This window comes from Tachyglossus aculeatus, chromosome 2, assembly GCF_015852505.1.
Source record: "Tachyglossus aculeatus isolate mTacAcu1 chromosome 2, mTacAcu1.pri, whole genome shotgun sequence".
Taxonomy (NCBI): Eukaryota; Metazoa; Chordata; class Mammalia; order Monotremata; family Tachyglossidae; genus Tachyglossus; species Tachyglossus aculeatus.
Genome location: NC_052067.1, coordinates 33368878 through 33914134, shown reverse-complemented (window position 1 = coordinate 33914134; position 545257 = coordinate 33368878). Strand labels below are relative to the sequence as shown.

Sequence of the window (545257 nt, the reverse complement as noted above, 5' to 3'; positions counted from 1 at the left end):
GCGCTCAATAAATACGATTGATTGATTGATTGATTGAAACCTTCCATCGTGATTTCTTTTAGCCTTCTTTTGTCCAGGCTAGAATCCTCACCTTTTACTCTATTCTCATACAGGAGCTTCTCCATTCCTCTGAACATCTTGGTTTCCCATCTCTGCATGACTTTTACATAAACAACCAGGGAGAAAGCCTAATTTACCTTTAGGATTTTGTCCACACATCTTTCACTCAAAAGGAAATCATTTCATTTGCAATGCAAGTAGCTGCCGGGTACTTGGCAGATAGTAAGTGCTTAACACTTGGTTAAGCAAGTGTTAAGCAACCATATTAACACTTGGTTAATATGTACACTATGGTTGTACGTATTTATTACTCTATTTATTTATTTATTTTACTTGTACATTTCTATCCTATTTATTTTATTTTGTTGGTATGTTTGGTTCTGTTCTCTGTCTCCCCCTTTTAGACTGTGAGCCCACTGTTGGGTAGGGACTGTCTCTATGTGTTGCCAATTTGTACTTCCCAAGCGCTTAGTACAGTACTCTGCACATAGTAAGCGCTCAATAAATATGATTGATTGATTAACAAATGCCCACCATTATTATTATCATTATTATTACTTCTCTCACCTTCTCCGGCTCCTTTAATGTCTCTTCCTTGGTGTGATGACTAGAACGGCATACAGTGTTTCAGGTGACCAAACTGTGGGTTTGATTTGTCTCGTCATCTTGGCCCCTGCGATGGAAAATCAGAGATATGAAATTCAGACAGGCTTTCTAACAAGGGCAGAACACTCCAGTTTCACTCTTTGGGCAAGGGTGTAGTTTTGAAAACATCCCCCCCTCCATTCTTCAACAGGGTTGGAAGGGAAGGGAGTAGCTAGTGTCAGGGCCTGGGCCAAACCCCTTCTTACCCCTTAGAGAAGCAGCGTGGCTCAGTGGAAAGAGTCTGGGCTTTGGAGTCAAGAGGTCGTGGGTTCAAATCCTGGCTCCGCCACTTGTCAGCTGTGTGACTTTGGGCAAGTCACTTAACTTCTCTGGGCTTCAGTTCCCTCATCTGTAAAATGGGGATGAAGACTGTGAGCCCCACGTGGGACAACCTGATTACCTTGTATCTACCCCAGTGCTTAGAGCAGTGCTTTGCACATAGTAAGCGCTTAACAAATACCAACATTATTATTATTATTATTACCCTCATCACTGAGGCAGGGAGAGGAGAAGCCCATGGATGACTCCTGGGCTAGAAGAATTCCCTGACAGTGGAAAGTGGGGGTCATCTAGGGCGTCTTGGCTGAGGTGCTACTGACTCTGAACCCTGCGTTAAAACCTTCTGGCCTCGCCAGCTACTTCAGGACGATCTGTGAGGTTCCCTGTAGTAGTAGTTAGTAGAAGTGGTAGCTGGGGAGGAGGGCGAAGCATGGAGCAGGGTCACGAGGCAGTATTTTGTGTACAATGTTGGTCCAGGGAAGTTATGCCAGGGAAGGGAGCCTTTCCCAAGGGATGGGGACTGAGACAGGGCCATGGGCCTCTTCCCTAGGCAGCCTTCGGGCAGGGAAGTGGGGTAAGGTGAGGGGAATTACCCCATGGCTCCCACTCCAATGATCCATCTTACCTCTGTGAAATTCAGCAAGTTCCTCTAGCCTGGTTCCCAGGTGTTTTTCAATTTGCCTAGCAGGGAAGTCAAGAGTGAGAGAAGAAAAAGTAGAGGCAGAACAGGGAGGGAAAAAAAGCAGGCAGAGTCGACAGGGGAAGAACATCACGACGAAAAGCCACAAAGGAGAGTAGGAAAGGGTGGGAAACGGGAATGGCCAACCGGAGTAATGCGATTTCAGCTCCAGCGGAGACCATCCTACAAACTTTCAATCTTGGAAAATATATTCTGCAGTTTTTATCTCCCAAAAGCCTTTCCAACAGAGCCCAGACGAAGTGGGCTTCCAAGGCACCTTCTGGCACACACGGGAGCCCACCTTGATTCTGGGCCCCAACAAACCTGGCCTTGCAAGCAACACAGTTCTGACCTCAGCAATCAGCCAGGGAAGAGAAAGCCACAGGAAGTGAATGAAGATCCTTTATTTGTCACCAAGGTGAATTAATTCCAGGATTAGTATGGGCATACAGAATTAAAGCAGGGCCTTCTCAACTGTTGATGAGAGGTGGATATGTGGGCACGGTCCTGTTTGTGATCATGGGATAGCCACTGGAATTCAAGGAAGTTCTGAGAGATACATCTGTCAACTGTAGCAATGCTGTTATCAGGACCTGAAGTTCACTGACAGTCCATACCGTCATAACGGCGAATGGACTGGAAGCACATGCCTTCTTATTCTGACACTTTCTATACAGTGGTGGAGGCGTCACTTACTTTGATCAGGAACTCCTATTCCATTATGGTGAACGTGCACCTAGCCCGTCGGCATTCTTCCGTATGGAATTTGCAGTTTGGGACCACTAACAAACACAGAAATACTCAAGGCTATCGGAGATGGACGGGTCTTTCGACTCTTCTTTCCCAAGTATAAAAATCCAGAACCACAGAGGCCAACTGAGAATCAAGTTGACCAGTATACACAGAAATTCAGAGAGCTGTCAAACAAGGAAACAAAGCCAAACACAATCCTGGTACCAGAAAAGTGGGGACGGATAGCAGTGACAGAGATGAGGCAGAGGACAGCCAGGTGAGAGCGTCTGACTGCACACAGTGAAATCCCAATTGCAATTTCCAAAGGGCTGACAAAAGAAAGACAACACCACAGAGGAGGAAAATGGAAGTAGGTGTACTGAGTTAGAAATCTGAAGCAGGAGAACATGACAACAGGTGTCACTGGCGCCGGACAAAGTCTTCATCAGGTGGTGGCAAGCTCAGGAGGCCCAGCACCCAACGAAAAATCCCAACAGGAACACTTGGGAGTAACGAGGATGGGCAGGGAGGGGCCGAAGAGTCTCTAAATCTGCCTGTTGCGCTCTGCTCTCCTAATTAGTGCTCATTAGTTCCTTTTGCTCCGAGTCAGAAGCCGCTCAGGGCCGGGAAGCCTGAAAGCAGCCGGCACCAGGCCAGTGGGATTTTCATGCTCTCTCCTGGGGTCCGTCCAGCCTGGGGTGAAGGGGAAGCGATAGGAAATAGGCAGAGTTCTAGATTTTTCCAAGAGAATGCTGTACATCCCAAAGGCTACCATTTTGCCTTCTTGCCAGGGCAACCTGAAGAGGGAGTGAGAAATTTACAACCGTCATTCCTTCCCAGGGACAGAGTCATTTCTTCCCAGGCTGGTAAGGTGGGTTAGTTCTTCACCTTTCTCTCACAGTTCAGACTCTGTTAGGGGAGCCACGGCGGAAAGGGTTTCTGCAGAGCCCACGGCCGAATCGGGAAAGATCTTCGACTGCGGGCCCCACGGAGGGCTCTGCAGCGTTTCCAAGCCGCTAGCTTCACGGTTTACGCAGAGGAGGGGAAGTTTCTTTCCCTGCCCCGCTTCCATCTGCCCTTCCCAAACTCATACTCCTTCAATGAGTGCAATTAGGCCCTGCATCAGTTACTGAAACAACAATTCACGCGGGGAGAACATTGGGAAGTTCACTGTATAATTGAGGGAGAGTGCGATAGCCTTCAGAAACACCCCTTTCCCAGTATATACTTGGTGTCATCTGGAGAGAGCCTAGAGACAAAAGAAAAACAAATAAAAAATTCTGCCGAGTCTATGATTAGGTCTAACAGTGCGAAGTCGAGGTATTGTCTTGTTCCTTTTTCGTTTTCCAGCGGTTTGGCTTTTCAGTAGTGATGCAGGGGAGTCCCCTTAGGCAAGCGAGTGAAATGTTGCTCAACAGCTTGTGTTCAGACAGAATGCAGTGGTCCTGTTTTCTTCCAGGCAGACTTAATTCAAAACACATCTCGAACAGCCAGCAGCAGCAAGATGCCTTTTTTTTTTTCATTTTCACACCGAGGGTTGGTATTCTTGTACCCGTCCTAGTTGGTTTTGGGACAGTGTAACGGCTGCTGTCCATTTTACGTGGGATGCCGCCCCCCCTTCCCGCCTCTTCATGTGAAATACCGACAAGGTGTAGAATCGATGTTGCAGTACAAAGTGCATCGCAATTCTCCATAAGACCTGAGAAAAGAGAGCGCGTGGATCAGGAAGGGATCGACATCAAGTCCCAATTATCTGCCAGCGAGTGCCCCATTTTGGGTTACCCACAGCAAGACTTTAAATGCTCATTCCCGGCATTCCCTGCATCCTCTCCTGGTATCATCCCCACACCCCAACAGCTGTTCTTTTCCTAGGTTTCACTGAGCCAGGGCCTCATCCTTTCCTGCCCTGACTGGAGCCTCTTCCCTGTTTTGTTTCATACTGGAGTCGCTGCTTCTCATCACTACTACTACTACTATCACCATCTGTAGTAAGCGCTCAATAAATACGATAGATGATGATGATCATCATCATCATCAATCGTATTTATTGAGCGCTTACTATGTGCAGAGCACTGTACTAAGCGCTTGGGAAGTCCAAATTGGCAACATCTAGAGACAGTCCCTACCCAACAGTGGGCTCACAGTCTAAAAGGGGGAGACAGAGAACAAAACCAAACATACTAACAAAATAAAATAAACAGAATAGATATGTACAAGTAAAATAAGTAAATAAATAAATAAACTACTACTACTCATCACCAGCTCCGCCAATTGTCAGCTCTGTGACTTCGGGCAAGTCTCTTCTCTGTGCCTCAGTTACCTCATCTGTAAAATGGGGATTAAGACTGTAAGCCCCCCCATGGGACAACCTGATCACCTTGTAACCTCCCCAGCGCTTAGAACAGTGCTTTGCACATAGTAAGCGCTTAATAAATGCCATTGTCGTTATTGTTATCATTATTACTAGCACCCAAAATTCAAAGTTGACCGTAAGAGATATTCCAAGCTGAGTTAATTTGCCCCTTCTTTCCATACTGCCCTCCTGGGTTCTCTGCTGCAATGAATTCCAGTCCAGTCCCTGAAAGCGGCCCCCCCCGTTTCTCAAAATCTCTTTCAGATTCCTTATTCTTGTCAATTAGCACACCATTTCTTCCATGAACTCTGGAGGACTCAAACGCTAATTTCATTTCCAGATACACTGTTGCCCGTTCCATAGTAATGATACCTGACAGGACGGGAGGTGAAGCTGTAGGAAGAGAAATGCTGATTACGGAAGAAAGACACTTGCCCTGGACGGATGAGGCCAGTTGCCGATCAGCAGATAATGCGAGGGGCAGCTTTGCCAAATTAAAGAGAGAGCCTGGTTTTGTACATGAAATATTTTCCCATCAGATCTGACAGCCTGACTTGCATTCACAAAATGGAACTTCTTTCCTCCCCAACATCAGCTGCTCCTTCAAATATCAGTAGTGGCTAGTCTTGGTGGCGGCCCCGGCTTTGTCTACGAGCTGTGGAGAGGATTCATCAGGGAGGCAAGAATAACTCAGTGCCACAGGACCCCCGGGAAAGTCCTCTAAACCATCTCCCTACCGATCTCCCAAATCCAAAGTTGTTCATGGGTTTCAGTCACTAACAAACTGCACCTCTCCCCCTAACCTCCACAAATATCACTTGCAGCTGCCCCACCATCCATGACGATGTGGACACAGTTTTATTAATAATAATAATAATAATGGCATTTGTTAAGCACTTACTATGTGCAAAGCACTGCTCTAAGTGCATGGGGGGATACAAGGTGATCAAGTTGTCCCACGTGGGGCTCACAGTCTTAATCCCCATTTTACAGATGAGGGAACTGAAGCTCAGAGAAGTTAAGTGACTTGCCCAAGGTCACACAGCAGACATGTGGCAGAGCTGGGATTCGAACCCACGACCTCTGCCTCCAAAGCCCGGGCTCTTTCCACCGAGCCACGCTGTTATTCTGTATTTATTCCCCTTTGAGAAACACAGAGACTTGTCCATGGTCAAAGTGCGGCAGTGGCCGAAACAGGAAGGGAATCTAGATTTCCTGCCTTGGAGCTTAAGCCAAGGCCCTACTGAGAGCTCACCTCCTCCAGGAGGCCTTCCCAGACTGAGCCCCTTCCTTCCTCTCCCCCTCGTCCCCCTCTCCATCCCCCCCATCTTACCTCCTTCCCTTCCCCACAGCACCTGTATATATGTATATATGTTGGTACATATTTATTACTCTATTTATTTTACTTGTACATATCTATTCTATTTATTTTATTTTGTTAGTATGTTTGGTTTTGTTCTCTGTCTCCCCCTTTTAGACTGTGAGCCCACTGTTGGGTAGGGACTGTCTCTAGATGTTGCCAATTTGTACTTCCCAAGCGCTTAGTACAGTGCTCTGCACATAGTAAGCGCTCAATAAATACGATTGATGATGATGATGATGATGATGTTTTTTCTGCCAGTTTGTGTTGGAGGAATACGGAAAAAGGAGAGCTAAAGTGAGGAATTACTATGGTAAAAGGACTGGCTTTTTGTTTCATTTAAGGCAAAATGTTTTATTGAACTCTTTTGGAATATACGCAGCTATAGCCAGGGTTCAGAGTCTGCTCCCTTCTTTGAGGGTGCGGGGGGCCCTGGCTGGAACCAGGAGAGCAATCAGTCAATCAAGCTACCGGTGATATTTACTGAGCACTTACTTTGTACAGAGCACTGTACTAAGCACTTGGGAGAGTACAGTACAACTGAGTTAGCAGACACATCCCCTGCCCATAACTTACATAACATACTAAGCGCTTAGTACAGTGCTCTGCACATAGTAAGCGCTCAATAAATACGATTGATGAACGAGCTGAGAGTCTGGAGCATCTCCAGAGTCTTTCCATCTCCTTTGGTAGGAAGGAGAAGCAGCATGGCCTAGTGGGCCTGGGAGGGAGTTGTATATATGTTTGTACATATTTATTACTCTATTTATTTATTTATTTATTTATTTTACTTGTGCGTAGCTATTCTATTTATTTTATTTTGTTAGTATGTTTGGTTTTGTTCTCTGTCTCCCCCTTTTAGACTGTGAGCCCACTGTTGGGTAGGGACTGTCTCTATATGTTGCCAATTTGTACTTCCCAAGCGCTCAGTACAGTGCTCTGCACATAGTAAGCGCTCAATAAATACGATTGATGATGATGATGATGACCTGAAATCTAATCCCAGCTCTGCCACTTGTTTGCTGTGTGAGGCTTATTCATTCATTCAATCATATTTATTGAGTCCTTACTGTGTCCAGAGCACGGAACTAAGCCCTTGGAAAGTACAATTCGGCAACCAATACAGACAATCCCTTTCTAGCAAGAGGCTCACAGTCTAGAAGCAGGAGAGACAGACAACAAAGCAAAGAAAAACAAGTAGAGAGGTGGAAGTCACTTCATTTCTTGGTGCCTCAGTTTCCTGATCTGCAAAATGGGGATTAAATCCTACTTCTTCCCACCTAGATTGTGAACCCATGCAGGCCAGCGACTGTGTCCAACCTGATAACTTTGTATGTTGCCGCTCGTCCTTCCCAAGCGCTTAGTACAGTGCTCTGCACACAGTGAGCGCTCAATAAATACGACTGAATGAATGAATGAATCTACCCCAGCTCTTAGAACAGCGCCGGCCACATGGTAAACACATTTAACAAATACTATTATTATTATTGCGATTATTGCGGGGCAACTGGGCTCATGGCTGGTTCCGGCATCACAGTCTCTAAAAATGATGGCATTTATTAAGTGCTTACTATCAATCAATCGTATTTATTGAGCGTTTACTGTGTGCAGAGCACTGTACTAAGCGCTTGGGAAGTACAAGTTGGCAACAACTATGCCAACTATGTACTATGTTCAAAGCACTGTTCTAAGCGCTGAAGCCAGAAAGGCAGATCGCTGGAGAGTTTCTCTTCTTAGGGCCTAGAAAGGAGCTCGTTTGGCCCTCCCTCTTCTTCTGCCCTCCTGAACGGAGGGGAAAATGTCAGGGATCTTCCACATCTCTGGCAGCAGGCTGCTATAGAGGGGTAACAGTTTCAGTTTCATGAAAGCTGAACTGCCAGTTTAGAGAAAATTGTCTGCACGAGGGTAACTCCTCTCCACTCTGCCTGCTGCCGTGTTGGCTGGGGTTGAGCTCAGGCACAGAAGAGGGGAGCGATACTTTTCACTCCCTCCTCAGCAAAATGTATACGGATGGGGCTAAATTTTAATAGTATCTAGGTCTCAGACACCCTGGCCTGTGGGCAAGAAGGGAGCACTATTGATGCGGATGACAGAAAGACAGAGACAGATAATAATTTGTTGAGTGGTCAAGGTCAGATTCTTGAATTTGCGGGTTATCCCGGCTCCCTGCTGTCTTCTTCCTCTGCCTCTTGGCCCTCGTCTTTGGTCTTTTTCGTTTCTCGCTAGCACCTCTACCAGAAGGAAAGTAGGGGCGGTGGTGGAGGGGTAGGGGAAGCGAAGCACTCATTAGTTCATTTTGCTAACTCTGAGCTGCTCTGTTAAAGGGTCTGGAGGGAGAGAAGGCTGAAATTACCATCTAAAGGTTTTGGATCATCAGGGGATTTTGTTTATCCTTGCTCTTTCTATCCTTTCTCTTCCATCAATCACCGGGGATAAGTGAATTAGCTACCTGTTTGTACCTTCACATATGCGAGCACATAATATTAAAAAAAATGTACTCAATTGTTCAGTACTGAATTTAGCCCCGTGTTTACCCTTCACCGACACTTTTAAAGGCCACTGTGTGAAGAGACCCAAGACCCAGGTATTAAAAAGGAGCTTTCTTGGCACGTTTCTCTGAATTCCAAAGACAAGACATCAAGTATGTCCCTACCCGGGGAGGTATGTTTCACAAGTCAGGTAACCAAAGTCCATTCCGTCGCACTCTTCCACTCCTTCGTGTCGGAAGCCGTCCCCACAGTAAGCCCGGTGACATCCTAGGGAGAGATCGTGAAAAGAGAAATATTACAGGAGATTCTGGCAAAGGGAATGGAGGGAGAAAACCTGGCTGGACAAACGGTGTTGTCAGACTCAGTTTTTCTCTTTGCCAGCTCACAATTCTTCCTTCCACTGCACAGAAATTAGCCAAGGGAGATGGAGAAGGGCAGGACAGTCATTTAGGCTATGATGGCTTTGGAAAAACTGGTCCTGCCTGGGGTTCTCCAGGCTGGGAGTGTCAGATGACGCAGTGAAAATGGTCCCAAGTAGGCTAGAAGAACCCTGCACACAAATCATCGTCGGTACCTTTGACAGATGAAATCACCGATGTGTCTCTGTGGGCGCTACCTCTGAAACGGAGTTCAAGGTGGAGAATGACTTTCTAAAATTCTCCCCATGCTCACTAAGTACGGCGGCCTCCCCGCCTATGTTAAACAGCTAAGTTAGGTTTGTGGCAGGGCTTTCCCTTTGGTAGAAGGTGCTGCTCTGCTCTGGGTTCACTGTTGCCGACACCCTTCTTTCAAACAGGCCCTCGAGCTTTGCAGCATACAACTGGGGTTAAGTCATACCTACTAATCACGCCGATAACAGCGATGTGAAGGCAGGGTAGGAGGGACCGGGGAGAGGGAGCGGGAGAAGCTTGGTTCAAGTGGTGGTTGCAGGAGAGGACCAGTTCCATGGGATTTGGAGGCCAGGGAGAAAGCCAACTCTCTCCCTGACCTTCTGCCACCCCTGGCCCAGTGATCATGTCATCTTCTCTCCAATCCCTGCCTCTAATTATCATCATCATCATCACTCGTACTTATTGAGCGCTTACTGTGTGCAGATCACTGTACTAAGCGCTTGGGAAGTACAAATTGGCAACATATAGAGACAGTCCCTACCCAACAGTGGACTCACAGTCTAAAAGAGGGAGACAAAACCAAACATACTAACAAAATAAAATAATCCCTCTCCCTACCGCCTTGTTCTCTGACTCCCCTGCATCTCCAAGTTTTCCCTTTCCACCCCACTGCCTCCATTTCATAATTCCAAGCACTCTTCGACGGGCACTTGGGTCACCCAGCCTCCAGGACATCTAAAGCCTTTTCAAGCCAGGTTAGACACCTCGGGGCAAAACATCTTACTTACTTATACAGTCATCGGCCACAATGCTGTTGCCGTCATCACACTCTTCCCCAGCCTGGATGATCCCATCGCCACAAGTGCTGCCAACGTCTACAGGGTAATCCACAGGATAGAAAGGGGTAAGCTATCCAAACAAACACACAACAATTACCAGGATGGGACGATACACATCCCCGTGAACAATAATGAGCTGCACATTGCTTGGACATAAAGACCCTGTGGAGGAGGAGTCTCGGTACAAGTAAGATGGCTCAGGTGGCCTTGTAATTACCTTGGACAAGTCACTTCGCTTCTCTGTGCCTCAGCTACCTCATCTGTAAAATGGGGATTAAGGCTGTGAGCTTTATGTGGGACAGGGACCGTGTTCAACCTGATTACCTTGTATTTACCTCAGCAATTAGAACAGCACATAGTAAGCACTTAACACATATCATCATCATCATCAATCGTATTTATTGAGCGCTTACTGTGTGCAGAGCACTGTACTAAGCGCTTGGGAAGTACAAGTTGGCAACATATAGAGACAGTCCCCACTCAACAGTGGGCTCACAGTCACATATCACAATTATTATTATTATTGTAAATGTGCGATGTGATTTGAAGGGCAACAGCATGTGGGTTCTACTGAGGGACAAGAAAAGAGGCTCTTTTGGTTGCAAGCCTTTAATCAATCAATCAATCATATTATTGAGTGCTTACTGTGTAAAGAGCACTGGACTAAGCACTTGGGAGAGTGCAATATAACAGTTGAGAGGCATGTTCCCTGCCCACCTAATCTTCCTTCTATTCAGAGTCTTTATTTCTAGGGTAAACACAGGTCATCTGGATCCCTAAGTGTTCGTCCAAAGACTAACGAGGCAGGTTGGTGGGGAGGACATGGGCAAGCATGATTCTGGGTGGGTAGCAGGGGGGAAATTATGTTGGTTTCAAGCCAGAGGATCAACTGATGCCCTCCCTTGGACCTCGGAAAGGTAGCCCACAGTTTGGGCATCAGGAGATGTTGTGGCTGTTCGGGACATGGGGACTGGCAGCTCTCCTTACAGCACAGGCACCCTGGACTCATGAGGAATCTCAGCTCTAAAGTCTTTTTTTTTTTGTGGTAGGGGAAGAGGGAGGCACGGGACATGCAGAAAACCTCTAAACCTGAGTGAAGTTTGGGCTATTTTCTCTGCCATCTTCTCACCCAACCACCCTGCCCACTTTCCCCTCACTCCTACCAATCTCTTCCACTGAGCCAGCCACGTTAGTGCCAAAAGGGCCCCCCTCTCTCCACGCAGGAGGACGGCTTCTGAGACTGGGGCCTTGGATTACCTGGATTGGGAGCCAGCCAACACTATCCTTGAAGTACAGAGACCTCTGGTCTTTTCGGAAGGCTAACGCGTTCTGGGTGTTCAGCCGCTCCAGCTCCTCCTGATTATTCACCACAAAAATCTGTCCAGAGTAAAGGAGATACGTAAGGGAAGGGCTTATGTCAAGCTAAGATGGCTCCGGGCCACCTTCGAGGGAGAGTCGTCACTTTACGTAGTTCTGCGCCAAAAGTCGCGTGAGAATGAAGGGGACCGGCCAAGAGAGGCCTGACTAAAGGAGAAACCAAGCAGGGGGAATCGAAATTAGTGTGGACCACAAGGGACAGAGCTCTCTTACTGAAATAGAGAAGAAGCATTACTATTGGCAATTTCTCTAGGCCACCTTTATTTATTCACTTTCCTATCTCTCCATTAGCTTTCTCCTATTTCTAAATGAACATGTTCCATATCTCCCTCATTAGATGTATGCTTCCCGAGGGCAGGGATTGTCTTTTTTCCTCCTATGGTATTCTCCCAAATGTTCAGTACCATATTCTGTACAGAGTAAGCATTTAATGAATACTATTACTGATTGACTGACTGAGGCGGAAACTGCAGCCTGGTGGGCCCCAGTGGCTACTATGAGACGCCATGGCTTGGAAAGGTGACTTTGAAATTCAGCAGATACACCAGAGTAAAAGATTAAACTCAAGCTCCTAGAAGCAGCGTGGGCTAGTGGAAAGAGCACAGGCCTGGGGGGCGTCAAAGGACCTGAGTTCTAATCCTGCCTCTGCCACTAGTTTGCTGGTCTTTTAGACTGTGAGCCCACTGTTGGGTAGGGACTGTCTCTATATGTTGCCAACTTGTACTTTCCAAGTGCTTAGTACAGTGCTCTGCACACAGTAAGCGCTCAATAAATACGATTGATGATGATGATGATGATGGGTGACCTCGGGCAAGTCACTTAACTCCTCTGGGCCTCAGACATATCATCTGTAAAATCGGAATTAAGACTGTGAGCCCTGGATTACTTTGAATCTACCCCAGTGATTAGTACAGTGCCTGCACCTAGTAAGTGCTTAACAAACACCATTTTTTTAAAAAAGTGCTTTGCGCTTGTCCCCGTCTAGACTGTGAAACCATTGTGGGCAGGGAATGTGTCTTCCAACTCTGTTGCACTGCACTCTCCCAAGCGCTTAGTACAGTGATTTACACACAGTAAGCACTCAATAAATATGATTGCTTAGTACAATGCCCGGCACATAGTAAGTGCTTAACAAATATAAGCTAGTAAGTGCTTAACAAATACCATTAGAAAAAAATAAGAGAGAGAGAGACTACTAAACAGTACTGTCCAGAGGAAGTAGTGGCTAAGGAGTCCACAGTCAGACAAGTAGGCCTTAAAAAGCTGTCCATCACCTTGCCCCCTCCTTCCTCACCTCCCTTCTCTCCTTCCGCATCCCAGCCCACACACTCCGCTCCTCTGGTGCTAAACTTCTCACTGTGCCTCGATCTCGCCTGTCTTTCCGCCCACCCCCAGGTCATATCCTACCTCTTCTGGCCTGGAATGCCCTCCCTCCTCAAATCTGCCAGACAATCACTCTCTCCGCCTTCAAAGCCCTACTGAAGGCGCACCTCCTCCAAGAGGCCTTCCCAGACTAAGCCCCACTCTTCCTCAGCTCCCACTCCCTTCCATGTCACCCCGACTTCCTCCCTTGGCTCTTCCCCCCCTTCCCACAGCACCTATGTATATATGTATATATCTATAATTCTATTTATTTATACTGATGCCTGTTTACTTACTTAATTAATGATGGCATTTGTTAAGCACTTACTACGTGCAAAGCACCGTTCTAAGCGCTGGGGGAATACAAGGTGATCAGGTTGTCCCACACAGGGCTCACAGTCTTAATCCCCATTTTACAGATGAGGTAGCTGAGGCTCCGAGAAGTTAAGTGACTTGCCCAAGGTCACACAGCAGACATGTGGTGGAGTCGGGATTCGAACCCATGACCTCTGACTCCAAAGCCCGGGCTCTTTCCACTGAGCCACGCTGCTTCTCTTTACTTGTACTAATGTCTCCCCCCCACCCCACCGGCTGTAGACTGTGAGTCCATTGTAGGCAGGAATTGTCTCTCTCTATTGCCGTATTGTACTTTCCACGCGCTTAGTACAGTGTTCTGCACACAGTAAGTGCTCAGTAAATATGACTGAATGAATGAATGATTCTGAGGCTGCCTCTTTCAGCTTAGAGATTGGAGGAAATTACCATAAGGGGGCCAGGCAGAGCTGCCGAAAAGGTGTTCTACTGAAACAAGTGATGGTCATAGATCAATTCTATGACCATTAATAAATTCAACTGATTCAATCCAATAAATCAATTCTCTCCCTTTTAGACTGTGAGCCCATTGTTGGGTAGGGACTCTCTATATGTTGCCAACTTGTACTTCCCAAGCGCTTAGTACAGTGCTCTGCACACAGTAAGCACTCAATAAATACGATTGATGATGATGATCAATTCTATGACCATCAATAAATTCAACTGATTCAATTCAATAAATCAATTCTCCCCCTTTTAGACTGTGAGCCCACTGTTGGGTAGGGACTGTCTCTATATGTTGCCAACTTGTACTTCCCAAGCGCTTAGTACAGTGCTCTGCACACAGTAAGCGCTCAATAAATACTATCGATTGATTGATTGATCAATTCCTGTAGTAATCTCAAAAGGGTTACGGCTGCTTCCACAGGAATCTGATCTACAACTCCCGAATGGCTGAGGCTCTGACTGATTCACTGAGCCTCCAGCCTAAAACACTGTTCCACACACAGCCATGCCGAGTAATGTACCACCAATCCACATCTCATTTGCCATATTAAGGGCGCAGGGACAGTGATTCCCACTCCCGACAGCAACATGCTCCTATTCCCCACCTCAGCTGTGCCTCCAAAGCAGAAATTCAGAAATATCTCCATATGGCAATGAATGATAAACCACCGCACCCTCCAAGGCCAGCTTGGTGGTGAAGGTTTAGAAGAATATGAGAAAACAAAATCCTAACTGAGGTAATTATGGATACCTACTTTTAGGGGTTTTTTTTAATTTAAAAATGATTAAAAATATCAAATCCTATCTAAAAAGCATTCCATTAAATGTTGCAAAAGGGCTAATTTTTAATCTGCTCTGCTATACTATTCCTTTGGCCTCTCAACTGCCTCTGACACTAGATCACTTCCTTCTACTGGAAACACTATTTAACCTTGGTTTTTCTGACAGTTCTCTCCAGGGTCTCCCCCTTCCTCTCTGGATGATCCTTCTCCGTCTCTTAGCCGGCTCCTCCTCTGCCTCCCACTAACAGTGGGGCGACCGGAAGACTTCTCAATCTTCTCAGTCCCTCGGGCAGCTCATCCGTTCTCACAATTTCAACTATCACCTCTATTCAGATGACTCTCCCTCCCTGCAATATTGCATTTCCTCTTATCTTCATATAGATGTCCCACTGACACCTCAAGCTCAACATGTCCCAAACTGAACTCCCCAATTCCCCTCCAAATCCTCTGCCCCACCAAACTTTCCTATCACACCTGACAACACCACTACCATCCTTCCCACCTCTAAAAGTTAGTACCTTGGCATTATCATCATCATCAATCGTATTTATTGAGCGCTTACTATGTGCAGAGCACTGGACTAAGCGCTTGGGAAGTACAAATTGGCAACATATAGAGACAGTCCCTACCCAACAGTGGGCTCACAGGCTAAAAGGGGGAGACAGAGAACAAAACCAAACATACTAACAAAATAAAATAAATAGAATAGATATGTACAAGTTAAATAAATAGAGTAATAAATATGTACAATCATATATACAGGTGCTGTGGGGAAGGGGAGGAGGCAAGATGGGGGGGATGGAGAGGGGGACGAGGGGGAGAGGAAGGAAGGGGCTCAGTCTGGGAAGGCCTCCTGGAGGAGGTGAGCTCTCAGTAGGGCCTTGTCCCATTATCTGGGACTCATCCCTCTCTTTCAATTCCCATATTCAGTCTGTCACTAAATCTGCTCAATTCTTCTCTCCAATATTTCCAGATTCCAGTTAATTAATCCACAGAAAGCGCTCAATAAATACAATTGACTGACTGACCCCTTTTCCAATTAATCAATCCATCAGTGGTAATTATTGAGAGCTGACTATATGTAGAGCCCTGTACTAAGCGCTTGGGAGAGTATGACGCAACAGAATTAGCAGACATTCATTCATTCATTCATTGTATATATTGAGTGCTTACTGCGGATTAATTAACTGGAATCTGGAAATATTGGAGAGAAGAATTGAGCAGATTTAGTACTAAGTGCTTGGGAAGTACAAGTCGGCAACGTATAGAGACGGTCCCTACCTAACAAAGGGCTCACAGTCTAGAAGGGGGAGACATACAACAAAACAAAATATGTGGACAGGTGTTAAGTCGTTCCCTGCCCATAAGGAGCTTACAGTTTAGAGCTTCCATTCACACTGCTTCTACCCTGGTCAATGCCTGTCACATCCTGACATGCTTCCAGCGCTCAGAACAGTGCTCCAGCGCTTAGTACAGTGCTTGGCACATAGTAAGCGCTTACCAAATACTATCATTATTACTGCATCAGCCTTTTCGCTGATTTCCCTGCCGGTACTCTCTCCCTTCTCCAGTGGATATTTCACTCTGATGTACGGATCATTTTTCTAAAACATCACCCTGCACACATTTCCCCACCCTGCCAAAAGCTCTAATGATTGATGCACAAAGCAATAGGCAGACAGAAACTCCTGACCATCGGCTTTTAGGCACTCAATCAGCTTACCTTCTTTATCCTCGCTCTTTCACTACAATCCATCTTGCACACTTAATTCCTCTCAAGCCGACCTACTCACAGTGCCTCACTCATATCTCTCCTGTCCCCGATCTCTTCCTCACATGCTCCCTCATCGCATCTTCTTCCCTTCAAGGCCCTACTGAGAGCTCACCTCCTCCAGGAGGCCTTCCCAGACTGAGCCCCTTCCTTCCTCTCCCCCTCATCCCCCTCTCTATCCCCCCATCTTACCTCCTTCCCTGCCCCACAGCACCTGTATATATGTATATATGTTTGTACATATTTATTACTCTATTTATTTATTTATTTTACCCGTACATATCTATTCTATTTATTTTATTTTGTTAGTATGTTTGGTTTTGTTCTCTGTCTCCCCCTTTTAGACTGTGAGCCCACTGTTGGGTAGGGACTGTCTCTATACATTGCCAACTTGTACTTCCCAAGCGCTTAGTACAGTGCTCTGCACACAGTAAGCGCTCAAATACGATTGATTGATTGATCCGGCAGACACACACGTTCCACCTTCAAAGCCGTATTAAAATCTCCCCCAAGAAGCCTTCCCTGATTGGGCCCTATTTTTCCCTACTCACTCTCCCTTCTGCATCATATATGCACTTAGATCTGTAATAATAATAATAATAATGATGATGGCATTTATTAAGCGCCTACTATGTGCAAAGCACTGTTCTAAGCTCTGGGGAGGATACAAGGTAAGCAGGTTGTCCCACAGGGGGCTCACAGTCTTAATTCCCATTTTACAGATGAGGGAACTGAGGCGCAGAGAAGCGAAGTGACTTGCCCAAAGTCACACAGCCGACAAGTGGCAGAATCGGGATTTGAACCCATGACCTCTGACTCCAAAGCCCGGGCTCTTTCCACTGAGCCACGCTGCTTCCCTGTATTCATTGAGCACTTAATAGACACCCACCTCAGTCCCACAGCCCATATGTACAGATCTGTAGCTTATTTATTTATATTAATGTCTCTCTCTCCCTCTAGACTGTAAGCTCTTTGTGGGCTGGGAACGTGTCTACCAACTCTGTTGTACCACAGTCTCCCAAGCGCGTTGCAAAGCGCTCTGCATATAGTAAGTGCTCAATAAATATCATTGATTGATTGATGCCTTCCCTGAATAATAATCTCCCATTTCCCCACTTTATAGCCTGCCCCTAAATATAATAATAATGTTGGCATTTGTTAAGCGCTTACTATGTGCAAAGCACTGTTCTAAGCGCTGGGGGGATACAAAGTGATCAGGTTGTCCCACGTGGGGTTCACAGTCTTAATCCCCATTTTTACAGATGAGGTAACTGAGGCTCAGAGAAGTTAAGTGACTTGCCCAAGGTCACACAGCAGACATGTGGCGGAGCCGGGATGCCCCTTCGGCACTTTTGCCTGACCTTGGACACTTCCCAACTATCCCCTAGCACTCTATTGCTTCTTCCTACCTGTAATTTGTTTTAGTATCTGTCTTCCCTGCTAGACTGTAAGCTCCTTGAAGGCAGGGATCATGTCTCCTAATATTAGAGAATTCTCCCAGGCACTTGGTACCGTGCGCAGGGCACGCAGCACCCGGTCGTTTGATCATTTCAAAGACTCTTTCACAAAAAAGCAAAACAAGCAGCGGAAGGATCACCATTTAGAGGTGGCTAGAGGACAATCACCTTCTCATGTAGGTATTTGATGAAAAGCAGACTTACCACAGGTACTCTGGGGTAGTTCTGTCCGTACACAGGTCCCTCGTATGGTGGATTATTCATATTCACGGGGGTTCTGCATAGACACCTTCCCGGAGGCCCTGGAAGTCCTCTCTCCCCTTTTGGTCCAACTGAAAACTGACCTAAAAAAACAGAAGAGCGTGTTGCCAAGGTATGCTGTGGAAGAAAAACCAAACAGATTAAGGAGAGAATTGCTGTCCACAGGGAAAGGGCATCATTACAAAATAATAATAATGACTGTGGTATTGGTTAAGCACTTACTGTGTGCCAGGCACTGCACTAAGCAGAATTGGCTTGCAGGAAAATGATTTAAAGTGCTGCCTTGAGAAAAATGAGAGAGAATAAGGCTCTATTTGAAAGTTTCCTGATTGTCCTCCCTTCTGCCTTTCCCATCCCTGTAGACAACACCACTCTTCTTGCTTCCTTCCTTCATTTATTCATTCAATTGTATTTATAGAGCGCTTACTGTAAGCAGAGTACTATACTAAGCACTTGGGAGAGTACAATACAACAAAAAACAGACACTTTCCCTGATCACAAGGAACTCACCAGTCTAGTGGGGAAGACAGACATTAACATAGATAAAATACAGATATGTACATAAGTGCTGTGGGGCTGGGAAGGGTGAAGAACAAAGGGTCATAACCTTGGCATTATCCTCAATTCATCTTAGAACAGTGCTCAGTGCTTAGAACAGTGCTCTGCACATAGTAAGCGCTTAATAAATGCCATTAAAAAAAAAATCCACACATTCAATCTGTCACCAAATCCTGGCGGCTCTACCTTGGCAAAATTGCTAAAATCCACCCTTTCCTCTCCATCCCAACTACTACTTTGCTGATCCAAGCACTTATCCTATCCCACTTTGACTACTGCATCAGCCTCCTCGCCGACCTCCCTGCCTCTTATAATAATAATAATGATGGCATTTATTAAGTGCTCACTATGTGCAAAGCACTGTTCTAAGCGCTGGGGAGGTTACAAGGAGATCAGGTTGTCCCACGGGGGGCTCACAGTCTTCATACCCATTTTACAGATGAGGGAACTGAGGCCCAGAGAAGTGAGAGCTCACCTCCTCCAGGAGGCCTTCCCAGACTGAGCCCCCTCCTTCCTCTTCCCCTCCTTCCCCCTTCATCCCCCCGCCTTACCTCCTTCTCCTCCCCACAGCACCTGTATATATGTATATATGTTAGCACGTATTTATTACTCTATTTATTTATTTATTTTATTTGTACATATTTATTTTATTTATTTTATTTTGTTAATATGTTTGGGTTTGTTCTCTGTCTCCCCCTTCTAGACTGTGAGCCCACTGTTGGGTAGGGACCGTCTCTATATGTTGCCAACCTGTACTTCCCAAGCGCTTAGTACAGTGCTCTGCACACAGTAAGCGCTCAATAAATACGATTGAAGGAATTGAATGAATGAATGAAGTGACTTGCCCAAAGTCACACAGCTGACAATTGGCAGGGCCTGGATTTGAACCCCTGACCTCTGACTCCAAAGCCCGGGCTCTTTCCACTGAGCCACGCTGCTTCTCGCTCTTGGCCTCTCCCCATTCCAGTCCTTACTTCACTCTCTTGCCCAGATCGCTTTTCTATAAAAAACCTTTTAGTTCCTCATCTTCCCCTTTACTCAAGAACCCCCAGTGGTGGCCCATCTACCTCCACATCGAACAGAAACTCCTTACCATCAGTTTTAAGGCACTCAACCACCTTGTCCCCTTCCACTTCACCTCACTGATTTCCAATCACTATTCATTCCACACCCTTTACTCCTTGAATACTAACTTACTCACTGTATTTCAGTCTCGTCTCTCTCACCCTGACCCCTTAACCACATCTCCCTCTGGCCTGAACTCCCTCCCCCTTCTTATTGGGCAGACCACCACTCTCCCCACCTTCAAAGCCTCATTAAAATCACATCTCCTCCAAAAGGCCTTCTCCACTACCAGTGGGGCGACCGGAAGACTCCTCAATCTTCTCAGTCCCTCGGGCAGCTCATCCGTTCTCACAATTTCAACTATCACCTCTATTCAGATGACTCTCCCTCCCTGCAATATTGCATTTCCTCTTATCTTCATATAGATGTCCCACTGACACCTCAAGCTCAACATGTCCCAAACTGAACTCCCCAATTCCCCTCCAAAACCTCTCCCTCTCCAGTCTGTGTTGCCTGTGCATTCGGATCTGTACTATTTAAGCACTTGATATTCACCCCACCTCAGCCTCACAACACTTATGTACACTTACCCAGAATTTAGTTTAATATCTGCCTACACCTTTAATGCCCTCCCTCTGCCCATCCGCCAACCTAGCTCTCTTCCTCCCTTCAAGGCCCTGCTGAGAGCTCACCTCCTCCAGGAGGCCTTCCCAGACTGAGCCCCTTCCTTCCTCTCCCCCTCGTCCCCCTCTCCATCCCCCCATCTTACCTCCTTCCCTTCCCCACAGCACCTGTATATATGTATATATGTTTGTACATATTTATTACTCTATTTATTTATTTATTTTATTTGTACATATCTATTCTATTTATTTTATTTTGTTAGTATGTTTGGTTTTGTTCTCTGTCTCCCCCTTTTAGACTGTGAGCCCACTGTTGGGTAGGGACTGTCTCTATATGTTGCCAATTTGTACTTCCCAAGCACTTAGTACAGTGCTCTGCACATAGTAAGCGCTCAATAAATACAATTGATGATGATGATGATGACTGCATGCTCCTTGTGGGCAGGGAACATGTCTACCGACTGTTCTATTATAATCTCCCAAGCACTTAGAACAGTACTCTGCATCCAGCAAGCATTCAAATCCCATTTGATTGATCGGGTTATGTGGAACATAATTGAGCCACCTTGAGATCTGGATTTTTTTCCCATCAGTTGGCGGAAATGGCATTTTGGCAGACGGTCAAGCTCATTTATTCTATTTAAGTGAGAAATACGGGAGGATTTTCTTGGCAGGAATGGTGATTGGTCCCTGAAATGGGCTACTGGGGAAAGCTGTGGGATCTCTAGCCATCATCAATGGCATTTGTTGAGCAGTTACTATGTGCAGAGAGGTGCTTGGGAGGGTACAACACAACAGTTGGCACACAGGTTACCTGCCCAAAATGGGTGCTCCCCAAATGGCATAAAACCCTATTGCCTTAGATTGGGTAGAAGGGAGACAGAAGAATGAAATACAGTGATGATCTGAGGACCATTCCACAACTGGATGGGATTCTAGGATTCTGGTTGGGTAAATGCATTGCTTTCCAGTAATAATTTTTTCTTCTACCCATAGGGTCTGGTTCTTCGGCTTTAAGTGGGGCTTCTTTTAAATGGCTCATTCGGTTTACATGAATATAGAACTTATGCTGACTTCAACAAAATCTGAAGGCTCCCGAGGTGGCCTGAGATCACCCTCAGGGATAAACGCTCTCCCCTCCCATAGGAATGGCGATGGAGCAAAGGTGAGTTGTCTCTAGGTGTTGCCAACTTGTACTTCCCAAGTGCTTAGTCCAATGCTCTGCACACAGTAAGCGCTCAATAAATATGATTGCATGAATGAATGAATGAATCTGAATCAATTATCTGTTTAATTCAGGCACAGAAATCTGTTCATGTGAAGACAGCAGGTCTGGGGAATCAGAAAGATCCAAATGGGAAGGAGTATGACCTAATGGAAAGAGCACAAGCCTGGAAGTTGGAGGACCTGGGTTCTAATCCTAACTCTGCCACTTGTCTACTGTGAGACCTTGGGCAAGTCACTTAACTTCTCTGTGCCTCAGTTCCCTCATCGGCAAAATGGGGATTCAAAACCTCATACTCGGACTATAAGCCCCACGTGGGCCTGATTACCTTGTATCTACTCCTGCAATTAGTACAATGCTCGGCATGCGATAAGCACTTAAATATCACAATTGTTATCGTTCTTTTTATTCTTATTAAATAGCTATCTACATTGATCAGACTTGAATTTCTAAGTCCTCTAGATCACACTAGGTCAAAGTAGGTGACCAATTTGAGAGGACAAGGGCAAAAGAAGCACAGCATGTTTTATTTAAACTTTGTTTTCCCCTCTCAAGGGGGTCAGACCTCAACTGTACTGTCAGCATCATATCCCAAGCAGCTGGAGGACTTCTTTCTTCCCTTGCTTCTGGAAAGAAATGCCTCTATTTATTTCCTCTTTTCCCCTGTCCTGAGCGGGTTGGTGATTCCCTGACAAATTCTCCCCAGGGGGTGGTGATCTGTCTTTGCCAGCCAGCTATGGAGCAGGTGGAAGGGAGGAGGGGAAAGGCAAGGCCTTCAGTGGTTTGTTTCTAAATTTAAACTTTTCATTCTTACGGAATTTCCCTCCATAACCGCCGCTCCACAGGAAAGTACCTTAGAAGAAAACTGGCCTCGAGTGAAAAATTCCTGAGCATCAAGGATAAATTTAGGAAATGAATAAATTCCTTAAAACTACGGTCTTCCCCTACACCTCAATGACATCCACAGGGAAGACAGAGTGTAGTCTGCCTGCTTCTCAGGTGATAAATCATTCCCACTGCAACAAAAACCCTGCTCTGGGCACAAAAAACAGAAAGAGAAGAAATCTTGGCAAGGTCTGGCAAATTGCCTAAAATTCTTCCCGTCAACTTTTACTTCCTGTTTTCCTCCTCTTTCATGCAGCTGTCAGAGTGGCATCAGTTCTCCCTGACATTTTCACGTTGAGCCGTGTTGAAGGATGAAAACCCAGTCCCCTTTTATCCCCCCTCCCACAGACTCCCTACTTAATCCATTTGCCCAGCTTGCACTGTAGTTTTTTTTTTAAGGTCGGGTTCTCGTTTTCCATTGAAATGCCAGTTTTCAATTACCCAGAGTAATCGGGAAACAGCATGGATAACTGCAGTGCCCAGAGAATCTAGGAACCCCATTTTAGTCCCTAGCCTCACTCTTCTCTGCTTCTAGACCATTTTATAAGAGCACCTAACAAGAAGCTAACTGTTCGGAGTTTCACCTCATCGTCATCATCATCATCAATCGTATTTATTGAGCGCTTACTGTGTGCAGAGCACTGTACTAAGCGCTTGGGAAGTACAAATTGGCAACATATAGAGACAGTCCCTACCCAACAGTGGGCTCACAGTCTAAAAGAGGGAGATAGAGAACAAAACCAAACATAGTAACAAAATAAAATAAATAGAATAGATATGTACAAGTAAAATAAATAGAGTAATAAATATGTACAAACATATATACATATATACAGGTGCTGTGGGGAAGGGAAGGAGGTAAGATGGGGGGGATAGGGAGGGGGAAGAGGGGGAGACCTCTTCTCCAGCCCGCCCACATATCTTTATATGGTGCTCCTGAGCTGTAAAATAGTCCAAAACTATGAAGCAGGGGGGAGAAAGAGGAAATAGCAGAGGGCTTTGATAAACGAGTAACTAGATAATCAGCCCCGGAATAACTGAAAATTGATCATTCTAGCAACACCAAGTCTTTTGAACTCAGTTACAGCTGTACCATGCTCTAAATCTGGCCATAAGCTAGAGCGATAGAAATTTTAGGAGGCCAAACCCTCTCACAAGAATTAAACAAGACGCTAATCACGCTCACAGACCTGATTCACTGGGAAAAGGAGCCCTTGGGCTCTCTGGTACACTTTTTTCTCGTAAATGGAAGCAGGTAGAGGGGTTGGGAAGCATGCTTTCAGTTAGGAAAGCTGGTACCTATTTATTCCACCGAACGGGTCCTACGAATGAACGCTAGTCAGCTCGAGAGAAGCAGTTGAGGCAGCCTCCTGGGCTCTTACCAGAAACCGAGGGTCCCGGAGGACCGGGTTGTCCAGAAGGTCCGGGTCGTCCAGGTGGACCCATGATTCCCGAATCTCCTTTCTGACCCTGGCACAGAAAAACACAACAATAATGTGTGGCTGGCCCTGAGGCTGTCTCACAGAATGTGGACAGGGAATATGTCTATTGTTGTATTGCACTCCCAAGCGCTTAGTACAGTGCTCTGCACACAGTAAGCACTCAATAAATACGACCGAACGAATGACTGAAATGAATGAACGGAATGCTCTATACACATCAGACCGGCACATTTCATGCATTGAGCAGCAGAAATTGGGTTTTTCCCAGTGAAGAGAGAGAGAGGCAAAAGCAAAGAGAAAAAAAATGTGTACATCTTCTTTTTCTGAGGTCAGGTTTACATTTGAAAAAATATCTAGATTACTTGGGGTATGAATCCATTATCAAGATATTGCAGAGGAAAGTGCTTTTATTGGCCTGAATTATCCAGAAAATTATCTAATATAGGCTTGGTCTCAGTCAAAAGCCTCCTCTTTATACTATTATTATTATTAATAATACTAATACTAATGAAGACTGTGAGCCCCCCGTGGGACAACCTGATCACCTTGTAACCCCCCAGTGCTTAGAACAGTGCTTTGCACATAGTAAGTGCTTAATAAATGCCATCATCATTATTATTACTAATAATAATTTTGGTATTTGTTACGCACTTACTATGTGCAAGCACTATTCTAAGCGTTGGGGAGGATACAAAATGATCAGGTTGTCCCTTGTGGGGCTCACAACCTTAATCCCCATTTTACAGATGAGGTAACTGAGGCCCAGAGAAGTTAAGTGACTTGCCCAAATTCACACAGCTGACAAGTGGCGGAGATGGGATTTGAACCCATGACTTCTGACTCCCAAGCCTCTGCTCTTTCCACTGAGCCACGCCACACATGCTCTCTTCCTCACCTCTACCGGATTCATACAATGAAGTTCCCAAGGCAGTTTAATTCTTCAGACTGAGGAAAGGACATGGAAGGTGCTAGGATGACATCAAGTCGGAGGAAAGGATGCCATCTATTTTATGGCCTTTGTAAGAATAATAAATATATATAATTATATGAAAATAATTTTGTTCTCTAGAGGATGTCGATCGAGACAGTGAATTAAGCACGATTAAAGGATACTGAGGAGACTGCTGCAATTCAACACATTTGACTTCCTCTGTTTAACTCGAGACTTTAGCTTTGCTGATGCACGTAGTTGTCAGCAGGGTTGGATAGGCCCAACAGAACATGGAGGAAAATCTTGGTGTGTCAGTGTCGACATAGCTCACATCTGTCACATCATCAGTCGTATTTATTGAGCGCTTACTGTGTGCAGAGCACTGTACTAAGCGCTTGGGAAGTACAAGTTGGCAACATATAGAGACGGTCCCTACCCAACAGTGGGCTCACAGTCTAAAAGGGGGAGACAGAGAACAAAACCAAACATACTAACAAAATAAAATAGAATAGATATGTACAGGTAAAATAGAGTAACAAATATGTACAAACATATATACATATATACAGATGTAGTGGGGAAGGGAAGGAGGTAAGATTGGGGGGATGCAGAGGGGGACGAGGGGGAGAGGAAGGAAGGGGCTCAGTCTGGGAAGGCCTCCTGGAGGAGGTGAGCTCTCAGTAGGGCCTTGAAGGGAGGAAGAGAGCTAGCTTCTGAAGGGCTTCTTCCTATTAGGCTCAGAGCAAGGAAGAACCATTCAAAGTCATTTGGGGCACTGGCAATTAATTGTAGAGGCACTTTTGTTTCGCTTTCCTAAGCTTATGCCTGAGTTTGTAGAAATGATTTTAGTGCAGGTCTGGCCCAGGTTTTCAATCAATCAGTGGTACTTTTTGAGTGCTCACTGTGTGTGCAGAACAGTATAATAAGCCCTTGGGATAGTATAATATGATCTGTCTCCCCCTTCTAGACTGTGAGCCCACTGTTGGGTAGGGACCGTCTCTATGTGTTGCCGACTTGTACTTCCCAAGTGCTTAGTACAGTGCTCTGCACACAGTAAGTGCTCAATACGATTGATTGACTGATTGATTGATAGACATATACCCTGCCCACAAAGAGGGGAGATATTAAAATAAAATATGGATAGGAGAAATGGCAGATTATAAGGAAACGTTCCTAAGTGCTGTGGGGCTGAGTGTGGAGTGAATATCATTAATAGTCTCCCTTACAACTTTATAACAGATGAACAGAAGGTGTAATAAGAAAAAGCCCAAGGAACTTTCAGGAGATGCATCTTTCAATGACATAACAACAAAAATGATGGCAAGGTGAAAGAAGGATATTGTAATTTGGCACACATTTTATTGTTTGCTTTCCACAAAGGGTAATCACTGTTAGTCACTGTGTTCTTAAGATGCCTCCACCTTAAATGGTGTTTTCCTTCTGCTCCAGAAGGCGGGAGCTATTGACTGTAGGTTTCCTTTTCCATGACATAACAGCCCCAGCAATGAGAAATGCTTAACTGTCCTCATTTGTTTGTTGTGCCCCAGACCAGGACTGTGATTTCTGTTCCAACATCCTCAGCCTGCTTTCTATTCCCACATTTCTTCTTTGGCAGGCTTGTCCTCAAGGCAAAATTTAACCTTCTTGGCATCCCTAGAACCACCTCTCCAAGGGTCTTTTGCCAGTCACGACTGTGAAGTAAGACAGTCCACCTTGTCATCAACGACAGAGGCTATTTGGGGCCTTTTCCCTTGCTTCCAAGACTTTATAGAAACGGGCTATTTCAGCTCAACCAGGAAGTGGTGAGGCCGCCCCTTGAGAACTTCCAAAGCTGTCTGTCTTGGACTGGCGACTGCCCTTGAGACTCGGCACTGACTGAAGCAGTTGATGAGATAATCAAGATGAGAGTGCCAGGGGAGTGGAAGTCACACCTTCTTAATTTAGCTGCTCTGCAAGCCTTTTTTTAAATCGGGGATGTCTACTGGATCAGAGGACGGGAAGTTGCAGAAAACTAGCCTCCCTTCTTAAGCAAACAGCAACCCCAGCTACAATTTAATGTGAATACTTTTTTTTTTTCCAAAGTGGAAACCAGTGGCATCTGTTTTTGCAAGGCTCATATACCCTGAGTTGTTTTCCAGGAAATGAATTTCCATCGGTGAAAGTATCTGAAAGGGGAGAGAAAGCTATCTTCATAGAGTGATGCGAATGTAATGATCTGCTTGGAGTCAGGATGTCCCTTCAGCTCCTGCATTCTACGATTCACACATTATTATGGATCTGTTTAAATTGCGTTTAAAATCAGTGCAATGTATAGATTCAACCTAAGCTGGCTTAAGGTCTTCTTTAAGAAAACTCCCTCCTCTCTGCACTTTTCATCTCCAAAGAATTCCAGACCAAAACCAAAATCCATGCATAGGTTATGTCCTTTGAAGAATTTTCTCCGTTGGGAGGGGTTGGATGTTCCCCAGACAAGAACCTATAATTAGGTTTGTTGCTTTTTCTTATTAACCCTGGCTTCTGTCTCCCATACTCCGTACCCACTGCAGCTTTAAAAGAACAAATTTGGAAATGGAGTTCCAGCTGTTCCATATGTACAAAGTATCAGGAAATGACCTTCTCCACTCAGGCATATTTCCTCATGCAAAATAAATTAATGATGTCCCAGAAAAGGGACAATATAACAAACTCTAATGGAAATGGGGGGGGGATAAAACCTCAGATCTCTGTTCTGTAATCACAACCCTTCTTTTCTCTGACCACTCTCCTAATAAGCACCCAAACCATGCTGACGCATACAAAGGTACCATCTCCAAGTCAATCTTGTAGATTATAAAATTCCTAATAGAGGTGATGGGAGAGGAGGGAGGATACCAACTTGTACTTCCCAAGCGCTTAGTACAGTGCTCTGCACACAGTAAGCGCTCAATAAATACGATTGATGATGATACTACCCTCTACAATGCATGTTGGTTTTTTAGGGGGGTTCCTTCAGTTCTGCAGTGCATTATAGTTCTGCAATGAATATAAGCACTGGCCCACGCGCTTGGAGTCTTTAAGGAATCAGACAGGCCTTGAAGAAATTAGCTCAGCGAGACAAAAAATGGAATATAATCAAAGTCACTGTGTGGCTCAGTCAATCAGTGGTATTTTTGAGCACTTACTAAGAGCAGAGCAATATACTAAGCAACTGGGAAAGAACAATACAACAGAGATGACAGGCATGATCTTTGCCTACAAGGAGCTTATACTTTAACACCTAACAATGGCAGACTCAGGAATGGAACCAATTATACAGGGAACTATTATCCCAATACCGCTGAGGAGAGGACACTTGAGGGAGAGAAAGAACACAGAACCCTTACCTGTTTGCCTCGTTTTCCCGGTCTCCCTGTAGGCCCTCTGTGACCTGAAACTCCAGGCTCACCCTTTGGACCCATTTCTCCCTGGAAAGAAAGTGAAGGGAGAAAGAAATCAGAACTAGAACAGAAAGGTAGCATCTATCCAGTTTAATAGCACAGTAGCAGTCCTAGGGAAAAGAGGCTAGGCTGAGGAAAGTAGCCAGTGTCAAGGAGGGAGAGTCAGCGGAATTAGTAAATGTGGGCAGAGTCAGTGAAGGACAGACCTGTCTAAACAAGAGAGTTCTTGAAAGTCTGAGTGGATAAGTCTATTAAGTGGAGGAAAAATTGGGGCTGTATTTTAGTAAAGCAACACGCTAATTAGAGAAGCAGTGTGGCTCAGTGGAAAGAGCCCGGGCTTTAGAGTCAGAGGTCATGGGTTCAAATCCCAGCTCCACCAATTGTCAGCTTTTGGGCAAGTCACTTCACGTCTCTGGGCCTCAGTTCCCTCATCTGTAAAATGGGGATGAAGGCTGGGAGCCCCCCGTAGGACAACCTGATCACCTTGTATCCTTCCCAGCGCTTAGAACAGTGTTTGGCACATAGTAAGCGCTTAATAAATGCTATTATCATTCTAGGAAACAGAACCTGGACTTGAACCGGTGGCTCAGCCTTGACAGACAGTTCTATTTTCTCTAAGAGTTCACACACATTGGATGAGATTTTTTTTTAATGGCATTTATTAAGCGCTTACTATGTGCAAAGCACTGTTCTAAGCGCTGGGGAGGTTATAAGGTGATCAGGTTGTCCCACGGGGGGCTCCCAGTCAATCTCCATTTTCCAGATGAGGTAACTGAGGCATAGAGAAGTGAAGTGACTTCCCCAAAGTCATACAGCTGACAATTGGCGGAGCCGGGATTTGAACCAATTACCACTGACGCCAAAGCCCGGGCTCTTTCCACTGAGACACGCTGGTTCTCTAGCCACGCTGCTTCTCTGAGATTGTTGAGTAAAGCCTTTAATTGTCCTGTCATGTATTATTTGGCAAAAAAGAATCAGGAGTTCCCTATTCATTTTAAAACTAAAATGACCAGCTCCATTCAGACAGAAAAATCCCAATTAGGAAACTTCCTAGCTGCCCTTTCCTGTTGCTGATAAACGACAACAAAATACCAGCCAGAACTAGAGGATTCACAAAGGGGTGGTAATTTATTTCAACCTGTCCTCATTAAGAGGTAGACTTTGTGTGGGGTGAAGGAGTCGAGGAGGGGGCAGGGCATAAGGCTTAGTACTTTCCAAGAGCTTAGTACAGTGCTCTGCACACAGTAAGCGCTCAATAAATACGATTGAATGAATGAGTGACTGAATGAATGAGGGGCTTCAGAGGGAATGGCGATTCTGTGAAGAATGGATTTTGAGGTGGGAGTATGCTCTGCAAAGCTTTGATAAAGCAGCATGGCCTAGTAGAAAAAGCAAGGCCTGCGAGTCAGAAGACCTGGGTTCTAATCCCAGGTCCCTACTTACCTGCTGTGTGACCATGGGCAAGTCACTACTTCATCATCATCATCATCATCATCATCATCAATCATATTTATTGAGCGCTAACTGTGTGCAGAGCACTGTATTAAGCGCTTGGGAAGGACAAGTTGGTAACATATAGAGACAGTCCCTACCCAGCAGTGGGCTCACAGTCTAAAAGGGGGAGACAGAGAACAAAACCAAACATACTAACAAAATAAAATAAATAGAATAGATATGTACAAGAAAAATAAATAAACAGAGTAATAAATATTTACAAACATATATACTTCTCTGGGCCTCAGTCCTCATCTGTAAAATGGGGATTCCTAGACTGTGAGCCCCATGTGGCACCTGGGTAGCCTGTGCTTGATATAATGCCTGGCACACAGTATGTGCTTAACAAGTACCACAATTATTTGCCGGGGTAAGGGTGACCTGAAGAGGGGCATTCTGGAAGGGAGAAATGGTCTGAGGAGAGAAGACGCCTGGTAGAGAGAGGCTCCGGTTACATTTTTCTCAGGTTGAGCAGCTGCTTGTATATCGGGAGGAAGAACCATTTAGCAGTTCCACTAAAAAGCAAGGTGAAAGTGGGAGTACGTGCTCCTCTCCCATTAATCATTTCGCTGCCAGGACAGCGAGCCGGCCACTCGGCCATTAAGGCAAAGGACAGTGACCCCCCGCCATGGCCCAACTGGAGATCAGCCTACCATGTTGGAGTTTCTTAAAGACTTCATTACTTCATTTCCCTCTACATCATCAATCGTATTTATTGAGCGCTTACTGTGTGCAGAGCACTGTACTAAGCACTTGGGAAGTACAAGTTGGCAACATATAGAGACAGTCCCTACCCAACAGTGGGCTCACAGTCTAAAAGGGGGAGACAAAACCAAACATACTACAAAATAAAATAGAATAGATATGTACAAGTAAAATAAATAGAGTAATAAATATGTACAAACATATATACATATATACAGGTGCTGTGGGGAAGGGAAGGAGGTAAGATGGGGGGGATGGAGAGGGGGACGAGGGGGAGAGGAAGGAAGGGGCTCAGTCTGGGAAGGCCTCCTGGAGGAGGTGAGCTCTCAGTAGGGCCTTGAAGGCCCTACACCCAGAGTTAGGATAGGAAGGGGTGGAATAATAATAATAATGGTATTTGTTAAGTGCTTACTATATGCGAAGCACTGTTCTAAGCGCTGGGGGACACAAGGTGATGAGGTTGTCCCACATGGGGCTCACAGTCTTAATCCCCATTTTACAGATGAGGTAACTGAGGCACAGAGAAGTTAAGTGGCTTGCCCAAGGTCACACCGCTGACAAGTGGTGGAGCCGGGATTCAAACCCATGGCCTCTGACTCCCAAGCCCGGGCTCTTTCCACTGAGCCATGCTGCTTCTCATCAGCAGCGTGGAAGAAAGAACTGGGTCAATTCAACCCTATAAAAAAAGGTTTTGGTTACAGAAACCACTTTCTGAATATCTTGTCATTGTGGTTTTACCCTTGGGTATTTTAAAACCCAAAGTGAAGCTACTCCAAACAATTAAAGGAGGAAACCCATTATAAGAGGTGTGGATGGTCACACAACGTGTCCAAAACTCATCTGGAAATAATCTGTTTTTGCTGTAAAGAGCAATAAATAATGAAGATTATGTCTGCAAGATTATGACCGTCACTGCCAGAAACAATTAATGCTTTTTTTGATCTAATTTATCTTTCAAGACTCAATTATGGAGATGCAATGCAATCCTGCTTTAAAGGAGTCTGTCACAGGAGAAACAAAATAATTTGCTTTCCCAATAATAATAAAAGATATCTAAAGTTGAATTCTCATTTTATGGAAATATTACGGCACTTCCTGAGCTTTTGGTTCCACAGGGTTGCATAGATTGAAGGACAGAATCACATTTAAGATAGCCTCAAAAATCCCTTGAATGAGCCAGAACAAGTGTTATGACAACTTTTATGTCAGTGCTGACATAGTGGAATATGACCCAAACCATATAGAGCCTTTTAATGTGTTTTTACAGACAGAAGTTCACCAATTAAAGCTGACAAACTAAAATAGAAAGTGTGCTCTCCAGCAACGGAAAATTAGAGGGGTTTCGATTACAATTTCCTAGGCATGAGGTAAAGATTATTTTGCCTAAAGTTAAATGGAGAACTTCTATTCTCAGGTAAGGCTTCCGTGGCTTCGTGGTTGGGAGACTCTGTGTTGTCTCTAACCAACAATAAAATGTTTCAAAATACAAGGAGCACCCACTGAACACCGGTGACATCGTATTGCAGAAATCTGGGTTGATTGTTGCTGAAAATAAATCAGTTTGAGCGAAGCAGTTGCCATAGAGGAAATCACTTGAGCTATGGACCTTTGGACATGATCCTTCGAGGAGTACATCAACTCATCAACTCCCCTGAAACTTTGAGCACCGAAAGGGTATAAACAGTTAAAAACATCTTTCTTTCACACACACACACACACACACACACACACACACACACACACTCTCTCTCTCTCTCTCTCTCTCTCTCTCTCTCTCTCTCTGGTTCCTTCACTCAATCAATTGTATTTATTGAGCGCTTACTGTGTGCAGAGCACTGTACTAAGCGCTTGGGAAGTACAAGTTGGCAACATATAGAGACAGTCCCTACCCAACAGGGGGCTCACAATCTAAAAGGGGGAGACAGAATACAAAACCAAACAAACTAACAAAATAAAATAAATAGAATAGATATGTACAGGTAAAATAAATAGAGTAATAAATATGTACAAACATATATACATATATACAGGTGCTGTGGGGAAGGGACGGAGGTAAGATGGGGGGGATGGAGAGGGGGACGAGGGGGCGAGGAAGGAAGGGGCTCAGTCTGGGAAGGCCTCCTGGAGGAGGTGAGCTCTCAGCAGGGCCTTGAAGGGAGGAAGAGAGCTAGCTTGGCGGATGGGCAGAGGGAGGGCATTCCAGGCCCTCCAGGGGAATGGAGTACATTCATTCATTCATTCGTATTTATTGAGCGCTTACTGTGTGCAGAGCACTGTACTAAGCTCTTGGGAAGTACAAGCTGGCAACACAGCGAGACGGTCCCTACCCAACAGCGGGCTCACAGTCTAGAAGGGGGAGACAGACAACAAAACATGTGGACAGGGGTCAAGTCGTCAGAACAAAGATGCTTGGAAGGTGAGCATTCAGACGCTTACCTTCTGTCCCAGCATTCCCGGGAGTCCTGGGAAGCCCTGCCAACAAAAGCAAACAGGAATTATAAGCCCCCCAGGAACGATCCAGTGGAGCTGGTGGTCTGCTTCGCTCGGCCAGTTTTATAAGGCTGAGGCGGCTTCCGTCATCTCCTCTCGTCTCTGTGGTGGGCCCCGCTATTTCCACGACCCGTGGACCTGACGGAAGCCTTACCTTTTCTCCTTTTGGGCCTGAGGCGCCTCTTTCACCTCTGGAGCCCTATGAAGAAACCACAGAAGAGAAGTGCTGCATCAATCCTCTGGGAAGTGGTTTCTGAGCTGTGTGAATGTGTGGGTCCAAGGAGGGAATTCCATGCCCACAGAGTGAAGACGGGGAGAGAGTTCCAAAATTTGGGAAGAGAAGATCCTTTGTCTCCTTATACAGGAGGCTAGTGGCTGCTACATAGAGCCTGAGGGCTTTAGAACATGGATATGATCATTTTGAATGTTAAGAGCCACAGATACAAAGGAAATAATCCTTATAATACACTTTAATCATGCCTGACTATCCATCATGCCTTTTATAAGAACCCTCCCAAAGGCCCAGATGGTCAGAAGCTTTATTCTGCCACCAGCCATGAGAATCAGTGTGGTTTGGTGGCTAGTGGCTAGATTATGGGCCCGAGAGTCAGAAGGACCTGGGTTCTAATCCCAGCTCTGCCACTTGTCTGCTGTGTGACCTTGAGCAAGTCACTGAACTTCTCTGGGCTTTGGAGTCTGAGGTCATGGGTTCAAATCCCAGCTCTGCCACTTGTCTGCTGTGTGACCTTGAGCAAGTCACTGAACTTCTCTGGGTTTTGGAGTCAGAGGTCATGGGTTCAAATCCCAGCTCTGCCACTTGTCTGCTGTGTGACCTTGAGCAAGTCACTGAACTTCTTTGGGCTTTGGAGTCAGAGGTCATGGGTTCAAATCCCGGCTCTGCCACTTGTCAGCTGTGTGACTTTGGGCAAGTCACTTCACTTCTCTGGGCCTCAGTTACCTTGTCTGTAAAATGGGGATGAAGACTGTGAGCCCCATGTGCGACAGGGACTGTGTACAACCTGATTAACTTATACTTACCCCAGGACTTAATACAGTGCCTGGCACATAGTAAGAGCTAACAAATACTATTAAAAAACCCCTAAAACAAAGTTCTTTTTATTCTAAGGCTACCTTTAGACTAAGAATACACAGCATAGCCCTTCTGCTTAATGTAACTCAACGACTACTACTTATGACCCTTCCTAATAATGATAAACTGTAGTTGTTAATGCACTTATTATGAGCCAAGAGCTGTACTAAATCCTGGGGTAAAATTCAAGATAATCCGATCAATCTCTGTTCCACGTGGGACTCGCAGTCTCCCACCTACATTTATTTACTTCCCCCTCATTAGTCTGAGTCACTTTAGTCAGAGCTACTTAAGGTCAGTAGTGTAGAATGGGTATGAGACCACTTCCCTTAGTAGCTTAATTCTGTAGCTATTAATAATGAAACTGTTTCATTATTAAGGTTTTAGGGTCTGGACCAACTAGAGTTTAATGAACCATACTGCTGGAGCACACACCTTTTCTCCTCTGGTTCCAGGATAACCCTGAAATAAAAGGAAAAACACTTTTACAAGATATTCTGCCTAGTCTTTATGATCAAAACAGTCAGTCACTCACACCCTACAGATTCAAAGAGGGGAAAACCTCTGTTTCAATACCTTCCCAAGGATTTCAGTGCCGAAAATATGGCGGTAATAATAATAATAATGTTGGTATTTGTTAAGCACTGTGCTAAGCACTGGGGAGGTTACAAGGTGATCAGGTTGTCCCACGGGGGGCTCACAGTCTTAATCCCCATTTTACAGATGAGGTAACTGGGGCACAGAGAAGTTAAGTGACTTGTCCAGAGTCATACAGCTGACAAGTAGCAGAGCCGGGATTTGAACCCATGACCTCTGACTCCAAAGCCCGGGCTCTTTCCACTGAGCCGTGCTGCTTCTCTAATACATGAAAATTCAAAGCTCAATCAACTGATACTATTTATCGAGCACTGACTGTGTGCAGAGCATTGTCCTAAGCACTTGGGAGAATACAAAGATGAGATTATACTAGTGGTGAACTAAAACAGCCCTAAGTAGCATGCTAATTTTCTTCCCTCTTCAAATCCCAGGAAAGGGGCTTTCTCTCATCACTTTATTTCCATAGGACCTGGGCTATCAGAAACGAGGAGAGTAATCTTTTTTGCCCCACTGTAACCTTGTGCATTTTTACTTGAAATCAGGTTTGTCTGGCTCACGTAAATTTGAGGCTAAAAGGTTGACCCTTCAGAAGGGAGCTCGGGGAGATACATCCAATAGCCATTTTCAAAACACCTTTCAAAAAACAAATGCAGAAATATGTGGAGGCTTGTTTTAGTAGAACCTTGCAGTCAGTACACCTTAGCAACAATTTGTTCTCTCTGATTTATCGCTTGAAGGGAGGAAAGCAAAGTTTAAAGCAAAGTTAAATCTATGGATTATGTCAGAAGCAGTTGCTTTCCTCTGTCAATATTACTATTTTCTTTGCCCTCCTTTAAAACTTCATTTCATGTTCCTTATCAATTTTGTTTTGGTGAACAGCTTTAGGTAACGACTAGTTGATAACATCACCCCTGTGATGTTCCACACAGGTTGATATTAGGGATACAAGAGTAGAATTTCCCAATTCGTCTCTGATTACAGTAGAGTCCAGTATCCCAGCCACTTTAGAGAACGGCAGCCGAAGGAGAATACTAATTTGAAGACACGTTTTGGGATGAGAGTAAAATAATATTGTAATAGACACGGTATTTAATAAGTACGTATTTATTCTATTTATTTTATTTTGTTAATATGTTTTGTTTTGTTGTCTGTCTCCCCCTTCTAGACTGTGAGCCCGCTGTTGGGTAGGGACTGTCTCTAGATGTTGCCAACCTGTACTTCCCAAGTGCTTAGTACAGTGCTCTGCACACAGTAAGCGCTCAATAAATACGATTGAATGAATGAATGAAGTACCTACTATGTGCTAAACACTCAGATACATGATATTGCCATCAAACATAATCCCTGTCGCCTGCAGGGCTCACAATCTAAGAGGTAGGGTGAGCAGGTGTCCTATCTCTTGTCGTTGGCAAGGAGCATGTCTACCAGCTGTTACACTGTACTCTCTCAAGTGCTTAGTACTGTGCTCTGCACACAGTAAATGCTCAATAAGCACCACTGATTGATCTCCATTTTACAGATGAGGAAGCTGAGATACAGAGAGGTTAAGTGCCTTTCATTTGTGTGCGTCATTGCCCTCCTCCTTCCCTTAACTTGGTGAAATTGGACTGCTTCATTACCCTGTTAGATAAAATATGAGACAAGTGAGATCAAACAAAACCTTCTCACCACTGGCTTTAAAGCACTCCATCACCTTGTCCCCTCCTAGGTCACCTCGCTACTCTCTCTCTACTTTGCTCCACTAATGCTTACTTTCTCACTGTGCCTCGATCTCGCCTATCTCGCCGCTGACCCCTGGCCCATGTCCTGCCTCTGGTCTGGAACGCTCTCCCTCCTCAAATCCAACTCTCCCCCATTTCAAAGCCTTACTGAAGGCACATCTCCTCCATGAGGCCTTCCCAGACTAGGCCTCTCCTTTCCTCTTCTCCCACTCCCATCTGTGTCACCATGACTTGCTCCCTTGCCTCATTCATTCATTCAGTCATGTTTATTGAGCGCTTACTGTATGCAGATCACTATACTAAGCACTTGGAAAGTACAGTAGGGCAATAAAGAGAGAAAATCCCTGCCCACAGTGGGCTTCCCCGCTCCCAACACCACAGCACTTATGTGCCTATGTGTAATTTATTTATTTGTATTGATGTCTGTCTCCCCCGTTCTAGACTGTAAGCTTGTTTCGAGTAGGGCATGTGTCTGTTTACTGTTGTATTGTACTCTCCCCAGCACTTAGTACAGTGCTCTGCACACAATAAGCGCTCAATAAATACGATTGAAAGAATCAGGGCATCATTTGTCTTCGCTCACTTCCTACTTCCACCTCCCACACAGTCTATCGCCTTCACTCTGCACAAAACCCAGTTGACAAGACAAAGGTTAATAAGTTCGGCATGGCTGCTGTTCAATTTTTACATGCAGCAGGAGAAAATAATCTTGGTCCCCAAGGTTGGGCAGGCAGTGTGACCACTAGGGCCCAGATGAAGATAGCAAACAATCTGAGGTTCACGTGGGAGAGATTGCACCTATTCTTTCAAAGATCATATACAAGAGGTATCTCTTACCCAGTAGACAAAACGGAGCCAAGAAGGACCACAACTTAGTTCCAGATCTGATACGTTCAGCACCACCTAACGCATCTCGGTGTCACGTGTTTTTACTTGCATAACCAATGTTTTATTATCCATAGTAATGGAGGTCAAGGAAATATGAATAAAGTCCACAGCTAATATTCTGAACCATCGCCTTCAATCATGTGCTTTTAAAATCTGGTTTGAGTTCTTCTCTTTTACCCTCTGATGGAGGTGCCAAGGAGCAGTGACCAAAAAGTGGGCCTAAGGAGAAGAAGCAAAGGTCTGGATACTTTAGTAACTGGGTAATAGAGAGTTCCACGAAGCACCATCAAGAGAGAGCCTGGACCTTGCCCAGGCTGCACACAGCTACATAAGTAGCTATTCCAACCAGGACTGCCATCTCCCTAACAACTGCAGAGCCGGGATGTGAAGTTGGTCCCATGAATTCAGCGTTCAAAATTAGCCTCTTTGCCATGACCCTGAACGTTTCATGGATCATTTGCCAGGGCATGGAATGTAAAGTCAACAGAGCAGTCCCAATCTCGTCACGGGAATCTCTGTTTTAGCTGAAATGGGAAAGCCAGACTAGAAGAGGTATACTCCCTCTCACCTTCCATATTTTGTAAGGGTTTGAGAGACAATAGAAATCCCCAGAGTCCTTGACTCACCCCAGGTTTTGCAGCCCAAAGCAGTAATATATGTGGAAATCAGACAACCACAGGGTTACAAAAATTCAAGATCGGCAACTATGATCTGTGCTAACAAACCTTGGAGCCCATCGGTCCCCTGGTTCCTGGTAGTCCCATCAAGCCCAGGTCCCCTTTTTCACCCTGAGACAGAAGGGCAGTGAGAGAGACAATTACAACTCCTGAAAGCTTCAAACCATCAATTCATATCAACCCCATGTAAAGCCTTTCTTTTTCAATGTCCAAGCTCAGCCTCCCCTTTGCATGTTTTTTTGTAGCTTTGATGGAGGTGACAGTACAACAGGAAAACTTCAGTTCTTGCTCAAAAATGCACATTTTGGAAGAATCCAGATGTAAACTGAATCAAGCTTCAGTCCCCTATGTGCAATGATATTTGGGCTTTAAATTGGACTTACGTATGTATCCACAATTTATTGTTACGTGTGTCTGCCCCTCTAGACTGCAAACACCTGGTGGGTAGGGAATGTGTTGCCCAACTTGTTGTACTGTACTCTCTCAAACACTTATACAGTGCTCTGCACATAGTAAGCGCTCAATAAATACCACTGATTAACTGTTAGAAATCCTTAAGGATTCTCTCAAGGAACCATTTCTTTGTGCTCTTCCTGCTTAATGACAAACGCATTTTTTTCCCCTCAACCTTGAAAGTTATTATGACTGGTAGATGTTCAAATCAGCCAGGCATCAGCTATCTACCTACTTCCTCCATCATACATCCATTCTCCGGAGATGGGGGACAGCCAAGGCCAATTTAAAACTCCGGACAGGAGACCCTGGAGCAAGTCTCCCTCCTTTTTTCTTAGTGTATTTTTTAAGCGCTGTCCTGTGCAAAGCGCTGAGGGAGATACAAGATAATTGGGTCGGGCTGTGTCCCCCAGAGGGCTCACAGTTTTAATCCCCATTTTCCCGATGAGGTAACTGGGGCTCAGAGAAGTTAAGTGACTTGCCCAGAGTCACACAGCAGAGAAGTGGCAGAGCCAGGATTAGAACCCAGGGTGAAGGTTCACTATAGCTGCACACACCTCCTTCCCTCTCCAGGCTGTTTTTCACCTGAGACCAGTGCTGCAGTAGAAGCAAGAACTGGGGGCAGGGAGGTGTGTTTTCAACCAGCCACTGTGTTAGGCCCAGACGCCCATAGTGGGACCTGCTGACAGATAAATGAACTCTAACGGCCATGTGGGAAAAGTCCAGGAAATATTTTATGAAGAAAGGTCCCAGAACCATTGACTTCTGGGCCTGAGTCTGGCTGTGAAACAGCAGAGGTAATAACTTCAATAATGGTGGTTCTGGAGGGCTGGGCTAGGGGACACTGGCACCTCCTACACCACACATTTTTTCCTAGCCCAGATGTTTTTTAACAATAATAATAATAATAATTTTGGTATTTGTTAAGCGCTTACTATGTGCCAAGCACTGTTCTAAGCGATGGGGGAGATACAAGGTAATCAGGTTGTCCCACGGGGGGCTCACAGTCTTAATCCCCATTTTACAGATGACGTACTTGAGGCCCAGAGAAGTTAAGTGACTTGCCCAAAGTCACACAGCTGACAAGTGGCGAAGGCGGGATTAGAACCCATGACCTCTGACTCCCAAGCCCGTGTTCTTTCCACTGAGCCACGCTGCTTTTTCTCTCGAACGCCTCTTTTTCATTTCACTCTTTACTGCATCCTTATTACGTGTCTGTTACCTCCCACGCTGACATCATTATTATCATCAACATTTATTGAGCCTCTAGACCCTAAGCTCACTGTGGGCAGGGAATGTGTCTGCTTAATGTTCTATTATACTCTCCCAAGCACTTAGTACAATGCTCTTCACACAGAAAGCACTCAATAAATACGGTTGAATGCATCTGCTAGTTTGGAAACATATCACATATCATGTATATATGTTTGTACATATTTATTACTCTACTTATTTATTTTATTTGTACATATCTATTCTATTTATTTTATTTTGTTAGTATGCTTGGTTTTGTTCTCTGTCTCCCCCTTTCAGACTGTGAGCCCACTGTTGGGTAGGGACTGTCTCTATATGTTGCCAATTTGTACTTCCCAAGCGCTTAGTACAGTGCTCTGCACCTAGTAAGCGCTCAATAAATATGATTGATGATGATTATGATGATATCACAGAAGCGAAAGATATGATCCCTGCTTTCAAGGAGCTTTCAATCTAATGGTAAGAGAGAATGTTGCTCCACTGTAGGCCTGCACTACAGCAGTCTGGCAAACAACAGCGAAGCCACAATGCCGTACTTTAAAAATGTTGCCCAACTCTCTATTTTCCTAAGCCCTTATGAAACATCATACTTGACATCCTAAAACGATACAAGGAGCAGTTTAACTCTTACCTTGGGTCCAGTTGCGCCAACTGGTCCAGGCAGGCCAGGATCTCCCGGAGGACCAGGCCTACCCTTTACAGACAAAGAGCAAGTGTTATGACAACAGATATGTGAAGTGGGGGAATAATAATAATAATATTAACGGCATTTGTTAAGAGCTTACTATGTGCAAAGCACTGTTTTAAGCACTAGGGGATACAAGGTGATCAAGTTGTCTCACGTGGGGCTCACAGTCTTAATCCCCATTTTCCAGATGAGGTAACTGAGGCGCAGAGAAGTGAAGTGACTTGCCCAAGGTCACACAGCAGACATGTGGCGGAGCCAGAATTCGGACCCATGACCTCTGACTCCAAAGCCCGTGCTCTTTCCACTGAGCCACGCTGCTTCTCTAAGACAGCACTGCCTCCATGCAGAACCTTAAAGTGGATCCCCAAACTCGGACGGCTCACGGGGGCTTTGACTGGATGAAAGAAAGTTTACCCAAAGTGTACTTGCTTGATGCCATGTCTGATTTTTCAGTCTTAGCCCTGGAAAAAGTCAGTCTACCTATCGGTGAGCCACTTCTCAGGCTTAGGATCCAAAGCAACTAGATATACAACAGCCTAGGCCCAATTTTCAAGTTAGTATTTAAAGACTAGTATGTATAGGGTGCCACTTCCTAATCTTTCTCTTGATTCCTTATCATAATTTCTGCCACTTTATTCTACCCACTATGCTAGGGCCAGGAAAGAGGAAGAGGGGGGGAAAGAGGGTCAAAATCCCTAGAGGGGCCACAGTTTAGTACGATCAATAGAACTGAGTGCCTACTGGGTGTGGAGCACTGTACTAAATGCTTGGGAGAATCAATCAATCAATTGTATTTATTGAGCACTTACTGTGTGCAGAGCACTGTACTAAGCACTTGGGAAGTACCAGTTGGCAACAATATAATAGCATTAACAGACCTCTGCTCTTAAAGAGCTTACAATCTAGTTGTATACACTAAAATGAATTACTGGAAGGAGAAAGAAATGGAGTATAAAGATACATACATAAATACATACATAAGTAGATGTTACAGGTGGGTGATGGAGAAAGGATTCTGTGCTGGGCCTAATACTTAGACATTCACTCCAGAGACAGAGTCAGTTCATTCATTTATTCATTCAATCGTATTTATTGAGCGCTTACTGTGTGCAGAGCACTGTACTAAGCGCTTGGGAAGTACAAGTTGGCAACAATATAATAGCATTAACAGACCTCTGATCTTAAGGAGCTTACAATCTAGTTGTATACACTAAAATGAATTACTGGAAGGAGAAAGAAATGGAGTACAAAGATACATACATAAATACATACATAAATAAATGTTACAGGTGGGTGATGGAGAAAGGATTCTGTGCTGGGCCTAATACTTAGACATTCACTCCAGAGACAGAGTCAGTTCACGCATTCATTCATCCAATCGTATTTATTGAGCGCTTACTGTGTGCAGAGCACTGGACTAAGCGCTTGGGAAGGACAAGTTGGCAACATATAGAGACGGTCCCTACCCAACGACGGGCTCACAGTCTAGAAGGGGGAGACAGACAATAAAACAAAACACATTAGCAAAATAAAATAAATAGAATAGTAAATATGTACAAGTAAAATGGAGTAATAAATCTGTACAAACATTTATACAGGTGCTGTGGGGAGGGGAAGGAGCTACCCTACGGTGGGGGGGGATGGGGAGGGGGAGAGGAAGGAGGGGGCTCAGTCAGTTATATATGTTGTCGAGGACCAGGAAAGAATTTCTCCTGATTTATAGTCCTACGATAGGCATCTGAAATTGTACAACAGAGCAGTACTTTCAGACACAAGTAACTTTCCCTTAGAGGACCCACCCCCCACACCCAACTACCTCATGCCCACTTTCTGGTTTAGGGCTTCAGCTGCATTTTCCAGTCCCTAAGTACATCACAAAGCCTGTGAGTAGGGAGGTGGGTCTGTCCTGATTTTTCTGCTCCCTTCCTCTCATCAGGAGGTTCTACCAAGCCTGAAGCTCATGAACCATAAAGCTGCTCCAGATTCTAAGTCTGCAGGAGGTGCAAAGAGGAATGAGATTGCATGCAAGATTCCTTATCTGCTCCTGGGGCACAAGGGGCAATGGCCACGTGTGATAGATGGCTTCCTGGTTGGGACACTCTGTGTTGTCTCTAACCAACAATAAAATGTTTCAAAATACAAGGAGCAGCCACTGAACACCGGTGACATCATGTTGCAGAAATCTGGGTTGACTGTTGCTGAAAATAAATCAGTTTGAGCGAAGCAGTTGCCATAGAGGAAATCACTTGAACTATGGACCTTTGGACATGATCCTTCGAGGAGCACATCAGCCCTCCCGTCACCAAGCCTGTGCCCCTAGGCAGTCTGCTTTTCAGTGTCAGATCCCATCTATCATGGTCGTAAACTCTCTATTGTCTGATGGTTGTTTGCTGATTTGCTTCTGATTTTAATGAGCTTCCAGGGTGAGTCTGGAAGTCTTGATTATGTCTGTTGGTTAGGTTTTTCACCATTACCTTAAGTGAACTCAGCTCCTTGCTGGCAGACTAAACATTCCGTGTCAGGGTGCTTCTGACCAAACTCCAAGTGAACTGACAGTCACTTTATGCTACTAATTTTTTTTAATGCACCTGGGTTTTCTCTGGGCTGCATGAGGGTTAGATATAAAGGGATTGAGGCATCTGAAAATCCAGTCTTAGATCAGGAGAGGGCCAAATAAGACCCCAAGCTGAATCTGAGGCATTTCCCCTGGCCCGTGTACCACTTGGGAGGGAGAAAGCAGCAAGCAATTCCCGGGTGGCACTGGCTCACAGTGGAGGGGCAGGGAGGGCTTGGCACTGCCACTGATCAATCAATCATATTTATTGAGCGCTTACTGTGTGCAGAGCACTGTACGAAGCACTTGATGGCATGGATGCTACTATGGCGTCAGAAACATCATATCAGCAGTGCCAGAAATAATAACCCAACCTCTGGCTGTATATAAGTCACCGGTATTAAATGGACAAAGAATAATGGCCATACCTTTCTTCCTGGTCTGCCCAGCTCCCCCTGGCAAAGGAAAGGACAGGTCAGAGAAGAGAAAATTCAGTGGGAGAAGCACTTCAAGAAGGAGTATGCTTGGCAATGGAGCTGCAAAAGGCTGGATTTAACGGTCCTGCTAAGCCTGGGCTAGCTCAGGGAGTTTTTGACAACTTTCTTGAGTCCAGCAGGGTCAAAGTATAAAATGAGTAGCCGTGAGGGGCTGTGGAAGATAAACTTATCCATCCTCTGCCCTGAAACCAACGTAACTGTTAAATTTACTATTTAAAAGGAAACTCTGAGAGAATAAAACAGAAACTCTTACCTTTTCCCCTTTTGGTCCGATAGTACCAGGAATCCCCTGTGGACCCTGCATGAGTTGAGACAGAATTATATAATTAATTCAGGCACTCAGTGAAGGAGGGGCAACATATGGGCAGGCAGTCATGATACACACAAAACACAGGCACCAAGAAATATCACCCAAGCATCATAAAGAGAAATCAGTGACTTTCCTCCTTTTCTGAACCTTCTCAAAGAATGAGGCTGCCAATCTGGGGAGCCAGTTGAATTGTCTCTCTAGTAAGGATCGCTTTTAATGAGGTCCAACTGTCCAGGTTTCATATCATTCGGCACTGAGCCTTGAACAGAAAGAAGTATGCTTACTAAGTTCACCCGGTAGACTGAATCACTTTCCAGGTTTGGTACCTTAAAACTGCTCAGAGTTAAGTTAAAAGGGCAGGAATTGGAACTTGTAGTGAGAGGATGAGAGGAAAAATAAAGGATGGTTATGGGAATGAGCACCGGGAACAGTTAAACTGCCCCCTTTGTCAAGAAACTGGGAATAGCCCCTTGGAAAGAAGGGCAGGCAACAGCCTAATTGTATATTTCAGAGGGAAGTTTAAAGAATTGACCTGAAGTATTGAAAAGGAACTATCTGTCCCCCTCTCCATCCCCCATCTCACCTCCTTCCCTTCCCCACAGCACGTGTATATATGTATATATGTTTGTACATATTTATTACTCTATTTATTTATTTTACTTGTACATATCTATTCTATTTATTTTATTTTGTTAGTATGTTTGGCTTTGTTCTCTGTCTCCCCCTTTTAGACTGAGACCACTGTTGGGTAAGGACTGTCTCTATATGTTGCCAACTTGTACTTCCCAAGCGCTTAGCACAGTGCTCTGCACACAGTAAGTGCTCAATAAGTCCGATTGATTGATTGGATGGAGATGGAATCAGGGAAGGGAAAAGACAGAGAAATGGACTCTTAGAAGGCTTGAAAAGAGATGCAAACTCTCAAAAGAACACTGAATAATCTAAAGCAGGTAAATCCATTCAGGGATAGGGAATGCACAGCTCGAAGAACAAGGCTGTGGAACAGGGAAAGAGAAGATGGAATGAGGGAAGAAGGGAAGAGGAGATTGGATAATAAGAGGGAAGAAGAGTTGTAAAATGGGAAAACTTGCAGTTCATTTACTCATTCATTCAATCGTATTTATTAAGCACTTGCTGTGTGCAGAGTACTGTATTAAGTGCTTGGGAGGGTATAACAATAAACAGACAAATTCCCTGTCCACAACGAGCTTACAGTCTAGAGGATGTTTGCCCTGTGTGGATGTATTTATTTGTCTTTTCATGAAACTGCATCTAGTGTTTGGGACCAATCATGACATTTCCCTTTTCTGATAAAGGTCAATTTTTGTGGAAAATAATTGCCGAGCAAGATTCATTTTTAGAACGATGTAGCTAGAGAGTAAGCACGTGTCACTTCACATATGAGGCAATTCCAATCCACTAACAATTGTCAATCAAACATTTTTTAGGCCCTTAACTAAATGTTCAGTGCATGATTATCCCAGCCACTGATTAACTTGGAAGGAACCTGGGAATACTTTTTCTGTCTTAGCCAAGAGTTCTAAATTCTCAGGTCAATAGTCAATCCACATTAAACTCCCAGTCTCTAGAACCTACAAGCCCTGTAATCACTAAATATTATTTAAAATCCCATTAACTATTTTCTGAGTAATAGTAGATGTGTTCAATTTAAGCTTCTACAGGAGCTTTGGGAAATCGGAAACCACTAAAGGGAAATTAAGAAGCTTTCCAAACATCAGAAGACACAAAAGCTACCCAAAGTCAATCTAATCCAGTAGTTATATGTCTATTTGTCCTGAGCAAAAACTATTTGATGTACAATTAAACTGTCCGTAATACTGAACCAAACCCTAACCTGTTCAACTAAAGTGAAGGGAAAAAGGATATGGAGAAGACTCAGCTGAAACACTGTGCAATGCAACAATTTGACTTATTTTAAGGTCATGCAGATCACAAATGCCACAAGGTGACTAGTCTTATCTTCGAGTTTTTCTTCTCCCTAAAATACCCTTCCATTCTGCATGGCTCTATCAAAAAAAAAATACGGACATTAGGTCTTCTCTCCTTAACTTTGAAATTATGAGCCCTTTAAAATATGCAGACCAGCGGCTCAAAACCATTTCAAGCAATATGTTGCTCTGTATCCATATGTTTGTAAGATGTTCTATCAACCAATTGTTTCGAAATGTTGAATGACTAATATCATTTTCTCTCTGGGTACTGCGGACCACTGATAAATTCCTTTTGGAGTAAATAAGGAATTAAGTTTGAGCTTCCCCCAAAGTCTTATCCATCTCACTATGGTGAGGCAGTGAAACAGCCACAAGTAGGGAAATACTTGCTGGGTTTACACCATCAGTGATGAAGGTTTGTGGTTTATGAACCTTCTATGGTGTTTCAAATGGGTGGCTACAGCAGACACTGGGCTGGCTATCCAGGCCACCTTCTGCTCTGTGGAGCTACAGGCCAGGACTGTCTCTATTCTAAAATCAATTTGGAATGGCCTAATGAGTTTTGTTTGCAAAGTACACACAAAAATTTCCGATGCGCTCGAACCCTGCCTGCCTATTCACCTGTTGAATCCGCTGATGAACACAACTTGCAGGAATAGAGAGACTGAGTGTCACTGCATAAACCACTATCACTATATTCAATTCCTTTGCTCTGGTCCTCGGTCTCAGAGTCTTTATGACTGGAAAAGGGCTCATCCCTGGTCATTTAGGATGGGTGATTAGATAATCATCATCATCATCATAATCATCCTCACCATCAAGAAATTAAGTGAAGAGCAAGTCACTGCTTGTATTTTTTGGAGGGGTGAGAAGTGAGAGTCATTGTAGTCCCAAACAGACAGAATTGCATTTTTCACATTTACTATGGTTACAGATATGTTATGATGCCTGGCTGAACACACCGATCACCTGTATAACAAACATGGTTTCTTCTAGAATAAATTGTATGGTCACCCAACCTCATTCCTCCCCAACTTATGGCAGGTTGCTGAGGCCCTGGCATATATAGCCAAAGGCCAGGGACATGCTAGGAGGTGCTCTTTAGGCCTTTCCAGTCTGATATTTTGAACTGATGCTTGGTTCCATTAGGTTTTCTAAATTAGGGTTTTGATTCCTGTTTCGCCTCAGAGAGCAAAGCACACGGCCTTGACCCAAAGGGGTGGCTGGGACTTGTTTAAAAGTCCTTTCTCTTGGGCAGTTATGTTCTGGGCCTGCATCCTGGAGGATACTTCCCTCAAACAGTCTCTCACAAGTAAGTTAAAGATGTTTGAGCAGGGAACCTCTAACAGCAGATTTGGGGACATATCACCTGTAGGTCTTAGGATCTCTCTCCTCCTAAATCCAGTTTCTATCTCTGTGACATGAGATAGATTTTCTGACCTCCCTGGCTTCTTCTCGGAAACACTAAGGGTCTCTCCTGCCAGGAACCTTACAAAAACAAAAAGTTAGGAGTAAAGCATCACAAAGAAAATCAAAGAATACAAGCCTGGGCAACAGCTGTAGTTGGGAAGCAAGCAAATGCAAAGATAAAGTCTTTAGGAACATTAGTGAAATTGGCAAAGAGCAATTCTGTTTACAGAGAGGTTGTGAACAGAGAAAAGCAAGAGAAAATAAGTTAAGGATTCTAACCTGGGGGCCAGGAGGTCCAGGTGGGCCACGTGATCCTTGGATACATGAAGATTGTATAGTCTGGAGCTCCATATGTAAGTTTTTCATGTCTAAGGCAAGGAGCTTCAAAAAAAGTCCCCCCCCAAAAAAAGTTCATAAGAATGCAGGTCAGACACTAGGGAGAGAAGAAGCATTACCATTACCCTGACCTCCTCAAAGGGCTTGCCCTCTCAGCCACGGTGAACACTCCAGCTTGCAGCGTATGAGTTCATATTCTTCTAAAATACTTTAAAATGAACATTTGGGGGAAGTCACGAAGCTCTCACTGGACACACTTTACTCTCTGGCCCAAGGGGGTAACCATCAATGGGGAAATAAAAAATTTTCTGAAATATTTTTGCACTTCTGATACACAGAATGTATTCACATTACATAGCATTCACATTCAGTAATAAACCCCTCTGTGTACTGCTGCAGGCTCAGTTGAAGAGGCCATGTGTGATCTGTATAACTGAAGCCAGCCAGGAGACCGTGTGGTCACTCAAGTCCATTTTGGCCAGTTTCTCCCACAGGGAGCTGACTCCTCCAGAGGAGTCTCAGGAAATACAGAGGGGAAGGATAAAGGAATAACAGATACAGAGTTCTGAAAATCCATTTGGTGGAGGCTGCAGTAAACTGTCAGCTGTATAAATGGGATGAAACCGACTCCTCCACTCATGGGTTCTCCCTCCCAGCCTTCCAAACCTGCTGCGGTGCCAAAACCAGGACAAACTGGGAGGGAAAAGCACAATATAGGGAGAGCCAGATTACCCTTTTCCTCTAACAAGTAGAGACAACGCAACACTAGGTTCACACAAAACAGTGGAATGCACTGGAGTGTACTTTGTAAAAGAGGGGTTGATTACTATCTGCTTTATTTTCCACTTTTCCACCTGTCTGGTCAGTCTGTAAAACACACCAACCCTTTCCCCTTCTATTCCATTACCCCAAGCAATTCCAACTTCATTACTGAAAAGACTAATTTCATCAAAGAGAAGGGGTAAAGCGGAGAGTTTGGACTACCAATCCGCTCAATCAATCATATTTATTGAGAGCTTCTGTGTGCAGAGCACTGTACTAAGCAATTGGGAGAATACAATATAACAGAGTTGGTAGATAAGTTTCCTGCCCCCAAGGAGCTGTTCATATTTTAGGGCAAAGAAAAAGAACAGGAGGAAAACTATTTAAGGGTGAAGTTCAATAAATGGAAAGTGGTAAGTAGGCCTCAGTATTTTAAATGAGCTTGACATCATCCTTTATAAGGTAAATTGAATATGTGCCTGCAGTCGAAAAAAAACATTTGATAGAAGGCATTTCCTAAAATTACTGGAGAAGGGATGTCGACTAGGACTTCTAATCCTAATGTTCATGGTGAGTCCATACTCTGAAAAGTTAGCATCATTGGAACGTTCCTAGCAGAAAAGGACCCAGAGGAAAGGATAAAAGGCTAGAGTATGAAAATATAATTTACTCAGTCCCGAAATACTCACAGAGTCCCTGCCCCCTCTGAAAAATGGTGGTGGAAACAGCGGCGGTGGAGGAGGGATCATCAGACAGCATCCTTTATGACCACCACGTTTCTTCTGTTCCAAGCCAGGAAGGGCTATTCAAAGAAAACAGTCATATATTGGTGGCGGGCCTATCTGGGTGGAATGAAGGGGATGGAACAAGACGACACAGGGCTCCAATTTCACATCTCTTATAAAAAAAGGAAAGTAGTGTGGCCTACTGGAAAGAGCATGGGACTGGGAATCAGAGGACGTTGGGCTCTAATCCCTGCTCTGCCAGTTGCCTGCTGTGTGACTCTGAGCAAGTCACTTCATCATCAATCGTATTTATTGAGTGCTTACTGTGTGCAGAGCACTATACTAAGCGCTTGGGAAGTACAAATTGGCAACACATAGAGACAGTCCCTACCCAACAGTGGGCTCACAGTCTAAAAGTCACTTAACTTCTCTGTGCCTCAATCAATCAATCGTATTTATTGAGCGCTTACTGTGTGCAGAGCACTGTACTAAGCACTTGGGAAGTACAAGTTGGCAACATATAGAGACGGTCCCCACCCAACAGCGGGCTCACAGTCTAGAAGGGGGAGACAGACAACAAAACATTCTTTATAAGGTAATACAGTTTCCTGTATTACCTGCCTCAGTTTCCTCAACTGCATAATGAGGATTCAAAGCCTGTTCTCCCTCCTACTTAGACTGTGAGCCCCATCTGGGAAGGGAACTGTGTCCAACCTAATTAACTTGTATCTACCCCAGCACTTAGAACAGTGCTTGACACATAATAAGTACTTACATACCATTTTAAAAAAGACAATTCTGCCGCTACAACAGAGTGTGTAAAAAATTTGCCTGTGTCTTAGATTGTGGCCTTTCATTTGTTGTACAGAGCAATGAGCACCCAAGTAAGGCCTTAATAAATGTTCATTATGCATAAATGTTGCCAACCTGTACTTCCCAAGCACTCAGTACAGTGCTCTGCACACAGTAAGCGCTCAATAAATATGATTGAATGAATGAATGAATAACAAAAGGATGAAAAATCCAGAGGTATTTTATGCATCTTGTTCTAAACGGGTAAACGGCGTGTGAAATGCTCCAGCAGTTCCCTTGCTTTCTTGTCCATGTGAGTTGGAGACGTGATGGTTTCTTTTATGTGGAAAGGAGGAAGTTTAGGAAGCAAAGAAACACCAATCCCTTTAAATTACTGAGTCTGGTCTCCCCTCACAACTCTCCAGTTTTGGTGCAAAGCCATGGGAATGGGGGATGGGAGGAAGAGAGAAAAGAGGAGAGGAGGAAAGGCAGGTTTAGCAAAGAGCAGAGTAGCAACGAGAGTCCTTGCGAGTTCCACTTCTGAAACCCCTTTCCTGAGCTGCCATTTAAAGATCTGGGAGGATGATACACGGGTGCGGCTAATTTGCATTTGTTACAATTTATCCATTTTCCAGTCCATATTTAGCTGCAAGCTTTTCCCTTCTTCCCACCCATAGTGAGTCCCCAGCAGAAGAAATGATCCCGAATAATCAAAAATGGCTCCCCGCACGTCAGGGGGATTATTACATCAAAAATAAATAAAAAATTGATCTAGAGGATAAAACAGAAGTGGCCAAATGGTACTCGCAATCAGCACGTGGCTCCTCTTATTCACTTGCAGTACTTCACTTGCTTAACCATTCCAGCTAAGGGCATTTCTTTCCAACCACGGCTTTTGGTCATGTTATGTTTTTAGTTTGTGTGTCATTTTAGTTCATGACGCCTGGCCACCTATGCCAGAAAATATGAATATTTGAGTGTCTGTGCTATGCCATTACTCTGCTGGTCACTTTTTTTCTGATCCCTATTCCTTGCTCTCCCCGCCCCTCTTCCACCATCCTCCCAACCCCCATGGCCATGCCAATGTCTCTCTGCTTCATTTTCAGCAGGCTAATGTCATCTATTTCTGCAGGAGCTAAAACCACAGAGGTTTGTTTTTAGCACTGTCTAGTTTATTTACAGCTCACCCCGGCTCAGAATATTTCCACCAGGTGGACACAGTTGAAAACAACCACCATCCGTCAAACTGAGCTGGGTCTTCATTTCTCCGTTTCAGATTTAACCTTGGCGGATATAGCTTGAGCCCGTGTTTCTGTCTGTAAGGTCCATTTCACTTCAGTAATATCATTCCGCTTCTTGGGATTCCAACAGATAACCCAAAACTGACTGTGTTGTCTAAATTACACCAATTTAGGCAAATTAGACCTGCTCCAGTACTCTCTGCCATGAATACTCCGCAAATGAAGGGCTTTTCAAGTTCCCCTGACATCAGCAAAGACATAATCACACCGAGCAGCATCAACTTGTTATTCTTAATAATGGTAAGTCTATAAGTTGTACTGGAAGAAGTTGAGCCCAATATTAAGGAAATAACTCACTCCACCGCTCAGGGGACAATGTGGGGAGAAGGATGGGACTTGGGAACAGAAGACTAGGTACCTTACCCTCACTGCTAAGCAAACCACTGAACAGTAATGCAGTCTAGGCACCTAATGAAAATTAAAAGCCAGAAATAATTGAGAAAAGTAAAATGTAGGTATGATGAGTGGTACTAAAAGAGTGTCTGAATCAATCAATGACATTTATTGAGCTCTTACTGCGTGCAGAACACTGTACTAAGCACTTGGGAGAATATAATAGAACAAAGTTGCTAGACCCATTCCCTGCCCACAAAGAGTTCACAATCTAGAGGGTGAAGAGAGAAATTGGGAATACATCTAAACTCACAATTTTGACTGTGAAGGGCTGATTATCCTGTTTGTGGATTATCCCACCATCTCAACTGCTTTGTTTCACCTTGTGAGTAACAATGATTTCATTATTTTTCGGCTCCTCATCAGAGGTTGGCCGGGGAAGAGAAAGAACTTCAGATCTGGCAGTGGGGCTTCAAGTAAAGGTTTGATAATGTGGGTGAGGAGCTACCACTTGACTAAAATTAGGTTTTTGTATTGTCTGTGGATTTATTTTCATCCAAACTACTCTTTGCTTCCAAAATACAGTTATGTGAGAATAGTCTCTAACGTCCCATTAATCTCAAGCCCCCTCCATTAATGTTACTTAGGGAAAAACCAGAACTCCATGTTAGAGAGAGAATAAATCTCCCAGATGAGTGAGTCAGATTTGTGTGGTTCAGAAAGATTTCTGACCTCATGTTGCTGGGGTTCAGGGCCGCAGACCGTGCTAAGGGGCTGCTACCCTTTGGGCTCAAATTGCAAGAAGATCGGGTGGCAAGTGCTAACTTTGCACCCCTTCAACCTAAGGATCACCACTGTAATTGAGCAGGTTTTAAAAACATGACAGTGAGGCTCGAAATCTTGTAGGTGGAGCTTTCGGAGTCCAAATACTATATACAACTTCACAATTAAGCCAGTTGCAACAAAAGCCTATAGCACGGCAGTTTCCGGCCCGGCAAGGGCAGGAAAAGCCTTCCATATGGGAGGAATATTTTTAGACCAGTAGGCCCCAACAATGGCCAAATAAATACACAATTTCACTGCCACACAATTTCTAATAAAGTAATTAAGAGCCACAAGAACACGATCAATTTCCGGGGAATCTTGTTTTTGTCGCTTCTTTACCCACGTACACACACACAACTCACCCATACAAGTTGAATAGTACAGCAATCCAGAAATGGTGAGGAGATGAGAAGGAGCGAAGGACCTAGCTGTCATAGTGGGACCGGCGCGCTAAGAACAGACCCTGCAAGACGAGCTGAGGGGGGAGTGATTCGTTGTCTTGTTGAGTGCGGAAAGTTCAGGGGGTGTTATGCTCTCGGGGGTGGGCACAAGCCAATCCAGTCTTAAATATCACTCCCGCAACAGGTAGCGCTGGGCCACAGGATTGTCCGGGGCTCCTCCAAGCAGGAACTGGCAAGCAGCCTGTCTTTACTGAAAGCAAAACACTGTAAGCGTTACGGTAGGGGAAGCAGCCTAAGGGGAGGGAACTCTAACTTTCTGCATTGATAAGGCAGTCATCATCATCATCATCATCAATCGTATTTATTGAGCGCTTACTATGTGCAGAGCACTGTACTAAGCGCTTGGGAAGTACAAATTGGCAACATACAGAGACAGTCCCTACCCAACAGTGGGCTCACAGTCTAAAAGGGGGAGACAGAGAACAAAACCAAACATACTAACAAAATAAAATAAATAGAATAGATATGTACAAATAAAATAAATAAATAAATAATAGAGTCATTTCTTCATAGTAGTAGTAGTAGTAGTATTAATATCTGAGCGTACATTGGCTACAAGACACTGTCCAAAACAAAGAAGTGACCCATTCCCTGCCATCAAACAGCTTATGCTCTAATAGGGGAAGGCAGACGGAAAACTATTCACAGGGTAATCCACCCTATCACCTCAAATGTAGATTTTATTCTAAACTAAATTATTAACCAGGGGTTGGATTTGAGGCATCCTGGAAAACGGATGAAAACATTTTCAGATCTGCAGAAATATTCACTGGCTCGCAAAATTTTCTACAATTTAGGAGGACGACAAGTAGGCGAGCTAGAAAAGAGGAAAGTCAAGTTCTTTTACCAAGGAATGGCCCTAACACACAGGCCCACGTGCATATTTTGAAGATACTTTTTTCAGTCGACAATTCAATCTTCGTGCCAAAGCTACACCAGGGAAACGTAGGGTTAAGCACCAATTCAATTTTAGTGGGAACCGCATTTGGAAGACAGTTTTGAAGGCATGTACTGCTAGCCCATCCAGTTTTTTGATGGCATTTATTAAGCGCTTACTATGTGTAAAGCGCTGTTCTAAGTGCTAGGGAGGTTACAAGGTGATCAGGTTGTCCCACGGGGTGGCTCACAGTCTTAATCCCCATTTTACAGATGAGGTAACTGAGGCCCAGAGAAGTGAAGCGACTTGGTCAAAGTCACATAGCTGACAATTGGTGGAGCCGGGATTTGAACCCCTGCCCTCTGACTCCAAAGCCCGGGCTCTTTCCACTGAGCCACGCTGCTTCTCATCAGTTGACAGCCTGCATCAAGGTTTCCCACCTCACAGTCTTTTGCCCTAGTCCTGCTGCCCTCCCACAGATTCTAGACTGTGAGCCCGTTGTTGGGTAGGGACCGTCTCTATATGTTGCCGATTTGTACTTCCCAAGCGCTTAGTACAGTGCTCCGCACACAGTAAGCACTCAATAAATACGATTAAATGAATGAATTTAGGAAACTGTCCAGAGTCCAGGCTGGCTGGAAGCTCAGGGAGAGGGGGAGCACCAGAAACTCCAGCCAGTAGCTGCTCCTTCAGGCAGTCACAGGGGCTAATCAATCAATCAATCGTATTTATTGAGCGCTTACTATGTGCAGAGCACTGTACTAAGCGCTTGGGAAGTACAAATTGGCAACAATTAATGATGAGATTCTCATGGGGGGGGGGGGGAAAAAACCCTCTTTCTGCCAGGACTCACACTACTACTTTTCATTCCTGCCGAATTTAGACAAAAAAATTCCAGTTCCAAACCCTCCTATACTGAGCGAGCTAATAAGGCCGGTATCACTTGCATCATTAAAATCATCAATGGTTGCCATTGATGATGATGATGATAATGGCATTTATTAAGCGCTTACTATGTGCAAAGCACTGTTCTAAGCGCTGGGGAGGTTACAGGGTGATCATGTTGTCCCACGTGGGGCTCACAGTCTTTAATCCCCATTTTAGAGATGAGGGAACTGAGGCACCGAGAAGTTTGCCCAAAGTCACACAGCTGACAATTGGCAGAGCCGGGATTCGAACCCATGACCTCTGACTCCAAAGCCCGGGCTCTTTCCACTGAGCTACGCTGCTTCTCGAATGGTTGCCATTATGTTGGTCCCACACAAACTTAGCCAGGGTGTCAGCCAAGTCTTAAACAGATGGTGACTTTATTCTCATCAAGAAGGGGTGGTGAAGTGGTAGCCAAATTTTATTTACTTAGCTGAGGTCAAATGGATTTTCAATTAATGTAACTGAAGCTCTTTTCATTTAGTTGAAAACCCTCAGGTCAAATGCTGCCACAAGGCAGTCAAGAGCTATTCCCAGGAGCGTCTGGGGCCCAATTTGCCTCTGTCGACTTAATAATGCCTTGCACAAGAAGCTAAAAGCATTAGTATTTATGACATCCTCTTTGATGATACCCAGTATGTACTGAGAACAATTAAGCAAAATTAAATCAACTATCCAATAAATGCAGGGGAGAGAGGCTGTCAAACCGTAAATGGAGACATTAAAAATATTCCCACATGAAAATTAATACAGCAAAGATGCAATTCGAGCCGTATTGATAAGCACACAATTCTGGCCAAGCGGGACACTCTGTGTCCCAATGGGAACATGACTGACAGGGATGGAAGAGTGCAAGAGATGCTACACACACCAATCTCACTACGGTCATTCATTCATTCAATCATATTTATTGAGCACTTACTGTGTGCAGAGCACTGTACTAAGCGCTTAGGAAGTACAAGTTGGCAACATATAGAGACGGTCCCTACCCAACAACGGGCTCAGAGTCTAGAAGGGGGAGACAGACGACAGAACGAAACATGTGGACAGGTGTCAAGTCGTCAGAACAAATAGAAATAAAGCTAGATGCACATCATTAACAAAATAAATGGAATAGTAAATATGTACAAGTAAAATAGGGTAAAAAACTGTACAAACATATATACAAATGCTGTCGGGAGGGGAAGGAGGTAGGGCTGGGGGGGTGGGGAGGAGGAGAGGAAAAAGGGGGCTCAGTCTGGGAAGGCCTCTAAAATATGGAACGCTTCACGAATTTGCGTGCCATCCTTGCGCTGTCAATTCCTTCACGCAGGTCCTGAGGCTCAGGCTTACTGACTGTTCATATCATGACATATAATAATAATAATAATAATGATGATGGCACTTATTAAGCGCTTACTATGTGCAAAGCACTGTTCTAAGCGCTGGGGAGGTTACAAGGTGATCAGGTTGTCACACGTGGGGCTCACAGTCTCAATCCCCATTTTACAGATGAGGCAACTGAGGCCCAGAGAAGTGAAGTGACTTGCCCAAAGTCACACAGCTGACAGTTGGTGGAGTCGGGGTTTGAACCCATGACCTCTGACTCTAAAGCCCGGGCTCTTCTCCACTGAGCCACGCTGCTTCTCTGACATACGAGCAAGGTCAATCTTTGTTCCAAGTCAGAGAACGTTATATGAAGATTATATTCCATAACTGCATTTGCTTTTGGCATGAAGTAAACCAGATAGAAAATCTGAGGCTGGGAGGGAGCCGCAGAGGAAAACAGAAGGCATCACTCTGATACTGTTCACTCTGTGGCTGCCACAAAGAAAGCATCTTTCAAAAAAAATAAAGATTCTGTGCTTGGCTTTGCTAATCTAATAAGAATCTGTCACAGCAGCCCATACACTGACAAAACTTCCTTGAGAAAAAAAAAATCATCACTATTCTCAAATAGTGCTTGAAAATAATAATAATAATAATAATAATAATGGCATTTGTTAAGCGCTTACTATGTGCAAAGCACTGTTCTAAGCGTTGGGGGGGACACAATGTGATCAAGTTGTCCCACGTAGGGCTCACAGTCTTAATCCCCATTTTTACAGATGAGGGAACTGAGGCGCAGAGAAGTGATGTGACTTGCCCAAGGTCACACAGCAGACTTGTGGTGGAGCTGGGATTCGAACCCATGACGTCTGACTCCAAAGCCCGTGCTCTTTCCACTGAGCCACGCTGCTTCTCTAAAGCACCCACATGCATATGCTTTTGCTCTTGGTGCTGTTTTCGCAGGAGAAAAGAAATTGGCTTTGCCCTCAAAAAGTTTATAATCCCTAACCACCACCATCATCAGAAAAAGTCAGAAGCAGCGTGGCTCAGCGGAAAGAGCCCGGGCTTTGGAGTCAAGGGTCATGGGTTCAAATCCCGCCTCCGCCAACTGTCAGCTCATCATCAATCGTATTTATTGAGCGCTTACTGTGTGCAGAGCACTGTACTAAGCGCTTGGGAAGTACAAGTTGGCAACATATAGAGACAGTCCCTACCCAACAGTGGGCTCTGTGTGACTTTGGGCAAGTCATTTCACTGGGCCTCAATTACCTCATCTGTAAAATGGGGTTAAGACTGTGAGCCCCCCGTGGGACAACTGATCACCTTGTAACCTCCCAAGTGCTTACAACAGTGCTTGCACATAGTAAGCGCTTAATAAATGCCATCATTAGTTAGTATGTTAGTATGTTTGGTTTTGTCTCCCCATTTTAGACTGTGAGCCCACTGTTGGGTAGGGACTGTCTATATGTGTTGCCAATTTGTACTTCCCAAGTGCTTAGTCCAGTGCTCTGCACACAGTAAGCACTCAATAAATACGATTGATGACGATGATCATTATTATTATCCCTTAATTTAAGAGGCTTTATCTTCTACCCCATTGTCATTCCCCACAGTTACAGTCAGAAATGTGGCCCAAGAGATATTACAACTTCAGAAATCAGGCTCAGGAATGAAGAATTATGTGCACTCTGTCCCGAGGCTCGGGTATTATCAGGAAGGGACAAAATGTATCCCTCCGACATCACCTGGGCTACCAAATGATTTCTTCTGGCCCATGAGGCAGGTCCAACCTGGCTTCAAACTGCTTACTATCCACGCACAGCAGTTCCCGCCTGCCAGCTGCAGATGAGACTCGCAACCTCCGGGCCCATCGTCATCAATCGTATTTATCGAGCGCTTACTATGTGCAGAGCACTGCACTAAGCGCTTGGGAAGTACAAATTGGCAACATATAGAGACAGTCCCTACCCAACAGTGGGCCCAGTGAGACACCGAGAACAGCACCGTGGCAGGGTTCCCGTGCGAAACGGGCCCGGCTCAGAGCCCCGTAGGAGCCAGCGTGCGCAGAACTGGCCACATTTCCATTGCTCAAGTCTCCTTCCCTCATCATCATCATTATCAATCGTATTTATTGAGCGCTTACTATGTGCAGAGCGCTGTACTAAGCGCTTGGGAAGTACAAATTGGCAACACATAGAGACAGTCCCTGCCCAACAGTGGGCTCACGGTCTAAAAGGGGGAGACAGAGAACGAGCTCACCAGCCCCTTCGCAGTCAGCCAGCCCCCAAACAGCTACAAAAACGGGTAAGTGGTCCATGACCCCAAATAAATGTCCATCCCAGTGTACATATGGCTCTTGCTCTGAGGGACATTTGCTAAGAAAGGAGAATCACCACCTCAAGCCCTTTCAATCTGGGAAGGCTTCCTGGAAGAAGACAGAGATTGCCTTATAGCAATCTCTATTATTGGAGAAGCGTAGTGGCTCAGTGGAAAAAGGATGGGCTTTGGAGTCAGAGGTTGTGGGTTCAAATCCCAGCTCTGCCACTTGTCAGCTGTGTGACTTTGGGCAAGTCACTTCTCTCTCTCACTCCACTTCAATCCATACTTCATGCTGCTGCCCGGATTATCTTTGTCCAGAAACGCTCTGGACATATCACTCCCCTCCTCAAAAACTTCCAATGGCTCTCGCCTGTCCCGCCATCGACCCCCGGCCCACGTCATCCCCCGGGCCTGGAATGCCCTCCCTCTGCCCATCCGCCAAGCTAGCTCTCTTCCTCCCTTCAAGGCCCTGCTGAGAGCTCACCTCCTCCAGGAGGCCTTCCCAGACTGAGCCCCTTCTTTCCTCTCCCCCTCGTCCCCCTCTCCATCCCCCCGTCTTACCTCCTTCCCTTCCCCACAGCACCTGTATATATGTAGATATGGTTGTACATATTTATTACTCTGTTTATTTATTTATTTATTTATTTTACTTGTACATTTCTATCCTACTTATTTTATTTTGTTGGTATGTTTGGTTCTGTTCTCTGTCTCCCCCTTTTAGACTGTGAGCCCACTGTTGGGTAGGGACTGTCTCTATGTGATGCCAATTTGTACTTCCCAAGCGCTTAGTACAGTGCTCTGCACATAGCAAGCGCTCAATAAATACGATTGATTGATTGATTGCGCCTCAGTTACCTCATCTGTAAAATGGGGATGAGGACTGTGAGCCCCATGAGGGACAACCTGATCACTTTGTAACCTCCCCAGCGCTTAGAACAGTGCTTTGCACATAGTAAGCGCTTAACAAATGCCATCATTATTATTGCAGCAAGCCTCGCCTGCCTACCATGTAATAAGCACACAGTCTCACTGGCCTCCCATTCACCACGAGTGTGTCCTTAGAAATGTGATTCATTCAAGTTTCCAGGGACTCTCCAACAGCCAGGCAACAGGTGTCATGTTTACAGGATTTCGTTTCAATCGCAGCACCGGGATTCATCAGCTAAGCCAGAAAACCGCTCCTGGGATATCATTATCCTGGGACACATTCCAGGAGCTGTCTGTCCTTGCTAAAGGCCAAAGTCCAAAATAAAAACTCAATTTCCCAGCTCTCGCTTCTTCTGTCAGTTTCAAGAAGGCTGCTTTACTAGCTCAGGTTGGCTTGGTTTTATCCCAACAGAAGCAGAAGGATTTTACGTGTTTTGAGGAGCAGCGTGGCCTGATGGAAAGAGCGCACGACTCAAGGGGTGGGGTGTCAGAGATCCGGGTTCGAATCCCAGCTCCACCGCTTGCCTGCTGTGTGACCCTGGACAAGTCACTTAACTTCTCTGTGCTTCAGTTCCCTCCTATGTAAGATGAGGACTAAATACCTGTTCTCCCTCCTGTTTAGACTGTGGGAGCAGGGACTGTGTCTGCCTTAATTAACTCAATCAATCAATCAATCGTATTTATTGAGCGCTTACTATGTGCAGAGCACTGTACTAAGCGCTTGGGAAGTACAAATTGGCAACACATAGAGACAGTCCCTACCCAACTGCATTCATGTTGATGAGCCACTCCTCCTGGTTATGCTGTGGGATTATTGGCCTTGCTGTGCTCATTTATCAAAAGACGAGAACCTGAGGCTCAGAGAGGTTAAGTAATGCACTCAAATCAATCAATCAATCGTATTTATTGAGCGCTTACTGTGTGCAGAGCACTGTACTAAGCGCTTGGGAAGTACAAGTTGGCAACACATAGAGACAGTCCCTACCCAACAGTGGGCTCACAGTCTAAAAGGAACAGTCTAAAAGGACATCAAGCAAGTTAGTTTTTTATTTTATTTCAGGACACTTGTGAAGCACTTACTATGTGCTAGGCACTGTAGTAAGGACTGGGGAACGTACAAGCAGCATGGCATAGTGGATAGAGCACGCGACTGGGAGTCAGAAAGTCATGGGTTCTAATCCTGCCTCTGCCACTTGTCAGCTGTGTGACCTTGGGCAAGTCACTTCACTTCTCTGTGCCTCAGTTCCCTCCTCTGTAAAATGGGGATGAAGACCGGGAGCCCCGCGTGGGACAACCTGATTACCTTGTATCTACCCCAGCGCTTAGAACAGTGCGTGGCACATAGTAAGCGCTTAACAAATACCAACATTATTATTATTATTATTATTCTCTGAGCCTCAGTTAACTCATCTGTAAAACGGGGATTGAGACTGTGAACCCCATGTGTTGTCCAACCCGACTGTGTGTCCAAAACGATTTTGCTTGTATCCAACCCAGCGCTTAGTACAGTGCCTGGTGCTTAATAATAATAATAATAATCATGGCATTTGTTAAGCGCTTACTACGTGCAAAGCACTGTTCTAAGCGCTGGGGGGATACAATGTGATCAAGTTGCCCCACGTAGGGCTCCCAGTCTTAATCCCCATTTTTAGAGATGGGGTAACTGAGGCTCAGAGAAGTTAAGTGACTTGCCTAAGGTCACACAGCAGACTTGTGGTGGAGCCAGAATTCGAACCCATGACCTCCGACTCCAAAGCCCGGGCTTTTTCCACTGAGCCATGCTGTTTAACAAATACCATAATTATTAGTACAAGATAATTAGGTTGGACAAAGTCCCTGTCCCACATAGCTCATTGTGGGCAGGGAATTGTCTACCAACTCTGCTATACCGTATCAATCAATCAATCGTATTTATTGAGTGTTTACCGTGTGCAGAGCACTGACCTTAGGGCTTGGGAGACTACAATATAACAGAGTCGACAGACATTCCCTGCCCACAACAAGCTTAAAGTCTAGACGGGAAAACAGAAATTAATATATAAATATGGATATGTACAAAAGTGCTGTGGGGCTGAGGGAGGGGTGAATAAAGCGCGCAAATACAAATGCAAGGGCAACACAAAAGGGAGAAGAAATGAGGACCTGGTTGGGGAAAGGCCTCTTGGAGGAGATGATGATGATAATGATGATGATGGCATTTATTAAGCGCTTACTATGTGCAAAGCACTGTTCTAAGCGCTGGGGAGTTTACAAGGTGATCAGGTTGCCCCCCCGGGGCTCACAGGCTTAATCCCCATTTGACAGATGAGGGAACTGAGGCCCAGAGAAGTGAAGCGACTTGCCCAAAGTCACCCAGCTGACAAGTGGCGGAGCCGGAATTTGAACCCATGACCTCTGACTCCAAAGCCCAGGCCCTTTCCGCTGAGCCACGGTGATGGCTTTGAAAGTGGGAAGAGTGATCTTATGTCACCCAAACACTTAGTACAGTGCTCTGCACAAAGTAAGTGCTCAATAAACATCGTTGATTGTGCCCATTTTTTCCTGCAATCGCTTCTAACCCTTCAGGACAGGGAAGGACTATAAATGGTAGGGGTAGCATGAACAGCATTAAATGGGGATTAAATCCTACACCCCCCTACTTAGATTGTGGGCCCCATATGGGTCAGGAACTGTGTCCAACCTGATTATCTTGTATCTAATACCCTAGCACGTAGTACAGTGCTTAGCTCACAGTAAGCACTTAGAGCATAGGCTTGCGACTCAGAAGGGCCTGGGTTCTATCCTGGCTCTGCCACTTGCTGCTGTGTGACTTTAGGCAAGTCACTTCACTCTTCTGTGCCTCAGTTACCTCATCTGTAAAACGGGGATTAAGACAGACAGCCCTGTGTGGGACAAGGACTGCGTCCAACCTGATTACCTCCTATGTACCGCAGAGCTTAGAACAGTGCTTGGCTCATAGTAAGTGCTGAACAAATACCATAAAAATAACAATAACAACAACAGCAACAGGGTTAAGGACTGTGTTCTCTGTCCCCAAGGGTGTGTACCTGTGGCAAATCCTCCCCTTGCCAGATGCTCAGCAGAGTTCTGAGAAGTGAAGTAGTCTCTTTTACCCACTGAAACCCAAAGTGCATTTGAGAGTTGTGTCTAAACTCACCAATAGAAATGCCGCTCTCACCTTTTACAGCCCCATTCCCCTGGAAAAAATCTTGGACTAAAGAGGAGGAATCCAGAAAACCGACAATTTTAAACCCTGGAAAATTCACATTTGTGGGGCTCAAAACAAATATGACTATACTGTACGGGTGGGGAAAAACAAAGAGGGCTTTTTTGCAAGGGGAGGAGTGGTTTTCTAACTCCCTCCCTCTTTCAGCATTTACCTTGAACGTGTACATCTGATATTCACCAAGGCTACAGGTGACTCACAAGGGCTGTTCCGCAGATTAGCATGAGAAGACGCTTACTTGTTTACGGTGTAATTAGAAACCAAAAGGATATTTCACCTGATTCTCTTCTCTGCTCCCACCCTTTCTCTTGTGGCCCAGGCGGTGCAGCTGTCTTCTTGACTTCTCTTCACATCAGACTCACTGGCTTCCCCCAGTTCTCACCGACAGGCTCTGACAAGCCTGGGCTCCTTGTCACTGATACTTCATCACAGGTGCTTTTCCAACTTGGCTGTTAATCTAGACTAATAATAAACAAGCCAAGCACCCTGAAAGGGTGATCTCTTTGCTTTCAAAAAATTCTGGCTTCTTTCCCTTGCCTTGCAAGGTTAAACCTTTGTCTTTTTTTTTTTTTGAATGGGATAAAGTCTGATGCTTGGGGCATGCTTATATTGATCTCTTTTCTTCAAGGGCATTCGGCTTACATTGCCAACTGTTCTTGCATTCATGTTGATTAATCATTTCTCCTGGCCATCTTGTGCGATGAATGGCCTTGCCATGCTCATTTATCAAAAGACAAGAACCTGAGGCTCAGAGAGGTTAAGTAATGCACTTGAAAACATCAAGCACGTCAGTGACAGAGCTAGCAAAACTCGGCCTTTGAAATGGAGTCATTCTATGTTTTTGACTTGTATATGTATTTGTATATGTATATGTTTGTACATATTTATTACTCTATTCATTTATTTATTTTATTTGTACATATCTATTCTATTTATTTTATTTTGTTAGTATGTTTGGTTTTGTTCTCTGTCTCCCCCTTTTAGACTGTGAGCCCACTGTTGGGTAGGGACTGTCTCTATATGTTGCCAATTTGTACTTCCCAAGTGCTTAGTACAGTGCTCTGCACATAGTAAGCGCTCAATAAATACGATTGATGATGATGATGACAAACAAATCCTGCCTACAAAGCAAGACTTGAATAAGAGGACTGTTTTTTCCACATGTTACTTCTGGTAACTGGCCCAGCTGCTTGGGGTAAAGACACAGATTACTATTCATTCATTCATTCAATTGTATTTATTGAGCGCTAACTGTGTGCACAGCACTGTACTAAGCGCTTGGGAAGTACAAGTCGACAACATATAGAGATGGTCCCTACCCAACAACGGGCTCTCAGTCTACAAGGGGGGAGACAGCCAACAAAACAAAACAAGTAGACAGGCATCGATAGCATCCAAATAAATAAAATTATAGATGTATACACATCTTTCCACTAGGACAAGCTGTTTCTCGATTGATTGATTCACTGAAAAGTCCCCAACCAAGATGGTTTGCATTGCAGGTGGCTCATCTCACTTGCTAATGAGCCTCAAGGAGAGAGTGGAACAGCAGTTGCCAAATGTAAGCAATGCAAAAATATTTAAAAAGATGCCATTCCTACCCCATTCAACTGTCTCAACTGCAGGCAATTGACCAGAGGGAGCATTAGGAGAGTTCAGGTGGACCAAAGAACTCATCACTCCTTGACCCTGAATATCGCCTTAATCCTCTGAATAAAGAGGCAGTGGTCAGAGAATAAATAACCAATTCATTTTCAGATGAATTAACAGAGATAAAGGTATATTGCCTTGATGTCATCTTTGACTCCTCTTGGTCTGTTAACCCACATCCAGTAAATGGTATTTATTGAGGGCTTACTTTGTGCAGAGCACTATACTAAGCACTTGGGAAAGAACAATACAGTTTAGCTGGTATACCCGTTCCTAGTCCGTCCGCTCTGTACATCCTGCTGGTTCTTCTTCAGAGTTTTCTGGGTCCTCCCCTTCTTTCTCTCCACTTCTTTAACTACTACTCTGGTCTAATCCCTATCTGTAACGTCCTCCTAATTGGTCTCCCTGCTTCCCGCCTCTACTCTCTTCAGTTTCTTAATAGTGACTGCATGCATCACATCTCAAACACTCTCCTCCTTGCAAACTTTCATTGACCCTACAGCCTCACATTAAGCAAAGGCTCCTGAACATTGGCCTCAAAGGTCTCCTGTGAGCCCACTGTTGGGTAGGGACTGTCTCTATATGTTGCCATCTTGTCCTTCCCAAGCGCTTAGTCCAGTGCTCTGCACACAGTAAGTGCTCAATAAATACAATTGACTGATTGATTGCATTAATTGCACCCCCTTGTCTAAGATTCCCGCTCCTCCCAAACAAATCTCCTAACCCTCTCTTGCTCTTGATATTCCCACCTTCAACTCCTTCCCTCCACCTAGAATGCCCTCCTCCCCGGGGGTGCCCACCTTTTCATTTTGAGCTTGGGGGCAGACTTGGTGAGGGAGCTTGGAGAGAGTAGGGGCAGAAGAAGCAGAGGGGAAAAGAGGAGGAAAAGGAAGAGAGAAGGGAGAGAGCAGAAGGAAGAGAAGGAACAAAGGAGTGAGAAAGAGAGGGAAGAAGTCAAAGGAGGAGCCCCACCTTCTCCATGGCCTCACCTCCGCTTCTCACCAGACCCTGGGGGGGAAGAAGCACCCAGCTTTCTTTGTCCCCACTCATTGCCTCTTCTCTACAGAACCACATCAGTCCCACTGATGTCGTTCCAGATTTGCAACCTTCACGTAGACTCAACATACGGGGCAGGAACCCCAGTGGGTTCAGTGCCCGCTTTTGCTGCAAAGGTCGGAGCCCCCGGCACCTGCAAGTTCTTCAGCCCCAACTAGCAGAGGTTAGGATCCACCATCTTGCCTCCCCATAGCATAGGAGCACCTTGGCTCCTCCCTCAGCTTCACCAAACCACATCCTTTCAATCAATCAATGATATTCATTAAGCGCTTACTACGTGCAGAGCGCTCTACAAAGTGCTTGGGAGAGTACAACAGAATTAGCAGACGTGCTTCCTTTTAGACTGGCCTCCTTTTAGACTGTGAGCCCACTGTTGGGTAGGGACTGTCTCTATATGTTGCCAATTTGTACTTCCCAAGCGCTTAGTACAGTGCTCTGCACATAGTAAGCGCTCAATTAATACGATTGATTGATTGATTGATTGATTCCTGCCCCTAACAAGCTTACAGACCACCCCCATGTCTTTCTTTTTCATGAGGAATCCCCAGGCTAATCCTCCCATCTTCCTGTTCCTACCTGCTCATCCACCACTTTACAGAACTTATCTTTTTTATTCTTTTGTTTCCTATTTTTAATTTATTTATATGTTCTTTTAACTTTTTTTTATTAGTCCCCTTTACATTGGATGTCTCAAAGACAGGGACCAGGTCTTCTATTTCACCTGTGTCTCCTCAACCATGTAATCTCCGCTCAGTGCCCTCAGTAATACTGTTGATTACGATGAGCTTTCAGGTATCAAATTTGACTTCAATTTGGGTGGAGGACAATGAAAAATCAGCTTAGTGGGGTTTTGATAGTTTTTGGGCCTGCATGATCGCTTCCCTTTCTAGACTGTGAGCCCGCTATTGGGTAGGGACCGTCTCTATATGTTACCAACTTGTACTTCCCAAGCGCTTAGTACAGTGCTCTGCACACAGTAAGCGCTCAATAAATACAGTTGAATAAATGAATGAATGAATGAACCCTCCTGCAGGGGCATTCTTTCTTTATATCATCATCATCATCAATCGTATTTATTGAGCGCTTACTATGTGCAGAGCACTGTACTAAGCGCTTGGGAAGTACAAGTTGCTTCCCATAATTCCAACCTCATCTTAAATTAAATTTCTCTAAGTTTACCCTAAAGAAATTTCAGAAGGAAAGAAAAGAAAAGCAGTCCTTATGCCTTTAGTGTTTACCATTCTTAGATGTCTTTGTTAGGAAAACTGGAATGGGACTGGTGGATTCTGGCAGTAATTCCTCACACCCTGGTTTTAACCACCAATAAAAGATTAGTTACCTCCTTGGGACTACAGAATGTGGGTATAAATCTCATTAAAGCACTTGCTGGGAAGAACCAAAGTGTTCCACCAAAAAATGGGGATTGCAGTGAGGAGTGGGGGTACTTCGATACATGTACAAAATACATGCAAGAAAATCCTAACGTTAGTTGCTTTTATGGAAAATTTAATGAAGAACTGATTAATTCATTTCATCTAGTCCAGCATTTCAAGCAGACAACTCGGTCCTGTTTTCTCTAAATTCAAAGTGGCTGCAGGGTGATTAAGCTTGAAGGGAAGTCATTTTATCTTATCTAAAAGAAGGCATCAGTCTTAAGATTTTAGATTTTAAAATTCTCATTTGTTCAAATGATAAAGGGGAGACAGGAGATAAGGAGATAATGCCATTACTAGGCCCACAGGAAAAAATGAAACCGCCCCTCTGTCAGTTTCTGAATTTGCTTTTAACCTAATTATGTGGAGAGCTAAAGTCTCTAAGTGCCGTTCGATTGTTGTCTGACGGGAAGGCATGTACAGGGAATGAAAATAGAAAGGCCAATATTCAGAGTGGTTCAGGAGAACTGTTCATTGTACAGTTCCCAGTAAATTGAGAAGCAGCGTGGCTCAGTGGAGAACAGCCTGGGCTTTGGAGTCAGAGGTCATGGGTTCAAATCCTGGCTCTGCCAAATGTCAGCTGTGTGACTTTGGGCAAGTCACTTAACTTCTCTGGGCCTCAGTTCCCTCACCTGTAAAATGGGGATGAAGACTGTGAGCCCCCTGTGGGACAACCTGATCACCTTGTAACCTCCCCAGCGCTTAGAACAGTGCTTTGCACATAGTAAGCGCTTAATAAATGCCATTATTATTATTATTATTATTATTATCAAATTAACAAAAAATGCTTGTCTACATTTCCCCAGGGAGTTACATTTTCATCTCACATATGGGGGTTTCTTAACAACAATAATGATAATAATAATCATAACTGTGATATTTGTTATGTGCTTACTATGTGCCAGACATTGTACTAAGCACTGGGGTGGATACACGCAAATCGGGTTGGACACAGTCCCTGTCCCACGTGGAGCTCACGGTTTCGATCCCCATTTTACAGATGAGGTAACAGAGGCGCAGAGAAGTGAAGTGACTTACCCTAGGCCACACAGCAGACATGTGGTAGAGTTGGGATTAGAACCCATGACCTTCGGATTCCCAGGCCCGTGCTCTAACCACTACACCATGCTGCTTCTCCATGCCATCTTCTGAGATTTCAGTGATAAAGCACTTTGTTTAGTGGACTTCAATGCTATGGGGACAACTTTCCTCCCAGAACCACGCATGCTCCTTCCTCAGTAAATAAATAATATCACCCAGTTTGGTTTCTTGATCTCCTGAAGGAGACTGACACATAGGGTTTTGCAAAGCAGCTAACTCCCTATACCCCTGGGGAATCAGTCTGCATTCCTAGAGAGTGGCCCAGGGCACCAGTTTTTTAGCCAATAATAATAATTGCGGTATTTGTTAAACACTTACTATGTGCCAAACATTGTGCTAAGCACTAGGGTAGATAGGAAATAATCCAACCCCTGGGCTTATGGTCTAAAGGTTTGGAGGGAAGAGGAAGGGTGTGGATGTAATGGCCCCAGCTATAGCCTAAACTATGTTCTTTTTGCAAAAGATGAAGAGACTAGAAGCTGGTTGGTTTGGTACGCTTCTGTCAATTGCATTCTATGTCTTTAACACAAGAAAAACGGAGGCCTGGTGGTCTCTCTGGACCATAAGTCTACTCCAGTCCAGAAAGGTGTCCAGTCCATGGATCTTCACAGTTGAAGCCAAGGTTATATAATTCTTGCACTGGATTCTATGCCACTTCTAAGGTTTCAATGTCTTAAACTGCCCTGGTTTCAACTACCCCTGATGTTTTATTTATTTGGGAAACACTTCTTCACAGGCTCTAAATAGTAATTCACCTCACAGGGTATCACCTAGAGCCTTTTCCTTCGAAACTGGTTCACAGCAGGCCAAGGTCTCAGATCTAATTCAGACACGCAGAGAAGATCTCTGATGGAATCCCTTCAGATGGAAGTTTTGGTCTGGCAGGTGGAAGGAGAATGCAAGACCAGATAAGTTATCAATTTATAGACTTTCTGAATAATGAGAACGATTTGGTTTCCTTCCTCTCCAGGACCAGTTCTTCATAAACCCAGCCAAACGTTGGAAGTTTATTTGAAAATATAGTTTGGTAAACTTCCTCTACGCACCCAGGAAAGTTTTGGACTTTCCATATAACCACGGGCAGAAACCTTTTTAACGTGAGGCCCCTTTCTTTCTGTCACAGTTAGGTTATTTCCAGTAAGTTGTTTCAAAATTTCTTTTCTTCTTAACCTACAGAATACGCCCCTTAAATTTAGCCACTGGGCTCTCCCTCTTTCTCTCACTTCTCTTCCATATCTCTCTTTCCCTCCCTCCCTCCTTCTGCACATAGTAAGCGCTTAATAAATACGATTGATGGTAGAGCAGACAGCAGCAGCAGATTGTTTAGGCACTAAACATGGTAATCTCCCTACCATTTGGTCCTGCCACTGAGTGCTTAGTTTCCTTTGTCGGTTCCCATTTTACAATAATAGCTGAAACCCCTACTACGCTGCTTCAGTGCATCCCTGTGACCCCACTGACACCTTTACCTCTCCCTCTCAGTTTTTTCCTTTGTTCTCCTTGTTCTCTGATACTCTGGGAAACTCTTGCAGTTGCAGAGTTAGCTTTTCCATTCGTGGTTGGATACCCTCCCCTGGTTGTGCCTTTCATTGTCCATCACGCAAATTCGTGGCAAAACAGAGCAAAATCCTAATCTTGGACATCAAAGACCTGGGCTCCGTCACACTGTCCTCCTATAGATAGCTCTCTTGGTTAAGCTTTAGGTCTATTGTGTCTTAGAGGAGAAGCCTGCTTGGGTAGGGACTGTCTCTACATGTTGCCAATTTGTACTTCCCAAGCGCTTAGTACAGTGCTCTGCACATAGTAAGCGCTCAATAAATACGATTGATGATGATAGTCACCTTTCAGGAAACACTCTCCACTGAAGATGGGCTAGAAGGGGATCACTAGGACAGGCAAAATTCTCTCACAGAAGGTTTGGCTACCGGCCATATATATAATGGAGAACACTTTGCGTGGAAGGGTCCAAATCTTTGCAACATCTCTCAGAGATGGATTGGGAAGGATTCCAAATTTCCAGATGAGGAACAAAAGGCCTAGAGGGTGAACAGGGCGGGCCCAACATGCCAGGTGTGGGGGCTGCATCATCCTGGGGAGACTGGGTGCCAAAAAAAAAGGTTTTCCTCTTCAGACCCATAAAGAGGCAAGTCTGCCTCTCCAAAGAGCACAGATTTACAGTCAAGTGGTGGGTGACCTGGCCAAAAAGCAGAGGGATTTTCAAAAGGTTATCTATGGCCACATGACCTCCCCGCACCTCCTGACTCCATCTCACTTCCTCCCCTTCCGCCCCCCGACTCTTTCTGCCATATCACGTACCCTGACACTCGGCAACATTATGCCCCAAGGCATTTCCTCTAGAAATGAACTTTGAGGAGCAGGAAAGCTGACATGGCACTTGGCCAATTTCCAGGAACAGTGTTGGCCTGTATTATGTCGACGGAGCTCTGGGATAGGGCATCTTGGGCATTTTGGTAAACCTGCATGAGAGTTTTGTTCCACAACCGCCACTTGATTTATAGTGCAATATCTTCAACATAATCAAGGAGATCTGGGTCTCAGCTGTTCACCCCACCCTCCTAGTTACCAGCTTTCAAACCTATCTCATTTCTTTTACTTGTGTTGTTTTGCCTTGGAAAGACACGTTTGGGCTAGAATCAAGGTGTCCGCGCACCCACCATTCGTCCAAAGTTTCCAAATACAGCTAGAAATAGGCCAGATGCATTTTTACAGCAATTGGAAAGATGTCAGTACTGAAGAATGGCTCTCTTACTGAATGTGACTCCTTTTTCATTTTAAAAACAGGATATTAACCCGGCCAGTTCCTAGATAGAGGCACCCCTCTAAAGAGGAAATCAAATTAATAAGTTGGAAGAGTTTGATGTTCTCCCCCTCTAGACTGTAAGCTTGTTGTGGGCAGGGAACGTTTCTACCAACTCTGTTGTACTCCCAAGTGGGAAGTACAGTGCTCTGTACATAGTAAGCACTCAGTAAATACCACTGATTGACTGGTTGCATGTCCCAGACCCTTTACCGGTCTGCAAATAACAATAATAATGATGGCATTTATTAAGCGCTTACTATGTGCAAAGCACTGTTCTACGCTCTGGGGAGGTCACAAGGTGATCAGGTTGTCCCACTTGGGGCTCACAGTCTCAATCCCCATTTTACAGAGAAGCAGTGTGGCTCAGTGGAAAGAGCCCGGGCTTTGGAGTCAGAAGTCATGGGTTCAAATCCCGGCTCTGCCAATTGTCAGCTGTGTGACTTTGGACAAGTCACTTCACTTCTCTGGGCCTCAGTGTCCTCATCTGTAAAATGGGGATGAAGACTGTGAGCCCCCCGTGGGACAACCTGATCACCTTGTAACCTCCCCAGCGCTTAGAACAGTGCTTTGCACATAGTAAGCGCTTAATAAATGTCATTATTATTATTATTATTTACAGATGAGGTAACTGAGGCCCAAAGAAGTGACTTGCCCAAAGTCACACAGCTGATAATTGGCAGAGCCGGGATTTGAACCCATGACCTCTGACTCCAAAGCCCGGGCTCTTTCCAGTGAGCCACGCTGCCTCTCTAGAAACACTCTCAAGATCAGGGCTCTAGTATCCCAAATTGCTTTAGTATGGTTTCAGGATTTTATCTTAGCTCCGCTTTGCACAAAGCAAAATGTTACGTAGCTTTTAAAAGGAATCTTTGCCCCGAATCATAAAACAGTACCACTATATCGCTCCATGTTTACGCTGCACTTTCACCCCCAAGGGGCTGGAGCTAATGCCCTAAACCAAAGAACAGCCCAGGCACTGCCCCTCTCTTATGAATGGTGGACAGCTGCAATATTAGTGGTTTTAGGGGTCGGACTGAGGTGGTTGTGGCCTCCCGGCACGTGTGCCTTTGATCCGTCATCATCATCATCATCCACAATGGCATCGCTGACACTTATTGTGTGGAGAGCACTGCCCAGGGTGCGTGGGACCATACCACAGATAGAACATACAACATATGGTCCCTACTAACAAAGAATAGACAATAGCCAACACCTCCACATGGCCTTAGCTACAGCTGGGTGTTTCTTTTTGAGGCCTGGGTTCAGTCAACTTCCCAAGAATAGGTAGTAAAGCCTAGCGTAGCCGGTAGCGGGTTCTCTCCCTTTCACTCTAAACATGAGAGAACGGCAAGATCCCCTGGAGTGCTGGGATCCAGATTGGCCATTTGATGAAACGGTGCTTCCAAGTGGAAAGATCCGGAGAAAACTTCAGGGACCACGGCATCTCTCTGGTTCACCCACTGTTCACTATCCTGTTAGCTGGCAAAACACTGCTGCCTCTTTGTCATTCATTCAATTGTATTTATTGAGCGCTTACTGCGTGCAGAGCACCGTACTAAGCGCTTGGGAAGGACAAATTGGTAACATATAGAGACGGTCCCTACCCAACAACGGGCTCACAGTCTAGACAATCATAAGATTTCATTCTAAAAGAAAGAAAATCAAGTCAAAGCCCTGGGAGATATAAATCACTCCAAGAAACAACAGCACACTATGCAAATATCATTTGCTCACTTCTAGGGCTGTCCTGATATTTCCCCATTTCTTTGAATAGTGAATTGAGATTGGCCCCATTTCTTTGAATAGTGAATTGAGATTGGTTATGGAAACAGAGACAAGATCTTTTTTCTCCATGAACTGACCTACTGAACACTTCAACTCAAAGGTGAAATTCTGTTATGAAAAATGAACAGTCCTTTAACACTGCCACATTGACCTTCTGCCACACTGACCTACCAGAAATATTTTCATTGCAAATATTTCATTACTGTTTAAAAATGCAGCTTAAGCTTCAGTCCTGGATGAATGGATCTTAATCGAAGGATTCTAGAAAAAGGGAGTCAGGAGACTCAGGAGACAGTAACATCTGCCCAACTCTGTGACTAAGGGAAGGGGACATGTCTGCTAATTCTGTGGCATCATACTCTCCCAAGCATTTTGTACAGTGCTCTGCACACAGTAAATAATAAATACCACTGATTGATTATTCCTCTTTTCAATTTCCCTACCTATAAATCTTTCCCTTCCTTCCTTACTAGCACATTGTGAAGACAATCCCCTCTCCATCCCCCCCCCATCTTACCTCCTTCCCTTCCCCACAGCACCTGTATATATGTATATATGTTTGTACATATTTATTACTCTATTTATGTTACTTGTACATATCTATTCTATTTTATTTTGTCAGTATGTTTGGTTTTGTTCTCTGTCTCCCCCTTTTAGACTGTGAGCCCACTGTTGGGTAGGGACTGTCTCTATATGTTGCCAATTTGTACTTCCCAAGCGCTTAGTACAGTGCTCTGCACATAGTAAGCGCTCAATAAATACAATTGATGATGATGATGAGTAATATATACTATATGAGCAAATTTTTTGTAAGGAAAAAAATAATTGTCATAACACAATGGGTTTTAGTTCACCTGCCTTCATCATTTTTTTCCTGTTCAACTATTCCATAAACTGTCACATTTTATCTATTTGGGAACTCTGGCCTGCCCCATTCGATTGTAGGCTCCTCAAAGGCAGGGACCATGTTTTTGATTTAGTCAATCAATCAATCGTATTTATTGAGCGCTTACTGTGTGTAGAGCACTCTACTAAGCGCTTGGGAAGTACAAGTCGGCAACACATAGAGACAGTCCCTACCCAACAGCGGGCTCACAGTCTAGAGTCAACAGCAGCGGCATTTATTTAGGCGCTACCACAACTTTTATTGTTATTAGTATTACCGTGTGCAGAGCCCTGCAGTGTTCCTCTTCATTCGATTCCCTACCGAGCACAGTGACATTCACACAGAAGGGGCTCGATGAATAGCGGGACCGTTGCCGCTAGGTCTGAAAGGAACCTGTGGGAATTTTATTCAAACCCCTGGCTCCAGGAAAGTCTCTCCTATTTCCTTCTTTCTCTTTCTTTCTTTCTTTTTTCCTTTCTCTCTCTCTCCCCTCCGCCCCCCATCTCTCTCTCCATCTCTCTAGATGGTTATCTACCCTGTGCTTTAAAATGCTTTGGGAATGGGCTCCATAATGACCTCTTCCAGCACATGGTGGGCCTGCGAGAGTTGGTGTGACTCCACAAAATGGGCATTTCATCTGATAGAACAGTTTCCTCTCTTGCAGGATTGGGGAGGACCACTGCTGTTTGATTTCCCAAACATTCTAGTTCACTGTCCCCGGGGCGGGAGGTGGGGGGCTACATTTATAAGGGCAGGATGCTGGCCATGGGATGCTGCTGAGGACAGGGTGATGGCCTTTGGAGAACCCAGATGAGTAGCCTTAAATCAACGCAAGGCATTATTTCATTAGCCTGAAGAAATACTGCTAGTTAAATGGGAGGAGAAGGCTGCGTAGCCTAATAGAAGGATATAAAACCATAAGTGATCCGCATCAAAAGCAAAGACATGATTCAAAATCTTAATTCCATGCAGTTCTCTGGCTAGATTCCAGTCCAAAATGGTAAACGGTGCAGACATCACATGCATGCAAAAAGCAAAATGCATAGCTTCTGACATCACTGAAGTAAAATCATTCTTGAGGCAGACAGTGGAAAATTCCACAAAGTTATGACTCAATCATGCCTCCGGTTCTCTTACCTTAATTCGGCAATTTTCCTAATCTACGCCCATTAAATCTTCGGCTCCTTTTTAAAAACCACATTTCATACATCACAGTAATCCCGGCCTAAAGCAGACTGATTCAAATCTGGGTCTTGGGTAAATCCATCACAGAGAGAAAACTGGGTTTCTGATACGAGGAGAATGGAAAATGGCACCTTTGGGGAAAGGCTGATTACTGGGGCAGACTGCCAACTAAGTTTGCCAGGGCTCGAGGCATTTTGTTGAGTGGATACAGATCTCCTAATACATAGCCATTTGAAGGCAATTCATCCAGCAGGAACCTCTCATCCTGCTTTGCATTTAGGGTGGCCAGGGTGGCACTAAAAACAAAAAAAAAGGACTACAAAATGCACACGATGTGTAAACTCCAATACACCGTTTTAAAAGTGATGAACCCATATGGATGCCATTTTGTGAAGCTTTTTTTAAAATGGCATTTATTAAGCGCTTACTATGTGCATAGCACTGTTCTAAGCGCTTCCCTCAATCCCACCCAAATTTGAATCTAGAGTATTTCTCCAGGACAGGCTGCCCTTTTTCCTGCTAAAAGCTCTAAATCCATTCTTCTCCCAGATCCCTCTGAGCACGGCGGCTATTTTTCTAGGCTACAGAACTTGTCGGGAAGAATTGAAGGGAAGGGAGGCTAGGGGCTGAAAAAATAAACATCGGACATAAAGGTGTACAGTGCCAAACCTGTGGACCAGACAGGCTGTCCAGCTGAAAACTGGATTATCTGGAATGAAACAAATGGCCAACCTACTGGCATTCCCATGAATTCCCTTAGGGAGCTCTGTAAAGTAGGTCAGGGAAGATGCGGGACATAATGAACCTAGTGCTCTTAGGAAAGTTGGCTCACTTCATTTTAGGCCTTTGTATCCTGGCAATTTTACAGTAATAATAGTAGCATTTACCGAGGGCTCACTAGGTGCAATGTACTGTAATAAGTGTTTGGGAAGCATAAACAAATAAGTAATACATATCCTGCCACCAGGCAGCTTACATTCTATTGAGGGAGGCAGATTCATTCATTCAATCGTATTTATTGAGCGCTTCCTGTGTGCAGAGCACTGTACTAAGCGCTTGGGAAGTACAAGTTGGCAACATATAGAGACAGTCCCTACCCAACAGTGGGCTCACGGCAGATAATATATTATAGAGATAGGTAGCTGAGCATGGGTATAAGTAAAAAAGTGGTCAAGGTTGTTGATGTGTTCCTATGTTGGGAATTAATGAGCTTTTTGGAAGAGGTGGAATTTCAGCAGGGTTCTGAATATGGGGAGAGCTGTGCTTTGTTTAATTTGGGAAGAGATGGAGTTCCAAGCTGGGGCAACAGCATGAAGAAGGGGACTGAGGTGGTAGGATCCAGAGTGAGCTTCAGCTAGAAGGCTAGCTTGGGAGGAACAAAGGGAGCAGTGGATAAAAGAGTTGCTAGGTAAAACGGAGATCGATGGTAGTCAGCCTTGAAGCCAACCATGCACAATCATCGGGGCACAGGGGAATGAGAGGACTATGGAGGTTTTGAGAAGTGGAGAATTGGGCACTGAGCAATATTTCCAGAAAATGATCTATGGAGCATAGACGGGAGTGGGGAAAAAGCGGGAGACAGAGGAAGGGAGACCGCCAATATGGTGGCTCGATACAGCTGTGGTATGATGCACACTCGGACCAGGACAGTAGCAGTTTGGGTAGAGAGGAGCAGGTAGATCTGGATTGTTGTGGAAGGAAAACAGACAGGGTTTAATGAGAAGTTGAATGCGAGAGGTCAGGAGGAGAAGCGTGGCCCAGTGGACAGAGCACGGGCCTGGGCGTCAGAAGGACCGGGGTTCTAAACCCAGCTCCGCCACTTGCCTGCTGTGTAAGCTTGAGTAATTCACTTAATTTATCTGTGCCTCAGTTACGTCACCTGTAAAATAGGGATTAATAGCATGAGCCCCATATGGGACACGGACTGAATCCAACTCCCCCTCCTCCCCCTCCCCGCCTTACCTCCTTCCCCTCCCCACAGCACCTGTATATATGCATATACATTTGTACATATTTATTACTCTATTTATTTTACTTGTACATATTTGAGCCCACTCTTTTAGACTGTGAGCCCACTGTTGGGTAGGGACTGTCTCTATATGTTGCCAACTTGTACTTCCCAAGCGCTTAGTACAGTGCTGTGCACACAGTAAGCGCTCAATAAATACGATTGATGATGATGATGATGATTTATTCCACTTACTTTATTTGGTTTATATGTTTTGGTTTGTTGTCTGTCTCCCCCTTCTAGGCTGTGAGCCCACTGTTGGGTAGGGACCGTCTCTATATGTTGCCAACTTGTACTTCCCAAGCACTTAGTACAGTGCTCTGCACCCAGTAAGCGCTCAATAAATACGATTGAATGAATGAATGAATGACTCCAACCTGATTAGCCTTTATCTACCCCAGCGCTTAGTACGGTGACTGACACATAGTAGGCACTTAACAAATACCATAAAAAAAGAGTTGTAAAGACAGCAAGGAATCAGAGATGACACCAGATTTATGAGCTTCTGGAATTGAGAAGATGGTGGTGTTATCAATCGAGAAAGGAAAGTCAGTTGGAGAAGGAAGTTTAATGGAGAAAAATAAGTATAATTATGGAACCATGTCCACGGATGGATTTGTCTACACTTACGCCTTGCTCATCAGGAGGAAGTTAATGGCAAGAAGGTTAGAAGTAGAATCTGTGCAAAAATCCTTAATACACCCCTTTGATACCAATGGGCAAGTACAGCAATTGCAAAAATCAACCACAGTGACTGGAACCTCAGGTGCAACGGAAGCTAAGGGACCCTTTCGGTTTATGGAAAACTGGGTGGAAAGCAGAGGGCATGTGATAAAACGGCTCATAATCGGGCAAGACCCTCTCCCTGCTCACCATCCTTCTTTCTAGGCCCCCTTAACGAGGATTAGAACCTGATAACCTGTGAGATCCCCTGTGACTTGATTTCCTGGGAAGTTATCTTTAAATCATCTTTGGTCTTTTCTGTTCCCCCTCAGCCTCCTTGCTCTCCAACCCCTCAGAACCAGCAAATCCAGCACAACTACAATTAGCAAAGCTCCAAAGGCTCTCTGAGGGCAGGGATCTTCCATTTCAGTCAGGAAAGGAGGAAATGAGATCATAGGTATGAAAGCTCTTTGGAGCAAAAGTGCCAGAGAAACAATGTCATCTTCTTGGAAATCCCACTCCAAATCTTGACGTTATGAATGTATATGTGGTGGGGAAGAGAAAATGGCATTCAAAATTTAATTCGCTAACTCGTGCAAGAAAGAGGGGAATGAAAATAGCGATGCTGTATTTCTCCTCAAATACTTTTTGTGACTTGATGCACCCATCCAGGATTCCTAAGGGCGTAACGAAGAACTGAAGCGGACATGAACTGGCCTGTCCCAACCTCACAAAGCAGGTGGGAACACCTCCCAGCATATGAGAGTGTTCCTGGGAGAAGGACTTGGCAGCTATCATTTGGTTCAGCCCTACCCTCAAAGTGGCACATCGCACCCTGGGATGTGTGACCTTAGACAAGTCACTTCACTTCTCTGTGCCTCAGTTACCTCATCTGTAAAATGGGGATTGAGACTGTGAGCCCCACTTGGGACAGAGACTGTGTCCAACCCGATTTGCTTGTATCCACCCCAGAGCTTAGTACAGTGCCTGGCACATAGTAAGCACTTCGCAAATACCATCATCATCATCAAGGGTCCCTGGGCACAGTTTGAGAGGTGGAGGAGGAAGGGAAGATTCTCCTCCCTACCCCTAAACTTCCAGCCCCAATCCTTGGCCCATGGAGAGCACCTTCAGTGATTTAAGCACTGTCATTTGTCCCTGTTCTTCCTCAGGGCCACACTTCGAAGGGCCCGAGTGCTTTCGTATCCTTTAGCTTTTTCATTCTTATCACATCCGCATTTTACAAATGGACAAGGCCCAGGGCGGTTAAGTGACTTCCAAAATTTGCTGACTCCAACCTAAATGTTTCCTCCATGGGTCCAAGCTGCCCACAGATCCTCCTTATACAGGTTCCAAAGGAACCTGATTTGGCATTTAATAATATTAATAATAGTTGTTATTATCACTATGGTAGTTGTTAAGCGCTTACTATGTGCCTAGCACTTGGGCAAATACAAGGTAATCAGGTTGTTGCACTTGGGGCTCACAGTCTCAATCCTCATTTTACAGATGAGGTAACTGAGGCACAGAGAAGTTACGTGACTAGCCCAGGGTCACAGAGCAGACAAGTGGCGGAGCCTGGATTAGAACCCACAACCTCTGACCCCCAAGCCTGTATTCTTGCCACTGGGCCACACTGCTTCTCTTGTAAGAGAATTGTTAAGGTTAACACTGATACACCTCTGACCCCCAAGACAAATTTCCCAGTTTAGAGAGACTATTTATTTTTTTGAAGAAGAAAACACTCATTTTCCTTACCTTTCTACTTCCTTCGCTCTCACTTTCTCTTCCTCTAGAGTTTTTATCTGCTACCCACCCACATGGCCCCAAAGCCTCCTCCTAATTGATGATGGCATTTATTAAGCGCTTACTATGTGCAAAGCACTGTTCTAAGCGCTGGGGGGGATACAAGGTGATCAGGTTGTCCCACGGGGGGCTCACAATCTTAATCCCCATTTTACAGATGAGGTAACTGAGGCACAGAGAAGTTAAGTGACTTGCCCAAAGTCACACAGCCGATAAGTGGCGGAGCCGGGATTCGAACCCATGACCTCTGACTCCCAATCAATCAATCAATCAATCGTATTTATTGAGCGCTTACTATGTGCAGAGCACTGTACTAAGCGCTTGGGAAGTACAAATTGGCAACATATAGAGACAGTCCCTACCCAACAGTGGGCTCACAGTCTAAAAGCCCGTGCTCTTTCCACTGAGCCACACTGCTTCTCCTAATTCTCCTAATTCTTTCTCCTCAACTGTGAATCATTCTCTTTGCTGCTTTCTAAGGTTGGCAGCCCCAGCATGTTGATTATAAGTTTCTTATGAATGAACGAGTCACTAGTTCAGAGCCAACGGAGTTACCCGAGTGAGTGCTGTAGCCTGCCAGCTCTGCATTTCATATCCAGATTGGGGACTGGGAGGGGAGAGAGGAAGGGCGAGAATACACGTCCCAAGTGAAAAGCAGTCGGACGGTATCAGACTCTCCTGACACACCGTCTTGGCTAAGTAGAGGGTCTGGAAAGAAACATCAAAGCAGGAACAGCTCACGAGTCATTTTGTTTGTCTCCCGCTGGCACAGTGAGTGCCCTAACTTTTGGGGACACGGAAGATCGTCCAGGAATTTAAGAATGAGCCACGAGAGTAGAAAGTATCACACCGCCCGAAGCCAAATGGGGAAGGGAAAATCCCCGCCGGGAGGATTCTCAGCTGTGGAGAGCACTCCTTCCTAAAAGACAGAGGGATACCCACCTCCCAGCCCCATACACACAGAACAGAGATCCCACCCTGCCCAATTTGCCCAATTCTGATTCTGCCGGAAAGTTAACCAGTTGCCAACCTCTCCGCCAGCATTTTATCTCCTTCCTAAAGACCAAGACTAAATCACATCCTAATTTAAAGGGGGAAAAGCTGACCTGCTTTAAAGGTAAATAATGTTACTTGCATAAGCTGAGCAATTTTGATTTTTCTTCCTCTTCCCTTCCTAAAGACCAAGACTAAATCACATCCTAATTTAAAGGGGGAAAAGCTGACCTGCTTTAAAGGTAAATAATGTTACTTGCATAAGCTGAGCAATTTTGATTTTTCTTCCTCTTCCCTTTCTATCGTAGAGAGAAAGCACACTTAATGAAACATAAAACCCAATACAGCAGGGAGTTTCCATGCTGTGGATTCATGGACTACTTTGAAAATCATTTGCATATTTGTTTAGTTCCATCCCTGGGGCCGGATGATGTTTACAAGCATTTGGAGTCCAGCAGCACTGGACGAGATCAGGGTTGCATTTAGAGAAAAGGATTTACATTTGGATTATTTTCTTTCTGTCTCTTTCCAATCTTCTCAAACTGTAACCAAAATAAACAGACACATTCTGGGAGCACGCAACTAGGGACTGCAAAAGGGAGAAAAAAAGAGTTTGGGACACAAAATGAATTTCTAAAAGCCAGTTGTTTTGGTGCCAGTTTCTCAAGGGCAGGTCTGAACAAGGAGAGAACAAGTTTCCAAGAAATCGTTGATTGGCAAGCTGGCCAATAACTTCTCCTTTCTAGCTTCCCCCACACAATTGGGAGAATATGGAAAAGCCCGATCACGGCCTAAAGAAAGATCCAACACAAGGAACATGGAGAAACAGATTAAGGTCACGTTCATCATTTACCTGGAGAAACTGGGAAGACGTTGTCGATGGAATTAGTCTGATAGAAAACAAAGCAGAAAAAGAGCTGAAGATAAATTCCCAGTGTGATTAAATTCAAGGCAACCATGCTGGCCGCACTCGGTGAAACTGCCACTTATCGATGCTGGTCTGGATTTGAGGACTTTTCTCTCTCTCCTTTCTCCTCCTGTCCGTGTGGGTGTGCATGTATATATGTGTGTGTGTCTCCTGCTCCCTCAGTGTCTCTCTCTCTCCTTCCCTCCCTCCCTCAATTCTCCACCACCCTCCAATTCTCTCCCTCCCTGTGCCTTTAGGAAGAAAGAATGTCAACCATTTCCCATTACATCTTCTCCTTCCACTAGACAGGATTATATTTAACTCAGGCAGTGGATCATATGCCTACATAATAAGTATTACACATTAAAATCAAGCTGTTGGAATTCTGTTTTGCTCACACAGTAAATTACCGGGAAACAGACAGGTGGTGAAAAAACAGAACTGGAAATCATTCTGTCACTACGAGCAAGCAGCAGGGGGGATCCTTAATTGATTATTCAGGATTAGTTAACTGCTCTGCATTGTCACACATTAGCACAGCATATGAGAAATTGCTTATTCTCCTTAATACTACGGATGTGGGGAAGGGGAGACAATGTTAATTCAGGAGGATGCATAACGGCTTTTACAAATCTGAGAAACCACAATGGTTGAGTCTTGGAATTTAATTTTTTTCCCCCCAAAAAGCTAAAATTGTAAAAATAAAATTTCTTTCTCATGAATATAGTGAGACTTTTCTCAAAATTCTAACTGTATTTTCGTATCCAAGGTCAAATGCATGTAAATGGTGGTCATTCTCACGTGCCATTTACCATTTTTCAAATTGTTAATAACCAAGCATAGGATCATCTGATTTGCATTACATTTAGTTTACAAAAATTTCCCTAGTGAAAATTCCTGCCTCTTTGGATGACTGTATTGGAACAAACTTTTCTTTAAGGAGGGGAACGTTAAAAATATTCTGTACCTAAAGGTTCTTGCATTAATATCCCTATTATAATTTATAGTCCTTCACAATTATTCAGAGCCTCTCGTCTGAAGAAATAATGCGTTCAGGCTGCATATTAAAGCGTTCTTGGTATTTTTCCCTAACCTTAATTCTTTGGCTCTCCAGTACACAAACTGATTTAACAGGGAACTTATATGTAGACTCTGGGGACTGGTACAGGTCTGATCCCAGATCTGCTGCATCACTGTTGGGTCCGCTGTTTAAACTCCTGCTCCTTTGACTCCTTTATCTATAAAAATATGCATTAATCTGCTGCTGGGAAGTAAGGTTAGTGAACCGCCCTGACCTGGTATAGAATAATCAGGCTTAGAAGAGAACTCCTGTAGACAACCTGGCATCCTGCATCCTATTAGTTCTGCACTTATTTCATTCCTGAAAGACAGTTGTCTGCTCCTGTCCTAAAGATGATGATGATGATCCTCATCATCATCCAGAGTATTTACTGAGAACCTATTATGCTCAGAGCACTTCATCAAGCACTAGAGAATATAGAACAGAAATACAAGACTATGTACCTCACCATCAGTATCACACTGTATATTACTTATATTAATTTCTGTCTCCCTCTCATCATCATCAATCGTATTTATTGAGTGCTTACTGTGTGCAGAGCACTGTACTAAGCGCTTGGGAAGTACAAATTGGCAACATATAGAGACAGTCCCTACCCATCAGTGGGCTCACAGTCTAAAAGTCTCTCCAGATGGTAAGCTTGTTGTGGAATGGAGCATGTCCACTAATTCTATTGTAATGAACTCTCCCAAGCATTGCTCTGCATACAGTAAGTGTTCAATAAATACGATTGATTGATTGGTTTATTGAATGCCTACCACATGCAGGGCAGTGAACTAAGCATTTGGGAGAGAACAAAATAGCTAAAAGCCATGAACCCTGTCCTCAAGGAGCAATCTAGCGGGGGAGACAGACACGTAAATTATAGATGGGGAAGTAATAGCACATATAAGATATGTGCATAAGTGCTACAAGGGCTCTGATAACATAAATGCTATTTATAAATAGCATTTATATAAATTATATAAATTTATGAATAGCATTAAATAAATGCTATTTATAAATGTTACTGGATTCCTAGACCTGGACCATGGCTTTAGAACTAGAAACTGAATCTAGTTCACTTACTCTGCAATGTAGCGGCATTCAGAGAAGCTTTCAGAAAAGGGCACAGATCTTAAAAAGTACAATAATTTTCTATCCTTACACGTGACCCCAGAATAACACCCAGCTGCGTAATATGTTAGGACCATTTTCATATTAAAGACACATCTCGAATTGCTTGGGAACTGAGCTTTATGTGGACCTCACCAAAAAGAAGCAGTGAAACCAAATACAGGGTAGATTTACAGACTACAGTATAGTGACCCTCCTGTAACACTGAGATGGGTGTTCTTAAGGAGAAATCACGTTCTACCACTCACAGCCAGACATAAACCATCTTTTAGACTGTGAGCCCACTGTTGGGTAGGGACTGTCTCTATATGTTGCCAACTTGTACTTCCCAAGCGCTTAGTACAGTGCTCTGCACACAGTAAGCGCACAATAAATACGATTGATGATGATAAACACCCACTTCATTTTGGGCAAGTGGGTAGTCCTTTGGAGTCGGAAAAGAACCGGCGATGGAGCCAAGATGGTAGCCTCACCTCTTACCTGTCGTGGTGGGAGGAGGAAGATGAGAATGCCATTGGCACATTTCTGGTCCCCCCTGAAGTTCCAAGTGCTGAGTGGCGGGGCTGGGGTCCTTGTTGGGAGAACAGGGGCTGAAACTGTGGCATTAGTTAAGACAGCAGTAAGGATTGCATTGCCTCTGCTGGATCAGGATTTAATAATAATAATGATGGCATTTATTAAGCGCTTACTATGTGCAAAGCACTGTTCTAAGCACGGGGGAGGTTTGAACCTATGACCTTTGACTCCAAAGCCCGGGCTCTGCAGCCACGGCAATGAAATGGGGTTGTTTCTCCTGCAGCAGCAGCCGTGGCCAGTAGATGCGTCCAGAAGACCCTGGCCCCAGGGCGATGTCACCTCTGTCGTTCAGTAGGGTGCGGATCGGGCAGATGTGATCAGGAAGAAACTCCTCACCCTTGGGCTAAATGGGTGTCCATCACCTTGCCCCCTCCTACCTCACCTCCCTTCTCTCCTTCTCCAGCCCAGCCCGCACCCTCCGCTCCTCTGCCGCTAATCTCCTCACCGTTAGGCCTCGTTCTCGCCTGTCCCGCCATCGACCCCCGGCCCACGTCGTCCCCCGGGCCTGGAATGCCCTCCCTCTGCCCATCCGCCAAGCTAGCTCTCTTCCTCCCTTCAAGGCCCTGCTGAGAGCTCACCTCCTCCAGGAGGCCTTCCCACAATGAGCCCCTTCCTTCCTCTCCCCCTCGTCCCCCTCTCCATCCCCCCATCTTACCTCCTTCCCTTCCCCACAGCACCTGTATATATGTATGTACATATTTATTACTCTATTTATTTATTTATTTTACTTGTACATATCTATTCTATTTATTTTATTTTGTTAGTACGGTTGGTTTTGTTCTCTGTCTCCCCCTTTTAGACTGTGAGCCCACTGTTGGGTAGGGACTGTCTCTATATGTTGCCAACTTGTACTTCCCAAGTGCTTAGTACAGTGCTCTGCACACAGAAAGCGCTCAATAAATGCGATTGATTGATTGATTGATTGATTGATGTGAGAGAAGTGGAAGGACAGCTGAAGGGTGGAAATGAGGAGAACCAACCACACCCAACCCTGTGCTAGGTGAGGGCCAGTTGCAGAGGAGGCAATGTCCCAGTCCTCATTTTGGACCTCTTGCATCCTCTTCCTTGCCCTCTTCCTCTCTCCTTCCCTTCTTTCTCTCCCCGCTTCATTCCCTCTCTCTTTACCTCCTTTCATCAGACTTCCTCCTCTGGCTCCTCAGAGATCTGCCCCCAGTGCCCCAACCCTGTGTTCAAAACAAAAATTGGCTTGGGAACTGAGTTTTATGTGGACCACACCAAAAAGAAGCAATGAAACCAAATACAGGGCAGATTTACAGACTATAGTACAGTTGACCCTCCTGTAACACTGAGATGGGTGTTCTTAAGGAGAAATCACGTTCTACCACTCACAGCCAGACATAAGGAGTACCTTTTCGAGGCCTGACTTTCTGCTGTCACACGCACAAACTGTTTTTTCTGACATTCTTCCATCCAGAACTTTGGGAAAACATTCTCTGATTCTTTAATAGCATCCTATCCAAATCACCTAATGAAACCATATGGGATAGTAGAACTGACTGTACCTTAAATGACAAGGGTCATCTAATTTCAAGAGAAGAGAAGCAGCGTGGCTCAGTGGAAAGAGCACGGGCTTTGGAGTCAGAGGTCATGGGTTCAAATCCCGGCTCCTCCAATTGTCAGCTGTGTGACTTTGGGCAAGTCACTTCACTTCTCTGTGCCTCAGTTACCTCATCTGTGAAATGGGGATTAAGACTGTGAGCCCCCCGTGGGACAACCTGATCACCTTGTAACCTCCCCAGCACTTAAAACAGTGCATTGCACATAGTAAGCGCTTAATAAATGCCATTATTATTATTATTAATTTCAAAAGCAGAGTGAAATGTACAACTACGTAAAATACGGTTTTGACTTTTTCTCTCAAAAACTACATTTACGTGAACAAAATGACAATAAAAATACTGAAAAATCAGTACCGCTCCAGCTTCACATATTTCACTACAGCTGGGTCTCATTTTGGCTGTCTCACTTTATAGTGGCACAGAATTAAACAAGCGAAAATAAAATTCCAAATAGCAGAACCGCCCATTCTTGGTAATAAGCATGTTCCAGAGACTCATAAATAGCCTGGGAGGTATCCTTTTACAATACTGCAGACCCAGGTCAGCCACAATATGCTGGTCTGAATGAAATTCACACTAAACTGTGATTTTTAAATCCATCTTTCACAGGGATCCTGTGTTTTCAGAGCCTATTTCATTTTCCTTTGCAACTGCGATAGAGAGTAGTTTTCTTTCATCCTTTTTTCAGGCCCTCCCTGCAATAGCTGCTGAGAAATGGTTGAGATATAAATCATTGACAATTTTATTTGCCTTCCGTGGAGATAACGATTGGTGGAAAAGCCTGGATAGGCCAACTAGACAAATAAAAACCAAGCTCCCAGTAGCCACAGTTGTTAAAAAAGGGATTCCCTCCTGTCCAAAAAGCGCCTCTCCACTTTCTATGCCACAGAGGGAACACCAAGAATAACAGGTAGAGGATTACGATCAGTCCAGGCATTTAATTGGAATTTACGGACCTATCCTTTTTACTCAAGCACTGATGACAATTCAATTAAACAGAGGGCTTCTTTCCAATTCTTTCCACTTATGAGTGGTGTCTCTTCCATCCGTAGGCCAAAGGAAACTGATCACAAGAGGAAAAAATGTGGGAAACTGCACTAGCCATCTCAGTTTTTCAGAGAACAAACATTTAATTAAAGGACAAAACCAACTGACCTCTTTAGTTTAAAGGGCAGAAAGACCCAGAGGCAGCAACAAGTGGAAAAGAAGATTGAGACCATGTTATTTGCTTTCCATTAATACCTAAAAGGTAAGCAGTGTAAGAAGGTAAGCAAAGAATCCTGTACAGAGCAATTTAGGGGAAAGATCACTTCCTTGTTAGTTTTTGGAATAGACCTGAGCTACCAGCTAAAAAATCATTTTATGTAATAATAAATATTAAAAATGATGGCATTTATTAAGCGCTTACTATGTGCAAAGCACTGTTCTAAGCGCTGGGGAGGTTACAAAGTGATCAGGCTGTCCCACGGGGGGCTCACAGTCTTAATTCCCATTTTACAGGTGAGGTAACTGAGGCCCAGAGAAGTGAAGTGACTTGCCCAAAGTCACATAGCTGACAATTGGTGGAGCCAGGATTTGAACCTCTGATTCCAAAGTTCGTGCTCTTTCCACTGAGCCACGCAGAAAGACCCAGAGAGAGCAACAAGTGGAAAAGAAGATTAACAGACCGTGTTATTTGTTTTCCATTAATACCTATAAGGTAAGCAGAGTAAGAGGGTAAGCAAAGAATCTGTATAGAGCAATTTAGGGGAAAGATCATTGTAATTCTAATTTCCTTGCTAGTTTTTGGAACAGACATGAGCTACCAGCTAAAAAAAATCAATCATTTTATGTAATGAGAAGCTGATATCGGTTAGGGTTTGTGCCGTGGAGCAGGTCCAGTGTCAGACAGGATGTAGGAATGAAAACTGGGCAATCCCATAGGAGAGATGGTATTTGCTTTGGAAAACAGCATCACCTCCTGCAGGAGAAGATCCTTCCTTGGGACCTGAGTCCGTGAGGCAGAGTTGGGTCAACACAATGTCGAGCCCAGTCAGTTTCAGACCAGCTCACATACCTTAGGTGGAGGGTGGGTGAGCAACGGGAGGGAGAAAAGTAGTAAAGGACTAAATAAGTATTTAAATGTTTCAATTTCATCTCCCCAAAGTTCAAAATGAAGAAACTTTGTCAATCTATAGTTAGCTTTCGCTAAACTGGTGGCATCTAAAGCTAGAAACACGCTGGGTGGCCCACAGCAAGCTGCACCTCACCGTTAATTAACAGACACTGACCATTTAAGGGGACCTCTTCCCTCCTCTAAATACTGCCCTGCCACTTGACTATATTCTTTTCAAATTTGGGTTTGGCCAGGCAAGATCTGGGATTGGGTGGGCCTCTAAAATCCTGCTTAATAATAATAACGATAATTGTGGTATTTGGTAAGCGCTTACCCTGTGCCAGGCACTGTACTGAGTGCTGGGGTGTATTTTAGTAAATCAGGTTGGACACGGTCCCTGTCCCATGTGGGGCTCACAGTCTCAATCCCTACTTTACAGACGAAGCCACTGAGGCACAGAGAAGAGAAGTGACTGGACCAAGGCCACACGGCAGATGAGTGGCGAAGCCGAGATTAGAACCCATGACCTTCTGACTCCGAGGCCTGGGCTCTATCCACTATGCCATGCTGCTTCTAGCTTGTGCAGGCTAGAGCTCTGGCAGTGGGGGATGAGCCTGAGGGTGGGGGTTGAGGAGAACATTTCACTGAAAGGGCTCGAAAGGCTTTAATTAGTTGGGAAGGGAAAGAGGAGAGGTAGGATTTGAGGCCTGAAAATCCGAAGGGAAACTTTTCGGCCTAATGCTAATCATGCTTACAATGCTGACAGCAATGTTGACAGCACATCTTTCATTTGAAATGTGCCCAGCTGTGCGAGACTCCTGAGCCTGACAGAAGAGGAAAAGGAGGCAGAAGGGTGTGAGGAGGTACGACAAAGTCAGTAGAAAGGGAACAAGAACAATCTTACGCTCTTTCCTATTTTTCAGTCCTCGTATTCAGTCTGTCACTAAATCCTGTTGATTCTTCCTTCACATCATTTCCACGACCCACCCTTTCTCCTCTCCGTCCGACCAACCGCTGTATTGATCCAGGTGCTTACAATATCCAGACTCGACTATTGCATCAGCCTCCTGGCTTATCTCTTGTCCGCCAGCCTCTCCCCTCTCCAGTCCACAACGTCACTCTCCTGCCCGGGTCATTTTTCTAAAATGTTGTTCCGTATACATCACTCTAACGCTTGAAAATCCATAATGCCTGCCCATTCCTCTCTGCAACAAGCAGAAACACCTGACCATTAGTTTTAAAACAATCAGCTTTCTCCTACTTATACACTCTCTTCTCCCACTACAGCTGGCTCGCTCACTTCATCCCTGTCCAGCTAAGCTACACTCAATGTATCTCTTTCTTGTCTCTCATCTCTCCTACCCCTGACCACTTGCTCAGATGCACCTTCCTGACAAAATCCCCCTTCATTCAAACAGACCACAGTTCTCCCCATCTTTTAAGTCCTTCTGCTATATCTCCTGCAGGAGGATTTCAGCAATTTAATCTCTAATTTCCCCATTTTACATCTTCCAACTGTCACTTCAACCCTTCAATGCCACCTAAGTACTTAAGTTCTCCCGGTCTCCACAGTACTTATATTTTATATACTCTGCGGCCTTGGACAAGTCATTTACTTCTACGTGCCTCAGTTTCCTCATGTGTAAAATGGGGATTCAAAACCTGTTCTTTCTCCCCCTTAGACTAAGCCCCGTTTCTGACCTGATTATCTTGTATCTACCCCAGCACTTAGTACAGTGCTTGGCACATAGTAAGTGCATAACAAATACCCAAGTTATTATCATTACTTCATAAAAGTATATCATACATTCTACCACTTCCTCCTATCTAACATTTAAATCCCCAGCCCCACATTAGACTTTAAGGTCTTCGAAGGCAGGGATGGCACTCTCCCAAGTGCTGAGTAATAATAATAATAATGGCATTTATTAAGTGCTTACTATGTGCAAAGCACTGTTCTAAGCGCTGGGGAGGCTACAAGGTGATCAGGTTGTCCCACGTGGAGCTCACAGTCTCAATCCCCATTTTACAGATGAGGTAACTGAGGCCCGGAGAAGTGAAGTGACTTGCCCAAAGTCACAAAGCTGACAACTGGCGGAGCCGGGATCATCATCATCATCATCATCATCATCAATCGTATTTATTGAGTGCTTACTGTGTGCAGAGCACTGTACTAAGCACTTGGGAAGTACAAGGTGGCAACATATAGAGACAGTCCCTACCCAACAGTGGGCTCACAGTCTAAAAGGGGGAGACAGAGAACAAAACCAAACATACTAACAAAATAAAATAAATAGAATAGATATGTACAAGTAAAATAAATAAATAAATAGAGTAATAAATATGTACAAGCATATATACATATATACAGGTGCTGTGGGGAAGGGAAGGAGGTAAGATGGGGATTTGAACCCATGACCTCTGACTCCAAAGCCCGGGCTCTTTCCACTAAGCTACGCAGCTTCTCTAGTGCTCTGCATACAGAAGACCCTCAATAAATTCAATTGGTTACCAGTTCTAGTTGCCACTCCAGCTGTTTGGCCCAAGATCATTCCCAGAATCAGACAGGATTGCAGGAGCCCTAGTGCCTTCCTCCCCCCAAAATTAATCAATCGACGGAATCAACAATGAATTAATTAAAAATTAATCAATCCAATCGACAGAGCGCTTTGTTAAGTGCTTGGGAGGGAATATGGAATCAGTAGGTACAAGGAGCAAAGCCACATCGCCATCTATTGGCACCGGGAAGATGATTTTCATTCATTCATTCAATCGTATTTATTGAGCGCTTACTGTGTGCAGAGCACTGTACTAAGCGCTTGGGAAGGACAAGTTGGCAACATATAGAGACGGTCCCTACCCAACAGCGGGCTCACAGTCTAGAAGGGGGAGACAGAGAACAAAACAAAACATAGTAACAAAATAAAATAAATAGAATAAATATGTACAAGTAAAATAGAGTAATAAATACGTACAAACATATATACATATATACAGGTGCTGTGGGGAAGGGAAGGAGGTAAGGTGGGGGCGAGGGGGAGAGGAAGGAGGGGGCTCAGTCTGGGAAGGCCTCTTGGAGGAGGTGAGCTCTCAGTAGGGCCTTGAAGGGAGGAAGAGAGCTAGTTTGGTGGATGTGGGGAGGCAGGGCATTCCAGGCCTGGGGGAGGGCGTGGGCCGGGGGTCGACGGCGGGACAGGTGAGAACGAGGCACGGTGAGGAGATTAGCGGCACAGGAGCAGAGGGTGCAGGTTGGGCTGGAGAAGGAGAGAAGGGAGGTGAGGTAGGAGGGGGCGAGGGGATGGACAGCCTTGAAGCCGAGGGTGAGGAAATGATGACACACCGATCTCTGGGAGAAGACAAGGAATTCCTCCCATCCCAATCCCAAGGCCCTTGAGAAAGGCCCAGGGCTTTCTGCACTGAGTGACCATGCTAGGGTTCTTGTGCTCAATACGCTCCAACTCAAAGGAGAAGGGCCCAGGACCATCTTCACAAGTTATAAAGTGCAAATTATCAGGGTGCTCCAACTCATCAGAAGAGGCTAACTGCCACAAACCTTTTATCTTTCTACATTGGTTCCATTGCCAACTCTTCCATTCCCATCATAGTTGACAACACCCCGGCTGTCCCCACCTCTCAAGCCCATAGCTTTGGCATTATGCCCAACTCCTCTTTCAATCTCCTGTCATCAAGTCTTGTAGGTTCTTCCTTCACAACATCCAGAATCTGTCCCTTCCTCTTTAACTAGAACGACGCCACACGTCAGATCCCAACTCGACTACGGCAGCCTCCTCGCTGCCATCCCTTATGCCTGGAGCTCTTTTCCCCTCCCACCTGGCAGACCACTGCTTTCGCCCACCTTTAAAGCCCTTCTGAAATCACATCGCCTGGAGGAGGCCTTCCCTGGTTAATATCTCACCACCCTATTCCCCCCTCCAACATATTTCAATAAGTCCTTGCCATCTAAACACAAGGATATTCAGCCCCCACCTAGCTACCTATCTCTACTCTCTATTGCTTCCTCCTATCTGTAATTTATTTTAGTGTGTCACTCAGAAAGATTGTGAGCTTCTTGAGGACAGGGATCATATCTACTATGTTGTATTCTGCAAAATATTTAGTACACTGCAGAGTAAGGGCTCAATAAATATCGATTGATTTTTGTTGCTCTTCTCTGGACTCTCGCGTTTCTTCCTTTCTTTTTGAAGAACAATGGCTAAAACTGGATTTAATATTCAAATAAGGATTTGGCCCATACAGAGTATAAAAGCAGAGTTGCTTCCTGGACTTCTATTTCTATAGCTCTGCAGATATTGACTTTTTTGTAATGGCCCTACGCTGCTGAATCAGCCAAATTCTAGTCAACTGACACCCCCCAGGTCTTCTTCTGATGTATTCGTACCGAGCCAGTCTTTCCCAACCTGTATTAGTGTTGAATTTTTGCCCCTATATATACACAACCTTGAATTTCGCTCTTGTTTCAATAGGTCCAGTTTTCTAATTTGTCTAGATCACTTTGAATTTCAATAAATACCCCACTAGAGTGTAAGCTCTTTGAGGCAGGGATGATTTCTAATTTCAGTGTACTCTCCCATGCACTTAGTACAGTCTTCTACACCTCAGCAGGTGCTTAATAAACATTATTAATTTACCTCAGCGAGAAAAATGAGAACCGGGAAGATTAACAGTGTACTTGTAGCTTTGCTTCTCCAAAAGGTATGTGTCCTGAGTAGTTCTTCCGAGATACCTGCCTCCCAATGGATGCCTGGGGGATGCTGAGCCTTTAAACTTCCAAAACCGCTAGAGTCATGCGACCTGCTCGGGGGAACTCAGGGGTTCTCCATGTAGGTCCACTTTCTGTCTTCCAGAATCCTCTGACTGTTGAGCAGCTGGGGGTCCCCTAAAAATCTTCTATTGACTTGACAACCGACTTCAAGGCAAGTCATCCTAAACTTGAGAAGCAGCATGGTGTAGTGGAAAGAGCCCAGGCATGGGGGGCAGAGGGTTTGGGTTCTAAACCTGGCTCTACTAATTTCTTGCTGTTACACCTTGGGAACTCACTTAACATCCCTGTGCCTCAGTTTCAACTGTAAAATGGGGATTAAATCCTACTCCCTCCTACTTAGACTGTGAGTCCCATGTCGGACGGGGACTGTGTCCAACCCGATTAACTTACATCTACCCCTGTGGTTAGAACAGTACTTGGCACATGGAAAGCACTTAAATACATAATAATTATTTATATAAATGTCCGCCTCCCCCTATAGACTGCAAGGTCTCTGTGGGCAGGGAGTGTGTCTATCAACTTCGTTGTATTATGCTCTCCCAAGACTTTGTACGGTGCTCTGCACATGAGTGCTCAATAAATACCACTAATTGAATAATTATAAATTCTAGTAGGATGGCTCACCCTGTCTTTGAGCCATACTGTTCTGTGCAGGAAGGCCTAAGAGCTTTCTTGCCTCTCTTCACGGAGCTCTGTTAGGTCTGCAGTTGCAGTTTTTTCAGCTACAAAGGAGGGAAGTGGGGTACACAATGTTAGGCTTACCTACATTTTAGAGCAGGGTGGGCAATTATTTTGGCCAGTGGGCCTCTTACTATGTTTTGTGAACACCTACAGACTGGTGAAGAATGAGGTAAGGGGAGGGAAGACAAAGGACTTAAAGTACTCCACCCAGCAAAAGCTTCTACCTGGCTCTAAGACAGCAGCAAGTACAATCAGTAACTCCTGCATGGCACTTTTTTTGAAGTCAGAGAACATCGAAAAGTTGCTGACCTGCAAGCACGGCTGACTCGCAGCCCGGTAGAAGCCCCTGAGGGAAGAAGCATCTGACTTGGAGCCAAGCTGGATCCTGTCTGCGGACTATTTTGCCAACTGCTTTAGTAAGACAAGGTGGGCTGACAGATGAGCAGGAAGTAGCAGAAAAGGGCATGAGAGGCACACTTCTGCACAGTTCAGCCTCTTAAGTAGGTTATTTGTCGCCTCATAAAATATGCAGTGATTGGTTTAACAGGAAGCTTCATAAAATGGGAAGATAAAGTGATCGGCAAAGGGGAACAAAAGAGCAGAGAAGATCAGAGCATAACAGAAGTTTCCAGACTCTCATTTTCCCCCTTATGTAACATTACAACTTTCAAACTAGAAGTCCAGTGACAACTGTGAACACTCAGGGATAGGTATAAACTCAAACAGCAGACCAGATTCTTTCAGATTCAGATTCTTTCAGCTGGGAAAACAAGCCATTTTTTTTTTAAATACAGGGGCTTAAATGTAAACTACAAAATTAAAATGGACAGTTTATGAGTCAATTTTGCAATTCACATGAAACCAGGCTTCCAAAATTGCTTTTACACATTCTTCACTATTAACAGCATTTATTGAATACCTATTGTTAGTAGGCACTTGGGAATATACAATAGAAATAAAAAGATTCAGACCCGCTCTCAAGGGGCCTACACTATGTCTGGAGCCATACTTCTGGTCTCCGAGTTTTCCTGAGGAAAGAAACACATTCATCTAGAGAGGTTTTCTTTTGTCTTTAAGTCTGGTGTGTGTAAATTCTCAAAACAGTACCACTTTACAACTACAGTTTTTGAAGTTGTTCTGCTAAGAGAAAAGTCACCAAGTTCTATGAAGATACGGGATATGCCAGGGCAAAACTGCATTCATGGTTGAACAGGCATTCAACTAAGGCAAGCTCTGATTTAAAAGATAAATTTATTGAATCAAAAACTCGGCAAAACTGAGCCAGCTGGGGTCTAATGGACCTGAACAAGCAAATACCCTTCTAAATTAATTTAGCTTTTTCTATCCTGACATAACTCTGCCGGGATAGTAGATTCCTGGAAAGGCACTGAAATAATTTTCATCTATATTTTTAGCTCCATAAATAGCTGAATTGCCCTGTTTTTCTCAGAACTTCTCTCAGCCCTATTCAACTGCATTAGGCAAGCTCTTTTCAGATTTTAGAACCCAATTACAAACCCTGTAGTGGATTTCTTCCCCTACAAATCCATGAAATTATCTCCAAGGCAGTGGCACTTTCTTCAACTGAAAGGCCAGCTATGTGCACGTCTTTATATATACACATATATATGCAAACGTATGCATAATCATTTCAATTCAAATGGCATCAGCACTCTAAATTTTTTTGGGTCCACAGCATATTAAAGACATTTTGGGGGGGGATCTGACACATTCTAAACGTAGAGATTTTTCAGATTATTGCTTGATACTATTATTGCTGGGTACTATTATCACCTTTCTAAAATGAATCTAATTTTCCCAATTCTGAAATTTATTACTATTAGACTTTTAGACTGTGAGCCCACTGTTGGGTAGGGACTGTCTCTATATGTTGCCAACTTGTACTTCCCAAGCGTTTAGTACAGTACTCTGCACACAGTAAGCGCTCAATGAATATGATTGATTGATTACTACCTGTTACTAAATTAGGAGCTTCCAGGTCATTTTAATAATAATGATGGCATTTATTAAGCACTTACTATGTGCAAAGCACTCTTCTAAGCGCTGGGGGAGGGTACAAGGTAATCAGGTTGTCCCACGGGGGGCTCACAGGCTTCATCCCCATTTTACAGATGAGGGAACTGAGGCCTGGAGAAGTGAAGTGACTTGCCCAAAGTCACGCAGCTGACAATTGGCGGAGCTGGGATTCAAACCCATGACCTCTGACTCCAAAGCCCAGGCTCTTTCCACTGAGCCACGTTTTAATAACTGTGGTATTTGTAAAGCACTTAATATGTGGCAGATACTGAATTAAGCAAATCGGGTTGGACACAGTCCCTTGTCCCACATGGGGCTCACATTCTTAATCCCCATTTTACAAATGAGGTCACTGAGGCACAGAGAAATGAAGTGACTTGCTCAAGGTCACCCAGCAGACAAGTGGCAGATCTGCGACTAGAACCTATAACCTTCTGACTCCGAGGCCCGTTCTCTATCCACGACACCATATCACTGGGCATATACTGCTGCAATAAAAAATACTGTGTGTCTCCTAACGTACCCAACTTAATGTAATGATAATAAATAATAATAATCCTGATATTTAAACGCCTACTGTGTGCTACGCACTATATTAAACCCTGGCAGAGCTAGAAAATAATCAGGTAGGACAGAGTTCCTGTCCCATATTGGACTCACCATCCGAAGGGGATGGAGACCAGGCACTGAATCCTCATTGTATAATAAGTTTTTGAGCAGATTTGGCTCAAAATGCAGAAAAGAGTTGGGCATAAACAGGTTCATACTGACTCGTTACAGAGACACATGTTTGTGGGTATCCAGGTCAGTCAACTGGTATTTTGCAGCAAGACTGCAAATGAAAGGTAATAGCTTAATTTCTAGGAAGGCAATCACATTCTATACTAATTGAATGTGACACAGCTTTCCAAAGATAAGAATGCCATCTCATAATAATAATAATAATAATAATAATAATGTTGGCATTTGTTAAGCGCTTACTATGTGCAAAGCACTGTTCTAAGCGCTGGGGGGGGGTACAAAGTGATCAGGTTGTCCCACGTGGGGCTCACAGTCTTAATCCCCACTTTACAGATGAGGTAACTGGCTCAGAGAAGTTAAGTGACTTGCCCAAGGTCACACAGCAGACATGTGGCAGAGCAGAGATTCAAACCCATGACCTCTGACTCCAAAGCCCGTGCTCTTTCCACTGAGCCACGCTGCTCATCTTCCTAACAATTTAGTTTGGTGGAAAAAAAAAAAGGCAGGTGGCTCACCACTAAGAGTCTCTTGGCTTTATAATTTTTGGTGCGATTGGCTTTTTAAATTTAGTTCCTGTTGAGTGCTAGAGGGAAAGAAATAATTTTAATCAATGAATGCTTCTGAAAAATAGAAACAGCAGAATCACTTTCATTCCAACTTTCCAAAATAACATTTTCCTCTGGGCTTAAGCCAAAGCTTGCTATTTCAGCCCTCAAGAATTACTTTCCCTGAAAGCAGTAAGCAAGTGAAAACACAAAGGATTACAATTTAACTGAAATAAAGACAGACTTGGATAAATGAAGTAAGCAACCAGGAAAAGAAGTATTGAATGTAAAACCTTATTATTTCAAAGAAAATAGAGTATGTTAAATATAACATTCTTTGCTATCACTTGCACCTGTAAGAAGCTTCACCTTTTTTTTTTAATGGTATTTGTTAAATGTTTACTGTGTGCCAGGCACTGTACTAAGTCCCTGTCCCACATGGGGCTCATGGTCTTAATCCCTATTTTACAGATGAGATAACTGAGGCCCAGAGAAGTTAAATTAATTAATGATGGCATTTATTAAGAGCTTACTATGTGCAAAGCACTGTTCTAAGCACTGGGGAGGTTACAAGGTGATCAGGTTGTCCCAAGGGGGGCTCACAGTCTTAATCCCCATTTTACAGATGAGGTAACTGAGGTCCAGAGAAGTGACTTGCCCAAAGTCACACAGCCGACAATTGGCGGAGCTGAAATTTGAACCCATGACCTCTGACTCCAAAGCCCGTGCTCTTTCCATTGAGCCACGCTGCTTCTCTATGATGTGCTCAAGGTCACAAAGCAGAAAAGTAGCAGAGTGGGGATTAGAAGCCAGGTCCTTCTGACTCCCAAGCCCATGCGGTTTCCACTAGGCCATGCTACTTCTCCCAATAATTCCCTTTTTTTTTAAGACCTATAGGCACATTCCAATTTCTGAGTGCTTCATAGTATAAAAAGATTTTTTTATCAAGTTTTTCTCAAAATTCTTACCTTTGTTTGTCAGCATTGGTCTTGTGCTCTGGGCATGTTACTCCCCTCCTCAAAAATCTCCAGTGGCTACCAATCAATCTGCGCATCAGGCAGAAACTGCTCACCCTGGGCTTCCAGGCTGTCCATCCCCTCGCCCCCTCCTACCTCACCTCCCTTCTCTCCTTCTCCAGCCCAGCCCGCACCCTCCGCTCCTCTGCCGCCGCTAACCTCCTCACTGGGCCTCATTCTCGCCTGTCCCGCCGTCGACCCCCGGCCCACGTTCTCCCCCTGGCCTGGAATGCCCTCCCTCCCCACATCCGCCAAGCTAGCTCTCTTCCTCCCTTCAAAGTCCTACTGAGAGCTCACCTCCTCCAGGAGGCCTTTCCAGACTGAGCCCCCTCCTTCCTCTTCCCCTCCTCCCCCTCCCTAGACCCCCGCCTTACCTCCTTCCCCTCCCCACAGCACCTGGATATATGTTTGTACAGATTTATTACTCTATTTTCCCTGTACATATTTACTATTCTATTTATTTTATTTTGTTAATGTTTTGTTTAGTTGTCTGTCTCCCCCTTCTAGACTGTGAGCCTGCTGTTGGGTAGGGACCGTCTCTATATGTTGCCAACTTGTACTTCCCATGTGCTTAGTACAGTGCTCTGCACACAGTAAGTGCTCAATAAATACGATTGAATGAATGAACCTTCCTCAATCAATCATATTTATTGAGCACTTATTGTGTTCAAAGCACTGTACTAAGCGCTTGGGAAGTACAAGTTGGCAACATTCCTCCCCATACCGCCACGACCCACTTTGCAAGTGTTCAAGTAATGGGTTTTGAAAGCTTTAAAGTTTCTTTTCCATCTCTCTCTGAAGCTAATAGACGGCTCAGGATAACGATCATTCGATCCCGAATAAGGAAGGCGTGTTGGTTCTGGGGAAGGGGCTAAAAAAGGCTCATGCCTGATAATAATAATAATAATAATAATAATAATAATAATAATAATAATGGCATTTGTTAAGCGCTTACTATGTGCAAAGCATTGTTCTAAGCGCTGGGGAGGATACCAGGTGATCAGGTTGTACCACATGGGTCTCGTCTTAATCCCCATTTTACAGAGGAGGTAACTGAGGCACAGAGAAGTTAAGTGACTTGCCCAAGGTGAATCTTTATCCGGTGGTGCAACAACCAAGACAACAACCAAAGACTAAGTAGCAGTGAAATGTTGGAGAAACACAGTTGTGAACAGCCGGGGGTGTAGCAATTGGGAGACAGCCATTCTACTTTAACAAAGGCTTCATACAGACCAGGATGTCGAGAGGGTGGTTTGATTATGGGACAAACCCACAAACCTAGCAAGAGCTTTACGTTCAGACAACGTGGCAGGGTGTGTAGGTCACACACTGATCTCTTTGGCCACACTCACACACAAGGTCAGGATCTTACCGTCAGCAGCATCTTCTTCGAAAACGCAGGCTAAGCCGTTCTTCATAATGGAGTCTTGATCTTCTCTGTTCTAATTAATAAGTTCAGTCCTACCATGACATTTCTGTATTGCACCCTGGGGACGAATTATTTTTATTTAATGTCAAGCATCTTAGCCCCATTGTCTCAAGAGTCGACTTTTTCTGTATTATTAAATATTTGATTTTTAAAGGGCAAAATAAGGATGTATAGGATTCTATGGAATAATTCTTCTATGCCTAGGATACAAAGCTAATGATCACAGGAAAAGGAACAGAATGTGGTCTTGGAAAGAGAACAGGGATGATTAAATGCCTTTTAAAGAAAAGAATGACCTCTACCAGTCAGTCAATTAAACCTGTTTCTTTCTTCAGGGAAACAGGAAGAAAAGGCAGAAAATTTCCTCACTTTATAAAACATCTAAGGCTGTCCTTCGTTTTCAAGGACAACACTGCTCAAGGTGAACTCCTATTCAAACATGGGGGTGTGGCTGAAAAGACCGACGAGTACATCGTTTGCTAGTAAATCAATCAATCAATCGTATTTATTGAGCGCTTACTGTGTGCAGAGCACTGTACTAAGCGCTTGGGAAGTACAAGATAGATCCTTGTTGCGCTAATGGCCTTGACGGAGAACCTCGGAAAATAACGGAAGGAAATAAACATCGAGGCTTCATCCATTTGTGCCACATTAGAGCAACGGCTTCTAAAGTGTGGATATATCACCAAAAAAGCCGATTTTTCATTTTGAGAGTGGGGATAGAAATGGAGCAAGGAACTTAAAGGGGACTGGGTGGGGGTAGGTTCAAATAACTTACAGGTCAGGACACCACTATTTGGGGTCTTTTCAGATATGATTGGAGATGTGCAAGTCTAGGAGTTTAGCTCAAAACGCTGTGGGGGTCATGGATAACACAGGAACTTTTCAATGCCGGGAAAGTGAGTTCAGTTTCATGAGACGCGCATGAGACAACGACCTTTGCCAACCGTGGTTCACATGAGGTTTCTTTAATAGGAACTTTATCATGGTTTATATGATCACAATTTACACCCTTTACCCATACTGTTCTGTCTTCGCTCAAAGACTGGCTGCAATTTACGTCTGTACCTCAGTTTATCAACAGACAGAAGCTGTTTGGTCCTTATTGGGACTACACCAATTTGTTGGCAAGGGATTGACGGCTTGATTTCGCTTTGTTATGGGAGACTACAGCTGTGACAAGTGTAGTGACAAGTGTTTATATCGTAACTTTTCATTCATTCTATTTATTTATTTTACTTGTACATATCTATTCTATTTATTTTATTTTGGTAGTATGTTTGGTTTTGTTCTCCGTCTCCCCCTTTTAGACTGTGAGCCTACTGTTGGGTAGGGACTGTCTCTATATGTTGCCAACTTGTACTTCCCAAGCGCTTAGTACAGTACAGTACTCTGCACCCAGTAAGCGCTCAATAAATACGATTGATTGATTGATTCATTCGAATTTATTGTGCACTTACTGTGTGCAAAGCAATGTACTAAGCACTTGGGAGAGTACAATATAACTTCTATTTATCCAACTGAAGGCAATAAAATTAATTAGCCTTATGTTTTCATTTGAGCAGCTTTAGCAATATATGAAATAGGAATGACAGAGCAGATAGTAAGGAAATATTTTACTTAAATATTATTTTTTTATCATATTATATCACAGTTGCCAACTCACACTTGTCAGGAATTTCCAAGTATACTGCTTTAGTATTAATACTTAGGTTTACACAAGGCTTTTCTTGTGTGGCTCAGAAGAGCTTTCCAATAAATGATGAATGGTCCTGACAAGTACAGGAGGCAGAGAAATGAACTATATTATGTCAAACATTAGCATATGATAACCCATGATGTCAAAGTTAGAGGTATGAAGTCTTTAGCCCTTTCGCAGATTTAAAAAAAGTGCTTGATTTTGAGAATGGATTTAAATAGACAGATGATGTGAACTATAGAAAAAGAGCTTCTGAAAATTAACAGGAATAATAAAAATAATAATAATGTTGGTATTTGTTCAGCGCTATGTGCCGAGCACTGTTCTAAGCGCTGGGGTAGATACAGGTTAATCAGGATGTCCCATGTGGGACTCACAGTCTCAATCCCCATTTTACAGACGAGGCAACTGAGGCACCGAGAAGTTAAGTGACTTGCCCAAAGTCACACAACTGACAAGTGGCGGAGGCAGGATTAGAACCCATGACCTCTGACTCCTAAGCCCGGGCTCTTTCCACTAAGCCACACTGCTTCTCAAATAAATGGTGCTCTGTCTTTTTTTGCGGTGGCAAATGGATATTCTGAAAAAAATAAAACCGGGTAAACAGACTCCAAAAATAATTTGTATCTAAAATACCTGATTCTAAAAATGTTGCCTTATTTTTTTTAGTGAATTTTTAAAAATTTCGGTATCACTGGTTTGTAAAATGGATGTCGTCTTGTTGGAGGGACACGGCCCATCTTCACTCACATGTTGGAACGGGTGAGCCAGTGAAAATCCTAGAAGAGGAAAGGCACTGAGGAGAGTGTATTCAATAAGTACAATTTACACATAGAAGTACTGGAAATAGACTGCCGTACACTACCCCTGCTGCCCACCTTCGAGTGACACTCCACCTGGAACCAGGGTAAAAGGATGGCATTGTTTTCCCCGATTCCCTCTCCTTTCTGCATCATCCATGCACTTGGATCTGTACCTCTGAAGCACTTGCTATTCCCCCGACACAGCCCCGCAGCGCTTAGGTACATATTCATAATTTGTTTATATTAATACCTATCTCTCCGTCTAGACTGTAAACTCATTTTGGGCAGGGAACACGAACACCAACTCTGAATCATACTCTTCCAAGCTCTTAGTACAGTGCTCTGAACACACTAAGTGCTCAATAAATATGACTAATTAATTGCTGCTTTGAGTTTCTTTCACAAGATCTCCATTTCGCTTTCTCTATCTCTTCCAACAAACACTGTTCCCCACTGGCTTTAAGGTTAATCCATATTGTAACAGGAAGAGGATTGAGGCTGAGTTCACGCGGCACTGATACTTCGTTCCAATGGCCCCATTCCTACTAGACAGTAATAATAATAATGGCACTTATTAAGCACTTACTATGTGCAAAGCACTGTTTTAAGCGTTGGTAGGGGACTCAGGGTATGAGGTAAGGAGATGGGAAGATAATCACTATGCTAGTCAAACCGATCTCATCAATCAATCAATACATCAATGGCATTTATTGCCTGAAGGGCTGCTTTGGGTAAGTGTTTCTCCAGAAGTGCAGCCCAAAACCTTCATCACTGTAAACAAGGCAAGGGGAGTCTTGCCGAAGAAGTGAACAACCGGAGAAACCTTGCCAATAGCCCTATCTTCAAAAGTCAGCCAAGAAAGAACTGCTATAAACGGAGTGAGAACAAAATGGAAAGAGTCCCAATGAACTCTCTGCTTAAAAATGTCAATAAAAATAATCAGAATAATAATAAAAAATATGGTATTTGGGCCAAGGCACTGTACTAAGCCAAGCACTTAGTACAGGGCTCTGCACACACTTAGTGCTCAATAAGTACAACTGAATGAGTGAATCTTGGGCATATCCCTGTCTTACCTGGGGAGCACAGTCTAAAGGGGAGAGAAAGCAGCTTTTTTATCTGCAGTTTAACAGGTGAGGAAATTGAGGTCCAGAGAAGTCAAGTGACTTGTTCAAGCTCACAGAGCAGGCAAGTGGGAAGCAGCAATCAGAACCCAAATCTTCAGACTCCCAAACCCAAGCACTTTCCACTGTTCAATGCAGCTTGTCTATAGAAGCGAATAATTTTCCCATTTTACGCTTCTCTATGTCCTTATTTTTCCCATAATAACCAACTAGGAAAGCAATAAATTAAAGACGCATCTACCACCCACTTTCATCTGGTAGGGAACAAAATTTTCCTATCGAGGCATTACGGCTGACGATGAGTTTGAATAAATGCAAAGTCCCGGAAAATCTACTTGTGAAGACATCCCTTCTTTCTTACCTGTTCCTTTCGACTGGCTTGAGGCTCAATCATGACATTGATAAGAGAAGGCACAGTCTTCTCTTTTAAACCTGCTCTCAGGGCATTTTGCAACTCCTGTGGTGTTTGAACAAAGTATCCCTTGCCCCCAAAAGCAGTCATAACCTGCTCATAATGGGAGTTGGGCAGGAGAGAAACAGGAGGTGCCCTAATAAAAAAAGAAATGAAATGGTAATTGACATACGATTTTAGCACTACTGAAATAATCACTACTAACAGCATGACATTTAAACACTTTTCAATACGCAATGCTATGTAATTAGGTGATTTTAAGGCAATGTTCTGAAAACACAAACCAAGAGCACAGAAACTCAATTAATTCTTTCATTAGCAAAAAAGGGGGAGAGAACACTGAAGCTAGACATTGAGATTGAGCCAGAACAATGATAAAACTGAAGCATGATTTTATGCTACAGTTTGAGAATTGATAGGCACGTATATGAATATGAATGTGTATGAATGAATAGGAATATGCAAATGAATGAATATGCAATTTTTATTAGGGCTAAGGGAGGTTTTGAAACAAAATTTCTAGCTGGGAATATTCCAGTTTCAGACTACAAGTGGGATTGAGATTAGAAAAATCCTTGTCCAAAATGATCGGGGAGATTGGTACAGAAATATAGGCTAAAAAACAGAATGAAAAGTAATATGATGTTTGTTGTTCTCGGAGAATTCGGTAATATTTCAAGCCAAATTTCCCGTTGTGGAAAATAGACCTGCGAATGCTGATCACGGATGCTGTGTAAATACGTACATAAAATATCCTGAAAAATATCACAATTATGGGTGATCATTTTTAAAAGGGTTTGAGGACTTCAAATATAGGCTACAGTAAATAAAACTGAAAATAATTCCCTGGGATCCCAGTGGGACCATTGTAAGGACAGAATTGGCTTTACCTTCACAAATGACCTGGAGTAAGCAGTGAAGTCAGTGAGTTTGATGGTAAAATAACATGCAATTGAGCTACACGGCAGGAAGACTTCACAGAGACACAGGGGTGACCCGCAAAATGGCAGATAAACTGCAAAGTGAGGTCATATACCTGGGTGAAAATAGTACAAATCACAACGAGGTGTTGTTAGGTTCTGAGACAGTAATCTCACCTCACGAAAGAGATCTGAGTGATTACTGAGTGCTCCTTTAAATGACTGTTTTTAACATGCGGTGGCAGCCGAAAAGGCCAACCAAAAGCTGAGCATTATTAGGAAGAGAAATAGAAAATGAAAAGCACAATTTTGCTATCTCACCAAGTACTTCTACTACACTGGGGTTGTGTTCTTGCACAGTCCCCCATTTAAGAAAAAGTCATGCTGTGTTACTCAAGAGAAGCTTCTGTGTGAGCATCAATCTGAAAAATTTCAGATTGAATGCTTACATTAAAGAGTGGAGATAGGATAACGCAGAATTTTTGTTCTTACATCCCACTTCAACAGGACAAAAAGGTTTCAGTTGGCAGGCTCAAAATAAACAAAATAACCACTTCTTCACCCAGGGGGTAGCAAATATATGCAATTTACTACCACACAAATTTATGAAGGTTGAAAATAGAGGAATCTAAATAAATTCATACGTAAGAGGTCTTTATCATCATCATCATCAATCGTATTTATTGAGTGCTTACTGTGTGCAGAGCACTGTACTAAGCACTTGGGAAATACAAATTGGCAACATATAGAGACAGTCCCTACCCAACAGTGGGCTCACAGTCTAAAAGGGGGAGACAAAACCAAACATACTAACAAAATAAAATAGAATAGATATGTACAAAATAATTGTATAATATGGATTATTAGAGGGAAAATTAGGAATATTAAATGGCAAATCCCTAACCATTAGAATGAATGACAAATAGGGCAACCATTACTACAGTTCCCCCCAGCATCCTGTTGTCTATGGCAGAACTAAAAGTGAGGCTGAAAGAGTTCTTCTGATCTGTAAAAAGATTTTTTTATGTGCATATGCTTCTTAGTGGCCACCTAGGTGTAAAGTACTTACACAATGGTAGTGTCTCCAAGTTTTAATATATTCTTCCAGGTACTGGCATCAAAACCTTGGTAAATTCCATTATTGTTGACCACAATAATGAGTATTGGCAAGTTATACCTGAAATTGTTAAGCACAAGGAAAAAATGATTTAAAAGTTCCCAAATAATATCTCTATCTGGGGAGAAATTTTAAAACAAAATGGATATTAGTTCAAACACATGAGTTGTACTATTCATTCATTCATTCAATCGTATTTATTGAGCAATTACTGTGTGCACAGCACTGTACTAAACGCTTGGGAAGTACAAGTTGGCAACATATAGAGACGGTCCCTACCCAACAATGGGCTCACAGTCTAGAAGGGGGGGACAAGACAACAAAACAAAACATGCGGACAGGTGTCAAGTCATCAGAATAAATAAAAATAAAGCTAGATACACATCATTAACAAAATAAATAGAAGAGTAAATATGTACAAGTAAAACAGAGTAATAAATCTGTACAGACATATATACAGGTGCTGTGGGGAGGGGAAGGAGGAGAGGAAAAAGGGGGCTCAGTCAGTACTACAAACGAAGCAATGTTATAGGAAGGTGTGTTCAAATTTTAATCAAAAGATATATATGAAATTTCTTATTATTGGTTAAAGCATTTATGTCCAGTAAAGAATGGAAGGGGATATGCTTGTTAAATAAAAATAAGTTATGGGCTGAAAGGGGAAAATAATTTTTAGTTTACAAATGAAGTTCTCTAGAAATTCTACCTAATAATTACTTCTAAAGCAACAAGGGTTTTAGGGTTCATTTCACTGGGACTTCCCAAATCCTGGCAGGCATTAAGACTATGAGTGTGCCCATGTTACATATCAATCATTACACAGAAAACAGTTTGATTCCATACAAGCAGTTTGATTCAATACCCACAGCATCTTTACCTGCAGATGGTTTCCACCTCCATACCCGAGAATCCGAAGGCACTGTCTCCTTCCACACAGATTACCTGTTGCCCTGGGTTTCGATCTCTAGTCACCACTGCAGCTGCAATGGCAAAACCCAAGCCAACTCCCATCGTCCCAAATGTGCCAGCATCAAGTCTGGAGAGAAAAAGGCAAAACGGAATTTCTACCAACATCACTCCACAGGGAATTAAGCAGTATGAGGGGGAGAAACTAGACAACACTTGCTGAGGTCACCACTATTACTCCTTCAAAATCCTGATCTTACACAAACTAAGAATTCAGGAGGAGAAGCCAAATACGTTTCAGAGCCTCTTAATTAGTCGACGAAATGAAAAATTACCTTTTACACACACTATATAGGCATCTGAATTTAAGATTTTTTTGCCACATGACAAAACTTGCATTTTGAGTAAATTAAAAAAAAATTAATAAAGCGATGCAGGACTTGACCCACCATCTTTTTTGTTTTATAGTATTTTGATTATACACTCTCAAGCACTTAGTACAGTGCTTGGCACACAGTAAGCACTCGATAAATACAACAGAAGGAAGGAAGGAAGGAAGAAGCTCTTGCTATGTGCCAGGCACTGTATTAAACACTGGAGTAGATACAAGTGAATCAGGCAGGACAAAATTCATGTCCCACCTGGGGCTCACAATCTTGATCACCATTTGACAGATGAAGTAACTGAGGCACAGAGAAGTTAGTGACTCGCCCAAGGTCACAATGAGATAAATGGCAGAGTTGGAATTAGAATCCAGGTCCTTCGTACTTCCAGGTCTGTGCTCTATTTACTAGGCCACACTACTTCCTAGGTTAACCTAGGCAAGGAAAAAGACCTCAATAAATCCACACATTCTCTGAAACATCAGTCTGCATAATGGTTTTTTGTTAGGGCACAGAAAAAATACTGCTGCATTTACGAAAAAAGAAAACCTCACCTATGACGAGGAAGGTAGTTCTGAAGCACAGTACGTCCAATATCCATTGTATTTGCTCCTTCGCTTACTATTATACAATCTTTTGGCAGTTGTTGTTGAATATGGTGGAACACAGTGTAATAATTCATAGGCAGAGATACCTGGGATGCCAGTTTCTAAAAGTTGGTTAAAAAAAAAATATTGGAGCCGTTTCACTACTCCAATTCCCTCATAGCTGATGATAGTGGCAGAGTTCTGGCAAGCGGGGATCTTGAAAGAGCTGACGGAGGGAGCCGGCAATAACCTGGGCCTAAGCTATAAGGCTACCAAAGTAGAGGGAAAGCTATGTTGGCTATCCTGAAGTCAAGTCCAGAAGCCCCATGTGGGACAACCTGATTACCTTGTATGTATCCCAATGCTTAGAACAGTGCTTGGCACATAGTAAGTGCTTAACAAATACCAACATTATTATTATTATTATTATTAAGTGGTCAGACAGTAAAGTCCACTCTGGCACACTCTCCCCAAGTTTTACAAGGCTGTACCCAGCCACGTAAGTGGCCAACAGGCGTGAGACAATTAGAAAAAAAAGAACTTGCCCTTCTACCCCACCTAAGACTCACCCTCTCATCTACCAGGGAAGAATCAATCAATCAATCATATTTATTGAGCGCTTACTGTGTGCAGAGCACTGTACTAAGCGCTTGGGAAGTACAAGTTGGCAACATATAGAGACAGTCCCTACCCAACAGTGGGCTCAGTCTAGAAGCTATGGGGTTCACTATGAGATAATTTTGAATTGCTCTGAAAGTTCCTATTAGTTGAGGTGAATAAACCACAGGACTGATAGGAGACATTCTGCATCACACTGAATTCCAGCATCACACAACTGTGGATTGAACAGTGGGTTTAAAACTCTGGAATTCCACAGTAACTGATTTTACCTTGGATAGTTCTTCATTGCTCTTCTTCTTCTCTTTCAGAGTCTCCCACCACTCAGTATTTGGAGGATATTTCCACGGTCTTTTCTCGTAATAATCTAAAAGCTAAGGAGCCACAAGAATTATTTTCCTATGATACTGAACACAAATATATTTAGAAAAGCAGCATGGTCTGGTGGAAAGAGCACAGTCCTGGAGTCAGAGGACCTGGGTTCTAAACCCTGCTCTGCCAGTTGCCTTCTGTGTGGCCCTGGGCAAGTCGCTTAACTTCTCTGGGCCTCAGTTTCCTCATCTGTAAAATAGGGGGTCAATAGGTGTTCTCCCTCATACTCAGACTGTGAACTTTGGTGGGGCAGGAACTGTGTCTAACCCTGTGCTCAGTACAGTGCTTGGCACATAAGCGTTTACCAAATACCACAGTTATAATATGATCACATTAACAATGAAGTCACTTGTTAAAATGATAAACTCACTTGAAACAAACACTCTCGTTATAATATTTTAAGCCAAGTGGCAAGGGGATGATGACAAGTAGCCATGGACAACAGAACTTACCCTCTTAAAACCTTATGACTGCAGGCATGTCTTAATACAAATGGGACTCTCAACTCTCAAGCACAATTCTCAGGGGAGAGAAGATACTCTCCCATAAAGAGCATATTTCTTTAATAATAATAATAATAATGATGATGATGTTGGCATTTGTTAAGTGCTTACTATGTGAAACCACTGTTCTAAGCGCTGGGGAGGATACATGGTGATCAAGTTGTCCCACGTGGGGCTCACAGTCTTCATCCCCATTTACAGATGAGGGAACTGAGGCCCAGAGAATTGACTTGCCCAAAGTCACACAGCTGACAAGTGGCGGAGGCAGGATTTGAACCCATGACTTCTGACTCCCAAGCCTGGGCTCTTTCCACTGAGCCACGCTGCTTCACTTTACTGTCAGTGAACACATTCCCCTAGTCCCTGGGGTTCACCTGGCACCCAAGAAGAGTTCCCCCAACCCCACGCAGAAACCCAGCACTTAGGAGTCTCTCCTGATGCAGTAGAAAGGCCATACAAGATAAAAGCTCTGCAGCCTTCCATCTTGCAAAATCAATCAATCAATCAATCGTATTTATTGAGCGCTTACTGTGTGCAAAGCACTGTACTAAGCGCTTGGGAAGTACAGGTTGGCAACATATAGAGACAGTCCCTACCCAACAGTGGGCTCACAGTCTAAAAAATCCCATCAGATGGGGCCCATCAGAAAAGAAGGTTTGGACCCCTGGAAAACCCACACTCTGGGACAATGAAAACAAATATACTTAGATTATTTTCTGAATAACCTTCACCCCCCCACATACGAATATGAGAATTACAGAATCGAGCCAACCTCATATTAGAGGTAAAACTAAGAAAACTAAGAAATACTGAATTAGATTCCATAGTGCCCAAAACTAAGACCTATCTGTAAACCAGGCAACTTTGGAACCTATATTAACTCTCAAGGCACACTTAGTCAGTGACTTCTTCGTATTATAAAAAGCACGCTGGTCACCTTTAAGGTATATGTCTGTTAAATTGTACTATCCCAAGCACACAGTACAGTGCTCTGCACACGGTAATCTCTCAATAAATATGATTGATTGATACAGCTTCCCAAAGGGCCCAGACCTGTTTGCATGGTGAGATCATTTGTTTCATTAAATGACAAATGTACATTCCAATTTTTCCAAGTACTTTCTCATCAGACATTTCAATCAATCAATCATATTTATTGACCGCTTACTGTGTGCAGAGCACTGTACTAAGCGCTTGGGAAGTACAAGTTGGCAACACATAGAGACGGTCCCTACCCAACAGTGGGCTCACAGTCTAAAAGGGGGAGACAGAGAACACAACAAAACATATTAACACAATAAATAGAATAGATATGTACAAGTTAAATAAATAAATAAATAAGAGTAATAAATACGTACAAACATACAGACACATTTCAATGGCAACAAGTATTAGTAGGCTGGTATTACTACTTGACAACACTATAAGGTACAACCTAAATGTTTAAAAACAAATAAATGTTTTTAAAAGGAAAAGAAAAAGCTGAAATATAGGCAAGAGGTCTTCTAAATTACCTGTTCAGTGACAGCATTTATATCACCTAGCAGAGCTGCTACGGGCCTTACATTATTCCCCAGCTCTTCTGCACAGATATCAACCTACAATGAGACCACACCATTGAAAACACCATGCAGATAATTACATAATATTGATTTAATTATTCAATTTGAGGAACTGCAAGCTAAATATTCATTCATTCATTCAATCGTATTTATTGAGCGCTTGCTGTGAGCAAAGCACTGTACTAAGCGCTTGTAAGTACAAGTTGGTAACATATAGAGACGGTCCCTACCCAACAACGGGCTCACAGTCTAGAATAGAGCAATCATAAGATTTCAATCTAAAAGTGAAGAAAGAAAATCAAGAAATAAATGATATAGTCACAATGGCTAAAAAAATCTGGTAGGATCTTTCAGATTAATTACATTCTACTGAATCTTAAGTCTATGTTTTTTTGATTCAGTACATCCCAAGCGCTTAGTACAGTGCTCTGCACATAGTAAGCGCTCAATAAATACGACTGATGATGATGATGATCCACAGGAACACTGTCCATATGATTCCTCTTTTAAATATGACCTGGTATCTAGTTTTAATCAGTATTTTACAAGTTTAGTTTCAAAATACATGAAAATAGTTTAAATCTACAGCCCTGTGTAGCCTTGTTCTTTGACTGTTATACCAAGTGCTTTTCTTCTGTTCTTATTTAGTTTATTTGAACAGTTATGTTTGGAGAAAGTCAGCTATTACACCTATTAATATTGTTTATTGAATATACTTGTGATTTTTGATAACAGTTTCAAATTTTCAAAAAGTGGTAGTCTTTGAAATGGAAATTTATTTCCTGTTTTCATAATTTTATAAGAAAATTAACCAAAATAAAGTCACTTTACAATAAAAATGATCTATCCGTATCAGAAAAATATATGGCAACTTGCAGAAAAAAGGGAAAGAGAGGAAAGAATAATTATTCTGTAGATACCTGGATAATTTTAACATCTGGTTGATATCTGGGAGGGAGTCCAAAATGCAAAATCCAGTTTAACCTGGCACCAAGTAATATGATTACATCAGCATGCTGCAAAGCTCTGTTGAGAAATTAAAATGTAACCACTGGCATGAAAACATGTTTACATTTCTTTTTAACAAACATTACCAGTTCCTTTCAGAACAAGGCTAAAAGAAGAGCTCTCATGGAAGGTTTCAATACAACTGTTTTATTTTGATTCTCCAGTCTACAGATTTTTAAGTCAACACCCAGTCATTATTTGTGAGATTATATAAAGTGATTACAGCACAGTTGTTCCTAGCTTTACCCATTTTTTTGTTTTTTTGGTGAACCTTTCGTTTCATGAATTCTACCTTTTTGCATAACTGGTCATTATAGAACAGGGAGGAATGCCTGAATCTCTTCAATTCCTGAGTTCAAACTTGCTTGTAAACATAATTCTCAGACTGAGCCCCTTCCTTCCTCTCCCCCTCGTCCCCCTCTCCATCCCCCCCATCTTACCTCCTTCCCTTCCCCACAGCACCTGTATATATGTATATATGTTTGTACATATTTATTACTCTATTTATTCATTTATTTATTTTACTTGTACATATCTGTTCTATTTATTTTATTTTGTATGTTTGGTTTTGTTCTCTGTCTCCTCCTTTTAGACTGTGAGCCCACTGCTGGGTAGGGACTGTCTCTATATGTTGCCAATTTGTACTTCCCAAGCGCTTAGTACAGTGCTCTGCACATAGTAAGCGCTCAATAAATACGATTGATGATGATGATTGATGACGATAAAATCTTCTTAAAGGGAGAACCAAGCATTCGAGAGTTTAAGGCTCTCCCAAATGCTTAGTACAGTGCTCTCTGCACATAGTAAATGCTCAATAATAATAATAATGATGATGACGGTATTTGTTAAGCGCTTACTATGTGCACAGCACTGTTCTAAGCACCGGGGAGGTTACAAGGTGATCAGGTTGTCCCGTGGTGGGCTCACAGTTTTAATCCCCATTTTACAGATGAGGTAACTGAGGCACAGAGAAGTGAAGTGACTTGCCCAAAGTCACACAGCTGACAGTTGGCGGAGCTGGGATTTGAACCCATGACCTCTGACTCCAAAGCCCGTGCTCTTTCCACTGAGCCACGCTGCTTCTCCAATAAATAATAAATACCACTGATCGATTGATGCTCAACTTTTTGTTCCTCTGCTCTTCTCTACATTGTCTTACCTGCTGCCATTTCTTCCCTAACGTGTGTTTTTACTTGGCATTTTGGAGACAATGCTGTTGGGAATTTGGGACTGGTCTTTTGATAAAATGAGTTTCCCTGGAGAGAAGGAGACTGCAGCGTTGGAAGGAATGGAGGTGAGCAGGCACGTGATGCTGATCACAGTCATGGTGCTTGTGTTTTCTTTAACATGGGATTCATCAGGAACGCAACACCCCGTATTATGGGAGAACTGAGCATACTCTGTTTCTGCAGGTAAAACTAGGCTTTTTTTTTTTTTTTTACATGAGTTGTTTACACACCCTTTCATCAGAATGTACTCCTGGTACGTTCTAGTACTAAATCAATAGTACTTATTGAGCACTTACTGTTTGACCAGCATTGCACTAAGTCCTGCGGAAAGTACAACAGAGTTACTAGAGTTACTATCTAGATACAATCTCTACCCGCAGGACGCTTACGGTCTAGAGAGATAACTGTGGTATCGTTACTGTCCCACATGGGTTCAAAGTCTAAGGAGGAGGGAGAAAAGGTATTTAATTTCCATTTCACAGATGAGGTAACTGAGGCACAGAGAAGCTAAGTGACTTGCCCAAAGTCACACAGCTGACAGTTGGCGGATCTGGGATTTGAACCAATGACCTCTGACTCCAAAGCCCGTGCTCTTTCCACTGAGCCTCGCTGCTTCTCCAATAAATAATAAATACCACTGATTGATTGATGCTCAACTTTTTGTTCCTCTGCTCTTCTCTACATTATCTTACCTGCTGCCATTTCTTCCCTAACGTGTGTTTTTACTTGGCATTTTGGAGAGAATGTTGTTGGGAATTGGGGACTGGTCTTTTGATAAAATGTGTTTCCCTGGAGAGAAGGAGACTGCAGCGTTGGAAGGAATGGAGGTTAGCAGGCATGTGATGCTGATCACAGTCATGGTGCTTGTCAATAGCATGAGTTTTCTTTAACATGGGATTCGTCAGGAACACAACACCCCGTATTATGGGAGAACTGAGCATACTCTGTTTCTGCAGGTAAAACTAGGCTTTTCTTTTTTTTACATGAGTTGTTTACACACCCTTTCATCAGAATGTACTCCTGGTACACTCTAGGACTAAATCAACAGTACTTATTGAACACTTACTGTGTGCACAGCATTGCACTAAGTCCTGCGGAAAGTAGAACAGAGTTACTAGAGTTACTATCTAGATACAATCTCTACCCGCAGGAAGCTTACGGTCTAGAGAGATAACTGCGGTACCACTACTGTCCCACATGGGTTCAAAGTCTAAGTAGGAGGGAGAAAAGGTATTTAATTTCCACTTCATAGACGAGGCAACGGAGACGCAGAGAAGTCAAGTGACTTGCTCGTGGTCATATAGCAGATAGGCAGCGGACCTGGGATTAGGACCCAGATGTTTTTACTACCAGGCCTGAGCTCTTTCCACTAGACTGTGCTGCTTCTCACAATAAAATGAGGGAGAACTGAATTTTAATATGACAGATACTGAAAGTCATTGTCGAAGTGCTGATAACCCTACACTTTCATCCATCAATCGTATTTATTGAGCGCTTACTGTGTGCACAGCAACTCAGGGGCTGCCAACCTTATCTAAGACAACTCCCAGTAAAAATCAGGAAAGCAATTTAATTCAGGGGAGCTGGGCCTAAGGAAACCAGGACCTCAAATAAATCTGGCGTATGCCGTGATAACACGGGCTCATTGTCAAACAACCACTTGGCAACTCTTGTCACAGAATGCAACAGAAATAGATATGCCCAATTCCAAATTAAAGTATTTTAGACTGACTTGAAATTTTTTCCACAGACTTGAGAAACGATTTAATAGTCATAAGTCCAACCTGAGCTGAATGGAAGGACTTTAAGTCTAGCGTTATACAGACCTGGATCTGGCTGGAGCTACACAGTTTGGGTGGTTGTCAGGAACAACTCCCTTGCCCATAGGAGTGGGTAAGAATGGCAAGCCACACAGCTCCACAAACTTTCGGATGTTCTCTTCAGCACAGGCATAAGCAGCACCTAGAAAGGTCAAAACACGCTGAGCTTCTTGGAGCAGTACCTGAGCTACTGTAACTGAAAGATGCTTTTTGATCTCCTGTGATCCCTCTGGAGTGTAAGCTCATGGTGGGTAAGGAACGCCTACCAACTCGGTTGGACTGTACTCTCCCAGGCGCTTACTATAGCACTCTGCACCCATTAAGCGCTCAATAAACACCACCGACTGACTGATTTCTGAGATGGAAGAGTTAACCTAAGTCAAACACTGATCATGGACCTAGAAACACGGTTACATTTGTGGCGTCTCAAAAGAGGTGTCAGAATTGCTTTGATTCTACTTGGTCTTATGAATTCTTTTTATCAAGAAAACATAAACACAAGACCGACACTAAGGAAATACTAGCATTACCATTTCTACTTCAATTCATATATTCATTACAATAATGCATAATTCATTAATGCAACTGGGTTAAAACAAGATGGAAGAATACGGGAACAGTTAGGGTAACATGGCAAGGAGCTCCCCCCGCCCCTCCGCTCTCATCCTTTCAAAATATACCCAACTCCATCCCTTTTGACCTTCTAATTAAATGAATGTATGCTTTTCTTCCCTCCCTTACTGCCATTTTTAATGGCTTGCTCGCTAATGTTTTATGTTCCCATTCCTTAACCAACCCCCCTCCCCCCAAAAAAAACCCTTCCCTAGATCTCCCTGCTCTCACCTATCCAAACCCTTCAAATTGGCTACAAACACTCACCACCTCCACTTCTGCTCCAACTCCCTCTTTCTGTCCCTCTATAATCTGGTCTCTGACCTCTTCACACTGCTGGAGAGGATTCTTGTAAGTTCACCATGGACCTTCTTCTTGCCAGATCAATTGGACATTCTTCTCTTCTAATCCTCCTCGACCTCTTGGTTGCTTTTGATACTGCGGACTACTCCCTTCTCCTGGAAACATCATCGAACTTTGGTTTTATTGGCACAGTTTGGTACTGGCTCTTCTCAACCTCCTTGTCCACTACTTCTCAGTTTCTTTCAGCAACTTTTCCTCGGCCTCCACTTCTTAAAGGCAGGCTTACTCAAGGCTGTGTCCTGAATCCCCTTTTCCTTCTATTCTCACTTCCTTTGGGAGCTTATCCACTCCCATCATTTCAACCATCACCTCTATGCGCATGATTCCCAAAACTATCTCACTACCCCTGACTTCTCATTCACCCATTTCCTTCTGCCTTCAGTGCTGCATGGTTTTCCCACCAGCAGTTCAGGCTTCATATGCCCAAGACTCAATTCCTCATCATCCATTCCAAAACCTCTCCTCTGTCTAACTTTCCCACCACCAGTGACATCACCAATCAAGTCAATGGTATTAACTGAGCACTTACTGTGTGCAGAGCACTGTACTAAGTGCTTGGGGAAGTCCAATAAAAGAAGTAGCGTGGCCTAGTGGAAAGAGCATGGGTCTGAGAGAAGTTCCAGTCCCGGCTCTGCCGCTTATCTGCTGTGTGATCTGGGGCAAGTCACAATTTCTCTGTGCCTCAGTTACCTCCTCTGCAAAATGGGGACAGGGACTGTCTCCACCCTAATAATCTTCTATCTACCCCAGCACTTAGTACCCTGCCTGGCACATACTAAGCGCTTAATGAATACCTTAAGAAAAAAAAATTGAGTTGGCAGAAACGATCTTTGTCCACCTGGCTCTGAAGTCTGCAACCTTGGCATCATCCTTTACACTTCTCTACTTCCCATATTTAGTCTGTCACCAAATCCAGTGGATTTTTCCTCCACAACATTTCAGGGGTTTACCCCATCTCCATCCCAACGGGAACCATACTGGTCCAGTCACTTGTTATATATCAGCCTGATGACTGCAACGGCCTCCTCACCCTGAATCTTTCTATCCTCTCTAGTTTAGACTTCACTATGATGTCCAGATCATTTTTATAAAATGCTGTCTTGCATGACATGCCCTAAAGCAAATGGTCCGAAGTTTCTGTTGGCTACTGTGATGAAGAGGCAATCACTGGAGGTTTCTGGGGAGTTGGAAGATGTACGCACAAAACTAATGTCTTCAAACTACCATCCTGCTTTCCACTTAAATCTTTTTTTGATTAGCTTGCATTTACTCAGTACCTGAGTACTTGGGGAAGACAAGAATGAGAAAAAACAGACGCTCTGCTCTCTCTGTTCCGACAGCCTCTGACAGACACGGTTTTGCTATCTGACTTTGACCACAAAAGATAAGAATTCTTAAAGGAAGGGATCATCACCTCAGAATTCACAGAGAATACTACTATCACAGACAGTGCAATGGGGTTGGGAAAAACTTTTTCAGTTAAGAAATCTATTTCAACTTCAAAGAGCAACTAATTCACAATAAACAAATATTTAAGTTTTCCAATAAGCGATCCACTACCTTTCCCAATGATCAGAAGCGGTCGTTTGGCATTTCTAATAATGTTGGCTGCTTCAGAAATTGCAGATGCATCCGCCATGCTGATGGGAGGTGGCAAGCAGCATTCAACATATCTAGAAAATAGAGTACTCATACTCACATAAAACAGTAGTCACCTATGGCAATCTATCATGGGCATGAAGATCTGATGCTCCTCACTAGTCTTTTACTGAGGCCATTTCTTAAGAAAATATTTTAATTGCTCCCAAAGATGATAGCAGTTGAATATAATCAAAACCCTGTGTATTTTCACCTCATACAGGCCCATAAATAAATTAGAGTTGAGTTCAGAAATGGAGAGAACCCTTGTATATTGTTGCTAATGTAGTCTGAGAACAATAACCTAGGGTTTAATTTCATGTTTGCTCATCATAATCATGACTCTGCACAAGTCATGAAACAACAATGGGTCTCAGCTTCTCCCCCAGGAAAATGGGTCCCCTACTTATTACCTAATGGATTGTACACATTGGTGTGCTGAGGATTTTTAAACCCTTGAAACTGCTCAGAGTAGACCGAAAATAGAAAAATTAGAATTCAAACAGAACTGAATGCAATTTAAAAACAGAAGCTAAGATTCACATAGATTTTATACTGCTTCCAGAGAAGCCTCTATATCCTAGCATTCCACATCATTACCAAACTTCCCTGGCCTACTCTCACCTACGCATACGGTTTCTGCTTAGAGAAATGAGTGATAAAATAATTCATTTAAGGGAATTTAGGTATTCAATGATGGAACATTCATGGAAATTTATTTCCCTATTATGATATATATATACATCATGTATATATACTATATACACACATATATACATACATATATGTACATACATATGTATATATGTACATATGTATGTATATATGTGTATATAGTATATACACATATATACATATACAGTTAAGTGAAGTCATTTAACTTCTCTGTGCCTCAGTTACCTCATCTGTAAAATGGGGATTAAAACCGTGAGCCCCCCATGGGACAACCTGATTACCTTGTAACCTCCCCAGCGCTTAGAACAGTGCTTTGCACATAGTAAGCGCTTAACAAATACCATTATTATTATTATTATTATGTATTCTATCAATTATAAATGAGGTATAAAAATGTCCCGCATTTTATGGGCCGCTGGCAAAGTCAATTAATCAATGGTATTTACTGAGCACTTACTGTGTGCCAAGCACTAAACCAAGCATTTAGGAGATTAAAACAACAGAGTTGATAGAGGCACTCCCTGCCCACAAGAAGCTTACAGGCAAGAGGGGGAGACAGACATTAATATAAATTGTACATAATAAATATAAACGTAAGTGCTATGAGGTTGATGGAGGGTGAATATCAAGTATTTAAAGGGTACAAATCAAAATGCATAAGTGACACCAAAGGTAGAGAGCGTAGGGGAAAAGAAGGCTTAAATGGGGACGGCCTCTTGGAGACGTGTTTTTAATAAGGTTTTAGAAGATGGGCAGAGTGATGGTCTGATGTATATGGAGGAGGAGGAGGGAGTTCCAGGTCTGAGGGAGGATGTGGGAAAGGGGTCAGAGATCGAGTTATGGTGAGTAAGTTGGCATCAGAGGAGTGTAATGTGCAGAATGGGCTGTTGTACGGAATCAGTAAGGCGAGGTAAGATGGGGTGAGTTGACAGAAGTTTACAGCCAAAGGGAAGGAGTTTCTGCTTGATGCAGAGGTGGGCAGGCAGCCACTGGAAGGTTTTGAGGAGTGAGGACATATGGACTGAAAGTTTTTTGAGAAAAACGAACCAGGTAGCAGAATGAAGTTTGGGCTGGAGTGGGGAGAGGCAGGCGGAAGGGAGGTCAACAAGGAGGCGGAGGCCAGGAAAGGGTGGATTTTAGAAATGTTGTGAAGCTAGAACAAGATTTGGTTACAGATTATGTGGGTTGAATGAGAATGATGAGCCAAGGTTAATGCCAAGGTTATCTGCTTTTGAAACAGGAAGGATGGTGGTATTGTCTACAGCAATGGGAAAGGCAGGGGAAGGGTAGGATTTTGGTGGGAAGATCAGGAGCTCTCTGTTGGACATGTTTAGTTTGAGGCGACAACAGGACATCTAGGTGAGATTTCCTGAAGGCAGGAGGAAATGAGAGACTGCAGAGAAGAAGAGAGGTCAGGGCTGGCCCCAGAATAACTGCGTCATGAATATAAAATCAATTAAATTAAGATGACAACACAAAACTTCAGGCTCAGCTTCCTTAGTTAAAAAGAAAGCATTATTGCCTTATAAAAATGTGTTAATTTTATAAAATAATGCACAAATCTCATTTTTTCAAAGTTCAAAAACCACACAAACATTCTTCTTAATACATTAATCCAGTTGGAAAAATCCCACGCTAATAAATCTGACTTGTATACTCACTTTATAGAACTCACAGCCACGTTGTGATTCACAAAGTCTCCAGGGATGTCAACATAGCAAGCACCTGGGCGACCGTAAATGCTGTTTCTTACTGCCTGGATGAATACCAAGAAGACAACAGCACACTTCAGGACTCCTCAAAACACAGAAACCAAGTCTCCCATGGCCTTCAGTGACTCCCTGCTAAGTAGTTTGGGCACTTCGAAAGAAATAGACCACAGGTGACCCACCACGGAAACGTTGCTGCAAAGCATTAAACAATCACTTAATAATCTGAAGGAGTTAACGGTCCCCACCAAGTGCTCAATTAACTATTACAGAGTCATGAGAAACAGGGAGAATCAGACCAATTCTGAACTTACTGTTTCAATAAACAACAATGCTACTCCTTTTCCATTTTAACAGAAAGGGTGGGACTAGCCACCTTTATTTTCTTTTTCAAGTGACATGAAAATTACACGGCTTATAAACTGGAGTCTATAAGAGTGTCTTACTGAGAAGATTTAAAATTAAGGAAAGCAGGTTGCGGCAACAGCTGACTTGTCAGGTGACTTTTCCACTGCTCTTCAGAGAGAAACCCAGAGACCAGGGAATGGGACTTCTATTAGTCTTCAAAACTGTTAAATGTGTCATCTATGCCTTGGCTATGCAGCCTCTGAGCATCTGATATTCACCCCACCCTCAACTCCACAGCACTTAGACATCTTTAATTTTATTTATTATAAACTATTTATTTATAACATCTATCTCCCCTCTAGATTGTAAACTCATTATTGGCATGGAAAATGTCTGCTAATGCTGTTGTACTGCACTCTTCCAAGTGCTTAGTACAGTGCTCTGCACCTACTAAGTGCTTAGTAAATACCACTGATTGACTGAAGTAAAATTCCCATGCTGCATAATCCAAATTGTAGGAATAGCATTTCTTAAAGAATAGACTGAAATGGTAAAACAATCCATTCCAAAGGAAATTAGGCAGACAAGCTTTATTTTATGCCAAACTATTTTATAAAATTACCTGTTATTTTAAGGAGTTCCAGAGAGTCTTTTGGGGGTACTTATTAAGCATTTACTATGAGCCAGGCACTGTACTAAGTGCTAGGGTAGATACACCCATGGGGCTCACAGTTCCTGTTCCACATAGGGCTCACAGTTTCAATCTCCATTTTACAGATGAGGTAACAGCCACAGAGAAGTGAAGTAACTTGCCCAAAGTCACACAGCAGACAAGTGGCAGAGCCAGGATCAGAAACCAGGTCCTTATGATTTGCAGACACACGCTCTCAAGCTGCTTCTCAACCATAAAAATGATTATGCTGTAATTATTTTACAACACTCATATGATACCTACGGCAGTCACATTACGATAAAATCCATTTTTACTGATTCTTTTAAAAAAGTAATTATTTTCTTTGTAACAAGTATTTACAATTTCAGAAGAAGGACGAGGTAGGTAATAGTCTTTTTGTTTGACTTAACCCCTGTCTTTTCATTTATAACATATATCTTTGGGATTGATCAATTTAATATCAACCCCGTTTTGCCAGATGAACTGGTATTTCTGCTGCCTTAAACTTGGGTATGGTGGCCAGATATTAGGCAAAGAGGATGAAGCAATCATGCCAAAAATTTCTACAGCTGATGGTTTGGGAAGAGAGCAGATGAATAAAAGATTTAGGTTCTGCAATATGTGAATGAATGAAAACTTTACAAAACTGCACACAATGAATAGGCCTGAGCTTTTACCCTACTGACAATACCTAGCTTAACACTCTCAACAAAGACTCTACTTGGAAAAGAAACATTTGGACATCCTTGTGGAGAATTTTTCCAGCATAATTTCTTTCACCTGTTAATTTTAATCCCACTGGGGAGGCATGACTAAGATAAATGCAAAGTTTCTCAAAATGTGTCCAGTTAAATAACCAAATACAATACTATGAAAGCTATACAATTTTTACCTAGAAATGTTCTAGAGGTGAGCTTTTCTACCCAGTATAAAATGATCATGGATGGAGGAGGAACTTCTCAAACTTTAGGAAATTGAGAAATGTCAGGCAAAAAAAGCATGAAATAATTAATTTTACTTGCACATATCTATTCTATTTATTTTATTTTGTTAGTATGTTTGGTTTTGTTCTCTGTCTCCCCCTTCTAGACTGTGAGCCCACTGCTGGGTAGGGACTGTATAAGTTGCCAACTTGTACTTCCCAAGTGCTTAGTACGGTGCTCTGCACACAGTAAGCGCTCAATAAATACGATCGATTGATTGATTAATTTCACAACGTACCTTTTCTATGACTGAGGGAATAACTTCCACACTGCTCGGCCTGACAGAAAACTTGCTGTAGAGCCTACAAGCTTCAACCTGAAAAGAGAGTTATTTAGGAAAGAAACCCAAAACATTAAGGTGAATTTTTACTGTTTACGAAGCACTCGGTAAGTAATGAGCATCCTGTGGTCATTCTGACAACAATTCATCCTCTCACCTGCAACTGCAGCATTTCTTGTCCAGCCTTTTAGCCATATTCTACTATCCGGTCCTTGACTTCTCCCATCCATGCATGCCTTCATTCATTCATTCTCTCTCCCTCATTCTCCCTCTCTCCCCCTCCCAGAGAGCAAGCAGTCTCTTGCCAATTTACTGCAACTATTCAATTAGTTGGGAGCCCGAAGCAGAGTGTCTAGCCCTAAGGCAAAGCCCAAATTTCATCTCCTCCCTCCCTCCCCCTGATGCTGATACTCTTCTTGGTACGGTTGTGATGCCGGGCAGATGAGTGATTAGCAACTAAAGGGAAAAGCTGTGATACTGTGTCCCCGCTATCTTGGATGCAATTCCTCAAATTCGAGTGTGTGTTCTGCCCGTCTCTGACAAAGGAAAGGAGACGATGATGATGATGATGGCATTTATTAAGTGCTCACTACGTGCAAAGCGCTGTTCTAAGCGCTGGGGAGGTTGCAAGGTGATCAGGTTGTCCCACGAGGGGCTCAGAGTTTTCATCCCCATTTTACAGATGAGGTAACAGGCACAGAGAAGTTGTGACAATAATAATAATAATGATGGTATTTGTTAAGCGTTTACTATGTGCACTGTTCTAAGTGCTGGGGAGGTTACAAGGTGATCAGGTTGTCCCACAGGGGGCTCACAGTTTTAATCCCCATTTTACAGATGAGGTAACTGAGGCCCAGAGAAGTGAAGTGACTTGCCCAAAGTTACAACAGCTGACAGTTGGCGGAGCCGGGATCTGAACCCATGACCTCTGACTCCAAAGCCCGGGCTCTTTCCACTGAACCACGCTGCGTCTCTAACAAGAGAAGAGATTCTTGTGCTCTTAAAGGCAGTCACCATGCTATCTGCCTCATTTTACAATATCACTGATGTGCTTCTGCTGCTTTTGCTCCATCTCCGCTCCTTTCCTTCAAGTCCTCTGGCAATAATATTCTCATATAATAAGTATTACGGTGATATTTGCTAAGCATTAATACGTACAAAGTCTATGCTAAGCACTAGGGTAGCTATGACAGAATAAAGGCTCTTTCCACTGAGCCACGCTGCGTCTCTAACGAGAGAAGAGATTCTTCTGCTCTTAAAGGTAGTCACCCATGCTATCTGCCTCATTTTACAATATCACTGATGTGGTTCTGCTGCTTTTGCTCCATCTCCGCTCCTTTCCTTCAAGTCCTCTGGCAATAATATTCTCATATAATAAGTATTACGGTGATATTTGCTAAGCATTAATACGTACAAAGTGCTATGCTGAGCACTAGGGTAGCTACGACAGAATAAGATCCGACAAAGTCCCTGTTCCACAGTGGAAAGGGGGCAGAGAGAGAAAGTACAGTTATTTAATCCCCATTTCCCAGGTGAGGAAACTCAGGTTCAGAGAAGTTAATCAATCATATTTATTGAGCGCTTACTGTGTGCAGAGCACTGTACTAAGCGCTTGGGAAGTACAAGGAAGTTAAGTGATTTGCCTAAAATCAAACAGAAGGCAAGTAGTGGAGCCAGGATTAGAATCAAGGAATCCAGACTCCCGGTCCTCTGCTCTTTCTACTAAGCCACTCTGCTTTCCTGCATGAGATGTTTGCTTAGGCATTTTCCCCTCCTTTTCAGATGCGGGCTCCGGCTGCTATTTGCGAGACCATCATGGCCATTGCCTTGCTTCCCCTCTCCTTTCCAGGTCAAGATCTCCACTGACAGACACACCCAGAGTATATACATGGGTAAAAGGGTGGAGTGAAAATGGAGTGAGCGAGATCCTACGACATCTTCTAATGGATTGGGAAAGAGTGACCTTTAGTAATCTTCGATAAAAACCGGCAACACGATAGAACATTATTGCCCACAAAAGATTGCAAAAGAGGGGGCCGTTTCACTGAAGGAGAAAATAATATTTTAAAATTTAAAGTAATTTCCTTAACAATGGATTGGGAAAGAGTGCCCTTTAGTAATCTTAGATAAAAACTGGCAACACAATAGAACATTATTGCCCACAAAAGATTGCAAAAGAGGGGGCGTTTCAGAAGGAGAAAATAATATTTTAAAATTTGAAGTAATTTCCTTAACAAGGTACTTATCCCATTCATTCAATCATCCACTGTACTAAGCGCTTGGGAGAGTTGGGCAAGTCACAACTTCTCTGTGCCTCTGTGTGTGTAAAATGGGGATTAAAACTGTGAGCCCCCCCGTGGGACAACCTGATCACCGTGTAACCTCCCCAGCGCTTAGAACAGTGCTTTGCACATAGCAAGCGCTTAATAAATGCCATCATTATTATTATTATTAGAAATTCCCTGCCCACAATGAGCTTACAGTCTACAGTCTTCCAATGCTACATACCTTAATATATATTTAAAGATGTTAATAGCATGTAAATAGATGCTTGCTGATGCAAAGGTCTAAAAATCTGAATAACTGTAGTAAAGGCTACATGCTAGATAGAAGCAAAAAGGAAACAAAAATTCTGATGAACCCAAATTAAACACCACCCCAATTTTTAGAAACTCAGAGCAGGCTCTGTACACAGAGTGAGAGGGAATGTGTTCTACCACTGCCGATCTTCGTTATCTGCACTGTCCTGTTTTAACCTCAACCAGTTACTTTTATCCATTTCCCTGATTCAGTCTTAGAGCTTAAAACGATCCAGATCAGTGAGGAGCAGACTCCGAGGTATCATCTGCTCTCTGGTACTAAGGCAATCCAAAAAGCTGCACTAGTGCTCTTATCTGCTGGATGAACTTGGGCAAGTCACTTAACTGCTCTGTGCCTCAGTTTCCTCATCTGTAAAATGGGGATTAAATCCTACTCCTTTTCACCTAGACTCTGAGCCCTATGTGGAACAAGGACTGGGTCCAACCTGATATCCCACTTCTTAGAACTGTGTTTGGCACATACTAAGTGCTTAATATAATAATAACAACAATGATAGTAATGAATGTATAAGGAATACAATGACTAACAAGAATAAGAAAAAATTTGTGGAACTCCACAACTCTCTTGGGTTCTAAACAAAAGTCTTTCAATCCTCTATGTTGCCACCTTGTACTTCCGAAGCGCTTAGTACAGTGCTCTGCACACAATAAATACGACTGATGATGGATGATGATTTGTTTTTTTCTTGAATATAGCTTTTTTTAATAATAAAATGTAGTCATAAAAATCTAAGATCCAAGCGTTAACCAATATTAACACGCACAATTAGAGAGCTCCTGCATAAGACAGTTCTCTTTCAGAAAGTGATTAACCAGCAGCAGGAGGAAAATAGTGTGAGATAAATCGTGGCTCAGTGGAAAGAGCCCGGGCTTTGGAATCAGAGTTCATGGGTTCAAATCCTGGCTCTGCCACTTGTCAGCTGTGTGACTTTGGGCAAGTCACTTAACTTCTCTGTGCCTCAGTTACCTCCTCTGTAAAATGGGGAATAAGACTGTGAGCCCCACGTGGGACAACCTGATCACCCTGTAAATTCCCCAGTGCTTAGAACAGTGCTTTGCACATAGTAAGCACTTAATAAATGCCATCATCATTACTGTTATTATTATTATTATAAATGTTCATTCACTCAGAATAATTTAGTATCACGAGGTAGAAATTTTTATAGAACTGTATGGAAAGAAAACTCTTATAATGGTGTACCTGAGGAAATTCCTGGAAGGCTCCCATTGTCTCTTGATTTCTGTCCGATGAGCCACCAATCACAATCACAGGCCTGAAATATTAAAGAGGTAGTACTGGCTTATCATCATCATCATCATCAATCGTATTTATTGAGCACTTACTGTGTGCAGAGCACTGTACTAAGCGCTTGGGAAGTACAAGTTGGTAAGATATAGAGACAGTCCCTTCCCAACATTGGGCTCACAGTCCCAAGAGCTGCCAAATGGTGAATTTGTAAGGCTGAAGTGAGAGAGTGGCCAGGTAATTGCTTTGCAGCAGGCGCAGCAGATTCCCGGGAACTGGAAGGATGAGACGGGTGTGAGCGCAACTGTGGAAAAGGATGTGAGCAGCCAAAAGAGTGGCCCCAGTGTGCTTCCAATGGCTGGGTTCAATCAAAAACTCCGTATTCAATCAATAAAGGACCCCCTTCTCCCTGACTTCTCCTCCTCAGCTAAAGACAGTCACTAGAAATATGTTCAAAGACAAGGTTGGGGGGAGAGGGGCAGAGAACATGTAGTATTTGTGGCGCTACCAATGTCATAAAATGAACTCCAGGAAATGTGAAATAAACTCTTTTCATAAAACCACGTCCGAATGAAATCATTACCTAATAAAATTCATTGAGGACCAAAATTCGTGGTCACCTAACAGATGAAGAATTAGACAGGATTCTGGCAAATGGATTCAGATTCTTTAAAAAGAAATTTTTATAGAAGATGGCAGATACCAAGAGGTGCACATCTTTTGCATATCTTTTCTTAAAATGATGTGGGGTGGCTGTTGGATTTTTTTTTGAGCTGACCCGAAATGTCCAAATCAGTGTGATTAACTAACCAACAAAATACTGCCAACACAAAAATTAAAAGTCTGCTTCACTCCAATGGGAGGCTCTGCTAAGAGTTAATATTGTTTCCTTTTCATGATCATTAAAGATAAAACCAACAACAGATGAGCAAGATATTCCATTTAAAATGGAATTAATCCTTGCTTGAATGCCAACACAACAAGGATGGTTAATCACGAATCACAGGGTGAACTCTGAGCCTGGAGGAGGCAGAAAGCCTGGAGCCTGACCATCCTCCAAGAGCATTGGACTGTCCCGGTCTGAAGACCTGACTGGACCGAACAGAACCTGGTTTCACTGTTCAGATGAGGCACAGCTGTGAACTGCTTGGATGGGGGTCCTAGTGACACCCCAAAAACTTATGTGTCTGCCCCATTCTTCCCCAGGTGAGGTCCTTTTTGGCCCCCGGCTTCCCAGTGAAGCCACAGCTCCCTTGACCAGGGAAGGCTTGAAATGCAAGCCACCTGTTGGCCTCAGCCCAGAAAAGAAATGATCGATGTATATTTTGTGGGGCGACATTTAGGAAAACGACCCCAATTGGAAAACATTTATAATTTTTCTTCAAGGTAATGCCAAATTCTTAAACAAGCACATAATAATAATAATAATGGTACTTGTTAAGCACTCACTATGTGCCACACACTATTCTAAGCACTGGGGTAGATAGATACAAGTTAATCAGGTTGGACGCTACGGAAGAAAACCTTGAAATAGCCTTGGATTTTTACAATCTGTTTCACAAGAATCCAGAGGTCAAATATTGATTTGATTACCAGCAATTCATGTTTGCATTTGCCATTCCACCCAGTGCGTGGATGAGCCCGGGGCCAGAAACGACAAGGCATACTCCTGGCCTAGAAACAAAACAGACAAAATTAAAAGAACCACTCAAGTACAGGGTGCACAACTACAATATGGTACCATTTCGGGAAGCAAAACCTGCCACCTTGATGGAAATTCTGTTGGTTTAAATATTTTCTTTCCTTCAGTGCTTAGAACAGTGCTTGGCACATAGAAGCGCTTAACAAATATCATCATTATTATTATTCTTCTGTAATTTGTATAGGGACTCAGTGAACGATTCTGTATTTCTCAGTGCTTTCATGGGCCAGTCACAGCAATTTTGGGGGAGAAATTTTTTTTTTGAAAAAGTACTAAAGGGAGAATCACTGTATATGTATCTGTGAACTTTTAATTGTAGAACACAAAATGAAACAAAATAAGTACATTTGAAAGTTATCTTGAGGACAATTTAAGTTGGCTAAGATAAGCGATTGATTGATTGATTAATCCCCATTTTACAGATGAGGTAACTGAGGCCCAGAGAAGTGAAGTGACTTGCCCAAAGTCACACAGCTGACAGTTGGTGGAGCCGGCATTTGAACCCATGACCTCTGACTCCAAAGCCTGGGCTCTTTCCACTGAGCCACGCTGCTTCTCGAATGAACGAATGAATGAATGAATGAATGTTACTACTATCTGCTGGCAACTTGTACTTCCCAAGCGCTCAGTACAGTGCTCTGCACACAGTAAGCGCTCAATAAATACGATTGAATGAATGAATGAATAAGGAAACACAGCAAAATGCAAACTCTCTTCTCTGGATCCATCAGGACCATGAGCAAGCTACACACACTAAAATTGAGACTGTCCAGAGAGATCAGCTTAAACAGGCTGCACTAAAGGGAAATTCTTTGACATGAATGGAACGCAGCTCCCATGACAAAAAGAACCACCTAAAACAGTGCAAAAATCCACTACAGGAATCTTTGCTGAGCAAAAAAATCTGGAGAGGCGGCTGACGATCAATTTCCATTCTGTAAAAAGGAGCCACTTAGCTAGGGCTGTCAGAAGCCATTACTTATGATAGTACCCAAAAGGCTGCAGACTGTGACTTACATCTTCTTTATCATCAATCGTATTTATTGAGCGCTTACTGTGTGCAGAGCACTGTACTAAGCGCTTGGGAAGTACAAGTTGGCAACATATAGAGACGGTCCCTACCCAACAGTGGGCTCACAGTCTAAAAGGGGGAGACAGAGAACAAAACCAAACATACTAACAAAATAAATAGAATAGATGTGTACAGTCACGCCACAAATATGGCCAATTTTCTTATGGGTTGCTCCCTGCCATTCCTGGGTCCTTCCCCCCTTTCTTCCATTCCACCGGCTTCTGCTGCTTCTTCCTCCAGAGTTCATGAATGGTTCTTGGAAACGTGGGCAGATGGGACAGATCTCCCAAATGTGAGAGAGGCACAGGATTGTGCTTGGAAAAGCAGCAAATAACAGCCTGCTTTAATCTGATTGCGGCTCCAGTGAACAGAGAGTGGGTGGCTTTGCTGTCACTGCTACGCACTCCCCCACCCTCTCCCAAACCTCCATTCCTTTTACCTGAGCTGATGTTCAACCTCACCAGCTGAATGCTATTAAACCCTAATTTTAATTGTTGCATTTAAACTCTTAATGGTAGGAAGCTCAGTTTTGTGTTTTCCTCAGAAGATAGATCCCTCTGGATGCTTGGTAAATCAGCAAAGTCAAAATTTTGCCCAAGCCTGACACTACTGGTAATTTATCTTGTATATTTTAGTATACTGGACTGCCATTTGGAGTCAGCGGGTAGAAATAACAGAAAATAGTTGAAAGTGTGCAAGTGTGGATTAACCACCAAGTGAGATTAAACACTCAGAACATCAGTTACGTGTTTGCTCCACTGCAGTATACTTTTAGGGTGAATTTTTAACCTACTAATTTAATTGCATCTCCTGGAAAGTCAGTCACTGATTACACTTTTGGAAAGAATTTTTTGCAAGGTCATAAAACTATGTTAAGGGTAACATCTAATCCTGAAATTGCTGTAGGTGTGAAAAGTCCCACTGATCAACTTCCTTACTCAATTAATTATTCTGTCACCGATACTGGTACACTATATCCCTTCCCAACGAAGTTGGCGACCGTCACTAACTTTATCAGAATGCTCAGGATTCCTACGATGTCAGCTCCTTTTCGCGACCAAGGGCATTAGGTTTTTCCTCTACAGAAACTGCATTACTCAACATTTTCAAAACAGCCAGGCTTTCAGTGATAATAAGGAATACTCTAACACATGTCAATCAAAAAGATCATTTTCGTTTACCTGCCTGTAAGATATCCCACAGCAGAGGCAGCGTAACAGGCCTAAGGAGAAAGAATGAAGCTACTCAAAATAGTTTTATTGCAACTCCAAGGGGACAAGGGAGGTGATCTCCCCCGTGAGATTAGCATGGAGGGGTGGAGAAATTATACGCTTTTTGGACGGCCTCCACCCCTTCGTAGTCAGAAGTTTGGCTCCTCTTCACTCTGAGTCCCGGCACCCCTCAGAGGGCTCCAGGACCAGGCCAGGGGGTAGCACATACTTCCCTTTCTCTCCTGCTCCTCCCCGTCCCCTTTCCTCTCAAGCACTTTAAACTTCCAACCCAAGTTCACCTCTTAGCTCAAATAAAAAGCTGGCACCAAGTACGTGAGTAGCTATTTGTTTCCACCAGAACGGCTGGCATTCAAAACTGCACCAGCCCCACTGGTGTCGCACTGGGGTTAATAATGATGGCATTTATTAAGCGCTTACTATGTGCAAAACACTGTTCTAAGCGCTGGGTTAGAGGGCGAGAGCGGCACTGGCCTTGCCCTCCAACCTAATGAGGATGCTGGGATCTTGTAGATGCCGATCCTTACGCACTTGATATTCACCCCACCCCCTCAGCTCTTATGCACATAATAACAATAATTTTGGCATTTGTAAAGCGCTTACTGTATGCTAAGCACTGTGGAGATATAAGGTAATCAGGTTGTCCCACATGGGGCTCACAGTCTTAATCCCCATTTTCTGATGAGGTAACTGTGGCACAGAGAAGTTAAGCGACTTGCCCAAAGTCACACAGCTGATAAGTGGCAGAGCCGGGATTAGAACCCATGATCTCTGACTCCCAAGCCCGGGCTCTTTCCACTGAGTGAAGTGGAGGAGCAAAGGGATCTCCGCTCCCCCAGACCCAATACTTACCGCCTGCTCGTTCCTCATCCCTAGGTACTTGATGCCCACCTCTTGGGCGGCGAGTGCTATTTCTGTCACGGGGATGCCCACGATGCCAAAGACGTACTCCACTTTCTAAGGGCGAGAGAAGGGCAAAGTCAAAGAGGATCCGGGCCGTGGCCACCTGTCCCTGAGAAGCAGCATGGCTCAGTGTAAAGACCCAGGGCTTGGGAGTCAGAGGTTGTGGGTTCTAATCCCGGCTCCACCACTTGTCTGCTGTGTGACCTTGGGCAAGTCACTTCACTTCTCTGGGCCCCAGTTCCCTCACCTGTAAAATATTAATGATGTGTATATATCTATAATTCTGTTTATTTTGATGGTAATGACACCTGTAAAACTCAACATGTCCAAGACTGAGCTCCTTAATCTTCCCTCCCAAACCCTGTCCTCTCTCTGATTTTCCCAACTCTGTGGATGGCACTACCATCCTTCCCGTCTCACAAGCCCGCAACCTTGGTGTCATCCTCGACCCTGCTCTCTCGTTCACCCCTCACATCCAAGCCGTCACCAAAACCTGCCGGTCTCAGCTCCGCAACATTGCCAAGATCCGCCCTTTCCCTCATCCTCCCTCCTATCTGGAACACCCTCCCCCTTCCCAGTGGAAAGAGCGTGGGCTATGGAGTCAGAGGTCATGGGTTCGAATCCCAGCTCTGCCAATTTCAGCTGCGTGACTTTGGATAAGCCACTTAACTTCTCTGTGCCTCAGTTCCCCCATCTGTACAATGGGGATGAAGACTGTGAGCCTCCTGTGGGACCACCTGATTGCCTTGTAACCTCCCCAATGCTTAGAACAGTGCTTTGTACATACGAAGTGCTTAATAAATACCATTATTCTTTTAGACTGTGAGCCCACTGTTGGGTAGGGACTGTCTCTATATGTTGCCAACTTGTACTTCCCAAGCGCTTAGTACCGTGCTCTGCACACAGTAAGCACTCAATAAATACGACTGATTGATTGATTGATCCAAACTGCTATCTTGCTGGTTTAATCTCTCATCCTGTCCCGACTGGATTACTGCATCAGCCTCCTCTCTGATCTCCCATCCTCCTGTCTCTCCCCACTTCAGTCTATACTTCACGCTGCTGCCCGGATCATCTTTGTGCAGAAACGCTCTGGGCATGTTACTCCCCTCCCAAAAAATCTCCAGTGGCTACCAATCAACCTACGCATCAGGCAAAAACTCCTCACCCTGGGCTTCCAGGCTGTCCATCCCCTCGCCCCCTCCTACCTCACCTCCCTTCTCTCCTTCTCCAGCCCAGCCCGCACCCTCCGCTCCTCTGCCACCGCTAACCTCCTCACCGTGCCTCGTTCTCGCCTGTCCCGCCGTCGACCCCCGGCCCACGTCCTCCCCCTGGCCTGGAATGGCCTCCCTCCCCACATCCGCCAAACCAGCTCTCTTCCTCCCTCCAAATCCCTACTGAGAGCTCACCTCCTCCAGGAAGCCTTCCCACACTGAGCCCCCTTTTTCCTCTTCTCCCCAACCCCCCGCCCTACCTCCTTCCCCTCCCCACAGCACTTGTATATATTTGTACAGATTTATTACTTTATTTCACTTGTACATATTTACTATTCTATTTATTTTGTCAACGATGTGCACATAGCTATAATTCTATTTGTTCTGACGATTTTGACACCTGTCTACATGTTTTCTTTTGTTGTCTGTCTCCCCCTTCTAGACTGGAAGCCTGTTGTTGGGTAGTGACCGTCTCTATATGTACTTCCCAAGCTCCGCACACAGTAAACGCTCAGTAAATATGATTGACTGAATGAATGTTTTGGTTTTTTGTCTGTCTCCCCCTTCTAGACTGTGAGCCCGTTGTTGGGTCGGGGCCGTCTCTATCACCGACTTGTACTTCCCAAGCGCTTAGTCCAGTGCTCTGCACACAGGCAGCGCTCAATAAAGACGACTGAATGACTGAATGCCCCGATCCACGTGGCTCAGTGGAAAGAGCCCGGGCTTTGGAGTTGGAGGTCATGGGTTCAAATCCCAGCTCCGCTACATGTCTGCTGTGTGACTTTAGGCAAGTCACTTCACTAGGCCTCAGTTCCCTCACCTGTAAAATGGGGATGAAGACTGGGAGCCCCATGTGGGACAACCTGCTCACCTTGGCTCCTCCTCAGGGCTTAGAACAGGGCTTGGCACATAGTAAGCGCTTAACAAATACCATCATTATTATTATGATAATTCTCAGGGCCTCAGTTCCCTCATCTGTAAAATGGGGATGAAGACTGGGAGCCCCATGTGGAACAACCTGATCACCTTGTCTCCTCCTCAGGGCTTAGAACAGGGCTTGGCACATAGGAAGCGCTTAACAAATGCCATCAATTATTCTTATAATTATTCTCAGGGCCTCAGTTCCCTCCTCTGTAAAATGGGGATGAAGACTGGGGGCCCCATGTGGGACAACCTGCTCACCTTGCCTCCTCCTCAGGGCTTAGAACAGGGTTTGGCACATAGTAAGCACTTAACAAATGCCATCAATTATTCTTATAATTATTCTCTGGGCCTCATTTCCCTCATCTGTAAAATGGGGATGAAGACTGGGAGCCCCATGGGGGACAACCTGCTCACCCTGTAACCTCCCCAGCGCTTAGGACAGTGCTTGGCACATAGTAAGCGCTTAACAAATGTCATTATTATTATTATTCTCTGGACCTCAGTTCCCTCATCTGTAAAATGGGGATGAAGACTGGGAGCCCCATGTGCACATTGTAAGTGCTTAACAAATATCATTATTATTATTATTCTGTGGGCCTCAGTCCCCTCATCTGTAAAATGGGGATGAAGACTGGGAGCCCCATGTGGGCCAACCTGCTCGCCTTGTCTCCTCCTCAGAGCTTAGAACAGGGCTTGGCACATAGGAAGCACTTAACAAATACCATCATTATTATTATGATTATTCTCAGGGCCTCAGTTCCCTCCTCTGTAAAATGGGGATGAAGACTGGGAGCCCCATGTGGGGCAACCTGCTCACCTTGTCTCCTCCTCAGAGCTTAGAACAGGGCTTGGCACATAAGGAAGCGCTTAACAAATGCCATTATTATTACTATTATTATTATTAAGAAATAATCATAATAATAAAATGATGAGGTGTGTGGGGGTGTTGATAGGGGCCATGAATACCTGCTCCTTGAGGGCGAGGGCCAGGACCTTGGCGCCCGTCACGTGCTCCTGGTCCTCGTCGGGCCCGCGGGCGGCAGCCATCTTCCCCGGCCCTCCACCCTCCTTCTCCCCTCACACCGCGGCCGGCCGCCTTTCCGGTGACTGACGGGCGGCTCGGCCAATCGGCACCCGGGGAGGGAGAGGGCGGCTCCCGGGCGACCAATGAGGGCGCGGCTCGGCGGCCCCGCCTGAGGGGAGGGGCGCTCTCATTGGCCGGCTCCCCCCCCAGAGGGGCGGGGCTAGCAGCGGCCAGGGGGCGGGGCGTTGCTGGGCCGCTGAGGAGGTGAGCGTCCCCCGGGCCTGGAGTAATAATAATAATAATAATGATGATGGCATTTATTAAGCGCTTACTATGTGCAAAGCACTGTTCTAAGCGCTGGGGAGGTTACAAGGTGATCAGGCTGTCCCACGGGGGGCTCACAGTCTTCACTTATTACTCTATTATTACTCTATTTATTATTACTCTATTTATTATTACTCTATTTATTTATTTATTTTACTATTACTCTATTTATTTATTTATTTATTTATTTTACTTGTACCTATCTATTCTATTTATTTTATTTTGTTAGTATGTTTGGTTTTGTTCTCTGTCTCCCCCTTTTAGACTGTGAGCCCACTGTTGGGTAGGGACTGTCTCTATAGGTTGCCAATTTGTACTTCCCAAGCGCTTAGTACAGTGCTCTGCACATAGTAAGCGCTCAGTAAATACGATTGATTGATTGATTGATTCACCCCCATTTTCCAGATGAGGTAACTGAGGCCCAGAGAAGTGAAGTGACTCGCCCAAAGTCACACAGCTGACAAGTAGCAGAGCCGGGATTTGAACCTCTGACTCCAAAGCCCATGCTCTTTCCACCGAGCCACGCCGCTTCCCCAAGGTTACAAGGTGATCAGGTTGTCCCACGGGGGGCTCCCAGTCTTCATCCCCATTTTACAGATGAGGGAACTGAGGCACAGAGAATAATAATCATGATGGCGTTTGTTAAGCGCTAACTGTGATGCACTGTTGTAAGCGCTGGGGAAGATACAAGGTAATCAGGTTGTCCCATGAGGGGCGCACAGTCTTCATCCCCATTTTACAGATGAGGGAACTGAGGCCCAGAGAATAATAATAATAATGGCATTTGTTAAGCGCTATGTTCCATGCACTGTTGTAAGCACTGGGGGAGATACAAGGTAATCAGGATGTCCCACGAGGGGCACACAGTCTTCATCCCCATTTTACAGATGAGGGAACTGAAGGCCAGAGAATAATAATAATAATGGCATTTGTTAAGCGCTATGTGCCATGCACTGTTGTAAGCGCTGGGGGAGATACAAGGTGATCAGGTTGTCCCACGAGGGGTGCAGTCTTCATCTCCATTTTACAGATGAGGGAACTGAAGGCCAGAGAATAATAATAATAATACTAATGGCATTTGTTAAGTGCTTACTATGTGCAAAGCACTGTTCTAAGTGCTGGGAGGGATACAAGGTGATCAGGTTGTCCCACGTGGGGATCACAGTCTTCATCCCCATTTGACAGATGCGATAACTGAGGCACAGAGAAGTAAAGTGACTTGCCCAAGGTCACACAGCAGACATGTGGCAGAGCCGGGATTAGAACCCGTGACCTCTGACTCCCAAGCCCGGGCTCTTTCCACTGAGAGAAGTGAAGTGACTTGCCCAAAGTCACACAGCTGACAAGTGGTGGAGTCGGCATTTGAACCCATGACCTCTGACTCCAAAGCCTGGGCTCTTTCCACTGAGCCATGCTGCTTCACTTGCCAGCTGTGTGACTTTGGGCAAGTCACTTCACTTCTCTGGGCCTCAGTGACCTCCTCTGTAAAATGGGGATGAAGACTGTGAGCCCCCCGGGGGGCAGTCTGATCACCTTGTATCCTCCCCAGCGCTTAGAACAGTGCTTGGCACATAGTAAGTGCTTAGTAAATGCCATCAGTATTATTATTATTATTACTGAGAACTCACCTCCTCCAGGAGGCCTTCCCAGACTGAGCCCCCCCTTTTCATTCATTCATTCATTCATTTGTATTTATTGAGCGCTTACTGTGTGCTTTTCCTCTCTTCCTCCCCTCCCCACCACCCCCCTGCTCCCCAACAGCATATTTGTACATATTTATTACTCTATTTGTACATATTTATTATTCTATTTCATTAATTCAGTCATATTTATCAAGCACTTACTGTGTGCAGAGCACTGTACGAAGCACTTGGGAAGTACTAGTTAGCAACATATAGAGACAGTCCCTACCCAACAATGGGCTCACAGTCTAGAACTCTATTTGTACATATTTATTACTCTGTACATTTTAATTACTCTATTAATGACGTGTCTATAACGATAATTGTATTTATTATGATCATATTGACACCTATCTACTTGTTCTGTTTTGTTGTCTGTCTCCCCCTTCTAGACTGGGAGCCCGTTGCTGGATAGGGACTGTCTCTATATTGTACTTCCCAAGAGCTTAGCACAGTGCTCTGCACACAGTAAGCACTCAATAAATACTATTTCTAGACTGTGAGCCCAGTGTTGGGTAGGGACTGTCTCTATATGTTGCCAGCTTGTACTTCCCAAGCGCTTAGTCCAGTGCTCTGCACACAGTAAGCGCTCAATAAATACGATTGATTGAATGAATGAATGCTCTACCGCCCTTCCCCACCCCACAGCACTTGTGTATGTGTCAGTAATCCTATTTATTTATGTTGATGCCTGTTTACTTGTTTTGACTTTTTTTTTTTGTTATTTTGTTAGTATGTTTGGTTTTGTTCTTTGTCTCCCCCTTTTAGACTGTGAGCCCACTGCTGGGTAGGGACTGTCTCTATATGTTGCCAATTTGTACTTCCCAAGCGCTTAGTACAGTGCTCTGCACATAGTAAGCACTCAATAAATACGATTGATGATGATGATGATGATGACTTGTTTTCCCCCTCTAGACTGTATGCCCTTTGTGGGCAGGGACTATCTCTCTCTATTGCTGCATTGTAATGATAATGATGCTATTTGTTAAGCGCTTACTATTCATTCATTCAGTCGTATTTATTGAGCGCTTACTGTGTGCAGAGCACTGTACTAAGCGCTTGGGAAGTACAAGCACCGTTCTAAGCGCTGGAGCACTGTATTTTCCAAGCGCTTAGTACAGTGCTCTGCATCCAGTAAGTGCTCAATAAATACGAATGACTGAGCCTCGGGAACATGAACGTTTTCTGTCCCGTTTTGTCAGCCCTGTTTAGCTTTTAAATGTCGGCTGGGCAGTTTTGTCTGCTAGCTGCACAATCTGCCTTCTCCGGCGGCGTTTCGCAGTTGCAGGCGTCCACCGCCTCAACGGGTGGGAATTATTGAGCCCCTACATAATAAAAAATAATGATAATGATAACAGTAATGATGGTATTTGTTAAGCGCTTCCTATGTGCCCAGGGCTGTTCTCAGCAGTGGGGTGGATACACGCTTATCAGGTTGTCCCATGTAGACTGTGAGCCCACTGTTGGGTAGGGACTGTCTCTATATGTTGCCAAATTGTACTTCCCAAGCGCTTAGTACAGTGCTCTGCACACAGTAAGCGCTCAATAAATACGATTGATGATGATGATGATGACTCACAGTCTTAATCCCCACTTACAGCGCTTAGAACAGTGCTTTGCACATAGTAAGCGCTTAACAAATGCCATTATTAGTATTACAGACGAAGGAAGTGAGGCGTAGAGAAGCGACTTGGCCGGAGTTACACGGTTGACGAGTGGCGGAGCTGGGATTAGAACCCGTGACCTCTGACTCCCAGCCCTGTGCTCTTCCCTCTAAGCCACGCTTATGGTCCTTGTTAAGCGCTTACTGTGTGCCAAGCGCTGTTCTAAGCGCTGGGGGAGATACATCATCACCATCATCAATGGTATTTATTGAGCGCTTACTGTGTGCAGAGCACTGTACTAAGCGCTTGGGAAGCACAAGTTGGCAACTTATAGAGACAGTCCCTACCCAACAGTGGGCTCACAGTCTAAAACAGTGGGAAGTCTCACTGCTTGCTACCTCGGGCGCTGCTAAGTTTTAATCTTTTCATTTAGTGCACGGATTTAGTGACGGTAGGGACTGTATGTGATGCCAATTTGTACTTCCCAAGCGCTTAGTACAGTGCTCTGCACATAGTAAGCGCTCAATAAATACGATTGATTGATTGATTGATTGGATTACTTATATGGATTTCTTATTTTATGATGACGTAGTTTATTCATCTCTAAATTGGAGCTCCTTACTGCCCATGCGATCAATCCAAGGCTTCCCAGCCAGCCTCGGGCGCAACCTGGTTTGAAATTCTGAATTCCCCCGTAGCGGTCCCGACACCCGGAAGAAATACACAGGCATTTATGGCTGTCCAAGATGAGGGAGAAGTGGTGTGTTATAGCTGGGTTAGTGCAATATTTAGAAATACTTTCTGGGAGGATCTGTTCAGGAGTAGACCCAACAGTGGGTAGGCTGACTGGAGGCTTGGGAGGAAGCCCAGGATGCAGGGTTTTCCCAAGGGGCGTCCCTGGCATGGAGCTGGAAGAGGAAGGCTACAGAAACGGGAGCAGAAAGGGGCCACCCCTAGCCCTGACCAGTGGCCACCTGTCTTGAGACGACTAGCATCGCCGTTGCTCGCTATTTGCTGCCCGCCTCCCACGCAGCACCACAACCACCTTCGGATCCAGGCTCCTGCATCCGGGGGTGGAACTCAGCCAGCAACTAACCTGTTCCAGACTTTGAGATGTCAAAACACAAGATCTTCCAGATATCCAACTTCGGCCTGGGGCTAGGGCCAGGCTGGCTTTATACAATCCCCTTTTTATAGTTGGGCAGAGTGAAGTCAGTGATTTGCATCACGGGTAAGAACTAAACTTTGGTGTCCTTCGAGATGGGGCGAAGGGACGTGGTTGTCAATCAATCAATCAATCAATCGTATTTATTGAGCGCTTACTATGTGCAGAGCACTGTACTAAGCGCTTGGGAAGTACAAATTGGCATCACATAGAGACAGTCCCTACCCAACAGTGGGCTCACAGTCTAAAAGGGGGAGACAGAGAACAGAACCAAACATACCAACAAAATAAAATAAGTAGGATAGAAATGTACAAGTAAAATAAATAAATAAATAAATAGAGTAATAAATATGTACAACCATATATACATATATACAGGTGCTGTGGGGAAGGGAAGGAGGTAAGACGGGGGGATGGAGAGGGGGACGAGGGGGAGAGGAAAGAAGGGGCTCAGTCTGGGAAGGCCTCCTGGAGGAGGTGATTGTCCTTATTCCCGTATTGCTGTGTGTTGCATTTTCATGAACTTTGGAGTTCTTCGAGATGGGGTGAAGGGACGTGGTTGTCCTTCTTCCCGTATTGCTGTGCGTTGCATTTTCATGAACTTTGGTGTTCTTCGAGGTGGGGTGAAGGGACGTTATTTTTCTTATTCCCGTATTGCCGTGCGTTGCATTTTCATGAACGGATTTGATAATGGCTGAGATGGGTAGCAAGCTAGCTAGTAGTTCATTCATTCATTCCATCGTATTTATTGAGCGCTTACTCATCATCAATCGTATTTATTGAGCGCTTACTATGTGCAGAGCACTGTACTAAGCGCTTGGGAAGGACAAGTTGGCAACATATAGAGACGGTCCTGACCCAACAGCGGGCTCACAGTCTAGAAGTAGTAGTAATTGTATTACGCACTTACTGTAATAATAATAAGGGTATTTATTAAGCACTTACTATGTGCAAAGCACTGTTCTAAGCGCTGGGGAGGTTACAAGGTGATCAGGTTGTCCCACGGTGGGGGGGGCTCACAGTCTTAATCCCCATTTTACAGATGAGGGAACTGAGGCCCAGAGAAGTTAAGTGACTTGCCCAAAGTCACACAGCTGACAGTTGGCGGAGCTGGGATTTGAAGGCCTTCCCAGACTGAGCCCCCTCCTTCCTCTCCCCCACCTTACCTCCTTCCCTTCCCCACAGCACCTGTATATATGTATATATGTTTGTACGTATTTATTACTCTATTCATTTTACTTGTACATATTTATTCTATTTTAATTCTGTTAATATGTTTTGTTTTGTTCTCTGTCTCCCCCTTCCAGACTGTGAGCCCACTGTTGGGTAGGGACCATCTCTGTATGTTGCCAACTTGTACTTCCCAAGTGCTTAGTACAGTGCTCTGCACACAGTAAGCGCTCAATAAATACGATTGAATGAATGTATGCAGAGCACTGAACTAGGGGCACGAAAAGAATACGTAGGTGGTGATTAGACCCTGTCCCTCTGGGGCCTTGAAAATACATATTTAGTGGAGCCTCTCAGTAAATAGGATTGATTGATTTGCAGTTTGGAGGAGGGTAGGAAGGAGGAATAGTTTTAGGTGCGAAAATATTGCACCGGTAAATAGCTGACCCTTCATATGTCCGTGCCCAGCCAAATTGCCCCAGGTCTTGCCCCAACTGGTGATAGCTTTAATAATAATAATAATAATGGCATTTGTTAAGCGCTTACTATGTGCAAAGCATGTTCTAAGCGCTGGGGGGGATACAAGGTGATCAGGTTGTCCCACATGGGGCTCACAGTCTTAATCCCCATTTTACAGATGGGGTAACTGAGGCTCACAGAAGTTAAGTGACTTGACCAAGGTCACACAGCAGATTGGTACATTTGGAAGCTTATAATGAATAGTAAAATCATTGGTGCCTGAAAGAAAAGAACCTTATAATGCCGTTAATTCTAATAATGATAAGCATGGTGTGGTGGCTACAGCCCGAGCCTGAGAGCCAGAAAGTCATGGGTTCTGATCCTAGCTCTGCCTCTTGTCTGCCGTGTGACCCTGGGCAAGTCACTTCACTTCTCTGGGTCTCAGTTACTTCATCTGTAAAATGGAGACTGAGACTGTGAGCCCCATGTGGGACAGGGACTGCGTCTAACCCGGTTTACTTGTGTCCACCCCAGCGCTTAGAACAGTGCTTGGCACATAGTAAGCGCTTAACAAATACCATTATTATTATTATTATTACTACAGTGTTTCCTCGGTATGTGAAAGGAATTGGGAAATAGTGGGAACTGTAAATAGTGATGAAAGTAACAGAAGCTGGGTTAACTGTTTACTTGTTTTGATGTCTGTCGCCCCCCTTTTCCATTCAATCGTATTTATTGAGCGCCTACTGTGTGCAGAGCACTGTACTAAGCGCTTGGGAAGTACCAGCCGGCAACATATAGAGACAGTCCCTACCCAACAGCGGGCTCACAGTCTAGAAGGGGGAGACAGACAACAAAACAAAACATGGGGACAGGTGCCAAGTCAGCAGAATAAATAGAATTAAAGCTAGATGCACATCATTAACAAAATAAATAGAAGAGTAAATATGTACAAGGAAAATAAATAGAGTAAAAAATCTGTACAAACATGTATACAGGTGCTGTAGGGAGAGGAACGAGGTAGGGCGGGGGGGATGGGGAGGGGGAGAGGAAAGAGGGGGCTCAGTGTCGGAAGGCCTCCTGGAGGAGGTGAGCTTTGAAGGGAGGAAGAGAGCTATAAATGAAATAAATAAATGAAATCTCAGACATCTACATAAGTGTTGTGGGACAAGGGGAGGGGGGAAGAGCAAAGGGAACAAGTCAGGGTGACACAGAAGGGAGTGGGAGATGAGGAAAAGTGGGGCTTAGCCTTAGGTTGGGAATCCCATGTGGAGCCCGCTGTTGGGTAAGGACCATCTCTCTATGTTGCCGACCTGTACTTCCCAAACACCTAGTACAGTGCTCTGTACACAGTAAGCGCTCAATAAATACGATTGAATGAATGAATGAATGAACAAGGGGCTATGTGCTATGATTATTATCTTGAGTTTACCCCAGTACTTGGTACAGTGCCAGGTATCTAGTAAGTGCTTAATACATATTCTAGTGGATAGCACACGGCCCTAGGAGTCAGAAAGTCAGGGGTTCTAATGCCAGCTCTGCCACTTGCCGGCTGTGTGACCTTGGGCAAATCACTTCACTTCTCTGGGCCTCAGTTCCCTCACCTTTAAAATGGGGATGAGGACTGTGAGCCCCATGTGGAACAGGGACTGTGCCTAACCAGATTACCTTGTATCTACCCCAGTGCTTGACACATAGTAAACACTTAACAAATGCAGTTATTATGTAAGGATAATAATATAATAGTAATAACAGTAATAATTGGGATGGTGACCCAACATTGTCTGAGAATTGTCTTTTTCTCATCCTATCCCGACCGGATTACTGCATCAGCCTCCTCTCTGATCTCCCATCCTCCTGTCTCTCCCCACTTCAATCTATACTTCATGCTGCTGCCCGGATTATCTTTGTCCAGAAACGCTCTGGGCATGTTACTCCCCTCCTCAAAAATCTCCAGTGGCTACCAATCAATCTGCGCATCAGGCAGAAACTCCTCACCCTGGGCTTCCAGGCTGTCCATCCCCTCGCCCCCTCCTACCTCACCTCCCTTCTCTCCTTCTCCAGCCCAGCCCGCACCCTCCACTCCTCCGCCGCTAATCTCCTCACCGTACCTCATTCTCACCTGTCCCGTTGTCGACCCCCGGCCCACGTCCTCCCCCGGCCTGGAATGCCCTCCCTCCGCACATCCGTGGGCAGGGATTGTGTCTCTATTGCTTAATTGTACCTTCCAAGTGCTTAGCACAGTCCTCCGCACACAGTAAGAGCTCAATAAATACGAATGAATGAATGAAATAATCACAATCTGTCTAAAATAGAATAAATATACTATGAGTAAGTTGACTAGAATTCTGGATAGGACTGGGATGCCTGAGGATTTTACTCATTTCATACTGTTCACTTTCTCTTTGCCTTTGCAGTTTTCATCTGTCCTCTACATTGACAGAAACCAGTTTTGATAATATGCACCTGCCCCTGCCACCTCACCTCTTCAATTTTCCATTGCTTCACACTTGCCTTCTTCCCCTTTCCCAATTCACACTTGGTCACTCTCACCAAACTGACTAATGCCAGTGGGAGTGCGTCTACTTCGCTCTCTCCTTCTACCTCGACGATGGAGGGAAGTTGGTGGGAAACAGAGAGACTAGCACAGATCTGTTTTGCCCTCCCTCCATTCTCCTTGCTGCATGTGGTATTTCTATTCATTTATATACTTATATATAATATTTATATATAACATGTATACTATATGTTATACATATAATATACATATACATATGTATATAATATACATATATATTATATGTAATATATAAATATGTATATTTCTGTTTATTCTGATGACTTGACACCACCTGTCCATATGTTTTGTTTTGTTGTCTGTCTCCCCCTTCTAGACTGTGAGCCCGTGTTGGGCAGGGACCATCTCTCTATGTTGCCAACTTGTACTTCCCAAGCGCTTAGTACAGTGCTCTGCACACCGTAAGTGCTCAATAAATACGATTGAATGAATGAATGAATGAAGCAGTGACAGTGGGGTGGGGGAATATGAGAGAAGAGCGCAGAGAGAGGTTGTGGGGGCAAGGGAGAAGGGGAAAGGAGAAACATACTCACTTTCAGCTACCGCCACGGTCATGATTTACCCAAACAGCACCTCCATAAGGGGGCCAGCCCAAAATAGGCTATTTCAGCCGGACTGACTCCCTCGGCCTGCTGTTGTTTCCACTTGGATGGCAGCAGCGGCTCTGTCTTTAGCCCCATTTCTACTGGTCCATCTTGAGTGCATTCATCTCATCCCTTCAGAGTTTCAATGTTCCAAGGAAAGCAATCCATCAGGGGTATTTATTGAGCGTTAGCAGTCAGAAGTATCTCTTGAGTGCTTACCTGCGTGCAGAGCACGGTACTAAGCACTTGGGAGAGTACAACAGACACACATTCCTGGGAACTTTCAGTTTTTCTGGTCATGTTTGTCCTCTGAAGAACAGGAAGTCAGCCTCTCTTGCCCAAACTGGGACATCATCATCATCATCATCATCAATCGTATTTAGTGAGCGCTTACTATGTGCAGAACACTGTACTAAGCGCTTGGGAAGTACAAATTGGCAACATATATAGTCCCTACCCAATAGTGGGCTCACAGTCTAAAAGGGGGAGACAGAGAACAAAACCAAACATACTAACAAAATAAATAGAATAGATATGTGGTGTCTTCAACGATATGTGGAGCCTGCGATTGAGAGGGTTAAAATTTTTCGCCAAAATGTTTCACCAAATGTTCCTTTTCTGTTACCGTCATGACTTCTGCCCTTTCAGGTCACCTCATGGGTTTTAACACACTCTTAATTGCAGGGCCGGGTGAGGGGTTCAGGCCTTCAGAAACGGGGGAACAGCCCCAAAGTGGAAAACGACTGTATGGCGATGTCCAAGATCTTTAAAAACTCACTTCAGTATTTAGACTTCCCTGCCTATTGATCTGTTGATTTTTCTCTTGGGATTTTAGCGTTGTTTATTCTTCAGTGAATATTTCAAAAAAGGAGCTTTAAAATCAAACCAGTGTCTCCAAAGATCTCTCCAAGGGAAGTGGGTTAGTTTTCAGTCTTTCAAGTGAGTGGATGAGCTGATTTTTTTTTATATTACCATGGAAAGAATGTCCTTTGGTCTTGGCATCAAAATCAGAAAAGGGATTTCCATATCCTTTGAATTTGGAATATTCTAAAAAAGCGATAAAGATGGAGCACAACGAAGGAAGATGGGTAAATGACAAGAGTATTAAGATAAGATGAAGCTATTTTGCCTTCTATGTTTTTTTCTTGAAGTCTGGTACCTACCCCAAGGTGAATTCAATATGCTACCCATATAGGAACCATACTGTTCCTAGGCAAATTCACTTCAAAGCCACCCTAGTAGTCCAAAGAACCCTGCTGCATTGTACCCTACTGTTATAATATACTCAAGAGTCGGGCTCAGGCTGCAATTGAAAAAAATGAACTCAGGAACCTTGTTTATTCATAGAAAAGTTTTTAGGGTTTATTTTTCTGTGAACAATTGGTCTCTTCTACATCCCGCTCTCCTTGCAGAAAAATTGCCACTTAGGCTTACATAGTAAGTCTGTTGGGAAATCCAATACCGGATCTCCCAATCATGAATTTCTGTTTTGTCACTCAATAATATGCTGGGCTTATAATTACTATTACTATTAGTAGTAGTAGCAATAATAATAGCATTATATTTGTTAAGCACTTACTATATGTCAAGCCCTCTTCTAAGCACTGGGGTAGATACAAGTTAATCAGGTCAGGCACTGTTCCTTTCCCACATAGGTTTCACAGTCTGTTTGCTTTTTCCAAAGAGGAATATATGGCTATATGTACATCATAAATCATCAGAGACTTTTAAAACTGAGCAGGGGCTTTTAGTTTTTTTTAAACACTATGACTCTTGGTAGCTACCCATCCAAATTGTAGTAGAATTGAAACAGACTTCCACCATCGTGGAATATATAGAGCTGTCCTTTGTGAAAATGATGCATTCAATCTGACAAACCTATAGTTCATCATTTTCATCAACACCATTGTTGATGGATATTTGGTTTCCTACTGAGGACACAAACTATGCCAGATTTTTGAGGAGGGGGAGAGTCTGTACACTTCCCAAGCGCTTCATACAGTGCTCTGCACAGAGCTCTCAATAAATACGATTGAATGAATGAATGACTAGAGAATTGATGTAATTCTACCTTCAAAGAGTTTTTGAATTGTATTTTTCTGGGGTTACCCCTCAGAATAAACCTAAAACCAAAAATCCTTTCCGATGAAATTTCTAGGAATAGTTAAATATTCACAGCATGCCTTGTAGGACAGATAATTGCATTCTGGGATACGTATTATACAGTGTATAAATTCCAAAACTAAATCCATTTAATGCATTTTGTGAGGTACTTAAACTCATTCCGATTTCCATTTGTAACATGCCATAAATACTGGGATGTGACTCTTTAAAGTATAACATGAGAATATGAAAGAATCATATATCACTTGCAATTTGACAAGAGTAATTGAACTCTAACATCCCTCTAGACTGTAAGATAATTATACGCCCATTCGCCCTGCCCTGCAATTAAGAGTGGGTTAAGACCCAGGAGGAGAACGACCTAGGCACAGCCAGGGGCAAAGGGCAGAAGTCATGAGGATGGCACCATAAAAGGAACAATGGTCACTGAAACATATTGGTAAAAAAATCTTAACTCAGTTGCAGGCTCCACATATCATTAAAGTGACCAGACACCCCGATTTTGGCAAGAGACACTCACTTTCTTTTATAATAATAATAATAATTATGGCATTTATTAAGCACTTACTATGTGCAAAGCACTGTTCTAAGTGCTGGGGAGGTTACAAGGTGATCAGGTTGTCCCACAGAGGGCTTACAGTCAATCCCCATTTTACAGATGAGGGAACTGAGGCCCAGAGAAGTGAAGTGACTTGCCCAAAGTCACACAGCTTATAATTGGTGGAGCCAGGATTTGAACCCATGACCTCTGACTCCTAAGCCCGTGCTCTTTCCACTGAGCCATGCTGCTTCTCTTAAGGGAACACAGATGCTTTTCTTCAGGGAACAAAGATGCTGTTGAGTGGATATATCTATAATTCTATTTATTTATATTGATGCCTATTTACTTGTTTTGATGTCTGTCTCCCCCCTTCCGGACTGTAAGCTTGGTGTGTTTCTCTTTATTGCTGAACTGTACTTTCCAAGCGCTTAGTACAGGGCTCTGCACACATTAAGCGCTTAGAACAGTGCTTTGCACATAGTAAGCGCTTAATGCCATCATTATTATTAAGCGCTCAATAAATCTGACTGAATGAATGCTAATTCTGTTGTATTGTACTCTCCCAAGCACTCAGTACAGTGCTCTGCGTGGCTCAGTGGAAAAAGCCCGGGCTTTGGAGTCAGGGCTCATGGGTTCGAATCCCAGCTCTGCCAATTGTCAGCTGTGAGACTTTGGGCAAGTCACTTAACTTCTCTGTGCCTCAGTGACCTCATCTGGAAAATGGGGATTAAGACTGTGAGCCCCCCGTGGGACAACCAGATCTAACTGTAACCTCCCCAGTGCTTAGAACAGTGCTTTGCACATAGCGTTTAATAAATGCCATTATTATTATTATTATAACACAATTCAGATTGTGAGCCCCTTGTTGGGTAGGGACCATCTCTATATGTTGCCAACTTGTACTTCCCAAGCGCTTAGTACAGTCCTCTGCACACAGTAAGCACTCAATAAATACAAATGAATGAATGAATACGATTGAATGAATGAATGAATGAAATACCACTGACTGATTGATCATTTTGACTGGTAGGGAACAAGATTTAAATAGGTGGACAAGGAGGAGGAGTCCTGGAGTTTTTATAGATGAGTTCACAGCCCAACTGCAAAATTCCACATTTGTGCACTGCAACTGCAAAATTCCACATTTCAAAAATGTGCTTTGTGGGATTTTAATTTTTTTTTTTTTCAATGGATAGGAAGAGGGCGGAAACCACTATCTCCATTTCACTGTAGAAAAAAATATCAAATAAACAAGAGTTGATCTTACTAGCTTTTCCCACAGTACGGCAGTATGAAACCAAGAGACGCGCTCTGCCACATCAGGCACGAGTGATCCGGGAAAGGAGGTTGGGCTTGGAAGTTGGAATTACGCAACTGTGAAGAACTAGAAAACCGTCAATACTGCATTTTTCCATAGAAACAGGGAGAGTTAACCTTTATTTATAATGGACTAGTACAAATTGATTAGGGAGATTATTTTTATAGTGTAGAGTCAGTCCGTCATATTATCGAGCTCTTACTGTGTGCAGAGCACTGTATTAAGCGCGTGGGAGAGTATAATATAACAATAACAGACACAAACATGCCCTGCCCACAGCGAGCTTAAAGTCTAGTGGGGGAGACAGATGTTTATAGAAATAAATAAAATTACAGATATGTAAGTAATTGCCGAGCGGTTGGAATGAAGAAAGAGAGCAAGTCAGGATGACGCAGAAGCGAGTAAAAGAAAAGCAAAGAGTGGCTTAATCAGGAAAGGCATCTTGGAGGAGATGTGCCTTCAATAAGGCTTTGAAGGTGGGGCGATTAATTGCGGTTGGATCTGAAGAGGGAAGGTGTTCCAAGCTAGAGGCAGGACGTGGGCGAGAGGTTGGCGGAGAGATAGAAAAGATTTTGGTACAGTGAGAAGGTTCGAATTCGAGGAGTGAAGTGTGCCACAGCCTGGGTTATAGGAGGAGAGTAGCGAGGTGAGATAGGAAATGCTTGAAAGCCGATGTGAAGGAGTTTCTGTTTGATATCATCATCAATTGTATTGAGCACTTACTATGTGCAGAGCACTGTACTAAGCGCTTGGGAAGTACAAATTGGCAACATATAGAGACAGTCCCTACCCAACAGTGGGCTCACAGTCTAAAAGGGGGAGACAGAGAACAAAACCAAACATACTAACAAAATAAAATAAATAGAATAGATATGTACAAATAAATTAAATAGAGTAAAAAAATATGTACAAACATATCTACATATATACAGGTGCTGTGGGGAAGGGAGGGAGGTAAGATGGGGGGATGGAGAGGGGGATGAGGGGGAGAGGAAGGAAGGGGCTCAGTCTGGGAAGGCCTCCTGGAGGAGGTGAGCTCTCAGCAGGGCCTTGAAGGGAGGAAGAGAGCTAGCTTGGCGGATGGGCAGAGGGAGGGCATTCCAGGCCCGGGGGAGGACGTGGGCCGGGGGTCGATGGCGGGACAGGCGAGAGCGAGGTACAGTGAGGAGGTGAGCGGTGGAGGAACGGAGGGTGCGGACTGGGCTGGAGAAGGAGAGAAGGGAGGTGAGGTAGGAGGGGGCGAGGGGATGGACAGCCTTGAAGCCCAGGGTGAGGAGTCTCTGCCTGATGCGCAGATTGACTGGTAGCCACTGGAGATTTTTGAGGAGGGGAGTGATATGCCCAGAGCGTTTCTGGACAAAGATAATCCGGGCAGCAGCATGAAGTATGGATTGAAGTGGAGAGAGACACGAGGATGGGAGATCAGAGAGAAGGCTGATGCAGTAGTCCAGATGGGATAGGATGAGATATGGAGGTGGATGGGCAACCACTGGAGGTTCTTGAGGAGTGGGGAAACATGGCCTGAACGTTTTTGTAGAAAAATGATCCGGGCAGCAGAGGGAAGTGTGGACTGGTGTGGGGAAGAGACAAGAAACAGAGGTCAGCAAGGAGGCTGATACAGTAAACAAGATGGGATAGGATAAATGCATGGACTAATGTGGTAGCAGTTTGAATAGAGAGGAAAGGGTGAACTTTAGCGATATAGTGAAGATCAAACTGACGGGATTTAGTAATCATCATCATCATCATCAATCGTATTTATTGAGTGCTTACTATGTGCAGAGCACTGTACTAAGCGCTTGGGAAGTACAAATTGGCAACATATAGAGACAGTCCCTACCCAACAGTGGGCTCACAGTCTAATGGATTGAATACGTGGGTTAATATATTAGGAGAGGGTGGATTACTGAAATTTAAAACTTTTTTTGCTAAAAAAAATCTTGTTCTATCATTATGACAAAATAGAGACTTATTTGAACTGGTTGGTACATTTCCTCCGCAATTTTTTTTCTCATTCTTGAGAATGCTGTTCTCGATGCAAGTTCAGAATGACAAGATCGTCCAATGAAAATGAGATGAGATAAAATATATATGATAGAGCACAGGGCTCTTTACAGGTTTTCAGCATATATAATAAACCTACCGACATGATCATATCTCCGTAAGAATCTCCTAAAGACGAGCTACACCTGCCTTAAAAATACTGCAGAAAATGCTGCTGAGCTGTGAAAATTTACCATGGTTAGGAAGGGAACACTGGTCTTAATACTTATGCTAGCTATAGAAGTGATTTGTTTGCTATATAAAAAGCTTTATGAGTAAGTATAGAAGATTAATATATTAATGAATTTCCACTGAATTTCCATTCTTTTGTGGACAGTGATGTGACTTCCACATGGGTAAAAAGTAGTATCATTGCAGTATGAGTGCAGGTGTGTGCTTTTTATCCTGAAAAAAACCAAATTAATTCAAGTAATAAACCAATCTAACCTTGGCATAAATTCATTGAAAAAAGATATCAAACAATCCGAAGAAGTGAAGCACAGAGCATCTGAAAGTAGTTTTGTTTGGGGAACTAGCCAACATTTGTTGAGCCTGAAAACATTCAGAAAGCTAGTATGCTCTTTCAGTCCAATTTTCCAGTAAATGGCTCTGATGGTGACCTTTGAAAATTAAGTACATGTGTTCACAAAAAAATCTAATAAAAAATATTTCATTATTAGCGCATGTTTACAATGATATTTGATCAGGTAACTACTGTCTTTTAAAATAATTTCTTGATACATATTTATATCGTTTTGATTTTTCTTGTTTCTTGGGAACGCATTAATGCTCCTTCCATTATTTTCTAAAGAAGCTTCACTTCGTTTAGCATCCATTCAAGTCACACGATATTTTCATGGCACCAATAAATAGCACTAATAAGGGCAGAGCAGAACTGGGAACTAACCGATAATAAATCTGGGAGTCATAATATGGTTCTCCCGTGTACCATAATCCTTGAAAATTTCTGCCAGTCTACACTTTGCTCTTTAGAGAAGAGGTAGAAAACCTTGAAACAAATATATTTTGTGCTTTCTGTATTTCTGGCCGGCAAGGAGGCACACTGGCAATTAGATTTTGGTTACAAGGGGAATTTTAAATGATCAAATATCTATTGCCCCATGCACAGCTAGAGAAGATGTTCAATATATGTCAATAGTCCAAATAAAAGAAGTGCAGGAGAGCCCCTAGCCTGGGGAAAAGTAATGGAAGGATAAGGATGTTGTTAAAGAACGGCTCTGCACCTTCCACCATCCAAGAACTTTTCAGAGCTTCCTGTTCTGATTTCCCTTTCTCCAACCTAACTGAAGAACCCCTAGCTACCCACTCCACACCTGAAAATCAATTGTTCTGGGGCTTTTTTGCAGAACCCAAATCACCGATCGTATCTCCCTCAGTACAGCTGTGCTTGTCACTCAAAAATAATGAAAAGGCTATTAAAGCTAAGTTGGTGGCCCTTGTTTGCATTGTATTGCCATTTCAAGAGGGCCCTGTTTGGCTAAATTAATGATTATCTCTCCTAAATGTTTCATGTATATTAATGTTTGGGGGATAAAATGCCCAAATCGAGCAAGGGACACGGTTTGAACACTCTCTTGAGGGCTCTGATTTTTTTCTAAGTGGTGTTAAGTGCTTACTATGTGTCAAACACTGTTCTAAGTGCTGCAAGTTAATTGGGTTGTACACAGTCTCTACGTTTGGGGGATAAAATTCCCAAATCGAGCAAGGGACACGGTTTGAACACTCTCGTTGAGGGCTCTGATTTTTTTCTAAGTGGTGTTCGTTAAGTGCTTACTATGTGTCAAACACTAAGTGCTGCAAGTTAATGGGGTTGTACAGTCTCTATCCCACATGGGGCTCACAGTCTAAGTAGGAGGGAGAACAAGAGAACTGAGTCACAGAGAAGTTAAGTTACATGCCCAAGGTCACACAGCAAACAACTGGCAGAATCGGGATGAAAACCCAGGTCCTCTGACTCCGAGGTCCACACTTCTCTATCTCCCCTTCAGTTTCAGCTTCTCCAGCTTTAAAGATGATTTTCATCAATCAGTCATTGATATTTATTGAGTGCTTACTGTGTACAGAGCACTGTATTATAAGAGCTTGGGAGAGTATAATATAATTACAATAAAATATAGTACTTCCTGCATTGGAGAATAGTGCACGTAGTTTAGAAGATGAAACGCTTTGAGAATACAGAGTTCAGTATCATCCACAATAAAACCAGAGGTAAAGTAATGGGAGTGATTTTTCACAGAGCCCTTTCAAAAATTCTCTGCCTGTTCTCAGAGACCAAATTCAGATATAAGAAAGTTTATCAATTCTTTTTTTGTTTCTACACAGAACGCGTGATCAACTCCCGAAAGGCTTCTTGTTCAGCTCCAAACATTGCTAAACTCCCTGACTGGATGGCAACAAATTCTGGGACTTGGGTATGTTAGACTAATGTTGCCCAAATGCCTGGGGAAAGCCACAGCAGGCTTGATTATGGGAAGAGAGGCCGTTTTTCTGAAAACCTTTTAATGGGGAGCGCGTAAAGTGGGTCCTCTGATTACCAGTATTGGGTCTGAGGAGGGAATATTTGTGGTAGGGAAAATTTGGTTTTACAGTTTAATCAATCTACGGTATTTACTGAGGGCTTACTGTGTACAGAGCCCTGTACAATGTTAAGCTTGGGAAAGTCAAATACAAGAGTTGGTAGGTGCGATCCCTGCCCACAAGGATCTTACTAACGGTCTACCAGGGGAGACAGACATTAAAATAAATTATGGATAGGAGACATAGTAGAGGGTAAGGATCTGTGCATATTTACATGAAAGCAATGGGGCTGGGCTGAGTGCCAAAGTGCTTAAGGAGTACACCGTGGCTCAGTAGAAAGAGCCCGGGTTTGGGAGTCAGGGGTCCAGGGTTCTAATCCCGGCTCTGCCACATGTCTGCTGTGTGACCTTGGGCAAGTCACTTACCTTCTCTGAGCCTCAGTTCCCTCATTTGTAAAATGGGGATTAAGACTGTGAGCCCCACATGGGACAACCTGATCACCTTGTATCCCCTGCGTGCCCTTGTATCCTTGTGGGCATGCTGGAGATGCAGCGTGGCTCAGTGGAAAGAGCCCGGGCTTTGGAGTCAGAGGTCGTGGGTTCAAATCCCGGCTCTGCCACTTGTCAGCTGTGCAACTTCGGGCAAGTCACTTAACTTCTCTGGGCCTCAGTTCCCTCATCTGTAAAATGGGGATGAAGACTGTGAGTCCCACGTGGGACAACTTGATTACCTTGTATCTACCCCAGCACTTAGAACAGTGCCTTGCACATAGTAAGCACTTAACAAATACTATTATTATTATTATCCCCCCAGCGCTTAGAACAGTGGTTCGCACATATTAAGCACTTAACAAATGCCATTATTATTATTATTATTATTATACAGTCTAGGACAGAGTGAACATGATGGGGGTGGAGGTGGACATGGGAAATAAGGGTTTAGTCAGGGAAGGCCTCTCGGAGGAGATGGGATTTTAGAAGGGATTTGAAGGTGGAGAAAGCAGTGGACTGTCAGATGTGAAAGGGGAGGGAGTTGGAGATTGTCGGAAGTTCTTTTCAGCTCCGCCACTGACCTGCTGGGCCGTCTTCGGCAAGTTTCTTTTAGGCTCTGAGAGTCCCCTTTTCACATCTGGTTTCTTCAGTAACAGGCAACAAATCTAAAAGTGTAAATGCCATCGTCGAAACCAAGAAAATAGCCATTTCTTGGTCCTATGAGAGCTCACCTCCTCCAGGAGGCCTTCCCAGACTGAGCCCCTTCCTTCCTCTCCCCCTGTCCCCCTCTCCATCCATCTTACCTCCTTCTCTTCCCCACAGCACCTGTATATATGTATATATGTTTGTATATCTTTATTACTCTATTTATTTATTTATTTTACTTGTACATATCTATTCTATTTATTTTATTTTGTCAGTATGTTTGGTTTTGTTCTTTGTCTCCCCCTTTTGGACTGTGAGCCCACTCTTGGGTAGGGACTGTCTCTATATGTTGCCAACTTGTACTTCCCAAGCGCTTAGTACAGTGCTCTGCACACAGTAAGCACTCAATAAGTACGATTGATTGATTGATTGATTTCGTTTTGGTAACATATTTTACAGGTTATTCATTACTGGGCCAGCACTCTTGCTGCAACACCTCCTCTACTCCTCTTCGCCTTTCCCACAAGAAGCTAATAACCTATAACTTAGCTGGGAGACAGACAGATCTGAAGTACCTAAGAGAGATGAGCAACTAATGCAATATAAAGGGTTGGTACGTAAGGATTATGGGGGCAGCGAGTAGTGAGTGCTTAGGCATCGCAGAAAGGCTGACACGGGAGTTGGGGATACATGGTGGGGAGAAATTCATCAGGAGAGGCCTCTTGGAGGAGTGGCGATTCCACAAGGGCTTTCAAAATGGGAAGAGCTGGGGTCTGTCAGCTATGAAAGCAGAGGGACTTCCAGGGAAGTGTGAGCAAGAAGTCTACACCAGGAGAAACAAGGACGAGGCACCGTTGAGCTTGAGGAGGAATGAAGAAGGTGAGCCGGGGTGTAGTGGGGAATGAAGAGGAGGAGAGTTGATTGAGGAATTCTGCTTGATGTGGAGAGGAAACAGCATCCATTGGAGGTTTTTGAGGAGAGGGGAGGTAGTGTGCAGAATCTTACATTAGAAAGATAGTCCAGGCAGTAGCATGAAGAGAGGATAGCAGATAGCAGGACTGGAAGGAGGGAGATCAGTGAAGAGGAGATATGACAATGGATGATTATTCCTAATAACAGTATTAAAACTTAAACCGTGAGAGAAGAGAGTAGTTATCCAGCTAAGTTATGTTGCAAATTGGGGAAGAAAACCGTTACCCACATTAGCTCTGTTTTTTTCTGGAAGGAGGACATTAACCCAGTGTGCCATCTGAAACACATACCCTTTTATTAGCAACATGAAACAAACCCTTTCAGTTCCAGTATCGCTGTGTGCGCGAGAGTTTAGTTTTCAGGATTAAAAGAATCACAGCTGCAAAAGTTAAATTCCTAGCATGATTCTTGATTCAACCATCTTCCCCTTGTCTGTTACATTCCAGATTTAAGGCCCACAGTATGTTTGGAGCCAGCTGCAAGCCTGCTCTCCTCCTCTTCTGTTATTATACGGTCTCCCTGGAAGCAGACACCGAAGAAGGACGTTATGTTGCCGCCGTCTACGAGCATCGACCCATCCTGAGTCTTAACCCTAAAGCCCTTACTGACCGGCAGTCTGCACTGCGGCTGATGAACCAGAACCTCGACATATATGAAGAGCAGGTGGTAACGGCAGCCAAAGAGGCAAGTCAGAGTTGGTGCAGTTGCCCTGTGAAGCTTACCTAGGATAGGACAACGGAATGTTTTTCTCTGTTTCAGTTTTCAAATGGCTGGACTGATGCAAGCATCCTCCACCTACCCTGAGGGGCCAGTGAACTAGCTAAACCAAAGCGTTCACGGTCCCTTCAAATTTTTGAAGTTGTTCAAAAAATAAAAAGGTGTGCTCCAAATTTGCCGGTTTCGGATCATTAGATACTATATTCCCTAGCAAATAACAGGAAAGAGATATACAATCCCCACTTTAAGTGATCTCACGCTTCAAGGCAAGTTCAAATAAACTGCTTAAGGGTACACCTGTAGTACTAATATAGTAGTATTTAATAAGCACTCTGTGCCAAGCACTGTGCCAGGTGCAGAGATAAAAACGTGATAATCAAATCTGACACAGTCCCTATCCATCATGGGGCTTACAGTCTAAAATATGAAAGGGATCATCGGCTATATCTTGTGTAAGCAGCCTGTAGCTCATTTATCGCTCCTACCAAATGAGGTAGGATGTAGAAAGGAGCCCCTTACGTGGGACCCCTTCCCAGGACAGTAGGAAAGGAAACTTTTATTGGTAAATGTCTCTAAAAATGAAGTCCAAGAAGGAACTTTCCTTCGATAGGTTGGAATGGGATTTTCCCTCAGGCGACTGCCCTACATGGCCCAGTGACATCTCCCCCATTTGAGGAAAACTTTCCCAGTGATAATAAAGTTCAGGCCGCATCAGCTCTAGCAGCAGGTCTTGCATCTGACAGTTGTGGCTGTTTTCCAAAGGGCGGGCCGTGTCTATAATTAGGTTGTCTCTCGGGCCACTGGACCCCTAAGGAAATAATGCAGCAGCATCTTTTAAGTCAGAAAAAATTGTGCCTACTTTCAAAAATCTCCAGTGGCTACCAATCAACCTACGCATCAGGCAGAAACTCCTCACCCTTGGCTTCCAGGCTGTCCATCCCCTCGCCCCCTCCTACCTCACCTCCCTTCTCTCCTTGTCCAGCCCAGCCCACACCCTCCGCCGCTAATCTCCTCACCGTACCTCGTTCTCGCCTGTCCTGCCATCGACCCCCGGCCCACGTCACCCCCCGGGCCTGGAATGCCCTCCCTCTGCCCATCCGCCAAGCTAGCTCTCTTCCTCCCTTCAAGGCCCTGCTGAGAGCTCACCTCCTCCAGGAGGCCTTCCCAGACTGAGCCCCTTCCTTCCTCTCCCCCTCGTCCCCCTCTCCATCCCCCCATCTTACCTCCTTCCCTTCCCCACAGCACCTGTATATATGTATATATGTTTGTATGTATTTATTACTCTATTTATTTTACTTGTACATATCTATTCTATTTATTTTATTTTGTTAATATGTTTTGTTTTGTTGTCTGTCTCCCCATTCTAGACTGTGAGCCCACTGTTGGGTAGGGACCGTCTCTATTTGTTGCCAACTTGTACTTCCCAAGTGCTTAGTACAGTGCTCTGCACACAGTAAGCGCTCAATAAATACGATTGATTGATTGATTGACAAACAATATCGGTAATATTCCAAAAGGCCAAAAAATGTTCAAATGACCTCTCGATGCCTCCTGACAACTGAAAAGACAAGTCACACGAGAATGTAGTCTTTGCCACTTCTGGTGGCCACTTTTTATCCAGTTCTCCCTGGACATCACTCATTCAATCAGATTTCCCTCTCCTCCCTTACCTTGCTAATATCCTACTACACACTTTGTTCCTCTAACGCCGAACTTCTCTGTACCACGACCTCGTGTGTCTCACTGTCACCCCTTGCCCATCTCCTTTCTCAGGCCTGGAACTTCCCTCTCCCTTTGTATCCAAGGGAAGCAGCGTGGCTCAGTGGAAAGAGCCCGGGCTTTGGAGTCAAAGGTCATGGGTTCAAATCCCGGCTCTGCCAGTTGTCAGCTGTGTGACTTTGGGCAAGTCACTTCACTTCTCTGGGCCTCAGTTCCCCCATCTGTAAAATGGGGATTGACTGTGAGCCCACCGTGGGACAACCTGCTCACCTTGTAACCTCCCCAGCACTTAGAACAGTGCTTTGCACATAGTAAGCGCTTAATAAATGCCATTATTATTATTATTATTATTATCTAACACACCACCATTCTCCCCCATCTTTAAAGCCCTACAAGATCACACCTCCCAGAAGTCTTCCATGATTAAGCCCTCATTTCCACACCCCATTGGCCCTCCCCGCTGTTGCCTATGCACTTGAGTGTGTGCTCCCTAAGCACTTTTAATGCCTACCCCATGCCCAGTCCCCCAGTACTTTGATGCATATTCTTATACTCTGCCATTTCCCTGTAATTTATTTTAATGCCTCTCCTTCTAGACTGTAAGTTTCTTCTGGGCAGGGACTGTATCTCCCACTCTCCCAGTACTTAGTTTAGTGCTCAGCAGGTAGCACTCAATAAATGTCCATGATCGATCAGAGGAGATGGTACATAGGAATAGCAATTGCCAAATATCATGGTAATAGTGAAATTAATAATAATAATATAATAATAGCCGGGAGTAGAACCCATGACCTTCTGACTCCCAAATTCTGTGTTTTACCCACTATACCATACTGCCTTGGATTGGCCTGTACTTTTTCACTTCTACTGAGGGGTTACTGGATGGTGACAAACCTATGCCACTTACCTGGTAGCATGGTGTAAAAGTGTCCGCCCCATACAGTGTTCCTCAAAGGGCTCCTTATGCAATGACTCCTTTTGTATTTTGCTACTCTTTTCCCCCATCTGACTCCAGGCTTCTCTGCGGTGTGTCCTCACTTGCTTACAGGGTGTGCAGATTATAGTTTTCCCTGAAGATGGCATTCATGGATTCAACTTCACCAGGCAGTCCATTTATCCATTCTTGGATTTTGTTCCACCTCTTCAGGCTGGGCAGTGGAATCCATGCCGAGAACCTCATCTGTTCGGGGATACAGAGGTATCTGCTTCACATTTGCCTGATCTGCTAATATAGATAAGCCAAAATGAGGGTGGACAAGGAAGGTTTTCCCAAATGGAAATGTTAATACAAGCATAACAACGAACTAGCAGTCCTGGCCCCTAGCCTTTCAGGACTTTTAATCAAAATATCTGGGCCTATCCAGTGACAGTTTCTATGGAAAACAAGATCTAGGAGAAAACTGTTTTAATTTCCATTCCCCGGTATCCTCTTCCCTTTAAAAACCATGACGATCATTACTAGAATTCTTGAGGATACACATACCCTAGAGTAGTTAGATATGGTACTTGTTAAGCCCTTACAATGTGCCAAGCACTGTTCTGGAACAGAGACTGTAGCATCTGTGAAAATACCAACCCATACTAATAAAAATCGCACTTCACCGATAGCATGATCTCAATTTCCAGTAACTGTGTTGTGAATTGCTCTGGGAATTGGATGAGGTATTAACACATTTTGCTCTGCTGAATTTTCTCCAGATTCTCCAGCGCCTCAGCTGCATGGCTATAAAGGGCAAGATGTTCCTGGTGGCAAATCTTGGCACTAAGCGGCCTTGTGAGCAAAGTGATCGCAGATGCCCACCTGACAGGAGATACCACTTCAATACCAATGTTGTGTTTGATGAAAATGGCACTCTGGTTGCCAGCTATCGCAAACAAAACCTTTACTATGAGTATGGCTTTGACACCCCTCTTGAAGTTGAGCATGCCACATTTGACACGCCTTTTGCGGGCAGATTTGGTATTTTCACCTGTTTTGATATTCTCTTCTTTGAGCCTACGGTGAGTCTCCTCACAAAGTATGATGTGAAACATGTTGTATATCCTACCGCATGGATGAACCAACTGCCACTTTTGGCTGCCATAGAGATTCAGCAAGCTTTGGCAATTGCTTTTAATGTCAATGTTCTGGCTGCTAATATCCACCTCCCTTCCCTGGGCATGACTGGTAGCGGCATCTATACCCCTTCAAAATCTTTTTGGTACCATGATATGGAAAGTTCTGACGGCAAACTCGTGATAGCTCGGATCCCTGCAAATACCCCAGGTAGGGGCCCGATGGCATACAACACGAATACGAATGAAACAGCGGGTCAGTCTGATGGGAACTTTGGAAAATCCCAAAGTGAATGGTGTCAGAGGGAGGATCAAACAGCCCATTGTAGTGAGGCCCCAAAATGGAGCAAGGATACACCTACATTTATCTCTGAAATGATGTACGATAATTTCACTTTTGTTCCCGTCTGGGGAAATGAAGGCAATCTCCAGGTCTGTACCAACTCCCTCTGTTGTCATTTAAACTACCAGAGACCTGTTTCTTCTGGTGACTTATATGCTCTAGGGGTCTTCGATGGTCTGCACACAGTACATGGCACGTACTATGTCCAAGCATGTGCACTGGTAAAATGTGGTGGCCCTAGTTTTGACACATGTGGACAAGAGATTCCAGAGGCTACCGATGTGATAGATTTTCACTTGTGGGGCAATTTCAGTTCTTCCTACGTATTTCCTTTACTGTTGACTTCGGGTATGACCCTGGAATTCCCTGACCACCTGGGCTGGGACAACAATTACTGTTTTCTAAAGAAAAATGGATTGTCTTCTGGTTTGGTGACAGCAGCTTTGTACGGACGCTGGTATGAGAGGGACTAATAAAACTCAAGCAGACCATTGGGCAGGCATTATTAGTTCACCTCTGTGTTTTGCTAAAAGCATAGGACACAGGTAGTATGGAAAATTAAAGAAGCGTCAAACCAGCCAGGAGCCTGAAAGGACCAGTGGACCCTTAGTAGATTCTGACTGGCCATGCATTCAGAAAGGCCAACTCTCTTCCACAATAGTTGGCAATCACTGCTTTTCTATTTTGGGAGATCATACGTAGTAATTTGCTTCGTCAGGGACTGATGACCTGGCCTTCATTTCTAATTTGGGAGGCAGCAGGGCCTAGCTGAAGGAGCAAGAGGCCTGGGAGAGTCAAGAGACCCGAGTTCTAGTCCCAGCTCTGGGACTTACCTGGGTCTCAGTTTCCTCATCTGACAGTGGCGATAAACTACGTGTTTTCCGTCAGCCGAGGAGCCCAGGGTGGGACAGGGACCATGGCTGTTCTGATTATCATCATCATCATCATCATCATCAGTCGTATATCACTTTTTAGACTGTGAGCCCACTGTTGGGTAGGGACTGTCTCTGTGTGTTGCCAATTTGTACTTCCCAAGCGCTTAGTACAGTGCTCTGCACATAGTAAGTGCTCAATAAATACGATTGATTGATTGATTGATTTATTGAGCGCTTACTACGTGCAGAACACTGTACTAAGCGCTTGGGAAGTACAAGTTGGCAACATATAGAGACAGTCCCTACCCAACAGTGGGCTCACAGTCTAAAAGGGGGAGACAGAGAACAAAACCAAACATACTAACAAAATAAACAGGATAGATATGTACAAGTAAAATAAATAAATAGAGTAATAAATATGTACAAACATATATACATATATACAGGTGCTGTGGGGAAGGGAAGGAGGTAAGATGGGGGGATGGAGAGGGGGACGAGAGGGAGAGGAAGGAAGGGGCTCAGTCTGGGAAGGCTATCTTGTATCTTCCCAGCACTTAGCCCAGAGTAAGCATCTAATACATTAATTAATAGATGCAGCCTATCTACGAGTGCTTCTCTACACATTGGGGTAGATCCAAATTTTACAGGTGACTCACAATCGCAGCGCCAGGTGGGGTGCACATCTAGGTAAAGCCATTTCTGTTAGAAAGGCATTGGCTGGGACTGCACAGCCCAAGGGAAATGGTGATTGAGTAAATTTCCTTTTGATTTTCACCGTGAAGACAGGTGGATAGATACTTCTGGTGCAAAATTCCAGCTAGGCTTGATTTGCCCAGTTATGCTCTTGCCTTGGATTGAACCAGCCAGGTAATGTTTCCGTCTCCACTGCCACTGAGTTGTGCAGACCCAAGTGTTTCCAGGAACTCATGCCTATCTCAGCATACGACACCTAAACACTTGCATATTCTTACTTGCATAATGCTATTACTACCACTTCATCAAGTTTCCTCCTGAGTTCCAACTTGGTTTACGTTGATTTAAGCAAAAGTCATTTCAATTTTAAGTTATCCACGCTAATGAAGGCGTGCTTCTGGCTCATTCTTACTAGCTGCAGACATAAAGGAAAAATATCTTTCATATGCTTTCCCCAAACCCGAGAAGTGCCATTCGTGCACCCAATCCAAATGGCCGCAAGAGATTTTTCTGATGCAATTTCTGATCTAAAACGTATTGCAATGAAAATCCAGCTCAAAGCCAACAGACACATCGGCACCATCTGTTTCGCCACATTTAAACCAAAATGAAGCGTGAGAGGGGAAAACTGAAACAACTGGAGAGGAAAGAACTCGAGTGGCAAAAAAGAGAGAAAAGCAATCAGAAGGTGACAATGCTGCGTTGGTAGGAGCAATGGAACTTGCTCAATAGGACTGCAAACAATCCTTGTGATAAGCTACTCGAGCTTTCCGCAAGGGGTTTACAATAGTCCAATTTGGGTGGAAATACAGAGTTCACTAGAAATCTTTGAAAAAGCTTAGCAGATCATAGGATTGATGTGCTAGAATCAGGACCGTGCCCCATTCTGGACTCTCTCACTGTTCTCTCTTCTTTGTCCCTACACAATGAGGCTTCATGCTTTCCACAAGGGGTTTACAATAGTCCAATTTGGGTGAAAATACTCACGGAGTTCCACTAGAAATCTTTGAAAAAACTTAGTAGATCATAGGATTGATGTGGTAGAATCAGGACCGTCCCCATTCTGGACTCTCTCACTGTTCTCTCTTCTTTGTCCCAACACAATGAGGCTTCAGGCTTTCCGCAAGGGGTTTACAATAGTCCAATGTGGGTGGAAATACTCACAGAGTTCCACTAGAAATCTTTGAAAAAGCTTAGTACATCATAGGATTGATGTGCTAGAATCAGGACCGTGCCCCATTCTGGACTCTCTCACTGTTCTCTCTTTCTTTGTCCCTACACAATGAGGCTTCAAGCTTTCCGCAGAGGGTTTACAACAGTCCAATGTGGGTGGAAATACTCACAGAGTTCCACTAGAAATCTTTGAAAAAGCTTAGTACATCATAGGATTGATGTGCTAGAATCAGGACCGTGCCCCATTCTGGACTCTCTCACTGTTCTCTCTTCTTTGTCCCTACACAATGAGGCTTCATGCTTTCCGCAAGGGGTTTACAATAGTCCAATTTGGGTGAAAATACTCACGGAGTTCCACTAGAAATCTTTGAAAAAGCTTAGTACATCATAGGATTGATGTGCTAGAATCAGGACCGTGCCCCATTCTGGACTCTCTCACTGTTCTCTCTTCTTTGTCCCTACACAATGAGGCTTCAAGCTTTCCGCAAGGGGTTTACAATAGTCCAATTTGGGTGGAAATACTCACGGAGTTCCACTAGAAATCTTTGAAAAAGCTTAGTACATCATAGGATTGATGTGCTAGAATCAGGACCGTGCCCCATTCTGGACTCTCTCACTGTTTTCTCTTCTTCGTCCCTACACAATGAGGCTTCTGAGACACTGGTAAGTGCGGTGTCCTGGAGGACTGGACTCTTGATTATGCTTGGACAGTGCTGGTGGAGGTGCCTGGGGCTCGAATAGAGGTAGCAATACAAGGCCTGGCAATTTCCACGCACTTAACGCCCCAACCCCTCTCATTTTTGCTTTGCCCTCTTTGGCCTGGCTTTGGAACATGAAGGCTTTGCAAGCATCAGGTGTAGAGCATCCTTCGGGCTAAATACTCAAGACAATTTTGTGTTGCCTTAGGCTGTCGAGTCGTGTCCGACCCATGGCGACACAATGGACACCTCTCTCCCAGAACAGCCCACCTCCATCTGCAATCGTTCTGGTAGTGGATCCATAGAGTTTTCTTCGTTTTAGACTGTGAGCCCACTGTTGGGTAGGGACTGTCTCTATATGTTGCCAACTTGTACTTCCCAAGCGCTTAGTACAGTGCTCTGCACACAGTAAGCGCTCACTAAATACGATTGATTGATTGATTCGTAAAAATGCAGAAGCGGTTTACCACTGCCTCCTTCTGCGCGATAAACCTGATTTTCCACCCTCGACTCTCTCCCAAGCCACTGAGGGAGTATATGTTAGCTTAGAACCTACCTGATTTGGTGGCTTTAATGGCTTAGATGTTCAAGTTTGGACTGAGTCAATGTGTGGAGATTGAAAGTTCTAATAAAAGCTCCGTTTCAAGAATGAAATGCTGAGGCTTGTTGGCAATTTGTCCTTTTGTGCATGCTTTTGGTGACAATAATAATAATAATAATAATTGTGGTATTTGTTAAGCGCGATGTGCCAAGCACTGTTCTAAGAGCTGGGGTGGATATGTGAATCAGGTTGGACACAGTCCATGTCTCTCATGGGGTTCACAGTCTGGATCCCTACTTTACAGATGAGGTAACTGAGGCATAGAGAAGTGACTAGCCCAAGGTCACCCAGCAGACATGTGGCAAAACCAGGATTAGAATCCATGACCTCTAATTCCTGGGTCTGTGCTTTAAGTCAGAACTTTTGCTGATGAGCACTTCTAAGCCAGCCCTTTTCAGTGAGCACCGTCCACAGAGAGGCTAGATTTTCGGGATATGGTTCAGATTTTCTTATAATTGCTCATGAAGTAACTTAATGGAAACTGGAAAAAAAGCATAATGGACTGTGAGACAAAAGATTAAAAAGAACCAGTTGCCAGATGGCAGAATGTGAGGGAGATGGCGGGGGGACAAAACTGTTCCATCAGTCTGATAAGGCATCTGTGTTAAATCCAGGTCTCGTGGCCCTTATAAGGGTGGAGTCCTACAAAATTGCTCCAAAATTCTTCATTTGGTCTGAAGGCTTGATGCCATCAGTTTTGATTTTATTTTTTCTATTTTCGGTTGTCTTTTCTTTCCATTTTCCCTTTATCTACTGTCTACTCAACACTGTGCCCAGGTAATAGGATTCAGGGAGAGCATTCAACTCTGTCGCGGATGGAGGGCTTGCCAGATGCTCTGGCTAATTATCATTCCAAAGCACTCGGGCGAGTCTGAAAAATGGTTCAAAATATAATTAATAACAATATGAACATCTCATTGGGAACCTGAAGCTTGGAAGATTTAATTTTTTAATGAATGCACTCAAGTTACTAAAAGATTTCATCACTTGTTTTTATCATTTGGGTCAAATACCCATTCCGTAAATGTTTAATCTAGCAGCAGCACAATTCTGTTATTGAAGGTGGTGGAAGGACGCTGTTCACCCTTCTCTAGCTCAATCGTGCTCTTCCAAAATTGCAGCAACCACTGCAGCAACCTGAGTTCTAAACCTGGCCCTGTCGACTGCTTGCTTTGTGACCTTGGACAAGTCACTTGCTTGCTTTGTGACCTTGGACAAGTCACTTACCTTATCAGTCCTCAGGGACGGGGACTATGTCCAACCTGATAAGCTTGAATCTGCCCCAGCGCTTGACATAATAAATGCATAACAAATACCATTTTAAAATAATAAATCAATCAATCATATTTATTGAGCGCTTACTGTGTGCAGAGCACTGTACTAAGCGCTTGGGAAGTACAAGCTGGCAACATATAGAGACAGTCCCTACCCAACAGCGGGCTCACAGTCTAAAAGCAGTCTTTTGTGCAGGAACCATTTCTCCCTAACCCAAACCTTCTCCAAAACATTCCCTTCCCACTTTTACACTGATTTCTACAAATGCCAACTTCTTGCCCCCAAATCTGTCCTCTAATGAAGACACGGTGACAATTAACTGAATGACATTTGTGTCTATTAAAAGTACTAGTTTCCATGAATTTAGAATATAAAGTCTCAATGGCCAGCTCCTGCTATGTCCAGGCAGGAAATCCTTGTAGACGTGTCTTGGAGGAAGAAAGGCAAGATTGCAGAGGACAGAAGTCAGGAAAGTGAGGTAGATTTGGGTGTTATTGGCAGAGGTAAATGAGGCCATGACAGCAGATAATCTAGGGAGTGAGTGTGAGTTGAGAAGAGAAGGGGCTCAGAATAGAGCCTTGAGGGACTCCAGAATTAGGAAGGGGAAGGCAGAGAAAGAACCGGCAAAAGAGATTGGGAAGCACTGGTCAGAGGCATAAGGGAAGGCCAAGAGAAAACAAATCTCCAAGTGATTGGGTCTGGATAAAATCAATGCTTACTGCCTGATTGACTAACACAAATTTCAGTCCAGAAGGAAGTCAACTTACACCTTTCGTGTATGAAGAGGTGTGACTGAAATGCTACATCTATTCATTCATTCAATAGTCTTCTTCCCCATTTTCCAGATGAGGTAACAGAGGCCCAGAGAAGATAAGTGACTTGCCCTAACTCACATAGCTGGCAATCAGCAGAGGTGGCATTTCATTCATCCATTCATTCAATCGTATTTATTGAGCGCTTACTGTGTGTAGAGCACTGAACTAAGCGATTGGGAAGGACAGATTGGCAACATTCAGAGACGGTCCCTACCCAACAAAGGGCTCTCAGTCTAGAAGGGGGTCACAGTCTAGAAGGGTCTAGAGTAGTCAATAGAATTTGAATATCATGATACAGTACTCTTTTCCTCCAGGAAGGGAATGTTAAAATAATTTGAAGATGCTAGCTTCTCAATTAATTCAAATATTAAATTTATTTTCAATAGTTGGCAGAAGCAAAATGTAGTTACTGCCCTTCAGCTTTTGGTATCGTTTTGCATGCAAAGAAAAACAACACTTTAGTAGTGCACACTGCAGTGTCAGTGGAAAGAGCACGGGCTGGGGAGCCAGAGGTCATGGGTTCAAATCCTGGCTCCGCCACTTGTCAGCTGTGTGACCTTGGGCAAGTCACTTCACTTCTCTGGGCCTCAGTTACCTCATCTGTAAAATGAGGGATGAAGACTGTGAGCCCCACGTGGGACAATCTGATCACCTTGTACCCTCCCCAGTGCTTAGAACAGTGCTTTGCACATAGTAAGCGCTTAACAAATGCCACTATTATTATTATTATTATTTCTTAATGAGGTATTTCACCAATTTTTCTTGCCAAAGCTGAACTGGCTTGCTGTTGAGGAGTTCAAATTTCCTTTCTCTGGTGGGTCCCTCCCCCGATGCCTCCAGGCCAAAACTCTCCACTCATCATTATGTACTGAATGCTCTAGATTCATGAGCTTACACTCCCATCCCTTACCTAATAAACGACTTTCAATCCTGGCTTCTTTCCTTTCCCATTCCTGGACCCTGATCCCTTTCTCCCAGTCCTTGATCTCTCTCCACATGAGTATAGTAACTTCCATCCCCAAGGATGCCCGAATGAATGAGAACACAATGTTCTATTAAATGATCCTGGCAGCAACGTCCTCATTGTGAATGCAAACTAAATGTGTCCCAGTACCGATAGCTGCATTTCATAACACCTCTCCACTCATGACCTTACGCCAAGAAACAGCAGACACTTGTAAACACTGGATTATTGGGTCTTTCCTACTTCCCTTTTTTGGGAAAGGAGATAATCTTAACTGGTTTGAAATACAAGAAAAAGCGTTTCAAAAACAAAAGAGACTATAGGTTTTATGAGACTGACCTTTTGAATAGTCATTAAAATGAACGTGACAAGAGCACAGGCCGGGAAAGCAGAAGGATTTGGGTACATCCCGGCTCTGCCAGTTGTCTGCTGTGTGACCTTGGGCAAATGACATCACTCCTCTGTGCCTCAGTTAAATGGGGACTAAGACTGTAAATTGGGGATTAAGACTGTGAGCCCTATGTGGGACGGGGACTGTGTCCACTCTGATTAATTTGTATCTACCCCAGTGTTTAGGACAGTGCCTGGCCCGTATTAAGTGATTAACAAATACCATTTTCTTTTTTTTAAGAGTGCAACAAAAGCAACTTAGGAGGAATTGCCTGAAAATAGTTTCATTCCCATTCGATTTCCTAACCTCTTTAGGCGGGGTTTTGAATAATCTGTGGGGAAACTGAATAATCTGCACAGGGGTGTTTGGGTTCATTCATTCATTCAATCGTATTTATTGAGCGCTTGCTGTGTGCAGAGCACTGTACTAAGCGCTTGGGAAGTCCAAGCTGGCAACATATAGAGACGGTCCGTACCCAACAGCGGGCTCACAGTCTAAAAGGGTTCTCAGTCTAGTGACAGACGGGAAAGAAGTGTGGGGGATGAGCATGGGAGAAGGAAAAACAAACACCACAGGTTGACTGAATTTTCACAGTCCCAGTCTTACAAGACTACTTATCTACTGGTTTCCAGTTTAAATGTGGCTTTAGAGAAGCAGCGTGGCTCAGTGGAAAAGAGTGTGGTCATGGGTTCAAATCCCAGCTCTGCCAATTGTCAGCTGTGTGACTTTGGGTAAGTCACTTCACTTCTCTGGGCCTCAGTTACCTCATCTGTAAAATGGGGATTAAGACTGTGAGCCCCCCGGGGGACAACCCGATCAGCTTGTAACCTCCCTAGCGCTTCGAACGGTGCTTTGCACATAGTAAGTGCTTAATAAATGCCATTATTATTATGATTATTTACAGAAAGGCAAGCAACATTGAAATCCATGAGTGTAACTGGGGAAAACGGTATGTCTGCTCCATTAACTAGTCACTTTCATTGTAATATGCCAGGGACAAAGTTGGAGAATGGCTCATTAGTCCAAACCAGTCTCTGATGTAAAGCCATGTCTTAGCCTCAAAACCCGAAAATATATCTTTGGCCCATTCACCCTGTTAGACACTGTTGTTCCTTTCACTCACTGGTCTGGCAACGGGCCAGGACACAGGCTTTCTCCTCCTTTTCGCCTCATCCTCAGCTATTCAGCTCCAGCCCTTGGGGAGACAGAGCCCTTGTGTCCCGTGACACCCCACACCCCTCACCCTCCCCAGAGCACAACGCCGACCCTTCTTTGGTTCTTCCATCCTCCTTAACTTTCCTTTGACTTGGGCATGTCACCCACTTAAAGGTCATATTTTATGGAGATTTAGCATCGTGGCCACAACATCTAATCTTTTTTGGTAAATGCTGGGCCTCTTTGTAAATAAGAGTTCGAGGGAAGCAGCATAGAGAGAGAAGTTCATGTGAAACATTTGGTGAAAGGAGGCTGATGCAGTAATCTACTGGCATGCAGAGAAGTATTTGTGGAACCCTGTTCGTACCATTATTCGAACAGGCTTAATGGCCACTTACCCTTTCCCGTGGGTTCACAGAACTTCAGTATTGGATAGGGCCCAGATTTCATCCAGCAGCGTGGCTTAATGGTTAGAGCACAGCCTTGAGCACAGCATTTTACCTCATCTGTAAAACGGGGATTAAAAGTGTGAGCCTCACGTGGCAAAGGGACCTTGTCCGACCTACCCCAGTGCTTAGAACAGTGCTTGATACAGAGTAAGTGCTTGACAAGTACCATATTATTATTATACATAAAGAACTCTGGACTATATTTGCAGTCCTACACTACTCTAGAATTTTGGCTCACTCCAATTTTCAGAGACCTTAGAAAAAAGAATAAAGTGACATAATCCACTAAAAGCGTTAGAAATGAAAGGATTGGTGTCAGCTTCCCAAATCACCCTACGTTTTTACTTTAGGCAGTAATTTCAGTCTAATCAATTTGCATGAGTAGGGCAGGAAGAACGGAACAGTTTCTATTGGAGTTTTTCAAATTTGATCCCACTTTAAGATTAAACTTCATCCTTCCAGAAACAATCTAAATCAAACACCTCTGGACTACCTCAAACTCTCACCTCACAGACCTTCACAGAGCCCGCTGGTGAGATTCTGTGGTGCCTATTCCAGCATCTCCCATTCTGCAAAATCCCTTCCTAAGGAGTTCCAAGAAAGGAGAACGATGCGTCGGTACCAGTTGGTTGGCTCAAGGATCTCCCTCCCCGAAAGTGTGTTTCCAGTCATCACAACTAAAAAACATTTTAGTAGCTTGGTGTCTGCCCCACCCCACAGCACTTACGTACGTATCTTTAAATTACATATTATAAATTACTTATTTATTCACATTAATGTTTCCCCGACTAGACTGTAAGTTCGTTATAGGCGGAGACCTTGTCTGCTAATTCTGTAAGCAGCGTGGCTCGGTGGAAAAGAGCCCAGGCTTTGGAGTCAGAGGTCATGGGTTCAAACCCCAGCTCCGCCAATTGTCAGCTGTGTGACTTTGGGCGAGTCACTTCACTTCTCTGTGCCTCAGTAACCTCATCTGTAAAATGGGGATTAAAACTGTGAGCCCCACGTGGGACAACCTGATCACCTTTTTGGGCAAGTCACTTAGCTTCTCTGTGCCTCAGTTCCCTCATCTGTCAAATGGGGATGAAGACTGTGAGCCCCCCGTGGGACAACCTGATCACCTTGTAACCTCCCCAGTGCTTAGAACAGTGCTTTGCACATAGTAAGCGCTTAATAAATGCATTATTATTATTATTGTAACCTCCCCAGCGCTTAGAACAGTGCTTTGCACATAGTAAGCACTTAATAAATGCCATCATTATTATTATTATTATTATTGTAACCTCCCCAGCGCTTAGAACAGTGCTTTGCACATAGTAAGCGCTTAATAAATGCCATTATTATTATTATTATTATTATTACTACAACAGAACTGTACTCTCCTGTACTCTCCCAAGCGCTCTGCGCATGGTAAGCACTCAATAAATACAACCGATTGCACAATAAGCTTCCTCATCATCAATCGTATTTATTGAGTGCTTACTATGTGCGGAGCACTGTACTAAGCGCTTGGGAAGTACAAATTGGCAACATATAGACACAGTCCCTACCCAACAGTGGGCTCACAGTCCTCCTTTTCCGAAACACACAACCTCCTGAAAATGAATGTCACGTTCTCTCTCACTTTTGTAGCCAACCGCTTGCCTCGCCTTCATGGCTAATTCTTTGAAAACTTCTGTGGAAAGCCAGCTGGGATAGCAGTCTCATTCCTCTCCATGCTATAGGTTCACTGGATGCTGACAAGGCCTCCTGCCTCACCTCCATTTTAACGGACAGCCCACTTAAGCAGCTCCCTATTTAATGTCTTCAAGGGTGTTTTAATTGGGTTATCCCACCAGAACTTTAAATTCATTACTTTAAAAATTAGGGCTTGCACTGTAAGCCTGTTAGTTACAAACAAAAGTTTAAAAATAAAGAGCTTATACTCAGGAAACAACACCTAAAACACCTCGCCATCCTAGGGAAAAGGCAGAAGATAGGAACTGTGCTTTAGGGTGCCGGCTAGAAATGGAATATATAGAACAGTAATTAGGTGTTTTAGATGATCGAAGTGCCATTTGGGCCAGGAGTGACTTGGCAAACAGAAATAAAGTACCTCTAGAGTGTTTTCCTGCGCGAAGGGGAATGGATGAAACTTTGAATAGCCTCTCCGTCCTTGTCCTGAGAGACTGGAGAGTTTGTCCTCCTCTTCTCTGCTAAGCCTACGCGGAAACTTACTTAAAGAAGCTCTTTTGAAGGTCAGAGCGAGGATCTTTCATGGAAGAGTAGCTGCTTTCTGGAGGAAACTGCCTTGCAAGAGGGTCTCAGGGAGTGCAGGGTAGAAGACGGGGCTTCAGACAATCCTGTTGTCTCGGGGCAGAGAGCATCCACAGAGGTGTGCCAATCTTGATGCGCTGCGTGGCTCCAATCCCATCTTTGGAGAAAGCTCTGACACGCTGTCTGATATCTTGAGCCCAATGGCTCAATTCAAGTGGAATATTAAATTAATAAAGCAATCAGTTACATCATTTTTTCACAGCCTTTAGGGAGCCAGCAGATGGGAACTCACCAGCAATGAATGTTATGCCAGGTAGCACCTTCTAAGCACCGAGTTAATTAAAAACTGAGGTCACTGTGCAATGGATCTAGGTTCTTCGGGTCTCAAGTCACATGTATGTGCATGAGCATACATGAATTAATATGCACATATCCATAAAGTGTGACTGGGTCACTAAGGGGACAACCTCGGCTGATTTCTGAAAGACCTTCTCCTCCTCTCACACATACACACACACAAAATTCAAAAGAGAATGGGATGCATCAGCAAGGAAAAACATACACACTACGGAGAACTCTCTCCATAGTTTTCAGAGGCAACAATTATACAACAAGGAGTTCATTAACTTTATCCAAGATAATGCTCAAGAAAGTATCATCAAGAGTACAACTTGTCTGATAAGGAAATGGGGAAGACGACGACATCTCATCTGAACGGTAACATCCATTTGTAGGTGCAAACTGAGTAAGGACTTGAGGTGGGGGAAGGTCCTTAAAACTCTAACAGTCGAAATCCCAGAAAAAACTGAAATTCTTTATAGTTTTCAGGTAAGATACAGATACAAATACATTATTCATTAAATACAACTCACATCTGGGTTTTATTATACTCCGTAAAATATACAGGAATCTTGATGTACTGAAAGAGTGCAAGTAAATACAGTATTCAAGCAGTCACTATTTCTATGTACATGCTCATTAATTTTCAAAAAACCCACAAAATTATCAAATAGATCAAAATACTGTTTTGTGTTTTCACACTTTATGTTCAGAAAACCAGCTGATAATTTACAATGTCATTAAGGTTTCCAGTTTCACAATACAAAAAGGATAAAATAAAATTGGGACTCGATTGGCTGCAATTTTACTTATATTTTACCCGGCCTTGCAAGAATACCTTGCGTGTGTGTGTGTGTGTGTGAGCCATTTCACTTGAAACAGTAACAGTTATGGTTAAAAAGCAGAACCAAATAAAGTAAATAGTTATACTTAACAGACAAACCAGCTTATTTTTGTTATTTGTGAGACAGTCTACTATTCTTCAGGCAATTGCTTTTCCCAGCATAGTGGCCCGTCATAAATAATTCCCCAAGTCTGAACAGGACCTGCATCTTTTGTTCGCTTTCCAATGTTCTGTAACACAGATCTTTCTTTCAAAAAGACTCCACATGTACAATGGATACAGAGATTGCTTCTTCTTTCAATTCTTCATTCCTTTCCCCACTCCCAACTTCACAATTTAAAAAAGATACTATAGAGGCCCCAGATCTCCATGACACACCTGAACGATGTGAAGACATGGGTGAACTTGTGGAAAAGTCCATTTCTCCAGGGCCACACAGTTGCAACAGGGTGTCAGGAAACAATTTTGCAATTTCACTCAAGTTTCACGCTCCCGGTAAATTCCCCAATGTCGTAAATAAAAATAGCTCAATTTAAAAACCTAAAAGTTAAAAATCTGAAACTGTGCAATAATAATAATTGTCCACCCCCCCCACCCCACCCCTCCCCTTGTTTATACACTGTACATGAATCACCCTGACTGCATCCAGTTAGCTGGTTTTCAATTTCAACAATATAAAAGTATGACAAATTCTTTTTCTTTTCATTTAAAAGAAAAAACAAAACTGAAAAATACATCTGCTCTCTCTCATGGTACATTTAATACAGTGTCGGAAGTCTGTCTGATTTAAAAAAAAAACCCAACATTTAAAACCAAATCTAAGCTTCATTTCCAGATATAGTAAAGTTTGTTTGTTTTTTTTTCAACTTTTCATTGACCCTATTCCAGTTTCCCCAAAAAGGTAATCATTAAAAAAACCTTTAAGTTATTTGGTCCTTTGGCAATTTGCTGTGCACACAATGCCTACTGTACCAAACTCAATTATTGCCTTCAAATTTATGGTTCTATTCATAGGATTTTGATCTAGTGTCCCCTTTTCATGTAATAATAGTGTTGCTTATCTCTGCAGACTAGGGTGCCCAGTGTCCTGAAATCACACCTGGCCCTTCAAAAGAAAATGGTAATTTACGGCTAGACAAGGCAGAATTTTGCTCCGTTGTGCTTGCCGCGGTGAATCTATGCTCCCTTTAAATCCTCCTTCTAATGTTACCACATGAATCTGTCACACTCACCCACATTTACAGCTTTTCTCTTAAGCCAGTTTTGTATTTGAACCATGACTGCTTTTCCCTCCTAAGAAAGCACACAGTTCTGATCTTCGGTGCTTGGAATCACTCTTCAGCCATCCAAAGAAGCCTTTCAGTAGGTTTCAGAATCAGAGTCATTGAGTTCATCCTCTTCTGGGTAAGGGTATCCATCTTCCCTGCCAATGTTGTTGAAACTGCAATAAGAGCTGTGCTCACTCCGCATGATTGGCAAGGAGTCAAAGGTGACAGTTTTTGAGGTGTTAGTGTAATGATTAATGGCATTAAACGTTAAGGATGGTATTGTGCTGCTTGATGAAACAGGCATCATGGTGGCCAAAATGAGAGCGAGGCAATCAGCAACATCCTTATTGGGTGCACAAGCCAAAGCTGGAGTGTACCCTAGAAGATAAGATAAAAACCTCCACATGAAAGAATTCTAGGTCAGAAATTTGGAAAGCTGATGCGCTCACGCCGCGCTTTCCATCCCAGATTAAGAAAAATCAAATGAGAAACTTTAAACGCAATTTGAAGGGGGCGATGGCAAAGCTTAAAGGAACCCACCTTCCAGATCGCTAAGCACTTAGCTCGTGTCAAAAACGGAATTCTGACTTCTCTCTAGAAGTTGCTGGATAAGTGCAGTATTAAGGAATACTGGAAGGTCAGTGACTGATATTAAGGGTCTTTGTACATTACCGAAGTTTTGGTTTTGTTACTTTAATTAGAGGGATCGATCCCTTCCTCCGAGTGAAAAGCAAAGGACTTCTACTTCACAGCCACCTTGTAAACAACACTGCCAGTGTTGTGGGAATAAATCTAAAATCACTGATTCAAGTCTGGACTCACAATTCCATTTTCTGATGAGGACTGACTGACACTAATAATAATAATAATAATGTTGGCATTTGTTCAGCGCTTACTATGTGCAAAGCCCTGTTCTAAGCGCTGGGGGGGTACAAAGTGATCAGGTTGTCCCACGTGGGGCTCATAGTCTTAATCCCCATTTTACAGATGAGGGAACTGAGGCTCAGAGAAGTTAAGCAACTTGCCCTAGGTCACACAGCTGACATGTGGCAGAGCCGGGATTCGAACCCATGACCTCTGACTCCAAAGCCCATGCTCTTTCCACTGAGCCACGCTGCTTCTCCAAGAATTTTAAAGAAAGACTAACATGAATGGACAGACGACGTGGCTCTTCTTCAAGCTCAATGACAAAGCCTCTTGGTTGAGGTGGCGAGAGCACCACAAAATCCACCACCACTATAAAATACTAACTGCCTGTTTCCTCCCCCAAACTAACCGACTTTAAACATTCTCGGTCACCTGTGAAGAGAATTGTTCACACACTGATCTGAGGCAACTGCATGGGGGCAAATTCAGTTGTTAAAACCTAAGGGCCCCCAAGAGAGGCCAATATATTACATGTAGGCATGTACATGCCATCTGAATAATAAATTGCCCGGCCCGGCTATTGGAACTCAATGCGCTATATTCTAAAAATAAAAATCTAGCCTTAATTTGTATTTCTCTGGTGTAGGTCCCCCACGACCTTTCTAGCGTTAGAAACTTTATATTAAAGGTAAATCCAATTAACACTAATTGTGATTTAGTGGTCTGATTCAGAAGTCTGAAATCCTTGTCATTTCCCTGCTCACGAAATGGAATTGTTAGCATTTCTCTTTACCCATCCCATTCCAAAGGAGCTTCCACCTGCTTATTTCAGGGAAGTGGGCCTCATTTCTCCCCACCCTGTGACAATATGCACTTCCCAAAAGGAGACAACGTTTTGGGGGTAGAGCCCATAGCGAGATCGCTACAATAACTCTGCTGCCTGCAGAGTAGGCTACAAAGAGAGCTCACTAGTCTGACTTCCAGTGTTGCTCCGACTATTACCCCGACACCCAGGCTCAGAGAGAATTAACAGTGATCATTTTCAACTCTCACAAACATTCAGGCCCAAAAATATCCCCGAAGGCAATTCCCTAAAGGCAAAATAGTGTAGAAATTAGTTACCATTTTCATCTACAGCAAGCACACTTGCTCCTTTCCCCAAGAGTTCTTGAACTACCACTGTAAGTCCATTTCGGGCAGCAACGTGCAGAGGTCTGGGGGGGGAAACCCAAAAATATAGTGACAGAATTAGCTCTACAAAACACTTTTACGGAAAAGTATTAATACCATAGAGGCTAGAGCATCGCAACACTCCTTCTCCTGTGCCACTGATGACATTTAGCTGGGCATATCGCTGGACTCCAGGGCCAGTATAGAAGCCGTACTTGCCGCCTTCTCTGTGGCTGTGGGGGCTGGCTGAATCATCTCCTTCTCCAGTGCCAAGGGGCGAGGGGATGGAGTGAGAGGGGAAGGGATTGTCCACTTCCCTGCCCAGGATAATAATAATAATAATAATGGCATTTATTAAGCGCTTACTATGTGCAAGGCACTGATCTAAGCACTGGGGAGGTTACAAGGAGATCAGATTGTCCCACGGGGGGCTCACAGTCTTAATCCCCATTTGACAGATGAGGTAGCTGAGGCACAGAGAAGTTAAGTGACTTGCCCAAAGTCACACAGCTGACAATCGGCGGAGCTGGGATTTGAACCCATGCTCTGTCCACTGAGCCATGCTGCTTCTCTGCCTGCAATTCCTACTCAGCTGGTCCATTCTCAGCACTGCTGATGCTTACTGACAGCAGCAGTGTGAGGGGGGGGTGTCATTCATGGAGGTAGGAGAGACAAGTTCATTCCCACGGTGCAGTGGAAGGGAATGTCGCACCCCTAAGGGCATCTGGGAGAAGCAGTAGTGCTGGCTTGGTCTCCACTGAAGATGATGGGAATTTCATAAGTTATCGGACTGAACACCACATCCTCCTAGTTGAGGGCAAAGGTGACGAACTGTCAGTTCCAGAAGCAGCGTGGCTTAGTGGAAAGAGCACGGGCTTGGGAGTCGGGGGTCATGAGTTCTAATCCCGGCTCTGCCACTTGTCAGCTGTGTGACTCTGGGCAAGTCACAACTTCTCTGTGCCTCAGTTACCTCATTCGTAAAATGGGGATTATGACTGTGAGCCCCACGTGGGACAACCTGATAACCTTGTATTTATCCCAGTGCTTATAACGGTGCTTGGCACACAGTAAGCACTTAACTGATACTATTATTATTATTATTTTGGCTCTTACCCAGCTATAAGGGAGGGAGGGAGCCAGGTGTGCCTACTCTTCCTGTCCAAAATATTATGGAAGTGAAGAAAATGGCATTAGTGCCAACTGCGCTAAGTCCAAAGGGGCAATTGCCCCACCACCCACCATGGACGACTTGCCTTGTATCTATGGAATCTTGTCAAATGTGTTTCCTAATTTATTACAAAACTCCAAAATAAATCATTGTACATCAAGAGCTGCCTGTCTATGCAGCTGTGAGCCATGTCGTGAACATTTGGGATTGAGAATAAAGCTGAACTGTAAATCTTCTTGAGAAATTCTGAGTCAGTCCAGCACCGAACACTATACAGTCAAATGGGCTGAGCACTGCTTATTAATGTTTGCTCTTGTTGATATCTGTTACTTGTTCTCTTGAGTAAAATTTTTATCTGAATGATCCGTAACTTGTTTGGGAACAGCATAAGCATTTCTTTAGATTTCTTTAAATTTTCCCTGGATTTGTGTGCCAAGTAAAGGCGGAGCAGAGTGAATACAGCTCTAGAAAGAGAAGAGAGTAGGGTGGGGGTGGAGAACTTGGAGTCTTGGCAGAGCAAAGTTGCCCAAAGCAGAGTGTGAGGAAGAAACCTCGGCCAAACTACAGTTGATGAAAACAGAGTGGGTGTTGATAGGAGTTTTTATGTAATCAAGAGCTTGGAAATCTGAAAGGGGAAGGAGCAAGGGGAGGAGAAAGAAAAGCACTTCTGATGGGGAAGCAACAGTACCGTGAGAGGATCCTACACCTTATTTATCATTAGCCACCGAAGCTGAGAATACCTGTTGCAGCACCAAGAGACAGGTGTGGGTTATGTTTGATGGATACCTAAGACAGGTGAAATCTGCTCTTCAGAAGTAACTCTGAGTCAATCCTATGTGCTGAGAACTTTTGGGATTCAAAAAAAAAAATCTAAGTGAGTCTGTGCTTCCTTACGGTTGCTTAATCTGTACTTCACAGTATCTGATAACAAATGAATCGATTAATGGGATTGAAAAACAAAAGGAAAGGTTAGAAAGATGTATTTTTCATCCTAGTTTTAACACTGAATCTGGACAGGCTAAATGGTGAAACATAAAAGGTCAACAAGAAAAGAGAGATTAGGGTCTGACACTAAAAGACCGTCCAATAATACGATCAATCAATCAGTGGTATTTACTGAGCTCTTATTGTGTGCTGAGCACTGTACTAAGTGCTTGGGAGAGTTCAATACAATAGAGTTGGTAGATATGATCCCTACCCAAATGTACTTACTGACTGCAGGGGATATGCATACAGAAAACTAATTTTGCTTAATCTGTACTTCACAGTATCTGATAACAAATGAATCGATTAATGGGATTGAAAAACAAAAGGAAAGGTTAGAAAGATGTATTTTTCATCCTTCTAGTTTTAACAATGAATCTGGACAGGCTAAATGGTGAAACATAACAAGTCAACAAGAAAAGAGAGATTAGGGTCTGACACTAAAAGACCATCCAATAATACGATCAATCAATCAGTGGTATTTACTGAGCTCTTGTGTGCTGAGCACTGTACTAAGTGCTTGGGAAAGTTCAATATAATAGAGTAGGTAGATATGATCCCTACCCAAAGGTGCTTACTGACTGCAGGGGATACGCATGCAGAAAACTAATTTCGAGGAAAATCCATGAGTCAAGCAAGGAGTTTAAAATTTGTGGAATCAATGTTGTTTTGTGGTGAGAGCAAGAAGAGAATGGAGAGGCTAGAAGAATGATGAAGTTTGGTGACAGACTGAACATATTCCAGAAAGGACTATTGTAAAAAACAAATGAAAAACCAAATCTTTCTAGAAATGAAGATTCTGCCCCCTTCCCACAAAAAACAAAGAAAAAAACAAAGGAATATGTTATAAACTATGAGTTGGTAAAGGAGAGTGGCATGGAAAGGCAAAATTGCAAAAGTACACCCTATGAATGTGAGGTGATGGGATGAGAATCATTTCCAGGTATTCTTTGAGCAATATGAGAATCAAATGTCCTTAGAACCTCTAAGCAGGAAGTTTGAATGGTTAAAGGCAACAGTCATGGACTTTTTACCATAGGATCAATTTAGAGTTACCTTTGGTACTAATATAATTTGTACCTGTCCAAACAAATTATGATTTTTTTTATATCTGGGGATAAACCTTACCCCCTAAGAAAGTGCAATACATTCAATTCCTTCCCCACTTCATAAACTACAGACCACCATCCTCCCCAACTTCAAAGCTCTATTCAAATCACTTTTTTTATGGATTGCTAAGTGTCTAATACAGGTCAGGCACTGTAGTGAGTTCCGGGGTAGATATAAGTTAATTAGGTTGGACACAGTCCACGTCATCATCAATCGTATTTATTGAGCGCTTACTCTGTGCAGAGCACTGTACTAAGCGCTTGGGAAGTACAAGTCGGCAACATATAGAGACAGTCCCTACCCAACAGTGGGCTCACAGTCTAAAAGGCCTCACAGTACTAATCCCCATTTTACAGATGAGGGAACTGAGGCACAGAGAAGTTAAGTGACTTGCCCAAGGTCATCCCAGAAGTCAAATGGCAGAGACAGGATTAGAACCCAGGTCCTTCCAACTCCAGCCCCGTGCTCTATCCACTAGGCCATGTTGCTTAACTATGTGTTACCTAAGTACTTGGATACGTACCCTTTAAAAGCACTTGACGCTCACTCCACCCATAGTCCCACAACAATTATGGACATAAAATTTCCTCCGCTAGACTGTAAACTCCTTCAGGGCAGGGATTATGCCTATCAACTCTGTTGTACTGTACTCTCCGACGCAGGGCTCTGCACACAGTCAACATTCAATAAATGCCACTGACTGATTCAACTACAAGTTAGATCGGTAGCCATACTTACGTTTGCAAGGCTGCATTAGTTGCATTGATGAGGTTTCTATCTGTTATCTTCTCCAGGATTAACAAGGCACTAGTTTCATGACCCTAAAACATGGTGAGAAGCCTTAGAAAACAAACTGTTTAAAGTATTGATTCAGCAATTAACTTTGTTCCCTGACATGCTGGAGAAAAGGAGGTGCTGCTTGTCAAAAATCTGGTTGACAAAGTCGGGGAAACACTCTCAGACGGGGGATTTCCACAGTTAAAAAGGAGGGTTAACGAGGAATGAGTAACTAGGAGTAAAGCCCTTAGAGAAGGCTGTTAGCGCAAAGGCTAAATTCATTCACTCATTCAAATGTATTTATTGAGCGCTTACTTTGTGCAGAGCACTGTACTAAGCGCTTGGGAAGTACAAGTCGGCAACATACAGAGACAGTCCCTACACACCAACGGGCTCACAGTCTAGAAGGGGGAGACAGACAACAAAACTAAACATGTAGACGGGTGTCAAAATCGTCAGAACAAATGGAATTAAAGCTATATGCACATCATTTACAAAATAAATACAATAGTAAATATGTACAAGTCAAATAAAGTAATAAATCTGTACCAATATATACAAGTGCAGTGGGGAGGGGAAGGAGGTAGTGTGGGGGGCATGGGGAGGAGGAGAGGAAAACGGGGGCTCAGTCTGGGAAGGCCTCCTGGAGGAGGTGATATCTCAGTAGGGCTTTGAATATTAATAATAATGATAATAATAATAATAGAATTTGTTAAGCGCTTACTATGGGCAAAGCACTGTTCTAAGCGCTGGGGGGGATACAAAGTGATCAGGTTGTACCATGTGGGGCTCACAGTCTTCATCCCCATTTTTACAGATGAGGTAACTGAGGCACCGAGAAGTGAAGTGACTTGCCCGAGGTCACACAGCAGACATGTGGCGGAGCCGGGATTCGAACCCATGACTTCTGACTCCAAAGCCCGGGCTCTTTCCACTGAGCCACGCTGGGACGAAGAGATCAAGTGCGGTGTGGGAACACAGTGCGGTTAACTGAACTCTGGTCACACAAACTCAGCTACTTGGGGGGCCAGCACCAGAGGTTGAAACTTTAGTTCCCTTAATTCATTCAATCGTTTTTATTGAGCGCTTACTGTTATTAATCAGACTGGCAGGACGCCTTTGTGCCTAGGTTTGGTTGCCCAATGCAGTCCTTCTAGGATTCCCCAAAGAGACCCCAAGGTAAATATATATATTTACACGTAGCTTGACTTTCTTAGCTCTGTACCTACCATGGGATCTCAAGTGAGGATTTAAACCTATTCTGATCACTGTAAACGCTTACTGCTGGGTGGATCCTTACCCACAAGGGACCAATTAGCCAAGATTACTCTGGCATTAAGGGATGTAAAAAAAAATGCCTCTAAATTAACGTGCAAATGAACATTCACAATACGTAGCTATTCACGTAGCTTTTTTCAAGGAGCTCAAACTTCATTTTTGATGAAATAAAATTTCCATCATCACCGCTTCCGACTTTTATCAACAACACTGAAAACACGGCTTCAAAATGAGTACCCACCTTGCTGCAAGCCAAATGGAGGGCTGTGTTTTTACTGTTATCTTGCAACGTCAGATCTGCATTAGCGCTGCTAACTAGCATCTCTGTGGGAAAAGGAAATTTGCATTTATTTTTCCACCGAGGACCCGTGTCCTTGGTTTTTTACAAATTAATAAATTCTGAAAAATACACAGGGAAGAGCAAAAGTGAAAGGAATGATATTTATACATTTAAACATTTGAAAGTTTAAATACAAGGAACACCCGACAGTAGCTTTAATCACTGTCTACCCTTTATGGGAAAAGAAAAGCCAGAGCAGCCTTACCTCTTGGTTTCCTGTTTGACACATGGGCAATGTCAGGTTCCAAAGGAATTTTAAACAGGGGTTGGGAGACGCTGCTCATGATCCTGACCCCCCTTAACCGATACCTTGATTTTCCTGGGCTAAAGGACAATTAGGGATATGGGCCCCCAGCTAAATGTTATCGGCGGCTGCTACATTCATTCATTCATTCAATCGTATTTATTGAGCGCTTACTGTGTGCAGAGCACTGTAGTAAGTGCTTGGGAAGTACAAGCTGGGAACACATAGAGATGGTCCCTGCCCAACACGGGCTCACAGTCTAGAAGGGGGAGACAGACAACAAAACAAAAGGACAGGTGTCAAGTCATCAGAATAAACAGAAATAAATACATATTTATATATTACATATTCATTCATTCAATCGTATTTATTGAGCGCTTACTGTGTGCAGAGCACTGTACTAAGTGCTTGGGAAGTACAAGTTGGGAACATATAGAGGTGGTCCCTGCCCAACACGGGCTCACAGTCTAGAAGGGGGAGACAGACAACAAAACAAAACATATGGACAGGTGTCATCAGAATAAACAGAAATAAATACATACTTATATATTACATATAATATATGTGTTATATATAAATACATATATAAGTATATAAATAAATAGAAATACCACATGCAGCAAGGAGAATGGAGGGAGGGCAAAACAGATCTGTGCTAGTCTCTCTGTTTCCCACCAACCTCCATGCATCGCCGAGGTAGAAGGAGAGAGCGAAGTAGACGCACTCCCACCGGCACTAGTCAGTTTGGTGGGAATGTCCATGTGTGAATTGGGAAAAGGGAAGAAGGCAAGTGTGAAACAATGGAAAATTGAAGAGGTGAGGTGGCAGGGGCAGGTGCATATTATCCAAACTGGTTTCTGTCAATGTAGAGGACAGATGAAAACTGCGAAGGCAAAGAGAAAGTGAATATTATGAAATGAGTAAAAACCCTCCGGCATCTTATTTACCAACTGTATTTGTTTGTCCGTTTTCCGCAGCCATCATTAGAGGTGTTTTCCCAGAAGAATCTACACAATTTACTTGAGCATTATGAGTGAGAAGAAGCTGTAAACACTCTACATGGTCTGTAAAGGCAGCTGCATGAAGAGGAGTTCTGCAAAACAGCCAAAGAAATGCACTTATATTCCAAATAGACAATATACATCGTGTTCTCAGTTGCAAAAATTATTCCACAATTTAAACAGAGCTGATCTTGACAGCATTCGTTCTCACCTTCCTTTTGTATCTGTTGAATTCACAATGCTGTTGCCCAATGAATCAATTAGCATTTCAGCAGCACTTTCATTGTCATTTATCCTAAAAAAAAATAAAATCCTAGTGACACAAAAAACAGAAAATACCTCTAATACTGTATTTAAATTAATTTACTTTAGTTTTCCTTACACAGCACAATGCAATGGGCTGAAAGAATTTCCTTCCATTTTCTGGAAGACTTCCTGTTCTAGCAGAAGTTCTACACAGGTCTCGTGACCTAGGCAGGATAAAAAAAAATCAGTTATTAAAATCCAAGGAGTACTATATCAACATTTTTACAGCAAACATAAGAATGCTGAAGACTTGATTTTAAAACATCCTCTTGTGTAAAATGAACTATTTACTGAACTAGTTTTTTAACAGGCCAAACAATGTGTTCAAGTTCCCTTACCATCCCTTTATTTGGCAGCCAATTAGAATATTTCACTTTACAGAATAGTTCAGCAGGATAATTTAAAAATTATGAATAGTAAAAAAAACTAACTTTTAAAAAACAAACCCACAAAACCCATCTCATATAGTCTTGCAATTAAACTATGTAAATCTGCATTATTTTCCTTTCCGATCTGAAATTATTTTTGTTTCAGCACCCAGGATTTGCTTCTAAATTTGATTCCTCTATCTAGTCCAAAGGATTTGCATCCAAATGAACTAAATTAAAAAAGACCAATTCAACATGCCTTTATTATTCTATGCCTTTATCAATAAGAGTGACAGAAGAGTAAAAAAAAAACATTGCCATTAATCCTGCAATTGCTGGCTTAAACAGAAGGTGGTTGAGGTGGAAGCTGACTAAAAACTGCCAGGCTCAAAGGACTTTATCCATCGCAACCAAGCATTACCCTAAATAAATTGAATTTTGGTTCTGACCACAGAGAAATGATTAAAAAGGAGATGAACGATATTGTGTCATTTGTTTAAAAAAATTATAAAAAAATTAGGAAATTACTGCACTTTGACTAAGGCTAGACAAGCTCACTACGCTAGTGGGAAAACTTTAGCATGCCTTTGTAGGAAGTTCTGGGCTGTGTTAGGTTCCAACTAAGTAAGGAACTGCTTAGTCCTAGTTAGCATTCATGTCAAATTTCCCAGTAATTCCTTTCAAGCCAGTATGATCCTGGCCGGACTAAAAATTTAAAGACAACTTAGTTCTAACTGTACTATTGGCTACTAATGTGTGTTTGGGCATCACCCTTATTCTCTGGTTGTTTGACCCAGCCAAAAATATGGATATGAATCCGCTTAATATGAATTAAGAGGATAAATGAGGTAAACTCATATACACCTAACTCCCTGCTCACCCGTGTTGCTAAAATTGAACCCATCAGGAGGGAGCTCCTCAAAGTCTCTCACCCTGCTACTGTGAGCCCGCTGTTGGGTAGGAACCGTCTCTATATGTTGCCAACTTGTACTTCCCAAGCACTAAGTACAGTGCTCTGCACACAGTAAACGCTCAATAAATACGACTGAATGAATGAATGAACCCTTTACCACCTCGGCCATCTCAAAGAAGGAGATTTCTGGACTACTTTCAAAATCTACCACTTCTAACAGCGCCTCATTCCGCCTTCTAAAAACACTTGTGCTCATTCTTCGATTCTCCTGACCACCACACCACCTTCAACCATTCACTCTATGATGACTCCTTCCCTTCAACCCTATCCTAAAATAAACATTCCTGGATCGTACTCCATCTTCCAACTATTGCCCCACTTCTCCCACTCCTGTCCAGGTGGTATATACTCTCTGTTTCCACTTCCTCACCTCCATCTCACTTTGTTGCACACAACAATCTGATGTCTGTCCTTTCACTTCCCTGAGAGTGCTCTTTCCAAAGGCCCCAGAGAGCTCCTTCTTGCTAATTCTAAGGGACTTATACTGTTCCCTTAATCACCCTTAACCTCTCGACTGCCATTAAAGTGAAAGTAGTGTGACCTAGTGGACAGAGCATAGGCCTAGAAGTCAGAAGGACGTGGGTTCTAATCCCAACTCCGCTACTTGTCTGCTGGGTGACCTTTGGCAAGTCACTTTACTGCCTCTATGACTCAGTTCCCTCATCTGCAAAACGGGGATTAAGACTGTGAGCCCCATGTGCAACAGGTACTGTGTCCCCAATATGATTAATTCGGACAGTGCCTGGCAAATAGTAGGTGCTTAACAAATACCATTAAAAACACAAAACACTGCTGGGAAAGACTGCTCCCTTTCCCCCCAAAACACTAAGAAACCTGCTCTCTGTTGGTTCTTTCCATGTCTCTGGTTGTGCCTTTTCAGTCTCTTTCACCAACCTCCTACTTTCCGTGTGTGGGTTCTCTTCTCTTCTTAACCTACCACCACACCCTTGGGGAGTTGATCTGCCCTCATGGCTTCAACTACCACCTCTATGCAGATGACTCAATCATAGCACTTAGTACAGTACTCAATAACTACCACTGATTAAGGTAAAGTCTTTTACAACACTAAGGGGACCCTGCAGTCAACCACAAAAGCATTTCTGATGATAAATTAGTTCTGCCATAATGCATGTTTTATTCCTTGTTTTGGCTAGAATGCTACTGAAGAATTAGGAAAATGTTCTTCTGACAATACGGGTAGAATATGATACACACAACTGGAAGAAATGAATGCATGCATTTATTCTAGGTATTCTAGAGGCAATTTTGCCCTTAATCTGGTATTCTGCAAGAATGCACCTTCTGCTTTAAGGAATAAGTGACTATGTTTTACTGCACTACAACGAACAGCCTTCACTTGTCTTTTCAACTACTCTTTCACTGCTCAAAACAGCCAAAAGAAAGAAAAAGAACATAGTTCCAAAATAGTCTGCTTAAATTGACTACGTCAAATACACACCTGGAACAACAGGGTATATTCTGTTACTTTAAACCTCTATCTTTTTCATTTTCTTCCTCACTTCATTTTTCAATTCATATACTTTATGAGACAGAAATATCCTATGAAGTCAACTTTTAATGGCTAAAGACCCAGATTTTGGTTTCCTAGTTTCCCCTTCACCTCTCTGTAAGCTGCTTGGCCATTCCACAGCTTTTTCTACAGAACACCAGGGACAGGGTTTAAAATAGTAAACTCCTTTAGTTAAGGGACTATATGACTTGCTACTATTAAACTCTCCTAAGCCTAGCACTTAGGTTGCATTCAATAAATATGACTGATTGAGTGAATGTCAGTCACTTTTGCCATTTCAATAGCTTTAATTCACGGTTTTCTGGAGTAGAAAGTTGAAAATAATGGCTAAGAAGAGGTTTTGTAATAATTGTGAATGCAATCTTAAATTATCTTTCATTTACTTCAGTAATAGATAATTCCCTGTACTAAGAGCAATTCACATTTGTCATACCTTTTAACAAACGTAGTCTAATGGAGTTTTTGTTAACGAGAGATGAATTCTCTGTTTTAGTTTTACTGAGGGTCCCTTTTTTGACATAAGGAACGCTTGGAAGCAAAGCATGAATAAAATGGTGTCATTCTGGCTCACCTTTTGGAATTTTATTACTAGGAAAATCAATATCAAAGCTTTCAAAGACATTAGAACATTTCTTCTCTTTCCACAGTAATTCAGTTTGCCAGGATGATACCCCCTCTAGACTATAAGCTCATCGTGAGCAGGGAACATATCTACCAACTTGTATTATATTCTCCCAAGCGCTCAGTACAGTTCTCTGCACACAGAAAGCGCTCAATAAATACTATTGATGAGGATGATAATGATGATGATGATGGGTGACAAAACCATGAAGCTGCACATTCTGTAAAAAAACCAAACCTGAAATTTATGTAGGACTGGGAAGGGTTGGTGCCTGCTTCCTAAATTTCACTGTTGATTATTTTTGCTTCTTACATCAAATGGCTATTCATTACCACCTTCTGTACATGCACACTTCTCTTTCCTTGGAAATTGCTGTTTAACTTGGGAAGTACAGCATTGCATAAATGCTGAGATCTCACAGCTGTCTGACACCATCCTCAAAGCTACATTGTAATGCCAAACAAACAAACAAAAAAACAAAAGACGATTTTTCAAGTAAGTCTTAAAGTGAAATTCTGACATTGCTGATATTATACCTACTGGGTTTGAGGGTCCTTAATCTCTGATGGTCAGAGCTGTTTTAATCACAGGAATCAGTCAATAATACAGCTTTGCTTAAAAGTAATAAACCTGAGCGGCTCTTTCATTGTCTTTATTTTCAATTTATCAACACAGTCTTAAAAAAGACTCTTTCTTTCCTTTAAACTTGATTCCTTTCCAACCTTTTGAGAGTATAAACGTGAAGCACATAATCAAGAAGAGATGGTCAAATACTAACGCCCTACAAATATATCTCTAACCAGTGCAAGTTGAAGTCCTTCCCCACTCTGAAATATTTTCTCTATGTGAACAAATCTTGCGATATAAAATCTTACAGCTGCTATGACCTTCACTTTGCTAGCCATAAGCTCAAAAAAACTGTGTACATACTAGAAAATACTAGAAAAATCAATTATAAAAACAGGGAAGTCAGAGTGGCAGTTTTATGGATTTCAAGTATGATAGAAAGTGTTGACCAGCTACTTTCCACTTCCACTTAGAAGAGAACAAGGGTTTAGATAGTTAAAGTGAAGGATTTAGGCTAGATACATTGAAATAGACAAGGATGGAGTTTGGGAGATTTCTTTGTAAGGCTTTATAAACAGTACAGTCTCATTTCCCGTGCATAGTTTACACCGAGGTCTTGTCTGCAGTGAGAAATAAATTACATAATTTCTCCAAGTCTCTTCCAGGCCTATTAATATGGGTGCTAGGTAATACACTGAGAGGGACTGATAGATGAAAATTAAAGGCATACAGCACCTACCAGCCCTTAACACAGAGCATATTGTAAGAATCTCACCAATCAAGTCTTCACTCTGCTACCTCCCACAATAGCTCCTATAAGTTACTAGGGAGCAGAGCAGAATAGTGCCCATAAACTCATCCTCCTTGAACCATGTGAGAAAGCTTTGTGTCCCCTGGGCAACAGATGATTCCTGCTGGCTGTAGACTTTAATATACAATAATTTTCTCCCTGCACCAAGGTAGAGACAACATTTCACCTGAAGCATTGTCTGGCTGCTTTTCAAAACCATCTTACCTCTTAGAAAAAAGCCATTACATTATAGAGGGATCGTTTTCCTTTCAAGAAAGAAGTTTCACTGAGCACCCTAGAATGTCATGTTGTATACCTATGAATATATGCGGAACACATATACCTTTTTCATATTGTACGGAGTTTTTCTACTATAAACTTATCTTCTCCATGAAGCCTCCCACTCATCTGTTCCTCCATCCACAAAATGATTTTGGCATAAGTTAATGCTGTAGTGACCAGCCAGGTCAATAGCTGCACGCTGCACTAGAATGGGGCACAGTGGAGCTTACTATGATGCTTTGGCTAAAGCGAATGCTCAAATATCACTGACAGTGAGGATGAACATGATGATGATGACAATGATAATACTGTGACTCACGAGGGGCAATACTCTTTAATACTCTTCCCTACTCATTTAATTATTATCGAAAATATTTATTTTATTTTGTGAGTATGTTTGGTTTTGTTCTCTGTCTCCCCCTTTTAGACCGTGAGCCCACTGTTGGGTAGGGACTGTCCCTATATGTTGCCAACTTGTACTTTCCAAGAACTTAGTACAGTGCTCTGCACACAGTAAGCGCTCAATAAATATAACTGATTGATTGATTGATTGAAAATACGCTATCAAGTACAACCAACTGTACAGGTGTTTTTCTGAGTTGAATTCTCCTGGACCATCTGAATTCAGGATAAAACAAAGGCATATTCAGTTTACAAAGGGCAAGTACAGCCAACCTATGAGAATTTATCGTCACGGTGGCTCCCTAGGTGCAAGACTCAACGATTCAGTAGTTGAATTTTAAATTTATCTGCATCTGGCAAATGCACGCACCCTGTCCCCCAAATCATTCTCAAACCCAACTGCTATTTCAAGCTGTCTTATAAATCCTATTGTTTCACTGTGCCAGAGTACATTACCGTTGTAGCAGGCCCAGTGAAGTGATGTATATCCATGATTGTCTGCTACGGTAGGGATGGCATCCATAGATGCTGCTGACTGTAAGAGGGCACCAAGAACACCGATATGGCCACAAGCCGCAGACAAGTGTATGGGTGTCCGACCCCTACTGTCCTTTAGTAAAGACTTAGCACCGTGTTGAAGCAACGCATCTACACACTCTTCATGTCCTGTAACTGCCTGAAAGAGATACAGTTTGCAAGTGTGCAGAAGAATGAGTCATATTATTCTATCACAGACACACACGCACAACATAAATAATTAGCAGGCGTTCTCCCAACTTATACCACATTTTTTTAAAACAGTCAAGTTATGGTAATATACTTTTTTCTATCATTTTGCTTAAAACTTGACATTATCTTTGACTCCACCCTCTCTTTCAACCTCCATATATAAATTGTCGCCAAATCCTACTGGTTCTTCCTCAACATGACGGATGCTCCCCATCCAAACTGTGACCATCCTGCTTTATACACTTGTTACACCTTGGCTTAACTACTGCATCAGACTCCTCATTCACCCACAGTTTCTCCCTCTCTAAGGCTGTATATCACTGTTGCCCGAATCATTTTTCTAAAATGTTATTCTGCACACACCCTAAAATGCAAAACAACATTTTCTACGTCAATCTCTTTCGCCGGCTCATCCTCTGTCGCTCAAGGCTCAGTTTGGGGTTTCCTTTTTTCTCACTTCACACTCACTCTTGGGAAGAGCTCAATTTACTCCCAATGCTTCAACTACCATCTCTTTGCGTATGACTCCTGAATCTACCTCGCTAGCCCAAAACCCTGTCCCTTCTCTGCAATCCCTCCTTTCCTCCTGCCTACCTTTGCTGTCTATCCTGCTGGCAACTCAAGCAGCGTGGCCGAGCAGAAAGAGTAGAGGCCTAGGGGACAGAGGACCTGGGTTCTAAACCCTGCACAGCCACCTGCCTGTAGTGAGAATTTGGGCAAGTCATTCAATTTCTCTGTGACTCAGTTTCCTCAACAGCAAAATGGGGATTCATTTCCTGTTCTCCCTCCTACTCAGACTGTGAGTCCCATGTGGAATCCTTATCAAATGGGACTGTGAGCCTGTTGTTGGGTAGGGACCGTCTCTATATGTGGATGATTTGTATTTCCCAAGAGCTTAGTACAGTGCTCTGCACACGGCGCTCAATAAAAACAATTGAATGAATGAAATATCATAATTAACTGAAGCTCACTGAAAAAAAAAAACTGAACTGTTTTCTCTCACTGACCTCCCTGCCTCTAGTTTTTCACCATCCCTATCTTTCCCACATCAAAATGGTAACTGGCATTCTCTTTAGCACCCTCCTCTCTTTAAATCCTTCCCTTTCATATGGGGTAGACCTGAGGTTTTCCCAAATTCACCCCTTTTGAAATCACATCATGTTCAAGAGGCCTTCCCTGATTGATTTTTGATCTCCCCACTTTCCATCGCTTCAACTGCCACTTTAGCATCACCTAGACACTTGGGCACTCACATCCACCCTGCAGCACTAAATACCTAGTACTTCTGCAATCTATAATTCATTTTAAAGTCCATTTCCCTGATAGATTTTAAATGCTTTTTAGGCAGGGATTATGTCTAATAATCATACTGCACTCCCAAGTGCTTGGTATACCACTAACCAAGTACAGGTACTGAGTAAATTCTATCGATTGATTACTGATCCTTGTAGATAACAGGTATTTACGAATTCTGTTTCAAAATCAGCATCTGAATCAAACAATTTTCCTAGCACATAACTAAATCCAAATAGTTCCCTTAGCCAAATGGCAGGGAAAAGCAGTAAAGGGAAAGAAATCCATAAAACGTTACAAGTCTTTTGGACAGGAAATGGGTGTTTTCAATCAGTCACACTTATTGAATGCTTACTACGCACAGAGTGCTGTACTAACACTTGGGAGAGTATAACACAACAGAATTAGCAGACAAATGAGTTTACAGTCTTCTTTTTGTTGTACTTTCCCAAGTGCTTAGTACAGAGTTCTGCTTTCAATAGGCACTCAAATTTCATTAACATTACAGTGAAAATTCAAAGGTGGTGGAGTTAGAGGAAAAAGAAAAAAGGAACATAGGCTCAAGGAAAACAATGAAAATAATGAGAAGGGGGAAAATATTTTTCTTTCCCTCATTTACATCTATTTTCTTGAATTTGATTATTTTATTTAATTTTGATTAAAATTTTTATTAATTTTATTAACTATTTATTAATTCATTATTAGGTGTCCTTTCAGAGGGTGGGGACTAGTATTTCTAACAACCACACAGATTTGTTCGGGGCCCTTCTCAGTTAGTTGATTGTGTACAAAAAGAACAGTTAAAAACTACTAAAAGTTTTGGTAAAAGTTGGGTGGTTTTAAATTGTAATTTTAAACAGTCTAAACTCAAATTTTAAGAGTAGGTAAATGGAGAGCAGGGAGATTAGGGAAAATATAATTTACTGGAAAAAAAGTATTTAAAGTAAAGCCTAATCAATCTTCTCCTAAATTACAGTACGTTATAATTGTGTTCTGATGTAAAGAAGGAAATGTTTTTCATACCCCTCTATGTAATGCAGTCCTTCCCCACTTATCTTTGGCATCCACGTTTGCTCCTTTATTCAGTAGTGAATAGACACAATCTGTGTGCCCATTTAAAACAGACAGCATCAAAGGAGTCCTACAAATGAGACAGAGACTATGTTACAGAAAAAGTTTCATAATTAGCCCCTTTTTGCACCCTGTGAATATTAGCAAGCTAAAGATTTGCCTTTTTACTTACTGTCCATTTCCATCTTGAATGTCCACTGCATTCTGTGGTTCTGCATTTCCAATTAATAGCCGTAAGCACTCTGAATGACCATTTGTCGCTACAATATATTTTTAAAAATTAATGACAATTATTAGAAATGTTAGTGACGAAGTTAAAATCATTTTAATCCGTTGTAGCTTTCTGTACTTTTAAAATTGCCCTGTTGACAAGATAATAGCCCAGATTCAGCCTTAGAAACTTCTGACTGACATCTCAATAGTTATCATTATCACTACCACCTTAATAATGATGGTGATGATGATAATAATAATGGGATTTGTTAAGCACTTACTATGTCCCACAGACTGTTCTATGCGCTGGGGTAGATACAAGGTAATCAGTTTCGATACAGTCCCTGTCTCACACGGGATCACAGTCTTGTTCCTCATTTTACAGGTGAGGTTTCTGAGGCACAGAGAAGTTAAGTGACTTGCCCAAGGTCACACAGCAAACATGCAGCAGAGCCGGGATTGGAACTCACGTCCTCTGACTCCCAAGCTGGTGCTCTTTCAACTAGACCACACTGCTTTCTCTAATAAATCATTAGGAAAGCAACAGTTGTTAAAAGCTACAACTGGCTCCTTGAAGTTAAAGTGAAGAAACCCAAATATCCAAAATGCTTCTTTTTAGGCAGGACTGAATCATTTCTTTAAAACCCTTACTTAACCACACTCACATTCATGACTTTAAAAATGAAGCGTCAATTTACAGAATCAAATTAACAGGGTAGGGTCTACACCTTCAGTGTGGGGATCCACTTCAAAAACATAAGCATTGGAGCCTGCCATTTAGGAATTGCTAGATGCCAGCCCCGATAAAGAAACACTACAGGATGCTCTACGGAACGAATACAGTGCTAATATGACCAAAGAGAAGCATGATAATGTTTCAATTAAAGACGTAAAGCCCTGGAAATTAAATACTGGCAGGCGGTAGGGGATTAAAAAGGAGGTAATGTTTGTGCATTTTTTTAAATACAGGCAAGATTTACAATATTACTACACTTGCTCTATACTGGATGGTTTTTACGAGCTGCTTATCTGAAAGTACGCGCTTCTACATAGTTTCTTCAGAGTTCTGGCTGTTTGGGGGATATTTTATTCTTGACTACTGCACATGGATTCTAATTCTAACTTTAATTTTCCCATATTCTCACAAACGGGAAAATGCTCAAACATCCTAGAGTGCAGGGAGCATCTTGTACGACCTTATCTACATACAGCACAGTCACAGGGCTGCTCCAGAAGAACGACTCTGCGTAAATGTGCAAATAGTGGCCTCCATGGGTTTGCACAAGTGCAACCCGCCTGACCCTATAATCAGAGATGACCCAGGCAATCACAGGCAATGTATTGGGAAGTCTGTCAAACGATCAATCGATTGTACTTATTGGTCGCTTAATGTGTGCAGAACATTGTCCTAAGTGCTTGGGACAGTACACCCAATGGAGTTGGTAACTGACACATTACCTACCCACAGTCTCAAGGAAGAGGCAGACATTAATATAAATAAACTACCAGGATAATGAAAAAAGGACCCCCTTACATGCTGCTGTTTATCTTGGCGATGCTGAAATTATTGAACTACTTATTTTATCAGGTATGATATGCTCTAATAAAAGCTCATTATCTATATCCTGATTTCTAATCAGGAAGAATGCATTCCTCCATGGGGTTATGGAGACCATAGCCTTAGAAGACTTCGCATGTGCTCAGAATTAACCAAGGTAGCTACTAAATCAAGCTTGTTTCACTCTCTACTGTCATTGTAGTTTAAGGTGTCAGACATGTGGTTGGTCTCTTTGAAGTGAAAGTAAAACTAATTTCAGTTTAAATCTAGAGTGGTATGTCTCTTGTATGGGTGGGTTTTTTTTTTTTAATATCACTTTATGTTCAACTTGGACAAGGATAAACTTTCCTATGTGGCTTTCAAGTAGTTTTACTTGATCTCAGTGTAACATTACATATTAACATTGTCTCATGGGTTTAAGCATGTGGCAATCAAATATTCTTAAGCGTTAGTTCTGAGCTATTCAAGTATACTTATTCTGATGACTTGACACCTGACCACATATTTTGTTTTGTTGCCTGTCTCCCCCTTCTAGACTGTGAGCCTGTTGTTGGGTAGGGACCGTCTCTATATGTTGCCAACTTGTACTTCCCAAGCATTTAGTACAGTGCTCTGCACACAGTAAGCGCTCAATAAATACGATTGAATGAATGAACAAACGAATTACAGATATGTACATAAATGTTGTGCGGCTGGGGGCAAGGCAGAATGAGTAAAGGAAGCAAATCAGGGAGATGCAGGAGGGAGTGGGAGAAGGAGAAATGAGGGCTTAGGAAAGGCCTCTTGGGGGGAGATGTGCCTTCAATAAGGCTTTGAAGGTGGGGAGAGTAACTGTCTGCTAGATATGAAGAGGGCATTCCAGGCCAGAGGTTGGCGGTGAGGTAGATGAAATCGAGGTACAGTGAGAAGGTTGGCATTAGAGAAGCAAAGTGTGTGGACTGGGTAGTAGTAGGAGATCAGCAAGGTGAGATCCTGAGATAGGAGGTGGCAAGGTGATTGAGTGCTTTAAAGCCCACTGTAAAGAGTCTCTGGTGTGCAGGTGGATGGGCAAACACTGGAGATTTTTATATAGAAACGATCTGTGCAACAGACTGAAGTATGATGGAGGCAGGGAGGAAAGCAGGGAGGCTGATACTTTAATAGAGGCAGGATAGGAGAAGTGCTTAGATTAACGCTGTAGCAGTTTGGATGGGGAGAGAGAGGGGCAGGTTTTAGAAATGTTGTGAATGTTGAACCAAAAGGATTTAGTGACAGGCTGTATTATGTGGATTGAATGGAAGAGGAGTCAAGGATAACACCAAGGTTACGGGCTTATGAGACAGGAAAGATAGTGAGGTGTCTACAGTGATGGGAAAATCACGGGGAGGACAGGGTTTGGATGGGAAGATGAGGAGTTTTGTTTTGGACATGTTATGTTTCACGTGACGGCAGAAAATCCAAGTAGAGATGCCTTGAAGATAGGAGGAAATGCAAGACTGCAGAGAGGGAGAGCGATCAGGGCTGGAGATGTGGATTTGGGAAGCATCTGTACAGAGGTGATAGTTGAAGCCACGGGAGTGAATGAGTTACCCAAAGGAGTGGGTATATGTGAAGAATAGAAGGGGACCCAAACTGAGCCTTGAGGGACTCTCACAGTTAGAGGATGGGAGGCAGAGGAGGAGCCTGTGAAGGAGACTGAGAACGAGTGGCTGAAGAGATAAGAGGAGAACCAGGAGAGGACAGTGTCAGTGAAATCAAGGCTGGATAATGTTCTCCGAAGAAGGGAGTAGAGGCGATTGGATTTGGTAAGAAGGAGGTCATCTGTGACCTATGAGAGGTTTGACAATCATCTCACTTACCACTCCAAGAGGTAATATTTCTTACAAGTATTAAATGAATCCCAACATTTTCAAATTTTTTCACTGCAAAAAGGGTGCAAGGTCCTCCGAGTAAACACTGAACTCCTTTCCCCTCCCTAAACAATCGTGCTTTTCTTCGGTCTGTTCAATAGTTCATAACATTATAAAATAACTAAGCAAAATACTTTATGTTTCACCTCTTACTGGAGTGTGCTTTCAGAGTGCATATAGCAGTTCCTAAACGTCAATTTCCAGAAATCATGATGCTGCCTACTGAAAAGGAACAATTTACCAGAGAAGCAAAAACACATTATACAACTGACCTTCAAATTCCTTGTTGAAAACTTCAGGTCAGCTAAATAAACTAATTTTACTAAAAATGATTGTATTACTCCATTGCTTCATTTCACTGGTGATAGGGAATGAGTGCCAGCAAACTCTCCCTTAGCTATCTTTTTCACCATTTCGTAAACCTCACTAGATACCAAAACATACTGCTGTTGCTAGGTAATAATAAATCCTTTCACAAATTAATATATTGGTTTCAAACATGTTTTCTACACATGTGTTAATCTAATGCTTCACTAAAATTAGTCTGTGCTGTCAAATGCTGGGGGCATAAATCCATGAGACAACCCAGAGGTCTTGTTTGATGACACTTGTAGAAATACGGCCACGAGAATTCAGGTCAGGCCCTTATCAGAGAACAATAAGAAGAATAAGCCCCATGTTATTTATCATCTGATCTGATAATGCTAGCACTGCAAATTTCCAAATTATCCAAAAAGATGCTTACATATGTTGTTGTGGTGCATCTGCTTTCTAAAAACAGATTCACTCCAGAAGTTTAAATGTTACACAAACTTTCTTCTAATGTAAAATACATTCAGGTGCGCCAGCCTATGCCAGTGTAGAACCTCTGTACACTCTAACTGGAAATAATTTGAAATTATTACTGGAAAGGGCACAAGGAAATACCTGCAGCATGTATTGGTGTTCTTTTCACAACATAATCTTTGACCAAGATTGATGCTCCCTGATTAATGAGTACATCCACACATTCAACGTGTCCCTTAAAAGCTGCAAGATCCAGAGGAGTCCTTCCGTTATTATTCCTCACATCAAGATCCAACAAGGACTGCACCAATACTTCCAATGCTTGATGGTGACCATGATAGGCCTAGGAGAAAATCAAATGAAATTTTAAAAAGTGTATCTGCTTTTGAAACTCTTCACTTTAAAAACATCTAGGAACAAACTTATACGTATGAAACCAAAATCCCATCATACTATACCTAAATTCTAAAAATTCAGCCTCACTAGAAAACAAATGGCTCTTGGACAATGGTAATATTTCTTTGACAAGATGTTTCGGATACACCACTAAATAACCTCTCACTGACTTGAAGCAATACTGTGTAAATAATCTCCAAAGTCAGTTCCTTGCTTCTTTGAAATTACGGGGGGGAGGGCGGGAAGAGACATTTTCCCTGATGGAACTAGCTAAGGAAAGCATCCAAGCTGATTTTTTACGGGAATCCAAGATAATCTAAATTCAGCAGGTGGAAGTTGGGATTGGATGAGTGAATGGGTGTCTGAGTGTCAGAGCAAATTAATATTTGCATATCTATGTTGATTTTATCACTTGGAAATTTGACTTGCACCCAATTTTTTGTTCAGCTGCTTCATCCTGATGCTTTCGTATGGCTTCCTGATTCACAGTTGCTCTTCTTCTGGCTTTCACTATCTGCAAATATGGTCATTTTTACTGTCTCCTCCAACAGACTACCTGTGTGTCTTGCTATGCTTGCACTCTCCCAAGCACTTAGTAAAACAGTGCCTAGGCCTCAGTAAGTGCCCAATAAATGCCACTTTACTGTGTCATGTTTTAGATGCCTTCACGTTGGGGAGGCAGAAGAAACGATGGAGAGATGATTAAGCACTGAATAGAGCAGCAAAGTCTTCCAAAAGATTGACTAAATACAATTTAAGATCAGTCACTCATATTTATTGAGCGAGGTGGAGTAGGAGGGGGAAAGGTGATTGAGTGCTTTAAAGCCAGTGGGGAGGAGTTTCTGTTTGATGCGGAAGTGGACGGGAAACCATTGGAGGTTCTTGATGAGTGGGGATGCCAAAGATGTGAAATTATTTTAATATTCATAACGTTTCGAGACTGACCTTATAAACCATATGCTAAACATATACCAAGCATTTTTAAGTTATGTAAAATTATGTTGGCAATCTAGAGATTTGGGGGCAAGGAAGACCAATTTTATTATTTAGCAATACAACTGGATAAAAAGTGAGTATATGAGGACTTTGCCACTTCAGAGATGAAGCAGGGGTGCTTCCAAATTTGTATAATTTGCCAGACCCCAAGTCTCTTACAAAAAGGGAATAATTTACTAGTCAGCTATGCCTATTTATAAAAAATGCAACAAAGCCTTCTTTTCAATACCATCATCCATAGCTTAAACTTGACCTTAGCTACACAAGTTTGGAATGGGGACCCAGCATGGCCTAGTGGAAACAGTTCAAGGCTGGAATCTGGACACTTGCCTGCTGTGTGACTTTGTGCAAGTTGCTTAACTTCTCCAAACCTGTTTCGTCACTCGTGAAATAGGAATAAAACACCTGCTCTCCCCCCTCTTACACTGGGAGTTGTGTATGGGACAGGGATGTGTTCGATCTGCTTATCTGCAGCTGAACCTACATTAAGCACAGAGCTTTTTACATAGTAAGCACTTAATAAATACCATTACTAGATACAAAATTATCACAGGGATTGCAAGTTTAATACTTACAGCCAAATGCAATGGGCTTATTGGTGCTCTGTTTTCTGAATCGTTCAGCATATCTGTACCCGAGGTTTCCATTAGCTAACGGGGAAAAAAAGACAAGGTTTCTAAATGCGAGAAACTGTACTTAGGAAATACTCTTGGTAACAGGGTTCCTCAATCTTTTTCACATTGATATTCCTTTCATCTTTTTGGCTTGCAAGATAAAGATGTTCTGTAATCAGAAAGTTTTCAAACTGACATTTTAAGTGGGAGTTTCTGAATCCAAGATAACATTCATAGATCTGAGAGCAATGGTCTTAGTGAACAGAGGACAGGCAAGGGAGTCGGAAAGATCTGGGGTCTAATTCCGGCTCTGTCACTTGTCTGCTGTGTGACCCGTGGCAAGTCACTTCAATTTTCCGTGCCTCAGTTCCCTCACCTGTAAAATGGGGATTAAGACTGTGAGCCCCAGGTTGGGCAGAACCGGTGGCCAAGTCGATTCTGCTTGTATTCACTCCAGCGCTTAGTACAGTGCCTGGCACACAGTAAGTGCTTAACAAATACCACAATTAATCTAAACACCTGCCTGAAAGTAGGACTACATCTCTATATACATGCACCTACACTGTTTTAACACGGTCATTATAATAGAATATAATAGAAAAAACATACACACTTACAACATCTAGAGGAGTTTCACTTGCAATCTGAAACAAATTTCAAAAGAAAATGCCATGTCACAAATACAGTTTTACCAGTGTGTAAGAATTAAATGCTGACTCCATGCCCACATTTATATAAAACTACTTTGCTACAATTTAATTTGGAATTTATCTCTGGAGGTCACTGTAATGAGTACCTTTGCTTTCCAAGTGCCTCTGCATCAACTCTGCACTTGGATCTGTATCCTTTGGGCACCCTGTAATTTTTTTTAATATATTAATGCCTGTCTCCCCCCTAGACTATCAACTCCATGCGGGTGGGGAACGTGTCTCTGTTGAATTATGAGCTCCCAAGTGCTCACTACAATGCCCTCCACACAGTAAGAGCCCAATAAATACCACTGATGGATTTAAAAAAGTGCCCAGTAAATACCACTAATTGATTAGAAAAAGTATTTTTCCAATAAAAACAATATTTCTTATTCTAGGTCTTGCTTAAGGGACATCTTGGATGTTATATTTGCTATTCTCTTCTCCAGAGTTCATATTTAAATATTTTACTTCACTTAACTATCTGAAATTTAAAATTATATTCCCACTTTATATATTCATCTAAACAAATGCCTATCGATTAACTTCCTAATAAAAAGGTCTTTCACTACCATCTTTTACATAACCAAGTAGTCTTACCAGTTCAAGACATAAGCGGTGACCATAGGCGGCGGAATAATGAACTGTATTGTATCCTTGCTTATCACGGATCCCTGGATTTGCATCATTTCTTAACAAATATTCCAGGCACCTGTTTAAAGCGACAAGCACATTCAAAGCTTAAGATTCGGTGTTTCACACCAAAAAGAGATGGTAGATTAGGATACAAAATAAATCTGACTCTATATACTCTACTACAGGAATCTGAGCTTCAGAATCAATGGGAATAAGGGTTTAAGTTCTGAAGCACTGGAGTTTTTGTAATTAAAAACGAAATGAATAAACAAAAACCCCAGTTTGGCATGGATTTCCCCACTTTAAACCAAAGACTTCAGTTCAGCTGCTCAGGAAATCTGTCATTTTCTGCAAATATCCAATTGCCTTGACTGCTCTTGAGAGCACAGGGGAAAGGGAGGTGGTGTACAAAGTTAAAGATGACTCCAGGGAGACTGTGAGGCCGTTGCTGGGTAGGGGCCATCTCTATATGTTGCCGTCTTGTACTTCCCAAGAGCTTCGTACAATGCTCTGCAAACAGTAAGCGCTCAATAAATACAACTGAATGAATGAATTACTTGGATATTTAATTCTCCAGATCGTTTCGACCCTGGATAAGGAAGATAAGATGGCCTTCTCTAAAATTTCCATACAACTAAATTAAGTGGAAAAGTTCTAATGTTCAAATACCCTTCTTATTGTGAAGGAGACATAGAGAAACTTGGTTGCCAAAATGACGAATCCTTTTGGCTTAAAATTATATGAGAAGATATATTATAAATATCAGGCTTCAAATGTTGCTTTTATTCAACTACTTCTTATGGAAAACAATTTATGTTCTCCCTTCAAACCCAAAAAGGAGTAGAAGCCCGGGGTGGGGGGAAACAACAAAAAAAGGGCAGCGCACAAGAATGCAGTTCTGTAAAATACCCTTCCTTTGCACTGTGCAACACTTACTTGCCATCTGTGTCGGACGCAGCTGCGTAATGCAGCGGTGTACAGCCTCTCTCGTCGAGGTCATTCACACTCGCTCCAGACCCCACAAGAGCAAACAGGCACTGGTAATTACAGTTGGCAGCAGCATAGTGTAACGGAGTTCTTTCGTATCCATTCCAGCATGAAAATCAAGATAAATGTAAGCTGATTAATAGCAGTTCAAGTCCAAAGCAAATTTCACACAAGATTCAGACACATGCAAACTTGGGTAACTAAAAGAAAACTCCTTTTTCCTTAAAATTGACCTCCGCCATACATTATAACCTACTGGGGGGCTAGGTAGGAGGTTAAACATGAAGAAAAATAGGAAGAAAGATTGCCTCGGCATCCAAAAATTCATAAGGAAACCCATTTTACAATATGTCTCCTTCAGACCTCAGAAACGGATGACAGCATGAATTTCTCAAATGAATCTGCATCTCATGTATTTTGGAGTCCTGAGACTCTGGATTTCATGCTACCTAGTTCTGTTTTCTCGTGCCTTGTGGGCAGGGATCGTGTCTGTTTACTGTTGTACTGTACTCTCCCAAGCACACAGTACGATGCTCTGCACACAGTAAGCGTTCAATAAATAAAATTGAGCTATTTTCAATACTCCACTGGAAGATACACTCCAGATAGGAACTCCCATGCATAATCAAAAAAGAAAGCAAAAAGTAGAGTGAAAAGAACTCAATTATACCAACTGTACAGAAAGGATAATAGCGTATTTAAAATTCTAGTTCATTTCTTAAGGTGAATTATAACCTACCTCCCAAATTTGTCCTTTTTATTGAAGTCCGCACCAGTATTCAGGAGAAGATTTAGGCACTCCAAATTCCTATTAAAGACAAAAAAAGCCTTTCATTTTAAATTATTTTCGAATAACCCTTGAAAGATCACACATCGGAAAGTAAAACTTGGCTAGTTATTCTCAAGTGGAACTGAACCAATAACTTAGGTCAGCGTTGTCTCAGAGGTAAAAACTTGTTAAACAATTGCAGGAAAAAATATAAATGATGAAATCAACACTAAAAGCAAATGCTCTGTCTGTTCTTCCTGAAGATCGACATAAGGGAATTAGGGAGTTTTCTTTCCTTTTGACCCCTATGCCCTTTCCTATTTATATCAAAGTGAGTTCCATGTAGTTTTCCTGAGCAGTCTATGATCAAAGGATTGAATTACTGCAAGGCACAAGATAATTTAGTAGATGTTCTGTTCAAAGGCAGTTATCTAATACTGCTATTTTTATTTTTTAAGTACTTATTATTTGCCAGGCACTGTACTAAGCACTGGGATAGGTATAACCTAATCAGATTTGACCCAGTCCATGTCCTCATTTTACCGAGGAGGAAACTAAGGGAAAGAAGTTAAATGAGATGCTCAGGACACATAAACAGACCCAGGCAGAACCCAGGTCCTCTGATACCCAGGCCTGTGCTCTCTCCACCAGGCCACACTGCTTTTCATTATGAAATCATTTGTTCAATTTTCCACTCTATCGTATTGCTACTTTGGCTTATAATTTTCCGTGTTTGAAAAACGAAACAGTGCATTTTGCATTCTGCAGTTGATCCAAATGGCACCCGGCAATGCCCATTTTTATTTCACTCGTCGCAAGCAGGTGTGATTTAATATTAAATAGCATTTCAACGACCCAAAAGAAGAAATAAAATCGCAAGAGCCAGTGGGTGTGGAGCTGAGCATAGGTAAGAAGGTAGTAGTCTACGGGTAAAAATGAATGTTAATGTGTTCTGGCAAGATACCATACATTATGCAGGAAAAATTCACAACAAATAGAGGACAAAATGCATTGGTGAGAATGGAATAAATAGACTCACTTGCAGGGATAAGGTTTAAAGACAAAATAAATCATGACATTAACATCAAGTTTTCATTTAATAATAATAACGATGGCATTTGTTCAGCGCTTACTATGTGCAAAGCACTGTTTTAAGCGCTGGGGAGGTTACAAGATGATCAGGTTGTCCCATGTGGGGCTCACAGTCTTAATCCCCATTTTACAGATGAGGTAACTGAGGCCCAGAGAAGTTAAGGGACTTGCCCAAAGTCACACAGCTGACAAGTGGCGGTGGCAGGATTAGAACTCATGACCTCTGGCTCCAAAGCCCGTGCTCTTTCCACTGAGCCGCACTGCTTCCCATTTCTATCAGTAGTTCTGGTACAGATGCTGGGGACTACTGCTTCTCTATCTCTGGAGCGTCTCACGGTCCTGGACCCACTGATTCTGGGGTTACAACTACATTGGTTCCCCATACAACACCACCGCCCCCCATCTCAACCGACTCTTTGCTGCCAGCCATTAGCGGCAGGGACTCCACAATGGGGATAGGCCCCTGGACAGGGAAAAAAAGATAAAGGCAAAGGAAGGGTGAGGACAATCACAAAACCCCAAATGTGAAGAAGAAGGAGCAATTTCTGAGCAGTAGACAAAAGCTGCCTCTTGAATTCTAATTAATAAGCACTCATTGAGGGCTTGGGGAAGATAGAAGATAAATCTTCTATCTCCTATAAATCTCTATATATCTATATATATATATATAAATCTACATATCTATAAATCTTCTATCTATTGTCCCGCAAAGGAGTCGCAATCTAAGCAGAAAGGAGAACGAGTATCTTATTTATTTTACTTGTACTTATCTATTCTAATTATTTTATTTTGTTAATATGTTTGGTTTTGTTCTCTGCCTCCCCCTTCTAGACTGTGAGCCCACTGTTGGGTAGGGACCGTCTCTATATGTTGCCAACTTGTACTTCCCAAGCGCTCAGTACAGTGCTCTGCACACAGTAAGCGCTCAATAAATATGATTGATTGATTGATTGATTACCCCCATTTTACATGTGAAGGCACTAAGGCACAGGGAGGTTATGTAACTTGTCCACGATCACACAGCAGGGAAGTGGCAGAGCTGAGACGAGAAGCCAGGTCTCCTAAATCTCAACTCCCAAACATGTGCTCTTTCCACTAAACCACACTCCGAGCATTCAATCCATTCCTTTGTCTATACCTGTTCCCCTTCCCCATCCCCTCCACAACCCCATAATACCAAAAAAGAAAACCCCTGGCCAAAGCCTGATCTAGATGGCAGGCTGAAACTGGTTTATAGTTAAGAGAACAATTCTTTCTGAATAGAGACAAATGCCAATGTCACAAGTTAATATCCTATCTCCAGTCCTGGTTAAGTTTATTTGTCTGTAGAAAGAACCATCATATTCCAGGAAACACGGTGTTAACTAGTGCATGTTATCTCTGATAGAGGAGAAAGCATTGGTCAGAGCATGGTCACATCACTTAATCTTTGCCTCACTATAACTTTACCTGACAAATGGGGATAAAAAATATCTATCACAGGCATTCTGTTTGAGATAAGGAAATATTACAGATAATAATAATGATGATGGCATTTATTAAGCGCTTACTATATGCAAAGCACTGTTCTAAGCACTGGGGAGGTTACAAGGTGATCAGGTTGTCCCACGGGGGGCAACCAGTCTTCATCCCCATTTTACAGATGAGGTCACTGAGGCACAGAGAAGTTAAGTGACTTGCCCAAAGTCACACAGCTGACAACTGGTGGAGCCGGCATTTGAATCAATCAATCAATCAATCAATCGTATTTATTGAGCGCTTACTATGTGCAGAGCACTGTACTAAGCGCTTGGGAAGTACAAATTGGCAACACATAGAGACAGTCCCTACCCAACAGTGGGCTCACAGTCTAAAAGGGGGAGACAGAGAACAGAACCAAACATACCAACAAAATAAAATAAATAGGATAGAAATGTACAAGTAAAATAAATAAATAAATAAATAGAGTAATAAATATGTACAACCATATATACATATATACAGGCGCTGTGGGGAAGGGAAGGAGGTAAGATGGGGGGATGGAGAGGGGGACGAGGGGGAGAGGAAGGAAGGGGCTCAGTCTGGGAAGGCCTCCTGGAGCAGGTGAGCTCTCAGCAGGGCCTTGAAGGGAGGAAGAGAGCTAGCTTGGCGGATGGGCAGAGGGAGGGCATTCCAGGCCCGGGGGATGACGTGGGCCGGGGGTCGACGGCGGGACAGGCGAGAACGAGGTACAGTGAGGAACCCACAACCTCTGACTCCCAAAGCCTGGGCTCCTGCCGCTGAACCAAGCTGCTTCTCCAATAGAGCGCAATGATATATTGAGCTCTATTGGAAAAAAAAAGTTATGCAATAATAACGGTATCCACTAACAGCTTACTAAAGCTAAGCATTGTTGCAAAGCCAAGCATTGTTCTAAGTGCTGGAAATAATCATGTCATGATCAGAATAGTGTGCCAAGTCTTTTCATTGGTCTCCCAGGTTCCAACTTATTTCCCCTTCCGTTTACTGCTATACTTGGCTGTCTGGACCATCTTCTTAAAACACTGCTCATCATATCTTTTTACTCTTCAAAAAATTCTACTAGCTACCAATTTCTCTTTCCATCAAGCAGAAATTCTTACCACTTGGCTTTAAGGTTCTCCATAAACTTATCTCAATTTTACTTATAACTACTGCTACTCATTACCTGCCACCCACTGCTCAACTCAAACTCACCCTCTCTAGCTATACCTAACTCTTGACTCGCACATCTCCTATCCCTTGCTTCCTCCCTGGAACTCCCTCCCACTCCAAATCCATGAGACTACAAATCTCCCCATCTTCAAAGGCCTGCTAAAATCCCAATTATTTCTAAGAAGTCTGTTGCAATTCATTCCCAACACTCCAAGTCACATCAGTCCTCACCACTGGCTTTAAAGCACTCCACCACCTTGCCCCGCTCCTACGTCACCTCACTACTTCTACCTATAACTCAGCTTGAACACTCCATTCCTCCAATGCTTACCTTCTCACTGTTCCTTAATTTCTTCTATCTCACCGTCTACCTCTCGCCCAAGTCCTCTCTCTGGCCTGGTAGCTCTCTTCCTCCCTTCAAGGCCCTGCTGAGAGCTCACCTCCTCCAGGAGGCCTTCCCAGACTGAGTCCCTTCCTTCCTCTCCCCCTCGCCCCCCTCTCCATCCCCCCATCTTACCTCCTTCCCTTCCCCACAGCACCTGTATATATGTATATATGTTTGTGCATATTTATTACTCTATTTATTTATTTATTTTACTTGTACATATCTATTCTATTTATTTTATTTTGTTAGTATGTTTGGTTTTGTTCTCTGTCTCCCCCTTTTAGACTGTGAGCCCACTGTTGGGTAGGGACTGTCTCTATATGTTGCTAATTTGTACTTCCCAAGCGCTTAGTACAGTGCTCTGCACATAGTAAGCGCTCAATAAATACGATTCATGATGATGATGATGAATGCCCTCCCTCCTCAAATCTGATAGGCAATCAATAACTCTCCCCATCTTCAAAGCTTTACTGAAAGACATTTCCTCCAAGAGGCCTTTCCTGACTAAGCCCTCTTTTCATTTTCTTCAACTCCCTTCTTCATCATGCTGACTTGCCCCCTTTTGTTCATTCCCGTTCCAGCCCCACAGCACTTCTGTACATATCTGTAATTTATTTATATTTATGTCTATCTCCCACTCCAGACTGCGAATTCGCTGTGGACAAGGAACATGTCTGTTTATGGTTATACTGTACTCTCCCAAGCACTTAGTACAGTGTTCTGCACACTGTAAGCGCTCAATAAATACGACGGACTGACTGATCAATTCAGCAGCCATATCATTTATGTATTTATAACTATCCTCGGCACTTAGCTATTTTCAATAAATATTCAGCTATTCAACTGAATGTGAGAGAAAAGGCCTTGATATGGAGGAGAGTGGAGGGAAGAGAACAAAGTAAAACTTTGAGGTCACAGGGGTAGTTTCTAAAAATGGTTAACACCGCCAGATTAGTTGATTAAAGGGAAAGAAAGAACGGGAGAGAACAAAACAGGAGGCAACAAGATCAAACCCTTCCTATCAGGTTTACTCCCTCAGTCTATAATCAATTTCTCAGCAGTGTTCTCGATTCTTAATTTAAGGGGATTTGATCTGGACAGACAAACGGTGAGAAATAATTTTCTTCTCCACAAGAAAGTTGCACTATAACATACCCTCCAGCTGCAGCCGCATGAAGGCAGGTCCTACCAAAATCATCTGGAGTATCTATGTCGAATCCTAGAAAATCAATAAGATTTTTAAGACACCAAAAAGAAATGCACTATCAAATACTCAGAGAAACCTTTATCCAGTGATGCCCTCTTGTCCCACAAAATTACAATTTTTTTTACACATTAAATACTACTGAATTTAGAGATGTTCTAAATTACATTACCAAATACATTTCGTTTGGTTACAATTTTAGCAATTCAACCACGTGGATAAGACATTTTCCTACACTATTGTTCAGTAGTGCTTAACTTTAGTCATCTATTTTTATCATTTCTGGTTTAAAATTCCAACCAATCATTGTAAAAATAACATTATGAACCCAGCAACATACCATTAATCAGGATTCTGTAGGAAAGGAATGTCTTTCGGAGTAAATGACTTTCGGAATAATGACTGTTGCCCTTTAAGCCCAACAGGGATATAAAAGGAAGCACTTACCTGAAGAAAGCAGTTTCCTACAGCAATCCGAAAAGCCACTAAGTGCTGCCAGATGGAGTGGGAACATGCCATGTATACCCCGCCTAAAACGGATAATGATGCTGGTTATATAAAAGACAAAACTAATAACATTTTGTGAAAAGTATCTTGGTGATATACAATGGGTTGTAATAAACTGTGATTTTGCTGGAAATTACATTCACTTAAAAAGTGAAAACATGCCTTTTTTTCTAATGTGCCTCCAAAAGAAACTTCTGCTATATAACAGGTTATGAAATGTTTCAACCTGGTAGCTGAGAACAGTCGGGTGGTGAAATGAAAATCGTATTGCACTATGCTTGGGCATGTCACATTAGTCCACTTACTCATATGGTCAAGTCATTAAGTGTCACTTACTTTGCAGTGTCGGCACCACTTGAAATTAGAGTGTTGATAAGTAGTTCATGGCCGTATCGAGCAGCTATGTGCAAAGGCGTATTACCATTCTTGTCTTCAGAATCTATTTCAGCTCCTACGATAAGGAATGATTTGTGAGACCCAGATGGATTGAAGTACAAACCTATACAAATCTAGGTGAGTTGCATTTTTAGGGTGAGCCCAGTTAGATTCCTCCTATAGATATTTTATTTCGGTTTTAATGAACATCTTCAAGGTGCATCTCAGGCCGTAGTGCTGGTTCTGATTCAGTGCTGATCCAGCTAACATCTGAGATTATTCCTGAAAATACCAGTGAATCCTGCACAAAACCTTGAAGGAAGTGTAACACACTGGCAGTATATGGAATGGTGGCGATTTTTTTCCTCCCCTGGAAGGACAAATATCTAACGCCAGCCCTGAGTAAGGTCCCGAGAGCTGTTGGATGTAGCGGGGACAAGGTGGTCAGAGTTGTTGACTGCATCTGGGGCAGTCAAGACGGAAGAACAGCTACTTTTAAATCGCTCCCTGCTACTTCTTCACCACTGAAGCCAAGAAGAACGTTTGCAGCCCACATCGTGTTCATAAAATTAAAAAAAATGGTCCATGGAGTCCAGTGCTTGCCTGCTTCTGATCTAGACTCACTGCAGGACGGCAAAATTATAGGCAAGGAAAGGAGGAATAGAGACGGGCACATTTTAGAATTATATTTGTCACTGGTCAAGCCAGGCCTCCAGTTGTCTCCTACGGTGGCACTAAACGGTTCATGGAGTACATGGCTAGAGCTGCCCATTCTCCTGGTTATGGATGACTCTCGAATCTATACCTTATCTCCAAAAAGGTGTCATAAGACTCTCTTCCAATTACTGATATTTCTGTGACTCCAGAGTATGGGGTTAGTGAATTCTGCATGCTAATAGGCAGCTAAGTAAAAGGTCGAGCTGCTAATGCCACTACCAGACAGCTGTGATGACTCACCCAACTCCACTCTCTGACACGGACATTATCTGATAATCTGACTGTCCTTTCGTTTCTTTCAGCCCAGTCTCAATGACAAATTTGAATTCATTAGGACTAGCATTCTATTTTGAAGAAAAAATGTATTGTATAGAGCTGCTCTTCACCCAGAATAATGAAAACATCAATTACAGCCAATAAGGCTCAAAACTATAAAAGCTTAGTCTCCCGAGTGTAAATTCAAATGCAGATAAATGACAAAGTCGAGGGGAGTAATAACAGAACAATCCAAAATATATTCTACTAATCTTATTTACATGGCAACTACTGCTGCATCTTATTTTATCTTAAAGTTTAAGCGAAATGCAAGAGGGTATTGTTTAGCAGTGTCTTAAGAATGAGGAAATTTTATTTCCATATCCGTTATTACATTTAAAAGCAGAAACAAAAAAATACTTTTTACCACTCTGGATAATGGTTTGTGATCTTGAGAATCTACCGTGAATCGCTGTCATGTGTAATGGTGTTTTCCCATCTTTGCTCTGGAAAATAGTTTAGAAGAAAATACATTACCATAATATGACAACTATAATATGAAACACCTAAGTTGGTTTAAAATTTTTTCCGGGACCTTCACATAACAGGCCCTTTTAAAATCTAAGAAATCGTTCGTAAGGAGAAGAAAAACACCTTCAGTCTCAATTTCTTTTGTATTTTGACAAGTGCATTGGAGACATGGTACATTTGACAAACAAATCAATGACTTTAAAGTGGTTCCATTTAGAACCCTTACAATTCTACGGGGAGAAAAATGAGTAAACAGTGAACCTATTTTTCTGGTTACTATAGTTCTTTTGGAAAGTCTGTGTGTATATATTAACAAAATCAGCAATGATAAAGATGTGCGCGTTGGCTCTAAATTCTCTTTTTCTCCGGCTACGCTACAAAGTTCAACATTATTTTTAAGAACAATCCATTATAACAAATTATGTTTTGAGTGTCTTAGAGATATTATGAAAAGGCTTCAAACTTCTTAAAGACTTGTAAAAGTATTGTAAAAGTTTTAAATCAGTGAGTTAAGTGATGTGATTGGTCTCTTCTTCCTGTACGTCTTCCCCTGGGATGGAAATAACTAATTAAAACACTTTGCAACCAATCAGTACCTCAGATGCCTGGAAAAATTCCATGACAATCACTGACTTTTCATCTCTGAATGGATTTAACATATGCACAATTCAGGGGAAGTAATTATTGTGTTTTTATTTTAATTCAGCTAATACAGGTTTTAAATTTTTAAAATTTCATGTTGGACTTTAGCATTCTTATGATTCATAAACAAAACACTGGCAGGGCAAATGTGTCTTAGTAATGTTAATTCTTTCTGTCGTTTGCAAATGACAAGTACTCATTTAGTCCTCTATATCATTACAAATCCCGGGGTGTACAATACAGCGTTATAGACACTTGACTTAATACAGGGTATTTGACTCCAGTACCACACCAATTTATAACATCCAAATTTTGGTTTTGAGAGAATTGTTCCAAACTGGATTGAGAATAATGACACATTATGTAAGAGAAGAGGAAACTGACCGTGGCCAGTTGCCAAGTCAACTTTACACTCTTTACTGAGTGAGGAAAAAGAAAAGCCCCAAGAAAATATTTATGACATTTAAAAATGACCAGAGCATCCAGATATCACATTCCAAAATATCTGTTCATTCTACTGATGTCAGTGGAGATTCTGACAATTCAACACACAAGTGGTTTGGATTAATTTGTTGACCATGATACAGGATGGATTCCGTTATCACCTGGAGTTCATTTTGTCAAGGAATGTGTAAGGAAAAACAAGAGGAAAAAAGATTTTTAAGAGATTTGATTTGCATTTTTTAAATGAATTGAGGGTGAAGAAATGAGGAGTAGCAACCTGGTTTCAATGGAGTAAAACCCTGAAAATCAGTTTTCCAGTATAAGTGTGAGGGTGAGTGTGTGTATATACACATATATTGCATTCATTCATTCATTCAATCATATTTACTGAGTGCTTACTTTGTGCAGAACACTGTACTAATGCATATATACATGTATAGGTGCATACATCTTTCCTAACAACTTTATAGTGGAATGTTTCACAGATGAAAACCTGAGGCACAGAAAAGTTAAGTGACTTATCCAAGGTCATACAACAGACAAATGGTGGAGTCAGGATCAGAACCCAGGTCCTCTCACTTTTCCAACTTATGCTCTTTTCACTAGGCACACTGCTTCCCTGATGTTTGAATACTACTGACTGACTGATAGGGAAAATTATTTCACATAAATCTCGTGCTTTTTTCTTTCCTTTATTATTTTTTTTAAATAGACACACTACCCTGGCTAATTGTGGTTCACTGTGAACTGGTCTTTTTAAGGTTCCTTTGCCAACTGGGAACTGTGACATAAATTGTTTAACCACCTGCCTCAGTTCCATGTACAGAAAAGGAAACACTCTCACATGCAGATGTTGACTGGGAATCATAATTACAATTTATAGCATTAAAATAAGATAAAAGTTAATGAAAACCATAACAAACCAACATCCGTTTCTTAGTGAACAATTGTCTTCCCTTCCCCACTTTTATTCTTAGATCGTGAACATTTTCTAATAGTTCCTACAGTACACTTTTCCCTAGGACATAGTAGAGTGCCACACTGTCCACATTAGGCACTCAATAAATACTAAAATAAACCCTTAAAAATGATGCTTGATTTTCTTTACATTTTGAAATTCAGCTATATTTAGTCCTGCTTTTTACAAACAATGATAAAACCTGGCCATTACCTCCTTGGTTACATATTTCTGACTACCTTCCCTGTATTATAACCCAATTGCTAACGGTATAGATTTAATGCACAGGCAAAAATGGATGACATATAGATATTGAAAGGGGGTGGCTCACACTCTAAAGAGAGACACACGGGAAGCCTCTCCTGATTTTTTTCAGTACAGACTTTTTATTAATTCCGAAAGCATTTACTCTCTTGTGATCTACAATCCAAAATGACTGGCTGATTAATCGATAGTGGCTCAGTCACTGAAAATACTTCCGAATAACTAGTCACAATTCTTCCTGGCTATGAAAACAAAAGAAAATAAAAGAGTGTTCTCTCCCCTACTAATACCAGGAATATCCCTTTCAGAAACTTTTTCCCCCGAAACAGAAAAATGCCAATATTCTTATCCTAACAGACTAGTGAAATGAATGACACGTGGTGGCCTCCAAGAATGACCACACTGTAATTATATTTTTCTTTCCTAATTCAGTGATTTTTCCATCACTTAAATCACCGAGGCATGTTATTCTTACCTTCATATTCACATCAGCTCCATTACCAACTAGAAGTTCTAAACACAATGCTCCATGTGTTGATGCCGCAGCAAAGTGCAAGGGAGTAAACCCTTTTTCATTCATCTGATTTACATTAGCACCACAGTCTATGAGTTCACTCACTACAACATCTTGTCCATTGTAGCAAGCTACATGAAGAGCTGTATTCCCATAGGCATTTGGTTCATTTATCTAGCAGGAGATAAAAAAAAAAAAAGGGAAGGTAGTTAGGTTGAAACTTACCACTGCACTCCTCTGAGTGCTTTACAGTTGTATTCTGCTCAATGGAAGACAATTTTAATCACTTGATCAGTCAAAACCTCCTGGAAATTAATAATAATAATACCATATTTAACCACATAACTGTTTCATTTTTTGCCAGTGATATTTACTGAGCACTTACTGTGTGCAGAACACTTTATTAAGAGCTTGGGAGAGTGCAACACATCCCCCTGGCCTGGAATGCCCTCCCTCCACACATCCGCCAAGCTAGCTCTCTTCCTCCCTTCAAAGCCCTACTGAGAGCTCACCTCCTCCAGGAGGCCTTCCCAGACTGAGCCCCCTCCTTCCCCTCCACACAGCACCTGTATATATGTATATGTTTGTATGTATTTATTACTCTATTTATTTTATTTGTACATATTTATTTATTTATTTTATTTTGTTAGCATGTTTTATTTTGTCGTCCGTCTCCCCCTTCTAGACTGTGAGCCCGCTGTTGGGTAGGGACCGTCTCTGTATGTTGCCAACTTGTACTTCCCAAGCGCTTAGTACGGTGCTCTGCACACAGTAAGCGCTCAATAAATACGATTGAATGAATGAATGAAAAGATCTCTGTCCACAAGGAACTGACAGTGTACAGCTCCCCAAAACAGGGAAGGGGATATTTTCTCCGGTGAATTAAGTATAACAACAAAGGGACCAGGAGAAAAAAGGAGAAGAAAAGGAGAAAAGGAAAGAGAAGGTAAAAAGGCACTTGAGGCTTCATCTCCTATTTCTACTATGCTCTTCCTAATGCAACATACAAAAGGCACTGAGTGAATTATGGTAACTGCCCACTCCTCCCATCTCCTCTATCTCCCCCTGAGCAGACCTGTTTCAAAGAAAGTCCCCATCCACAATTATATCCGTGGCTGTGTTATATGGGTTATGTGGAGGAAGCGATTATACAAATTAACAGTGTGCTACAGCTTTCTTAAATAAAAGTCAAACATATGCTCATTAGATATTTTGGGTACTACTGTGCATGTTTGTTTTTAAAAAACAGCATTCACTCAACAGTATCTGAGTACCTACTCTATTCAGAATACTCTACTAGACCCCTGGGACAGTACAATAAATATGAAAGAATGGAACTATCATTCCTGTAATTACTTGACTAATAATAGGGCAATCAGGAATGTTTCCTGATACAACAGCTTTAATAATACACCACACAAATTGCTATTGCACTGAGTACTACCTACACGTAAGCTTGGAGACTAACACTTAAAAGTTGACTTTAAAAAAAGGAATGGAAAAATATAGATTAGCCAACCAAAAAATAATATTTGAAGCAAAAGAGCATTTAAATTGCTTTATATAGCCACCTAGTAAAATGTAACCTGTCTTTCAACTAACACTGGAAAACAGAAGAAGAGCTTTAAATCTTCTTGCTTTTTGGACTCTTATTCTATCAAACCATGTCTTAAAATGAATTTGGGCCAGTTCTCAATATCTCACTAGATTTAGGATTCACACCAAGTCAAAAAAAGAAAAAAGGAAAGTTACATAAAAGGTTAAAGTGTGATTATTGAACTTCACTGCCAGTTACCTAAGAGAGTAACATTTGTAGAAGGAGGGGAAGGAGGAGGAGTAGAAGTAGCATTTATTGAACACCCACTCTAGACTTCTAGACTGTGAGCCCGTTGTTGGGTAGGGACCGTCTCTATCTGCTGCCAACTTGTACTTCCCAAGCGCTTAGTACAGTGCTCTGCACACAGTAAGCACTCAATAAATACCATTGAATGAATGAATACTAGGTACTTGGGAACTACAGAATAAAGTGGCATGTTGCCCATCCACAATGAGTTTACCCTCTATCAGAGTATGAGATAAAAACAGGACACCCAACTTAGAGCAGTCAGAATAAATAAACTGAGCCAGGCATACTTACATGAGTGCTAAGGAAGAAATAAATAATCAATCAGTGGTATTTGTAGAATGCCTACTGTACAAAGGGTATTATAGAGTTGGTAGACACTATTCCTGCCCCAGGAGCTTAAAATGTAGTAGATGAATGACATGCTAGTAAGCCGACACGCTAAAAATACACGTTAACGTTATAACATTTGCAACCTTGGGAGATAGAGCAATGTGGAAGGTGCAAGAAAGGGCCCAAAGAAAGAACAGAAATTGAGAACCACAATGTAATTTGGCGATCCCATGAACTTTAACCTAAAACAACTCACAACTTTACAACTGGCTGCCTACCCTAACTGGTAATGAAACCATGACACAGAATTAGAGAAGCAGCGTGGCTCAGTGGAAGGAGCATGGGCTTTGGAGTCAGAGGTCATGGGTTCAAATCCCGGCTCCGCCAACTGTCAGCTGTGTGACGTTGGGCAAGTCACTTAACTTCTCTGGGCCTCAGTTACCTCATCTGTAAAATGAGGATTAAGACTGTGAGCCCCCCGTGGAACAACCTGATCACCTTGCCTGATCACCTTGTAGCCTCCCCAGCGCTTAGAACACATAGTAAGCGCTTAATAAATGCCATTACTATTATTATTATTAATTCTCCTCTTCTCATCTGTAATTTATTTTGAGTCTGTATCCTCTGGTACACAGGCTCCTTAGGAGTAGGGATCCAGGCCTTTTAACTCGAGTGTACTTTTCCAAGCATTGCTTAGGATCATGTTCTACACAGCTGTACCATTCTCCCCCAAGCACCTAGTACAGTGCTCGGCACATTGTAAACATTCAAATACCACTGAATGATTTGGCCTCAAATATTACCAATTTATTACAATGATCTTATTTCTTAGTTTTTAAACATTTTGCTAAAAGAAAAATGGCAGAATTCAAAAAGTGGTTTCAATGATGCAGGATCTTATAATTACGAGTTTGTTTATGGAGGACGTTACCCATTAGAATAAAACCCAACCAAGTCAACTGTCTGCTTCTTTTTTCTCTTGGAGTCAGAGTATGTGAAGTCGATAAAAGGTAGCTCAGTCTCATGCATTTGGTCATAGCGCAGGTGTGTGTAGAAAGGTAAACATTTATATTTGAGAGGGATTTTTCTATTTATATGGCAACTTTGGATCATTCTGAGACCCTTTTTGACTATTCCCCCCCCCACACACACACACCCACCCCCAAAAAACAAAAAAAACCCACAACAACCCACCCCCTCCCCTATCTGGTTCAACAGGGCATCTTTCATAGTCCTGTATTTTAGGTCAAGTGATTTAAAATCTCAAAATGAATGTTAAAAGTAGAAGCTGGAACCTCTTCTAAGATAGCAATGATATGACATATTTTAAATAGGTCTACTATTACAGATTGAATGGAACGGCAGAATTAGAGAACATTCTTTCAACAATCCACATTCATTCATTCAATCGTATTTATTGAGCGCTTACTGTGTGCAGAGCACTGTACTAAGCACTTGGGACGTACAAGTCGGCAACATATACAGACGGTCCCTACCCAACAAAGGGCTCACAGTCCACATCTATCTGGAGAGACAAAGATGTGAGACAGGAAGAAACAGCAAGGCACAAGGGCATAGCTCCAGTTAAGGTATGAGACAACAATGAGTTTTCCTTAAAGTGGGGTTCTTCAAGAAAGTATCCCCCATATAATAGAATCGATTAAACTTTCACAGGCGAAGCAGTATGGCCTAGCAGTCAGAGGACCTGAGTTCTAATTCCAGCTCCACCACCTGTGTGCTGTGTGACCTTGACAAGTCACTTCCCCACTTCTCTGTGACTCAGTTACCTCATCACGGGAAGCAGCATAGCCTAGTAGATAAAGCACAGAACTGCGAGTCGGAAGGACTTGGCTTCTAATCCCAGAAAGGGCCACTTGTCTGCTGTGTGAACCTGGGCAAATCACTTAACTTCTCTGTGCCTCCATTCCCTCATCTTTAAATTGGGAGTAAGACTGTGAGCCCCATGTGGGACAGGGACTGTGTCCAACCTGATTCACTTGTATCAACCCCAGCGCTTAGAACAGGGCTTGACACAGAGTAAGCACTTAACAAATGCCATCATTACTACTCTCTGAGACTGTGAGCCCCACATGGGACATGGCCTGTATCCAGCCTAATTAGCTGGTATCTACTCCGGGGCTTAGTATGGTCCCTGCCACATGGTAAGCGTTTAACATATACCATAAAAATATGAACTTACGTCAACTCCAAGATCCAGAAGATACTTGACGACACTGATCATCCCACTAGAAGCTGCAGCATGGAGAGGTGTGTAAGACTTCTTGTCCTTGCAGGTTACTTCGGCTCCATTGGCCACAAGTAATTTCACAACTTCAATATGACCTGCAAAAATCATAGTTACAAAGGCAAATGTCAGGTTTATTTTTTGGAAAATACTGTAGGGACTTAACATCACCATCAAGGCTGCATCCACACCTGATGGACCCTGGCATACAATCTTTAGCACTGTTCGTTCTTACATTTTGTTTTTTACAGTAAGCACGGGTGTCAAAAGTTAAAGGTAAACATTTGATTAATAAAAGCAAGCAGCAAAAAATTTTGGATAATTTGATAACATAACTGCTAGCAAACTGAACTGCTGTACAGATAACTGTAGCATCGGGTAAAATTCACTTCCTTTATTATCAGTGGCTTGGTTTTTGATACAGAGCTTTATTAAAATCATATTTTATATTGTCAGTACCTTATGGGCTGAATTACTTTGACTAACCCTTCATAAATGCTTCTCTTCCACCCTCAATTGAAAGATTAAGGATGAATTGTGGTATACGGAAATTTTCTGACTGCTCACGGCCCACACTGTCTACTACAACGGTATATGTATCATCGTGATTTTCTTTTTAATTGACATAATCACAAGATCAACCCTGGAACCTCTAGCACATTAGTTCTCTTTGGTTAAACCCAATTCAGCAAGTGGCTGATGTAACCACTCATTTAAAAGCACAGCTATACATCTGTCAGTCAATTCTAACAAGAACAAATCCCCCACTACATTTAATTTTAGAGACCACTTTTCAACAAATTAGGGCAAAGAAATATATATTTCAAGATTTAAAGATATGGAAAAAGAGAAGTAAAATAGCATATTTAGTAAGGCAAGTATAGAAAGATGTGAAGCATGAAAGATAGATTTTTCTTTTTCCTTGCTTATAATAAAACTAACAGATAAAGCGGGATAATTAGTCACTCTGGACAGAACAAAAAGGGAGTGGTAGAGTAGTAGTCCTAAGAAGAAAAATTCGAAAATGAAAGTACACCAGTTCTGCTATAACATGTATTTATACGTGTAACATGCTCTGCACACGCAAATGCTCAGCACACAGTAAGCGCTCAATAAATACAATTGAATGAACGAATGTATTTTCATTACTCAATCTGGATATAGTACTTTGGACAAATTTGGGGAAATACTTCTCATGACATGAATCTGTGCTGGTAAAACAATTCACAAGTTGGTGAAAGTAGATTTAGGGGAGGAAGAAAAAGCAGTACAGAGCACAATACACCTATATTGCCCAACTTCTGTCTCACTCAGCTTCTGTCTCACTGCACCATTCAGTATGTCAATTGTGTCCGTAATTTTCCAACTTCACAATACTTAATTCAGTAAAACAGCAATAATTTGGCAAAGGTATAAAGCATTCTGCTAAATGTCATCATCATCATCACTGGATTTTATGTGCAGTTAGTGTGCAGAGCACTGTACTAAGCACTTGAGAGAGTACAATATAAAAGAGTTGGCACACACATTCCCTGCCCACAGCAGAATAATCTAATCATTTTTATAGAAAAATGTCAGTTACGATGATATCTGCATACCATCTACCTGCTAGATGGCAGGTGATCTAAAGGGGGATGATCTCCCTGCTTTTAGACTGTGAGCCCACTGTTGGGTAGGGACTGTCTCTATATGTTGCCAATTTGTACTTCCCAAGCGCTTAGTACAGTGCTCTGCACATAGTAAGCGCTCAATAAATACGATTGATGATGACGCTAACCCATTAATTCCAACTGAATCAATGGTCATTTTATTAGGATTTTCTTTAAGATGAGGTGCAGCAAGAACCCAACTGTACTTGGACTAAGCATTGGGGGGATGTTGTCGTACCCACCACCAATCATATGCATCAAGCTAATCCAGGCACGTGTAACGGATGCTCACAGCTAACTCCAAATCTCCCTTCCCAAAACTCTGCCAATATTAAACTGGATCACTGTTTCCAAAATGGGAGAGAGAGCTGCAGACCTCTTTCATCACCAGGTCTGGAATAGCCAGGCACGTATCGCTCAGGGTACACCAATGACTCCTTTACCCTGTACTTCCCTCCCCCCGGCTCTAAAAACAACTCCTAATGGGAAGACGTAAGTTTGTACCTCAAGCCATAATCCCCCAGCTATTCCAGGCACGAAAGAATGGAAGTAACTCAGAGATCCCTTCACACTACAGGAGAAAGGTTGAGCCGGGCCTATCAAATTAACTTATTTGGTTTATTTCAGTCAACAATTCCAACCTTGGGGCTATACTTGATAAGCTTTTCCCGTATCACTTTTCCCAGGAGAGAAACCACATGGCTCAGTGGATAAAGCATGGGATTGGGAGTCAGAAGACCCGAGTTCTAATCCTGGTTGGTTTGGGCACTTGCCTGCAGTGTGACCTGTGTCACCTGAATTTCTCTGGGCTTCAGTTACTTCATATGTAAAAGGGGGATTAAGGCTGTGAGCCACATGTGGGACATGGACTGTGTCCAACCTGATTAGCTTCTATTTACCCCAGTGCTTAGTACAGTACCTGACACACAATAAAGAGGAGGGGAGAGAGAGAGGGAAGGAGAGAGAGAGAACGAGAGAGCGAGAGAGAGGGAGAGAGGGAGAGAGTCAGTCTAAATTTAGAGCTAGCTGTAAGAACTTGCTGGTTTCAAATTGCTTGGATTAAACACTGTGGGCAGGGAATGTGCCTGCTTATTATTATACTGTACTATGCAAGTGTATAGTATAGTGCTCTGCACACGGTAAAGCGCTCAATACAGTGGAATGACCAACTGAATGAATATTGGCAAAACCTTTTTTTTTTTAATGGCATTTATTAAGCGCTTGCTATGTGCAAAGCACTGTTCTAAGCGCTGGGGAGGTTACAGGGTGATGAGGTTGTCCCACGGGGGGCTCACAGGGCTTAACCCCCATTTGACAGATGAGGGAACTGAGGCACAGAGAAGTTAAGTGACTTGCCCAAAGTCACACAGCTGACAATCGGGGGAGCCGGGATTCGAACCCGTGACCTCTGACTCCAAAGCCCGGGCTCTTTCCACTGAGCCACGTATATTCTGGATATAAAACCTTATATCCAGAAATCACACCTCAATATATTATGTTGTTGTATACACTGAGAAGCAGCATGGCATACTGGATCTCAGGCCTGAGAGTCAGGAGGTCATGGATTCTAATCCACCACCTGTCTGCTGTGTGACCTGGGGCAAGTCACTTCCCTTCTCTGTGCCTCAGTTACCTCATCTGTAAAATGGGGGTGAAGACGGTGAGCCCCATGTGGGCCAGGGACTGTGTCCAACCCGATTTGTTCGTATCTGCCTCAGTGCTTAGTACAGTGCCTGGCCCACAGTAAGCGCTTAACAAATACCATATTATCATCCAGCGCTTAGAACAGTGCCCAGCGCTTAGAACAGTGCTTTGCACATAGTAAGCGCTTAACAAATAGCGTGGCTCAGTGGAAAGAGCCCGGGCTTTGGAGTCAGACATCATGGGTTCGAATCCCGGCTCCACCACATGTCTGCTGTGTGACCTTGGGCAAGTCACTTCACTTCTCTGGGCCTCAGTTCCCTCATTTGGAAAATGAGGATGAAGACTGTAAGCCCCATGTGGGACAATTTGATTACCTTGTATCTACCCCAGAGCTTAGAACTGTGCTTGGCACATAGTAAGCGCTTAACAAATACCAACATTATTATTATTATTATTATTATTATTATTATGTTCCCTAACCCGTCCTCTTTGTCAGTCAATTCAAAGTCATCATACACTTAGTGGCAAATACAATGTGCCTTGTCATCATCATCACCATCATCAATTGTATTTATTAAGCGCTTACTGTGTGCAGAGCACTGTACTAAGTGCTTGGGAAGTACAAATTGGCAACATATAGAGACAGTCCCTACCCAACAGTGGGCTCACAGTCTAAAAGGGGGAGTCATTCACTAGTTTCTTAAGATGCCCAAATTTCTTTCTACCAGAGTCAGTTCACTACTTTACCTATTATTCCCCAAGCCTGAAACCTTGGTGTACCATCTTTGTAACCATTACCTAGTCGTCGCTGTTCAAATTCATCCCATTCTCTCTCCACCACCAAATTCTCTGACCAGATACCGCATCACATCTAAATGGGCATAACCACTAACTTGGTGGCTTTCTCCTCTATTCCAAACCATGTTGCACAGCCCTTAAAATCACCCCACCAGGTCCACTTTCATAGTTTCACTCTACTATTCAGAGATCTCTAAAGGTCTCCCATCATTTTAACTACGACCTTCAAAGCTTCAATCACTCAGGCCCACCATATCTGCACTTCTCTTCTGTTACGCCTCCTCCAAAGAGCTTTTTTTCAATCAATCAATCGAATTTATTGAGTGCTGACTATGTGCAGAGCACTACACTAAGCACTTGGGAGAGTACCGCACAGCAGAATTAGCAGATACATTCCCTGCCCATAGCTAGCTTACAGTATAGAAGGGGAGACAGACACTGATTCCCTGGTTTTCACCAACAATTTTCTAACTCCCGGTAAAATAAGGAAATCTTCCCTTCTGTTCCATTCATTTTTTCGAATTCATTTGTACTTATATCGCATTGTGGGCAGGGGACTTGTCTACAAACTCTTCCAAGTGGCTAGTATAGTGCTCTGTACATAAGTGCTTAAAACAGTGCTCTGCACATAGTAAGCGCTTAATAAATGCCATCATAAGTACTTCAATACCATAGATTTTAAGCTGTTAGTAAAAAATATTCATTGTTCAAAGAACTCTGTAAATGTGTTGCTGGAGTCGGAGTGGGGAGTGACACAAGAAAGTACAAAAAGCTCAACACGCACTCTAAAGAAGGGAGGACGTATGATTACCAAAATTACACAAGAGAAATAAAGATGCGCTACAAAATTACATACAAGACAATTATGAAACCAAATCTACAGAAATGACTCACAAATTCCCAATAAAAAAATGCATCTCTGGGTAAAATACTGAAAAATAGGCGACAGTTTCCTGGAAGGCAGTTCTGACTGGAGTCCTGTGGAGGTAATCTGGGATGTTTCTTGGAGCAGATGAGTTTCTCAATAGAGCTTTAAAGAAGAAAAATCAAGGGTTTGGCCATGAGGAGTAAAAAGGCCATTCTAGAGTATGGTGTGCACAAAGGTATGAATGAAGAAGTTCCTTGTGTAGTGAGAAGAGAAATATTTATCGTGGCAAAAAGCAGAGTGAGCAAGCTGGGAGGAAGTTAAGACGGCAGTTAGGTAAAGGAAAGGGTCCTTGATTAGGAGTTTGGATTTGTTCTGAGCAGCAACAAGGAGTCACTTTGAGGCCCGTGAGGAGTGCAAGCTTCTTGTGGACAGGGATTAATCATGTCTAATGCTTCTGTTGCACTTTTTCAAGCACTTGGGTTTTTGTTTGTTTGTTTCTTTTTTTTTTTTTTTTTAACGGGACTTGATAAGCACTTACTTTCTAAATGCCAAGCACTATAGTAAGCACTGGGATAGACACAAGATAACCAGGCCCTGCTGAGAGCTCACCTCCTCCAGGAGGCCTTCCCAGACTGAGCCCCTTCCTTCCTCTCCCCCTCGTCCCCCTGTCCATCCCCCCCATTTTACCTCTTTCCCTTCCCCACAGCACCTGTATATATGTATATATGTTTGTACATATTTATTACCCTATTTATTTATTTATGTCTCTTACTTGTACATATCTCTTCTATTTATTTTATTTTGTTAGTATGTTTGGTTTTGTTCTCTGTCTCCCCCTTTTAGACTGCAAGCCCACTATTGGGTAGGGACTGTCTCAATATGTTGCCAATTTGTACTTCCCAAGCACTTAGTACAGTGCTCTGCACATAGTAAGCGCTCAATAAATACGATTGATGATAATCCCTACCCCATAGGTGGCTCACAATCCATGTAGGAGGGAGTAGGATTTAAATCCCCATTTTACAGATACGGCAACAGAGGTTCAGAGAAGTTAAGTGCCTTTCCCAAGTTCACCCAGCAGAAAATGGCAGGGCTGGGATGAGAACCTAGGTCCTCTGACGCCCGGGCCCGGGCTCTTTCCACAAGGCCACGGTGCTTCTCAGTGCATCATTGGCACTCAAAAATACCTTTAAGGTTACTTTTTTAAGCTGCTTGAGAATGGGACAGAGATGAATAAAACACAGAGATGAAGGATGTTCAGTAGAGTGCCAGCTATCCCCTGCGTAATCAGTAGATTTTGTTGTCTGACTTACCGGCTATATTACTGCATGAAATATTTTTACAGGTACTAAGTACTTTAAGAAAAATGCATTATTATACTTACATGTGCTATTATTGGCTTGCTCACATTTATCTGGATCTGCCGATCTCTGCTATGCTCAATGCCATATGGGCTTCAGAAATGTTAACGTCTACAAAGTTGACATGGCATCTTCTACTTCAATGGCAGTGTTTAGAAATGAAACAAAGCAATTTTGCTTAGGGTGGAGGAGTTAGGAGAGAAGATCTTCCTTTCCCTATTTTCTTTAATGACTGACTGCTACTCTGCAGTGGGCACTGTCATTCAAATCTTTAATGTGAGACAACTGAAACAGGACATTCCTTTGTTCTGACCCCTAAGGAAGAAAGCACTTTCAATTCTTCCATGAAACATTCTTTAACTCGTGTGTAAAAGACACCCATGTAATGGCAACGAGACAGATCAGTTGCAACCAGTACGCAAGGACTTCAGAGAAAGTAAAACTATTCAAGGGGATTTAAAACTACGGCTTTTCAATAACACCTATAATCACATCGGCGGTAATAAGCAACTCTTACAAATACCTACCCATATATGATGCCCAATGTATAGCGCGTCTGTCTTTCTTGTCAAATGCATTAATATTGGCGCCTCTAGATAAGAGCAACTTGACCATCTGGAGTAAAGAAAATAAAGAATATCATCCACGTTGGAATAAATCATCAATCGTATTTATTGAGCGCTTACTGTGTGCAGAGCACTGTACTAAGCGCTTAATCAATTATTTTAACCATCCACCAGACTTATGAACCAAGGATGAAAATGCTGGGACTCTAAGGCTAGAGCCAACATTTCACTCTTTCCTTTCTACTATTTTACTCAATTAATACTAACTGTACATAATTTATTTGGGTAGGAAACCTAGTATGAAAGATTCACCAAATGGCCCCACCTGTAATAATACTACCTCATCACGCTGATTTTAAAAAAACCATCAATTACTCAAACAAGAATCCTATCGTACAGCAAGCATTCTGAAATATCCTCACATATTGATGGCACAGCTGGTACGCTCACGAGAAAAACTACCAGCTACGAGAAAACCTACGAGGGATACAACTTTTCAAAATTAGACCTAGTAAAAAAAGGAATCAACAATGTTGCTATGGAAGATAAAAGGCAAGTGTACCGTATCTGTACCCATGCAAAGTATTCTGTGTTTAAAGCTTCCTAGGCGAAAGTGGGTATGAAAAAGAAACTTCTACCATTATCTCGTAAAAGTGAAGGGAAAGTTCGCTGTGTGTGGATGATTATACAAAGGAATGCATACCTCAACATGTCCGCTGAAGGATGCGTGATGCAGTGCGGTTCTTCCAGCACGATCAGACACATTTACGTTACTTAGGAGAGGTACCAAAGCTTCAGCACACTTCACTGCTTTGTTGGCAGCAGCTATATGCAGAGGATTCTGCCAATTCTTATCCCGGGCATTAACATCTGCTGAATGTTTCAATAATACCTGAACAGCTTCCTAAACATACGTGCAAATAAAATCAACAATCAGCAATGAATGACAAGGCAATGAATACCAACGGCGGACACACAACGTTCTGCAGTTTTCTTTCTTATATGTATCTGCAGGCAACACTAGCTGCACACCACTTTTAGAAATTAAAACCCAAGACTTTGCAGCACTTCAGAAGCTCCTTCTCAGAAAAACGGAAAGGCTCCCAACAAAAATATACACAGGTGTAAAAATGCTACAGAATAACAGCAGTGTTACCATAAAATACTTAATATTCCATTTAGTATTTAATTCCATTTATCTGGCCATTCAAATTTCTATGATTTTCCATGAGATTCTTGTAATACTAAGTACCTGGACTTCCATAACTTTCCATTACATTCTTGTTAATACTAAGTACCTGGTTACAGCAGTTGTAACAATAATAATAATAATATAGTATTTATTATGTGGCTTTCTGTGAGCAGAGCATCATACTAAATGCTGAGAAAGTACACAGAACTACAAGTTAGGAGAGGGGACTGTCTGTAGAACATGAGGAGTAATGACACAGTAAAACGCTGAAACAGCGTAAAAGACAAGTCCAAATATATCAATTAATCAATCGTATTTATTGAGCGCTTACTGTGTGCAGAGCACTGTACTAAGCGCTTGGGAAGTACAAGCTGACATCATCATCAATCGCATTTATTGAGCGCTTACTATGTGCAGAGCACTGTACTAAGCGCTTGGGAAGTACAAATTGGCAACATACAGAGACAGTCCCTACCCAACAGCGGGCTCACAGTCTAGAAGGGGGAGACATATGAAATAAAAATGAAAACCATTACGGTGCTGTGGCTAGAAGAGAAGAACCTCTGGCTCCCCGAGGCTCAGAGTTCAAGGTACGCCCGTAGCCACGGCAAACACTACAGGAGCACCAGTCTTCCTGAGGTTTGGTGGAGACCTCACGCTGCAGGTGCTTTTCTCCTTCCTGCCAGGGTCGTGAAAGGCAGGACAGGATGGAGTCTCCGGCTACCCGGTGCAGGGGGTGGAGGGAGACGCCGTGGGAGCTCAGCTCAGTTTAAATCCTCCCTTCAAGGCCCTACTGAGAGCTCACCTCCTCCAGGAGGCCTTCCCAGACTGAGCCCCTTCCTTCCTCTCCCCCTCGTCCCCCTCTCCATCCCCCCATCTTACCTCCTTCCCTTCCCCACAGCACCTGTATATATGTTTGTACATATTTATTACTCTATTTATTTTACTTGTACATATCTATCCTATTTATTTTATTCTGTTAGTATGTTTGGTTTTGTTCTCTGTCTCCCCCTTTGAGACTGTGAGCTCACTGTTGGGTAGGGACTGTCTCTATATGTCGCCAACTTGTACTTCCCAAGCGCTTAGTACAGTGCTCTGCACATAGTAAGCGCTCAATAAATACGATTGATGATGATGATGATGATGATGATGAAATCCCCACAGCACGTTGGGAACAGGGACTCTGGGTGGTGCAGGGGAGAGGTGCCCTGGCTGCTTTGCTTGGCCACAGATGAGCGGGCACAAGGGCGCTTAGGAGCAGCTGAAATCTCAGAGGCCGAGCTCACCCAGCGCCTGTCAGGAACGGGAGCCCCGGGTAACCGGGAAGGGAGGCGGCAGTTAACAGTTACTTGGCTTGTCCTGGCTCCTCCATTTGTCTGCTGTGAGACCTTGGGCAAGTCCCGTAACTTCTCCGTGCCTCATTTCCCTCGTGGGGCTACGATCCCCGTTCTCCTTCCTACTTGGGCCGTGTCCCCCATGTGGGGGACCTCAGCAATTTAGTACAGTGCTAGGCACATGGTAAGCACCTAACAAATATTACCATTATTACTACTATTATTGTTGTCATTATTGTATTAAGTGCTAAGTGCCACTCATTGTGGGCAGGGAATGTGTCTGTTATAGTGTACTCTTCCAAGTGCATTAGCACAGTGCTTTACACACAGTAAGCACTCAGTAAATATCAATGAATGAATAGAAAAGGACTGTGAGCCCACTGTTGGGTAGGGGCCGTCTCTATATGTTGCCAACTTGGACTTCCCAAGCGCTTAGTACAGTGCTCTGCACACAGTAAGCGCTCAATAAATACGATTGATTGATTGATTGATTGTCTTGGCTGCAGTATTCACTGAGTGCCTACTACGTGCAGAGTTCTAGGTTTAGGAGCATAGAAGGAAAAGGCCTAATCTATACCCTAAGGAGTTCACAATCTATTGACATATCCCTAAACTATAAGGCCACAGTTACCTTTTTAAAATACAAATTAAATATTATGGGACTTTCCTAGATTATAAACTAGTTGAGGGCAGGGAATGGGTGTTTATTGTTGTACTGCACTCTCCCAAGCGCTTAGTAAAGTGCTCTGCACACAGTAAGGGCTCAACAAATATGACAGTGAATGAATTGCTTTCATAATTTGCAGGATGTGAATGAATAATTGTTACTGAAAGAAAACAGAGACGCAGAGAGTTCTGAACCAAAAAGCTTTCGACACAAGTCTACCCCTCGGCCCAAATTCAGTCATTCGTTCATATTTATTGAGCACTTACTGTGTGCAAAGCACTGTACTAAGCGCTTGAAAGAGTACAATACAACAGACCTGCCCACAATGAGCTCACAGTCCAGAGGGGGAGACGGACATTAATATAAGTAAACAGAAAAATAAATGCCCAAATGCCTTTTCTCTGGCAAAAAAAAAGGATTTTGTTCCTGTGCTGTTATTGGATGTAAACACACTTAAAGAGCTCAATAACCAAAGTCAGGAAAACACACACTTAGGTTAAAAAAAGACAGATGGAAAGGAGAATTTGTGTGCATTTATTTTTTAAGAGCCCTTGTCTTTCCAGGCTCTGGTTTACTGACAATTATTACTGAGCAATTTTCTATTATTGTAAAATATTTCCAAAGGACTAAAACGGGGACTGTGATCTACTAGTTAAAAAGAATCGGCCTCCAACGTGTCTGGAATAAGTTATTTTCATAGCAATGAAAAGAGAAACAGAATAAATTGTGAAAGTTCAAACTGTACTTCAAGCTCTTATGTAAAAACTAAACATTGCTCCAGTGGTTTACGCAAGCAAAGCAACAGAAATGGAACTTTTATCTAGAGAAAAGTAACGTTTTATTTATTGACCATTGATAGAATTTTCCCTCCTTTTAACTATCCAAAAAGTGTTGACACAATTTATTGCTATTTTTTAAAAACAACCACCCACAAATCAAGGGATTTTTTGGGGAAACTGGATGGGAGATGGGAGAGGAAATAAACTTCCAAGTTTTGGGAGCCTTTTTTTTTTTGTAATCCAAGAGGTTGGGATTGGCACAGCACTACCTGCCTTGTTCTAAAAATCAAGCTGGAAGTGCTGGGGCAGGGAGGTAATATGCTACCTGGGGGGTCGGTAAATACAAAGTGTTCCCAGGCCAATATCATAAATATTGCAGGTCTCCTGCAGCCCATTTTCCTAGGATTTTACCACCCTTTGACTGATTCTAAATACTTAAAAAAAAAAAAAGGGCAGGAATCTTGTCTACCAAATTTATTGTATCGTACTCTTCCACGGATTTAGTACAGTGCTCTTCCACATAGTCAGTGCTCAATAAATACCACTGATGGCACTATTTATAGTCAAATATCACCCAGTGGCCCCTCACAGGTCACACATCTCACTTCTGACATTCGGAACTGATCATTCAGAGCTCCCCTAATACTCATTCCCATTACAAATCCCCTTTTAATGACAGGTTGAAACAGGATGAAATGTTCTCTGAAGAATGGCATAAATGCTCCTCGCTTTTCTACCTACATTTTTTCTAAACTTGGAGATGAATACTTTATACAGATTCCAATTTAAAAGCTTTGGTGCTTTTAATCTACTTTACAAAACTGGCTTCTAATATTAGATCTACTTTTGAGTAAGAGGCAAATTTACCATTTATCCAACTGGGGAATTTTATGGTGCAGAAAGATAAACCATATTTTACGGTATAAATTATGGGAGAGTCAATCAATCAATCGTATTTATTGAGCGCTTACTGTGTGCAGAGCACTGGACTAAGTGCTTGGGAAGTAGAAGTTGGCAACATATAGAGACAGTCCATACTCAACAGTGGGCTCAAAGAGTCATTCACCAAAAATAAGTGTCAATATTATAAAACAGTTAATAAAACTAAACTTCCTCTTCATCAACTGCCTTGACCAGCTGCAGTCTAGTTTTCATCCCTTTCATTTCACTAACACCATCCTCCTTTTTCATCTTACTCGGTCTCCTGGCTGTCTCTGACACTGTTGGCTACTCCCTGTGCCCTGGAAACACTACCGGATTCTAGTTTCACCAACAGAGTACTCACCTCTCTGACTCTCCAAGCTCTCAAGCGCTTAGTACAGTGCTCTGCACACAGTAAGTGCTCAATAAATACGATTGATGATGACTGCTCTTTTCTGTCGACAAATCCTATTTATTAAGCACTTGCTGTGTGCAGAGCACTGTACTAAGAAGAACTATGAGAAGCCGCTGTACTATGAGAAGCAGCGTGACTTAGCGGAAAGAGCCCGGGCTTGGGAGTCGGAGGTCGTGGGTGTTAATCCCGGCTCTGCCACCTGTCAGCTGTGTGACTTTGGGCAAGTCACTTAACTTCTCTGTGCCGCAGTGACCTCATCTGTAAAATGGGGATCAAGACTGTGAGCCCCAGGTGGGACAACCTAATTACCTTGTATCTACCCCAGCGCTTAGAACAGTGCTTGGTACATTGTAAATGCTAAAATACCAACATTATCATTATCATCTTCATCATTATTATTATTATTATTACTCAGTTCTTGGAAGAGTACAGTACAACAGAGTTGGAAGATAGGTTCTCTGCCTCCAAGGAGCTTACAGTCCAGAAGAAGGAGCTGACAGTCTAGAGTCTTACATTTGAGAAGCAGTGTGGCCTGGTGGAGAGCACAAGCCTGGGAGTCAGAGGACCTGGGTTCGAATCCCAGCTCTGCCAATTGCCTGCTTTGTGACTTAATTCTCTGGTGCCTCAGTTTCCCCATCTGTACAAGGATGATTCACTGCCTGTTTTTCCCTACTGAACAGACTACGAGCCTGTTTAGGACTGAGACTGTATCCAACTTGATTATCTTGTATCTACCCCAGTGTTTAGTATTGTGCTTGACACACAATACGCGCTTAACAAAAGCCACAAGTATTAGTATTACCATTATTTATCAGGGCCCTCCTGAAATCCCTTGTTCCAGGACATAATCTCCAAATAATTTCCTATTCTTCAGGTCATGTCATCCCAATAGCCACCCTTGGCACAATTTAAAAATTGATTTATTCCTCTATTCATCATTTTATACTCTAGCCATTCCAGTTGTATCTTTTTTCTTCCTGCTATTTACAAATCATTTGTAACTTCTTATCTTCCCCATTTGACTATAAGCTTCAGAGGGGAGGCAACGTCTCATATTTCTATTACGTTCCTCCAAGCACTTAGGGCATAGTAGGTGCTCAACAGAAACTACCGATGGGTCTAAACATTAAATTACCAGCATCAAATTTCTCCCTGAACACTATTTATTTTATTTAAAAAAGAACTCTCCCAAGTGCTTAACGATGCTCTGCACACAACGGGTTGCACTAACTACTATCAATTGATTGGGAAATGCTCACTGATCAAGACGGAGAAGCAGTGTGGTGAAATGGAAAGAGCAACAGTCCTGGGAGTCAGAAGACCTGGGTTCTAATCCTGGCTTGGAGAGTTGCCTGCTGTGTGACCTTGGGCAAGTCACTTAACAACTCTGTGCCTCAGTTTCCTCATCTGTAAAACAGGGATTAAATCCTCTTATTTAGATTGTGTGCCCTGTTTGGGACAGGGACTGCGTTCGATCTAACTTGCATCTACCCCAGTGTGTGACACATAGTAAGCACTTACAATTATAATATAATAATAATAATAGCAATAATAACTAAAGAGAATGAGAATAAGAATAGCCCACTGCCTAGAGGCACTGCATCGCTGAGGATCTTTGTGAATTTTATAGGATAGTAAAAGCAATTTCCAGGACCTTGGCCTGTTGAAGGGGTCAAATTCTTTTGTAAGAGCAATGAACATAGTATTGAGGTCTTGCTGCAGCTCTCGGAACTTTCCTGCATCTGTCACACACTGCAAAAATCATATTTGGCTATAATTTTGCCTGCAATGGAGAGCAGAGTGACTTTTACTGTAGTTTCCTCAATTGGTTCGCTCCCTCTTATTCCGAAAATGGTGATTATGATGGCATCCTGAAGCCTGTGTCATGCCTCGGTGTTCTATAAATGACGGAAAGTCTTCAGCAGATAGATATCTAAGGATGGGGCCCCTTTATGCTCACCATTTCTGTAGCAATGTATCAAATCCGAACAAATCAAACATATTTATTGAGTGTTTATTGTGTGCAGGATACTATACTAGGCGCTTAGGAGAATACAATTCAACAGACACATTCCCTGCCCAGAATAAGTTTACAGCCTAGAGGGGAGTGTCAGTACAGTGCTCTGCACACAGTAAGCGCTCAATAAATACGATTGATTGATATACATAAATTACAATTAAATAAATAAGTGCTGTAGGGCTGGGGGATCGGCAGTGAGTAAAGGGCACATGGCGGGGCGATGCAGAAGGGAGTGGGAGAAAAGGAAATGAGTGCTTAGTGTGAGGGAAGTTCTCTTGGAGGAATAAGGCTTTGAAGGTGGGGAACGTAACTGTCTGTCAGATATGAAGAAGGAGGGCATTTTGGGCCAGAGGAGAGGTCAGGGGCAAGACACACGAGATCAGGGTGGAGTGCACAGGTCAGCATTAGGAAAGCAAAGTATAATAATAACAATAATAACGATGACATCTGTTAAGCGCTTACTGTGTGCGAAGCACTGTTCTAAGCGCTGGGAGGGATACAAGGGGATCAGGTTGCCCCACGTGGGGCTCACAGTCTTCATCCCCATTTTACAGATGAGGGAACTGAGGCGCAGAGAAGTTAAGTGACTTGCCCAAGGTCACACAGCTGACAAGTGGCTGTGGACTGGGTTACTCTCCAGTAGGGGAGTAGCAAGGTGAGGTAGGAGGGGGCAAGGTGACTGAGTGCTTTGAAGCCAATGGTAAGGAGTTTCTATTCATTCATTCATTCAATCGTATTTATTGAGCGCTTACTGTGTGCACAGCACACAGTACTACTACTACTAATAATAATAATGGCATTTGTTAAGCGCTTACTATGTGCAGAGCACTGTTCTAAGCGCTGGGGGGATAGCATGGTGAGGTAGGAGGGGGCAAGGTGACAGTGCTTTGAAGCCAATGGTAAGGAGTTTCTATTCATTCTTTCAATCGTATTTATTGAGTGCTTACTGTGTGCACAGCACACAGTACTACTACTACTACTACTACTAATAATAATGGCATTTGTTAAGCGCCTACTATGTGCAGAGCACTGTTCTAAGCACTGGGGGGGATAGCATGGTGAGGTAGGAGGGGGCAAGGTGACAGTGCTTTGAAGCCAATGGTAAGGAGCTTCTATTCATTCTTTCAATCGTATTTATTGAGCGCTTACTGTGTGCACAGCACACAGTACTACTACTACTACTAATAATAATAATGGCATTTGTTAAGCGCTTACTATGTGCAGAGCACTGTTCTAAGCACTGGGGGGGATACAAGGTGATCAAGTTGTCCCACATGGGGCTCACAGTCTTAATCCCCATTTTACAGATGAGGTAACTGAGGCTCAGAGAAAGTGCTTGGGAAGTACAAGTTGGCAACATATAGAGATGGCCCCTACCCAACAACGGGCTTACAGTCAATCAATCAATCAATCGTATTTATTGAGCATTTACTGTGTGCAGAGCACTGTACTAAGTGCTTGGGAAGTACAAGTTGGCAACATATAGAGACGGTCCCTACCCAGCAGTGGGCTCACAGTCTAGAAGGGGGAGACAGAGAACAAAACAAAACATATTAACAAAATAAAATAAATAGAATAGATATGTACAAGTAAAATTAAGAAATAAATAGAGTAATAAATGTGTCTATCTGATGCAGAGGTGAATGGGCAACCACTGGAGATTCTTGAGGGGTGGGAAACAGTGGGGAACGTTTTTGCAGAAAAATGATCCGGGCAGCAAAGTGAAGTATGGACTGGAGTGGGGACAGACCGAAAGCCAGGGGGTCAGCGAGAATGCTGATTTGGTAATAAATGAGTTCATCGCCCACTGTCAGCATGAAGAATCCCCATTTTACAGATGAGGTAACTGAGGCACAGAGACGTGAAGTGGCCAAGTGGACAGAACGCTTGTGGAATCGATATCTTGTGTGCCAGGCGCTGGGGTAGAGCCAACCCTGTATATATGTTTGTACATATTTAGTACTCTATTTATTTTACTTATACATATTTATTCTATTTATTTTATTTGGTTTATATGTTTTGTTTTGTTGTCTGTCTCCCCCTTCTAGACTGTGAGCCCGCTGTTGGGTAGGAACCGTCTCTATATGTTGCCAACTTGTACTTTCCAAGCGCTTAGTACAGTGCTCCGCACACAGTAAGCGCTCAATAAATGTGATTGAATGAATCAATGAATGAAAAGCCAGGAGAGGATAAATGCTGGGACTAACATTGTAGAAGTTTGGGTAGAGAGGAAAGGGCGGATTTTAGTTACGTTGCGAAGGTTTAGTGCAGAGCTCTGCCCACAGTAGGTACTCAATAAATACCACTGACTGACTTGCACAGCACCAAGTAGGCATTCAAAAAATGCTATTACCATTAATACTACCATTAATAGCAAAATAATACTACTATTACCACCACCACTTAGTCCTTCAAATGGAGCACACACTAGAGAGCAGTGTGATGGGAGACTGAAAATGGGAAGGATCTTAAATAACTGCTGATGAATCAATGACCCACAATTTTAACAAAAGTAAAATTATACTCCTTTTAATATCCTACCTATGACAACCAATTTCAGCTCTGTACTTTCTCAGTCAAAAGAAATTTCTCATACCTCACTACAAGATGCAACAGCTCTGTGTAAAGGAGTCAACCATTTGCTGTCTTTGGCATTAACTCTAGCTCCTGTAAAAAAAATTGAAGCAAATTAAAAATCTCTTTAGCTTCCCCAACTTAGACATGCACTGATTTAAATTTAGCAAACATTTCAAAAATTTTTACAATCTAAAACATTTCAGGGGACTTAATGTAATTATACTCTTGTGGCTAATAGGTAAATTAATTATTCATTAGTATAGGATCTAACAAAACCTACTCAGACATATCAATCAAAAATATATGTGCCGAACAGTGAAAGTAAAATTTAAAACTTAACTCAGATCACCTGCAATGTTTATTTTAAAAAGGAAAGACTATTAACATTTTTGAAAGATTCTGAATGAAGCAGAGAGAGCTGCAGTAGGTAATAAAGCAGAGGTCGGAAATCACAGATTCAATTACATAAATCGCTTTTAATAATTTGTAACTGGACACCATGCTAAACAGGAAATGTAGTAAAGCCCTTAGAATATCTTTGAGGCACTATAGTTGTACATCTTTAAGAGGCTACAATCTTCAGAGACTATTAGCTTTTATTCCAAATTCTGCATTCAGAGTACATAATCATTAAAAAGAATTCTCTTCAGGATCTCTCTGAAGTAAATGGAAAACGTTACTTAGACTTTAAAATCCAATCAACACCTCAAAAATGTCCCCAAAATGACAAGGCTTTATAAGATGAATAATTAAACGTTTAATAGACTGATGGTTCTTCCAGAAGATAAAACTGTACCCACTGCAGTACTGATAACTACTACTATTTTGGTATTTCAGTGTTTAGCTATGTGCCAAGCACCATAAAGTGCTCAGTACGCAGTTAAGTGCTCAATAAATGCCACTGGCTGACTGAATGAATGAAGCACTGGGGTAGATACATTCATTCACTCAATTGCATTTATTGAGCGCTATCTGTGTGCGCAGCACTGTACTAAACACTTGGAAGTGCAATTTGGCAACAGACAGAGACAATCGCTACCCAACAACGGGCTCACGGTCTTGGAAGGGGGAGACAGACAACAAAACAAATCGAGCAGACAGGCTTCAATAGATCATCATCATCAATCGTATTTATTGAGTGCTTACTATGTGCAGAGCACTGCACTAAGCGCTTGGGAAGTACAAATTGGCAACATATAGAGACAGTCCCTACCCAACAGTGGGCTCACTACAAGATAATCAGGTCAGACACAGTCCCTGTCCCACGCGGGGCTCACACACAATCTTCGTTATCCAGTACTAGTAAACTCTGAAAAAAGGAAGGAGACAAGGGACAGGGAAGAAGACGACTGGGGTGCCAATTTTCCATTTTGGGAATGGGACAGGGGAGATGTGCCGGGCCGAAATAGCTCAGTTGGGAGAGCGTTAGACTGGAGACCTAAAAGTCCCTGGTTCGATCCCGGGTTTCGGCACGTGTTGTACCTTACATCTCAACAAATCCTTATGGAACTTCGTCCGCGCACTCATAATTCTTTCACTCTTTAAAACCCAAAACACTATTTACTTGAAGCAGTGGAAAGAGCCCGGGCTTGGGAGTCAGAGGTCGTGGGTTCAAATCCCGGCTCTGCCGCTTGTCGGCTGTGTGACTCTGGGCAAGTCACTTAACTTCTCTGTGCCTCAGGTACCTCATCTGTAAAACGGGGTTTAAGCTTGTGAGTCCCACATGGGACAACCTGATCACCTTGTATCCTCCCCAGCGCTTAGAACAGTGCTTTGCACATAGTAAGCACTTAACAAATACCAAAATTACTATTATTATTATTATTACAAGGAAGGGAGGAAAAGATAGAGGACGAGAAGGAAAACTGGGTATGCGGAAGTGAAAGGCATAGAAAGAGGTGCTCCTTCTCCGCTGGGGACCAGGGTCAGATGCCAGCTGCTTCCTTCATAGTGTTCATAATGTTCACTTTGCCTTTGCAGTTTTCATCTGTCCTCTACATTGACAGATACCAGTTTTGATAATATGCACCTGCCCCTGCCACCTCACCTCTTCAATTTTCCACTGCTTCACACTTGCCTTCTTCCCCTTTCCCAATTCGCACATGGACATTCCCACCAAACTGACTAGTGCCGGTGGGAGTGCGTCTACTTCGCTCTCTCCTTCTACCTCGGCGATGCAGGGAGGTTGGTGGGAAACAGAGAGACTGGCACAGATCTGTTTTGCCCTCCCTCCATTCTCCTTGCTGTATGTGGTATTTCTATACATATATATATATATAATATGTATATATAATGTATATTATATGTAATATATAAATATGTATTTATTTCTGTTTATTCTGATGACTTGACACCTGTCCATATGTTTTGTTTTGCTGTCTGTCTCCCCCTTCTAGACTGTGAGCCCGTGTTGGGCGGGGACCATCTCTGTATGTTCCCAACTTGTACTTCCCAAGCGCTTAGTACAGTGCTCTGCACACAGTAAGCGCTCAATAAATACGATTGAATGAATGAATTCCACCCATTTGCTGATTCCCCTCGCGCTCCCGAGCTCGTAAACCCGATAAAACCAGAGTCCGCCGCCACTCCTTTGCAGATCTAACTAAACCCTGCTCACAATCAGCCGGCACCCCATTCCCCCTGCAGGGACTCCAGTCCCTGCTTGTACCTGAAGACTTCAAGTTCCATTTACATTAGAGACCCAGGCCTGTGCCCAGCTCTCACTGGCACCGTGGAGACCCCAGCCCTATTTCACACCACGATGACCCCTGTTTGGTGGGGTCAATCAGCACTGTGGCTCCAGCTGGCAAGGGGGAGGAAGTGAAACTGCATTCGTGGTTCCTCAGATTTTTTTTTTTTTTAATAAATCCAAGAGTGGGCAACTCTGCCTATCTGAAAAACTGTGCCAAATCAACGGCGGCATCCCTCAAGGGCCATGCCTCCATCAGTTATATTGATGTCTATTTGTATTGATGTCTGTCTCTTCCCCTCTAGACTGTGAGCTCATTTTGGGCAGGGATTGTCGCTCTCTATTGCTGTTTCGTACTTTCCAAGCGCTTAGGCCTTCCCAGACTGAGCCCCTTCCTTCCTCCCCCCCCTCGCCCCCTTCCTTACCTCCTTCCCTTCCCCACTGCACCTGTATATATGTATATATGTTTGTACATATTTATTACTCTATTTATTTATTTATTTTACTTGTACATATCTATTCTATTTATTTTATTTTGTTAGTATGTTTGGTTTTGTTCTCTGTCTCCCCCTTCTAGACTGTGAGCCCACTGTTGGGTAGGGACTGTCTCTATATGTTGCCATCTTGTACTTTCCAAGCGCTTAGTACAGTGCTCTGCACACAGTAAGCACTCAGTATGATTGACTGATTGATTGCTCTGCATGCAGTAAGTGCTCAATAAATACAATTGGATGAATGCATGAGTGGGCATCTATGGAAGAGGTGATTGTGTAAACTCCTGGCCAAGTTTCATCCTGTACTAGCTAATTCATTTTACTATGAACAAAAACCATACTAGTTTGGCAATGCAAAAGCTCAGGCCTGGGCCTCATCACTATCTCTCTGGCACTCGTCTAAACCAATTCTTGCTGGTAGATGTTTTGACCCATCTGGAAGACACTAAGGAAGTGGAACTATGACCATAGTTTAATCTCTTACAAAAAGTCACTGCCTTATATTATTTGGTTAGAGTTTGCACATTTTTCTAACACAGTGTTAGTACTCTCTGCTCAGAATTTTCATGTTGCTTAGAAGACACAGTGTAGAAGGACAGGGCCTGAGGAATGCGGTGGGGATACTAAGGACATGCCCTGGGAATGGCAGATCACATTTCTACACTGCACAGCTGGCCTGGACTATCAGATGATAGGTGTGGTAAAGCAAGACATCTGTTGGCCTGGAGGTCCCGACTCCTACAATCTCGAGGCCCCCGGGAGCACAGCTACAACAACACAATGTACTTTCAGTTGGGTTCCTGGCGTGACATGTGACAGGTGGAGCGCAATGCCAGAGCCTGACAGCCTCTGAACAGATTCCTGGCTTTGGCAGAGCATCTCTCAGCAGCAGGCAGCACGTGTGCCACATTCTGCAAGTCTGAAGCATCCCGACACACTGGAACAAACTTATTTCTGAGGTGAAACCGATGGCAGCTAACAGCAGCTCAGTGACTGGAAAAAAGAGGTCAGATGATCTCAAGGATCTGGGCCTATTTTGCAATATCATTATATTTCCAGAAACGTACTAAAGTGCCTAGTTTTTATTGGGTGTCGTACTAAAGAGCCTAGTTTTTATTGGGGGTTCCCATTCATAATTGTAGTTTGCTTTTCATTACATTCAAGATAAGCTCCTTTTGGGCAGGGATAGCATCTACTGACTGTGTTGTATTGTCAAGGGCCATTTTTCAAATGGTACCTGTTAAGTGCTTACGCTGTGCCCAGCCCTGAACAAAGTGCTGAGTAGATACAAGCTAATCAGGTTGGACACAGTCCATGTCCCACATGGGGCTCACAGTCTTAATCCCCATTCAAGTAACTGAGGCACAGAGAAATTAACTTACGTGCCCACGTCCAACGTCACACTGTAGACAAGTGGTGGAACTGAGAATGAAGCCCAGACCCTTCTGACTCCTACAGCTGTGCTCTATTCACTAAACCATGCTGCTTCTACTTGGTACACAGTACAGTAAGCACGCAAATGTCACTGACTGACAATACAGCAGTCATGTTATTTTCAATTTTTTTTGCCCTTGCATAATAAACTTGATATAGTGTTGCATCAAGAACACATTATCCTGCTGTGACATGTTTTCTCTAAGTATCTTGGCTAAAATGCTGGGAATCAGGGAGTGATTGTCTGATAGTGAGAGCCTTTTTGGACAGAGTTGTGTCACAATCTCAGAAGAAAACAACTTGTACACATGTGTGGGGAGCTGGAACAGGTGGGTACCACAACACCGATTTTCCTTATTGCTGGACCGCAATACGTAACCCGAGTTAGAGGAGGGTTTAATGAAGTGACCCTTTCTCAGATTCAATCTTTTACAGAAGAAAATACACTATTAGCTGTCTAAACACCACAGCTATAAAATGGCATATTCAGTTAGGGAACTAAAAAATGATCCAGAGGGTGCCAGATGATCCACCACGGCAGAACAGCCTATCTGTATTACATCACCACGTCCCTCATTCAAAAGGTTCCCAATGTTGGACACCCACCGAGGGGCAGGGATCCTCCAGTGTTAGTAGAATAGCACTCGATAAATACCACTGAATAGCCTTGTCCTAATTCCTTAACAACGCTGCCAAGACGCAAAAGGGCAGAACTGAGTGAGGTCATTTTCTAATGAATGTCCGCAGCCCCCCTACTTGAGGCTCAGAGTGCGCCACTTTTTCCGAAGCTCTTTTTTCTTACACAAAAGACTTGATCTCAAACCATCACGTATCAAGGGAATTTTACTATTGCGGGTGGAAATTTTGGAAATCAAATCAGACAGAAATTAAAGCATCCTTGCCCGCATATCTGCAGGGTCTCAAGTAGAAGACCGCCTATTGATGAAAATTCCCAGGTGGAATGAGAATGTTTCCCAGAGCCACAGTGACAATAGCACTGTCAGAGTTGGAACATTTCCACCTGGACTCAATGCAGTATCCCAGAGTGGAGCTTTGAGGCTATGGAATTCTCTACCTTCCATGTTGCTCCTTGAGAATTGGGAGATAGATTCCCATCCTTATTCATTATCTCCAACCATCCATTTAAGGCGATTTTGTAAATCAATAGCCATTAAATATTCATTGACATGTTTACTTTAGTCTCCCACATTTTCTGATTGGGAAAGCTTTTTAAAAAGATAAAGTCTCAGTGGTATACTTTATTGGATGTATTAATTTAAAACATGTTAATTACAAGTTAACACTTCATTCTTAGCCCACAATCAGGTCCTCAAAGGGCTTGGTGGTTTATCTCAGTAAATTATATCCTGGGAGAGGAGCCATATCGATGCAATTCTCGCACACCACACACACACACTGATAATTCAGATTAATACTGATCCTTCAAAAATAGTTCTGAGCAGGATCTGGCAAACTTCTATCATATAGGAATATGACCTTTAGACGTTCTCAGTGATAAGGCTGTGAAAAGTTTCACTGTCCTTCAGTTCCCAAGCATAAAATTTCAACTTAAAGCTGTTCTTGGTGGTGTAGACCCATACGTTTCTTTAATGTTTTACATCGCCTTCTCATCTCCTTTCTCCATCTCTTTCGATATTTTGTTCTAACTGCAGAGTTTAGGGTACAGTTAACCATCTAACCTAAATGCATTAACAGTTACAGAAGTTAAAAGGAAGTTAATGAGCTACGAAGCACAACCATACATTTATTATTCATTTTGAAACTGTAAGGATCACTAGAAAGTTTATGGCCTCCGGTGTTCATCAGTTCTTTTGGTCGGGTCTTGAAAAAACTCAATCCATCTCAATTTGTTGTAAGCAAATCTCGTGTTTTAAATACATTTCTCCCCACTGGCTAGGAAGCTAGATCAAGGCATTTATCTTTTTTATGAATAAAATCAATAAAGAAGAAGCCAGTGGTCACTGACCCTTGGCAAGATTTCAGTGTGGCTTAACTTGGAGGGAGAAGGGTAAAAGCTCTTCTGAGGAAAGGTAGCAAAAAGTGGAGTGGTTGAGATCTCAGTGCCAGCACTGTGGGTCCTATGGTGATACCCCAAAAAGATACTCCTTTTTTCAGTAAAATTAGGGCTCTGTGTGGCTCCTACGGCAGCCTACAGTACTCCCACCTTGTATCTGAACTGAGAAAAAACTACATACAAGTTAAAACACAGAACAAATCTTGCAATGGGGAAATTCAAGAAACTGCCCTCATTCAATGCAAACTGAGGTGTCACACCATTCAACTAACAAAGATATCACTTGTTTTAAAAATTGGTAGGTGAGCATATAAGTTACAATATATTTTCACACCTCACTCCATGTAGTGTACCCATTTATTTGCATTTTATGTACACCTAAGTGGTCAAACAAATACTTAAGTTGTAGTAAAAACTGTTAAACATTAAAACCAACTTTACAGTTACATTACCTATATTCACAAATCAGTGATCTAAATTAATAATATGAGTCCGAGTTTCAAACGGGTTACAATAATGAGCACGTAAAAAATACAGCTACGTCTTCTGGGTTCAAAGGTGAAGCCGTTTCAAAAGATTTTATCAGTGTGTGTAGGTGACGTAGTTCTCAAGTGCTGCACACTTAGAAGCTACGGTTTGTCACTAAAATGGAAGCATTAAGAGATTATTTCCATTTCAAAAATCTGAAAAGTAGGACACCTGGGTCACTGTAAACATGTGATCACAACCCTGAATAAAAGGTAAAATATTAGATGAATTCAATCACATAATGCTAATATATGAATTGTGTAAATCTGTTTAAGATTTATATGTGACACTTATACTGAGACAGTATACACTAGTGCAAAGAGCCTGGGGCTGGAAATCAGGAAACCTACTCTGGCCACCCGGGTGCTGCATGACCTTGGCCAAGTCACAGCCTCTCTGGGTCTCTTTATTCATCATCTGTAAAATGAGGGTATAAATTCTTGTCTCCTCCCTATTCTTAGCTTTGGTGGAAGGATAAGATGAAGTAATTGATGTGAAAGCACATTACAGAAAATAGAAGACATTTTATATATACATATAAAATGTATATATATATATATATATATCCTGAAAAGACATTTTATATATACATATAAAATGTATATATATATATATATATATACATGGCATTATTAATTTAACTGTCTTTTAAGAAGAGAATGGCTATTAGAATGAATTCAATCCTATAGATATGAAACAGAAATATGAATGTCTACTTAATAATTTTCTCTAAAGCTTGTCTTTCTATATTGGTTGGATTCTTCTTCCTATAAATTGTATTTCTTTCACCCCTTAGACACTTTTTATAAAAGGAACCAACAGTTCAGGCAAGTGTTTGTTGGGGGCAAAAGGTGACTCATTCATTCATTCAATCACATTTACTGAGCGCTTACTGTGTGCACAGCACTGTACTAGGCGCTTGGGAAGTACAAGTTGGCAACATATAGAGATGGTCCCTACGCAACAACGGGTTCACAGTCTAGAAGGGGGAGACAGACAACAAAACAAAATATGTGGTCAGGTGTCAAGTCATCAGAATAAGTATTCAGTATTCAGATATACTTGAATAGCTCAGAACTAACACTTATGAATATTTGAATGCCACATGCTTAAACCCATGAGACGATGTTAATATGTAATGTTACACTGAGATCAAGTAAAAATACTTGAAAGCCACTTAGGAAAGTTTATCCTTGTCCAAGTTGAACATAAAGTGACATTACAAAAAAATCACGCATACAAGAGACATACCACTCTAGATTTAAACTGAAATTATTTCTACTTTCACTTTAAAGAGACCAACACCTTAAACTACAATGACAGTAGAGAGTGAAACAAGCTTGATTTAGTAGCTACCTTGGTTAATTCTGACCAGATGCAAAGTCTTCTAAGGCTATGGTCTCCAAAACCCCTATGGAGGAATGCATTCTTCCTGATTAAAAATCAGGATATAGATAATAAGCTTTTATTAGAGCATATCATACCTGATAAAATAAGTAGTTCAATAATTTCTGCATCACCAAGATAAGCAGCAGCATGTAAGGGGGTCCTTTTTTCATTATCCTGTGGTAGGGGGGAAAAGCGGGACAACATTTAGCAAATACATTTATTTTCATGTAATAAAATGAAGAGAACTAACGACAGCTCCCAACCTGAAATTTTCAACATTGTTAAAAATCATGGTAAAAGTTAAAATTGATGTCGGTCCATCCCACACACAATTAAAATTTCTCATAATTATACAATGAAGAGGAAAGCCAGAGAAACTGAAAACCAAGATAGTAGAGAGTGGCAGTTTTGCCAAAAAATGAAAAAGTTCAGAGTAGCAAAATGTGGGCTTCATTAGATGCAAAGCAAACGAACTAGTTCAAAAAATAGTGTATGCTGAAATAGAAATTTTGGGCCATCCTCTTGGCCATGCATCATGCTTCTTGAGCAACCACAAGGATTCTCACTAAGTTGCTGAAAGGAGTTTTAAGAGGAGAAAATAAGATGAGGTCCCTGCTGACAATCTAAAATAACAAAATCTCAAGTTGTGCTTCATAAATCATGCTAGTTTTCTACCCATTCAGAGCCTACAAGTAGTATTAGTAGCAGCAGTAACAGCATTTACTAAGAGTCCACTAAGTGCACACCATTCTAAGATCATCAGAAGAGCAAAACATGCAAGTGACATATTCCTTGCCTACAAGGAGCTAAGTATATTGTTTAATGGGGGATACAGATATTAAAGTATTTACAATCCAGGGGATCAAAATAAAGAACTGAATGTACTACTGAATTCATATATACGTGTTGATGATGGCTACAAGTACATAAGTGCTTAGACTCTAGAGTATAAGCTCTTTGTGGGCAGGAAATATTGTTTACCAACTATGATACATTTACAGCACTCAGTAAATGCTCAATAAATACCAATTATTGACTGAAGTGCTAGAAATGGCTGATGGATTTATAGGAATGGGGATTCTGGAATTAATCGGGCAAGGCATGTTGCAGGAAGAGGGCTTTCAAGAAAGGGAACTGTGTTCAGTTGTATTTGGGGAGGGAGGGAGTTCCAAGCAGGGGGAGCATAGTGGACAGATAAGAGGACAGATCTGTCCATAAGAGGACAGATGTTTAACAGCTGAGCGTGAGGTACAGTTAGAATGTTAGCTTGGAAGGAAGAAATATTTACTCTAGATTATAAACTCCTCGTGGGCGGGGAACATGTCTACCAACTCCGTTTTAACTTGCGGGCAGGAAATATGTCTGTTTTATCTTTGTGTTGTAATCTTCTAGACTGTGAGCCCGCTGTTGGGTAGGGACCGTCTCTATATGTTGCCTACTTGTACTTCCCAAGCGCTCTGCACACAGTAAGCGCTCAGTAAATACGATTGAATGAGTGAATGAATGAATAATCTCCAAAGTGCTTAGTACAGTGCCCTGCACACAGTAAGCACTCAATAAACATAAGTGATTGGTTGGGGAGTAGTAGTGAAGACAGCAGGTATGTGAGGCAGGCTAAGTTGGTGGAGGTGCTTTGAAGTTCATTATAAGGGAGGGATTTGCTTAATGCAGAGGAACGCGGGGAAATCAGGAGAGGGTTTTGTGGAAGAGGGATGGGTGCAGAGTGACACTTCAGGACATGATTTTGTTCAATCCCAAGGACAAAAAAGGCTGAAAGCTAAATCAGCTCCAAATGCTTATGGTCCACCCTTTATGCCGACTTCAGTTTACACATACATTACAACAGTACACATGCAAACTTCCTCACACTGAAGGATGAAGTCAGTCAACCAGCCCAGCACCCAGAGTGTGACTTAGTGGGAACAAAGGTGCAGAGGCCCCGCTCCAGAATATAAAGACTGTCTGGTTTGCTAACTGAATCTGGGAAATTCTTTCACTCAGTAAATTCAGTTTCATGCAATTGAGACTGGGGACTCTGAGCTACATAACACCTAACTAGTATTAGGGGGAAAAAGATAGAAAGAAAAAAAAAGAACCAGCCTATCTATAGCCAGAGCAAACCAGAGGTAAGGGGGTGTCTAGATGCTGGCCAAGATTTGTTTGCTAACTTTTCAAAGGGCCCCAGTAATAACGGCTGAATCAGATTTCCAAGCTAGATAATGACCAAGTCCATGACAATTACAAACTGGAAAGAATATGAATGGAAAAATAAAAAGACTGAGATTTATGGAATATTTACAGCCTCTGAAGGCTGAAGCTGTGAATGCAACTGCAGTCAATGTGCAATGAAAGGAGTAGAAAAAGACTGGGGATTGGAATAGCCCCAGATAAGTTCATCCCAGCCTCCTTTATTCCAGCTATATTTTAGGAGGCAGACAGATAACCTAATCAAAACTCTGCAAGCCTATCCTCTCAAATCTCTCTAGGTTTCAGTTTCCTCTTCTGTAAAATGGGAGATAAGACACCAATAAGCATCTTAAAAGATGATTCATATGGCTATAATTATGGAAAACTGAGGAGGGGAGAAGCTGGAGTCAAAAACTGGGTAAAATAATGTAATAAGCCAATTAGGAAGTGAGTAGGGCTTAAACCAAAGTAGAGATCATAAGGATGGAAAAGACATGGATTTGCTAAACAATACCAAGGAAGAAATGTCAAGACAGAGATAGAAAGAGGAAAGTAAAGGAAAGAATGCAGTCAAAGATAACTTCATAAGAGAGCTGGTGGACAGGAGGTAGAAAATATTAGCCAAGTGCAAAGAAAACCAAAACCAACTAGAATGAGATTTATCTAGGTGACTCTCAGACTCTAACAAATACATACTATAACAAGTGTGGTAAGTAGCACAAACATGTTAGGTGTGGGGGGAAAAAAGGAACATTAATAAATCTATCATATTTATTGAGCACTTACTGTGTGCTGAATATTGTACTAAGCATTTGGGAGAGCACAATATAACTCTAGACTGTGAGCCCATTGTTGGGTATGGACCATCTCTATATGTTGCCAACTTGGACTTCCCAGGTGCTTAGTACAGTGCTCTGCACACAGTAAGCGTTCAATAAATGTGATCGAATGAATGAATGAACTGAGTTGGTAAACACATTCCCTGCTGACTGGAATTTTATAAGTTAAACGTCTCTCTTCCATTATAATTTTACAGTTCCATAGTGAGCTAAATGCTACGAGAGTTACAACCCATCTGCTCCACACTCCTTTGATGTCACCTTTCTGACCAATCAATGGTATTTGAGTGCTTATCGTATGCAGGGCACTGCACTAAGGCCCTGGGAGAGTACAACATAACAGAGTTGGTGGACCCATTCCCTACCTACTACAAGCTTACAGTCTAGAGGAGGAGACAGATATTAATATAGTTTGTAGGTAAGTGCATAAGTGCATAAGGCCTCTTCCTCCCTTCAAGGCCCTGCTGAGAGCTCACCTCCTCCAGGAGGCCTTCCCAGACTGAGCCCCTTCTTTCCTCTCCCCCTCGTCCCCCTCCCCATCTTACCTCCTTCCCTTCCCCACAGCACCTGTATATATGTATATATGTTTGTACATATTCATTACTCTATTTATTTATTTATTTATCTTGCTTGTACATATCTATTCTATTTATTTTATTTTGTTAGTATGTTTGGTTTTGTTCTCTGTCTCCCCCTTTTAGACTGTGAGCCCACTGTTGGGTAGGGACTGCCTCCGTATGTTGCCAATTTGTACTTCCCAAGTGCTTAGTACAGTGCTCTGCACATAGTAAGCGCTCAATAAATACGATTGATGATGATGATGATAAGTACTGTGGGGTGAATATCAAAATGCCCAAAGGGCACAGATCAAAGTGCACAGATGACACACAAGGGAGAGGGACTTAGGGAAAAGAGGGCTTAATCAGGGAAGGTCTCCTGGAGGAGATGTGCCCTTAATATAGCTTTGAAGGTAGGGAGAGCAACGGTCTAGCATATATGGAGAGGGTGGGAGTTTCAGGCTGGAGGGAGGATGGGGGAAAGGGGTCTGGAGCAGAGAATGATGACTCAACAGGGATATTGTACATGACTCAACAGGATTTCTGTACATGACTCAACATGCATTTTGTACATGACAACAGGGATTTTGTACATGACTCAACAGGGATTTTGTTCGGAACAAACAAACTGCCTTCAGTAATTTAAATTATTCAGAGAAAAGTGTGACTCAGTAAGATCCCTGTGGGCAGGGAACAAGTCTACCAACTCTGTTGTAGCGTAATCTCCCAAGTACTTAGTACAGTACTCTGCACACAATAAGCATTCAATAAATAGCATTGATTGATCCATTGTGCAAATGTGTCACTAAAACCATTTGGTCAGTATTTCCGTATTTGGTCAGTCACTTATAACAACGCTTTTTATCCGCATCCTTTATCTTTGAAGACAAAGTCACTGGCTGTAAGTTTTATCCATTAGTGCAACTTGACTGGAATGTGACTGAAGACTCTACCATCAATCAATCAATCAATCATATTTATTGAGCATTTACTGTGTGCAGAGCACTGTACTAAGCGCTTGGGAAGTACAAATTGGCAACATATAGAGACAGTCCCTACCCAACAGTGGGCTCACAGTCTAAAAGGGGGAAGGTGATCCAAGGTGAATACCTAAATGCTGAAACCTCCCCTACTGACTTTTGCAGAATCTGGAGCTATCTTCAATCAATCAATCATATTTATTGAGCGCTTACTGTGTGCAGAGCACTGTACTAAACGCTTGGGAAGTATAAGTTGGCAACATATAGAGACAGTCCCTACCCAACAGTGGGCTCACAGTCTGAAAGGGGGAGACAGAGAACAAAACCAAACATACTAACAAAATAAAATAAATAGAATAGATATGTACAAGTAAAATAGAGTAATAAATCTGTACAAACATATATACATATATACAGGTGCTGTGGGGAGGGGAAGGAGGTAAGATGAGCGGGATGGAGAGGGGGACGAGGGGGAGAGGAAGGAAGGGGCTCAGTCTGGGAAGGCCTTCTGGAGGAGGTGAGCTCTCAGTAGGGCCTTGAAGGGAGGAAGAGAGCTAGCTTCGATTTTGCCTCCAATTTCATGGCCCCTTAGAAGTTCCTGCTTAAAAGGAGTCTGTGAGAGCCAGTAGTATAACAAGAATAGGTGCTGTGTTTTGTGGTTTTGGGGGGGTCTGGATACAAGAGAGCCCTGGGAGCCCTCTCTGAAGCCAGACCCAAACTAGATCCAAATCCATCCCATATCCAGGCAGAGGTTGGGCAGCAGAAGGGATAAGCCCATTCTCTCGCTCAGATTGTGAGGCTATCTATTCCTCGGATTCTTTCTCTGTTTGTTCCTTTGGCTCAGGAGGAGTGAGATCCACACCTAGCCAAAGATAGTGTTATGTGATCTGTGGAGTTGATCCCACATATCACTCCTTCCCATTCCACTACCTTTCAACAGACAAAGTGGTATTTCCACTTTTTATACCCGTCCCTGGCCAACTGGGGCACAGTGGAGTCTACCAATCAGTGGTACTTATTGAGTGTATTAAGCACTTGGGAGAGTACATTACAACAGAACTGGTTGACATGTTTCCTGTCCGTAACGAGTTTGCAGTCTAGAGTCTAGTGCTGGGGGGGCCCATGGGAATACTCTAGTCTATGGCCAGGGACTGTGCCCATACCCAACCAACAATCTCGTTGGCTCCTGGGGCACTTGACAAGTATGTGGATGGTTCCATACTAGCCAGCATCACTAATGAGATGCCAGTGCTAATGTTGGTGGGATGTCTGATACCTGAGCTTAAAAAAAAGGCCTTGGCAAGTAGCCAGACGAGGACACCATCTGAATTCAGAAAGCGCTGGAAACACCAAGTATGACCACATAAGATACAGTCTTTCTGTACCATGTGGCTGGGACTGCCAGCCTTGCGCTGGCCTCTTTAGTGTCTGTCTCTCTCCCTCGCCCGCACACACACACACACACACACACACACACACACTCTCTCTCATACACACACACACACACACACACACACACACACACACACAGAGAGAGAGAGAGAGAGAGAGAGAGGCATTTCACCACCAGTGGCATCTTCAGACAACAAGGACAACTACTGACAAGGACAATAATTATTATCATCATCAATCAGTGATATTTATTGTGCACTTACTGTGTGCAGAGAAATATACTATGTGCTTAGGAATGTATAATAACAGCACACGCTCTCTGTCCACAATGAGGCTAATTCATTCATTATTAATTATATATTACTATATACATGAAACGAGATAGAGATAGATGATGGTAAGCCTGTTATACAAGTCTCTAGTCATAAATTTGACTGTTGTCTCCTATTCCACGATTATCCCCTTGACTGTTGCCTCCTACTCCACTATAATCAATCAATCAATCAATCGTATTTATTGAGCACTTATTGTGTGCAGAGCACTGTACTAAGTGCCCTTCGCCTCTCCTGCAATTGCATCAAGCACTTCTGGGGGTGGAAGGATAGAGAGTCTTAAGAAACCAGACTTGAAACATTATCCTTTCCTAACAGTAGTACAGTGTACCCTGCCATTTTTCCCCCTTGTCAGTCAATCTGTGGTATTTATTTAGCGTTTAATGTGTGTGCTCAATAATCTCTTTCCTCCATAGAGAAAGGCGCCGATTCCCAAGGTAAAGCCTACTCTACACTAAAATTTTACAGATAAATTTGTAACTCTCTTACTCAACTGTCAGAAAGTATATTTTACCTTAGGTTTAATTTATAGGTGAAGAAACTGGAAACAAAAAAAATATTAATATTGTAGTAATAGTACTGGCATTTACGAGTGCCTACTGAATTCAGTGAGCAGTTCCATGAGCAGAGGTAAGGAAGCGAAGCCGGAGAGTGCTGATCAGCAAAACAAGGATCAGAAAGTATTCTAATGATAAGGGAATGACCCACGGTGTCCAAAGTGGGCAAGAGATCGGAGGAGGATTAGGGTAGAGTACAGCTCACTGAATTTAGCTATGAGGCGTTCATTCATGACTTTGGAGAATAATAATTATAGTACTTGTTAAGCGCTTACTATGTGTCAAGCACTGTTCTAAGCACTGGGGTAGATACATGTTAATCAGGTTGGACAGAGTCCCTGTCGCACATGAGGCTCAGACTCTTAATACCCATTTTAAAAACGAGGGACCAAGGACCACAGAAGTTAAGTGGCTTGCCCAAGGTCACACAGTAGACATTCATTCATTCATTCAATCGCATTTATTGAGCGCTTACTGTGTGCAGAGCACTGTACTAAGAGCTTGGGAAGTACAAGTTGGCAACATATAGAGATGGTCCCTACCCAACAACGGGCTCACAGTCTAGAAGGGGGAGAGAGACAACAAAACATGTGGACAGGTGTCAAGTCATCAGAATAAATAGAAATAAAGCTAGATGCACATCATTAACAAAATAGAATAGTAAATATGTACAAGTAAAATAGAGTAATCAATCTGTACAAACATATATACAGGTGCTGTGGGGAGGGGAAAGAGGTAGGGAGAGGGGATGGGGAGGAGGAGAGGAAAAGGGGAGGCTCAGTCTGGGAAGGCCTCCTGGAGGAGGTGAGCTCTCAGTAGGGCTTTGAAGGGAGGAAGAGAGCTAGCAAGCTAGACATGCGGCGGAGCCAGGAGAAGGGTCTCAGTGGAGTGAAGGGGACAAAAATCGGACTGGAGTGAGTCAAGAAGAATTGGAGAAGTGAAGGCAGCAGGTTTCTATACAACACTTCAGAGGAATTTGGGCAGAAAGGGGGCAAAGGGCAAGGGTGAGAGCTGGGAGAGGGCTATGGGAGTCAAAGATGGTATTTTTCGAACAGGAAGACTTGAGCTTGTCTGAAAGAATCAATCAGTGGATTTTATTGAGTACTTACTGTGTGCAGAGCACTGTCATAGGTGCTTAGCAGAACTGGTACTCACGATCCTTACCCTCAAGGAGCTTACAAGGGCAAAGAACCATTCTAGTGAGAGAAGCTGAATACAGAATTAAGGCATGCGAGGCGGGCGGGAGCAAGTGCTTCTAAGAAACAAGAGGGAAAAGGTAGAGAGGTTAAGTTGGGAGTAGATGGGTGATCTCCTCTTGAGAAACAGCCACGATGGAGGAGGAAGAGAAGACTGGAGTAGTAGAGTGATGGGAAGTAGAGTGATGGGGCGAAGGGGCCTAGGGTCGAATGTTTCTAGTTTACCGACAAAGTTCTAGGCAGAAGGCGGTGGGAGAGCTGGTGTGGGTTAGAGATGGGGGAATTGATGAGGGAAGAATAGAAGAGTGGCCAAACAGATGAAAAAATTACTGAAGTTGAATCTTTAGCCCACTAAGAGGTGGGTGGATCATATCTAACTTCATTAATTACTTCTGAGATGAAACAACTACAAATTATATTTTGGGGATTAAATCTGGTCTTGGCTTGGGAGGAAGATTCCATCTGTACAATAGTAGATACTAAACCTATCTATATTTCCTACCTCTGTTGCAAGTGAAATAAATGATTTGTCCCTAGATGATCAATGCATTAAAACGTACATGTAATACCTCCCATTTTCAGGTGGTGATCAAATCCTTTCAATTCTAGACTGTGAGCCCACTGTTGGGTAGGGACCGTCTCTATATGTTGCCAACTTGTACTTCCCAAGCGCTTAGTAGTGCTCTGCACACAGTAAGCGCTCAATAAATATGATTGATTGATTTACCATGAAATGAAGTATTAACAAAACATACATTTGATTGATTTCTCTTCATCTGCAAAATATTTAGTAGAAGCATTCAAACTCTAAGTATTCATTAATCAGGCAATTCAATACCATGCTTTTGTTCAAAAGGCTCCTTTGCATCTTAAATGGCAGTGGTAAATAATCTCTAAATCGAACATTACATGTCAATAAGTCTATACTGGTTTGTTTACAACAGTAAATTCTTATTTTGAAACAAGAGACTGAATGGTTCTGAATAACAGCAAACCTTTAAAAACAATCTGAGTAGTATTTTTTATCATTTCTACGTGGTCTTTCGGAGAGAACCAAATGGTGCATCAATGAAAATGTCATTTAAATTTAATAACTAAATCAAAAGCATATTTTTTGCTCAGCTTCAAAACAACAGTCTGTTTGATGGGTAAACTTAAGAGCGACCAGCACCAAATTTTTCCAAACCCTCCTAATCAGCACATTTTAGTTTGAGCATTTAATATATGCTTTTGGTTGAGAGAGAAATACAAAAAAAAAAAAAAACCTTTGTTATGCTGCCTGTAAAATTACAAGCACTAATGCCTATAGATTCCATGGGAACTTTTCCTTGAGAGATTTGGGAATTAGTTGAGACTGATTGAAAGTTTAAGCATATAGGATCCTGATCGGATTGCACTGCTTGTCCATCATGTACCCTATCATTACAAGTCACAATGGGCCAGTCTACAAAAGAAAATAAGCCTTGAGTTTAAAAGCACAGATCTGTAAGTATTTAAGTCTGGTGAAACAATGAGGCAATAAACCTTAAGATTAGAATTGTTTCCTGGATTGCCAGGATTACATTAGCCTCTTAATTACAATTCATCCATGTAGTAATATTGAAAATGAATTCACTAGCTGATAAATAAAAGCATACCTCACAATAATAACAATAATAATTGCATTTATTAAGCGCTTACTATGTGCAAAGCACTGTTCTAAGCGCTGGAGCACAATACTGCTGGGATATAGTCTTCTAAATGTGACTTTTATGGAATGTGGGAAGGCTGTATGGGCAATTGATTAGGTTCTGTTCCAGCCCCACCCACAATGGGCTGACAGTGCTTTCTTTACAAGAAAAATTGCATAAGTCCCTCTCTGGACCTCAGCCTCCTCATCACTTCATCTGAAGAGCAGCATGGCATAGTGGATAGAGCATGGGCCTAGGACTGAGGAGGTCATGGGTTCTAATCCCAGCTCGGCCATTTGTGTGCTGTGGGGCCTTGGGCACGTCACTTAACTTCTCTGAGCCTCAGTTACCTCATCTGTAAAATGGGGATGAAGACCGTGAGCTCCATGTGGGGCAGGGACCGTGTCCGACCTGATCAACTTGTTTTTACCCCAGGCTTAGAACAACTGAGGCACTTAACTTCTCTGTGCCTTAACAACTTAACAACAACCCCAGGCAACTGAGGCACTTAACTTCTCTGTGCCTCAGTTGCCTCATCTGTAAAATGGGGATTAAGACTGTGAGCCCCATGTGGGACAGGGACTGGGTCCAACCTGATTACCTTGTATCTACCCCAGCACTTAGAACAGTGCTTCACTATGTTTTTTTGCTGTAGACAGCAATATATGCCAAAAAATTCTATCTTTCTTAAACTTGATTAGGTCTCTCTATGTTGCCAACTTGTACTTCCCAAGCGCTTAGTACAGTGCTCTGCACACAGTAAGCGCTCAATAAATATGATTGAATGAATGAATGGACATCTGGATGCCCACAACAGTCTAGACCCCCAGTTATCTGTACATAGCAAAATTGCAGGTCTGTTAATCTGTACATCCAGTTGAATTTAATCCAGATTACTGTGTTAAACCCATTGTAAGCACTTAACAGGTACCATAAATACTATTATTATTATTATAGTGCTCTGCATACAAGAGAAGCAGCGTGGCTCAGTGGAAAGAGCAGCATGGCTCAGTGGAAAGAGCACGGGCTTTGGAGTCAGAGGCCATGGGTTCAAATCCCGGCTCCTCCCCTTGTCAGCTGTGTGACTTTGGGCAAGTCACTCAACTTCTCTGTGCCCCAGTTACCTCATCTGTAAAACGGGGATTAAGACTGTGAGCCCCCCGTGGGACAACCTGATCATCTTGTAACCTCCCCAGCGCTTAGAACAGTGCTTTGCACATAGTAAGAGCTTAATAAATGCCATTATTATTATTATTAATAATAATAAGTGCTCAACAAACACTATTAATTGATTGATTGAGAGACCAGTGGTGATGCTCATAGCTTATGAATGATTCCTTGTGGATCACATATGCTGATACCGCCTTTCAGGTCTCCATTGCCCACTAGACTGTGAGCTCGCTGTGGACAGGGAACATGTCTACTAACTGCCGTACTGTGTTCTCTCAAGCACTTAGTAGTTCTGCACATATAAGTACTCAATAAATACCACTGATTGACTGATTTTGTCATATCCTCATGTAGGGCATAATACAACAGGCTGAATACCTTCTAACCACCTGCCTGTGAAGAAATGAGTCTGACAAATACTTTTTTACTCTGATTAAACCTACTATATTGTTGTGGTGTTGACTTAGGATCCTGATATCTTTCATAGGATAGCCAAACATGCTCAATAGCTGCCAGAGCTCAAGTTGGCTGATGAACGAGATACAGATGGAAAAGCCTTTTGAAATCTCTGGGAAAAAAAATGCATAACATAATTCCCAAGATACTGTAAACATTTAATAGTGGTACATTCAGTTCTGCCATGATATGAGTCTTCACTATGTATTTTGGCTAGAACGTTACTAGGGAATTAAGGGATGTTTCTCTGACAGTGTGAGTCTATACGACCAAGAGCAACATGGCATCAAGAGTCAAAGCATGTGGCCTGTACACACGTGCCATGGAAGAATGGGAATTCTACAGAATGAGTTTTCCTTAATGCCAGTTCTGCAAGAAAATCTCTGTGTTATATTATGGAACTGGTGCATTTTTATTCTCTTGGATACTCAGAGTGGCCTAATGGAAAGAGCAAGGGCTTGGGAGTCAAAGGATGCGGGTTCTAATGCCAGCTCCGCCACATGCCCACTGTGTGACCTTGGACAAGTCACTTAACTTTGTGCCTCAGCTGCCTCATCTGTAAAATGGGGATTAAGACTGTGAGCCCCATGTGGGACAGGGACTGGGTCCAACCTGATTACCTTGTATCTACCCCGGCACTTAGAACAGTGCTTCACTATGTTTTTTTGCTGTAGACAGCGATATATGCCAAAAAATTCTATCTTTCTTAAACTAGATTAGGTCTCTGTATGTTGCCAACTTGTACTTCCCAAGCGCTTAGTACAGTGCTCTGCACACAGTAAGCGCTCAATAAATACGATTGAATGAATGAATGAATGGACATCTGGATGCCCACAACAGCCTAGATTCCCAGTTATTTGTACGTAGCAAAATTGCAGGTCTGTTAATCTGTACATCCAGTTGAATTTAATCCAGATTACTGTGTTAAGGAAAATTTACACTACAGAAGAACTAATCTGCACTACTACACTGAACGAATTATTGTTATATTTCTTAAATGCTCACTATGTGTCAGGCAGTGTACTAAGCGCTGGGATAGACACATGTCAATCAGGTCAGACAGTCCCTATCCCACCCGGGGCAGGGGGGGCGGGGGGGGGGGTGTCCCAGTCTAAGTATGAGGCAAAGCAGTTGTTGACTTCCCATTTTACAATCAATCAATCAATCAATCGTATTTATTAAGCGCTTACTATGTGCAGAGCACTGTACTAAGCGCTTGGGAAGTACAAATTGGCATCACATAGAGACAGTCCCTACCCAACAGTGGGCTCACAGTCTAAAAGGGGGAGACAGAGAACAGAACCAAACAAACCAACAAAATAAAATAAGTAGGATAGAAATGTACAAGTAAAATGAATAAATGAATAAATAAATAGAGTAATAAATATGTACAACCATATATACATATATACAGGTGCTGTGGGGAAGGGAAGGAGGTATGACGGGGGGATGGAGAGGGGGACGAGGGGGAGAGGAAAGAAGGGGCTCAGTCTGGGAAGGCCTCCTGGAGGAGGTGAACTCTCAGCAGGGCCTTGAAGGGAGGAAGAGAGCTAGCTTGGCGGATGGGCAGAGGGAGGGCATTCCAGGCCCAGGGGATGATGTGGGCTGGGGGTCGATGGCGGGACAGGCGACAGCGAGGTACAGTGAGGAGATTAGTGGTGGAGGAGCGGAGGGTGCGGGCTGGGCTGGAGAAGGAGAGAAGGGAGGTGAGGTAGGAGGGGGCGAGGTGATGGACAGCCTTGAAGCCCAGGGTGAGGAGTTTCTGCCTGATGCGCAGATTGATCGGTAGCCATTGGAGGTTTTTGAGGAGGGGAGTAATATGTCCAGAGCGTTTCTGGACAAAGATAATCCGGGCAGCAGCATGAAGTAATGGATTGAAGTGGAGAGAGACACGAGGATGGGAGATCAGAGAGAAGGCTAGTGCAGTAGTCCAGACGGGATAGGATGAGAGCTTGAATTAGCAGGGTAGCGGTTTGGATGGAGAGGAAAGGGCGGATCTTGGCAATGTTGCGGAGCTGAGACCGGCAGGTTTTGGTGACGGCTTGGATGTGAGGGGTGAATGAGAGAGCGGAGTCGAGGATGACACCAAGGTTGCGGGCTTGTGAGACGGGAAGGATGGTAGTGCCGTCAACAGAGATGGGAAAGTCAGGGAGAGGACAAGGTTTGGGAGGGAAGACAAGGAGCTCAGTCTTCGACATGTTGAGCTTTAGGTGGCGGGCGGACATCCAGATGGAGATGTCCTGAAGGCAGGAGGAGATGCGAGCCTGGAGGGAGGGGGAGAGAGCAGGGGCAGAGATGTAGATCTGGGTGTCATCAGCGTAGAGATGATAGTTGAAGCCGTGGGAGCGAATGAGGTCACCAAGGGAGTGCGTGTAGATTGAGAACAGAAGGGGACCAAGCACTGAACCTTGGGGAACCCCCACAGTAAGAGAATGGGAGGGGGAGGAGGAGCCTGCAAAAGAGACTGAGAAAGAACGGCCGGAGAGATAAGAGGAGAACCAGGAGAGGACGGAGTCTGTGAAGCCAAGGTCAGATAACGTGTTGAGGAGAAGGGGGTGGTCCACAGTGTCAAAGGCAGCTGAGAGGTCGAGGAGGATTAGGACAGAGTATGAGCCGTTGGATTTGGCAAGCAGGAGGTCATTGGTGACCTTTGAGAGTGCAGTTTCCGTGGAATGAAGGGGACGGAAGCCAGACTGGAGGGGGTCGAGGAGAGAGTTGTTGTTGAGGAATTCTAGGCAGCGCGTGTAGACAACTCGTTCAAGGAGTTTGGAAAGGAATGGTAGGAGGGATATGGGACGATAACTAGAAGGTGAGGTGGGGTCAAGAGAGGGTTTTTTTAGGATGGGAGAGACATGGGCATGTTTGAAGGAGGAGGAGGAAACTGGAGGAGGAGGAAACTGAAGGAGGAGGAGGAGAGGAGGAAACTGAGGCCCAGAGAAGTTACACCACTGGCCCAATGTCACAGAGCAGGCAAGCGGCAGAGCTGGGATTAGAACCCCAAGTCTGCACTCTCAGGAATATACTGCAGCCCATTTTGGTCCATTCTGCACCTGCCTTTCTTCTCCCTCTCTCTGCTGGCCTGTCCTCTCCTGCTTCATCTCCAGCCAGCCAGGACTGCTGTGCCCCAAGAAGGGACCGGCAGGGTGGCTCCCTCATCATCATCATCATCAATCGTATTTATTGAGCGCTTACTGTGTGCACAGCACTGTACTAAGCGCTTGGGAAGTACAAGTTGGCAACATATAGAGACAGTCCCTACCCAACAGTGGGCTCACAGTCTAGAAGGGGGAGACAGAGAACAAAACCAAACATACTAACAAAATAAAATAAATAGAATAGATATGTACAAGTAAAATAAATAAATAAATAAATAGAGTAATAAATATGTACAAACATATACATATATACAGGTGCTGTGGGGAAGGGAAGGAGGTAAGATGGGGGGGATGGAGAAGGGGACGAGGGGGAGAGGAAGGAAGGGGCTCAGTCTGGGAAGGCCTCCTGGAGGAGGTGAGCTCTCAGTAGGGCCTTGAAGGGAGGAAGAGAGCTAGCTTGGCGGGTGGGCAGAGGGAGGGCATTCCAGGCCCGGGGGATGACGTGGGCCGGGGGTCGATGGCGGGACAGGCGAGAACGAGGTACGGGGAGGAGATTAGCGGCGGAGGAGCGGAGGGTGCGGGCTGGGCAGTAGAAGGAGAGAAGGGAGGTGAGGTAGGAGGGGGCGAGGGGATGGACAGCCTTGAAGCCCAGGGTGAGGAGTTTCTGCCTGATGCGCAGATTGATTGGTAGCCACTGGAGATTTTTGAGGAGGGGAGTAACATGCCCAGAGCGTTTCTGGACAAAGACAATCCGGGCAGCAGCATGAAGTATGGATTGAAGTGGGGAGAGAAGCAGCAGATAAAGGAGGTGCCTCTGCCCATTCTGATGGAGACCCGCAATAGCCACAATTTACCTCATCCAACCTGTGGGTACCCATACAGAAAGCTGCCTGGTAAAAAAGAGCATGGCCTTGGAAGTCAGAGGACCTGGGTTCTAATCCTGCTAGATGACCTCGGGCAAACCACTTCATTTCTCTGTGCCTCAGCTTCTTCATCTTCTTCCTCCTACTTAAGCTGTGAGACCACGTAGATGGGAACTGTCGACCTCTGGTTATCTCATTTCTAGCCAGCACTTAGTGCAATGTTTGGCACATAGTAGGCACTTAAATACTATTATCATCATCATTATTATTATGGGTTCAAGCTGTGGGTAGTAAATATTAAACCAGTTCAAGTGTCTAAATAGCATAAACTTCCATGACATTTTTCCAGTAATACCATGTGGTTTGAATAGTCCACATATAACAGTGGGCCCCTTAAAGATAGTCAAGACATTTTCCTGGTTCATGACTACTACATAACTGAGCTCAGGGGAACCAAGGATATAATGACATCACATTATATAACTATGCTCAATTTTTTATAACTATGCTATCATACACGAGAAAACAAAGTGCCCCCAAACTCACATTACATGGGATTTTATAGTATTTTCACCCGTCCTTGGAATGGCAATCACAAATGGTTGGAATATTTGTCCAAACTGAGGTAACCTTCCTTCATTGTCAAACTTTGTCATTCTCAACAAGATTTAACACCTAGTGTTCAGCACTCTACTAGTTGTTTGGAGAATATATAATATAAAAAATGCAAGATGTGTTCCCTGCTCTCAAAGAGTTTACAATCTAATAATGTATTATAAATATTTAGAATGTGGCTGTCTCATCACTACTCCCCCTCCCTCCTTCCTCTTCTCTTTCACATTTCCACTGGCAACAACAGTTGTTGCTATGAAGCGGCCACATGACAAAATGATGTTATCACATTGTGCCAGGCAATAGCATGATAAAATGACATCACAGGTCACGTGGGGAGAAAGATTATATGGCTCTATGCTCACTAACTGCTCAAAGATTTCATTGTATTTGGCTGTTCTGCAGGAAAAAACAAAAGGTTGCTGACAGAAGAATGTGGCTAGTGTTTGTTGTTCATTTCTGCACATTTTAAGAACATTTAAAAACACTAACGCTACATATCTCATTCCAGTACGTAATGGATTGATTGGTTTGGTAGATTAGATCAAAGTCCTAAAGCAGGATCTGCTGAAAAAAACAAAACCCGCTGATAATGTGAGAACTGAAGAGCACAACAGAATGCAAACTTTTGCCATTTATTAAGGGCACACACAACAGATCTAGTTTGTGGCCTTCCAACCTAGTTTAAATACACCACATCACAAATGGCTGGAATATCTGTCCTAAGTGAGGTAACCTTCCTTCATTGTCAAATTTTGTCATTCTCAACAAGATTTAACACCTAGTGTTCAGCACTCTACTAGTTGTTTGGAGAATATATAATATAAAAAATGCAAGATGTGTTCCCTGTTCTCAAAGAGTTTACAATCTAATAATACATTATAAATATTTAGAATGTGGCTGTCTCATCACTACTCCCCCTCCCTCCTTCCTCTTCTCTTTCACATTTCCACTGGCAACAACAGTTGTTGCTATGAAGCGGCCACAGGATAAAATGATGTTATCACATTGTGCCAGGCAATAGCATGATAAAATGACATCACAGGTCATGTGGGGAGAAAGATTATATGGCTCTATGCTCACAAACTGCTCAAAGATTTCATTGTATTTGGCTGTTCTGCAAAAAAAAAAGGTTGCTGACAGAAGAATGTGGCTACTGTTTGTTGTTCATTTCTGTGCATTTTAAGAACATTTAAAAAAACTAACGCTACATATCTCATTCCAGTACGTAATGGATTAGATTGGTTCGGTAGATTAGATCAAAGTCCTAAAGCAGGATCTGCTGGAAAAAAAACCCACTGATAATGTGAGAACTGAAGAGCACAACAGAATGCAAACTTTTGCCATTTATTAAGGGAACACACAACAGATCTAGTTTGTGGCCTTCCAACCTAGTTTAAATACACCACATCACAAATGACTGGAAAATCTGTCCTAAGTGAGGTAATCTTCCTTCATTGTCAAACTTTGTCTTTCTCAAAAAGATTTAACACCTAGTGTTCAGAGCACTCTACTAGTTGTTTGAAGAATATATACTATAAATAAAAAATGCAAGATGTGGTCCCTGCCCTCAAAGAGTTTGTGGCCTTCCAACCTAGTTTAAATACACCACATACTTCTCTGAGCAAGGACCCGCCAATATTCACAAAAATTCAGCAGGCTCAGATTTAATTATAAACAACATAACACTTTTTCTATACCTAAGATTGGAACCCGGGTCCTCTGACTCCAAGGCCTGTGCTCTTTTCACTTGGGCACGCTGCTTCCCAAACGTTTTGAACAGTGTTACGCACACGTAAGAGCTCAGTAAATACCACTGATTGATTTTCTCTGTATGAGAGGTCAAGGACAGAAGAAGAAAGAAGTGAAATTCTCTACAACAGCAGCGTGGACTAGTGGAAAGAACTCGGGCCTGTGAGCCAGAGGACCAGGGTTCTAATCCTGCCTCTGCCACTTGTCTGTGTGACCAGGGGTAAGTCTCTTCTTCTCTGTGCCTCAGTTACCTCAACTGTAAAATGGAGAATAAGACTGTGAACCCCATGTGGGACATGGACTGTGTCCAACCTGATAATCTTGTATCTACCCTCAGCACTTAGCACACTGCCTGGCACATAGTGAGTGCTTAACAAATACCATAAAAAAACAGGCAAAAAAACCCCTCACTAGCTGTAGAAATGATTCCAACTAGAATTAGACATACAGTTGAAAGAATTTTGTTCTGCTATTTGCCTTCTTCCCTCCACAAATGAACAGAAAAGTGAAGCGCCTATGGAAATCTGATCATCCAGGATTTTTCACATCCTGAAATACACACTTAGGTCAAAAACCCAACCTGAATTTAGGAACCATACGGAGTCTTTTTTAACAAAATCAAAACAGATTTCTGACCTTTCATAAAGAAACTTCCATGCTTCTTTAGTTCTAATACCGGGTTGAACGCGTAAACTTGGAAAGTGAGCACATGCTGCAGAAGTTGGGACAATGTGATTAAACCCATGCACATCCCTTTTAAGGAGTGGAAAGAAGTGCGTGCTGGAGGCTTCCAGGGAAGTGGGTGCAGATGTGACGCTACAGCATGGAGGTATTTTGTTTACAGCTACATGCATTTTCAGAATTAAAATGGTGTCGGGACAGAGATTCTCTGGCTGAAAAATTTTTAAAGATTTAAAAAAAACAACAACAGAATAAAGGCTAAACTCTATTTTCTCCTTCCTCAAACGCTTTGATAATCCCCAGGCATTAAACCTTCTCTCTACTGCTGATACCCAAGTTCTAATGACATGTCAAATGAACAGAAGTCCTTAATAAATGATAAATAATTATCACAGTTTTCTTTAAATTATGCTGTCGGCCATTACGCTAAAGACAGTATTCAGGCAATATGAAGAACAAAAATACTCCCAAATTCTGCTGAATGTAATCGGACTTCTAATGCAAAGTGAATATAGACATTTTTTAAATATGCATTCTATCTTGCCTCTCCAGTAAGTTCAGGCCAGTCCCTACCCCATCATCCTAGGGGCCTCGAGTCTGCTCTTCCTTGCACTAACCCAGCAGGAAGAACACTAGCAGCATCACAAAGCCACCTTTACAAAATATAGGAAGTTAGAAGGCTGGACCTGTGGTTGTTACTGTGGCTGCTGCTGACTGGGGGATTCTGAGCTCCAAATAACCCAAAACTCTGCTCTTCTAGTCACAGTACTCATTAAAAAAAAAAAAAATTAGTATTCATCCTTGTTATTTTTTTTTTTAAGTTATTCTTGTGTTCTTACTGTGCCTTTTACAGTCCCCCAGATCCTTCATTCTTATAGTGGGAGCTCCTTGAAGGCCAGAGACCCTAATTCTCACCTGAGTTTTTATTTCCCCAGTCCACTAAAAGCCTTATCGTCATCATCATCAATCGTATTTATGGAGCACTTGCAGAGCACTGTACTAAGCGCTTGGGAAGTACAAATTGGCAACATGTAGAGACAGTCCCTACCCACCAGTGGGCTCACAGTCTAAAAGATAATAATGGCATTTGTTAAGCGCTTACTATGTGCAGAGCACTGTTCTAAGCGCTGGGGGGAGATACAAGGTGATCAAGCTGTCCCACGTGGGGCTCACAGTCGTCATCCCCATTTTCCAGATGAGGGAACTGAGGCCCAGAGAAGTGAAGTGACTTGCCCGAGGTCACACAGCAGACATGTGGCGGAGCCGGAATTCGAACCCATGACCTCTGGCTCCAAAGCCTGGGCTCTTTCCCATTGAGCCACGCTGCTTCTCTACAAAGGAGCCTTACAAAGGCTCCTTTCACCATGCACAGCTAATTCACATCCCAACCCAAGACAACTCCTCCTCCTCAAACAGCCATACCTGATACATCCTGCTAGGGCAAAACTGCTCTGTTGTAGCTTTTTTTCCTATAAATATCTCGCCACAATCACACAAGCTATTCAGGAACTAGTGTTTGCCATCCCCACAACCTACAGCCTAAGAAACACTGAAAACAAGTGGTGAGCATATACTTATGTGTGAATGCACGGCGCTTAAAGATCCAGAAGAAAAAAGATTCGACCCTGACACTAGCCAATCCCAATCCTGACACCAACATTCTCACACCAGTCATGTGCCTGAATCTGGTTTATCCTGTGAAAAAAGGAATGATTCTAACTTCTATAAGGGGACTGAGGATGACCTTGAATTATCCCAATAAAATACTTCAATACAGGGTTAATCTCATGTAAGAATAAGCTTAATTCTACATACTTTACTTCTTCCTACATGGCTACTGTCCTGAGTTCACAGCTGCTACCGAACAAGGCAAAAAAGCCCCATATGCTCATAGATTGCATGTTGTGAGTTTGTTTGCCTCTCCTGACTGGTCATATACTAAGACCCTAACAACCTCATGACTGTTTCCCCAACCATCCAGATAAAGAAACTGCTGGCTACATTTATAAGGGCTGCAAGAGTCAGTTTGTCACCTCATCTCCCCCTTCACATCCGACAAACTACAGATCTCTCCTTGTCTAAAGCCCTCCTGAAAACTCACTTCCCCCAGGAGACCCTTCCTGATTAATTTCTTATCTCCCCATTTTACCTCCTCCAACCCACATGAGGACTTTAGCACCACCTAAGCACTTCAGTATTCATAAGTCTACAGGCCCAGTAGTGCTTGTTACATATTTTATATACTCTATTATTTCCCCCCCAAACTGTAGTTTACTTGGGTGTCTGCTTCCTCCACTAAATAGTAAATGCTCTGAGGGCAGAGATCAGGTCTACTGATTCTATGAATACTCTCTGAAGAGCCCAATACAGTGATTTGCACAGTAGGCACTCCAAATATATAACTGATTGATTACAAAGGGTAGCTTGTGCCCACTCTTGTTCAAAAAAATTTCAAGTAGATTCAGTACTAAACAGATATCCTTTCAGGTTCCCAAATACCCAACATAAAACCTAAAACCCAAAATGGAATAAATGCAACCATGCGCCTCGAGTCCAAACCTTCATTCCCTCATCTCTAACACCTACTTTCCGATTACTCTCCTCCTTGTAGGGCATCACAACCCTCTGCCGTTTGTCCCAGGCCACCACTGCTCCCCAACCCCACCTCTTACTGGAACCAGTTTCTCTCTCAAGTCATAAGAACCTAAACCTCACCTTTAACCAGCCTGGGTTAGCTTCAGGTCCTCCTATAACTCCTGAATTTATTGACCTCTCTCAAAATAAGGTCACCATCCTGGCCCCCAATCAGAATATGCCAGCTGCCCAGTCAAATATCCTGGTTTTGCTCACAATGAATGCCCCGTTGCCTGTACTATTTTTACAGAGAAAGAATGCAATCTCTGGATTCTGAATTATATTACAACTCACACTTTACCTATTCCAACTCCTCAAGATCATCTTCAGCTTGAATAAAACAAAACTGGTTTCTGGTTTATCAGCACAAAACTCATGATCTCCCTTTTACTTAATTTTAGTTCAGTCACAAGAATGTACCAGAAGTGTTTCTATTTTGCTTAGCATTTGTATTGGTGGTTAACTACTCAAGTACACAACATTATCAGCAGGATCCAACTGCTTTGCAGAGAACATTCTCTATCTTGGTTGGAAGGGAAATGCATCCCCTTACTTGTACTGAAGAGATTTTTGTGATTTTTGAAAAAATTTGCATTTGCATGTGTCCTAAATAGTCTTTTTATTACATTAGCACAAAGAAGCTGTGAAAATAAAGGTGTGAGACCTTAACAGATTGTCTCAACAAGTTTGACACTTAAAGCGCAAATGAATGTGATAATCTACATTTCCCTAACACCAATACTGAAGTGTGTAAAATTCAACAATGTACTGAAATATACTAGATTAATTTTTATGTACCTTAACTACCAGCAAAGCTGCATCTGAAAACTCAGCTCATTTTATTCAAAACATATCAGGAGTTCCCCAAAGTGTACTGACCTACAGGCGAGTTGACTATCTTTTTCCATGTTGGTGATGTATGGTTTCCCTAATCCACATCTGTCAAACTAAGAAAGGGACTGCTTACGTGGACCACACTTTAAAAAAGCTGCAAATTATGAAAATATTCTTAGAAAGCTGTTAGCCACTGAATTCAATATTAAATAGAATACAATAAAATGTAAGTGGAGACCAGGGTAATTTCTATTAATTTCTTATAGGCATATTGCCAGCTATGTGACTTTGGGCAAGTCGCTTAACTTCTCTGTGCCTCAGTTACCTCATCTGTCAAATGGGGATGAAGACTGTGAGCCCCCCGTGGGGCAACCTGATCACCTTGTAACCTCCCCAGTGCTTAGAACAGTGCTTTGCACATAGTAAGCGCTTAACAAATGCTAATTATTATTATTATTATTATTATTATTACGATCAATTCTCCCAAGACTCGAGGAGGGAGAAGTGGCAGGAGAGGGAGACAGTGACAGACCCTATTTCTAGAGTCTAACCATCCCTCTAGACTGCAAGTTCTTTTCCCCCCATCTCTAGACTGTAAGATCTTTGTGGGCAGGGAAAGTCTGTTTACCGTTGTATTGTACCCTCCCAAGCACTTAGTACAGTGCTCTGCACACAGTGAATGTGCAGAAAAGCAGCATGGTTCAGAGGAAAGAGCATGGGCTTTGGAGTCAGAGGTCATGGGTTCAACTCCCGGCTCCGCCACTTGTCAGCTGTGTGACTCTGGGCAAGTCACTTATCTTCTCTGTGCCTCAGTTACCTCATCTGTAAAATGGGGATTAAGATTGTGAGCCCCACATGGGACAACCTGATCACCTTGTATCCGCCCCAGAGCTTAGAACAGTGTTGAGCACATAGAAAGCGCTTAACAAATACCAAAATTATTATTATTATAGTAAGTGCACAATAAATACGGCTGAATGGTCAATTAATGCTTTTATATTGTACTCTCCCAAGTGTCCAATACAGTGCTGTGCACACAGTAAGCACTCAAACGACTGAATGGTTTTATGCAGTATGACCCAAACACTCCCACATCACACTTGGCCCTACTTAAGCCTCCCTCTCTTCCTTTATCTCTAACCTAGCTCATTGCTCCTTGACTCCAGGCCCCTGAAGTTACTTGTCTTGAACGGTCAGACCCATAGGGACACCACAGACACCATCTCTCCCCAAACGCCCCGCTCTCCATCTGCAATGTTTGTACATATTTTTTACTCTATTTATTTATTTATTTATTTATTTATTTATTTGTACATATCTATTCTATTTATTTTATTTTGTTAGTATGTTTGGTTTTGTTCTCTGTCTCCCCCTTCTAGACTGTGAGCCCACTGTTGGGTAGGGACTGTCTCTATATGTTGCCAATTTGTACTTCCCAAGCGCTTAGTACAGTGCTCTGCACATAGTAAGCGCTCAATAAATACGATTGATGATGATGATGATGATGATGGTAGTGTCTCCATAGCGATTTCTTGGTCAAAATACCGAATGGTTTACCACTGCCCGCTTCTGAGCGGTAAACTCAAGTCTCTGCCCTCGACTCTCTCCCGTGCCACTGCTGCCCGGCATGGGTGAGTTTTGACTTTTAGCATTTTTGACTTTTGTGCCTTCCACTCGCTAGCCACTGCCCTCGTTAGGAAAGGACTGGGCAGGCCTCTGCTTGACTCTCCCTCTTGTAGCCAAGACTGGTAGAGTACTGGAAATTCTCCAGGATTTCCCCTTTCCAGGGAGAGGGGCCTGAGGCTACTGCTACCAAATAATTCCTTATCCTGGTTGTTAGCCAGGGGACTTCAAATACAATGGCCTGATGAGAGCCCCAAAGCCTGGAGAGCAGACTGGTGGCAGCAGCAGATCTCCAGTTTGGAGTAAGGAAGTTCTCCCCCATTCCCTGCTGTGGCAGCAACCCATGACCACCAACCACCTCAAAACAGGTCACTTGCAGGCAATGCTTCAAAGTGAGATAAATGTTAACAAATTGTTTTATTTAGCCAACTGAGCATAGAAGAAATCAATGGAGTTAATTTTTATTGCAAAAGAAGAAACACTGTCAGAAAAACAATACTCAAAAATAAGCCCCATAAAATGCACAAATTCTACCCAGTTTTCTTGATAGATTCAAAACATTTTTATATTTAAGTGACAAATCACTGATCTATAAGCCAAACAAGGTATTTTTAAACGGTATTTTTATAGTATAACTATTTCCAGTGACAAACCATTTTTTCCCAGCTCTAAAAGCAAGGCATGAGCACGAATCAAACCTATTCAAATGACACTGCTTTCCTGAGAAATGCTTATCTTCCAAGGTTGCTATGATACATAAAAGATCGAGGTTTCAACGCCACAGACACTGAGCTCACAAGTCCTAGAGGTAAAACTGACGACTTAACACCTAAGTACACTTGTGTTAGGGAAAGAACAGCCAGACTAAATTAAATTGTTCTGCCTATATACTGTCATTAGATCATGAGCCCCTCAAAGGACAGGATCTGTGTCTAATTCCCACCTGCACGTATACTCATTTCCGGAGCTTAGTACACTGCTCTGCACAAAAAGAGCACTTAAATGTCATTACTACTATTATATAACTACTTCAAAGTAGCTACAGGTGTATCTCCAGTTTCGAATGACCATGATACAAAATATCCAAAGATGCATCATGTACTAATTGCTGAGGTACAGAGGACAAACAGCATGAGTCTGGGGGTCAGAGGACATGGATTCTAATCTCAGCTTCGCCACTTGTCTGCTATGTGACTTTGGGCAAGTCACAACTTCTCTGTGAATCAGTTTCCTCATCTGTACAGAGGGGATTAAGCATCTATTCTCCCTCTTACTTACACTTTGAGTCCCATGTGGGATGGGAACTGTGTCCAAACTGGTCATTTTATATCTAGCCCGGCACTGAGTACAGTGTTTGGCACATAGTGAGCACTACAAATACCACGGTTATTATTATCATAATCACTATCATTAGGAACTAAAAGTCCCACACAATTCTGCGGCCAATCATTGCAGGAAAGTCAGTTCATTCATTCGTTCATTCAGTCAGCATTATTTATCGCGCGCTTACTGTACACAGGGCACTGTACTAAGCGCTTGGGAAGTACAAATCGGCAACATATAGAGACGGTCCCTACCCAATAACTGTTAACTTGCAGGCTGGATTCTCTGCTTTGGCAGAGGCTCAGGAGAGGCGCAGCAAGATGGGGCGGGAATGGAAGGAATGGGAATCTTTTCTTTCCCACCCTAATTCTATGTGGCTTTCAACTGAGAGCAGCCTGTTCCTGAAACCTGTCCTGTCTAAATCAATCACTCAGTTACATTTATTGAGCACTTATGGTGTGCACAGCACTGCTCGAAGCACTCTGGACTGGAACTTGATCCCCACAGCCTGCAGCTCTCCCCACCTTCAAAGCCTTATAAAAAGCACATCTCCTTCAAGAGGTCTTCCCTCTTTTAGACTGTGAGCCCACTGTTGGGTAGGGACTGTATATGTTGCTAACTTGTACTTCCCAAGCGCTTAGTACAGTGCTCTGCACACAGTAAGCGCTCAATAAATACAATTGATTGATTGATTGATTGATTGATTGATTGATTCCCCAATTAAGCCATTTCCTCTTCTCCCACCCCTGTACTTGCATTTTCACCCTCTACTCCCCCCCACAACACTCATGTACATGTCCATAACATTTATTCATATTAATGTCTGTCTCCCCCCTCTAGACTAAGTTCCTTTTGGGCAGAGCAGGGACTTAGTACAGTGCTCTGCACATAGTAAGAGCTCAATAAATATGACTAATTCAGCCCACCTCCTTTCCCTGCTCCCTATTCATTAAGTGCAGTCATTGGACCCCAATTCTGCCTTTGGTGGGGCAAGGGAAGGGAAACACTGGCTTGGTCAGGAACTGTCTCACCACAGTTGCAAATGTCCCTTGCCTAAAGCAAGGCCCATGGTGACAAAGGTAACAAACAGCTTCTTAGCCGCAGGGAAGAACTTGGTGCAGAACTAACGGTGAACAGCAAGAAATATGCAAGAAATATAGCTCCCCGACCTTTGGGGTAGGAAGTGGGGCCACAACTCAGATAACTAGGGCCATTGGGACCTTAACTGGCAGCCCAAACTTGTCTCACTCCCTCTCTGCTAAAAACAGCAGAGGGGCAACACAGAATGGACTCTGTGAGTCCCTGGCACATTACAAAAAATATATACATATATTTTAAAAAGTGAGTACAGAGAAACAGGGAAAATTGAAGAAAGGTATGGCGTTTCCAAATGTACTTTCTATAAAAAAAGATTTATTTGCGAGAAAGCAGCGGAACAACAAGGAGAATGCCAAAGTTTATGTGATTTTTGCTAATCAGACTAGGCCATCTTCCACGTAGAAGAAGCTTCAGATCAGCCAATCAATGGTATTTGTTGAGCGCTTACTGTGTGCTGAGCACTGTACTACGGACAGTAGACTATAACAGTATAACAGAGTTGGTAGACACAATCCCTGCCCAGAACAAGTTTACAGTCTAGACGGGAGGACAGACATTAATATAAATAAATTACAGAAATGCACGTTAAGTGCCTTGGGGCCGAGGGAGGGTTGAATAAAGGATACAAATCCAAAATCAAGGGTGTCACAGGAATGAGTGACACCCTCTAGACTCCCCCCTCTAGACTGTGAGCTCCCTGTGAGCAGAGATGATCTTTCATTATTGCTGTACTGTAAATAATAATAATAATGATGGCATTTGTTAAGCGCTTATTATGTGCGAAACACTGTTCTAAGCACTCGGGAGGATACAAGGTGATCACGTCGTCCCACGTGGGGCTTACAGTCTTAATCCCCATTTTACAGATGAGGTAACAGCCTCAGAGAAGTTAAGTGACTTACCCAAGGTCACACAACAGACATAGTAATAATGGCATTTATTAAGCGCTTACTATGTGCAAAGCACTGTTCTAAGCGCTGGGGAGGTTACAAGGTGATCAGGTTGTCCCACGGGGGGCTCACAGTCTTAATCCCCATTTTCCAGATGAGGTAACTGAGGCACAGAGAAGTTAGGTGACTTGCCCAAAGTCACACAGCAGACATGTGGGAGAGCCGGGATTAGAACCCATGACCTCTGACTCCCAAACCCGTGCTCTTTCCACTGAGCCATGCTGCTTCCCAAGTACTTGTGAAAGTACTTTCCCAAGCACTTAGTACAGTGCTCTGCACACAGTAAGTGCTCAATAAATACACATGAATGATGTGAACTGAATGAATGAATGAATGAGTGGAAGAAGAGAAATTGAGGGGTTAGTTGGGGAAGGTCTCTTGGATGATGTGCTTTTAATAAGGTTTTTTTTTTTCTGGGGGAGCTGGGGAAGAATATGAAAGGGGAAAAAGTTCCAGGCCAGTGGCAAGATGTGGCCAAGGGGCTGACAGTCAGATAGAGGAGAGCGAGGTACAGTGAATAGGTTGGCATCAGAAGGACAAGTGTGTAGGATGTATATATGTTTGTACATATTTATTACTCTATTTATTTATTTATTTTACTTGTACATATCTATTCTATTTATTTTATTTTGTTAGTATGTTTGGTTTTGTTCTCTGTCTCCCCCTTTTAGACTGTGAGCCCACTGTTGGGTAGGGACTGCCTCTATATGTTGCCAACTTGGACTTCCCAAGCGCGTAGTACAGTGCTCTGCACACAGTAAGCGCTCAATAAATACGATTGATGATGCTGCGCTGTAGTAGGAAAGGTAAGGTCCAAATCATGATGCATAAATACACAATTAAAATAATTTTCAGTCACTACTGTATATTTAAAAAAACAGCATACAGAATCTGGCTATCAGGAATCATTACCTTTTTTTTTTTTCATTTTAAAGTCTTACACGTTGGGAAAATGTGGTCCCCTTTTCTTGACAAACACCTTCTGACCTTGAGCAAGTCACTTAACTTCTCTGAGCCTCAGTTCCCTCATCTGTAAAATGGGGATTAAGACTGTGAGCCCCACGTGAGACAACCTGATCACCTTGTATCCCCCCAGTGCTTAGAACAGTGTTTTGCACATAGTAAGCACTTAACAAATGCCCCCTTTTAGACTGTGAGCCCCCCTTTTAGACTGTGAGCCCACTGTTGGGTAGGGACTGTCTCTATATGTTGCCAATTTGTACTTCCCAAGCTCTTAGTACACTGCTCTGCACACAGTAAGCGTTCAATAAATACGATTGATTGATTGATCATTATTATTATTATTCTGACTAAAGTGATCTCTCAACTGATTTAGGATATCATTCGTATTTATGGAGCACTTACTGTGTGCATACAGAATATATTTGTATATTTGAATATGTATATTCCAGCGCTTGGAACAGTGCTTTGCACATAGTAAGCGCTTAACAAATACCATCATTATTATTATTATTATTTGCCACACAAAGCCCAGTTAGGAATCTTCTATACAGGTACTGAAAATCCATAATGTGGTACTTGGTCAGATAACCAAAAATTGCGCAAAACCCTTTTTCACAATCACTGAATTTGAAGGAATAGAGATGCCACTTTAGCAGTCATTTCACTGAAAGCTGCCAAAGTTTATTACTGCCCCCTTGCATGACTGATATGTGTACAAATAAATGTCCTTTAGTCCTTGAAAGAGTACGTGAGCAGTTAAAGGGGAGAGATTTTCCTAAGAAAATCAGAATTTATAAAAAATACTAAATTAGAAAAATATAAAAATGTATAAAATTATAAAATCTGTTTCAATTTCACTAATTGCTTTCACTAGTAACATACCACATTAAAAACGTATATCTGCAATGTTTCAAAATTCTAGTCTTGTTTGGAAATACTCAAAGGGAATAAGCTATAGCAATTATGACAAATTCAAAACTTGGCAACAATTATCCTGTAGCTGTCCAACAGCTTTTCACACTTCCAACCATTTACAGAACACTCCTTGTACACAGTGCACACGTCAAAATACCTGTGACGCTTATGAAAGCAATCTTCCAGAAAGATCAAAGAATCAAGTACGCTTTAATAAGCTACTCCAATCAAATGTTGTTTGTCATTATCCACTCATATTTATTGAGCACTTACTGCGTGCAGAGCACTGTACTAAGCACTTGGGAGAGTACAATATAGCAGAGTTTGCGGACACATTCCCTGCCCACACTGAGCTTACAGTCTAGAGGACTGCATGCCACAAGATGTCCATGAGTATTACAAACTTTTTTTAAAAAATTGATTATTGTGAATATCACTTTAAAAAGTTTTGTTCTTCAAGTGCCACAAAAATAAAGATGCAAGTATTCTTTGAAAAGAGAAAATAAAATGTGATTACTGGATATCTAAATATCCCTAAAAAGAAAATCCCAACTGCCTTGAGGGCCAATCTCAACCATCCATTTCACACTACATCCTAAATCAGATTTCTTTAGTGAAAACACAATTTCGGAAAGGCTGTTTTTTATAAAAATTTAAGCTGGGGCTTGGATATAAATATTCAATAAGAAATACAAATTTTCACATAATCCTTTGCCCTTGCCCTAAGGTCCTAGTTGATTAAAAGACTCAATATGAATTTAGGGCCAAATTAATCTTTTAAATAATATTAATTTTAGAACACTCAGCAGATCAAACTACTTTCTATCTGGCGGCATCCTTCTTCTGAAACGAAAACCTGCCAATTAAATGCACTCTCTGTAAGAACCTCAATTATGATGCTAACTCTGCATCAGAACTGCATTTAGAAATTCAATCTACGGAACACGGTCAGGGACTGACAGGGGACTGGTATCTGAACTGCTGTATAGCCATTCTCACACAAATACTGGAGAAATCTTAATGAAGTCTACGTTTGCCAGTAAAAATATTAACACCTACAGGGCTTTACCACTGTTGCAAAGGAAAAAATTAAAAACTTCCAGTAAATACTTCATTCTGCTGCACACACCATTTTTTTTTCCTTAGAATACTGTTCCGTGCCTGTCTCCCCACTCTTCAATGATCTTCATTAGCTGTTGATTCTCTTCCACATTAACCAGAAAACTCTGCATCATCGGCTTTAAAGTCCTCAATCAGTTCTCTCCTCACTCTTCTCCCACTGCAACACACAATTCTTCTCCCTCACTTCACCCCTCTAATACCAACCTACTCACTGGGCCTCATTCTCCCCTCTCTCTCGCGATCCCTTGCTCACGTCCTTCTCCTGCTGGGAAGAGCCTCCCCTTCCCATCCAAAAGATCTTCAAAGCAGTCCTTAATTTAGTCCCTAATTTAATTTTGAGAAGCAGCGTGGCCTAGGAGAAAGAGCACAGTCCTGGGAGTCAGGGGATCTGGGTTCTAATCCCAGCTCTGCCAATTGCTTGCTGTGTGACCTTGGGCAAATCACTTCGCTTCTCTGTGCCTCCGTTTCCTCAACTGTAAAATGGGGCTAAAATAACCGTTCTCCCTTCTACTTCAATTGTGAACCCCATGAAGGACAGGGACTTTGTCCAACCTAACTTGTACCTATCCCAGTGCTTAGAACAGTGTTTGAACCATGGTGAGTGGTTAACAAATACCATAAAATGCTCTACTAAAATCATACCTCCTCCTTGAAGAGTTTCCTGAGTAATTTTTCATCTTCCCGTGCTATTTTACCTGCTTACTGCATCACCTGTCCACTTGAGAATATACTCCTAAGCCCGTCAATATTCACCCCACTCCCAACTCCTACAACACTTATATACATGTCATTATACTCAGTTGTTTCTCTTACCTGAAAATTATTTTAATGTTGGACTTCCCCACTAGACTGTATGCTCCTTGAGGGCAGGGATCATGTCTACTTACTCTCTTGTACCCTCCCAAGTGCTTAATCCAATGCTCTGCACAGAATAAGCATTCAATAAATATCACTAATTGCTTTCCTTACATCAAAGAGTATTCAAAATAACTCTCTGAATTATCCATCAACATGTCAATCCAAAGTGGTGAGGTGGCAACTCTAGATTATTTATAAAATATAAAGAGTGTACCTAACAGGAGACAATTTGAAATTATTTGATTCATAAGACTGTTCAGATTTTGCAAATGTTTATGGTATTCAAGGAACATAAATCACACACAGCACAGCAAAGTCAGACGCAGTCCCTCATTTTTTAAAGCCCAAAGAATAAAACAATTTAGATCTATTTGAATAGTGAGGTCTAAGTACAAATACATGAAAATACCTTTTTCTCTATAACCTAATAATGGCAGCCATAGCAGACAACAAAATGAAGAAACAAAAGAGGAAAGGTGTTGGAAAAAGTTGCTTTGCTTATTAAAATCAAAGTTTTGACTTCGTTTTGTTTACAATTACTTTCTGGATCACAGGAACACCACAATAATGGTTTTTTTACAGTATGCAATACTACAGAGACTAATATTGTTTACTTTTCTTGAAAGGCTTTAGTGGGCAGGTCTTGAGTAAACTGCCTTTTTTTTTAAGGCATGCTTAGATTTTTAAACCACAGTTCCTTTTATTTTTTTTTTAGGGCACTCAATGGTAACTTGATGGCCAGAAAGAGAGCAAAAAAGGCCATTGAAACTTGACACAATACTGCCATTCTGTTATAGACTTGAAAGAAAACCAGTACTTCCAGCTTAAAGTTTACTGACTCTTTAAATTTGGTGAATTTTCAAATACTACATGAGGAAGAGATGGAACCAGGCACAAATTAATGAGCTAAAGATGTGGCTGCGTATTCACTGTGACCCAATTTAAGGAGGGCCTGGAAATTTTTCCATGTCTCCAAAATGTGTCTAATGTCCAGTTACAGCAAGAAATATGAGCCTTCAAGACTAGAGTTTCATTCTCTGAAGTTCCCAGAAAAATATGAAGACAGAAATGGCCAGGAGAAATTTAATGCCATTTATTACTCAAATGCCCAACACCTCTTCCTCCTTTCAAGAGATGTATTTTCTTCAGTTTTAAAACCATTTTGGGGACAACACCAATAGTAGAAGTTGACCAAATACAATCAAATGAATGTTTTTAAAAGCTATTTTTCAAAATTTTACCTGGAAGTTAACATCTTCTTTCTTAAATATCAGAGCCCGAACTTCATCAGGGTCCCCATTAAATATAGCTTGAACCAGTGGTGGCTGCAATATAAAAGAGGGAGTATAAAAATAACATCATATCCCTACATGTTATTTGCCCATTCCTAATGACACTAACTTTCAAGTTAAGGAAATAATAAGAAACTTAAATTTTCCCCTCCTGCACCAAGAACCACATAAGAATACTTTATCACATAAATCAAAAATGATTTATAAAAATTCTACTTATACATTACACAATAAATGCATAACCTTCTGAAGAATAAGGCCTGGCATAGATCAATTCAGGATAGTCATAACCAGAATAATTTTCTTCGGGGGGTAGTTTTTTTTAACTACATGTACAGAATTTATAGAAATAATATTCCTCACAATAGAAGAAAAATTCTCTAAATTAATTAATACGCAATTTAAAGAGTACTGTACTACAAGCTAATAGTTTTGAAGTAGTCAAGGGGGGGAAAACCCCCAACAACATTAAATTCCCCTGTTCACAGACTAAAGAAATACAGGACATCTGAATGACATAGTTACTGAACACGTGTGGGTGTAAATATAACTATTTCCTAATCAAAAGCACAGGCCCCTGTGATAGGCTATCATGTCCCAGCAGACCAAAAGTAGTTAACAACCACATTAAAAAAAAACTTCAGTGTTAAAATTTAATTCTGTCTCCATAATAAAATTCACAACTTAAGCACCATTACTGCAGTGTTCTGATATTCAATACACTACAAATTTTTCCTTCTATATACAGCTAACTACTAATCTTCACTTGTTACATCAGTTTCTAAAACGGTACAGACGTTACATACAGAAAACAGAAAGAACAGAAATGAAAGAAAAAGCATTTGTTGCAACTGTCGTTCCTTCATTGACCAGAGACTCGTCAAAACCAAGTTTTAAATTTCTAGGATTGTTTATCTTTTAATACTGAACATGTCATTTGTTAATAACTACTAGAATTAGAATTAAAGCTGTAAGGGTTCACTTTACCTCAGAGTGAACAAAGCTTTGAGGCTTTGATTTTTGACTCAAACTAAGATGTTTGTTAGCAAATGTTAAAAATGAGAAGCATTACTTGCTATTTGTAATTCAGGGAATATTCAATAAACTGAACATCTTACCAATATATTTCCAGAAGGTGGAGAACGTAGGGATATATTTTCCTGAGGTAACTTAGAAATAAATTCTGGAGAATCATCTTCCACCTCCTCCAAAACAACAATACACACACGACTCATTTGATCGTTTGAAACCCTATATTCCAAGCAATATATTAATAGTCACAGTGGGGAGAGCACAAGTAGGTTTTCCTCCTCTTCTGAACACAGTTGCAAACATTCTCTGTGAACACTGCAACTGGCATTTAAAAGTACACTCCAGCTCCTTCTACTGTACCTACTACAATCGGTTAGCTTTGAGACCTCCAAAATATGCAAATTCCTTTATCCTACTGGAATAAGTTTTCCTTAAACACCTTTACTAATTTCATTTTTATCCACCAAAAACATTTTAAGAGATAATCTGAATTATTTCCCCCTACAAAAAAAATGCTGCTTCATTAATAATCACTTTCGTTACAGCATAATTTTAACAGCACAGAAAAGTTATTGTTTTGGTTGACATGACATATTCTATATCGGCTGAATTGAAGAACAACTGCTCGACAGAGAGGAGGATCTCAGCTATACCTAGTCCCACAAGGTCAATCCAGTTAGCAGGAGCTGGCTTTCTTGAGAATGCAAATAATAAAATAAAATCCCACTGTTCTATGCTTCCATTTCTACTCATTCTTCATTTTTCTGTTTTACTGCTCTCAATGGATGTACTGTCCCCCCCCCACAAAATGCATCTACTGTTCGGCACAAATTCAAAACATTAGGCTCGGAGGTTGACAATTCTTTCTACGAAAAAAAAAAGGCCTGCATTAACAGTGAAGCTGCAGTACATTTACATGCGATGAGTCAGACCACAAAGGACAATCAGAAGACTCTTGCTATTAAACTAAGGCTTGTTTAATCCAGATTTCGCAAATGACAAAAAAAAAAAAACGCAGTCAGCTCCATTTCCACTACTATCTTAAGCAATGCGGAGCTTTCATTTTTCCTCCATCAAGCGGCTGCTGCGATTGCTCCGGCAAGAAACGCGCTAGACAGAAATGGTGTTAGCAAAAAATCTTTGAACACAACAAGCAGCTATGAAGGTATCACAGATCAAATTACTGTCTCAGCCTTTTCCTGAAAAAGTAGTTTATCACTTGATGGCTTCCTCGGATCTCCGTGTGAATCCAGCTTCCGTTATATAGTCCTCATTCAGGAAAAATAAATAAATAAATAAATCGGTCTGTGCATCTTCTTTACGCCAAGTTCTCTATTCGAACATCTGCTTCCGAGCCAATCCCGTTTTCTTCCACGTCTCAATACAAGTTATCCCTTTTTTGGAGAAGAAATTCTTGCTCGGCAAAATCTCTTTCTAAAAGCAACACACCCCGAAAGGGTGAAGTTGGTCAAAAATAAAAATGAACAGGCTACAAAACGGCAACCCCCAAAAGACAGTCTCTCGGCAGCCTTCGTACGGAGCAATAGTCTGAGGAGCAAAGACTGCAGACCCGCAGGATGAAATGCCTAGTAATGCTCACATGTTACACTTACCAGAGAACTGAGCTACTGCTCAGGATGTAACTTCCTCTAGCAGGAAAAAAAAAAAAAATGGCTTGGACTGCCTTCACAATGAGGATGCCTTAGCCAGTTTTGTGACTAATTCAGCTCAAACGTAAACTCTATAACTGAAAAAATGAGTGCGCTTTTAACATTTTCCACTAAAAGCCACAAGGAAATCTGGTGTACTGCCTCTGCTGACTAACACAGATTTAGGCAAATAAACAATTCCAAAACAGCTTAACTGCTTTCATATGTTACCATCTAGCACACACTTAACCCTCTGCAGTTAACTGGAACATGGATTTTTCTCCAAAAGAGTGCATGAGTGGATTTGGAAAGACAGGGGTAAAATACTAGATGGAAATATTTTTTAAAAACTCTTCTCAGAGTAAAAATGCCTTATGCTTATTTAAGATGAAAATCTTGGTGTTTACCAAACTGAATTTCTGAGAGGTAGAAATAGCCAGAACAAAGAAATGCACTCTTCAACTGGTTTCTCAATGACCTAAATTCATCATTTTGACTTGAATCTACTTAAAATAGCTGTGATAGCCTCTGTGTGTGTGTGTGTGTGTGTGTGTGTGTGTGTTTTACATAAATGTCATCATATGTCACGAAAGCTGCTGGAAATGCTCCTGTAAACCAAGTAAAGGAAGTTCTTTTTGGTCAAACAAAATGAATCAATCAATCAATCGTATTTATTGAGCGCTTACTGTGTGCAGAGCACTGTACTAAGCGCTTGGGAAGTACAAGTTGGCAACATATAGAGACAGTCCCTACCCAGAGATAAAAATCAACAGATGAAGATTTGTTGTTGATTTTTAATCTCTGATCAAATGACACTTGGTAAACGCAACAAAGAATCCCTGGAGCTTTCAGGGCCACAAAAGATTTCAGAGATAATACTTTCCCATCCAACACAGGGGGCGGAGGGAGGGAAGCCTTATGATTCAGACAGCAGTGACTAACTTTTTTAATACAGATGACCAGTACCAATTCTGTATTACCCATGGTAATGAAGCCAGGGAGAGCAAGGATAATTCAATCACAAATAATCTCAAATATTCATTTCCAGCAAGTTTCAAAACCTTTGCCCTCTAAACATTGCAAACAAAACCACGCTAACACTTTTCTGCTTAAGAGGAGCAAAACCTTATTACCCACATCTTCTCCTACCACAGCCCAGCTCATAACTTTTCACTTCTCTCTGGCTCAATTTCTCCCACACCTTGTTTTTGACTCTCCAACCTCTGACCCCTTGCTCAAGGCCTCTCTCCTGTCTGGGAATCTCCCAGCTCATAACTTTTCACTTCTCTCTGGCTCAATTTCTCCCACACCTTGTTTTTGACTCTCCAACCAATGACCCCTTGCTCAAGGCCTCTCTCCTGTCTGGGAATCTCCCCTACCACCTTTTAAATCCACCAGATCACACCTCTGTCCCACCTGCAAGGCCCTTCTGAAACCCTATGTCCTCCAGAAGGGCTACCCCATCCTGAAGCAGTGAGCAACAGTGGAATGAGCAAAGGACTTTAGTTCTCTAGTCCTGGCTCCACCAGTGCCTGTTCTGTGATCTTGGGGATGTCAATTAACTTCTCCGGGTCTCAGTTTCTGCATCTGTGAATTGGAGATAAAATATCTTCTCCCTCTTACACTATGAGCCCCATGGGGGTTTGGGGACTGTGTTCAATCTGATTACCTTAGCACAGTGCTTTACACATAATAATTAGGATAAACACTTATTAATAGTTTCTAATCTTCCCAAGTCATACTCTCCCAGCAACTACCCTCGACGTTTTTGCACCAGGTTCGCACTTGACTACTTACCACCACCCACAACACTTCTGTACATAGAGATTTACATACTCTGCTACTTATGCACTTACTCATCCACACACATTTTTGCATGCTATTTTTCCTCCTGTCTTCCCTGCTAGATTTTAAGATCCTTGAAGGCAGGGATAGTATCTTCACTTTCTATAGTGCCTGATGATCCTTTGTCACCAAACCCCATCTTGCAGCCTCCTGCAAGCCACCGAGACTGTTGGATTCTGTTTTCGGGTCTATCCACTCTCAAAATCAAATGACAGAATAATATTACCAAGAACAAGGTTCAGGAATGTAGTCACCCCACTAATACTGAAGCAAACAATCACCAAAACTACAGCTCTGCTAGGTAGAGCACACAAGGATAGTGGATGACAACAGGGCACTACCCAAGGAGCTACTATAGGGTACACTGAACAGAGGCACATGCAAACCATGAGGGCAGAATAAACAATTTAGAGACATAATAAAGCACAGCCTCAAACAACAGGACAGGCCAATCAATCCACGGTATTTACTGTGTGCACAGCAGTTTATTAAGCTCTTGGGAGAACAAAATGAAAGTAGAAGAAATAGCCTCTTCCCTCAAAGACTTTACGATCTAATGGAATAAATAGGAAAATATAAATATTTACAAATAACTCAGTAAACTGGTAACTATATTTCAGGAGTACATTTCATACTCCTTTGACTTTCAGCACCTTCTTCTGTTCACACATTTGAAGTGTCTAGAAATGGTTGGTCCTTGTAAACTAGCGGACATAATTGAATAATCAGAAAATGACCGTGCTTCACTAACTTATATTCTAAAATGTATGATCTGCTTCAAGTAGAGGTCTGACCTCTACAGCCTAACATGGTTTAAATGCAATGTGAACATTCTAGGGCTCACAAGCATTTTTTTTGGTTTTTTGATTATTGAGGACTACAGTAATCCTTTTTATTCCTTCTGTGATGTAATTGGTGTTGCAACTGCACTGAGTATTTTCCTATCCTTTGAAATTAGCTATTTACTACATAGTAACTGTCATAAGTGTTGACTCCCTCGTGGTAATGGGGGCCAATGGCCGTCACGGGGTTGGAACCACAGAGGTAAAGTCGTTAGCTTCACTCCCACACTTTTTCACCCTTCAGTTGACGATGTTGTCCCCGCCAGCAGTCATGACCATTAGCACGGCGGTGGGATCTAAGGAGTTCCTGTCATTCTCACCAGATTGCAAGGCAGAGAGGACCAGGTTGGGTTCTGCACCAAAGTCGGCTCATACCCACCCCATGTGGTGGGGAACCACTGGTGGAGGGACTGAGGTCATCATCATCATCATCAATCGTATTTACTGAGTGCTTACTATGTGCAGAGCACTGTACTAAGCGCTTGGGAAGTACAGGTCTCTGTAGGTAAGGACAGATTTTGGGAAAGGATCTTCCTGGGCCACCTCTGGCAAAGGGCACCAAAGAGACCCCCGCCAAGCGATGGGTCTAAGACCAACCGGGGCTACTTAACTGGCCCCCAGTCGTTTCTAGACATCTTTTGGGGCCAACGGGCCTGGACTGCAGCACAGTCCGGCTCAGGTGGTAGCAGCAGCAGCAGCCTGCAGCACGATGAGGACGACCTAAGCAGTGCTGGCACTGGGAGAGAGGATGAGGAGACAGAGGGAGAGAGAATTGGCGACAACCCAGCAGGGAAGGTCAATTAATTCAATGAATGACTGCAGCACACAGAGCATCCCGTTAGACGACAGAAGCAAAGGGACAGTTCCAGAAGCCTTCTGACCAATTCTCTCGCCTTCCTCCGCTCTTCTTCCTTCTCCCCACCCCTGTCCTTAACCCTCTATTTCATCCTCTCTCTCCTTTACCTTATTTCTTCTTCCTATTCCTATCACCTCTCCTAGAGCCCTAGAGCCCAAGCTCAAAATAAAAAGTTAGCACTCCTGGTAAAAATTCAGTGCAATGTTTTTCCTTCTATTTTTGTGATTATTATTAGAGAATTGCTTTATGCAAGTGCACACAATCTGCGCAGAGCACTGTATTAACCACTGAAGCACAGCAACAAATGCTCAAACTTCCAAGGAAAGTCATTTTTCTGGAGTCCACTGTGCAAATACCGATTTAAATCATGGAGGAAATAATTCGAAATATAGTTCTGCCCTCTTACTGATGTGTAAAGAAACTGGAAAAAAAAAACCCAAAACTGCTTGCGACTCAGTTTTACTTCAGGAACACTGTTATTCTAGTATCTAAGGTAATACATAGTAAAGGCATATAGCATTTTAAAAGCCAAAACGTGGAAAGTTTCAGCTAAAAATAAGTTGCTATGGTTACAAAATGTTTGCCTTCGTACGCAAGAAGTAAATGAGATGCCCATGGAATTCCCACATGTGCAGTAAATGCAGTAGTTAGGCGTGTACACTAGTATTTCACAAACGAATCAGGAATATGCACACCACTTCCGTTTCGAAGAAGTTATCATTTGGGAAACACTAACAAAAATGAATCATGTCTTTAACTGTGGAAGGGTGGAAACAAACACTGAATGAATGTAACTATTTTAAAATCCTTAGTGATGACTCACGGGAGCTTTTAGGGCATTTCCCATTTCCACAAGCCTTTTAGCAAACTGTCTTCAAATTTTAAGATAGTTCAACTGTTTGATCACAAAGAATCAGTAAAGGACATATGCTATATATCTAGTTTGGAGGATGAGCCAGGAAATACATGGGAGGGAGAAAAAAAAGTATCAGATAACCTTTTTAAGTTAGTCTACTTCAAATGAACAAAGTGGGAGGTGAAGTTGTGGATTGGCTTTTGCACATTCTGTACTCTCATCTTCTTTCATCTTTACTTTTTTATTTTGCACCAATGGAGGCATTTGTCAAAACACCTTCTTTCTCACTTCTTGGTGCAGCTGTGAGTCACAGACTAGCTAAGAGGGGTTTTTGTTGTGTAAATGGGACTCTAGAGCATTCCCAGACCTTCTTCCTCTTCTGGGTTTTGCTACCAATTCATAATGGTAGAAAATTAAACAATACCAGAGACATATGCCAAGTGTTTATTTTTGTATTCAGTGCTACTTTTGTATTCAAAATTTTACATTTTTCAAAACTGGAAAGAGAAATCTGACTACCCAAGAAGCCTATGCTAACCCTGGCTTCAATCGTAGGAGGAAACAAAGGATTTTTTGGCACAAAACTGAAAATTAAAGACAAAGTGATTTGAGGGGAAAGCTGAATTTTAACCAGTTTACAGTACTGGGAAAGTCTCGACACCCGAATACAGGCATGTTGTAGATTACAACCCTCTGTAGTATATACAACCCGGAGACATGGCTTGTTATTGTTGGATTCTGAACCGAAGGTTTTAGCCATTCCTCAGTACTGAAAATTAAGTGATATCGATGTTATTGTTTGCTACTTTTCCCAGGTTACTGCCACCCCAGTGTACATACAATTTGGGTAGAGGAGAAGCATAAGAGAGGCAGTGTGGCCTAGTGATTCCAGCACGGGCCTGGGAGTTAGAAGAACCTGGGTTCTAATCCTGACTCGGCCACCTGTCTGCTGCATGACTCTAGGCAAGTCACTTCACTTTTCTGGGACTCAGTTACCTCATCTATAAAATGGGGATTACGACTATGAGCCCCATGTGGGACAAAGACTGTGTCCAACCTGATTAGCTTATAACTACCCTAGAGCTTAATACAGTACCCGGAAATAGTAAGTGCTTAACAAGTACCATTAAAGGAAAAAAAAAAGAGAGATAAAGAGAGACCCAAGCAGATAAATTATGCCCTTAGAAGGAAACTTAATTTAGGATGGATGAGTTAACTACATCTGATTTGGCGGAATCACTGTTCAACAAGGATCTAATCAAACTTCAACAATCCAATGTATCATTGCAATTTGCCAAAACAGATGAAGAGGCTATTGTTTTTCCACTACTGGCTAAAATTATGGGATTAAGAAGTCTTGCATTAATTTTAAAGAAAGCAAATGTATTTACAGAAATGACTTCATACCCCAATGAAGAACGGCTTTCAGAAAAGTGAGCAGAGGTGTTCGGAAGGAATCAGCCTGCTACAAGGTTTTCTATGAAGTAAAGAAAAAGACTACTGGTCAACCTAAACTGGATAAATTTCTCATTACAGTCAAAACATCACTGCCACATAGAAGTAGCTTCTACTTCTGCCATCTTCTGCAAAGATCACAACTTACTTTATGCTGTGATCTTGTACTTTGCATTATTCTGACGAAGTTGAAACAATAGTTTAATGGAGCCTATTGTAACAGTACATAGCATGTTGAGGAATTTCATGTTTTGCCAGTGATTCTGTAATGAATCATAATTTATAACATGTATGCCTTTTGTTAAACAAAACCTACGATCCAGCCGCAGAAGACACACCCTGTTTTCAAGGAACACATCAAGGCTGTACTGTGGAGTATGTGGGCACAACTTGGGGAGGGTGATGGATTAAGGGGAATTATCAAATTATGCAGGAATGAGCCTTCCCATAATTTGACTTTCTCTTTTGAGTGTACTAAAATAGACTCTCCAAACAATTAAGTGTTTACTAAAAACTTTGTTGCGAAGTACAGAATGTAAAGAATTCATATACAAGCACTTACATCTTTTATTTCTGAATACTGGAAACTGGCAGCAGTCTGAGTTGAAACGATCAGTGATGATTTTAACGGAGGCCTAAAGATTTCAAAATGTCTTGAGTTTGCTTTGTTTTCACCATACTAAAGTTAAATTAGACACACAATGCCTTTAGAAGAAAGGCTATTTTCTGTCTGTCAAATAATAATGTGAAAATTGACTCATTCATTCAATCATATTTACTGAGTGCTTACTTTACTAAGTGCCTAGGAGAGTATAATATAACAATAAACAGACATCCCTTGCCCACTAAACGAGCTCGTTTAGTGGTAAAACTTCCTAGACTCGTGGACAGGGAACGTGTCTACCAGCTCTGTCGTACTGTATTCTTCCAAGCACTTAGTACAGTGCTCTTCACATGGTAAGCACTCAAATACGATTGATTGATGATACTAAATGCTGATACAGATCAATCAATCGTATTTATTGAGCACTTACTGTGTGCAGAGTACTGTACTAAGCGCTTGGGAAGTACAAGTTGGCAACATATAGAGACGGTCCCTACCCAACAGTGGGCTCACAGTCTAATTTTACTTGGTTACAAAGCACATTCCGCTCTGTGCAATCCGAATTGGACTTTTTTACAATAGCTTTTCCCATAAAATTGATTTTACTCTATATAATAAAACACATAAAGATGGCCAAGCAGTTAGCATTTCGAAGTATGAACCCCAAAACAAGAAAATCTCTGCCTTTCTGGTATATTCAGAAGTAGTAAAACCATACGTAGGAGCCTCTATGCCTTCTTCCACTTTCTATCTAGACTGACCATGCCTTGCTTTTTTCTGAAGGCTCCTTTCCCTCAAGAAAATCATTACCAAAAATATACATATTGAGCAATGAATAAGTCAATTTATCTCCAGGGAATGATGCAGGCATTTAACACTACCGTATTCGAGACTGAAAAAGTAGTTAAATCTACTGTTATTTTAGCTAAGAGGTCTGCTGCCCTCCTGTGATATCCTTTTTCTTGTAAGGAATCTGCCAAAAACTAAAGAAAAACCTTGCGTAGATCTGTGCTGCCATCTTCAGGCCCAGCCACTGTATTCTGAGGAAACTACGCTGATGGGAGTTGGCTACTGGGGAAGAATGTTCCTTTTAATATAATAATAATAATGATTATAATAATAATGGCATTTATTAAGCGCTTACTATGTGCAAAGCACTGTTCTAAGCGCTGGGGAGGTTACACGGTGAACAGGTTGTCCCACAGGGGCCTCACAGTCTTTATCCCCATTTTGGCATTTGTTAAGCGCTTATTATGTGCTTCCGTGAGGGAACTACGCTGATGGGAGTTGGCTACTGGGGAAGAATGTTCCTTTTAATATAATAATAATAATGATGATAATAATAACGGCATTTATTAAGCGCTTACTATGTGCAAAGCACTGTTCTAAGCGCTGGGGAGGTTACAGAGTGATCAGGTTGTCCACAGGGGCCTCACAGTCTTAATCCCCATTTTGGCATTTGTTAAGCGCTTATTAAGTGCTTCTGTGAGGAAACTACTCTGATGGAAGTTGGTTACTGGGGAAGAATGTTCCTTTTAATATAATAATAATAATGATGATAATAATAATAATGGCATTTATTAAGCGTTTACTATGTGCAAAGCACTGTTCTAAGCGCTGGGGAGGTTACAGGGTGATCAGGTTGTCCCACAGGGGCCTCACAGTCTTTATCCCCATTTTGGCATTTGTTAAGCGCTTATTATGTGCTTCCGTGAGGAAACTACGCTGATGGGAGTTGGTTACTGGGGAAGAATGTTCCTTTTAATATAATAATAATAATAAAGATTATAATAATAATGGCATTTATTAAGCGTTTACTATATGCAAAGCACTGTTCTAAGCGCTGGGGAGGTTACAGGGTGATCAGGTTGTCCCACAGGGACCTCACAGTCTTAATCCCCATTTTGGCATTTGTTAAGCCCTTCTTATGTGCTTCCGTGAGGAAACTACGCTGATGGGAGTTGGCTACTGGGGAAGAATGTTCCTTTTAATATAATAATAACAATGATGATAATAATGGCATTTATTAAGCGCTTACTATGTGCAAAGCACTGTTCTAAGCGCTGGGGAGGTTACAGGGTGATCAGGTTGTCCCTCGGGGGGGGCTCACAGTCTTTATCCCCATTTTGGCATTTGTTAAGCACTTATTATGTGCTTCCGTGAGGAAACTACGCTCATGGGAGTTGGTTACTGGGGAAGAATGTTCCTTTTAATATAATAATAATAATGATGATAATAATAATGGCATTTATTAAGCGCTTACTATTTGCAAAGCACTGTTCTAAGCGCTGGGGAGGTTACAGGGTGATCAGGTTGTCCCACAGGGGCCTCACAGTCTTTATCCCCATTTTGGCATTTGTTAAGCGCTTATTATGTGCTTCCGTGAGGAAACTACGCTGATGGGAGTTGGTTACTGGGGAAGAATGCTCCTTTTACTATAATAATAATAATAATGATAATGATAATAATAATGGCATTTATTAAGCACTTACTATGTGCAAAGCACTGCTCTAAGCGCTGGGGGGATACAAGGTGATCAGGTTGTCCCTCGGGGGGCTCACAGTCAATCCCCATTTTACAGATCAGGTAACTGAGGCACAGAGTGACTTGCCCAAAGTCACACAGCTGACAAGTGGCGGAGCTGGGATTTGAACCCATGACCACTGACTCCAATGCCCGGGCTCTTTCCACTGGGCCAAGATACCCTAAAATATCACAGACACACAAATTCTTCAAGACACAGCATACATATACCTACCAAATCCTATGACACCAAGTGGTGTTATTATTATTGTACTTGTTAAGCACTTTATGTAGCTCAGATACAAGTTTTTCCTCTCCTCCTCCCCATCCCCCCGGCCCTACCTCCTTCCCCTCCCCACAGCACCTGTATATATGTTTGTAGATATTTATTACTCTGTTTTACTTGTACATATTTACTATTCTATTAATTTTGTTAATGATGTGCATTTCGCTTTAATTCTATCTGTTCTGATGACTTGACACCTGTCCACATGTTTTGTATTGTCTGTCTCCCCCTTCTAGACTGTGAGCCCAGTTGTTGGGTAGGGACCGTCTCTATATGCTGCCGACTTATACTTCCCAAGCGCTTAGTACCGTGCTCTGCACACAGTAAGTGCTCAATAAATACAATTGAATGAATGAAAGTTGAGCAGGTTAGACACAGTCCCTGTCCCACATGGAGCTCACACTCTTAATCCCCATCTTACAGATGAGGTAACTGAGGCCCAGAGAGTTTAAGTGACTTGCCTGAGGTCACACGGCAGTCCTTTTAGACTGTGAGCCCACTGTTGGGTAGGGATTGTCTCTATATGTTGCCAATTTGTACTTCCCAAGCGCTTAGTACAGTGCTCTGCACATAGTAAGCGCTCAATAAATACGATTGATGATGATGATGATGTGGCAGAGCCGGGAGTAGAACCCATGTCTTCCTGATTTCCAGGCCCTACTCTATCGACAGCTGCTCCTTATTTGTGAACTAAAAGATGGTTTGACAAGCCAAATTAAACTGAACTTAGTGACCGCTTCATTTAGGGAAAAGATCTCTTTCTCTTCTTTTCCCTTCTCCCCGCCACTACCCCAAACAAAAGTGAGAAGCTTCCTGCAGTTGTCATGCTGTCTGACTAGGCTGGAACAAAACAATGAAACAAAGAATGCAAAGCATTAAAATAATCATGTATTGAAGAGGAGCTGGTGCTGTAACATCAAAGGGATATCTTAATGCTAATAGCCTTATTAGGGATGGCCTGCTGCGCTCTGGGCCTAACTGGACTTGAATCAACTTCTAGCTCAGGATGCTGAAAAGTGGAATTAGGAATTCCTCTCCCATTCTAGGCTACAGCACTGAAAGAACTACACTAGAAATATACCGTGGAGAGTTTAGGGAAGCTCATAAATTGTCAGGTAGAATGGAAGTCATTTCAGGTTAAAGTGCAGATAATAAATGGCTTCTCTGCTACATAACGGTATGGCAATAAGTAGTCTGAAAACTTGCAGAAATATTGGGTGAATTTGAGTCTGCACAGCTAACCATTTCACAACTATGCAAACTATTTAGAATTGTTGTGCCACAGATGACTTTGAAAGCTTGCACTGATCAATAGTATAAAGCAATGATTTAAGTGTGACCACCTAATGATTTTGGTGCAGGCACCAACAAAATAATCAAATAATAAATGTCAGTGAATTCTGTCTACTAAGTTGTAGAGAAGCAGCATTGTCTAGTGGAGAGAGCACGGGCCTGGGGTTCAGTAGGACCTGGGTTCTAATCCCAGCTCCACCATTTGTCTGCTGTGTGACTTTGGGCAAGTCACTTCACTTCTCTGCGCCTCAGTTACCTCTTCTAGAAAATGGGAATTAAGACTGTGAGCTCCTCGTGGGACAGGGCCTGTGTCCAACCCCATTTGCTTGTATTATTAGTATATGACCTAACCCAAAGTAAGTGCTTAACAAATACTCCTATAATTATGATGCAAGGATACAGATAGACAGAAACCAAGTCAGTCAATGGTATTTACTGAGCTCTTATTATATGCAGAGCACTTTTCTAAGCACTTGGGAGAGTACAATATAAAGAGTTAACAGACACTCCTGCCCACAAGCCCAGAAAGCTGTTCTTTTGGAGGCTCCAAGACAAAATGGGCACCAATATGGTATCCAAATGCAGGCAGTATGGAGAGCACAGCCATCTTTCCTTATGGCTGAGAGGCCTCATAATAACAATAATAATGATGGTATTTATTAAGCGCTTACTATGTGCAAAGCACTGTTCTAAGCGCTGGGGAGGTGACAAGGTGATCAGGTTGTCCCCCGGGGGGCTCACAGTCTGAATCCCCATTTTACAGATGAGGGAACTGAGGCACAGAGAAGTGAAGTGACTTGCCCAAAGTCACACAGCTGACAGTTGGCGGAGCCGGGATTTGAACCCATAACCTCTGACTCCAAAGCCCAGGCTCTTTCCACTGAGCCACGCTGCTTCTCTACATTCCCCTTCTAGACCACTGCCATCACTGCAGCCTACACACAACACAACACAAACAGCAGGCTGCACAAGGAAAGCCCTCAGTGAGCCTCACAGCACTGGGCTTCCTGGAGTGGTGGGGATGAGGGAGTTATTAGCTGCTTCCTGCCCAAAACCACAGACCCCAGGCCTGCTCTCTATACTTACTGGTTAACTAATTTAGATTTTTACTGTTTAGATTTATTAATTTTAATTTATTCTAGTTTCATTTGCATTTACAGGTAGTTCAAGAGGGGCAATCGAATGCACGTTGTGGGCAGAGAATGTGTGGGCTAACTGTTGTAATGTAGCTCCTTGTGGGCAAGGAATGAGTCTATTTATTGTTGTATTGTACTCTCCCAAGCACTTAGTACAGTGCTCTGAAGACAGTAAAGTGCTAAATACGAATGAATGAATGGTTATTGTACTCTCCCAAATGCTTAGAACAGTGCTCTGCACATAGTGAGCATTCAATACCATTGATTAATTCTGATGAAATCTCACCAATCACATCACTTTTGAACTCAAAAGCAGATTATATATATTTTAAACACACACACACACAGACACACACTCACTCACAAATCTAGGTGAGTTGGCTCTCACAGAAATGTCCATATGGGCATGGGCAAGGAACAATTCTCTGCTTTACATTTCTGTATGGGATCACAATGCATTGCACCCAGTGGGCACTTAATAAACACTATAACTAAAGAAGTTTTCTACTCAATTATGGAAATTCACGGGGACACAATATCTCAATTTCCCGTGTGAACACTGAAGAGCACTTTCACGAAATCCTCCCATCACTCAGGAGGAATTTAATGCTTAGATTGTTTTTAGAATCACATTTATGGCAGATGACCTCAAATAAAAACACCTTATTTTCTAAGTTTGCTATTAATCAGGATGAAAATTACTTTCAAGTATAAAGCATTACATTCTTTTATAGTTTCACACATTAAATTGAAATATTTAGTATAGCATACAACTTACTTAGAATAAAGTTATATTACTCTATTTTACAACAGGACGTTCTGGAGAAAGTATATCCATGGCGTCGCTATGAATCGGAAACAACTCGACCGCCTTTAACAATAAAAATAATAATGAATGTGAAACTAAGAGGTCTGAAATCAAATATGTAGTTTTAACCGGGAGCTGAAATCAATGGTACTTACTGAACATCTACCACGTGCAGAGCACTGTACTAAGCACTTTGAAATCTCACTTTATACATATTTACCTTCCAACAGCACTCCTGAGACTATTCTAACATTAACATCCTAACCCACACTATATTCTGCGAATAGTTTCATTCATTTCAGGGTGGGGCAATAGCAGTGTTAGGGATAACGGGGCTGCTGACATCAATTTTCTTGCTCCCCAGAGCTCCCTCAACCATTACTAAGATGGTTTACACAGCTCCCTGCCTGGGGTCTTAATCTCAGGGTCCTAATAACTGCAAACAACACAGCATGTCTTCTCTTTGTGACTGTAAGCTTGAGAGCAGAGACCATGACTTTTACCTCCAATGTTCTACACACAGTAAGTACTCAATGAATACTAATGGCGGATGGAGAAGAGATTTACTTCTGCTTGCTTTTCTGGAGGTAAAACCGAGTAAGATATTTGCCACAGTAGTAAGTCATGTTGTGTATCATTTATTCAAAATGGGTTTGTCCAAAATCAGTTCTCATTTGCTTCTTGTGCGAAGCAGTGTGGCCTAGTGGAAAGAGCAAGGATCTGGAGTGGTTCTAATGCTAGCACAGCCACAAACCTGCAGCGTGACCTTGGGAAAGTCTCTTAGCTTCTCTATGCCCCAGTTCCCTTATCTACAAAATGGAGATTCAACACCTGTTCTCTCTCCTGCTAGACTGTGAGCCCCTTGTGGGACCTGATTATCTTCTATATACTCCAGCCTTAGTTAAGACCTTGGCACAGAGTAAGCACTTAAATACCACAATTATTATAATTAGGCAACTCACCGACTGATTTTGCAACTATGCAACGGTTCATATAATACAAACACACACACACACACACACACACACAGAGCCATATAGTAGACTTTTGCCCCTGTGATTTTATATAAAATGTCCTTGTTTATTGTTTCATTCATTCATTCATTCATTCAATCATATTTATTGGGCGCTTACTGTGTGCAGAGCACTGTACTAAGCGCTTGGAAAGTACAAGTTGGCACAGTCCCTACCCAACAGCGGGCTCACAGTCTAGAAGGGGGAGACAGACAACAAAACATATAAACAAAATAAAATAAATAGAATAGTAAATATGTACAAGTAAAATAAAGTAATAAATCTGTACAAACATATATACAGGTGCTGTGGGGAGGGGAAGGAGGTAAGGCGGGGGGGGAAGGGGAGGGGGAGAAGAATGGGGGGCTCAATCTGGGAAGGCCTCCTGGAGGAGGTGAGCTCTCAGAAGGGCTTTTAAGGGAGGAAGAGAGCTAGCTTGGCAGATGTGCGGAGGGAGGGCATTCCAGGCCATGGGGAGGACGTGAGCCGGGGAATCGACAGTGGGACAGGTGAGAACCAGGCACAGTGAGGAGGTTAGCGGCAGAGGAGTGGAGGGTGCGGGCTGGGCTGTAGAAGGAAAGAAGAGAGGAGAGGTAGGAGAGGGCGAGGTGATGGACAGCCTTGAAGCCGAGAGTGAGGAGTTTCTGCCTGATGCGTAGGTTGATTGGTAGCCATTGGAGATTTTTGAGGAGGGGAGTAACATGCCCAGAGCGTTTCTGCACAAAGATGATCTGGGCAGCAGCGTGAAGTACAGACTGAAGTGGGGAGAGACAGGAGGATGGGAGATCAGAGAGGAGGCTGAGTCAGGATAGGATGAGAGATTGAACCAGCAGCAATTCAGGACAATGTTTAAAAGTGTCTCATGTAAACTAAATCTTAACCACCAGCCATCTTTTCTTCTAAGCCCACTCCTGAACTACACTGTCAGTTTAAAATATACCCCCCTGAAAGTGATGAATTGGACATACATGTGTATCTACATATATACTATATAGTAGATACAATATACGTGTGTGTACATATATAAATATGTGTGTATAAAATATATAGGTATAGATAAAACCTGACTTCTCCCTTTTTCCCCCCCACCCCATTTTTCCCCCCACATCATCTAGCCTTTCACTTGGATGGGTGGCTAGGGAGAAAGCAAGAGAAAAATCTCCCTCTCTACTTTATAGGCCATGAGGGAAGAAGGAAGGGGAAGGGAAGAAAGGATACCACCTGGGCCCGAGTTTCAGACATTGAGACCCAAGCCCAAAACACTTCCCGATGATCAGAGTTGCTCACCCATTATCTACAGAATTAAATTAAGTCATCATCATCATCAATCGTATTTATTGAGCACTTACTGTGTGCAGAGCACTGTACTAAGCGCTTGGGAAGTACAAATTGGCAACATATAGAGACAGTCCCTACCCAACAGTGGGCTCACAGTCTAAAAGGGGGAGACAAAACCAAACACACTAACAAACTAAAATAAACAGAATAGATATGTACAAGTAAAATAAATAAATAAATAGAGTAATAAATATGTACAAACATGTCCTATGTGTCCTATGTGTGGAATACCATAATGCACGCATGGGTAGAGAACTGTATAGGTAGAGGCACAAAAAAGCCATCTGTAACAGAAAAGAAAACCTACTTAATCCAACTCAAACTGCAGGAACCTGTGCATTGGTTAAACTGCAAGTATTACAGGTCTTTTTTTTTTTTTTTTTTTAGCAGGGAGCTACCTAGCTTCGCCCCACTAGTTCCTCCCTCCTGGTGACCCTACCAGTCTTGCCTTCTTCTGCTGAAAGCAGAATAGTGAAGGCTGGGCCTAAGGATAAGGAGGCCCTTAATGGAGGGAAGAGAAAATGAGAGCCCACTGTTAGATAGGGACTGTCTCTATATGTTGCCAACCTGTACTTCCCAAGAGCTCAGTACAGTGCTCTGCACACAGTAAATGCTCAATAAATACGATTGATTTGACTGATTGAGTAGGAGGGGCTTCAGAATCATCCACTGCACAGCTCAGGCCAGGGTTTACCCTAGGTAACCTGGGGTTACCTACCAGATTCTGCCCTGGAATTTGTCACCTCCCAACATGCTCCTACAGTCAAACACTAATAATTTTAGGAAAGCAACTCGACCCAATGCTCTTCCTCTGCTCAAGTTCCTATTGAGAAGAAGGGAATAAAATATAGTTTCTAGCTATATGGCTAAAAGAGGATTGTTTAAACAATTAGCAAGATCAAAGGAGGAAAAATATTTCCCTCAAATGCTAATCTCCCTCTCCTAAGTGCCCCAATGAAACCTAACGGGTTAAAGTTTCAATTTTTTCAAAGAGGAATTCTATTAGCACAGAAAGTACCTGAAAAGGCGGGATAAATATTTTTGATGCTTTTACAATACGCCTGAAACTATTTTATATGCACACACATTAGGCCATGAACGTTGTCAGACACTGAAACCAATGCCTTTAAAAAGAAAAAGTAAATGACTACATTTAGATGCTTGTGCCCAGTTTGCTTGGACACCAGCTGGAAGGTAAGTGTATTTGAAAAAAAATAAAATAAAATCATTTCACCATGAAAATATAATTGTGCAGAGACAAAATTACGCAGTTTCAGAAAAATGAGAGAAATCACGGCTCTTTTAGTTATATTTTCACAGTTGGTGTCAAGGCAAATAGAGATCCTGAACTGTTCTTTGTTTCATAAGCATGAATTTGTGTTTCAGGCAGTGTGGTTTTTACAATTAGTTTACCTAAGGCAGTAATATTACACTAGGCCATTTGGTGGCAGTCAGCACTAGTGGAAGAAGCCGACTGTGAAATTCATTTTTGTATCAACATTTCTCATGCATACTAGGAGAAATATTTTATCATCATCATCAATCATATTTATTGAGCACTTACTATGTGCAGAGCACTGTACCAAGCACTTGGGAAGTACAAATTGCCAACATATAGAGACAGTCCCTACCCAACATCGGGCTCACAGTCTAAAAGGGGGAGGCAGAGAACGAAACCAAACATACTAACAAAATAAAATAAACAGAATAGATATCCAGTTGTACATCTGAACAAAGGGTGCTTAAGATAGAAATTCCTACTAAAATGAAGTGAGAGATCAGAAGCAATTTTAGAAGTCTGCAACGGTTTTACTCACACTGCTTTTCAAGCTTTATGGAAGGGATGCGCACTATGGAAAGGGCCTAAATCTGTCAATCACATTTTCCGTTTATTGCAAGGAAAAAAAGGAAGATTCCTGCATTTTGTCAAAACGGCCACAATAACTAATATTGCTAAGGGGACTGAAGTGCATTGCAATGAATATGGATTAAATTTTATGATTTTACACAAATCAATCGTATTTACTGAGCGCTTACTGTGTGCAGAGCACTGTACTAAGTGCTTGGGAAGTACAAGTTGGCAACATAATGAAAACTTTACCTTCAGTTGCTTAGATGAATTACTAATTAAAACTGGTTTCTTGGGGAAACAATCCCCCCCCCCCGCAAAAAAACCCACCCCCCCACACACATTTGTAAACTACATGAAATGCCCCAAAGTCATTATACGTGTTTTGAAATACAGATGCCCTTCAATTTGAATTCAATTTGGGGAAGCAGCGTGGCTCAGTGGAAAGAGCCCGGGCTTTGGCGTCAGAGGTCGTGGGTTCAAGTCCCGGCTCCGCCGCTCGTCAGCTGTGTGACCTCCGGCAAGTCACTTCACTTCCCTGGGCCTCAGTTCCCTCATCTATAAAATGGGGATGAAGACTGTGAGCCCCACATGGGACAACCTGATGACCTTGTATCTACCCCAGTGCTTAGAACAGTGCTTGGCACATAGTAAGCGCTCAACAAATGCCAACATCATTATTATTATTATTATTACTAGAAGAAGAAGACAACACTCCTTATGGGTTTCACACTAAGAATCACTTGTACTTTTGTGCTGATGACAATACAGCAGTGCCCCTTTCAGGGATGACTCAAAAACAATGGTTAAAAGGGGAAATGTATTACTGGGTAAGTCTGTCACAGGACATGCACTCAACTATTTAAGCGGCAGTGGTGATGACTTGTGCTGCCCCAACCACACTTCCTCTCCTAGTACCACTGAGCACAGCCCCACACATTGTGAGATGGCTGGAAGGCAGAATGGGCAATTCAAACCAAGAAAGGCCCTATTCAGTTTCTTTCTTGCTTTCTTCCCCACTGACAACACCGAAAGGCCCAGAAATCAGAAAGGGAAGTGAATAAGGAGGACCAGGAAAGACGGGATGATATGGACTAAATGAAGATCGTCAGAGGACATAAATTAATTCAGGAATTCAAGAGCGATTAGAAATCGAAGGGGTGTGAACATACACAAACATATACACAGGATGTGAGAGTGAGAAAAACAGCTAAAAAAAGACCCTTTGCAAGACTGATAAACTTTTCTACACCATATGCACACAAAGTGTACTTCATAATTCTTTTGCAATCATATTCAAAGAACCAGGTGCTGTTTTCAATTCAGTTAACTTATTTGTAGTAGTATGTATTACAGTAGGTTGGTGTGTCTCCCTCTGATGCTCTCTAGCTGGCCAAATCTATCCTGCATCACTTAACATTGTATTTCAACTATTATTTTTAAAAACTTGCTTGCAGTCACATTTTTCAGCTAAACATTCGGCAGCTTCTTGGGTAGCTGCCTATCCTCCTTTAACCTGACACAGCCCACCAAGGAAGTTTAATGTGGTAAGCTGGAAATTTGTCCAAAATCTTGCCACATCTTCTAGCGTCAGATCCAAGGCCCTTGAAATTTTAAATTCAATATTAGGATGGCACCATGCTCTGTCAGTCTCCAAAGATATGTTGCCATTCTTAATTTAGTTTTCTACTTCCTCTGAACAGTATGCCTCTTGACAGATATGGTTCTGAACTATGCATAGCTGTGCATAACCCATAACTAACCTTTGTCTTCTTCAGGCTTACCTCAGTAATTCTGGTATTTGTTAAGTGCTTACTGTGTGCCAGGCACTGTACTAAGCGCTGGGGTGGGTACAAGTAAATCAGGTTGGACACAGTCCCTGTCCCATATGGTCATAGTCTCAATCCCCATTTTGCAGATAAGGAAACTGAGGCATAGAGAGGTGAAGTGACTTGCCCAAGATCACACAGCAGACAAGTGGCGGAGCCGGGATTGGAACCCAGAACCTACTAACTCCCGGGCCTGTGCTCTATCCGCTATGCCATGCTGCTTCCCGTAACTGAAATAGCAGTAATTGTGATTTATTAATCACTTACTGTGGGCAGAGCACTGTACTAAGCACTGGGGAAGAATACACAAGTGGGAAGAAGACACAGACCCTGTCTCTTGAAGGACTCATAACTAATGAATATCAGGCAATTTATTTTGCAAAACTCTTATAATCGTCATGTTTCCTTCTGTTTGTACTTTCAGGCCCATCAAGTACAACAAAATAATGTTTTTTCAGAGGTTTAGCCGGGATCAGAAATGAAGTGGAGAATTTGGCTATTTAAGGCAAGCGCTGAATAAACATCTGAGTTAGAATACCCTCGGCTTCCACACACTTGCAGAACCACAGATAATAATTACCAATTATTACCACTACATTCCCCCAATATAACCGATTATCCAAGGTCTGCTTTTACTTTTAATAGGCATATGGTTACTGAATGATCTACATTTCCATGACCAACAGAAGTTACAAATTGATCATAGGCCCTTATTATGGGCCTGTGTTTTGAAAATACATTCAGTTCCGTAAAGAGGTTCACAGACTGTATTAAATCAGAGACTTATTTATTGAACCTCATCCTGTTTCTTTTAAACAATGCTGCCTTATTAAACGCTAATGCTTTTTCCAGGTCCAAGCTTGCCCTTTGTCCATTTTAACTTCTAGATTAGAGTTTTCTCCCACTTCCTGCAATTGTCCTTGCCATTCCCCAACCAGATTTAATTCTAGAATCATCTGGATGTCAGCTCAAGATCACAGAGCAAGTTTTACACCACACAATCTGTACTTGAACATATGTAACACTGAAGATAGGAACATAATATGCAAATTTCTCATACACCCAGTGTACTAGATGCTTCAAGTCCTCTTTGACCAATCAATAGTACTGATTGAGCATTTACTGTGTGCAGAGCACTGTACTAAGCATTTGGGAGAATAGAAAACAATAGAGTTGATAGACACAATCCTAGATCACAAGGAACTTACAGTTTACGGGGGGGGGGGGGGTTGTCACTTTTTGTGACAAGTGATTTGAGTTTGAGGAGTATCAAACAACTTCTCAAGAGTACAGGGAGAAGGTGTCAAAGATGAAAAAATGAACCAGTGTCCTTAAAGTTCAACAATTCTATCAGAGCTTAAATCTTTGCTCCTTCATGAAACGTTCCCCAAATTAAGGACTGAATGTGGACTAGAAATGCTGATTCCACTAAATTCTCTTACTTTTTCTAATTCTTAACATTCAATCACTTATAACACAGCCCAGGTTTGTATAATTGGCTGACACCCTTGCTGCAGCATAGAAACATAGATCTAAGTTGGACAATTACTTTTCTGCATTGATTTGTTCATTTACGTAAGGAAACGATAAGAATCACGCTCAGTCAATTCACTCCGGATAGCAAAAAGGAATCTTTGTCAAAACAAGGGAGCTATATTCTAGGTAAATCTCTTAAGAAAAATTTGCATTTTAGTAGGCACACCCACAACTGTTTCTCTACATCACGCTGCCTGGTACAGACACATATTGTTGCAAGAAAGTTCCCTGAGTCTCTAAAGCATAATGAAAGCAAAAATTATGAAGAACGGAGTGCATAGTTACCGTCTAATTCATTTTAAATGAAGAGTCATCACCGTTTTGATTACAAAAACGTTGCCTTCTTTTTTGGATCACAGTTATATTTTTCCAAAACATTTTCATATTTATGATCTTATTTTTTACCTCACGACAACTCTGTGAGGAAGGCACAGGTATTATTATTCCCATTTACAGATGAGTAAATTAAGGCACTGATAGGTTATGTGACTTGACCAAGATCACACAGAAGACCAGTCACAAAGAATTAGAACATGAGTCTCCTGACTCCCAACCATGTATTCTTTCCATTAAAGCACGTTGGCCCTCTCAAACTTCTTCATTAACCAATCAATAGTGTTTTTGCAGGCTTCCTGTGTGGAGGAAGCTGAACTAGGCTTATCCATATGGATTTAATCAAGACCCACTTGCTCTAGCTGCCACACTCCAGATTTTCCCCCCATGGTTTACAGCTGTTGAACTCTTTATGACACACCTTGATAAACTCCTTCTTCAATATTTAAGGTTTGAAATTGCACCACCTGTATGGATTCTAGAATGGTTTTCAGAGGTAGCAATTCTCCCCGATTCCCAGTTTTCTAAAATATGCCTTTTCCAGTCTCCACTACATAAAAACGATCAACAATAAGCCCCTACAATAGGCACGGCACTGTATTAGGAAGTTGAGAAATTACATAAGACATATAAGGCATGGTCTAAATGACCAAACACATTTACACTACTATTTATACACAAAAGTACCTTATTTTTACATTTTTGTTGTCCACAATTTACTTAACCGTATCTTTGTATTTGACAAATTTCAAATTGCTTTTATTTTAGAATTGAAAGAACACTGTCTGCTGAATTGTGTAATCCACGTTTTAAAAACACACAGAAATGTAACCACGGTTTTTGATCACAATTATATCTTCAGGATGGTTTCCCCCTCTCAGAATCGCACCTGGAGAGTTTCCAGTGCTCTACCACTCTCGACTACGGGAGGGAGAGTCAAGCACCAACATATCCATTCCATTCCTAGTTTAACCAATGGCTAGTAAGTGGAAGACAATCTGCTACAAGTCAAAATTCACCTACGCTGGGCATTAGCACCATGGGAGAGAGTCGAGGACAGAGACTAAGGTTTACTGTGCGGAAGGCAGCAGTGGTAAAACTTCCATATTTTTAACCAGGAAAACTCTATGGATACATTACCAGAACACCTACAGATGTAGGTGGGGTATTCTGGGAGAATATGTCCATGGCGTCACTCTGTATCGGAGATGACTTGACGGTGTAAGACAAGAGAAGGATGGATTCACAACCAAGTGCATTCACTACTTGTGAGTAGGGAATGGAGAGTTTGTTAGAGAGTAGGTACAACATCTGGATCTTTGTAGCTATTTTCCTCTAAGATCAGAGATTGATCTCAAAAGGTCCCCCAGGCCCTCATCTAAGGTAAAACGTTTTAAGTTAGTAACACAAGGAAAGTGAAATTTTTATTTCCCAAATGCAGCTTCCACTTTTCAAATTAAAAAAGCAGACTGTAATTCCGAAATCAATGTGGTGGGAGTCTTTGCCCAACCATAGCAGCTTAGAAGTGAGTTCACCACAGGAGTGACTCTGTATACAGAGAAACTATTTTTTTTTTAAGTAAGGGGCAGCAGCAAACTATAGGTAGCAGAATGTTTAAAAATCCTTTCCCTACCTAAAAGGAAAGCTGAGTAAATACAAGTTTTGCCTGGAAAGAGTTTACCCTAACAAAGGGAAGCATCTGTTTAGTTCTTAAATACTTTGATAACAAAATGCCTGTAGCTTTTGAATTTTCTTCCTTTTCCACCCAATAAGACTGTACAAAAAGAGAATGTCTATTTCCCTTGGAAAGAACTGGGTGAGTTCTCTTGTAACATGAAGTTTCCATTAAGATTTTTTGGATAGGATAGTGTTAATAGCATCAGTAGTATGTGCTTGCTATGTGTGGGTGAGTTCTCCTGTAACATGAAGACTCCATTATGTTTTTTGCATAGAATACGGTTAATAGCATCATTATGAGTAGCATGTGCTTGCTGTTTGCCAAGCACTGTGCTGAACACTGGTAGAAAAGATGATCAGATTACACAGAATTCCTCTCCCATACAATTGGGGAATTAGGGGGTGTTTTTACAATGCGACCAAAGAGATCAATGATATTTTGTCATACAAGAGTTGTGGGTCAAGGAGTTTTTCTTATTGGGACCTCTGCCCTAAGGTAAATCCTGCAATACTGGAGAAATGATTACTTGAATTTGACTAGAATCAGTAAATGCAGCCCTTTTCACTTTAATAATAGAGTATGTTCTCAATTCCATTTAGAGTTCTATGAGGGGATCATAATTTAACTAGAGTTCTTTGCTGTGGCATTTCATTTTAAAATGGTTATCATTGCAATTACTAACAATTACGGTACTTACAATAATAATAATAATAATAATAATAATAATGAAGGCATTTGTTAAGTGCTTACTATGTGCAAAGCACTGTTCTAAGCGCTGGGGGGGATACAAGGTGATCAGGTTGTCCCACGGGGGGCTCACGGTCTTAATCCCCATTTTACAGATGTGGTAACTGAGGCTCAGAGAAGTTAAGTGACTTGCCCAAGGTCACACAGCAGACATGTGACGGAGCCAGGATTCGAGCCCATGACCTCTGACTCCAAAGCCCGGGCTCTTTCCACTGAGCCATGCTGCTATGTGCCAAGCACTGTACAAAGTGTTGGAACACAGGCACAGAGAAGTTACATGCCTTGCCCAAGGATACACAGGCCCTTCCTCTTTCTAGTAGATCACACTGCCTCAATCATTATAATTATCATATACTATAATCAATAACACTTCATGAAGCATCCTTGAGATTGTGATGCTGAATTTGCTACCATTCTGAATAGGTATGGTTTGCTATGGTCACATTTCAAAGGACAAATTTAAAAAATTAAGAATACAACATAGACTGATCAATCTATCAACCGGCTAAGTATTTCTAAAAGTCAGCAGTCATTTCAGTCAATAAGTGTCCTGTTTTTCCTCACAAAGCTCAAACTCCCTAGACAGCTTTGCAAATATTCTTGTCCTAAGAACAAGAGGACTTCCTCCAACTACTGGATTCAAAGACCAGTTTTTTTGGTAATTTCATTAAACCAAATAATCCAGTAAGGTAAGCAGGTTTATGAAACAGTTTTGGCTCTAGTCTAATTTTTTTCGAGTCATGCTGGAAAATGAAAGGAGACTACATATCTTCATTAAAATATTTCCAATAGTCAAGGAAGCCCTCTGACTCAGATCATGAGAATTATCATTATCCCTGAGAAAATCATTCAGGTGCTGCTTTATGCTGATGGTTGTTCTCTGGAAACAAGTAAATAATTATACATAAATTTGCCAGCATATCAACAATCATATTTATATTGCGCTTACTGTGTGCAGAGCACTGTACTAAGCGCTTGGGAAGTACAAGTTGGCAACATACAGAGACAGTCCCTACCCAACAGTGGGCTCACAGTTACAAACTGGCAATGAGTCAAAAGATCAGAGCTGAAAGATTAATCACATCACTTTGCAGCTTTTAAACACACACATGGACAGTTGTGTAACAAAAAAGAAATAGAATCCAGAAGACCGGCATTCCCTTAGAGTGACTGACAGATGCAATGGCTCATGACATCCAGCCTCAGACCAAACTGTAGGTCTACAAGGCTATGCAGACAACAAATTCTCTGTAACTCAGTGCTACCACGTGCGTTGTTTTTTTGTTTGGGTTTTTTTTTTTTTAACTATATGACTGGCTAGAGTGTTGATGGCAGAATCAGGCAACGAAAGCTCCTTGTGGCAGGGATGTCTACCAATTGTATTTTACTCTCAAGTGCCTGGCACAGTATGCGCCCAATAAATACCATCAATTATCTGACTGACACGGAGACTATGAGTTTGCTAGGACAAAGTGCAACATGATGTCAGAACACAGTTGTGCAGCTACACATGGCAGACAAGGTGAGTACTACAAGTTTTCTAACTCCTTCACGTGGGATTCAGCAATAACAACCGCATGATAGGAGAACTCTGTGCAACTGCAAGGGATGGCCTGACCACAAACTTTACACATGAATTCTCAAGTAGTTCAAGAGCACCACTGCCACACAGGCAGCATCTCCAAGAGGGGGGCAAGGCTGTAGCGAGTTCAGCAGCAGTACATATTTGGATGGGAAACATGCAGCCAATGGGTGATGGGATGCCTGGGAGTCAAAAGGACCTGGGTTCTAATCCCAGCTCCACAACTTATCTGCTGTGTGACCTTGGGCAAATCACTAAACTTCTCTGTGCCTCAGTTCCCTCATCTGTAAAATGGGGATTAAGACCGCAAGCCCTTTGTGGGACAGGGACTGTGTCCAACCTGATTACTTTGTACCTACCCCACTGCTTAGAACAGTGCTTGGCACGTACTAAGTACGTAACAAATACCATCATTATTATACCCAAGCAGATGCTCAGCAGTGAACTGAAGGACGGTAACTGCAAGGATGAAGTGCATACACGATTTAAAGATTCAACTAAGCACAATCTCAAGCAATGCAATGTAGCATTAGTGCCTAAGACTCAAAAGCAGAACACACACAAAAAAATACCAAAAAAAAGCAGAAAACGTATAAATTCGTTCATCCATTCATTCAATCGTATTTATTGAGCGCTTACTGTGTGCAGAGCACTGTACTACACTTGGGAAATACAAGTCAGCAACATATAGAGATGGTTCCTACACAACAACGGGCTCACAGTCTAGAAGGGGGAGACAGTCTTCCTAAAAAAAGCCCCCCTTGACCCCAAAGCTCCCTCTAGTTATCACCCCATCCCCCTCGTACCATTCCTTTCCCAACTCCTTGAGCAAGTTGTCTTCAGTTGCTATCTGAAGTTCCTCTCCTCCAATTCTCTGCTTGCCCCCTCCGATCTGGCTTCCGTCCCCTTCACTCCATAGAAACCACCCTCTCAAAAGATCACAAATGGGGGTTAATGAAGAGGATTCTTCTAATCTGTAGATCCCACTCTGATTCTGAGTTGACCTCATATGAAAGGGAATCGACATGTTGGTGGGGACCTCAGGTTCTATTAAAGACCATCTGGAGAGTGGCTATTTTGCAAATTCAAAGACCTCTAACTCCATCCAATCCTCCCTCAATTTATCAGCTGCCTTTGACACTGTTTACCATGCCCTTCATTTGGAAACATTAGCCAAACTTGGTTTCAATGACACTGTCCTCTTCTAGTTCCCCTCCCATCTCTCTGGTCGCTCATTCTCAATCTCTTTCACGGGCTCCTCCTCTGCCTCACACCCCATACTATGAGAGTCCCTCAAAATTCAGTTCTGGGTCCCCTCCTATTCTCCATTAACACCCACTCCCTTGGAGAACTCATTTGCTCCCATGGCTTTAACTACCACCTCTATGTGCATGATTCCCATATCTACATCTCCGCCCTGATCTCTCTCCCTCTCTGCAGTCTCTTATATTCTCCCACCTTCAATAATAATAATAATAATAATAATAATAGCATTTATTAAGCACTTACTATGTGCAAAACACTGTTCTAAGCGCTGGGGAGGTTATAAGGTGATCAGGTTGTCCCATGGGGGCTCACACTTTTAATCCCCATTTTTACAGATGAGGGAAGAGAGGTTCACTGCCCAGAGAAGTGAAGTGACTTGCCCAAAGTCACACATATGACAATTGGCAGAGCCAGGATTCGAACCCACGACCTCTGACTCCAAAGCCTGGGCTTTTTCCACTGAGCCACGCTTCAAGACATCTATACTTGGATATCCTGACGTCACCTCAAATTTAGCATGTCCAAAACCAACTTCCTTATCTTCCCACCCAAACCCTGTCCTCCCCTGATTTTCCCATCAATGTAGACAGCACCACCATCCGTTATGTTTCAGAAGCCCACAATCTTGGCTTTATCCTCAACTCATCTCTCTCATTCCACCCACACATATTCAATCTGTCACTAAATACAGTCTAACCTCCACAACACCACTAAAATCTGCCCTTTCCTCTCCATCCAAACTGCTACCTCGTTATGTAAACATTTATCCTATCTCACTTTGATTACCGTAACAAGTGCCTTGCTGACCTCCCAGCCTTCTGGCTCTCCCCACTCCAGTCAATGCTTCACTCTGCTGCCGGGATTAATTCCTACAAAAACGTTCAAATCCATGTTTCCCCACTCCTCAGGAACCTCCAGCGGTTGCCCACCCACCATTCGCAACAAACTCCTTACCACTGGCTTCAAAGCACTCAGTCACTTTGGCCCCTACTACCTCACCTCGCTGCTCTCCTTTGCTTTTCTAATGCCAGCCTAGTCACAGTACCTCAATCTAATCTATCTCGCCACCAAACTCCCAACCACATCCTGCCTCTGACCTGGAAAGCCCTCCTTCTTCACGTCTGACCATTAATTACTCTTCCCACCTTCAAAGCCTTATTGAAGGCCTATCTCCTCCAAGATGCCTTCCCTAAGCCCTCATTTCCTCTCCTCCCACAACCTACTGTGTTGCCCTTGCACTTGCTCCTTTTATTTTACCTCTCTCAGTCCCTCCAGCACTTATATACATATCTGTAATTTATTGAATGTCTGTCTCCCCCTCTAGACTGTAAGCTTGTCGCATGCAGGGAATGTGTTTACCAATTCTGTTATAATATACTCTCCCAAACATTTAGTATGGTGCTCTGCATACTGTAAGCGCTCAATAAATACTACTGATTGATTCATTCATTCATTCAATCACATTTACTAAGGGCTTGGAAAGTACAATTCAAAAGCAAAGAGAGACGATCCCTGCCCACAACGGGCATCATGAATTCCATCATGAGTGACAGGTGAGCCTCAAGCTTAGGAATCAAAAGGTTGCACAAAAGAAGTGATTATAGTGCCAGTGTTTTGTGTGGTCCCTCTCACTCACACTGTCTTGTCCCCACCAGTTATGTTCACTCTGGGACAGTTGGTGCATCAAAAGAGTAGCGGGGCAGATGATACATGGAAATGAGGAATAGGGTTTCTGTTTCTGAATGCAGTTTGGATCTAAGGAACACCAAGCACTTCACCTGACAACTGCAGTAATAGTGCTAGTTGAGGGTATTTACTGAGCACCTTAGTGCAATCAAGTGCTTGAAATATTACAAAGCCCAGACCTGTTCCCTTCTCACAAGGAGCTTACAATGTAATGGAGAAGACAGACATCTAAATACCAGGAACCATGATACTTTGGGAGTTGCAAATTCAAAGTTCCAAAAGAAAACATTTCAATGAGTACACAAATAATTTTTCAAACCAAAAGGATTCTACTACCTGTATATATGTATATATGTTTGTACATATTTATTACGCTATTTATTTATTTATTTTACTTGTACATATCTATTCTATTTATTTTATTTTGTTAGTATGTTTGGTTTTGTTCTCTGTCTCCCCCTTTTAGACTGTGAGCCCACTGTTGGGTAGTGACTGTCTCTATATGATGCCAATTTGTACTTCCCAAGCGCTAAGTACAGTGCTCTGCACACAGTAAGCGCTGAATAAATACGATTGATGATGATGAAATACGATTGATGATGATACTACCTTATAGGCTGGGAAATTAAACTCCTTATGGGCAGAGAATGTGTCTGCCATCAAATCTGTTATACTGTACTCTTGCAAGCACTTAGCACTTAAGCGCTCCATAAGTACCATTGATTAACTCCAGGGGGACTTTTCAAAATGATGAAATAATTTTAAAAAATTCTTCTGCACCTCTTTCAGGGAGGAAATCATCTGGGTAAAAACAGAACTCAAAACAGTGACAGTGGTAGTAATAATAATAATTGTCATACTTGTTAAGTGCTTACTGTGATGCCAAGCACAGTACTAAGCACTGGGGTAGATACAAGGTATTCAGTTGGAACACAGTGCCCCAACCAGGGTTCACAATCTAAGTATGAGGGTGAACAGGTACTGAATCTCCTTTTTACAGATGAGGAAACTGAGGCACAGAGAAGAGTCTTGCCCAGGGTTACACAGCAGGCATGTGGCAGAGCTAGTCCAGAAACAAATCTACTTACCACAGCAATTTCATCCAATCTGTCCATTATCAAACAGTAGTATCTATTGGGCACCGTATGCAAAGCTTTGAGGGAAGACGGTTGAATTAGTAGACATGATCCCTACCCATAACTCCCATAAGGAATTCTAATTGGCCTGGTTTAATTCCTATGATTGATGCTTCAAGAGTAATTTCAAAAGAATGCCATCAACTTCTGCATCCCTGAGTTACAGGTCTGCTTTTCTTGAACCTGTCAGAAAGTACCTCCATCCTGAATCTCTCTCCAAGATGTGTGTTTTCAATTAAGACGACTCCAAAGCATATCTGCTGTTTAGTGCTGAAATCACACCAAACTGAGTCATGCCATTATGGACAACCACTAATGTCTGAGGGAGCCCCAAAAGGGTATGAATTAAATTAGCTATCCTAGCCTCAGCCCTCTTGAGGAGCCTTGAAAACTAGAACCTTGTGATGGGAGTGTGATCCAGACCTAAAGGAAACAGACGGAAAAACCAGGTCTGGAAAACTGCCGTTGCCTTCTGAAATACGACTGAATGAATTACACCTTCACGGGGACTTTCGATCTGTGGTGAAATCAGTGCTGTGACTGCAGGGAGACACTTGAGTCTGTGGCAGCAATGATGGAGAAGATCCTACATAACTAGGGCTGGAGCGATGACACTATTGTAAAAGTCAGAATGGAGGCTGGACAAAAACGGAGGAAAACGTTTAAGGAGGGGGGAGGGCAGGACAGGCTCAGCCTAATGGGAGAGTCCATTCATTCATTCATTCATTTAATCAATCGTATTTACTGAGCACTTACTGTGTGCACAACACTGTACTAAGCGCTTGGGAAGTACAAGCTGGCAACATATAGAGACGGTCCCTACCCAACAGCGGGCTCACAGGAGGCAGTGATCTGACCGCTATGTAGAGAAGCAGCGTGGTTCAGTGGAAAGAGCGTGGGCTTAGGAGTCAGAGGTCACGGGTTCTAATCCCAGCTCCAGCTCTTGTCTGCTGTGTGACTCTGGGCAAGTCACTTCACTTCTCTGTGCCTCAGTTACCTCATCTGTAAAATGGGGATTAAGACTGCTAGCCCCATGTGGGACAACCTGATTAACTCATATCCCCCCCAGTGCTTAGAACAGTGCTTGGTACATAGTAAGTGCTTAACAAATACCATCATCATTATTATTATGTACAATTGTAAAAGTACAATTTTAGACTGTGAGCCCACTGTTGGGTAGGGACTGTCTCTATATGTTGCCAACTTGTACTTCCCAAGCGCTTAGTACAGTGCTCTGCACACAGTAAGTGCTCAATAAATACGATTGATTGATTGATTGATTGATTATCATTACGTAGAGTCACCAGGGAGAGCTGACATTACCACTTTACTTCTGATAAAGGGAAAGCAGACTATCCTTTGGTAGAACCTCTCTGACAATACAAATACATTAATGCTGCTATATTACTCATTTATAATTGATGAGTACACAGTTCTGGGTAAATTTGGTAACTGGATACGCAACCTTGGTTCAGGAACCAATCTCCCATTTAACACATTGTTTCTATGAAAAAATGGATTCCACTTGCATCATTTTGGCATAAGAAAGTTTTCAGGAAACAACTGAAAAGTTCAAGGCCTTTCTGTACAGTACTGTACCAGAAATTGTGATGTGCTTAAGAAGAGGTTCATTCATTTAATCACATTTATTGAGCGCTTACTGTGTGCAGAGCACTGTACTAAGCATTTGGAAAGTACAATTCGGCAAAAGATAGGGATAATCCCTACGCAACAACAGTGACTACCCTATTCGGTTGAGCATACATTCAGCTTCAGTGAAGTTTTCATTTTTTTTTAAACACCTTCCTTCGAAAAGTTACACAGTGAGGTATGATAACATCAACTCTGACAATTTCCTTCAAAAGTAGATAAGAGAACCTGTTTCAGAAAATTGGGTATCAGACTTAAAATGTTGCTGGACTTGATCAAGGCTTATAATTTGTAAACACCTCTAATCAGTTAATGGTATTTATTGAGAAGTTACTCCCTGCAGAGCACTGTACTAAGTACCTGGGAAAGTATAATACAACAGAGTTGGTAGACATGTTCCCTGCCCTCAAGGGAATTTCAGCTATTTCCCAAGTCCTGTAGTTACAAACCATCCCAAGAAATAAGGGACTAGATGAACAGGTATTTATAAAAGGCACTTGGCACTGCCATGAAAATGATTCAAGCTTTCCACTTGATTAAACAGTCTGTGGTACATATATTATTAGTTCCTTTAATTCAGAATGTCCTCCCAAACGATATCCTAGTGATCAAAAGGAGTTAAGGTACTTAGCTTAATGCCTAAAGAAATGTCCCCTAAGCTGGTAGAACCTGGTCCAGGACACTTATAATTATAACCTCAAAAACTCTTGGAGACAGAAAAGCAGGAAAAGGAAGCATCTCTGAACTTTAGAGTGGCCATACTTGGAAAAAAAACAAAAACTACTCAAAAATGCTTATGAGAAGGGTTCAGCAAACACTGGCTAGTTCCACCAGTCAAAACAAAAATATCACTCCTCAGATATTCTTTTTTCCCCATATATGCTGTTTCTGGATTATTCTGACTTGCTTGTTTTAGTTTGATGTTTTGTTTCAAAATACTTCCAATACTCAGTTTGCTAATGATACCTAGTCAGCCGTCTTGACTTTTGTCTCATACTTGATTAGGTATGCGTTTGTTGAGCTCTGCTTATTAAATTAATTATAATGATGCACAATAAAAGTTTTCCACCTGACAGCTCTGCTGTTCACCTACCATGGCACTCCCTATGCCAGAAAGTATCAGAAACAGTGAGCACATGAAGGCAGAGCCTCACTTCAGGGCTTTCAATGAACTGATGAACGACCAAAATGCTCACAGGACCTAGATATCCAGGAAAATCTACTCAAGTCTCTTGGGTGAAAATATGAATACCTATGTCCGAGGCTGGGTTACGGGATGTTTTCACAACTATTCGGAAAATTTGGTGTTGCTACGGGCCTTACCCAAGAAATGTGCAGGCTCAGGAAGGAGGCCAGTCTACAGGTTTTTTGAATAGAAGGGTGGGAGAAAAAAATAAAACAACAACAAGGTTGGAAGGTGGGCAATAAAGGTATCATCACTATTCCTGCCACAGCAAAAAATTCTTAAAGGAACTTTCAAAGCCAACTTATGCACCTGGCCAAGCTGAACACAATCTGTGCGCCTGGTGACTAATAATGCCATAAGATTTCTACTTTTATTTCCCTTTCTCACTGTCTTACTTAGCCCACCTAAATTGTACAGACAATAGTGGTCTTCCCCCTTTCATTTGTCTTTGTTTCTTCTGTAGGGATTAGAGAAAACTGCAGGAGAGGGGCCTACTGTGTCTCTCCTCTCCAGTCCATACATACTTCACTCTGCTGCTAGGATCGTTTAATCCATAAAACTGTTCAGTCCCTATCTCCCCAGTCCTCAAGAACCTTCAGTAGTTGCCCGGCCAACTCCAAAAACAGAAACTCCTTACCATCATCAGCTTTACGGCACTCAATCAGCTCTCCCCGTCATTAATTTACCTTGCCGCTCTCCTAGTACAACCCAGCCCATGCACTTGGCTCCCACACCTTACCTTGATTTTATCTAATCTCACCACCAACTCTTTGCCCACAACCTCTCCTTTCAACACCAACAGTCCACCAGTCTCTCCACCTTCAAAGCCATTCTAAAATCACATTTCCTGAGTGAGCTCTCATTTCCCCTATTGCATCTCTCTTCGGTGTAGCCTATGCACTTGGATCTGTACCCCTTATGTACTTGATAGTCACCCCACCAACAGTCCCAAAGTACTTAGGTACATACCCTTATACCCTACCATTTTCCCTGTCTAATTGATGTCAATGTCTGTCTTCCCCTCTGGACTGTAAGCTCCTAGTGATTAGGGATTATATCTGCCAACTGTATTCTCCAAAGCCTTTAGTACGGTGCTCTGCACACAGTAAGCATTCAATATCACTGCTGGATATTATAGTTATTTCATAAAAAATAAATTCAAAAGATTGGGTTCTCAATGCCTTAACTATATGATAAGCCAATTTGAAAGAGTGAAGATTTTTACAATGCTTTTCACCAATTAACATACCCCAAATCGATTTACATTTCTCTGATGACTTTAAAGGGCTTGGGATAAAATGGTTTCCCTAACCAACCCTATTAAAGGGAAAAATCTGAATACTAAGTTCAGGTCTTCTACAGAAATTTCACTTAATGGGTAAAACCTCACAAAGACTTGGAGGATAAAATAAACTAATCGACGTGAAAATACGCTGAAAAATGAAAATTCTCAAATACAAATCTTGTGCTTCTGCTGTATTCCCGAGTACTTTGTAAAACACACTGCATCCTATAGGGGCTCAATAAGTAATAATGATAATAACTGTGGTATTTGTTAAGGACTTACTATCTGCCAAGCACTGTACAAGAAAATCTGGCCATTACTGTTACCATCAGGTCAATTCCATTAATCAATTGTATTTAATGAGCACTTCCTATGTGCAGAGTACTGTACTAAGCGTTTGGGAGAGTACAATATAACAGAGTTGCTAGACACGTTTCTCGCCTACAACAAGCTTACAGTCTAGAGGACTACTTGGTACTACTACTTACTACCAGTTGTGGTATTTGTTAACTACTTACTATGTGCCAAGCACTGTACTCAGTAGATACAAGCACATCAGGTTGGACACAGTCTCTCTGTTCCACAATGGCCCTCACAGGCTTAATCCCCATTTTCCAGATGAGATCACTGAGGCACAGAGAAGTTTAGTGACTTGCCCAAGGTCACACAGCCAACAAACGGTGGGGCTGGGATTAGAACCCAGATCCTTCTGACTCCCAAGCCTTTGCTCCATCTACTAGGCCATGCTGCTTCTCTCAACTAATTCTAAAATGGAAACAGTATATGCTCAATGAGTGTCACAAGTCAACAGTAAGCAAAAATCTAAAGTACGAAAAGAAAGGAAAAAGGAGGATTTTTTTAAATGAAAAACCACTGTGCCCAAAGTCTGATGTCTGGTTTCAAATGAGGAATCTTTACCTTCCTCCTTTCCCAACTTTCAGTTACACAGCTAGATTCAGATTCTAAAAATTCCAAGATATTTTAAGGTAGAAATACTAATAGTATTTGTTAAGCACTTACTACGTGCCAGGCACTGTACAAAGCACAGGGGTAATTACAAGCTAATCAGGTTGGGCACAGTCCACGTCCCGCATGGGGCTCACAGTCTTAATCCTCACTTTACAGATAAGGGAACTGAGGCACAGAGACGCTAAGTGATTTGCCCAAGATTACAGAACATGTAAGTGGCAGAGCCAAAATTAGAAGCCGGGTCCTCTGACTTCAAAGCTCTTGCTCTATGCACTAGGCCATGCTGTTCCTCTGACATGGCCAGACAAACATTCCTGTCGCACAAAGGGCACATAGTCTAAGTGAGGGAGAACAGATATTTAATGCCCATTTGACAGATTAAAAAACTGGGGCACAGAGAAATTAAGTGATTTGCCCAGGGTCACATAGCAAGTGGAAGAGCTGCAATTAGAATCCAGGAAGAATTAATAAAAAAAAAAGACTAAATATGGCTATTAGCTGGATCATTATAACTGTACCCCTGTTTATTTTCCATCCACACAACTGCTTAAACCAAGAATACTTAACCAATAGAAGGAAAAAAGAAGGACTAAAAGACCCAAGAAAAACTACCATTCAAGACCGGGGTTTTCTTGTTCTTTCAAGCAGCAGCGTGGCTTAGTGGTAAAGAGCACAAGTTAGGGAATCAAGGGACCTGGGTTCTAATCCAAGTTCTGTCACCTGCCCACTGCGGGACCTCGGAGAAATCACTTAACTTCTCTGGGTCTCAGTCTCCTCATCTGTAAAATGGGGGTTAAATACTTGCTCTAGCTCATCCTTAGATTGTGAGCACCATGTGGGCCAGGGACTGTAACTGGTTATCTTGAATCTACCCCAGTCCTTACACTGTGTCCAACCTGATTAACTTGTGTCTACCCCAGTGCTTAAAATAGTGTTTGACACATAGTAAGGACTGACCATAATAATAACAGTAATTATAACAGTGCATGGCACGAAGAAAGCACATATACTGTGACTGTGGCTATTATTATTATAATTTTCACAGCTGCAGAGAATACAGAAGTCTCTGTGGGTGGAACACAAAGTAAGAATATCTAGTGTTTGCTTACCTTAGGGGTTAGCTTACAGAGATGGTGACCAGCTTTTCAACTACACATGAGGCCAGAATAACAGGGGCTTAATCAATCAATCGTATTTATTGAGCGCTTACTGTGTGCAGAGCACTGTACTAAGCGCTTGGGAAGTACAAGTTGGCAACATATAGAGACAGTCAGTCTAGAAGATCCAGAAGCAGCATGGCCTTGTGAAAAGCACACAGGCCTGGCAAACAGAGGACCTGGAGTCTAATCCTGACTCTGCCCATTGGTGTATTGTGTGACCTTGGGCAAGTCATTTAACTTCTCCAGGCTACAGTTGGAGGGCTACAGGGCTTTGGAGTCAGAGGTCATGGGTTCGAATCCCGGCTCTGTCACTTGTCAGCTGTGTGACTTTGGGCAAGCCACTTAACTTCTCTGTGCCTCAGTTACCTCATCTGTAAAATGGGGACTGTGAGACCCCTGTGGGACAACCTGATCATCCTGTATCCTCCCCAGCGCTTCAAACAGTGCTTTGCACATAGTAAGCGCTTCATAAATGCCATTATTATTATTATTACAGTTACCTCACCTGTAAAATGAGGATTGAGGCCGTGAGCCCTTTATGAGAGATGGACTGTGCCTCACTTGATTATCTTGAATCTACCCTAGAACAGCGCCTAGCATGCAATTAAGGACTTTACCATAAAAAAAAAAAACCTCATGGGAGGGATTTATGTTTCATGTCAGGAAGATACTTGGACAGTTGAAGGTTGTTAAAAATGAAAATGAGATGTGGGTTACATGATGTGTGGCACTCCTTCCGTCGTAAGATTTTTCCCACCTTCTGATTCTATGAAATTTGCTACATCATGGTCCTAAAGCATAATTAAATTTCAGCATCTTCCAAAACGGTATAGACTGCCCTCTAGTGTCACATGTGTGAACTGGACAAAAATCTCACGGTGGCACAGCAGGCCTTGAACACAATTTAGGAACTTCCATTTCTACAGAATAAAACAGACCTATACATTTATGTGGTTATCACTATAATACAGAAGCCTAATTACAGTAAAATCTGCGTCCTTATATGTGCATGATTTAGTGCACAGCAAAATAATCTGCACCTGCTTGAACATGATTAACCAGGTCCAAAATGTCCATTAAAAGAAATAAAAAATGCAAGAGTAAACTCCTGTAACAGTGGCAGCTCATAAATAGGCCAATCAAGCCAGCCAAATTCTTCATCTTTTTGATTATGGAATACTCATCCCGATTTTGAAAGTGATGCACAAGTAAACCATTGCACTCTCAATACAACTGCTGGAGGGGTTGGCTAGTCAGAAACCTTGGCCTCGCTCCCCAAACCCATAAGGCTTTTACTTTGCACACAGAAACACTACCTGCCACTGGGGAGGGAAGTCATTTCCTCTTTCCTCCCTGCCCTTCCCCCCTACCCCTGACTCTCGAGAAAGTTTAAGAGGGCTTCCCTCACCAGATTTATACCCGTTCAATTTGGGGCCTGTGATCTCCAGAAGACAGGTTTTGTTTTTAATGGCATCCGTAAAGCGCTTACTATGTGCCAGGCACCATGTTAAGCGCTGGGGTAGATCTAGTTTCTTCTAGACTGTGAGCCCACTGCTGGGTAGGGACCGTCTCCATATGTTGCCAACTTGTACTTCCCAAGCGCTTAGTACAGTGCTTTGCACACAGTAAGCGCCCAATAAATACAATTGATTGATTGACTGATCCAAGATAATCAGGTTGGACACGGCCCATATCCCACGTGGGACTCACAGTCCTAATACCCAATTTACAGATGAGGCACCTGCGGCACAGAAGTGAAGTGACTTCATCATCATCATCAATCGTATTTACTGAGCGCTTACTGTGTGCAGAGCACTGTACCAAGCGCTTGGGAAGTACAAGTTGGCAACATATAGAGACAGTCCCTGCCCAACAGAGGGCTCACAGTCTACAAGGGGGAGGCAGAGAACAAAACCAAACATACTAACAAAATAAAATAAACAGAACAGATATGTACAAGTAAAATAATAGAGTAATTAATATGTACAAACATATATAGACTTGCCCACGGTCACAAAGCAGACAAGTAGCGGAGTAGGTATAAGAACCCAGGTCCTCTGATTCCCAGGCTGATGCTCTGTCTTACTGGGCCACATTGCTTCCGTTGATGGATTCGGGGCTGAAAATGCAAGGCTAACCATCCCCTGTTACCAACCATTTGCCTTTCGTGGCTCCACATTCAGAAAATGGGCCAATGGTACTAAACCTCCGCCCAGGGTGAAACCCTGAGCCCCAGGAGTGTGGAGTCCATACCTTCCCATCTCTAGAGAGGCCCAACCTTGTAACCCTGGGGGCCAAGGCGGCAAACAAATCCCACTTTCTATGGGCTGCTGGAGAGAAGAGAAGCTGCAGAGGAGGAGCCTGGCTAGTAAAAACAGCACGGGCCTGGGAATCAGACCACCTACAATATAATCCTGTCCCCACCACTGGTCTGCTGTGTGAACCTGGGCAAGTCACAACTTCTCTGTGCCTCAGTTACCTCGTCTCTAAAATGGGGATTAAGACCATGAGCCCTATGAGAGACTGTGTCCAACCCCATTATCATGTACACCTACCTCAGCGCTTAGTACAGTGCACACTGGAAGCGCTGAAATACCGTGAAGGACAAAACAAAAAACCAAAACTTGATACCCGGAGCAGATGCTTCCTGTGCATAATCAATCCATCAGTGGTTACTGGGAGCACAGCACTGTCAAAAGCTTGGGAGAAGACAACATGAGAGGGTTGGCACCCCGAAGGAGCTTACAGGGTGCTTTACTGAACCCATGCAGAGACAAAGCAGCCTTCAGCAGCCATGCCTGCCAAGTCCGTGGTTCTCCCTGGCTTCGGAGGCCCTCGATGAGAGCAGAGAGGCAGCCAAACACAGCCCGAGGACCAGAGGACCAGGCCAAGTCTTTTAGTACTCAGAGGGCCTGAAATAAGCTGAAATTCCAACTGTTCCAGTTCCTTACAAGCAAAATACCATATCTAAACTAGTAATCGGACCATCAGCAGAATGAGCATGGGACCAGAATTTAGGAGACCCGGACTCTAATCCTGACTCTTGACCCTGGTTGGCTGTATGACACAGGCAAATCAGTCAACTTTCCTGGGCCTCAGTTTCCTCATTTGTAAAATGGTAATATTAACGCCTACCTCTCCCTATCCCACAGAGAGGTTGCGAGCATAAAATAAGTTTATCGATGCTTAAGTCTTTAGGAAAAATAAAACCACTGTACAATGAACAAGGCATTATTCCTATTAATTTTCAGAACTGAATCAAGACGTCAAAAATTCACCTCATCTGTCTCTATGCCCCAGTTGCAGTTCAAATGAGTTAAATCACAAGCATTCAGATCTTCTATTTTAATGCTCTTCTGGTGCAAACCTTCTCATGGTGCCTCCATCTCACCTGTCTGGCCGCTGACCCCTGGCCTGGAACGCCTTCCCTCCACAAATCCGACAATCACCCCCCTCACCCCCTTTAAAGCTTTACTGAAGACCCATCTCCTCCCAGAGGCCTTCCCAGATGCCTTCCCAGACTAAACACTACTTTTCCTCATCTCCCACTTCCTTCTGTCACCCTTGCTTGCTCCCTTTGCGCTTCACCCTCTTGCCGCCCCACAGCACTTATGCATATATCTGTAATTTTATTTATTTATATTGATGTGACTCCCCTCCTCTAGACTGTGAGCTCTTTGTGGGCAGGAAGTGTCACTATTACTGTACTGTACTTTCTCAACGCTTAGTACAGTGCTCTGCACACAGTAAGCATTCAATATGATTGAATTAGTGAATGGATCACTTGTCTACAGATGCAATTTGTCCAGCACTTCCTATGACTATAATTCAGGGCTGTCCTATTACGAGGCTGGGAAAGTTTATTTGTACAGGGAGTTCTAGAATACAGGTATGGTGTTCTTGAAGACCAATGGGTCATGGAAAAACATTTTATAGGAGCCGGTGATTTGTCGATAGGGGTTACAGGGTTAGACGGTTTGAAGATAACACTATGAGTAATACTCTGATGTGAATTATCTTGAATCGACCCCACTGCTTAGTACAGTGCCTGGCACATAGTAAGGGCTTAACAAATACCACTAAAAAAACCCTTCATTATTGTAATAATAGTAATAATAATGGTATTTGTTAAGCGCTTACTATGTGCCAGGCACTGTACTAGGCACTGGGGTGGATACAAGTAAATTGGGTTGGACACAGTCCCTGTCCCATGTGGGGCTCGCAGTCTCAATCCCCATTTTACAGATGAGGTAACTGAGGCAACAGAGAAGTGAAGTAACCTGCCCAAGGTCAAACCGCAGACAAGTGGCAGAGTCTGGATTAGAACCCACGACCTTCTGACTTCCAATCCTTTGCTGTATTATGCTATGTTGTTTCCACCAAAGCAAAATGTCTGACACCCATCCCCTGGCGCTGCTATCAATTCAGTAAATACTACAACGCTGAAAAAGCACATATTTGTAATAATGGTACCTTGCGGTACCATTGAGAAGCATCGCAGAATCACAACCTGACCACTGCCGTGCACATACATAAGGCCCACTGCTTCGCACGTCAAGTCTCCTTGTGAACCGTGTTATCACAAACACACTGAAGTTAAGGAACACCCCACAATTTGCACACTACAATGCTACCGCAGAAGCGGACGTGCCTTTATACTGATTCATTTAATGATATAAGCTTCATTATTTCACTAAGGATTTAATATGCTTCCTTATATTGACGAATTTATTTTTCACTGCCACAATACAAAAGGGTCTCTATGGTCATGCGGAACAAAATAGTTCCTATTCTCTAGGGAATGGATTCCAAATTTCACCTTAAAGAAACAATTTTCGATGTTTTTCCATAATATGCATGGACAGTCCCAATCAAGATACTCCCAAAAGAGAACAGAGCCAAGCTGAGGTGGTAAGAGAGGCCACACTGCTGTTGCCACTCTGACATCAGCCCACTCCACACTTCTCATCGGCTGAAGTAGCAGCTATGAGCAGGTAGCAAAATCCCTCCCCGACTGCTATATGGCAAAGCCTAGTCGCCAGTGTTGGCCAGTACATTCCTCACAGGCAGCTCAAAGCCAACCCAAACCCACTAGGGAGTAGAGCAGAATGGTGGAGGAAGACTCTTCATCCCACACAGCTCACTCCTTCATGGAAGCAAAATATAAAACTGGAAACATCTCTCACCTCCGAGTGTGCCAAAAGGGCCTTGTTGGCATAACGTTTTCTTGGACACGACCTTTATAACAACAGTAAGCCGTACAGGACTGTTCAAATGTGAACAAATGGAGCAGGTTGTTGGGGAAAAAAAAAAAACCGTCCCCCCCAAATCCTGGAAATCTAGGACCTGAATGATTAGCTCAATCTTCAGGTTCCTCTCATCTTCAGGATAAGCACTAGCTGGCAGGAACTGTAAAGGCCACTAGGAACTAGACTAAGACGACCGACATTTCTCAAAAGCAACATGAAATAGGAGGCCAGCTAACAAACTGCAAAATAATGCCTGAAAGATGGACAAGATCATCAGTTACTACTCTTCCACGGGACTCCATAGTAGTTCTTTGATGTATTGTTTGAGGCAAACAGTTAGAGATTGTAGACAATATTTAAACAAAGCCCTACAATATCATTACGCATAATTTGGTTATCAGAGAAATTCTGTTACCACTATAACTTTTAGTCATTGTTACCCTTATCTCCATTTTCAAATGCATTTAATATTTACATTCTGATGAAAGGAGAAAAATAATAGAAAACTGGGCAGTTGCACAATGGTCCAAAATATGATGGCAAATTGAGCAGTCTGAAGAGAGAAGCAGCGTGGCATAGTAAACACAGCCCGAGCCTGGGAGTCAAAAGGACCTGGGTTCTAATCCCCACTCCACCACTTGTCTGCTGTGTGACCCTAGGCAAGTCACTTCGCTTCTCTGTGCCTCTGTTACCTCCCCCATAAAATGGGGATGATGGCTGTGAGAGCCCTAGATGGGACGTGGACTGAGTCTATCTTGTATTATCTTGTATCTGCCCCTGCGTTTAGTACAGTGCCTGGCACATATCCGCTCCTAAATACCATTTTAAAAAATCAAGAGTTTGCTCAAGAGAAGCATGTTTTCTGCTCCAACTCATTTATCTAGGCATAATTAGAAGATTCAAGGCCATACATGGATCTGACATTTTTTAAAAAAATACAAAGCGTGCATACCAAAGCAGCAGGCAGCTTTTCTCAAAGTGCCATGCCCTGATGATGTCAATACCGGCTGGCATCCACTAGCTACAGAACACTATGGGATCCCACCTATCGGAAGCACCAAATGGCCAGTTTTCCCTATTCCGAGCCTTAAAAAACGGGAGGGTCGATGGTCAGCACGGCAAAGGTGGTGGGTTTGTTCACCTTTTTGTTTTTCCCCCCAGAGCTTCGAAAAACGCGGAACAAGTCTTGCTAGGGTCGCTGAAGCGCTTGCCGTTTAAAAACCATTTGGGCCTATCGCCCCAGAAAAATGGGCACGCCTTGCTTTCGGTGGTTCAATACAAGTCGTCACGAAATGTCATCGAGGGGGCAGAAAACTTGAATGGAAAGGCCCACGGAGGCCGGTGCAATCCCCTTTTCTTAGTGTGACTGTGGCAGGGGCTGGTCGGTGTGTTTTACAGTGCCTGGGACGGGCAATAAACCTGGTACCCGCCGGGTGCCCTTCGGGCCTGCGAGGAGCTCGGTGGGCGAGGCCGTGCTGAAGCGGAAAGGGCGTGTTGTAGGGGAAGCGGGGGCCAGCGAGGCTCAGTGGAAAGAGCCCGGGCTTTGGAGTCAGAGGTCATGGGTTCAAATCCCGGCTCCGCCACTTAGCTGCGTGACTGTGGGTAAGTCTCTGGGCCTCAGTTCCCTCATCTGGAAAATGGGGATTAAGAGACTGTGAGCCCCCCCGTGGGACAACCTGATCACCTTGTAACCTCCCCAGCGCTTAGAACAGTGCTTTGCACATAGTAAGCGCTTAACAAATGCCATCATTATTATTATTATTATTATTATTTCCTCCCCAGTCCTTGCAGTGGAGGCCAGTAGGGCGTGGGGGCGGCGGCCTGGGCGCCCCCTGCCCACCCCCTGTCGGGAGGAGCCCAAGACGGGGGCCGACAGGGCAGCGGGGAGGGGTCCACAGGCCGAGCCGCCCGGGAATGGGGAGACGGTGGACGGGCCCGGGGGGTGATCGTGGGCTGGTCTGGGGGGTGAAGGGTGGTGGGTAAATGGGGGGAGGTGAAGGTGAGTGAGTCCGGGGGGTGAAGGTGGGTGAGTCCGGGGGATGAAGGTGGGTCGGTCCTGAGGATGAAGGTGGGTGGGTGGGTGGGTCGGTCCGGGGGTTGACGATGGACGGATCTGGGCGGATCTGTGGGGTGACGGTGGACGGGTGCAGGGGGTGATGGTGGGTGACTATGGGGGCTGACGGTGGATGGGTGCAGGGGGTGACGGTGGGCGGATCTGGGGGGTGAAGGTGGACGGGTGCGGGGGGTGACTATGAGGGATGAAGGTGGGTGAATCGGGGGGGGGGGGGGGGGGGGGGGACTGTACACAGGTCCGGGGGGTGATGGTGAGTGAGTCCGGGGGGTGACGGTGGACAAACCTGGGGGGTGATGACTACGGGGGGTGAAGGTGGGTGAGTCTGGGGGCTGACGGTGGGCGGGTGTGGGGTGTGACGGTGGGTGGGTCCAGGGAGTGACGGTGGACGGGTGCGGGGGTGATGGTGGGTGACTCTGGGGGGGGGTGACGGTGGGTGGGTCGGGGGGTGAAGGTGGGTGAATCGGGGGGGGGGGGGGTGACGGTGGGTGACTACGAGGAATAAAGGTGGGTGGGTGAATCTGTGGGGGTGACGGTAGGTGGGCCCAGGGAGTGACGGTGGACTGGTGCGGGGGTGATGGCGGTTGAGTCCACTGTTGGGTAGGGACTGCCTCTACATGTTGCCAACTTCTCCTTCCCAAGCGCTTAGTCCAGTGCTCTGCACACAGTAAGCGCACAATAAATACAATTGATTGACTGATTGACTACGGGGGGTGAAGGAGGGTGAGACTGGGGGGGGCGGTGACTACGAGGGATGAAGGTGGGTGATCGTGGACTGTAGACTGTGAGAGAAGGACCGTCTCTATGTGTCACCAGCTTATCCTTCCCAAGCGCTTAGTCCAGTGCTCTGCACATAGTAAGCGCTCAATAAATACGACTGATTGACTGATTGACTACGGGGGGTGAAGGTGGGTGATCGTGGACTGCAGACTGAGAGGGACCGTCGCTATGTGTCGCCAGCTTATCCTTCCCAAGCGCTTAGTCCAGTGCTCTGCTGCGCACAGTAAGCGCTCAGTAAATACGACTGAATGGATGACTGAGTAAGCGTTCAATAAATACGAATGAATGGATGACTGACTGAGCGATGCGGGGGATGAGGTGAGCGACCCCAGGACGGCCGGCCGGGCCCATCGACCCCCGGCCCACGTCCTCCCCCGGGCCTGGAATGCCCTCCCTCTGCCCATCCGCCGAGCTCGCTCTCTTCCTCCCTTCAAGGCCCTGCTGAGAGCTCACCTCCTCCAGGAGGCCTTCCCTGACTGAGCCCCTTCCTTCCTCTCCCCCTCGTCCCCCTCTCCATCCCCCCATCTTACCTCCTTCCCTTCCCCACAGCACCTGTATATATGTTTGTACATATTTATTACTCTATTTATTTGTTTATTTATTTTACTTGTACATATCTATCCTATTTATTTTATTTTGTTAGTACGTTTGGTCTTGTTCTCTGTCTCCCCCTTTTAGACCGTGAGCCCGCTGTTGGGTAGGGACTGTCTCTAGATGTTGCCAATTTGTCCTTCCCAAGCGCTTAGTCCAGTGCTCTGCACATAGTAAGCGCTCAATAAATACGATTGATGATGATGATGATTTACTACTCTATTTATTTATTTATTTTATTTGTACATATCTATTCTATTTATTTTATTAGTATGTTTGGTCTTGTTCTCTGTCTCCCCCTTTTAGACCGTGAGCCCACTGGTGGGTAGGGACTGTCTCTAGATGTTGCCAATTTGTCCTTCCCAAGCGCTTAGTCCAGTGCTCTGCACACAGTAAGCGCTCAACAAATACGATTGATGATGATGATGACTTATTACTCTATTTATTTATTTATTTTACTTGTACATATCCATCCTATTTATTTTATTTTGTTAGTACATTTGGTCTTGTTCTCTGTCTCCCCCTTTTAGACCGTGAGCCCACTGCTGGGTAGGGAATGTCTCTCTATGTTGCCAATTTGTCCTTCCCAAGCGCTCAGTACAGTGCTCTGCACACAGTAAGCGCTCAATCAATACGACTGATGATGATTTATTACTCTATTTATTTATTTTATTTGTACATATCCATCGTATTTATTTTATTAATATGTTTGGTCTTGTTCTCCGTCTCCCCCTTTTAGACCGTGGGCCCACTGTTGGGTAGGGACTGTCTCTAGGTGTTGCCAATTTGGACTTCCCAAGCGCTCAGTACAGTGCTCTGCACATAGTAAGCGCTCAATAAATACGATTGATGATGATTTATTACTCTATTTATTTATTTTATTTGTACATATCCATCCTATTTATTTTATTTTGTTAGTACGTTTGGTCTCGTTCTCTGTCTCCCCCTTTTAGACCGTGAGCCCACTGTTGGGTAGGGACCGTCCCTAGATGTTGCCAATCTGTCCTTCCCAAGCGCTTAGTCCAGTGCTCTGCACACAGTAAGCGCTCAATCAATACGATTGATGATGATTTATTACTCTACTTATTTATTTTATTTGTACATATCCACCCTATTTATTTTGTCAGTACGTTTGGTCTCGTTCTCCGTCTCCCCCTTTTAGACCGTGAGCCCACTGTTGGGTAGGGACCGTCTCTAGATGTTGCCAATCTGTCCTTCCCAAGCGCTCAGTCCAGTGCTCTGCACACAGTAAGCGCTCAATCAATACGATTGATGATGATTTATTACTCTATTTATTTTATTTGTACATATCCATCCTATTTATTTTATTTTGTTAGTACGTTTGGTCTTGTTCTCTGTCTCCCCCTTTTAGACCGTGAGCCCACTGTTGGGTAGGGACTGTCTCTCTATGTTGCCAATTTGTCCTTCCCAAGCGCTCAGTCCAGTGCTCTGCACATAGTAAGCGCTCAATAAATATGATCGATGATGATGATAATTTATTACTCTATTTATTTATTTTATTTGTACATATCCATCCTATTTATTTTATTAGTACGTTTGGTCTTGTTCTCTGTCTCCCCCTTTTAGACCGTGGGCCCACTGTTGGGTAGGGACTGTCTCTATATGTTGCCAACTTGGACTTCCCAAGCGCTTAGTACAGTGCTCTGCACACAGTAAGCGCTCAATAAATACGATTGATGATGATTTATTACTCTATTTATTTATTTTATTTGTACATATCCATCCTATTTATTTTATTTTGTTAGTACGTTTGGTCTTGTTCTCTGTCTCCCCCTTTTACACCGTGAGCCCACTGTTGGGCAGGGACCGTCTCTAGATGTTGCCAATTTGTCCTTCCCAAGCGCTTAGTCCAGTGCTCTGCACACAGTAAGCGCTCAATACGATTGATGATGATGATTTATTACTCTATTTTATTTGTACATATCCATCCTATTTATTTTATTTTGTCAGTACGTTTGGTCTTGTTCTCGGTCTCCCCCTTTTAGACCGTGAGCCCACTGTTCAGTAGGGACTGTCTCTATATGTTGCCAATTTGTCCTTCCCAAGCGCTCAGTACAGTGCTCTGCACATAGTAAGCGCTCAATAAATACGATTGATGATGATTTATTACTCTATTCATTTTATTTGTACATATCCATCCTATTTATTTTGTCAGTATGTTTGGTCTTGTTCTCCGTCTCCCCCTTTTAGACCGTGAGCCCACTGGTGGGTAGGGACTGTCTCTAGATGTTGCCAATCTGTCCTTCCCAAGCGCTTAGTCCAGTGCTCTGCACACAGTAAGCGCTCAATCAATACGATTGATGATGATTTATTCCTCTATTTATTTATTTTATTTGTACATATCCATCCTATTTATTTTATTAGTACGTTTGGTCTTGTTCTCCGTCTCCCCCTTTTAGACCATGGGCCCGCTGTTGGGTAGGGACTGTCTCTATATGCTGCCAATCTGTCCTTCCCAAGCGCTTAGTCCAGTGCTCTGCACATAGTAAGCGCTCAATCAATACGATTGATGATGATTTATTACTCTACTTATTTATTTTATTTGTACATATCCACCCTATTTATTTTATTAGTACGTTTGGTCTTGTTCTCTGTCTCCCCCTTTTACACCGTGAGCCCACTGTTGGGTAGGGACTGTCTCTATACGCTGCCAATTTGTCCTTCCCAAGCGCTCAGTCCAGTGCTCTGCACATAGTAAGCGCTCAATCAATACGATTGACGATGATTTATTACTCTACTTATTTATTTTACTTGTACATATCCATCCTATTTATTTTATTTTGTTAGTACGTTTGGTCTTGTTCTCTGTTTCCCCCTTTTAGACCGTGATCCCACTGTTGGGTAGGGACTGTCTCTATATGCTGCCAATTTGGACTTCCCAAGCGCTTAGTCCAGTGCTCTGCACACAGTAAGCGCTCAATAAATACGACTGATGATGATGATTTATTACTCTATTTATTTTATTTGTTCATATCCATCCTATTTATTTTATTTTGTTAGTACGTTTGGTCGTGTTCTCTGTCTCCCCCTTTTAGACTGTGGGCCCACTGTTGGGTAGGGACTGTCTCTAGATGTTGCCAATCTGTCCTTCCCAAGCGCTCAGTCCAGTGCTCTGCACGTAGTAAGCGCTCAATCAATACGATTGATGATGATTTATTACTCTATTTTATTTGTACATATCCATCCTATTTATTTTATTAGTACGTTTGGCCTCGTTCTCCGTCTCCCCCTTTTAGACCGTGGGCCCACTGTTGGGTAGGGACTGTCTCTATACGCTGCCAATTTGGACTTCCCAAGCGCTCAGTCCAGTGCTCTGCACATAGTAAGCGCTCAATCAATACGATTGATGATGATTTATTACTCTACTTATTTATTTTATTTGTACATATCCACCCTATTTATTTTATTAGTACGTTTGGTCTTGTTCTCTGTCTCCCCCTTTTAGACCGTGGGCCCACTGTTGGGTAGGGACCGTCTCTATATGCTGCCAATTTGTACTTCCCTAGCGCTCAGTACAGTGCTCTGCACATAGTAAGCGCTCAATAAATACGATTGATGATGATTTATTACTCTATTTATTTGTACATATCCATCCTATTTATTTTATTAGTACGTTTGGCCTCGTTCTCCGTCTCCCCCTTTTAGACCGTGGGCCCACTGTTGGGTAGGGACTGTCTCCATATGCTGCCAATTTGGACTTCCCAAGCGCTTAGTCCAGTGCTCTGCACACAGTCAGCGCTCAATCAATACGATTGATGATGATTTATTACTCTACTTATTTATTTTATTTGTACATATCCACCCTATTTATTTTGTCAGTACGTTTGGTCTCGTTCTCCGTCTCCCCCTTTTAGACCGTGAGCCCGCTGGTGGGTAGGGACCGTCTCTAGATGTTGCCAATCTGTCCTTCCCAAGCGCTCAGTCCAGTGCTCTGCACACAGTAAGCGCTCAATAAATACGATTGATGATGATTTATTACTCTATTTATTTTACTTGTACATATCTATCCTATTTATTTTATTTTGTCAGTACGTTTGGTCTTGTTCTCTGTCTCCCCCTTTTAGACCGTGAGCCCACTGGTGGGTAGGGACCGTCTCTAGATGTTGCCAATTTGTCCTTCCCAAGCGCTCAGTCCAGTGCTCTGCACACAGTCAGCGCTCAATCAATACGATTGATGATGATTTATTCCTCTATTTATTTATTTGTACATATCTATTCTATTTATTTTATTAGTACGTTTGGCCTCGTTCTCCGTCTCCCCCTTTTAGACCGTGGGCCCACTGTTGGGTAGGGACCGTCTCTATATGCTGCCAACTTGTACTTCCCAAGCGCTCAGTCCAGTGCTCTGCACATAGTAAGCGCTCAATAAATACGATTGATGATGATTTATTACTCTATTTATTTGTACATATCCATCCTATTTATTTTATTAGTATGTTTGGTCTCGTTCTCCGTCTCCCCCTTCTAGACCGTGAGCCCGCTGTTGGGGAGGGACCGTCTCTAGATGTTGACGACTTGTCCTTCCCAAGCGCTCAGTCCAGTGCTCTGCACATAGTAAGCGCTCAATCAATACGATTGATGATGATGATGAGGAGACAGCTGTTAGGCCCAGGCGAAACAGGTCGGCGGGGTCACGGAGGGAGAAGGGGGGCAGGTCCTCGGGTCCATCACCCACCTGGTCCCGGAGTTTGAGGAAAACCATGGCGATGGCGGCGGCGGCGGCGACAGGGAGGGAGGCAGCATGCAGGGGCCGCCCCAAGCCCCGCCGGGCCCGGCCCGCTCCAGCCTCCTCCTCCTCCTCCTCCTCCTCCTCCGAGACGTGAGGCAATGCGATGGACGACAACCCGCTTTCTCCCTCCCTCCTCCTCCTCACGCCCCCTTCCCGAAATAAACCAGCGGCGTCGACGGCGCCGAAACTCAACCGGCCAACCTTACCGCCACCGGCACCCCCCACCACCGGCCGCTCCCATTGGCCGCGGCGCGGAGCAGGCGCGGCCGCCATTGGCGGGCGGCGGGCGGCGCCCAGTAAGCGCGGCCGCCATTGGCCGCCGCCCTGAGGGGAGCCGAGGGCCCGCCCCGGCCCCGACGTCCATCTCCGCGCAGCCAGACCTTCCTGCCGGACTATTTAGTGAGCGCCTCCGGGGGGGGGGGGCGGGGCACTGTGCTGAGCGCTCGGGAAGGACAACACGACAACGCGTCATTCCCTTCCTTTTATTCAACATGTGCCGACCTCCATCATTCTCTTTATTTGATGCCACTGACGCCTGTCATTCATTCAGTCCTATTTATTGAACACCTCCTGGGTGCAGAGCACTGTACTAAGCGCTCGGGAAGGACAACACCGCAACGGATCCTTCCCTTCCTTTTATTCAACATGTGCCGACCTCCATCATTCTCTTTATTTGATGCCATTGACGCCTGTCATTCATTCAGTCCTACTTATTGAACGCCTGCTGGGTGCAGAGCACTGTGCTAAGCGCTCGGGAAGGACAACACGGCAACGCATCATTCCCTTCGTTTTATTCATCATGTGCCAAGATCTATCATTCCCTTTATTTGATGCCACTGACGCCTGTCATTCATTCAGTCCTACTTACTGAACGCCTCCTGGGTGCAGAGCACTGTACTAAGCGCTCGGGAAGGACAACTCGGCAACGCATCATTCCCCTCGTTTTATTCATCATGTGCCAAGATCTATCATTCCCTTTATTTGATGCCACTGACGCCTGTCATTCATTCAGTCCTACTTACTGAACGCCTCCTGGGTGCAGAGCACTGTACTAAGCGCTCGGGAAGGACGACTTGGCAACACATCATTCCCCTCACTTTACTCATCATGTGCCGAGCTCCATCATTCTCTTTATTTGATGCCACTGACGCCTGTCATTCATTCAGTCCTACTTATTGAACGCCTCCTGGGTGCAGAGCACTGTGCTAAGCTCTCAGGAAGGACAACTCAGCAACGCGTCATTCCCTTCGTGTTATTCATCCTGTGCCGAGCTCCTTCATTCCCTTTATTTGATGCCATTGACGCCTGTCATTCATTCAGTCCTATTTATTGAGCGCCTCCTGGGTGCAGGGCACTGTACTAAGCGCTCGGGAAGGGCAACACGGCAACGCATCATTCTCCTCATTTTATTCATCATGTGCCAAGATCCATCATTCCCTTTATTTGATGCCACTGACGCCTGTCATTCATTCAGTCCTACTTATTGAACGCCTGCTGGGTGCAGAGCACTGTGCTAAGCGCTCAGGAAGGACAACACGGCAACGCGTCCTTCCCTTCGTGTTATTCATCCTGTGCCGAGCTCCTTCATTCCCTTTATTTGATGCCATTGACGCCTGTCATTCATTCAGTCCTATTTATTGAGCGCCTCCTGGGTGCAGGGCACTGTACTAAGCGCTCGGGAAGGGCAACACGGCAACGCATCATTCTCCTCATTTTATTCATCATGTGCCAAGATCCATCATTCCCTTTATTTGATGCCACTGACGCCTGTCATTCATTCAGTCCTACTTATTGAACGCCTGCTGGGTGCAGAGCACTGTGCTAAGCGCTCAGGAAGGACAACACGGCAACGCGTCCTTCCCTTCGTGTTATTCATCCTGTGCCGAGCTCCTTCATTCCCTTTATTTGATGCCGTTGACTCCTGTCATTCATTCAGTCCTACTTACTGAACGCCTCCTGGGTGCAGAGCACTGTACTAAGCGCTCGGGAAGGACAACTCGGCAACGCATCATTCCCCTCATTTTATTCATCATGTGCCGAGATCTATCATTCCCTTTATTTGATGCCACTGACGCCTGTCATTCATTCAGTCCTACTTATTGAACGCCTCCTGGGTGCAGAGCACTGTACTAAGCGCTCAGGAAGGACAACACGGCAACGCATCATTCCCCTCGTTTTATTCATCATGTGCCGAGCTCCTTCATTCCCTTTATTTGATGCCTTTGACGCCTGTCATTCATTCAGTCCTACTTATTGAGCGCCTCCTGGGTGCAGAGCACTGTGCTAAGCGCTCAGGAAGGACAACTCGGCAACGCGTCATTCCCTTTTTGTTTTATTCATCCTGTGCCGAGCTCCATCATTCCCTTTCTTTGATGCCGTTGACGCCTGTCATTCATTCAGTCCTACTTATTGAACGCCTCCTGGGTGCAGAGCACTGTACTAAGCGCTCGGGAAGGACGACATGGCAACACATCATTCCCTTCGTTTTATTCATCATGTGCCGAGCTCCTTCATTCCCTTTATTTGATGCCACTGACGCCTGTCATTCATTCAGTCCTATTTATTGAGCGCCTCCTGGGTGCAGGGCACTGTACTAAGCGCTCGGAAAGGACAACTCAGCAACGCATCATTCCCCTCATTTTATTCATCATGTGCCAAGATCTATCATTCTCTTTATATGATGCCACTGACGCCTGTCATTCATTCAGTCCTACTTATTGAGCGCCTCCTGGGTGCAGAGCACTGTACTAAGCACTCGGGAAGGACAACTCGGCAACGCGTCATTCCCTTCGTTTTATTCATCATGTGCCGAGCTCTATCATTCCCTTTATTTGATGCCATTGACGCCTGTCATTCATTCAGTCCTATTTATTGAACGCCTCCTGGGTGCAGAGCACTGTGCTAAGCGCTCGGGAAGGACAACTCGGCAACGCATCATTCTCTTCGTTTTATTCATCATGTGCCGAGCTCCATCATTCTTTTTATTTGATGCCTTTGACGCCTGTCCACTTGTTTTGTTGTTTAGACTGTGAGCCTGCTGTGGGGAAGGGATTGTTCATTCATTCATTCAATCGTATTTATTTATTGAGCGCTTACTGTGTGCAGAGCACTGTACTAAGCGCTTGGGAAGGACAAGTCGGCAACATATAGAGACGGTCCCTACCCAACAGCGGGCTCACAGTCTAGAAGGGGGAGACATTCTTTCATTCAATCGTATTTATTGAGCGCTGACTGTGTGCAGAGCACTGTACTAAGCGCTTGGGAAGGACAAGTCGGCAACATTATAGCGATGGTCCCTACCCAACAACGGGCTCACAGTCTAGAAGGGGGAGACATTCTTTCATTCAATGGTATTTATTAAGCGCTTACTGTGTGCAGAGCACTGTACTAAGCGCTTGGGAAGGACAAGTCGGCAACATCTAGAGACGGTACCTACCCAACAATGGGCTCACAGTCTAAAAGGGGGAGACATTCATTCATTCAATCGTATTTATTGAGCACTTACTGTGTGCAGAGCACTGTACTAAGCGCTTGGGAAGTACAAGTCGGCAACATATAGAGACGGTCCCTACCCAACAGCGGGCTCACAGTCTAGAAGGGGGAGACACTCATTCATTCATTCGATTGTATTTATTGAGCGTTTACCGTGTGCAGAGCACTGTACTAAGCACTTGGGAAGTACAAGTCGGCAACATCTAGAGACGGTCCCTACCCAACAACGGGCTCACATTCTAGAAGGGGAAGACAGAGAACAAAACAAAACATATGGACGGGTGTCAAGTCATCAGAATAAATAGAAGTAAAGCTAGATGCACATCATTAACAAAATAAATAGAATAGGAAATATGTACAAGTAAAATAGAGTAATAAATCTGTACAAACATATAATAATAATAATGATGATATCATTTAGTAAGCGCCTACCGGGTGCAGAACACTGGACTAAGCGCTTGGGAAGGACAAGTCGGCAACATATAGAGACGGTCCCTACCCCACAGCGGGCTCACAGTCTAGAGGGGGGAGACAGACAACAAAACAAAACATGTGGGCGGGTGTCAAGTCATCAGAATAAATAGAAGTAAAGCTAAATGCCCATCATTAACAAAATAAATAGAAGAGTAAATATGTACAAGTAAAATAAATAGAGTAATAAATCTGTACAAAAATATAATAATAACAATAATGATATCATTTATTAAGCACCTACTGGGTGCAGAACACTGGACTAAGCGTTTGGGAAGTACAAGTTGGCAACATATAGAGACGGTCCCTACCCCACAGCGGGCTCACAGTCTAGAAGGAGAAGACAGACAACAAAATAAAACATATGGACGGGTGTCAAGTCATCAGAATAAATAGAAGTAAAGCTAGATGCACATCATTATCAAAATAAATAGAATAGTAAATATGTACAAGTAAAATAAATAGAGTAATAAATCTGTACAAACATATAATAATAATAATGATGATATCATTTATTAAGCGCCTACCGGGTGCAGAACACTGGACTAAGCGCTTGGGAAGTACAAGTCGGCAACATAGAGAGATGGTCCCTACCCAACAACGGGCTCACAGTCTAGAAGGAGAAGACAGACAACAAAATAAAACATATGGACGGGTGTCAAGTCATCAGAATAAATAGAAGTAAAGCTAGATGCACATCATTATCAAAATAAATAGAATAGTAAATATGTACAAGTAAAATAAATAGAGTAATAAATCTGTACAAACATATAATAATAATAATGATGATATCATTTATTAAGCGCCTACCGGGTGCAGAACACTGGACTAAGCGCTTGGGAAGTACAAGTCGGCAACATAGAGAGATGGTCCCTACCCAACAACGGGCTCACAGTCTAGAAGGAGAAGACAGACAACAAAACAAAACATATGGACGGGTGTCAAGTCATCAGAATAAATAGAAGTAAAGCTAGATGCACATCATTAACAAAATAAATAGAATAGTAAACATGTATAAGTAAAATAAATAGAGTAATAAATCTGTACAAACATATAATAATAATAATGATATCATTTATTAAGCCCCTACCGGGTGCAGAACACTGGACTAAGCGCTTGGGAAGTACAAGTTGGCAACATATAGAGATGGTCCCTACCCAACAACGGGCTCACAGTCTAGAAGGGGGAGACAGACAACAAAATAAAACATATGGACGGGTGTCAAGTCATCAGAATAAATAGAAGTAAAGCTAGATGCACATCATTATCAAAATAAATAGAATAGTAAATATGTACAAGTAAAATAGAGTAATAAATCTGTACAAAAATATAATGATAATAATGATATCATTTATTAAGCACCTACCGGGTGCAGAACACTGGACTAAGCGCTGGGAAGGACAAGTCGGCAACATCTAGAGACAGTCCCTACCCTAAAACGGGCTCACAGTCTAGAAGGGGGGAGACAGACAACAAAACAAAACATGTGGACGGGTGTCAAGTCATCAGAATAAATAGAAGTAAAGCTAGATGCACATCATTAACAAAATAAATAGAATAGTGAATATGTACAAGCAAAATAGAGTAATAAATCTGTACAAAAATATAATAATAATAATAATGATATCATTTATTAAGCGCCTACCGGGTGCAGTACACTGGACTAAGCGCTTGGGAAGGACAAATTGGCAACATATAAAGACAGTCCCTACCCAACAATGGGCTCACAGTCTAGAAGGAGAAGACAGACAACAAAATAAAACATATGGATGGGTGTCAAGTCATCAGAATAAATAGAAGTAAAGCTAGATGCACATCAGTAACAAAATAAATAGAATAGGAAATATGTACAATTAAAATAAATAGAGCAATAGATCTGTACAAACAATAATAATAATGATAGCATTTATTAAGCGCTTACTATGTGCATAGCACTGTTCTAAGCACTGATGTTAGACTGTGAGCCCACTGTTGGGTAGGGACTGTCTCTATATGTTGCCAATTTGTACTTCCCAAGCGCTTAGGACAGTGCTCTGCACAGAGTACGTGCTCAATAAATATGATTGGTGATGATGATGATGATGATATGCAGGTGCTGTGGGGAGGGGAAGGCGGTAGGTGGGAGGGGGGATGGGGAGGGGGAGAGATTGTCTCTGTTGCCGACTTGGACTTCCCAAGCGCTTAGGACAGTGCTCTGCACACAGTCAGCGCTCAATAAATACGACTGAATGAATGAATGAATGAATGGGGTAGAGATTGTCTCTCCGTTGCCGATTTGTCCTTCCCAAGCGCTTAGGACAGTGCTCTGCACACAGTCAGCGCTCAAAACATGGCTCAGTGGAAAGAGCCCGGGCTTTGGAGTCAGAGATCATGGGTTCAAATCCCGGCTCCGCCAATTGTCAGCTGTGTGACTTTGGGCAAGTCACTTCACTTCTCTGTGCCTCATCTGTAAAATGGGGATTAAGACTGTGAGCCCCCAGTGGGACACCCTGATTACCTTGTAACCTCCCCAGCGCTTAGAACAGTGCTTTGCACAAAGTAAGCGCTTAATAAATGCCATTATAAAAATAAAAAAAATTAAGACGATGGCATGAGTGAATTAATAAGACTGAATGAATGTCTAGTCTCGTCTTGTCTGTCTCCCCCTTCTAGACTGTGAGCCTGCTATGCGGTAGGGATTGTCTCTGTTGCCCAATTGGACTTTCCAAGCGCTTAGGACAGTGCTCTGCACACAGTCGGCGTTCAATAAAGACGATGGAATGAATGAATAAATATGATTGATTGAATGTCTTATCTGTCTTTTCGGCTTCCCCTTCTAGACTGTGAGCCTTTTGTGGGGTAGGGACTGTCTCTATCTGTTGTCCAGTTGGACTTCCCAAGCACTTAGGACAGTGCTCTGCACACAGTCGGCATTCAATAAATCAATCAATTGTATTTATTGAGCGCTTACTGTGTGCAGAGCACTGTACTAAGCGCTTGGGAAGTACAAGTTGACAATAAAGATAATGGAATGAATAAAGACGATTGAATGAATGTCTTCAATGAATCGTCTGTCAGTCTTGTCTTGTCTGTCTCCCCCTTCTAGACTGTAAGCCCGCTGTGGGGTAGGGACCGTCTCTATATGTTGCCGACTTGGACTTCCCAAGCGCTTAGGACAGTGCTCTGCACACAGCGTTCAATAAAGACAATGGGATGAATGAATAAATACAATTGAATAAATGTCTCTCAGTCTTGTCTGTCTCTCCCTTCTAGACTGTGAGCCCGCTATGGGGTAGGGATTGTCTCTATCTGTTGCCCAATTGGACTTCCCAAGCGCTTAGGACAGTGCTCTGCACACAGCGTTCAATAAAGACGATGGGATGAATGAATAAAGTTGAATTCATTCATTCATTGATTCAATCGTATTTATTGAGCGCTTACTACTACTACTACTAACAATAATAATAATAATTGGCATTTGTTAAGCACTTACTATGTGCAAAGCACTGTTCTAAGCACTGGGGAGGATACAGGGTGATCAGGTTGTCCCACATGGGGCTCAAAGTCTTAATCCCCAGCTTACAGATGAGGTCACTGAGGCCCAGAGAAGTTAAATGACTTGCCCAAGATCATACAGCTGAACATGTGGTGGAGTCGGGATTCAAACCCATGACCTCTGACTCCAAAGCCCGTGCTCTTTCCACTGAGCCACGCTGCTTACTGTGTGCAGAGCACTGTACTAAGCGCTTGGGAAGTATGAGTTGGCTGAATGAATGTGTGTCAGTCTTGTCTGTCTTGTCTGTCACCCCCTTCTAGACTGTGAGCCCGCTGTGGGGTAGGGACCGTCTCTATCTGTTGCTGAATTGGACTTCCCAAGCGCTTAGGACAGTGCCCTGCACACAGCGTTCAATAAAGACAATGGAATGAATGAATAAATACGATTGAATGAATGTCTCTCAGTCTTGTCTGTCTCCCCTTCTAGACTGTGAGCCCGCTATGGGGTAGGGATTGTCTCTACCTGTTGCCCAATTGGACTTCCCAAGCGCTTAAGACAGTGCTCGGCACACAGCATTCAATAAAGACGATGGGATGAATGAATAAATACAGTTGAATTCATTCATTCATTGATTCAATCGTATTTATTGGGCGCTCACTGTGTGCAGAGCACTGGACTAAGCGCTTGGGAAGTACGAGTTGGCTGAATGAATGTCTGTCAGTCTTGTCTGTCTTGTCTGTCCCCCCCTTCTAGACTGTGAGCCCGCTGTGGGGTAGGGACCATCTCTATCTGTTGCTGAATTGGACTTCCCAAGCGCTTAGGACAGTGCTCCGCACACAGCATTCAATAAAGACGGTGGAATGAATGAATAAATTTTACTTGTACATATCTATTCTATTTATTTTATTTTGTTAGTATGTTTGGTTTTGTTCTCTGTCTCCCCCTTTTAGACTGTGAGTCCACTGTTGGGTAGGGACTGTCTCTATATGTTGCCATCTTGTACTTCCCAAGCGCTTAGTACAGTGCTCTGCACACAGTAAGTGCTCAATAAATATGATTGATTGATTGATTGATTGATTGAATGAATGTCTCTCAGTCTTGTCTGTCTTCCCCTTCTAGACTGTGAGCCCACTGTGGGGTAGGGATTGTCTCTATCTGTTGCCCAGTTGGACATCCCAAGCGCTTAGGACAGTGCTCTGCACACAGCGTTCAATAAAGACTATGGAATGAATGAATAAAGATGATTGAATGAATGAATGAAGAGGTGTGTCAAGGGGAGGGCGAGCAAGGTCGGGGTTCGGGGAGCGAGGCTTCGCCCCGGATCACTGGGCCTGAGGCGGGATGGTCCCGCCAATAATAACAATGATGATGGCATTTATTAAGCGCTTACTATGTGCAAAGCACTGTTCTAAGTGCTGGGGAGGTTACAAGGTGACCCACTGGGGGCTCACAGTCTTAATCCCCATTTTGCAGATGAGGTAAACTGAGGCACAGAGAAATGAAGTGACTTGCCCAAAGTCACACAGCTGACAATTGGCAGAGCTGGGATTTGAACCCATGACCTCTGACTCCCAAGCCCGGGCTCCTTCCATTAAGTCAAGCTGTTTCTCTCACCGGGCCTGAGGCGGGATGGTCCCGCCAAGCCTCCCCACATGCTTGTCTTTCTCTCCCAATACGGCTCATAATCATCCATCCAGAGAAGCAGCGTGGGTCAGTGGAAAGAGCACGGGCTTTGGAGTCAGAGGTCATGGGTTCGAATCCCAGATCCACCGCAAGTCTGCTGTGTGACCTTGGGCGAGTCACTTAACTTCTCTGAGCCTCATCTGTAAAAATGGGGATTAAGACTGTGAGCCCCACGTGGGACAACTTGATCACATTGTATCCCCCCCAGCGCTTAGAACAGTGCTTTGCACACAGTAAGTGCTTAACAAATGCCATTATTATTATTATTAGTATTATTATTATTATTATCCATCTCAAGGGGCAGCATTGGCGGTGCCCAGAGATAACCCTGGTTTTCTTTATTTCTGCGGCTCCTTCCGGCATGTGGAAGAGCCAGCGTTCGCCACTCCTGTCCAGGACTGACCGTGGCTTCCCCGGAAAAGAGACAAATAGTGGCCAACAAAACTGGGTGATGTCATCTTTGCTTCTGGGAAATCCCAGAAAGATGGCCATCCTCTCCCCCGCAGTAAGGTCCCAAGGGAGCCTCCGTCGTGCGGCACCATGCCTTCCGAACATCAGGAATTCCGGCCTTTCCTTTCCGCGTTCACCGGTCTGTTGCCGACGGCAATGGACAGTCCTGGCGTTCCCCTACCCTAAAGAGATGATTCCTCCCTCCCCAAAGAGGGGCAGGATTTGGAGAATCCTCCCTTTTAAAAAAAGGAAATACCATCGTGGATCCATCCGTTGTGCCCAGGAAGATGTACGCACACTCCATTATTTATTTACTAATATAAATACTCAGTAGGCATGTTTTTGTGGCTCCTGGGTAAACATGTGGCGCGATTTGTAGTCAATCCGGTTTGATTTCCTCCACTGGCGCCTCAACCTGATTTCATGAGATGCTTTCAGGTTGATGGCCAGGTGTTGCTTGCCTTGCTTCAGTTTCACAGTTAAGAACCAAAGCGGAGGGCAGCGTTGAATAGAAACAACCAGGGCCCCACTGCTGATGCCCTGTTTTTTTTTTCCTTTCCCCTTCCTCCCTCTTCCCTGTCGTTAGGGCCTCCTGTCATCTCTTCACCCCAAAAAACAACCCGGTGGCGGTGATGGCAGCAAGCATCAAAACTCCTCTCAACAGCATTTTTGCTAACTCAACCACCGGCTGTCTCGGTTGAACCCGGTGCGGGGAATAGGCTGCGAGTACATGGAGTACATGAAATGTTCTTCCCTCCCCAACCACCTGTAAAAGTCCGGTAAAATCTAGGTGAAGTGATGGGGGAAAAATAGCAAAAGTCAACTACCCATCACGAAAGCTGAGTAAGAGGGCCGAAAAATTCATTCATTCATTCATTCAATCGTATTTATTGAGCCCTCACTGTGTGCAGAGCACTGTACTAAGCTCTTGGGAAGTACAAGTTGGCAACATATAGAGACAGTCCCTACCCAACAGTGGGCTCACAGTCTAGAAAAATGACAAGTGAGTTGCAATATGAATAAATTCATTCCATCTTAAGAAAATATCAGAATATATATTATCTTGAGCAAAGTCGTGACTCAGGGAAGAGGTTGCAAAGTCACCTGATTCTTTTTTTCAAACCACTAGGCAGCATAAGGAAGGAGATACAGACAAAACATAGGGTTTTGCCACTTTAAATTGTGGTGTGAACACATGTGGAATACGGTACGATTCTGGTTGCCACATTTTATCCATTCATTCATTCAATAGCATTTATTGAGCGCTCACTGTGTGCAGAGCACTGTACTAAGCGCTTGGGAAGTACAAGTTGGCAACATATAGAAATGGTCCCTAACCAACAGTGGGCTCACAGTCTAGAAAAATGGCAAGTGAGTTGCAATATGAATAAATTCATTCCATCTAAAGAAAATATCAGAATATATATTATCTTGAGCAAAGTCGTGGCTCAGGGAAGAGGTTACAAAGTCACCTGATTCTTTTTTTCAAACCACTAGGCAGCATAAGGAAGGAGATACAGACAAAACATAGGGTTTTGCCACTTTAAATTGTGGTGTGAACACATGTGGAATACGGTACGATTCTGGTTGCCACATTTTATCCATTCATTCATTCAATAGCATTTATTGAGCGCTTACTGTGTGCAGAACACTGTACTAAGCGCTTGGGAAGTCCAAGTCGGCAACATATAGAGACAGTCCCTACCCAACAACGGGCTCACAATCTAGAAGGGCGAGATAGTCAACGAAACAAAACATGTAGACAGGTGTCAAAATGGTCAGAACAAATAGAATTATAGCTATATGCACATCATTAGCAAAATAAATAGAATAGTGAATATGTACAAGTAAAATAAATAGAGTAATAAATCTGTACAAATATATACAAGTGCTGTGGGGAGGGGAAGGAGGTAGGGCAGAGGGGAGGATGGGGAGGAGAGGAAAAAGGGGGCTCAGTCTGGGAAGGCCTCCTGGAGGAGGTGAGCTCTCAGTAGGGATTTGAAGGGAGGAAGAAAGATAACTTGGTGGATGTGTGGAGGGAGGGCATTCCGGGCCAGGGGAAAGACGTGGGTCGGGGGTCGACAGCAGGACAGGCGAGAACAAGGGGGACAGGGGGCTCACGGTCTCAATCCCCATTTTCAGATGAGGTAACAGAAGCACAGGGAAGTGAAGCGACTCGCCCAAGATCACACAGCAAACAAGTGGCAGAGCGGCATTAGAACCCATGACCTTCCGACTCCTAGGCCTGTGGTCTTTCCACTACGCCATGCTGCTTCTCCCGGGAATGCACCTTCTTCCTTATGGGAATAGACAAAAGAGTTAGGGCTCTTTGGACAGACACAGGTTGAGAAAGGATATTTTTAGAGTCTGCAATATCATAAATTGTAGACTCCTTGTGTTCCCCCCAGCGCTTAGAACAGTGCTTTGCACATAGTAAGCGCTTAACAAATACCAACATTATTATTATTATAAAGAGTGTGAAGAAGGTAAACCGAATCCCTCAATACCAGAATGAGGAGCGACCCTTTGGAGCTTGAAGGTGGTGGCACCAGAAGAACCAACAGGTATACTTCATAGAGGAAGAGACCAGGATTTTGTTATCCCAGAAAGTCTGAAGGCAGAAAACAGCAGTACTTTCAAGAGCGGTTTGCAGAAATTCAGGGAAAAGTAATCCATAATGGGCTACTAAAGGAAGAGTTATGGGGGTAATAGGGAAAAAACAGGAATGTAAAGGGTACATTCCTAAACATTAAGATTTAGTATTTGTGTTTGTATGTTTGTAGAGCACTGCTGAACGCTTGGGAGAGGACAATAGTTTCCTCTGCCCTAAAAAAAAACCAAACCTTTGCTGGACCATCCAGCTATTGCCCTGATGCCTTCCTTCGCTTCCTAACCATACTCCTCAAATGAGATTTGTACACTATCTGTCTCTACTTCCTCTCCTCCAACTCCCTTCTTGACCCTCTTCTATCCCATCTCCTTGCTCTTAATTCCACTGGGACCACTCTCCCCTGGGTCACTAATGACTTCTTTCATGCCAGCTCTAATGGACTATACTTTGTCCTAATCCTGCTCCACCTCTTGGCTGCTTTCAACACTATGGGGCACACCCTTCTGAAAACACTACCTATCCTTGGCTTAACTGACACAGTTCTCCCTTGATTCTCACACTAGTAGTAGTGTATTTGAAGAGCACTTGGTATGTGCCAAGCACTGTTCCAAACACTGGTGTAGATACAAGTTAATCAGGCTGGCCACAGTCCCTGTCCCACATGGGGCTCATAGTATAAATAGGAGAGAGTAGGATTTAATCCCCATTTGACAGGAGGGTAACTGAGGCACAGAGAAGCTAAGTGACTTGCCCAAGGTCACACAGCAGACACGTGGCAGAGCTGGGATTAGAACTCAGGTCCTCTGAATCCCAGGTCTGCGCTCTTTCTTCTAATCCTTAAGCGCTTAATACAGTGCTCTTCACACAGTAAGCACTCAATACGATTGAATGAATAGGCCACACTGCTTCTATTCTGTGACTGAATTTTCTCAGTCCTTTCACCCACTCCTAGTCTCTAACTGTGTGTGCCCCCAAAAGCTCTACACTGCATCTCTTCCTTTTTTCCACTTTACACTGAATTTCTTGGGGAGCTGATCCACTTCAAGCCTTCGACTGCCACCTCAATACATACGACTTCCTCGTTAGCCCTGACTTCTCTTCTTTGCTGCAATCTTGCATTTCCTTCTGCCTCCAGTCATCATCATCATCATCATCAATCGTATTTATTGAGCGCTTACTATGTGCAGAGCACTGTACTAAGCGCTTGGGAAGTACAAATTGGCAACATATAGAGACAGTCCCTACCCAACAGTGGGCTCACAGTCTAAAAGGGGGAGACAGAGAACAAAACCAAACATACTAACAAAATAAAATAAATAGAATAGATATGTACAAATAAAATAAATAAATAAATAAATAGAGTAAAAAATATGTACAAACATATATACATATATACAGGTGCTGTGGGGAAGGGAAGGAGGTAAGATGGGGGGATGGAGAGGGGGACGAGGGGGAGAGGAAGGAAGGGGCTCAGTCATCTCAACATTAATGTTTTGCTGGCCCGCCAAGCTCGATATGTCTGAAACTGAACTACTCATCTTCCCTCCCAAGTCCTCTTCTTCATCTAACTCCCATCATAGTTGACCACACCTCTATCTTCCCTATATTTCATACCCATAATACTAGCCTCTTTCAACCCGCCTATATAGGCTGTCGCTAAATCCTGTCAGCTTTTCCTCCACAGCTTTCCTAGAATCCACCCATTCTCTGCATCCGAATGCTGCTCACCATCTTGGCCCTGGAACTTGTCATATCCCAGCTTTACTACATCACCCATCTCACTGATCTCCCTGCCTCCAATCTCTCCCACCTTGGGCCCAGGGATTATTCTATTGCCCACATTATATTTCTAAATAGTTGTTCTGCCCCCATGTGTCTTTCCATTCCTCAAAACCCCAAAAGGTGGCCGATTCCTTTCTGAATCAAATAGAAATTGCTGACCGTTGGCTTTATTATTATTATTATTATTAAATTATATTATTTTAAATTATAATTTAAATATAATTAAACGAATCAATTTAATAATTTAATCAATAATTTAAATATAATTAAATTATATTATTATATTAAATTATATTATTATGAATAGAATAAAATGAGAAGCAGCATGGCTCAGTGGAAAGAGCACGGGCTTTGGAGCCAGAGGTCACGGGTTCAAACCCCGGCTCCGCCAATTGTCAGCTGTGTGACTTTGGGCAAGTCACTTAACTTCTCTGGGCCTCAGTTCCCTCATCTGTAAAATGGGGATTAAGACTGTGAGCCCCCCGCGGGACAACCTCATCACCTTGTGACCTCCCCAGCGTTTAGAACAGTGCTTTGCACATAGTAAGCGCTTAATAAATGCCATTAAAAAAAACAAACCCAAAAGGTGGCCGATTCCTTTCTGCATCAAATAGAAATTGCTGACCGTTGGCTTTAATAATAATAATAATAATAATAATAATAATAATAATAATGGCATTTATTAAGCACTTACTATGTGCAAAGCACTGTTCTTTAAGGCACTCAATCACCTCTACTTATCCACTCCCTTCTCCCACTACTTCGTAGCTTACGTTCTTCATTCCTCTTAAGCTAACCTACTCACTGCCTTGTTCTCATCTCTCCTGCTGTTGACCTTTCTCACACTCTCCCTCCCATCTGAAACTCCTTTCCCCTTCATGTCTAGCAGCCCATAGCTCTCCCCAGGGTCACACAGAAGACAAGGGGCAGAGGTGAGATTAGAACCCAGCCCATGCTCTATCCACTAGGCCAGGCTGCTGATTTCTGGATCAGTTCTCCTAATTGTGAATTCATTCATTCAATCGTATTTATTGATATGATATGTAGGGCTGAGAACCAGAGCTCACATTTCCTATCCAGGCAGTAGCTTTTGTACCTGGGATTGCTAGAGAAGTAGCAACTCCGGCAGTTGCTCCTACCAACAGGTTCAAATTCAGGACAGAATTTCTCTCTAGGGAACAAGCTGTTAGAAAAGCTGGCAGGTGGCCCAACACCTAAAAATCATAACCTGCCTTACATTTACATAGAGATGGACCGCTATTCGTGCTTATATTTTAACAAGTTCTTTGTGGATTGTGGGAACTATATTCTTATGTGCCTTGCTAAATTTTCCCTCAAAGGTTAATTGTTAAAAAAAAAAAAGTTAGGCAATAACTCCTGGCATTTAAAATGTTTCCTCTGGCCATCCTTGCCCACCTCCCCATAGTCATCCCTCACCGTGATCGTGACAAATGTGAACCGGAGCCCTACTCTGTGGTGCTACATTACGTGACTGTGATTTTGGATTCTGAATTAGAGAAGCAGCAGGGCCTAGTGGACAGAGCAAGGGCTCGGGAGTTAGAAGGATCTGGGTTCTAATCCTGGTGCCGCTACTTGTCTGCTGTGAGACCTGGGCTAATCACTTAACATCTCTGTGCCTCAGTTAGTTCATCTTTATAATATACAGATGTATATATGTTGCCAACTTGTACTTGTACAGATGTATAATATACAGATGTATATATGTTGCCAACTTGTACTTCCCAAGCACTTAGTACAGTGCTCTGCACACAGTAAGTGCTCAATAAATACGATTGATTGATTGATAATAGAGATTAAGACTGTGAACCCCATGTGGGACATGGACTGTGTCCAACCTGATTAGCTTGTATCTACCCTAGTGCTTACTGAAGTGTGTGGCACATAGTAAGGAAGCAGCATGGCAGAGTGGAAAGCAGTATGGCATAGTGGATAGAGCATGGGCTTGGGAGTTGGAGGTCATGGGTTCTAATTCCGACTTCACCACTTGTTTGCTGTGTGGCCTTGGGCAAGACACTTAACTTCCCTGTGCCTCCGTTACCTCATCTGTAAAATGGGGATTAAGAGTGTGAGCCCCATGTGGGCCATGGACTGTGTCCAACCTGATTTGCTTATATCCACCCCCAGCGCTTAGTGCCTGGCACATAGTAAGTGCTTAACAAATACCATAACTATTATTATTACTATTAACAGATACCATAAAAATGGAGGAGGATGAAGGAGAATTCCCACCTCTTATATCCACCAAGGTTCTCCTTTGTGGATTTACACAGGAGCCGTTACCTCATCTGTAAAATGGGGATTAAGAGTGTGAGCCCCATGTGGGCCATGGACTGTGTCCAACCTGATTTGCTTATATCCACCCCCAGCGCTTAGTGCCTGGCACATAGTAAGTGCTTAACAAATACCATAACTATTATTATTACTATTAACAAATACCATAAAAAAGGAGGATGATGAAGGAGAATTCCCACCTCTTACATCCACCAAGGTTCTCCTTTGTGGATTTACACAGGAGTTGTTTTCCCCGCTGAAGGAGTAAATGAAATCAAGGTAATTTTGCCCTCCATTGTTACAGTTAGTTGTCATACATGGTAGGAAATTCTCCCTCTTTAAAATGTTAGTTTTCTCTTCGTGGAAATGTTCACAGCCCCGTAGGTTTCTTTCTGCAAATTCGATGCAGGCAAAATACCTTTATCATTGTGGGAGATGGGGTTTAGAGGCAGAACCCAGGAATCACTTAGAAATGCACATCTGTGATGGATGCATTTGTCAAGTTCATGCTTGTGATGAATTTCTTAAAAAAAGCATTTCTATGGCAGCAAATAATTTGCATCTCAAAGAAAGGGAAATGAAACAAATGTGGAATATTTAACTTTGCATCTTGAGACAGTCATACCTATGTAGTTTTTGTTCTTTTCTCAGTAAAGAATTAAACCAGATTAGTATGGTATACTTGTCATTGAAAATTGGCTGAGCTTTTAATGTATACATTATTTTCCCCTAATTCCACTTATTTGAGGGGCCTAGAAAAAGGTTATGTACGCCAATATTATATTTTTACTTTTATTTTTTCAGATGTTTTCAATTATCAAGGACCCCCGCCCCCACACTTGCCCCTCTCTTTTCCGCAACCCGCAGATCTAATATTATTTTTATGGCCCTCCACTTCATATTAAGGTAACAATTGCAGCAGTTACTTTTCTTAGTCAATAGATGCCGTTTTCCTAGTGTAGCTCATGGATGCAGAACACTGCATTAAATTAAATTTATCTGATTTTTAATTGGCATTAAACCAGATTCCTCTACTGCATAATTTAATCCGTGGAGAGGAACTGGTTTACAAGAGGCTAGTGTTTACCAACCGAGGATATCATTTTTCTCTCGTTCTAAATTAGTACCCCGCCATGGTGTCATTTGTACGGCAAACTGCTGGTTCAGTACAACAAATGGTACCCTGATGGCCAGACAGAAGCTTCTAAAGATGCCCAATTTACCTAGGCCACTCAGAGACTCTAGCTCAGTCTTTGCTATGGAGTCCAAGTATATTTCCTATATTTGCCGCTTCCTACAGAAGCAGCGTGGCTCAGTGGAAAGAGCACAGGCTTTGGAGTCAGAGGTCATGGGTTCAAATCCCAGCTGCACCACCTGTCAAATGTGTGACTTTGGGCAAGTCACTTAACTTCTCTGTGTCTCAGTTACCTCGTCTGTAAAATGGGGATTAAAACCTCCAGTAAGCCTCCAGTGGGACTACCTGATCACCTTAGTAACCCCTCCAGTGCTTAGAACGGTGCTTTGCACATAGTAAGCGCTTAACAAATACCATCATTATTATTATTTCCTAAATTATCATCATCATCAATCGTATTTATTGAGTGCTTACTATGTGCAGAGCACTGTACTAAGCGCTTGGGAAGTACAAATTGGCAACATATAGAGACAGTCCCTACCCAACAGTGGGCTCACATGCTTAGGCATGCCATTAGTTGCTTTTCCTCTAAGATAATGGTCAACGTTTATATATGTGGCATCTCTTTATACCACCCAACCCCCTAATCCATCCTCTATAAACAGTAAACATTGAAGCTGATTGTCGACTCCAATCCAACATTTATTTCCCTCTGCCCCTTGTTTGCACAGGGAATCTGAGGCTGCAACCTCCAACCCATCAACCACATTCCAGTGGCCTGGCTGATTCCTGGGAGCTCAATTCTCCCGCTTTTTCCCGGGAAAAAGTTGAGCTAAGAGCCTGAAGTGATTGGGGAACTGGTGAAAAGAAAGGTCTACTCACAAACATTGAATATTTGCATTCTGGCCACTTCATGAAGGCAAGATACAGCATGAAGGCAAAATACATTCATCTACTTTAAAAGAGGGAATGAGAACCACAGCAAATCATCTGTAAAAGAAGACTTCCTTGAAGGGACCAGAGTTATGATTTTGCAAAGCGCTTTTGGATAGCACAGTATGGGCTGTATTTTTGTGTGGGCCCCGATCACATATATTTCCTGTCTGGGCCTTCCCTAATAAGCTGCAAATATGTAATTCTGCAGCAGAAGGGAACTTTATGAGGAGAAATCATTTCATCATAGTTCGGCATGCTATGTTCTATAAAACAGCCACATGCTGCAGTGATCTACATTATATATATAAATACGTAATGGTGAGATTTTTCGGGTTTATAAAACAGTGTAAGTGAAAAAAAGTGGGCTTTCTGCCTCATGCACCTTCCAGTTGTTTTTAGTTGCGTAAAATAGAAATAATTTTTTTAAGGGCTTACAAAATACCTCTCCCTAGAGTTGACAGTAACTCTTCCATAATGCTTAAAATTATGGCTGGTCTGAAAAATGAAAACAGGAAAATTGGAATGCGGGTTCTTTTCTTGGCAGAGTGAGACAAGGCTCCTGGCTCCACCAATCTAGTTTTTCAGATACAAGAAAAAAAATCAGATTTAAAAGTGCCACTAAAATATATTGAATAACAAAATATGTCTTCAGCTAATGTGCACAGTAAATCAATTACTCTGAGTGATAAACCTCAACACACACACACATACACACAAACTATCCACCCACCCACCACCTCCACAACAATTTGGTTGTGTTCAAAAATTATTTTTTCTATTTAAGTAGTGTTTCTTTTTTTGGGCAGGAGGGTGGACATAGTATGTTAATTAGTCACGTCCTCACCTAAATGCTTTAATCTAGTCTCTTATTGGTGCTGTCTCAAAAAGCTCTTATTTTCCCAATTTTTAGGATATTTGAGATTCTCTTCACTTTTGGGGTGGACATAGCTATCAAAATCATAAACAACAAAATGCGACAGAATTCGGTTAAAGTCAGTGCAAACTGTGTAAATCTGAAAATCCAAAAAAGTTAATCAAAAATATCAAAACAACATGTTTTCATCAATAACCACTGAATCAGTTAACTCAGGAAGGAAGCTAATTAAACTCTTTTTTTTTTTTTTTGAAAGCGGAAGATATTCCCCGAAGTACCATAGACCAAGTTCTTCAGTGCAATTGGATAAATTTCCTTTTGGCCAAAGTAACTTAGATCACATAATTAAAGTGAAATATTGATACTATTCCCGAGCCAGCTCATTTTCAGTGATAATATAAACACTATTATATTCTTCAAGTTTATGGGGTTGCCTGCTTTTTCACAATGATGATGGTGTTTGTTAAGCGCTTGCTGTGTGCCAAGCACTCTTCTAAGCACTGGGGTAGGTACAAGGTTACAATCTTAATCCCCATTCTACAGATGAGGTAACTGAGGCACCAAGAAGTTAAGTGACTTCACCAAGGTCACACAGCAGAAAAGTGGTAGAGCCGGGATTAGAAATGACCATTACAATGACCATTAACTGTGAGCACCTCAATCAGTTAATCCATCAGTGGTATTTATTGAGTGTTTACTGTGTGCAGAGCACTGTAGTAAGCACTTGAAAGGTGCGGAAGAAAAACTTCATGGATTCTGCATTGTGTTCGAGCGGGTATTCATTCATTCATTCAATCATTATTTATTGAGCACTTACTGTGTGCAGAGCACTGTACTAAGCACTTGGGACGGAAGCAGCGATGCTCAGTGGAAAGAGCCCGGGCTTTGGGGTCAGAGGTCATGGGTTCGAATCCCGGCTCCGCCACCTGTCTACTGTGTGACCTTGGGCAAGTCACTTAACTTCTCTGAGCCTCAGTTCCCTCATCTGTAAAATGGGGATGACGACTGTGAGCCCCTTGTGGGACAACCTGATCACCTTGTATCCCCCCCAGCGCTTAGAACAGTGCTTTGCACATAGTAAGCGCTTAACAAATGCCATTATTATTATTATTATTATTATTATTACAAGTCGGCAACATATAGAGATGGTCCCTACCCAACAACGGGTTTACAGTCTAGAAGGGGGAGACAGACAACAAAACAAAACATGTAGACAGGTGTGAAAATCGTCAGAACAAATAGAATTAAAGCTATATGCACAACATTAACAAAATAAATAGAATAGTAAAGATGTACAAGTACAATAAATAGAGTAATAAATCTGTACAAATATATACAAGTGCTGTGGGGAGGGGAAGGAGGTAGGGTATGTCTGAGACAAATTTATTTACTACTAGCGCTTCTTCTAGCACTAGTCGGGACTGATGGTTGTCGGGCAGAGTTTCCTCTGCTAATCAAGGCCAGCTCTGCTCTAAGCAATCCAGAGCTTTTTTATATGCAGAGCATCTAATTTAATCAAAGAGTACAATATAGGTTAAAGACATTAGAAAAAGCAGCAATAATTCCATGTAACGGGGGTGTTTCCCATCCAGCCCCTGCTTTGTTCAGATTAGAGAAGCAGCGTGGCTCAGTGGAAAGAGCCTGGGCTTTGGAGTCGGAAGTCACGGGTTCAAATCCTGGCTCTGCCACTTGCAGCGTGGCTCAGTGGAAAGAGCCCAGGCTTTGGAGTCAGAGGTCATGGGTTCAAATCCCAGCTCCACCAATGGTCAGCTGTGTGACTTTCGGCAAGCCACTTAACTTCTCTGTGCCCCAGTTACCTCATCTCATCTGTAAAATGGGGATTAAGACTGTGAGCCCCCCGTGGGACAAACTGATTACCTTGTTACCTCCCCGGCGCTTAGAACAGTGCTTTGCACATAGTAAGTGCTGAATAAATGCCATTATTATTATTATTGTCAGCTGGGTGACTTTGGGCAAGTCACTTAACTTCTCTGTGCCTCAGTTCCCTCATCTGTAAAATGGGGATGAAGACTGTGAGCCCCCTGTGGGACAATGTGATCACCTTGTATCTCTCCCAGCGCTTAGAACAGTGCTTTGCACATAGTAAGCGCTTAATAAAGGCCATCATTATTATTATTATTATTATCCCACAGAACTGCAGGGCCAGGGCTCCTGGTTAGATTGAGTAGCTTGAGTGAGAAGCAGCGTGGCTCAGTGGAGAGAGCCCGGGCTTGGGAGTCAGAGGTCAAGGGTTCGAATCCCGACCCCACCACTTGTCAGCTGTGTGACTTTGGGCAAGTCACTTCACTTCTCTGGGCCTCAGTTAACTCATCTGTAAAATGGGGATGAAGACTGTGAGCCCTATATGGGACAATCTGATCACCCCCAGCTCTTAGAACAGTGCTTCCCACATAGTAAGCGCTTAACAAATACCAACATTATTATCAAGCTAGCTCTCTTCCTCCCTTCAAGGCCCTGCTGAGAGCTCACCTCCTCCAGCAGGCCTTCCCAGACTGAGCCCCTTCCTTCCTCTCCCCCTCATCCCCCTCTCCATCCCCCCATCTTACCTCCTTCCCTACCCCAAAACACCTGTATATATGTATATATGTTTGTACATATTTATTACTCTATTTATTTATTTATTTATTTTACTTGTACTTATCTATTCTATTTATTTTATTTTGTTAGTATGTTTGGTTTTGTTCTCTGTCTCCCCTTTTAGACTGTGAGCCCACTGTTGGGTAGGGACTGTCCCTATACATTGCCAATTTGTACTTCCCAAGTGCTTAGTACAGTGCTCTGCACATAGTAAGCGCTCAATAAATACGATTGATGATGATGATGATCATTATTATTAGCTTCATCTGTTCTCGGCTACTCCTTTCAGAAGACTGGAGAACAAAGGGAAGATGTGTTGTGAAGTGCTTGCCGCGGTAATGGAGCAGACCTAGAGGAGATCGAGCAGGCCTAGAGTGGAAAGGGCTTGGAGAAAAAGGGGGGCAAATTCAGGACTTTGACTATTGCGCTTCCCAGAGGGTACAATGGAATAGAGTTGGTAGAAAAGATCCCAGTCCTCAAGGAGCTCACAGTCTAGCTGGGGAGACAGACAAGCAAATAAATTACAACTAAGGGTTACTGTGGAATTTCACCTCAACTTGAAGTGTTCGGAATGGCATGACTGCTTTATGGTCATCATGCTCCACTATCTTGAGAATTGCAGAAATGCTAACTCTGAACCTGACAGACTCTGTGTAAACTGCTAACCTTGTGTAATATAATGAGGGTTCCCCAAAGTCTGTACGTGACCTAAGTAAAATTAGCACAAATTTAAAAATGAATCTAAGTAATGTCAAATGTTTCCAGGCCGACAAGTACTCTCTTCCTCCCTTCAAGGCCCTACTGAGAGCTCACCTCCTCCAGGAGGCCTTCCCTCTCCCCCTCGCCCCCCTCTCCATCCCCCCATCTTACCTCCTTCCCTTCCCCACAGCACCTGTATATATGTATATATGTTTGTACATATTTATTACTCTATTTATTTATTTATTTATTTTACTTGTACATATCTATTCTATTTATTTTATTTTGTTAGTATGTTTGGTTTTGTTCTCTGTCTCCCCCTTTTAGACTGTGAGCCCACTATTGGGTAGGGACTGTCTCTATATGTTGCCAACTTGCACTTCCCAAGCGCTTAGTACAGTGCTCTGCACACAGTAAGCGCTCAATAAATATGATTGATGATGATGATGATGATGAAGTAAGGACAAATATAGAATATTATTTATTTACATTTGAATGATTTTTTGCTTTATTATCACTATAAATGGACGCGGTAGACTATTAGCCATGCAATTTTAAACTTTCCACACTGTATGTATCAGCTTTTAATCATAAAATATACCTGGTAATATCTAAGGTAGTTAGGTGAGAATTTTTAAGAATATTCTTAAAAATATTAAATATTAAAGAACTGTTCTTTATAATATTAATAAACAATATTAATTAATATAATATCAAAAATATTAAAGAATTATTCTTTACCCCAAATTATTCTACTGCTCTATTTTTGTTAAACTTTTGTCTTCCTTGGGCTTTGAGAAAAAAATAATCTGGGAAGTCTCCAAAGGAATATCATTATTATTTTATTTCTCTTTGAACTCTTGTCCTATATTCTTTCTAGTGACCTTCTAGGATTGAAAATCATTTCATTCTAGGTATCCCTAGCTCAGTGGAAAGAGCATAGGCTTTGGAATCAGAGGCCATGGGTTCAAATCCCGGCTCCGCCAATTGTCAGCTGTGTGACTTTGGGCAAGTCCCTTAACTTCTCTGTGCCTCAGTTACCTCATCTGTAAAATGGGGATTAAGACTGTGAGCCCCCCTGTGGGACAACCTGATCACCTTGTAACCTCCCCAGCGCTTACAACAGTGCTTTGCACATAGTAAGCGGTTAATAAATGCTATCATCATTATTATTATTATTATCCCTCCTCTTCAACCTATTGATTAAAGCAACTGCCATTGGTTAAATAATAATTATTATTATGGCATTTGTTAAGCACTTACCATGTGCTAAGCACTGTTCTAAGCAGCAGGGTAGTTACAGGGTAATCAGGTGGTCCCACATAGGGCTCACAGTCTTAATCCCCATTTTACAGGTGAGGCAACTGAGGCATAGAGAAGTTAAGTGGCTTGCCCAAAGTCACACAGCAGTTACGTGGCGCATCAGGATTAGATCCCACATCCTCTGACTCCCAAAGTCGTGCTCTTACGACTAAGCCACGCTGCTTCTCCGGAGCGGAGGAGGTAGGGTAGGCGAGAAGTTTGTGGTGGGCAAGGAGCAATCCCAATGCCTTTCTCCCTCTTTCTGTGTCCCTGCTGCTGTGTGAGACCAGCTATTTGGAGAGAAAGAGGCATCAGGATGAGCCATCAGTGCCTGTGTGATTAACCTCTTGCAGTTCTGGGAGTCCAGGGATACACCTGTTTTGGGAACATTGGATATGGTATGCCTGGGTCTTTGTTACAGAGTGCCTGGAGCCTGAGCACCCAAAAGAAGCACCTATCCTGGGAGCTGAAAGTTGTGGTAATAATAATAATAATGGCATTTATTAAGCGCTTACTATGTGCAAAGCACTGTTCTAAGCACCGGGGTGATACGAAGTGATTAGGTTGTCCCACACGGGGCTCACAGTCTTAATCCCCATTTTACAGATGAGGGAACTGAAGCACAGAGAAGTTAAGTGACTGGCCCAAAGTCACCCAGCTGACGATTGGCAGAGCCGGGATTTGAACCCCTGACCTGTGACTCCAAAGCCCGGGCTCTTTCCACTGAGCCACGCTGACACCATGAAAGTTATTCGAACAAATCATCAGACAACCATTAGCCACCACCCATCTAGAAGGGTGTAAGATTTTGAAAGCAATCACATAGCTTTCTGAAGGGCAAACTGCCAGAAAATATTCATTCATTCATTCAATTGTATTTATTGAGTGCTTACTATGTGCAGAGCACTGTACTAAGTGCTTGGAAGTGCAACCCAGTAATAGAGACAAAATCTGCCCACAGCAGGCTTGCAGTCGAGAAAATATAATTTCCTTCTGGGGTAGAGTGACAGCCCATGAAATCAAGAGAGACATCGTAAATGCAAGCTAAATAGACTCCAGCAATGCTTTAAATTCTAACTCCCATAACTTCCTCATTAACAGGCTAGAAAAGAATTGTGTTGACCTGTTAAATAGATACACGGTTAGGAGGTGGCATTTGCAGGAAAATCATTATTGACTTTTATGACAAACAGGACAACTTATCAAGCGCGATCAGTCCTGGAACCATTCCATTCAATATTTTTAGGGGCGACTTGAACAAAGGATTCAAGAATAAGTCGTCAGATTTGCAGATTGAAGAATTTCTGACACTGGAAAAACAGAACTAGGATGGAGATAAAGTAACAGGCATATTGGAAAAAACAGTCTGGCCAAATAGGATGAAATTCAATAGGGACAAGTGTAATAGGGACACTAAGGAATGAAAAACAAACCACACAGACATAGGCAGGGAAAAAACTGGTAGGCACAAGTAGAGCAGAAAATACATGAGTCAGCTATGGAGTGCTGTTTAAAAAAGACACATGGTACTGGGTTGTTGCAACAGGAATATGATATGCACTAAACTCGGCACAATATTCAGAATCTTATCAGAGTGCCGTGCCCGGTTTTGGTGGCTGTATTTTAAAAAGAACATGGAGAAACTGGGGAGGACTCAGAAAGGAATGACAAAAATAATTAAAGGAGTGGAAAATAAATCCCATAAGGGAATGGAATTAGAGTTCTTAAGCCTGTTGAAGAGCAAGCTAAGGGGTGACAATTGTTTTCAAGTGTCTGAAAGGGAGGATGATGACTCAGAGTCTTCACATCTACTGAGCACTAGACAAGAGGAAATGGTCTTTGACTAAGGCAGGAGAAATTTGGGTTGGGCATGAGAAAGAACTTCCTGACATTCAGTGGTCAAACACCTGAATGGATGACACCTAGGGAGGTTGCGGAGTGCTCATCCCAGAAAATCTTTAAGAAAAGAGACTTAGACTGTCATGGATGGTTTAGTTATTCACACACCCGGAGGCGGGAGGCGGGACCAAATGAGCCCTCCAGGCTCCTTCCAGCTCTTTGATGCTATGATAATAGGAAGATTTTTTTTCATGCATATGAAATGGTGTGCAAGGGCCAGAAGGGATGTGCTTGATTAGAGTCGAAGAGCCCTGAGGATTCATCTCTAAGGAAGCACAATGTGCCCTCCACCAGCCAGGCAGAGCAGTAGACTCCGAAAGAAGAGTGGTGAGGGGAGAGAAGAAGGACTCTGAATTCTTCAAGGCGCTTGATAATCACTCCACTCTGTGCCCCATCACTTATGTATATATCTGACATTTATTTATTTATCTTTATCATCATCAATCGTATTTATTGAGCGCTTACTATGTGCAGAGCACTGTGCTAAGCGCTTGGGAAGTACAAATTGGCAACATACATGTCTGTCTTCCCCTTCAGTCATGGACAGGAAACATGCCTATGAACTCCGTTGTACTGTACACTCCCAAGTGCTTAGTACAGTGTTCTGCACACAGTAAGCGCTTAATAAATACCACTGATCGACAATGAATTTTCAGGGTTCTTCCTCAGAGAATGGCTACCACAGTCCCTTCCCTTCCTGGCCCTCCCCTGCCCCAGTTGGCTGTCACTGGGGACTATGACATGCAGGTCGTCACCAACAGGCAACCATCATCATCATCATCATCAATTGTATTTATTGAGCGCTTACTATGTGCAGAGCACTGTACTAAGCGCTTGGGAAGTACAAATTGGCAACATATAGAGACAGTCCCTACCCAACAGTGGGCTCAACCATCAGTGACGGACACAAGTACAGAAAGCTGTGGGGGATTCTAGAAGATTCCAGAGAAGCAGCGTGGCTCAGTGGAAAGAGCACGGGCTTTGGAGTCAGAGGTCATGGGTTCGAATCCCGAGTCCACCACATGTCTGCTGTGTGACCTTGGGCAAGCTACTTAACTTCTCTGAGCCTCAGTTACCTCATCTGTAAAATGGGGATTAAGACTGTGAGCCCCACGTGGGACAACTTGATCACCTTGTATCCCCCCGCAGCACTTAGAACAGCGCTCTGCACACAGTAAGCGCTTAACAAATGCGATTATTATTAGAAGGAGAAGAGAAAAAGAAAAGGAATGAGAAGCAATGTGGCCTAATGGATAGAGCATGGGCCAGGAAGTTAGAAGGACCTGGGTTCTAGTCCTAGCTCCGCCACTTGCCTGCTCTGTGCCGTGGGGCAAGTCATTTTACTTCTCTGGGCCTCAGTTCCCTCATCTGTGAAATGGGGATTAAGACTGTGAGCCCCATAAGGGACATAATAATAATAATAATAATAATAATAATAATAATGGCATTTGTTAAGCACTTACTATGTGCAGAGCACTGTTCTAAGTGTTGGGGGGGTTAATACAAGGTGATCAAGTTGTCCCACATGGGGCTCACAGTCTTAATCCCCATTTTACAGATGAGGTAACTGAGGCTCAGAGAAGTAAAGTGACTTCCCAAGATCACACAGCAGACATGTGACCTCTGACTCCAAAGCCTGGGCTCTTTCCACTGAGCCACGCTGCTTCTCGAACTGTGGCCTAGCTGATTAACTTGTATCTATACCAGTGCTTACTAGTGCTTGGCACATAGGAAGCACTTAACAAATACCATTTTAAAAAATAGCGATGGACTTGAAGTTTTTATTTAATTTGAAGGGCCATAGGTCTCTTCCCTGGCTCTGGATTAGCACAAGGGAAATACTATACAGATTATACTATACTATAAGGTTTAAGGAAGCAGTTGCAAAACCTCCTCTGTTTCTCTTATTGCCCCTGCCAGGCAAAATTGGGAAGAGGGGAAGGGGAAAAGGAGGGAGTGGGGAGTGAAGTGGTTCTGTGCCCCTGATCCTGTGGCTTCCCTGTCCCCGTGGCTTGCAGCAGATTCCATCTGAGGAATGCAACATTCCTGGGTGAAATCTGCAGAAACAGTGCTTGCCTTTCACAGTTTGCACACAGACATGCAATTGTGTTGCACTTCAGTCTGATTTAAAACTTTATGCAAGTTTTAGTAAAAACAACTTCAAACTCTCCTTGCCACCTCTAGTATGAGATATATTTTGGTCCTACTTTGGGGCCAGACTTACTCACTCAGCTCTTCCTTAATATGGATCTTCACAGTGTGCTTTGGATACAGTGCAATGAGGGAATTAGAAAACATTCTTCCGGACACACGCATCTGTCTGGATTGACCGCAATGTGGCTGGAAGACAGAACTGGGTGCGACCGTGTAGTGACAGTCAAGGTGTATGTACCGCAATGCAAGTTCTCCTCAACAAAAAGCTAGTCCAAAAAGTAACAACCTTTTTATAGGAAAATTGATTGTACTTTAAGATGACAAAATCCACAAAATTAACGACTTTAAAGCAATGATAGTCCTTCTACATTTGGGGCACAAAACCAAAATTCCCAAACAGTTCGATTGCCCAAATTCTTCCTGTTGATCTACTGCATTATCCTGGGCAACTACTGTTATTAGTTATATCATCTTTGGAATTAATGAGGTTCAGTCTATGCTGATGAACTTTGATTCTTGGATATCATCTGATCCTAAAGGAGAGCTCCTATATCTCGAGGAAAAATGGGATTCAATTTTTATTGGGATGAATAAAATACTTTGAATTACTCAGGAAGTACTGAAGTACTCAAGAATTACTGAGTAATTCCCCTCAGCCTCTTGGGCACTTCATCTAAACATGGACCCTCTACTGGTCTGAAAACAGTGACTGTATAGGGGAAAGCAAGGGTATGTTTGACAAATATTTTTTTCTCTTTGAATTCCTTTATTTTTGCTGAATCTGTATGAGGGAATCAATCAATCAATCAATCGTATTTATTGAGCGCTTACTGTGTGCAGAACACTGTACTAAGCGCTTGGGAAGTACAAGTTGGCAACATATAGAGACAGTCCCTACCCAACAGTGGGCTCACAGTCTGAAAGGGGGAGACAGAGAACAAAACCAAACATACTAACAAAATAAAATAAATAGAATAGATATGTACAAGTAAAATAAATACATAAATAAATAGAGTAATAAATATGTACAAACATATATACATATATACAGGTGCTGTGGGGAAGGGAAGGAGGTAAGATGGGGGATGGAGAGGGGGACGAGGGGGAGAGGAAGGAAGGGGCTCAGTCTGGGAAGGCCACCTGGAGGAGGTGAGCTCTCAGTAGGGTCTTGAAGGGAGGAAGAGAGCTAGCTTGGGATGCTGTGTGTGTGGATTTTTGCAGAGCTAAATGCTAGTAGGGCTGCTCCAGTTTCCACTCTGGAAACCCCAGTGACAAAAATTTTGCCTGGTTATTCAATACAAGCTCATTGGCCCAGCTCCTTGTAATAATAATGATAATGGAATTTATTAAGTGCTTACTATGTGCAAAGCACTGTTCTAAGCGCTGGGGGGATACAAGGTGATCAGGTTGTCCCACGTGGGACTCACAATCTTAATCCCCATTTTACAGATGAGGTAACTGAGGCACGGAGAAGTTAAGTGACTTGCCCAAAGTCACACAGCTGACAATTGGCAGAGCTGGATTTGAACCCATGACCTCTGATTCCAAAGACCATGCTCTTTCCACTGAGCCACGCTGCTTCTCTTTGTGCCAGGGAACATGTCTACCAACTCTGTTGCACTGTTTTTGTTCACCTCCTGCCCATGTCTGACTTGGAATGCCCTACCTCTTCATATCCAGAGAATTACTCTCACCACCATCAAAGTCTTTTTGAAGACACATCTCTTCCAAGAGGCCTCACTTGTTTAAGCCCTCATTTCCTCTTTTCCCACTCCCTTCTATGTTGCCTGATTTCCTTCTTTATTCACCATGCCCCAGCACTTATGTACATATCTGTAATTTTTTTATATTAATGTATCTCCCCCTCTAGACTGTAAACTCTCTGTGGACAGGGAACATGTCTACCAACTCTGTTATATTGTTACATTGTATTCTCCCAAGCACTTAGTACAATGGCATTGCCCACAGTAAATGTTCAATTGGAGTAATTGATTGTTCTCTCCCAAACATCTAATACAGTGCTTTACACACAGTAAGAACTAAACAAATACCACTAATTGAATGACAAGCCCAAAGTGGGCACATCTTTGATGGGCCTGGACTACTTGGAAGGAGGAAAAAGTGGCCTCCGACAGTAATTCTGCTCATTAGAAAATATGGATTTCAGTAGCCATAGGTAAATTGTGTTTAAAACATCAGTCAGTGACACAATTTAAATTCAGCAAAAGCTTTGTAATCTAGGACCCTACTATCTGGAAACTTCTAGAACATGGACCCGTACATTTAACAGACTGATAATAATAATAATAATGGTATTTGTTAAGTGCTTACTATGTGCAAAGCACGGATCTAAGCACTGGGGAAGGATACAAGGTGATCAGGTTGTCCCACGTGGGGCTCACAGTCATCATCCCCATTTTACAGATGAGGTAACTGAGGCTCCGAGAAGTTAAGTGACTTACCCAAGGTCACACAGCAGACATGTGGCGGAGCTGGGATTCGAACCCATGACCTCTGACTCCAAAGCCCGTGCTCTTTCCACTGAGCCGCGCTGCTTCTTTTTAAGTTTCCTTTCCCCAGTGGAAAGGGAATTTACAAGGTTTGAGTCCACCTCCCCTGGAGCATTTGTATAAACTTTTTGTTAATTTTAACCGATAATTTTAACCACTGAGATTCAGTTACAAGTTCTTCCTTAAACCTGACTGCAAACACCTCTATCTTGTCCTCACAGCCCTATTTCTAGGGCTTCCAGAAGGCCCTTCTTCAGCCTCCCTGTGTGCTTATTCAAAATACCTGCTGGGCAGCTCTGGCTCTCAGACATCTGGCATATTTGATGAATCGGCATTATCCATTCCTCTAAGACACCGGATAATAAAGCATTTACTGCATCCACAGGGTTTTTACTGCTTCTAAAATCCTTTCCTATCTCCTAAACTCACTCTTAGATAAAATGCAATTTAAAGCTCTGCCGAGGAAGAAATAAATCCGTTAAATTAGTAGCTAGTTTGGCAGACTCAGGCCAAAACATATCTCACACACTAGGCCTCTTCCTATTTCTAAGGATAAATGCATTCTCCACCGAAGTTAACTTACGGCCCCAATGCAGTCTCTGAAACAGGTGCTGGGCAGGAAACCTCATATAATCAGTCCCTTTGAAACAACTTGAGTAGCATAACTCACCTAAGGGCTGTCTTCAGTTATATTAGCAGCATGGCTCAGTGGAAAGAGCATGGGCTTTGGAGTCAGAGGTCATGGGTTCAAATCCGTGCTCCACCAATTGTCATCTGTGTGACTTTGGGCAAGTCACTTCACTTGTCTGTGCCTCAGTTGCCTCATCTGGAAAATGGGGATGAAGACTGTGAGCCCCCCCCGTAGGACAACCTGATCACCTTGTAACCTCCCCAGTGCTTAGAACAGTGCATAGTAAGTGCTTAATAAATACCAGCATCATTATATTAATGATGCTGTCCAGGACTGTCACATTCACAAGACATTTCTCTGTGCTAAAGTATCATTGCCAAAATTCTTTTCCAGGACATGCGCTCGTTAAGTCATGAAGGCAAATTTACTACTGAACTCCAAAGGAACTTTACAACTCATGTCTGAGTGCCTCAAGTATAGCTATGCCAACTTGAGTCAGGGAAGGGCCGATGGATTTCAGGAAATCGATGGATTTCAGGAAACTCGTGGGAGTGTGTGAGTGCCTACTTTCAATTCTGTACTGTCCCTTTTACCGTGTCCTTCATACACCTCTTCTGTATCTCATTAGCATCATTTGGAAACCAGCGTGGCTCAGTGGAAAGAGCCTGGGCTTGGGAGTCAGAGGTCATGGGTTCGAATCACGGCTCCGCCACTCGTCAGCTGTGTGACTTTGGGCAAGTCACTTAACTTCTCTGTGCCTCAGTTACCTCATTTGTAAAATGGGGATGAAGTCTGTGAGCTCTACATGGGACAACCTGATTACGTTGTATCTAGCCCAGTGTTTAGAACAGTGCTTGGCACATAGTAAGTGCTTAACAAATACCATCATTATCAGCGCTTAGAACAGTGCTCAGCGTTTAGAACAGTGCCCAGCGCTTAAAACAGTGCTTTGCCCATAGTAAGTGCTTAACAAATACCATCATTATTATTACAGATAATATGATGCAATATTGAGTAAATGAATCTGGATACTACTCCTACGGTGGGTTCAATAAAGCTGGACCTATTTTCATCTAGGGAAAATTGTTAGGAGAATAACGAAGAGGGAAAAGGATCCAACTTATCTAAGTTAAACTGTCAGATGAAAAGTGGGGAATAGGGTCCAGATTTTCTAACCTTTGGTTTTAGGTCAAGCTCTGGTATTGAAATTAGTAGGCTGAAGTACGGCAGGAGCATCAGTAAAGAAACCTGGGCTAAGGAGCAAAAGGAAAGGAGAAACTCTGACATAAAAATAGAAAGACACTTCTGGAAAATTACATTTTATTCTTAAAATATCCAAATGTCTTATAAATGAAACAGTATTATTCTTAGATGATAGAACACATCATCTACCACTAGGATTACTCATTTATGCCCACATCACTCGGAAAGTGCTCTCTTATTGTAAAATACTTTACCTTAATCAAACGTATGTACATACCTGGAGGCAGGAGTTGAGTGCTCACTGTGTGCAAAGCACTGGCACTATGTGCTTGAGAGAGTACAAGATAATACAGAGGGTAAACATGTTCCGTTTATTAATCCAAATTGTGTTATTTTTGTTATTGGACAGTTTGCCTGACATTGGCCTGGGTAAATTAAATTGATTTTAGGTGTTGCCTGAAGTGCATATGGAATCTTTGTGAATACTAGAACTAAAGAAAATAACAAACTTTCTTTGTCTTTTTTATTTATTTCCACTACACTAGTAAATTTTTTTTTTCATTTTCCCACTGGGAGCAAAGACAAAAACATTCTTCCCAGTTTCAACTCTTGAACATGCGGCATAATAATAATAATGATGGTTTTTGTTAGGCGCTTACTATGTGCAAAGCACTGTTCTAATACAAGTTAATCAGGTTGTCCCACGTGGGGCTCCCAGTCCCCATTTTACAGATGAGGTAACTAAGGCACAGAGAAGTTAAGTGACTCGCCCAAAGTCACACAGCTGATAAGTGGCGGAGGCAGGATTAGAACCCACTTCCTCTAATTTCCAAGCCCGCGCTCTTGCCACTGAGCCACGCTGCAACATAAAACTGACTTGAGGCAAAGGCAGCAATTTCCTTGTATCCTTCCCAGCACTTAGAACAGTGCTTTGCATATAGTAAGTGCTTAACAAATGTCATCATTATTATCATTATTATTATTTCCAGTTGAATGGCTGAAAATCTGCTTCTGGATGCCTGGATTTGTGGCCCTGGCTCCCTGGGGCTAAATATATGAGACATACAAATACTCTAAAATATATTGTGAATTATTAATGACCTTTCTTTTCATTTTGGTTTTCAACTAGGCCTTCTAGATAACTGCACAACTATATAATGATAATAATGATAGCATTTATTAAGCGCTTACTATGTGCAAAGCACTGTTCTAAGCACTGGGAAAATTACAAGGTAATCAGATTGTCCCACGGGGGGGCTCACAGTCTTAATCTCCATTTTACAGATGAGGTAACTGAGGCACAGAGAAGTTAAGTGACTTGCCCAAAGTCACACAGCTGGCAATTGGCAGAATCGGGACTTGAACCCATGACCTCTGACTCCAAAGCCCGTGCTCTTTCCACTGAGCCACACTGCTTCTCTATATAATATAGAGAATATAATATATATTATATAATATTATAATATAATATAATAATAATGTAGAAGCAGCGTGGCTCAGTGGAAAGAGCACGGGCTTTGGAGTCAGAGATCATGGGTTCAAATCCCGGCTCTGCCAACTGTCAGCTGTGTGACTTTGGGCAAGTCACTTCACTCCTCTGGGCCTCAGTTACCTCATCTGTGAAATGGGGATTAAAACTGTGAGCCCCCTGTGGGACAACTTGATCACCTTGTAACCTCCCCAAGTGCTTAGAACAGTGCTTTGCACATAGTAAGCACTTAACAAATGCCATCATCATCATCATCATCATAATATATTATATTTTCTATATAATTAATAAGGCTGCCTGAACCTCCACCAACCCTACCCCTCAAGCCCCAGTTGCTTCTTACTATCTAGCACAGGGTCCATGGTGGAAATGTAATTTCAGGATTTGCTGATGAAGGTGGCAATAATGATCAATGGACCTAATGAACCTAGAGGGATGGAATGATACATTTAGTCTATGTTGGACTGCAGGAAATGTGTTGTTGTGTCGTACTCTCCCAAGCACTTAGTACAATACCCTGCACACACTAAGCACTCAATAAGTATGATTGATTAACTGATTGATTGAAGTAGGAGAGAATGCATCATCCAGAGTCATGGGCCCTGCCTGAAGCCTATCTGTTCTTCATGACCCCAGTTGAGAAATAGGGCACCAGAAAATATCAATTCTCTTAAAATACCAAGCAAAACTTGTAAGTAGCCTACAACTTCCTGACTTCTCCAGTCACAGCAGAGAACCTGGAGCTGTCTTCTTGCTCACTTGTTTTCTTTAGAGTGTAAGTTACTAAGGACAAAAATCATGTTTTTTGATTTCTTTTATTTATTCCCCAAAACTGTCTTGCATAGAATCAATATTATTGGTAAAGACGACACTGATGTCACCACAGAGTTCTTTCTTAAATTGAGGAGAGATAAGTGAGTGTGGCATTTGTAGCAGAAACAAGAGACAGTAAAAGGAGTATGGTAAACTCCCAAACCAACAGTGTCTTGTTTTTAAAGGGGAGGAAGAAGGAATTTACATATGCTCGTACCCTTGCTCTACCCATAATCAACTAAAAAGTATCATCAGGCATGGGTAGGTTACTATTCACCCCCAAAACTAGAAAACAGACTCCTGAAACACAGAAATAAAATAGAATTGTCCAGGAAATTAAACTGGTTTTTTTTTTAAATAATGAAACAACATTTGGATGAAGTCATATGTTTTTCTTTTTTGTTGTCCTTATCCATTGTCATCAATTACCATATTTGGTCTTACATGGGGATAAAACGTATTAAAGTTCTTTATTTCATTTTTGTTGATCATTATAAGCTATATGAAATACAAAATGACTTCTGATTCCTGCCCAGAGGACATGATTATGGTTTATTTTAAAGGTGCTGCACTGGGAGGTGTAAATCCTGGGAATAGATATGAGGTTACCCTAGGAGGTCCTTTGGTGAACTTCCTGCAAAGAGGCCCTTTAACAGGGCTACAAGATTGATGGGGCAGCATGTCTAGTGGAAAAGCACGGGCCCGGAAATCATAGGACGTGGGTTGTAATCCCAGCTCCACCACTTGACTGTTGTATAACCTTGGTTAAGTCACTTAACTTCTTTGTGCCTCAGTTTCCTCAACTGTAAAATGGGGATTCAATAACTGTTCTTCCTCTTCCACAGAGGAAGCCCGTGAGGGGCAGGGACTGTAACTGACCTGATTAACTTGTATCTACTTCAGGGCTTAGAATAGTGCAGTGCTTGACACATAGTAAACACTTAACGAATACCACGATAATAATGCCATATTAATAATAGTTACAGCAATAATGATAATAATAATAATTCAATTTCCATGGGACGCAATGTGGCCTAGTAGAAAGAGCACACGAGCTTGGGAATCCAAACACCTGGATTCTAATCCTGGCCTTGACATTTCCCTGCTGTGCGATCTTGGGCAATTCACTTAACTTCACTGTGCCTCAGTTCCCTTATCTGCAAAATGAGGATTCAATACCTGTTATCCCTCCTACTTAGAATGGGAGCCCCATGCGGAACCTGATTATCTCATGTCTATCCCAGCGCTTAATATAGTGCTTGGCACATAATAAGTATGTAACAAATGCCACAAATATTATCAATAATAATAATAAATGTGTGAATGCATACATATTAGGGAGGAAAACAAGATTATTAAGAGACTGTGGTAATAGTTTCTTGCTCTTAATTTTTGAAGATGACATTTCTGATTGAGGACTATACCCACCTGTGCGTGTTTAATTAAAAAGATTAATACTCCTTCTATGGTCCTGACCACACTGTGCATTCAGAGAAAGACTGTCTAGTTGTGGCATCTGGTGCTGTTTCGGATTTTTCCCATCAGTCAATAATATTTATTTGGCGCTCACAGAGTGCTGAGCACTGTACTAGGTGATGGGAAAGTACAATCCAACAGAGTTGGTAAACACAATCTCTGTCTCCAAGGAGCTTATGGTTTGGAGGGCGAGACAGACATTAAAATGATTTATAGAAAGGGGAAATGGGAAAGTATGAGGATAAATACATAAGTGCTTTGGGATTGGGGGTGGGGTGAATATCAAGAACTTAAGGGATACAGATTCAAGTGCATAGGCGACAGAGAAGGGAGGGTGGCTAGGATAAATGAGGGTCAATGATCAAAAAAATCCAGCCATTCCCTGATTATCTCATGATGAAACCGGTCTCTGAACCGCTGGTGTCTCTCAAAGGTGTGCTGCCATGCCACACTGTTTGAGGATGTACTTCACTGGCTCTTTTTAAATGATGCTTCAGCCCTCTAGGTTTGCAATCACCACTTTTAATAGCTGCTTGGATATAATAATAATAATTATGGTATTTGTTAAGCGCTTACTAAGTGCCAGGCACTGTACTATCAATCAATCAATCAAGCGTATTTATTGAGCACTTACTGTGTGCAGAGCACTGTACTAAGCGCTTGGGAAGTACAAGTTTGCAACATATAGAGACAGTCCCTACCCAACAGTTGGCTCACAGTCTAAAAAGGGGAGACAGAGAACAAAACCAAACATACTAAACACTGGATCCTCTATCATCCACTCTCCTCACAAGCCCTGCCCACTACATCTGTGCTGCAGGGACTATTGCTCCCATTCACCTAGATTGGTGGTGTTCCAGGACTTCACTGCTTGTAATCCTGCTGTGTCACTCGATATTAAGTATGGCAGGTAAATGTCACTGATGAAACTATTCAGAAACCTGGAAGCAATGGGTACATATAAATGTGACAGAACAGGGGGTAGTCTTGGTATGTACATAATACAGTAAAGACTATGGACCATGCATTGGCCTCTTCTAGACTGTAAGCCCACTGTTGGGTAGGGACTGTCTCTATATGCTGCCAGCTTGTACTTCCCAAGCGCTTAGTACAGTGCTCTGCACTCAGTAAGCGCTCAATAAATACGATAGATTGATTGATTGGTTGATTTTCAGTCACACACAGACCTAAAAGTGAGTTTCACATCCGAAGCATCTTCTTCGAGGATGAAGGACATGCACATGCACACCCACACCTACACATGTGCCAACCTTTCACTTTGAATGTGTGAGCCAATATGGGCAGGGAATGTGTCTGGTATATTGTTATATTGTACTCTCCCAAGTGCTCAGTATAAAGTTCTGCACACAATAAGCGCTCAATAAATACGATTGACTGACTGAGTAGAGAAGCAGCGTGGCTTAGTGGAAAGAGCCTGGACTTTGGAGTCAGAGGTCATGGGTTCAAATCCTGGCTCCGCCACTCGTCAGTTGTGTGACTTTGGGCAAGTCACTTAACTTCTCTGTGCCTCAGTTACCTCATCTGTAAAATGGGGATTAAGACTGTGAGCCCCCCGTGGGACAACCTGATCACCTTGCAACCTCCCCAGAGCTTAGAACAGTGCTTTGCACATACTAAGCACTTAATAAATGCCATTATTATTAGGGCTATGAGAGGCTTGGCTTCTAAGCGGTAGTAGCCTCTGCCCCCAGGAAGGGTTGTGAAAAGCTGTTCTTGGAGTTTACTAGGAACAACAACAACCAAAAATCCCTGGATGATCCTGGAACTTGGTGGGGGTGAGAAGAGTGACTCCCCCTCCCAGAGTATGACAAGGGCAAGTCAACCCCCACACAGATGCTACAGAGTCACAGAAGGAGCTGAAATTTAACTCTGTTCCACATTTTATCTCTGGAATTCATGCGCAGAAATGGTTCCTATCACAGCACTAGGTAGGCAAGAACAGAAACTGGTGAATTCGACCGCCTCACCTTAACTCGGGTCTCCATTTCCAATTGACCTCCTACCAGCCTTAAGGAACAGGGTGGGTTAGCTATGGCTGCTCCTCCTGCCCCCAAATAGTGGGACTTCACAGCCCCAATTTTTTTTTGGGGGTGTGTGTGCAATGTTTTCCATTGGTGTCTAGTATTGGCACCTTGGTATGTGTGGGAGATTCAAGCCTCCCAGCTCTATAGAAGGTTGACAGCTCTGAAGATTGTTTCTTTTTTGAATCTATAGTGTGTCACAGGTAATGTCTTCTGAGAGAACACTCTGAAATACTCAGTAGTTTGGGGTTACAAGCTGACTGTTCCCCTGACTTCATTTTGGGAAAAGGAAGATGGGCTGGCAGAAGATATTCTGCACCCTATTTCACATGGTAACAGAGTCCGGGCTTCAGTAGGCCTCTGCTAGCCATTAAATGGTATTAGAGTTTCAAATAATAACAATGATGACTATGGAAATGATGGTGTTTATTAAGCACTTACTATGTGCCTATAATAATAATAATAATGATGGCATTTATTAAGCGCTTACTATGTGCAAAGCACTGTTCTAGGCGCTGGGGAGGTTACAAGGTGATCAGGTTGTCCCACGGAGGGCTCACAGTCTTAATCCCCATTTTACAGATGAGGGAACTGAGGCACAGAGAAGTTAAGTGACTTGCCCAAAGTCACACAGCTGACATCTGGCAGAGCCGAGATTTGAACCCACGACCTCTGACTCCAAAGCCTGGGCTCTTTCCAGTGAGCCACACTGCTTCCCGGAGCAGCTCCGGAGAATGGTCCGGAGCACTGAGGTAGATAGAAGATAATCAAATTGGAAACAATCCCCATCTCTCACGGGGGCCCTCAGTCTAAGAGGGAGAGGAACAAGTATTTTATCTCCATTTTCAGGATGAGGAAACTGAGATGCAGATAAGTTGACTTCTCCAAAATCAAGCAGCTGACTAATGACAGAGCTGGAATTAGAACCTGGGTAACCTGATTCCCAATCCTGTATTCTTTCCACTAGACCACGCTGATTCCCATAACCCAGTCTAATTATTTAAGGACAACTGTCCAATATAAATGGACACTTCAGATCTTCAATTAGAATTGCTAGACCGTGTTGCATTGGAGGAACTCCAATGGTGTAATTTATGTCCTACAATTTATTAGTAGCAAAGAATGACATTGAAATAGTTTAGGAAAGTAAGATGGAATGAAGGGTGTCAAGTGGCTAGTCCAAACCTAGGTAGAAAACTTCACAGTTGATATCTTGCATTGATAATGTCAAATTCTGAGAGGAAAAATGAATGGAGAGGAGGTAATCATTGGCATAACCTCAATAGCCCAAAGAGTAGATTCCGGGCATCTCGGAATGGTCTAAGATGGCACGTACCATTCCAGGTCCATAGCCAGTAGTGGAGTAGCCTAAAGGTGAAGCAGCTTGGCTTAGTGGAAAGAGCACGGGCTTAGGAGTCAGAGGTCGTGGGTTCTAATTCCGCCTCTGCCACTTGTCAGCTGTGTGACCTTGGGCAGCTCACTTAACTTCTCGGTGCCTCAGTTACCTCATCTGTAAAATGGGGATGAAGACTGTAAGCCCTATGTCAGACAACCTGATGACCCTGTATCTACCCCAGCGCTTAGAACAGCGCTCGGCACGTAGTAAGCGCTTAACAAATGCCAACGTTAAACCACTTCTCCATATCAGCTGGGCATTACATGACGATGAAGAGTCTAAAGAAAACCAAGCGCTGTAACAGTCTGTACTACAGAAGACAAACACACAAACACAAAAATGTATACTGGCATCAGAGAGCCACTCTGAGAGTTCATGCAATACGATTGATAAATACGATTGATGATGATGCAATGATGCAATGATAGACAAGAAAGTAAAAAAAAAAAGTCAAGAAGGCCAGCCCATCCTTTGGGAGACTGTCAAACAGTGGGACGGCAGCATGGTATCAGGCCCCAGACCAAACGAAAGGCCCAGCGTTGACCAACTTTCTCTGAAGCTGTGAGACCTTGACCACACCCAGACCACATCTGACTCCATATGACAGGGTCTCTTTTAAGAATGAAGGGACATACAGTCCATATAAATTCTAGTAGAATAGGTATGCAGCCAGAAAATACCTTGAGGAATTCCTAACCACAACTCCAACGATGCATACAGAGCCAGTCCGTTATGTCGTACTCTCCCAAGTGCTTAGTACAGTGCTCTGCACATAGTAAGTGCTCAATAAATATGATCGACTGGTTCAGTTGAAGGGTAGCCACCAACGTAAAACTGTTGGCTAAAGACTAGGTCAATGATCACACCATCTGCTTCATTTTACCCTGGAGATAGGAAGCAAATAGAGATTTAGGAGGAAAGAGATGTTTCCCAAAACAGAAACTCAGTGATGCTGCTTTCTGATATGAACTTGGTAATGCTAATCAAGCAAGAAGTGTTTAATCAAAAAGAAAGTGGAAGTAACAGTTCTGGAGAGGATTTTGCAAAGAAAGCGATTGCTCCACGCCACACCGAAAAAGAAACTAAGGGCAGTGCTGTTGGAGGAGGTTATTGAGCAGAAGTGGGCTGAGCTGAGAAATCTGAAATGCTCAGCAAGGAATAATTCACCGCATGTTGAAGAGAAACTCACGTTGCGCTTGTTAGTGCTTTAACTCCAGCCCTGTGCAGTACAAAAGTAAAATCAGCAGCATCAGGCACAGCAAACATTTACTGAGGACCCACTAGGTGACTGAGTTGGTGGGCTGGCAATTATCCAGTCACTTCAAACTTTACATACAGTTCGTCTGCTCATTTAGAAAGAAAAGCAGGTTTTTGGGGGGTAGTGAATGACCTGGGCCATCTGTCTGCTCAGCTCATATTTCTCCAATTCCTTATGGTCCAATACAGTTGATCCAGCCTAGCTACTTGCGTGTGTCACTTCAGAAAGATGTTGGCTGTACAAAACTCATCACCATTTGACTACGAAACATTTTTTACCTATTTGGCTGATACTGAGTGGATGTAGTTTCAATTCACATAGACTCAATCAATCAATCAATCGTATTTATTGAGTGCTTGCTGTGTGCAGAGCACTGTACTAAGCACTTGGGAAGTACAAGTTGGCAACATATAGAGACGGTGCCTACCCAACAGTGGGCTCACAGTCTAGAAGGGGGAGACAGAGAACAAAACAAAACATATTAACAAAATAAAATCAATAGGATATGTACAAGTAAAATAAATAGAGTAATAAATACGTACAAATATATACATATATACAGGTGCTGTGGGGAAGGGAAGGAGGTAAGGCGGGGGGGATGGAGAGGGGGAGGAGGGGGAAAGGAAGGAGGGGGCTCAGTCTGGGAAGGCCTCCTGGAGCAGGTGAGCTCTCAGTAGGGCCTTGAAGGGAGGAAGAGAGCTAGCTTGGCAGATGGGAAGAGGGAGGGCATTCCAGGCCCGGGGGATGATGTGGGCCGGGGGTCGACGGTGGGACAGGCGAGAACGAGGCACGGTGAGGAGATTAGCGGCAGAGGAGCGGAGGGTACGGGCAGGGCTGTAGAAGGAAAGATAGAAGTAAGTTGGAGGTAACGTGACTGATTCTGTTGGTGGGGATGACCTTGAAAAAGGACTCAACTGTACACAGGTATTAAAAAAACAGATGGTCACAAAGGAACGCTTAAGGCAACCCTCGCCAATACTCTCTTCTTTCCCATTAACAAATTGCAGTCAGAGTTTGCCAGATGGAGAATTGATCAACCTACGCATCAGGCAAAAACTCCTCACCCTCGGCTTCAAGGCTGTCCATCACCTCGCCCCCTCCTACCTCACCTCCCTTTTCTCCTTCTCCAGCCCAGCCCGCACCCTCCACTTCCCCGCTGCTAATCTCCTCACTGTGCCTCGTTCTCGCCCTCCCTCCACACATCCACCAAGCTGGCTCTCTTCTTCCCTTCAAAGTCCTACTGAGAGCTCACCTCCTCCAGGAGGCCTTCCCAGACTGAGCCCCCTCCTTCCTTTCCCCCTACTCCCCCTCCCCATCCTCACTGCTTTACCTCCTTCCCCTCCCCACAGCATCTGTATATATGTTTGTACATATTTATTACTCTATTTATTTATTTATTTTACTTGTACATACTTATTCTATTTATTTTATTTGGTTTATATGTTTTGTTTTGTTGTCTGTGTCCCCCTTCTAGACTCTGAGCCCGCTGTTGGGTATGGACCGTCTCTATATGTTGCAAACTTGTACTTCCCAAGCGCTTAGTACAGTGCTCTGCACACAGTAAGCACTCAATAAATACGATTGAATGAATGAATGAATCACTTTTCCTTTCTGAACGTCTTTATAGACAGTAATTTTGAATTGCTAGATGTTGAGATTGGCATACTCCACATACCTTAGCTAGGTTTTCCTCTAGTCTAGTGCACATCTTGACCTTGACACTGCATGATTATGAGAGATAGAAATAGAAAGTTGAAAAAAAAAACACAAATAGAAGGGGAGAGAGCTACTAGCTGAGGCAAGCAGAAAAGCTGCTTTGACTTTGTTTTTTAAAAAAGAATTTTGTCTTTTCTTATAGTTTTGCTGGGTTGACAGTTGTGGAATCCAGGCAGTGTCCCTGTCTGCCTCTGGCTCTGCAAACTCTTTTCATGTGTGTGCTCAGTCTGTAAACAAACGGGTCTGGTTTCAAAAACTCTTTTCTGAATGTAAATAATAATAATAATAATAATAGCATTTATTAAGCACTGTTCTAAGTGCTGGGGAGGTTACAAGGTGATCAGGCTGTCCCACGGGGGGATCACAGTCTTAATCCCCATTTTACAGATGAGGTAATTGAGGCCCATAGAAATCAAGTGACTTGCCCAAAGTCACACAGCTGACAAGTAGCAGAGCCAGGATTTGAACCCATGACCTCTGACTCCAAAGCCCGAGCTCTTTCCACTGAGCCACGCGGCGCATAAAAAATGAAGTAACAAAGAGTCAGCCAACACACCAAACTCTTTGCAGGTACATTTCTTTGCTTTTTCACAGAAAGGACTCTTCCTTTCTTCCCAAACCATTTCACAAGCCAATGTCCATATGAGGTAGGTGTATTTTTTTAAGGAACTTTTCTGTGGATTTTTTTTTTTTGCCTGAATTTGCCCAGGACATATCTAGTGTTAGACTCTATCATGATGATGATGATGATGATGATATCATGCAGGGAGGATGAATGTGTTTAGGGTCACGTAATGCTAAGTTTTTTTTACAAGCTTCCCTGGGAATGCTGCTACTAGCATATGTTCTGGATAGCAGGTCATATTTTTCCATTCTTCATTCTTGGACTCTACCTGGCCACACTGGGGAAATGCCATTGAAGAGGCTTCTGTCAGGAGGAGGAGGGGAAGCAAAGAAATGTCAGCAATCTGGGCAATAGCTATCATTAATTCATTCAATTTAATTGCATTTATTGAGCACTCACTGTACTAAGCTATCAACGGGGCAGGCTTCTGGGCCAGTCAGAAGCACATCCAAAGCATACACAAGAACACAAGAACATATTTTCCACCTGTACCAATGCAAGCTAGAGTCTTTGAGTCATATTGCGCTGTGTTGTGGCAAGAAGTATTATTTTCAAACCTTCCTATTATTAACCGGATAACATGCAAGATAAAAGATTTCTAAGGAACAAAGATGAGGGTTGGGGGAGGGGGGGGTGGCAGAGGGAGTGAAACAGGGCCAGCTTCAGATGGTAAGCCGGAAAGGCAACTGCTTCACGATGCAACATTAAGGGGGTGAAAGAACGGCAGTAGCTGAAAATGGAAAAATTTCCAATTCAGGAGATTCCATCTGTGAGGACTTTCCATGGGGAATCCAGTGGTGAACTGGTGCCCCACAGAACTTGGGGGAAAGGGTGGTAGATGTAGGAAATCAGAATCGGAGGAGAGAATACACAAAAGTGGTGATTAATTTACCGTAACCGCATGTCTATATTACTTCACCTTCATGTGGTCTCTCTATCAAGTCATTAACCTTTATTTGAAGTTGTTAGGTGCTGCTGTTTTCTTGTCAGTTTCTCTAATCAGTACCAACAACAGTAACTGGGTGCAGAGCACTCTATTAGAAGCTTGGGAAAGCATTCAACAGAGGTAAATAAATGCAATCCCTGCCTTTGAGGTGTTTACAATCTAATAAGGAAGACAGGTTCTCCCTCCTACTTATAATTATGATAATAATAATGATGGCATGTATTAAGCGCTTACTATGTGCAAAGCACTGATCTAAGCGCTGGGGAGGTTACAAGGTGATCAGGTTGCCCCACGTGGGGCTCACAGTCTTAATCCCCATTTTACAGATGAGGTAACTGAGGCACAGAGAAGTGACTTGCCCAAAGTCACACAGCTGACAATTGGCGGAGCCAGGATTTGAACCCATGACCTCTGACTCCAAAGCCGTGCTCTTTCCACTGCGCCACGCTGCTTCTCAGACTGTGAGCCCCATGTGAGACAGGAACTGTGTCCAACCTGAATAACCTGTATTTACCCCAGCACTTAGAAGAATGCTTGGCACATAGTAAGCACTTAACAAATCCCATTAAAAAAAAGGATGACAATATTCCAAGGAGGTTGTGAGTAGATATAAGATATAGGTTATTTATCTGACCGGTCATAGGAAGAAATGGTCTCTGGCCAGTTCTGCTCTTCCCACACAGGGAGAGGGACTTAGGCAGCCACAGGGAATGGCTGCAAAATCATTTTTTTTAAGCTTAAAAATATTGAGAAGGATTTTGAAGGTCAATAAATCAATAATAAATAAGGAAATAGGTAAGTGCCAAGGATTGGGGTGGCTGAAGGCATGATGTGATTAGGAAGGTGGGTGGACTGTTGTGCTTTAATAAGATAATAATAATAATAATAATAATAATGGTATTTATTAAGGGCTTACTATGTGCAAAGCACTGTTCTAAGTGCTGGGGAGGTTACAAGGTGATCAGGTTGTCCCACGTGGGGCTCACAGTCTTAATCCCCATTTTACAGATGAGGTAACTGAGGCACAGAGAAGTTAAGTGATTTGCCCAAAGTCACACAGCTGACAATTGGTGGAGCCGGGATTTGAACCCATGACCTCTGACTCCAAAGCCCGGGCTCTTTCCACTGAGCCACGCTGCTGAACCACTGGCCTTAGTTCCTCCCACAGGGGCACTTAGAGAGACACATTCAGGACCCCAGGGCAATGGGGGACCATGCAGTTCATTGCTCTAAGCAAACCCCCCAGGGCTTCAACATCAAACCATGGACTGTGTCACTTCTCTGAGTTGTTTAACTTTACAGCTGGAATGGTGAGTCCCAGCTGTCGGAATTAGTCATGTGGCTGACCGGCTGACGGTCCGTGAAAATGGAACTCACCGTTCGGACGGCCCAGAGCTAGGACATGGCCTGGAAGAGTCCAGGTCGGGAAGACCCAGACACAGGCACTGAATAATAATAATAACGATGGTATTTGTTAAGCGCTTACTACGTGCCAAGCACTATTCTAAGCACTGGGGGAGATACAAAGTTATCAGGTTGTCCCACTTGGGGCTTACAGTCTCGATCCCCATTTTACATATGAGGGAACTGAAGCACAGAGAAGTGAAGTCACACAGCCGACAAGTGGCGGGGTCGGAATTAGAACCCACAACCTTTGACTCCAAAGCCCAGCTCTTTCCACTAAGCCACGTTGCTTCTAAGCTCTATGTGGGCAGGGAATGTGTCTTTTTATCATTGTACTGTACTCTTCCACGTGCTTAGCACACAGTGAGTGCTCAATCGATACGACTGAATGATCGAATGGATGAATTCTTTACCTTAGCAGCTTCACTAGACTCTTCTCTTCCCTTGTCTCCTCCAGCCACACTCCGGAGCCTGGGCTGTGGAGAGTAAAGTTGTGGGCTAGAGACCACCTACCAGGGGGGCAGTTTGTTTATCTGAGGCTCTTAATTACTGGTCATAGGAAGACATCGTTCTCTGGCCAGTTCTGCTCTTCCCACACAGGGAAAGTCACTTAGGCAGCCCCAGGGAATGGCTGCAAAATGACTTTTTTTAAGCTTAAAAATATTGAGAAGGATTTTGAAACCTCCAATTATTCTAAATTGACGTTCTGAACCTGACCAAGACCACCCACCTGCACTCCAGGTGGTGAAGAGGAGAGTAGACAAAGATCGAAGGAATCTGTGCAATGTGGACGGCTAATCTGGATAATCTGGCCAAATGAGTGGGTTTTATGATTAATCGTTTAATCGTTTAGGCTGGTTGTTTGCACAAATGCAGCAGATCATTGCCAATCTTCTGTCCACGTAACTCTGTGAGTGTGGACTAAGCATTACAGACATTTTCTTGCTGGCACTGGTACCGTATTAGTTTCTCCCAAAACTCTTTTCCAGGGTGCATGATGTGAAAGCTAGCTTTCCATTTTCATCAGCTGGGCTAAACGGGGCAGAAAGGATTTTTGGAAATGATTCACCAAGGGGATAATGCCTCTTCTACCCTGTGCCAAACCTATCTGTGGGGAGAGGACTGATCAGCCAGAAACTGTACTGGATGACCCTTGAACCATTCTTTGAAACTCACGATCTAATCCAGAAACAGGACATTAGTTCATCTGCTTGACTGACATTTGGGGCTTTCCCAGCCACTAGCTCCCACCCCGCTGCCCACTCTGGGACACCTCATGTCCACACTCCACATTCCTGCACAGAGCATCTTCATATTCATCTATCTATTCCTCAAACACTTCCAATCACTACCCATTTTTCTGTGAATCAAACTGAAACATCTTACCATTAGCTTCGATACCCTCCATCAACTTTCTCCATCTTACATATCAGCTTCCTTTACTCCGCACTTCTGAGTTCACACTCTTCACTCCTCCTAAGCTCACTTTCTAACTGTACTTGCTCTCAACTCTTCCACCTCCAACCTCTTATTACCACGGCTTTCCTAGCCTGAAACATCCCTCCCCTAAATCTGCCAGACCACAATTTCTTCAAAACTTCCTCCGAGAAGACTTCTCCTATTATTTTACAACCTCAAGTTTTAGCAACCCCAAACCAGCCCTTAGGACTTAGGTACTTTACTCCTATGCTCTGCACCTTTGTACATATGCATATTTGTACATTTGCAAACATACATATATGTGCATTTGTACATTCAGTGATTTATTCAGCTGCTATTTCATTTTGATATATTCATACCTCTTGTTGAATTCTTATTATTCCTCTTGCTCCTATTATTTGTGACTAATTCTTGTCTGTCCCCCCCCATTAGACCGTAAACTCCCTAAAGTTAAGGAATGTGTGTCTTCCCTCTGTTATTCCCTCCTGAGCCCTCAGTTTAAATATCTCTGATTTACTGATTGATTGATGGACCCTTGGCAAGCCACAGAAGCAGGCAGACTAATAGTGAACTTGGGGACAGACCTTGGGTGGGGTAGGTGTTGGAGGAAAAAAAAGGGAGAGAAGAAATGAGGAAATGAAATGAAGAATTGAGAAAACTGTGGCTTAGTGAATAGAGCACAGGCCTCGGAGTCAGAAGGACCTGAGTTTGAGTTCCTAATCCACCACATGTCTGCTGTTTGATCTTGGGAAAGTCACTTCACTTCTTTGGGCCTCAGTGACCTGATTTGTAAAATGGGGATTAAGGTTGTAACCCCCCTGTGGGACAGGGACTGTGTCCGACCTGATTAGCTTGTATCTACCCCAGCGCTTAGAACAGTGCCTGGCACCCAGTAAGCTCTTAATAAACACCATAAAAAATGAGGGAGGGAAGACAGGAAGGGGAGAAGAAGGAGGGAGGAGGAAAAGGAAAGGGAGAGAGAGAAGGCATGGAAGAGGAAAGAAAACCCACTCATCCATGGTGCTCCTTCCCTTCTTCTTCTTTCTCCACCACCAGTTTTCTGATCCTCACCCAGCACTGGGTCTCAAGCAGGAAACAACCCAGCTCCAATGCTAGGGTGGCTTGAAAGCAGGGACACTCCACAGGGTACCAAGGCCTCTAATGTATGGTGTTGCAGGGGGCAAGAGGTGGAACTGCTATTGATCCCTTTGCAGCTCCAAGGGGCAGAGCAATGCAGGTGGGAGAGCTATGGCAGCTCATTGTGCCCCTAAAAGAACTGGGAGTAAAGATAACGACAGCCTCCTTGGTGCTGGCTTCTCATCCCCACAGAGTCGGTACCTGGGTTGGAGGGACACATCTCACCTCCTCATTCTCTTGGCACAAACAGCAGTTGGTACAATTCTCTACACACATTTAACGAACAGCACTGTGCACAATGTAATAACAACCAAAGAGCGTTTTCAGGCCTTACATACAAAACCCCCCAAACTCCAATAAAAGCATCTTTTAAAATTTACTTCTGCCCAATAATGAGAAAGAGTATGTCTTTCATTAACCAAACAGCAGGCCTGCATAATAAATGGAGATTGATTTTCTTGGCATGGTACTAGCTTGAGACTTTTTAAAGTGAGCATAATGCACAAATAGTCTAGAGATGAATCAGAGTAGAGTCGCTGCTTTCAAAAGGAATCATCAATCAATCAATCAATCGTATTTATTGAGCGTTTACTGTGTGCAGAGCACTGTACTAAGCGCTTGGGAAGTACAAGTTGGCAACATATAGAGACAGTCCCTACCCAACAGTGGGCTCACAGTCTAAAAGGGGGAGACAGAGAACAAAACCAAACATACTAATCATGTTTCTCAATATTTGTGATGAAACTTTTTAAATCCTTTGAAAGTTAGTTATTTATGATATCCCCCACATTTTTAAATCCAGATACGTGTTCCATGATTGGCTGTGCTTCTGAACCAATTATGTGTTACTGAATCAATTTTCATAAATCTACACTTTTTTAAATCCTTTCAGAAGCAATCAATTGAAGAACTCAGAGAATGTAGGGTCGGGGTGAAGCCCTTTGCAGTTCCAAAAAAAATTTCTAATTTTAGGCAGTTTACCATAGGTGTGTCTACACTGCAAATTATTCATTTCATTCAGGCCCACAAAATTCATTCGGCTTCAAATATAAAAATATTTCAAGTGAACGGACTTTGTTTTTGTTTCAGCCAGAAATATATCTAGACAATTCAGACCGAAGTACATTTTCGTTTTCAATGATCCAGGTAGATTATGTAGACCGCTTTGCAGACATGTTAGTGATGCATTGGGGACTCCACCCCTCTTGGCAAATGAGTAAATTAATAATTAGTTGTTTGAACCTCGCCATTCTAGGTCCTGCATTAGAGCAGCTGAAGCCAGCAGGCTATGGAAACTGGCTCTCCAGCATTCATATAAAATTAATTAGGCTGCATCCACTGGTGAGGTCATTAGCAGGGAGTGCCTTTAAGTCTTGGCCTCAGCCAAGAAATAAAGGACTATTTCTCCTGAGCCATCATTTAAAAGGGGGTTCTGCTACCAAAAGAAAGGAAGGAAAGGAAGGGGAAGGAAAGGTAAGAGGGCAAAGAAAGGAAGGAAAGGAAAAGGAAGAGAGCAAAGAAAGGAAGGAAAGGAAGAAAGGCCCTCTGAGGCTCATGTCCTAATGAGTAAATCCTGGCCTGTAGCTTCTCTAAGTTTTCACAATCAATGTCAATTTAGCCTTGTGGTTTTCAAGAAGTTAAAATAGATCCAGTTTAGAGGGCTTTTTTTAAAAGCTCTATTTGAGAAAATAAGGTTTAGGCAAGAGTAAATTACAGCTGAGTTACAGCTAAAACAACATGGGGCACAACTATGCCTTACAAAGTATTTTGGATCAAATTGGGTTTATTTCTAAAGAAGAGACCCACGCCACTAGTAAAACAAAGAACTGAAGCTGAAGTTGCCAGCAAAAGCTACCTCAGGTAATTGAGGAAAAAACAATTTTTCCCCTTTTCAACCCTCTGGAGATATGGCATGAACAAGCAATTTATTTGGCAATTTTCAGTTATTTACATTCTTCAAATAGTTCATCTGCCTACCACCTTTGTAATGCTTGTCTGCAAACCGCCGTTTTATAGTTGAGAAAACCGAGGCATTGCATATAAAGTTATCCAGTTAAAACAGTTGAGCAAACTTCTTTAAAGTAATGTGTGAAGGCCAAGAGACTTAATATATGATAACATATGTCAGATTTGGGACAGTAGAGAAATCAATCATATTTTTTGCACACTTACTGTATGCACAGAACTGTACTAAGCACTTGAGAAAGTGTAATATAGCAGAGTTGGTAGTCACATTCGCTGCCCACAGTGAGTTTACAGTCTAGAGAAGAAACCGTTTACATTGCAGAGTAACTATCCTCAGTACCATATAATAATAATAATGATGATGGTATCTGTTAAGCGCTTACTATGTGTCAAGCACTGTTCTAAGCTCTGGGGTAGATACAAGGTAATCAGGTTGTCCCACGTGGGGCTCACAGTCTTAATCCCCATTTTACAGATGAGGTAACTGAGGCACAGAGAAGTTAAGTGTCTTGCTTATCACACAGCTGATAAGTGGCAGAGCCGGGATAAGAACCCATGTTTTCTGACTCCCAAGCCTGTGCTCTTCCCACTAAGCCAAGCAGCTTCTCCATCCAATTGGGTTTGTTAAACAGAGGAAGGAGAAAAGTTCTCTTAATAGGAAGCAGTGTGACCTCAGGCACACGGAGTCGAGGGTCAGGAAATCTGGGCTTTAACTCTGGCTCCACTCATTAACTGACAAGACAAGAGGAACTTCTCTGTGCCTCAGTTACCTCGCCTGTAAAATGGGGATGAAGATGTGAGCCCCACGTGGGGCAACCTGATTACCTTGTATCTACCCCAGCGCTTAGAACAGTGCCTGCTACACACTAAGTGATTAACAAATACCATCATCATCATCATTATTATTATTATTATTATGAAGTGAGCAGAGCTACAATTAAATCTAGATTTCATTACTCCCTGCATAAGTTTTCTCAACTGTAAACTGAGTTTAATATGTATATATGTATAAATACATACATATATATGTGTATGTATAAATAAAAATAAATACACACATAAATGTGAAATGTTCTTTCCTATTTTTTATCCATTCTTTTGTGTGTGTGTATATATATATACACACACACAAAAGAATGGTGTTCTTTCCCATTTTTTATCCATTCTTTTGTGTGTGTGTGTATATATATATATATATATATATATATATACACATTTATGTATATATATATATATACACACACACAAAAGAATGGATAAAAAATGGGAAAGAACATTTCCCCAGAATAATTTCCCAGGAGAGGTAATGACAGTATTAAAAATATCAGGAGACTGCTTCCAGAATAGGGGGCTGTGTAATTCTCTCACTTCCAGGATTTTTAGCGGGCAGGGAGCCAGAGAACCTCAAGGCCAACATGGTGGAACCCTCTTCAGGCTGGCTCAGCCCTCCCAAGGCACAAAGGCAAACCTAGAGGAGCTTGACTGGGCTCATGTGTTCACCCGGACCCCATCGGCTGTCCAGGCTGGAGGAGGAGCCTCTGTGAGCTGGTAGCCTTCCTCATGGATGGTTGGTTTCCAGCACACCCCCCAATCTTCCTATCTAGCAGGGTGTTCAGATTTATACTGAGGGGACCCTGGAGCGCTTGAGTGCTAGAGTTCACCCAGATAGGTCAGACCCTGGGACGGAGTGGGACGGCACTGGAAACAGTCCACTTTCCTGGGGTCCCTCCCCACCAGGGTCTGTACAAATCTAGAGCACACCCGCCCCAGGACCCCCAATCTAACCCTGCCTATGGGAGTTTGGGCAGGAGGAGTCCCACATATCAAAACATGGCTGTGTGACTGCACATCAGGATCCACTTTCCTTTGTGACATTGCCTTTTGATGGGTGTTACATTGCTATTCTAGTTACTGGTGACTCAAAAACAGGGAGTAATTTAAGAAATCAAATAAATAGAAAACCACAAGACTATCCCCAGCATAAACATAGACACGGTTCTTAGCCTAACAGAAGTTATAATCTAAAGGAAACAGTATACAGACTAGGACACACAAAGGAAGGCATTTTGCCAAAAGATTGAGTGCCTTTTTCACTCTACTTTTTATTTCCTTCCACCCTCCAGGTTCTGTGTTCTTGTGGGATGAGCAGAAATGTCAGGTAGGTTCCTGTGCCTGCCCTTGGGAAAAGGTGTTGGTTTGCTGAGTTTTGGGAAAGAATGATAAAAAGGGAGACATCTCCTCACCCTTTAACTACCAAACTGATTATCTCACAAGGCTCCATATGGCAAAGGCAACTAGAGGTAGAAGAGTACCTTGAAAATGTGGAATGGCTTGCAAATGTGAAGAATGGTTAATAACTCAGGAAAAACGGGCTGGCGAGGCTGTTTCTGTTGCCTCCTGTCCTAAACTACTGACTGCGATGGTTACCTAGGCGACTCTTATTTTTGAGAATAGAAACTCAGTGATTTTGCTTAAACATTCAGAAACAGCAGCAAGTGGCCTGAAAAGCTCCTTAACCAAAACTGTTCAACTTTACCCTGTAGAACAGGTGGGAAATGGAGGGGGATAAAAATCATTTTGATCATTATGCAGGAATCTTCCATCAAATCAACTTAATGTGAAAATTTGAGGTGTTTAGTTGGTCCAATCAGAATGAATCTCTACGGCAAAAGATGTAAGGCTGTTCACCACCCTGAGAAAATGAGAAGCAGCATATTTTGAAAGAATTAGAGTATGAAAAGTGACTTGGCAGCAATATGAAAATAGCAAGAAATGATTAAACAAGGATCCAGTCTCTAACTGGCCTACCCAGTACTGTAATTATTTTCTGCCTGAAGACTTTTTTGTACCTCATTTCATATTCCCCTGATGAAAGGAGTAATTCAGTTCTTTCATTTTCAATGTAATTATGATTACTATTCAATATGGAATTGTAGCACTTGTTTTCATATATGCTGGTGTACAGTAATCCAAGTTACAATTGTTTACATGTTTCTCATTTCCTGATGGAAACTCCCAGACGTTGGTAGATAACAATCAATTGGTCAAGTCTGTGAAAGTTACAAGGCCAATGGTTGGCCTTTGCTGCATGTGCTCACTGGTTTCAGCTCTGAAATTGACTTAATGCTACTGTGCAAGGGATTACTTTGGGGAGCTTTACAAAAGTATGAGCTGTATTTTGTTGAACTGCATCTTAGTTTGAATACATATGTGTATCTCTGAACAGCACACTATTTTTGATTGTACTGAGGCTCGATCGCTCACTTTCTGCAGCCACTCTGAGAACACAAAAGAGGTTTAATATTTTGAGATTTGAATCCAAGGTAAACACCTTGTGGTTCACAGACTGAGGCTCGATCGCTCACTTTCTGCAGCCACTCTGAGAACACAAAAGAGGTTTAATATTTTGAGATTTGAATCCAAGGTAAACACCTTGTGGTTCACAGACTGAGGCTCGATCGCTCACTTTCTGCAGCCACTCTGAGAACACAAAAGAGGTTAAATATTTTGAATTTTAATCCAAGGTAAACACCTTGTGGTTCACAGACTGAGCTGTTGCTATCATGGGGGAGGGAGGATGAAGGGTGTTGCCATCTAAAATGTCTTTGGATCAACAAGGAGATGCCCTCTGGCCACAACTGTGAGGAGAAAGTCCTTATAGGCTACATTAGGAATAATGTCGACTACCCAAGTGCCCTGTGCCCAGCTGTCAGGCTATAAAGGGATGAGAGGGACATTCAGTTTACTAATAATTATGGTATCTGTTGAATGCTTATTCTTTACCAAGCACTGAACTAAGTGCTGGGGTAGAATAGGGCACAGGCCCTGACCCTCATGGGGCTTACAATCTACAGAGCAAAGAGAACAGGCTTTTAATACCCCTTTTACAGATGAGAGCATTGAGACACAGAGAAGTTAAATGACTATTCCAAGGTTACCCAACTTGTAAGTGACGGGAACCAGGATTGGAATCCAGGTCTCTTGACTCTCAAGTTTTTTCCAGTAAGCCACACTGCTGGTTCTATGTTGTGACTCTTCTTGTTCAATGATTGCGGTTCCATTCCTTCTAAACCTGCCGTCTTTATTGGTTCATTTACGTAGTCCTTGATCCCACCAACTGGGGCAATGCTCTGTTTTTAAGTTTGCTTGCTATGTTTTCTTAGTGGAAGAACTTCAGCTTTTTCTTGAGATGGTTAGACTGTTTTTTTAAGCTTCATAACTAGAAACTTTTGTTAAATGAATTTCTCCAATATTGTCACATAAGATATTGTTCCAAGAAAAGTTGTTAGAGTAACAGATGCATGCTGTACCACCTTACAATTCCTTTATTCAGCTATCTTATTGGGGCTTACATAGTTTGTGAACATAAATGCTACACACTCAATTTGAGAGTTACATGAAAGGAGGAAAACGCCAGGTCTTAATGAAGCACCATTCAAAACCCCTTTTTCCACTGGAAGATGAGGCTGCAAGGGATCAGAGAATACCTGGGTCCCCTTAGAGTGTGCCTGAGGAGATACTAAAGCCTAAAGGTCAGATACCTTAATTCTTTTAAAATAACATTTGATGGAAATGTTATTATTGTATTGTATTATTAAAATCTCCAGTGACTACCAATCAATCTGCGCATCAGGCAGAAACTCCTCACCCTGGGCTTCAAGGCTGTCCATCACCTCACCCCCTTCTACCTCACCTCCCTTCTCTCCTTCTCCAGCCCAGCCCGCACCCTCCGCTCCTCTGCCGCTAATCTCCTCACCGTTAGGCCTCGTTCTCGCCTGTCCCGCCATCGACCCCCGGCCCACGTCCTCGCCCTGGCCTGGAATGCCCTCCCTCCCCACATCCGCCAAGCTAGCTCTCTTCCTCCCTTCAAGTTCCTACTGAGAGCTCACCTCCTCCAGAAGGCCTTCCCAGACTGAGCCCCCTCCTTCCTCTCCCCCTCGTCCCCCTCTCCATCCCCACCGTCTTACCTCCTTCCCTTCCCCACAGCATGTGTATATATGTATATATGTTTGTACTTATTTATTACTCTATTTATTTATTTATTTGACTTGTACATATCTATCCTATTTATTTTATTTTGTTAATATGTTTGGTTTTGTTCTCTGTCTCCCCCTTCTAGACTGTGAGCCCACTGTTGGGTAGGGACCGTCTCTATATGTTGCCAACTTGTACTTCCCAAGCGCTTAGTGCAGTGCTCTGCACACAGTAAGCGCTCAATAAATACGATTGATTGATTGATTGATGGAAAAAATACCTGAAGTATCAGTAACATTTATTCCACAGGCTGTCAGGACTCACGTTTACCCTTCCACCCGACTCATGGGGCTTCGGGCAAGTTCAATTTCCTTTTTAAAATGAGGTGCAAATAAATTCCATTCCTTTAATACATCATGATTGGTTTGGAGATGCTGGGATAAAAGTTAATATACAAGTGAAAAGAGCATTAAATGCTTTTTATCTAGAACTACTGTCAGAGAGAAGCAGCGTGGCTCAGTGGAAAGAGCCCGGACTTTGGAGTCAGAGGTAATGGGTTCAAATGCCGGCTCCGCCACTTGTCAGCTGTGTGACTTTGGGCAAGTAACTTCACTTCTCTGGGCCTCAGTTACCTCATCTGCAAAATTGGGATTAAGACTGTGAGCCCCCCGTGGGACAACCTAATCACGCTGTAACCTCCCTAGTACTTAGAACAGTGCTTTGCACATAGTAAGCGCTTAATAAATGCCATTATTATTATTATTACTGTATCCTAGTTAGGCTGCATTATATTTCCAAATGGAGCATAAAATCTGAACTGTAGTAGTCAAAACCCAGCATTTCAGAGGAAGGTGTTATACTCATGCCAGTGAACAAAGACTCTCTTCTAAGAATTTGTTCTCATTTTTTCTAACTGGCAAATTCATTGCTGATTCATCCCTCTCAGCTAGATATGATCTGATACTGTGGTTCAAAGACAGCTCTATAACACTTGGACAAACTGTTCCTATGGCTAGTTCACTGTGTGGGTCTTTCGACTTTCCAATCATTGTATATTTAATTCTCTCATAAGCATTAGAGGCATTATGGGGTGGGGTGAAACCCTATTTCTCAACTTTATTTAGCATTTATCTAGCATTTTAAACTTGCAGAGTGTTTTAATAACAATAGTAATAATAATGATGGTATTTGCTAAGCGCTTACTATGTGTGAAGCACTGTTCTAAAGCTATCATTCTTGTTTGCATTAGTGCAGCAGCCCTGGGAGACCAGGCAACTAACTGATTTGCTCAAGGGGCTTGAAGGCAGAGCACAATTAATCAATCAATCGATCAATCAATGGTATTTATCGAGCACTTACTGCATGCAGAGCTCTGAAGTAAGAGCTGGGGAAAGTACAGTACAACAGAGTTGGTAGATGCAATCCCTGCCCACAAGGAGTTTACAATCTACAAGGGGAAACAGACATTTAAACAGATTATGCACCAGGAAAATACAAGAGTTGGGAAATATTTACTCTAGACTGTAAACTCCTCATGGGCAGGGATCACGTCTACCAACTCTGTTTTATTGTACTCTCCCAGAAGCAGAGTGGGACTGGGAGTCAGAAGGAACTGGGTTCTAATCCTGGCTCCGCCACTTAATTTTATTTTTAATTATTATGGTATTTGTTAAGCACTTACTATGTGCCAAGCACTGTTATAAGTGTTGGAAGCAGTGTTCTAAGCGCTGTGCACTGTTGTCTGCTGTGTGACCTTGGGCAAGTCGCATCATTTCTCAGTGCCTCAGTTACCTCATCTGTAAAATGGGGATTAAGACTGTGAGCCCAATGTGGGACAGGGATTGTGTGCAACCCAATTACCTTGTATCTATCCCAGGGCTTAGTACAGTGGCTAGCACATAGTAAGCCCTTAACAAATGCCACAATTATTATTATTATCCTTATTAAGCATAATCATCATCATCAATCATATTTATTGAGCGCTTACTATGTGCAGAGCACTGTACTAAGCTCTTGGGAAGTACAAACTGGCAACATATAGAGACAGGCCCTACCCAACAGTGGGCTCACAGTCTAGAAGGGGGAGACAGAGAACAAAACCAAACATACTAACAAAATAAAATAAATAGAATAGATATGTACAAGTAAAATAAATAAATAAATAAATAAATAGAGTAATAAATATGTACAACCATATAGATACATATATACAGGTGCTGTGGGGAAGGGAAGGAGGTAAGAAGGGGGGGATGGAGAGGGGGACGAGGGGGAGAGGAAGGAAGGGGCTCAGTCTGGGAAGGCCTCCTGGAGGAGGTGAGCTCTCAGCAGGGCCTTGAAGGGAGGAAGAGAGCTAGCTTGGCGGATGGGCAGAGGGAGGGAATTCCAGGCCCGGGGGATGACGTGGGCCGGGGGTCGATGGCGGGACAGGCGAGAGCGAGGTACAGTGAGGAGATTAGCGGCGGAGGAGTGGAGGGTGCGGGCTGGGCTGGAGAAGGAGAGAAGGGAGGTGAGGTAGGAGGGGGCGAGGGTATGGACAGCCTGGAAGCCCAGGGTGAGGAGTTTCTGCCTGATGCGCAGATTGATTGGTAGCCACTGGAGATTTTTGAGGACTAGTGCAATGCTCTACACATGGTAAGTGTTCAATAAATACCACTGATTGATTGGTTTACCTAAGTACTGTGGGGCTGGGCTGAGTATCAAAGTGTGAATATACAAGGGTGGATATCCAATTAGAACTTGGAGTTCCAGGACGCTGAGTCCAAGAGGGGGCATGCTGCAACTTCTAACTCACTGATCTCTGAAGCCCTGTGTCAGTGGTACTGTAAAACCACGCTGCACTCCCCACAGAACTGTCAGCTGCAACTTCTAACTCACTGATCTCTGAAGCCCTGTGTCAGTGGTACTGTAAAACCACGCTGCACTCCCCACAGAACTGTCAGCGCTTTGAAAGTACCACGGGGGCCATCCTTTTCAAGCCAGGGTATTATTGCATTTTCGATCATTACATAAGACAGCCAACACTGAGAAACACTTGTACTAGAAATAGGAGCAAACCATTTTGTTTTCTCTCCTTCTGCAGTAGTTGTTTTTAAACCTAATTTGAATTCTAGTGCCTAAAGATATAATAATGCTCATTCCTATGGTAGGCACATGGTTTTGTAGTTTATTTCTGTGGTTCCACTGCCGTGGACTACTTGGAATGCTTATTACTAAGTCTGGTCAATTCTAATTTAGTTGGTCAAGAGCCACATGAAGCATCTGGAGAGCCTGGAAGCGGAAGCCTCTTTCTGTTCTCCCAGCCACATGTACATCTCCTCCTGCACACCTGCACCTCCAGTTCCCCAAATACACATACATGGCCCTACCCTCAGTGTGTTAGCCCCGTCCTGACCCTGCTGGGGCTATTTTTAGCTAAAGGCAGTAGCTGCATTAGAGATAAAGAATAGAGGAAGAAAGAAAATGATTAGTGCCCCCTCCCCACCTCCAGCAGCAGAGATCCTGGGTCAGTTACCTCTTTGTGGACATGGGTAACACATATCCCTCCATAGGGAAGATCCATTTTACTATAAGGCATTCAGGCCCTTAACCGGTTGCCACAAAGGATGATGCATTTTCCCAAAGGGTGGCAGAGAACAGTGGTATTTTGGGCCTGCCCCAAAACTTGCCTGCCACTGGCGTCACATGGGACACGTCCAATTGCCAGAAGTCACATTCCTGGAATCTTCACCCAGTCACTGCCCTCGTGGCTATGGAGGCATTTCTGTCTCCTTTTTTTCTCCCCATCCCACTTTTCCCTGGCAAGCTCCAAGCAAGCTCTCTTTCCAGACTTAATAAACCATTTCTCGTTTGATTATCGTGCTGAGTCACATACTTATTAAGCTTCCAACTCGGAGAAAAAGATTGCATAAGTATTATTCAGTTGCTGGGAGGGTAGTGATCTTTTGCCTACTTACTATATGGTGCAGAATGATCTTCAACAGTACTGTACCACAAATCTCATTTCCACAGCCCTCCCTGAAACGTTTTCTACCACCTTTATCTCCCATTCCTGATCCCTCAGACTGCAACCTTCCCACTCTCACACCCGAGATGCACAATAATCTCTGTTCAAAATTGAGTTTCTAATTAAGGGAAAATGTACCTAATGCAAAAACCATGTCATACCAATGTGAGAAAAATCAAATATTCCCTGCTGTGAAGGACCCTTGATGTCATCTCTGCCCTAAGTGATAACCTACCCAAGTGGGGAGAGCTTTAAGCCAGAGAATTATCACTGGTCCGTTAGCCCATATGCTTACGCAAAAGCAAAACTACATCCTCCCCTCTCCTACTCTTCTAGACCCAAGTCAGGAATCACCATGACTGTGATTTTACGTAGGCAAAAATACATAGATTCCTATTAATACACTTGCAATTCTGCCTATCAAACGTTGTGATTATCTGCAGCGACGGGCTGAAAGTGAAAGGAACCCTGATTTTGAATGCCAAAAAGGTTCAAACACACAAATGCTAAAACATTTTGCAAAAATCCTGCCAGTGAGACTTGCACATCTTTGCAGGCCTAATTAACACACTTAGACTTGCAGGAGGAGGGTGCCTACACAATAATGCAAATATAGAGATCCAAAGACTTGCTACTAATTATAAACATGTTGAAGTGCCATCAAGTGCTAAGCTTTATCAGGCAAAGATGAAGTGCAGAATGCCAATTTCCAGTGTGTTTAAACGGATTCCTGGTGGGGGCAGGGATGTCAGCACAAATCTCCTGGTAATAAGTGAATCATCCAGCTGAATCACACGGTGCCCCAACCGGCCAACTCAATGTAAACGGTACTCAATTTTTGCCCAGAATCTGTATTTCTTGGCATGACCGTGAACACGTACCAAATTGGGAGTGGTGTGCTTATTTCTTGGGCTTTGATCCATCTATCCTGGCTGCAATTTAACAAATACCAGTCAGATTTTCTTTTGGATGTAATGCTCAGTGCAACGTTCATTCATTCATTCAATCGTATTTATTGAGCGCTTACTGTGTGCAGAGCACTGTACTAAGCGCTTGTTAATCAAACTGACTTGGCAAGTATGTAGCAATGTGGAGACAGTTTCTTGAAGAAATGTTTGACTGGAGGAAGTTGGACTTTATTGAGAGCTTGAGGAGGAGGAAGAGAAGGAAAAGGAGTAACCAGAACTTTCATCACAAGCAAACTTTCTTCTTCTGCGGAAGAAAAAATGCTTACTGTATACAGGGCGATGACGAAAGGCTAGTGGGGAAACTACTCCCAACTATTGCAGACTACACAAATTAATATCAATGTCAGGACTTTCTGACCAGGAAATGCATTTAAATGTCATTTGAATGGTTAGTTCTGCTATGCATGATGTAAATACAGGAACCAACCGTTGGCCAAACTATTGCAAAAAACGCACACCACAACAGAAAACACTGTTTATGACTGACAGAAGCTTTTTTTTTTTTTAGCCTGAGAAAAGTATTTCGACCAATCAGGCAAGTGGAGTGATTGATGTAAAATTCAGAAATGAACACCGGAAATTGACAATTTTCTTCTTCTTCCTTCCCTTGCGCCTTCTGGTGGTGTTATTTCTGGTGGAGTTATAGTGTCAAAAACAGACAAAGAGCAGGAAGAAGAAAGCCTCTTTGAAAAGAATGCAGAGTTGAATTATTTGCAAACCAAAAATCCAGCCCTGCCTAATCAAGATTCAACTTCTTCCTTAAATCCTAAGGTATAAATGAAGATTTAATGTTTAATATCTGAAACTCACAGACATCCTATTCATTAAACTACTTTTAATCAGTCAATGGCTACAGAACAATTGTTGAGCTCAAAGTTAGATATTTTTAATGATTGTTTTGCCTAAATGAATTCAAGTGAAAGTAGTATTAAGCCATCCTCTATCCCTATCCAAAAAAAAATCTTGCCTTGACCCCATGGCTCCCTCCAGTTATCACCCCATCTCTTCCTACTCTTCCTCTTCAAACTCCTTGAATTGAGTGTTTACAACGGGTATCTCCAATTCTTCTCCTCCAGTTCTCCCCTTGACCATCTCCAATCTGGTTTCTTCCCCCTTCACTCTTTTTTTTAATGGTATTTGTTAGTCACTTACTTTGTGCCAGGCACTGTACTGAATACTGGGGTAGATGACAATCAGGTTGGAAACAGTCCAAATCCCACATGGGGCTCACAGCTTTAATCCCCATTTTACAGCTGAGGTAAGTGAAGCACAGAGAAGTTGAGTGACTTGCCCAAGATCACATAACTGACAAGTGGTGGAACCGGGATTAAAACCCAGGTCCTCTGACTCCAGGCCCACGGTTTTCAAGTTAAGTAATTTACCCAAGACCACACAACCGACAAGTAGTGGAGCAGGATTAGAACCCAGGTCCTCTGACTCTCATTCATTCATTCATTCAATCATATTTATTGAGCGCTTACTGTGTGCAGAGCACTGTACTAAGCGCTTGGGAAGGACAAGTCGGCAACAGAGACAGTCTCTACCCAACAACGGGCTCACAGTCTAGAAGGGGGAGACAGACAACAAAACAAAACATGTGGACGGGTGTCAAGTCGTCAGACCAAATAGAATTAAAGCTAAAATTGCACATCTTGCACTTACTGTGTGCAGAGCACTGTACTAAGCATTTGGAGTACTTCAGTCAATCCACCAAATAGAATTTGACATTGTGCATTTGAAAATATGCAACAGAAGCAAATAACCTGGCCCTATCCTCAGTAGGATTACAATCTAAAGGAGGAGCTAGGTAGAAATGAATTGCTTAGAGTGGGAACCAAAGGAAGATATATTTGGTAGTAGCAGGAGTAGGAAAAGATGTAATGAATGAGCACAAAAGTGAAAATAAGTTACATGTGTATCAAGCAAAGGTTTTATTGAGCATTTGCTTTGTGCAAAGCATTGAACTAAGAGTACAGTACAGTAGAGTTAGTAGGCATGTGAGGAGACAGACAGTAAAATAAATAAATAAGTGTTGGATTTCATTCAATTGTATTTATTGAGCGCTCACTGTGTGTAGAGCACTGTACTAAGCGCTTGGTAAGTACAGGTTGGCAACATATAGAGATGGTCCCTACCCAACAGTGGGCTCACAGCCTAGAATATACTGGATATATACATGTTGGATATATACATAGGGGCTGTAGAGCTGAAGAGGGTGAATATCAAGTGTTTTAAGGGTACTGATTCCCAGATTTTTCATAGGATGCTTTCACCCCTCAGTCAATCAATTGCATTTACTGAGCACACACTGTGTGCAGAGCACTGTACTAAGCGCTTGGGAGAGTACAGCACGACAATATAACAGACTCATTCCCTGCCCACAACAAGCTTACAATCTAGAGTAGGAGATGGATATTAATATATACATAACTGCTGTGGGGCAGGGGGGTGAATGTAGGGAGGAAGTCAGGGTGGGGCAAAGGGGAATGGAAGAAAAGAAAAACAGAGCTTAGTCAGGGAAGGCCCCTTGGAGGAATTGTGCCTTAAATAAGGCTTTGAAGGTGGGGAGAGAAATTGTCTGTTAGATATAAAGAGGAAGGGCATTCTAGGCCAGAGGCAGGACATGGGTGAGAAGTTGGCAGCAAGGCAGACGATAATGTCTCCACTTTCATTCATTCATTCATTCATTCATTCATTCATTCATTCATCCATCCATCCATCCATTCATTCATTCAATCGTATTTATTGAGCGCTTACTGTGTGCAGAGCACTGTACTAAGTGTTTGGGAAGTACAAGTTGGCAACATATAGAGACTGTCCATACCCAACAGTGGGCTCACAATCTAGAAGGGGGAGACAGACAACAAAACAAAACATATTAACAAAATAAAATAAATAGAGCAAATATGTACAGATAAAATAAATAAATAAATAGAGTAATAAATCTGTACAAACATATATACATATATACAGGTGCTGTGGGGAGGGGAAGGAGGCAAGGCGGGGGAATGGGGAGGGGGAGGAGGGGGAGAGGAAGGAGGGGGCTCAGTCTGGGAAGCCCTCCTGGAGAAGGTGAGCTCTCAGTAGGGCTTTGAAGGGAGGAAGAGAGCTAGCTTGGCGGATGTGCGGAGGGAGGGCTTTCCAGGACAGCAGGAGGACGTGGGCCGGGGGTCGACAGCGGGACGGGCGAGAACGAGGTACGGTGAGGAGGTTAGTGGCAGAGGAGCGGTGGGTGTGAGCTGGGCTGTAGAAGGAGAGAAGGGAGGTGAGGTAGGAGGGGGCGAGGGGATGGACAGCCTTGAAGCCCAGGGTGAGGAGTTTTTGTCTGATGCATAGGTTGATTGATAGCCACTGGAGATATCTGAGGAGGGGAGTAACATGCCCAGAGCGATAATGCTCTCAAAATATCCTCATTTCCAAATGAATGAGAATGAGGCACTGATGTCAGGACTATTAGTTTATTCACCCCTCCCTCTGCCTCACAGAAGTTATGTACGTATTTATAGCTAATTTATTTATATTAATGTCAGTATTCCCCTCTAGATTGTAAACTCGTTATGGGCAGGGAACGTGTCTACTAACTGTCATATTTTTCTCTCCCAAACACTCAGTACAGTGTTCTGCACACAGTGAGCACTCAATAAATACAATTGATTGATTGATTAGTTGTCCGATCATCCTTCTGTGGCCATTTTACCCCACATCCCCATTTTCATAGGGCAGCATCCAAGGCCCAGAGGGCTATTGGTTCAAGTCTCACCCCGGGTGAATGGTAGATTAGAATTCAGTTTTGTTTACTTACTCCACAGAACTGTGTTGCTCTTTTAGGCAATTTCATTAGGCACGAATGGATTCGATTTGTGTCCAATGACCTATAGAAAGGAGGCTAAGAACAATTCAATCAATGGTATTTACTGAGTGCTGACCTCGTGCAGAGAGGACTGTACTAAGCGCTTGTTACCAACGCTAACAGAGTTGGTAGACATAATCCCTGCCCACAAGGAGTCTATGATCTACAGCCTACAAGTCATTTTTTCTTCATTAAGGCAAAGCTGCCACCATAGTCTTTGTGATACAAATTTTGGGTGCTTCTGAAAGAAGGCCCTCGATCTTTATTTTCCTGAAATACTTGAAAAAAATGGCTAAAAAAATTTTTCACAAACTACCATTTAAAAGATCTTCAAGCACAACATATCTAGACTCTTACCCACGCACTATCCATCCTTCCTGACAAGCTCATTCCTTTCCCTCTGGCTTCATCCACAGTGCTTCTTTAAAAACCAGAATTGGGAAAACAGGGCCTCTTCCCCTGTGAAAATTCACCATAGATGCAATCCAGGAAGCAGCAGTGAAGCTGTGCTTTGGGCTTTACTGCCCAGGGCACACAAACAGTAATGGCATATTTGTTTTATTTACCAATTTTCCAGGTTGGAAGAGCCTCTGAAGATAGGGTCTCACACTCAGGAAGGTCCCCCTAGGCATCTGCGACTTCACAATGCTACTCGGACATCATTATCACACAAACAATGCGGGCTAGAATATAATCCCATTGTTTAGCCTTTATTATGGGCCTGTTACTGAATAGGTGGTTACTGCTTCAGGTTGGAGATGAAAGGCAGATGAAAGGCTCCAAACTAGGAACAAAGTGGTAAGTGCTATTGTTTTTCTTGAGATAAGAGATCAAAGCTTCTAAATCCTATATAAGCCTGGTGCTATTATTCCAACCACCTTTCAGGCAGTTTAGCCAGTTGGCACTTCAAAATTAATAATGTAGCTCAAGTGAAAGGTATTAGTTTGATAAACTAAAACCACATCTGGAGAACACAATAACCTTGGCCCCATTTTTAAGTCTGTCGATTCATTTGATAAGAATAACTTCACCAAAATCGATTCTGAAGTAAGAAGAATCCGGAATTTGACATTAATAATCAAAAACACTTCATTGAAAAGCTCTGAAACTTCAAGTTCTAGAGGAGGCTCCCAAGAAGTGGTAGTCTTTCAAGGGCCACAATCAGAACTACAATGTGCACAGTAAAATAGCAGCTTTCCCAGGAAAAGAATGCTTCACGACATTGCTAATATCCACCTTTTCCTCTCCACCCAAATTGCTACTAATCCACACACTTATCGTATTCCACCTTGATTACTGTATCAGCAACCTTGCTGACCTCCTTGCCTTCTGTCTCTTCCCACTCCTGTCCATACTTCACTCTGTTGTTCAATAAAAATGTTCAGGCCATGTTTCCCCACTCCTCAAGAACCTCCAGTGGTTGCCCATCCACCTCTGCATCAAACAAAAATTCCTTGCCATTGGCTCTAAAGCACTAAATCACCGTGCCCCCTCCTACCTAACCTCCCTGCTGCCCAATACTGCCAGTCTACTCACTGTACCTCGGCCTTGTCTATTTTGTCACCGACCTCTCATAGTAATATCATCGTCATCATCATCAATTGTATTTATTGAGCGCTTACTGTGTGCAGAGCACTGTACTAAGCGCTTGGGAAGTACAAATTGGCAACATATAGAGACAGTCCCTGCCCAACAGTGGGCTCACAGTCTAAAAGGGGGAGACAGAGAACAAAACCAAACATACCAACAAAATAAAATAAATAGTAATAATAATAGTAGTAATATAATATAATAGTAGTAATAAATAGTAATAATAATGTTGGTATTTGTTAAGCGCTTACTATGTGCCAAGCACTGTTCTAAGCACTGAATAATAATAATGATGGCATTTATTAAGCGCTTACTATGTGCAAAGCACGGTTCTAAGCGCTGGGGAGGTTACAAGGTGATCAGGTTGTCCCACGTGGGGCTCACAGTCAATCCCCATTTTCCAGGTGAGGTAACTGAGGCACAGAGAAGTTAAGTGACTTGCCCAAAGTCACACAGCTGACAAGCAGCAGAGCCGGGATTTGAACCCATGACCTCTGACTCCCAAGCCCATGCTCTTTCCACTGAGCCACGCTGCTTCTCTTATGTATATATGTATGTATACTTATATGTACTTATATATATCTGTAATTTAATTATTTATATTAAAGCCTGCCTCCCCCTTTAGACTGTAAGCTCGCTGTGGGCAGGGAATGTGCCTGTTTTCTTGTTATACTGTACTCTCCCAAGTGCTTAGTACAGCGCTCTGCACACAGTAAGTGCTCAAAAAATGACTGACATTGATTAGCTATTTAGAATGCACAATATTTACAATGACATCTTATCCATCATTGGCATGGCCTTCTGGTGAAACATTAAAATGCCGTGCAAATGACTCCTTACTACTTCTAAATGACTTTTGTCATAACACTGCTCTGTAACAATTGGCATTTTGTGTACATATTTTACCCAAGTCAATTTCTGAAGCCAGGAGACGGAGTCCCAGACTTGAAAACAGCCATGGGCCCTGAAACTGACCGGTGCAGCCAAAGGACAATCTTTACCAGCCCATAGTGTTTAGGGAGTGAGGGTTTATTGGGGTTAGAGTGTCAAGGAGATTGTGGGGCTAAAATATGTGTCTGTGATAGTGTCATTTTAATCAATCAACGGTATGGATTATGTGCCATAGTAATAATAATTATTATTATTGTTGTTATTATAATAATGAGGGTATTTGTTAAGCGCTTACTATGAGGCACAGATATGTCAAGTGACTTGCCCAAAGTCACACAGCTGACAAGTGGCGGAGCCGGGATTAGAACCCATGACCTCTGACTCCCAAGCCCGGGCTCTTTCCACTAGGCCACACTGCTTCTCTTATTATTATTGTTTTTATAATTATAATAATAATAATTATTATTGCAGCAGCGTGGCTTAGTGGCAAGAGCACTGGCTTGGGAGTCAGAAGACGTGGGTTCTAATCCTGATTCCGCCACTTGCCTGCCATCTGACCTTGGGTAAGCCAATAAGCTTCTCCGTGCCTCAGTTACATCATCTGTAAAATGGGGATTTAATCAATCAACCAATCAATCAGTCAATCGTATTTATTGAGCGCTTACTGTGTGCAGAGCACTGTACTAAGCACTTGGGAAGTACAAGTTGGCAACATATAGAGACAGTGTGAGTGTGTGATCCCCACACGGGACAACCTGATTACCTTGTATCTCTCCCAGCACTTAGAACAGTGCTTGGCACATAGTAAGCATTTAACAAATACCATTGTTATCATTATTATTATTGTTAATTGCGGTATTTGTTAAGCACTTACTATGTGCCAGGCACTGTACTAAATGCTGGGAGAGATACAAACAAGTCGGGTTGAACAAATTCTCCTTACCTTCTCCAAATCCCCAGCCCCATGCTTCCAAGCACAAAGTATGGGAATCAATGGGAGGTCAGCGTGGAAGTTTGGGGGAAGAAAGAGAAGGATTCAGGGATAAGAATTTCCTTTCTGGGACTGGAATTCCTTGGCTCCCCTGCCCCATCATTCTACAATGGACACTCCTCAGCTTTCTGACCTCTTAAGACAGTGATTACAAATTAGCAACCAAAACGAGGAAATCTGAATGGGGGCAGAACCTAGTGTTACCCCAGAACTTTCCCTCTCCAGTGAATTTAAATCACTATGTACTATAGTGTACTACCCTAAGAGTCATCTCTACACGAGGGAACTAGTATTATTACCAAATGAATTGGAAATAAGTTGCACTCCATTATGGCAAACTAGTTACTAATTACTACAAATGAGGCTGAACTTATTGGCTGAACAATAAATTAATAGTGAAATCATTTTATTTATTTCAAACTGCTGGGGACTAACGTAAAAATACACCTCAGTGGATCTTGATTTTCCCTCTCAAGAAGGATTTTCCTGTGACACTGGTCCCCTGCAAGTGAATTAGAATTTGCTTGCTGCTTCCACCCAGTCTAAAATGGATTTGGGGATTAATTTCCAACTCCATTTGTAAGCCTAAGAACCCTTTTGATCTGTTCCCAACTGAAAAATCCAAACACTAAGGGAACATCAAGATCCAAAATATTTAGATAGCAAAAACCAGAATGATTTTGGTACTAAGTAATCAGGTCACTTAGTCCATGTTCACGCCCCTGCAATTCTTTGGCAGTTTAACAGTTCCCAAAGAAATCATTTATACCTTTACTGCCTTCCTTGATATTCACAATTAATCAGAACATAGGGCGATGAGGTAATTTTATTGCCCTAACTGTCTACCCTCAGTCTATCCTCATGTATTTGTTAACTATATATTGTATGAGGGCTTTAAGGATGAATTAAATAAAATTAGAGAAGCAGCATGGCCTAGTGGAAAGTGCATATGGGCCTGGGAATCAGAGGACCTGAGTTCTAATTCCTGCTCTGCCATTTGTCAGCTGTGTGATCTGGGGCCAGTCATTTAACTTCTCTGTGCCTCAGTTTCCTCATCTGTAAAATGGGAATTAAATCCTCTTCCCTCAAACTTAGACTCTGAGCCCCATGTGTAATAGGGACCATGTCCAAACTGATTATCATGTATCTATCCCAATGCTTAAATAGTGCTTGACATATATCATAAAAAAACCCTCTCAGATTTTAGTCAGGTAAATAGCACAATATTCTGACAGATGTAGTTTAGAAATGTTCCTCTTAAACATAGAGAATATATGAACCCACATTTATCAGGTTTTTTAAAAAGTTTGAAACAAGGAAGCTTTGCTTTTCTAACCTCAACTAGGATTGCCAGAGCAATTTAAATATCATTGATGACTACAATCTGCACTTGTTAGGGCATTCAACATTGGGGGGGGTGTATATCAAGCAGATAACCATTCCCCTAAATTCACCCTAAAAATGGCAAATCCTCTTCCTGAAGACAATCCAAGTCAATCCTGACATTTAGTGAGGATAGGTGTAACCAATAAACCACCTTATACAGAGCAGAGTACAGATTTCCATAGCCTCAGAGTTGATCTGTTCAATCTTCCCTTTCTCCCTTCTAAAATTCAAAGGTGAGCAGAGCTGCTCTTCAACTGACATCCTATATTGATCATTTCCACAACAGAGGAAGTCATAATTAATAATAATTAAATAATCACCTAATCAGTTTCAGAAAACTTCACGTAGGGCTTTCACATCATTATTTTGCCAGGTGCTTTCAGCCATTTTGGCAATCTGGTAATTCTGTTTCATGTGGAATGAGCACTTTCACCAATGCATTTGCTTGATTAAGGTGACTTCTTCCAGGAATTCAAATCTATGGAAACAATTATCACCCTCATGATTTGTGGGAGAAAGGGAGGAGGCTTCAGAATGAGTTCAGACCTTTGTTTATAAACTGGAGTTCAGTGGCTTTTTTCAACAGATTAGCTTCACTAACCCTTTGTTTCTAGGATAGTTCAGTGTCACAGCAATCTTTGCTTGGTTCAGAAATCCCCATCCATCAACTTCATGAAATTGTTCTGTCTAATTATGGGTGTTTGGAGGTGATGGCCAAGAACTGCTCCTGAACTCTAAGTTTCGGGGCATTAAAAAGATCCAGGAGTGACAAAAGAGGAACTACTGAGAAAACGAATCATGTCAGCACCAATAAATATACTTCTCAGGGTTGTAAAGTTTGATTCTTCACCACTGAATTCTCCCATTGAACCTGGGTATACGGATTCTGGGAGCCTGTATGACCCAATTTAGGGCAGGGGGTGTTTAAATTTAAGGCTCTAGAGGACCCTGAGAAGCAGGGGTAGGGTTGGAGCTGTCTTAATCCTATGGCGATGATAATAATAATAATAATGATGGCATTTATTAAGCACTTACTATGTGCAAAGCACTGTTCTAAGCGCTGGGGAGGTTACAAGGTGATCAGGTTGTCCCACGGGGGGCTCACAGTCCCCATTTTACAGATGAGGTAACTGAGGCCCAGAGAAGTTAAGTGACTTGCTCAAGGCCACACAGCTGACAGTTGGCGGAGTTGGGATCAATCAATCAATCAATCAATCGTATTTATTGAGCGCTTACTATGTGCAGAGCACTGTACTAAGCGCTTGGGAAGTACAAATTGGCAACACATAGAGACAGTCCCTACCCAACAGTGGGCTCACAGTCTAAAAGGGGGAGACAGAGAACAGAACCAAACATACCAACAAAATAAAATAAATAGGATAGAAATGTACAAGTAAAATAAATAAATAAATAAATAAATAGAGTAATAAATATGTACAACCATATATACATATATACAGGTGCTGTGGGGAAGGGAAGGAGGTAAGATGGGGGGATGGAGAGGGGGACGAGGGGGAGAGGAGGGAAGGGGCTCAGTCTGGGAAGGCCTCCTGGAGGAGGTGAGCTCTCAGCAGGGCCTTGAAGGGAGGAAGAGACCTAGCTTGGCGGAGGGGCAGAGGGAGGGCATTCCAGGCCCGGGGGATGACGTGGGCCGGGGGTCGACGGCGGGACAGGCGAGAGCGAGGTACAGTGAGGAGATTAGCGGTGGAGGAGCGGAGGGATTTGAACCCATGACCTCTGACTCCAAAGCCCAAGCTCTTTCCACTGAGCCACGTTGCTTCTCTGATGGCGATGGAGTAACCGTCCTGGTCCTGCATTTCCAGAGGCCGCGGGAAGTTGCTTGAGTACCCTGGTGGGAGCCACGTGTGGCCTAGCAGCTCCTGGAAATTCTTGCACCTCCACGGCACTGCTCTAGTTGGTCCCGAGCCAAGGTTGGAGGGCAGCCAGGGGGCCTGACGCCAAATAGAGCAGTGAGCGGAAATGAAAGAACTTCCTCTCCTCAAACCGCAGTCCTGCTCCCAAGTCAGTTCGAACAGGCCCCCAATCTGGCCCGACTCGGGGCTGCCAGGACTTTAATCCGCTCCCGCTGAGTAAAATGAGCTAAAGTACGCCTCCGCCCTGCCCTTCCAGAAATAAACACACACACGCTCTTACCTCCTTACGTGGCATTTCCTCTGTACCCTGACTGGGGCTATTTTTACTGAGACGGGTAGTCGGTGGCAGAGGTCGGGGTATGGGAAAGAGGGGCTGCTGCTGAACAATAATAATGAGCCCCCCCAATGGCCACGGTGAGCTCCTGAAGGCTGAGGAGAACTTCCTGAGAACAGTCGGCTCCGTGCAGATATTCAGTTTGGCCTAAGCCCCGCTCTTCCTAAAGCTTTGTTTGGCTCGTGTCTCTTCTGTCCGCACAACCCTCTCCTGGCTCATTGTATTTCCTTGAATCAAACAAAAACTCCTCACAATCGGCTTCAAAGCTCTCCACATTAACAAGAGAAGCAGCGTGGCTCAGTGAAAACAGTACGGGCTTTGGAGTCAGAGGTCATGGGTTCAAATGCCGGCTCCGCCACTTGTCAGATGTGTGACTTTGGGCAAGTCAGTTAACTTCTCTGTGCCTCAGTTCCCTCAACTGTAAAATGGGGATTAAGACTGTGAGCCCCACGTGGGACAACCTGATCACCTTGTATCCCCCCAGCACTTAGAATAGTGCTTTGCACATAGTAAGCACTTAACAAATACCATTACTATTATTATTATTTGGCCCCATTTTGCCTATATGCTGCTCTTCCCCAACCTGTTGACTTTGTTCCCCACAGCCAGCCCCACAGCCGTACCTCATTCTCGACTCTCCCACCTCTATCCCCTTGCCTAAACAGTTCCCTGGCTTGGGGCTCCCCCTCTCCACACATCAGACGGATCCCAGCTCTCTCCCAATTCAAGCCCAGCTCTATGAGTGTCCATCTGCCTCTCTTTCCATCTCGTCTCTACCTTGGTCTGCCTCATCTATACCTCAGTCTTCCCCACCCTTCCTTAGCCGCTTTCGAACACTGTGAACTCTATACTGTACTCTCCCAAGTGCTTAGTACAGTGCTCTGCAGTCTATCAATCAATCAGTGGCATCTACTGCTTACCATATGCTGTAACACCTGTGTCTACATGTTTTGTTTTGTTGTCTGTCTCCCCCTTCTAGACTGTGAGCCCGCTGTTGGGTAGAGACTGTCTCTGTTGCCGACTTGTCCTTCCCAAGCGCTTAGTACAGTGCTCTGCACACAGTAAGCGCTCAATAAATATGACTGACTGAATGAATGAATGAATCCCTTCTAAAATCCCTTCAATGATAAGCCTAGCATAGCATCCAACTCTAGCATTTATGACCTGATAAACAGCCTTTTTAGCACTCATGAAGATGTGTCCGCTTTATTTATTTTTTACTCCAGTAGTTGTAAATATTTTACAATGTAAGCCTCTTTTGGGCAGGGAACATACCACTTCATTATTCTGTACTTTCCCTGCACCCAGTACAGTGCACCATGTCAAGTGGGCACTCAATACATGCTGCTACTGCTACTGCCGCTACTAGGCATGAGCCCACTGTTGGGTAGGGACTGTCTTTATATGTTGCCAACTTGTACTTCCCAAGCGCTTAGTATAGTGCTCTGCACACAGTAAGCGCTCAATAAATACGATTGATGATGATATACAAGTCCTTCCTGTGAGAAACTGTGTGGAACTGCTTGCAATCCTGACAAGACTGACCTGTAGATGTGTTCTTAGGGTGGCCATTGATGGATATTGGATGCTTCTTCATGGAGACCTTCCTTTCCTCTGCCTTCCTTCACAGTGCCAGGAACCAGGCTGTTCAGTATTAAACTGGACATATAATCACCCTATATATTTCCTCTCAGATCCTCTCTTCTCAAGGGCCAGGTGTATTTACTGCAACACATTCCCAAATAGGGCTAAGAAAAGGGCATGCAGATAGACAACTATACAAACACTAAGAATGTTTTTGATTTACATGAAAATTAATCATTTAAGTATTACTGTAAGTATTATTTCCCAGGAAGGAAGTCAAGAGATAGATAAATGATTATAGGCTAGAAAAAGGTTTGCAAAGGGAGGAGTCAGCATTACCCCTCACTGCCTGTGCATTGAAAAGGACTTCATGGAGGAGGTGGAATTGCAAGAACAATGACTTATGGAAAGGAAGGAGTGTTGACAGTAGGGAAGGAAAGGTGTTCTGAGCTGTGTGAGTGAAGGCACAGAGTTGAAGGTGAGATAAACAGGTGTGTGCATTCAAAGGCTACTACTGAAGTTGTTGGCTTTTTGATCTCGGTGTTCTCAAATGGCCTTAATTTAGTATTTCATCTTATCAGTCACTTCTATTGGCTTTGGTGTATCAGTTCTGGGGGCCAGAGTTAGACATAACTATTTGACATGATTCTGAGATTGTGAGACCGATGAGGCACAGGGACTGAGAAACAGCGTGGCTTAGTGAAAAGAGCCCGGGCTTGGGAGTCAAAAGTCGTGGGTTCTAATCCCACTCTGCCATGTTTCAGCTGTGTGACTTGGGGTAAGTCACTTAACTTCTTTGTGCCTCAGTTACCTTATCTGTAAAATGGGGATTAAGGCTGTGAGCCCCACGTGGGACAACCTGATTACCTTTTATCTACCCCAGTGCCTGGCACATAAGTGCTTAACAAATACCATTATTATTATTATTATTACCCCAGAGCTTAGAACATAGTTTTAAGCGCTTAAATATCATCATCATCTGATTATCTTGTATCTGAGAGCAGTGCTTGGCACATAGTTTTAAATGCTTAAATATCATCATCATCTGATTATCTTGTATCTGAGAGCAGTGCTTGGCATGTGGTAAGTGATTAACAGATACCATACATAAGAACAAACAGGTTGTCAGGCACCAGAATAAATTATTAAGACGGGAAAAGTACCTTCTCTATAAAGACACCTCCAAATTTTCACACATTTGATTCCTGCCTAGTATGCCCTTCCTAATTGCCTCCCCAAACTGTTACCCTTCTATTTTTAGGACTAAATTCAAAACTCACACACTCTAGAAAGTCTTTCTAGACCCAAACTTACATCAACCTACTACAGATACCTAACCCCCATACCACAATCATTTAATTTATGTGAGGAATAAGTCTGAATTGCCATCTCCTTGTGATCCCTATATCATCAGAGGCAGGATGGTGCCTCCTGCATGTTGGTAAATCTCTTTAATAATAATAATAATGGTATTTATTAAGCGTTTACTATGTGCAAAGCACATAGTAACAAGGTGATCAGGTCGTCCCACGGGGGGCTCACAGTCTTCACCCCCATTTTACAGATGAGGAAACTGAGGCCCAGAGAAGTGAAGTGACCTGCCCAAAGTCACACAGCTGACAAGTGGCTGAGCAGGAATTTGAACCCGTGACCTCTGACTCCAAAGCCCGTGCTCTTTCCACGGAGCCATGCTGCTTCTCTATTTAGTTTTCCCATGCCTTTCACTAAAAAAGAGAACTTAATTTATTTCATAGCTATCCAAAGTCAGTGGGCATGGCTTCCTGGGTTCTAATTCAAGCTCCACCACTTGCCTGCTGGGTGATCATGGACAAGTCTCTCCCACTCTAGACTGTAAGCTCACTGTGGGCAGGGAACATGTCTACCAACTCTGTTATACTGTAATAATAATAATAATGATAATAATAATGGCATTTATTAAGCACTTACTACTACTAATAATAATGATGGCATTTGTTAAGTGCTTACTATGTGCAAAGCACTGTTCTAAGCGCTGGGGGGGGATACAACATGATCAGATTTTCCCACGTGGGGCTCACAGTCAATCCCCATTTTACAGATGAGGTAACTGAGGCTCAGAGAAGTTAAGTGACTCGCCCAAGGTCACACAGCAGACACGTAGCAGAGCCGGGATTCGAACCAAAGACCTCTGACTCCAAAGCCCGGGCTCTTTCCACTGAGCCACGCTGCTTCTCTATGTGCAAAGCACTGTTCTAAGCGCTGGGGAGGTTACAAGGTGATCAGGTTGTCCCATGGGGGGGCTCACGGTCTTAATCCCCATTTTACAGATGAGGTAACTGAGGCACAGAGAAGTTAAATGACTTGCCCAAAGTCACACAGCTGACAATTGGCGGAGCCGGGATTTGAACCCATGACCTCTGACTCCAAAGCCCGGGCTCTTTCCACTGAGCCACGCTACTTCTCTAATACCAAGCCCAGTAACTCACAGACACTGGACATTCACCAGGATTATCTCAACAGTACCTGGTATTTGTATAGTGCTTTCATTTCTCTGCTGTTATTTTAGGTTACCCAGTCTTTTGTTTTTCTGACAACTCAAGCCTTAAAACAATTTGTGTTCTCACACAGAGAAACCTGCATTTCCAGGCACTTATTTTCCTGGCACAGTTGGGTGTGAATTTTGCTAATTTTGGTGGGCCATGGCATTGGCATCAGTAGGTCCTGGGATCCCCAGGGACCTCAGCATTTATTACCAGAAAACCTTTGGTGGAAAAGTGTGCTAGAAATAAGGGTGGCCTCACATCTGATTCCTTCTGTATCCAGAGTTGATGGTCTCAATAAGCATCTAGAAAGATTAGTTGCTCTCCTTTGGCCTTGCCTTTGCCCTCTTTAAGATTTTTTCTTCCCTCTTTTTTCTGTTTTTCTGTCCTCTTACTTGACCCCATCTGCTCCTTATTCCCAGTCCTTGGAGAGTTGATTGCTGACATAAGCACTGTGGTGCCTAAACAGTTAATCACAGCACAATAGTAATAATAATAATGGTATTTTGTTAAGCACTTACTATGTGCCAAGGACTGTCCTAAGTGCTTTAAAATAACTCATAACAGGTCCTTTTTCCATTTGATTCAAATGTTAGGCCATCTGATAGAAGCAGGTGAAGCCTCTAAGAAATATTCTGCTGATTTCATTCATGATAATCAGATTATCAACCTTCCACCCGTGGTCACTGGCGCAGTTTTTTTAATGGTACTTGTTAAATGCTTACTATGTGTCAGGCTCTGTACTTAAGCACCGGCGTAGGTACAACTTGATTGGGTCAGACGCATTTTCTTTCCCAAATAGAGACCACAGTCTTAATCCCCAAATGAGGAATTGAGGCACAGAGAAGTGAAGTGACTTGTACAAGGTCACACAGCAGACAAATGGTGGAGTTGGGATTAGAACTCAGGTCCTTCTGACTCCAAGGCCTGTGCTCTATCCACTAGGTCGTGCTTCTTCTCTGTATGTTGCCTTCAGTACCATTGGAGTGTGAGGTAGGGACAGGAGTGATTTATAGCTCTAATTTGCCTTGCCTGTGATTCACTTTTCCTGTCCTTATTTTACAAGATTTCTTTGAGATAGGATCAGCAATGAATAAATAACCTTGCACTTTAAATCAAGCTGTCTGGAAGGTTTGGGGAGGTTATCAGGATCTCTCTCAACCCGGGGAGTTATGGGATCCTCACATGCAAGCCTGGGAATCAGAGGATCTGAGTTCTAATCCCAACTCTGCCACTTTGCTACGTGACCTTGGGCAAGTCGCTTAACTTCTCTGTGCCTTACTTCATGGTAAAATAGGGATTAAATACTCCTCCCTCTGATTTAAACTGAGCCCCATGTCCAACCTGATCAACCCATTCATTCATTCAATCGTATTTATTGAGCGCTTACTGTGTGCAGAGCACTGTACTAAGCACTTGGGAAGTACAAGTTGGCAACAGATAGAGGCGGTCCCTACCCAACAATGGGCTCACACTCTAGAACGGGGAGACAGACAACAAAACAGGTAGACAGGTGTCAAAATCGTCAGAACAAATAGAATTATAGCTATATGCACATCATTAACAAAATGAATAGAATAATAAATATGTACAAGTAAAATAGAGTAATAAATCTGTACAAATATATACAAGTGCTGTGGGGAGAGGAAGGAGGCTGGGCGGGGGGGATGGGGAGGAGGAGAGGAGAAAGGGGACTCAGTCTGGGAAGGCCTCCTGGAGGAGGTGAGCACCTTAAGCTCAGTATGTCTATGACTGAATTCTTCTTCCTCTCAAATTCCACTGCACTGTAACTTGCACTCTTCATTGCTCTTAAGCTAACGTAGTCACTGTACCTCACTCTCATCTCTCCCATGAGCAAGTTCTTATCCGAGCACTTCCCCCAATCTGAATGTCCTCCGATTTCATACCAAAGAATTCACAGCTCTCCCGTGTCTATCCCAGCACTAAGAGCAGTGTTTGACACACAGTAAGTGCTTAACAAGTAGCATTAACTGTCCCCCTACCACAAAAAAAACCCCAATACAAAACTAAACAGGAGAGGGGATTGTGACCTTAGTGCTCAGAGATGACGAAGAGATGGAAAGAGATATGCGTGTTTAAAGGAACAAGAAGCAGCTGGATGGTAGTGAGTCCCAGTGGCTCTCTCCCCTTAAATAGGATTTCTCCTTTTTCTCCTCAGACTATCTAAAGTTTAATAATCTGGGGTCGTGAGGGGCCAACTCTAGAGGCTTTGCAGGTCAGGTCTGAGTAAGGAAATTCCGTGCCAAATTCATATTCCCAGTAACCATCTCTCTAAGGGGTTACCCATACTTTCATTCTCAGGACCTTCTGAATTCAGTCAGTTTACTTATTTTTTCCACCATCTTTTTAATAGCATTTCTCAATCAGTCAGAGGTATTTGAGTGATCACTATATGCAGAGACCTCTACTAAGTGCTTGGGAGAGTACAATAGCAAAAGTAGGCAAACTCCTTGCCATCAAGGAGTTTATAATCTAGCGGCGGAGACAGACATTAAAATAAATTACTAGTAGTGGGAGCAATGTAGTATAAATACATGTAAATACCACTTAATAGCACTCACAGAGCTCTTGCGTGCAGAGCACTGTACTCATCCTCTGAACATCCCTACGAGGTAGGGAGAGGCAGGAATTTTTATCCTCATTTTACAGATTAAGAAACTGAGACAACCTTACCGAAAATCACCCAGCAGCGCAGGGGCAGAAGTGGGACCAGAATCCGGGTCTCTGATTTCCGGACCCATGATCTTCCCACTAGGCCCTGCTGTCTCCCTGCAGACCACCTCATTGAAAACTCAAACTCTTTTCTGAGTTAAAAAGATTTTTCCCATCGGAGAAACCAAGGAGAGAAAGAGAGCCAGGCAGTAAATTAGAAAGAGAACTCTGCCATCTCTGAGTCACCTTTCCATGGCTTTATCCGGGCCACCAGCCTTTCTCCCAGTTCAGCAGACATTCACAACCATAATGCCATGAAAATATCAATCAAATAGCAATAAAGAGCACTGGAATCGGAAGTCCAAGGTCTGTTACTAATTCTACCATTAACCCATTTACTTTGAAACTCCAGGCAAGTTGCTGAATCTCTGTTTCGGCTTCTGGCCCACTCAATCAATCAATCGTATTTATTGAGCGCTTACTGTGTGCAGAGCACTGTACTAAGCACTTGGGAAGTACAAGTTGACAACATATAGAGACAGTCCCTACCCAACAGTGGGCTCACAGTCTAAAAGGGGGAGACAGAGAACAAAACCAAACATACTAACTCTGAAAGATACAGATTACAAGTCCTTAGGCAGGGCCATGTCTGAGCCTTTCTTCATCCCCTGTTGCATCCTTCCTGGCTTGTTTCCTCACCACTGTGCTTAGGCAGTAGCATAGACCCCAATTTGTCATTTGGCACAAGAGGAGAAAGGTGGCAGGGTCTCCAGGGCCACGTTGAAGAGAGACACATTCATAAATCTAGAGTTGGACGATGTAGCCCAAGTCACAGAGACAGATCGGAAGAGGAGAGCTAGAGAAGGAGAGCAAAGAACAAGGGAAAGAGAAAAAGAGAGACAGAAAAAAGGAAGAGGAGTCAAAGGGAGATGAGAACGGCAGAGAAGGGCTGGGAGGAATGGAATAAGACAGGGACAGGGAAAGACAGAAGGACACAGAAAGACTCACGGAGATACAGAGCTGGGCTTGCTGCTGTGTCCATCATCCCGGAGGGAATACAGGGTCCTGGGCTGTTCTGCCTGAAGGGCAGAAGGAAAGAGAAACAGAAGATGGAGCTTGCCTCCATGACCTTCCCAAAGGTGATACTACTTTTCATTACACAAATAACAAAAAACTTGATTTATTATGGCCATGGTAAATGATAATAATAATTGCGGTATTTGTTAAGCTCTTTCTATGTATCAATCAATCAATCGTATTTATTGAGCACTTACTGTGTGCAGAGCCCTGTACTAAGCGCTTGGGTAGTACAAGTTGGCAACGTATAGAGACAGTCCCTACCCAACAGTGGGCTCACAGTCTAGAAGGGGGAGACAGAGAACAAAACCAAGCATATTAATAAAATAGAATAAGTATCAGGCACTGTACTAAGCACTGGGGTGAATACAGGCATATCAGGTTGGTTACAGTCCTAGCCCCTCATGGGGCTCACAGTCTTAATCCACATTTTGCAGATGAGGTAACTGAGGCCCAGAGCAGTGAAGTGACTTGCCCAAAGCCACACAGCAGACAAGTGGTGGAGCCGGGATTAGAACCCATGACCTTCTGACTCCCACCAGGTCTATGCTCTATCCACTACGCCACGCACCCCTCCAAAAATTTAACTGAATTGCAGAGGAATGATTGAGTCTTTCCTGCTTAATATTTATCCGGACGTATTCTCTTGCTATGGAAATGGTCTTTTTCTCTCCTCCACAGCATCAGATGTTTTTAGACATCACAATTAATTAATAGTAATAGCTGGCCTGCTGCCACCAGAGATTATCAATTAGTGTGACAGTGTGCAATTTGCTTCAGACTATGATTTCAAACATTTGAACAGTTCTTCCCTATTGTCTTTCAATAAACCCAGGGCTTTATCTGATTCTATTAGGGCCTCATCACTCTCCCCTGTCTGCTGAGGTGAAGAGAGAGATGCATATGGGTCACCACATTTCGCCCTTTCTCTGCAGCGAAGCAGGTCTGATGCTTTAGGGATGGAAAATGGATTAAGAAGTGTGGACCACAGTGGAAGGAAACAATGGAATACAGGCCTTTCTATGACAACTGCCACTGCCACTGCCACTGGAATAAAAGGGGTGAAGTTTGAAGGATGTGTATTGCCACAGACAATAGCTGGAGGTGGGGGTAAAACAGTATAAAGCTTTGGCCTCCCACTTCATCTTTCAGCTATGGTGGTGAAGATGCTAGCCCTAATAATAATAATTATGGTACTTGATAAGCACTTACTATGTGTCAAGCACTGTTTAAGTACGGGGGTAGATAAAAGGTACTCAGACTATGGGCTCATTGTGTCTGTTTATTGTTATTTTGTATTCTCCCAAGTGCTTAGTACAGTGCTCTGCACACAGTTAGCACTCAATAAATATGATTGAATGAAATTCAAAATGGTTGAATGCAATTCTTCTGCAATTCTTAATCCCTCTTTCACAGATGAGGTAACTGAGGCCCAGAGAAGTGAAGTGACTTGCCCCAAGTCATCCAGCAGACATGTGGTGGAGCTGGCATTACAATATGGGCTTTGGAGTCAGAGATCATGGGTTCAAATTCCGGCTCTGCCAATTGTCAGCTGTGTGATTTTGGGCAAGTCGCTTAACTTCTCCGTGCTTCAGTTACCCCATCTGTAAAATGGGGATTAATACTGTGAGCCCCCTGTGGGACAACCTGATCACCTTGTAACCTCCCCAGTGCTTAGAACAGTGCTTTGTACATAGTAAGCGCTTAATAAATGCCATTAAAAAAAAAAAAACAGGTCCTTTTAACTCCCAGGCCCGTGCTGTATCCACTAAGCCACACGGCTTCCCTAGCTGGTTAGTTTCCTTACCTGTTCTTGCCTCAGCTGGTCCTCTTCTTGCTGGGCTCCCAGTGGAGTGAGGTGGGAATCCCTGTGGGTCCAACTTGGGGTGGCAGCCTCGACTGGTGCAGGTAAGAAGAGAAACCAGTCCTTGTGTGCAGCTCAGGTTGCCACCATCACAGGCACTGAGCCCCAGCTCCAATTAGGGGCTAACAGGGCTGAAGGCCGGACCTTGGGTTTGCCATCCCAAAACGGGGCTAGGGAGCGGGCTCTGCCACCTGAACAATCCCGGCTCCCACTTCCTTGGATGCAGGCCAAGCCCAGAGGCTGTTACAAGAGTCCCCACCCTGGCCAGGGCCTGGGGGGAAGAGAGGGGACGGTGTGCATGGGAGATGGGGTGGAGGAACTTGCGGGGGCACAGACAGGAACGGTGTGGATGGCAGATTGGATGGGGGGGCTTGGGCAGACTTGGATGGGCGATGGGGCGGAGGAACTTGTCTGGGGAAGACAGGGAGGGTGTGGACGGGAGATGGGGAAAAGGAGCTTGGGGAGCAGATGGGGGGGTGTATGGATGGGAAGTGGGGCAGAGGAGCTTGGGGGGCAGACAGGGAGGGTGTGGATGGGAGATGGGGCTGAGAGACTTCAGGGGCAGACAGGGAGGTTATGGATGGGAAATGGGGCTGAGAGGCTTGACGGGCAGACAGGGAGGGTGTGAATAGGAGATGGCGCTGAGAAATTTGGGGGGCAGACAGGGAGGGTGTGGACAGGAGATGGGGCTGAGAGACTTGGGGGGGGCAGACAGGGATGACGTGGATGGGAGATGGGGCAGAGGAGCTTGGAGGGCAGACAGGGATGGCGTGGATGGGAGATGGGGCTGAGAGACTTGGGGGGCAGACAGGAGGGTGTGGACGGGAGATGGGGCAGAAGAGCTTGGGGGGCAGACAGGGAGGGTGTGGATGGGAGATAGGGCTGAGAGACTTGGGGGGCAGACAGGGAGGGTGTGGACAGGAGACAGGGCTGAGAGACTTGGGGGGCGGACAGGGAGAGTGTGGAAGGGAGATGGGGCAGAAGAGCTTGGGGAGTAGACAGGGAGGGTGTGGCCGGGAGATGGGGCTGAGAGACTTGAGGGGCAGACAGGGATGGTGTGGATAGGAGATGGGGCTGAGAGACTTGGGGGGCAGACAGGGAGAGTGTGGACGGGAGATGGGGCAGAAGAGCTTGGGGAGTAGACAGGGAGGGTGTGGATGGGAGTTGGGGCTGAGGAGTTTGGGAGACAGACAGGGAGGGTGTGGCCGGGAGAGGGGGCTGAGAGACTTGGGGGGCAGTGAGGGATGGCTTGGACGGGAACTGGGTCAGAAGGCGGAGTGTGTGGCCGGGAGATGGGGCGGGGCCAGAGGGTTTGGCCCAGGAGTGTGTGGACGGGAGAAGGGCCGGAGAGGTTTGGGGGCAGAGGATGGGAGTGTCCGGGAGCGGAGGCAGTGCGGGGCCAAGGGGTTGGCGTTCCGCCGGAGGCCAGGGGCAGGGGCAGGGGCAGGGGCAGGGGCAAGGGCAAGGGCAAGGGCAGGCCGACAGAAGCAGCTGCACGTTCCGGGCCTGGCACAGCAGGTGAGACTCCCCAGGGCCTGGGCCGCCTCCACACAGGCTCCCACACTCTGCGAAGCCCTCCGCCCCCACAGCCCTGTTCCCTGCACTTCTGAGCTCCGCAGCTGAGAAGAGTGCTTGGCACATAGTAAGTGCTTAACAAATGCCGTCATTATTATTCATTCATTAAGTTGTATTTATTGAGCACTTCTGAGTTCCACAGCTTAGAAGAGTGCTTAGCACATAGTAAGTGCTTAACGAATGCCGTCATTATTATTCATTTATTAAGTTGTATTTATTGAGCACTTCTGAGCTCCGCAGCTTAGAAGAGTGCTTGGCACATAGTAAGTGCTTAACAAATGTCGTCATTATTTTTCATTCATTCATTCAGTTGTATTTATTGAGCACTTCTGAGCTCCGCAGCTTAGAAGAGTGTTTGGCACATAGTAAGTGCTTAACAAATGCCGTCGTTATTATTCATTCATTCATTCAGTCGTATTTATTGAGCACTTCTGAGCTCCGCAGCTTAGAAGAGTGCTTGGCACATAGTAAGTGCTTAACAAATGCCGTCATTATTATTCATTCTTTAAGTTGTATTTATTGAGCACTTCTGAGTTCCACAGCTTAGAAGAGTGCTTGGCACATAGTAAGTGCGTAACAAATGCCATCATTATTATTCATTCATTCATTCACTTGTATTTATTGAACACTTACTGTGTGCAGAGCACTGTACTAAGCACTTGGAAACTACAATTCAGCAATTAAGAGAGACAATCTCTGCCCACACAGGACTTACAGTCTAGAAGGGGGAAGACAGACATAAAACAAGTAAACAGGCATCAATATAAATAAATGAATAAAATAAATATATTTTTCTTAATAATACATTAATAGTTATTTATTATTACAATATAATTATTTATAAATAATGCATTACTTATCTATAAATAATTTATTAATTATAAATACAAAAATAAAATAATTGTTATTATTAATGCAAGGTCATTGAGGCCCATTAAAGCACCCGCCCCTCCCCACCCATCCTCAGCTCTTGCCTCAGCCCTCGTGGCCAGGAAACAATAATAATAATAATAATAATAATAATAATAATAAAACAATGAGGGCATTTGTTAAGTGCTTACTATGTGCCAAGCACTGTTCTAAGCACTGGGGGAGATACAAGGCAATCAGGTTGTCCCACAAGGGGCTCACAGTCTTAATCCCCATTTTACAGATGAGGGAACTGAGGCCCAGAGAAGTGAAGTGACTTGCCCAAAGTCACACAGCAGACAAGTGGCGGAGCCGGGATTAGAACCCACGACCTCGGACTCCCAAGCCCGGGCTCTTTCCACTAGGCCACGCTGCTTCTCAAGCGGGATGTAGGTCCTTGCACCACCCCTTAAATGCCCTTTTCGTCGGCTGATCCCGGGATTCTGAAAAGTCTTAGGTCATCGGGAAGAATGAAACCTGCCTCCAAAATGGGACGAGGTTAAGTATGAACTTTCAAGTAGCTGGGTGAGCAGAGCTTTTAGTAACAGCGATTATGATTTTCCAGGTACCATTTAATTGTTTCTGTCCAAAATTAGGTGCGATTTGATCACGTATGATAATTCATGAATTTATTTATACCCTCTTCATCACGCCTGTTTATATGCATGGTCAGTTATTTATTTGGATCATTGTAGCTGTCAATACTTTTTGTTTGTTAGCGCCTCGGAGGCCCGGAATTAACGTGGCACTTGGTTATTTTGTTATTTTGAGCATCTAGTAGGGTCCACCGCCCCAAGTGGGCACTCAATAAGTGGTGCTCTTATTACCACTTAAAAGCGATAATTCTGCTTATGGCTTTTATCACTTTATATTGTTTTGATCATTTTTTAAAATTTTTCGGGGGGATCTTGGGGGAACACTGATGTGCTGTTCATTATTTCCTTGGGGAAATTCCATTTTGTTTAGTGCTGAGTTAAATGAGAGGCTCGGGGGTGGACAAATTGGGCTAGCCTGTGCCTAAATTAAAAGTTTTTCATGACTAAGGTAGGACCAGGCCTACAGAGCGAACCCTGCGCAGGGGGCTAAGTAATTCTTAGTATTAGTGTGGTGAAGTATACAGATTTCAGGCTGATGTGTAGGCTATTCAAATAACTGAATGTACAATTGAATAAATATGTTCGTGTGTACGCAAGTTCCAAGGATTGGTATAAAAAAAGTACGTGAAGGGTAGAAGTGGTTGATGAGTTTGGGGTGTTGTGGAAGGCTTGTTGGAGGAAGTAGGATTATAGAGGGGGTTTGAATAGCGAGAGAGCTGTTGTCTGTCACACTTGGAAGAGAGGGAGTCTTAAGGTGGGGGAACAGGGTAAGCGGGAGGATTGGGGGAAGGTTAGTTTTAGGGGAACAAGCAGAGTGAACTGGGGAGTTGTGTCAAGAGAGCTGTTCGGTTAACCCAAGCCTGCCCCTCCTCAGAGATCCTGTAAAAGGTACCTGATTTTCCCTGCCACCCCTTCATGGGCCTTGTCTAAAGGGTGCAATACCTTGTCTTAGTTTTACTTTGAAGTGACAAAGTTCGAGTTTACAGCCCTATCTGTTGGTAGTAAATGGCTGGCTTTAGGATCGTCCAAGTACTTTTTTTTTGGCTTAAACACTAAGCTTAGACGTTCAGGCCCAAAACTCCCATCTCACTTTTGACTGTTTTACCATGGATCTGCACACAGGAGAGAGAATTGTGCGATTGTAAAGTCTCTTATTGTCTGGCTAACGTTTCGCATGAATAACTTGGAACATCCCTAGCTAACCTGGCCTGACAAAACTCCACTTTGCCAGTCTTTAGGCCTGAGACGACCTGTCTCTTAACTCGCTAGCTTGCCTTCATCTGACAAGAAGACAACCATTCCTTCTATCTGCTTTGCTCGTGTGTTGTTCTTTTTATTGTCAAACTAAGGCCAGAAGTAGATGTTAAATTGTTTCCCCCTCACCCCAATTCCTGTTCTCCCACCCCTTTAAGTCAGGAAGTGAATTGATTAAACAGCAAAGAGAGGAGACTTCCAGTTTTACATTGCATTTTCTCATTCTGGATGATTTAGAATGTGCTTTCGATCAAAGGATTGCTCAGTGGGGCTATTTTTGTAGTAATAAATTTGGTTTATAAATTTACTTCTGGGATTTATAAATGATCACAATAAGCAGGCGTAGTATTTTAGGAAAATGTATAGTACAAGAAAATACAAAACTCCACATAGGCAGGAAGAAGCAAGACTTACACGCCTGCCCTCCCCTTGGGACTCTTCCAATTGGACCAAGGCCAAACTAAAGAAATGGATTTTGAACTGAACTCTGAAAGTTTGTACATGGGGCTTGGCCAGATTAGGTAGGGAGGTTAACTGCAAGTCAAGAGCTCTCTGATACAGAGGCCCCTGGAGTTGAATTCTCTCTTCAGCTACAGAAGTAGTCTCTAGCGTCGGACAAAACGCGGAATGCCACAGGGCATCTCACCCTTCCCCATTCCTCAGAGTTCAGATTGGTTCCCTGCTCCCCGAGTCCAGACTGGAAAGGATTGGAGGAATCTGTCCGGTTTTAGGTCACCCCTAGATCCAGGGGAACTGGTGGAAGCTCAGGCAGATCGAGGTTTGGGTTGGCTGCAGGATGGGTCTGGGGTGGACTGGGTGTAAACTAGAGTCCACTACCAAACCACCCTTCCGTGGTTTTCAGATTAGGGATGATCCACAGCCAGATGTAGTCCTCCATCCAGACTGGAGAAGAACCTTTTCCTGATGGGAACCTGAGCGCTTGGAGCCGGAACGCAACTGGGCTTTGGCGGAGGGCAAAATCTGCCCAGATTCTCACACCATGGAAGCTGCCTTGCAGGGTGCTGAGTGGCTCTCAATCAATCGTATTTATTGAGGGCTTATTCTGTGCAGAGCACTGTACTAAGTGCTTGGGAGAGTACAGTATAACAATAGACTCATTCCTTGCCCACAGTGAGCTCTTGCTAAGGTAACTGAGGCTTTGTCTAGGCTGATAGTATGTGCATCCCTGAATTTGGCCCCGGAAGCACATCAGTAGGTTGGGAATCAGAGGCTCAGAAATTTGAGCCAGGCTGCCGTGCCCACAGGCAGTCCATGGTCTGAGAACCGGCTGAAACGTTTTCGGGATTTGAATGGTTTCAAGGGGCAAGAAGTGTAATGATAATAATAATAATAATACTTCTTAAGCGCTTACTATGTGCCAGGCACATAAAGAGGTAGGCAAAGCAGACATGGATGGGTCAGGATTCGTGGATGGGTAGTATTTCTGATCTGACACGGTGGACTACCAGATTACTTGGCCTCTGTCTGAAGCCGTTCTCACCAGACCACCCGTGCAGTGCAGGCCTGTGGGCTGTCCTGGTGATTAATTCCAGCTTCTATATCATGTCTAATACATTGTCAACTGAATACATTGTCAACTGCAGATGAAAAATAAGGATAACAATAATACAATGAATAATGATGGAAATTAGTGAGAGGGTGCTTCTGGGCACCATTGGCTGCTAGCATGGTACCCTCCTATGAAGGGTTCTGTGAGCCTGTCTCTTCTCTGTAAATATCCCACACATGCTCAGCCGGACGGAATTTTGGCAGACACTTGAATAGCAAGTGACAGACAACACAGAATCCCTTTTCTCCCTTCACCCCTGCCAAAAAGTCGCCAGTGAGTCTGCCCCTCACCCCCTCATCCAGTTCCACTTCAGAATCGGTCCTGCTTTCAGTCCCAAAAGCACACCCACTTTCCACTGTGATCCTGGGCCCAGGCTCCCCACGTCACACACCCCGTTAAGCCCCGTAAGGGCCAAAAACTGGGTGGGGAAAGAGAGGACTCTGGACAAGTGGTCCATTGTTCCTAGAACTTTCCATTTTCTGCCCCTCGCTTCCACAGAAAAGAAAGAGAAAATCTGCCTGATTATAATGTACTCAGAGGTTGCAAAACAGCCAGTATTGACCTGTAAGGGCTGTCTCTTCAAAGAATGCTCAATTGTCCACTTATACTGGAAGCCAATCAAATAATGATGAAATTTCCAGGCCAGTCAGCCAGTTCCCCAGAGATCAGTAGTTGCCTGAAATCTCTCTGTAATGTAGCTCTCGACCAAAAACAAAACAAACAAAATCTCCAGAATTTAAGGTCTTCATCTGGGCCTACCCACTTTATCCCAACCCGTCCTAAACACACCTGAGCTATGGCAGCCCTGGGGGAGGAAAGTGGACCGATAACTGCTGGCCGCTCAATCTCGCAGGCAGGCCGCCACTGCCAAGGTCACCTCCGAGCCAGAAGGATAGTCTCTATTGGTCTGAGCAGCATTTTCACATTACACTTCTGGCAGACCAGATGATCTGCAAGTAACTTAACTTCTGGAATGCATTTTCTCAATAAAACATAAGGCATTTTTCTGCAAACTTTCTTTAGAGCCAATAATATATGTTTTGAATATACTCCAGGGCAGTGGGGTTTTTTAAGACCAACGTAGTAGCAGCAGCACCAAGAGTTAGTGTTTAAGATGACTAATAATGAAAGAAGAATGTGACTCCTTTATGGCAACTAACTCTGGGGAATTTAATTTAAAATTACTTATATTCAGAGCGACAGGCATATCGGGCCATGGCTCTTTGATTTTTTTTTCCAATGGCTGCTCAGACTACTGAGTCCTCTTATGATTTACATAAGGAGTTTATTATAATAGTGATTCCAACCTACATTTCAGTGTGCCTTTTGTCCCCACGTTCTGTACAAACGATATGAAGGTAGGATTTCTCCTCTCATCCCCTCTAGCATGGCCGGATGAGTGCCAAGGTAGAGACAAGCGGCGAGAATGAGCAGGGAATCAGTGGACCCCTCTGCTTTAGTTTGGAAAATCCACCTCTCCACAGTTGGCAGGGAGCTGTGAGGGTGGCAGAGTGAGAGCATAGGCAGTAGTAGCTTCACTCACTGCTAAAATGCAGTTTTTCTGAGAATTTGGCAAACAGTGACATTATTTGGAACAGGAGGTACCGCAAAGCTGCAAGTAATGAGGACCACTCCACCTTCCGGAACAATTTAGCCCCGTCTCTTAGCACAGGGCATAAACACTACCAGGGTGGTTATCCCAAATAAGAGAGCACTGTTGTTTCCTCTCCTAGGATCGTTCTGCTCAAATGTGAATTTCACCCCGGAAATTTACCATGCCTGTAAATGTAGTCTAGCAAGTCTGAGAGATCTTGGAAGCGAATCGTTTAGAAAGCTTGAACTGTACTGATGTTCACAATAGTACTAGCAGATAATAAATTAATTTATCCTTTTTCCACAGGACCCAAAATATTTTAGCGTATTTAAGAGATAATAATAATAATGATGGTATTTATTAAGCGCTTACTATGTGCAAAGCACTATTCTAAGCACTGGGGAGGTTACAAGGTGATTAGGTTGTCCCATGGGGGGCTCACAGTCTTAATCCCCATTTTACAGATGAGATAACTGAGGCACAGAGAAGTTAAGTGACTTGACCAAAGTCACACAGCTGACAATTGGCGGAGCTGGGATTTGAACCCATGACCTCTGACTCCAAAGTCCGTACTCTTTCCACTGAGCCACGCTGCTTCTCTAGTATTAACAAAAAGATAGTATTAATAATAATAATAATAATAATGATGGTATTTGTTAAGCGCTTACTATGTGCAAAACACTGTTCTAAGCGCTGGGGAGGTCACAAGGTGATCAGGTTGTCCCATGGGGGGCTCACAGTTTAATCCCCATTTTACAGATGGGGTAACTGAGGCACAGAGAAGTTAAGTGACTTGCCCGAAGTCACACAGCTGACAGTTGGCGGAGCCAGGATTTGAACCCATGACCTCTGACTCCAAAGCCTGTACTCTATCCACTGAACCACACTGCTTCTCTAGTATTAACAAAAAGATAGTATTAACAAAAAGAATGGAATTTAAAATACCAAAATGTATAGGGAAGTACTAATTCCCTGAAATGTATCTAGCATCTATATAATAATGATGTTATTGTTAGCATTCATTTCACCTTGTTTTTTCATATAACTTATTTCTAGGAATCTAAAAATCTTACAGATGTGTGGATGTCTGTGTGGATGTGCATGTGCATGCATGCAGGCAAGTAAATAACCATGATCATCATCTTCAAATTATTGAGCAAGCTAGTCCATTTTCAATATTGAGCAATCTAGCACATTTTCACAATAGTCCTAAGAGGAAAAAGGATGGGCAAATGTGTTTACTACCTCTATAAAGAGAAGGAAACCCAGCCACAGAAAATTTAAATAACATACCAAAATTATACAATCAGTTTCTGATACAGCCCTGACACCTCGCTGAAACCGAGCTAGGAGAGACGTGGGATTAAGAGTATAACCCAGTTTTTCCAAGTGTGTTGGAATCAAGCAATCAATCAGTTCTATTTATTGAGTGGGTGAATAAGTGACTGTCTCTATATGTTGCCAATTTGTACTTCCCAAGCGCTTAGTACAGTGCTCTGCACATAGTAAGCGCTCAATAAATACGATTGATGATGATGATGAGTAAATAAGGGTGACGCAGAAGGAGGTGGGGAGAGGAAATGAGGGCAAAGTCAGGGCCTTGTGGGGGAGATGTACCTTCAGTAAGGCTTTGAAGGTAAAGAGAGGAATTGTCAGCTATGAAAAGGGAGGATAGGGAGTAGTTCCAGGCCAGAGACAGAAAGTCGGTGGCGAGATAACCAAATCTGTGACAATCATTTAAGGGCAGGATTTTCACTGAACAGTGTCTTCCCCTACTTAACCAGTTCCCATGGGTCCCGAGAGGTGTTAGTGGTGTCCATGCAATCCCCTCTGTGTACCTCAACCTTGCACTGTTTGGCAGCTGTGAGTTCGAATGATTCTCTCAGGAGCATGAGTCTGCTGCTTTGCTCTCCTTATGGCTTCCTTTTGGTTTCCCAAAAACCGTGTGAGGGGGGAGAAGTACCTATCGAAAGGGGCTGTGCGGCACTCCGGCAGTCATTCTCTGCTAAACCTGACAGAAGCATGTTCCCGTGAACACTGCCGGAGGGAGAGGGGCAGACTCATTCTCCAGGCCACAGCACCAGTGATCACGTGCATTAAGCCCTCTCAAACTGATAAGGGAGAATTGAATCACTCCCAGGGTAATCGTGAAGGAAAAATAAGACAGAGCAAAGGTTTTATGATAATGAGACTGTACAGTTGCAAAGCTGGCTAGAAAAGACAACAGTTCAAATTCAGGTTTGAAACAGTAAGTCATCTGTCCCATGTAGAATTTTAAATGGCATTGAAGGGGAATAGTCTTCCTACCTATCTCAAAGTATTCTTCCTTCATTCAATTCCCAAATTGATAAGAACTGTACAATGCTACAGTTGTACAATGCATTGTACATGTGCAAATGTACAACACTACACACTTTTAGACTGTGAGCCCACTGTTGGGTAGGGACTGTCTCTATATGTTGCCAGCTTGTACTTCCCAAGCGCTTAGTACAGTGCTCTGCACACAGTAAGTGCTCAATAAATACGATGGATTGATTGATTGATTGAATTCAATTTCCATTCAGTTGTATTTTTTGAGCGCTTACTGTGCGCAGAGCACTGTACTAAGCTCTTGGGAAGTACAAGTCGGCAACATATAGAGTCGGGCCCTACCCAGCAGTGGGCTAACAGTCTAGAAAGGGGAGACAGACAACAAAATAAAACATGTAGACAGGTGGAACAGCTGGCTCACAGATGTTAGAAGTTTGGAGAGGTAGTAAACCATTTAGGAAGATCCGGTTTAGCTCTTGTGAATGGGTTTCAAGCATAATCAGACCACCATCCAAATGTTTTCTTACCAGCAAATTTGTCAAGATAATCTTCTCCTCATCCTGACAGATAAATTGGTCAAGATAATCTTCTCCTCATCCTGACAGATCAATCAATCAATCAATCGTATTTATTGAGCGCTTACTATGTGCAGAGCACTGCATTGAGTATCATTAGCACGTATTGAGTACCCACTGTGTGCAGAGCACTGAAAGAGTACAGTGGTGGTAAGAGACCCAATTCCTGTTCTCCAAGAGTTTACAGTTTAAGGAAGGAGACAAGATCAATGTCTTAATATCAGCAGCTAACCACCTCTTTCTATTATTCTCCAAATCAGAAATCTGAAAGGACACTAGCTTCTTAGGGCAGATATGCTCAAGAGTTCTCTCACAGACACAAGTTTCCTTGAAAGCAAAACCAAAGGAAAGAAAAAAAGAGTAGTTTGAGTATATTAAGCTCCAGAGTTGCTGCCTGAGTTTCATTACCTCCCCCAGCCACTCCTGCTCAGTTGCTTTTGAGTGCTCATTTATAGTGATTTAGTTATCATTTTGATTGCTCTTATGCCCCATTAGGGATGTTAGGGCAGCTGAATGGGTCTGTAGTTTTGCATGTTGTTTAAGCATTTCCTCCATGTCATTTGTACATACCAAACTGGAACTGTGTGATAAAGCCGTAGTCTGGTGTCTGGTAGTTTCAGTTCTCATTTGGTTAATAATAATAATAATAATAATAATAATAATGGCATTTACTAAGCACTATGTGCCAAGCACTGTTCTAAGCACTGGGGAGGTTACAAGGTGATCAAGTTGTCCCATGGTGGGGCTCACAGTCTTAATCCCCATTTTCCAGTTGAGGTAACTGAGGCCCAGAGAAGTAAAGTGACTTGCCCAAAGTCACACAGCCGACAATCGGCAGAGCTGGGATTTGAACCCATGACCTCTGACTCCAAAGCCCGGCTCTTTCCACTGAGACACGCTGCTTCTCTCTCTCCTCTCCCACCAATAAGGCAAACAATTACAAAGAATGAGGACAATATTTATGAGAACAAATTTAAAGATTAGAATATGAGAAATCCAATTCCACAGTGAATACAAATGGCTTTGGAAGTCAGATACTTAAGGAATCGGCTCCTTGTAGGAAAAGCTAGGTTTGCCTGAGAAACAGGATTTCTTGAATGTGTCAAATATCTTAAAATGCATAGTTCCAACACTTAAAATATTGCCTTTTGTTTTCCTGTATTGCTTGACCTATAGTCAATGGAAGCACTTGTGTACATGTATGTGTGCGTGTGTGTGTGTGTGTATGCATAAAATTACAGGATTTAAGGAAACTTTGAAAAGGGCCCAAGACCCTCTTTCAATCAATGTCGTATTTATTGAGCATTTACTGTGGGCAGAGCACTGTACTAAGCATTTGGGAGAGAACAATATAACAGAGTTGGTAGACATGTTCCCTGCCCACAGTCAGCTTACAGTCTAAAGGACTCCTTCGGATTTTGGTTATGTAGGGCTGCAATTTTTATTTTTAAAATTATTCAGGTAAGATTCTCTATCTTGTCTTGGTAGAATCTCACAGTCACATAGGTGTATTGCATACCTTCATGCAAATCCGGGGCAGTGTTATTCTAGAGACCCATATCTGACTGAATACAGTTCTTTTCCAAAGCACACTGTTCACCATATTTAACTTTCACCTGTAATTGCTAACCTCGAATGATTATAAAGTTTGAAAGTTTTGATAATTTTAGAATGACCGACTTGAGGGGCCTTCCACAGGTCATCTAGGCCATCAATGTGGGGAGCGCTGTGGGTGAAGTTTTCACTCCATGCAAATGACAACCACCACCTGGTCTGATCACTCCTATCAATCAATCAATCAATCGTATTTATTGAGCGCTTACTGTGTGCAGAGCACTGTACTAAGCGCTTGGGAAGGACAAGTTGACAACATATAGGGACGGTCTCTACCCAACAGTGGGCTCACAGTCTATCCCAAATGCCTCCACCGATCCCCCCTACCTCCAGCACATTTTGACACCTAGAACATTTCTAAAGCGTCACCCTGAGAAGCAGCGTGGCTCAGTGGAAAGAGCACGGGCTTTGGAGTCAGATGTCATGGGTTCAAATTCAGGCTCCGCCAACTGTCAGCTGTGTGACTTTGGGCAAGCCACTTAACTTCTCTGTGCCTGTTACCTCATCTGTAAAATGGGGGTGGAAACTGTGAGCCCCCCGTGGGACAACCTGATCACCTTGTAACCTCCCCAGTGCTTAGAACAGTGCTTTGCACATAGTAAGCACTGAGCAAATACCATCATCATCATTATTATTATCTCTTAGTTTTCGAGCAGGACTTCACCCAGACAGCCCTTAGAACAGTTCCCAGCACTTAGAACAGTGCTTGGCACCTAGTAAGAGCTTAAACAATCAATCAGTCAATCAATCAATCAACCGTATTTATTGAGCGCTTACTGTGTGCAGAGCACTGTACTAAGCACTCGGGAAGTACAAGTTGGCAACACATAGAGACAGTCCCTACCCAACAGTGGGCTCACAGTCTAAAAGGGGGAGACAGAGAACAAAACCAAATATACTAACAAAATAAAATAAATAGAATAGATATGTACAAGTAAAATAAATAAATAAATAGAGTAATAAATATGTACAAACATATATACATATATACAGGTGCCATCATTGTTATTATTATTATTACATACACCCTCTGAAAATTCTCCCACGAAGATTCTCCCCCGTCTAGACTGTGAGCCCACTGTTGGGTAGGGACGTTGCCAACTTGTACTTCCCAAGTGCTTAGTACAGTGCTCTGCACACAGTAAGCGCTCAATAAATACGATTGATTGATTGATTGATTCAAGACGCCAATCAATTGTATTTATTGAGCGCATACAGTGCGCAGAACACACTTCCCTTTGATAGTGGCTTTCAGGATCTTGTCCCGTCATAAACTTTCATCTGGAGCAGGAAATCAGTTTTGTTTGGCATTTCACGGTGGGCATATTTCCAAGTAGAAGAGACAACGCTTTCAGTCCCAACTGCCCTCCCAAGAAAGTCTTCTAGACTGTGAGCCCACTGCTGGGTAGGGACCGTCTCTATATGTTCCAACTTGTACTTCCCAAGCGCTTAGTACAGTGCTCTGCACTCCCCCTCTCCACCCCCCTCATCTTACCTCCTTCCCTTCCCCACAGCACCTGTATATATGTATATGTGTTTGTACATACTTATTACTCTATTTATTTATTTATTTATTTATTTTACTTGTACATATCTATTCTATTTATTTTATTTTGTTAGTATGTTCGGTTTTGTCTCCCCGTTTCAGACTGTGAGCCCACTGTTGGGTAGGGACTGTCTCTATATGTTGCCAATTTGTACTTCCCAAGCGCTTAGTACAGTGCTCTGCACACCGTAAGCGCTCAATAAATACGACTGATGATGATGATGATGATAATTAATACGATTGATTGATTGATTGATTGGACAGGAGGAAGTTAAACTGTTGAACTGAAGGACACGGTTTAGAGCTGCTGTTTACATGGATGGCCACCAGAGGGCGTTAGCTGAACGGGATCTGGTCCATTGCAGAAATCGAGTCTGAAAAACACACTGAATCCTAGATGATCATAATAATAGTAATAATTATAATAAATAAATAAATCGTATTTATTGAGCGCTTACTGTGTGCAGAGCACTGTACTAAGCGCTTGGGAAGTCCAAGTCGGCAACATATAGAGACAGTCCCTACCCAACAGCGGGCTTAGAGTCTAGAGGGGGGAGACAGAGAACAAAACCAAACATACTAACAAAATAAAATAAATAGAATAGATATATACAAGTAAAATAAATAAATAAATAGAGTAATAAATCCTAGATAATAATAATAATAATAAATAAATAAATCGTATTTATTGAGCGCTTACTGTGTGCAGAGCACTGTACTAAGCGCTTGGGAAGTCCAAGTTGGCGACATATAGAGACGGTCCCTACCCAACAGCGGGCTCACAGTCTAGAAGGGGGAGACAGAGAACAAAACCAAACATACTAACAAAATAAAATAAATAGAATAGATATGTACAAGTAAAATAAATAAATAAATAGAGTAATAAATCCTAGGTAATAATAATAATAATAATAAATAAATCAATCGTATTTATTGAGCGCTTACTGTGTGCAGAGCACTGTACTAAGCACTTGGGAAGGACAAGTTGGCAACATATAGAGACAGTCCCTACCCAACAGTGGGCTCCAGCCCTCTCCAGTTAGAGGACCTTTTCTCGACACCACCTGGCCTCCCTCCCCTGTGGCCCAGCTACACTTGTGGCTTGCAAGGATAATAATAAGAGAAGAGAATAATAAGAGAAGCAGCGTGGCTCAGTGGAGAAGAGCACGGGCTTTGGAGTCAGAGGTCATGGGTTCAAACCCCGGCTCCACCAATTGTCAGCCGTGTGACTTTGGGCAAGTCACTTTAACTTCTCTGGGCCTCAGTTCCCTCATCTGTAAAATGGGGATTGAAACTGTGAGCCTCACGTGGGACAACCTGATCACCTTGTAGCCTCCCCAGTGCTTAGAACAGTGCCCTGCACATAGTAAGCGCTTAATAAATGCCATCATTATTATTATCATCATCATCATCAATCGTATTTATTGAGTGCTTACTACATGCAGAGCACTGTACTAAGCGCTTGGGAAGTACAAATTGGCAACATATAGACAGTCCCTACCCAACAGTGGGCTCACAGTCTAAAAGGGGGAGACAGAGAACAAAACCAAACATACTAACAAAATAAAATAAATAGAATAGATATGTACAAGTAAAATAAAGAGTAATAAATAATAATAATAATAATGATGGCATTTATTAAGCGCTTACTATGTGCAGAGCACTGTTCTAGGCGCTGTAGAAGAGTAAATATGGTGTTGATGGTATTTGTTAAGCACTTGGGACTTACTCTGCCTGCTCTCAGAGAGCTCTGCAAACAGGAGGAGACTGCAGGCAGGCACACGTGTCGCAGTACGCAGCCCAGTGTGGGTGTGAGAGAGATTGATCACTCACCCACTCGCCCGCTAAAGAAAGCGAACCCTTCTGCAACGCCAACACTGCTGTGCAGATGCTACCTTCGGCAAAACATCCTCCACTCTACAGCCCGGAGTTGCTTAATCATTTTGAAGCTCTTCAACTCCTCAGGAACATTTTTTTCCCCATCTAAGTTCTTCGTGAAAGTGGGGGTTTCACTCTGATATAGGATGATTCACAATTGCTTTCAGCCTCTATTGCTGAGGACAGGTTAAAGAATTGGGATTATTTAGTCTAAAGAAGATGAGGCTCTGGAGTGACGATAGTCTTTAAGACCTCTACTTAGGGGCTGTCGTGTAGAGAGCGTATTTTTTGGCAGATTTCTACGACAGCAGAAGATGAATGAAAGCTCAGGTGGCAGCTTGAGGGATTTAGGGTAGAGCCCGGGCTTTGGAGTCAGAGGTCATGGGTTCGAATCCCAGCTCCGCCAATTGTCAGCTGTGTGACTTTGGGTGAGTCACTTAACTTCTCTGGGCCTCAGTTCCCTCATTTGTAAAATGGGGACTAAGACTGTGAGCCCCAAGAGGGACAACCTGATCACCTTGTAACCTCCCCAGCGCTTAGAACAGTGCTTTGCACATAGTAAGCGCTAAACAAATGCCTAATAATAATAATAATAAATGCTATTATTATTATTATTATTATTAGGGTAGGTATTAATAGGGCCAGAGTATGGCTCTGGTGGTTTTGGGAAGTGAAAGCTCTGGGAACGGGCAGCTAGGCCAAAATGTGCCCCCCTCCTCGCCTTTCCAAAGATGAATGAAAGCTCAGATGGCAGCTTGAGGGATTTAGGGTAGAGCCCGGGCTTTGGAGTCAGGTCATGGGTTTGAATCCCGGCTCCGCCAATTGTCAGCTGTGTGACTTTGGGTGAGTCACTTAACTTTTCTGGGCCTCAGTTCCCTCATCTGTAAGATGGGGATGAAGACTGGGAGCCAACTGTGGGACAACCTGATCACCTTGTAACCTCCCCAGCGCTTAGAACAGTGCTTTGCACATAGTAAGCGCTAAATAAATGCCTAATAATAATAATAATAAATGCCATTATTATTATTATTATTAGGGTAGGTATAAATAGGGCCATAGTATGGCTCTGGTGGTTTTGGGAAATGAAAGCTCTTGGAACGGGCAGCTAGGCCAAAATGTGGCCCCCTCCTCGCCTTTCCAAAGCAGGCCCATGCCCCTACCCCAAACTGCTGGGCCATTGTTCTGATGATTTTGACATTTGTCTCCATGTTTTGTTGTCTGTCTTCCTCTTCTAGACCGTGATCCCACTGTTGGGTAGGGACCGTCTCTATATGTTGCTGACTTGGACTTCCCAAGCACTTAGTACAGTGCTCTGCACATAGTAAGTGCTCAATAACTACGGTGGACTGAATAAATAAATGAATGCATTAATCAATCAATCAATCGTATTTATTGAGCGCTTACTGTGTGCAGAGCACTGGACTAAGCGCTTGGGAAGGACAAGTTGGCAACATATAGAGACAGTCCCTACCCAACAGTGGGCTCACAGTCTAAAAGGGGGAGACAGAGAACAAAACCAAACATACTAACAAAATAAAATAAATAGAATAGATAGGTACAGGTAAAATAAATAAATAAAAATAGAGTAATAAATATGTACAAACATATATACATATATACAGGTGCTGTGGGGAAGGGAAGGAGGTAAGATGGGGGGATGGAGAGGGGGACGAGGGGGAGAGGAAGGAAGGTCCAGAGCAGAGGGTGTGATGGAGGTAAAAGGGGAGGGACAATCCGGATGGCCTATTATCATCATCATCATCAATCGTATTTATTGAGCGCTTACTATGTGCAGAGCACTGTGCTAAGCGCTTGGGAAGTACAAATTGGCAACATATAGAGACAGTCCCTACCCAACAGTGGGCTCACAGTCTAAATAATAATAATAATGGCATTTATTAAGTGCTTACTATGTGCAAAGCACTGTTCTAAGCGTTGGGGAGGTAACAAGGTGATCAGGTTGTCCCATGGGGGGCTCACGGTCTTCACCCCCATTTTACAGATGAGGTAACTGAAGCACAGGGAAGTTAAGTGACTTGCCCAAAGTCACACAGCTGACAATTGGCGGAGCTGGGATCTAAATCTAAATCTAAGTCTATTATCCCAAGATGGGAACGGCTTCCCGGCAGTGGTCCTCAGCCAAGGCCGTGGTTGATGGACAGCTGCAGCAGTAGTTGTTACTGTTGTGTCACTAGCGGGAGATACTCCTCCACCTCCTCCTCTTCCACTTCTTTGGCAGGGACAACATCAATTGCTGCTACCACTGTTGCTACTGCAGCAGGACTGGTCTTTCTGAGCCATCAGCGGCCGGTCCTGGGTTCCAGTTCTGGCTCCGCCTTTTGTCTGCTGTGTGACCTTGAGCAAATCACTTAACTTCTCCGTCCTTCAGTTACCTCGTCTGTAAAATGGGGATTAAGGCTGTGAGCCCCACGTGGAACATGGACTGTGTTAGCTTGTATCTACCCCAGCGTGGCTCAGTGGAAAGAGCGCGGGCTTTGGAGTCAGAGGTCAAGGGTTCAAATCCCGGCTCCACCACTTGTCAGCTGTGTGACTTTGGGCAAGTCACTTAACTTCTCTGGGCCTCAGTTCCCTCATCTGTAAAATGGGGATGAAGACCGTGAGCCCCACGTGGGATGACCTGATCACCTTGTACCCTCCCCAGCGCTTAGAACAGTCCTTTGCACATAGTAAGCGCTTAATAAATGCCATCATTACCCCATGCTTAGTGCAATTCCTGGCACATAGTAAGCACTCAACAGCTAATATTTTTTTTAAATAAAAAACAAATCAAAAATCCTAGAGCAACTGGCTCCAACTCCAGCCCAGCTTTAGTAGAACTCTTGGAGCCGTTTAATGGAAGGATGGCGGAACAGATCTGATATAGGACAAGGATATCACAAAGATTGTTTTAGATTATAAGCCTGCTGAAGGGCAGGAATAATAATAATAATGGTATTTGTTAAGCGCTTACTATGTGCCAAGCACTGTTCTAAGCACTGGGGTAGATACAAGATAATCAGGTGGTCCCAAGTCGGGCTCACACTCTTAATCCCCATTTTACAGATGAGGTAGCCGAGGCACAGAGAAGTGAAGTGACTTTTCCAAGGTCACACAGCAGACAAGTGTCGGAGCCGGGATTAGACCCACGGCCCCCTGACTCCCAAACCCGTGCTTTTTCCACTAGGCCATGCTGCTTTGACTAATTCCCATCTGTGTATTTTCTCCTAGCAGTTAGTATGGTGCTCTGCCCACAATAAGTGCTTATGGAATACTATTCCTCCTAAAAAGCCTGAAAAAAATTCACTTCTTGGTCGTGGCGGACTGACCTGTAACCAGGTCCGACCCCACCTTAGGTTTTTGTGATGCTGCTTGTACTTTTCTACTGCTGTGATTCTGTTAATGAAGAAAAGTAAATCAGGCCACATTAGTGGCAACTAAATGACCATCTTTCTCCAGTCATTTCAATCAATCAATCGTATTTATTGAGCGCTTACTGTGTGCAGAGCACTGTACTAAGCGCTTGAGGGTGAGGCCTGGGATGACTCTGTGATTCAACTGACTGGATGTTCTCCAGCCTGAATTAAGCCTGGACTAGTGACCGGCCCAGCTGGACCAAATTGCCACCCTTCCTGCATTCCTGGGGAGGATGCAGGAAGGTGCCCCTTCCCAAGCGCTTAGTACAGTGCTCTGCACACAGTAAGCACTCAATAAATACAATTGAATGAATAATAATAATAATAATAATAGCATTTATTAAGTGCTTACTATGTGCAAAGCACTGTTCTAAGCACTGGGGAGGTTACAAGGTGATCAGGTTGTCCCCCAGGGAGCTCACAGTCTTCATCCCCATTTTACAGATGAGGTAACTGAGGCCCAGAGAAGTGAAGTGACTTGCCCAAAGTCACACAGCTGACAATTGGCAGAGCTGGGATTTGAACCCATGACCTCTGACTCCAAAGCCCGGGCTCTTTCCATTGAGCCACGCTGCTTCTCTAATGAATGAATGTGAAGTCAGCCTTACTGGCTGGGGTGGAGAGTGTGGCAATGGGAGGCACAAATCATTCCCAATTTCAGCATTCCCTTTCCTCCCTTGTCTCTGGAAGCTACTGGAATGGGAGTATGCCGCTGCAGCATATTCACCTAAGCACAGGCCTGCCAGAAGGGAAGAAAATTGTTCGTATGTTCCAGTTACATGTACCGTTCCAGGCTTGGGCAGTCAGTTCAACAATCTGGGAGATGAGGCAGGGAAAGCAGAGCTTCCCCCTTCCCGAAGCTTCCCACCTCAATCAATCAATCAATCGTATTTATTGAGCGCTTACTATGTGCAGAGCATTGTACTAAGCGCTTAGCACCTCAATGTAAGGTGGATGAGCATATCTGAAGTTTGTCTATGCCAGCCTCTCGTGGCACTTCTAGGGTGACTTTTAGGTGGGGCAGAAGACGGGGAACAAGAATTGGGAGGCCCTAGCCAGAAACATAGCTCCCCTGAGATCACGGTGGGTCACCTGAAGTTCCCCTGCAGCATGTATGGAGTCCAGTGAGGTGTTTGTATGTATTGGGGAGGTTGTACCAGTGTCCAGTAGGCCTAATGGATAAAATCACCCCACTTCCAGGGTACCCAGTGGTTCCTGAAGTGGACTGGAAAAGGCTTCTCATTAAAAACACTCCAAACTGTCTGAGAGAGTACCGGTGCCATTGCAGAAGTGAGCCAGCTACTACTTGCTCAGAACCCCAACTCTCTAGTGCCCTGCTAGGATCAACCTGGCATGCAAGGTCGTTTCCAACACTGAAAATAGCCTCATCCCCAAATGCTGGGCTTACACCGTCCTGCTATTCTGCCTTCCTAAAATAACCACAAAGCAATTTTCAAACATGTACGTGAGCACTGAAATTGCTTAAAATGAAATTAAATACAGGTAGTCCTTGGACCTGAGACGCAGTTAGTTTCGGAAACTTCAGAAGTCAGAACCAATTTTGTCACAGAAACAGTATTATTATAAATGGGAGATTGATTCCTGAACCAAACTACCCAAAGAAGTGGTATGGCCTAGTGGAAAGAGCACGGACCTAAGAGTCAGGGGATCTGAGTTCTAATCTCACTCCTCCACTTGACTCTTCCCAAAGACTTACAAAGACACTTTGTACTTCCCAAGTGCTTCTTGTACTTCCCAAGCGCTTTTGTACTTCCCAAGCGCTTAATACAGTGCTCTGCACATAGTAAGCGCTCAATAAATGCGATTGATGATGATGATGACTCCCCTGACTCTTAGGGGATCTGAGTTCTAATCTCACTCCTCCACTTGCCTGGTCTGTGACTTTGGGCAAGACACTCAATTTTTCTGTGCCTCTGTTTCCTCATCTGTAAAATGGAGATTCAGTACCCATTCTCTCTCGCTCTTTGACTGTGAACTCCGTGACGGACAGGAACTGTGTCCAAAGTGATTATCTTGTATCTACCCCAGTGTTTAGTGTACTGCTTGGCACATAGCGCTTAACAAATACCAAAATTAGTATTATTATTATCATTAGTAGTAGTAAATTATCCAGAGTAGTGTACTCTCTGAATAATGAGAAATATAGTTACACCATCATATTACTGTCGAGAGGCTTCATGATAGAGAAGCTGACTTTATCAGAAGTAAAATGGAAATGTTGACCTTCCCTGGAGACTCCTCCTGGTGTTAATAGTAATAATAATAATGGCATTTGTTAAGTGCTTATTATGTGACAAACACTTTTCTAAACGCTAGGGTAGATACAAGGTAATCAGGTTGTCCCATGTGGGGCTCACAGTCCTAATCCCCATTTTACAGATGAGGTAACTGAGGCACAGAGAAGTTAAGTAACTTGCCCAAAGTCACACAGCTGACAAGTGGCGGAGCCGGGATTAGAACCCAGGACTTGTGCCTCCAAAGCCCGTTCCCTTTTCACTAAGCCACGCTGCTTCGCTCCTCCCACTGTGCCCCTACTCTCCACCATGGCTTTTAAAACAGTTTCTCCACTTTCTTGTGGCTCTTTGTACCCCCAAGAAAACTGGTGCCATAAAGGGGGATAGTATTGTAAAATTGAAATCAAGATTTTGTAAAGTGGAAACAGAAACATTCAACGGGCTGCCTGTCATAACTTTAACGTTTATGTTAGGGATTACCTGGACCTAAAATTGGTCTTTCCAAGGGAGTGACTAAAGCTAGGTGCTGGCGTGCACCCTCTTCCTGGTTTTTGGGGACCTTTGCCCCACTGAAATAGTCCCAGGCTTGAGAGTTTGAACATCATTGCTTTATGGTATTTGTTAAGCGGGGTAGGTACTAATTGATTAGCATGGACACAGTCCCTGTCCTGCATGGGGCTCAGTTAAGAAATTCAACCCTCCTTCCCTCTTCCTCATCTCCCTTCCTTCAGTTTTCATACTTCCCTTTAAAAAAAAAAAACCCTGAAATTTCTTCTCAAGCCTAGACATTTGGCTTCAGCCCAGAGTTAATATTTTGGGAAAAGACTTCAGTTGTTTTGGCCAATCTTGAGTTACAAGCATGAAAAAAAAATCACTTCCTCAATAAAAAAAGATCGTTTTGAAAACTCACGCTGTTCTCAAATACTACCCAAAGACCGATTCTGTAAACAGTCCACATGACCGGATATCATTGATCACAAAAGAGAGATCAAGTCAAATTTCAAGAAAGTAATTAAATACTCTAAGGCCTTGGAGGTTCATTGATTGGAGCTTAGCAAGGACTACTCAATTTCATCTTGCTTTAGGTAAGGTTCTAGAGATAAATGTGTTCCTCTGCAGGGACTTCCCAAGCTAAGTTGAGTTCAACAGTGGTGCAGCCCTAGTGAAGTTTATTTAATTCCTTTTCCCAGAGAAGTTAAAGATTATTGGCACCCAAACATGATGGTAACATCATGTTTAGATTAAAAAACAAAACACAAACCTCGGAAAATCCCCCGCCTTTTGGTTTCAAAGATGACACCACTGACTCTGAGATTGTGGGTATGTGTGTGTGTGTGTGTGTGTGTGTGAGAGAGAGAGAGAGAGAGAGAGAGAGAGAGAGAGAGAGAAAGAGAGAGAGAGAGAGAGAGAGAGAGAGAGGAGTGACTGATAAGACCAATGCAGGATAGACAATCTTTTCCACATTAGATGCATATTACGATTACTCCATGCTGCAAAGAAGCAATTGTTCCCCTAGGGTCTTGCACATTTGTCATTTCACCCTCTTGGCGACAATCTTCCCGAAGCCTCAGCTTTGAAGCCATTACCCCCATTTCTGTTTCCTATGGCATATCATGGGAAGTTTCACTTCAATGTGATTTTGAGGCATTTCTTGTATATTGTTTACCGTTGCCCCGTTTCAGGTCATCATAGAGCAGTTGAGTGTTGCTTATTCTTCTCCCATATTCTGCCCAGAGAACGTGTGGTGTGGTAAGCTTTGCTTTGATGCTCTTCCAGTTGGAAAAAGCACAGGGACCTGAGTTCTAATCCCAGCTCTGCCACTTGCTTACCTGGGTGACCTTGGGCATTCATTTCTCTATGCTGCAACTTCATCTGTAAAATGGGGACTAAATACCTGTTCTCCCTCCCCCTTAGACTGTGAGCCCTATGTGGGACAAAGTCCCTGTCTGACTTGGGTATCCTGTGTCTCTCCCATTGCTTACTTCTATACTTGGCACATAGTAAGTGCTTCACTAATACCACCATTATTTTTATTTTTTTGCTCATCCCATTTTGGCTCATGGGACCAGAAGACCCGCGGGCCTAATCTATATGGAACTTTCAGGTTCTTCTCACCTTTGTACTTCTGAGGTTGAGGGGTGGGAAGTGCGACGTTTTCAGACCTTCTGAAACATCAGTGGGGAGAAATGCAGTCATTTTTTCAAAATACAACCCCTATAATGTGGGAGGGACTGTTGGTTAACATTAGTCCTTTCAACCACCCTGCCTCGCTCATGTGAATAAAACTTAATTGTTAGTAGTGTCTCCTGGGAATCTTAGAGGCATTAATATGGTTGACCTGTAATACTATTTCACTCTAAATTACAGTATTTATGGCCACTTAGGAAGCAGTGTGGTTTAGTAGAAAGAACGCAGTCTGGGAGCCAGAGGATCTGGGTTCTAATGTCGACTCTTCTACCTGCCTGCTCTGTGACCGTGGGCAACTCACTTAACTTCTCTGGGCCTCAGTTTCCTCAAATGTAAAATGGTATCCAATACCTATTCTCCCTCCGGCTAAGACCGTGAGCCCCATGTAGGACAGGGACTGTCTCTAACCTGATCGATTTGTAACTATCTTAGTGCTTTACACACAGTAAGTGCTTAACAAATACCATTTTAAAAGAACCCTCAAAAGTAGGCACTGAGGAAGATTACAAAAGAAATACAAGGCAACACCCCCTGCCCTCAAGAACTTATAGACTGATAATGTTTTTTGTCCTAAGTTTAGTTATTGACTATCTCATCGTAACATATTCAGATCGGTAAATGAGCAAGGGTTAGAAAGAATTTGAAAAGTCAGTGAAAGAAACTTATTCTTTATTAGTACCAATAAAACCAATGTTTTTTATGAAGTGCAAACCATTGAAGTCACCCTTCAGAGAAACTATTAATTCTTCAGAAAAATGTATCACATTGTTAAATCCTGTAAATTCCCAAACCAGTATGAATATAGCATAGTTCAGTGGAACCACCGGGTGGGCAGATTTTGGCCCAAGTATTTGGGCCACAGATTTCAGGAGGAAGTCCGTAATCACAATTTTTTCTCAGTTCTTAAATTCTCTCCTCTTGCTTCAAGTGTTTGAAGTACCATAATACTTACTGTGAGCCCGTTGTTGTGTAGGGATTGTCTCTATCTGTTGCTGAATTGTACTTTTCAAGCGCTTAGTACAGTGCTCTGCACACAGTAAGCGCTCAATAAAGACGATTGAATGAATATTGCTGCCCTTCAAGTTCAAAAATGACAGAACTAATGTGATACAGTGTGTTTGTGGTTTGGGGGGAAGAGGGTGAGCTCATTGTGGGCAGTGATTGTCATTCTTTATTGTTGTATTGTACTTTCCCAAGTGCTTAGTACAGTGCTCTGCACACAGTACGAGCTTAATAATACAATTGAATGAATGAATGACCGATACTTAACCGGTAATCATGGAACTATTGATTCTCAGTAAGTGAATGGGAAGCTCTAACCCATTCTGCACTGTTGCATTTGTTAGTCACAGTACCTGAACAGTTTTCCTTTCCCTTTTTTGGTGTCATGACCTTCTTGAAACCTCTACTCTAAGACCGATAACCCATTTCTGTTTGCCACATATTTGAAGGACCTATTTTTGCAACTGTTTTCCCAACTGTCCACTTCTGTGTTGCATCATGCATAATTTTGCTTCATTGTGTCTTTTAAAAACGTTTCTTCTGCCCTCTGTGTTTGTGGTTCCTCCATTTAAGCTCACCATCAAATAGTTGTTGGGTATTCACATATCCAGCCCAGTGAAAGTAGGATATGACAAATATTTACTTCCGTGCTATTGGTCTTCCTGCATTCCAGGACCTCATTGTTCGCAAGTGTCTCTTGCCAGACATTCAGTATTGTATGTCATATAGATTAGCAACTCTAGCAAAGAAGCAGGACATCAGGAACCCTTGCAGTTAACAATGGATATGAGTTTACAAAGGGAATTGAGAAACAGGCCATCATCCCTGATCTACTCCTGTTATCATTGCTTGGGGCAGAAAAGAAAATCCTTGACACATTTGCACTGGAAATTAAGTCCTACAGCAAAAGATCCTTTCCAATTGAAATGAAAAGGGGATGTGGGAAGGGAGGAGAAGAAATAAGTAAATATTCATTTATTTACTTATATTTATTTTATATTTAAATAAAATCTATATAAACACATGAGTATATAATTTTTATATGAATATTTATTCGTTTATAAGCAGAGTGACCTAGTGGATAAAGCACGGACCTGGAAGTAAAAAGTCTAGGTTCTAATCTGGGCACCGTCACTTGTCTGCTGCGTGACCTGGACAAGTCGCTTAACTTCCCTGTGCCTCAGTTTCCTCAACTATAAAATGGGGATTAAGACTGTGAGCCCCATGTAGGACATGGACTGTGTCCGACCTGATTAACCTGTATCTACCCCAGCGCTTATTAAGATGCCTGGCACATAGCGCTTAACAAATACGATTAAAATTAATAAATTAATACATTAAATTAGAACTGCTAGAGAACAACAAAGGTGGACTTATGCACCCGTTGGATTTTAGCTCCTTAACAATCCTAGTGAGAAAAGTTGAGAAAATACATCAATCAAGACAAGAGAAAGGGAGAGTAGAAAAACGGGAAGATTCGGAAAGACAAGATCTAGATAAGGTACTGTTTAAAATGACTGTTTCTCCAGAGAGTGGCACAACAGCATTCTCCAGTGGGCCTCTCCGAACCTGTCAGGAATCTCAGAAGCCTATGGAGCAGGCCCACCTCTGAGCAAACACTCATTTGTCACACATTCAAACTTGCCGCTTTTGGTTCCCCTGGACTCGGGGGTTACCCAAAGGCCACATTCCCAGACCGTAAGGTAGACTGTACCTCAATCTTGGCTATTCCCTTGCCCATACTCCACCTCTGGCCTGGAATTCTCTCCCCTTTCATATCCCACAGACCGCCTATTTCTCCACCTTGAACACCCTCCTAAAATCACATCTCCCCCAAGAGGCCTTCCCTGACTTAGCCCTCATTTCTCCTACCTGCCCTCTGCTCGGTGTCACCTGTGCACTCAGATATATGTTTGTATTTGTTACTCTATTTATTTATTTATTTAACTTGTACATATCTATTCTATTTATTTTATTTTGTTAGTATGTTTGGTTTTGTTCTCTGTCTCCCCCTTTTAGACTGTGAGCCCACTGTTGGGTAGGGACTGTCTCTATGTGTTGCCAACTTGTACTTCCCAAGCGCTTAGTACAGTGCTCTGCACACAGTAAGCGCTCAATAAATGCGATTGATGATGATGATGATGATCTTTATCCCTTAAGCACTTGATATTCAGTCCCTGTTTCCCCACTCCTATGGTTGCCCATCCACTTCTGCGTCAGAGAGGAACTCCTTACCATTGGCTTTAAAGCACTCAACCACCTTACCCCCTCATACCTCACTTCACCTCCTACGACGACCCAGCCCCCACACTTTGCTCCTCCAATACCAACTTACTCACTGTGCTAGACAAATAGACAAGTAGATCTTGTCTATCTCACCGCTGACTCTTGTCCACATCTTGCCTCTGGCCTGGAAAGCCCTCCCTTTTCATACCCGACAGACAGTTACTCTCACCACTTTCAAAGCCTTATTAAAGGCACATCTCATCCAAGAGGCCTTTCCTGATTAAGGCTTCATTTCTTTTCCTCCCACTGTCTCTGAGTCACCTTGACTTGCTCCCTTTATTCACCACCCCACCCTTAGCCCCACAGCACCTATGTACATGTCTGTATTTTATTTATATTAATGTGTGTCTCCCATCTAGACTGTAAGCTCACCATGGGCAGGGAATGTATCTTTTATTGTTGTGATGTACTCTCCCAAGCACTTAGTACAGTGCCCTGCGCACAGTAAGTGCTCAATAAATATGATTGATTGATTGATATTCACCCCATCCTCAGCCCCACAGACCTTATGTCCAAATCCTTATTCTCTCCCATTTCCAATTTCTGTCATTTGTTAACGTCTGTCTTCCCTTCTAGATTGTAAACTCCTTGTGGTCAGGGATTGTGTCTACCAACTCTATTGCATTGCGCTTTCCCAAGTGCTTAGTACAATTCTCTGCACACAATAAGCTCTCAGATGCCACTGATTGACAGTTGGTTGATGTGGCGATTCTGGGCAAGAAGATGGGTCTAAACGGGACTGGAGCTAGGCTACAGAAACTGAAAGTTGTGACTGTTCTTCAGCAGGTCTGTCCTAAGGTAGGACTCAGTGAGAATATTGCTTTCAGCTGGAGGGGCAGGAGCAGACCCAATAGTGGCACCATGGTGGTGGTAGTAGTGGAATCATTCATTCATTCATTCATTCGTATTTATTGAGCTCTTACTGTGTGCAGAGCACTGTACTAAGCGCTTGGGAAGTACAAGTTGGCAACGTATAGAGACGGTCCCTACCCAACAGCAGGCTCACAGTCTAGAAGGGGGAGACAGACAACAACAACAAAAAATCAACAAAATAAAATAAATAGAATAAATATGTACAAATAAAATAAATAAATAAATAAACATAGCAATAAATAAATAAATATAGTAATAAATAAATACATATAAACCAAATAAAATAAATAGAATAAATATGTACAAGTAAAATAAATAGAGTAATAAGCACCTGGAAAGTACAGTACAGAGTAATAAATATGTACAAACATATATACCTATATCCCAGCTACATCACTTGCGTTAGTGTTTGAGGAAAGAGAATAGTGAGGAGGTAAGCTGGGGCTGGGTTTGGGGCCCAAGGTTATCACTTGGAGGTTATCACTAGGTGGTATTCCAAACAGGTCCTTCATCCTAGGAGTCCCTGCTCCCTGAGCAAGGGGACCCACCGAGACCTGCTGCTGCATTGGATGGCAGAGAGCGAGGGCCACAAACGATTCTGGGGACTCTGGTGAATGCTTCCACCCTATAATGATGATGGTGATGATGATATCTGTTAAGTGCTTACTATGTGCTTGACACTGTACTAAGTGTTAGAGTGGATACAAACAAACTGGGTTGGACACAGTCCCTTGTCCCATGTGGGACTCAGAGTCTCCGTCCCTGTTTTGAAGTTGAGGTAACTGAGGTCCAGAGATGTAAAGTGACTTGCCCAAGGTCACACAGCAGACAAGTGACGTAGCGAGGATTAGAACCCATGATCACTCCTGACAGCCCACGGCAGCCCCGTGCGTGTGAAGACAAGTTTCTTAAATCCGGCTTGCTGGAGCGTAAGGACTGGGGAGCTAGGGGAGGGATGAAGCCTCCTAGGGCTTGGAGTAACTTCCCCTCTGTGGTCTATCATAGGGACATCCCTGGGTGCCAATTACCAATCTTCTCAGGACGGTCCCACTTCAGTCTAGTTCTGTTTGGAATTAATTGAGACAAATGGCTTGGCCTGCTGAAGCCTAGACCACCGGAGCCAGTCCAGCCAAGCCCAGTCCCCCTACTTCCACCCCACTGCTCCTCCCAACTGGGCATTTCTCATCCTCAGCATCCAGCTATAGAGTCCCTAAGCCAGCTATAGACCCTCCTCTTAGAGCTAGGGGGCTCTTTGAAGGCCATTAAGCTTCCTTTTTTGGGATGTTCACTCTTATCCTCACTCTGCTCTTGGACACCTAGTGCTGAAGTTGCAGGAGGAGGGGTTTTGTCAAATGAATTGCTTGGGGGAAGATGAGCAGCTACAGTTATCTGTCACTCTCCCCTGCCCCCTCAGGTACTTCCACCTGCCTTCTTTGGGGCACCTTAAGGAGACCGATTGAAGAACTTCCATGACATCCTCCTTTAGTATGTTTCTGTACCCCTTGCCGTAGCTCCTCCAATTTCCCATCTGTCCAGTTACCAGAACACTGACCAACCCCACCTCCCCCTTCTTTCTTCCTGACTGATTCCAGTTCCTCCTCTCCTCAGCCACAGACTCCACTGGCTCGTCAGCTCCTAATCAATCAGCTCCCCATCTGTTGCCCAAGCCTGCTATAGGGGCCACAGTGCATCTCTGGTGCTACCAAGAATATTGCCCAGTTTCCCGCCTAGCCTGGTAGTGATTCTGTAACCTTCCCGCCACTTCCACATTTATTTTTTATTCCCTCCTGCCAGGGACTCCCTTGGAACTTCCCGCCACTGCCCTCTATTCCATGCGCTTCAACTGATTTTGACCAGCTAGTGACTCCACCAGGAGCATCCATTTCCACCTTAGGCACGGTACTCCCCCTGGCCTTCACCTCTCTGGTCTTCAACTCCACTGTAGGTGACGGCACCTCAGGCCCACCCTCACCACTCCTGAGCTAGTGTCCCAACCGATTACCCTCTGCTTTTCCTGGGCCTATCATGTTCCCTGCGTCCCCAGAGAGCCTAGACTCCGAAGCCTAATAATAATAATAATAATAATAATAATGTTGGTATTTGTTAAGCTCTTACTATGTGCCAAGCACTGTTCTAAGCGCTGGGGTAGATACAAGGTAATCAGGTTGTCCCACGTGGGGCTCATAGTCTTCATCCCCATTTTACAGATGAGGGAACTGAGGCCCAGAGAAGTTAAGTGACTTGCCCGAAGTCACACAGCTGACAATTGGCAGAGTCGGGATTTGAACCCATGACCTCTGACTCCAAAGCCCATGCTCTTTCCATTGAGCCACGCTGCCTACCGCAGGGTCCTCTTCCTAGAATGATCCCCACTCCTCTCTCCACACTATACCAAATCCTGCCCACAACTTAACTTCCCAGGGGTCAATTAAATGGTCTGTGACCCTAAAACTCTTTTTTAAAATGTGTTTTTTGGCGTGATGTGGAAAAACAAACATAAAGGGAACAACTTTTCCCCTCACAACTTCTCCAGGCTTCCAGCTACTACAATGGTGATGATGGCGTTTAAGCGCTTACTATGTGCCAAGCACTGTTCTAAGTGCTGAGATAGATACAAGGTAATCAGGTTGTCCCACATGGGGCTCACATTCATTTTAATCCCCATTTTACAGATGAGGTAACTGAGGCACAGAGAAGTTAAGTGGCTTGCCCACGGCCACACAGCTGACAAGAGGCGGAGCCGGGATTAGGCAGAAACTCCTCACCCTGGGCTTCAAGGCTGTCCATCACCTCGCCCCCTCCTACCTCACCTCCTTTCTCTCCTTCTACAGCCCAGCCCGCACCCTCCGATCCTCTGCCGCTGATCTCCTCACCGTACCTCGCTCTCGCCTGTCCCGCCATCGACCCCCAGCCCACGTCATCCCCCGGGCCTGGAATTCCCTCCCTCTGCCCATCCGCCAAGCTAGCTCTCTTCCTCCTTTCAAGGCCCTGCTGAGCTCACCTCCTCCAGGAGGCCTTCCCAGACTGAGCCCCTTCCTTCCTCTCCCCCTCGTCCCCCTCTCCATCCCCCCCATCTTACCTCCTTCCCTTCCCCACAGCACCTGTATATATGTATATATGTTTGTACATATTTTTTACTCTATTTATTTATTTATTTATTTTATTTGTACATATCTATTCTATTTATTTTATTTTTTTAGTATGTTTGGTTTTGTTCTCTGTCTCCCCCTTTTAGACTGTGAGCCCACTGTTGGGTAGGGACTGTCTCTATATGTTGCCAGTTTGTACTTCCCAAGCACTTAGTACAGTGCTCTGCACATAGTAAGCACTCAATAAATACGATTGATGATGATGATGGTGATTAGAACCCATGTCCTCTGACTCCCAAGCCCGGGCTCTTTCCATTGAGCCACGCTGCAAGTTACTAGATTTGTGAGGTCCACCCGAGAGAACTCCATTGACTCTCCCCAGCAATTGGAGTTGGGTTGCAAGCAGTCTCCATCCATGTCTCTAAAGTCAGCAGGAGGTGGCCACACAATGCCTTCCCCTCACACAAAATCACACACCCTGCTGATCACTTGCAAATGCACAAACAGGCTCTTTGTGTGAAGGGAAAAACACAAGTCCTCCCTAGGGCTATATTCACTATATTCACTGTGTCATCTGTAGTGCCAACCCACCCTGGGTATTTGCTGCCCTGTTTTATCTTTTAAATTTTTTGGGGGCTTTTTTAAGTGCTTACTATGTGCCAGACACTGTACTAAGCGCTGAGGTAGAAACAAGCTAATCAGGTTGGATACAGTCCATGTCCCAAATGGAGCTCACAGTTTTAATCTGTGGCACAGTGGGCTTGGGAGTCAGAGGTCATGGGTTCTAATTCCGGCTCCGCCACTTGTCAGCTGTGTGACGTTGGACAAGTCACTTAACTTCTCTGGGCCTCAGTTCCCTCATCTGTAAAATGGGGATTAAGACTGTGAGCCCCCTGTGGGACAACCTGATCAACTTGTATCCTCCCCAGGGCTTAGAACAGTGCTTTGCACATAGTAAGCGCTTAACAAATGCCATCATTATTATTATTATTGTTATTAATCCCCATTTTTCAGATGAGTTACCTGAGGCACAGAGAAGTTAAGTGGATTGCCCAGGGTCACACAGCAGACAAGTGGCAGAGTCAGGATTAGAACCCAGGTCCTTCTGACTCGCAGGCCCCCAGGCCCATGCTCTATCCACCAGACCACACTACATCTCTGCTACGAGCTGAAGGTTTCAGCAGAGGTTGAGAATGGGTTGTGTCAGATTGAGATACTGCACCACGAGGAAGTACACCGAGCTTTGGCCGGTTTTGTGGGTCTAAAACAGCCATGGTCTGCCAGGGCCATCATCTGACATATTGTATTGTTCCACGAGCATCGCGTACTCGCTCTCTCAAAAACAAAACCATAAAATTAATCAAGCCGCAGAGCAGTTCAGACAAAATTCCACTCTTGAGGATGCGGGTTCCCCTGGGTGGATGAACCAAAGCATGGCAGCAAAGCAGAGGAAGCTGGGCCAGTGTGAAAGCGTCTCATTTTAACTCCCATCTCCAATCCCAACCCCATACATCACTCTCAGAAGCATTCTGAGGAAAAGAAGTCGATGAAGTCAGTCTCAGGACTCTAGAGACTTGTCTACTGGGCTGGGACTGGACCAGTCGAGGCGGAAGGTGGAATTTTCTGGGAGTTTCTCCTCCCTCTGGGCCCTCATCACGTAAAAGGCAAGCGTAGCCTTGGCTTTATATGGGGAGGGAGAGGGATGGAAATATTTCCCGTGACTCATTCTTCCATTCTTCATTCCATGAGCACACCTTCACCAATCCCCATTTTAATCCTGATTTTGCAGCACCGCTGTCAGAGCACCCGTGGGGGTTGTTTGTCAGAGAAATGCAGAAATGCATTTATATATAGCTAAAGAAAACAAACCCTGAATTACTTGGCTGTGGCAAGGACACTGAAGAGATCAAACCTACCACAGCTCGGGAGTGAGCGACTGGCCCAGTACCTAGAAACCAGTAGCTTATGCAGCAGCAAAACAGGTCTGCTCTGCCCTTACCCATTATAATCGATAGCACAGTGCTCTGCACACAGTAAGCACTCAATAAATACGATTGAATGAATCGATGCCAGAAAATCCGGACAAGTGGATTTGGAGGAAAAAAGCATTCACTGTCTTTCTGTCGGTTTTCCTCTTCCCCCACTGATGGACACTTCTAGTACAAAAGAAATGTATTCCACATGTTGAGTATTCATTTAATGAGAGATTCGGTCGTAGCTGAAAGTTTCACGATGGATGGATGGATGGATGGATGGAAGGAAGGAGGGAAGAAGGGAGAAATGAGCACAAATAAAGGTTTTCAGAAACCCAAACAGGTTTGTCACAGAACAATAGCTTCTTCTGCCCTTTAATTTTGACCTAATAAGGGGATGCCATTTGCATTTTGATAGGTGGTTGAGGGAATCTTTAATTAGGAGACATTTAGATGGGTAATTTTACTAAGTCTGCTATGAAGGAAGCTATTTGGATCACTGTACGTGGAGCTCTTCTGATAGGTTGTCATCCTGGGGTTTCTTCCCTATGGAAAACAACTCTGTTGGCTCCTTTGCTTTCCCTCTTGGCTACCGCATGTGTTACCCTCCCAACAGATGCCTTCTCTCGTTGATGTTTTTTTCCACTCTCTTTGGTGTGAAATTCCGGGTTCAGTGCTGTGTCACATTAGATCTTAGTGAAGAAATGAGCATTGGTTCCAAAAGAGAGGATTAATGGAAAAATTCTTCTCCCAGCTGCCAGAAAAATATTTTTCCTTTCTCGCTTGAAAACAAAGAGTAGAGTCATCTGAGAGAGCCGAGGGTTACTGGGAAACATGCCGTATATTCAGTTGTTTGGGAGGGTTTTCTTGGAGAAGTGAGTTAAAGAGGCGGGCAAGCAAGCTACTGATGTCACCTTCACAGAGCCCCGTCCTCTTAGGTGTTATGCTTATCCCCCTATCTGCTAGCTCAGTGGTACCCTCACAGCTACTACTGGCACCCAAAGGCAGCCCAAACTTATAAGAAACAACTCTGGGTTGTTAGGAGTGGCTCTGCCCATTTCGTGCCCGCCCCGACGACCCTGACACCGGTTCTGGTGCCAACGGGCCAGGTGACCTTCAGCACCGGCGGGCTCACCTCTGTATGTCTGCTTGTCCTATCGACTGGGGGCACATTGTTCGGGACCCGACACCTTCCCTAATTTCACAGCTCTTATCATCATCATCATCATCATCATCATCATCAATCGTATTTATTGAGCGCTTACTATGTGCAGAGCACTGTACTAAGCGCTCGGGAAGTACAAATTGGCAACATATAGAGGCAGTCCCTACCCAACAGTGGGCTCACAGTCTTAAAGGGGGAGACAGAGAACAAAACCAAACATACTAACAAAATTAAATAGGATAGATATGTACAAGTAAAATAAAATAAATAAATAAAGTGAAATAAAATAATTATCAGGCATCGTGGCCCTGAGTGGGTAAATGGGGCAGGGCCTTGGGGCCGTCCGGGCTCGGTGGGGTTCAGATGCTCAGGAGGTCTGCAGTCTGCAGGAATCAGAGGGCAGGAAGGTGGAGTGGGACGAGGCAGGAACCGAAATAGCGCTAGGAAATAGAGTCCTGCCCCAGGAATCCCCTTCACTTGTTTTTGCTGAGGATGAGATAGATCCTTAGTCCTCCATTTAATAATGACAATAATGACAACTTGACAGTAATGCCAAGTACTGGGCTGGATATAATAATAATGATGATGATGGCATTTATTAAGTGTGAACTATGTGCAAAGCACTGTTCTAAGTGCTGGGGAGGTTACAGGGTGATCAGGTTGTCCCCCCGGGGGGGGGTTCACAGTCTTAATCCCCGTTTTACAGATGAGGTAACTGAGGCACAGAGAAGTTGTGACTTGCCCAAAGTCACACAGCTGACAAGTGGCAGAGCCGGGATTTGAACTCCACAGCCCTTTCCACTGAGCCACGCTGCTTCTCTAAGACAATATAAGACAATCAGTTTGAATCAGTTTGAATGTTGTCCGTGTTCCTTGTGGGGCTCTCAGTCTGAGGGAATTAGAGCAAGCGGCTTATCCCCATTATACAGACAAGGAAAATGAGGCCCAGAGAGTGTAAGTGACTTGCCCAAGATCTCACAGCAGGATAGTGATTGAGCTGAGACTAGAATCTGGATCTGCTGACTCCTAGTCTTATGCTCTTTCCATCAGGCCATACTGGGCTTTCAGTAAGTCTTTTAGACTGTGAGCCCACTGTTGGGTAGGGACTGTGTCTATATGTTGCCAACTTGTACTTCCCAAGCGCTTAGTACAGTGCTCTGCACACAGTAAGCGCTCAATAAATACGATTGATTGATTGATCTATGAAAATTGTTCAGGGACTTTGGTGGTGTTTTCTGCATGTTTCTTGTGTCAGTTGGGCACCAGAAACACATCTGCTGGGTCATGCTGTATCCGAAGCCACATTGTCTCTAGACTGTAAGCTTGTTATGGGCAGGGAACGTGTCTGTTAATTCTGTTGTGTTTTCCCAAGCGCGTAGTACAGTGCTCTGCATGTACTATGTACATGTACTATTGATTGATTGATTGATTGATTGTGATTTGGGGAGTATTTGGTCAATACTGTTTTCAGGAAGTAATGTGGGAGGACTCTGGTTGGGAATCCTGCCAGCTCTCACTTTATCAACCCCTGTTTGCCAAGGAACTGTGGGTGAGGATAAAGTTTGCCATCCCCTAAAATTTTGCATTCTAGGCCAAGTCCAGCCTATGCATGTATCTTATAAATATAATTATGTTTCAATTGATCAATGATGATTAATGAGTGCCTGTTGTGTGCTAAGAATGACCCACTTTTAAAACCTTACTAAATCCCACTTTCTACGGGTCGTTTATCAGTGCTCTGCACACAGTAAGCGCTCAATAAATACGATTGATTGATTGATTAACCCCTTCCGGCTCTAGTGGCACTACTGTCTACAGCTTCTTTGACACATAAATACTCATTGGGAAGCTTGGGAATGTGCCTACCAACTATGTTTACTCTCCCAAGTGCTTAGTGCAATGCTCTGCGCATAGTAAGCATTCAGTAAATACTACTGATTGATTTGTGCTCATGTAGCCTAATCTAACCTTTTAGTCTAACGTAACATTAAACCAAACAAAACGTAACCTTTTCGCCTAATCTAACCTTTTCCCCTAGCCTAATCTAGGGAAGCAGCGGGGCTCAGTGGAAAGAGCCCGAGCTTGGGAGTCAGAGGTCACGGGTTCAAATCCCGGCTCCACCACTTGTCAGCTGTGTGACTTTGGGCAAGTCACTTAACTTCTCTGTGCCTCAGTGACCTCATCTGTAAAATGGGGATTCAGACTGTGAGCCCCATGTGGGGCAACCTGATCACCTTTTATCCCCCCCCAGCAATTAGAACAGTGATGTAGCACATAGTAAGCGCTTAACAAATGTCATTATTATTATTATTATTATTATTATTATTATTATTATTTTCATGTTCACACTTCACTTTCTTTGCTTTAGGCTCTAGGCTCCCCAAGGGCTGGGATTTGCTTCATACTTTTCTACAGAGCAGAAATCTTTTCTTCTACTTCTGCAGTTATTTCCATTTCTTCTGAATCTGTTGTGACGCTTCACTGATGATCAAACCTGTCACTACCTGTGATAAGAAACTACAAATAACTTATTTGTAAAAGTTAAGTATTTGCAATGAACCAGGCTTATCATGCTCTATTCCTCTAATTGAATGTACTTTTTATTGAAGACTTCCTGTCTTCCCTCTGGATTATTCACTGCCTTAAGGGGTATTCTTTCCTAACAGGATGCCCCTCACTGAAGCTGTCGCTGAATCTCGCTGGTCTCTTGGCTTTGGGGAGAGGAGACAGTGGGGAAAGCAGATGGTCCTGCTTTGGCATCATATTCCATGTCTGATTCCCTTTTCCTTTGGCAGAAAGATTGCCAAGATGGCATTTGAAGTCCTGGAGCCAAGTCCTGGAGCACATAGTAAGCGCTCAATAAATATGATTGAATGAATGAATGAATTCTATTGTATTGTACTCTCCCAAGCGCTTAGTACAGTGCTCTGCACATAGTAAGTGCTCAATAAATACGATTGAATGAATGAATGAATTCTATTGTATTGTACTCTCCCAAGTGCTTAGTACAGTGCTCTGCACATAGTAAGTCTCCCCCTTTTAGACTATGAGCCCACTGTTGGGTAGGGACTGTCTCTATATGTTGCCAACTTGTACTTCCCAAGCGCTTAGTACAGTGCTCTGCACACAGTAAGCGCTCAATAAATACGATTGATGATGATGATGATAGTAAGTGCTCAATAAATACGATTGAATGAATGAATGAATTCTATTGTACTGTACTCTCTCAAGCGCTTAGTACAGTGCTCTGCACATAGTAAGCACTCAAAAAATACCATTGATGGATTGAATGATTGCCTAGTAATTAAACAGTAGCTTGGAACCCTGCTCAGTGATGGAAAGTAATCAGTCATCCTAGCTTGTCTGTTTTCATTCAATCGTATTTATTGAGCGCTTACTGTGTGCAGAGCACTGTACTAAGCGCTTGGGAAGTACAAGTTGGCAACATATAGAGACAGTCCCTACCCAACAGTGGGCTCACAGTCTCAGTTAGAGGGTTACCCCTGGGGGGAATGGAAATTTTATGGTTTAAGTGCATCTTCTGGACATTGGGCAGAAAGTGCTATAGTTTCTTGGTCCCAGGCTTTCTGACTAGCCAAGGATCCAGAGCCACCTGCATATGCCTTTCAGTTTGCAATTCTCAAATTGTGTTTTGGGGGACTGAGGTACTGAGCTTTGGTGTGGGCATTCCCTCCCCTCATCTCCTCAGTCGTCCTTAGATATGGAACTGTAAGGAGGTGCCTCTTAGTTAATTCAGTGTTCTGTCTTTCTGCTTTACAGTAGGCCCAGAGCCTTTAGCAGTTGGGACCATTTTAGGAAGTCAGCCACCAAGTCTGCTGTTGAAAGATTTTCAGGGAATAGCTCTATTTTGGGGAGAGGTGATAAAAGCCTGTGGAGGAGGAGCGTATCCTAGGCTATCTTTTCATATAAAAAAAGTGTGTAATTCTTTCCAGCGGAAAGAATTCCCCAACCCAGGCCTGCCCCTCCCAGATGGTCTTCCCTACCACTTCTGCACCTGTGAAGTGTGTAGCCATGTTTTGTCAGCAGAAGGGTACTGATCCGAAGGTCTTGACAGAAAGGGAACTGCATGGACCACACATGCACACTAAGCTCCTAAATGATCATGAAAATAGAAAGGAAGGGAATGGAAAGTTTCTAGAGAACCCCAGATGCTTTTATCTGTCTCATCGCTACAGACCTCCTCCTTCTCTCCTACAGGGTCAGGTTTGATTCTATGCCCGCAGGTTCAGAAGTTCAGTGTTATTAGGCTTGGCTCTCCTGCCGCAAAATGCCAACCTGCTTTTTCTGGTTCACGTTTTTCCTGAGATGTCAGCCTTTTTAAAAAACTGCCATATTTCTTTTCAGATGCTCTGATTGAGCAAAGTGTGTGACCCAAATGGTGGTGCTAAATAAAAGCCAAATTCGACTTTTATTCTTCTTACTTCTCCACGCATTACAGCCGTTTCGATTGACCATTCTTTCTGGTCAAAAAGTATCTCCCTTCCATCTCCCTGTGCCAGAGGGCCCATTTTTTTCAGTTATCTGCTTCCTAGTCTTGCCATTTATTCAAAATTACCCCAGCTCTCTCCCCTCCTACCTTGTCAATTAGAGAAAAAGGCTCAGTGATTAAGTGAACTGTAAAGCGATCTTTGAAAACATCAAAGAATTGCATGAAAAGATAAGAAACTCAGATTTCCAAAGCTTTTTCAAAGGAAACTTCATTTTTTTAAGTTTCAGTTGGCATCGAGATGGTTGAGTTGGCAAATGAATATATGACTCTTAGTTTTTTTATGATATTCAAAGCAGGGCTTTAATTGACAACTTTGCCCTGAGGTACTCATTAGCACTCTTTGTATTTTACATTGCTTTCATTTTCTTTTAAAGAACCTACCTGACTCCATCTATAGTGCCATTCCGCCGATTGAGTGGTGTGTGTTCTTGCAGAACAAAGTGAACAATCTTAATTTCACCCTATGGGTTTGTAAATTCAATCTTGATTCTCTGGTTAGGCCAAAAACCACTAAAATAGTCTTCGGGACTCTTGGAATCTGGCAGAAGCACTATGCAAAACTTCCCTCCACATGCTGGATGGAGTGATGATTATCATCATCATAATAATAAGTATAGTTTTCACAATGATATTAATATTTATTTTGTTAATTTAGTATTTGTGGCATTTATTAAGCACTTAATACGTGCTATGGAGGAATAGAGGCCAGGTTTTGAGATCAGGTACAATCCCTGTCTCACACAAGGCTAACAATCTATTTTTTTCCCATTTTACCGGTGAGGGCTCTCAGGCCCAGAAAGGTTAAGTGATGTGCCCAAGATCACACGATAGGTCAAGAGTGGAGCTGGGGCTTAAACCTTAGTCTTGTGACTCCTAATCCTGTGATTTTTCCTCTATCTCACACTGTCTTGAGTCCAGTGGCTTCAAGATTACAGCAAAAAGTCACAGTGGAACACAGGCCTGAGCATAACCACAGATGAGATTATCTGTATCAATGTGATCCTTATTTGTGTCTCTGGGACAAAGTGGCAAGTATCGTGGAGTAAATCACTTTATCCTAAAAGCATCAAGATTTATTTGTTTATTTCCAAAGGATGGTGTTGGCAGAGTAATTATGGGGACCACAGCATGGTCTAATGAAGCCCAAGGAACCTTGGGTTCCAGAATGGCCCTGCATTCTAGTGGATTTTGAGTAGCCAGACCGAGCCTAACACTATTTCAACGGATCTCCTCTAAAGCCTCTGGAACAAATATGGGGTCTAGGGTCTCAGGGTGGTGGCAACGGAGATGGTTTATAGGAGCAGGTTACTCCCCTTTGGACTGTAAATGCCTCAAAAGGAGAGGTCATACACCGGCAGGTTTGTTCCAAGCCCTGAATTGCATTAGATGGAGGGGTTTAGACAGGATGGGGAGGGAAAGAGATGCAGTGATAGCTAGATGGTGTAGTGGGATCCAAAGAAGGCTTTTTTAAAATATAGGAGATGTTGGCAGGCTTGAAGATGTTGGCAGGTTTGAAGGCAGAGGGGGAGGAGACATCAGAGAGCAAGTGGATAAAGATGACAGAGAGGGAAGAAGAAGAGAAGGGATTAGAAGATGAGAAGGGATAGGATTGGCAGCTGAGGTGGTAGGTGTAGATTTTGAAAGCAGGCATGAGATCTCTTTTTGAGGGATAGCTAAGAAGGGTGAGAGTGGATGTTGAGGGAGGTGGGAACTGGAGAGTGAGGGAGAGATTTTGGGGGCTCACGCCTCGTGGTTTCAATTTTATTATCAAAAGTAATCCAGGTCATTAGGAAGTGAGAGAGGGGGACCTGGGGTGCTGGGAGTTTCAGGAGGGAGATAAAGGTCTGAAGTAGTTGGTTGGGGAAATGGGCATGATTGTTGATGAGGATGTCAGTGTTGCTGAATGGAAAAGAAAGCAGAGTTATAGCCAGTAAAAGATGAATTTGAAGCGGCCCAATTCTGCCTGGTGCCTGGATTTCCACCAATAGTGCCGTGTCAGTTCTGCAGCTTCTTAATGGGCTGCATTGGGAATAACTCATTCGTCTAATGAAAGGAAAGCTTGGAAAATAAAAGGGGGTAAAGGGAAGTTCAGACCCCTTGGATTATGGTAATTTCCATGGTGTTTGTTCTAATAATTTCCACCTTCTAGAATCTTCAACACTTCCAGTCATCGTGGTGTAACTTAAAACCCTCCCTGGTTTGGAAGCAGCTGTAATACATTTACTTTCATTCCCTGCCATGCATAATATGTAACCCAAGGACCACAGCGCAACATATAAAATGAATGTAAAATGAACGTGTAAAATGAATATAAAATGAAATGAGCTCTGCTTCATGTGGCCAGCTCTACCTGGTCTCAAGGTACTGTATTCTCCCAACCTGGGCTTGCCAGAAATTTAAGCACGGTCACTGGGGGAGCATTTGGGGAAGGCTGATGGTTTCAAAAAAATGATCCCTGTTAGTTTTAGAATGATTTCATTAGGCTCGTGGATCGTAAATCCAAGATCCTTTTCAGCTCTCTGAACAGGAGACAGTTTGACTAGTGTGACTGAATCAGAAGACGACCCTTTTACGAGCAGAAATCTTTTCTTTCCCCAACGTGAGGTCTCCTGGGAATGTTGCAGGCAGTTTTTGTTTGTTTTTTGTTTTGTTTTAGAGCTACGGCTCTCAGTGTTAGTGATATTTGGTCTAGATGTAAGACCTCTTTGACTCCAAATTATGAAAATAAGATACATTAGGGTGATTTCTTGCAATTGGATTCAAACCCATAATTTATGATAATGATAATAAGAAGAATAATTGTGGTATTACTAGGCACTTGGGTAGATTCAAGTTAATTAGCTTGCACACAGTCTCTTTCCTGTATAAGGCTCATAGCACAAGTAGGAAGGAGAACAGTTATTTGGGGCTTAAATCCATGTGAAATTAATGAAATACATAAAAGATCCTGAAACAAATCAATTTGACAGTATCTTCCCCCAAAGTAGCCCTTCCTCTTAGTCTGAAGAGTATCCATTTTTGACACTGAGGAATTACACAGATTATTATTAATTCTACTACTAGTAATACTTTAAAGCACTCAATCACCTTGCCCCCTCCTACCTTACCTCGCTGCTTTCTTATTACACCACAGCCTGTACACTTTGCTCCTCTAATTCCAACCTACTCACTGTACCTCGATCTCGTCTATCTCACTGCCAACCTCTCAACCACAACCTACTTCTGGCCTGAAATGCCCTCTCTCTTCATCGCTCTCCCTACCTTCTAAGCGTTATTAGAACCTTCCCCGACAAAGCCCTTATTTCCCTTTTCTGCCACTCCCTTCTGCCTCACCCTTGCACATATATTTGCACCCTTTATTCACCCCTCTCTCATCCCCACAGCACTTATGTACAAATTCATTATTTATTTATTTATATTAATGTCTGTCTCCCTCTCTAGACTGTAAGTTTGTGGTGGGCAGGGAACATGTCCATCAACTCTGTTTTATTGTAGTCTCCCAGGCACTTAGTGCAGTGATCTGCCCAAAGTAAACATTCAGTAAGTGCGATTGATTGATTGCTAGGTAATTCAGGTTAATCTGATGAAGGATCCTGGTTCTCTTAAGCAGCTTTGCCCTTTGGAAACCAAGACCTGAATAGGCTTTCTGTCCCTCCCTGTCTTTGCTGTGTAATAGGAGGAAGAATGTGTCCTCAGTCTGTTTTTGGATAGCTGCCTATTTTTCCTGTGTGCCAGCTGCCAAGGCCGAATGCTGGTTCTGGGTCGGAGAGCGGGGTCAGCTCTAGCCTTGCCCCGTGATTCCCAGCACTGCCTCTTAGAGCTGGGAAGGTGGCCAGAAAAGTGAGTAGTGAGACTAGTGAATCCATCCCCTGTGTCCTCTCCCATTTTCCCAACTCTATTCCTGTCCACAAGGGAACCTCAGGGCCCATCTACCCAGTAGGCCACCCTGAATTCCTTCCTCTTCCTCCTTTAAGGAGACTTAACCAAATTTTAAACTCTTCAGCCCGTTCAGCAGAGAGTCAATAATGGGGTCCCCTAGGGAAGGCCCTTTCTGTTTGGTGGGTGAAGCCTGCTCTTGACAGATTCCTTGGGCAGTAGTTGTGAACAAAGGTTCCGAGAGTCCATGATCTGTGTTTGGGCTGAGCCCTACTGCCTCAGCAGAATGCAGACTCAAGCCAAAGTTAAAAGGACAGAAGATAACATAGCCAGTGAGCTACATTAACTAAGAACTAGGTAGTGTGTAAGGTATGATCCAAATTATCACAGAATCAGGAAGCAAGACTTTATGGAGTTTTTTCAGCTGATTGTGTCTCATCTTTCTCATCAAAAGTGTTACTTAATTTACAAAGGGGGGAGCGTGAACCTGGGGTCCTCCTAAAAGGGAATGAATATAGTTCATTAGCCAGAGTGAGTGTGGTTCTGTAAGCCCCAACCAGAATGCCAGGAATTAAAATGAAGCCTTCACATTAATTTGCAGCAATTATGATTAGAATTTCTTCAGATGAAGTGACTGGCATCTCCCTGTCATTTGTGATGTCATTCCTGATAGAAGGGAAAGAACCAGGGTCTGGAAGGAATCCATGTTTTTATATGAATTTCTATTTTAAAACAAGTATTTTAAGAACGCATATCGGTAACATATTTTAAAAGTAATTTCTCTCCCAACACTCAGCAGTACTGCCTACCATTCATCCTCGGGGAGTCTTGTAAATACGGGCTATGTCAAATCTGAAGCTTTCGAGCTAGGTCAGTTGAATGATCTCATAACCAAACACACATTGGAACAATTTATGGAAGCTGCAAATGTAGTGCTATTGCTTTTTCCACTCTCCCTTTAAGAGGTGGTGGATTCAGTTTAGTTTATCAGCGGGGGTGGGAGGGGGTGGGGGAAGGAGAGATATCTTTAAGTTGAAGCCAAATATTCACAATTCCAGCCCTAAAAGAAAAATGGAGAAAATGGTAAATGGCCAAGTAGAAGAAATATAGAAGAGAACAGTTGAAAAACACTTTTTAAAATCATATTTGTTAAGTGCTTACTATGTGCCAGGCACCCTACTAAGCCCTGGGGTAGGTATAAGATAATCAGATTGGACACTAGCCATGTCCCACAAGGGGCTCACAGTCTTAATCCCCATTTTGCAGATGAGGTCACCGAGGCCCAGAGAATGTAAGTGATTTGCCCAAGATCACACAGCAGACAAGTAGCGAAGGCAGGATTGGAACCCAGGTCCTTCTGATTCCCAAATCTGTTCTCTATCCACTAGTCCACACTGCTTCTCTTCTTTTTTGGGGGTAGCTGTTGGATCCAAGCAGGCAAATTGAAAGAAGAATATATATTGGCAGGCATATAGATGGTTTCTGAAATCATTCACCAGATTTTGTTGCAATTAACGTGTTGTAGTTATCCTTTTGGCAAAAAACAACAAATTTCATAGCCATCCCTGCAGAATCACAGAAAAGCCTATACATCGGTGGTTTACTCTGGCAGTCTTTGTAAACATAATTTGGTGGGTAGAGAAATGGAGGGGGTAGTGGGGTGGGGAGGAGGTTGTATAAATTGGCTTACAAGAAACTCATTGCTCAGAAGTGACTTGTGCTCTTGGAAGCTCTTTGGGTTGCCTCATTAGAGAGTCTGCGCCCCATTAGTACCTGGTGGTCCTTTATTGGGGAAAGAGGGAGGTTGTTCTTGAAGAGTTACCAATGACTAACCTAATCAGCCCATAGTAAGGGCTTTAATGGCCATATGGGGGAGAGGGTATTTCCTTAACAACCTTTCTGCTATAGCAACAAGCCGAACATTCACACTGACCGTTGTGTTCCCCAGCTGATCTTTGGTAACTTTACCTCAATGCGCCGGCAATAAAAAGTTGGGCTCCGTTGGTGATGATCTGCACGAATGATTTATTGCCTTGTCAGTTCCTTGAATTTCTCCTCTGGGGTTCCAATGGGGCCTCTCTTGTGCGGAGAGGTAAAAGAGACCTGACCAGATGAGTTAACAAGCCATCCAACTCGAACCACATGAAGGCAACCAGAAGAATACAAGAGGAAGGGGAAAGTTTTACTAGGAAAGGGGAAAGAGACTTCCCATATCACTGTGGGGTTTTATTGTCATCTTCCCAGACTCCCACTTCATCCTTCCAGTTAAGGAAAAGAAATTCTTCCTGAAGAAATCTTCCCTGGCTTCCTTTGTCCAAAAAAACAGTACTGTGATCTTCTGGGTCCTTGGTTGGCTGTGGCCGGGGTTTGGAGATGTTAACGGGATTCTGGACACCAGAACTGGAAGGGAGCAGGAGACTTTCAACATCTCCTTGGTGGTGGTGGTGAGCCCGTTGTTGGGTAGGGACCGTCTCTATATGTTGCCAACTTGTACTTCGCAAGCGCTTAGTACAGTGCTCTGCACACAGTAAGCGCTCAATAAATATGAATGAATGAATGGTGGCAGGGACAATGCCAACAGGACTTGCAACTGGGGGCTCCCAGGGACCACCTGTGACACGCTAAATTTGGGGTGTAGGAAAGTCCATTTAACATCATTGTCCTCTTGGAAGTACTTCAACTTTATCTTAGTTGATCCCATACCTCTCTTTAATGAGTTTCTTAAAAAGGGGAGAAAAGTTTAAAAGTCTGCCTTTTTTGGCTCTGTAATGTAAAATAAGATACATACGGTCCTGAATCAAAGTGGAGAGGTCTAGAGGAGAAAGCAATGTAGCATAGTAAGAAGAGTTGCATCCTTGACTGACAGAGTAATCCACGGATATTTACTGAACAATCATGTGTGAATGAGTGGTAATAGATTGTGGTTAAGTGCTTACTATGCGCCAACCTCTGTACTGAGTAGATATAAGATAATCAATATGCAAGAGGCTGCAAGGAAAAACACAAACAGAAACTAAGGGTGTTCTTTGCTAAACATCACACAGATTCCACATATAAAATGATCAAATCTGTGGTTCATTGCCTTGAGCCCCTCTTTATGTTGATGGTCTGGTTTTAGATGTAAATATAAAAATGATCCCCCGCCCTACCATCCCTCCAAACCAAAGAGAAATTGATGCTGAGAATTTTGGAGAAGAGGAAAAATAACATCTTTGCCAACAGCCTCCACCATCATCTGTTCTTTAGGAAGCAATTCCATTTACCCTAAGCACACTTTGTCAAACACACCCCATTACCCATTGTTTGGAGATTCTCCAAACACTGTGAATTGGGTTGAGAGTCAGTTAGCATCAGAGTGAAGTTTGGTGCCAAATCTATACTGTGGGTTCACATACTTTATTTTCTCAACTGCTTTCTGGAGGAGTTAACTACTTGAGCATGTGTAGCCAACTTAAACCAAATGAGACAGCTGCCCACATTGTAGTAAAAACGAGCTCCTGTTTTTGCCAGCTGAACCTATGCGACATCTCACCCGGCAGGCAGGAGCACCAGCCAACAACCTACGCTCACTCATTCCTGATTCACATTGCATGGATGTGGTGGGTCAGCACTTAACCTTGTCAAGTGAGCTTATTCGGAAAGCGGAGCACAGGATGTACTTACTGACTCCAAGTTACGGAATCCGGCCCTCTTTTGGGCAGGCCGGCCCACCGCTCCCGGGGAACTGACCCGTGTTTTGACTTAAGGGCCCGGGGGTGTCCATCAAATGTTACCATGAGGAAAACCCAAACCCCACTTTGAAAACAATTGCAGGTGGTATGCTCCTTGACCTCGGCCTTAGTTTCGTTTTGTTTAATAGACTCGGCCTCTGAGGTTCCGTTCACCTTACTGATTGATTTTTGATTGACTGAACTCTAAGGTCCCTTTCAGCCCACTGAATCTCTGGTCATGGCTACATGAGGAAGACCTAATTGCACTTGGAAAAAATATTAGTAGATTATTAATGACCCCAGGATACCTATCACCATCTCTGCTGAGGTGGCAAAGTGGCAGCACTACCAGGGAGAGCTGGACCAGACCCAGGCCACTCATGAAGACAGCCACCTGGACTACATTTAGAAAATAAAAGAGGCCTGCGATGCCCACCTGACAGTTTTGGTCCAGTTGGCAGAGCAAAGGCCAGGATGGGTGGGCATTAAAGGGCTAATAATGAGTGGCAGCCACAGGTGGTGGCAGTTCGAGCAGCTACCGGCAGCCCTCCACATGGGTTGTTTCCATGTGGACAAGTGGATAAGGGGTGGAATCTTTGGAAAGCTTTCTCCAGACCTGGCTCAGTAACTTCAGTTTCTTCTGGTGTCCTGTTTAGGAAGGTGAAGAAGAGGAAGGAAAGAGGAGAGGAGGACACTTTGATTTGAAGCAGAAGAGCTTCTTCAATAGAAACTCATCTACATCCGAACATGGTAAGTCACTCCGACAAAGAGAGAAGGGTTTGATGGGATCGATGGAGGCATCTGTGGAACAGCCTGGAAGTTTCCCCTCCAGTGCCGTTTTAGGGATCATAGGACATGGAAAAATTGTCTTTAATAAAGGTAAACCTCACAAGTTGTGGCAGGGCAACTCAAGAGACCTGGGAAAACAGGGAGTAGAAAGGATGCAGGGCTAAAGCGAGGATGGGATATGTGCCACGGGCATCGGGCCTGGATGGAGGGAAGGGCTGGCTCTTGGCTGAGGAGGGGTGGACCCTATGAGAGGGGGCTGAAGGGGATTGTCATTGCCAGTCCCCTCCCCATTGTAGATTGTAAGCTCCTTGAGAGCGGCCACCATATGGACTAACACTATTGTACTCTCCCAAGCTCTTAGTACCATGCTTTGCACAGAGTAAGTGTCCAATAAATACTATTGATAGTGGAAGAAAATGAGAGGCGGAGGAAGGCGTAAGAGGCACATGTGAAGATCAGGGCTGGCCGCAGTCCCGGCCCCTCCTGTTGTTGCCCAACCCAGCTGAGGGGACATGAAAGTGTTCTTGTGAGGTGGATGGCCTCAATTCATCATCTCTGCTTATGTTTCTCCCCCTCGCCACCCAGCATGACAGCCATCCAACCAAGAAGGAAGCCATGTGATGATGATGGCATTTGTTAAGCGCTTACTATGTGCAAAGTACTGTTCTAAGCGCCGGAGGGATACAAGGTAATCAGGTTGTCCCACATGGGGCTCACAGTCTTAATCCCCATTTTGCAGATGAGGTGACTGAGGCACAGAGAAGTGCCGTGGGATGAAGCAGCGTGGCTCAGTGGAAAGAGCATGAGTTAGGGGTCATGGGTTCAAATCCCGGCTTCACCAATTGTCATCTGTGTGACTTTGGGCAAGTCACTTCACTTCTCTGTGCCTCAGTTACCTCAACTGTAAAATGGGCATGAAGACTGTGAGCCCCCCGAGGGACAACCTGATCACCTTATAACCTCCCCAGCACTTAGAACAGTGCTTTGCACATAGTAAGCACTTAATAAATGCCACAATCATTATTATTATTATTATTCCCTGGGCCTTAGTTACCTCATCTGTAAAATGGGGATTAAGACTGTGAGCCCCCAGTGGGACAACCTGATCAACTTGTAACGTTCCCAGCACTAAGAACAGTTCTTTGCACATAGCGCTTAATAAATGCCATTATTGTTATTATTATTATTATGTCAAGGGGATTGGTTGTTGGGCACGGAGACCCCAAAACAGCCCTGTAATCTCCCTTTTGAATTGGAAACATGTGTGGGAAACCGTCTGGGTCTGAGAGCACCCATATCATCCCCTAAGTCTCTTAGGGCTATGGGCCAGTCCTGAACAACCAGCTCCACCTTAGAGGACAGTACAGGGACGTGGGGAGTGGGGGATCCTGGCCTGGATTTGCTTAAACTGCATGAATATGGACAGGACATTCCAGATGCAAATTGAGCTGAAGCACTTTGTAAAGAATGACTTTAAAAACCATTTAGCCAAGAATAAATTCAAGTTGTCAAAAAAAACTGAAATGGAATCTGTGAAGATGGTGCTCTGTCGTCCAGAAAAATATCTCGGTTACTGAGTGTGTTGGAGTGACTGAGGAAGGCTTGGCTTCAGTTTTTTGTTTTATTAAAAAATTATGGTATTTGTTAAGCACTTACTATGTGCCAGGCTGGCTCCAGTTTTTTTTAAATAATTTTTTTTACTCTGGTATTTGTTAAGCACTTAACTATGTGCCAGATACTTTACTTAGTGCTTGGGTAGTGACAAGATAACTAGGTAGGATACAGTCCATATCCCACATAGGGCTCACAGTCTTAATCCCCATTTGGCAGATGAGGTAACTGAGGCACAGAGGAGTTAAGTGACTTTCCCAAGGTCACACAGCAGACAAGTGGCAGAGCTGGGATTAGAACCTAAATCCTCTGACCCCTATGCCCAGGCTCTTTCCATAAGGCACACCCTTCTCTCCAATTGATAGATCTGCATTCCAGGTCTCCTCTCTTTCCTTTTCACCCTCTAGAAGAAGCAATAGAGAAGGGCAAAGGGACTCGGAAGTAGAAAAAGCAAGATTTAGGAACATTCTTCAAATTAGAAAATCCACCCCCCAAATAACTGGAAGAATGTCAACTCCACAGAATCTGGGCTCTCCAATTTGTTTCAGTGGGGCCTTGGAGAGGAACTAGGTCTCTTAAATTCTAAACCACATCTGCCCCTGGTCACTGTCCAGGTGATTAACCATAGTGAAATGGTTGATCACCTCAAAAATCTGAAGGAACAGAGTAAAGGATGCCTGGTTAACCATTCTACTGGAGAGCTTAGCTGCTGAAGGCTGAGCTGGGCTCACTGACACTATATCAGTGCGGAGAAAGTAGGGCTGTCATGCAGCAACACACCCCTACACCTTAATGATAGCATTTATTAAGCGCTTACTATGTGCAAAGCACTGTTCTAAGCGCTGGGGAGGTTACAAGGTGATCAGGTTGTCCCATGGGGGTGCTCACAGTCTTAATCTCCATTTTACAGATGAGGTAACTGAGGCACAGAGAAGTTAGGTGACTTGCCCAAAGTCACACAGCTGACAATTGGCGTAGGTGGGATTTGAACCCCTGACCTCTGACTCTGGGTCTTGCTGCTTCACCCATCTACTGTTCCAAAAAGCCATGAAATTACTGGAATAACACATTCCGGCCTGGAATGCAGAGGCTTTGAATCCTGAAAAAAGACCGTATTCATTACTAGCATCTTCAAGGTGCTCAAGAAACACTTGGCTGATTGAATTTGCCAAATAATAGTAATGATGATTGTGGTATTTAAGTGCTTACTATGTGGCAAGCACTGGACTAAACAATGGGGTAGAGAAGAAATAATTGGATGAGACAGTCTCTGTCCCATCCAGGGCTCATAGTAAAAGAAGGAAGAACAGGGATTTTCTCAATTGTAAAATAGGGATTTTACATTATTGCTTCTCCCTCCCACTAAGACTGTGAACCCCATTTAGGACAGGAACTGTGTCCAGTGTGATTGTACCTACCCCAGTGCTTAGTACAATGCTTGGCACTTAGTAAGCACTTAATACAATCATCATCATCATCATTATCCTGATATTACAGATGAGAAAACTGAGGCACAGAGAAGTCAAGTGTTTGCACAAGCTCACATAGTAGCAACAAGGATTAGAACCCAGGTCTCCTGATCCTCCGTCCTTTGCTTTTTCCATTAGGCCATGCTGCCCTGAGGTGTCATATAAAGTCTCCAAACAAATTCCCTCTTTTCTTGAATTTGCCCCAGCACTTAGTGCAGTGCTCGGCATATAGTAAGCACTTAACAAATACCACTGTTTTATTATTATTATTATATAATAAAAAAGCATAGCAGGATTTATTTACTGAGGTAACAGTAATAATAATAATGGTATTCGTTAAGCGCTTACTATGTGCCAAGCAGTGTTCTAAGCGCTGGGGTAGATACAAGCTAATCAGGTTGTCCCAAGTGGGGCTCACAGTCTTAATCCCCATTTTACAGATGAGGTAACAGGCACAGAGTTGTAAAGTGGCCTGCCCAAGGTCACACAGCAGAGAAGTGGCAGAGCAGGGTTTAGAACCCACGTCCTTGACTTCCAAACCTGTGTTCTTGCCACTGTGCTGAGTCTCCAGTAGACACTGTTGAGTTTGGGACTGTGGATCGGTCAGTGAAGGCTTCTTGAATCAATCAATCATCATCAATCGTATTTATTGAGCGCTTACTATGTGCAGAGCACTGTACTAAGTGCTTGGGAAGTACAAGTTGGCAACATATAGAGACAGTCCCTACCCAACAGTGGGCTCACAGTCGAAAAGGGGGAGACAGAGAACAAAACCAAACATACTAACAAAATAAAATAAATAGAATAGATATGTATAAGTAAAATAAATAAATAGAGTAATAAATATGTACAAACATATATACAGGTGCTGTGGGGAAGGGAAGGAGCTAAGATGGGGGGATGGAGAGGGGACGAGGGGGAGAGGAAGGAAGGGGCTCAGTCTGGGAAGGCCTCAATTTGCCTCTAAGGGCCTTTCCTGACTAGCCCCTCATTTCCCCATCCTATTTGTCCCCTCCTGTGAACTTTTGGAGGTGTTCCCCTCAAGCACTTAGATAACTCACCCACCCCTAGCCTCGCAACACTTATGTACTTGTACTTCCCAAGCGCTTAGTACAGTGCTCTGCACACAGTAAGCGCTCAATAAATACAGTTGAATGAATGGATGAATGTACTTAACCTTTATCCTTTCCCGTTTCCCCTCTCTGTAATTTATTCTAACGTCTATCTACTCCCTGGATATTGTAAGGTCCCTGTGGGCAGGGTTCATGTCTACCAACTCTATTGTATTGTGCTCTCCCAAGTACTTAGTTCAGTGGCCTGGCAAAGCCACATGAGGTGTGGATTATAGGTTGGGGGTGGGGACACGGTGATTTGAGGAACAGCTTAGAAGTAGGGAAATTGAATCTGGGGGAATGTTAGATTAGACCTCAAACGCTCTTCAGATATCTGTGGCACGACTAAAGTAACACTTTTCGTTCATAAGAGTGGGAAAAGATTGTTCTAGAGTTTGGGGCTATTCTTAAAATCCAGCAGTTGATGACCGTTCACATGACTCCTGGAAGCCATTTAAAAAATATTTTTCAGGAAAAAGTTATTTCCTTATTGAATTGAATACCAATCTTTTTGCACATCAGATGCTTCTGGACAATGGTAAAAACCATGGAATTCCAATCCCTTGGACGTACTTAGGTGAAGGGGCCTCTGCATCCTTTCATACTGATAGGAGTTTTGACTTCCAGCCGCCCCAAAGTCTGTGGTTTAAACATGAGACTTTGGCAGGCAGTGGTTTTGGGTTGTGTGTTGGAAGGAATAATCCCCGCGGTCTCCGTCCTGCACCACATCCTCTCCCCCTCTCTGCCTTGAGGATTTTTACGGACAAACAGCGGTGACTCACAAGTAGTGTTCATGTTCATCCTGGAAATCCTTACCCCTGCTTGGCTTCAGAGAGGCTGCAGTGTTGAGCAGGATGTGTGGGCTCCTAGAATAATGAACGAAGGGGTCAGGGATTCTGAGGAATGATCCCCAGCCCTTCTCCTTCCTTCTCCCACCACCTCCCAGCCAAATTCTCCATGTCTGATTCCTACTGCAATCCAGTTGGCACACTTTGCTCCTCTAACTTTGCTTTACTTTGCTTCAGTATCATCAATCTTGCCACCATCCCATTGCCCATGTCCTCCCTCTAGCCTTGAACTCCTGCCCATTTCATATCCAACAGACTGCCACTCTTTCCACCTTTAAAACCATCCTAAAATTACATTTCCTTCAAGAGGCCCTGTGTCCTCTATTCCCTCTCCCTTCTGCATTACCTATGCACTTGGATCTCAGCGTGGCTCAGTGGAAAGAGCACAGGCTTGGGAGTCAGAGGTCCTGGGTTCTAATTCTGGCTCTGCCATGTGTCTGCTGTGAGACCTTGGAGCAAGTCACTTAACTTCTCTGAGTCTCAGTTACCTCATCTGTAAAATGGGGATTGGGACTGTGAGCTCCACGTGGGACAACCTGATCACCTTGTATCCACCCCGGTGCTTAGAACAGTGCTTTGCACATAGTAAGCGTTTAACAAATGCCATCATTATTATTATTATTATCTTTTAAGCACTTGATAATCACCCCACTCTCAGCCTCACAGCACTATGAATTATCCATAAGCAGCGTGGCTCAGTGGAAAGAGCCCGGGCTTTGGAGTTAGAGGTCATCGGTTCAAATCCCGGATCCGCCACTTGTCAGCTGTGTGACTTTGGGCAAGTCACTTCACTTCTCTGGGCCTCAGTTCCCTCATCTGTAAAATGGGGATTAAGACTGTGAGCCCCCCGGGGGACAACCTGATCACCTTGTAAACTCCCCAGTGCTTAGAACAGTGCTTTACACATAGTAAGCGCTTAATAAATGCCATTATTATTTATTTAAGTGTCTGTCTCCCTGTCTAGACTGCATGTCCTGTGTGGGAAGGACCAATTCTGTTTTATCGTACACTCCCAAGCACTTAGTACAGTGCAATAAGTGATTACAGAAAGTGATCACTAAATACCATTGATTGACTGATTGATTGGAAGAGGCCAGGCCTCCTGAACTGAAGAGCTGCAAACCAAAAATATAACCTGGCCAAGAATGGCAGATGAAAGCTGAAAAGCAGTATAAAATGGATATTGTCAGGGTTGGGGGCGGTGAGCAGTGGAGAGTGGGAGTTCCTGTGAGGGTGGGAGTTGGCAATAAATGGTGGAGAGGAGGCATTCCCAGAGGGAGGGAAGCCGATGAGTGGCAGCAAGCAGCAGGCAGGGAGCAGGGTCTGGGGCCTGAGGGGGCTTAGGGGGTGGCCCACCTGTCCCCAGCCCAGGCCTTCGGGGCTGGGGCACCACCCATGAAAGCCCTGGGGGACAGCAGCAACCCTTGAACCTGCCCTTCAGCAGCAATGGAACCACAGACAGCTTGCCTGATATTTCCCCTTGAGCTGCCCAGCAAGAAAAGAGTCACTAACTGCTCAGAACTATCTTACAGTCAATCAATCGGTGGCATTTATTTATTTATTTATTTTGATGGCATTTACTATATACAAAGCACTGTTCTAAGCGCTGAACACTTACTGTGTGCAGAGCACTATACTAAGTGCTTGGAAGGAAGCAGCGTGCCTCAGCGGAAAGAGCCTGGGCTTTGGAGTCAGAGGTCATGGGTTCAAATGCCGGCTCTGCCAATTGTCAGCTTTGTGACTTTGGGCAAGTCAGTTAACTTCTCTGGGCCTCAGTTACCTCATCTGTCAAACGGAGATTAAGACTGTGAGCCCCCTGTGAGATAACCTGATCGCCTTGTAACCTCCCCAGCACCTAGAACAGTGCTTTGCACATAGTAAGTGCTTAATAAATGCCATTATTATTATTATTATTATTACGATTCGGCAACAGATAGAGACAATCCCTACCCAACAACGGGCTCACAATCTAGAAGGGGGTGAGACAGCCAACAAAACAAATAGACAGGCATCGATAGCATCAATATAAATAGAATTATAGATATATGCACATCATTAATAAAATAAATAGAATAATAAATATGTACATATATACACAAGTACTGTGGTGCGGGGAGGGGGTAGAGCAGAGGGAGGGAGGTGGGGTGATGGGGAGGGGAGGAGGAGCAGAGGAAAAGGGGGGCTCAGTTTGGGAAGACCTCCTGGAGGAGGTGAGCTTTCAGTAGGGCTTTGAAGGAGGGAAGCGTGCTAGTGTGGCGGATGTGAGAAGGGAAGACATTCCAGGCCAGAGGTAGGACGTGGGCCAGGGGTTGACGGCGGGACAGGCGAGAACGAGGCACGGTGAGGAGGTTAGCGGCAGAAGAGCGGAGGGTGCAGGCTGAGCTGTAGAAGGAGAGAAGGGAGGTGAGGTATGAGGGGGCGAGGTGATGGAGAACTTTGAAACCAGTAGTGAGGAGTTTTTGCCTGATATGAATGCTGATAGGCAACCACTGGAGATTTCTGAGGAGGGGGATGACATGGTCAGAGCATTTCTGTAGAGAGATAATCCTGGCAGCATAGTGAAGTATAGACTGAAGTGGGGAGAGACAGGAGGCTGGGAGATCAGAAAGGTTGCTGATGCAGTAATCCAGTCGGGATATGATGAGTGATTATACTAACAAGGTAGCACTTTGGAGATTCAATCCAGGAACAAGCAATGGCTTGAGTCAGAAGGACCTGGGTTCTAATCCCAGTCTGCTCTTGTCTGATGTGTGACCTTAGGCAAATGACTTAAATTTTTATGTCTCAGTTTTCTCATCTGTAAAATAGAGATTAAGACCATGGGACATGGACTGTGTCCAACCTGATTATATTGTACCTACCCCAGCGCTTAGTACAGTGCCTGGCACATAGCACTTAACAAGTACCATAAAAAAATTGCCAGTCTACTGAGTGGAGAAGAGTCGATATTCCTAACCCAAAGCTGAAGTAGCAATGCCCTACCTTAGTGCACTGGTCTTAGGAAGTTGATTAGGGGGAAGAAAAATTAGTGGAGGAAGGAAGGGTGAGGGAAAGGGGGGGCAGAAAGAAAAACTAACTTGAAAAATATATTTATTTAGAAAGTGAAGAAGCTCCATGGACAATCAGACTTAAATATCTGGTTAGTCTTTTGTCTACCTCTTTGCTTACAAGGACTCAAAGAAATGACCAGAAAAATGTGAAGACCCCCTTAGCAGAATGAGTTTCCCACTTCAATCTCAGGCTGCCTTGGAAACCAGCCAATCATGATTCGGAGCCTAGAAATAATGTAAAGATTGTTTGCAGCCCCATCCAAGAAACTTGAAAAAACACTGACTGTAGGCGTGAGAGCTAAGTGATAGTGGGTGGTTCTGAGCAGTTCTTGGAAGTGAAGTCCTGCCACTTCTGCCACGCTGAGAAGCAGCGTGGCTCAGTGGAAATAGCCCGGGCTTTGGAGTCAGAGGTCATGGGTTCGAATCCCAACTCCACCACTTGTCTGCTGTGTGACCTTGGGCAAGTCACTTAACTTCTCTGAGCCTCAGTTCCCTCATCTGGAAAATGGAGAATAAGACTGTGAGCCCCACGTGGGACAACTTGATCACCTTGTATCCCCCCCAGTGCTTAGAACAGTGCTCTGCACATAGTAAGCGCTAAACAAATGCCGTTATTATTATTATTATTATTATTGTTACTTCTACTTCCCTTTAGTGACACCTGATCAAATAGCCCCTCGGAAGACTGCCAGTATCTTCAAAGACAGAGTGTGGTGAGAGCTTCATATGCAGAATGGAAGGTGTATAAGGCTGGTGTTTTTGGTGTGTCCAATTGACCGTATGTTTGCGTACCGTATGGTTGACAAAGCAGCATGTCCCAGAACTGGCCTGGAAGTCCGAAGGACCTGGGTTCTAATCTCAGCTCCACCACTTGTGGATGCTTTTCTTTTCTTTGCCTCAGTTACCTCACCTGTAAAATGGGGATTAAGACTGTGAGCCCCGTGTGAGACTAGGACTGTGTCCAATCTATTTAGCTTGTATCTATCCCAGCGCTTAGAACAGTACTTGGCACACAAGCGCTCAACAAATACGATTATTATTATTATTAGCCTGGACTTACTACGTAAGACATGTCCGGTTCCTGTAGCAGGTTCATTAGTGTCAGCTAATGCCCAATAAATACCATTGATTGATTGATTAGCCACTTTGTTCACCCAGTAGGGAAGGGCAGCTTCAGAAATGAAATCCAGGACTGGTTTCTCTGTCCTGGTCCCGGGTAGCTGAGAGGACAGTCATCACCATCATCCATTTATTCATTCAGTTGTATTTGTTGAGTGCTTGCTGTGTGCAGAGCACTGTGCTAAGCTCTTGGGAGAGTACAATACAACAATAAATAGACATGTTCCCTGCCCACAATGACCTTACAGTCTAGAGGCAGGGAGGCAGACATTAATATATATAAAAAATTACAGATATGTACATAAGTGCTCTAGGGCTGGGAGTGGGGAAGATATCGCCCCCACTCCCTCCCTCTGCCCTACCCCCTTCCCCTCCCCACAGCACTTGTGTATATTTGTACATATTTATTACTCTATTAATGATGTGTATATATCTATAATTCTATTTATTTTGATTACATTGACACTTGTCTACATGTTCTGTTTTGCTGTCTGTCTCCCTTTCCTAGACTGTGAGCCCATTGTTGGGTAGGGACTCTCTCTAAATGTTGCCTGTACTTTCCAAGCGCTTATTACAGTGTTCTGCACACAGTAAGTGCTCAATAAATACGATTGAATGAACTACAAACTGTGCTCAACCCCTCATGGATTACCAATGAAGTCCTCGAGAAGTCACCAGAATCAAGGCCAGGCTCACAGCAACACCTCCTCTCCAGGTAGGACCTGTTGGAGACTGGATAATAATAATAATAATGATGGCATTTATTAAGCGCTTACCATGTGCAAAGCACTGTTCTAAGCGCTGGGGAGGTAACAAGGTGATCAGGTTGCCCTCCAGGGGGCTCACAGTCTTAATCCCCATTTTACAGATGAGGGAACTGAGGCACAGAGAAGTGAAGTGACTTGCCCAAAGTCACACAGCTGACAAGTGGCGGAGTTGGGGTTTGAACCCCTGACCTCTGACTCCAAAACCCGGGCTCTTTCTGCTGAGCCACGCTGCTTCTTGATAATAATAATAATGGCATTTATTAAGCACTTACTATGTGCAAAGCACTGTTCTAAGCACTGGGGAAGTTACAAGGTGATCAGGTTGTCCCACAGGGACTCACAGTCTTAATCCCCATTTTACAGATGAGGGAACTGAGGCACAGAGAAGTGAAGTGACTTGCCCAAAGTCATACAGCTGACAAGCAGCGGAGTCGGGGTTTGAACCCCTGACCTCTGACTCCAAAGCCCGGGCTCTTTCCACTGAGCCACGCTGCTTCTTGATGGCAACAGGATACCCAAAGAGGGCACACACCATCACCACAGAGGGCAGAAAGAGCATTTTAAAGGCGTGGGGCAGCATGGGCTTAAATATGCAATGTAACAATGGACTGTTAGGAGAACACTGCAGCCGACGATAAGCTAGCCGGGTGGGTGAGAGGGCTTACTTCCCTAGAGTCACTGGGACGAGGGGATGTCAAGAACAGAGATGGGCCCAATGTGAGACAAATTTACCTGGGCAACAAGGATCTGACCTTACTTGTAACAGTGGGTGAGAATGTGTCAGTCTGGCATTGGTCTTCTAGTGCGGGGTGTGTGTGTGTGTGACCTGACCAGTAGTGATGTCATCTTCAAATATGAAGGACAGTTATGTATTGTGGCGGCAGTGGTTACCTCATTGGAATAACAAAGAAGGCGTGAGGGAACAAGAGTCACGCAAAACACATTAGTAACAAATTCATGCTTTAATAACATCTACTCATGTAATTACTACTTGCCATTGTGAAAGTGGGGTTGACTAATTACAGGCTTTTAATGTTAGATGTTCTTGTTTCGTGCCATCTCAGGATTTGTCAGTAGAGCCCTGTCTGGAGAGTGTGGAATTCCCTCAGCAGCTCTCTCCTCTGCTCATTCATTCAGTGTCGTTTCCATTCTTAGTGCTGGTTTCATTTTTTTTTTTTTTTTTGAAGTTGTGTGGGTGGGGTTGGATTAAGATTTGGTTTATATTTTCCCCTCATACCATCTGGAAGATTATTCTGCGGTATTCATTATGGAATTCCTTGAGTGTGTCTTAGATTGCTGCCCATAGTGTTTGGGATGGCTAATAAGACATCCCAGATTGTGTTTTCAGAGACTTTGTGTTGGCTGACAGTTTGGTCGAACAACAGACCAGATCTGACAACCCAGGCAGAGATGATCACTAGTTTCTCCTTGGGAGGTAGAATTACATAGTGGGCTGAAACTCAAGTCTGTGAATTCTGATCCTAGCTCCATTTCTCTGGTTCTGTTTGAACCTGGCTTCTTTTCCCCTGTCTGCAAGGAAGGGAAACCCACTATTTATGGTGGGTTATGAGCTTGCTCCAAAGAGCTCTAGGCACTTTTTGTCCAGTGGCTAAAGCACCCATGAGAGTTAAAGAGATTGAAAAGGGCATTATGAGAAATACTTAATTTCAACAGTTTGCAGATAATTAAATGTTGTTCAAATGGCAATAATTGGTTCCCATTTCATTAGCCTTTACCACTTATGCACTTGCCCATATATAATGTCTCTGAATATGAACTCATGTGATATTTATGTATTTCTGTCTTTGCTGTTGTATTAGTCATGTTTCAGACACATCTTTATTTTCATCTGTGCATTTAGGTTGGCCATTGTAAGCTTCCTGAAGGCAGAACAGGGTTCATATCTTGTAGTATCAAAGAGCTTCAAGGGCCCTGGGAAACACTCTCATGCTCCAACCCGGCCATCTTTGAATGATGAACTCGAAATGAAAAGCTGGGCAAAATGACCCTCTCAGTCAATCCTTCCAACCTCCTGCCTCCAGGCAACTGATTGAGTAAAATCTCCGGGACAGAATGCTGTCTCTTTTCTTAAAGATCTCCAGGGATGTTAATCCCACAACTCCCCTTGGCAACTGCTGATTTAAATGCATCTAATTATTCTCTTTAATTATTCTATTCCCTATTCTAATATAGCTTTAAACCTCTGAGCATCTTTCAGACCTGAGATTCACTCAGGATTTAGATATTCTGCATACGAGGGGTATTCAGGAAGTATTGTTGCCTTATCCCTTGACTTGCTGCTGCTAATGATAGTAGATTAAATCAACCAATTAATCAATGGCCTATATTGAGTGCTTACTCTGTGCACACCACTGTACTAAGCACTTGGGAGAGTACAACAGAGTTGGCAGTTGTGTTCCATGCCCACAAGGAGCTTACAGTCTAGCGGGGAGTTGAACAGGATAGAAAAATAGCTTCTTAACGGAATATGAACTACCAGGAGCCCTATTGCCAAGAGGGGCCTGCCCCTCTTGCCCCTCTCTGGACTATAGACACCCATCTCTAAATAGCCCTCAACCAACCACATTCCCCCACAACCACTATGGTCCAATTCAACCCCAATGATTAGCAATCATTCCTCTGAAAAACTCCCAGGCAACGAAAGGACCAATTACCTTTATTGTCTCGTACTTTCTCAAGTACCTAGTACAGCACTGTGCCCACAGTAACCACACGATAAATCCCTTTGATTGCTTGAGAGGGCAATACAGAGGTGGAGGGCTGGACTAAATGTCCTCTGAATCCCAGGCATTCTGCCAGCCACTGACAGAGGGAGGTTCTCAGTCCAACTAGCTGTTGTGAAACAGCCCACAGCGAGCATCGGGGCTAGCGCTCTAAATCCCTGAAATCAGATCAGCGACCCATGGTGAAGCAATTTTCTCTGATTTTACACTTGGAAATCAAAGAAAATTATTCCCATCCCCGCCACACACTCAGTGGAGCCAAAACCTATCTGTATCTCCCAGACACGCAAGTTGGAGAACAATGTGAAGGAGGAATCAATTCTGTTCCGATCAAGGGATTGTCTTCCACCATCAGAAGTCAAGGCCAATTGTCACCGGTCCTGTTTCCCAACATGGACCTTGTCAAAGAAGAAATGCTTGAAGCCAGATAACTGAAATAGAATCATATTGGGGCCATCCCTGTCTCCCTTCTCCCTTCCCCCCGCTCACCCCCTCACTCTCTCGCTGTCTTTTAGTGGTATTTAAGTGCTTACTATGTGCCAGAGATTGTATTAAGCACTGGGGTACATACAATCTAATCAAGTTGGATGCAGTCCGTGACCCACATGGGGCTCACATTCTTAATACCCATTTGAGAGATGAGGTAACTGAAGCACAGGGAAGTTAAGTGACTTTGCCCAGGATCACAGAGGAAACAAGTGGTGGAGTCAGAATTAGAACCCAGGGCCTCTGACTCCCAGCCCGTGCTCTGTCCACTAAGCCATGCTGCTTCCCTCTCTCCTTTATTTCTTTTGTTAAACAATTAGTCATTGAGGATGATGTCCTTCCCTAAATACCCTTTCCTCTCTGCGCGTGCAAGCTCTCCTCCCTACATCTTCTTCTTGGTACCTCCCAGTTGTTAGACTGTAATGAACCAAAGTGCCAGTTATCAGGAGTGAACAAATGAAGTTTGGGCAGTGTTCCAAACTAAATGGAAACCCTAGGGCCGGCACCCTTCCAAAAGGGCTAAGACTGGTCGGAAATGAATGATGACTAATAATCATCCAGGTTATTTTTCCCAAAGGAGGGAGAGAGATTTCTGAGTTTTAATCAAAGATCTTTCTCCTCCTTCGGGCCCCCAGAGATGATAACAGGGGTTACGCCTGCCTTCCTGAAAGAAGGCCAGCTGTGGGCATCCCCCCAGACAAAACTAACAACTGACAGACTCACGTCAGGTGCTTTCTCTGGGGCTTGTGAATGAATCAATCATTAAATGGCATTTATTGAGCACTTTCTGTGTGCAGAGCATTGTATTAAGCACTTGGGAGAGTACAGCAGACTTGGTAGACACATTTCTTGCCCATTACCAAATAAGCTTACAGAGAAGATGGGGAGGCAGACATTAAGGTAAATAATTTACAGATATGTACATAAGTGCTGTGAAGGTGGGGTGCATATCAAATGGGGTGAATGTGGCTGGACAACAGGTGTGACCACCGCCACAAGAGATTTTTCAAAAACATCTCCCTTCCCAAGGATCCCTGTTTCTGTTGGGCAGTAGAGAGGTGTCCCGGCTAATAAGCATTTTCAGCAGCACCACAACCCAGGCCTCTTATAGAATTTCCCTGGGTTTTTTCCTTTGGCATTCCCCCACTGGCCTGGATAGACCATAGTCCAAATGGTAGCCTATAAGGTCAGGAGAGACCACACAAAGCAAGTGTTTGGCAAGCAAAATGGATCTGATTGCTTGGACAGCAGGGAGAGTGAAATCAGTGAAACAGAGAAATTTAGTTAGAAAAGACCATGGATGCCTTCTATCTCAGCTCCTCTGCCAAGTCAGGATCTTTAACTCTCTTCGCCTGAAGGTTAGAAGGCTGTGCCACCACAGGACTTTTGCTTCTTTACAGGTGGACCTCTGTAGCACCAGCTCATTGGGAAAGGTTCAGAGGCTTTAGAAAGGAGACTTGGGGCCAAGGACAATTTTGGCCAGTCTTGAAACTCTCCAGTCAGAGAGAGCCAGACCCTTCAACCGGTCAGCTCGCAAGCTTTTTGTTGTGTACACTTGGCTTCTCAGCCCAGGAGCATCAGAGAATGGAATGGATTGGGGCCTTTCATTGGGCAGGGATTGTCTTTCCAAGAACTTAGGACAGTGCTCTGCACACAGTAAGCGCTCAATAAATACGATTGAATGAATGAAGTCAGCTCTTCTCCACACTTCTCCTGGAATCCTGGGTAGCCCAAGACGCAGCTGCTGTCCCTTTAAGACTGTCTCCATATCCTTCTGTGATGGCACTCTTGAAGACCTGAAGGGACGGGTTTGCTATTATAGAGGCCAGTTCACAAAGGAGCAGGGGAATGCTGCTGAATGTGCAGATCCTCTGAGGAATCGTAGAGGCCCAAGCAGAGTAGCTAGAAGAAGTCTCACCAGCAGATAGAGAAAAGAGCTCTTTGGGGACAGGCCACTTCTCTGATGGCAGGACTGTAATTAAGAAGTGGAAGGTCTTTCCCACCTGTAGCTGCTACTGCTCCAGGGCAGTCCTCAAGCTGTACCCATACCAGGGGGTCAGAGGTAATCAGACACATGGCCATAGGTTGAGGACATAGGGACCACTGCTCACTACAATGTAATCCGACTAATCTTACTATCAATACATTGTCCTTAAGTTCTTTAATTTCAGCCACTGCTCACCCTCTTCTGCCTTCTTGTGCCACTTCAAGCTGTCCCTCTCCCTCCTTTCTGTGAGCAGCCATTCAAATATTTGAAAATTGCACTAATCCCCCCACTCTCTGAACCAGTCCAGGCATTTTTGGCTGGGCAGTACAACCTTAGAGCTTTTAATCTTACTCATAAATCTGGCTTTCCATCCCTTTAATCACTTCTGTTGCTCTTCTGTGAACTCTTTCCCATAGCCTATATTTTTTCCAGAAGATAGTTTTCCAAGTCTGCAGGAACTTAGCTCAGCCACTTGCTTTGCAAAGACAAGAATCTTTGCCAGTGGGAGGGCACAGACCTGGTGTTTGGTGGCTTGACATTATGGTACAACACCATTCTCCTTTTCTTTCAAACCCACACGGTATGCATTATCCTTGTGACTCCTCTCTCTTTCAAACACCATATTCAGTCAGTCACTCAATCTTTCTGGTTCTTCCATCACATCATCTCCAGAATCCTCCCCATTCTCTCCATCCAGACTGTCACCACTCTGGTTCAAGCATTGTTATATCCTGACTCAGCTGCTGCATCAGCCTTCTTTCCTCTCGTTTCTCCCTCTCCAGTCCATACTTAACACTGCTCCTGGATCATTTTCTAAAACTGTGTTTTGAGCATGTCTCCCCACTCCTTTTTTACTCTCAGTGATTACCCATTCCTGTCTGCATCAAGCAGAAACTCCTGAACATCGACTTTAAGAACTCAATCAGCTCTCTCTCCATGACATATCTTTTCTCCTCTCCCACTGCCTCCTAACTCATCTGTTTTGCTCTTCTCAGGCCAACCTACTCACTGTGCTTCATTGTCACCTCTCTTGCTACCGACCACCTGTTCACATCCTCCCTTCTGCCTAGGTCTCCCTCCCTTCACGTTTAGCAGAGCACCACTTTCCCCATCTTTGAAGCTCTTCTGAAACCGTGGCTCCTCCTATCCTTCCCTGGGGAAGGATTCCTATCTTTCCCCGATTAATCTCTCATATCTCCACCCTATTTCCCTCTTAACTGCCACTTCAGTGCTTCCACTCACCGAAGCCCTTGGGTAATCTCCTCTTCCCCAACAAAGCACTTACTTACTGATAAACCCTGTTGCTTTCCCTTACATCTCATTGATTTTAGTGTCCTGTCTCTGCTAGATTGTAAGCTCCTTGAGGGCAGAGCCTCATGCACAGTAAAGCAATCCAAAAAGGACAAGAAAAGAGAGGTCCAGTTCCAGGTTTTCTTTAAGCCCATCTTTATGTTCAGGACATATAGACCCCTACTCACTTTTGTCGATATTTTATATGAATGTTCTAAATCACTATTTCCTATTCCCAAAAAATTTTCTCATCACATACTTGCAATTTTTCTTCCTTTTTAAAACCCCAAACTATATAATTGCATTTAGGGAGAAACTCCTTCAACTCATGCCATTATAGAAAACTGAAGTAACACTCAGATGTTTTGTTCTGAGATAGCCTCTGTTTCTGAGGAAAAACAGGCATTTCCCTCCTGCAATACCTTCTTTCTCCCCTCCCGCAAATAAAGGAGAATGGAACCTACATTTAAGCCCAGAGACATGTTCCATGTAGAGGACAGTTAGCACTCATTCCCAAAACCTCCCTCTTTATGAATTGGAAAAAAGTCTGGATTCCAGGGGTCAGAAAAATCCCCCTCAACCTGAATGACAAGAAAGTACAAGACAAAGAAGACACTTCAGTGCCTGCCATCCATACTCACCATGACCAAAGGCATGATATTTGTGAGTCCACTGGATATCTTATGTGTGGCAGTCCTCAGGGGCAAAGTTTGGCTGGCCCCATCTAATGAGGGGTATTATGTTAATAAGAATAATATAATAATTATGGCACTCGTTAAACACTTACTATATGCCAAGCACTGTACTAAACATTGGGGTAGGTACAAGATCATCAGATTGGACACAGTCCCTGTCCCAAACGAAGTTCACAGTCTTAGTAGGAGGGAGAAAGATCTAATCCCCATTTTACAGTTGAAGAAACTGAGGTACAGAAAAGTTAAGTTGACTTGCCCATGGTCATACACAAGCAAGTGGCAGAGCTGAGATATTAAAACCCAGATCCTCTGATCCTCAGGCCTGGGCTTTTCCATTAGGCCATGCGCTTCATCTGGTCCAGGATATCTAAGGCCTCAATAGCTCACTGCTTTTGCAGAAGAAGGAGAGCCTAGGGACCCTTCACAAGTTCCTGCATTCACTGGAACCCCACAGGTCCTGGCTGAAGAGGATTTCTGTCTGTGAAAGTGGTCAGCACTGCCAAATCACACTTTGGGAGGCTAAAGTGTTGACAGTTTTTTTTTTTGTCTTACCAACTTCATTGGTGTGACTGGAAACAGACCTCTTCAGGTCCTTCATAACTGTTCTTGCCAATTTTTTCCTGCTGTTTGACCTTGGACAAGTCACTTAACTTCCCTGTGCCTCAGTTGTCCTTATCTATAAAATGGGGATTTAATACCTGTTCTCCCTCCCACTTAGACTGTGAGCCCTATGTGGAACAGGTATTGGGTCTGTCCTGATAATACTGTATCTATTCTAGCACTCGATACTGTGCTTGGTACAAAATAAGTGCTTAACAAATACCGCAATTATTAATAAGGCTTAGAACTTCGTCCCTAGGGATGCCCTGAGGGTAGGCCCAGGTGTCATCTTGATTCAAGGATAGAGCTGCACCCAATCCCAGGTCTTCTTCAATCTCCTGTGGTCCCTCTCACTGGCAATAGTCTAACAGATGCACATCCAAAAACACAGAAGCCTTCCCCACCCCACAAGCCACCCCCCACCAAAACAGTATCCATCCCCTTGCTGAACTCTTCTTCCAGGTGGGATGCACATCCATTCCACTGCCAGTCCTGCCCCATTCCTTTCTGCAGGTCAGAACCATCATTTTGAAAGAAACTGGCTGTTGGTTTTCCAAAGGGTAAAGTTTCCTCAGCTTTCCTCCTCTTTCTGACATCCACTGAAATGTGAAAGTAGGGCCCTGCTGCCCTGTGGGTAGAGCCAATGTCAATCCAATGGCACAGTTGCAATCCTAGCAATAGAAGTCCCTCGGACAGCTCAAGCTCGCCCATCCTTGGGCAGGTGGCACTCAGCAGGAACACCTGGCACAAGCGCTCTCAGCAACAAATAGAAATTGTTTCTGTTCTGCCCTGTGAAGGCCAAAAAGGTGCCTGACATTTCAGCTGAAATCATTACTGAAAGATCTCTTGAAAAGGGTTGAGAAAAGGATAACATATATAGACACCTTTAAGCTGTTGATGGCAGTTACTGTGAGCCAACTGTGAATATGTGCTGGCAGACAGCGGAGATGGGGAGGAGGCTATAGGAAAAGAGGAGGAGGAGGGAAAGTAGAAGAAAGAAGGGAGGTTTGGGCCAAATATATGAATTTAATAGTGCCAGGCAGCAGCATTCCTCCTGAAGGGTTAGAATTTGCCTAGGACAGAGCAGGGTCTTGGCAGAGCCTAGTCATAGCAAAAGATTCTCTAGGACTCCAGAATGGATTAGGAAGGTGGAAGATTTGGGTTTGAGACAAGGAAACTGGCTAAGTGAACACCAGTGGCAAGACATGGGAACAGGGAGAAAAACAGGCAAGAAAAGAGAAAGTTCTGTCCATGATTGAAGTCTCTGACAGGCAGGATTGATTTGTATTGACTGTGAGGAAAACTGATCACATCTGGATTCTAGAATATTATCTGTAGGAAAATAGCAGGGACCTCTCTCTGAACACCAGAAACTAAACTGGACAGTGAATCCGAAGGTCGCTTGTAGGGTGATAAAGATCTTTCTCATCCTGAATTTCCACGACTCTGGATTTTATCGACTGAGATATATATGGCTTTGTTTCTTGCCAATGAAACAGTGATACCTGAGGCTACCCAAATAAAACAAGAATGTTAGTGAAACTGTCTCTCCAATGTGATGTCAATTTTGAACAGGTATAAACAGAAACCTGCTTTTTGGGTTTGGAAATGAAAATATTTCATTTTGATGAGAGTGTGTGTATGTGTGTGTGTGAGACAGAGAGAGACACAGAGAGAGAGAGAGAGGGAGAGAGAGAGAATTGCTCCTTTCTATCCTGTTGCATTTGTTTCCTTAATGCCTGGTGATGTTTTCATATCTCCCTCATTTTTTCACAATATTTCCAAAGTTTCTTCTACTATAAGACAATTACCCTGTTTCTTTTCACAAGCCTGATCTGTCTTCTGCTGTTTCCCAATAGTGAATATTACACATTGGAAAGAATACAGGCAGAATGATACAAAACATTCTTTAACAAATACCACAGTTATCATCATCCTTATTATTGTTGTTTTCAGAACATTTAAAGCCGCTGATGGTTAAAGCTCTAAATGCAAAGCTTGATTGCCTGATTTTACTCAGATGATGTGTGGTGATCTGAAAAGGGGACACTAAGAAGAATAATTTTAAAGACACGATGAGGCAAAACCACTAACAATGTTGGCCTAGCAATGGACAGTGAAATAAATCCAAATTAGCTTACCTTAGCTTCCATTTCCCCAGGTATAGGTAGCTTTAGCAGAGGAAAAAAACAACTAAACCACATGGAAAATTTATTCCAGAGAGACCCAAGCCAGAATAAGTGGTAGAGCAGGGATGCAACAGCCAGCAGGAGTCAAATTGGCCCACCAGAGTGAGGTTCTATCCGAGTAATTCCTCAGGAAGACTCAACTGTATCTGAAGGGGTAAGGGAAAGCATGGGAAGGGGACCTCTTCCAATATTAGCTGGGGAGGTGAACTGTTCCTCCACAAAATCCAATGGCCTTAGTGAGATTTAGGCAATCTAGTCCCTTTGCATACTGGATAACCCAATTTTTCTTGCCCTTTCTGCCCCTAGTTTTTTTGCAGTCTTTGAACAAGATCTGGAGGATTTTTACAGCACATTGATTTGGGTCTGATCTAGCCATCTAACTCATTCTTCTTTTGAGTCTTCCAAAGGACATAGTAGTCTTCTTGAATCAGTTTTCTGGAAATAAATTGACACAAATTACTTTGGGAGAAGAAACAGTTGTGTGCGTGTGCATGACATCTGTCAAGCTGTGATACTGGTTCTCTTTTCTGCCTCAGCCTTATTGAACCATATGGTACTTTGCGTTTCTGCAACTTTACAGCATTAAATATAATAAAATAGCAGTGAGAGGAAAGAGTGCAAAGCATTCTCTTAGTAGTGGAAATAACAGTAATATCAGATTATGTTTTAAAAATGTTCTTTCTTATGTATAGGTGCCTAGCCGGTCTGTGTCTGTGTGTCCACGCACACACATGCACATACGTGCCATATTATCTGAGATGGAAATTAGATTTTGCTTGACATGATTTGTTCTTTCCAAAGTCATGTTGGTTGTTCTTGGAATCTTGTGTGCTTTACTAGACTGTGACAAATTGAATGTTCAGTCATTTGCTCTAATATCTTCTCAGATATTCATGTTAAGCAGAATGCCACATAATTAATTACTAAGGTCTTGCTTTAGCCATCATTTAAATATGGGAGGACCATTTGATCTCTTCTTATCTTCAGAGACTTCTCCTGTCTTCCATGAATTCTCAAAAATAATAGCTAGTGGTCTTTTAGAGTGCAAACTCCCATCTAGACTCTAAGCTCCTATGGGCAGGGAATGTTTCTACCAAGTCTGCTGCATTATACTCTCCCAGGCACTTAGTACAGTGCTCTGCACACAGCAAGCACTCAGTAAGTACCATTGGCTGCTTCTGCCTACAGGCCACCCTATATCTTAACTAGCAGAGATCAAAGATGAAAAAACCTGAAAACACTTAAGTCACTGTATGTTTTTCCAAATAACCATTGGTGACCAAAAGCACCCTACCCCCCGCCTCAGAGCGTTTATGTACAGATCTGTAATTTATTTGACTGTCTGTCTCCCCTTCTAGACTATAAGCTTTTTGTGGTGAAAGGTTGTGTCTTCCAACTCAGTTGCACTGGTACTCTCCCAAATGCTTAATACAGTGCTGTGAACCCAGTAAGCACTCCATAAATTTCTTTGATTGATGAATAAGTTTCTCAGGTTGAGAAACTTCTCTCTGCCCGAGATTTTGAAAAATCTACAATTCTGTCAAGTTCTCGGGAAGCAAGTTAACATTTTAGATTATCCTAGTGTTCAAGTTGCTTTCCTCACAAACAATGTGGAATCCTTTAACCACAGGCTCACTCAGCCTGGCTTCAGAATGTGGCCACAAATGGTGGCTGCCATGAGTAGTCTGGTAAGGAGAAGAGAGTGTGCAGAGCATCCACTCGTGTGAAATTCTAAGCAGATTGGTGGGCAGAGTGTTGTACATTCAGGTCAAATGCCCCGGACAGCCACTCCAGCCTGGAGCTAAGCCGGGAAAATCTAGGGGTCTGTGAACTATCCTGGAACAGCATGACGATAAGAGAGCCAGGAGTTAAGGACAGTTAGGAGTTGGGAGAGAATTGGGGACTTAAGGAAGACTAGGAAGAGGTTTAGCTTTATTTATTTTTACGGTATTTGTTAGTTACTATGTGCCAAGTACATACAGTTGGACCCAGTCTTTCTCACACATAAGGCTCACAGTCTTAATCCCCATTTTACAAATAAGATAACTGAGGCGCAGAGAAGTTAAGAGACTTGCCCAAAGTCACACAGCAGATAAGTAGCAGAGCTGGGATTAGAACCCAGATCCTCTGACTCCCAGGCCCAATTGGGTGCTCCTGATTCCATGGTAAGACTAGACAGTGTGTATATGGAAGGTAGGGCTGGAGGCCAGATCACCCACCCAAATAAAACAAGACCTGGAATATATCGATATTCCTCATACACCATTATTGTACATCATCATCAATCGTATTTATTGAGCACTTACTATGTGCAGAGCACTGTACTAAGCGCTTGGGAAGTACAAATTGGCAACATATAGAGACAGTCCCTACCCAACAGTGGGCTCACAGTCTAACATCTGCTCATAATTTTCATTTTGAGGCTTTTAGAAGTATACAATCAAGGTTGATTTTTTTCATAATAGGATTTTGTGTATATGTATGCCTTTCATTGAGACCTCAAAGCTCCATTCGATGAACCCCCAAATCTGCCTTTATTTTACTAACAATCCCAAACTCTCTCTTCCTTCTCTTCCCCCACCTCCATTCCTCATCATTCCCCACCACCTCATTAGAACACTTAATCACTACTCTCGGCTGTTTGGGACAATCAGTACTTATTCAACCACTCTCCGGAATGGATGTCCAAATTCCCATTGCACAGTGGCAGGGGGCAAGCCCTCTCGGGCAAGTCACTAACCCGTGGCTGTGCACCCCACATCGTTTGCCCAGTCCTGGGTAGATGTGCCAGCTGAGATGGGAAATATGTGGATCGAATCAGTGGACACAATCCTACCCCCGAGCTTCTAGGAGTTCTACGAAATGACATCCGATATGGGCATTAGAGTGAAGCCCTGCTGTTGGTCCAGTGGAAAGAATGATGCTGGGAATCAGGATCCATGAAAAACTTAAATGAATTCTTCACCCATAGTATTAGAAAAGGACGATAAAGTCAAATATGGTCTTCTATTTCTTTTTCTTTCTCTCCTTACCATCGGCTTTAAAGCACTCAATCATCTTGCTCCCTCCTACCTTGCCTCACTACTCTCCTACTACAATCCAGCCTGCACATTTGGTTCCTCAAATGCCAACCTACTCATTGTACCTTGATCTCATCTATCTTGCTGCCAACCTCTCTCCCATGTCCTGCCTCTGGCCTGAAATGCCTTCCCTCTTCTTACCTGAAAGACAATTACTCTCCCCACCTTCCAATTCTTATTGAAGGCACATTTCTCCAAGAGGTCTTCCCTGACTGTGCCCTCCGTTTCCCCTTCTCCCACTCCCTTCTGCATCACACTTGCACTCGGATTTGCTCCCTTTATTCACCTTTCAGCCCCATAGCACTTATGTACATAGCCCTGATTTATTTTTATTTATATTAATGTCCATCTCCTCCTTTACACTGTCTTGGGCCGGGAACGTGTTTACCAACTCTGTTACATTGTACTCTCCCAAACTCTCAATACAGTGCTCTGCACACAGTAAACGCTCAATAAATGTAATTGATTGAAATCACTCTGTTAAGTAGAAAACTGGTTCTTCTCAAAGTCTTTCACACTGGGATCTCCATGCAATCAGTGTTCCCCATACCTCTCCTCCACCTTAAAAACCAAAATCTAGTGTCTGTCTCCCTGTTATCATGACGGCATGTTGCAGATCTTAAAGTTATGTTGCCAACTTGTACTTCCCAAGTGCTTAGTACAGTGCTCTGCATACAGTAAGCGCTCAATAAATACGATTGATTAAAGAGAAGGAGGAAAGGAGAGCATGAGGGGCTGAGCTCAGGAAACTCTCTCACCCTGTTTAAAAGTCTGCTCCTCCACCCGTTGCCAACAAATGCCATGGCTGGTAACTCTGGACCCTCTTGAAGCCTGGGTGAAACTGACAGAGGAAGATTTTACTCGACTACCTGATAACATCATTTCTTAGGGGCTAGGAGTGATTTACATGATTTATTTTTTGCCTTAAAAATTTCAGGAAATCCATTCAATAGCAATTTAAGGTTGATTTTCTTTCTCCGAAATCCTGGCATGCAGTTGCAAATGCACAGAGCTGAGCATACAGCGGTTGTTGTGCAATTTCACAGATGGGATGGAGGGATGTGTCAGACAATCAAGAGAGCACTCATCAAAAGCTGAAAATGACTCCTGAAATAATTGCCAAAGCTCCTGACTCAGTGGTCACGTGGCGAGCGATGTTTATGTATTCCTATTTTAAAGGGTGCATGGTTCAATATGGGCATTGGCATTTCCTTTTCCATTCAATTCTGAAGCCTTTCAAATGAACATTTTCCCTTACGATAGAAAATTGGCTAAAACAGTGTTAATGGGCCAGAACATTTTCTTCCTCTCGTGCACACTTTTTCCACTATTGCTCAAGAGTTTTCATGGCAATGGAGTCCCCAACACTCTCCTCAGTGAAGTCAGTCAGTCAGCCAATCATATTTATTGTGAAGATCATAAAGGAGTTACCATCTCCCTCCAAGTGCAGTCGTCACCTCCATCATCACCAATCAGGGGCTTCAGTGGCTTCCATCATCACTCCTTAAGGGATACTTCACTTCCATCTGCAGTGGTGAGAACAAAGCAAACTGGATGCACATCTTTTTCACACAGTTGAAAATGTCATTCCTGGGATAGGTTCTCAGGCAAGTAGATTTAATTCCACTGGATTTTCCTCACTTGGTAGTTTAAGGCATGGCCACAGGTAGCCACATGGCTTGCTACATCTCGACCGCTCGGGGCCCGCTCAGGGCCTGCTCGGCCCTAGCTCACCCTCCCAAGACCTTTCTTTCCTGCAAGGCACCCCAACAACTTTTCCCACGATTTGCCTCCCTCCTTCTCTTTTCTCTGAACTTCCATCCTCTCTTTGGCCACCCGTCAGTTGCACCTCTTCACAAATCCTGCTTGCCCTTCTCCTCTCAGTCCCACCCACTCAAAGCCTTTAGTGGGGCCAGACAGGCCTAGATGGGTCAGGGACTGGTGTCCCTTGGAATTCACGTCAGGGCATCTTGGAGCCGTCAGGCCTTCAGTGGGCCGTGGGCTTACCCAGCTAGTTAATCTCTCGTCCAGAAGAAAGGCGGTCAGTCCTCCAGGGGAAAAAAAGCTTTCTGCTTCCCAACAGGATTACGGAGCAGCACCCACGGCTCTGTTTTAAATCTTCATTAACAAATTACTTGGTCTTTCTCTTTTCACATGCTGAAGCCATTTAATTTGAATCCAGAGTTAGAACCCTTTACAATCCATGCTCAATTGCCCGAGCTTGTAAAACACTTTATGAGCAAATACAATCCATTTTCTTTGGCTTCCCAGCTGCTACTAAATGGTCTCCGAACTAAAGTGTCTCCTTTGCTGGGTCCCAGAGCGAAACACATCCAAGACATGGGGTTTTTTTGTCTTTGGCACCACAGCCAAAGGATGCTGATTGCCTTGCCCGTAGTGAGGCTATTCAATTTGGGAGGCCCCCTCTTGTGCCATTACATCATGGTAGGCATGCCATGCCACTTTGGAGGCATACCATCTTCTCCTGAAACCCCAGCACTCGCTCCCTTGGGCCTGTGCCAGACACCTGGGCTCACCAGGAAACAGGATGGGCAAAGTCCCTCAGCACCAGCGATGGCTTACAACCTAGCTACGAAATCTAACCTGCTACTGCATCCTGCTCACTGGAAAGATCCCTGCACTCCCCTCAGGTAGAGGAGAGGACGGCTTCGGATGTCACCTCCACCTGGTTGGGAGCCTGCAAAGGGAGCAGCAGCTACACTGTGGGAAAAGAGGAAGGTTTGGGCACTGGAAGTTCCCGGCGGCCTTGGCTTCAACCTCTGGGGATTGTTGCTGGGTGTTTGTGTATCTCACCCATGCATGCTTGCTTCAGCAGGGGACCCAGCTCCAGAGGGATTGCATTATGCCACATTATTTTCCAGCAGAAGCCCTGTATCAATTGAGCCAAATGAAATAAAACTGATGGCAAACGCTCTCTAAGAGGATGTTTGCTATTGTGCAGCCAGGGTCAACCTCATCAGGAGCTATCACTTTCCTCCCAAACGTTCCCAAAAGTCCCTTTCGTGCACTTTCTGAGATTTAGATCCAGTCCTGTCTCTTTTCTGGTAAGGCACTTGAATCCCAAAGTAATATTTAGACATAATCAACTCTGGCTCAGAACTGTGTGGCATAGAACACAATTCCCCTCCTCCAGCATCATATCATATAAACACATAAGGACATTTTCCTGGAGCCTTTTCAAAATATGCAAGTGGAAGGACACTCCTTGATTTATAGAGAAGGAAGATTCAGCTAACTTTTTCATTTCTTAGATTTTGTGTCAATATGTTTTCTTTTTCCTGCCCCTACCCTAGAGAGACAGTCCAAGAGAGCTGTCAATCTGGATTCTTTGGGTATTCCTGTGAGGATTCTTCTTTTGCTAATAGTCAAATCACAATTTCAGGGTTGGACTAGCTCCCCTGAGCAGGGTGGGGACATTCCGTTATGTCAGGCTGCTAGGTGAAGTTGCCAGAGGGAGACCTGGGTAGGGGTTTCAGTAACTGGGGCCATTGCCCCCAATCCGGAAGGGATGAGGTAAGTGTTGAAGGGGAGGTTGATAGCTTAGCGGCCCATGTTCTGTCTGTAGAGTTGATTTTAGCAGTAAGAGGGTCAGTGAAAATGAATCCTATATAAACCTTTCCTAAATTGAAAATGAGTCACTCTGAAAACCTGTTTATAGATTGGTGTATTCACAGATAGACACCTCCCATGCCCCACCCTATTAACAATGATAATATGTGGTGTTTAAGGGTTGACTCTGTGCCGACCACTGTACTGAGTGCTGGGGTAGCTACAGCACAATCAGATCAGAAGCAACTGCTGTCTTGTGTAGGGCTCACAGTCTAAGGAGGCGTGTTCATTCATTCAGTCGTATTTATTGAGCGCTTACTGTGTGCAGAGCACTGAACTAAGCGCTTGGGAACTACAAGTCGGCAACATATAGAGACGGTCCCTACCCAACAACGGGCTCACAGTCTAGAAGGGGAGACAGACAACAAAATATAACATGCACTGGCTCTTGAACTAAGCACCCAGATTCTTCTGCAATATTTCATTCGTGTGAGGAAAGAGCTTTTTTTGTAGATATTCCATTACATCACGTCTTGTTTGTAAAATCTCAACCTCATAATATGGAATCTGCACAACTTTATACCCAAGTAATTGAAGATGTCTCTGTTTAATGGCTTCTTTTCCTATTAAATTTTGGCTCCTGAAACAAAATCTCTTTGGACCATCAGTACAAAGAGCTATTCTTTTATGCACTTCATTGTATCCTGAAACTGGTAATACGACTCCTTCTTCATTAAGTTTGAGTGTTGAGAATAGGTATTTAGTCCTCATTTTGCAGATGAGAAAACAGAGGCACAGAGAAGTCAAGTGACTTGCTCAAGACCACCCAGCAGGTAATAGCAGAGCCGGGATTGAAACCCAGGACTTCTCATGGCCCTTCGACAAGACCATGACGCTTCCACACTGAACCCTGGAATTCCACACCATGCTAGATAGGACTGCCAAGCCCAGCGGGGGGGGGGGGGGGGGGGTCCCCAACTCCGCTGGCCCATCAATGTGAGGGGAGGAGGAAAGTGAGCTGAGTGCTGGGTGCCAGTCTGTTGACTCCAAACTAGAGGGGCAAGGACTAGGGGAAACAAGAACAGGGCAAGAAGAGGAGGGAGGTACATTTAGGTAGGGGAGGCCCCCCCAAACATAGAACAGGAGGGAAGGATAAATGAAATGGAGAGCAGAAACAGGCAGAGGAGGACAAGGAGCCACTGGAAGCCGTTCCAACTCCAAGTTGAGCCAAGGGAGCTCGAGAGAGTTTTCCCTTCTCCTCTAAGTGCACAGACTCCCTTTAAAGCCAGCTTAATACAACATGAATGGTCACCCGGGGCCACCCCTGTCCCCCTCAGTAGGATCTGAAATCATCCTGCTACCTTCTAGTGGGTTTGAAACTGCTCTGGTACTCTCAGAGTTGCCTAGGTGCCTCCCCTTTCCCACTGCCCAGGGTACCAGAGCACAATCTAGAGATGGGGAACGTTTGGGGAGGAACCAAAGTAGGACCACAAAAGCGATAGAAATGTGGAAAATGGGACCCAAGAGAAAATAGGTTTAAGGAGGGCCATATCTACCTCAGAGGCCATTGTGGGAAAGGTTACTGAGGAAGCAGATTGGAAGGAAGTCCTCAGGAAGCGGACAATGGACAGCGTCTTTTTATCCCTAGATCCCAGGGGAGTGGTCGGAGATTAGGGAAGAATATGGCTTCCTGCCGGGGAATCAGCCAGAGAAGCAGCATGGAGCTGGGGGTCAGAGGAGTGGGTTCTAATCCTGGCTCTGCCAATTACTTGCTGTATGACCTTGGGCAAGTCACTTAACTTCTCTAAGCTTCAGTGTCCTTTACTGTAAAATCGGGGTTATATACATGTTCTCGTCTTACTTAGACCGTGAGCCACAGGTGGGACAGTAACTGGAACCTGATTAAGTTGTATCTACTCCAGCACTTAGAACAGTGTTTGACACATAGTGTTTAACAGATACCCTAAGAAAGATCACCAAAGTTTAAATCAGAGGAAATCTGCAGGCAAGCTATTCTCAGATTCTAGGGAGTGTGGATCTCGTAAGGATTTACACGTAAATTTCTGTTCTACCCCAACTTCTTGCTCAGGTCTAATCTCCTTCACATTAGGAAAGTGCTAGGTGACTTCCTGGCTGTTAAACCATCCTCCCTACCCTAAGTAGAGTCCAATCAAAACAAAGCCTCCAGTCCTTTCCCCATGTTCACAGGGAGAAAAAGTGTTCCAACTTGTACTTCCCAAGCGCTTAGTACAGTGCTCTGCACACAGTAAGCGCTCAATAAATACGATTGATTGATTGTTCTGGGAAATGGACTCCAACAGTAGCAGGGCAGGGGTAGCTGGAATGAGGGACTTTTCAACAGTAAGAATCGTTAAAGCCTAAAACAGGTTCCTCAGGGAGAACCCCAAATTCCAATCTTTGAAAATATTTTAAGCTACTATAGATACTCATTTTCTACAGTAGTTGGGGCACATGCCTGTCTAGAAGCAGGATGATGGACTAATGACCTCAGGGTCCACTCCACCTCTGTGAAGCTGAGGTATTCTTTGCCATTGGGGACTTTTGCCCTAAATCACATTTGCCAGGGTATGAAACAAGGAGCAGAGTCCGGCATCACTAGTATCTACTTCTAAACAAGCACTGGTAGAGGAAAGGTGCATTAGAGCCAGTGGCGTGCCTTCCCTGGGGGAGGGGAAGACTCTGGGGCTCAATTTCTGGGACTCTGCAGGGTCTGTTTGGGCACAAGACTTGCCTGTGGTAGACTTGCCAACGTTTTCCAGTCAGCTACCATCTCATGAAGTGTCAATTAAAAGCTATGTAACAGATGGTGAATTCTGAGTCATGAAGTATTATTATTTGGCAACAAAATCATGTTTTGATCCCCTGGGATATTGGCCATGTACTGCTGTAGTGCAGAGAGTTATTTTCAAATGTGCAAAGGTAGAGTTTCTACCATACAAAGCTCCAGCCTTTTATATTTAGCTGTAAGGGCCTAGAATAATTCCTACCAGAGCAGGGAGAGTGAGCACTGCTGAATTTAGAAAATACCTCTGAGCTCTGCTCTCCTCAGGATGCATTTACATTTTTGATTAGCGTACACCCTTGATGGACAGTAATAATGCCCAATGATATGAAATGAATTTCATATTTGACTGTTTAGCCTAGAAACGGGACAGTGCTAGAAGTTGCTCTGATGTGTCCAGGCTTGGGATGTACCAGGTAGACGGCTTAGGGCTGAAGTGGAAGAAGCCGGAATTTGGCACGGGGAAGACAAGGGAAAATGGAACCAGCTGCAGTGAGGTTATGTAGGAATTACCATTCAGCCTGCTTTCCAACCAAACTTGCCGTTTCTGGGTCGTTATGGGCTTTATGAGTTGTTTTATCAATTATTTGGAGATCTGGGTTCTATTCCCAGTTTTCTCTCTGGCCCATTGCCCTGGAGCAAGTCACTTCACTTCCCTGGGCCTCAGTTACCTCATCTGCAAAGTGGGGTTTACCCCTTCCTTTAGACTGAGACACCTGGGTGGGACAGGGACTGAATCTCATCTGATATCTTGTATTTAACATCACACTTATTCCAGTGCTTGGTAATCAATCAGTGCTATTAATGAACGATTACTATGTGCACAGCACTGGTCTAAGCACTTGGGAGAGTCCAATACAACAGAATTAGTGGATACATTCCCTGCCCATAATGAGCATACAGTCTAGAGAGGGAGACAGACTGATATGAATAAATAAATTATAATAAATAATTTAAAGATATGAACATAAGTGCTGTGGGGTGAATATCAAATGTACAAAGGTCACACAGTACATAGTAGTTAATGTTATAATTATAGTTTAGATCTTTCCTGTATAATAATAATAATAATGGTATTTGTTAAGCGCTTACTATGTGCCAAACACTGTTCTAAGTGCTGGGGTAGATACAAGGTAAGCAGTTTGTCCCACGTGGGGCTCACAGTCTTAATCCCCATTTTACAGATGAGGGAACTGAGGCACAGAGAAGCTAAGTGACTGGCCCAAAGTCACACAACTGCCAAGTGGCAGGGCTGGGACTAGAACCCATGTCCTCTGACTCCTTAGCCCGGGCTCTTTCCACTAAGCCAAGTGTGGGTTTTCTGCCCCCACCATTTCAGATTGGGAGCTTTTGCACCAGGTAATTCGGTGAGAAGAGGCAAGGAGATATGTCCTGGGTTAAAGGAGCAGCGGAATGGAGCATACTCTGCATGGACTAAGTGCTCAATAAATAATATAGATTAATTGATAGATGGAGAGAGGCCTAGGACCATTGGCTTTAAAGGCATTGTCAGCTCTCTCCTTCCTATTTATCCACTCTCTTCTCCCACTACAGCCCAGCTCACACTCTTCATTTTTCTCTGGGTAATCTACTCACCGTGCCTCGTTCTCATGTTCCACTGCTGACCGTTTGTTTAAACAGTTTGCCCCTGCCTATAATTCCCTCTCCTTTTAAATCTTCCAGGCCCCAGCTCTCCCTGTCTTCCAAACCATTCTGAAATCCCACCTCTTCCAGGAGCCCTTCCCTAATTAATTGTTTGTTCTTCCAAAGTCACATCTCCAACCACCACCTCAGCACTTCTATGCCAGTGATAGGACTCAAAGTACTTCTGTAAATATCAACTCACAGAACCCCATTATTTAAGCACTTATTGCTCCACGTATCTTTTTTTCCTTTCTCCTCTTCTGTGTATAAATTTTGTGTCTGTCTCCTCTACTAGACCTGAAATCCCTTTACCGCAGGGACCGTGTCTACCAACTCCATTGTATGGTACTCTTCCAAGCGCTTAGTTACAGTGCTTTTGATTGATTGATTGTTGGTAGGCTGCACATACCCAAAACCAGGGCGCACCAGTCAGACATGTAGGGTGGCATTTGTCCGGTTTATACCGGACAGCCTAGTTTTCAGCTAGCCTGTCCCAATCCGGTATCGATACAGCACCAGACACTTAAGCCTAGTTTTTTTTCCTCTCTCTGTGTCGCCTTTTCACTTAGTTTTTCACCTTTTATTCACCCTTCCCCCAGCCCATGGTACTTATGTACATATTCGTAATTTATTTATTTCTATTAATGTCTATATCCCTCTCTAGACTGTAAGCTCGTTGTGGGCTAGCCTCCACTTCCCCTGCTACCAACTCTGTGATACTGTATTCTCCCAAATACTTTGTACAGTGCACTGCACACAGTTAGCACTCAATATGATTGAGTGATTGACAGTGGCAAATGGATTACTGGAGGAAAAATGAGATCAATGACTGCCTTCCTGGGTATCCAGCCCAAGGGCTCGCAGACATCCATAACTTTTCTTCCCTAGTCAACCCATTTAGGATCACAAATTTACCCAAAGCCTTTTCGAGCCTAAAATTGTGAAGCCCTTCAAGACAGAATCAAACCACCTCCAGTCCACCCTACCAGCTGACCCATATGTTACGTATTTGTTTCTGAAAAACGAATAGATTAATAACTGGACACACAACTGTTTAAATGATAGAAGTCAACGTTTCTGAAATCTTTTGTTCTTGATCCTTGCCTCTCTTGGACCCTTATTTCCAGAACCCAATATTGTTGGAATTTATTTTCCCGAAGTTCATTTGCTTTTTCTGTCTGACTTCCTTTCTTTATAATGTTCCTGTCAGGTGTGACTTCCCCAAGACTCCAAGGCTAGGGGGTCCCATGAGGCCACTGGTGTTTCAGGGTGTCACTCAAGGACATACATCTTTACAAGCTCTTTGGGAAACCCAAGCAGTAGAAGGCCAAAGTGTTGCCCTCCTAAACCTCTGACTCTCACCGACCTTGTTTTGCTTAACTCATACCCTTTCTGCTAGGAGCCAAAAAAGAAAAAGAAAAGCAGCTGTGACTCACCGGTGGAAATCAATCCTTCCTTCCTGAAGAAAGCTTTTTACAAGGAATGGGTGTTTTTCCCCCTGAAGGCAGGTTCCATAATATTTGCTGCTTCATTTTCCTGAGTAATGTGTTCCATCTCCCTTAAAAGTGATGGATTCGGTCCTGAGCCAAGATATATTTTAAGTATGTACATTTTACTTCTGGACTGTACATATTGCCACCTTGTCCAAGAATCTGCCTTCTCCTTCCACTCCCAGGGGGGAGATGAAACACTCCCTCAGAATCGAAAGGCACCGACTCATTCCCTGACTACACCATTTCTTCTTTCCTCCCTTCTCTCCAGTCAGTCATTACCCTGTCTCTCTGAAGACCCTGAGAGGAGATGAATACCCAGGCAGAGAGTGTGGTAACGGCCTCCAGATGTTAATAAGCATGTCAGGTTTATTAGCCCTTCAATGACACAACCTTTTCCATTCCTGCTTCTCTGCTAATGTTTTTTGGGTCTTTTTTCCCCCCCTCTTCTGAAACCTTGTTTTTTACTTGGGTTTCGCTTCCTTTTTCTCTTTCCTGTTTTGTGCTTCCTACTCGTAGGTGCAAGAAAGATTTTGGATTTCTCCATGGCACTGCCCTAAAACAGCACCAAGAACAAATGCCCTGGCCCAGCTCTCATTGGGCTGATGATGGGATGGTGATTCTAGAAGTCCTTGAAAATGCAAATAATTCAATATTGGTTGGGGTATGTGTGTGGCATAACTCAGTTAAAATAGTGAGCAAAGGGGAGAGGGGACAGCTCTTGGGAGCTTTGTTTAGCTGACTTCTAACACAGGAAGATTTATCATACAGCACTCTGCGGGCCACCTTACATTGTTGGCAGCAGGTAATATCGAGGAATCTCGGTATGGATTTCATCCCTGAGTACCGATGATAGTATCCAAAACAGCCCAAATTTCATCTTAGCAGCCCCTGCAGCGTTCAGGTCTTTATCTGTTTGTTATCGATTTAGTTATTCTCTTGTGCCTATCGTTTTCTTAACTTTATGTAATTGTCAGTTTATGCCATCTACATCTCCCCATTGGATTGCAAGCTTCTTGAGGATGAGGTTTACTTCTTTTTTATTTTCCCAAGAAGCTAATACAGTACTCCGTACATTTTAGCTGCTCTGTATACATTATTGATGTTGTTATTTTTTGCTAAAACAAGAACGGTCTGGGTAAGGTGGAGATTTGGTTAGGCAGAGGTTGCATCTGCCATTGAAATGACTATCTGAGTTAGGCCGTTATCCTCTCAGTTTATTTATCCCCCATTTTCTAATTTTCTGTAGCACCTCATTCTATAATTCATAAGATGACACCTTCTGTGATGGAGTGAGTGTAAAATGTACTTTGCTGGTGTTTTACAGCTTACATAAAGTGATACCTCCACTGCAGCTCTCTCCTTATGAAATATTGAATACTTTGATGCTTTCACAAGAGGCATAGGAATGCATGGTGAGGCTAGCAGATAGCATTCAGCTCAGAAGCTAAGCACATTACTGCATTTTCACATAACCTTTACTTCTGCCTCTCATAGAAGCACCATGATGCAGATACAAGGAAAAAATAATAAAATAGAAAAGACCTTTAAATGAGGTAAGTCTGCATATTGGGCACTCTAACTTTGTGTCTTCCCCAGTGTGTAGCACACAGTAAAGTGCTTAATAAATGTCATATCAGAGCTCTGGGGGATTCCCAAACCACTTGGCTTTAGAGTGAACAAGCCTGGTCACCTTTAGGCCTGTCCATCATGGCTGCCTAAAGGGCTACTGTACTGAGCAGGAAGGTGACACCCCTCAGAACACTCCTCTGAGGTAATCAAGTACACTAGGAGACAAAACTGTACAATGGCACATCCTTTTTTGAGCAAACCTCAGGAGAACCCGGGGGGGGTCTTTGTAATTCCAAAAATTCCCTGTATTGCAAGTAGAGGGGCTCAGTGGAAAGAGCATGGACTTTGGAGTCAGAGGTCATGGGTTCAAATCCCAGCTCTGCCAACTCATTCATTCATTCAATTGTATTTACTGAGCGCTTACTGTGTGCAGAACACTGTACTAAGCGCTTGGGAAGTACAAGTTGGTAACATATTGAGACGGTCCCTACCCAGCAGTGGGCTCACAGTCTAGAAGGGGGAGAGAGAGAACAAAACAAAACATATTAACAAAATAAAATAAATAAAATAAATATGTACAAATAAAATAGAGTAATAAATGCATACAAACATATATACATATATACAGGTGCTGTGGGGAGGGGAAGGAGGTAAGGCGGGGGGGGATAGAGGGCGGAGTAGGGGGAGAAGAAGGAGGGGGCTCAGTCTGGGAGGGCCTCCAGGTGAGCTCTCAGTAGGGCCTTGAAGGGAGGAAGAGAGCTAGCTTGGCGGATGTGCAGAGGAAGGGCATTCCAGGCCAGGGGGATGACGTGGGCCGGGGGTCGATGGCGGGACAGGCGAGAATGAGGCACGGTGAGGAGATTAGTGGCAGAGGAGCGGAGGGTGCAGGCTGAGCTGGAGAAGGAGAGAAGGGAGGTGAGGTAGGAGGGGGCGAGGGGATGGACAGCCTTGAAGCCCAGGGTGAGGATTTTCTGCCTGATGCGTAGGTTGATTGGTAGCCACTGGAGATTTTTGAGGAGGGGAGTAACATGCCCAGAGCATTTCTGGACAAAGACAATCTGGGCAGCAGCGTGAAGTATGGATTGAAGAGGGGAGAGACAGGAGGATGGGAGATCGGAGAGGAGGCTGATACAGTAATCCAGACGGGATAGGATGAGAGCTTGAATGAGCAGGGTAGCAGTTTGGATGGAGGGGAAAGAGCAGATCTTGGCAATGTTGCGGAGGTGAAACCGGCAGGTTTTGGTGACGGCTTGGATGTGAGGGGTGAACGAGAGAGCGGAGTCGAGGATGACACCAAGTTTGTGGGCTTGTGAGACGGGAAGGATGGTAGTGCCGTCAACAGAGATGGGAAAGTCAGGGAGAGGACAAGGTTTGGGAGGGAAGACAAGGAGCTCAGTCTTCGACATGTTGAGCTTTAGGTGGCGGGCGGACATCCAGATGGAGATGTCCTGAAGGCAGGTGGAGATGCGAGCCTGGAGGGAGGGAGAGAGAGCAGGGGCAGAGATGTAGATTTGGGTGTCATCAGCGTAGAGATGATAGTTGAAGCCATGGGAGCGAATGAGGTTACCAAGGAAGTGAGTGTAAATCGAGAATAGAAGGTGACCAAGAACTGAACCTTGGGGAACCCCCACTGTAAGGGGATGGGAGGGGGAGGAGGAGCCTGTAAAAGAGACTGAGAATGCATGACTGGAGAGATAAGAGGAGAACCAGGAGAGGACAGAGTCTGTGAAGCCAAGGTTGGATAATGTGTTGAGGAGAAGGGGGTGGTCCACAGTGTCAAAGGCAGCTGAGAGGTTGAGGAGGATTAGGATAGAGTAGTAGCCGCTGGATTTGGCAAGCAGGAGGTCATTGGAGATAGTGTGATCCCTTGGCTGCATGCTCTGCCCAGGATGGTGGCCCACTTGCAGGTGTCCAGAGTCCTGGTTCAGTTGCCAGTTCCTTAAAGGGCAGGGGGTCTTTCTTTTGTAGGCAGTGGTGGTTCAAAGAAGTAGCGTGGCTCAATGGAAAAGAGGACAGGCTTTGGAGTCAGAGGTCATGGGTTCAAATCCCAGCTCCGCCAATTGTCAGCTGTGTGACTTTGGGCAAGTCACTTCACTTCTGTGGGCCTCAGTTACCTCATCTGTAAAATGGGGATTAAGACTGTGAACCTCCCGTGGGGCAACCTGATCACCTTGTAACCTCCCCAGTACCTAGAACAGTGCTTTGCACATAGTAAGCGCTTATTAAATGCCATCATTATTATTACTATTATTCAAAGAGGCAGATGCAGGAACTTCCCAAAAGGAGGCACTAGTTTAGAAAGGCATTAATTTGTCAGGTAAAAACCCTCTGATTTGAGCGTAGTTTAGGTTTTTTTTTTATTCAGGTAAATATCAGGGTTGTTTTTAATTGTCATTATTAATTTGGATGTTATTTTATGGTTTTGTTTTTTCATATTTCCCCAGTTCAGGAAATCCCTGCAAAGGGAGCTAGCGGAAGGGGTGTGGAGAGGGGCTCACTTACTCTAACAAGCGGGTAATGGGGAGGGTGCCAGTTGGGGTAGGGCAGTGGTGTGTAAGAGCTTAGGGGAGTTGGGAGACTGGGAAGCCAGGTGGAGTTCTGCACTTTGAAACAGAATTTCTCTTTTTCTAACTTCCTATGCCCAGAGCTACTCCTACCAGTTCATCCCCCAAGGTGGGAAGGGAGGCAGAGGAAGAGAGCAGAAAGAGAAAAATGGGCATCGATTGCCCCAGAGCTCAAGGGCAGGCAGAGTGAATTTGGGGGATTTTTGTGTTTAAGTCAGGTAGAACTTAAATCCGTAACCTATGGTTCAGGGCGGCAGGTACCAGGAGTCTCTCAAAAGGTGACCCTGTTACTGGCTTTCCAACCCAGACGCTCAGTTCCGCTTCTGACTGGTTTTAGTGGGGTCCCTCCCATGGTACCAAACATAGCAGTAGTCATGGTATCTCTTAGCGTTCTCTTCATCTCTCTTATCCAGGCCGTAGCCTCTGGGGCAACTGACCCGCCTTGCTCTTGTTGACCTCCCAAAGTAGTCTTTTGATATTCATTCATTCAATCATATTTATTGAGTGTGCAGAGCACTGTACTAAGCGCTTGGGAAGTACAAGTTGGCGACATACAGAGACGGTCCCTACCCAACAACGGGCTCACAGTCTAGAAGGGGGAGACAGACAACAAAACAAAACATGTGGACAGGTGTCAAGTCGTCAGAATAAATAGAATGAAAGCTAAGTGCACATCGTTAACAAAATAAATAGAATAGTAAATATGTACAAGTAAAATAAATAGAGTAATAAATCTGTACAAACATATTTACAGGTGCTGTGGGGAGGGGAAGGAGGTAGGGCGGGGGGTGATGGGGAAGAGGAGAGGAAAAAAGAGGACTCAGTCTGGGAAGGCCTCTTGTAGAAAGAAGATAGAATGCAAATCAGTGATTATTATTCTTATGGTATTTGTTAAGCACTTACTATGTGCCGAGCACTGTTCTAAGCGCTGAGGTAGATACCAGGTAATCAGGTTGTCCTGCATGGGGCTCACGGTTTTAATCCCCATTTTACAGATGAGGTCACGGAGGCACAGAGAGGTTAAGCGGCTTGCCCAAGGTCACACAGCAGACAAGTGGCGGAGTCAGGATTAGAACCCATGTCCTCTGACTCCCAAGGCGTGTCCTCCAAGTGACACATTCCCTGGCACCACCAAGTCAGAACTCAGTTCAGCCACTGGGGAGCAGAAAAAACTCTTGAGCAAGAAGCCCCTGCTGCTGCTGTGAATCCAGAGCAGTTTCAAAACCTGGTGAAAACATCACTGCTATTTTAATACAAATGCAAGCTGCGCCCGAGGCGTTTTATTCATGACCATGGCAACAGCTCAGACATCAGAATTTGCAAAGTAGTAAATTTTCTCTTAGCTCTGCGAGCTCTGATTCTGAGAAAAAGCCTCAGCTTTACCCCAGAGCACAAACCCCAATATCCTCTCAGGTCCCTTGACCACTGCCATTGAGTAGACAGGAATTATCGGTGCCGTCCTCCCGAGGCCACAGGTTTCTTGAAGAGGCCACAGGTTTCTTGAAGAGTCACACTACTTGTACCCTCAGGCTGGGAAATTCCCGCAGTACCAGGCCACTGGATGAAGCTTCCAGGGGAGGGACTTGTATGGCTTGGTGATGCCCCTAGTAACATCCTGAGAGATGAGAGTTTTGAGGCTGGACAGAGATGTAGCTCAGCGGACAGACACTGATGTTTCTATCCACACTCCGGCCCAGAATGAGTGAGCTTTCAAGTACACTCTGAGGCATTCCAGCCTTGACAATCTGTATGCTGTAATCAGGGTGTCAGTAGACATTGTCCTGCTTGTTGTTCTTCCAGCCAGAGTGGACCAGGTGTGTCAGTATAGTCCGAGTAGCACTGAACAACACAGTGCAGTCATATTCAGCTGCATTCTGAAATCTCAGGTGGGGATTTGATTCAATAAACTGACTAAAAAAAAAAATCTATTCAACATTTCACCGTACTATGGCCCTAGAGGTCAATCACAACCAATTGCACAAATGACACTTCATTGCATTTTATATTTGGAAGAGAGGCCTCCTGGGCTCCAAATGCAAATCTTTGCCCACTTGATCCACACGTTGCAATTTTGATTTGAGATCTAGAATTTCCTTTTAACAGGGCTATAGCACATCCTGATTACCGCTGAACACAGCTAATCCCTTGGCCCCTTACCTACGTTTTCTCAGATGTTAGAAACTGAAGAAAACAGAGGACTATCTTGGCCAGAAAACAGAAGGACACGAAGGCAGATTTACAGAGGAAATATTTGCCAGAGTGATAGAACTTTGTGGAAGCCACAGAGAGTTTATTACTAATGTTTAATTCACATAGCTCTTCTCTTCAGGCTGGAGGAATGAGGAACAGACATCCTTAAGCTATCCAGGCAGGCAGGACCTTCCATAACAGAGCATTTTTTACACCTTAGTAATTAATACTTGGAAATCTTGACCAATCATCCATTACCCACTATCCTTGAATAGCAGAAAATCCTTCCCTCTCTGTGCTCTTCAAAATGGCAGTTGCTCGCTCCCCTGGAGCACTGTTTGGCCTGCTATCCCAGTTTAGAAGAGAGTGTGTCTGCTCAATTCTTCCTCCTCGCCTTTCAGTAGTTACCGTGTTTCAGGACTCCTCTCTGATAAAAGTTATCTTTTATAGGGACATACTCCTGTTTTCCAATAAGATCTTAAGGTTCCAGGAGATTCATCCACCCCACCCTTCCCCCAAAGGCAGGGGACTGGAGTATTCTGAGGAGTAGGCTGAGTGAACACCCTCCACTGACTTCCCAAGGAGGCATTCTCAACCTCAACTCCACCCAGGATTTCTAGTCACTTTAAATGTGAACTTAAATGTACTTAAATGTAGTTAAATGTAAACTACATTTCCTTCCTCCCCCTTGCCTCCCAACCCCACCCCGATCTGAGATCCCCTTCAAGGCCAGTATTACGAGCAGGAAACAGTCAGTGGATCCTGAATTACAATGCAACTTTATAAAGGGGAGTCCCGCATGCATGGCAAGTGCTCCCAAATAACTAGGCTGGTATTTTTAATCTTCCTGCCTCTATTTAGACTGCCCAGAAATTCGTCTCCTTCCTGGAATGCACTCAAATCTACTGAAATTTTGGGCGGTGAAATGTCAGCTATTCTCTCTGTCCTCTCTAAACAGCAGCTAAAAGTAGAACAATTTGAACTTGGCTGCTGCCAACGAGTCATGGGTTGCAGGCGTGTGACCCATTGTTTTGGTCTCAGAGTGGTAACGCACCCGTCTAGGTTTGTTTCAGAAATTCAAGTCTTGGATCCAAGACTCCAAAAGGAAGCAATGCAGAAACTTTCCAAAGCTCCGGTAAACACTGAGGTCACAGTCTGCTTTCCTGGACCCAGCAGACTCCCTCCGTGTGGGCTGCTCCACATCCCACGTAGTTATTGAAAGGCTCAGAATCACGGCTGCCAGAGTCACGCTCAGGTTCTTTCGGCAGGTGGATTAAAGAGGGGCGGGCCCGCCCCAGTCTCTTCAGAGGGGGCTCCCAGGAGAGGCTAGCCCCTCACTGAACACCGCACACTCATTCTTGGAAGCATTTCAAACATGCAGTTGGTTTTTCAGCTGTGGTTTCTCAAGGAAATTAGGTTTAAGAAACGGAGTTTTCATTTTTCCTATGATCCATCTGCTTCGATTCAGTGGGCAGACCTCCATTTGGGGATGGTTAATGATAATAATGATGCCATTTGTTAAGCACCTACTATGTGCAAAGCACTGTTCTAAGCGCAGGGGGGATACAAGGTAATCAGGTTGTCCCACATGGGGCTCACAGTCTTAATCCCCGTTTGACAGATGAGGTCACTGAGGCCCAGAGAAGTTAAGTGACTTGCCCAGAGTCACACAGCTGACAAGTGGTGAAGCTGGGATTAGAACCCATGACCTCTGACTCCCAAGCCCCGGGTCTTTCCACTGAGCCACGCTTGCTTCCTTGCCCTGAAGTGACTCTGGAGCTTGTGGCACTTTATTGGTCCCGATACCAAGTGGCTCTCCCATCTCCTGCTTAGTACACAGTCCTTGGCACCCAGTAAGCCTTTTACAAATACCACATTCTTCTCAGCAAGAATCACAGATGGCACGTTTCGGAAACACATTCCTCTGTGTCACAGAGGAAGCCTGTTCCACCCTTCGCAAAGTTAGATGGGTGTGGTGGCCATCTGGGGTCCATCTGCAAATGGAAGCCTCATTTGGGTGACGCAGAGTGGGTCGACCACATGCGCAGACAAGCGGCAGCGGACCACCCCCAGAGAGCAGGCTCCTGGACTGGGGTTGCCGTCTAACACGAGGGGGGTCGAGAGGTTGAATGGAGTGAATCTTTCCATAGTGAGACAGCCAACCCTGGAGTAGGAAGCAACTGGAAGTTCAAGGGCAAAGAGAAGATAGATGGATGCCCTTTGGCTTCCTCTCCGGCTGAATATCTAGGGAGAAGATGGCCAAAGAGGGGATCAGCTGGCAGAGTATTCTTTAGGTTTCAGATTGGGAAGGGGTTCGATTCTCATTCACTGTTTCTCTGAGCACTCTAAACTCCTTCGGGTGAATGAATCAAGTCAGTCTGTCATTTATTGAGCACTTCCTAAGCGCTTGGGAGAGTACAGTATAACGAATACATTCCCGGCCCACAACAAGCTTTCAGTCAAGGGCTGCCAGCCTCTCTCTTGAGAAATGTTGCCAGTCAGTCAAGTTCATGGGACCATTTGTCCTTTCATTCAATCGTATTGAGCGCTTACTGTGTGCAGAGCATGTAGACTCGAATGTGCTCCTGGGAAGCCACTGTCCATTCCAGAGGAGGAGGGTTTTTTTAAAAAAAACAATGATGATGCCCAGTGTCCAGAGGATGGCTGTTCTCGAGAGCCAGGATGTGGGCCAATCTGGCTGTGGTCCTGGCTTTCGGGAGCAGGCATCCTCTGGTCACTGGGCATCATCATTGTTCAGAAAAAAAGCCCCTCCTCCTCCAGATTGGCCCACTGCAGTACTGGGAACCCCCCCCCCCACCCCCACCCTCAAGTGGGGCTGTGCCTCTGTGGGCTGGTCTGGACCCCATCCACAGCCATGGGAAACAAATTTGGGGCCAGGGTGGGGGGGCTGCCAAGGTCCTGACAGGATGCAGACAACTCCTCATTAGCTGCTGAGGAGCACATTTGCAGGGTGAAGAAGAACTTTTAAGGGCTGCTTTTTCTCTGCTGCAACTGCAGGCAGAGGGTCAAGAGTGGACTTCCCTCAGCCCCTTTCCCAGATTATCCAGGGCAGTGGAAACTGGCTCTAGAACACCTCAGCCTCTGCTTTCAGCCACACTCTGGGCAGTGTGGCAGCCAGCTCTACACAAATTTATTGACTAGTGGTGTCGAGGGAACCAGAGAATGTGTCCCACCCATTCAGAAATGCAACCAAGATCTTCCCTTGGTGAAATGGTTAGAGAGGACATGCTTCCGCATGCGCTCTGACAGTAGTCGTTGATCCTTCCCTTGCTGAATTTAACCAGAAAACCTGGTCAGATCGACAGATGATTCCATCTGTGGACTCTGGGCCCTTAATGTCTCCTTCTTTGGTATCGCCCTTCTAGACTGTGAGCCCACTACTGGGTAGGGACCGTCTCTATATGTTGCCAACCTGTACTTCCCAAGCGCTTAGTACAGTGCTCTGCACACAGTAAGCACTCAATATATATGAATGAATGAATGAATCTCCCCTCTTAGACTATTTCACCTGTGGTGAGCACCTACAAAAAGAGGGATGGGCCAGACTATATGGGCCAGGGCAAGAGTGTTTGCTGAAATTCAATCAGATCATCTTCCTTCTTGTCCATGCCAGAGGCGGTTTGGGCGACCAGATTTGGGAATGATCTGACTATCTTCGTGTAGCTAAACGTGCACAGCCATTCAGTTAGGTTTCTCCCTAAGGAAATCAGGCTCATTTCCAGAAGTCAGAGGAAGGCAGTGTCCAACTTATCAGTGATCATGAAAACATGGACTTCCCTCTGTCAAATTGTGGTGATTTTTTGCCTCAGCTCCCCCTGGAAGTGGGTGGGGTCATTATCTTCAGGCTACTTTGTGCTTTAACGTAACCCACCTTCCCAAGCCCTTGTCCATATTCACTACAGCTCCTTTCTGTCCTCAGTATGGGCATCTTGCCATCATTGTTTCCTCTGCTTAAACCTTCCAAAGTCAAAGTTCGATGTTCTGCCTCCTCAGCTTCAAACCAGGCAGCCTTCACTATTAGACCTGAAAAAAGACCTTGTTTGCCCTATTTAATTATGATAATATAATATTTATGTGTTACAAGCCCCAGCCCCAACAATCCTTAGGTCTGAGCATCTCAATCACTGTTCACAGCCTGAAATTCAAGCCCACTTTGGTCAGGCTATTGCTGAATGATACAATACATCTAGATCCTGGCTTCAGTAGAACAGATGGAGTAGTCTTAAGTGAAACCTCATCATATTCAGTAGAATTATCTCTCCATAGTATTTCATCTCAGCCATGCCAAGGGATTTAAGCCCAAAGCTTTAGGCCTCAGAAGCTGAGCTGGAATCAATACTGTTCTAATTCATTAACGCATGGTACTAGAAAGTCTCTTTGAAAGCACAACAGGCAGGTAGTTGATGCCAACGATACAAGATAGCTGTAGCTTTGGCAGATGCGTGTCACTGACTGACGGTTTTCCGAGAGATCACAGTCTCGAACAGCAGCGAAGGTTATAAGCCAGGATGTTGCTGTCAGTATCCGAATTCAGAAAAATCAGTTGGTTTTTAAAAGTTAGCCTTTCTTTCTTCACAGCCACATACATGAAAAGGTTAAAGACAATGGAGGATTAAAATGCCAGGGAGGTCTGGCTCTCAGATTTTTGCCCTTGTTTTCTGAAAGCGTGTTTTCTGAGAGAATGTGGAGCTTGGAGCAAGTACATTAAAGAGAAGGATTTTTTTCTCGCAAAGAAAAGAGAGGGTTCATTGCACTAAAAGAAATTACTGATAAAAGATATCTTACCCTGATAAAATTTAGGAAGTTTCTCTATTTTTCTGTTTACGATAACTTCTCTCTGAGAACCTAAATCTACCCTGGAGGTTTATACATTAGGGGGCTACACATCAGTGTGGCCTAATGAAAAGATCATGGGCCTGGGATTCAGAACACCTAGGTTCAAATTCTGGTTCTGCTGTGTGACCTTCGCAAGTCATTTTACTTCTCGGTGCCTCAGTTTCCTCATCTATAAGTACCTATTGTCCCTCCTACTTAGGCTGTGAGGTCCAAGAAGTCCAAACTAAAGTCACATCTCTCTCAAAGAGCCTTCCTGGATAAAGCCATCATTTCCCCTACTCCTTCTCCCTTTTGTGTCACCTATGCACTCATATCTGTGCCCTTTTAAGCACTTGATATTCACCCCATCCTCAGCCCTACAGCACTTATGTACCTATCTGTAATTTGTTTTAATGTCTAAACTGTAATCTCCTTGTGGGCAGGAACGTATCTACCAACTCTGTTGTAATACACTCTCCCGAGCACTTAGTACAGTGCTCTGCATACAGTAAGCATTCAATAAATACCATTGATTGATGGTATGAAAGGACAGGGGACCGTGTCCAACTTGATTACCTTGTGTCTACCACAGTGCTTAGGATAGTGCTCAGCACATAGTAAGCACATAACAAATATTGTTATTGTCATTATCACAATTTTTCTGGGGTGACTTTGGGATGTAGGAAATGCTTACTGGCATCCTGTCCATACCTCCAGAATACCCTAAAATACTAAAAAATGGTGAAAATTTCTGTGAGCATGTTTGAAATATAAGCAAGGGTTTTTGAGAATTGTAGTCTCAGAACTAATTCCTATCTCTTTCCTCAGTGCTGGTTTTGAGAGCAAGGGAGTTGGGAGGTAGAGAAGTGGGCACTTCACAAACTAAAAACTCCCTGGGCTCTTCGCCTCAATCCCTGCTTCTAATTTGAGATCTCCAATTTATGAACAGTGTATGAGCAGTCTGGGTTGTTTACCTAGCTTTCATGCCACTATGTAGCTAATTGAGTGAGGAGCTGATGGAGTCAGGCAGCTTGGGACTCAAAGCCAAGATTTTCCTTCTTACCGCTCTTTTCCATGAGTAAAAGTCAGGCAGGCGTCACATTCAAATAATAGAAACTTCATTTGGTTGGATGATTGGCACTTCAAGATCCTTCCATGTCAAGTAATATCTCTTTGCCTCAGCTTCTCCATCTGAAAAATGGAAACAGCAAAGCTCAGAGATGCCGGGCTAATAAATTCACCCATTTTAATGAAACTTTTAGAGCTGCCAAAGTAAAAAGCAACATTTGACAAAGGTGTTATTGTTACTTACAAAACTGAGATCTTTCCAGTCAAGCCAGGAGAGCTTCTTGCTTCCAGTTTTCCCTTTCACGTAAAACCCGGAAACTTTCTCAAGCCCGCTTCTTCCCGGAATGGGCAAAGAAATCCCTTGAAGTGGTTGAAGGAGTGAAGTGGCTCTTTCACTCCTGGATCTGACAACCATAGAAAAACCCCGCAGACAAATTATACTAATGGAAAAACTAGAGAAGAAAGAATGAAAAACCTGCCATTAAAAAGGCGTCTACTGCCTTGTCTCATTTCATCAGAATTTGAGCTCAGAAAGGCCAGTCTGTGCCTTGTTAGGTGCATGTTAACCATCCTGCCTTGTCTTGTGCTGTCAAGTCATCTCCGACCCGTAGTGACTCTGTGGACTCATCCCTCCCGGAACGCCCCACTTCCATCTGCAATGAATCTGGTAGTGTATCCATGGAGTTTCTTGGTAAAAATATGGAAGTGGTTTACGATTGCCACCTTCTGCGCAGTTAACCCGAGTCTCAGCCCTCGACTCTCTCCCATGCTGCTGCTGCCGAGCACAGGTGAGGTTTGGAGAAGCAGCATGACTTAGTGGATAAAGCACGGGCCTGGGAGTTAGGAGGTCATGAGTTCTAATGCCGCTCCACCACTGGTCTGCTTTGTGACCTTAGGCAAGTCACTTCACTTCTCTGTGCCTGTTACCTCCTCTGTAAAACAGGGATTAAGACTGTGAACCTCACGTGGGATAGGGATTATGTCCAACCCGCTTTACTTGTATCTACCCCAGTAAGTAGTACAATGTGTGGTACATAATAATAATAATAATAATGATGGTATTTGTTAAGCACTTAGTATATTCCAAGCACAAGGGTATCCGTGCCTCAGCTACCTCAACTGTAAACTGGGAAGACTGTGAGCCTCACGTGGGATAGGGATTATGTCCAACCCGATTTACTTGTATCTACCCCAGTAAGTAGTACAATGTGTGGTACATAATAATAATGATGATGATGATGGTATTTGCTAAGCACTTAGTATATTCCAAGCACTGTTCTAAGCACTGGGGTACATATGAGGTAATCAGGTTGTCGCACATGGGGCTCACAGTCTTAATCCCCATTTTACAGAGGAGGTAACAGGCACAGAGAAGTGAAGTGACTTGCCCAAAGACACAGGTGATAAGTGGCGGGCCCGGAATTAGAACCCATGACCTCTGCCTCCCAAGCCTGTGCTGTTTCCACTAAGTCACACTGCTTAAGCGCTAAACAGATACCATAATTACTATTACTATTTTGACTTGTAGCAGATTGCCTTCCTCTCGCTAGCCGCTGCCTAAACTAGGAATGGAATGGGTATGCCTCTGCTTGACTCTCCCTCCCATAGTCGAGACTTGTAGAGTACTGGAAACTCTCCAGGTGAGATCCTCAGAGGGACTGTTAACCATCACGGTTAGTTAATACATTTGGTAAACAACCTACCATTATGTAGCCGGAGGACCAGAGCTTTGTGAGGGTGAGAGAGAGAAAGTAAGAGGAGCGGGTTTGAGATATAGATTAGGTCATATAATCCAGCTCCCAGTCTCCAGGCAGGTGAAAAGCTACTGGAAGTGAGTGTGTATGGGGGGTGGGGGGGGCCTCAGGTCCTAGCAACCCAATCCAGAGTTTAAACCCTTATAGTGCTTGCTGGCAGCCAAGATCTGTGTTTGCTCAAAATCGTTATAATAATGATGGTGTTTGTTAAATGCTTACAATGTGCCAAGCACATAGTTTCTGGGTTTCTCTGTTCCTTTACAGCATTTCTTCTGACTCTGCAGCCAAGATCCCCCATGCTCTTGGCCTCCAGGGCCTGTAGGAAGGCCACTGAGGACCCTGACCACATTTTCCCTCTTTGCTGACTATCTCTGTGGGGAAGGAGAAAGGAAGAAACAGAGGGAATCTCACAGACTAAGACATACAGGCAGGGGTAAAAGCATTGAACACTCAGCCAGACACAAAGACGTGCGGGTGCGCTCTCTCTCTCTCTCTCTCTCTCTCTCTCTCTAAGACATCTTTGCCAAGGAGCAGAGTAGAAATGGTAACCCATTCGGTGTGTTCTGCCTCTACCTATCTGTCTCTTGGGCAGACACCCCATCCTTTCTCCCACCATAAACATGAATGACTCAAACACCCAATATTTTAAAATAGAGGGTTTAGCAATACTACATAGGTATACAGGCTAGCGCTGAATCATAGAGTGGCTCAGTTTCCACCTAAACAAACTATGATCTTTCCTAGAGCTGCTAAAGCCCAATATTAAAATAAACACAGAAATAAAAAGAGAATTTCATTAGGTCATCTGGCAAGAGGATAGCAATGGGTTTTGCAGGGTGGTGTGTGTGTGTTGGCGGGGGGGTTGTTTTTATTTTTTGCTCCTTATTCTTCCTTTTCCTCTCTGGTGGCAATGGGACCCAGTAAAACTGAACAGGCTGCGGTTCTTGCTGCCAATTCTTTTCCAATCATCTGGAACAGGCCTCTCCATTTACATTGCAGTTAGTCTTTTGGTAGCCGGTATGCACCGTTATTTTAGCGAAGGCTCTGGAACTCCCGATGTGTTCCATGCAAATTTGTGCTGCTCCTCTACAGATTTAGAAACATCAAGTGCTTTTCTGTAAAAACAAGTACAAAAATTAGCAGTGTTTGCCCAATAGCTTTCTCGGCACCGGAAATGGGATGGGCTTTGAAAGGCAAAGGCAAGGAAGAAGCTAAATAAATCAAACCAAGCCACCAAAGAGACCCACTTGCTCTCTGGGTTCTAATAATGATGGTATTTGTTAAGTGCTCAGTATGTGCCAAGCACTGTTCTAAGCGCTGGGGGGAGGGTACAAGGTAATCAGGTTGTCCCACATGGGGCTCATAGTCTTAATCCTCATTTTACAGATGAGGTAACTGAGGACCAGAGAAGTGAAGTGACTTGCCCGAAGTCACACAGCTGACAAGTGGTGGAGCCAGGATTAGAACCTATGACCTCGGACTCCCAAGCCCGTGCTCTTTCCACTGAGCCATGCTGCTTCTCTAGGCACCTGCCTGGGTCTGCCTACCCTGAGCTAGAGAAAAAATCAATTCCCTTCCCTCTCCAGCAACCTGGATTAGCTTAACTCCTTGGGGATTGTTTCTTGGTGGTGGTGGTGGTGGTTTTGGGGCACTGCTCAGTTGCTAATGGAGACTGTGAGCCCACTGTTGGGTAGGGACTGTCTCTATATGTTGCCAATTTGTATTTCCCAAGCGCTTAGTACAGTGCTCTGCACATAGTAAGCGCTCAATAAATACGATTGATGATGATGATGATGATGATGATGATGATGAGTGAGGTTAGGTAGGGGGTAAAGCCAAAATGCATCTCTGGAGCCAAAGGAACATTACTAACCTAGTTGTTACTGGCCCCAAGTGCCGGGCCTACCACCTTTACCCCAGGGTGACCCTGACCAACTAACTTGGTGTGGCTCAGTGGAAAGAGCCCGGGCTTTGGAATCAGAGGTCATGGGTTCAAATCCCGGCTCCGCCTCTTGTCAGCTGTGTGACTTTGGGCAAGTCACTTAACTTCTCTGTGCCTCAGTGACCTCATCTGTAAAATAGGGATTAAGACTGTGAGTCCCCCGTGGGACAACCTGATCACCTTGTAACCTCCCCAGTGCTTTAAACAGTGCTTTGCACATAGTAAATGCTTAATAAATGTCATTATTATTATTATTACATCACTTACCAGACCACTGAGGCTGGTGCTGCCCTAAAGATAACCCTGACAGGCAGGGAAGGGCAGACACCCAGGGAAAAAGTCAACGGTTGAAAAGTTTCAGCAGCAAAAATGATGCACTGCATTTCAGTCGAGGAGGGTCAGTCACCGGGTAACCCAGCACTTGATCCTCAAAGATGGTTTGCCACAACCTCCCACTGAGGCTGTGGATTGAAATTAGGTCAATGAGGTGATCAGAAAAGGGAGGCTGGAGAGGCAAGGAGACAGGACTTCAAACAACTAGTAGACTATGCACATAGTGGCTAGAAGTAGAAACCAAAAGCTAAGAAGCTGCATAGGCTAGTGGAAAGAGCACAGGGCTGGCAGTCAGGAAACCCAGGTCTTTTCCCAACTCTGCCATTTGCCTGCTGCATGACCTGGGAAAAATTGCTTATCCTCTCCAGACCTCAGTTTCCTCATTGTAAAATGGGGGTGAGAGAGTGTCGCACTGGAACAGGAACCATGTCCAATCTGTTAGCCTGCTCTATACCCTGGTGCTTAAAGCATAGTCAGTGCTTACTTAAATGCCATTATTATAATTATTATTATTATTTTCACCAACATTATCATTAATATTATTATTTGTGTACAGCATGGAAAAGACTGCCAATCAGCAAGGTTTTGTCATTCATACTCCCACACAATCAATAGGGTCAATTCTGAACATGCTGGCTAGATGATTCTATCTTCATGCCACTATAGGTGCAGAAGGGTGTCAGACCCACGTGCCAAATGAGAATCACTCATTTATAAAATTGACGTTTGGACAGATGTATAAACAGATGCCTACCTCATTAATTTCCCACACTTCAAATTAACACCTTTCCACTAACCTCCCCTACCTGCCACGCACAGAAAATGCATTCCATGTGTCAAATTTTAAAAATTACTGGAGAGATGTTTGTTACAGGGTCTCGAGGTGCCTGCTTTGGTCAGGTTTAGATGGTAGTTATAGGTAGAGGAGTGAGAGAAGGATTTAGGTCCTGGAAGAGAGCGGGGTTGGTGGAAGGCAGAGTGCAGAAAATACAGAAAACTATTCCACAATCAATCAATCATATTTATTGGGTGCTCACTGTGTGTAGAGCGCTGTACTAAATGCTTGGGAGAACATTCATTCATTCAGTTGAATTTATTGAGTGTTTACTCTGTGCAAAGCACTGTACTAAGTGCTTGGGAGAGTACAGTATAACAATAAACAGTCACATTCCTTGCAGAAATTAATATAAATAAGTAGTGCAATGAAACAGGGTTGGTAGACACATTCCCAGCACACAGTGAGCTTACAGTCGCTTAGTACAGTGCTCTACACACAGTAAGCACTCAATAAATACGATTGAATGAATGAACAGTCTAGAGGGGGATACAGAAAGAGGCCTCTTTAGTCCAAACTTGAGTCGTCAGGGATATTCCTAGGCCCTTTGGTACCTCAGGCAGGTTTGTATTTCTCTGTCTCCTCTCTCCCAGCTCTGGGCTCCCTCTTCCCAGCCTCTAGGCTCCACGTCCCCAAAACCTCCTTCCCACTTTTTCCCCAGAAAAATACATCTTCATCTCTTCCTTTCCACTCACCAGTCTGTAAGGAGAAGCCCTTCTGGTCCCCAGCCTCCTGATTTGGCCAGAATGAATAAGTGCTGAGCTTCAGTAGCGAGATAACTTCAGGGAAAGGAAAATAAAGCCTATAAAGCATCAGTAGAACCCAAAGCCCAACAAGTTGTAAACCAGCCCCAGGTCTTTATCTCCCTCACTATTTGACCCTTTCAAATATAGGACACAGTCCCTGTCTCACGTGCGGCTTACAGTCTAAGGGGGAGGGAGAACGGGTTATCTTTTTCCCATTTTGACAAAAGAGAAAACTGAGGCACAGAGAAGTTAAGTGATTTGCCAAGGTCACCCAGCTGGAAAGTGGCAGAACCGGGAATAAAAACTAGGTCTCCTAACTCCCAGGCTCGTGCTCTTTCCACTAGACAACAGTGCTTCTCATTGCCAGAATAAGGAGAGGAGAAAAAGTAGGGAAGAAGAATAAAGTGGGGAAGAAAATCAATCAGTGGTATTTTTGGAGCAGCAGTTAGCAGCAGAGCACCAGGCTAAGCACTTGGGAGAATACTCCAGAAGCAAAGCTTATGTCCTCAGAGTTTAAGGAGTTTACAGTCTATGGGTGAGACTGAGGCACAGATTATTGACCAGTAGTTGAAGTAGGAGGAAGAACTGCACAGATTATTGACCAGTAGTTGAAGTAGGAGGAAGAACTGCAAGGATTTAACAGCTGATTGAATGCGAGGGCTGAAAGAGTGAGAAGTGAGTTGGATGTAAGCCCGATGTGGGCAGGGATTGTCTTTCTTTAATGCTGAATTGTACTTTCCAAGCGCTTAGTACCGTGTTCTGCACACAGTAAGTGCTCAATAATACAATTGAACGAATGAGTGACACCAAGGTTGTGGATTTCTACCTAGTGATGTTGTCATCAGAGCTAGGAAAGTTAGGAGAGGATAGTGAGTGGGTTTAGGAGAAAGGGAGAGTGGTACCTCACATTAAGCCAAACTCAGAGAGGGGACTGCTGGGAGATTGGATCAGGTCTGGCCCAGCCCTGGGGCTGAGAATCAGGGCCATGGAGGGCTACCTGGGCCTGAAGAGTACTCTAGAGGCCAGCCTTTTCTGGGCTGTATTGGGATCCAGATTAAGCATCTGTATGTGCCAACCACTGAATTAAGAATTGGGGTAGGTACAAGATAATCAGGTTGGACACAGTTCCTTTCCCTCGTGAGGCTCACAGTGTATGTGGACCCTGGGTTGAACCTAAAGTAGGGTTCCAAGAGTGCCCATCCCAAGTGGCTCACTTGAGAGAATTCTGGAAGGTCCAGTCTCTGGGTTCTCTGGGGCAGGGGGTAACTCTGGTACTCTGGACTAGAGTGGGAGATTCTGGTCTGCCACAGTCGAGACTCACCATCTGTGGGGACTGAGTGGGATGGATCCAGATGGTTTCTGAGGATGGGAGAGCAGGGCACTGTCAACCTCCCGAGCTAAGGGCAAAGCTGGATAAAAGAGAGAGGCAACAGGAGGCGGGAAGAAAGCGAACACACCAAATGGAGACAGAGAGGCTGCTGGGGCGTTCGGCACTGTCCCATTCCGGGGCACACCGACACCGGTTGTCTGCTCTCTCGTTAGTGAACAACCCCTTTACCTTACTGACCCTTGCTCCGGGAGGCAAACCACCACCGACAAATCAAAAAGGCTGGGAGTTTGAGGAGGCAGCTGGAAGTAAAGCAAGTTTGGCCGCTTTTCAAGGCCACTAATCAGCACGAGCCTCTTCTCCAGGAACTTCCCCAAAGAGAGTGGCCCAGAGTCCAAGCTGTGGAAGTCCAGGGAAAGAAACGGGAGTCTCGGGCTAACATGGCACTGTTTCTTGTAGGTACCGGCAGGTTGAGGGAAGTCGTTAGCTGTGACAACTGACCTACCGAGCCCAGGGAGGGGCCTGGTCTCCTCTTACTGCCCTGCTGTTCAGTCTGCCTCCCCAATACTATCAGCACTGGCAAATGCTCCATGGAGAAGGGGTCCGAGTCAGGGATGGGAGCAGGGGGGCGACCTGCACAACCTGCAGAGGGTTGCGTTGAAGGTGTGGTCAGGGTGGCTAGAGCTGGGGGTGAGAGACTAGCCCCAGGGCTGGACAGTGGTCAAATGTGTGCGGGGATTTACTCTGAGCCCAGAATAGGTCAATTGGAAACGTTTTTCAATGTCCCCAGTTTTCAGAATCAGGGAGAAATGCTAGGGAGGCTCAGAGTCGTAGCCTTCCTGGGGCCTTGGGGCTATAGCCCCTCCCAACCCTGGAGTACTTGAGGTGCTCTAGATAGGCCTTTCCACAGGGAATTCCTTGGCTGTAGGTCCCTGTGCTTCATACTGGTGTGGGGAAGGCCAAGGTCATGCTGTTCTCGGACCCCCAACCTCTCTCTCCTCCCCATAGAGCCCTGCATGAACCGGACTTGACCCAGTGGGCCCACTAGTCCTAATTAGAAGGACCAGACTTGGGGCAACCCAGGGCAGGATCGGGGCAAGGCCTGAACAGCATCCTAGAAAGATGGGGGGACAGAGTTGGGGTGGCATCAAGAGGAGAGGCAGTAGAGATGGGGGAGACAGGGGAGAAAGAGGAAGATGGAGCAGGGAGGCACAATTATTTTCTTCCCCTGCATTGCCACCCTCCATCCCCATAGCCATCCTTCCTATCCACCCACAGGCCTAGCTGAACTGGCTCATCCTGGGCATGGTTGGAATCACATCATTCCGTCTGCAATGGAAACTCCGAGTATCAGCCCAGGGAGGGTCGGGTGAGTCAGAACAATGGTGGCGACGGGAGCGGTGATGGCTTTTGATGCTGACCCTGAATAGGAGGAAGAGAAGGAGGCAGCACAGTCTCTCACTGCTGCCGCATTGCTGCCAATGCCGTCGCAACCATTGGGTTCCCTCCTGTCGTTCCAGCGTGGCAGGACAGAAGCCTGCGGTTTCCTGATGGAGCACGATTTGTCCCTTTTGTCCAGAGGGTGATGCAGAACTGGGCTAATGACCATAATCCTTAGGTGCCCAAAGTCCCTGGGAGTCACCTGGATCAAGCGCAGGGGGAAATCCCTGGCCTAGGGGAGCCCACCATCCGATGGGAAAGACAGGCTGACAGAAACTGATGAAAACGGGTTAAAAAAAGTGTGAGAGTAGGTGGATAATCTCAGTGGATAAGCCTTAAATAATAGTCAATAAATAAATAGATCGGTGCCTCAGGGATAGCATGAGGGACTTACCCTGTGACTAGGGATAAGGGTTCCCTTTTCTAGTGTGCAAACAAAGAGACACTGAGGAAGTTGACGGTGTTGTGTTCTCGTTCACAGAGGGTTGGATTAGCACCTAAATGCAGCCTGGCCTGCTGGATCCTTTCGGAAAGAAGTTTACGGCTCTCCACGCGTCAAACATACGTGTCTGTGTAGCCAGTCAGATCCGTATCAGGGGCACGTATCGGCCTTTCCGAAACCAAGAAAAAATCTTTCCTGTTACTCCCAGGGGGAAAAAATAAAAACTACCCTATTAAGGAAATTCTAATCCAAGCACACGAGCTGTTCCTGTTTTGATTTGGTTTTGGCACTCCCTACGTTCATTTACTTCCAAAATTGTTCTGCACAAAGTTTGGATAGGACGGGGAACAGTGAGGGCATTAGGACCAAGAGAAAGACGCACACTTTGCTCGGTATTGTGTCTGGCAGAAGGCTTCCTGACTAAGTGCTGGAGTTATGTGTGAAAGAAAGTCAGGGACCGACTAGTTTACATCTGTTCATCTGACCTGGCTTGGAGCGACAAAACTGGGAAACGCTGTCAACGGCGCTTTGAAACATGACAAACCACCTCGCTCCAGGCACCGATGGGAAACTTTGGCCGCTTAAGGAAACCTTGTGGAATGAAGGACTGAGCAAAATGGAATCTTTTTTTCTTTAGAGGGAATAAAGGGGCAACAGCTTAAATCCAGACTTGAGCCACCCTCGATGGACTCCGCGAGTGACGTCGCCAAGGCACCTGCCGACGATTTGGGTTGTAGTTTGTGTCCTGGAAGGTCTACCGGGTCTGACTGGGAGCGGGTCACCTCCTAGGAGCGGGTACTTCAGAGGGAGCTGACTAGTGAGGTCAGCAGATTAGGAGACAGCCCATTCTCTGCTGGGCTTCGCGAGGCTTGACTGGGGATAAGGAAAGATGAGTTGAGGGAGCTGTAACGTGCTCTGCCGCACCTGAGGGTCGCCAGCAATATGCCATTAAAGAAGAGGTGCCGGTACGGATCTCGCCAGCTGCAGTTCCTCTTACTGTTCCTGATGCTGGGATGCTTCCTGATGATGGCGGTCATGTTGAATCCACCATCCCAGGACCCCCAGAGGGCCAGGATCTCCCGCCCCGAGCATCTTCTCCCTGAAGACAGGTACCAGTTGGACTTTGGGGAGTCCCAAGAATGGGTGCTGGAGACCCAGGAGGAGAGCCAGCAGTACTACCCCCTGGAGGGGCTGGCCCCCTTCCTCTCCTTGCGGGAAGACGAGCTTCTGGTCGCCAACCCCACAGCCCGGAGGAACCAGAGCAGGGGTAGGCGAGGCAGGGGCTACCGGCTGGTGAAGAAGCAAGGCAGGAGGCCGGAGGAGTTCGCGGAGGGCAGGCCGGGGGCTGGATGGCGGGGGATGTTTGTAGCCTTCCCCCGCCCGGATGGACGTGGCCCAGGTGGGGATGAGCTGCTAGGGGAGACTCACGGCTTCAACGAGGCGCTGAGTGAGCGGATCTCTCTGCACAGGGAGCTGCCTGAGGTGCGGCATCCTCTGTAAGTACAGTTCATGTCTCCTTCCCTCCCACTCGCTGTGAAACCTGTCCCCTCCTCATCACCCTCCTCTGGAAGGAGCTCTCGCCCTCCATCCTGTCGCAGGAGGCCTTCTGCTGCCGCCGCCACCATCACTACCCCCAGAAACCTCCCTCCTCTACCCTTCCAGCACCTTGGGGCCTGGGTTCAGAGTGGCTGCTGAAAGGGGGCTTTGGGAAAGAGGAACCAAGAGTGTTTCCCCTCCAAATCCATACCCGAATCAAACCTTTCCATCAGTCTCCGTGGGGTCACTGTGCCCAGAGCGGAGGCAGAACCCAGAGTATGAGAAGCCCACCTTCCTCTTCCCTATCTCTTTTCCTTCTTCCCCTCCCCCTTCCTCTTGTCTTTCCCCTCCTTTCCCTTTCTTTGTTACAAGGAATGGGAACGCTCATTGCTGGAATTCATCACAGTGCTCTCATAATTGCCGCTTTTCCTGCCTTAGGCAGTTGGTCCGAAGAATTATATCGTGATGTTTAGAGACCCCTGGGGGCCCCTGTGGCCCCTGTGGCCCCTGGACTGAGCTTTCCAGACAACGGCCAGTCACCCTCCCAGCCGGAGCTAGGCCGCTACCCCAAACCGCACAGCGGGGAGACCTGGGTGAGGGTGCCGGCTTGGCGGGGGCCAGAGGCTGAACAGGGAATTGGACCCGGCTCTAGGCATCCAACATGCCTTTCTGACTCCAGATCCTTTCCCAGCCCAATAAATCAGCGTTCCCGCTTAGCGGACTTGCGGAGATTATCCAGAACATAAAGAAAACTCTCTAGTTGAGCCACAGCGTGGAGAGCAACTACTGCTGAAAGACCAGCTTGGACAGAGCCAGCTAGGGGCTTGACAGGCATAACAGGTCCCCACCTGTTCGTTCAATCATATTTATTGAGCGCTTACTGTGTGCAGAGCACTGTACTAAGCACTTGGGAAGTACAACCTCCTCCTCCTCCTACTCGGAGGTTGTACTCCTCCGAGTACTGTACTGTACTTGGAGGAGAAGGAGGAGGAGTACTATCAATCAATCAATTGTATTTATTGAGCTCTTAGTAGTAGTAGTACTATTATTATTAGTAGTGGTGGTCATGGGTTCAAGTCCCGGCTCTGCCACTTGTCAGCTGTGTGACTTTGGGCAAGTCACTTACCTTATCTGGCCTCAGTTCCCTCATCTGTAAAATGGGGATTAAGACTGTGAGCCCCACTTGGGACAATCTGATCATCTTGTATGCTCCCCGTTGTTTAGTACAGTGTTTTCCACATAGTAAGCGCTTAACAAATGCCATTATCATCATTATTATTATTACTACTACTACTACTACTACTACTACTACTACTACTACTACGACAAGCAGCAGGGCTCAGTGGAAAGAGTATGGGCTTTGGAATCAGAGGTCATGGGTTCTAATCCCAGCTCTGCTTGTCAGCTGTGTGACTTTGGGCAGGTCACTTAACTTCTCTGCGCCTCAGTTCCCTCATCTGTAAAATGGGGATTAAGACTGTGAGCCCCAATTGGGGCAATCTGATCACCTTGTATCCTCCCCAGCGCTTAGTACAGTGCTTTGCACATAGTAAGTGCTTAACAAATGCCATCATCATCATCAACAAATACCATCATCATTATTATTATTATTACTACTAATAATAATAATTATGGTGTATGTTAGGTGTTTATTATGTATCAAGCATTGTACCAAGTGTCGGGGTAGTTACAATTAATCGTATTTATTGAGCGCTTACTGTGTGCAGAGCACTGTACTAAGCGCTTGGGAAGTACAAGTCGGCAACACATACAGTCCCTACCCAACAGCGGGCTCCCAGTCTAGAAGGGGGAGACAGACAACTAAACAAAACATACTAACAAAATAAAATAAATAGAATAGACATGTACAAGTAAGATAAATAAATAGAGTAACAAATATGTACAAACATATATACATATATACAGGTGCTGTGGGGAAGGGAAGGAGGTAAGATGGGGGGGATGGAGAGGGGGACGAGGGGGAGAGGAAGGAAGGGGCTCAGTCTGGGAAGGCCTCCTGGAGGAGGTGAGCTCTCAGTAGGGCCTTGAAGGGAGGAAGAGATCGAGCTTGGCGGATGGGCAGAGGGAGGGCATTCCAGGCCCGGGGGATGACGTTACGAGCTAATCAGGTTGAACACAGTCCCTGTCATACGCGTGGCTCATAGTCCAAACAGGAGAGCGAACAGGCTATTTCATTCCCATTTTACAGATGAGGAAACTGAGGCACAGAGGAGTTAAGCGACTTGCTCAAAGTCCCAGAGCAGGTCAGTGGGGGAGCCATAATTTGAATCCAGGTCTGGCTGTCGGCCCTTGGCTCATCCTTCCAGGTTAAGCCGCTTTAAACTATCCCGCTGCCAGCCCTGCTTTTCCCAGGTCACCCCAGCCTTGAGTGGCAGCAGGAGGGCCGAGGGGCTGGGGCATTGCCTCAGGTGCGGGGCGTCCTCTGCTGGCACAAGGAGGGATGGGAAGGATACCCAAACAGCCCGGATGATCAGGTGTTAATAATATTGATGGTCAAACGCAGTTTAATGTCTCAGATAATAATAATAATAATGATGGTTTTTCAATCTGTCAGTTCTACCTTTGCAATAGCTCTAAAAATCTGTCCTTTCCTTTTCACGTAAATGGCTGCCACACTGATACAAGCCTGGATCCTACTGCACCTTGACTATTGCTTCAGCCTTCTCTCGGACCTCTCTCTCTCCTCACTTCACTCTGCTGCTCAGATCCTTTTTCTGAAAAAAGTTCGGACCGTGTCTCCCCACTTCAGCACCTCCAGTCGTTTCCCATCTACCTTCGCATCGAACAGAAATTCCTTACCGTTGGCCATAAAGCACTCAATCTCCTCTCTCCATCCAACTTCACCTCACTGATCTTGTACATATGTTTGTACATATTTATTACTCTATTTATTTATTTATTTTATTTGTACATATCTATTCTATTTATTTTATTTTGTTAGTATGTTTGGTTTTGTTCTCTGTCTCCCCCTTTTAGACTGTGAGCCCACTGTTGGGTAGGGACTGTCTCTATATGTTGCCAATTTGTACTTCCCAAGCGCTTAATACAGTGCTCTGCACATAGTAAGCGCTCAATAAATACGATTGATGATGATGATGATGATGATCTACTACACTTTGCTCCTCTGCCAGGCTATTCACTGTACCTCAGTCTCATCTATCCCACCACCAACCCCTGGCCCGTGTCTTCCCCTCTGGCCCGGCACTCCCTTCATATCCATCCGACGGTCCACCACCACCTCCAAGAGACCTTCCCTGACCAAGCCCTCATTTTCCCTATTTGTCCTCCCTTCTGCATTGCCACTGCACTTCGGTCTGTGGCCTGTAAACATTTGATATTCAACCCACCCTCAGCCTCACGGTACTTATTTATATATCCTCGTATTCTGCCACTTCCTGTAACTGTAATTTATTTTAATACCCAACTCCTACTCTAGACTGTCAGCTCCCTATGGGCAGGGATTGTGTCTTCCAACTCTATCATATTGCACTCTCCCAAGTGCTTAGTATAGGTGTCCAAGATGTCTTTAATTCAGTAAGTGGAATAGTGTGGGGGATTGCAAGCTGATTGGCATAATTCCTGAGCAGAAGTCGACTGTAGCTATTTAGCTTTCCTATCCCATATGATCCAGTGTTTTTTTTTTCCCACATTTCAGAATGTTGCTGTCAATGTGTTGCAATGTCTCACAAAGCAGTTTGTCAGATGATACAGCAGTGGTACTGCTGTAATGCGTCTATCTAGAACCTGTAGATAGACTTCAGCCTCCGTTTTATGTCTGTCGTGGTGGGACACTAAAGACTAGATCATTACTCTTCTGTTCTAAAGGAAGGTGAAGGGTCATTAGAGACTCACTCATCCCATTTGGCATATATGGAAGGTTTGAAATAAAAAGCTGTCTGGTTGCAAAGCCTATGTCTGACCTTCAAAGGATGGAAAAATCACCTGAAAAGGTGGATCCAGCACCTTTCTGTGTGATACCCGGTAACAGCAATTCTTATTTTGCTCAGTGCTGTGATGTTCATTCCATGCTTGGTCAGCTTCTAGCATCATCATCATCATCAGCCCAGCATTTATTGAGCATCAGCTGTGTGCAGAACACTGTGCTAGGCACGTGGAACTTACCAACAGAAGTACGAGACACCGTCCCTGCCCTCAAGGAATATGCAGTTTCAACCAGTAAATTCCATTCTCCTTTTGGGGTGACTGTAAATCTCACCACATAACAAACTGTTGTTACAGGACTCTATTATATTGTACTCTCCCAATCTAGGTACTGTGTTCTGCACACAGTAAGTACTCGGTGAATACATTGATTGATTGGTTTTTCTCGGTTTGAGGGGTGTCTGTTGGATTTTGCATCTCAAAGTTAAGTCCAACGTATCTATTGTAGTGCTCTGGCTTGCCTCTCTTTTGGATGAGCTGGTAAATTGGTTGGTTGGGGGAGTCACCTTTTCTAGTCTCCTCTTTGGGGGCAAGGAATGCATTCCTTGGGTAGGGACTGTCTCTATATGTTGCCAACTTGTACTTCCCAAGCGCTTAGTACAGTGCTCTGCACAAAGTAAGCATTCAATAAATATGATTGATTGATTGATTCCTAGGTAGGAACTCCCAGAGAGCTTCTGAACAGTTCTGCTGCCTCTTCAGCCACTGAGCGACTAATGTCTTTGCCCACCTGGTGGGCAAACAGCAGGGCCTAGTGGCTAGAGCCCGGGCCCGGGAGTCAGAAGATCATGGGTTCTAATTCTGGCTCCGCCACTTGTCTGCTGAGTGACCTTGGGCAACTCACTTCACTTTTCTGGGCCTCAGTTCCCTCACCTGTAAAATGGGGATTAAGACTGTGAGCCCTGTGTGAGACAGGGACTGTGTCCAACCCGATGATCTCTCTGCTCCACAAATACCATAATTCATTCATTCAATAGTATTTATTAAGCGCCTACTGTGTGCAGAGCACTGTAATAAGCACTTGGAAAGTACAATTCGGCAGCAGATAGAGATAATCCCTACCCAACAATGGGCTCACTTATTATTCTTCATCATCACCTCCACTATCTATCCTGTCCCTGGCCCCTCTATGTAATTTTTGTGCATGCATTAAGCTATCCCAGTGCTTAGAACAGTGCTTTGCACATAGTAAGTGCTTAATAAATGCCATTATTATTATTTAACATAGTATAACCTAGGCATATATTTCTAAGGCTTGGCATTGATGTCATGCAAGGCACCAAGATAATGTTGAAAAGGCAAGCTGAGCCCACGTAGCTGACATACTTACACCACTTCAATCCAAAGAAAATAAGCCTAATGAATGCCCAGTAGAGTAAAATAAATAGATATTTCAGTGGATGGTGCTTTGGGTGGTGTTTTTGCCAAATTTTTGTTTCCTTACCACGGGTCGGTGATTCGGATTCAGTGTTCCTACTCAAACCGTTTTCTCCTCTCTATCATTCGGAACAGTCAGCCTTCAGGCCATCCCTCTGCATCCTCCTGTTAGCGGTTCCACACTGTTTTCCAGAGCTCATTCATTCCATATCTTTCCACAGATCTCTGCTAAAGTCAGGCCAGAAATAACAATTTTCACACTCCTCCCCTTGTGATCCACAGAGGTCAGAGGGGTAAAATGACAGGACTCAGCTGCGTTGAGAAGCCATGGAGAATCGGTGGGAGGGAAGAAGGGAGGAAGCAACTTGGTGAGGAGGGGAGCCCTGATGGGGCGAGCTGGGAAGATGAGCTGTGCCATCACAGAAGCAGTGTGGCTCAGTGGAAAGAGCATGGGCTTTGGAGTCAGAGGTCATGGGTTCAAATCCCGGCTCTGCCAATTGTCAGCTGGGTGACTTTGGGCAAGTCACTTCTCTGGGCCTCAGTTACCTCATTTGTAAAATGGGGATGAAGACTGTGAGCCCCCCGTGGGACAACCTGATCACCTCGTAACCTCCCCAGCGCTTAGAACAGTGCTTTGCACATAGTAAGCGCTTAATAAACACCATCATCATTATTATCATTATTATTATCAGAGTCGCCCACCCCTGCAGCCCTATGGGGGAGAGATTTAGAGAACTTGCCAAGTGCAATTTGTTCTGTAGCGGCCCCGAGCCAGCCGGATTCTTCCCTTCCTGCTGGAATACTTCTCCTTTCCAGGCACCTCATGTTGCAAGGATAGTATTTTTGCCTCTCCTTATAAATAGTCAGAAAACCGTTTTTCATGTTCATAGATGAGGCTGCCAAGTGTTGCTAAGCCAGTGTGTCTGCATGGGTGGTTGCCGGTCAATATGTAGTGTGGCCTCCGACTAGCTTCTGCCTGCAGGGCTCCTCTCTCCATTCGTGGCTCAGCTTCACCCCTCTGCTTGATATAATAATAATAATAATAATGGCATTTATTAAGTGCTTACGATGTGCAAAGCACTGTACTAAGCGCTGGGGAATTTACAAGGTGATCAGGTTGTCCCACGTGGGGCTCACGGTCTTAATCCCCATTTTACAGAGGAGGTAACTGAGGCCCAGAGAAGTGAAGTGACTTGCCCAAGGTCACACAGGTGACAAGCGGTGGAGCGGGATTCGAACCCCTGACGTCTGACTCGAAAGCCCGGGCTCTTGCCACTGAACCACACTGCTTTGCAGCTTCAGCATGAAACCATCGGCCGCCATTACACCCAAGCTTTGGCGGCTCCACTGCAATAAGTTATAATAATAATAATAATGACATTTATTAAGTGCTTACTATGTGCAAAGCACTGTTCTAAGCGCTGTGGAGGTTACAGGGTGATCAGGTGGTCTCACGGGGGGCTCACAGTCTTCATCTCCATTTTACATATGAGGTAACTGAAGCATAGAGAAGTTAAGTGACTTGCCCAAAGTGACCGAGCTGACAATTGGCGGAGCCGGGATTTGAACCCATGACCTCTGACTCCAAAGCTTGAGCTCGTTCCACTAAGCCATGCTGCTTCTCAGTAGATGTTGGGTTCTTTGTTCCGTATAATATTCACATTATCATAGCTTAACTCCAACTGGAACTTTTTTCCCCTGGGCAGATATGAGACGGATTCACTGATGTTTTCTCTTCTGCAACCCAGTCCAATAGGTGGGGTAGGTCTGATCACCCTTTTCAGTGGGACCGGAGACATCAGACACATATTCAAAACCCCCAGCAAGCTAGTAGTGGATCGAGGCTCGGTTCAGGGTTCTTTCCACCACCTGCCCCTAATCACTTTCCCTGAGAAAGGAGCTCCTGGTTGAAATGGTGTTTTGGCCCCCAGCTTCCCTGGCAGGTGAACGGTGGCAGGCTGCACATGCCACTCAGATTCTGCACAGAGAGGGAGGAAACGAGGGAGAGATCTCCCATCTCCCATCCTCGTGTCTCTCCCCACTTCAATCCATACTTCATGCTGCTGCCCGGTTTGTCTTTGTCCAGAAACGCTCTGGGCATGTTACTCCCCTCCTCAAAAATCTCCAATGGCTACCAATCAATCTGCACATCAGGCAGAAACTCCTCACCCTGGGCTTCAAGGCTATCCATCCCCTCGCCCCCTCCTACCTCACCTCCCTTCTCTCCTTCTCCAGCCCACCCCGCACCCTCCGCTTCTCCGCCGCTAATCTCCTCACCATACCTCGTTCTCGCCTGTCCCGCCATCGACCCCCGGCCCACGTCATGCCCCGGGCCTGGAATGCCCTCCCTCTGCCCATCCGCCAAGCTAGCTCTCTTCCTCCCTTCAAGGCCCTACTGAGAGCTCACCTCCTCCAGGAGGCCTTCCCAGACTGAGCCCCTTCCTTCCTCTCCCCCTCGTCCCCCTCTCCATCCCCCCATCTTACCTCCTTCCCTTCCCCACAGCACCTGTATATATGTATACATGTTTGTACATTTTTATTACTCTATTTTACTTGTACATATCTATTCTATTTATTTTATTTTGTTAGTATGTTTGGTCTTGTTCTCTGTCTCCCCATTTTAGACTGTAAGCCCACTGTTGGGTAGGGACTGTCTGTATATGTTGCCAACTTGTACTTCCCAAGTGCTTAGTACAGTGCTCTGCACACAGTAAGCGCTCAATAAATACAATTGATTGATTGATTGATTGAGAGGACCTGAGGACCCCTCTTCCCCCATACTATACAGGTGATAGATTTTTTTTTCTTGGAAACACGAAGATCTCCCCTTGACCTCCTCAATTTCAGAAGAAGTTTTGATTTCCTATGAGCCCTTACCCTGCTGGATGGCCCATTTCCACGAAAGTTCCCATTCTGCCCTTGTAACTAATTTTGTGGAATAGGGCAGGACCAGTAAAGTTTGGCTGATGCTCAGTGAACAAATGTGAAATAAATCTGATGTTTTCAGGACCCCTAATTTCCAGTTTGACCTATGACTGTATTGAGGAACTTGTAAAAATAAAGTGCATTCACTGAACCTTCAGCCCAGACCCTTTACGAGAATAAAATAATCAATCTTGGGTATCTCTTGAAAGACTCTAATGGGCCATGTTCCAAGGGGAAGTTGAACTTTTTTAATCTTTCACACAACCCCCAACTGGGAGAAGCAGCTTGGCTTAGTGGAAGGAACCCGGGCTTTGGAGTCAGAGGCTATGGGTTCAAATCCCAGCTCCGCCAGTTGTCAGCTGTGTGATGTTGGGCAAGTCACTTAACTTCTCTGGGCCTCAGTTCCCTCATCTGTAAAATGGGGATTAAGACTGTGAGCCCCCCGTGGGACAACCTAATCACCTTGTAACCTCCCCAGCACTTAGAACAGTGCTTTGCACATAGTAAGCACTTAATAAATGCCATCATTGTTATTATTATTTTTAGAGCTGAGTATATTTCTTCCCTGTACACTAATGCCTGGAGGTCATTTTCTGTCCCCTCTCATTGGTGAATTCAGATAAGTGCTGACACAATCCTGGGAAATGAAGTCATCTGTTTTTGCGGAGAACCCAGGGTGAGAGTCCTTCCCAAGCGTGTCCAGATAGGATCCTGGGATGGGTTCCAGGAGATCTGGTCTCTTCCTTGGGCCCTTCAGCTGACTGTAAGCATTGGCAGATTCCCCATTACCTCGACAAGGTCATGGCCAGTATGGCTACTTGAGAGGTAGCAAAATGCATGGCCTCTGCCTCCTCCTGCAGTTGCTCCAGATCATCCATCGCCCTGGGGTCTACTGAACGCCCTCACACTCAGCCTTAAAGCAGCACTCATAAAAATAGAACTCAGTGTATGGAGAGGTGGCTGGGAGGATCCTGGAATGGAGGAAGTAAGTGTTCCTGCCTTGAAAAACCTCTCCAGCAGCCTTGTAAATAACTTTCAAACCACATATAGCCATGAAAATCCTATCCAGTCTAGAAAATTCACATTTTCCCACCTGCATTTATTAGTCACTCACCCCTACTTACTAGTTACTCACCACCAATTAGTAGGCACTTACCATCTCCTCCTCACTTTCCCCTCCTCCTCCTTCTCCTCCTCTTCCTTCTCCCAAGGTCACTGGGCTAAGAGAACACAAGCTTCTGGTTGAAGCAAAGCATCTCAGAATTCCCCTACTGACCCAGATTCCCATGCAAATCAAACCCGAAGGGAATAGGAAAGAGAAACCTGGCAGGTTCAATTTCTTTCAGTCCCATGGCCCAAGTTTTATTCGGGCAGGCCGAAAATAGCACTAGTTCCAAAGGAATTTAGGTAAATCCATGGGGATGAGCTCCAGCATGGGCTTGGGAGTCTGAGGTCATGGGTTCTAATCCCGGCTCCGCCACTTATCAGCTATGTGACTTTGGGCAAGTCACTTCACTTCTCTGTGCCTCAGTAACCTCATCTGTAATATGGGGATTCAGACCGTGAGCCCCTTGTGGGACAACCTGATTTCCTTGTATCTACTCCAGCGCTTAGAACAGTGCTTGGCATATAGTAAGCGCTTAACAAATACCATTATTATTATTATTATAATGGGTTAATAGAAAGAAAGTGAGAGATGTTAGATGGTAATATTCCTAACTTAGGATGAATACTAAGGAGGGTAATATTCACACAGTTCCTCTCCAAGTGTTGTTTCGTGTTGCTCATCAGAGACAGAATATTGCAGTGGATGGTCGGACCATCCATTGGTCTGACACAGTAATGGCATTTCTTATTCAATTCAATTCAATCGTATTTATTGAGCGCTTAACTGTGTGCAGAGCACTGTATTAAGTGCTTGGGAAGTACAAGTTGGCAACATATAGAGACGGACCCTACCCAACAGTGGGCTCACAGTCTAGAAGAGGGAGACAGAGAACAAAACAAAACATATTAACAAAATAAAATAAATAGAATAAATATGTACAAATAAAATAGAGTAATAAATACATACAAACATATATACATATATACAGGTGCTGTGGGGAGGGGAAGGAGGTAAGGCGGGGGGATGGAGAGGGGAAGGAGAGGGAGAGGAAGGAGGGGGTTCAGTCTGGGAAGGCCTCTTGGAGGAGGTGAGCTCTCAGTAAGGCCTTGAAGGGAAAACATATTCTTATGTTTTCCCAACTCCAAGACTAAGGTTCTAACACCTTATCTGCACTTCATCCTTCATTGTCTCACCCCCAGGTGTCTGCAGCAGCGTTACGGGGACAACCTGCCCTCAGCCAGCGTCATCATCTGCTTCCATAACGAGGCCTGGTCCACTCTCCTCAGAACTGTGCACAGCATCCTGGACACCGTCCCCAGGCCTCACCTTAAGGAGATCATCTTAGTTGACGACCTCAGCCAGCAAGGTAGCTACCCACTGCCTTTCAGTTCTCTCTGACTTGATGGGAGGCGGCTAGGAGAGGCCCCCCACAAAGAAACCATGCACAAATGTAGGCAGAGCTACTCAGGGGCCCCAGGGGAGTGTTGGTGGCAATGGGTATGCACCTGTACCTCAAATGCTGGAGAAGCTGGAAGTTTTCTCCTGCTTGTCATCCTCAGTGACTGAATCCACTCGCTGTAGCCTCCTCCCCAGTTCTTCCACCCCAGACCCCTTGTTCACTTCCTTCCTCCTGCCTGGAATAATCATAATAATAGTAATAATGATAATTTGGTATTTGTTAAACACTGACTATGTGCCAAGCACTGTGGTAGATACAAGGTTATCAGTTGGGGCCCTGGGGCTCACACTTTAAGTAGATTCCACAGTCTGGAACTCCCTCCCTCTTCACATCTGACAGACCACTGCTCTCCCCATCTTCAGAGCTCTTCTGGAATCCCATCTCCAGTTGATTTCTCCTCTTTTCAGCTTGAATTTTCCCCACTACCACGTCAGTGTTCCTGAGCCAATTACGCACTCCCACAACTACCGGTAGAATTTTGTACATGTTGATTTATATACCCTGCTACTCACACGTTCATTTATCTGCATATCCACTGTTAGCTTCTTGCTCCTATCTAAAATTGATTTTATTGCCTGCCTCCTCTCCTAGATTGGAAGCTCCTTAAGGGCAGGGACCGGATCTACTAACTCTAGTGTACTCTTCCAGGTGCTTAGTTCAGTATTCTCTACACACCGCATCTCCTCCTACCAATTCCCAGGAAAATCATTCCCAGCCTACAGAGTGCTTCACAGACCCAGAAACCCAAGAACAACAAACACAAAGGGACAACGAAGGGAAGAGTTGGTAGATTCGATTTTTTCTTTAGGCCTTCCGCTACGATTCCTTTTAAGTTCTCTGCAAATAGCCCCGGGCTCGTTTTTCTGGCCAAATTGCAGAAGGAAATGTTAGACGGTCAGTCAGACTGCGCAGACTGTCTTTAAACCTTAGAGTCTGCTCCAGTCCCTGCCTGATGGGATCAGAGCAGGGCTCCTCCTCAGCCATTTCTGAGACCTGTTGCTGCTGTCCCACATAGTCAGCAAGCAGCTTCCTGTAGAGATGGGAGTGTGGCAATGATGCTGTTGAGCAGTCGTGGCCGGCAGGATTTGCAGGAGGGGTGGCCTGACCTCCCCTTTCCCTTTGGGGCTGGCTCGGAGGCTCCGTCAGGGAAGCCCGATTCCAGGAAAAAGTGGAGAGGACTCATTTTATTTCTTAGACTTCGAGCCACATGTGGGACAGGGACTGCATCCAACCTGATTACCTTGAAACTACTGTAGTGCTTAGTACAGTGCTTGGCACATAGTAAGCATTTAAATGCCACAATTGTTATCATTATTGTTATTTTTTTTTCCTGGGGCCCTCAATTCACCCCCAAGTCCCAGAACTTCATTCCCTGGTACCAAATTGTATGCTTTTGGGGGAGGTGGTTTATTTTGAAAGGAAAGAGTTGCCAGTGGATTATCCTTCTCAGACTGCTGTTTCTGACCCAGAAGCCGACAGCAAGATGCTTATTTTCACTCCGAGGTTTTCCTGGTTCAGTGTTTGGGGGCAGATGACGCCTTGGGAAAGCAAAGCTAGAGAGGGTGAGGTATTCAGTTCCATCCCTGACTTACTCTATGAGCTCCTGTTTTTGCCTCCTCCTCCCTCTTCAATCACTTTGTACCTCAGTTTCCCACTATTTGTTCAATGGGGAAAATAATGCTGGCTCGTTTTTCTAGGCCAGTTTGCAGGGTAAACAATGATTGAAACTATTTAGAATTAGAGTCTCCTAGATCTGGGTGGATCATACAAGAGGCGATACTCTCCAGCCCAACTCCCTATTTCCGGGCACGTCCTTGCATGTGCCATCAAAACGAATGTTCGAGGATGCCATCCCTAGAGCTCCTTGGGAAAGAGGTTGTATTGCCTCCATCAGGATCCTATTCCAACATTTTCTCAGGTGTCCTTCCACATGTGTCTCCCTACCATGCCTGGTTGCAGCTGGAGCCCAATGTGGTACCCCGCTGAGTCCCAACGCATCGGTCGCGGTCGTTAACAGCATCCCGTTTGTTCCAGATCACCTCAGGTCTGCACTTAGTGACTATGTTTCCAAGCTGGATGGGGTGAAACTTCTCAGGAGCAATAAGAGACTGGGGGTCATCAGGGGGCGGATGCTCGGAGCCGCTCGGGCGGCGGGGGATGTGCTGGTCTTCATGGACTCCCACTGCGAATGCCACCGGGGCTGGCTAGAGCCTCTGTTGAGCAGAATAGCCAGCAACAGGTAACTGCAGGTGGGAAGGGGAGCATGAGGGAGTTGCGGGTGGTGGGAGGGATGGAGCAAGGTGGATGTTGGGGTCAAGAGGCAACTGGGAGAAGATAATGGCCCCAGTCAGTGGTATTCTCCTTGACTGTGGGCCTTTTGGGGAAGGAAAATTAGTAATTGCCAGAATCTGGGTAAATTTATCAGGGAAACCCATCTTACTTCATTTGTAAGCTGTCTGAGTAACAAACAAGGTATTTGGGCACGCTTATAGTGACTTTAAGATTCACTCATTTTAACGTCCAGTGCAAGGTGGAGTGTTTCCTGAGGTGAGTGATGTTTAGTACTAATTTGAACAAGATATAGTTGAGACAAAGGCCTCCTTCCATCAGGGTGGTTCTGAGCAGGTCAGAATCATTCATTCATTCGTTCAGTCGTATTTATTGAGCGCTTACTGTGTGCAGAGGACTGTACTAAGCACTTGGGAAGTACAAGTTGGCAACATATAGAGACGGTCCGTACCCAACAATGGGGTCACAGTCTAGAAGGGGGAATCCATTTCTTTCCAACCTTGAAGGTTCTCCCGGTCCGTGTTGATGGCATGTAATAATGATAATAATAATTGTGGTATTTGTTCATTCATTCAATCGTATTTATTGAGCGCTTACTATGTGCAGAGCACTGGACTAAACACTTGGGAAGTACAAGTCGGCAACATATAGAGACGGTCCCTACCCAACAGCGGGCTCACATTTGTTAAGTGCTTACAATGTGCCAGGCACTGTCCTAATTGCTGGGGGAGATATGAGCAAATCGGCTGGACACAGTCCCTGTCCCACATGGGGCTCCCAATCTTAATCCTCATTTCACAGGTGAGGTACCTGAGGAACAGAGAGTTTACTTGCCCAAGGTCACACAGCAGACATGTGGCAGAGCTGGAATTAGAACCCAGGCTCTGCCACTTGTGTTCTGTGTGACCTTGGGCCAGTCATTGTCCGCTCAGTTGTCAGCTGCTCAGGCTCAGGGCAGGGAGGGCAAGGCAGGCATAATAAGTACTATTATTGGTACTATTATTATTGTATTGTATTATTATTATTGTACTATTATTGTACTATTGGTACTATTATTGGTACTAATATTGGTACTATTATTGGTAATATTGGTAGTCCCAGGAGATCTCTGAGCACTGGGAGAATCCAGAGCACTGTTGTTGGAAGTGGTTCTCAGCATGCTCCGCATAAAGCCTACATTTTCTGAGGCAACAAATCAGAGAGGGGGATGGGACTTTGAGAGGTTGCCTAGTCCCTACCCTCTGCCTCCATGCAGGCTTCCCTACCTTGGAACTCCTCTCCCACTACTTGCTGAGCCTGACAACCACCTTCTTTTCATCACTGAAATAGAGCCTGGTACAGAAATATAGTTTCTAGCCCATGCAATCACTTAGTAGAGTGCTCTGCCTGCAGTAAGCACTCAATAAATCCCATTGATGTATTTATTGCAGTCTCCATTCCCCAACCCCCAACCTACTCACCGGGAAGATATGCCAAAAATAAAATAAACTGAGCGTCCTTTACCACTGTCTACACCTACATGGATACTCCCTGTAGCCCAGTAGACAATGGCAAATTTAAGAGTCACAGTGTTCATCTTCAGAACATCCCTGGCTGGCAGGAGAACCCTCCTTCCTCCAGCCACTGGGCAGAGGAAGGAGGTGTTTAAAGGCACCAGGGCTGAAGGCCGCTGGGCTCGCACCTCTCCGTCTCTGGCTCTAATCCCTTTCACTCTCATAAAGGAAAAAAAAACCTGCCATAAAAAAGAATGGAGCAAAAATCCTGGTTGGAGAACTGAAATCACATTCTTCCTTCTTTCAAGAATTCCCTTTGAGAACAGTGTGGGAGGGTATGGAAGAGCCACTCAGCTCTTCTCGCCTGTCCCGCTGTCGATCCCCCCGGCCCACATCCTTCCCCTGGCCTGGAATGCGCCCCCTCCACACATCCGCCAAGCTAGCTCTCTTCCTCCCTCCAAAGCTCTACTGAGAGCTCACCTCCTCCAGGAGGCCTTCCCAGACTGAGCCCCCTTTTTCCTCTCCTCCTCCCCATCCTCCCCGCCCTAGCTCCTTCCCCTCCCCACAGCACTTGTATATATTTGTACAGATTTATTACTCTATTTATTTTGCTTGTACATATTTACTATTCTATTTATTTTGTTAAAGATGTGCCTATAGCCTTAATTCTATTTGTTCTGACGATTTTGACACCTGTCTACATGTTTTGTTTTGTTGTCTGTCTCCCGCTTCTTGACCGTGAGCCCATTGTTGGGTCGGGACCGTCTCTATACGTTGCCGCCTTTTACTTCCCAAGCGTTTAGTACAGTGCTCTGCACACAGTAAGCGCTCAATAAATATGATTGAATGAATGAATGAATGTATGGTAGTGCATACAGGCTGATGTTTCTCTCGGTGATTTGCCCTTCATTGCGAACGTGACATCCAACTCGGCCTTTGAGAATTTCCATGCTGGTACCTGGAGGCTAGGCTGTCCACGGTTGAGAAAGATGAGATGCTATTGATGCCTGTCTACTTGTTTTGTTTTGTTGTCTGTTTCCCCCCTTCTAGACTGTGAGCCCGTTGTTGGGTAGGGATGGTCTCCATCTGTTGCCGAATTGTACTTTCCAAGCACTTAGTACAGTGCTCTGCACACAGTAAGTGCTCAATAAATACGATTGAAAGAATGAATGAATGGGGCAGAGGAGGCAGAAAAATCCATGATGGGCCAGAAACTGCAGGTATTTAGTGATTGTTCTAAGGTTACCTGGAGACAAGGACTTGGGGACACTCAAAAAGGAAAATCATAGCAAAAAGACCTCATATTAACAAGAGTGAAATGGAATGGCTACTGCAATCCACACTGGAACGAAATTCTCAAACCCCTCAGTTGGCTCACAGGTCATCCAAACTGGAAAAGGGCCCATTTCTGAAGGCCTTCAGTAAGAAGTTGCTCTACCCACATTCTTGTTTCCTGAAAGTCTCCAAAGAGCCATGCAAATCCTCCTCTCAGTCCTTCAGTCCTGTCCTGCGAACAAGTCAGTGATATCCTTTTTTGACTAATGAGGAAGCTGAGGTCCAGATTGTCAAAACGATAAGTCCAGAGCCACAGAACAAATGAATGTGAGGCCAAGGATCAAAGCAACCAAGTTCTGAAAGCTTGGCTTTGCTATCTAGCTAGCTCCAATATCAATCGATCAATGAATCGTATTCATTGAGCACTTTCTGTGTGCAGAATATTGTACTAAGTGCTTGGAAGAGAACATATAACAGAGTTGGTAGACACATTCCGTTCTCACAATCTCGTTGCATCCCTGATGTTTCCTGGACCCTATTTACAGGTGTGGGTAGAAGAGCAAGCCAGGAGAGGACTGAAGCACACAGTGTCAGGGATACTGAATGAGCTTCTTCATCCAGGAACCTTCTTTTGTTTATCCGGGGAGGTTAGGGCAAGGCTATTTCCCTGAGGAGTCTTTGAACCCTCCCAAAATGCGGTGTTTTTATATTCCTATTTGAAGGCTCCCTAGTCGTATTTACTACCCTGTAGTGATCACTACACAGGTCTGCAGATGAAAGGGAACAGAAGAAGTCATAGCTCATTTTTATTTATGAAGCATAAATATTCAGGATATATGCTTTAATATAGAACTATTACTAGGGAGTGCCAAATGTGATGTCAGTGGCATAAAAGAGCTCCTTGTTATTTCATTATTCCTCATCCTAAACATTCTAGAAATGAAAATCCAGGTTGGGTAATGCTGAAGCAGTGACTTTCCATGAAGAAATAAAGTGCAAAATAAGTATTCTTAGCAATTCTCTTCCGATTTTATTGTGAAAATGACTCCAAGGCATTCAAAATGTCTCTACCTCCTCCTGCTTTCCCAACTCCTCTCCCCACTTTGAACCCAAATTAACAACCCAACTCCCATGAAATGCTTCTAGATTTGTCCATAGGTAGGATGAAGAGGTGCCAGAGAAAGTAGCCTCAGGATCTTAAATGCTCAGTAAATGCTGCTGCCCGTGGGGATGAGCTACATGAAAGTCACATCACAGTGGCAGCGCAGAAGAAAAATGACCAGGAATAAACTATCTAGGATTTTTTTCCAAATCTTTCCACAGGCCCAGCCTTGAGAAATGTGCAGTCACGGTTGTCGAGATCAAGTTTTAAGCCACATGGGTTAATATTTCCCAAACACTCTACTGCTTAGCCTTCCTCTTCCCGGCCTCCTCCCACCTACCTCCGCACACACAGACTTCCTCCACTTCCAGCTCTAGTATGCTCTTGGTTTTGCCTTCTTCCTAATGGTTTGGATTTTCCTTTAATCCGACTTCACTTTCTTCAGGCTCAAATCTTTCTCCACTATTGGTTTCCTTTGGTCTCTGTCCTGCTCTCAGGACCTTGGCTGGGTGAGAATCTGTTGAAGCAAGAATATAATTTAGTGAATTTTAGAGAAGCAGCGTGGCTCAGTGGAAAAGAGCGTAAGCTTTGGAGTCAGAGGTCATGGGTTCAAATCTTGGCTCCGCCAATTGCCAGCTGTGTGACTTTGGGCAAGTCACTTAACTTCTCTGTGCCTCAGTTACCTCATGAGGAAAATGGGGATTAAGACTGTGAGCCCCCCATGGGACAACCTGATCACCTTGTAACCTCCCCAGTGCTTAGAACAGTGCTTTGCACATAGTAAGCACATAATAAATGCCATTATTATTCCTATTATAATCATTATTATTATTATTATAATTTCTGGGCCACCCTGCTGGAGTAACAAAAGAGCCTCTGAGTTTTGAGTGGATGAAAACACCAGTTCTGCTTTGTTATTCTCATCATCTTTGCCTTAAGCATTTACTTCTCTCTGACAACACAGTACAGCACTTATTATGACTTTGAGTAAAGATACATGCTTTTTGAAAGCGTCATTATTCCTAATGATTTTCCAAGGGATGAAAGATCTGTATGGAGTCCCAAGAATGGAGACATTCTGTAGTTCAACGAGCCTCTCTAGCAGAGAAAATAACAGTAAATCACGCCAATTTAAGGAAGAAAAACAAAAAGCAAAATGACCTGCGGTAGACACGATGTGCATCAAACCAAGAATTTCAAATATTCACTAATTAATGTCACCCTGGTCGGTGGTTCAGAACATTGTTACCAGCCATGTTGTGAGGTTCCTTCTGTTTCCCACTCTGGACTCCACAGAATCGAATGAGCGATGCTTGCCAGGGAGAGAGTTTTACTTCAAAGGGCCGTCCGAGGAAGGGGCTGACTTGTTGCCAGTGACTGAAAGAAATAAGTAAGAAAAGGAAATTACAAGCAGCAGGCTCCTGCTTCCAGTTACCTTCGGCTGAAAATGTACACATTATCAAGGAGTCATCGTAGGAGGGCGGGAAGCCAGATGTGTCTCGTCGGAACATTCCGCGGTTGAAGGTGGGAGCGCTGAATGAGAAACTCGGCACCAAGTGGGAGCGGCCCTAGCCAGAGATGCCTGTGGGCCCCGCCTGCCCATTTCTGACTGATGACTTTTCTCGTCCCCTGTCCACGAGGCTGTAAAACTGACCAGGAAGCATTTGCCAAATTTACAGAGATTACTCACGGGACTCCGCGTGACCCATACAGCTCACATCTGTCCCGAAGACCCTCTAAGTTACACGCACACGCGCGCAAACACACACGCCAGCACACATTCATGGGGGCTAAAGGGAGGGAGAATTTGGTCCACAGGAAATAGTCTGCAGGGGCTGCGCACGTGAATTATGTACACATACATGCATGCACATGCACATACATAGTTTGTGTACACACACCTCAGTCCCATCTTCCCCTGATTCCTTCCCCAAGGCCATGGTCGGAATCGGCTGGTCTGTGCGTGGATATGCCCTCCAGGATTTTCCCAGTGCTCTGACCTGTCTACATGTTTTGTTTTGTTGTCTGTCTCCCCTTTCTAGACTGTGAGCCCGTTGCTGGGTAGGAACCATCTCTATATGTTGTCGACTTGTACTTTCCAAGCGCTTAATACAGTGCTCTGCACACGGTAAGCACTCAGTAAATACGATTGAATGAATGAATCGGCCAAGCCCACCAGCACACACTCTCCAGTTGATGTGCTTAGGTCTTTTGGAAACTTAAGGCAAGTTCCTTTTTTTACATGAAGCTGAGTTTAACTTACTTTCACATTGTCTAGAAGAGTGCCACACAGGTATAATACATGCTTTTAGATTAGTAGAAGAATAGTTGGAAAGAACCTCGAAAAATCATCTGGCACAGTTCCCCGCCTCCAGGCAGCCAGATTATAGAACCGCCAGGACAGAAAGACATCTACTGTTTTCTTAAAGTGCTCCAGGAATAGAGAAACCCCAGCCTGCTTTACTGCAACATTTTGTCTGAAGCTCAATTCGATTCAAGGAGCTAAAATAGTCTTCAGGGGCTTGTTCAGAAAGAATCTGTCTAACTTCTTGTTGGCAATAAGTGAGATTTGAGATGCCCCAGTAAGTTTCCCAGTCGGTTCTCTCACCTTCTCAATTATTGTGATTTTGAGGGCAACTTTGAAGACCTGTGATGTTTCCTCAGTAGTTCAAATGTTGAGGAAAACCCCTTGCCACCATGTAGATGCCCAAACATAAACTTCCTTTTTGTGGGTTTCTATGGGACTGCTATCAGAAACAGATCCTTCAGCATTCATTCCTCTTGGTTTTGATTGAAGTAATTATCTACTCAAAAGCCTGGCTGATTCTTTCTGCTTCACAGGGCCTCATCCAGTAAAGTGGGATGAGAAAATCAGTGGAGTGTTGCTTCAAGCTCTGCAGGATTCTCTTCTGGTCTTTGATGAGGTGAAGCTCTCTTCCTCCCTTCAAAGCCCTACTGAGAGCTCACCTCCTCCAGGAGGCCTTCCCAGACTTAGCCCCCTCCTTCCTTTCCCCCTGCTCCCCCTCGCCTTACCTCCTTCCCCTCCCCACAGCACCTGTATATATGTATATATGTTTGTACATATTTATTACTCTATTTTACTTGTACATATTTATTCTATTTATTTTATTTGATTTATATGTTTTGTTTTGTTGTCTGTCTCCCCCTTCTAGACTGTGAGCCCACTGTTGGGTAGGGACCGTCTCTAGATGTTGCCAACTTGTACTTCCCAAGTGCTTAGTACAGTGCTCTGCACACAGTAAGCGCTCAATAAATACGATTGAATGAATGAATGAATGAATGAAAGGTGGAGTCCGTCATGCTTCTTTGGGACTGTGATAATGTGTATGGAATCCAAGTGCAGATATGATAGCCACAGATCCCCAATTGTGAAAAAACTTTGGTTGACCCCGTCTCTGGAGTCTGGGATTATTTCAACTCTGCCTGTCTCATAAAATGGATGGCAGGCAAACAGTAAATCTCACTGTTAGCATCGCTGGCATCTCTCTATTAGGTTCTTGTGCTGCTTCGTGCCAGACCTTTCTGTTTAGGCTCTTACTTTGTTCCTTGGCTAAAGAAATTTTTCTCCCCAGCAACTCTTAGGAGAGCAGTGGAGTGAGATTCTGCTACTGAACAGAAGGCATAACATTCTTAAAACATCTGGGCTTATTTCAACTTTGGCTCTATTGTGAAATTAATCGGGTGATCCCATGTTGAGAGTCACTCTAACATATATGGTCACCAAATGCAAACAGTAAGCAGTATTAGAAATTAATTTAGAACATAAATGCCGAGAGCTCTGATATTCACTCTAGATAATCTCCTTCGAAAGGGCCTATTCGGCCTATTTAAATATGTACAGTAGCCCATCTTAAAGCTATGTGTAGTTGGTTCTGATCTATCAGGTAAATGATTTCGTCTATTTTTTTTTTTTTTATTATGTGATGGGAAACTTTCTTAAGCCTCATATATTCTAATAATGACACACAGGATGACGAAAGGATTTTAGTAGGCAAAGAGAAAACAGGAAACCAAGTTGACTCTAGGGTGAACTCTGACAAGTGATCAACCAGTAATATCATAACTTACTCCTAAATCCATAAGCTCGTTGTAGGCTGGGAATGTGTCTGTTATATTGTTAAGGTGCTTAATATAATAGTAAATGCCCAATAGTACTTGGGACCTGGGTTCTAATCACAACCCCACACTTGTCTGTTTTGTGAATTTGGGTAAGTCACTCAACTTCCCTGTGCCTCCGTTACCTCATCTGTAAAATAGGGATTAAGACTATTAGCCCCATATGGGACATGAACTATGTCCAACTGAATAATTTGTATTTACTCTAGCATTTAGTACAGTGCCTGGCACTTAGCACTTAAAAAGTACCATTTTTTTTAAAAGGAGTTTATAGTCTAGAGAGGGTGGTAACATTAATATAAATAATTAATTTATGGATGTGTGCATAAGTGCTGTGGACCTGAGGGTGGAGTGAGTAAAGATTATACATTCAAGTACAAGGGTGACACAGAAGGGAGTGGGAGAAGTCTTGCCCTGTTTGGCCCCATGCTTGTCAGAGCACTGTCTAATTAATAATTTTACTGGTTCCTTATGTTTGATCCCTCTATATTTAAATGATCTCTGCAAGAATGTATTAAAATACTGTCCTTTTTTTTTTTTCCAGAAATCGAGTTGTCACTCCTGTCCTAGATGTGATTGATTGGAAGACTTTCCAGTATTTTCACTCAGAGGATCTGCAACAAGGGGTGTTTGACTGGAAATTAGATTTCCACTGGGCACTGTTACCAGAGCAAGAAAGGAAGGTACGCCAGTCTCCCATCAGCCCCATCAGGTAATGCTCCATTACCTAAAATGCTTTTCTACCCTCTCTTCTGGGCCACCATGAAAACTAGAGTTCAACTCATCAACTGAAAGGGATGAGTTGCTTTAGTTATTCTAATTTATGGACATAGGCCATGAATAGCCATACCTCATGTCTTGTGTAAATGATAAAATAATGCTTTGTTAACAGCCACCAGGAGTTTACAGGGTTTTTTCCTGGAAATTTGTAAGGCTATTAGGTTTCATTTTAAACAATTTAGATGGTCTAATGATGATACTTATTAAATGCTTACTGTGTGCCAAGCACTGTGCTAAAAACTTGAGTATATACAAAATAACCAGTTTGGGCACACTTCCTAACTCATATGAGACCCCCAGTTTGATGGAAAATAGGTGGAAGAGGAAAAGTGAAAGGGCTAGCTCATCCACAAATTGTTACTCAGCCCCTGACCAATCAATAGCTGACTTCTCTTGGGCTCTTGGAGGGAACCCTAATATACTGCTCCTGGAAGACTAAAAGCATATTTTTCAGACTGAGACTGAAAGAAGAAAGAAGGAAAGGGCCGGGTCTGAGAGCCCGTCCCAGGGACATTTACTGGTTAAGGCCCATTTAGTATGGAATACAGTTATTTGACTGAAGAGCCTTTTCTTTAAACAGTCAGTGCACTCCCATAATATCGTGAAGCTTTAGTGTTCCTCTGTGTTCTCCCCTAAACCCAAAAGCCAGGAGCTGGGTGCCAGATGGACAGTCAGGGCAGTCAGGGAATGGAAGTAGGATCTCCCACCCCAACCATGGGAATGAGCAAATGGTCTAGCAGCAACTCAGTGTAGATTACCAAAGCAAATCCCACCCAGATTGGTATAGGGGCCCAACGGTCAACCCAGCGAACCCCTCCGCTCCTCAGCTACCCAGCCCTTCAAGTCCCTCAGCTCCTCAACCTCTGAAGTTCAAGAGAGCCCACTGATAAACTTTTGAGATTCTGTTTAATTTCACTCTCCAACATCGCCGCTCTTCAACTGCCTCTTTACCATCCCAGAGTGCATGCCCAGTGTAGCAATATTAGATTGGGAGGCCCAGAGTCCTGTAACATCTTCCCTGACAAAAGCCTAGTCCACTTCTACGTACAACCTTGACTGCCACTGGTTATCTTCCTCCACTATTCACCTAACAAGCCTGGAAAATCTGCTTTTCACCTTTGGGAGCCTAACCTCCAGCTGTCTGGACAGCCTAGTGAAGCCTAGTGAAGGTGTCCCCTTATTGCCTGATGCATTCCTTCACTCTGGCTTCAGCTTGAGGTGGCAAAATCCTCAAAGATTGGGAGGCAGAACCTGTTGGCCTCTGAGGACACCTAGCTGAGTGACCAGCTCAGCTTCTAGGTGTTGGAAACTTAGAATCATACTGACTACCCTTTCATTCTGGGAGTGCGTATATGTGGCCCTTTTCAGAGACAGGGGAATAGACTAAATGACCTACCGTGGTCCCGTCCACACTTTGGATTCTGTGAGTCCCTCCGTTCAAAGTCTAAACGGCAGCTCAACTTCCCTAACAGATCGTTCAGTTCTATCCTCCTGCAACTCTCCACTCCTGCCTGGATGTCCTCAGCTGGCCTGCCATCTGGTTTCTGAGGTGATACCCACAATATGACTTCCCCCTGCCCCACCTTCCACGGTCTCAGTGCATCCTAACACCCGCTCCCCTAGTTCTGGGGTGTAAAAAGCTCCCAGTAGAATTAGTTTAGCTCATTGTCAACTGCAGTTTTCCTTTCTCCTTTTGTTAGAAGTCCCGTGGTACCTGGAGGAGTGGTGGCAATGGACAGACATTATTTCCAAAACACTGGCGCGTACGACTCTCTCATGTCCCTGTGGGGAGGCGAAAACCTGGAGCTGTCTATACGGGTAAGGGCCGGAGGTGAATGTCAGGCCTGACTTGGTTGGCAGGGATCATTGCTGTGTTCCCCTAACAATCGGTCAGTCAGTCAACGGCCTATATTGAGCACCTACAGAATGCTGAGCACCAGAGGTGCCCAATTTACATTTTGAGCATGGGGGTGAACTTGGGGCAGAGCTATGGGGGTGCGAGGGGCTTTAAGGGCAAAATGGGGAGAGTAGGAAAGGCAAGGAGATAAACCTGGGGGAGAAAAATGAAAAAAGAGGAAGGAAAAGGAGAGGAGGTGAGGAAGAGCAGGGTGGAGAAGAAGGTAAGAGAGCACTAGACACTGTCTCTTTCGATTAAAGCCTCCATTGTAATCATTTCCTTTGTCTGGGTTTACGGTCCTGAAGTTTTCTACCAGATCAAGGCTCAACTGTCATTTTGTTTGAGACAGGAGACTCAGGTCATTATAATCACTTTCCGCAGAGACTAGTTCAGCCTTCTGGAACATAATTAGGGAAAGGACCCAACCGGTTAAAACTTACCCTGCCTCCTACTACTTTGTTGTGGTGTCAGTGCTCCCTTCACCACCACCTCTGTCACCTCTGCCTCTGCCATGGCTGCTCTGATTAGTACATCACTAAGTGGAGGGACCGGAGAGTGGATACAGCCCATGTGGGATGGGCTATCTTCTTGCCCAGTGCTCATGGGCCTGGGCTGCTATTATCCCTCACTTTGGTGCTTCCCTGCCCAGTAAACAGCCCAAATCAATTGCTGCAGTGCTTGGCATGGCTAGTGCCCCTCAAACCACAGGGGTGATACGTCCCCTCTGTCCGTGGTAAGCTGCCCTCTCCCTCGGGCCACATCCCACAAGGGAGTGGGACTTAGTGGCAGGGGTATGGAGGCAATTAGCCGCTGGTGAAGGGGCTGGATTACCACCATGGACTCCATTTTAGCAGCCCCTTGAGGACAGTGAGAACCCCACAGATCCTCCGTCTGTCACCCACAAGAGGGCAAGGAGTGGACTACACATCAATCATACTATTGAGTCCTTACTGTATGCAGAGCACTGTACTGAGCGCTTGGAAGCGTGCACTATAACATGGTTGGTAGACATGTTGCTTGCCCACACTGAGTTTACAGCGTAGGAGGCTTACGGCTCCTTTCTGGTCAATGGGTCGGGTGAACTACCTGTGGCTCAAAAACTTGATGGGGGAAAGCTAATAGTGTCGACCCTTGGTGCCAAGTGCCAAGTTTATAGAGGACCATCGTCTCTGTTGAGAGAAGATGAGTAGCAAGGCATATGTTCCCTGCCCTCAAGGAGTTTACAGTCTAAAGGGGGAGATATTTCTGAACTCCACTGTGTTTATGCGTGGGCAGCAGGATTGCCTGCAGGCTCTCAGTGAAATGAGGACTTGGCGTGTAATCCAAGAAAATCCTATGATACTGGTGTTGCCTCACGCTGTTACCTTTTGTAAGTGAAATATCAGAAGTGTTTCTACTCCTAAAATCAAGGGGGCCATGGCAACAGGAGGAGAGGAAACTGGAGGTTTACTATTAAAATCCTGAGGTTAAATTCTATTTACCTCTGATTCAGGAGAGCTCATGGCATTGCTCATCGGATGGGAATGGTACTTAAGGAACATGAAACATACTTTAGAGTGATTTCAAGGGTGTCTAATGGAATGTGCACTGGGAAGGGAGAACGGGAGACTTGGGTTCTAATGCTAGCTTTAACAAGGTGATCTTGGGTAAGTCACTTACCTTCTCAGTGCTTCAGTTTCCACATTTTTCAAGAAAGGATAATAACCTCTCCCCATTCCCCTATCTCCAGGGGTTCTTGTGATGATGAATGAAATAATAGTTGTGAAAGGCGATACATAATAATACTTGGATTTTATATAACCCTTTCATTTGCAAAGCAGTTTCATATGTCTGGGTCTCATTTTTGTCCTCATGCTTTCCCTGTGGGGAAGGGAAAGGCAGGTAGTAGCTCTATTTTACAGATGAAGAAACTGAGGCAAAAAGACGTTCAGTGGTTTGCTTAAGGTCACAAAAGGCTGAGTTGGGATTCTCCAATCCAGTTCCTCCAGATGCTACCAGATGCATACTTTCTGCACCACAAAGTATTTTTATGTATAAACCTCCATTAACTCAGCTAAAATCTAAATTAGACATAGACCAGGATTTAGGAAAATCAGGCTGAATTTGACTCCCTCAAAACTGCCATCATTTCTGATCACTTTGACCTGATAGTGAATTCAAGCTCAGTGCTGACTTGCGAATGCAGGAGAATGGAGGTCCAAGTCGCCAAAAGCAGGTAGAACTCATTGCAAAAGAAAACTATTTCCCACTGGCTTTGAAGAGAGTTTCTAAAATCTGCGAGTGAACCAAGATGAGTGACAGGATTTCTCACACTCCAGTTCTCTATCTTCCCTTCTGACTTGGTGACTTTAATTTGTTTTGCTCTACATTGCTTATTACTTATTCATTCAGTCGTATTTATTGAGCGCTTACTGTGTGCAGAACACTGTACTAAGCGCTTGGGAAGTACAAGTCGGCAACATATAGATACAGTCCCTACCAAACAACGGGCTCACTTAGCATTCACTGGAGCTCCCAGTTTACTGATATTTTAAGGAAAAATCAGCCAAGAAACACTTTGCTCTCTTACAGAGTTCACTTTTCTCTTTATTCTAGGTCTGGCTCTGTGGTGGTTCTGTAGAAATTCTTCCCTGCTCTCGTGTGGGACACGTCTACCGAAATCAGGCCTCAACCACCTTACCTATCCAAGAGGCCGTCCTTAGGAACAAGATCCGGATTGCGGAAACCTGGCTTGGTTCCTTTAAAGAAATCTTTTATCAGCACAGTCCTGAGGCTTTCTCACTGCGCAAGGTAAAGGGAAAACCACAGAGAGGCGTGGACAGGGAGGGTTTGTGGCCCAGGAAATCGTTTATTCATTCAATCGTATTTATTGAGCGTGTGGAGCACTGTACTAAGCATTTGGGAGAGTACAATACAACAATAAACAGACACATTCCCTGTCCACAAAGAGCTTACAGTTTGGCGGGGGGTGTGGGGGTGATGATCAGATCAAATTCCATGCTTTAGTTTCCTATTCAAGCTCTTTCTGCTCATCTGACATGCACAAACTCCTCCAAAAGGAGATTCAGGAAGGGGGAAAGAAAACCATCAGAGAAGCACGAAGGCCTGGAAAATAATTGTCCCACCACACTCTAGCTCGATACTACCGCCCCACTTCTGAGCCATCCTAGTGAAATCGGGCAAACAGTTGGGCCTGTGGGCAAAGAGGCCGAAGCTACATGTTTCCCCAGGCCACGTGGGCTCCAGGCACTTCCCTAGACTAGAGGCTGGTGACCCCCTTCTAGCCAACCCGTGCTGCAAGATATTTTACTCACATTGCACCATGGTTTCTCTACACCCCAGAGAGAGGGATCAGTTTAGGGGACTCGCTATAGCATTGGCATTAGAGATGCCTAGGAGTCATGGAGCCCATTTCCCTTTCAAAAAATGACAAGCATATGCCCTCCATGTGCTGATTTAGCTCTTAGGCATCAGTCACACCTCCTGCATTCTTCTGCATTAACATGGCCACACCCTTACGTGTCCAGATCTGCCCCCAGAATATCCTGTTATCATGAGCCGGTTGAGCTGGGCAAATAATCATAACAATAATAATAATTGTGGTATTTGTTAAGTGCTTACTATGGGTCAAGCACTGTACTAAGCACTGGGGTAGATTCACGATAATCAGGCCCTACGTGAGGCTTACGATCTAAGCAAGAGGGAGAACAAGTATTGAATCCCCGTTTTGCAGTTGAGGGAACTGAGGCACAGAGAAGTTAAGTGAATTGCCCAAGATCACACAGCAGACAAGTGGTGGAGCCGGGATTAGAGTCAGGATTAGAACCCAGGTCCCCTGACTCCCAGGACCAAGCTCATTCCACTAGGCCATGCTAAACTAAGTTCAGGTTAATGTTCTAAATGGCTCAAGAAATCTACCAGCTCATGGAATTATTTTTAACCGACTTAACTCACTCTCCCAAGAGGTACCCAGAGAAAAACATCTTTTAAACCATCATTCCTTACTAATTCCCCAGCGTGGATCCTTGGGCAAGGGTGTCTACGAGATAGCCCCATTTTTCATGATGTCTTTACACCCATTCAGGGATTAAAGTGAGCTTCCCAGAGGCAGAGGCTGAAAGCTTTCCTCTGCAGTTTTTGGTCGTGTGTATGAAAAAGAGGAAAACAAAACCCTCGAGGCTTCTCTGAGAGGTTCACTGATGCACTAATCTTCTAGGTTTATCTAAAGACCAATTACACATCTTTTGTGGACAGGAAACCTGTACTAGATACCTTGATTATTTACTGAAGAACACCATGTGATCCCTGCCCTCTAGGAACTTGCAGTCTAGTTGAGGAGGACACAGTAAATGAAAAGACACCAAAACGAGTGAAGATACCTGCAAAATAAAACCACCTTCATCTCCAAATGTCAGAAATAGAAATTTTTCCCAGAGATCTGCAGGTGAGCTAAGGGAAACTGAAGGGATTGGTGTGTGCACAGTCATATGAGACCCTTGGGAGGCAGGTGAGTTTTTATTAGCATTCTGAAGGGGTGAGGAAATCCAATTTGGCAAACAGGAGGAATCACAGGATAAATAAATACGTTCTCTTATGTTTGTTTACACATTTGATATTTGACCGATCTTAAATGATCAAGGGCGGGGATGTCCTCTGTTTATTTAGAGAACATTAAAAGAAATTTGAATGAATTATAATATGGTTGGGGAGCCTTTTGATTTATTTCCAGAAGGCCTAAGACAATCATGGGCAGGACAAACATATTTGTTTTCCTTGGGTTTAAAATGCACTGTTTTTCCATTATTTATAGAAACGCAATCAGTCTCAGTTGTTGTCTGTGAATGTATGTACTGATGATTTACACTAGCCCTTGGATGGTATCGTGGCAATAGGAGAACCCCAGGGCAGCGTCAGTTCTCTGAGGCTGAACTTAAAAGTGTGAGCCCCACCTGGGACAACTTAATTACCTTGTATCTACCACAGCGCTTAGAACAGTGCTTGGCACATAGTAAGTGCTTAACAAATAACATTATTATTATTGTTATTATTACCTACACTGATTTTTGACCGTTGATGTGTGAGAGGGACCAGGGTGAAAGATGAGAGGTGTATCTTTTGGTCAGCCCTTTGGGCGTTCTGTGTGATTCTGAGGAGAACCATTTTGTTTCTCCAAGGTGCTGCAGTTCAAGCTACGGGCTGCAAATCTTTCTTGGAGCATTTGCCAACTCTTTCATTTCATTTGTCCTCTTCTTTCACACCTATGAGCGCATCAATTCCATGCCTGTCAGTAAAGTGTAACAGTTTCCCCTTGGTGGAGGCCTGGACCCCAGAAATTCATTGCCGCTGTAGCATTGCTCAATCCCGAACCATGGCCATGACCGGGAGTTTCGTTTAGTGAATGGGGCCACCTTCTGGGAAAAAGGAAAAATAGAGCAGAGACAGGGTGTTTCAGGGTGACCTGCGTCCTTTTCGCTCGTGGGGAGACAAGCAGGGCCACAACTTACACCATCCTTCCATGCAGCGTTCTCAACACTGAAGCCTCCGGCGTTGTTGCACGAAACACCCCAAAATATCTTCGTTTCCTACCCTTTATCCCAGTTAGGGAAGAGAGGTTGAGTGCTTCACTTGGTCTCTAGTCGCAAAGAGAGAAGCAGCATAGTTTAATGGATAGAGCACAGGCCTGGGAATCAGAAGGACCTGGTTTCAAATCTCAGTTCCACCACTTGTCTGTTTTATAACCTTGAGCAAGTCACTTATATTCTCTGCACCTCTGTTACCTCATTTGTACAGTGGGGATTAATACTGTGAGACCCACGTGGAACAAGGACTGGGTTCAACCTGATTATTGTATCTCTACCCCGGAGTTTAGTACAGTGCCTGGCACATAGTAAGTGCTTAACAAATACCATAAAAAAGAGAGAGTTAAAGGTGGAGCCAGAGTGGTTCTTGTAGGGTGAGAGAATCAGGCCTCATTTCTTCAGGTACCTAGTTCACAGAGAATTGCAGTTCCCATGCTAATTGGTTCCAACCTCCCTTCTTGGGATGGAAAAGCAAACTAAATGTCTCAAACAAAATCCAAATAAGGGTTCATCTTCACTGTTTTGTTCAGTCTGCTACCATTTCACTGCCAAATCAGATGCTGTTCAGTTCTGACACATTTAACTCGAGAATGCTTTTAATGGATCTGTAACCAAACACTGTTTTTAGGTTTAAGTCTAAGCTGATTTATCTGGTAAATGGCAACTGACATCTCCCCAAGGCAATCTCATCCCATCTCTTACGTTGTAAGGGCTCACCTTAGATAGTCTCCTCCATTCCCTTTAGTCTCTTCCATTCCCCATCATGGTACATTCTTCAAGGAAAGTGATGTGGTAAAGTATTTTGTCAGATGCATGAAGTAGGAAACAAAGATGCTTCCGAACGCGAGTCATCCCGATTTCTTTATCGCATTTCGCAGTAAAGGAGCTTGCTTCATGTTCCTGGGAAATACCACCTAGAAAGAAGAAGCAGCGTGGCTCAGTGGAAAGAGCCCGGGCTTTGGAGTCAGAGGTCATGGGTTCAAATCCCAGCTCCGCCCATTGTCAGCTGTGTGACTTTGGGCAAGTCACTTTACTTCTCTGTGCCTCAGTTACCTCATCTGTAAAATGGGGATGAAGACTGTAAGCCCCCCGTGGGACAACCTGTAACCTCCCCAGCACTTAGAACAGTGCTTTGCACATAGTAAGTGCTTAATAAATGCCATTATTATTATTATCATTATTATTATTAGAAAGCCGGGCAGCTTCTTGACAGGAAAAAGATGCTAAATCCAGAAAAGAGATAACGTTGGCAGGATAGCAGGGAGGTCTGTAGGTACCAGCTCCTAAATAACCGGAATGATATTGGCATCATGGCTACAATGGTCTATTACATGTCCTTCAATGGATTTCCAGGGTGCACAGCACATACTCCTAATATGGGCCACTCTCCAGGGCCTTTTAAGAGCAGCTAGAATCAAAATGAAAACATGTTTTGGACAGTTAACTGCTTGATAAGATTAGTTATAATTATAAAAATAATAATGAATTGGCCTTCGGGGGGAGTCAACCCCATGTAAAGAAGAGATTACACCCTTTTGACCTCTGAAGTAATAGACTTTTTATAGTCCAGACTCTGTGCTAAAGTCATTATGCAGGAAAATGCCCTTTTCTTCACTTCAGTAGGGGACTGTACTGGAATAGCTACAAGATCAAGTGGTGCCCATTTGATAGTAAGTTCGTTGAGGGCAGGGATGGGAATTCCTTTGTAATCATGGTTCAACAGAGTATGAATCCAATAAATTCTCACTCCGCTTTGCATGGCCTCACCTTTCTGTTGGGTAGGGCAGCTCCCTCCCTGCATCCCTGCCCTGACTTCCATTGGCTCAGAGATCTCCAAGTCACACCAGTTTCAGACACTGACCTGTACCTATAAGGATGGAAATTCCGTTTGCTTTGAAGTTCCTGTGGATGTGCCGGTGGCTTTCGTGAATACTATGAATCCACGCTGATCCAAGCATTCATCATTTCCAGCCTCGACTGCTGCTTCGACCACCTTGCTGACCTCCCTGCCTCCTGCCTCTCCCCACCCCAGTCCATAATGCACTCTGCTCCCTGGATCATTTTTCTGAAAAAACATCCAATCCATATCTCCCACCTCCTCCAAAACCTCCAATGGTTGCGCATCTACCTCTGCATAAAACGGCAATTTCTTAACAATGGCTTTAAGCGACTCAATCAGCTCTCTCCCTTCTCCCTAACCTCACTGATCTACTATAACCAATCCAATCACTTATCTCCTTGAAAGTCAACCTTCTCTCTGTACCTCAATCTTATCTATCCCACCACCGACTCTTAGACCATGTTCTCCTTTGGGCCTATAATTCCCCCCCATTTCATATCTGTGAGCCCGTTGTTGGATAGGGACCATCTCTATATGTAGCCAACTTGTACTTCCCAAGTGCTGAGTACAGTGCTCCACACACAGTAAGCGCTCAATAAATACGATTGATTGAATGAATGATTATCTGGCAGTCTACCACTCTCCCCTCCTTGAAAACCCTCCTAAAATCACAACTCCTCCGAGTGGCCTCTCCAGACTAAGCCCTTTATTTCCCCTATCCACCCTCCCTGCTGTGTCAACTGTGAACTTGGCTGTGTACCCCTTAAGCAGTGTGGTACTGACCTCAGCCCCATGATATATATGTCAGTATTCTTTTACTCTACTATTTCTCCTATCCCTAATCTATTTTAATGTCTGTCTGCCCCTGTAGACTGTAAGCTCCTTGTGGACAGGGATCACATCTACCAACTCTGCTGTTGTATTGTGCTTTCGCAAGCATCATACTTTCCCAAGCACTTAGTACAGTACTCTGCATACAGTAAGTGTTCAATAATTCATTGACTGCTTGGTAATCCACTTGCTATCTCCTCATTTAGGTGGAGAAACCCGATTGCAGTGAACGTCTTCAGCTGCAGAGGAGACTGGGGTGTAGGACTTTCCACTGGTTTCTAGCCAACATATACCCTGAACTCTACCCATCTGAACACAGACCAGGCTTCTCTGGAAAGGCAAGAGATGATTTTCAGGATGGGTGGAAGAGGAGGAAGGAGGAGGAGGACATTCAAGTATAATTATATGGATTGTAACACATGGATAAGTTGACATGAAAGGCTAAATTAGTATCAGAATTTGATTAAAGATTTCTCAGAAATAGCAATAAAACTCCCAATATCCAGGAGGCAAGGCTGTATCACTCCAGAGGAAATGTAAGTTGGGCATTCTGCACTTTTTTGGAATTGTGATCAGCAGACCTCAGCAGTCTCCAGAAGCCTGACTCTTGGAAACTGTGCTGGTGTCCCTGATGCTTGTCCAGCCTTCAAGGTGGAGTTGTCCACTCCTAACTCCTAGAACCATGTGTGGCCCCAGAATCATAAAAGCAAGACCAGGAACTGCAGATATTATCCAGATGAGAGTACAGTTGGTTTCTCTATAACTTGTATCAAGATAAGTCAGAATTGTTCCAGTCATCTTTCCAAACCTCACTGTGTGATGACCCTCTGCTTAGTGCTTGGTCTTAATTGGAAATCTGAATGATGCCCCGGCACAGACTAGGGAGAACCGTATCTTATGTTCTCCCAAGCCATGCTTAAGTGCTCCACATATAATAAGCACTCAATAAATACCACTGATTGATTGCTTTTTGTTGTTGCTTTTTCTATTTTATGGTATTTGTTAAGCGCTTATTATGTGTCAAACACTGTTCTAAGGGCTGGGGTAGATACACGTTAATTAGATTGGGCCCTGTCCCTGTCCCTCATGGGGCTTGGGAGAACAGGAGAGCCGAGGCACAGAGAAGTTAAGTGACTTGCCCAAGGTCACGCAGCGGCAAGCATTTGCAGAGCCGGCATTCGTTCATTCATTCAATCGTATTTATTGAGCACTTACTGTGTGCAGAGCACTGTACTAAGCGCTTGGAAAGTACAATTTGGCAACATACAGAGACAGTCCCTACCCAACAGCGGGCTCACAGTCTAGAAGAGGGAGGCAGAGAGCAAAACAAAACAAGTAGACGGGTGTCAGTACCATCAAAATAAATAGGATTATAGATGTATAAGACTAGACTGTGAGCCCATTGTTGGGTAGGGACTGTCTCTATATGTTGCCAACTTGTACTTCCCAAGCGCTTAGTACAGTGCTCTGCACACAGTAAGCGCCCAATAAATACGATTGATTGATTGATTGTATACAGTGATCAGGGAAGAAAGCTACCTGGGAAAGCTATCTTTCAAAGCATAGCCTGGAGTTCATTGCAATCTCAATCTCTGTTTCCAGCTCTTCAGCACTAGAGTTGGATTCTGTGTGGACGGCGGATCCAAAGGGAACATTCCAGGCTCTTCCATAATGCTGCTTCCCTGTAGTGACAGTCAGCATCAGGTAGGATGGTCAGTCCTTCTAAAAATGAACTAAATCCAGATCAGTAACTGTGAGTCCAGGTGTCACGGAGCCTGGGTGAATGGTGGGGTCAACTGTCATATTAGGAGAAATCTTTTGCAATGAGGATACAGAAGAGTTAATAATAATAATGGCATTTATTAAGTGCTTACTATGTGCAAAGCACTGTTCTAAGCGCTGGGGAGGTTACAAGGTGATCAGGTTGTCCCACGGGGGGCTCACAGTCTTAATCCCCATTTTGCAGATGAGGTAACTGAGGCACAGAGAAGTGAAGTGACTTGCCTAAAGTCACACAGCTGATAAGTGGTGGAGCTGGGATTTGAACCCATGACCTCTGACTCCAAAGCCCGGGCTCTATCCACTGAGCCACGCTGCTTCTCTAATGAAGGTTAAGGTTAATGAAGGTTAATGAAGGCCAGAGCTGCTCAACTGTCAGTGCCTGTCGGGGTTTGGGGTTGGGGAAAAGCTGGGGTGGTGGGGCAGAGAGAGAGGCACAAGGGATTGGTTATGGATGAAAAATATGAGGACAAGGCTATTTTAGGGTCATGCTAGTATGGAGCAGGGGCAGATGGGGAGGCCTTTGGAAAATGAGCCCAGGCTGTGTTGGATCTGGAGACAGAAGAGCCATGGGAAATTATTCCCAAGAGGGACCCTGTGGCCTAGGGTAAGAACCCTCTGGTGACAAAGAGCCCCTTGCTCGCCAAAGAGGGCCGGACACCTGATGCTGGTACTGGCTTTTCTACTGAGTGTGAGAAATAGAGAGCTCACAGTCACTGCAGTTCTTGGTTCTTGTTCGGTAGCATTGGAGATGTGAAGGCACGGAGGTCTAATGGGGCTGGCAGAGATGGATCAGAAGTAGACCCGTCTCTAGCATTGAGCTACTGAATGACCTAAGGAAAAACATGTAGCTTCGAGTGTCTCAGTTTCCCCATATCTACAATGGGATAATAGTCCCCTGCCCCTCTTGACCTCCAAGGGTTTTGCGGAGAACTAAGATACTTCGGGATGAAAACGCTGAATAAAGTCTAACCACGTGAACTCATTCCATATCACAGCACCTGGAGTACACCAGCAGGAAGGAAATCCGCTCCGGAACCAAGCTGCAGCTTTGCTTTGATGTTAGGGAAGAGCAGCTCATTCTTCAGAATTGTCTGGAAGAAGCACACACCATTCACCAGCAGCTCTGGGATGTCCAGGAGGTAGGTAATGTCAGCCTAGATACCATATGAGCGGGCTGGGGGTACATTATGAAACTTCCAGTTTTCCAAAATATAGGACCTCCCATCTGTGACTGGTTTGCTTTTAGAACGTGGTCAATCTGTTGACCTCTGTCATTTAATTTGCTAGAACAGGTCATTTATGATTTGAGATGGACTCAAGCCTACAAAGTAAATCTAAACCCCACTCACCTAACCTAATTATGCCATTTCTCAATTCTACCAGTTTGTAACTCCACAGAGATTAATTGTACTTGATTCTGCAGTTGAGAATAAAGGGAGTAGTTCACAATTTGAAAGTCCATTCACAGTAGCCACCAGAAAGCAATTAGTCAATTTCTTCCTGCTTTGCTCCAAATTCAGCACCCGGGTGGTCTGAAATAATGAAAATAGTCCTCCTGAGATAGGTAATTCTCCCTCCCCCATGTTAGTGTCAGTCCCCTTGCTTTCATTGTATCACATGCAACTAATCTGCAGAGGAACTGTATGAAGCAAAATTAATTAAGAAAGGTCTGTGCCTCTAAGGACAACGAGCCACTGAAGGCAATGGACAAAGTCACAGACATGAGCTTCCCCATCCATCACTGCCAAACCAGAGAAGTGAGAAACTATAAAGAGCTTTTGTTGTCCCTGCAACCCCCGTTCATTGATCTTTTCCCTTCCAGAAACCAGGAAGCACGAGAAACTCTGAATCTCTTAATTCTTGTTACTTGCTTTACTGTAAGAAAGATGGTACTAACATTAATTTACAAAAAAAACCCTTTCATTACTTGTTCGGACACATTTTAACCAGAGACTACTAGTGACAGCCATTTGTACAGTTGGTTGGAGACCTCTCTTTTCCTCTTTGCTGATAGGATTTTTTAAATTTTTTTTTTGTGGGGGGGAATTCTTTTTTTCTAGAACGGATGGATTGTTCACATCCTTTCTGGGAAATGCATAGAAGCCGGGCAGAGTGAACAAGAGGACTTGTACCTACGGTTATGCGACCAGAAAGCCGATCAGTTGTGGCGGTTTGAACATGTCAATAAGGTGGATGTAAGATGATTGTCCTGAGGGTCCATCTGAAAGCAGGGTCTCGTCTTCAGCCTCAGAGAGTGAAAAATGACAAAACCTTGCATGGGAAAAGAGGCTTTATTTCTGTTCTTTGTGACAGTAACAGAAAGTTCCTAGGATGAAGCATCATTTCAGAAATGCAGCTGGTGTCTTGTTCTTCTGATGTATTCACTGCACTTCTAGCCTAAAGGCCAGTAATGTTCCTCTCAACTGTAAGAGACTAGGGCTCTGAATGTGCACAATAACATTTAGCTCTTCAGCTATGACCCTGCAGCAGTAAGTGGGTCCTTCATGAATGTCAGATTCATAATATATTCTAAGAAAGGGGTCTAAATACCCTCCGCCTTGGTATCCTCAAGAGAAATACATCCAAGTGCCCAGTTTGCTTTGTTCCAATCCGTTTTTGGCCCACTCCCTAATGACTGCCTGCAGGGCCTTCAGGGGAAGGGCAGTGAAAGAGCAAGCACATGCAAAAGGAGAGTTGGACCATGTCCATCAGTGGGAAGACAGCAGTGGGCTGTAGCCCAATCTCCTTAAAATTTAGGTTTGCAAGCCACCAGAAGAGGTGGTTGGGGGTTGGGGGGAGTTGAGAGGGCAAGAAATGCAGTTGGGAGGGTAAGGTCCTGGGGTCCCTGGAGGCAGCCAAGATGCAAGCAGATCAGCCATATTCAGAAGGTAGAAGAGTCAGGCAAGTCTTATCCATATTAGTGATATTTTTTCCTACACAGTGACGTGTCTTCCTGTTGCCCCTCTCTTGACCCATTCCTGTTCCAAATCCTCTCATCTCTTCTCTCTCCTTTCCCCACCTTTCATCCTTTTCCCCATCTCTCACATTTCTTTCTCATTTCTCTTTTGTTTTTCTGTCTCTTCTGCACTTTATTCTCTGTCTCTTTCTCATTTTTGCTCATAGAGAGGATTGAATCTAGCAGTTGAAACTGGGCATGTCCAGTGGTAGAAGCAGGTTTCCTTTCTAAGTGAACTGTTCTATTGGCCTATTTTAGTGTTTATATCATGTAGGGAACTCCCTGGTAGGGCAGTTTGGTTGTGCTGGAAAGAAAGTCCCACAGGATGCGAATGAGCCAGGCTATCCCTCTGGTTTGGCTAAGGCCTCAACATTCTCCTAGGTAAGTACCCTCCCAAGAAGAGTCAAAGGGTGTAGGGTGTTTGGGATGAGTCTGTTCCGAAGGGCTTGGCTGTATGCAAGAAATACCCAGCTAACAACTGATGTCATATTTATCATATTACCTCTTCTGCTACATACTGCCAAGGCTTTCAGTTACAGTTTGGATCCCTGGTACTTTGCCACCCAAGGAAAACAATTTCCTTGTTTCTTGCTTCGGGTTTGTTAGTTTCCAGGCAAATATTCAGCAAAAGTCAAATACTCTGGCAAGCCTGTTAAGCTTAAGGATGGGTAGTAAACAGAGAATTTAAAAGCTCTTAGGGGTTAAGAAAGAAGCTCTATTTTTGAAAATAATTTTATTGTTGGAACTTTGTGTTTGTATCATAAATCACTGGTATAAATTAATATAATAAAATACAATAATAAATTCCATGAAAGAGGTGTGGTTAATAATATTTAATGAAAGGGACAAGGTTGTTTATTCAGTTGAAAAGACAGTGGTGTTTCTTGCTACCCTCTTTTTTAACTACCAGATGTGCCACTTAGCCGACAGAAACGATGGACCTTATCAGCTCAGCCCTGGGCCTTTGTTTTCAGAAAAGTGAAGCTCCAGGAAAAGTCCTGCTGGTAGGCTTGTTAACAGAGGGCTTCCGAATGCTCCCTACTTACTCTGGCTCTCCCTCGATGCGGGGGCTGCCTCGGTCACCTAGCCAAGTCTACGGTGGGCACCTTGGTCATCAAACAAAAGACAAGGACTCATCTCAGAGAGCTCACCTCCTCCAGGAGGCCTTCCCAGACTGAGCCCCTTCCTTCCTCTCCCCCTCGCCCCCCTCTCCGTCCCCCCATCGTACCTCCTTCCCTTCCCCACAGCACCTGTATATATGTATATATGTTTGTACATATTTTTTTACTCTATTTATCTTACTTGTACATATCTATTCTATTTATTTTATTTTGTTAGTATGTTTGGTTTTGTTCTCTGTCTCCCCCTTTTAGACTGTGAGCCCACTGTTGGGTAGGGACTGTCTCTATATGTTGCCAATTTGTACTTCCCAAGCGCTTAGTACAGTGCTCTGCACATAGTAAGCGCTCAATAAATACGATTGATGATGATGATGATGATGATCTCAGAGATCAGGGCTTGGTTACCTAGAGCAAGCTTCTGTGCCCCATGCTTTCGCCCTCTTGGGCAGCGCCCCTGAGATTCATTATCATCCCGCCACTTAAGCTCCCTATGTCGGAACAGAAAAAAGAATTACAGTTTGGAGATGGAGATTCAGCGCCCCGAGGGCTTTTATTCACAGAAAAAGAAGCGGACTTCATTTAGGGCCGTGTCATCCCACGAGAGTCCCAAGTAGGGTTCCTGTTTGGTCTGCAACCCGCAGATGCCCCTGCCCCGGGGCATGCGTCACTCCAAGAGGCATACTCACCCTAGGGCCTACCGGGGTTCTCGAGGATCACACAGGTGCTGCAGTGGAACCTGATGTTGTTCACCGCTGTGTCGTCGAGGATCCCTTGCGGGGACTCCACTTTCAACTGGAAGGCGCCAAGGAAGCCTGTAGGACACCAAGAGATACGGGCCCAATGCCCAAACCTAGGAAGAGGAAGAACCTGTCAGTGGGGGTTTCCCTAAACAATTCCCTGCTCTTTCCCCCCACACGTTTGAATGCCCCGTCTTTGAATCCTCTGCTACAAATGTGGTTCATTTAAAATGTTATTCCCTTGTTGCAAAGGGCAAGAGAGCAGAATAAGAATCGGTGAGTCGATGGACTAGCGGCATGTCGTCGGGGCAGCCGGGTCCAAGCTGGGGGCTTCGGAGACACCCCTACCGGGTCAAACTGTCGCAGGCAGGAGCCTATACCCACACGGAGCTATTGTCACATAGCCAATCTTAGAAATATAGCCCGAGTCATGCTGTCTTAAAAGAGCCATTATGCATGCCAAGATGGCACTTGTCCTGCAGGAGCAGAGTCTCTGGAATTTCAGGGGACCACTCAGCTTGAGAATAACCCTCCTCTTCTTCTGCTTTACAAGCAGCAGGGGCAGAGAGCCAGTGGTAGGCAAAAGTCCTACTCTATTTTGCGTCCTGCTGCTGTAACCCACAGGTTGTCCGAGATCATCTTGGTGAGAGAGAGAATGTGTGTATATATTTGCTTTTGTATGAGATAGACTATAGCAAATGAAAACATCATTTTCTCCGTCTTTTATGCTCTCTTCTATTTCTTACCTGTCTGTATCTATCGCTTCCTCTCTTGCTTTTTCCTACATCAATCAATAATAATAATAATGATGACATTTGTTAAGCGCTTACTATATGCAAAGCACTGTTCAAAGCGCTGGGGGGGATACAAGGTGATCATGTTGTCCCACGGGGGGCTCACAGTCTTAATCCCCATTTTACAGATGAGGTAACTGAGGCACAGAGAAGTTAAGTGACTTGCCCAGTCACATAGCCTGTAAGTGGTGGAGCTGCGATTTGAACCCATGACCTCTGACTCCAAAGCCCATGCTCTTTTCCACTAAGCCACGCTGCTTCTCAATCACGCAAAAGCATTTGTTGTCCTTACTCTGCGCAGTGCACCGTTCTAAGCATTAGGGTAGGTTCAGTAGAATTGTTTACTATTCTATTTATTTTGTTAATGATGTGCCTAAAGCTATAATTCTACTTATTCTGACGATTTTGACACCTGTCTACACATTTTGTTTTGTCATCTGTCTCCCCCTTCTAGACTGCGAGCCCATTCTTGGGTAGGGACCGTCTCTAGATGTTGCCGACTTGTGCTTCCCAAGCACTTAGTACATGCAGTGAGCGCTTCATAAATACGATTGAATGAATGAATGAATGACACTTCCCCTTCAAGATCTTGCATCCTATTGTTCCACTGCTATCCTAACAGAGAACTCCTGCCTTTTAACCCTGTATTTTCAAGAAACGGATGCCTGGAACTTCATTAATTTAATTTCCTTTTGCTTCAATTATAATGTGTCATGTTACTAAATATCTGGCAAATAATTTACTTGCCAAATTTTCAGCCAGGCACTTACCTTTAGACTGTACCCAATAGCATATGATCCTTCCAGGCACATATCCACCCACTGGATGGGGGGTGATCCTTCCATCCGTATCCATTAGAAACCTCAATCCTGTTGTCATAGTTCCTGTTGGCAGATATGCCATTTGCTGCTTCAAACCGTGGATCCCCCAACACGAAGGGGAAATGAGCCACGATGACCAACGAGGGAACGGAAGCCGCCTGCATCTCAAGCCCCGGTCGGAAACGGCAGTCGGTAAGTGGAAGGCAAACCGCACCCCCTAGAACTTATACCTGTTGTTTCATCTCTGGCAGTTGGATACAAATAATTAATGTGGTGAACACCCGGGCTAATACGCTGCCCCGGGATGCTGGAAGAGTCAAGGGTGCCAATTCCAAGGGGAAGATGACCTACCCAACCGACTAGCTCTGGGAGGGGACGATATCGTTTCCCCCACAACAGAGTCAATCCTGGGTGGCAGAAAGTTTGGCTGTGATGGCACACCGCCACTCTCGCTCTGAGCCGCTCCCTGTCTCTCTTATCGGGAGGTCAGAGGGAGGCAGGCCATGCCGAGCGATCGGTCTGAGCTTTTAGTGTGTTCCCGCCACCCGTAGCCTAACACCCAGCTATGGCCTTGGCCCACACCAGCAGTGCCCCAACTAAAGCAGCATCCTCACCCCAAACAGAAGCAGCTGCCGGCCACCACAAGCCCATCCAGTCTCGGGTGGGCCTCTCCTCTTTCCGTCCGATCGCTCTTGCTCTCCTTCTTTTATCTCTCTCACTTTCTCGCCAAATTTCTGCAAGTCCGGGGACTTGTTCTTCATCCAGTGCTTGACACAGAAGTGCCAAACAATTGCCAATGTCATCATTATTAAATTGGTTTTGTACAGAAAATTCTTGCGTGCGCTCCACCCCTGCCTGCCTATTCACTTGTTCCACCCATTTATTCCCTAGGAACATGACTGGAAAGAGTAAGAAAGTTTGAGCGGTGCTGTGCAAGCCACTAGCACCTGGATTATTAGATCCCTGGTCCTCTTTGGTGACTGGACAGAGGCTGATCCATGATGGATGATGGGAGAGTCTACCCTCCAACAGATATTTGAAAATATTTCTTAAGTCAAGGATGCTTTTCACTTTGTCTTCCACGGACGAGGAAATGTCTTTACCACGCTGACTTGAAAAATTCCCTCGTTTAAACTTTTAACAAGAAAACAATTTGTAAAATGCTTTCCATCTGTAATATTAGCATTTTTGCCTCATAAGTGAGACAGCATTGCAGATGGAACACGAGTGAATGAATCCTAATTTCTTTGACCAAGC

The 545257-nt window shown here is 43.6% G+C and overlaps 5 protein-coding genes and 2 non-coding genes across 12 annotated transcripts; 3 read left to right on the top strand and 4 right to left on the bottom strand.

The window, feature by feature from the left end:
- Positions 1–3424: 3424 nt before the first annotated feature.
- Positions 3425–52310, bottom strand: COLQ (collagen like tail subunit of asymmetric acetylcholinesterase). The gene is made up of 17 exons (XM_038770250.1): positions 52238–52310; positions 48589–48701; positions 47081–47182; positions 43383–43427; positions 43061–43087; positions 40016–40084; positions 37732–37794; positions 34236–34262; positions 32865–32909; positions 32657–32692; positions 27968–28048; positions 23615–23702; positions 17820–17959; positions 11305–11424; positions 9997–10117; positions 8762–8864; positions 3425–4094 (listed from the first exon to the last, which is right to left on the bottom strand). Exons 1-17 carry the CDS (start codon positions 52308–52310, stop codon positions 4025–4027), a joined length of 1323 nt encoding a protein of 440 aa, XP_038626178.1. The 3' UTR covers positions 3425–4024.
- Positions 52311–100078: 47768 nt separating this feature from the next.
- HACL1 (2-hydroxyacyl-CoA lyase 1) lies at positions 100079–132183 on the bottom strand. Its single transcript, XM_038741959.1, has 17 exons — positions 132095–132183; positions 128940–129044; positions 128040–128080; positions 125678–125758; positions 124040–124112; positions 120197–120274; positions 117907–118001; positions 115493–115605; positions 112964–113099; positions 109821–109926; positions 108853–108936; positions 106736–106837; positions 105813–105967; positions 104847–105005; positions 103922–104029; positions 101882–102068; positions 100079–100372 (listed from the first exon to the last, which is right to left on the bottom strand). The coding sequence occupies exons 1-17, from the start codon at positions 132173–132175 to the stop codon at positions 100340–100342; spliced, it is 1737 nt and encodes a 578-aa protein (XP_038597887.1). The 5' UTR covers positions 132176–132183; the 3' UTR covers positions 100079–100339.
- A 212-nt stretch (positions 132184–132395) lies between these two features.
- On the top strand, positions 132396–158178 carry BTD (biotinidase). 3 transcript variants are annotated; one of them, XM_038742068.1, is made up of 5 exons: positions 132396–132416; positions 150088–150176; positions 152837–153074; positions 155875–156024; positions 156525–158178. In XM_038742068.1, exons 3-5 carry the CDS (start codon positions 152853–152855, stop codon positions 157695–157697), a joined length of 1545 nt encoding a protein of 514 aa, XP_038597996.1. In that variant the 5' UTR covers positions 132396–132416; positions 150088–150176; positions 152837–152852; the 3' UTR covers positions 157698–158178. The 3 variants fall into 3 exon arrangements, with proteins under 3 accessions (XP_038597996.1, XP_038598011.1, XP_038598004.1); XM_038742076.1 differs by lacking the exon at positions 132396–132416 and adding an exon at positions 133004–133022; XM_038742083.1 differs by lacking the exon at positions 150088–150176 and having other exon boundaries at positions 132397–132416.
- An 11181-nt stretch (positions 158179–169359) lies between these two features.
- On the bottom strand, positions 169360–321598 carry ANKRD28 (ankyrin repeat domain 28). Of its 3 annotated transcripts, none has more exons than XM_038760534.1 (28): positions 321511–321598; positions 270645–270728; positions 238840–238918; positions 230195–230265; positions 220974–221174; positions 220232–220319; positions 213340–213482; positions 208925–209137; positions 206038–206116; positions 204600–204714; positions 204204–204286; positions 203708–203771; positions 198394–198462; positions 197604–197744; positions 196632–196743; positions 195960–195986; positions 195304–195378; positions 193478–193679; positions 189063–189150; positions 188843–188960; positions 186254–186473; positions 180339–180426; positions 180168–180251; positions 179903–180048; positions 178613–178695; positions 177055–177137; positions 173007–173098; positions 169360–171395 (listed from the first exon to the last, which is right to left on the bottom strand). In XM_038760534.1, the coding sequence occupies exons 1-28, from the start codon at positions 321535–321537 to the stop codon at positions 171109–171111; spliced, it is 3162 nt and encodes a 1053-aa protein (XP_038616462.1). In that variant the 5' UTR covers positions 321538–321598; the 3' UTR covers positions 169360–171108. The 3 variants fall into 3 exon arrangements, with proteins under 3 accessions (XP_038616462.1, XP_038616453.1, XP_038616471.1); XM_038760525.1 differs by lacking the exon at positions 321511–321598 and adding an exon at positions 271814–273268; XM_038760543.1 differs by lacking the exon at positions 270645–270728 and having other exon boundaries at positions 321511–321575.
- Positions 231575–231647, top strand: TRNAS-GGA. Its single transcript has one exon. It is a non-coding gene; the product is annotated as a tRNA-Ser (tRNA).
- Positions 321599–494899: 173301 nt separating the features above from the next.
- LOC119923423 lies at positions 494900–495037 on the bottom strand. Its single transcript, XR_005448860.1, has one exon. It is a non-coding gene; the product is annotated as a small nucleolar RNA SNORA7 (small nucleolar RNA).
- Positions 495038–502374: 7337 nt separating this feature from the next.
- GALNT15 (polypeptide N-acetylgalactosaminyltransferase 15) lies at positions 502375–541292 on the top strand. 2 transcript variants are annotated; one of them, XM_038740914.1, is made up of 10 exons: positions 502375–503694; positions 514307–514473; positions 516601–516805; positions 525407–525574; positions 527343–527460; positions 530135–530329; positions 535996–536127; positions 537392–537493; positions 538567–538710; positions 539632–541292. In XM_038740914.1, the coding sequence occupies exons 1-10, from the start codon at positions 503141–503143 to the stop codon at positions 539773–539775; spliced, it is 1929 nt and encodes a 642-aa protein (XP_038596842.1). In that variant the 5' UTR covers positions 502375–503140; the 3' UTR covers positions 539776–541292. The 2 variants fall into 2 exon arrangements, with proteins under 2 accessions (XP_038596842.1, XP_038596849.1); XM_038740921.1 differs by lacking the exons at positions 502375–503694; positions 514307–514473; positions 516601–516805 and having other exon boundaries at positions 525474–525545.
- The last annotated feature ends 3965 nt before the right edge of the window (positions 541293–545257 follow it).

Bases quoted from the DNA above. Each gene is read 5' to 3' on its own strand.
- BTD (XM_038742068.1), top strand. From the start codon at position 152,853: ATGTTTGGAGCCAGCTGCAAGCCTGCTCTCCTCCTCTTCTGTTATTAT. The intron at 153,075-155,874 runs GCAAGTCAGAGT...ACTTGCTTACAG, and splicing joins TGGTAACGGCAGCCAAAGAG to GGTGTGCAGATTATAGTTTT. The intron at 156,025-156,524 runs GTATCTGCTTCA...AATTTTCTCCAG, and splicing joins ATCTGTTCGGGGATACAGAG to ATTCTCCAGCGCCTCAGCTG.
- GALNT15 (XM_038740914.1), top strand. From the start codon at position 503,141: ATGCCATTAAAGAAGAGGTGCCGGTACGGATCTCGCCAGCTGCAGTTC. The intron at 514,474-516,600 runs GTAGCTACCCAC...CGTTTGTTCCAG, and splicing joins TGACGACCTCAGCCAGCAAG to ATCACCTCAGGTCTGCACTT. The intron at 537,494-538,566 runs GTAGGATGGTCA...TCCATATCACAG, and splicing joins GTAGTGACAGTCAGCATCAG to CACCTGGAGTACACCAGCAG.
- ANKRD28 (XM_038760525.1), bottom strand. From the start codon at position 271,930: ATGAGTCGTGTGTGTATTGTTGTTTTGGAGGAGGTGGAAGATGATTCT. The intron at 186,474-188,842 runs GTATGAAAAACA...TATCTCTTTCAG, and splicing joins GGACTGCATTACATAGAGGG to GCAGTTACAGGACATGAAGA. The intron at 171,396-173,006 runs GTAACTAATTTC...CTTATCTTCTAG, and splicing joins GCTTGCTGTAGATGAAAATG to GGTACACTCCAGCTTTGGCT.
- HACL1 (XM_038741959.1), bottom strand. From the start codon at position 132,175: ATGGCTGCCGCCCGCGGGCCCGACGAGGACCAGGAGCACGTGACGGGC. The intron at 113,100-115,492 runs GTAGTGGATCGC...TGACCTTTCTAG, and splicing joins GCTTCTGATCATTGGGAAAG to GTGCTGCTTATGCCTGTGCT. The intron at 109,927-112,963 runs GTCTGTATAACG...ATTTCTCAACAG, and splicing joins GTAGCTCCAGCCAGATCCAG to AGCTTTGCAGCATGCTGATG.
- COLQ (XM_038770250.1), bottom strand. From the start codon at position 52,310: ATGACAGCTAGGTCCTTCGCTCCTTCTCATCTCCTCACCATTTCTGGA. The intron at 32,693-32,864 runs GTAAGGCTTCCG...TTTTGTTGGCAG, and splicing joins CAGGCCCAAAAGGAGAAAAG to GGCTTCCCAGGACTCCCGGG. The intron at 4,095-8,761 runs GTAGGGACATAC...CTCTTTTCTCAG, and splicing joins TGTGAAACATACCTCCCCGG to GTCTTATGGAGAATTGCGAT.